General features: G+C 40.2%; 3 protein-coding genes and 1 pseudogene across 8 annotated transcripts; 3 read left to right on the top strand and 1 right to left on the bottom strand.

The window, feature by feature from the left end:
• Nucleotides 1–74,231: 74,231 nt before the first annotated feature.
• STAM2 (signal transducing adaptor molecule 2) lies at nucleotides 74,232–116,461 on the top strand. 2 transcript variants are annotated; one of them, XM_004457107.4, is made up of 14 exons: nucleotides 74,232–75,048; nucleotides 90,976–91,060; nucleotides 91,967–92,042; nucleotides 92,157–92,255; nucleotides 93,205–93,351; nucleotides 95,350–95,419; nucleotides 95,998–96,184; nucleotides 103,417–103,511; nucleotides 105,188–105,267; nucleotides 105,416–105,503; nucleotides 106,764–106,818; nucleotides 108,953–109,106; nucleotides 112,190–112,359; nucleotides 113,987–116,461. In XM_004457107.4, exons 1-14 carry the CDS (start codon nucleotides 75,009–75,011, stop codon nucleotides 114,213–114,215), a joined length of 1,575 nt encoding a protein of 524 aa, XP_004457164.2. In that variant the 5' UTR covers nucleotides 74,232–75,008; the 3' UTR covers nucleotides 114,216–116,461. The 2 variants fall into 2 exon arrangements, with proteins under 2 accessions (XP_004457164.2, XP_004457163.2); XM_004457106.4 differs by having other exon boundaries at nucleotides 74,477–75,048; nucleotides 105,185–105,267.
• Nucleotides 116,462–132,277: 15,816 nt separating this feature from the next.
• On the top strand, nucleotides 132,278–408,218 carry CACNB4 (calcium voltage-gated channel auxiliary subunit beta 4). Of its 5 annotated transcripts, none has more exons than XM_058300916.2 (14): nucleotides 132,278–132,751; nucleotides 133,269–133,352; nucleotides 359,494–359,613; nucleotides 361,403–361,525; nucleotides 367,599–367,729; nucleotides 370,223–370,299; nucleotides 371,697–371,716; nucleotides 371,938–372,018; nucleotides 373,216–373,274; nucleotides 380,322–380,431; nucleotides 385,103–385,254; nucleotides 386,962–387,057; nucleotides 399,317–399,502; nucleotides 401,761–408,218. In XM_058300916.2, the coding sequence occupies exons 1-14, from the start codon at nucleotides 132,695–132,697 to the stop codon at nucleotides 402,019–402,021; spliced, it is 1,557 nt and encodes a 518-aa protein (XP_058156899.1). In that variant the 5' UTR covers nucleotides 132,278–132,694; the 3' UTR covers nucleotides 402,022–408,218. The 5 variants fall into 5 exon arrangements, with proteins under 5 accessions (XP_058156899.1, XP_058156900.1, XP_071072536.1 ...); XM_058300917.2 differs by lacking the exon at nucleotides 132,278–132,751 and adding an exon at nucleotides 132,803–133,046; XM_071216435.1 differs by lacking the exons at nucleotides 132,278–132,751; nucleotides 133,269–133,352 and adding exons at nucleotides 267,884–268,445; nucleotides 270,390–270,549.
• On the bottom strand, nucleotides 185,613–187,195 carry LOC139439366 (RNA-splicing ligase RtcB homolog pseudogene; annotated as a pseudogene).
• Nucleotides 408,219–412,461: 4,243 nt separating the features above from the next.
• Nucleotides 412,462–439,467, top strand: ARL5A (ARF like GTPase 5A). The gene is made up of 6 exons (XM_004457109.5): nucleotides 412,462–412,832; nucleotides 424,228–424,288; nucleotides 424,768–424,915; nucleotides 426,572–426,655; nucleotides 432,835–432,986; nucleotides 435,022–439,467. The coding sequence occupies exons 1-6, from the start codon at nucleotides 412,787–412,789 to the stop codon at nucleotides 435,068–435,070; spliced, it is 540 nt and encodes a 179-aa protein (XP_004457166.1). The 5' UTR covers nucleotides 412,462–412,786; the 3' UTR covers nucleotides 435,071–439,467.
• Nucleotides 439,468–495,462: the final 55,995 nt, after the last annotated feature.

Consider the following 495,462-nt stretch of genomic DNA (forward strand, 5'->3'; position numbering starts at 1 on the left):
GTTCCCTGGAGGAGACACCCTGGCCACGTGACTCCTGCATTTTGGTTTGTTCTCCTTGATATGATCACCTTAGCAGGTAGGCTTCTGCAGGGAGACCTCAGCCTCTGGGGAGGAGGTGCAAGGGACTTGTTAGCAAACTCTTTTGGCCACAAATCTAGAACTACAACTGCACATAGGCTGTATTAGTAATAAAACTGACATTTTAGTCTTCATCTGTTTATCTGTGCCTCAATTCTTATGTGGTTTGAACTCAGAGATCCCAGTTTGGACCCCTACAGCACCCAATCTTACAGAATGTTGAGTAAGGTCATAACTGTTGCACATTTGCGCCTGCCCCCCCCCCCCCCCCCAATAATTCTGTCACAAAGTTACTCTGATCACAGAACTTGAGCTTCAACAGTGAAAGGAATGTAGAACTAATATAGAACTAGTAGAGGAATCCCAGGAAGGAGAAGGCCACTATTTCTGGTGGGGAGTAAAGAAATTATTTTGGATGTATCTTTGAGAGATACCACTCAAATTCTCTTTGACCTAAAGGAATTTAACCAAAATGAAATCATGGAAAAATCTGTAAGATCCCAAGGAAGCTAAAGAATCCCTTTAGGAGCCTAATCAAAGAGCTGTAACACTGATACAGATGGAAAGACACCCCAAGTAAGTCAGAGGTCTATCGGCAGCTTGTGAGAAACAATAAGGTTCACATCACTGCCATAGTGAGGTCAAATCCCCACAATGATGTCCAAGTCATATTCTGAGATCAGGGCAGCAGAGGCAGTTGCTAATTAAAGTTACCAGACAGAAGACAGCAGCATTAATAGTTGAAGCAGGAAAACTTGGAATATCCTTCTGGGAAACTGCAAAGTATGGTAGAAAACTTGGAAACCATATCCTTAGTCTTTTTCTTTAATTGGGGTGGAATGAGGTAAAACGGTTATAGATTTAGCCTGTCTGGTAGCTATTTTCCAAAGACAGCTTCTCAATGAACTACACCACCCAGTACTCCTTCCCCTTGAACCCAACTGTTTACCACAGAACCAAGAGAACTCAGTGAAAGTCAGGCACAGGACTTCCCAGGCCAGGTCAGAAGAAGCCTTGCATCTTCTTCTCAGATTCCTGGATCATTCCCTCTGGGGAAATTCAGCCACCATATAAGAATGCTGACTACTCTGAGACTTCTTTGCTGTCAGGAAAACCAAATTAGTTGTGTAGAAGGGCCATTTGGAGAGATCTGCCTAAGCCATCAGGGAAGTTGTGGGTTTATAGACCAATCATGCATAAAATACAGGATTCCCATAAACCACCCCATCACTAATACCTTGAATGAGTGTGGAACATTTGTTACAACTGGTGATAGCACTTTTTTTGTAATTGTACCAATTGTTTAAATAGTAGTTACCTCTTTTACAACTGATGAAAAATTATTAAAGTAGCACTATTAACTGTTGTCCATAGTTTACATTAGGTGTATTTTCCCCCATACATGACCCTATAATTAATACCTTGTATTAGTGTCATACATTTGTTATAGTTCATATATTCGTACTATTAACCATATATTCCATCACCTACAATAGGGTTCACTGTGTCATGCAACCCTAAATTTTATTTTTAAATTTTTATCCTAGTAACATATATGACTCAAAGCTTCTCCTTTTAACTAACATTCATCTTTATGGTTTGGTCCTGTTAATTACACTCACAATAATGTGCTATCATCAATACCATCCAATCCAAACCTTTATAACCAACATAAATAGAGTTTCTGTGCAAATTAACCATCATCTCCCCTCTTCCTAATCCCAATCTATTCCCTGGTAACCTATAGTCTACATTCTAACTTTGTGAGTTTGCCTATTATAATTAGTTAATATCAGTGAGATCATACAATATCAGTGAGATCATACAGATACTTTTGTATCTGGACTATTTCACTCTGCATAATGTCTGCAAAGTTCATCCATGTTGTCACATGCATGAGGACTTCATTCATTTTTACAGTGAATAATATTCCATTGTATGTATATACCACATCTTATTTATCCATTCATTGGTTGAAGGACATTTAGGTTGCTTCCATCTTCCAGCAATTGTGAAAAATGCCACTATGAACATCAGTGTGCAAATATCTTCATGAATCTCTGCTTTCAGTTCTTCTGGGTATATACTTAGTAGTGAGATTGCCAGATCATTGTAGTAATTCTTTATTTAGCTTTCTGAAGAACTGCCAAACTGTTTTCTATAGTGGCCGCACCATTCTACATTCCCACCAGCAATGACTGAATGTTCCTATTTCTTTGCATCCTCTCTAACACTTGTAGTTTTCTGTTTGTTTTTTAATAGCAGCCATTCTAGTGAGTGTGAAATGATATGTCATTGTGGTTTTGATTTGCATTTCCTTAATAGCTAATGATGTCGAGCAACTTTTTATATTTATATCCTCTTTGGAGAAATGTCTATTGAAGTCTTTTTGCACATTTTTAATTGGGTTGTCTTTTTGTTGTTGAGTTGTAGGATTTCTTTATATATTCTGGATATTAAATCCTTTTTGGATATGTGGTTTCCAAATATTTTCTCCCATTGAGTAGGCTGTCTTTTCACTTTCATGACAAAGTTTTTGATACACAAAAGTTTGTAATTTTGATGAGGTCCCACTTATCTATTTTTTCTTTCAAGAAACCACCCAACACAAGATCCTGAAGATGTTTCCCTACATTTTCTTATAGGAGGTCTATAATTCTGCTTCTTATAATTAGGTCTTTGATACATTTTGAGTTAATTTTTGTACATGGTGCAAGATGAGGGTCTTTTTTCATTCTTTTGCATATAAACATCCAATTCTCCCAGCACGATTTGTTGAAGAGATGGCTTTTTCCCAATTGAGTGGACTTGGCAGCATTGTCAAAAATCAATTGGCCATAGATGTGAGGGTTTATTTCTGAACTCTACATTCAATTTCATTGGTCAATATGTTTATCCTTGTGCCGCTACCATACTATTTTGACATTTGTAGCTTTGTGATATGCTTTAAAGTGAGGAAGTATGAGTCCTCCAACTTTGTTCTTCTTTCTCAAGATGTTTTGGCTATTCAGGGGCCCTTTCTCTTGCAAATAAATTTGATGATTGGCTTTTCTATTTCTGCAAAGTAGGCTGTTGGAATTTTTATTTGGTTTTCATTTGCCCTTTTAGTTACCTTTACAGATAATCTTCATATCTTCACATTACTCCAAACTACTCTCCTGTCTTTTCCTTTCAACCTGCAGAACTCCCTTTAGTAATTCTTATAGGGAAGTAATTCTTGATGAAATTTCCCAGTTTCTGTTTATTTGTGAATATTTTAAAGTTTCCCTCATTTTGAAGGGAAGTTTTTCCAGATAAACAATTTGGGGTTGGCAGTTTTTCTCTTTCAGTACCTAAAATATATCATACCACTGCCTTCTCATTTCCATGGTTTCCGATGAGAAATTAGCAATTAGTCTGACTGAGGGTCCTTTATATGTGATGAATTGTTTTTCTCTTGCTGCTTTCAGAATTGTCCCTTTATCTTTGGCATTTGATATTCTGATTAATATATGCTTAGAGAGGGTCTCCTAGGGTTTATTCTGTTTGGAGTATTTTGTGCTTCTTAGACATGCTTATTTATGCCTTTCGTAAGAGTAGGGAAATCTTCAGTCATTTCCTCAACTCTTCTTTCTGCTTCTCTTCTCTTCTCTTCTCCTTCTGGGATACCCATATCGCACATGTTTGTGCACTTCATACTGTCACTCAAATCCCTGAGACCCTGATTGATTTTTTTCTGTTCTGTTCTCTATCTGTTGTTCTGACTGTATCATTTCTTTGTCCTGTCTTCTAGCTTGCTGATTCTTTCTTCTGCTTGTTCAAATCCGCTGTTGTATGCCCCTAGCATATTTTTAACCTCTTCTATTGTGACTTTCATCCTCTTAATTTCTATTAAGTTCTTTGTGAACTTTGAAATTCTCCTTTATGTTCACATATTGTCTTCTTAGTATCCTTGAACTCTATATCCATATTTTCCAATCTCCTTGAATTGATTAAGGAGATTTGTTTGAATGTCTTTGATTAGTTGTTTCAAATCCTGTGTCTTGTCTGAAGTTTTAATTTACTCCCCTGATTGAGCCATAGCTCCTGTTTCTTAGTATGGCTTGTAATTTTTTAATCTGGGAATCTGATTATCTTAATGAGTTAACTCTGAAGGTCAGTTTCTCTCTTTTGTCTAGAGCTTTATCGTTGATTAGCTTTACGTTAAGGTTCTTCTTCTATTCTTGGTCCAACTTATTCTAGACCTTTAGAACAGCCTGTGTTTAACTGATTAGATTTTCTAAGCTCTTCTACATCTGACTCTTGCTCTGAACATATGATACAATTTTTTTTTTTTAAAGATTTATTTATTTATTTAATTTCCCCCCCCTCCCCTGGTTGTCTGTTCTTGGTGTCTATTTGCTGCGTCTTGTTTCTTTGTCCGCTTCTGTTGTCGTCAGCGGCACGGGAAGTGTGGGCGGCGCCATTCCTGCGCAGGCTGCTCTTTCTTTTCATGCTGGGCGGCTTTCCTCATGGGCGCACTCCTTGCGCGTGGGCTCCCCCACGCGGGGGACACCCTTGCGTGGCAGGGCACTCCTTGCGCGCATCAGCACTGCGCATGGCCAGCTCCACACGGGTCAAGGAGGCCCGGGGTTTGAACCGCGGACCTCCCATATGGTAGACGGACGCCCTAACCACTGGGCCAAAGTCCGTTTCCCTACAATTTTTAAGATTGCCCTTTTGGTGCAATTAATTCACCTCCAGGAGAAAACTTTCCTTATGTTCCTTCTTTGGGAATCTTGATCTACTCTGTTTATGTCTGTGATGAATTCCGCCCCTTCCCCCCCCCCGCCCCCCCAATTCTTCTAACTTCTTTATATTTTCTCCCTCACTTAGTGCTCCCTTTTCCTTACTCTTTTCAGTTCTGACACTCTCTTGTCTTAGAGCAGTTCAGTTTAACCATCCCCTTTTTTAATTCCCTGTCAAGGTATCATGCCCCAGGGAGCCAGATAGGGTCAATCCAGAAAGGTGGGTCACTCCAGAAAAGTCTGTTTCTTGTTTAAGTGATCCAGTCAACAGAAACTGGATTGAGTGAATGCAACACATTCCAGCCACAGTTTTACTTCAGTCTCTCTCTCTCTTTTCTTTTTTTCCTCCTGGGGCTCTTTTCTGTTCAGCACTTGTCAGCAGCTTGTGTTCAGCCCTGGGTCTCTGCGGACTTGGGTCTCTGTACCTGGATATGTGTGGAGTTCTAACTTGCTGCTGTGGGTTCTATAGTCTGTGTCCCTAGTGGGAGATAAAAGAGGTCTGGACCACTGCGTTTAGGCAACTGCCAAGCTGTATAGGACCAAGTGAGGGGAAAGGGAGCAGCCTGGCAGGTCCAAGACTGAAATTTCCTACCTGATATTTTTCTCTTTCTTTGATTCAGCATCTGTGGAGTCCTTCTCCAGTCTCTACTGTCCTCCCAAGTTCTAAGCAAGTGGGATTTTCTACATTGATATATTTTTTAAAAGATTTTAAAAATCTATGTATTCCCCCACCCCCCTGCCCATCGTTTGTGCTCACTATATGCTCTCTATGTCCATTTGCTATGCGCTTTCTGTGTCTGCTCATCTTCTTTTTAGGAGGCACCAGGAACTGAACCTGGGACCTCCCATGTGGGAGAGAGGCACTCAAACACTTGAGCCACCTCGGCTTTTGCTTTGTTGTGTTTCTCATTGTCTTTCCTCTTTGTGTCTCCTTGTTGTGTCATCTTGTTGTGCCAGTTCATTGCACCTGCCCATTGCACCAGTTTGCTTATCTTCTCCAGGAGGCACCAGGAACAGAACCCAGGACCTCCCATGTCGTAGGCAGGAGCTCAATCACTTGAGCCACATCTGCTTCCCTACACTGATTTTTAAGTAATTCGTTTTAAAGATAAAAATAATTGATTTGGAGTAATGTGTTACACCATAGTCAATAATCAGAACAGCATCCACAACAAGAGGTATGAAATTGTTAATAGTAATGCCACTGAGTAATACCACAGTCAGGGAAGATTCCAAATGGGAATGCAATTAAATGGCATCCATGCTTTACCCATCAAGGGATCCACTTTTAATTTGGATCCCAATTAGTAAATTACTCTTCCCTCCAAAAAGAGCAAAAAACAAGAAAACAAATAAAACACTCTTCCCAGCAGAAACACAGGCATAATGCAGAGACTGTTGGTTAGAAAACAAAGCACCTTCATTATTGACAGGCAAACAGAGCCATTCCTGGGAAAGCGAGTGACTTGTGGAAGGTATCTTCAGAACACCTTTAAGAGTTTAAACCTTTTTTTTTTTTTAATTAAATGTTTAAATCAATACATAAAATGAATTCTGTACAATTGTAGATGTAAACTGAAAAAAGAAATGTGCAAAAAAGTGGTAAGGCTCCAACATAAGAAAAAATACCCTATGGTAGACTGCATTGGACTGAAAAGCAAGCAAAAGAGAGATCCAGAGAATAACATTAAGTTTAAGAGCTTAGGTTTTGGAATCACAGGTCTGGGTTTGAATCTTGTCACTGCTACTTACTAACAGTGTGAGCTTGGGCTAGTAATTTAACCTATCTGAGTTTATGATGGGGAATGTTAATTAAATACAGAACCATAGTGAATATTACATGAGATGATAGAGGCAAAAGTACTTATTATCATGCCAGAACATTGCAAGTCCTTGATTATATGTAGCGATTATATTATACTTCACTTATCTGAGTTGTTTGTGTACTTTTTCTTGTATAACACAAGTTTACTCATCAAACTAAGGGTTTTCACCAATTTCTCACTGAGGGAGAAACTGGAAATTTATGTTACAAGCTTACTATACAATAATTATAAAGTATATTATAAAATTTATACTTTAAATTATAAAGTATATTTAAAATATATTTTAAAAGTGTATCAGTTAATGCTGCTGTGAGAAGAAAACCCTGAAATCTCAATGACTTGATATAATAGTCAATTCTTACTCATTCAGTGTCCAAAATAGGAGCTTCTCGGTGGGGAACTTTTCTTCAAGGGGTGATTCAGGCAACCAGGCTCATTTCACCTTGCCATTCTGCCATCTTCGACGTGTGGTTTCCAAGATCAATGTACTCACCTAGGTCAAATTAGACAGGAAAAGAGTACAGAATATTATTATATGTTGGAGGTAGGCACAAGGCCTAGAAGTGGCTTACACCGCCTCCACTCAAATTCCATTGACTAGTAATTAGTCACATGGTCAAACCTAACTGAAAGGGAATTACTAGTTTACCTAAATGTCTTGCTAATTTGATAATCTGTCAGTAGTCATTGCCATGTAGAGTGTAGAAACAAAATATCAAACAAATTATATAAACAAAAAAAACTACAATACCATCTATGGCAAGAGGTATATATTTTTCTTTCCATTGGGGTTGTTCAATCATTTTCTATTATTTCTAAACTTTTTTTCCCCCCAAGATCAAGAACTTTGTAGTTAAAGATGTAGATTCATAGTCCTTAGCCGATTAACATTATCAAGATTCTGGTTCCCAGCTCAGAAAAAAACAGACAAGTAACACTTCCAATATATACTTGTTTTAACAAGATTTATTTCTGCTTTGGTGTCCTACACCTGATACAAATGTCCATATTAAGAGTCACCCAAGTTTTAATGAGAGGGAAGTAGACATGGCTCAACTGATAGAGCATCCGCCTACCATATAGAGGGTCCAGGGTTTGATACCCAGGGCTTCATGACCCGTGTGGCCCACATGCAGTGCTGCCACACACAAGGAGTGCCATGCTGCACAGGGGCACCCCTGCGTAGGGGTACCCCACGCGCAAGGAGTGCAACCTGCAAGGAAAGCTGCTCCGCGTGAAAAAAGCACAGCCTGCCCAGGAGTGGTGCCACACACATGGAAATGTGATGCAGCAAGATGACACAACAAAAAAGAGATACAGTTTCCTAGTGCCACCAAGAATGCAAGCAGACACAGAAGAACACACAGCAAATGGACACAGAGAGCAGACAACAGGGAGAAAAGGGAGAGAAATAAATAAAATAAATCTTAAAAAAAAAGTTTTAATGAGAAAAAAAATCTCCTTTATTTTTCTCTTATTATTTTGTTCATTAGTATGTTTCCTTAGCATCTACTTTATGGGAATTGGGACTCCATACATGTTTTTGTTTGTTTTGAGGTACCAGGGCTGGGGATGGAACCCAGGACCTTGTATGTGGGAAGCTGGTGCTTCCCAATGAGCCATCAGCTCTCCTGAATTGGGTTTTTTCCCTCATTTATTTGCTAGTTTTTTGTTATTGTTTTGTTTTGTTGTTGTTGTTGTTTTTTAAGGAGCCACTCAGAACTGAATCCAAGACTGCCTATGTGGGAACCAGGTGCTCAACTGCTTGAGCCACATCTACTCCCCTCCATGCATGTTTTTTTTTAAGATTTATTTTACTTATTTCTCCCCCCCCACCCATTATTGTTTGAGATTGCTGTGTCTGCTTGGTATGTGCTCATCTTCCTTTTTATTAGGAGGCACTGGAAACCAAACGTGGGGCTTTCCATGTGGGAGGGAGATACCTAATTGCTTGAGCCATCTCTGCTCCCTGCTTTGTTGTATCATTATGTTTTTCTCCCTGTGTTGCTTGTTGCATCACCTTGTTGCATCAGCTCACCACACCAGCCCATCATGTCAGCTTGCTGTCTTTGTTTGTTTAATTTTTTTTATTGGGGTTTACCCTTCTGCCCCACTGGGTTAGTGAAAAATAATAAGAGTAGTGTTATTTCACCAGCAGCCCGCAAGGCCGGTGAACCCTACTCCACCCTCTCACAAGGACGAGGTGGCACCAGGGACCTCCCACTTATTCTACATGTCTCTTCACCATGGCAGACAAGAGTCAAGCTCAACAGGGTCTTCTTTCCCAACTGATTCCACCAAGCCTGTTCCTTTGGCTGTGGTTTCACTGGATAGTAGGTAGGGACAGTGGGAATCTCATTCATCCATTCATGCGCGTCACTAATTAGATGACGAGGCATTTGGCTACCTTAAGAGAGTCATAGTTACGCCTGCCATTTGTGGTGCTTCATTGAACTTATTCACTTTGACATTCAGAACATGGGGCAGAAATCACATCATGTCAACACCCACTGCAGGCCTTCGCAAAGCTTGCTGTCTTGAACTTCTTCTCCAGGAGGCACTAGGAATTGAGCCCAGGACCTCCCGTGTGGTAGGTGGGAGCTCAGTTGCTTGAGCCACATCCACTTCCCTCCATGCATGTTTAAGGAGACCATTCATTCATTCATTCTCTCTGTATGTACAGAGATGTACAGATACAAAAGCAGTATAGAAAGAACATAAAGAGGGAAACGGACTTTGGCCCAGTAGTTAGGGCGTCCGTCTACCACATGGGAGGTCCGCGGTTCAAGCCCCGGGCCTCCTTGACCCGTGTGGAGCTGGCCCATGCGCAGTGCTGATGCGCGCAAGGAGTGCTGTGCTACACAGGGGTGTCCCCCGCGTAGGGGAGCCCCACTCGAAAGGAGTGCACCCATAACCAGAGCCGCCCAGCGCGAAGGAGGGAGCAGCCTGCCCAGGAATGGCGCCACCCACACTTCCCGTGCCGCTGACGACAACAGAAGCGGACAAAGAAACAAGACGCAGCAAAAAGACACAGAAAACAGACAACCGGGGGAGGGGAGGGGAATTAAATAAATAAAAATAAATCTTAAAAAAAAATTAAAATTAAAATTAAAAAAAAAAAAAGAAAGAACATAAAGATATGTTGCCCTGAAACCAGTTGGAGAGAGGAAAGCTGCGTAGCCTAGAATATCTGGAGAACAACTCTAAGAAAATTAATGTTGAATAACCTGGATTAATTATAATGACCATATTTTCCAGGTGCAAAAAATCAGAACACATGGCTGGCAAAGACTTTTTATTGGCTTGTGGATTTGTTCATATAAAGTCAAGTACAAAGTTGTGCTGAGTTTGATGTTTCACTGAATATATGACACAACAACTTCCAGTTTGAAATTCAGTCTGTTTTGTCTGAAAATACCCAATCCCCTTCCATGGCCTTGGGGGTGATCTCAACCTTCCAGAGAGGTATATGTACTACCCCGGCGTGAAGGAGGGGATTTACCGGTGTTCCTTGGCTTCCCTGGAGTTGTTCTGTTTCTCCCTTCTGTTCATTGGCCTCGGTGACTGAAGAGTCCCAGTACCCTTTCCTCTTGGCTTCTGGCTCCAGCAAGGTGACTGCATCTTCCCTCAACGTGGAAGCTCTCCACGGTGCTGGCTGCCCCCAGGCCCATCCTCTTAGATGGTTACTTTGTCAGCCATGTGGCCCAGGGCGCTTTGCCAGGAGGTTTGTGAACTCTCAGGCTATATCCCAGGCCTCATGGAATGGTCCTTCTGCTCTGAGGCCAGCCTCTTGCTCAGTTTATTCAGGGTTTGTCCTTCTTAGCCAACCATCCTGCTCCATAAACCAGGACTTTGCCCGGTGGTGGGGACACTGGACTGTTTCTCCAACACCATCTGTAGCAAAACTTAGTCATAACCACTCAGCTTCTTTCCCCAACTAGCAGGGAAAAAAATCCTTCTTGTTTTATTGTGAAAAGATTATTCTTGGGAAACAGACTTGGCCCAGTGGTTAGGGTGTCAGTCTACCACATGGGAGGTCCACGGTTCAAACCCCGGCCTCCTTGACCCGTGTGCAGCTGGCCCATGCACAGTGCTGATGCGCGCAAGGAGTGCCCTGCCACGCAGGGGTGTCCCTCGCGTAGGGGAGCCCCATGCACAAGGAGTGCGCCCCGTAAGGAGAGCCACCCAACGCGAAAGAACGTGCAGCCTGCCCAGGAACGGTGCCGCACACACGGAGAGCTGACACAACAAGATGATGCAACAAAAAGAGACACAGATTCCCGTGCCGCTGACAACAACAGAAGCGGACAAAGAAACAAGACGCAGCAAACAGACACAGAGAACAGACAAGCGGGGGGAGGGGGAGAGGAGGGGAGAAATAAATAAATAAATCTTTAAAAAAAAAAAAGATTGTTGTTATCAAGAACCTTCTCCCCTGACTCTGTTATTCTTTTGTTTGTTTATATTAACTCTGCTCTGACAAGCCTTGGCCCTTGATACTAAAAATCAAGTTTTTAGAATTAAAACACTCACAAAAACAACACTTCTTTCTCTCTGTTTCTGTTTCATGAAAATGAAGAGTGTTTGGCTTTCAGACTACTGCCTCTGTTATGTATTTTAAAGTCTTATAAAAGCTTAGAGTCAGGAAGCTCACTAGTGGCTCTGGTCACTTCCGTCTGGAGGAGGGGCACGGTGTGTTCTTAGCACTGCTTCAATGCTATTGGAAGACCAGGGGAAACAGATTTTTTATTTGATTTAATAGAAAAATCTTATTCCACTTCAGAAGTATAAGAGATTAATTCATTTAAATAGTAGACTTAACTAAAAAAAGAATGAAATAACATGAAATTGGAACTGTCCTGGAAAATCCCAGTTGTATGGATTCCATAGGTTGGATGGTACATATATAATTAAAAGGGAATTCACTATTTGAGAAAGAACACCCAGAGGCCAGAGAAAGCTATGTAGCCACCAAGTACTGCCCACCGTGTAGTGGTAGCAATGAACAGATGGGTCTTTGTGCTTTCTTTCAATTCCATAAAGTGATTTGTCTGCATGTGTATTATCCTACTAACAGCAAATCAATGGTTCCGAAATTTAGCGTTCAGAAGAATCATCCAGAGAGCTTGTTTTAAAAGTGCATCTTGCTTAAAATTGCAGACGTCGGAACTCTATCTCCAGAGATTGATTACATCTGGGGTGGGATACACTAAGCAATTTTATCAGGCACCCAGGTGGTACCAATACAGGTGACCCTCAGCTCAGACCTTAAGAAATATTATCTCAGCTCAGCAAAGGGAAATGGGCCATACCCGGGGCTTTCCTAACAATCTCATCAATCACCACCCACACAAGGATGGCAATGGTTCTCTGGCTTGCCAGAGCTTACTTAGAGAAATACCTGCTGGAGCAGGTAGGTACCCGCCCACAATCTCCCATGCAGAATCAGCATCTTGACATCTCCGGTTAGTCAAGGATTTGCTTGGCATTTTGGTCATCTGGACACAAACACACAGCAGGTAGAGATAGGACTGCCAACTAAATTGCTTATACAGCAAGACACTTTCGTTGTGCAATTGGCCAGGGTTTATGCCTTGACAATGAGCTATTGTTTTGTATTTTTTTCTCCAAAGGAAGAAACACTCACTTTAAAAATTAGGTATTACATATTGAATATTCTTCTTCTTGCTATTAAAATATCCTGAAAATTACATGACCTTCATTTGACTGGAAGTTATGATAGGAGTATTATATTTGTTTTTCCTTAACAAATGCAGGACAATGAATCCATTAGTGATTCATTATTGCTAAGATTTGTTGTTGTCATTGCTGAAATGCGGCTAGCATTTTTTAGGAGATATTAGGGATTGAACCCAGGATCTCGTACATGGGAAGCAGGCACTCAACCACTGAGCTACATTTCTTCCCCAATAAGGGTTGGTTTTTTTCATTTGTTTGTTTGTTTTGTTTTTAGGAGGTACTGGGGATCAAACCTGAGACCTCATACACGGGAAACAGGTGCTTAACCACTTGAGCTATATCAGCAACCCTGCTAGCATTTCTTAAAGGGTCAAAACTCACTTGTGGGAAGCGGATTTGGCTCAACTGATAGAGCATCTGCTTATCACATGAGAGGCCCAGGGTATAAACCCAGGCCTCCTGACCCATGTGGTGAGCTGGCCCACGTGTAGTGCTGATGTGCACAAGGAGTGCCGTGCCACGCAGGGGTGTCCCCCATGTAGGCAAGCCCCATGTACAAGAAGTGCGCCCTGCAAGGAGAGCTGCCCTGTGCGAAAAAAGTGCAGCCTGCCCAGGAGATGGTGCTACACACATGGAGAGCTGACACAGCAAGATGACACAACAAAAAGAGCCACAGATTCCCGGTGCCACTGACTAGAATGCAATCGGACACAGAAGAACACACAGCGAATGGACACAGAGAGCAGACAACTGGGGGTAGGGAAGGGGAGAGAAATAAATAAAAAATAAATCTTAAAAAAAAAAAACTCACTTGCACTATCTCATTTCTGAGAGTGTATAAAAACATATGAAATACAGATTTTCTTCTTATTTCTAATACAAGAAGTCCAAAGATATTCAAAGGTCTTTTTATTCTATTCTCAAGGCCCTACCTTTAAAAATATCCATCTAGTGCAGGGGTTTGTAACCTTTTTTGTTCCACAGACCCCTTTGCCAGTCAGGGGAAATGAATACTCATGTAATTTATTTATTGCACACATTCATAAGTGAAGGAAATGTTAGGTTTCAACTATAGATCAGAGAAAATAAAATTAAGAAGTTGATTTTTTTCAATTCAAGCTCATGGACCCCTGAGATCTTTCTGGTTAAGAATCCCTGGTCTAATGGAACGGACAATGAACACTCAAGTGCGTTGTGCTGACTCAAGTCAGTGTAGTAACTGAAACTGGGAGATCTTGGAGATAAAATATCAGACTGGAACACAATAGAAAATCTTACAGAACTTTTGCCAAAATATAGTAGTTCTCATTTCAAAGTGCCATACTTGGAAAGGAATTATTTAGTAATACAAATTACAAGTAATGAGGTAAAACCAAATGGGAAAATGTAGGGAGTCTATCTGACTTCCTATTAGTGAAACTTATTCAATAGTGACGTATATTCTGGAAAGAAAAAAATTCCATATCAGACAAGGCATTAACAACCAGCTTGGACAATTCCCTAGAAAATATGTAATGAAATCCTTCCTGGACAAAAGAGAAATGAATGGATTGACCAAACTTAATACACTTTCAGTGCTCCATCCTAGCCACCTCATTTCAGTATTTTAGGACCTAATGTTTCTAAATAAATCTTTTTTCCCCATACATACCTGCATGAGAAAATATTAAATCCAAAAACCTCCACAAATTAAGTATAAACCTGCTACATCGTATGGTAACATGCATACGGGAACATAGATTCATAGTGAGGGTAGAGGTGCTAGATAGCAGCTAAGTAATTTAGGTTGAATAAGCAGCCTATAATGAATCATTGGACTTTGCCACTCTCAAACCTTATTTCCCTCTGGCTTCTTCCCCCAGTTTTCCACAGCTTGGTGCACAGATTGTTTTCACCTTGTCTCAGTGGTTAAGCCAATTCAAATATTCTTGCTTTACACCTCTTTTCCCACCAACAAGATGATGGGACTTAATATTAAGACTATTATCAGGCTGGGTCTCTAGAGCCTACTGACTTCCGTTGCACCCATGGGTTCTTTGCCCAGTATCTGGGACCCCTGCTCATCTTCCTTTTTGTCATAAATGGACAACCATGGTCGTGGATGCCTTTCACCCAAGTCCCAAGTAATGACAACTATCCTAGCTGGCACTTCCTGCTATCATCATCACAGGCCCAGGGTCTTGGACTTGTAGGCTAAGGGGCTGAAAATAGCCCTTCCCCCAATGTTTCCCAGGACCCTTCCTAAAATACATTGTAGTCCTTCTTTGCAAGAATACCACCTTCAAGGGAGAAAAGACTACTCATTTTGGAGAGTGTGGTCTCTTCAACAAATGGTCCTGGGAAAACTGGATGTTCATGTGCCAGGGAATGGGGATGGGCTCCTACCTCACACCATATACAAAATTAAACTCAAAGTGGATCATAGACCTGGATATAAGAACCAGAACTGTAGAACTCCTGGAGGGAAGTGTGGGGAAGCATCTTCAAGACCTTAAGTTGGGCAATGATTTTTTAGACTTTATACCCAAAGCATAAGCAACAGAAGGAAAAATAGGTTAGTGGGACACCATTAAAACTGAGAGTTTTTGTGCTTCTAGAGACTGCCATGAAAATGAAGGGACAGCCGATTCAATGGGAAAAAAAGTGTTTAGATATCCCATATCCGATAAGGGAGGAGTTGGTATCCAGGGTGTATAGAGAAGTCCTACAGCTCAAAAATTGAAAACGACCCATTTAAAAATGGGCAAAAAGGGAACAGATGTAGGTCAAGTGATTGAGCACCTGCTTCCCATGTATGAGGTTCCAGGTTCTATCCCTGGTACCTCCTAAAAACAAACAAACAAAAACATTTTAAAAATGGGCAAAAGATTTGCATAGACACTTCAACAAAGAAGATACACAAGTGGCCAAAAATCACAAGAAAAGATGCTCGACATTACTATTAGGGAATGAAAATCAAAACCACAATGAGATACCATTTTACACCCTCTAGAATGGCTGCTATTAAAATACAGAAAATAACAAGCGATAGAGAGGATGTGAAGAACTGGGAACAGTAATTTATTGTTGGTGGGAATGTGGAAGGTGCCCCTGCTGTGGAAGACAGTTTGGCAATTACTCTGAGAGTTGGGTGTGGAGTTGCCGTGTGACTTGAAGGTTACACTTCTGTGTTGTGGCGAGTTGAGGGCAGGAACTCCAGCAATTGTTTGCACACCAATGTTCACAGCAGCGTTGCTCATGGTTGCCAGAGAATGGAAGCAACCCAAGAAATAGGGTGTTATATGAGAACTCTGCATGACTTTTCTGTAAACCTACAATATCTCTAAATAAAAAGGAACTCATATCAAAAACAAGACCACCTTATACAAGAGTGAGGATCTATTAGGGTACATTTACAAACATCTGGGTCTAGTTTTGTCCAAATGGTAAGATCTTAGTGATCCTTGGTTTTAGATGTATCTGATCAATCTCTCAATCCAAATTTGTTCAGATGTGGGTGCTATGCTCTCTCACTATTCAACAAATCGGCCTCCTCTTCCTAATTTCATTTTTTATCCCTGCTCTAAGCTCACCTGGCCACAGAAGAAAAAGTGGCTCTACCAAGTTCTTAAGATCCTATCACGGCCTTGGGTGCATTTTGGCCAAGATCTTTTACACATTCAGATCTTACCTGGTCTCCAGTCTTACCAAACACTGCTCATTTCTAACTCTGACTCATTCCTTTCTGGCTATGTAGATTATGGCTGCCAAAAATTGCATATGTAAGCACAGAAATTTCCAAACATGAAATATGAGATATTACAGTATGTCACATGTAACCTGGAGACTCAGATATGGGAGGAAGGAATTCCCAAAATAGCCCGATTTAATTTAGTTCTAAAATGACAAGTATGGACCTAAGTTTGGTGTAATTGGATTTTTCTAACATTTACGTGCTCAAGAAGAGGAATACAAAAGTCCAGTTAAAAGAATGGTGAAATTAAACACAGTGCTAGCATATAGGTCCTGTGGGGATGACGGAAAATGAGTGCTTTCATATATGATTAATGGAAATGTAAAGCAGTTATGCATTTTGGGGAAAGGAATTTGGCAATAACTATTAAAATTTAAAAGGTGCATGCCCTTGACCCAACGATCCCACTTCAGCAAATATTTATTGCGTTGCCTCATTTGTGTTAGGCATAGGAAAACTCTGTTGAGCAAAAACAGACAGGTCTTGACCCTCATGGAGTAAGTACTTATGAAGAAGACAAATTAATGAAATCACCCAGAGGATTAATTTTACTAAACTACAACTGTGATGCATGTTATGAAGGAAAGGTGCATGATGCATGTACACTGGGGACCTGGTCAAGTCTGCCGGGTCAGGAAGGTCTCCTTCAGGAAGGGAGACCAAAGAATGAGTAGGGTAAACTGGGTGAAGGGGTGGGGGGAGAGATGAGGGGAAGAGTCCAGGCAGAGAAGATAGCATGCACAAGCATTATCTGAATCTGCCCATCTCCCACCACACTTGACTCTACTGCCCCGGGGCAACAAGCCAGGCTCATTCCCATATCAGGGTCTTTGCATTCTCTTTTCCCTTTGCCTGGAATAATCTTCCCCCAAGATCTCTGCATGCTCATAAGAGAAGAGCACAACTGACTTCCTTGTGACTCAAATCTCAAATATAAGAGATACCATTTCTCTGCTCCCCCCCCCCCCCAATAAAGAGGAACCAGCTAGTCATTCTCATATCAGCTTCAATTGATCAGCATAGCAATGAATAATTATCACTGATATTTGCCTTATATATTTTTGTGAACGCTGTTGTATGTCTTCTCCTACCCCACTCCTCTGGGTATAAGCTACATTAGGAGTAGAAACCTTGCCTGTCTTTTCACTAATGCATCCCTAGAGCTTCAAATAAAGATGTTCTGCACATGGAGAAGCATGGGAGGATATTGGAAGAATTGAAACAAGGCTCCTGTGGCTGAAAGGCAGAAACTTAGGAGGGAAGGTCAATTGAACTATAGATGGAAACTTGATCAGGGTGGGGCAAGAATGGGTGAGAGAGCTGGTACTCTGAACTAGTTGTATAGCAGTGGAGATGGAGAGAAGTGGATGGACTAAATAAATACCCAGGAGGTACAATTGTGCTTGGCGATGAATTGTATATGGGTAGTCATTTCTTCTTGTGCAACTGTTTGGGTAGCAATGTCATTCCCTAAGATAGAAAATACAGGGGAGGACTGGGTTTGATGGGATTATGAGTTTGGTTTTAGATTCAATGAGTCTGTGGATCTGGGGCTGTGAAGAAAGGTACAGGGTAGAAAAAGAAATCAAAAGTAATCTAAAATGGAACAAATATGTTGCAATCCACATGGCTCAAGAATCCAGAGGAAAGGTCTAGGGTGAGGAGAACATAGACACCATTCCTGTGTTCATGGTCAATGAAGACATGGACATTGATGAGGTTGTCTACGGAGAGAAGAAAAAAATGCAGAGAAAAGAGGGCTAATGACAAACTTGAGGAGGAGATGGTGGCAAAGCAGACTGAGAAAGAGCAGCAAAAGAGGTAGGAGGAAAAGCAGAGGGCCTTCAAGAGATTGTTATGGGCAGGAAATGTCAACTGGGTTTAACAGCATGCATGATGACCTTAGTAAGAACTGGTCTACGGAGGCCCCTATCTTACATAAATGTTACCACAAGCACATAAAGCTATGGGATATTTCCCAAAACATTATTTTTAATAGCAAAAAAGAAATAAACTTACCTGAAAACAACTTAAACATGTATAGAGAAACCCTATATGGATTACGACATTCCTATGCGCTGGAATGCAGTGCAGTCACTGAAAGTGAGATAATCTATGTATGCTGATATGGAAAGATGTCCAGATATACAAGTAAGGAAAAAAACAAGTTCTACATCAGTATGGATAGCTTGAATGAAAACTATTTATCTAGATAGATTGGGATAGCTGCAAAAACATGGGGGAAGCTGGAAAGAATGTGCGCCAAATTGTTATAGTGGGTTCTTCTCGGGAGGGCTTCTAAATGGTGGAAGGAGGAGGATAGGGATGGAGTGATACTTAAATGGTGGGTTTACAAATACTATAATTTCTTGTGTATCTCAAATGTAAAAAAAAAAATTGGTCATGTGCTAAATCTCACCTTTATTTGGTAATGTAAAAAGACAGTTTATAAAAACCTAATCCAGGGAAGTGGACTTGGCCCAATGGTTAGGGCGTCCGTCTATCACATGGGAGGTCTGCAGTTCAAACTCCCAGCCTCCTTGACCCGTGTGGAGCTGGCCCATGTGCAGGGCTGATGTGCGCAAGGAGTGCCGTGCCATGCAGGGGTGTCCCCCCGTAGGGGAGCCCCATGCACAAGGAGTGTGCCCCATAAGTAGAGCTGCCCAGCATGAAAGAAAGTGCAGCCTGCCCAGGAATGGTGCCGCACACGGAGAACTGACACAACAAGATGACGCAACAAAAAGAGACAGAGATTCCCACGCCACTGACAACAACAGAAGCGGACAAAGAAGAAGCAGCAGCAAATAGACACAGAGAACAGACAGCTGGGGCGGGCGGGGGGGGGGGGGAGGGGAGAGAAATAAAATAAAATAAAAAATAAAAAAAAACTAATCCAGGGAGTGGATGTGGCTCAAGTGGTTGAAAGCCTCCTTCCCACATGATCCCTGGCACCTTAAAAAAAAAAAGCCTAGGGAAGCAACTGTGGCTCAATCAGCTGGGCTCCCGTCTACCATATGGGAGGCCCGGGTTCACATTCTGGGGCCTCCTTGTGAAAGTAGGCTCCCCACACCCCATGGAGAGCTGCCAGCCCCGCCCGTGGAGAGCTGCCGACCCACAAGCGCCACAGAGAGCTGAACTCAGTAAGGTGATGCAACAAAAAGGGAGACAAGTGAAAAAACACAGAAGAGCGTGCAATGAATGGAGACAGAGAGCAGACAACAAGCAAGCTGCAAGGGGGAGGGGAGTAGAAATAAGTAAAAATAAATACAGACACACAATGCATAGTAAATGGACACAGAGAGCAGACAGCAAGGAAGCCACAAGGAGGGAGAAAATTTTTTTTAAAAAGCCTAATCCAAAATAAAATCTGAATCTATAAAATAATTACCTCCAGAAGTATGTCAGGAAAATGGGTAGGTCAAGAAAGTTTAATTGACACATTCATGAACTGGAAATTCTTTTGTAGTACAAGATAATTATTTCAGATTTTAAATCAAATTCTAGGCATTTGCAAAAAAGATAGCCTTCCTTAATAAATACTTTGCCTAATTTGAATTTCCAAATTTTGTACATATGTATCAGAGATCTATGCTCAGTCAGCACTTTCGTGGACTAAAAAGTCTTTTTTTCTTTAATTAATGAATAGGATCTATTTTAAACTAAGCAATGATGAAGAAGAATCCAGAGATTTATGGACTTTTAACTGTTCTTTTCTTTGGCAGATGTGTGTTTATCTGTGCATTTTGGGGGATGGATATACACACAAATGTACATTATATATCTATTTTCATGTTGTGTGTATATAAAAATAATGTTTACCCTTCCCTTTGGAGTGGGCAGTATGTAAATATAATGTACAAACTGAGACCATTCTAAAAAGTTATATACACATATATTTAATAGTTGTATAAGGAATTTATACAGTGATTAGTCTATACATTTTTATTAAACAGAAGAATTCTCTCTATATTTTTATATAAAGATGGAATCATCTCAGTCATTTTAATATTTTTAGTCACTAAAGTTCATATACTATTTTCCAATTATTATCAAATATAAATTATGACATTTAAACAAATTTTACATGTCAGTTACTTTAAGAAATTTCTTTTTAAAATGTAATTATTTTAATTTTATAAAAAAAGAATGTCACTAAAATCATATTGTTGCTTACCTTTTAATTACTATAAATTAAAAATCAGGATGAGTGAATTACAGAAAGTTTTTAAAATGGTAGAATAGCATTTTAAAGATATAAAAAATGTGCTTTCCATAATGAGCTGCATTTAGTGTCACAAATGGATTAAGTTTATAAAACATATAAAACAGCCTTGATCAAAGTCTGATAAATTTGCATACTTTGTAATTTAAGAGTAACTTATTAACTAAGTTGCTCTCCATTGTTAAATAAAGCATCTACAATGTGTCAGGACTTTAAGAGCAGAGGTGTTTAAAAATATTTCTTCTCATATCTATATAATTCACTAAGATTCTATCCTTTTTTATCATATGACATTTATACTCTGGATATAATTTATAGTCATAATGTAGAAACATAAACACAAAAAATAAGTGAATGTTAAAAAGCACACTAAAATATTGATTCTTGGACGTACTTGACACCTATGAATCAGCTTGAATGTATGAATCAAATTTGTTAGGTATCCTTACACTGTAGCCCTCACAAGCCAAACTACTATTTCAAGCACAAAATCTCCAGTCCCCTTTTAAAACAAACAAACAAACAAACAAACAGATATTCTGTGAAGGAATTTCACCTTCCTAAATCAATGAAATCCAGTTTAGGCGGGAATATCAAAGTCCTATCAGATTATGCCTCTAGGGCAGCGCTTTCCTGTGTGATTGCAAACTCCAGATGGAGCAGCTCCCAAGCCTGGCCCAAAGAGCTGCACTGCACAGAATCCCAAGGAAACTTGCTTGCAGTTTTTGTTCTGTCTCCCCTGGCTAGCTTATGGTACTGCAACCCATCCTCTCAGCTTCTTCCTCTTTGTTCTCTCCTATCCTCACTATGATCCCAGGGATCTCACTACCAATAGAAATAAACAAGGGAAAGCATTCTGAAAGTCTAAAGCATTATAGAAATTTAAAGTCTTTCCTGTTTATTATGGTCCCCACATATCCCAGACCTTGTATCTTTCTTCTCTGCCCAGCCCCCTTCACTCTCCCCACAAACATTTATAAACTCTGGGATATTTCTAGGGTGTCCTATCCTATACCAGTCAGATAAACAAATCCCAGAAAACCCAATTACCATTCATTATCACATTACTATATTACCACCCTTTCATGTTTGCATTTTAAAAGGAAATTTCCTGAGGTGAAATCTTTTTTTAAAATTTTTCATTTCTCCCCATGCCTTCATTGTTTACACTTGCAGTATCTGTTCTTGTCTTTGTTTCTTCAGGAGGCACTGGGAACGGAACCCGGACCTTGGATGTGGGAAGGAGGCACCTAATTGCTTAAGCCACCTCTGTTCCCTGCTTTGTTGTGCCTTTCGTTACGTTTTTCCTCTTGTGTCTCTTGTTGTGTCATCTTGTGTGTCAGCTGGCCATGCCTGCCTATCACATCAGCTCACTGTCTCCTTTAGGAGGTACTAGGAACCGAACCAAAGATTCTCACGTGGTAGGCAGGAGCTCAATCGCTTGAGCCATATCCGCTTCTCTCTGAGGTAAAATCTTATGAATGCACCTTGGTAAATCTGAGGTGAAGATGATTTTTGTTCAGAAAGTTGAGTCTTATTAATATTTTACTCATGGCAATGAGAAACTAAGGAAATAAAGCATTATTTTTGTAAAAAGCACTAAACTGACTGATATGCCAATATAATATGTTGTGCATGCTCAAAAGAGCTGCCTGGGAAATTTAGCATGGATTTTATTCATATTTTACTTCTGGTTTAATGTTCCCATTAGTTACCTGTATTTATTTGTTAACAAAAGTGAAGTTAGGGGGAAGCGGACTTGGCCCAATGGATAGGGTGTCTGCCTACCACAAGGGAGGTCTGCGGTTCAAGCCCTGGGCCTCCTTAACTCGTGTGGAGCTGGCCCATGAGCAGTGCTGATGTGTGCAAGGAGTGCCCTGCCACGCAGGGGTGTCCCCGCGTAGGGGAGCCCCACGTGCAAGGAGTGCGCCCTGTAAGGAGAGCCTCCTAGTGTGAAAGAAAGTGCAGCTTGCCCAGGAATGGTGTCGAACACAGAGAGCCGACACAACAAGATGACGCAACAAAAAGAAACACAGATTCCCAGTGCCGCTGATAAGGATAGAAGCAGTAACAGAAGAACACACAGAAACCAGACAACTGGGGGGGGCGGAGGGAAGGGGAGAGGAAAAAAAAGTGAAGTTAGTTATATGTGCTAATAAAATTGATGCTGAAAATCTGAAGTTAACTGTATGTACTAGTAAAATGATGCTGAAAATCTGACAAAGAAAACAAGTGGTCCTGCAATGACCCAACAAATCCCTCTGTCTGCAGTCAGGCCTTGTTTCCTACATCCAGCATAATTACTTGTTTGATATAATTGACAACCTAAATCGTGGACACAGTAGAAAAGTCAGATTGATTATTTCTGGAAGAAAAATTTAGGGCATACTCTTACACTTATGTTACATGTCCATTATAATTCAGGGTACTCAAATGACAGAATTCTGAGTTGGTAGATAGAACATCTGAGTTCTAGTCCCAGATTTATGGCTAAAAAAACCTGAGGACAAACCACTAGACATTTCTTAATGCAGATTCTGATTCGGTAGAGCTGTGTTACGCCTGAGAGTCTATATTTCTGACAAACTCCCCTGCTGATGATGCTGGTTTTCAGACTATACATAAAGCAGCAAGGTCTCAAAGTGTCTATCTCGTGTGTTGATAATAACAGCAGTTGTGCTTATTACACAGTACAACTGTGTGAGTAAAATAACAGGTAAGAAAATATTTGGGAGATAAAGAACTACATAAATGGAAAATGTTATGACTTAAGATATTAATACCTTGCTTTTTAAACAAATCCAGTATGAAAATCCAATTTTGCAAAGTAAATCAGTTAAGAAGTAATTTGCTTTTCCTGATGATACTTTGCTTTATAAGAGACACCAAGGTTACATTTCTTCAATTATTGAGACCCTCTAATGGGTTTAAGGTGATGCAATATTTTTTAAAAATTATTTTAATTCGTGGCTTCTTGCTGAGGATGGAATCATGTCCTCCACAAAAGGCAGGTTCAGGTCCCAACCCCTGGTCCTGTCAGTGTGACCCCACTTGTAAATAGGACCGTTGGAGATGTTACTAGTTTAGGATGCCCAAGATGAATGAGGGCGAGTCTTAATCCAATAAGGCTGAAGTCCTTGTAAGCATGGGATGTTAGGCACAGAAAGGGAAGCGAGAAGTAAGAAGCTTCTTTACATGGGAGAAAGAAGACACCGCCATGTGCATTGCCATTTGATAGAAAAGCCAAAGAACCCCAAAGATTGCCGGCCAGAAGACACAGGCCCTAGGGGGAAGCAAGTCTTCTAGCCTCTGAAATTGTGAGCCAATAAATTTCTGTTGTTAAGCCAACCCATTGTGTAGTTATTTGCTTGAGTTGCCAAAAAACTAAACCAGTTGTCATGAGCACAAATATTCATAGAACTCTGAATGCCAATCATTTAAGTAAGCTTGTAGGGACATATGCAGTTAGATTCTATTTCATACCTAGGTGATGGTTCAGTTTCTGTCTAATTGATCTAAATTCTTGACTGAACTGAATTCAAAGAATTGATTTGACTGTTTTCTCCCCACTGAATGGGTAACAGCAGCTGCAGTACTTCATGTATGGAAAGCGGAGCACACATTTGGTATGGACCTGAAAGAATTAACACTTTCTAAATCAGTGATTGTACCACTCTAGAAATAATGAAGTCTATTATTTTAGAAAGGATAAAGATTTTATTGACTCATAAAGGCAATATTTCTTTTTCAGTTAGTAAACTTTACATCATTTTTATTTAATCCAAGCCAGAACTTATTTGGAGATAAGTTATTCAAAAGAAATAGTTCTAAATTGGTGGACCATGCAGAGCCCAAATTTTTAGGTTAATGAAGGGAACAAGAAAAAGAGCACTGGATGTGTGTGGTGTGTATGTGATTGTGTGTGTGTTCATGTGATGACTTTTGCCAACCACTTTAGTCCTTTCTCACAAATTTACATTGAGCCAATGAATCCAAGAATGTAAGCAGTATAGAATCAGGGAAGATAGGTAGGCAGAAAAACTGGAATAAAACCACATATGTCTTAGAAATAGAGGACCAGGAATGGGCATGAAGTATTTTTTGGAAGCTTTAAAAAAATTTTTTTTTCTAGTAAATATATCCAACATAAAATTTCCCATATTAGTCACTTTCAAGCATTAATTTAGTGGCATTAATTACACTCACAATGTTATGGTATATCACCACCATCCATTATCAAAACTTTTCCATCACACGAAACAGAATGACATGAAGTATTTATTAAATTGTATCTAAAAGTTATCAGTTCAAGTGATTTTGCAATTTGGCTGCTGAATAGAAAAACAAAACAAAAAATAAGAGTGAAAAAAATCAGTTCTGTTCAAATTATTATATAGTGAAGAAATAGTTACAACAAGTTGCAGTTTAGCTGCCCTAATTGATCTGTGGAACAACCGACTGTACTTTTCATCCAAATCACCTTCTAAGTAAGTAATTGATCAGTTGGAAAACATTGTGTAAAACAAGGTTTTCTCTCTCTCTGATGTAAATAGTTGCTTGTTTATAGACTGCATGTGGCAATGATTATAAAAATATTTGTTAGATTCTAGTTTTATGCTTAAACATTTATAGGAACACAGCAAGGATTAGGAAATACTCTATATACTTTCTCAACCTATTCAGTAGTAAAGCCAGGAACAAAGAAACTAGAGAAGTCAGGGATTAAGTGACAGTGTAGTGGCTTTTACTGAATCCAATTCGAAGAGATGGTTAACTACTCCAAAAGTATTTTTTTTTAATTTTTTTATTTTTTATTGACTTTGTAATAATATTACATTAAAAATATATATGTGAGGTCCCATTCAACCCCACCCCCCCACCCCCCCTCTCCCCCCCCCCAACAACACTCGTTCCCATCATCATGACACATCCATTGGATTCCAAAAGTATTTTTAAGAGTCCTGGCCCTACACTATATATTTGAACTATATTTGACTCTATATTAGAAAGAGTTTGAGAATGAAATAAAAGTAGTGTAATTAATTAACACTAAATGCCTAGTTGGCTTAGTGCCTGGACCAGAGGAGGTATTTGATAAACATTCTTGAGAAATGAATAAATAAAAACACTAACATTCCCTTCCTGTGAATGTCTTTTCAGTTGTTTGGAGTCTACCTTCTGCCACCCTTCCCCCCACGAAAGCAGCATTAAAAACATTACCAGGGGTAGAGGTTTTAGATAAATCATAGTCTAACTTGGTCATTTTACAGCTGAGAAAGCTGAGGTCCCAGACGAGAACCGCCTTGCTTAGACACCTCAGCCAGGTAGTCTCATCAGGAGACTAGACCCTGAGGCTCCTGATTTCTAGCACTCCCTTTGCTACTCCTCGCTGCTTGGTCCACGATCCAAGATCCCTTGGAAGGGTGGAGTTTGGTGGAGATGGAAAGAGTTGGCCAGACAACGGCTGGGCCTGGCTGTCATGAAATTAGTTTACTCTTGTGGATCAGGACTCAAGCCATATTTGGGTGTGGAGGGAACACAGCTGTACTCAGAGGAGGGAAAACAAAGTGGGTGGTAAATAAACTATCAAAAGCTTAAAATGCAAATATCCCAACGGTGGAAGAGATTGTATTCCCAGGTGGCAAATATCAAGAAATGTAACCCTTTTTCATAAGGGAGGTTATTTAATGAATGGAAAAAAATGGAGGTAGCTTCCATTCAAAGTCAAGGAAAATAAATACCTGTATGCCTCATGTAAGTTAATAAAATTATTTGTAATGTGATAGGATCTTTGGAGAAAGATCTGTTTCGGAGGAAATTCGGCTCATAGTCGTGTTGACAGTCTGGCATTTTGTAATAACACAATTGGCTTGAGGGTGAGCTCTTTTTTTGATTTCCTTACAAAGACACTACTTTTAGAATTTTCAGTTTTTGAAAGTCCATCATGAGAAGTCACTTCCTGTAAGACAGTTCTATGGCAAGAGATGGAAGTTATCCTTAAAAGAAATACTAGAGGATTTCTTCTTTTTTCAATGTAAAAAAAAAAGTGAACCAACTTTCAAATTGCCTGTGTTAAACTCTGTGTGTGCGCGTGTGTGTGTGTGTGTGTGTGTGTGTGTGTGTTTTAAAGTTCAGTGCAGATGGAAATGGGCCAAGGATTGTAATATGAAGGACTGGATTACAGCCAAGTGCCTTTGGCTTTGTGGAAGGCAAGCACGAGCCAGAGAACAGCTCTCGGTATTGTTGGGAGGTTATTTGAAGTCAAGCGGGTCAGCCAAATTGATGCCCAGGAGCGAAGAGAAACAATGGTTCTCTGCATAATTAGGATAGTATTCCCAGCAGGGGAGTCCATCAACTTAGTTTCTCCCAGATAGAAGTGTCTCCCGGCTAGGGCTTAATCTTGCGAGGACTTTAACTTTGAGGAATCCTGATCTCTTTGTTAGCTAGCTTCAAGCAGACCCTGCCTGCTTACGTTAGCAAACTCCTTCCATGAACAGACTTTGTAATAGGAGGTGAAATTCGAGGACTTGATCATTATTCAAGGCATCTTGTAAACCAGAGCAGTGTAAAATCACTAAGATGAATGTACAACTCTCATCACTATACTTATGTGTGTTTAATTCTCTTTTCTGTCCTTCCTTTCTCTTTTGATATCTTCAATTCTCTTTTCATATACTATCAGTTGATTCTATTTTCGATTTCCCCAAACCCTCTCTTCCTATCTAGTCTCATTATTAAAGTACTTTTCCAGACCTGGTCATGTAATTGTACCTATAATACTTATTATCCTGGTACTTTCAGACCTTACTCATCAAAATCAAAGCTGAAGTTCTCTTTCTTTCAAGCACTTTCTCTCACAGGCAACAGATCTTTTTCCTAGAACCAATACATATATTGTTGTTTTTGTTATTTCTATCACTCTATCAGTTTTAGTATGGTCTCAACAAACTTTATTATTGATCTGACCCTCTAACAGCCTCTCTTTTCACCAAGAAAAAATTAATAAATTTTACTATTGTGGATTCCTTTTTTTAAAGGAGATACTGGGGATCAAACCCAGGGTTTTGTGCATGGGAAGTAGGAGCTACATACGCTCCCCCATTATTGCAGATTCTTGAATGTAAAACTTGCATTTTTGTGATTTAAGTATGCTCCTAATTTAACAGCGTCAAGGATTTTTTTTTAAACATTTAGCTTATAACCTATTTCTGCAATTTTAGCAGCTTGAACAGAGCATGACCCCTTTACCTGATTGCTTCATCTTCTTCATTGACATCTTCTAGGTGTTACTACTGTCTGGACTTTGCTTATTACTGAATTTTTCTTGTGCTTTAGCTGAAGTCCCTAGTGGGAAAAGCTGTAAGTTTGCTATTACAAATGCTTTTCTGACTCACAATGAACAACAAAATGCTGGGTAGAAATATGTCATGACAGCAGAAACAAATGTTAATGGGGAAAATTGGAACAGCAGCCTCTTACAGACAAGTTAAGGAAAGAATGAATAATGGTTACCAGGGATGGGGGAAGTGAATGGGAGTTATTGCTAAATAAGTAGGGGTTTTGGTTCAGGATGATGAAAACAGTCTGGAAATATATAGAGGTAAAAGTTACACAGTATTGTTAATGTAGAAGAATTGTCCAATTAAAAGGTTAAAATAATTTTATGTTATATATATTTTACTACAATGAACTATTTAAAAAACTAATATAAAAAATGTTAGTGGACCTGGTTATCTGGAGGAGGGGGGAGTACGCCAGAGTTCTCAGGACGAAGTATATTATTTTTAAATTTATTTTTTAATATGCTTTTTAATTTAAAAAAAACCAGATTATATAGATGTTACATTAAAAATATAGGGGATTCCCATATGTCCCACTCCTTACCCCTCCCACACTTTCCCACATTAACAACATCCTTCATTAGTGTGGTACATTTGTTACAATTAATGAACAAATTTTGGAGCACTGCCACTAAGCGTGGATTATAGTTTACATTGTAGTTTACACTCTCTCCCACTCAATTTTGTAAGTTATGATAAGATATATAATGGCCTGTGTTTGTCATTGCAATGTCATTCAGAACAATTCCCAAATCCTGAAAATGCCCCCATATTACACCTGTTTTTCCCTCTCCCTGCTCTTATGGAGGTTTTAAAACAAAAAGAAAACAACAGGATACAATGAAAAAAACTGAAGCCTAGAGAAATAAATTGAGTTGACAAAGCAAGTCAGTGGTCAAGATGGAACTAAAATTGAGTTCTATATTTACCTGAAAGTTGATGAATATTTAGGAATTAGGAAATAAAAACAATAAAATGTCCCATTTCCCAAGACCATCTTAACCGCATGATTGGAGCCTTAAAATATGCACATAAAATTATTTGGGGGAAGCAGAAGTGGCTCAAGCAATTGGGCTCCTGTCTACCATATAGGAGGTCCAGGGTTCAATGCCCAGGACCTCCTGCTGAAGGCAAGCTAGCCCGTGTGGCAAGCTGGCCCACATGGAGCGTGGCCTGTGCAGAGTGCTGCCCCATGCAGGAATGCTGGCCCATGCTGAGACCTGGCACAGCAAGATGATGCAACAAAAAAAAGACACAGAGGAGAGAGAATAAGAGACACAGCAGATGAGGGAGCTGAGGTGGTGCAAGAGAATGATCACTGCTCTCCCACTCCAGAAGATCCCAGGATTGGTTCCTGGAGCCGCCTAATGAGAATACAAGCAGACACAGAAGAACACATAGTGAATGGACAGAGAGAGCAGACAATGGAGAGAAGGGGGAGAAATAAATAAATAAATCTTTTTAAAAATAATTAAGAGATCCAGAACAAATGTATAATATTAAGCCTATGTTTATTTTCTGCAATACAGGATAAAAAGAATAAAACCTATTTCATAAATAGTTATTAAGATTTTTAGTAAAAAGATTTCATAAAAATATTGTATAGGCTTTCCACAAAGATGGCACAGAAAGCAAAGAAGGAAGCCTCTGCCCCTCCCCCCCAAAACTGAAGTCAAAGTAAAAGCTTTGAAAGCTCAGAACATAGTGCTGAAAGGCAACCACAGCCACAAAAATAAAGAAGATCTGCACGTCACCCACCTTCTGGGGGCCTAAGCCTCTGCCTCTCAGAATACAGCCCAAATACCCTTCCAATGGCGCCCCCAGAAAAACAAGCTTGACCATTATGCATCATCAAATTCCCCCCAACCATGAAGTAGATTGAAGATAACACACACTTGTGTTCATTGTGGATGTCAAGGCCAATGAGCACGAGATCAAATAAGCTGTGAAGAAAATCTATGACACTTGCCACAGCTGAGGTCAACACCCTGCTCAGACCTGATGGAGAGAAGAAGGCATATGATCAACTGGCTCCTGACCATGATGCTTTGGATGATGCCAACAAAATTGGAATCATCTACACTATTAGTAGTCCAGCTGGCTAATGCTAAATATAAGTTTTCTGACTTTAAAAAATAGGAAATAAAAAATAAAAATATTACATTAATAAGATATAAAGTATATAAAGCATAAGAGCCACATTTATAATTTTAAGTAAATATATCATAGCAGTTGTCTAATATTTAATATATTTTTGCATGTAGAGTATCACACAACTTCTTGAAGCCAGGGGAATCCTATGTGTTTTTAATACTTGTTTAACCTGATTTTTCCACAGTGCCGGCAAAGGTATAATGAAAATGACTACCTTATATGGAATTACTCTAAGAGGCTAATAGTAGGAAAGAACTGAAACCTAAGATAATAATAACACTTAAAGGGATGAGACTTAGACATTTATGTCATTATATAAATGTATTATATAGGATAATCTTTCCTTAATTAACATAAATTGCAGACTGTTGGAGCAAATTACTAATTCAGTGCAAATGAGCTGGCTAACTGGTTACTTGACATTCAGTTACTTTGCACATGTTTAATTCTATTTTATTTTTGGTTAAGAAGAAAATGCATGACATTTAATATTTTTTAACATTATTTGGTAAATAATTGGCTTCTTATTAATTTTAATGAAAAGTTTAAATACTCATAAAGGAAAGTTAGAACTCTAAATAAGTGCCAATTATTCCATATTTTGATCCTAAAATGGGATCACATTTTCTGAAGTATATATTTTTCATTAAAATTTCTCCTACTTAGTCGGATTTTCAGTTACTAAATTAACTCAAGTTTTCTATCCTTGGTCCACGAACTATTAAGTAGTGTTTTTTCACTTTCTAGTTTCTTCTCAATATCAACAAAGCAATGCTCAAATATTAAGCTTTCCCAACAGCTTAAAGTCAGGTGGGGTTTTAGAGTTTTGCTTCTCACAACACTCCTCCATTAACTGGGAAATTACTATTTTACTAGGCTTGTAGGGATTACTATAGTTATTATAACATGCATCCTAAATTAATAAAAAATCTGGTGTTTGTTTGTACTTTTACTGTCTTTCCAGAAGATAAAAGAATCTTAGAACATGAACAAAATTTAATTTCCTCCTAATACACTACTGTGTATTTTCTCTGTATTTTAAATTCCACAAGTCATTATAATTATTGTTTATGCAGTAAAAATCATTTAGAGTTATCCGTATATTATAATTTCATTGTTTCCACTTCTTTCTATATCTCCAATTGGGCTCATTTTCTATTGGCCTAAAGAATACCATGCATTATATCTGTTGAATCTACTAATAAACGATATGGACTTGTAAAAAAAAAAAAAAAAGAAAACCATGTAATATTATCTTTTTTTTAAAGGGAGGTACCAGGGATCAAACCCAGGAACTAATACATGGGAAGCAGGCACTCAACCTTTTGAGCTACAGCTACTCCTTGTAATATTATCTTTAGTATATCTGTGCAAGTAACAAATTCCATTTTTGTTTGTCTGAAAAAGTATTTATATCCCCTCATTATTGAAGATTACTTCTGTTGGGTATGGGATTCTAAGTTGGTTATTATTTTCTCCCAGGACGTAAAATATATCATCCATTGTCTCCATTGCTTCTGAAGAAAAATTAGCTCTCAGTTTAATTTTTGCTTGTTTTAAAATAATCCTTTTTTCCTGTGGCTGCTTTTTAACCCTGGCTGATTTTTAATATTTTCCTCTTCAGCTTTCTTTTTCATAAATTTTACTGTGATGGTCCTAAGTATAGATTTATTTTGGTTTATATTGTTAGGGTTTGTAAGGCTTCTTGAACTTTTTAATTGATTTTTTCATCAGTTTTTGGACAAATTACAGCCATTATCTCTTTAGCTATTACCTCTGCTTGGTCTCTCTTCTCTTCTGGGACTTCAATTATACCTATGTTACTTTCTCTCGTTTTATCCTCTTACTTTTATCCTTTCTTGCATATTTTTCATCCTTTTTTCTTTCTGTGGTTCATTCTCAATAGTTTATTTTGCTCTATCTTCCAGTTTACTAATTATCTTTTCAGATGTGACTAATCTGAGTTAATTTAAGTTATTCATTTTTCATTTTGGTTTTTACTTGGTTAGTTTTTCAATTTTTCTATAAGAATATAGTCCTCAAAACTCTCAATCTTGCCTTTTATCTCCTTAAAGTTGGAAAACATACTTCTTTTTAAGTTTATTTCTGGTAACTCCAGTTGACCTTGAGGGCCTGTTTTTGTTGTCTATAGTTTCTATTGGTTCTCAACTATGTTGTAATGTCTCCTTGAGTGTGTGGTTATCTTTTAATGTCTGCTGGACATTGTATTTGAAAAATCAAGTTGTTAGCAAGGCCATGCTTTCTCCCCAGATTCAGTGCTGGATTGCCACAATCTCTGGGTTCCTTGGCTTGCATCTCTGCCTCCTGTCACATGGCGAAGGTACTGATTTTCTCCTGTGGCTTTGTCTAACTGCATCCAGATTTCTTCTGCTTTTAGAGGACTCCAGTAATAAGGATTAAGGCTCACTGATTCAGTTGGGCCACACCCAGGTAAAATAGTGGAAGATCCTATGTATGATGAGTCCACACTTAAAGTGATAATACAACTTCAAAGTTCCTGTTTACAAATGGGTTTTCACCCACAGGAACATTGATTAAGATTAAGAACAAGTCTTTTTGGGGGATACATAATTCAATCTGTCACTGACATAGCCATCTAAAAAGAAATGCAGAAGCTTTGGAGATTGCTTACCATCACGTCAGACCCAGTCTAACACATTTCCTTAGAGACTCATAAGTACCCAAGAGCATAGGTAGGTTTAGGACCAATATAGGATGTCAGTTCTGCTCTAAAATGGACACATTTGGAATTAGAATGTCAGTTCTCCTCAGGATCACTGTGGAATTGGCTATTATGCAGTACAAATCCAGTCTTGATTGGCATCCTCAGGGCTAAAAGGGATAAAACTGATCTCTGTAGATGGGTGGATTTGTCTAGGTGTTTGCCTCATATAATTAAAGCCTAGGTTGATTGTTGACTTACACTGGGGTTCTTCTAAAATCAGTGGCATGTCATATGGCCTGAAGAGGAAACATAAAAAGCAACTTCTGTGGAGGATGGCAAACAAACACTAATCTAATGAAAGAACAAAAAAAAAGTTCTCGTTGTAAAGCACAGATTGTTTTTAGAGGTAAAGAAGAAATTTTATACAGTATGGGTTGGGAAACATTGGCATTGATTACTAAGTTTATGGAATCTTCATCTCTAAAATGCCTTAAATAGGAGAGATTCTCTTTTATGTAAATGATTTTAGGAGGCGTTTTGCTTTAGGATTTGGAAAAAATAAAAAGAATTTTTAATATTCTTTCCTGAAGAATTTTTAAAAAAGACTTTTTTTTTTTAAATGGAGAGAAATACAATATTCTTTAAAGTGAAGGCTAAATATTTATTGGGAAAACGTAGACTCTAAATTAATACATAGGTTTAGCACAATTAAAGTAATTAAAAATTTTTTAAATCATAACACCATAAGTATAAGAAAGTTTCTCTTAAGAAATATTTAGGGAGCAGATATGGCTTAAGCGATTGAGCTCCCACCTGCCACATGGGAGATCCAGGGTTCGGTTCCTGGTGCCTCCTGAAGAAGATGAGCAAGACAGTATGTTGGCACAATGGGCAGGCATGGTGAGCTGATGCAACAAGATGACACAACAAGGGGACACAAAGAATAAAGACAATAAGAGACACAACAAAATAGGGAGCTGAGGTGACTCAAGTGATTGAGCACCTCTCTCCCACATGGGAGGTCCCAGGTGTGATTCTTGGTTCCTCCTAAAGAGAAGATGAGCAGACAGCGAATGGACACAGAGAGCAGACAGCAAATGCAAACAACAGGGGTGGGGGTGGGGGTAAGGGTGGGGGGAGAATAAATAAAAGTAAATAAATCTTTCAAAAAAAAAGAAGTACTTAAAGGAATATATAACAAAGAAATGATAGAATTAATATATCACCATTTTAGATCTCTTATGAACTAACACATCTAGGCATTGGGCATCAATAGCTTCTCAACTCACAAAAAGAGAAACAATCAGACATTGGTTTTCTCCTTATGGAAGTAAGCAACAATACCCATGAAGAAGTCCAGCTAAAAAAACATTTGAACCTGATTCTGATAAAGACTGCTCATCAAAATACTACTTTACAGGAAACACAAACTATACTGTTCAAGCTAGCAATCCCCAAGAGAGATTTTTCTCCTAAAAGTACATATATTTAATCCCAGGAAAAGACTGTGGCCCTGCTTGGGTGCTATACCCACCACTTGGAGCAATTTGTTAAAACAAGGGGATGAAGTACTACAATCAGAAGTTGATTATCATGTTCTACCCATAGAGCCATGATAGTGGTAAAATGATTGTCAGCTACATGTGAACTTGGTAGAAAATGGAGGGGAAGTTCCTTAAAGGAAACATAAAATGCTTACTGCAAACAATATGGTAAAGAAACAGGCCTTTTTTTTAAACATATAACACTTTATTATACTACGAAACTAGAGAAAGGAAGAATTTTTTGATAAATTATCTGGAATAGTTGCTTAGCATTTTTTTTAAAAATTATGTTATTGCTTCTGACCATACACAAAATAAATTCTCAGGTTCAGAGTTAACCATGGAAATAATTAAACCATAGTCATCTATAAGTAAATATAACTGAATATTTTTCTCAAATTTTAATCGGAAATTCAAAGAAAATACCCCCAAATTTTAAATGTGTTCTTTTCTGATTGGTAGGATTAGGGAGGATGGATGACTGCTTGGTTCTTATTTCTTCTAAATCTTCTTAAATTTCCTAAATTTTTTCTGGTGAATTTCTATGACAAACATTATTCAGATTGGGGGAAATTTTTTTTTTTTTTTTTTTTACAGAGTCCCAAGTTCTGCTTTGTTACTTAATAAAAGTCCAATCTCTGGAACATTAAAATTAATTGTTCCAAAGTCTAATTAAAAACACAATTAATAAATATTTAATATCCTCTGAAAAGGATTTCTAAGTAAAGAATGGGAAAAATATGTACATTATACATAATCAAAGGCCATTAACATTTACCTTCAAAGTTCATCAGGGCCACATTCAGCAACATCAGTATTTTTAGGTTCTTCAAAACTTTCTGTTAAATAAACAAAGTTGGTTTTCAATGATGGGGGAAAGACTGAAACTCCCCATTGCTTTTCAAACTCCGTACACCCTTACAATATCACCTGGAGTTACTTGCTGGGCAAGTACTTTAAGATTATTGGTCACTTGTTCAGCAAGGTGCATTTCTCTGTACAAGGTGCCTAAGAAACAGGTCAAGTTCGAGCTCCCTGAGCAATTTAGTGGTCTTGTCACATTTCCTCTGGAACACTTCAGCTTCTTCAGACTCAAAAATTTCAACTGGGGGAAGTGGATTTGGCTCAATGGATAGAGCATCTGCCTACAACATGGGAGGTCCAAGGTTCAAACCCAGGGCCTCCTGAGCTGTGTGGTGAAGCCAGCACACGCGCAGTGCTGATGCGTGCAAGGAGTGCCGAGCCCCATGCACAAGGAGTGAACCCGTAAGGAGAGCCACCCTGCGCAAAAAAAGGGCAGCCTGCCCAGGAGTGGCGCCGCACACATAGAGAGCTGACACAGCAAGATGATGCAACAAAAGAGTCACAGATTCTGGTGCCGTGGACAAGAATACAAGCAGACGCAGAAGAACACACAGTGAATGAACAGAAAGCAGACAACTGCGGGGTGGGGGGGGAGGGATAAATAAAAAATAAATCCTTAAAAAAAAATTTCAACTGGAGCGCCAAAGTTTGTTACTGCTTTTAGTGCTGTAAGCCTGTCTTGATTATTATTTTTTTTTTACCAAAATGAGTTTATTAAAAAATATATATACATATCTATATTATTTATTTATTTATTTATCCCACACACACTCCATTGCCTGCTCTCTGTGTCCATTTGCTGTGTGTTCCCCTATGTCTGCTTGTATTCTCATTAGGTGGTTCCAGGAACCGATCCTGGGACCATCCAGAATAGGAGAGAGGCAATCATTGTCTGCACCACCTCAGCTCCTTGTTCTGCTACATCTCTTATTGTCTCTTCTCTGTGTTTCTTTTTTGTTGCATTATCTTGCTGCATCAGCTGTCCGCATTGGCCGGCACTCCTGTGCAGGGTGGCACTCCTGCACAGGGCGGCACTCTGCATAGGCCAGCACTCCGTGTGGGCCAGCTTGTTGTGCAGGCCAGCTTGCCTATATCGTAGACAAGAGCCCAATTGTTTGAGCTACATCTGCTTCCCTAAAATCTATAGTTTTGTTATACATAAAATTTAGAAATACTGCAAGACTACATACTTAAAATACAATCCCATCCTCCTGGTAAGAAGATAAAAGAAAACCATGTATAAATAATAATTTACTTCCATACTTAAAGTACCTTATATTCATGTATATTTCATAAAATTCATCAGAAAATTGTCTAAACTAGCAAGTTATAAAACAGTAATATCAAGCCTAAAATGGTGTTAACAGGCATGTACTTCAATTTTTAGCTATAAATCTTAAATACAGACTGGAAACTTTTAATAAAATTAATCTTAACTTAATGAAGTCCTTTAAAGTCAATATGACAGCATGAACTCTGGAAACTGCACAGGTTTTGTCCTTCCTAATATTAGCAATAAGACCTTTGGGAAGTAAATTCTGTGCCCATTGCCTCATCTATAAAATGAGTGTGTTGGTACCCATTTCAGAACTGAGAATAAGTGCCTAATACATAATGGCTAATATTTCAATGCTCTATTAATGTTTACATTTATTCAGAAGTGCATGTGGTATGGCTAATTTTTAAGTTAATCAATGCCATTGCAGTCAAGCTAGTTAGTTTAAGAAGGCCATATTTCCCCTCTCAATTAGAGGAGGAGTGGGCATCACTATCCCAGAATTCTCAGGATTGGGGGATAAACGATGGACTGGCGTAGACTTACTGTTATTCTACTATAGACTTATTTTGATTCTAGCAATGGAAGAATGTTTATTATTGATATGGAGGCAGTGGCCACTGGAGGTTCTGAGGGGAGGGAGGTGGAAAAATAGGTATAACATGGGGGTCTGTCTTGATTATTGAAGCTCAAATGCCCTGTTGGTGGGTAGGGACTCACAGAAAAAATGACAAGGCAGAAGAGTTAGTGGGAGTTTTAATGCTGGAGCCCCAGGAAGTAAACACGAAGAGAAGCAGATACGTGAGGAAAGAGAGAAGGCTCCATTAGACATGGCCCCAGGAAGAGAGATGAGCTCTTTGCCTGATAGTTTACAGCTGGCCTTGTGGAGAGAGCAGAGCAGCTGAGTCTGGAGAGAAATGAGACAAGACTCTTCCCAGCTGGTGACTGAGATCAGAAGAAGTTGGGGCCATGAAACCTTGGGAGGAGGAGAAAGACTGAACCTTTGCAGACATCACTCGCCATCTTGCATCAATACGTGGCAACAGACTTTGGTGAGGGAAGCAACTTACGCCTTTGGCCTGGTAACTATAAACTTCTACCCCAAATAAATACCCCTTGTAATCCAACAGAGTTCTGGTATTTTGCACGAGCACCCCTTTGGCTGACTAATACAGCCATAAAGAGTAAATTACTTCCCTCACCAAAATCTGTTGCTATGTGTTGGAGCAAGATGACTCCTGGTCTCTGCTAGGGTTCAGCCTTCCTATTCAGGCTCCGTGGTCCCAGCTTCTTCTGGTCTCAGCTGTAGGCTGGTATAAGGCTTGTCTGTCTCCCAGGGACTTGTTTCTCAATACATGGACTAACTCATTTTGATAGTTTTCAATGCATTTCACAGAAAAAGTGAACAAGGGAATCATTAAAATGATTGTACATAAACCAATTCTGTTTTTTATAATTTACAATTTGTGGAAAAATGTTTTGCTGTTTTCATTCTATTAACCCCCTTTAATGGGACACAATTTATCAGAGCACAAATCTTAAACTTCTTATGTTGATACAATAGATATAGCCATCTACAATGACTGAAGAATAATACCTATATATTACACACTAATTGTATGTTACATACAGAAGAAACAGAGTAAGGTACCATTTTTGGAAAATTAAGGTAGCTTACAGTAACAAGTGTTGAGTACCATAAGTAGTTGCTCAATAAATGCTTGAATGAATAATGAAAGCCACAATTAGCAATTCTTTTAATTTCCAGCAATTCTTCAACATCAATAAAATACTTATTTTTAAAAAGCTATGTACCAGAATGCTATTTCCTGGTATCTTTTTTCCTGTTTTATTTCATACTTTTTCTTCAGCATTTATATTTTCTTGAAAAAAAAAAAAAAAACCCACACCTTGCATGCATTCAGTCACATATATAACTTCTGAATTACTGGCAAATATGAATAACTTTAAATTCTGAGTGAACAAAGGCGAGAGAAAGCATGCTTATCCAGAAGGATAGCACATAACACTGGATATTATTAGCCTACAAGTGGAAAAAAGGTAAGGAAAAAAATCAACAGAATTATTTTTATAATAATTGCTATTTTCTTTAATGCCTTAGTTCCTCAGTAGGGTGTGACTCAGGGATGAGCCCTTCCCCCTTGGTGGGCTAATAGAAACAGACATTTACTGAAGAAGACACACAGAAGAAGATACACGGAAAGAGAGAACTTTGTCATGACACGGAAGAGGTGAGAACTTGGTCATTTCGGACCTGCAATGTGACAGAAAGGAGAAGGCTCAAATGGCTAACGCTCCAGGGAGAGGTGAGTCATTTGCCTGACGGTTTGCACCAGAAAAGAACAGAGCAGCTGAGCAGCAAAGGCCTGAGAGACCAGGCAGAGATCTTGCTTCAACATGTAGCAACAGACTTTGGTGACAAACCAACCTTGAGCTGGACTCTTTAGGGCCCTATAACTTTACATTTTTACCCCAAATAAATATGCCAACAGATTTCTGGTACTTTGCATCAGCATCCCTTCAGCTGACTAATACAGAATTTGGACCAGGAGAGTGGCTTTTGCAATTACCAAAAATGCTAGAACAATTTTATAAATGAGTAGGGGGTATTTTTTGGAGGAATTGTGAGGTGCTTGTTGGAAAAGGCCTAGACTTTTTTGAAAAGACTGTTGAGGGAAGCAGATGTGGCTCAATCACTTGGGCTCCCATCTACCATATAAGAGGTCCAGGATTTGATACCCAGAGCCTCCTGGTGAAGGCAATCTAGCCCGTGTGGTGAACTGGCCCATGTGGAGTGCTGGCCTGTGCAGAGAGCTGGCCCATGCAGGACTGCTGGCCCTCATGGAGAGCTGGTGCCACAAGATGACACAACAAAAAGAGACACAGAAGTGAGACAATAAGAGATGCAGAAGACCAGGGAGCTGAGGTGGCACAAGAGAATGGTTGCCTCTCTCCCACTCTAGAAGGTCCCAGGATCAGTTCTGAGAGTCACCTAATGAGAGTACAAGCAGACACACAAGAACACACAGCAAATGGACACAGAGAACAGACAATGGAGGCGGGAAGATAAATAAATAAATCTAAAAAAAATAAAGAGAAAAGACTATTGATAGGAATATGGAGCTTAATGTTATTTCTGATAAGTCCTTAGAAGGAAGTGATGAAACTATTATTGTACACTGGAGAAAAAGCAATCCATGTTTTAAAGTTGCAGAAAACTAGGGAAACGGACTTGGCCCAGTGGTTAGGGCGTCCGTCTACCACATGGGAGGTCCGCGGTTCAAACCCCGGGCCTCCTTGACCCATGTGGAGCTGGCCCATGCGCAGTGCTGGTGCGTGCAATGAGTGCCGTGCCACGCAGGGGTGTCCCCCGCGTAGGGGAGCCCCACGTGTAAGGAGTGCGCCCTGTAAGGAGAAGCTGCCCAGCGCGAAAGAAAGTGCAGCCTGCCCAGGAATGGCGCCGCCCACACTTCCTGTGCCGCTGACGACAACAGAAGCGGACAAAGAAACAAGACGCAGCAAATAGACACAGAGAACAGACAACCAGGGGACGGGGAGGAATTAAATAAATAAATAAATCTTGAAAGAAAAAAAAAAGTTGCAGAAAACTTTGTGAGACTTACTCCTGATGTTATATGGAAAACAGAATTTGAAAATTATGAACTTGGACATTAGCCAAGGAGATTTCCAAGCTAAATGTAGAAAATGAAGCCTGGCTTCTCCTTGCAGCTCATAGCAAAATGTTAGAGGAAAGACATAAGCAGAATTATTGGGCACAAAGAAAGCAGAAACTGATTCTAGAAATTCCAATCCTCCGATAATTCATGTGCTCTCCCCCTCCTAGATGATGGTGCCCTATTTGAGGAATTAACTAAACTTGGAACTTGTAAGCCAGGATTCAAAATGCAAATATACAGGAGAGATGTGGAAAATGTTACAGTCTGATGGCTTGGACCCCTACTTCCTGCATGCTAAACCAACAAGGTTTTTGAGAGAGCTATATGAACAAAACCATTGTCAGCCTGGACTAAAAGAGACATAGAGGGGAGAGATGGAAGGGAAAATGGTTTTAAGAGGAAAACCGTGGAAGCTGAGATCTGGAATTAAGACATCTCCTTGGGCCAAGAGAGGAATCCCACCCATGTGTACAGAGAGGGTGAGTTTGCCCCAGCATTTGAAGAGGGTGGATGTTCCTGCCCACTGTTCAGGGAGAGTTTTCTCACCCCAGGGTACAGAGAGGGAAATGCCAGCTCACTATTCTGAGAGTATTGGGCCTCTATGCCAGAGATTAGTCTGTCCTTTTGTATATAGGAAGCAGAAAAATTGTTTTGTAAGTTTCACAGGTCTACAAACAGAGGGGACTCTGCCCCAAGACAAACTATATTTCTATAAACTGGTTGTGATGTGATTTTGTATGTAACATTGTTACTTAAGTTTTTTAATTAAATTTTGTAAAGTCTTTTTGTTTTTGGAATTCAGAGGGTGGGGTGTGGCAGTTTGATATTATTTATGAGCTCAAAAAAAAAGATATTGAATTGTGTTTGTAAACTGGTCTGCTTCTCTAGGCATGATACCCTTCAATTATATTAAATGCAAAGGTTTTATGTTTACTTTATTAAATCAAGATTAGGGCTTTGATTTGACCATGTCAGTACAGTGTGACTCAGGCTTGAGTTCTCATCCCCTTGGTGGGCTAATAGAAACATACATTTACTGAAAAAGACACACAGAAAAAGTACACAGGAAGAGAGTACTTTGTCATAACACGGAAGAGATGAAAACTTTGATCCTGCAGTCCTGGGAAGAGAGACACACCCTATGCCAACCTGTAGCTGAGAGAGACAAAAGCTGAACCCTCACAGAGATCAGCAACCATCCTGCTTCAACACGTGGCAACTGACTTTGGTGAGAAGCCAGCCCTGATTTGGACTCTTGAGGACCTTGTAACTATAAGCTTTTACCCCAAATAAATACTGTTTATAAAAGCCAACCGATTTCTGGTACTTTGCATCAGCACCCCTTTGGCTGACTAATACAGTCACCTTGAGAGGTGAAAACCTGAGGCTGTTCCAGGTTGGTTGCAGTGGTGGTGCCAACAGGGCTGTCACCTGCTCCCATGAAGTGTTTGCTTGGATTCCTTGACTTCCTTCCACAAAAGCATTGGGAGGCCTATGGCACACAGATGCCAGTAACAAATAATGTGGCAGATTAGCTGATCCAGCAGAGTTGGCTCAGTAAGATCTGTCTCCCCAGACATCAGTGGCTTCTCAAACAAGACTACTTCTTTGGCTGTAACAGCGTCTGTTGAGAGAAAGTGCCAATAAATATGGTTCCAGTTTTGAAGGTCAGTAAAGGCTAAAGGCTTAGAGATTTTAGGAATATTCAGTCACTGCCAAGGGCATATTTACATGGAAATGAACTTCACCAACAAAGCTCTGCATCATATGACACACTTTGCCATCCAGTTCAACAAGAATAGCTTTGGTGTCATCCCCAGTACTGCTCTGGCCATCCACACACCACTGATACCAAATCAGCATTGATGCCTCCCTGCCTCTCAACACCTTGGGCCCAGTTATGAAAATGGAACCTCTGAATAACCTCCAGGTGGCTGTGAAAAACAAAGCCAATGTCTTCTGTTTCAGCTGGATCTTGCCATTCAATGTGGTTTTTGCAGAAGACGGCAAAATGGAGTACTAGATCTTCCTTGCAACATGGAAAGATATTCCCAATGAAAATGAATTTCAGTTTCAGGTTAAGGAATGTCATTTAAATACTGACACTGTTTCCAGCAAATTGCAAAACAACTATGTTTATACTATTGCCAAGAAGAATGTGGAAGGGCAGGGCATGCTATACCTATCACTGAAGCTCACTAATGGCATTTGGATTTTGGCTGAGCTATGTATCCAGCCTGGAAACCCTAATTATAGGCTGTTGCTGAAGAGCAGAGCTCCTGAAGTCTCTCAGCACATCTGTCAGGTCTAGACAGCATTTTGAAAACTAAAAGACTGGTTCAGTGCCCTCCCGCTACTCTATGATAGGTGCAAGCCAAGAACACCTAACTGGAGGAAATTGTATTGAAGTATAGAATATGAACCCAAACACACTGAGGCCACACACCAAGGTAGTGACTAGTCTAACCTATGCTAACATTAAGGCACAACCTGTGGTTATCTTTAGCTTCCTGGAAACATTTGTAACCATTACTGCAATCACTTCCCCTCTTGCCACCTGCTGCTGCTATCTGTCCTTACTTGTGGGCTTCTCCATGCTGTGCCAATGGCTGGCATTTTCTACACCGGCTTTTGAGTGTAGTTTGATATTTTGTAATTGAGAACTCATTTCAAATGCAGGAAAAAAAAGTATTAAAGCAATGAAAAGTATCACCAAAAAAAAGACAATTGTATCTCTATATTTCAGCCAGCACCACACAACCTGAAAGTGAAATTCAGAACAACCATTTGCAATAACACGGAAACGAATAAAATACTTAGGGATAAATTTAACAAGAGAAGTGAAAAATGTAGACTCTGAAAACTACAAAATATCATTGAAAGAAATTTCAAAAGATCTAAATGAATGGAAAGACAACATGTGTTCCTGTACTGGGAGACAAAATGATTAGGGTGGCAACATTTATCAAATTGATCTACGTGTTCAACACAATCTCTATCAGAATTTAAGCTGCACTGTTAGAGAAATTGACAAGCTGATCCTAAAATTCATGTGGAAACTCAAGGGTCCCAGAATAGCCAAAACAATCTTTAAAAAGAACAAAGTTGGAGGAGACTCACTTCCTGTTAAGATTTGAATCATGTCACCCACTAAGACATGTCCAAGGCTTAACCCCTGGTCTTATGGATGTGAACTAACATATAAAGAGCATCTTCAAAGCTCCTATTAAGATGAGGCCAAAGTGAATCAGGGTGGATCTTAATCCAATGTGACTAGAGCCTTTATAAGCAAAAAAAATCTGGACATGTTAGTCGGAGTGAGGAGACAGAAGGAGATAGATCACAATATGACTGTGCAAGGAGTGTTGTGCCACACAGGGGTTTCCCCACATAGGGGTGCCGCTCGCTCAAGGAGTGTACCCCGCAAGGAGAGTCACCCTGTGCAAAAAGCACAGCCCACCCAGGAGTGGTGCCCCACACACGGAGAGCTGACGCAGCAAGATGACAAAAAAAAAAAGAGACGCAGTTTCCCAGTGCCGCCAGATAATGCAAGCGGACGCAGAAGAACACACAGCAAATGGACACAGAGAGCAGACAACTGGGGGGAAGGGGAGAAAAATAAATAAAAATAAATAAATCTTTTTAAAAAAAGTTAATATAGAGTTATCATCTGACCCAGCAATTATACTCTTCAATATATACCCAAGAGAAATGAAAATACATAAAAATGTATTTCATGTCCACAAAACATTTGTATACGAATATTTATAGCAGCATTATTCATAATGGCTAAATGGGGAGTAAAAACAAAGGTTCATCAACTGAAGTATGGATAAATGGATAAATATCCATACAATGGAATATTATTTCACCATAAAATGTATGTAATCCTAGTATATGATGCAACATGAATGAACCTTGAAAACATTATGCTAAGTAAAATAAGCCAGTTACAAAGAAACCACATATATTATATGATTCCACATATATGATGTTTCCAGAATAGGCAAATCCATAGAGATGGAAAGAAGATAAGTGAAGAGGTTGCCTAGGGCATGAGGTGATGGAGATCTTGGGGGGAGAGAGCTAAAGAGTATGGGGTTTCTTTTTGGTGTGGTGAAAATTTTCCAAAATTGTGGTGGGAAGTGGATTTGGCTCAATGGATAGAGCATCTGCCTACCACATGGGAGGTCCAAGGTTCAAACCCAGGGCCTCCTGACCCATGTGGTGAGCTGGCCCACACGCAGGGCTGATACTTGCAAGGAGTGCTGTGCCACACAGGGGTGTCCCCCACATAGGAGAGCCCCTTGCACAAGGAGTGCACCTCATAAGGAGAGCTGCCCAGGATGAAGAAAGCGCAGCCTGCCCAGAAGTGGTGTCGCACACATGGAGAGCTGACACAGCAAATGATGCAACAAGAAGAGACACAGGGGAAGCAGACTTGGCCCAATGGGTAGATTGTCCGCCTACCACATGGGAGGTCCACGGTTCAAACCCTGGGCCTCCTTGACCCATGTGAAGCTGGTCCATGCACAGTGCTGATGCGCGCAAGGAGTGCTGTGCCATGCAGGGGTGTCTCCCACGTAGGGGAGCCCCACGCACAAGAAGTGTGCCCCGTAAGGAGAGCTGCCCAGCGTGAAAGAAAGTGCAGCCTGCCCAAGAATGGTGCCGCACACACAGAGAGCTGACACAGCAAGATGACACAACAAAAAGAAACACAGATTCCCGGTGCTGTTGATAAGGATAGAAGCGGTCACAAAAGAACACACAGCAAATGGACACAGAGAGCAGACAACTGGGGGGGGGGGAGGAGGCAGGGCAGGGAAGGGAGAGAAATAAATAAATAAATAAATCTTTAAAAATAAAATAAAATAAGTTGAACTAAGAATAAAAAAACAGCCTTAACACAAAGCCAATCAAAAATAAAACCCAGAGAAAGAAACTGACCATCAGAGTAAATTCATCAAGATCATCAAATACCTAGATATAAGAAAAATTACAAGCCATACTAAGAAACAAAGAGATATGGTCCAGTCAAAAAAAAAAAAAAAACAATTAAAATTTCAGACAAGACACAGGATTTGAGACAAATAATCAATGATGTTCAAACAAATCTCCTGAACCAATTCAAGGAAATGAAAGAAATTTGGCCAAAGAGATAGAGGATATTAAGAAGACACAGTGTGAGCATAAAGAAGAATTTGAAAGCATGCAAAGAAAAATAACAGAACTTACGGGAATGAAAGCCACAATGGATGAGTTTAAAATACATCAGGGGCATGTAACAGCAGATTTGAACAAGCAGAAGAAAGTATCAGCAAGTTAGAATTGAGCATCTAGAAATGGACAGAAGAACACATAGAAAAAAGAAGGGAAAAAATTGAGCAGACTCTGAGGGAATTGAGTGATAGCATGAAGCACACAAACATACATGTCATGGGTATCCCAGAAGGAGATGAAAAGGAAAGGGGGCAGAAAGAATAGTTGAGGAAATTATGGCCAAAATTTCCCAACTCTTCTGAAAGACATAAATATCCACGTCTAAGAAGAAGTGCAATGTACTCCAAATAGAATAATTCCAGATAGACCCACCCCAAGACACATACTAATCAGAACGTCAAATGCCAAAGACAAAGAGACAATTCTAAAAGCAGCAAGAGAGAATCAACCCATCATAAGGCTAACTATGCATTTCTTATCAGAAACTATGGAAGTGAGAAGGCAGTGGTATTATGTATTTAAGATACTGAAGGAGAAAAACTGTCAGCCATGAATTATTTATTTAGCAAAACTGTCCTTTAAAAATGTAGGTGAGTTTAAATATTCACAGATAAATAGAAATGGAAAGAGTTCATTAACAAGAGAACAGCCCACAAGAAATACTAAAGGGGAGAGCGGATGTGGCTCAAGTGATAGAGCTTCTGCCTATCATATGGGAGGACCCGGGTTCAATCCCTGGGGCCTCCTGGTAAAAAAGAAAAAGAGAAAGTGTGCCTGTGTGGTGAGCCAGTGCCCATGCAGTGAGCTGAGTGCCCACGCAAGTGCCCGCGTGGCAAACCAAGTGCCGCGGGTATCGCTCAAGAGACAGGGGCTTGATGGAAAGTATAGAAATGAGGATTATCAGTAAGGGTAACTAAAAGAGTAAAAAGAGAAAAAATGTGACATGAAAGCCAAAGGATAAGGTGGTTGAAGTAAGTACTACCTTTATACAATAACATTGAATGTTAATAGATTCAACTACCCAATCAAAAGATACAGATGGCAGGCTGCATTAAAAAATATGAACCATCTGCATGCTTTATACAAGAGACTCACCTCAGATGTAAGGATACAAATAAGTTGAAAATGAAAGGTTGGGGAAAGATATTTCATGCAAATAATAATTTAAAAAAAGAGCTGGGGTAGCAGAAATAATATCAGACAAATAGACCTTAAATACAAAACTGTTACAAGAGACAAAGGACATTTTATATTAATAAAAGTGGCAATCAAGAAAAAATAACAGGGAAGTGGATTTGGCTCAACTGATAGAGTGTCTGCCTACCACATGGGAGGTCCAGCGTTCAAACCCTGGGCCTCCTTGACCCACATGGGGCTGGCCCATGCTCAGTGCTGATGCGCTCAAGGAGTGCCATGCCACACAGGGCTGTCCCCCATATAGGAGAGCCCCACACACAAGGAATGCACCCTGTAAGGAGAGCCGCCCCATGAAAAAAAAGTGCAGCCTGCCCAGGAGTGGCACCGCACACACAGCTGACGCAGCAAGATGAAGCAACAAAAAGATACATTGATTCCTGGTGGCACTGACAAGAATACAAACGGACACAGAAGAACATACAGTGAATGGACACAGAGAGCAGACAACTGGGGGGGAAGGGAAGAGAAATAAACAAACAAACAAATAAATTGATCTTTAAAAAAGAAAAAGAAAAAAATAACAATTATAAATAATTTTGCACCTAACCTCGTTGTCCCAAAATCATGAGGCAACAACTGGCCAAATTGAAAGAAGAAATAGATGTCTCTACAATAATAGTTGGAGACTTCAATACACCACTCTCAAGAATAGACAGAATTAAACAAAGGATCAATAAAGAAACAGAATTTGAATAATATGATAACTGAACCACACTTAATAGACATATACAGAACACTGTACCCCAAAACAGAAGGATATATATTCTTCTAAAGTGCTCATGGATCATTCGCCAGGGTTGACCAAATGTTGGATCACAAACCAGGTCTCAATAAATCAAAAAAGATGAAATTGTACAAAGCACTTTCTCTGATCATAATGGTATGAAGCTGAAAATCAACAAAAGGCAGAGAATTGGAAAATTCACAAATATATGGAGATTAAACACAAACTCTTTTTAAGTACTGGCTAGGGCCAGGGATTGAACCCAGGACCTTGTATGTGGGAAGCCAGTGCTCAACCACTGAGTCACATCGGCTCCACTGACTTGGTTTTCTCATTTGTTTGCTTGGAGGCACCAGGAACTGAACCCGGGACCTACCATGTGGGAAGCAGGCACTCCACTGCTTGAGCCATATCTGCTCCTCAACAACATCAAACTCTTAGTGGGTCAAGTAAGAAACTGCACGATAAATCATTAAATATCCTGAGACAAATGGAAATGAGAACACAACATAGCAAAACCTATGGGATGCAGCAAAGGTGGTGTTGAAAGAGAATTTATATCTCTAAATGCCTACACTAAAAAGGAAGAAAGAGCTAAAATCAAAGACCTAGCAGTATACCTGGAGGAACTAGAAAAACAACAACAACAATAAACTAATCCCAAAGCAAGGAGAAGGAAAGAAATAAAGATTAGAACAGAACTACATGAAGAACATATTTCAGGGAAAAATCTTGGTATAAGTTTGGCTTAAGAAGTCATGGCAGTTCGGTATTGTTTATAAATTCCAAAAAAAGATATTGGATTGTGTTTGTAAGCTTGTCTGTTTATCTGGGCATATTAGATTGTATTAGATTCAGAGGTTTCACTTTTACTTTATTAAATCAAGATTAGGGCTTTTATTTGACCACATTAGGGTGACTTGATTTGAGTTCCTGACCACAGCTAGCCTACAGCTGTGGGCTATATAAACAAATGCTCAATCAAAGACAGGGAAGAAAATATGCAGAGAAGGAGAACACAGAGAGTTGAGTTTTGATCCTAGAGCCCTGGGAAAAGAGACAACCCCTCGCCTAATGTTTTGCAACTGAAGAGACCAGAGCCCTGAATAGCCAAGACAACCTTGAAAGAAATGAGCCTCAGGGAGAGAGATGAGCCTTATGCTAGCCTGCAGCTGAGATGGAAAGGAGCTGGGGCCACAGAGCCTTAAGAGGAAAAGGAAGACTGAACTCGTGCAGAGACCAGCAGCCATCTTGCTCCAACACATGGCAACAGACTATGGTGAGGGAAGTAACTTACTCTTTTATTGTCTTGTGACTGTAAGCTTCTACCCCCAGAAAAATACACTTTATAAAAGCCAACAGATTTTTGGTACTTTGCAACAGCACCACTTTGGCTGACTAACACAGAAGTCAATTAGTTAATTTCCCTTCATATTAAAAGAACCACAAGTCATAAATCTAATTTCATCTATTAAGTGTTCATTGTTGATATAGGTGTTAAATGTGAAGATACCATCAGTCTGAAATAAACAGAGTTCAGAGAGATGGTTGAAAGTAGAAGGAAAAAAACCATCATGGTGCATTGGCAATACATTTTCCACTTGGAAATAAAGAGCAGGGAAAAACAGGGAAGGTAGCATGATCATCAGGTGAAATGAGATTCTTGCACTTACTAGTCAAGAAACATGAGCCAATGTGGTTCAACCAACTCATCTACCATATAGGAGGTCTAGGGTTTGATGCCTAGGGCCTCCTGGTGAGGGCAAGCTGGCCTGCGTGGTGAGCTGACCCACACAGAGTGCTGGCCCATGTGGGAATGCGGCCCCATGCAGGAGAGCTGCTCTGAGTGGGAATGCCGCCTTGCACAGGAAAAGCCACCCCACATAAGAGTGCTGGCCAATGCAGAGGGCTGGTGCAGCAAGATGACACAACAAAAGACAAAAAAGAGAGAAAATAAGAAGATGTAACAGAACAGGGGAGCTGAGGTGGTGCAAGAGAGTTATCGCCTCTCTCCCACTCCAGAAGTTCCAAGGATCGGTTCCTGGAGCTGCCTAATGATAATACAAGCAGACACAGAAGAACACACAGTGAATGGATACAGAGAGTAGACAATGGGGGGAACGGGGGGGAATGGGGGAGGGAGAGAGAAATAAAAATAAATCTTAAAAAAAATTAGGCAGAGAATTGAAGACAATGTTGATTTTCTAATGAAAATCAGCGGAGTGGAATCACAAGGAGTAAATTGGAAGAGGAAATAAATGTGGTTAGTGATCTTTTCCTAATTTGGTATGTGTGGAATGGTTTCACACTGTGGTTTTATTTTGCATTTTCATGATTACAAAGACCATTTGAACATCTTTTCATTTGTTTATGGGCCATTTCTGCCTCATATTGGTGAAATTTCCGTTCATTTCTTTTGACTGTTTTTCTATTAGAATGTTTATATTTTTCTTATTGTTGAAGAAATTCTTTAGGATTTTGGACTAATCTTATTTTTTTAAATATGTGTTACAATTATCTTCTCAGTTTATGATTTTTTTCATTTTCTTAATGGTGTCTTTTAATAAACAAAACTTCTAAACTTTAGTGTACTTGATTTCACATTTTTTCCTTATTTTTTATACTTTCCTGTTTTCAGAAATCTTTCCCTACCATAAAGTTATAAAGATATTATCCAGTATTTTTTTTCTAAAAATTTGATTTTATTTTCTATTAGGTCTTTAATCCATCTTAAGTTGATATTTGTATATAGTGTTATAGAGAGTAGTCAATTTCATTTTTTGTCCCTATACTTATTCAATTGCCCCAGTACCATTTATTGTAAGGCCAGTCTGGTTTTGCTGATTTGCAAGATAATCTAAGTCAAGTATCAAATGTCCATATTTACAAGGGACTGTTTCTAGGCTATCTGTTCAGCTCACTAGACTTTTTGTCTGTGACTGTGCAAATAGCATGCCTTTTAAAACAGAGCAGAAATAAATGAAATTGAGAACAACAACAAAAACAATAGAATCAACAAAACCAAAAGTTGGTTCTTCAAGAAAATCAAGAAAATCAACAACCCTAGACTAACAAAGGAATAAAGAGAGAAGATGCAAATAAAGAAAATGAGAAATGAGAGGAGGGACATTATTATTGTCCCTGCAGAAAAAAAGAGAGATCATAGGAGGATATTATGAACAACAGTATACCAACAAATTAGCCAATGTAGATGAAAAAGACAGATTCCTAGAAACACATGAGCAACTTATATTTACCCTAGAGGAAACAGAAGACCTCAACAAACCAATTAAGAGTAAAGAGATTGAAAAAGTCATCAAAAATCTCCCCAAAATGAAAAGCCTAGGACCAGATGGCTTTGAAGGTGAATTCTACAATCACTGCAAGATGATCAAATACCATTCTTGCTCAAGCTCTTCCAAAAAATTGAACAGGAAGGAAAGTTACCAAACTTATTCTATGAAGCTAACATACCCTAATACCAAAACCACATAAAGATAATATGAAAAAAGGAAATTACAGACCAATTTCTCTAACGAATATATAGATACAAAAATCCTCAACAAAATACTTGAAAACTGAATCCAAAAGCACATTAAAAGAATTATACACCACTATCAAGGGTGTTATATCCCAGGTATACAAAGGTAGTTCAATACCAGAAAACCAATTAGTGTAATAAACCACATTAATAAATTGAGGAAAAATCACATGATCCTCTCAATTAATACAGAAAAGGCATTTGACAAAATATAGCATCCTTTCTTGACAAAAACATTTTGAAAGATAGGAATAGAAGCTTTCTCAACATGGTAAAGTGAATATATAAAAATGCACAAGTAACTTTGCACTCAAAGGTCAAAGACTGAAAGCTTTCCCACTGAGATTGTGAACAAGACAAGGATGCTCACTGTCTCCACTGTCATTCAATATTGTGCCAGCAGTTCTAGCTAGAGCAATTAGGCAAGGAAAAAGAAATAAAATAAAAAGCACCCAAATAGTTAAGGAAGAAGTAAAACTTTTCCTATTCGCTGATATGATCCTATACCTAGAAAATCCCCTCAAAATCCAAAACAAAGCTACTAGAACTAATTGAAGACTTCAGCAAAGTCTATAGAGTTTCTATACACTACTAATTAGCAAACTGAGGAAGAAGTCAGAAAAAAGTTTCATTTACAATAGTGACTAAAAGAATCAAAGATGTAGGAATAAACTTAACCAAGGACATAAAGGACCTGTATCCAGAAAACTACAAAACATTGCTAAAGAAAATCAAAGAAGACCCAAATAAGTGGAATGACATTTATGGATTGGAAGACTAAATATAATTAAGATGTTAATTCTGCCCAAACCGATTTACAAATTCAACTAAAAATGCCAACAGCCTGTTTTGCAGAAATGGAAAAAGCCAATTATAAAATTTATCTAGATGGGTAAAAGCCTCCAAATAGCAAAAAATATCTTTAAAAAGACGAATGAAATTGATGGACTCTCACTTCCCTCCTTTAAAGCATATTACTTAGCTATAGTAGTAAAAGCAATATGGTAGTGGCATAAAGATAGACAGATTGACCAAAGGAATTGAACTGAGAATTCAGAAACAGACCCTCTCATCTATGGTCAAGTGATTTTTGACAAGTCAGTCAAACCCACCAGCTGGGTCAGAACAGTCATCTCTTCCACAAATAGTGTTGGAGAACTAGATATCCATATCTAAAAGAAAAAAAGAGGACCCCTATCTCACACCTTATGCGAAAGTTAACTTAAAATGGATCAAGGAGCTAAATATAAGAGCTAGAACCATAAAACATCTAAAGGAAAATTCAGGGAAACATCTTCAAGATTTTGTGGTAGCTGGGGGCTTCCTTTTTTTCTCTCTCTCTCCCACCATTCCGCCCTCCTTCCACACCCACCCACTGTTGTCTGCTCTCTGTGTCCATTTGCTGTGTGTTCTTCTGTGTCCACCTGCATTCTTGTCAGCGGCACCCGGGGGAATCCGTGTCTCTTTTTGTTGTGTCATCTTGCTGCATCAACTCTCCATTGTGCATCACCACTCTTGGGCAGCCCGCACTTTTTTTTGTGCAGGGCTGCTCTCCTTGAGGGGAGCACTCCTTGTGTGGGGGGCTCCCCTACGTGGGGAACACCCCTGTGTGGCATGGCACTCCTTGCATGCATCAGCACTGCACGTGGGCCAGCTTACCACACAGGCCAAAAAACCCTGGGTTTGAACCGTGGACCTCCTGTGTGGTAGGTGGATGCTCTATCAGTTGAGCCAAATCCGCTTCCCAGGTGGTGGTTTCTTAAACTTTATACCCAAAGCATGAGAAATGAAAGAAAAATTAAATAAATGGGACCTCCTCAAAATTAAATACTTTTGTGATTCAAATGACTCTGTTAAGAAGGTGAAAAACAGTCTATTCAATGGGAGAATATCTTCAGAAACCACATACATGAAAAGGGTTTGATTGTATATAAATACGATAAAAAGTCAATCAACCCATATGAATCAATAAAATTGATTTGTTAAAAAAAAATAAGTCGGCGGCAGACTTGGTCCAGTGGTTAGGGCGTCCATCTACCACATGGGAGGTCCGCAGTTCAAACCCCGGGCCTCCTTAACCCGTGTGCAGCTGGCCCATGCGCAGTGCTGATGTGCACAAGGAGTGCCCTGCCACGCAGGAGTGTCCCCCGCATAGGGGAGCCCCATGTACAAGGAGTGCGCCCCGTAAGGAGAGCCGCCCAGCGCGAAAGAAAGTGCAGCCTGCCCAGGAATGGTGCCGCCCACACGGAGAGCTGACACAGCAAGATGATGCAACCAAAAGAAACACAGATTCCCGTGCCACTGACAACAGAAGCAGACAAAGAAGACACAGCAAATAGACACAGAGAACAGACAACGGGGGTGGGGGAGGAAGGGGAGAGAAATAAATAAATAAACAAATCTTAAAAAAAAAAAATAAGTCAAGCAACCCAATTATAAAATGTGCAGAAGACTTGAATAGGCATTTTTCCAAAGAAGAGATGCAAATGGCCAAAAAGTACATGAAAAAAGACTCTACTTCACTAGCTATTAGGGAAATGCTTATCAAAACTACAATGAGATACCATTTCATACCTTATAAAATGGACTTAATTTATTTTTAAATATTTATTTTTTACTTGTTTCTCTCCCCTTCTGCGCCCCCCCGCCCCGCCCCGCCCCAGTTGTCTGTTCTCTGTGTCCATTTGCTGCATGTTCTTCTTTTGTCCACTTCTGTTGTTGTCAGTGGCATGGGAATCTTGCGTCTCTTTTTTGTTGTTGTTGTGTCATCTTGCTGCGTCAGCTCTCTGTGTGTGCGGCACCATTCCTGGGCAGGCTGCACTTTCTTTTGCGCTGGGCGGTTCTCCTTACGGGGCACACTCCTTGCATGTGGGGCTCCCCTACGTGGGGGACACCCCTGCGTGGCGCGGCACTCCTTGTGCGCATCAGCACTGCGCGTGGGCCAGCTCCACACGGGTCAAGGAGGCCCGGGGTTTGAACCATGGACCTCCCATGTGGTAGGAGGACGCCCTATCCACTGGGCCGAGTCCACTTCCCTGGCCTTTATTTAAAAAGCAGAAAACTACAAGTACCAGAGAGCATGTGGAGAAATAGGAACACACCTTCACTGTGGGTGAGAATAGAGAATGCTATAGTCTCTGTAGAAGACAGTTTGGCGGTTCCTCAGGAAGCTAAATATAAAAACAATCCAGCAATCCCACTATTAGGAATATATTCAGAAGAACTGAAAAAGAAAGGACACAGATAGTTGCACACAAATATTCATAGTGGCATTATTCACAATTGCTAAAAGATGGAAACAACCTAAGTGTCCATCAACTAATGAATGAATAAACACAAAAATGTATTCTATCCATATGTTGGAATATTATTCAGCTGTAAGGAGAACTGGACTTGGGATGCATATAACAACATGGATGAGCCCTGAGGATACTATGTTGAGTGAATTAAGTCACATAGAAAGGACAAATATTGTATGGTCTCACTAGTATGAACTTAATATGGGTTAGTAGGAGACAGAATGCAGGTTGAGAAGGGGGAGCTGATGCTGAATGTACGTAGAATGTTTAATAAGGTTGATTGTAAATATGTGGAAATGGATAGAGTTGATGGTGACACATTAAAATGAGTATAACTAACACTGTTGATTTATAAATGTGATGTGGCTGAAAGGGGTAGCCAGAGAGGTTAATGTTAATTGAAAGACAGCTAGAGGGATAATGTAGGGACTGTATAGCATAGTTATTTCAGTGGAAGATTAGGATTGTAGTTAATACAAATACAAGAATATTCCTTTATTACAAGGTGTTACATTGGGAAAGTACAACAAATGTAACATAGACTATAAGTTAACAGCAATATTGCAGTATTTTTGTATCAAAGGCAAAGAAGGTACTATACCAATGCTAAAGGTCAAAAATATATATATGGGATTTAGTTTTATGAGATGTGAATATGATTTTTTTTCATTTCCTTCATTAACAGGGAGACCTTGGCCATGTCATTTAACCAGTCTATGCTCATTTATTCATCTCTCTGAACACTGGAGAAACAATTGAGTTTCTTTTTAGGATTAAATAAGATAAATGTGCCTGGACATAATTTGTTAAGCCGTCTTTTGTCTATATTTTACTTTTTGAAGTTGAAATAAAGTTTTGTGTTTTTAAAAAATGATGATTGGCTTTTCCATTTCTGCAAAGAATGTTGTTAGAATCTTTATTAAGATTGCATTGAACCTTATCTGATTTCGCTGCAATGGACATCTGGGTCCCCTGGGTTGATTGTATTTTCTTTTAAGGGTATGTTATATTTTCCTTTGAAGGATAAGAAATTTTGAATTGTATTCTGGTCATTGTAAATGTTATATTGTGGTGACTCTAGATTCTTTTATATTTCTTCAAAGAATAATCAGATTTTTTTTGTTTTGTTTTAGGAAGCAACTATCAGTTAGATTTAAACTGCCAGCCACATCTTGCCTGTAAAGGGAGACAGCTCAAATCTCCATCCAGTTCTTTTATTTTATTTTAGGTGGACTGTTTGCAGTCTGCCCTATGAATGTGTACCAGGGTCAGTCTTGGACAAGTTTATATATAGGAAGTTGGGATTCCCTCCTTAAGCGCTCCTCTTTCTGGGAATTCCACCTTGCTCTGGGAGCACTTGTTCCCTCAAGGTCGTACCTGGTTGCTCAGACCAGAAAGATGACTGACTTTCTGTCAGAGCCTTAGCTGCCCACACCACGTTCCAACAGCAGCCTGTCCTGGGAGACGAGCTGCAAACAGCAACAACAAAAACACCTGGAAAACGCACCCCATGTTGGTCTCTTCTTCCAAGTTTTAACTCCTTTCCAAAAATTGCCAGCTTTTTTCACTCTCCAGAGCTCTCATTGGTTTTTGTTGTCTGTTGGAGTTTTGCTCTATCCGGAGTTTATTCTTCCATACTGGGGAAGAAACTTTTTCATATTTTAAGTTTTAAAGTCATGTTTTATGAAGAAATGTTAGGTAGATACACTTAAAATTTATTAACGACTCAAATAAAACATGCCCTAGCAAACCCCTATGCATTTATTAATGAGAGGGTGAATGTGTTTTTCCCCATTACTACAGTTATGCCTTAGCTGGGCTAACTTATAGTCTTTTAAGGGTATTTCCTAAAGGCAAGGAAAGCCAGTGAATAACCTTGGGGTGATTGTTTCCTAAGCCTTCAGATGTTCATTCTTATCACTGACTTCCAGCCTGGAGATCACACCCCTCTTAGCTAGCTCAGAAACCCTCGCTTTTTTATGGTTGCCACTAGTCATGATGGATTTATAATGTTGCGGCAACAATTTCCCAGCATAGACTCTGCTTTAATTGTGCTTTCTAGGTAGCAGAAGTCATTTACTTCAGAGACACTTCAAAAGCATTCATCACTGTATTTTTCTGCAGTTAATGTGTGATGGACTAACCAAAGCCAGGACCATTAGTGACCCTTGGAAGGTATTTAATTATAGACCAGATAGGAAGCTGGACAGATATTTAAATACCAAACTGGGCAAAAACATTAGTTTTTCACTGTTCCCATGTTTATTAACAAAGTAATCTCTATGAAACTTGGCAAGTCTGAAAATGTTTTAAGATCTTTAAATTGTCCCGTATTTCTTGTAATGATAGTTATGGGTAAGAGATAATGTGCATGATTACGAGAGAAGACAGTGTCCTCCTTTACATGACAAATCTTTTTTAAAAGTAGCATTTAAATCATGCCATGTTTTATTTTGAAGCTGTGTTTCGCAAAATGTGGCCCAGTGACTCCGGCTTTAAAATCTCCTGTGTTGTTGTTAAAAATGTGAATTTCTAACCCTACCTCAACCCTACAGAATTAAAATCATGATGGGAAGGGTAGGAGGGATAGGAACCTTCAGTTTGTGCTTTTACCAAGCTCCCACAGCTAAGTATCATGTGCACTAAAGAAAATGACTCTAATAGTTTCTCAGAAAGATATTCTTTCTTCAGTGAAAAGGTCATAGTAAATGGTCATAGTAAAATGGTTTAATAAATTCTGAGGATTTTTTCTTTGTTATTGAATACATTTACTGTACATCACCTAAGTGCAAATCACTGTGCAAGGTGCTGGGGATGGCCTTCCAAAGGGTATTTTTATTTATTTATTTTTTTTAAAGATTTATTTTTATTTATTTAATTCCCCTCCCCTCCCCTGGTTGTCTGTTTTCTGTGTCTTTTTGCTGCGTCTTGTTTCTTTGTCCGCTTCTGTTGTCGTCAGTGGCACGGGAAGTGTGGGCGGCGCCATTCCTCGGCAGGCTGCTCACTCTTTTGCGCTGGGCGGCTCTCCTTATGGGTGCACTCCTTGCGCGTGGGGCTCCCCTACGCGGGGGACACCCCTGTGTGGCAGGGCACTCTTTGCGCGCATCAGCACTGCACATGGGCCAGCTCCACACGGGTCAAGGAGGCCCGGGGCTTGAACCGCGGGCCTCCCATATGGTAGACGGACGCCCTAACCACTGGGCCAAAGTCCGTTTCCCGTCCAAAGGGTATTTTTAACCAAAGCCCTCACTGTGTCAGGCTGGGTTTCTATAAGCAGTGCCTGAGGTAAGGATTTGTGGACAAGTGATTTATTGAGACTGCTTTGCCAAGATGCCCACCTCCCTCCCCTGGGATGGGAGGGAAGGAAGCAGGAGAAGGCAAGGGAGGAAGCGAAACAAAGGTGTAGTTTTAGGAGTGGGCCAGCCAACCCGCAGCCTTGCTGACCCCACCAGGAGCAAGTGTGGAGCACTTACCCTAGAGGTTTTGCTGACCAGAGGGAAGGGAGCTCCTTCACTGTCTCACCAGCCACCTCCAGGTCTCCTAATCGTCTCTGGTCTGCGGAGGGCCACCCTCCACCAAAAGGGTGTAGCTGTGGGAAAGTAGCAGCCAGCATTCCCAGTGGCTAGGCATGGGAGCACCGCCCCATAGAGAGATCAGGAAGGGCTAAGAGAGCAGCTGTGCACTCACCCAGCGCCCAAAGTGCATCCTCCTTTATGATATATTGACTCCTTCATGCAGTCTCTGCCATCAGACTACCAGGGTTCAAATCACAGTTTTGTCCCTTATTTGCAGTCTTACATTAACCTCCTTGTGCTTCAGAATCTTTATCTTTAAAGTGTAATTTATAAAAGTTAACTATTAGAAGACTGTTGAGAAGATTAATGAAGCTAATCCACAATGTACTAGTTAGCCAAAGGGATGCTTATGCAAAATACCAGAAATTGGTTGGTTTTTATGAAAGATATTCATTTGGGGTAGAAGCTTACAGTTACAAGACCATAAAGCGTAAGTTACTTCCCTCACCAAAGTCTTTTGCTATGTGTTAGAGCAAGATGGCTGCCAACATCTGCCAAGGTTCAGGCTTCCTGGGTTCCTCTCTTCCTGGGGTTCATTTCTCTCCGTGCTCAGCTCCTCTGTTTCCTCCACAAGGTCAGTTGTAGACTATGAGGCTCTCTAGGCTTTGCATCTCTCCACAAGGCCAGCTGTATACTACTAGGTGAATGGCTTGTTTCTCTTCCCAGGGCCTTCTCTCTTTCCTCACGACCAAGCTCCTTTGTGTGCTTACTTCCCAGGGCTCCAGCTCAAGACTCCAGCATTCAAACACCAACTCTGTCCTTTGCCTTAAGTGTGAGTCCCCACCCACCAAGGGGCAGGGACTCAACACCCTACTGACATGGCCCAATCAAAGCCCTAATCATAATTTAATCACACCCAGATACAGACCAGTTTACAAACATAATCCAATATCTATTTTTGGAATTCATGAACCATATCAAACTGCTACACATACACCAAGTGCTGTGCAGAGTGTTTGGCATAGAGTAAGCACTCAGTAAATTTTAGCAAATACTAGCTATTATTTTCAGTCCCTTCTATATTCATTAAGACCGTCATTACATTATATCTAGGGTTTTTCATTCTTGCCTGATTTCTCTGTTTCAGACCTTTCCCTTCTGACCAAAACATACTAAACAGACACTCACCTTTTTTCAAACTGTCCTATACACATAACGTATAGCAGAATTCTATTCCCAAAAAGTCCCTTTCAATATATTATCTCTCTACTCAAAATGCCATTATCTCCATGATAAAAATTCCAGTTCTTAGTGTGTGATTTAAGTGTTTCACAGCTTGGTTCCTAATTGCCTTTCCAGTTGTATCTACTACTATTCTTTTACACCAGTGGTTTTCAAGATTTTAGTCTCAGGATCTCTTTTCACTCTTAAATATTATTGAGACCACCCCAGCCCAAAGAGCTTTCCTTTATGTGGGTTGCATCTATTGATATTTATCATATTAGAAATTAAAATTGAGAAAAATGGAAATATATAATATATATAATAAAATACACATATTATATATATTATATAATATATAATATAATATAAGTACATTACCTGTTATCAAGAATGACAGTTTAAACGAAAAACAAATTCACTTTCCCAATTAAATAAATGTAGTGAAAAGAGTGGCATTCTTTTACAGTTTTGCAAATCTCTTTGATATCTGGCTTAATAGAGGACAGATGCATTCTCCTATTTGCTTCTGAATACAATATGTTGCAAATAGGTTGTTTTGGTTCATGTATATGAAGAAAACCTGGCCTCATGCAGATATATAATTAGAAAAGGGAGGAATATGCTAAACAGACATTTTTTAGCTTTTCAGAGGAATGTAGATATTCTTCCATGATACAACACCATTACTTGGCAAGTGGTAATTTTTAAAATGTTAGTTTTAATGAGGAATTGGAAACTGTATCAATGGTCTTTTCCTGCTCTGTTTCATTAAAACCCATTGAGCTACATTGTACTCTGCATGACTTTTGACCTCAGAGATACCCTGAAGGGTCTCGGGAACCCCAGGGCTCCCCAGACAGCACTTTGAGAAACATTATTCTATACAAACTCTCTGCACTCCCCAAGTTAGTTTCCTTATTTTCCCATAATATACCAGATATATACCTGACCCCATCCTTTTAATTTTTTTAATTCCCATATTTGTTTTTCATAAACCATTTGCATTCTTCACATTTGTCAAGACTGAGCTCAACACTTCTCTCTACTTTGAAGCCTTTCCTCACCAATAATTTGGTATTTAATCATATATTGCTTTGTGACACCACTAGAATTATTGTCCTATGTTGCTGTTTAACTTTCCATTGGTATAAGCTATGTCTCTCCATCTAGATTGTCAATTCTTCAAGAATTGTGTAACCTGCAGTCATCACCCAGGCCTGAGCTTCTAGCATCCTTGCTTTGTCCTTTCTCACACAGACTTCGCAGCCTCTTCCTTACCTCCTTGGCTCCTGATTTCTTGTCTGTCCTGATTTGAGTCTTTTGTGGATCCCAGAAAATTATTTTCTTAAGCTAACCCATTCTGGTGCATAGAAGCCTATTGTATGTAGGACCTTTGGGTTAGATTCAGTTAAGGGACCTTTTGATTTTATCACTTTTGATTAGGCTACATCAGTGAGGTGTGACCCAGGTTGGGTCTTGCCCTTTTTCTGGAGTCTTACATAAGCATAAATGGAGAACTGAAAGCAGAAACACACAGAGGAAAAGAAAGCTGCCATTTTACTCTGCCATGTAAAGGAGGACTCCAGGATCACCAAGAGCCAACCATGGTGAGACAGCATCTCTGATGATGCCTTGGTTTGGACATTTTCCACAGCCTTGGGACTGTAAGATTTTCCTGTAATAAATTCCCATTATAAAAGCCAACCCATTTCTGGCATACTGCATTGGCAGCCTTAAGCAAACTAAAGCAGAAACTGGTACCGAGAGAGCAGGTGCTGCTGCTTGCGATTGCCAAAACTGTTGGGAAGGTTTTATAAATAGGTATGGAGAAGATTCTAAAGGAACTATGAGATTTTTACTATGAGATAGAAAAGGCCTAGATTGCTTTGAAGAGACTGTTGGTAAAAATATGGACCCTAAAGTTACTTCTGTTGAGGCCTTAGAAATGACTGAAGAAAAGCCATCCTTGCTTTAAAGTGACAGAGAACTTGGCAAAATTGACGCCTGATGTTAGATGGATGGCAAAATTTGAAAGTGTCAAGCTTGGGCATTTAGCTGAGATTTCCAGACTAAATGTAGAAAATGTGGCCTGGCTTCTCCTTGCAGCTAACAGTAAAAGAAGAGAGGAAAGGAATAACACAAAACTGAACTCCTGGGCACAAAGAAACCAGAAGTTGATGGTTGGGAAATTCTGAGCTTCCAGAAAGTGAGTCCCCAGAGGAAAGTGCCCTGTGTGAGGATTTAACTGAACAGGGAAACAGGAAGCCATTTCCTTGCAAGTCAGGATTGGAAATGCAGTTATCCAGGAAGGGCTTGTGGAAAGTACTGTCTGACAGCTTGTATCCCTGTTTCCAGCATGCTAAACCAACAGGCTTTTGGAGAGATCTGTATGAATGGAACCACTGCCAGCCTGGACTGAAAGGGACAGGAAAGGGAGAGACAGAAGGAAAAACGACTTCAAGAACAAAACCCTTCAAGCAGAAGTTTGGGTTTAAGACATCTTCATGGGCCAGGAGGGGGACCCCACCCAGGTGTGCAGAGCGGGTGAGTATGCCCCGGAGCTTGGAGAGGGTGGGCCTTCTGCCCCATTGTTCAGGAAGTTTGGCCACCCCAGGCTACAGAGAGGAGGGGCACATTCCAGAGATTGAGATCTGGTCTGAGAGGGTTGGGCCTGTGTGCCAGAGATTAAGGAGAGTGTGGTCCACACCCCAAAATTCTTGGAGTGTGAGGCCTAGAGCTCAGCCACCATCCAGGTGCTCCATGAGACTCTTAAACGGTGAGGGACTCCTGCTCCAAGCCCTGAGGAAAAGAAACCATCATTCCACAGATGACTCTCAGACTGTGAAATCTAATGCAGGTTTTCAGAACTGTTTGGGGCCCATGACCTCTGTTTCCTTCCATTTTTTCCCTACGGCAATGGGAATATGTATCCTGTGACTGTCCCTCCTTTGTATATTGGAAACAGATAACTTATTTTCTCAGTTTTACAGGTCTACTGCAACCACTGCATGCCTATAACTGATGGTTATGAGATTTTGTACTTAGCATTGCTACTGAAATGATTTAAGGCTTTTTGAAATGTGATGTAATGAATGTATTTTGCATATGGAAAGAATATGTATTTTGGGGATCCAGAGGATGGAATGTCCTGGTTTGAGTCTTTCGTGGACTTGGATCTGAAACACAGCAAAGCAGGAAAAAGTCAGGCCAAGAGGTGAACTGATGTGAACGTTTGGTGAATTTGTTTGTTGTGCACTGAAATGGCAATCAGAAGGGGTGCAACAGAGTAGAGGGTGCTAGGAACGAGGCACGGCTGGGAGTCAGAGACACTGAGCAAGAACAAGCAGGTTCCTAAGGGAAAGCAGGAGGGAGGCACCTAAAAAGATTTCGATGGGGGTTGAGGATACCCATTAGGGCTTCCAATAGGTGCCTGAGGCCTGACATATGGATAAAAACGAACTATTCAGGACACTGAAGCTATTCAGATGCATACGGTCTAAACAGTGTTTTGCACATCCAATGTGCCAGATAAGTTCATATAAAGAATGCTAAGTCTTACTTTCTGGTACTTTAAAGGAGGTTTTATTTGATATTATATGTAACTTTTTTAGTGCAAAAATACTCAAAGCCTTTTAAAGATATTTTACTCCAATGTTTAATATGAATTTTATAAACTCTCTTGTGAAAAATGTGAAGTAGCTTTGGAAAACATGGTGAATATTTCTAACACATGTAGGTTTCTTGTTTTTTATATAATCTTTGAAGTTTGTTGAAATAACAGTTGCCCTTGACTGAAAAGAACAGAGACATTTCAGCTAGAGAAAGAGCAATGTAATAAGTATGGTTAAAAGCAATCTAAGTTGTATGTACAATAAGCTGAGCAAGAAGATATTACTGCAATTATGTTCAAGAAAGGGATCTCAAGATTTTTAAGTTGTTTTCCTAAATTTATTGGTTCATACTCAGTATCCTCGGGAAATTCATTGGATCACAAAAATAAATCCTACCCTGTATAAAACCATATTACATCTCCACTTTTGATGTTTCACTTCAAGTAAGACTACAGTGAATCTGGGAAAGGTTAAAAAAAGGGAAACTTAAACTGGACAGTAAATTTTAAATGAATATACTTTATTTTGAAAAGGAGAAAGATTGAAAAGGATAGGAGCTTAGTCTTATGAAAGGTAAAAGGTCCAGTGAGTATAAATATTGAATAGATTTTAAAAACTAAAATTAGGACACAATTTTTAAAGCAGCAAGAGATATATTTCAGGATAAATAAAAATCACTACCCCATAAAATGTATAAGCATGGTTATACATTCCTTTCATGTGAAGTTTTTAATCCATATGTATGTTTGTGCCTCTCTCTGCACCTCTGAGACATCCATGCCATTCTGACCATATGTAGGCATAATAAATATTAATTGAATGATCAGCACACATGATGTTAACTATACATAAATATTCATATTTATAGTAAAACTAAAAAGAGAACAGTATATTACATTCTAATGATGAATATTAAATAAATATTAATTTATAAAGGACCACATCACTGGTTCATTGACATTCATTGCAAAGCAAATTATCAATTACTTTTCATTTAACTCCTAATGTAGAATATATTTTTTAATTGGCATATAATAATTTACTCATCATGATATTATGCAGTATGACTTTGTAAGGAAAACAGAGAGGACAATATTTTTAATTTTTGCCAAATTACGTCCCAGGAAGTTGTTTTAAAATTTGCCTCTGTTTCTTAGTTGAGGCTAGTCTAGTTGATTCTGGGAGTAAAACAATGTCGCCACCTCCTGTGCCAAGAATGGTAATGATGACAGAGGAAAAAAGGAAGGAAGAGAATATTTCTCCAATTTTAAATAAATTATGAAAGTAAAAATTAAGCTAATCATACCATACACATTGTGTCTCTCTTGAATTCTATTGCTAGCAGAAAAAAATACTGAATAGAATCAATCAAGTCTACTAGAAGTCCTAGAAAGCTAGGACTTTGGAGCTGCGGGCTTTTCTTTTTATTTTATTTTTTTTAAGGGGTTGGGGGGATTCAACCACTGAGCTATACCTGCTTTCCTGGAGCAATGGGCTTTTAAGATAATCTTCCTCTCAATATTTTTCTTTGGCACACATGCACATGTGCAGAAATTCCTGAAATTTGTATGTCTTCTTTTCTTCTCCAACCTTTTAATATGAACAATCAATATTATCATTTCTGTTTATTGTTTACTTTTCCATACTAATTACCTTTTCACAAGCTGATTTTCAAGATAACTTTCTTTTTCCTAGACTATCCATACATAGTTTCCCATTTTATTTTATTCTATATTTTTTTAAGATTTTTAAAACATTTCTCTCCCCTTACCCCCTCCCCCCACCAACAGTTGTTTGCTGTGTCCATTCGCTGTGTGTTCATCCACTTCTATCCTTATCAGCGGCACCAGGAATCTGTATTTCTTTTTGTTGCGTCATCTTGTTGAGTCAGCTCTCCGTGTGTGCAGGGCCATTCTTGGGCTTCTGCACTTTCTTTCGCACTGGGTGGCTCTCTTTATGGAGCACACTCCTTGCGTGTGGGGCTCCCCTACAAGGGGGACACCCTGTGTGGCAGGGCACTCTTTGCACACATCAGCACTGCGCATGGGCCAGCTCCACACGGGTCAAGGAGGCCCAGGGTTTGAACCGCAGACCTCCCATGTAGTAGGCAGACACCCTATCCATTGGGCCAAGTCTGCTTCCCCATAGTTTCCCACTTTACTTTGCTGAGGATTCAATGTATTTATTTTATGAGATATAATTATTAAATTACATTCAGAGGTATTCCCATCTCCAAATTTGTTGGGCTTGTTACCCTCAACTAGACAACTAAATTATCATTTTAAATGGGCATATCAAAATAATTTTGGTCTAAATCCAGCCAAGACAGGATTTCCTGTCTTTTTCCTATATAGTGTTCTATTAATCTATTATTTTAATCTATTAATCTATTAATCTATTATTTTAATAAATTGTTTTCTCCCCACCTAAATATAGCTCTTTCCAGGCCAGCTCTTTTCACACCTCCATCATCAACTCTTGTCCACACCACTAGTGTTTTGTATGTAGTAGGCACCCAATGTTTACTAAATAAATTGTGGAAAAGTGTAATGTTTCTGAAAAAATGTATTTATTCACTGTGCAAGAATGGAGGAGCTAAAGTAACACAAATGTAGAAGAGAACAAGCTAAGTATTTTATTGGATATTTGATTGGGTACTTCTTTGTTCCTTTCAGCCAACTTGTGGAGAATGAAGGAAGGGATTAAAAGGTGAGAGGAATGAATCAGAAAGGAAAAGTACAGGTAATCAGTTGTTTTAGTTTGCCAAAGGACAGCAGAACTAGAAATGCATAGGCTTATATAAAGCGTATTTGGAGTAAAAGCTTACAGTTCCAAGACCATGAAAAGTCCAACTCGAGGCACCGCAAGAGGTTATTTCTCACCCAACTCAGCTGCACATGTTGAAGCAAGATGGTGGTCATCTCTGCCTGGTCTCTGCCTCCCCATGCCCACTTCCTCTCTCAGGTTCAACTACTCCATTTTCTTCCTGATCTCAGCTGTAGGCTAGCATAGAGCTTGTCTCTTTCTGGGCCTCCTATATCAGTCTCAGCTGTTCTGCTCTTTCCCAAATTCAGCTGTAAACTATCAGGCATGTAACAGGGCTGGTTTCCTCTTGAGTGTCTCCACGGGCCCCGCCTCTTTGGGGCTTTGTGGTAAAGTAATCCTCTCTCTTGCATTGCAGAATCAAATATGACAGTTTCCTTTTTCCCTCTATCTGTCTGTTTATATCAGACCCAGGAAAGGGTGGAAACTTAACCTGAGTCATACCCTCTAATGTAGTCAAATCAAAAAGCCTAATCTTAACAGGTAATCTAATCAGAGACATCTTAACTGAGTTCAATGCAATCAAAGGATATCACACCCAGAGGAATAGTTTACAAATGTAGTCTCTTTTTGGGGATTCATAAAATAATCTCAAACTGCAGTGTCAGTCTAACATAGGGTTATTCATGTTTACTCTATTTTGAGCAATAGACTTTGGGAGGGGCACAGAATAAAACATTGCACAGCTCCTGATATTGTGTTGTTAGGGAATCAGAACCCCAAAAGAAAGGCTAGAGAAATATTAAGTGCTAAATAGTGTATTGTTGACCATTTGTTCAAAAGGAAGTTCAGAGAAGAGGAAGGCATGTGGATTGAGACCAATTGAGAAATGTTTCTGGAGGAGACGGATGTTGAATTTTATCTTAAATTTCCAGATATGACAAATGAAAATAAATTTAAAAATTAAGATAGGTGAAAGAAGAAAGCATATATTTTTGGAATGTGGTTATATCATAACATAAAAAAATACAAATAATACAGGCAGAGGACACTTCTATTTCTTCTTCAACTGATTTCTCCTTCAACACAATGTTGTCTAGAGCTGTACTGTCCAATAAGGTAGCCACTAGCCACATGTGACTATTTAAATGTAAATTAATTAAAATAAAATGAAGTCTTAAATTTGGTTCCTCAAGTGCTCAGTAGACACACGGGCTAGTGACTACTGTGTTGCACAGCAGAAATATAGAACATATCCATCATCAAAGGAAGTCCTATTGCGTTATAGTAGCAGTATTATACACTAATTATATGAAAGATACTTTGCTAAGTCCTGTAATATTCATGGTCCCATTTAATCTTCATGGCAACCTTATGAAGCAGATACTTTACAGATAAGGAAACTGAGGTTCCTAGAGGTTATTTACCCAAAGACATGTAATTACTAATGGCAGGGCTGTGATTTGAAATTTCATCCAGTTCTAAAAACTGCTGCTATAAGCCATGGAAAGCAAGGTTGTTAGGTAGAGAAAAACCAGCAATTTACCAGCAACAAGAATATTCCAGTTTGAACTTCTTGGGGCAGGAAAAATCCCGTAGGTTCTCAAGTAAGGAATGTATGTGCAAGTATGGTTGTGTGTGCAGGGTCTAGGCTAGTTTGTACAGTGTCTCTGGACAATTGGCAAAAGGCTCCCTCTCTCAGAGGGGTGATGTAGGTCTACAGACTTGGTTAATAGCATGAAGTTGAGTCCAACCTCTTCTCACTCCCTATATAGGATGCTCTTATTCAAGGGGAAGAAGTAGAAGGAGACAAGAGCCAAAGATTTAATGGAGAGAATGCCAAGGGAAGGGGGAAAAGGAAGCAGTAAGAAAGTTTAAAGAAAGAGGCTTAAAAATGAGATTAAAATAAACTGGAAAAAAAAAATAGGAGCAGAGTCAGAACTTATCTCAAAGAGTCCAACTTAGTCCAAAACACCGTGATGTCTGTGACAGAAAAGAGATAGTTAGAAAAAGAGAGTTAACATTAGAAGCAAAAATGAAAGTCAATGAATTAAATTTAACATGTGATGTTATTATGTTCAGAGCACTTTGTTAATGCTGTGCCTCCTAAGTTCCAAGAGGTTTTATTGTCTTTACTAAGTATTTATGAAATGATTTATTAAAATTATGAAAGACATGTATAATCTAATAAAAGACACAGGCATAAAAACATACTCTAGCAGTTTAGAAAGAAGAAAATAGCTTGGGTCAGGAAGGTTTGCGATAGTAAGAACACGGATATAATTTGTTGTGGGGGAGGGGAATGAGCTTGAAAAGGGCATTTCCAGTAGGAGGAAACACTGTGAAATAGGATATACTGAATATCTCAGTATGCCTTAAAAATATTATCATTTACTTTGTGAGATATTGACATAAAAACAGTTGGAAACTGAAAGAATTGAAAGCAAGGACTTGAACAGATATTTGCATACCAATGTTTTGCTTTCAGAAGAATTGAAAGCAAGGACACGAACAGATACATGCACACCAATGTTCATAGTGGCATCATTCACAGTTGCTAAAAGATAGTAGCAACCCAAGTGTCCACCAACAGATGAATGCATAAGCAAATTGTGGTATACACATACAATGGCGTATTATTCAGTTGTGAAAAGGAATGGAGTTCTGATATAGACAATAAGACAACATGGAGGAATTTGAAGACATCACATTGAGTGAAATAAACTAGAAATAAAAAGATAAATGTTGTTTGATCTCACTGATAGGAAACAATTTAAATAAGTAAAAATAGAGTAAGAAACTAGAATACGGTTAGTAGGACCCGGGTGGGGGTAGGGAATGGAGAGTTAATGCTTAATTTCTGTTTCAGCAGATGGAAATGTTTTGATGATGGATGGCGGTGATGGTAACACAACATTATGAATGTAATTAACATCACTCAATTATATTTCTGATATATCTATATATCTGTGGACAAAGGGGAACTTAGGGACTATATATGTTAGAATAAAAATGAAAAAAAAAACCCCATAAGACTGTACAACATGAAAAATGAGCCTAATGTAAACTATGGACTATAGTTAGTAGTACAATTATAATAATCTTCTCTCATCGGTTATAACAAACTACCCACACCAATGCAAAATGTTAATAAACGGTGTAGGAAGATAGGAATGCTGTATTTTCTGTAAGCCTACAACTTCACTAAATAAATAAAAAGCAACAGTTGAAAAGCTGGCAATTTGCCATGGAATTGGAGGCACAAAGTTTATATGGCAATGCTAAGAGTGTAGAGGCAACAATTGAATCCTCAGAGAGGGATGCCCCTGCCATCTCTCTCTCATTCTGAATAACTATTCGCTCTTCCAAGGCCTATTTCACCTTCCCAGCCTGGGCCCAGTAGGATTTCTTCCCCATTCTAAGTACTTGTGGTCTGTGTCCTTGGTAAGGAGTACCAAGGAGTAGCTATTATTCTGTATTATATCATTATAATGGGAAGAAAGATATCTAGACCCTACTGTTCTCTGCCCCAATGACTTGCCAGCTTTTGTCATTAGTATTCTATAGTTCCATTTTTACTCATAGTGTTCTTTTTTCCAGGACTGAGCTGGTGCACAATGATAGAGCAACAATCAAGCTGTCTGATCAATCTTTCCTTCCCTCTAATCCCCTTGAACAACTGAGGTTTTTTAAAATTGGACAAAACATGTCTGATTTTCTCTTGAACTCCCTCCCATGTTCCTCAGTCCCTCTATGTAAAGCCATGTCTGAATTCACAGTTGAATTTATGGCAGAGACCATACCAGTGAAAGATATATGCAAAAGCAGAGCCCCTGGCATCTTGAGCTTTGTAATATTTCCACATTTTTTTTCCTTCTTCTTATGATGCCCTAATTGAGAGTCAAACCTTTAAAGAGGATGGACATGAGTATTCAAGGGAGTAGGGGGAAGATGAACCAGTAGATGTCCTTCCATGACACAGCCAGGATCAGGGATGAGTGTGAGAGGAAAAGTCCCAAGGGAGGGAAAATGTAGGTGGCAACTACTGAGAAGAGAGGAAAGCAGTGTGGAGTCTCTAGGGCCTATTGCAAGGGAGAAGGGAGAATTGACTGTGTGGGTCCTGGCAAAGACCCTAGGGATGAGCAGTAGAAAGGCTGGTGAGGGGTTACTCTGACCTAGCCACCTAGTTGCTGACATTGGTGCAAAACCGCCTCTGTGCTTAATCCTGACTTAGACGTGTCATATCAAAGCAAGGATGGCTGGATACCCTAATCTCTACTTCTGTAGAAATTGCCCTCCAATAGTTGTTCCTCAAAGTTTTGCTGGATGGATAGCTGTTTCAGTTTGCTAGGCTGCTGAAAGCAATATACCAGAAATGGGTTGGCTTTTACAATGGGGATTTATTAGTTTACAATCTTACAGTTTTGAGGCTCAGAAAAATGTCCAAATCAAGACATCATCAGATGATGCTTTTTCCCAGAAGACCGGCTGCTGGTGATCCTGGATTTCTTTGTCACATGGTAAGTCATATGGTGGCATCTGCTGGTCTCTTCCTTCTTGTCCAGTTTTTGTTGCTTTCAGCTTCTGGTTTCCATGGTTTTCTCTTTTCTCTTTCTGCAATACATTCTCTTATAAAAAGAACTACAATAAGAGAATAAAACCCACCCTGGGCCATGCCTTAACTGAAGTAACCTAACCAAAAGGTCCTCCGTACAATAGATTCATACCCACAGGAATTGATTAGCTTTAAGAACATAATTTTCTGGGAAATGGATGTGGCGCAACAGATAGAGTGTCCGTCTACCATATGGAGGGTCCAGCATTTGATTCCCAGGGCCTCCTGACCCGTGTGGTAAGCTGTCCCACACACAGTGCTGCCGCGCTCAAGGAGTGCCGTGCCATGCAGGGGCGCCCCCACATAGGGGTGCCTCCCACGCAAGGGGTACACCTTGCAAGGAGAGCCACCCCTCATGAAAAAAGTGCAGCCCGCCCAGGAGTGGCGCCATACACATGGAGGGCTGATGCAGCAAGAGGATACAACAAAAAAGAGACGCAGTTTCCCAGTTCTGCCGGATAATGCAAGCGGACACAGAAGAACACACAGTGAATGGACACAGAGAGCAGACAACAGGGGAGTGGGGAGGGGGAGAAGGGGAGACAAATAAATAAAATAAATCTTTAAACAAACAAAACAAAATAAAACAAAAGAACCTAATTTTCTGGGGTCCATAGCAGCTTGAAACCATAAAATGTTCATCTAGAATAAGAACTTCATTTCTCAGCCTTCCTTGGAATTCAGCATAACAGTTGTAGCCAGTGCCTTGTTCATATCTCTTTGATCTTATCATTTTTGGGCATGCCGACACCCACTGCCAATATCTGTGTGCCTTTGCCTAAGCACTTTTTCTGACTTCTAAAGCCACTTTGCTTCATGAAAAGGAATACCCCGAGAGAACAGCTTACTACCAATGACTCCTGTAGTTAGCGTAGAAATACCCCAACTCCTTCACCCCTTTGGGTTAATAACATGTTTATACTGGCTTCCAGTGGCATTACCTTCCATTTGCCCAGACTGGTAGCTGCCTTGATAGTGCACACTTCATTGGCTTCCTTTCCTTCCTTCTCTCACTTCCCCACGCCCCTATTCCCCTACACTGGTGTTTTTTGCACTTTCCAAATAAACTTCTTGCACCCAAATTCTTGTCTTAGGCTCTGTTTCTGGCAGACCCCAAACTAAATAATTGATATCAGAAGTTGTCCTAAGAAACAGATCCTTAGGATGGTATTTGGAGTTGGATCTCTTGCCAACCAGATGGCCATAAGGATCTATTACAGGTGGTAAACAAGGCTTGATAACACTTGGCATGCTCTAGCACACTCATTCAAAGTGTAGTTGCTGGACTAGAAGCTTCATTGTAAACTAGGAAACAGAAATGCATATTCTTGGGGTTCACAAAAGATCTACTAAATCAGGAACTCTGGTCAGAAATATGTTTTAACAAGCCTCCCAGTTGATTCTGATCCATGCTAAAGCTTGAGAGCTGCTTCTGTAGCATCACAGTTACTATGGTTCTCACCCATCATAAATTGGGATTGGGCACCGGTAAAAGGGCATTGCTGGCTTTTATTATACTTCTAGCATTTGAGAGAGATGAAGGTAGTTATAAGGACTGTGGAGTTGGTTGATTGGTGTTAATTACTATCAATGTGCTGAAGGAAGAAAATGGCAAGCACAGGTTAGTCACCTATCCACTTAGGGGATATTATTAAAGTCACAAGTCTTCTATGGCAGCATTTAAAGAGATCTTTAGAACCAGGCTTCCTTTAAGAAGTAGATTCTAAGGCTGAGGTAAGGAAAATACAAGCTGAGTCTGGAGCAATTCACCGTAGGATGTGCTCAAAAACAAAAGAATGGGGACATGTCAAAGGGACATAAAAACTAACTGAAAGAGCTCCCAGTAGGCAAAGCAGGAACAATTAGAGTACAAACAAACAACAAATGTATTGGATTATAACTCAAAGTATAAAGGAAATACACGTGGGGAAGTAGATATGGCTCAACGGACAGAGCTTCTGCCTACCATATAGGAGGTCCAGGATTCAATACCCAGGGCCTCCTGGCCCATGTGGCGAGCTGGCCCACGTGGAGTGCTGCCATGTGCAAGGAGTGTCGCCCTGTACAGGGGTGCCCCCTGTGCAAGGACTGGCCTCTCGCAAGGAGTGCAGCCTCATGCAGGAGGACAGACCACGCAGGAGTGGAGCTATCCACATGGAGAGCTGATGCAGTAAGATGATGCAACAAAAAAGAGACACAGAGAAGAGACAATATGAGACACAGTGAACTAGGGAGCTGGAGTGGAGCAAGAGAATGATCACCCCTCTCCCACTCCGGAAGATCCCAGGATGGGTTCCCAGAGCCGCCTAATGAGAATACAACAGACGCAGAAGAACACACAGCGAATGAACACAGAGAGCAGACAATGGGGGGTGTGCTGGGGGGAATAAGGAAAAAAAAAAAAAAATATATATGTGATCCATAAAATAAGCAAATCAATAGAGCAAGTAGATTAGAGGTTCCCAGGGCATGGAGGGAGCGGGTAGCAGAGAATCATTGCTTAATAAACACTGATTTTGTTTCGAGTCATGAAAAGGTTTTGGTAATAGCAAAAAACTATGATTGTATTTGATTCCACTGACTTAAGAATGATTAAGTTGGGAAATTTTATGTTATATATATTGCCGTAATTATATATATCTATTCTTATATATTTCATGCTGACATAAATAATTTAATAAATAAATAAATGAAGGAAAAGAAAAATCTTTCTTAAAGAAGAATTATAGATAATATATTTTGATACTCCCCTATACAGGAAGTGGAGCTTAATTTCCTCCCTTCCCTTTAAAGGTGGGCTAGACTTAGTGACTTGCTTTATAAGAATAAGTATGGAAAGGGTAAAATAAAAGTGGAGAAACAACAAACACTACATTAACTAAGTGATGAAAGTTAGTATCACCAGATATCAGGTAAATATCATGTACCCCTAATTTGATGTGATGAGAAGGGCATTTTACCTCTGTGCTATTTTTTCTAAAAACCCATAACCCTAGTCTAACCATGAGAAAAACAAAAAATAAGCCAGGAACATTCTACGTATCTGGCTAGTACTCCCCAAGACTGTTGAGGCCATGAAAAACAAGGAAAGCCCAAGAACTCTAAAAGGTCAGCAACCCCTCCTCAGAAGTTTGGGTCACAGCCGCATAGGATCCCCTCTCCAAGATCTGAGACCACCAGCACCAGCCCAGAGCATCAAGTGCAAGCAGTCCCCGATGGCTCTGCTCTAAGATTTCAAGTTTCCCTAGGGTTAGTAGCCACTTTCTGTAAACTGCTACCTCTGAGTTCTCATTTTACTCTTTCAGTAGCTAATTTTTACCTGGTTAACAAATTCTCTGCTCAGTTTAGTGTGGTTTCTAATATAGACCTTGACCATGTTGACATTCCAAAGAATATTTATGTCAATGTCATACTGTTAATTGGGTCGAAAGAACAAAAAGTGGAAGTACTCTGGATGCCTTGGTAAGATATTATTATACACATGACAGAAGGTAGGAGACAAACCCTACAAAGATACATACCACATTGGTAGTGTTTGTAGGCTTTCAGTCGCCTGGAGCATGCTGGAACAACTACTCTAAGGTAAAGGAAAAGTTATTGCACCTTATACCTCCTACCACTAAGATAAAAAGCACAGAGCTTGGAGGCCTTTTCAGATTTTTGAGATGGCACAAATTCACACTAGGAATACTACTCTGATCGTATACTGGGTGACTCTAAAGGCTGCCAGTTTTGAATCAGGTTCAGACAGAGGTATAATTGACCTGCCACTTCAGCCATATAACCCAGGGCTAGAAGCATCTGTTGTAAAAATGTTAAAGTGAGGAGTCTCTGGCAAGCCCTAAGGGTATACAGAGAAGGGCAAAACCTGAAGGATCAGCTGAATTTATTGATGTGAGCCCAAAATGACTTTAGAGCCCACTGCTCCACTTATGAGTGGCTCCAAATGATCAATGAGAGGAAATCCTCACATTTGGCATAGCTTTCAGCAGCACATTTGGTCATCAACTTGGTATGCGTATGGAGGGGAAAGTGGTCCAAGGTAAGGATATACATTTATTCCAGGTTTAAGGGTTCTCTCTTACATAACTCTATACCAGAGGTTGTAAAATGGTTTGACTCATTGTTTAAAATGTTGAAGTTCTCAACATGTAAATCATTGAAATATTAGAAGGGCTAATATATTGGGCCTATACTTCAACAAACGATTAAAGTTTACTAGTGGTTGCCATCTTTAGGCAACCTTCAGTTCCATAGTAGGGAAGTATTTACTAAGCACTTACACTTGCCAGACACTTTTAAATGCTCAGGACTCAACAGTAAACAAAACTGATCATGAAGTTTATATTTTAACCAGGAAAGACAGACAGTAAGTGTATTACATATTAGGAAACGATAAATGCTATGGGGAAAAATGAAGCAGGGTTGAGAGAAAAGGTCCTTGCACTTTCACATTCATTTTATTTTTTAAAAAGATTTTTATTCATTTTAAATGGCAGACTTCTATGGGAATCTGCGTTTGAACCCCTACTATATACCATAATCTTCATATGTTGTTATATATGTATAACTGTTCCTATAAAAACGTCAGCAACTCCAAGGCAGGAATTGTGCCTCATTCGTCCTTACATTCCTAGAGCCGAGCAATGTTGTGATGGCGAGACACGATGGAAAGCGAAGTTGGAAGTTCCCACAGAGCCACAGTTACTTGAGTGGTGGTTAACACCAGGTTCAAACGCTAAGGCGGGTATAACACCGAAAGCACCCGAGAGCAGAGCCAGGTCTTTCCTAGACTCTCATAAGCCACCTCCGCGTCGGCGGCTCCGTTTCGAGGGCAACAGTACTGTGACGCGAACAAAGCTGCGGGCCCACGTACATGAGATACTAGTTCCGCCTTCCAGGAACTAACTAAACCAGCAAAAGGAACGTGGTCGGTAGCCCGACAAGGAAAACCCAGAGTTACCCGGGCCACTTCCCCGGTCCCGGTATCTTCCGGGCCTCTGGCGTCGCCCAGTTCTAGGCGCGACAACTTCCGGCCCGGAAGGTCCCCGCTCCGTGGCTCGTCGGGGTCCTAGCGAGGGAAAGGTGGCCAGGGCGGCCGCCTGGCCCTTGTAGGCGCCTGGGACCCCGGCTGTCGCCTTTTTCAGGCGGACGGCAGCAACCGGGGCCCTGGGAGGATGTCCGCGGCCGGCGGGACCTCCTCGCGGGAGACTATCTCGCGGCGGACCGCGGGGCGGAGCGTGGCCCTTGAATTCGCTCGTCAGGCGGGAGCAGGGCAGGTGCGGTGGCGGACGTGCTGGGAGGGTGGCCGGAGCGGAGCGGTCTAGAAAGCCGCGGCCGCGGATCACCGAGCCGGGAGCTGCTACTGACCCTCAGTCAGACGCCAGCGACTAAGGCTCGGGCGTCGGCGAGATGCCTCTTTTCACCGCCAACCCTTTCGAGCAGGACGTGGGTGAGTGGCGCCCAGCCTCTGTTTGTCCAACTGGAAAGTGGGAGGCGGCGGCTTCAGGGACTGGGAAACCCAGCAAAAGGAGAGAAGGGGCGGCGCCCAGATTTTTCTGGGGGCAGCCCAGGCGCATCACCAGCGGTCTAGAGCGTTTTCCCTACCTGTCTGAGCTTTGAGGCCCCGAAAGACGGTCGTTCCTCTGTCGAAGAGCAGGAATAGAGAAGAGCTCATTGGAGACTGGATTAATTAAGCGACTGCGAATTTGATGATAAAAACTTTGCTCCCCTTATGCCCCAGTTCTTGCTGTTGTGGCCCCCACCCTCCTTGTAGGGAGCTGATGTAGTAGTGGAGACCCTGCTGTCTAGAGCAGCCCAACACTAGAGACCTCGACTCGCCCCCTTTAACAGGAAAAATTCTCTTTACGTTGCTTGTGTACAAATATATCCAATCCCTAATAGAGCAGCTTCAGGATTTATTTACATGTGGATGTGTTACTCTCTGTCCTCGGGATGGAGCAGGTGCTACGACATGTAAATGCCAACCCTAGGATCTCAAAAAAAATTAAAAACAACTAATATGTTATTTGCCGAGCTCTTGAAAGCACTTGCCTCTCAATGACAATGGAATTGAGGAAAAGATGGAAGGGATGTAAGAATTTATTTTAGGCACGAGAATAACGTTAAAACAAACTGGCTAAGAAAACATTTTTGTGGCAAGAGTTAACAACCCTGGGTAGAGTTTTAGTCCGTGGTAGAATGAAAAAAGTATGACCGAAAATTGCCTGAGTCACACAGATACTGCACGTCCTAGCCAGCAAGCCACCTGTTTCATAGTTCTAATTATGAGGAGACTCTAGAACATGAGTTCCGCGGACCTCTTTGCTAGTTAGATGAAACCTCACAAAGTCCACACTGTACTGTGTGTTATTTAATAAATATATCACACCGGCACCAACACATCCCTACAAAAATATTTTTTTGAATTTCACTTCAAGCTTACGGTCCCCTTACTAAGAACCCTTTCTCTAGAAGTTCCCTAATTTTGGTATGTGATTCTAATAGTGTTTTCAAAGCTCAAATATGTGAGACTCAAATAAGATGTTATAAGTCTCCTCCATTCCTAGAGTTAAAATATTTATAATTATACCTTGATTCTTAGATAGTATTCAAATATGTATTTCCCTTGTGTCACTTTTTTCTTGATAATAGAACCCAGATGCCTGGCATAAATCTGGGAAGCAGCATGTTGAGCTCACAATAACTGCTTTTGAAACACCTAATAATTTAGTCCCTGTTTCAATTGTCTTACCTTTGTGAGAGCTGTACTTTTTAATGAGAAAGACTTTCATCTTGTCCCAATGAAATACGGGCCAAAATAGAATAAGAAAAATGATCTTAAAGCTTAAAAACTGTGGCATTCTTTTTCAAGAGTCTTTCCCAGAAGCCCATTGTTTTCTGATTGAAAACTTCTCTGGTTTTAGTACACTGAGGAACTCTGCTTGATTTGCTTTCTAAATCTTTTCTGGGGCTTCCGAGGCCCCTGCATGGTTTAGGGAGGCAGTTGAATAAAAGAAGCACTGTTGTTTAGACCAAAAATGCTGCTGTATATAGATTATTTAATAGGCGGTGCCATCAGCCAAAACTTTAAATGCTTATTTGTTAGCTGAAATATCCAGAATTCAGTGTCCGGAGGGCAATTTAGGGGTGAAAGAGCAAGTTTGATTGTGGCCCACCTGTAACATTTTGACAGTGAATGGAAGTAATAGCAAAAGTGGAATGAAATACTAAGGAGTTCAGATCAGCCTTATTATCATAGAAGAATTGTATTTTACATTTTTCAAACCTTAAAGCCCCTTTTAATTTGACAAGTCATTATTTGACTTGAGATATCTGCGGGAATCTTCCTTTACAGTCTTTGTTGTCATTTTCACATATGTGTTTCGTTCAGTCAAACTTGAATTATCTTTGTTTCTTTTTTGCTGTACATTTGTTCATACTGAAAGATCACTGTGTGTCAAGCATTTTGTTAAGTTCTGGGTTGAATAGACTGATAGTGCCTTCCCTCAAGGAACTTAGTCCAAAGGAGGACACATACACAAAAAAATAGAAGATAAGTGTAATATAGGTAGTAAATAGTAACCATAATACTAGAAGTACATGGAGATGCTTTATTAAAAAGTCCTTCTTGAAGAGAAGACAAGGACATCCAGATAGGAGCTTTCTCTATAAAGGTGTTTGGCACTGTCCCTGCCCCCTCCTTTCCTAACAGCACTTCCACCTGCAGGAAGCAACCACCTTTTACTGTATGTGTGATGTGGTCATTTTATAATTCAGGGCTTTAAAGGTGAAAGTACACTCCTTTGGTAGTTGTGGAGTCTTGCCTGGATGGTGAGCATTCTTTTCTGACATGACTGTGGGGAAGAGACAGTTTCCTCAGACCCTGATCTGGAGCTTATCTTTTGGTATGGGCTGTAATAGCTCAGGATATCTAGGAAGGCATTCGTAAGATGTGATGGTGTATGGCTTGCCAAATGGAAACCAACTAAGGGTTAGGAAGAATGGAATTCTGGCAAGTTTCTATCTTTTCTTGGGGTCAGAACCTACAGGCCCTGAAGGATAAGCTAAGTAAGCTAAGTAGAGTAGCATTAGAGCTCTTTAATATTTGATTTCTTCAAATCTGGATTCATTTTTTGTTCTGTATAATAAAATTCTTTTGGCAGCTATGGCAGGGGAGGCTCACTGGTACAGGGTGTCTGTGTTGGGGGGATGCGTGGGGCAGGGTGCACCTGGGGCATGCCTCTCTAGAATATGAATGTGTTCATGTGGTCATAGGGTGTTACTTCAGTGGGTGGAGACCCACACAGTAAAGAACAAAATATTAAATTCTCATCCTGGGGAGTCCTGCTACATTCTCAGTAGAGTGGCAAGAATCTCTAGAGTACATAGGGAGTGCCTAATAAAAGAAAACAGATCACTTTGTCAAGCCTTTGATATTAATGCTTGTATTTATGAATCTTATTCTTGTAAAATGGAAACTAAGCCTAATAATATCTGTTGCTTAAGTGTTACCTCCTGAAAACCTCCCTTTACTCTAATGTGCCTCTCTCTAAGCCAAACCTAGCAAATAAACTCACTACCTACCCCCTACCCACCCTGCTGGTGTGGGAAATGACTCCTGGGGATGAGCCTTCCTGGCCATCCAAGCGCCAACTAGCAGTGCATTTGGAAAAGGACCTTGGTCAAAAGGGGCAAACATTAAATACAAAAGAGTTTTTATGGCTAAGAGATTTCAAAGCTGAGTTGGGAGGTCATTCCAGAGGTTATGCTTAGGTACATTTCAGGCAGATCTCACTAACTGCCACAATAAACAAAACCTCTAATAGGGGTGCTCTCGAGGGCTCTAGAGACATCTAGACACTACAAGTGGAGCACACAACTCCATGAAATCAGCACCCCATCCGTGGGCATTACCTTGGAATATACGCTGACCTATTTTCCCAGTGTAACAGAGTTAGATTCATTTATAATTTCCCTACATATGATTCTTCTACCCCTTTTATTTGAACCTATAATTAGCACTATACCCATTGAATATATGTCCCAGAGACTTAAACCTTTGGTCTCTTCATGTGCTGGTTGAGCCCTGAATCTCAACAGAGTTGCGACCAACACCTACTCTCCAGTTTATAGGACTTGCTCGGGACAGCTAAAAAATGATGATGATGGACAACCCCCATCCCAAAAAACAAAAGGTATCTACAACTGCAAGCAAAACAGTTCCTTCCATCTGCCCCATAAAGTCTACATCACCCTCACTCTAAGCAGAACAGGCATCACCATCCCAAAACCCTTAAGATTGAGAAGTGAACAAACGTGAAGGGGGGCACGGATACAACCATGGACCAAAGTATACTTATTATTATAGTAATGGAAGAATCTGTAACATTGATATAAAGATAATGGTTACCAGAGGTTCTGAGGGGAGGGGAGGGAAGAATGGATGGAACATAGGTCGTTTTTTGGGCATTGGAATTGTTCTGCATGATATTGCAATACAGATACAGGCCATTATTCATTTTGTCAAAACCTATAAAAGTGTATGGTGCAGAATGTAAACCATAATGTAAACTATAGACCTTGGTTAGTAGCAGTGCTTCAATATTTGTTCATCAATTGTAACAGATGTACCACACTTATGTATGATGTTATAATTAAGGGAATATGTGAGAGGGGGAGTGGTGGGGTATATAGGAATCCCCTATACTTTTTTGTTTTCTTTACAGTGAGATTATCAAAATTTTAGTGATACGTAAGAAAGCAAATGGCCAACACACAATCAATTTCTGGCCTTTTAAGATCTAGCCTATTTTCCTTTTACCTTATCTTTCTCTCCCTCATCATTTTTTGTTTAAACAAATATCCCCTTCACTTTATTTTAATAGATTTGTTTTATTTATTTATTTCTCCCCACCCCCTTGTTGTTTGCACTTGCTGTGTCTTTAGGACATGCTGGGAACTGAACCCAGTACCTCCACAGTGGGAAAGAGATGTCTAATAGCCACCTCTGTTCCCTGCTTTTGTTGTGTCTCTCATTGTGTTTTCTTTTCTTCTTGTACCTCTTGTTGCCATGCATGCCCTTCACATCAGCTCACTGTTTTGTTCTTTATTTTCTTTAGGAGGCACCAGGAACCTCTGCTCCCTGCTTTGTTGTATCTCTCATTATGTTTTCCTTCTTGTGTCTCTTGTTGAGTCATCTTGTTGTGTCAGATTGCCATGCCTGCCTGTCATGTCAGCTTGCTGTCATCTTTAGGAGGCATCAGGAACTGAACCCTGGACCTCGCATGTGGTAGATGGGAACCCAATTGCTTGAGCCACATCTGCTTCCCCCTCCCCTCTACTTTTGATGAAACTTTTCTGTAATCTAAAAGTTGTTTAAAAATAAAGTTTATTATATGAAAAGAAATTCCTTTAAAGCTGTCCTGAAGGGGAAAAAGAGAAAATACTCCACCCTACCCTCACTGAACCCGGAGTATTAAATGGGAAGTACGGTTCCTGAGGTAGAGCCTCTTTGAGGGCAGCAGTTCTTGGAGAATTCTAAGGAAAAAGTAAAACATGGGGGACAGAGCCTCAGTAGGAAGTTTTAGTGGTTCACATTAAAAGGGAAGATGTCATTTCTTTATATTCTGTACCAATTTTTCCAGTTGCGTCACATTGGTTCCTGAGTTGTGACTTGTGTGTTCTACTCCTTGACTCCATTCTTGTTTGCATATCTTTTTACTCAAGCCTAGAGATCTTTCTTGCTAATTTCTGTCTCTGTGCCATTTACCATACATTGCTAACCTTTTGATCCTTTCTTTCTAAAACTTTGGGATCTTCATTATAGATATACTTACTTTTGTCCTAGAAAGCTGAGTTTAGTCCATCTCTGCAAAACTTTTCTGACTTAGTAACTTCAAATGTGAATTTTTATCTAAGAAAAAGCTTTTTTCCCGGTGAAATTTGAATGGTTGTGCTGTGTCTTTGACTTGTGTTGTGTTAGAAGAATTTGACATTGAGGCAATTTGGGGCAGTACAGAGGTTTTCATACTTTTTCAGTCATGAAATCTTTTTCTCAAATGAAATTTTATAAAAATAAAAATAGTGATAGCATTTCAATAATACATATTTACTTATATATTCACATGTATGACATTTATAAAGCCAATTCTTGAACACAATTAGGTTGTAAGAATCTTTGCAAAAAATTAAATCTGAGGTTATGGATGAGAATAGTAGCCATTTTTTTCTTTATGTCATTTTGCTTGCATGCTACCAATAATCCTAATAACTTAGTTACAAATTTTAATGTATTTTGTTGTTTTTTAAAGTATGAAATATTTTTGAGCAGAAAGTATAGGAAATAACATAAATTCCTGCTCCTACCAATCAACTCTGTCAAGTGCTAATATTTTGCCATAATTGCTTTTTTAAAAAAGTGAGCATTCAAGGTATGTTTGAAGTTACCTGGTATTTTTAACAGCTACCTGGTCCTATTCTTTTCCCTCCGAGTTAACCACTCTCCAAATAGATATATTTTATTATATATATGCTACACATACAAATATACATATTGCTTTACGTATTTTAAACTTTAAAGGATCATTTTTGTGTACCATTCTGCAACTTTGTCATTCAGCATTTTTTTGAGTTATGTTGATATTTGTACTTTAGCTCATTAAACGTAACTGCTATGTATTCTACTGTGTGAATATACCATGTTTTATTTATCTATTTTCCTGTTGATGGGCATGGAGTTGTTTACAGTTTTTTGCTACCGCATATTGCGCCGTGGTGGAAGTCCTTATTTATGCTTTCTTGTGAACATAAGCAGTAGTAGTCTTTAGAGGACTAGGTGCTCTTTCCTCTTAATGAGATAGTGCGAACCGTACATGTGTTGGAGATTTCACTCCCACCAGCAATTAGTTCCTGTCAGCATCTTCACTTAACACTGGGCATGGTTGGAATTTTTAATTTATGCCAGTTGGAAGTGTGGGAAATAGTGTATCATTTACATTTTTTTTAAAGGGTTATTTATTTATTTCTCTCCCCTTCTCCCCCCACCCCGGTTGTCTGTTCTCTGTGTCTATTTGCTGCGTTGTCGTCTTTGTCCGCTTCTGTTGTTGTCAGCGGCACGGAAATCTGTTTCTTTTTGTTGCGTCATCTTGCTGTGTCAGCACTCCGTGTGTGCAGTGCCATTCCTGGGCAGGCTGCACTTTCTTTCGGGCTGGGCGGCTCTCCTTACGGGGCGCACTCCTTGTGCGTGGGGCTCCCCTACGTGGGGGACACCCCTGTGTGCCATGGCACTCCTTGTGCGCATCAGCACTGTGCATGGGCCAGCTGCACACAGGTCGGGGAGGCCCGGGGTTTGAACCTCGGACCTCCCATGTGGTAGACGGACGCCCTAACCACTGGACCAGGTCTGCTTCCCGTGGTTTCCTTTTCTATAAATTGCCTTTTTGTTACTTTTGCTTATTATTCTGTTGGATTATTTTTCTTTTTATAGATTTAGAGTTCCATATATATTTTGTGCAGATTTCACTGGTTATGTGAATTGCAGGTATATATCCTAGACTGTTGCTTCTTTTTATTTGCCTTTGGTGTCTTTTGTAAAGAAGTTTCCAGTTTTAATTTAGTGGTATTTTATTGTTCTCCTTTGATTTTATTTATTTTTTCTTTATGAAAGCCTTCTCTTACCCCAAAGTTATAAGAATCCTGTTTTATATTTTCTTAAGTTTTTATTGAAGTTTTGATTTTCACATTAGATCTTTAATCCATGCACATCAGATCTTTGTACAGGTTCTGAGGAGGGATTTAGTTGGACAGTCAATTGACAGTAGACAGTTGTCTAATCACTGTTTATTGAATTGTCCTGTCCCCACTGTTTTGAACACTCTCTTTCATACATATATTTTGGAATATGAGACCTGTTCCTGTACTTTCTGTTCTTCTAACTGGATGTCTTTATCTATCTCTGCAGTAATACCTCACTCTATTTCAGTGGCCTTTATTGGTGGTTGGGCTCCCAGTCTTGTTTTTCGTCTTTATGATTATCGTAGCTATTTTTGGCCTTTGTTTTTTCATGTAAATTTTGTGAATACATTGGTTAAAAATCATATCAAAAGGAATTTATCTTTTTGGCTCTTTTAAGAGTTAGGGGAAGACTACATAACATTTTTGTTTCATATCACCTTTATTCCTTGATAGCATTTAATTCTAAGAGTAATTAGATTTTGGTTTGGAAGTAATGTAAATAATAATTAAGGTAAGAAGGCAAGAATGATTTTCTAAAATTGAATATACAGTGTCATACTGTAACAATGTATTTCGGTGTTTGTGTTTCTGATACTGCTTTGCTTAAATGAAAGAATCTCAGAGATGTCCTGTTAAAATAAACCTTATTTATAGTGTGTAGTGTAAAGTATCAGCCTCTGATTTTTAAACAACTGATAGTTCTAACCATCTATCACCCAGATATCAAAATAAAACTTAGGGATATATCATTTCTTCATTTCCTGTTACTTTTCCCCTCTCCTTGGTTGCCTTGTATCCCCATATATGACTTTTTCCCTTCTACCCTTTCCCCTGCCTTAGTTTAGTTAAAAAAATTTTTTTGCTTAATCTTTTCCTATTAACAAATATTAGCCAATTAACACATTTGTCAAACCTCCTTCATCACAAGAATATTCTAGAATCTGAGACCTTTGATATTGTCCAAACCTCCTTTTCCCTTATCCTTTCTTTTTTTTAGAATCGAGTTTCACCTTAGCTTATTGTCCTCTCCAACTCTTTTTGAAGTAATAAATATGGTGTCCTTTTAGACTACCCTTAACATTATGTTATTAGTGGATTTACAACTGCTGCTTCTTAAAGTACAAACACCTCTCTGTTCCTTCTACACCCTCGGTAGTACTTACGTTTCTTTATCACTGAGACCTGCTTATTACAGCTATTATTGTTCCATTTGAGGATGACTTCCTTTAGAATTCTCTAGTTAAGGAATGTAGAAAACTGAAGATCCTGTGAAGTGCTTATAGTTCTGAATGACTCTTAATGCAAGCGCAGAAGCAGTATTTAAAAATTCTCTTCCAAAAAAGGGAAATGATGAAGGATCTTGAAATGTTATGTGCACTCTCCCCTTTTATTTATTGTAATTTTTAAATGATAATAGCTTATAGAATGAAACTTCAGTGAAAATTTTATTGTATTTGAAAACTCAGACTTTTCTTGGTCAGTGACGATTTCCTTCTAAAGAACATGTATACTGATTTTCATTTGCAGCATAAGAATTGTAATGACTATGAATTTTAGTTCATATTCTTATTTGGAGCAGCTTTTTTTGTTTTCATATGTTGTGAAATGAATTATTTTAACATTCTCTTCTAAAACCTTTGCTTAGATATTTAGGAAAGAAATCTAGCATGTGCAGTGTTTTACTTTTCCTAATGGTTCTAAGTTCTTGAGGTGGAAGGTTGAAGGGTAAGAAATTTTTTTTGACATTTTTAAATTATTAGACTAGGTTACTTGTCTAATAATGAATGTTTATATTGACTGGAGGGATTGAATATAAGGTCAGTTTTGAACAGGTATCAGGGGGTGGTACTTTGTCCCCAGAAAATTACTGATATTCTGAAGTGGTAGATCAATTAGATTTTTTTTTTTTTTTAAGATTTATTTATTGTCTGCTCTCCAGGTCCATTCTCTGTGTGTTCTTCTGTGTGCTTATATTCTTGTCAGCAGCACCAGGAATCTGTGTCTCTTTTTGTTGCGTCATCTTGCTGTGCCAGCTCTCCGTGTGTGTGGCACCACTCCTGGGCAGGCTGCACTTCTTTTCGCGCTGGGTGGCTCTCCTTACAGGGCGCACTCCTTGCATGTGGGGCTCCCCTACGTGGGGGACACCCTTGTGTGGGACGGCACTCCTTGCGCACATCAGCACTGCTTGTGGGCCAGCTCACCAAACAGGTCAGGAGGCCCTGGGTTTGAACCCTGGACCTCCCATGTGGTAGGCAGATGCTCTGTTGAGCCAAATCTGCTTTCCTCAGTTAGATCTTATTACATCAAATTTCACGTCAGAAATCTGTCAGTAGTTAGTGGTGTATGTTTAAAATTTTTAGTCATTCTGGTAGGTTTTTAGTTGATTTTGATATGTATTTATCTAATGACTGTTGATGTTGAGTACCTTTAGATACATTTATTTGCCAAATGGGTATACTCTTTTTTTGAAGTACCGATTTAAGCCTTCGTCTATTTATCGTCTTTTCATTTAATTTTCACAGCTCCTCTTTTAGGCATGGCAGCCATTTTAATCACTGTTTGACAAATGAGACCGTGAATTCAGATTTGATTCAGAGTTGGGGTGAACTTCTTAGAGTCCTTAGCTAGTAAGTTTAAGAGCTGGATGTAAAGTCAGGTGTTAAATGTTTAATCGATGATGTACATACCACCTTTAAGGCCTGAAATTATTCCAGGTGCATATAGATAATGCATAATGAGTTCCTCAATCTGCAGAGGTGATGTGATCGTCTTTCCAGTCTAACTGCTTTTGAGTCTCCATCTGTAACTTTTTGCCACTTTAGTGACTGCTCTGGGACTTATTTTCCCTTTTCCTCTGCCTTGCACATAATGCTTCCTGATATGTCTATTACAATAGAAATTATACCCATTACACTTATGCTTCTACCCTGTTCTCTGTTGTAAGGGTAGATGTGGAAATGAGCATGCTCATTTTGTGGACATGGGAGGGGTCATGGGTTTTTACCCAATAGGCATCTTGGGAGTATCAGCCAAGAAGAAAATGAATTTGCAGAAATAATGAACCTTTAAAAATAGAGTGCTTTCTTTGACTGGTGGCAGAAGGAGAGTTGGAAAGATTCAGAAGGATGTGACACACTGTTGCTGACTTAAAATTAAGGCGACCATGTGATGAAGAACTTAGGCAGCCACCAGAAACTATGGTAAAGTGGCTACTGGCTGTTGACCCACAAGGAAACATTGTAAAGGAACTGAATTCTAACAACTTGAATGAGTTGGAAGTGTAGTCTTTCCCAGAGTCCCCAGATAAGGGCCCAGCCCAGCTGACATTTTAATTTCAGTCCGTCCTACCCTGATCCTAAAGACTAGCCAAGCCTGCTTGATTTTAAACTGCAGAAATATGAGCAAATAATAGGTGTTGTTTTAAACCTCTAATTGAGTAGCAATTTCTTACACAGTAATAGAAAACTAATATACTGAGACTCCATTTAGTTTTTTTTTCAGCCTTCCTTTCTTTGTGTTCCTAAAATTTGAATACTTCTTTTGACCTGTCATCATGCTTGCTAATTATTTCTGTCATCTTTGGTCTGTTTTAAGCCCATTCAGTGAATTTTTTAGTTGAGATATTGTACTTCTTAATTCTAGAAATTCCTTTTTTTTTTTTTTGTAGTTTCTGTTTCTTTACTGAGCATTCCCCAAATATTAATTTATGGCTGTCTTTTCCTTTAAGTTCTTGAAAAAATATATAATAACTGCTTAAAATACTTTTTTGCTAATTCTAACATTTAGGTCATGCTAACACCTGTTTTTATTGACTCTTTTTCTTGGTTATGGGTTACTTTTCTTGGCATACTAGTAATTTTTTACTTTATATGGGGCATTGTGAATTATTCTTTGTGGGGGGGACTTGATTATGTTATCTTCCTTTAAAGGCTATTGAGTTTAGTTTTAGCAGGTAGTTATATTATTGGAGGATCTTTCAGATTTTGTCAGACTTGATTTTATACTTTGTGAGGGCAGGATTTTTCAGTTTTGGACTAAATTCTGTGTGTGCCTTTATTCCTAACGTACTCTGCACTCTTTTTCAGTTGAGAAATCCAAAGATTCCCAGCACTGCATGACCTTTTGCCATAGTAGATGATTTCTGCTACATCTCCTAGGGCCTCACCCTGTGACTCTTTGACCAAGGACCCACAGTAAATTGCTGTGTGCAGAAATCCAGTTTCTGTCTCTCAGCTGTTCTACTTGGGCTAGTCACAGGAAAGGTGCTGTGGCAGGAACAGACAGGCAGAAAGCTGGGGCCATTGCAAGGCTTACTTCATATTTCTCTCCTTTCAAAGATATCAGGCCTGCACTGCCTGTTATTCATTTCCTGAAAACAATTGCCTCATATTTTGGCCTGTCTTTCAGTTGTTTTCCATAAGGATAACAAGTCTGGCACCAAATACTCTGTTATAGTTGGAAGGAGAAGACCAGTCATGAGTTTTTATTTCCAAACACTTGGAGGAGGAGCTTTAAAACACCTCTTGGGGGCATTCTTGTTTTAGATATTGAAATTTTAAAAAAATTACTGATAGAGCATATTTTATTAAAAGTTTGTAGATATGCTTGTATTCTTTTTAAAGCTGTATTTTGAACATAATGGATTGTGTGTGGGGGGGGGCTTTTGTTCCTAGTTTTGATAGAATGATTCTTTATGATATTGTTAGAATCGTTTCGAATGTAGTTAAGGTTCTCTATGTGTAGTAATCAAAACCTGGTGATGAAATGTTATGACTTGCACCCACCAAACCCTGGAAATTTAGCATTTATGTTCCAGGAGAGCTCTTTTAACTCTCCCCCTGTATGCATTTAACACAGGATAATGTGAGATAATGGTCCCAACATTGGGCAACCTGACATGCTATAAAAGAATGTTCTTAATTATAATATTTAAAATTTCCTAGGAGTTTAAAATACTCCTGAGTACATAATTTAACTGTTATTTCGTTCACTTGAAAAATGAGATCCTCTTTGGCAGGCTATTATAAAGACTTCAGATTTTATACTTTTTAAAAAAGGCATAATTGTGAGTCCTATATTTGTAGAGTAGAATATGCTGGGTAGAGGATTCAAATCAGGATTTTTCTGTTTCCCATAAAAATTAAATCAAGTTAAAAACATTCTGTTTAGATATATTTGAAATTGCTGAAAAACTTTTAGGGATATCGAATAGCTTTCACATTTAATTGTATATTATATGGCCAAAATTAGAAAAAAAGAAATTAGAACTTGAGTTCTAGCAGGAATAGGCAAGTCATTAGATGGTCCCAAATCTGACCCAACCCTGTGTATGTGTGAATTTATACTCACAAAATTTGGTAATTGAAAAAGCCAGTTTCTTAGATGAATGAGGTAAGGATAAATCCTTAAACATTGGAACTGTTGATGAACAATTTGTGTTAATATGCTCCTATCCCTGCTTCACACCATGTACCATATGAAATGCCAGATAGACTAAAGTTTTACATGTAAAAGAAAAATAATAAATGTACTGTAGCAGTTTGGTATTATTTATAAATTCAAAAAATAGATACTGGATTATATTTGTAGACTGGTCTGTTCCTGTATATTGGATTCAGAGGTTTCACTTAATTAAATTATGATTAAGGCTTTGATTGGGTCATATCAGTAGAACCGAGGGGGCGGGGACTCAGAGAGAAAAGACATGACAGAGGACAGAGTTTGGAGTTTTGATCCTGGAGCCTGGGAAGTAAACTCACAGAGAAGTGGATACGTGAGGAAAGAGAGAAGGCTCCATTAGACATGGCAGTGGTCTCAGGAAGAGAGATGAGCTGTTCACCTGACAGTTTACAGCTGGCCTTGTGGAGAGAGCAGAGCAGCTGAACATGGAGAGAAACGAGCTCTGGGAGAGAGACAAGACTTGTCCCAGCCTGTGGCTGAGATTGGAAGAAGCTGGGACCATGGCGCCTTGGGTGGAGGAGGAAGACTGAACCCTCACAGACATTACCCGCCAACATGTGGCCACAGACTCTGGGCGAGAAAGTCCCTCTTATGGTACTTTGAGTTGATTCTTTAGGGCCTTGTGACTGTAAGCTTGTATCCTAAATAAATACCTTTTATAAAAGCCAACAGATTTCTGGTATTTTGTATCAGCACCCCTTTGGCTGATTAATACACATACCAAAGAGAATATGGATAAACCACTAATGTTCAGGTAGTTCTAAACACTATGCCAAATGATATGATAGAAAGGAAGAATGATGGTTTCTGTTACAGCACAAACAAAGCCACTTCATAAGCAAAGAAGAAAGATAAGCATGAAGCTTACAAGTCATGTGTAATATGTATGATTTGCTTTTCAAACTTAGTACATAAAGGTAGTGATCTATATATCCCTATATAAGAAGTCCTTTGTCTCCCTCTTGAGGCATTCCCTTTCCCACTTCCCCTGGTCTCCCAGATGAGAGCTCCCAAAGATAGTGCTATTTCTCTTCTGGAAACAAGCAGAGAACTGGCACATCATAAACCCACTACTACTATTGCAGTTTTGTTGGTGTTTTTTTTAACCATGTGATGTTGCTATTGAAGTTTGATCCTGCACAGTCTCTTGGATATTTGTCTGCTCAGCAGTACAGTTTGTCCAGAATTGGCACAGACTTCTCAGGGCACGTTGATTGTCATCATTAAAGTTCATATACTCAAAAAACTATAGTTTCCCACATCACAAACACTGTACCAGGGTAATAGGATCTGGAGAAGCATATAGCTTCATGCCTTGTTCTAGAGCTTATAGTAGGCCAAGCTATGTTTTCTATAATCTCTGACTTGACATTTCATCACATTTGTCAAGATAATTGCTTTCCATTCACAGTGTTAGGCAGTTTGCATGTTTTTTAAAAGTGAGTTCAGCACTTACCTGAGTTTAACTGGATTTTGTGTATTTCCCTTTCCTACTACCAGTGTATCTATTTACTAAGCCTGTTTATTTTTTGGCTTCTTTTGATTGTCCTTGCCTTTAAAATGTAAACCACTCTAGATTCCTACCATTATTCCTGTTTATCACAGTGATATCACTTGTCTTATTTTTATGGTACCTAGGTTTTGATATATTTGAAAATGTAAACTATTTTTATTAAATTAGGGGTGAAAGACATAAAGGTAATGTTTCTAAAGTGGTAATTTATATATTCCACTCCGTTCTAGCAGGAGAAAAAATAATGTAGTAGCCTTTGATTTTGAAGCTAATAAAGTAGAGTGAAAATACTACATAATTCAGTTGTCATATTCTGATTGTGCTTTTTAAATTTAAACTTTCTAGTTTTTATTTTGAATATGAAATATTTAAGATCACAAAAGATAGAATAAAATAAACAACTTAATAAGCAAAACAAATACAGGTAAGCTCCTGTATGCCCCTTTTATGTTTTCCCCATGTCTAGCTTGATGTTTATCATTCTGAAGCATATGTTAGTACTTTTACTACTTATTTGGATAACTGTTGGCCAGTTTCTCAAAAAGTTAATAGAGTTACCAAACAAACAAGTTAGATTTCTTTCAGGTATATATATACCCAAGGGAAATGAAAACATGCTTACACTCAAAACCTTGTACACAGTTTCATAGCAGCCTTGCATTATTCATATTAGCCAAAAAATGGAAACAATAAATTACATGATGAGTGGATATAAATGAAATGTGGTACAGCTATACAATGGAATATTATCAGCAATTTTTTAAAAAATGAAATGTTAATATATGTTACAACATTGTTGAACTTTGAAAACATTGTGCTAAGTAAAGAAACCAGTCACAAAAGACTATATATTATATGACTCCATTTGTATGAAATGCCCAGAATAAGTAAATCTATAGAGACAGAAAGTAGATTAGTGGTTGTCTGTGACTGAGGATATGTAAGGAGAATGGAGCGTGACTACTGATGAGTGCAGAGGTTTTTATTTGGGGGGGGGGGATGATGAAAATGTTGAAATGTTAGATAGTAGTAATAGTTGTACAACTCAGTGAATATATATACTAAAAAGCATTGAATTGTATAATGCAGGTGAGTTGTATGGAATGTGAATTTTATCTCAAAGCTGTTAAAAGTTCATGTGAATATTATTATGTCTTTTTTTGCTTTTAACTTTTTTTGTCTTAGCATTATAAGTCAATTTAATCATCATATTCAGGTTTGTCCATTTTTATGTCTTCTGCATAGCTTATTTTAATATTCCATTTTATGAGTTTACTGTATTTTCTTTATCCATTTTCCTGTTGAGAATGAGAAGAACACTTTTTTTTGCTATTAAAAACAATGCTTCAGTGAACACTTGAATCCATGTTTCCTTTTATGATTTTACATTTTCAAGGCTCTCTTCCAAATTAGAATTTAATAAGATTATTGGTAATTTGTAATTTATGTAGTATTTAATTATTTAGAGAGCATTTTATTGGTATACCTCAGAACATTGAAATAGAAAATTCAATATTAAAATTAGTGGAAGTACTCTATCTTCTGAAGATTTTCCATGGTTTTAACATATTTGATAAGTGAAAAGGTAGGGCTTCCTACTCTTGTGCCTTTATGGGTATTTTAGTGTTACGTGTGATGTGTCCTAATTTTTGCCTATGTTTATATCTATAGAAAAGGCCACAAATGAGTACAACACTACAGAAGATTGGAGTCTTATTATGGACATATGTGACAAAGTTGGAAGCACACCTAATGGGTAAGATGACCAGTGTTGCTTGGGAGTGGCTAGGAACTTGATAATCTGTGTCTTCTTCTGATTTAGCATTGAAAAGAAAATGGGAATTTACTGTTTATTTTTGGAGGGTAAATGAAAAGAGCATGGAGGCCTGAATTATGGAGTAAGTCTTATCCGGAAAGAATAAGTAGAAAGGAATTCAGCTGAAAACCTGAGCTATATTAACAAATAATTAAAGCTTTGCACAATGAATAAACTAGTTATTTTGGGACTTCCCCTGTGACTTAGACATGTATGAGAGCCATTTAATAATGAAGTGGATTAAATATAATATAGGCAATTTGCTGAAAAAGCCATTGCATAAATATAATTATGCACAATACATACCATAATAGTGAAAAAAGTAAATATCAAAAAGAGTTCTCTTTTGGGGAGTGCAACATTTAAGCTGTACTGGTTAAATGTTAAAAGTTTAGAAGTGATGAAAACATTTGTTTTAACATGTTACAGCTTTTCAAAGTGCATTCACATATGTTTATACCTTTCAACACTATATATATCATGCTAGTTTTTTTCAAGATAAGAATTTTCTCTCTGAAACCAAGTCTGTTTTGAAGAAATTCGAAGAGTTTATATGATAAATTCTCTTCTGTTGCCTGAACCTTTGTGAAATAATTTGTCTCTTGATTTTGGAAGATGTAAACTTTGTAACTAGATTTTTCTCCCCTCCCCTCCGCTCCCCTCCGCTCCCCTCCGCTCCCCTCCCCTCCCCCCCACAAGTCTCTGGGCAAAAGATTGTATAAAGTTATTTTATAGATTTATTCCTTTAATAAAGTCAGAATTACAGATTTTATTTTTAAAGTTATCATCTTATATTTTTATTGTTTGAATTAGTATTTTGAATACTTTCTCCATTTTTTTTCTTAGAGCAAAAGATTGCCTAAAAGCCATCATGAAAAGGGTAAATAATAAGGTTCCTCATGTTGCCCTGCAGGCCTTAACTGTAAGTACAAGTCATGTTATTGTTTAACCCAAATTTGAAATGTGTATTTATTTCAGTAAGTTAAGAAAGATAACCTTTCAACATTTGTATATTAATTTTTATTTCAATTAATAGCTTCTTGGGGCTTGTGTGGCAAACTGTGGAAAGATATTTCATTTAGAAGTATGTTCCCGTGATTTTGCAACAGAAGTACGTGCTGTGATAAAAAATAAGGTAAATTTTAAAAACAGAAGAAATTTAAGTCATTAAAAGATGTGAATATATATACATTGTGTATTGTTTTAACTATATATAGCAATAATAAAGTTGTACTAGAAAATCAATTTCAGAGATATTTGAAATGAAATAAAATTCCATTTCTGATATGTGATGATTTTTGTTTATAGCACCAAAAACTGTTTTCCTCCCCAAAACATATGCTTTTAATAGTAGCTAATCTTTATCGAGGGCTAGCAAGCAGATACTACTTTAAGCATTTTACATGAACTGTCTCATTTAATGATCTTAACAATCATGGGAAGTTAGGTTCTCTTATCATTCCTGTTTTACAGATGAAAAAACTGAGGTTTGAAGAGAAGTTAAATAACTTGTCCAAGGAGGTCATACAGCTCAGTATGTGACATAGCTGAGATTCAGATTCAGGTTTCTCTGACTCCAGTGTCTAGACTCTAACCATCATTCTTTACTAACTCTTACTTGAGATGGCAAGCAAAGGGGGCCTTAATTTTAGAGCAGGGTGGAGGGGAGCTTCATTCTAAGATTATTATTATTCATTTCTTAGAGAAGAAATTCTAAACCATCATTCCCATGCCTGTTTGCATGTTAAGATAACAGATTTTTCCTGCATAATTACCCTTTTGAACATTAAGTTTTAAGTCTTACTAGAATGCAACAAATCTTTTTTTTTTTTTTAAATATTCTCTATATTGTAGTAAGCCTTTCTTATCAACTAGACTAAAATTCTGGCATTCTTGCCACTAATGGCATTGGAATGATGCTTTAGAATTCATGTAGGCTAGGAATTGACCCTAGACTTTTTTGTTGATTTTCATATAAATAAAGAGAATTTTGATGGTAATTCCTTTTGTCAGTTAAATAATTTTAGTATTTTTTTAACCACAGTTGTTTTTTTTTTCCCTTTACCTTTTTCTTACTGTAAAAGGCTCATCCTAAGGTGTGTGAAAAACTGAAATCTTTAATGGTGGAGTGGTCAGAAGAATTTCAGAAGGACCCTCAGTTTAGCCTAATATCTGCAACTATTAAATCTATGAAAGAAGAAGGAATTACTTTTCCTCCTGCAGGTTCTCAGGTAAGAAATTCATTCAGACCTATGGCTAATCCTATACTCTTTTGAAGGTGTTTATCTTAAGTCAGGCAAGGTGTGTCTTAATTATTTCCCATCTCTGTTGTCATGTGCTTATCTAGTACAGTTGCTTACAATTTGTACACATCCTAACTGTTGATGAATTTCTTTGAAATATCAGAAGAACTTCAAGAAGTGCATCAGTCATAAATCTTTTTTTTTTTTTAAGACTTCTTTCATCTCTTTATTCCCCTCCACCCCCTCGGTTGCACTCGCTCTCTGCTCTCTGTCCATTTACTGTGTGGTCTCTGTGTCTGCTCGTTTCCTCTTTAGGATGCACTAGGAACCAAACCTGGGACTTCCCATGTGGGAGAGAGGTACTCAATTGCTTAAGCTACCTCAGCTCCCTACTTTGTTGTGTCTCTCACTGTCTTTCCCCTTTGTGTCTCTTTGTTGCATTATCTTGTTGCATCAGCTTGCTGCGCCTGCTTGTCATGCCAGCTTGCTGTCTGCTTGTCCTCTCCAGGAGATACTGGGAATCGAACCTGGGACCTCCCATGTGGTAGGTGGGAGCTCAACTGCTTGAGCCACATCTGCTTCTCAATAATCTTTTTAATGCTACTCTAAGCCTAGAGTCATGCAGAAGGCATGTATATGTAAGATAGTTCCTGTGTTCATGAAATTGATAGTAAATTTGAAGAATAGCCATGTACATGCGAAAAATAATTAAAATTATCAGTAACAAATATGGGATAAGGGATAAAAGACTAGGTGCTATCTATCTTAGATACCAGTGAGAGAGAGGAAACTGCAGACTGGGATGGTAAAGGAAAACCACATAAAAGATTTTAATATTCGAATGTATTTTAATGGGTAGAGAGGAAGGAGAAAGTCATTTTAGGGAAGAAATGACATGAGCAGATACATGGAATAGAGAAAGCTCAAGACATGTTTGTTGAAGAATGAATATGCCTGGAGTGAATAATTCACATATAAGATGAACAGAGTTTTAAGACCAGAAATTTATAGGGGCTTTAGGGAATACGTTTAGTAAGGGATAATGAGTCAGAGTGGGCTGTTAATCTAATGTCTGTGGAAGGCATACTCTATCTTGGGTTTGGCCGTCAATGCCTCTTGCTCTCTAGGTTAAACTTTGAGGGCCAATATTAGGACGTGGGCCAGGGAGAGGAGCCTAAGAGGAATCTTGTATTTTATCTTGGACTCTAAGCTAGAGGGACCAAAAGAAAAAAGGAAAAACTCCAGGCCTTACAGTTCAATGTTGAGTTTGGGGACCAAAATCTTGTGATAAAGAGCAAGCGTTTTCCTGCTCAGTCCCTTCTGCATATCATTCTCAGAAATTCTGTTAAAGAGCCTGGTTGGTTGTTCAGTCTTCAACATCTTTATCTTACATCTCTGTCTTATGGGATTAATAGAATAGATGCTATTAAATTTAAGCCTTAGTCCATGCTGTGCCTTAAGAATCTCTACCATCCAATTACCATGAACAGTAAAAGAGGGCCTAAGCTGTATTCCTAGAACTGCATCTATTCTCTCAGTCCTCCCTCTTCTCTTCCGTGATTATCACTTGCTGGCACTTCTTGTTTAGCTGTACACCTGTAGCAACAAAGCCTTCCCTCACTGAATAAGAGATCTTGCACACTTGAAATCCTGAAGTGCAACAGGAATGACTGATATTTATTCAATCTTTGAAGTATTTAAGTACTCTCTGTATGTCAGATTCTGTGTCAGATGCTTACGTTTATGCAAAATGTAAGCCAGACATGCTCTTTGTGAATTTATAATGGTTTTTGGAAATTCTTATGTTTTATTTTAGTATTTGAAAGTAACTACTCAAAATTATGAAGAACTTCACTTTTAAATTATACTCATTACTCACATCAATAATTTTATAATTAGCATGTACAAGTAATTATAAGTAATTATAGAACTTATGTTTTCTTTGAAAGGGTATTTGGTTGAGTTCATTTAATCATACATTTACAGACTGTCTCAGCTCCTGCCAAGCATGGTACGTCATCGAACAAAAGCAAAGAAGATGAAGATATAGCTAAAGGTAAATGATCAAGCACATGTCATTTAGTGTTGCTTAGAATATCTTTGCCAGAATATTTTATTGAAATAAAAATTATATTAAAGCTGGGGTATACTTTTAGTTGTACAACTAGTAGGGTATGAAAGTAAGGAAAATAAATTATTTTGTATAAGATGAGTTTAATTCATTATCCTTACCAGTTAGATGTATTTAATATCTTACCTTTGGTACAGTTAACTTACCACCTTTTTTTTAATGCCAAAATTATGAGTCAAGCAAAGAAATATGTTCACGGCTTGCCCTATATGGAAAGCTACCCATATTATAATGTCACAATCTGTTTGCTATAAAAATAATAGTTGCTGTATATGACAGACTGTGATAATAAGGAATAAGCAAAAATTTTATTTTAAAAATGTCATGATTCTCTGCCCCTCCCTCTCAAGAAAGTTAACTTATAAAGATGTAATTGAACAAATAGTCACTTGATTTATTCCCATTAACTATTTTGTTATCATCTAGTTGTTTTTTTTTTTAACTTTTTCAAATCAAAATTAATTGTTAACCTTGTTTTTTTGCATTTTAATTTTTCAAATTAGCTATTGAATTATCATTGCAAGAGCAGAAGCAGCAACACACAGAAACAAAATCCTTATATCCTTCTGCAGAAATTCAGTTAAATAATAAAGTTGCAAGGAAAGTTAGAGCTTTATATGATTTTGAAGCCGTTGAGGACAATGAACTTACCTTTAAACATGGTGAAATTATTATTGTTTTGGATGACAGGTAAGTTTAAATCTTTATTTCTGGAATATCTCAGAGTTATTAAATTTAAGTATAAAATTGAGGCTATTCAGGTTGTTTTTTAAGATTTAAAAATTTAAAAATTTAAAAATTTATTTCTCTCCCCTTTGCCCCCCTCCCCCAGTTGTCTGTTCTCTGTGTCCGTTTGCTGTGTGTTCTTCTGTGACAGCTTCCATCCTTATCAGTGGCACTGGGAAGCTGTGTCTCACTTTGTTGCGTCATCTTGCTGTGTCAGCTCTCTGTGTGTGGCACCATTCTTGGGCAGGCTGCACTTTCTTTCGCACTGGGTTGCTCTCCTTACGGGGTGCTCTCCTTGCGCGTGGGGCTTCCCTACGCAGGGGACACCCCTGCATGGCACGGCACTCCTTGCATGCATCAGCGCTGCGCCTGGGCAAGCTGCACGCAGGTCAAGGAGGCCTGGAGTTTGAACTGTGGACCTCCCATGTGGTAGGCAGACGCCCTATGCATTGGGCTGTCTGCTTCCCAATATTTGTTTTTTGACCTTTGGTGTGGTTAAGACTTAATAGAGCCTTTTCATACCTTAATTTTTTTTTCTAAAATAAAAGTTAGACTAAGTAATGTGAGTTTATTATTCATTTGGTAGTAAATATGGTAGTAAACAATCCTTTAATATCTTGAATGAAAGATGTATTTAAAAGTGTTGACCACAATTGGGATATACATAATAGTCACCTGAATGCATTTACCGTAGGAAGTGTGTATTCCAAAATTATTGGCAGAGACACTTTAGGAAGAAATATAGCTATCTAACCTTTATTCAAAGCAATCAAAAGCTGTGCTTGGCTCCTCCCCAATTCTTTTTTTTTTTTTTTAAGATTTACTTATTTTTCTGTCCCCCACACCACCCCCCATTGTTTGCATTTGCTGTCTCCTCATCTTCTTTTTAGGAGGCACCAGGAACCGAACCCAGGACCACTCATGTGGGGTAGAGAGGCCCAATTGCTTGAGCCACCTCCACTCCCTGCTTGTTGTGTCTCTTACTGTGTTTCCTTGTTGTGTCATCTTGTTACATCAGCTTGCTCTCTTGCTTGTCTTCTTTAGGAGTCACTGGAAACCGAACCCAGGACCTATCATGTAGTAAGCAGGCACCCAACTACTTGAGCCATACCAGCTTCCCTCCCCAATTCTTAATCTTCTATACTCTCCCTCACAATTTCCGTATCATTTAAAATTGTAATAGAAAATAGATCTATCCATATTGGGCCTAATTCTGTTTCTTATTTTTGCTTTTAAAAGAAGTTGATGAAATTTAGCAAGAGTGAGACCTAACAGCTTGCATCTGTGAACAGAGGTTGAAAATGTATTCAGTATCCATTATAAATAACTTAGTAAGGATATACTAGTCTGGCACAGTTTTACTTTGCTGCAGTAAATATTTATTGAGAAAAATGTCTTAGGCTCTGTTTATAATAAAAAAGGTGAATGAGGACATGGTTCTGTATTCATAAACCTAAAAAGAGTAAGGGAATTAAAATTATTATGCAGATAATGCAAGGAAGGTGGAATGTGGTGAACGCTGTCAAAGGTACTGTCAGGGTCCAGAGGAGAGCAGATAGACGCCTGCTGCTAGCAAATGGGAAGGAAGGAATTCCATTTGAGGTAAACTTTGACGATTTTGACAGGCTGGGAAAAATTTTGTAAGAGACAGAATGGGAAAGGAAGGTTTCTTAGGTAGAATTGTGCGGTCAAGATAGCATTCATCTAGAAAACAATTTTTTTTTTTTTAAGTTTATTTTGAAATAATCATCTAGAGTGGCGCACATGATCCCTGAAAGGGAGTAAATGGAAATAATGAGGAGGTGGCATGGAGTTTGAGTGCTGAGGGTCTGAAATGTCGGACTTCTACCTGTAGTAATACTTTGAATAGTTACCAAAAAAATCATTTAGGTATAAACTTGTAATATACTCATTCAACTATAAAATTAAAGTCATTTATTAATATAAAAGAAACCAAAAAAAACACAAAACACTACAGAGCCAGTAGTGTTGTGCAGACTCAAATTTAGAAGGTTACTTTTATGTAATTTTTATGAAATAAATTTCTGCTTACAAGGTAGATATAGTACTGATTGATGCACAGGTACTTCAGCAGGTCTGTACTACCCTTTTCTGTGTGATAATTCAGTTCTCTAACTGTTGTCTAGCTGCCATGACTCTTTCATATGCACAATATCCCTTAATATCATTTGGTGTTCACGTGGCTCATATGCATTATATATACCTTTAATGATTTGGCCAGCAGCAAGGAAAGGGCTACATTATGTGTCACACTGTGTCTTTTTCACTGATGTCTAATTAAAGCACAAGTTTTTTACATAAATAAGACCTATAAGGAAACTTTTTTATTTGCAACTGCTAAGCAAGTTGGACATGATTATGTAGGTCTATTGCTTCATTTTGATGATAGGTCACCCAGTCTTTTTTATTTATGTTTTTAATTGTGGTAGCATGTATATAATCATAATATTTGCCGTTTTAATTGTTTTTAAGTATATAATTCATTGGCAGTAATTACATTTACAATGTTGTGCTACCATTACCACCATCCAATACCAAAAATTTTTCATCACTTGAAACAGAAACTCTGTACCCATTAAGCAATAGTTCTCTATTCCCCGCCTTTCTGTAGCCCCAATAACCCCTACACTACTCTGTCTCTATGTCATTGCTTATTCTAGATATTTCACATAGGAGGAGTCATGCAATTTTTGTCTTTTTGTGTCTGACTTATTTCACTTAACATATGTTTTCAAGGTTCCTCCATGTTATTGCATATATCAGAACTTCATTCTTATTAATGGCTGAATAATATTCCACTGTATCTAGATACCTTGTTTGGTTTATTTATTCATCTGTCCATAGACGCCTGGGATGTTTCCACCTTTTGTCTATTATGATTTTAGTTATTTATAGGTTCTTTCTTTTTTTCTTTGTCAGTCTAGCTTGCCACTTTTATTGATCTCTTCAAAGAAACAACTTTTGGTTTCATTGATTCTATTGTTTTTCTATTTTAGACAACCTAATCTTACAGTAGTTTTGAATGTTTACCAACATGGTATGGATTAACTTGTCATTCTGGATGATTGCACTAGTGTTTAAAATCTTGCCAGTGATAAACAAATTTGGGTATTAAATTTACATGGCATTATTAAATTAAAAAGAGGTCATCCAGATGAACCAGAAATGCTTTATATTCATTATTTTTAACTGCCATGAAAATGAAAACATAATTAAAATTTCACATATAGAACTTGAGGTCCCTTAAACTACATTGTCCTGACAGCTTCAGAAATCCTGACGCAATAGAAGAGGCACACATTTCTTATTAACAGAATATATACTGAAAGAGCCTTTCATTTTCTACATTTTTAGCTTTCTGTTACCATTCCTTGTTTGTACTCCATGTACCATTTCATATAATCAAGTGCAATTCTTACAGTTCCAAAATTGCCATGTTCTAATTAGACCTCTGTGGTTTTATACGTGTAGTTCTCTCTGCCTGGACAGCCCTATCAAAGGAAGCAAAAGCACTTAGAAAAGAAAGGGAAATTTACTTGCAAGGCATTCTAGTCTTTAAAAAGCTTGGCTCCCCAAACTGAAAAATACAACAGGTTTTTAAAGGATTAAAACCCCACAAAGTTTACCATGGTTTCCAGGTTTACTATTTGTATATTGATGGTAGAAGTAGCAGTTTTCTCACATGATTATCACTTCCATAAAGGGAATCAGTTATCTGCATCCGTTACCACTGCAAAAGCAAGCAAATAAGTTGTTTTGTTAAATCAGTGGCTTAAAAGTAATAAATTTTTATTTATTTTGAGACCTAAAACTAAGTTTTTTTTGTTTATCTCATTATGTAATTTTTTGTTTCTTGATGTTTTGTTTTTCTTGTTTACTATAGCAGCAGCTGGGCAAAATGTCAGTTTTATTCCTACATCCCTAATTTCCTTTTCCTCCTGATGAATGCCCACTTAACCTCCAGGACCCACATCTGATTTTTCACATCCTCTGAGAAGCCTTCAAACTCTTCCCTGCCTTCAGTTGGTAATAGAGTTAGGTGTTCCCTGCGCTGTGCTGCTATAGCTCCCTGAACGTGTTATAGCATTTCTCACATTGTATTGTAGTTATGAATACATGTTCATATATGCCTGTTCTACAAGATAAGTTGCTAGAAAATAAAGCAAGTTAATGTCCTCTTCATTGGTTGGGGAAATTGATAAACACTCTACTAGGCTATACATTTCTTGAGGCAGTAACTGTTATTTTTATAATTTCAGTGCTCAACCTACTACACTCTTTCCTTGGTAGGTTTTTAGTGAATGTTAGCTTAATAGATTTGTTGAAGGTAAAGTCTATGTCCCTTATACATAACAACATTTTTCATTTAGTTATGATTTATTCTTTCTTAAAATAAGAAACTCTAAAACCAAATGCAGCATTTAACATTTTCCTTAATTGTCAAATAATTTGTGTTAAGTTATAGTGCTGAATGACCTTATTTTAGAAATTTAAAATTGAACAATATTTTTGGCCTTTAACGTTATATAGAATCAACTGGTAGTCAATAGAGAGTGTATATAGCAACAGCTTGGTTAGAGCTGGGAAGGAGTCATTGTGCTTGGACATGATGTTTGATTGTTTTAACTATTTTGTGTTTCATAAAGGAGTTTACAGAAGTGGTTGGAAAGGGAAATGATCCTACATTTATAGGACCACTAAATCTTCATATTACAAGTGTTGATAGGTTCAAATAAAATCCTTTCCATTTCACAGGTTTGGGTTCTCTGGTTTTATGTAAAAATTGCTCTGAGTTCAGCTTTTCTTCTTAAAATGGGAGGTTCCACTTAAAAAGGCATATGTGTATGTGAGAGAGAATTTCTTCTAATCCATAGAGATTCAGTGCTCAAACTGTTAAAACTGATTTAGAATTCATCAGGGTTGTTGGATACAGCTCTGTGTACAAAAATCAGTCCTTTTACTCTAAGGACAACTAATTAGAAAATATAATAGAAGAACAAATGTCATTCCCAATAGTAACAAAGATTAAATAAATAAATAAGCTTAGCAAAGATGTGTAAGGCCTTATGGAAAAAATTATAAATTATTTGAAAGATGGCAAAGAAACTCTAATCTTGTAAAGATTTAATTTTTCCCATATTCATTGGTAATACAGTGCATTACCAATTAAAATCCAACAGGGCATTTTTTCTGGAGGCCTTGAAAAACAGATTTTAATATTAATATGGAGATGTGAATGTGCACAATAGATGAAAAAGAATACCCTAGAAAGATACTTTCCCTGCAGACACCAAGGCATTATTAACAAGTTGTAATAAATAGACATAGACCATTGCAACATAATGTGATCCAAAAGTGAACTCATCAACAAAAATCAGCCTTTTTTTTTGAAAGATGGAGTGTCATATTAATAAATCAATAGTAAAAATGATGGAATATTCAGTACATTTCCTAGGATGATTGGCTCTTTATATGGTAAAAATAAAATAAAATTTGATTCGGTATCAAACCATCCATAAAAATTTAATTCCAGGTGAAATAGGACTCAAATATGGGGGAAGGTTATAAAAGAAAATCTAAGCCTGTTAGAAAAATATATAGGATTATAGACTTCAGAGTTCATGGGTAGAGAAAGATTTCTTAAATAGAAATCTAAACCGTGAAAGAGAAGACTGCTAAATTTGATTGCATGAGTTGAAAAAAAACCACCATAAAGTAAAAGAAACCATAAACATATGTTAAAAAACAAGTGTGACAGCCTGGGAGAACGTATTTGCATAATTTAGACAATGCTAGTCAGAATATATAAAGAACTCATACAGTTCCTTGAAAAAAGACAGATGGCCCAGTGGGAAAAAGAAAAATGGACAAAAGATAGGAAGAAGAGGCAATCTGGCTAGCAAACAGTCAAGTGAATGTTTAGGGAAATGCAAATATATACAACAATGAAAAATCATTTCTCTTCTGTCTGATGTCAAGTGTTGCCTTGGACAGTTGTTACATTTTGAGGGAAAATGACATTTCTTTCAAATGCTGCTAGGGGAGGGAACCATTTTAGGGAATATTTGGTAGTACCAAAAATGCTTTTATCTTCTGGTCCAGGAAGTCCATATCTGTGAGTAAGCCTAGAGAAACCATTGCATGTGATTTCTAGAATCTAGAATGAGCATTTCCCCAGTGTTTACAATATTGAAAGACTGGAAACAACCTAAATGTGTCCATCTGTACAAGGAAGAATAAATAAAATATGGCATATTTATGTGATGGAATTGATGGGATCTAAAAGTATAAATACATAAATTGAACAAGACTTGTTAGAGTTAACATCTATATCTCTATGTAGAGAGTGTGTGTGGGTATATATATATATATGTAAATATGTAAAATAATAAATAATGGGTTGGATGGAAGGCTCCAGACTTGTGGTGGTGGTGTGGTAGGATGGGTGTGGAGTAGGGACTTGGGGTCATTGAGAAAGGGGACTTCAGTGGTACCTGCAGTGCTTTCTTTTTTTAAAACTCCAGACTCAAATATGACCAATTGCTAATTGACTTTAACCTAGATATGAGAATATGGATGTTTGTTTTATTTTTTTTTAAGATTTATTTGATTTATTTCTACCTCCCCCCCCCCAATTGTCTGCTCTCTGTGTCCATTCGCTGTGTGTTCTTCTGTGTCCGCTTGTGTTCTTGTCAGCAGCACTGGCAATCTGTGTCTCCTTTTGTTGCGTCATCTTGCTGCGTCAGCTCTCCATGTGTGTGGCGCCACTCCTGGGCGGGCTGTGCTTTTTTCACACGGGGCAACTCTCCTTGCGGGGCTCACTCCTTGTGTGTGGGGTACCCCAATACGGGAACACCCCTGCATGGCATGGCATTCCTTGAGCGTGGCAGCACTGCATGTGGGCCAGCTCCACACGGGTCAGGAAGGCCCTGGGTATACAACCCTGGACCCTCCATATGGTAGGTGGATGCTCTATTAGTTGAGCCACAGCTGCTTCCCTGTTTTATTAGTTCTTTTCTCTCTCTTATTAAATTTCAGAAGAGTGACTATTAAATAGAGTTGCTTGTGAACTAGTGTTTTCAAAGAAACCTAAATTAAATTTTTTTTTCATTCCACTTAACACTATTGTAATAAAATATAGAGAAACGAATAACATTTCTGTTCTTTATTTTCAGTGATGCCAATTGGTGGAAAGGAGAAAATCACAGAGGAGTAGGACTCTTCCCATCTAATTTTGTAACAACTAATTTAAACATAGAGACTGAGGCGGGTAAGTTAAATCTAAGAGAAGGGTAAATCTATTAGTTAAAATTGTTTGCCCTTGAATTTTATAGTTCAGGGTTTTTTTTTGTTTTTTTTTATGGTTCAGTTTTGAACATAAAGTATATGGGCATTTAACTCTTGTTTTGAATTATTTACCCTAACATTCCTGGTTCAGATCTTCTGAGCTTCAGTCCTGCAGCCACGGAAAGTAACTTAGCTGCTGTCAGCCATGCTGAGAAAGCATTCATTTGTTATGCAGGCAGGGAGGCGGAAGGGTCTGAGTGAGAAGGAAGTACTGAAAATACTGACAATGATGACGACTGTAATAGCTAAGGGTTTTTGGTCTTTGTTTTTTTAGGCCAGTGAAAAGAATTTATTGAGGAATGGGAGAAAAGAACATAGCTCGCTGAGAAATGGGAGAGAAGGATGGAAATATGCACCAAGATTTGGTGCAGGCTTTCCTAGGCAGAGAGAGCCAATAGCTAAGGTTTTTGAGCACTCATTTTGTGTCAGGTATTAAGACTCAGTCCCTTGCTTGTACCAGACAGTCTAACCTTAGAAAGCACTTACACTGACTCACTGAGTGATATATCAATACTAATCCTCACTAGTTCTAGGAAAAGATCTTAGAAAGTATGCCCTACTCCTTGTGTGTAATATCATATTTGTATGTGGTACATTTGGTTAAAATAAGTTGAGAGTGTACTTTGCTACTATTTATAAATTTTATTCCTCCAGTCTGGCTAGGTATATAGAGAGATGAAAATTGGAGACATGTTTTTTTTTTAATAACTTGATAGACCACATTCAGGGGATCCTGTATATGTGATTTCCCCTTGGCATCAGCTGGAGATAATTGAGCTACAGTATTAAAAAATACATATTCTGAGTTTTCAGTATATCCTTATGCTGAGCTCTGCTTTTTAAATCATACTCTATTAGAGTGATTGCCCCAAATATTTGAAATAAGTAGTTGCCATGAAAAAAAATCCTTTGGTTATATAATTTTTAAAATTTATTTTTTATTAGAGAAGTTGTAGGTATACAGAAAAATGCAGAAAATAGAGTAGTTATAAATTTTTATTCTAATTTTATTTAAACCAAAAATTTGCTGTAATAAAATACAGCACTTTGTATCAATACTGCATGTTCATAGTTTTCTGGGAATATATACTTGTAAATTATTTGTCAGCCTTTAAGACAAGTTTTTTTTTGTTTTGTGTTGTTTTTAACTATTATCAAAGTTAAGTTGACATCAGGTCTATTTTTTTGTTCATGTAAGAATACTGTTTTTTAAAGCAACAAAAGAATATAGAGGAATTTATAAATTTATCTCTGAAACTAGCTAAGTAGATAATTCCAGGAAAATCACATAATGACAGCTCCCATTAATATTGCTCTCTTGTTCCACTAGAATATAAATTCCATGCTTGTAGGGATTCTTGTCTCTTATTCACTGATGTATTTCCAGTGCCTGGAACAATGCTTGGCACATAATAAGTGCTAAATATTTGTAACATTAATGAATGAGCATGCGAAATATGAATATTGACTATGAAATATGACTATTTAAAGGGCTTCCTTTTTTTTTCTTATGGGTAATCATGGAATATTTATAAATTAATGACTAAAATACCAAACTAAATGCTGAGGAACTTAAAGTTTACTTTGTTTCCATAGCAGCTGTGGACAAGTTGAATGCAATTGATGATGATGTGGAGGAAATTAAGAAATCAGAGCCTGAGCCTGTTTATATAGATGAGGTAGTCTTTCTTTTCTTTAATAGTTAAAGCTATCTAGACTTATAAAAATGTATTTTGTATCCTTGAGAATGCTTGGAAAAAGTAGTTTTTAATATTCACTGAAGTTAAAATTCTTTTGAGTCTTTAAAGTATCCTATTAACTTTTTAGGGTAAGATGGATAGAGCCCTACAGGTACTCCAGAGTATAGATCCAACAGATTCAAAACCAGACTCCCAAGACCTCTTGGACCTAGAAGGTACTTAGTGAATATTAAAAGTTACTCTAGTATATGAGCTACTGAAGTGAGCACTAGAACTTATTTTAATGTCATTTAATTATTTTTAGCTGTTCATGTCTTGAATTTCTTGTGCCTTGTGTTTCCTTCTAGAGATTAGAAATAAATCTCTTTGGTGGGAAACAGACTAGTATAATTAAATAATAAAAGTATTATATGGGGGAGCAGATGTGGTTTAAGCAGTTGAGCTCCCACCTCCCACATGAGAGGTCCCAGGTTCAGTTCCCAGTGCCTCCTAAAAAAACAAAAACAAACAACAAGCGCAAAAAAAAAAAAAACCCAACTCAGGGAAACCAATGTGGCCCAGTGGTTGAGTGCCTGCTTCCCACATACAAGGTCCTAGGTTCAATCCCTGGCTCCCAGTACCTCAAGAAAATTAAAAAAAAATAATATATGGGAAGTGTCAGGAAGGAAATTCTTGTATTTCCTATAGCCCTTCAGCGAAATTTGACTGAAGAAATTTGTAGTCCGAAAAAGGACAGAAATAGAATTAACAACATATTAAATTAATTGAGTCAGAGTGAAAAATCTCTTCCTATTTAATTCCCTTGTATCATGATTTAAAGGTTAAAATTATACATGATCTGTGTTAACTTTGTGATGTAGTCATTTGAACATGCTCATATGTGTATTACCTCAAGAAAACCTAAAGCAATTAAAACAAATATTTTCATCCTTTTTATTTACTTTTGGGAGAAAAATTTGTGGAAAACAAATTATTTTACATCTTTTAGTAGAAGAAAACTGTTTATAATATAGAATATTGTGCTAGTCTTTGTATCTGTTTAGAAATATACCAGATGTTTAATTTTGAAATAGATTAAATATAAATTAAAATTAAATATAAATGTTCATATCTAATCTACATATGGTTATATAGTTTATATATACAACTGTGGCTCAAGTTCATTTTACTTAGATAATAGTATTTTAGGTATTTTTAAGACTTTAGGATAATTCCAGATTTCACAGTCTATAAATGCAGTTAATAGTCCCAAGGAACATGGTACAATTTCTATTTCAATTTTCACCTTGCCTTTGGTTATATGATATTAATATTGGTACTAAATATTAAAATTAAGTCTTTTGTAGTACTTTCTTTACCATAAACTTAATTCTCTATGTACTCTACAGTGTTACTACATATTGGTGCTGTCATTAAAATTGTTGAAATTGGTTTAAACTAAATTTCTAGATTTTTAAGTATTTTTGTATTTACAGATATCTGTCAACAGATGGGTCCAATGATAGATGAAAAACTTGAAGAGATTGATAGGTAAGATTTTTCATCAAGGAATAACAAGTATAGTTTTTTTTATGTTTACTTGTTTTGACGGAATTTTGGGGAACGTTTTTGTGGAATTGTACAATCTGTTGAAATTGTTTTTGAATTTCCTAAACTTAGAAAATTGATAGCAAGGTGGTACTTTGGAGTGACTATTGCTGACATGAGTTCATTGTTTTGAGTGAGAGCTCAACTGTTACCAGTATTCTCATCAGTTTCAGTATCTGGATAGGCCACCTGGCATTTCCTTGTTCCATGGCCCTTGACTTTAAATGCAGCTTGTATTCTGAGAAATGCTTGCTATTGCTCAGGAAATTTTTATTGACTGTTTATTACCATTGTTGAGCATGAGATAAATAAAATAGTTTCTTCCCTTGAATGGATCATCATCAGTTTATCACTGATAACTGTTATGAAAAAAAAAAAAACTCTAGTCAGAAAATTAAATTTTACATTTCACTTCTACCTCTTATACAGAATTAAATTCTGTATCATTTATCACACCAAGAAATTATTAATATTTAGGATAAAAATAAAAATTGACTCCGGAAAAGTCTAGATATTACTAGAGAGAACGATAGTTTGGACTTTAACTGTGTTCCAGCCTTGTTTCTTCCTACTCTCCAAAAATCATTTTCCATCTCCCTGATTAAATTGATCTTTTCATTCTTCTCCAGTGTACCCTGCTCATTCTTTTTGCCTGACCATTTGTCACACTGGCACACTATCTTCCTTTTCTGCTTTGCTTACCCATCCTTCCTCAGGTGCTAGCTTTAGCTTCTCCATAACGCCTTTTAGTCTGCCACAGCCCTAATTGATTTGTTTACTACCTGTTATTGCTGTCTTTTATCATTTGCTCCTTTCCATGTTCTTAGACTTAGGTATCCCTAATAGACTGCATATTCTTTCAGGTAGAGAACTGCCGCCTTCTTCATTTTCTCTTTTCTTATGTAGTATTGGGCACTATTTGTTCCTGCTTTGGAGTTTATGTCTCAGATCACTGTAGGTGATTTCAAACACAGTGGTTATATCCTTCCATTGTCTTCTAGTGTTGTATCAGCATATACTGGATTATGTGAAACAAATCCGTCTTTTAATTCTTAGTCACACATCTGTAGCATGGCCACTAATTCTGTTGATTTGTAACTAGTATTTCTGAAAATAGAGTTTCAGCTGGTTTGTAGAGTCACACATGCAAGAGAAGGAACAAGCGCTTTTTTGGTTTTGTTTTGTTTAGGTTTAGGTTTAGACATAAATCCTAATAAAGGTGACAAGATCATTTATTTGGTAGCACTGCATGTGTGTGTCTGCCTCTGCCTCTTATCTCTTGTTTCTCTGTGTATACATTGAAAAACCACATCCCGTGACAATTCTGTGGGTGCTTTAAGCCAAATAAAAAGTGGTCCTTTAAATGTATAAACTGTCTTTGCCAAGAGTTCTTTATTACTTTCAGGATAACAGACAGAATTTTACCAAGTCTGAAGGATTTGCTCTGGAGTTCCTTGGGCAAATTTTAAAATGCTTTTTTTTTGAATTTGTTGTTACTACATAATAAGGTATTTCATTTGACTCACTGTCTGAAAACCCAAGAGGAACAGAGGCTAGTTTGCTATTTTTACTTGCATTTTCAAGGCTAATTACTTAAATAATTATTTTTTTTCTTTGAGTTGATCCTTTAAGGATATAAACAAATGAATGCATTTTTTTTTTTTTTAGTACATTTTAATTTAAGTCAGATTGTACTTTACAGCAGGTTCTGGGCCTTGCCCTAGTATTTTCCTCTAGTAAGGCTTGGATTCTTAGCTAAACTAAGAAATTATAATTGAGTTTTTAACAGAAACCTGTAACATGAAACAAAATTCTTCTACATCAAAATTGTTAATTGATAGCATTACATAAGGTGTGGAAAGAACTTTTCCCTAATATTGTAAATCCTATCAGCCTAGCTATTAAGAAGCATTAAATAATCCCTCCGAATTTCCCGTTGTGAATATTCTTTCACTGTATATAAGAAAGAACCTTTTAAAATTTTAATAGAAAATGTGCTAAATTTTAAAATAATTTAAATTGCTGAATACATACTTACAAACTTGAAGATTATTAAAGTGCTTTTCTTCTATATCAGGAAGCACTCAGAATTGTCTGAGTTGAATGTAAAAGTCTTGGAAGCTCTGGAACTATACAACAGATTAGTGAATGAAGCACCAGTGTATTCAGTCTATTCAAAGCTCCATCATCCAGCACATTACCCATCTACGTCAGCTGGGGTTCCAATGCAGGTGAGCTTGTTTTTTGAGGGCATATTTGAAAATTCAAGAAGTCTTAAATTAAAAAAAAAAATTTTTAAAGCATATTATTAAAAGTTACATCATCTGTGAATAAAATTTATCCTGAGTAGTTTCAAGATATATTGACTAAATAATTAATGTTCACCAGAACAAATTAGATACTGGTATTTTATAAATTTTAGTTCTATTTTAGCATGAGTGAAAAGACTATTCAGTATATGAGGGGAGTTCTGGTTCTTCAAATGCTTTTGTAAGTATAAAGTGGTTTAGGACAGTGCCTTGCATATCTAAAATCCTCTAGATAAGGTAGTGATGGATGTCTTTCCTGCTGCTCAACAAGTGAAATTTGACGTTTAAAATTTCTGACAAGATATAACTTATACCATTATTTAAAATCTTAGTTAATGAACTCTTTAATTCCCAGAAGAGTGCTTTCTATTTCCTTTTCTTAGATGAGTGACTTAAATTGTTAAAAATTCATGCATGATGAGGATATGATCAAACCTATGAGGTAATGGCAGATTCATTAAGCCATCCATGAGCAGCAGCATTTTTTGCACCTTTTCGGTGCTTTCCACCTGAAGTGAATACTTATCAGTATCTGCCTTCTGAGAAACCTTTTCAAATTTCAGCAAATTAACAAATGAATTCAGAATGAACTTGGATGAGCAAAATTCATGTAAATTTAAGAAAACTGGTATAGAAAGGAGTATGTGAAGGAAACACCAAAAAGAAAAGGTAGAATGTGGGTGCATAATTTACATGACTTGACACAACATAATTGTTAAGTAAAAAAAGAATAGTTACTATGGTAACTGTTGCATCAGACAAGATGCATTTATCAAATAGGCTGTGCCCTGAACTTTTGAAGATGATGAAAGGGCCATTACATATAAGGATAAAAAGGATTTCTGGGTGCAAAGGACAAGTGGAATTTATTCAGTATTGCTTGTTTTTTTAAAAACTTTTTTGCATGTATATGGTAAAATGTAACCATTTTTAAGTGTGACATTCAGTACATTGACAGTGTTGAATAACTTTCACCATTATCTATTTCCAGAACATTTTCATCATCCCAAACAGAAACTCACACCCATTAAACAATAATTCCCCCTTCTCCTCATCCCCCAGCCCCAATAACCTCTAATTACTTTGTGAATTTGCTTATTCTAAGTATTTCATATAAGAGAATTATATTTGTCCTTTTGTGCCTGGTGTATTTCATTCAACATGATGTCCTCAGGGTTCATCTATGTTGTAGCATATATTAGCACTTCATTTATTTTTATGGTTGATAATATTCTATTGTGTATATATATATACCACACATTGCTTATCCATTCATCTGTTGATACTTGTTTTTAAAATGTTTGCTGCTGCTTTGAAAATAGAACGAAATAGATATGTCTGTACCATTGTATGATAGAAATGGATGTTATATTTGCTTCATAGTGTGTCTTCATTCCTGTATTCTTTAGTTGCAAACTGTTTACAATCTTTGTTTTGCTTAGCACACCTCATTTTTAAAAGTTACCTTTCTTTCGGTATGATTTATTACATAACCTCTATCTTTTTTTTTTTAAGATTTATTTTTATTATTTATTTCTCTCCCCTTCCCCACCCTGCCACCCCAGTTGTATGTTCTGTGTGTCTATTTGCTGCGTCTTCTTTGCCCACTTCTGTTGTCAGCGGCATGGGATTCTGTGTTTCTTTTTGCTGCGCCATTTTCTTGTGTCAGCTCTCCGTGTGTGTGACACCACTCCTGGGCAGGCTGCACTTTCTTTCGTGCTGGGTGGCTCTCCTTACAGGGCGCACTCCTTGCGCTTGGGGCTCGCCTACGCGGGGGACATCCCTGCGTGGCAGGGCACTCCTTGCACGCATCAGCACTACGCGTGGGCCAGCTCCACACGGGCCAAGGAGGCCCCGGGGTTTGAACCGCGGACCTCCAATGTGGTAGACGGACACCCCAACCACTGGGCCAAGTCCGCTGCCCCATAACCTCTATAGTGTTGACTTGCAGAGCATTTGAAATGTTCAAAAGGTCCTAATCTAATTTGAAAAAAGTATGCTTATATCTTTATTAGATACAGTTGGAATAAATACATCATTAGTTGTATCTATGAAGGCAACCGAGGAACCCTAAACTCTGAGGAACCCTAAACCATATTCTCAGCCTCTCGTCACTGGGTTATAATATATCAGCTAAGGAGGTCACAAGATTGCATATAAAGAATTTATGTGGCATTTCTAGCATTCTAAATTTTTGTGTGACTAGCCTTTGCTTTAAAAATAATTTAAAACTGGAATGATGATGGTTAGCTGTATGATATTTGTTAAGCATATGCATTTTTTTTGAATGCAGATGCAGTAGGCAAATAGGAGACCATACTATTAAACCCTTAAAGCTGTTACCCTGAAAATTAATTAAATAGGGCACATTATAAATATTCAGAGCCTGAGGTGCTTTTTTTTTTGCTATTTCCTTTTCCTGAGGATATATCTTCTCCTTTACTCACAACTACTTCTTTGCTTTTGTCCTGTCTTAAAGACAGGAAGTAAAGGAGACATTGTCAGTGAGTGCGCACAGAGTGGCTTGATACCATTTCTTTCTCTACTTTTTCTCGCAATTTGTATTCCCAAAATGGAGTTGGATGAATCATCCTGGGATGGGGGTGAAGAGGGTTGTCGTTCTGTTGTTCTGCTGGTGCCTTGAAGTGATGGTGGGCTTCCCTCATGGGAATGTCTACAGAAAGACATCTTACCTGATAGTAGATGACCTGGAGAAATTCCGGCCCTTTACTTAAAAACACACTGCTTCCTTTTTCTCCTTTGTCTCCCCTCTGTTCTCTGCCTGCACAAATAAAATAACAGTTAAATCATGAATTTTCATAGACTTGGCCCTATGACTTGGAAGCTTTCCATTTTTGGTACTAGAATGGATAGATTGGTAGAAGAAGATTGTTCCCCAAAGAACTATAACATTTTATTTCATTAATGTCTTTTAAAGTTTTAAATGTATTGTTAGGCAGATGTTTTAGAGATCAGTGAGTCAACTTTTTCTCTTTGGTTAATAGACATACCCAGTTCAGTCACATGGTGGAAACTATATGGGGCAAAGCATTCACCAAGTTCCTGTTGCCCAAAGCTACAGCCTAGGACCTGATCAGATTGGTCCACTGAGATCTCTGCCTCCAAATGTGAATTCCTCAGTGCCTACACAGCCTGCTCAAACTCCATATTTAAGGTAAATTTTTGGAAACTGTCTTAATTTTGTAATTATATACATTAATTTTTCAGAGACTTTAAGAATGACAATATATTGGCTCTGTTCTTTGTGATAATGGTGCCATTTTTACCATACAGGTGGAGTTATAGAACTGTCCATTCCTAGTCCAATGATAAGAAGGTGGAATGGTGCCCTCTTAGTTGTGCTACTATACCCACCAGATTGTTGTCCAGACCTATGATTATAGTCCAGGTCCCTGGCACAGCATAAAGCTAGCTAACCTTCATGGGGATCAAGCCCATGATATCCTTAGCACTGTGTTGAAATAAGCCTAGTGAAGTAGTTCCAGACATTTATCTGCATGCACTCCTAAAAAATCAGAAAGCTGTTTTAACTTTGAACCTTAAAAGGAAGTGTGTTTGTGCTGTGGACTATATAGTTTGCATTTTTATACTGAGAGTTTTATTCCAAAAATTGTGTTTAAATCTTGCCCTCTGTTCACTTTGCTTAACCACATAAAATGTTCTGTCAATATAATCCTGTGTGGATGATCACTAAAATCTCTTCCTACTCTTAAATCCCATAAGCATGAATTTTGGTCATGAAAATTAAATAAACTTGTTTATATTGATGCTCAGTTAAATTAAAATGTAAAATTTTGTTATCCTGGGACACTAGGAATTATGGACGAATAAATTAGAATAGTGTTGAGTCATCTTCCTGTGTTGCAGTGAGTATATTTGTGTAATTTAAAATTGTACATAGTTTCATTTTTTAATTTATTTCTTAGGAGGTACCAGGAATTTAACCCAGGACCTCATTTATGTGAGGCAGGCACTCAGCCTCTGAGCTACATTTGCTCCCCACTGAGTTGGTTTTTCCATTTTTTGTTATGTTTTAGGAGGTACCAGGGATCTCATGCATGGGAAGTAGGCGCTCAAGTGCTTGAGCTACATCCACTCCCCTATATACAGTTTAAATGAAATATATGCCATTGTTAAAGTAATAAGCGGATGTCTTACAATTTTGTATGATTTTTTTTTAGCTCAGTTTATTTTTTGTATAGTGTTAATCAGTAAACTACAGGTCATGACTCCTGAGAGTAGCACATTCAGGGTTCTGTTCTCCCAGCCTTTAATATTTTTATGTAGGGATTCAAGTTACAAACTAACTCCCAGGGGCAGCCTTGAATGTGAAAAGTCCCTACCAAAGAAAAACTAAAGGGTGTGTGAGAAGTAGTAGTCTTCTGTGTACTGTGTTGAGAGATGGGAGAAGGGAAAATACAGACTGAGGTGCATCTCTGAGTTTGGGGCTCTGTTCTCATAGTAGCTGGCTAAGGGCGCCACTGCTGCGAACAGTTTGTACCTCTTCAGAAGATGTTTAAAAGCTATGGTGAGAGATTTTGGAGAAAGAAAATTAAATAGGCCTTATAATCTTATATTTACTTCTTCCTGAGTACTACTCTTCTCTAACCAAATATTAACAGTCGTGTTATCAATATTTGATTACTCAGAACAGTGGTGCTGCATAAACTTAAAAAGAAGATGGAAAAGGCATTTTTGTTTTGTTGTAATGCTTTATCTCTGACCGTAACCTAGAATAGTGCAATGTAAATACGGCTTTCTTTTTAAATTTTTGTTTGTAGCACTGGACAAGACACTGTTTGCAATCCCACTTATATGAACCAGAACTCTAATCTTCAGTCGGCTACTGGTACATCTGTTTACACACAGCAGATGGGGATGTCTGTGGATATGTCATCTTACCAGAACACTACTACCAGTTTGCCACAGGTGGCAGGCTTTCGGGTGGCGGTTCCAGCTCATTCTGTTACACAGCCGCAAGCAAATTACCATCAGCAGCCTCTTCTTTAGAAACAAACCAAACATTTTCTTGAAATCATTCATAAATGTATTGTTCCACCCTTGTGATTCTTTTTTTTTCCCTTGTGATTCTAATCTGAAAATATTAAAAAAAATTTTTTTTCTCTCTCAACTCAAAAGGACCATGAATAAAGCACACAAACCTATCTTACTCTACTAGGTCACAGATGAGTTTTTCAGTCCAATTGGTTTGAAGTCAAACTTTTGATCATAGTCAGCCTAAAGATGATTCCAGTTAATTTTTGTCTTATGCTAAAATCTTTTTACATAAATTTGGCCACCCAGTGAGTAGCCTTGTGACACTAAATGGCATGTGTTAGGAGTGTAAATTTTACTTTAAAGAAACCACATTTCCCCCTAAAACATCGTGATAATTGGAGAGCACTGAAATCTTTAAATATTTTTGTCTGCATATTTTTTTCCAGAGTTTCCCCACACACTATTATTTTAAAATGTGAACATCTCTTTGTATAAGCATTTAGCTTGCCAACATATTTCCAGTTGGCTCCTTAAATTGCAGTTGTGTTTGCAGTACTGTCAGGTTTGCTCTCAATGTTATGTTGAGTAATAATTAGCATATCATTGTCTACAGAAGCAAGAGCAATTTGGAAGGAACAAAAATGTTTTCTGTTATTAACAGTGAAGGCCATATGAATGCAGATGTGTGATAAAGCGTTTACCAATCCCCCAAACAGTCATGGGTTAAAGAATGCCTCACAAAAACATTTCCATGCCTGGGAGGAAAGCATCTCCTTTCCTATAAGTGTTCCTGGTATTTAGAATTTCCAAGTGACCTTTTCAAGTAGCCAACCATTCTCTCATGAAGATATGGTCCATTTGTTTTCCATCCTGCAGTGTGGTGGACAGAGATGCTGCATTTCCGTTTTACAGACCATACATGAAATTGAGACATGACAGATTCCTAATAATTGTGAGGTATACTGAACATGATGGCAACTGTTTTTATTGGTATGTTGATTGTTTTGAGAAATGATTCGAGTGTCATTGCTATGCCAGGCTGTTGAAATATTTGGCCATTTCTTTCAGAAGTAATTTTGAGCCTGTGGAGCAATAGCAGGCTATGCTATTGATAGAAGGCAGTATATTGATAGAGAGGTTCTCAGCAGTTTTTCAGAAACCTGCGTTTTAAATTAGTTTATAGTGCTAATAAAGGCCACATACCCTAGGAGATAGATAGTAAACCAGTAGGATTTGTTTTTCTACAAATTTGCATACAAGTTCATCATTTGTCATCTTTTTACATAGCACAAATAAAAAGACAATTTATGCTTACATGACTGGGAACAACAACAGACATTAGTTTAATAATTTAGAAGTTACTTGCATGGATGCAAGATTTCTACATTTGATTTTTTAAAACTTAATCTTTCTACTAAGAATCCATTTGACGACAGTTGTCTGGAAATTTTGTCATTTATATATTTACAGTAATTTAATTTATTAGTATGCTCCTTTTTCAAAGAAATGATATCCTAGAACTTGGTTTGCATTTAATGGGAAAAACACGGTATTTGAAAGCATAATTTCTGTCATTGTCTTATATCAGATACAAATAACTGCAAAGAAAATTTTAACTTTTAATGTCTCAAGGTTTTTTTTGGTCATTATTTTCCTGCCATGTGAATTCAGATATTGACATTAAAAAAATTCTAAAATGGTACCTTACCTTTTTGGAAACAGATCTTCTGTTCTTAAAAAAAAAATTTCAAAGCTGCACTTAACAGTTAAATGTTTGCATATATGGAAAATCTTAATTTTTCTCCCAAACTATATTTAATAGTCATTTTTATGTTTGTGTAAATATTTCATGTATAATTGTGATCTAATTGTAAATGCTTAATTCAGCCTAAGTCTGAAACAGTATAAATACTGCACACCCACTAAATTGAGATCAGCCAGTTAAATTCAACTAATGTAGTTTTGGAATAATATAACATGTGACATGTATATAAATAGTGTATATTGGCACTTATCTGTGAAATTTTATACATGCAGAAGTTTTTTCTCCCTCTTAAAGTAATTTTATTTTTGTGATATTGTAATAGATTTTGTGTTGCAGTTTGTTGATAGTATAAAAATGTTATTAAATCTGTTTCAGATGATTTTTTGGTGTTAATAAGAAATGCAGGGTGTTGTTTTTTTCTTCTCTTTTTTCCATGTTCTTATGAATTGTATTTATTTTAAGATCTGTTTATAATTAAAAGTTTTCTTCCAAAGGAATTGTCTTAATTTCAGATTTCTACATCGAGATCCTATTTAGTGTTCTATATAAAAAATAACTTCTGCTTTTTTATATGAAATCTTGGTATACCAGAAAGAATTCCTGCAATTTTATAATAGAGTTAATTGTATTAATGTTATATTGGTTTCCTAGCTGCTGAAATAAATACCATACAGTGGGTTGACTTAACAGGAACTTAACCTGGCTCAGGGTTTCAGAGGCTTGCGCCCTCCTGGCCTCAGTATCTTCCAGCTTGCCGGCCATCTTTGGGGCTCCTTGGCTTTTCTGCTACATGGCAATGCAAAGATGACTTCTCCTTTCTCTCTCCCTTTCCATTGACTTCCAGCTTTTGGCTGTTAACCCTGGCTGCTTCTAAGGACTTCATCCATATTGGATTAAGGCCCACCCTCATTCAGTTCGGGCTCACCTTAACTGGTAACATCTTCATAGGTCCTCTTTACAAATGGACATGTCTGTTATGGGACATTCTATCCCCAAATAATGTAGAAAAAAATTTCTCCTGGTGTTAAATTATGTGAAGTGGGACATGTTCTTACAGTTTGAAAAACTATAACCATCTACCAGTATTGTAACTTCACAGTTTATTTATAAAATTTTTGAACACTAAGGAATTATATTAATAATTATCATTTAGAATTTGAAATTGTTTGCAGATACATTTTTAGTTTATGCTATTTGAAGTAACTGATACTTGACCACATAACACATTTTAACTGTACATTTTGAAGATACAAATTTTTACCTTCCAATTTTTTTAGTTTACTTGGTTGTAAATTAAAAAAAGAAAAAAACTGTTAAAATTGTGGTTTAGGAATGAAGAGAAAATGTTTTCTTAATAATCATATCAAGGCTCCTGACTTCTGGGACAGGATTTATTGAATTGTCACTTTGATGAGAAAGCTCAAGTTATTTTTCTAAATAATAATTATAAAAAATATAGCACCAATCTGTCAAGCTTTGTTTCTGTCAAAAGGTCTTTCTTATTTATTTAAATCTTTTAGGCCATAAATAAAGGGAGGACTCAATTTTAGGGATTTGATATTCTTCTTTGAATTGGGTTCTTTTGAAGACAAAAAATGTATTCTTAAAAGCTTTCCCTAGAAGAATAATTCCAATTTTACCAAGTTAAATTGAGTTTGGTGTGTTTTTTCTTTGTTACTGTGTCAAAAAGAAAAACTTTTCCTTACTTACATGGTTAAAAGTGCACAGAGAAATCAGAGTACTAAGCATTTGAAACTTTTATAAGATTCCTTAAAATTGGCATGGGAGTTCTGAGAAATATGACTGTAGTCCAACAATAGTCTTTTAGTATCTTTGCTAAACAATGATGAAATGATATGGATAAATGGAACAGACTCCTGTTAATCTTACAGTCTAGGGATTCTTAACCTTTTTTGTTCCACGGACCTCTTCCTAAGTTCACACTATACTGTGTGTTATTTAATAAATGTATCACACCCACACCAACCTGCCCCACAAGAATGTTTTTGAATTTTAATTCAAGCTCTCGGAACCCTTGTTAAGAACCCCTGCATATAATCCCATTTTATTGACTTTTTAATACCACATCCACATTTCAATAGTTGATATCCTTACATCCACATTTCAATAGTTGATATCCTTACACCAGAGATTAACAAGATTATAGCTCTTGCATTTTTACTATCCACTTGGTCCATCTTGAGTAATGGGTTTGTTTTTTTTTTAAAGATTTGTTTATTTTCCCTCCCCTTCCCCCCCCCAGTTGTCTGCTCTCTGTGTCCTTTTGCTGTGTGTTCTTCTGTGACGGCTTCTATCAGCAGCACTGGGAATCTGTGTTTCTTTTTGTTGTGTCATCTTTTTGTGTCAGCTCTCCATGTGTGCAGTGCCATTCTTGGGCAGGCTGCACTTTCTTTCGAGCTGGGTGGCTCTCCTTACAGGGTGCACTCATTGTACGCTACACGGGACACCCCTGCATGGCAGGGAACTCCTTGCGCTCATCAGCACTGTGCATGGGCCAGCTCCACACGGGTGAAGGAGGCCCGGGGTTTGAACCGCGGACCTCCCATGTGGTAGGCGGACGCCCTATCCATTGGGCCAAGTCCGCTTCCTTTGAGTAATAGGTTTTAAATGAAGAAATATTCAAAGGAAGGAAGACATACCCATCTATTTTCTTGTTTCAACAGAGAAGAAACAAGAAAACGGATATTCTCCACAAAGGCTACTGAAGAATGGTGTTTGGTTTTGTTCTTATTTTGCATCATTTAATACTCTAACGAAAATAAAAAATTTCCCAGTATCTTCATTCAGCGAACTGTACTATTGCATGGTCTGGGGAGCCAGCTACTTCTTGACAGCTATAGCATAACCTAGTGGTGATCAGTTCTGGGTCTTAAGTCCTCTGTGATGCATCAGACCTATAGCTGTATAGTTTGCAGTTCTAAGCGACAACAGCCTCATCCTCATCTAAGGTCACATACCTAAAGGTAAGATAGTGATATTTTGTTAAGATATAGCTCCCAGCAGTGTCCATGAACATATAGATATGTTAGGTGTCAATGTAGAGATGGTTCTTAGCTCTCACCTAGATTTTTTTCCTGCATGCATGCAACTTCTTAGCTCTCACCTAGATTTTTTTCCTGCATGCATGTATTGTAAAAAATTGTGTCTGAATAGAAAAATGGTAGGTAGTGCCTCAGACTTTAAACAATTTTTATTTTAATTTTTCATTTTAATTTTTTATTTTTTTAAAGATTTATTTATTTCTCTCCCCTTCCCCCCCGCCCTGGTTGTCTGTTCCCTTTGTCTATCTGCTGTGTGTTCTTTTTTGTTCCCTTCTGTTGTCAGTGGCACAGGAATCTGTTTTCTTTTTGTTGTGTCATCTTGTTGTGTCATCTTGTGTCAGCTCTCCGTGTGTGCGGCACCATTCCTGGGCAGGCTTTACTTTTCTTTCGCGCTGGGCGGCTCTCCTTATGGGGCGCATTCCTTGCGCGTGGAGCTTCCCCACGCGGGAGACACCCCTGGGTGGCACGGCACTCCTTGCGCGCATCCGCACTGCGCATGGCCAGCTCCACACGGGTCAAGGAGGCCCGGGGTTTGAACCGCGGACCTCCCATGTGGTAGACGGACGCCCTAACCACTGGGCCAAGTCTGCTGCCATAAACAATTTTTAAATACTTCTTTACTGGTAAGCCCTTCTGGGGATTTTCACCTACATTTTTTGGGGAAAGAATTGTGTGGAAAGGCTACTCCTATCTGCAAATGACAATGGGAAGGTGAGTATTTTGCTTTCCAGCCTCTTGTAGAGAAGACAAGGGAAAGATCTTTGGGATTGAATTTAGAATGAACTGTCCTATAAAATCTGCCAAAGAAACAGGCCTGTCCAAATGTGTGTACAACCTGGTGTTACGGTTTTTGTGCCTGGAAAATAAACTTGAAGTAAACTTGGTTTGTTGTAATTCTGTGGTCAGATAAGCTCTTTTTAAGATTCTCTAGTACAAGCATACCATAATTTTAGTCAGTAAAGTCTAGAATTAATATGTTTATGTCTGTCCTGATTGGTAAAACTGGTTTTCTGTTTTGTTTTGTTGTTTTTAACCTTCTCAGACACAGGGAAGGACCTGGAGGTAGAAATGAAGTTACAAAGCTTCAAACTGTTGTCTCATCTGACAATTTTGAAACAGATGAAAAAATTAAAGATTCATCACGATTCATTCATTCATTGGCAAATATTATATACTGGGGATGCTAAGACCTTGGATTATTATGGGTCCTAGGTTATATTTGTTGCTTCACTATGTATAAACTAGTATACATCAGACATTACACTTTAGAATTTAAAACACTTTCATATACATTATTGAATTCTTAAAACCCCTGCTAGGAAGAGAGGTAGACTGAGATTGATTATATTCATAAGATTACACAGCAAATAAGTGGAAATGCTGGGATTTCAAACCAGGCTCTTAACGGTGAATCATGTGGTTTTCCTCACTGTAGCAATGTGGCTTTTAAGTAGAAATAATTTACCAGATAATATTCTGTAACAGCTCCCTTTCACACAAATCACTGAGATATATGGGGGTCCCAAAGGGCTCACGTGGGTTTAAAATGCTTTCAGATGTGAACATACTAATGTTGTAAGGAAGATAATCATAGTGGACGGAGCTATTTATTAATGTGTATGCTGTTCAACAATTACAAACAGGTGGGACTGATGAGACCAGAACCTTATGTAAGCAAAATGACTCTTAAGAGTCTCTGAGGAGGGGTCAAATGAGGGAAAACAGGTAGCTCAAGGAGTTTGCAGAGTACTGCGTTTTCTGAACAGAAGAGCAAAATTCAGCGAATCACACTGAGGAAAAAAAGACACAGGTGACTACCACTTGAGGTTCATTTGGCTGTGAGGAGAGCCATTCTGATTTGAAGCCAAGAACCAAGGCTGCTGAGAACAAATTTCAGTGTGAGCCTGGAGTTCTGTTACATTTAGGATAAGGGCCGAACTCTTTAGAATGACACATTAGAGTCCCTGTGATTTCACCCTTGCCAGCCCTCTAACCACTTTTTCTACTCTCACATACACTCTAGACTCTAACCCCCAAACCCAAAATTACTCCAAGGCCAAATATTTTTGCACTTATATTTTTAGAGAACTTAAAAATGAATAGTGCACAGAATTCCCATGCATCACCCCTGCACCAACACCTTGCATTATTGTGGAACATTTGTTATAAAATGATTATGAAAGCACATCATCAAAATATTACTAACTCTGGTCCGTAGCTTACATTTGGTATATTTTTTCCATATACCCCATTAGTACCAGTATTAATACTGTACATTTGTTAGAGTTCATGAAAGAACGCTCTCATATTTGTACTGTTTACCACAGTCCATCATCTGCTGCCTGGTTCACTGTTACACAGTCCCATGCCTTGTACAGTCCATCCAAAGTGTACACTCAAGTGTCTCTCACTTTCATCACAGAGTTGTGCAAGTCATTGCCTCAGTAAAGTTTTTGGGCGTTTTCCTTAGTCCAAAAGATTTGTACTGTTAACCACAATCCTCATCCACCACCAGGTTCATTGTTATTCAGTTCCTAGATTGTTCTCTAGCTCTTTTTCAATTGACATTTATGTCCCTAGCCTACCCGTTCAGCCACAATCCCATTTATAAACCAGCCGTGTTGGCTACATTCATGGTGTTACCACCAACTCTGTCCATTTCAACAGTTATATACAGTCAAGCTAATTAAAAATTCTACATGCATTAAGCTCCTCTGTTTGACCCCCTTTATTTTTATCTGCTAGAATGCTATGTCTCTCAAATTATCCTGTATAGTGTTATCCCAAGTTTCATTGATTCGGGCCCCCATACCATGCTGTGTTTCTCTAACATCTTGTAACTTTTATGGTGGTTGCTACATACATTGGAATGATATATTTATGGGTCTATTTCTATGACAGATACTGTAGGTTGGCTCATTCAATATCCATTTCCACCCATCTTCTATGTGGAAGTTAGTAAATAAGAGGATAGTACTTGGCTTCTCAGATTCCTTTGCAGCCAAGGATGGCAATGAAATCATCTGGCCAGTGAGGTAGATTTAGATTTTAGTCCCTGGGGAGGGCTTTCTAAGAAGAAAGAAAAAACTGGAGGTGGGATGGGGTGGGGGTTTTGGTTCTTTCTCCTACTTTATTAGGCAGATGCAATACCAGGAGGTGTAGCAGCTGTCTTGTGGCCATGAGGAAGAAAGCTATGACTCAGGAAGATAGAAGGTGCTGAGCTCCTTGATGACATCTTTGAGTGGCTGTAACAGATCTAGACTGTCTGCCTCTGGATTTCTTCATTTGTGACAAAAATAAACCCCTGTTATAAACCCATTATTTGTCTGAACTAGCGTTAATACGGTTTTACTATTTGTATCTGAAAGCATCCTGTTAATACCTCTACTAAGTTTGTAAAATCTTTCAGAACTTGGAGCTGTGTTTTACCCATTGTTGTATTCCCAAGGCAATAATGTGGAATGAAGTGTGGAAATGGAGTTAGCAGATATCTGCATAGCACCTAAAAGTACCTGGCATTTTCTTTGACTGTTTCTTGTACTTGTATGTTTGTTTATTATCATCATCCCATTTTAACGTGTCTGAAATCAGGGTGCATTTTACAGTGGATGAGCATGTATTTGTAGGATTTTAAAAAGGAATTCAATCAATGATACATCTTCAAAACCAAATTGTCTTAGAATCAAGGGAATATGGTGTTATTTTAACTATCAAATGAACAAAGGAAGCTAGGTTCTTTAAGTGTCAAGAAGGCCAGTGGCCTTTTTTGTGTGTGTGTGTTTTTTTTACTATCTTAGATGATGTCTCCAATGCTCTTCAAATAGTGTTCATGAATGAGCACTTTGCTTTCCAGAACGGCATGGTCATTTCTCCACTCTGAGCCCAGGGATTGCTGCAAAGGTAGAAGCACAGTGGATCTCTCTTTTTGACCAATGGCAGGAAACTATATCACAGACCTTTGCATATGGGCTACAGGAGGGGCAAGTGGTTATGAAAAATACTCAGCACCTAAAGGATTCACCTAGAAGACTGAAAGGTAGCAGCCAGTTACTCAGGGGCAGGTGACATTAGCAAGACATTGTAAAAGGATATGTGGATTAAAAGAAAAACAAATTTTATGTAATAGTCATGACAGTACTGGATATCTGCACCTCTGTATCCCACATTTTCATGTTTATGCTGGTTGCTAACCTCTGTTTTAGATACATTCCAAGTTCTCTTCTAACTTTGGACCTCTCTAAGCCTCTGTTCTTCATGGGGATAAAAGTAGGGAAACTAGAATTTGAAAATTATTTGGAATTTAATTGACATCATTTAGCTCCTTAATATGAACTTTCAAAGAAGTACTTAAGCTTATAGAAAGAATTAGTATCATTTATGCAGCTTCCCAAAGGGACAAAAAGAAGATGGTGAGGATAGGGGTGATAGGATTTTATAACTGAATGTTTGGTCGATTGTATCCTTTGCACTTTTTACTCTGCCCTTTCCTGTAAGAGGATTATACATCCCTGCCCATGCCTTTGATTCCTGATGTATTTTGTCCCTATTCAGTGACTGTGTGCTTGGTTATGCATTGGCCAATGTGATGTGCCCACATCTAAGCAAAAGCTTTAATGGGCACCATGAACTTCCTGTAGCTCTGTGGCTTTCTTCTGAGAGACTGCAGAGGTAAAGTGCCATTTCGTCACATGGCATCAAGGATACTCTATTAGTCAGCCAAAGGGGTGCTGATGCAAAGTACCAGAAATCTGTTGGCTTTTATAAAGGGTATTTATTTGGGGTAGAAGCCTACAGTTACTAGGTCATAAAGTGTAAGTTAACTTGCCTCACCAAAGTCTGTTGCCACATGTTGGGGCAAGTTCAGGCTTCCTGGGTTCCTCTCTTCCCAGGGCTTCCTTCTCTCCAGGCTCACCTGCTTTGCTCTTTTCACAGAGCCAGCTGTAGATTATCATTGAAAGGCTCATCTCTCTTCCCTGGGCCTCTGCCCTTCCTGCTTCTGTGTTTACTTCACGGGCTCCAGCTCAAAACTCCCAACTCTGTTCTCTGCCACATCTTTTCTCTGTGAGTCCCCACCTACCAAGGAAGCAGGGTTGCAACATCCTACTGACGTGGCCCAATCAAAGCCTTAATCATTATTTAATCAAGTAAAAGTGAAACCTCTGAATCCAATATAATCTAATATGCCTGGAGGGACAGACCAGTTTACAAATATAATCCAGTGTCTATTACTATTAGCAGTAGGACTAAACACTGTTCGTATTGACTTTGATCACCTGGCTACAGCAATGTTTGTCAAGTGCCCCCACTGTAAAGCTACTCTTGTTTTCCCTTTTCCTTTACTCTCTGAAAGGAAGTCACAATATGCAGCCCACACTTAAGGAGTGGGGAGTTATGCTTGACCTCCTGAAGGATGGAGGAATTACTATACATAAATTATTTCAGATTCTTCTGCATGGAATATATCTTTTCTTCACCCTTTATTTTTTTAATTCAATAGTTTTATTAGATGGACTGATAGCTATTTATTGGGTTATAATCCAATACTATGGTGGTGGTGGTGGTGGTGGTGGGGGAGTGTTGATGAAATTGTTCTAGTTTTGGCTATTGGGAGTTCTTTCATTTGGCCCCTTTGACATACACCCATCTCACTGTGTGTGTGGGGTGTGTGTGTTATTGAGCAATTCCTTACTTTCTGGTGCTATAAGATGTTCCAGGCTCATCTTATATATTTTCTGCCTCAGTTCTAGTGTCAGGCATTTCTCCAAGGAGCCCTTTTCTTTTATTGGAGAGTGTTATTAGAAACCAAGATCTGAGTCCTAGGTATGTTGTTTCTAGGCCTTCTACTCACAGAGCAAGAAAATATATGTGTGTATACTAACCTGTATGTATAGGCATATCTATAAATATTTATACATATGACCATCTGTATCAATATTCAGCTACACATGAGTGCAAAGTGATGCCTCTGACTATAATTCATTCTAGCCTTCCCCCTTCCTTGTCTATAATCTCACACACCAAGAGTGATAAACTTGCTCCTATTATGTGCTGTCCATTTACTTAATTGTTCAATTCCAGGATATGTATAGTAGTTTCAGAATTGTTAACCCATAACCCTGCAGGAAACGACTTTCATCAATCACATAGTGCTGCTCCACACTGCCTTTGCCTTAGGTCTGACAGATTCCACTCATTCCCAGAGTTACTTAGGCCAGCACACTCTTCCCCCGCCTTGAGTGAGGTTGTTTCATATATTGTGATACAGTTATATCTTTTGTCACATTTTGCATTCCACTCTGGAATCTCCCAACCTCCTAAATGATTTTTTTTTAAGTACACATTAAGTTTCACTCTGTGCTGTAAAATTATTTAAGTTTTGACCAAAGAGTAGTGTCATGAATCCACCATTACATTATCATGCAGAATAATTTCACCTAAAAAAAACCTTCTGTACTTCACCTATTCAACCCTCCACTTCTACCACTACCCCAAATCACTGATCTCTTTATCATCTTTATCATTTTGCTTTTACTGCAAACTCATATAAATGTAATCATGCAGTGCTTAACCTTTTAGACCGGCTTCTTTAACTTGGCAGTATGCATATAAGATTCAGTTGATGCCTCTGCATGGCTTGCTAGCTCATTTTTTTTTTTTAATCACTGAATGGTATTGAACCACAGCTTGTTTACCCGCTCACTTATTGAGGGGCGTCTTGGTTGCTTCCAGTTCTTGGCTACTATGAATACATTTTCTATAAACACTTCCATGCTGGTCTTCGTGTAGATGTAAGTTTTCAAATCAGAAGCATAAAGACCTAGAAATCTGATTGCTGTATTGTATAGTAAAACTATGTTTAGCTTTGTAAGAAACTGCCAGAGGTCTCCAAGTAGAAGGAAAGTTCTTCTAAAGTGGCTATATCATTTTGCATGTCCACTAGCAATTAATGAAAATTCTTGTTACTCCTCATCCCCACTAGCAATTGGTAGTGTCAGTTTTTTCTTTTCTTTTAATTTTATAATTTATTTTACTCCTGCTAATAGGTAGGTATGTAATTGTATCTCTTTGTTGTTGGTTCTTTTTTTATTGTGATAGCATACATACTAAAAATCCCATTTTAACCACATATAAGTATACCATTCAGTGGCATTAATTACATTCACAATATTGTACTACCATCACTACTATCCATTACCAAAACTTTTTTGTCATGCCAAACAGAAACTGTGTGCCCATTAAAAAGTAACTTCTCATTTCCTCCTTCCTTCTCTGCAGTTCTGATAACCTCTAATCCATTTTCTATCTACACGAATTTGCTTCTTCTAAATATTCATGTATATTCATATAAGTGAAATCATATAATGTTTGTCCTTTGTGTTTGGCTTATTTTACTGTGGATAATGTTTTCAAGGTTCATCCACATTGTAGCACCTATCGGAACACAATTCCTTTTTACTGCTGAATAACAGTCCATTGTATGTATATACCACATTTGTTTATTCATTCATCTGTTAATGGACATTTAAATTCCCAAATCTTGGCTATTCTGAATAATGCTGCAGTGAATACTAGAGTACCTTTATCTGAATCCCTATGTTCAGTTCTTTAGCGCATATACCTAGAAGTGGAATTCCTGGGTGTTATAGTTTTCTCATTGCTAAAGCAGATACCCTGCAATGGCAGTGAACCCTAAGTAAAACCATGGGCTATAGTTAATAGTATAATTATAAAAATGTTCTTTCATCATTGGTAACAAATGTACTACACCAATGCAAGGTGTTAATAATTGGGTGGTATATGGAAATACTGTATTTTATGCATGATAGTTCTGAAAACTCACAAATTCTCTAATTAAAAAAAAACAAACACCATGCAATGGGTTGGCTTAAACACTGGGAATTTATTGGCTCATGGTTTTGAAGCTTGGAAAAGGCCAAATAAAGTCATCATCAGAGCAATGCTTTCTTCCTGAAGACTGGTGTTGAGGGGCTGGCTGCCAGCGGTCCTTAATCTTGGCTCCTCTGTCACATGGCAGTGCACATGGCGGCCTCTCCTGGCGTCTCCCTTCTCTTCCAGGTTCCACTGACTCAGTGTCCAGCTGCTACAGCTGCTACTTCTGTGGCTTTTTTCTTTTACTGTAACTGTCCCTATAAGGCCTGCAATGATAGGATTAAGACCTATCCTGAGCCACACCTTATCTGAAGTAACCTCATCAAAAGGACCTATGAATGGATTAAGATTAAGAAAATGATTTTCTGGGGTATATAATTCAAAACCACCACACTGGGTCATATGGTTTAACTTTTTGAGGAATCATCAAACTTTTCGACAGTGGCTGGCTGCACCATTTTACGTTCTTACCAACAAATGTACAAGGCTTGCTATTTCTCTGCATCCTTGCCAACAATATTTTCCATTTTAAAAATAAGAATCCTATTTGGTGTGATGTGGTCTTGATTTGTGTTCCCCTAAGGACTGAGGTTGAATGTCTTTCCATATGCTTATTTGCCATCTATATATATTCCTAGGTAAAGTGTCTTTTTACCTCTTTTGTCCAATTTTTAGTTGTTTTCATATTATTGAATTTTATAATTTATTTGTGTATTTTGGATGGAAGTCCTTTATTAGATTTGTGTTTTGCCAATAACTTCTCTCAGACTATGGCTTGTATTTTCATTCTCTTAACAGTGCCCTTTATTGAGGAGATGTTTCAACATATCAATTTTTACTTTATTGGATCATGCTTTTGGTGGTGGTGTACCTAAAACCTTCCTCACCAGACCCAAGGTCACATGGATTTTCTCCTATGTTTTCTTCTGGAAGTTTTATAGCTTTGCATTTGACATTTAGGCCTATGATATATTTTGAGTTCATTTTTGTGTAAGCTCTATAACAGCTGTATTGATATACAATGCATATACCATATAATTCATCCCTTTAAAGTATACAATTCAGTGATTTTTAATATATTCACATTGTTGTACAACTTTTACCACAATTAATTTTAGAACACATTCATCCCACCAAAAAGAAACTCTGTTCCCTTTAGCTATCACCTCAACATCCTCCATCCTGCCCACTAAGCAACCACTAATCTAATTTTTGTCTCTATAGATTTGTTCTGGACATTTCATATAAATGGACTCATATGTGCTTTTTTGTGAACAGCTCCTTTTACTTAGCCTAATGTTTTTAAGGTTCATCATTTATCACTACTTCATACCTTTTTATAGTTGAATAACATCCTATTATATGGATAATATACTATATTATCCATATGTCAGCTGAAAGACATTGGGATTGTTTCCACCTTTTGGCTATTATGAATAATGCATTCTGGTACCAAATTCCTAGGAATTGCTGGGTCAAATGGTAACTCCATGTTTAACCTTTTGAGGAACTACCAGATGTTTTCCACAGTGGCCATATCATTTCACATTCCTAGTAGCAGGGCTCCCATTTTTCCACATCCATGTCAACACTTGTTATTACCTCTCTCTCTTTCTTTTTTTAAGATTTATTTATTTTTATTTATTTATTTCCCCTTCCCCCACCTCTGTTGTCTGTTCTCTGTGTCTATTTGCTGCGTCTTCTTTGTCCACTTCTGTTGTTGTCAGCGGCACAGGAATCTGTGTTTCTTTTTGTTTCGTCATCTTGTGTCAGCTCTCCATGTGTGCGGCACCATTCCTGGGCAGGCTGCACTTTCTTTCACGCTGGGCGGCTCTCCTTACAGGGCGCACTCCTCGTGCATGGGGCTCCCCTACGCAGGGACACCCCTGCATGGCACGGCACTCCTTGCGCATGTCAGCACTGCGCATGGGCCAGCTGCACACGGATTACCTCTCTTTTTTGATAACAGCCATCCTAGTGTGTATAAAGTGGTATCTCATTGTGGTTTTGGTATGCATTTCCCAGATGATCAGTGATGTTCAGCATCTTTTCATGTGTTTATTGGCCATTTGTATATCTTCTATGGAAAAATATCTATTCAAGTCCTTTACACATTTTTTAATTGGCTTATTTGTCTTGTTATTATCAATTTGTAAGAGCTCCTTATATATATAGGTATATGTCCCTTATCAAATATATGACTTGCAAATATTTTCTTCCATTCTATAGATTATCTTTCACTTTTATTTTTCTTGTAATGAATGTAATGGATTTATTGAAAGGCACACTGTTTAAACAGGGAGCTCTCAAACAAGAGTACCTCAAAATAGTGTTCTTTGAAGCACAAAAGTTTTAAAATTTTTATGAAGTCCAATCTATTTTTTCTTTTGTTTCTTGTGTTTTTGTTGTCATATCTAAGAAAACATTATTGAATCTGAGGCCGTGAAGATTTTCTCCTGTTTTCTTCTAAGAGTTTTATTGTTTTAGCTCTTATACTTAGGTCTTTGATCCATTTTATGCTAATTTTTGTATATGGTGTGAGGTAAGGGTCTAGCTCCCTCCTTTGAACTACGGTGAGGAGGGTCAGATGATGGTGCATGTTTCTCCGAGTGATACCCCTGCTTTAGGAGCTAAGTGGTAGTTGGGAAAGGGCAGTAGTCCGGGGTCTCCTTAGCTTGTTTCTCCACTAGCCAGTAAATGGTAATGAAAGTCATATTCTCAGTGGGCTGCATCCACAGTGGAACCTCCTTCTCACAGGTGGGGCTTGGCAGAAGAAGGGATCACCCACATCATGGCTGCACTTACTTCAAACCTGCCTGGAACTTAGTCTCATCAATGAGAAATGTTGATGTCCTGCCTCTCCCCAGAAGATAGCCCTCTGCCTGGAAGCTGTGGGGAGGGAGAACCTTGTGCTCTTGGCTGCACTGGTCTGGAGTGGAGTTTATATCTCGCTGAGCTGAGAGTGTAGAGGGAGGGTGTGGGTCTTGGTTCAAATACCACAGACTCACTTTTCTTACAGACCTTCAGTAGATTTTCTTGAATAAATGTGTCTTTATTTGTTGTGTGCCCTTAGGACAACTTCCAGACTTTAAATAGTTCTTAAAAAAAATGTTTACTAGTTTCTCTAGAATGCAGGTACATGCAGCAACTCAGGCTGTCATGTCACTGTTGACTCTTTTTTGATAACTCAATCAAAGTCGTGAGACTGTGGGCAGTGGAAAACCATAAAATTCACATATGATGCCCACATAATTTATTCTATATATATTGATTTTGTATCCACTATGAGAATGGCTCAGAACTAAAAATGAATTGGGTCAATGGTAATTAAATGGGCATGGGTCTGCATTGTCAGACACACTGATACCCACAAACATTATGGAGTACCTATTATAAGTAAGGAATAACAATAGAAGTTAAAAAGCTGGGGAAGTAGATGTGGCTCAGGTGACTGGGCTCCTGCCTACCATATGGGAGATCGCTAGTTCAGATCCCAGTGCCTCCTGGAGAAGACAGTGAGCTGACATGAAGGGTAGATGCAATGAGATGATGCTACAAGAGATGCAGGGAGGAAAAACGAGAGATACAATAAAGCAGGGAGCGGAGGTGGCTCACGCGATTAGGCACCTCCCTCCCACATTAGAGGTTCCTGGGTTTGGCTCCTGATTCCTCCTAAGAAACAAGGAAGATGAACAGACACAGCAAGTGCAAACAACAAAGGGGTGGGGAGAAATAAAATAAATCTTGAGGTTAAGAAGCTAAAAATTCTGGTTCAAAATTAGGATATTTGCACAAAAAGAATAACCCAGGCAGCTTATGCTAAATACCCAGAGAATAAATGCTCTAGTTTTTCAGGGGCATGAGAAGCTATCAAGGACTGGAGTGGTCAGGGAAATCTGAGCTGGGTTTGGAGGAAGGTAATTGAGGTGGTTGTGTGGCCTGGAGGAAGGGCATATTCCAAGAGGGGAATTCCAGGGCAGAGGGGTGAGGTGAGATTGCATTTGGTATGCTTGGGCAATAACGAGTAGACCTGACAGTTGCTGGAAGGTTGGTATAGAGCGATGAAGTTGGAGAAATAAGGCAGTGACCAGAAAAGCTGGGGAAGGGGTGAGGGTAGAGTGTGGTTGTTGGACCCGGGAGTTTGAATCTTTTTTTGTGGGCTACTGAGAGCAATGAGTTTTCAAGAAGAAAAGTGACTTGGGCAAAGAGATTTTAGGAGAATAGCTTTGCCTGCCTGGGTTTGTGTGTGCATGCTTGGGCTCTCCCATGTGTGTAGGGAGGCAAGGAGACAACTAATGAGATGAAGGTCTGGATTAAGTGAAGGGGGTAGGAATGGAAAAGAAGTATCTGGTGGGTGGTCACCTGTGACCAGCCCCAGTAAGGCCAAGGAGTTGTTAAAATCTGCCCTCCAGGGAACCTGGGAAACGATATTTTAAAAACAAAACAAAACAAAACAAAACATTAAGTTTGGAAGTGGTCCTAAGGGCGCTCAGCAAACAAAGACACATTTATTAAAGGAATCTACTAAAGCTCTGTAAGAAAGGTGAACCTCTATGGTATTTGAATCAAGACCCACCCACTCCCTCCAGAGACCCAGATCAACGAGCTCCACTCCAGACCAGTGCAGCCAAGAACACAAGGTTCCCACGCCTCGCAGCTCCCAAGCAGGACGTCAACATTTCTCAGATTTCTTATCAATTGTCAACAAACTTGTAGTTGTTTCCATGAAAAAAATCCTAGAATGCAAGGGAGATGGGCTGATTTAATGATTTGAGAAACTATGCATAGTTTATTGATGATTTCTCCGCAGGACCTGTAAACATGGTCTCTTGATTTTTGAAGCCACAAATTTCTCTGCACAATCCCGTTTTAATTTCGATCTCAAATTAATCTTCTATATGTATTTGCAGTAGAAAACCAAGGAACTGCAAAAGCTGTGTATGGTTTGAGGGATGGGTTTCTTCTCTTGGAAACAGCTATCCGCGTAGAAATGGGAGGCACTTGGCCAACGCTTGCTTTTTAGCAGGTCTAATGTGACCTTCAGAACTCCTTAGGACACGCTCATCTCCTGCGGGGCTGCCTCTCCGGTCAGGCTCGAGCTGGCGGAGTCTCCCACAGCTGCCTGGATGTGTGTGACTCGCGGTTCTGAGACTAGAGTTGCCGAACAATGCAAAAACACGGACAAAAAGCAAATCACGAAATCCCAAGCTTTACCACAGCGCGCTGATGAATGAAGTCGCGGAAGAAAGGTTCGGTTCTTGCCCTTTTAAAATTCCAGTGCAGCAAACACACACACACCGCCCGCTCGGCTCTTCCCACTCCCCGCCACACTGCACCAGCCTCCCTCCCAAAGTCCTGATTCATGAACCATGCCACCTTTGTCTCATTTTAAACTGTGCAGACTATTTTAATCCTCCCACCCCCATCCCAGATTCCCCCCCTCCCTTCATCCGCTGGAAAGCTCTGCTGTAAGGCGCTCACTAGGTGGGAGAGCGCGTCTCCCAATTGGCTCCAGTAGGCGAGATCACGAGAAGCCCCCTCCCCGGGACCTCCGTCTGCTGGCCCCGACCCTGCTGCGGGAGCGGGGGAAACGCCTCTGAGGCTTTACCGTGCTGCGCTCTTGGAAGCGCGGGCAGGAGTCCGGGGGCCGGCGCGGGTCCTGGGGCCCGGCAGGGAAGTCCTGCTGCCTTTCCCCTCCGCCCCGCACCCCAGCCGCCGGGGGCCCTGTCCGCCCTCCGCCCACCGAGCTCCGGCGGGCAATGCCGCTGTGAACCATGTCCTCCTACGCCAAGAACGCGAACGCTGACGGGCCGCACTCTCCCACCTCACAGGTACCGCCCCCTCCTCCCCCTCCGCCCCCGCCTCCCCCCTTCCGCGGCCCAAGAGCGCCCCGCCTTTGTGCCCGGCGCTTGGGGCCCCCAGTCCCGGGAGTCGGCGGCCCGCGCTCCCCCACCTCTCCTCCGCGTGCCTTTCTCCTCCCGTTCCTCCTCTTCCTCCTTCTCCTCCCCTTGCATCTCCTCGCCGTCGTCCAGTCCTCTGCGCTCCCTCTCCTGGAGCCCGCAGCCTCCCCAAGCCGATGCCGGGGACTCGGACCCCGTACCCTGGGAGTCTTTGTTAATGGATGTGGTGGGTGCCCGCGGGCAGCTCTCCTCGGGCATCTTTCAGGCGGTCCAAGCTTAGAGCGGGTGGGTGGGGGTGGGGGCTGTATTGGGGGCTCACGGAGGAGACTTAGTGCGGGCTCCGGGGGCCCCTAGGAAGCGGGCTCGCAGGCGGACTCTAGCCGGGGGTGGGCGTCGTGCTCCGCGCTCTGCTCACGCGCTTCTTTCTGGCACCGTGTGTCGAGTTCAGGTAGCCCGCGGCACCACCACCCGGAGGAGCAGGTTGAAAAGATCTGATGGCAGCACCACTTCGACCAGCTTCATCCTCAGACAGGTAGGAGGACCGCGGCGGGGAGGAGTTGGGGCAGCCGGGGAGCGGGAGGCCCAGCGCGGGGGTCCGGGCGCCGCACGTGGCCCCGCGGGCGCTGTGCCGCGCGCGCCTCTCCCGAGCCCCGGCTGGCGCGCGGGCGGCGTCTGTCTCGCGCCCCCTCTGCCCCCGGAGCCTTCGGGTCCCGGCGGCCCCGCGCCTCCCGGGGAAGTTAGTTTGTGTCTGTGCGTGTGGTCACGAGTCGGCGGGACTTGGGTCAGGGACGTTGAATTTAAGAGCTGGAAATATTTCTGGGTGCGCTTTCGAAGCCTGGGGAAACCTCTGAGTCTCGTAGCTCAACGCAAAGTAACCAGAGCCCCGGGGGCGGGCGACCTGGTTTGATCCGGACTTGATAGCGGGGTTTCTTCTGTTTTGTCCTAGTTTGAGTCCTCTTCTCTCTCAGAGTCTTGGGAGAGATATCCCAGCTCTGGTCGAAAGAAAGACACAGTGAGCGGAAAGTTTGGTCACTTTGGGACTTTGGTTCCCTTAACTTTAGAAGGACTTCCGGATCTGGTTCATCGAAATGAGCGAAGGCTGCTGCTCAGTCCCCCGGGTCTAGGGGCCACTGCTTAGTGTTTGTTTCCTTCCTAGCGGTTGTCGTGGGCCGTTTCTGCTCAGGATCGCGGGGCGCGCCAGGTGCTTTGATGTCTCTAATTAGCTTTGACACAGGAAATTGGTCCTAGTTTTCGTACTGTCCACATGCTGTAAATGAAACCACCCCTAGCTGCCGGGTTCTAGAGACATCCTGCAGAAGAGAGTCACCTTGACCTCTCTTTGAACAGAAGCTGTGGAGGTGTGCAACGTTCAGGGTGAGCTGGCAGAACCTTGATCATAGCAGAGAGAAGCTTTGATCCCAGGTTTCGCTGTGGGCTGCTGGGGTGACCTTGGGAGTTCTTTTCCCTCGAGGTCGTCTGGAGTCTTGTGTACTGTATTTATTACCTACAATGGCATCTGTGGTGTGTTTCTTTAGTGATTATCACCAATTTAAACATTATCTACAACTAACGGCGCAGGACCCAAAATTGCACCCAGATCGGCCCTAAAGGGCCATGAAGCATATATATATTGTAGCAGAATTTTGCTTTCTGCAGAAATGGAAGTTGTTACTACTCTTTAATTCAGTGAGCATTAAGCATGTGCATGATTAAAATAAATGTATGTTGGGTTCATTCTAAAAGTGCATTCTATCCTTTTGGCAGTGCTTAGGTTATTTTCGTATTTGATAAGGCAAAGGCATTGTTCATCTTTAGAAAAGAATTTGAGTTATGCAAATTCTTGGGGTCTTGCTGATGTTTACTTTGTAGGTGTCCATTTTTGGTAATGGTTGTTTTGGTTACAAATCCTTGGAAATACTAATTGTACAGCAGTGGATTCTACTAACCATTTGACTAAAACTTTTGAGTTCATCTGCACCATCACCTCACTAATGCTTTATTTTTTAATGTGCAGACAAAACAATCAGTATTCTTTCTAGTATCCTTATTATTTACTCAATTTATGCCAATAAATGATTAAGTGAGATAATGTTCTTGCAAAGGGTGCTGTCATATATTGGCTTTAAAATTTTTAAAGTGTTGCACTCTAAGGAATTTGGAGAGTAATTGAAAACAATATAGATTTTTAGGACAAATGTATTTCATGATTCCCTCTCAAATAGGATTGACTGTTTTAATAAAATAGTCTAATTTAATCTCAGGAGTTAGCTGTCATTGTATTACACAATCTTCCTGATTTTTTGCACAAAAATAATACATAATTTTTGCAAGCACTTTACAGCTTGGTAAGTATCCTACATGTAATCCCATTTAAGTGGCATACTATAGATTTCTATAATGGTTACAATAAAAATAACTGAAGGATTCATATTTCTTTGACCAGAGATGAAAATGGCTTATAATTGGAATTTAACAGTATCTTATGAAATGAAATCGAAGAGTTCTCATCCAAATGATGACTACTTTTAAGAAGGAAAACAGCTGTTCATGTTAATAGAGCCTCCCATTTGTAGAATGACCATGGATTATTAATATTTGGATTTTTGATACACTGGAGTGATGAAATTCCTTGGCGACATTTCACAGTCTTTGTGATGCTTTCACACATTAAAAAGACAGTGGGAACAACACTAGAAATAACGCTGCTCATTTCTCTGTCATATCATTTATAAATACATGGAGGAAAAGCCTTCTTTAAAAAAAATTTGATGTGTTATAGATGGGAAAAACTGGGCTGTGGTGGAGGACAGAGGGCAGTCAGCAAACTTACCCAATAAAACAGTTTTAGTTCTTTCAGCTGGTAAAAAATGTCAGTGTGTTCACAGATGTGTGTGCACACACTCACATATGTATGTGTGCATACATGTGAGCCGGCCCGCAGGCAAGCAGACTGAGAAAGAGCCTGCTCTTTGAAGGACTGCCCGCGGAGTCCCTCAGGCCAGGCTGACCTTGTTTCCTGGTCTTCTAGTTTGCTGGCCTCCGCAATTTCGGAGGGATATGGAGGTTTTGGAAGGAATCTAGGGAACAACTAAATGGTTTCTTTGACGAAAGGTGAGAAGATTAAGTATTTTGCTGCTGAGAGGAGAGAAAGCTAGGGGTGGCCCAGTACTACTCTTCCAAGTGTACACAGAGACACACTTTGGAAATGGGATGGTGTGTTCTTGGTCTTCACTGGGGTTGAAACTCAAGAAATGGCTAGAATCGGAAGAGGGATGATGTTTTACAGTGAGACTTTCCTAAGATTACTGTAATAGGACATGCTTTCTGAGGGAGGCTGTAGAATTTTCTTCTGCTAGGTTATTTTCGAATGGATTATTTTTTCATGTTTTACATTTTAGAAACATTTATTAAATTTTTACCGTGTGCCATGCACTGTGCTAGATGCTGTGGGGGAGGAATGAAAAGATAAATAAATCACAACCCTTGCACTCATAGAATTTTGAAGCTAGTCATGGAGTCAGAGATGTATGTAAATAATACGGTGTAATGTAACAAGGTATGAGATAGTGGGCAAGAGGCTGACGTGGGTAAGTACGGAAATACCCATGGGGGTCTCTGCACATGCAGTTTGTGCAGTAGAGTACTCCAAGTTAGTCCTTTCCCCACCTGGGTTGGAAGAGAAAACCTGATCACAGTGGGATTCATTTGTTGACCTCTCCAAGTTAAGCCTGCCTTTATGAGTATTTGCAAAGTCTCACTCCACCCGGCACCTCTACCTGCTTTCCAACCCCCTCTTTTTTTTTTTTTTTTAATTGAAAGAAAATTTTATGTCAAAATTTCCAAACACACTGTATCCACCAAACAACAACTCCTCTTCTATCCATCCTCCTCTCCCTTGGCAACCGCTAATCTACTTTTTGTTTCTATGAATTTGCAATTTCTAGATATTTCCTATAAGTGAAATCATTATTTGTCCTTATGTGCCTTAGTTATTTCACCAAACACGATGCCTTCAAGGTTTATCCATGTTGTAGCATATATCAGAACTTCATTCCTTTCTAAAACTTGTTTTAGTTTCCTGGGATGCACAAGCAAATACCATGAAATAGTTTGGGTTAAAAAATGGGAATTTATTTGCTCATGGTTTGGGGCTGTGAAAAAGTCCAAATCAAGGCATCATCAAGGTGATACTTTCTTCCCAAAGATGGTGGCGTTTTGGGGCGGGCTGCTGGCAATGTTCGGTCCTTGGTTTGTCCCATGGCAAGGTACATGGCAGTCTCCTGGTCTCTCCCTTCTCTACAGCTTCTGTTGGTGCTCAGTGTCTCGCTCTTTCCTCTGGCTTTCTCTGTTCGAACTTCACTCCACTTATAAAGGACTCCAGTAATAGCTAAGACCCAGCCTAATTGAGGTGAGCCACACCTTAACTGAAGTAACCTTAGCAAAAGGTCTTGCTCACAGTGGGTTCACCGGAACGGGTTAAATTTTGGAATATGTTTTCCTGGGATACATATAGCTTGAAACCACCACACAGCTGAATAATATTCCATTGTGTGTATGTGCCACATTTTGCTTACATATTCATCTGTTGATTTCTTCCTTTTGACTTTTGTGAATAATGCTGCTATAAGCGTTGGTGTACAAGTATCTATATGAGTCCCTGTTTTCGATTTCTTTGGATATATACCTAGGAGTGGAATTGCTGGGTCATCTGCAATTCTATATTTAACTTCTTGAGGAAATCCCATACTGCTTTCCACAGTCGGTGAACCATTTTACATTTCCACCATGCATGAGGTTTCTGATTTCTCTGCACCCTTTCCAATGCTTGTTATTTTCTGTGTTTTTATTAATAGCCAACCTGGTGGGTGCGAAGTTATGAGGACTGCAAAGTCTTATGCTGCCTGGCCTCGACCTGCTTTCCAGCCTCATCTTGAGCCATGATCTCTTAGCTCTGGATGCATAACTTGAGCAGATCACCCCTTCCTCCTGCCATAGGCCCTTTGCACTCCCCTTTGCCTAATTTTTCTTGAGACTTAAGTTCAGTCTTCACTTCCTCAGGGAAGTCTTTTCTGTCTTCCCTGGTGAAGTCAGTTTCCCAACCAGGGACTCCCAGAGTGCCTTGTGCCAGTTTTCAATAGAACTGCCCCTATTATAATTTAACACGGACTTAGGTTTCTCTGTTAATGTCTGTACTGCCAGCCAGACAATAAGTTCCACGAAGACAGGGACCTGTCTGTGTTTGCCCTCCTTGGTGTCGTCAGCATCTAGCATACTGTCTAGGGCACACAGATGTTCAAGAAATATTTATTTGCATGAATGAAGGTGTGATGGATGGAGGACTTTGCCCCGAGACAGTAGGCAGAACTAGCTTGACACATTTTAGACATGGGTTCTGCTCCAATATTATATCTTTTATTTCACTTGCTGTTTGTTGGTATTTGACAAACTACCCTAACATTTAGTGGCTTACAATAACAACAGCTTATTATTTCTCATGATTTTGTGCATCAACCAGCCAGTTCTGCTTCATGCGATGTTAGCTGGGCACTGGGATGGATGGCTGGAAGGCCGAGAGAGCCTGATTCCTATGGATGGCAATTGGCTCTGGCTGCTGGCTGCAAACTCAACTAGAGCTGTTGGCAGGGGGCTCAGTTTTTTTTTTTTTAACTTTATATTTTGAAATAATTTTAAAAGTACAGGAAAGTTGCAAAAAGAATACAGAAACAATATATAGAACTCCAACACACCCAGATACCTGCATTTACCAACTCTTAGCATTTTGCCAAATTTGCTATATCATTTTATCTGTTTATCTATCTGTCATCCATCTGATCTTTTCTAACATTTGAGAGTAAGTTGCATATAACATGCCCCTTTAACACTTAACACTTCCATATACATTTTCTGAGAATAAGGATACTCACATAAACACCTCAGATACAACTATCAAGTTTAAGAAATGTAACATTTATGATATAAAACATATAGTCAATATTCCAATTTTTGTCAGTTGTCCCAATAATGTTCTTATGGACATTTTCTACTCTTTTGTTAGATCCAGTTCAGGATCATGTATTTCATGTTATTGTCTCTTTAGTCTATCTTTTCAAAAAACTTTTGGTAACATATATACAACATAAAATTTCCTATTTCACCTACTTGCAAGCATACAGTTCAGTGGCATTAATCACATTCAAAATGTGCTATCATCACCACCATCTGTTACCAGACTTTTCCTTCATCCCAAACAGAAACCCTGTGTCCTTTATATGTTAACTCCCCTCTCTCTCCTGCCTACCCCTAATAACCTGTACTCTACATTCCATCTGTGCGAATTTGCATATTCTAGTTATTTCATATAAGGGGAAGTATACAATAGCTCTCACTTTGCATCTGGCTTATTTCACTCAACATAATGTCTTCAAGGTTCATCCATGTTGTACCTTGTACCAGAACTTCATTCTTTTTCATGGCTTAATAATATTACATTGTCTTTTTAAAAAATTGTCTTTTCTTTTTTTTTTAAAGATTTATTTCTCCCCCCTCCATCCATTGTCTGCTCTCTGTGTCCATTTACTGTGTATTCTTCTTTGTCTGCTTGTATTCTCAGTGAGTAGCCTCAGAACCAATCCTGGGACCTTCCAGAGTGGGAGAGAAGCAATCATTCTCTTGTGCTACCTCAGCTCCCTGGTGTGCTGCATCTCTTATTGTCTCTCCTCTGTGTCTCTTTTTGTTGCATCATCTTGCTGCATCAGCTTTCTGTGTGAGCCAGCACTCCTGCATGGGACAGCACTCTTTGTGGGCCAGCACTCCGCATGGGCCAGCTTGCTACATGGGCCAGCTTGCCTTTAGCAGGAGGCCCTGGGTATCGAACCCTCAACCTCCTCTGTGGTAGATGGGAGCCCATTTGCTTGAGCCACATCCGCTACCCTCCCCTTTTAAAGATACACAGATCACACATAATGTTACATTAAAAAATATAAGTTCCCATATACCCCATTCCCTACATCCCCCACTCCTCTCACATCAACACCTTCTTCCATTGTCTTTATATACCCCATTTTGTTTATCCATTCATCTGATGATGGATACTTGGGTTGCTTCCAGTTTTTGGCTATTGTGAATAATGTTACTGTGAACGTTGGTGTACAAGAGTGTCTGCATGGGTACCTGTTTTCAGTTCTTTTTGGGTATATACCTAGAAGTGGGATTGCTGGGTCATGTGGTAGTTCTATGTTTAATGTTTTGAAGAACTGTCAAATTGATTTCCACAGTGGCTGTACCATTTTACATTATCACTAATAATGTATGAAGTTCCTATTTCTTTATACTTGTCTATGCTTATTTTTCTATTATTTAAATAGTATCCATTCTTGTGGGTGTGAAATGGTACCTCAGTCTGGTTTTGATTTGCATGTCCCTAACATCTAATGATGTTGAGTATATTTTCTTGTGCTTACTGGCCATTTGTTTACCTTATTTGGGGAAATAGCTGTTTGAGTCCTTTGCCCATTTTTTCCTTGGGCTGTTTGTCTTTTTGTTATTGAGTTGTAGAGTCCTTTATATAATCTGAATTTTAAACCTTTTTCAGGTATCTCATTTCTAAATATTTATGAGGCTCAGGTTTCTTCCACATGGGCCTACAGAGTGTTGGCTAGGTTCCCATACCAAGAAGTAAAGGCAGAAGCAGCACATATCTTAAGTCCAGTCTTGAAAGTGACATGGTAACTCTTCAACTGCAATCTCTTGGTCAAAACAGGTCACAGGGCCAGCCCAGTTTGAAGGGGAGAGAAAATATACTATCTTTTGATGGGGTGAGGCAAGGCAAGGTCACATTGCAAAAGAGCATGTGGAATGGAAGATATTGTTGCAGCTATGTTTGGAATCATCTACCTGAGAGCATGGAACCTTGTGTTTTTTTAAGGTATGCTAATCAGATGATCATTACAATTAATTCAGTGAGCCTACACTGTATTCATAGATCTAAAACATATTCAGATACTATATTGATACTATAATGAAACAAGTTGGCAAATGATTCTTGTATATAATTTTTGCACTGGTTACAGACATGTTTCTGTGATGAAATGAGAATTCATCAACAGAAGGTATATGCTTAGTGCATAGCTCTAAAAATAATCATATGCCTAGAGTCATATATATATATGCAAAATCTGTCCATAAACTTAGAATCACAGAATTTTAGAACAAGAGGAGATATTGGAGAGAAAGTACTTCAGTCCCTCATTTCTAGATGAATAAAACATAGGTTCAAGGACATAAAGGCCTCTCCAAAGTCACACAGATAGTGGTGGAAATGAGACAGGGATCCCTTACTCAGACGACATAGTTTTCCCACCACAATACCTTTCATCCCTAATAATCAAGATAGGTTAACAAGCATACAAAGATGTGAACACATGAAAGGACATACGGAGTTCATTTCATTTCAGATCCTGGAAATGTACTTAATCTAAATTGTTGTTGATAAGGACAAAGTATCAACTGGAAATCTGGAGACTGTAGTTTCATCCCAATTCCATAGTGCAAAGTGCATGGTTCATATATATGTGTGTATTTAATGATCATCTATATGTATGAATGTAAATTCTTTGCTAGTCATTGTATCAGTCGCGGTCTTGCCAGGAACCAAAGCTACTTGAGTTTTTTAAAGATATATTTTTAATTTTTTGAAAAGATATTACATAAATATTACATAAAAATATAGGGGATTCCAATATGCCCCTCTCCCTACACCTTTTACATTTTCCTACATTAACAAATCATCACTGTGGTATATTCATTAGAATTGAAGAGAACATTCTGGAGCATTGTCACTAAGCATGGCTTATAGTTTACATTGTAGTTTACACTCTCTCCCACACAATTTTGTAGGTTATGGCAAGATAAATAATGGCCTGTATCTGTCATTGTAATGTCATTCAGGACAATTCCAAAGTCCTGAAAATGGCCCCATATTATACCTGTTTTTCTCCTCTCCCTGCCCTCAGAACCTTCGGTGGCCACTGCCTCTATATCAGTGATATAATGTCTTCCAGGGACTTCCATGTAGAGACATGGTTACACAGGTGAAGGGAGAATTGAGAAGTCAAACCTGGAAGTTAGCAATAGCAGGAAACCACTACTGCCTCTAGGCTAGAAGGACAAGGTCGGGAAAACGGTTACTGGATCCCAGGGGCCAGAGTCACCCGGCAGGAGTTGAACCTCTGGGACCTGTTTGTGGAAACAAGAGCCACAGAGGAGATGCTGCCTTTGCCAAAGAAGCTAATGACGGTAGAGTGGATGGGGGCAGTACCCTGGCCTCTCCTTTCCTCTGGTCCTCCAGTCTTCTGCCAGTGCCCTTGTTGGCTGGACCTAGCCAGCAGCCAGCAGTGGGGGAGCCTGGGAAACAGCCTGAGCCAGAGAGCATAGCAGGGGAAGGGCAGAAATGGACTTGAGGAAGCAAGCCCAGGACTGGCACAACCATTATTATTTTTTGGCTGCACAGCAGACTATAATGAGTCATTTTCATCAGCAAAGTTGGAAGTTGTTACTCTATCTGTAAGCAGAACTTCCTTGCAAAATGGTGTAATCCAGTTACTATGAACTTTAAGGAAACGTTCACACCTATTTCCTTTACTGATTTTCTGTAGAGTGTATCTTCCCAAATTGAGGTCTGATAAGAGCAAGAAGGAACTCTGCCTCTCATGGCAAAGTGTGCTTAATTCTTGCTCTTGGGCTTGAAAGAATTGAACTGAATTTAGGTAGCTCTTGATTGAGAAATATAACTACTGGGCACCCAACCAGTTAAACATTCATTTTTACTTATCTCTAAGTCTCTGTTTTTGGCACACAGAGTTCTCTAAATTCCATTACTTTGGGGAATAAAGAGAAAACTATTTATCCTTCAGTTTAGGATGGTAGGATTTTATTGATACCTAGATAACTATTTTTGGAGTTTTAAAAATTGTGATAACGTAAAATGTCCCATTTTAACCATTTTTAAGTGTGCACTTTGGTGGTATTAATTACATTCACAGTGTTGTGCTGCCATTACCATCATCCATTACCAAGGCTTTTGCATGATGCCAAACAGAAACTCTGTACCTATTAAGCAAAATTCCCATGGTTCCTTTGCCTAGCCCTGATAACCTCTGAACTATTTTATATGTCTAGGAATTTGCTTGTTTGAAAGTTGGGTAAATTTTGATTCAAATTTAAATCTTTCTAGAAAATTATAGGATGCTGTGTGTGGAAACCTAGGCTAAGCATGCCCTCGGCTTTGCATTGACCTGCTGCCCTTATTTATACCTCATGCTACCCCAATAATGTCAGAGCAGATACTGCTTCTTCACCGAGGAAGGAAGCAAGGCTGGAGCTGAAGAGAATGGAGTCAGACCCCGAGGTGTAAGCGGTAGAGACGCCCCACCAGCTGGGCCAAACAAATCTGGTTCTGAACCATCTTTCCTGACTGGTCTTGGCTTTGCCCAAGCTCATCTTCTTCCTCAGAGTTTGGCTCTTTCTTGGTCTCATTTCTGAAGTTCAGGCTCAGAACAAAGCATTAGCCCCAGCCAGAGCAGGTGGGCTTGCAGCTCACTCGCTGAAGACGCCAGGAAGTATTCACAGACCGCGCGCGAGCCAGGTGTGCAGGCCCCGTTCTGCTCTGTGGCTGTTTGGTCTCTGTATGCTTTGAGGCAACATTTTGGAGCTTCCTAGAGCAGTGTCACCCAGTGCCTACTTGCCCTGCCTTCTCCAGAATTGCCTTCCCAACGGAGTGTGTGTGCCTACGGTGAGTCACAGGCCTCAGAAACATTGATTGCCTGAATCTGTTCTTCAGGGAAGCGCAGCCTGGTAGAGGCAGAGCCCTGGATGGCTTTACTTCCATGTAACCCCACGTGTTGCACAGATGTTTCCTCTGTGGGCTGTGGCATGAAAAAGCTTGCAGAGCCCTGCCTTAACCACCCCTGATCACTCACCGTCTCTATAATCTCTCTCCGAATTAGAGTACATCAAATGGACAAGTTTCAAGAAGAGCTGGACTGTTATCCTCAGCAAGCCCCCATAAACACTTACCCTGATTTAGGCAGTCGGTATTGTCCTGCCTTTGTGTGCTTACATGCCCTTGTACTTCATGAACCAGGAAAGCTATGAGGTGGAATACATGCTCTTCATTCTAAAACAGTATAAGTTATGAACTTGACTATATAAAACATAATTTGGCATTTTACCATATGATTTAACCATGTGAACTGGGAGATAGGGCAAGAAAGAGGAGCTGAAATTAGTGAAAAGGCTAAATTATAGATTTATCTTAGCATAGTTTTATTGCTTTGAAGTCACAATAATGATAAATTGTGTGCTGTGGCAACCTGCTTGCAGAAATAGATATCAACACTTGGCTTGAATTTAAACATTGCTTTGGAGTTACTTGGGATAGTTCTCATTTTATCTAGAGTAAACATTCCCCTCTATAAAATTTCCTATTTTCTATGTCATATACTTTCTTAACATGCACATAAACTGAGCAAAGGTAATTACTTGAATCTAAAGGGATGGCATTCAGCATTTGTACATTATGTACTGAAAGCATTAATCAGATAGGGGCTGTGAAACTTTCTCAACAGCTACTGAATCTGATGATTTCACTTTAATCATTTGGACGACAAGCCTTGCCCCTTTTATTTCTCATTTATGTTTTTCGTTGGTGGAGGAATCTTTCTCCAGGGTTGCTGTTTAATTGCTGTAGGGGTAGTATTGGTTTTGAGAGCAAATACTTTGTAAATGTAAACATGAAAAGAACCTGCAATTTTCTGGGCTGTCAGAATCACTAGAAATGTTAAACTTGTAGTGTTCACTGTGTCTGTATATTATGATAATATTTTAAAACTCACTGTGGAAAAATTTTGCAATTTCTTTTTTAATACATGGAAAGACCAGCAGTAAATGAAATGCATAGAAAGTTGTGCAGATGGACTTACTCCTTCTACTTTCTTCTCAGATGGCCCAGTGCTATTGCTAACAACTCAAGCGCTGGGTTTGGGGTGCTTTGAGCAGAGAAGGGGAAGGCGTACTTTCTTTCAGGAATTCAGAGGCTGTATTGTTATCAGCACAATCTAAGTTTAGAACGTTTCATTACCTCAGAAAGAAACCCTGTACCCGTTACCAGTCATTCCTCACCTCTTCTCCATTCCCCAGCCTTAGGCAACCATTAATTTCCTGTTTCTGTAGATTTGCCTGTTCTGAACATTTCATATAAACAGAATTATACAGTATGTGGTCTTTGGCGATGGGCTTCAAATTTTTTCATCAACGAATTCTCTATGCCAGCTAGAGGGTTTCCAGTTGTAGCCTCCTGGTCTAAATTTGCAGAAGTTGGTCTGCATATGAAAATATACTTGCCTTTCCTTAAGCCTATGTCTGAGTTAGTGTTTCGAGTAGTATTGAATGGGGTGGATCATATTTACAGTTATTTTGGAGCTGTAGGCTCAGGTAAGAAAGCTGAATGTTTTGGGAGCAAAGCCATTTGACCTGCAAGGAAATCCAAACCCCTGACCTTCGCTTTCTTGTCCACACTGAACTAAGCTAAGGGGCTCCCAGCTATCACAGGCTGGGGGGCGGGGTGGGGATGTTATACGTTAGGATGAGAGCTACTGAGTTAGAGAATAGTGTCTGAGCAATATAATGGTTACTGCCATTCTTTTCAATAAATTTTAATCATAGAAATGTTTTGGGTACTTAGGATTCAAAATGCTTCTTTTATTTCACCCAGATATCAATAATAATAAGTCAGCTTTGGTAATTGTATTTCTTCTTTGAGAGATACAATTAAGGAAAAGGCAGAGTGCTTGAGTCCCCAGCTAAGTACAGTATTTATGGAAATTATTGGGTGTATGAAACTGTATTCTTTAGGTGGCAGGTACTGCTCAATTATATTTGAGCACTTCCCTGGGGGACAAAAGTCAATTATCAACACAGTTGTGTGGGAGAGAAATAGGTCAGCTGCTACATTCTCTGCTAAATTCGAAAGCTTGAAGGGTGACTTAGTTTTGGGGTATTTTTTGTTCTTTTGGTCTCTGTGTAGTACACTCTGGCAGGAAAGGTCATTTTTCACTGTAGTATTGGCTGTCATATTCATTTACTTTAAAACAATGGAAATATTTCTTTCGACCACATAAAATGAAAATGAAACCAATGTCTTTTATTTTAGAAACGATACCAAATCTGCATTGTAAGGTAATGTGCATTGTGTGTATTATTACCAATATTACTATTTCTACATTAGTAAAACTGCTCAGGGTTTACACTAACCCACTAAAACAAAAATTTCATAGTTTCAAGTATTTTATTTAACTACTATTTCTACATAAGAAGTGTAAAGGGTATTAAAAAAAGGATAGTGACCTTGGTGTTTTTTTAAATGGGAGTGGCTGATTATTTAAAAGATGGTACAGACAGGCAAAAGTTAAATACATCCAACTTATAAATACCCTGAAAGATTACCACATCTGTGGCCTGGTTTAAAGCAACAATGACAGCCACAAAAAACAGATGGTGGAGCACTTTACCAAGCTGTGGTTTCTGAACTTGAATAGGGAATGAGCTGGGGAGAATCAGTCAGAGCTTTGGAAACTGACCTGCACCCTCCGGGTGGGGAGAGAGCATAGGTGTGGGAGGGCAGGCGGGCCAGGGTGGTTCCCTGCCTCAAAATACCTGTTTCACACTGCCTGATAGCTTTTCTTTTTTTACTACTATCTGAAATCTGCATAGTTTCAAGATGGTTGGGGTTAATGATCAGCTTATTTTAAAAATATACATGTTCCCAGGATTCTTAAAAGGCTGTATTCATTCATGCGTTGTTATAATTTGACTTTATTGATTACAAATATGCTCATTTTATTATCTTTAAAAAACCCACAGTGGGACAATTATGAAAGGTATTACATTTACACAATGGGACTACCGAGGGAGAAGGAAAACAGAAAGGAAGAGAAGAAATATTTGAAGTAATAATTCCAAAAGTGTTGGCAGACTCCAAACCAGAGATCCAGGAAATATAGAGAACACAAAGCAAGATAAATACTAAAAAAAAATGTACATCAAAGCATGTCATATTCAATCTGCAGAAAATCAAAGCAAAGAGAAATTCTTGTAAGAAGCTGGAGTTGGTGGTGGTGGTGTTCTCACTTATGGAGAACAAGGATAAGAGTTACATTAGATATCTCTTCAGAAACCATGCAAGAGAGAAGAGTGGAGTGAAATATTTAAACATTGAAAGGAAAAAAAATGCCCACCTAGAATACTGTGTCCTGTGAAAGTATCCTTCCAAAGTGATGGAGAAATAAAAACTTTCCCAGACAAGCAAAAAACTGAGGGCATTTTGTCACTGGTAAACCTGCCCTGCAAGAAATATTAAAAGAAGTTCCTCAGAGAGAAGGAAAATGATATAGGTTAGAAACTTGAGTCTCCATAAAGAAAGAGTGTTCAAGAAGGAATAAATGATGGTAAAATAGAATGATTTATTTTTCTTATTTTTATCTAACAGATAATTGTGTGAAATAATAGCTACAATATATTGTGATGCTAGCTTATAAAAAAGTGAAATGTGTGACAGCAATGTTAAAAGGGAGGGAGGGAGGAATTGACAATACTCTATTGTGTTATAGGGTATCAGCACTACCTGTGAAGCAGTATAGCATTATTTTAAAGTGGTTAGATTAGTTGTAAAGATACATTGCAAACTCTAGGGCAAACACTAAAGGTTTAAGAAGGAAAGAATAGTTGAAATGCTAAGAGAAGGGAGAAAAAGAGTAATGTAAAATGCCCAATTAAAACCAGAAAAGCAGAAGACCAAAAAAAAAAAAGAAACAGAGAACAAGGGCAGTGACTAGAAAACAGTTACAAATATGGTAGATTATTAATCCAACTATATCATAATCACCATAAATGTATAAACAATTTAAATACACTAATTAAAAGACAGACTGTCAGAGTGAATGAAAAATCAAGACCCAACCAAATGTTGTCTACAAGAAACCACTTTAAATACAAAGGAATGGAAAACCCATAGACAGTAGAACACAAAGATTGAACCCTAATGTAAATAGTGGGCTAACATTAATAGCATGATTCTAATATTGTTTCATGAGTTGTAATAAAGGTACCACACAAATACAACATGTTAATAATAGGGAAAACTATGTGTGTGAAAACTTTCTGCATGATGATTCTATAAACCTACACCTGCTCTAATAAAAAAAGTAAAAAAAGAAAGTGGTGGAGGGCCCACATGGATACAGATGGCAGAGTAGGATGCTTCTGGACTCCAACCCTTTAGAAATGCTTTGAACAATCAGCAAGAACTGGCAGAAACATCTTCAGAGCTCTGGAGGACTGCAGTAGAGGTGAGCACCTAATCAAGAAAAGATTGCCCAGGCTGTCTGGTGGTGGCTGGAGGGACTCACCATCCCAGAACTTGTCCTGCATGTAGATGCTCATGGAACTCTCCCACAAAACACTGCGGGCTTGCAGTCAAGAGGGTGACTGGAACCAGGAGGAAGTTGTTTCCTAGCGAAGAGGGGACATTCCTATCTGTGTAAGCAGGGGAATTCCCAGCCTACACAAACCAGTCTGTGTAGACAGGATCTGGGCAGCCCCTGTGCTTTGGCCTGGAGCTCTTCCCTCAGCTGATTGCATGGATAAGCCCTGAGGGAGAGCGTCCCACAGGTCAGTCTGCAGAGACTGGGAAAGGTGTTTTCTTTTATTCCTCCCTTTAGCTCTTGGCATTCAAGGAAAGTTTTGTCATAAGACTAGTTGGATACAAGCCTAAAGAATAGATGCCTCAGAGTCCAAATTGTGGTGATAACCTATTAAAATATCTAAATGTCCAGGTTTCAACAAAAGATTGCAAAACATACAAAGAAATAGAAAGTCATGGCCCAGGCAAAGGAGAAAATTAAAACATTAGAGACCATCAATGAGGAGGCCTGACATGGGACATACCAGACAAAGACTTAAGAAAAAAAAAAGATTCTAATAATGCTCAAAGAGCCTAATGAAAAACTTGGGCGAAGAACTAAAAGAAATCAGGAAAATGTTAGAGGAACACAGAATATCACTAGAAAGATGGAAATTATGAAAAGGAACGAAACAAAACTGAAGTCCACAGAAACAAATTAAAAATTCCCTGGAGGGTTCAACAGCTACCTAATAGGGACACTCCACTGACACTGTTTTGATTTGTTCTCACGGTGCTGATTAAATTCTCTGCCCATGTCCCACCAGTCTGTGGGTCTGCATTGACATTATCATTAACATATCATGAGGCAATTATCAACATTCAAAATCCACATTTTGCTTGTTCATCTTTCCTACCAGCAGACATAGGAGCTCCACACCTTTCCCTCTGACATCTTGCTCGCTGTTTCTGCAAGTTCAGAGTCTGCTCACGGTCTTCAGCCACATCCCCTCATTGATGTCTGCTTCCCACAAGCCTTTGGAAGGAGGCTTCTCCTCCTGCAGTTGCTGTCAGCATCAGCTGTGAGAACCCTGCTTCCTTATCTAAGACGCTGTTTCTCAGACAAAACCTAGAAGGTGCAAACTGCACAGTACGCCTCAGGCATCTCTTGGCCAATGAAGACATGCCATACTCCAGACTTCCTCAACTCTGGGTCACAGGTTTGTCCTCTGGGCTCTATTATGCCTGGTACTCACAGATTCCCTTGCGAAGCCACCTTTTTTAGCTTTAGCCTGCAGCTCTCTCCCTGTGGGTCACATCGGAGAATAGACATCTTTCTTCTTTTGCCCCAGGATTGTACACAAAACTTGCTCTAGCAATGCCTCTCCCACCCATGCCTGTCAACTCCTGCAATTTGATGTGGACACAGATAGACTTTGAATCTCCCTTTAGGTTCAAATGTGATGTACTCATAATAATCTATATATTTTTCTTTACTTTTGTTTATGCATTTGAATTTTTTTTGGAAGGGAGGGTGGAGGAAGTTAGAGAATCATGAAGCAGCTTGGGAGTTAGTGCAGGCCTCTGCAGTTCTCCCAGCCCTGCGGACTCTTTTGTGTGCAATTCTGTGTGCTGGCTTAGGCATCAGTCTGGTGGTTCAGGAGCTCCCATTTGTCCAGGAGGAATATGGCAGGTCCCGCAGAAAAAAAGAGGAGGCTTTTTTTTCGTAGATGGCCCTTCTCTTGTCCACTCCCTTTGACATGTTTCTTGAATCTTACTGAGCTCATGATACGTTTTAGCCAGGCATAAGCCAGGGAATGGCCACCCTTCATGATTGATTGAGGCCAGCCCCACCCAGACTGCACCACCCAGACTGCACGGCCTAGAAGGGGAGGACCAGTTCCCTAAGGGGATTTTGGGAGTTTGTGGTGGGTGGAGGGGAAAAGGAATGCTACAGAAGCAGTTAGCCAGATGTTCAAGGATGGAGCTTCCCGTGGACCCAGGCAAGGAAGTGGGAATGTCTTCTTTCTCCTGTTCTTCCTTCAACTTGTACCACATCCTTCATCCACACCATGGTTTAAGTAGGAGTCTCTAGACTAACCTGGGAGCTTCTCTGTTGTGAGTTGCTTTTTTTTTTTTAATGAGAAAACATGTATCAAGTTTTTAAAAAATAACTGATTAAATAATGCATTTCTGGGACACCATATAAGTATTAATATGAGGGACTGCATTAATATTTCTCAGAGCCTGTGTTTTCCCATCTGCAAAAGGAGGTGAGAGTGGGGTGGACTTGGTGACCTCTGAGGTTCCTACAGGGCTTTATGCCTGTGCCTGTAGCTATGTATCAGTGAATGGTAAACACATTCATTTCAGAGAAAACAGTAATCTAGTTTTTGCAGAAGCCTATGTCACTTGGCTGCTGAGATATACTCATAAAACAGAGAATCATTAAATATCAAGTGTTGTTGAAAAATTTAGATGAGGAGATTCTTTTTAGGATGTTGCAAAGAGATGATGTGGGGGAAGTTTATAGGAGGAAAGATAATTTGGGTATAGAATTTATAACTCCATCAGGCATATGTGTGCTGAGTGAAAGGATGTGCAAAGGAGAGAGTGGGTTGTCAAGAATGAAGTATTTGTGAAATGGGGTGAGATGGTTCTCAGATATGCATCCTGGAAGCTATTAAGAGGAAGTCTGCTGCAGAGTAGTGTGGCTCCTGCTATTTTGATTATTTCAGCCACCAGGGAGAGCAAGTAGCTAATGGGGCTATAAATCTATACTAAAGAATAAAGGAAAGTTGCCATATTGAAACTTTGCTGAAGGTGAATGGAACCACAAGATCGATTCTCAATTCTCATCATTCGAAAACACTGCATTAGGAACTTTGAACACTGTTTTTTCTGCTTTTTCTTAGTTTCTCAGGGGCAATGTATTTTGCATACATAGTTCAGCATGTGCCTCAAATTTCCAGTATAATGAGGCAGGAATTTCTATTTTTAAGTGATATTAATTATTTAATAAGTAGATGCTGATGAATATTTTTACAACAAACCTTGTGTTTTTGAGTTGCCTGGGTAAGCTGGTGAACTTGACTGTTTTACTTTCTCTTTGCTCTTCTCTTTGCTCAGTTAATGGAACATACTCCTTACTTCTTATATAAATTTGTTATTTATATCTTGCCTTGTTCAGGAAATGACTTAAGTTAGCTTGTATGATATTACAAATGAGTCAAAGAATTAAAGAGAAATAAGGGTAAGATAGTGCATTGAGTACACAACACTTGTGCCAATGAAATCCTATTCATTGCTAGTATAGAGCCTGAAAGTTGACTCTGAACTTTGTAGGAAATACTCAACAAGGAAGACAGAATCATTTACAAGATCTACAGTATCCAAAGATAAATGTAAACATGTTGTTCAGGAAACCACCAAATATTTCCCACCCAGAGACTAGACAAAAATGTCTCTAATGTTCTTACAGAGTTGACATGTTTGATAGTAAATTACATCCTGAAGTGCCACCTTATAATTCTGGGATTGATTATTATAATGTCCCCCATCACACCGGAGCACAGTTCCATAAAGCAATTATATAGGAGTTATTGCTGTGTGGTCCACAGTTGTCTGTGATCCTCAACCCTGGCTGCACATTAGAATCTCCAGAAGAGTATGTAGCAATCCCCTGCCCCGGCTACACCCAAGCTTAATTAAATCATGATTTCTATAGGTTAGGACTCAAGCATAAGGATTTTTCAAAACTCCACGTGATAGATATGTTCTCTGGGGGAAGATTTTAGAGCAGCTGTTTTTAAGCAGGATTAGTTAGGATAGGTTAGGCGATGCTGCAGGAATAAATACTTGCCCCAAATTACAACAGCAGCAACAACAACAAGAAAAGGTTTACTTTGCACTTATACTATGTGTGTCTTCTGGATCAGTTAGGCACTTGCTTTCTGTTCTTCTCCCGCCAGTAGATCAGCCACCATCTGGAACATTACTGTTGCTATAAAAGAGAGAATGAGTGCCATGGTGAATCCTACACTGGCACTTGAAGCTCCTCCTGGGTATATGCTAAGCTGCTGTAATACTAAACCAAAAGATGCAATGTGTACATTGTCATGTAATAGTCCAGAAGTGTGTGGGCAGTTCAGAGTGAAGAGATGGCTCTATTCCAAGAGACTGGTGTCCAAGGACCCAGTGGACTCTGCCATTCTTGACATGTATATTCTGTCTTTGGGTCTAAGATGGCTGCTACAATCTTCACTATTTTCAGAGCAGCTTAAAGAGAAAGAGGAGGATGAGCAGCTTCATTTTTAAGGAGATGACACAGAAGCTAAATGTGTTCTGTTCACAACCTGTTGGCCTGAAATTGTCACGAGGCTGCCTCTAGCTTCAAAAGAGGCTGAGAGATGTGGTCTCTGGCAGAGTGGCCATGTGAAGGCTAAAAATTGGTCCAACTTTATTTCTGAAAAAAAGCAGAGAATGGATATTGGGTCCAGTTAGGCAGACTCTGCCTCATCACAGCAGTGGTTTTCAAAGTTTGTGTCACAAAGAACCCCTTTCTTCAAATGAAATTGCAACCGGGATTCCCAGAAAGCAGCATATTTGGAGATATTTTGATTGAGCGGGGAGGAATGGGGTGTATACCTAGACCTCTTTCACAGTTTCCTCTTCATATCCTTTGGGCCTGTCCTAGAGGTACATCAGGAAACTGAGGGCCCCGTGGGGCACAGCATGGAAACCAGTGATGTAGTGAAATGATTTGCATATGCTTTAGATCATCCTCCAAAAATACTGTTCCTCACGGAAGAGCATTGGAATGATGCTGAATCATGGAATTAAATAATCCTTTGAGTCAGTTCTTTTTCTGAAAGTCATCTCAAATCCATCCACGTCTCTCCACTCTCCTACCACTGCCCTAGTTCCTAGTTTGAGCCACCATCATCTCTCTTCTGGTCTACTGAAAGAGCCTTCCTGCTTCCACTCACTATCAGACCCCTTCTCTACACAGCTGTTGTTGACAGCTCTCTTAAAAAGGAAATCGGATTATGTCACTCCTCTGCTTAAAAGCTTCCAATGGATTTCTTGTGGATTTTTTTTTTAAAGGTTTTTTTTTTTTTTTTTAAAGATTTATTTATTTATTTAATTTCCCCCCCTCCCCTGGTTGTCTGTTCTTGGTGTCTATTTGCTGCGTCTTGTTTCTTTGTCCGCTTCTGGTGTCGTCAGCAGCACGGGAAGTGTGGGCGGCGCCATTCCTCAGCAGGCTGCTCTTTCTTTTCACGCTGGGCGGCTTTCCTCACGGGCACACTCCTTGCGCGTGGGGCTCCCCCACGCGGGGGACACCCCTGCGTGGCAGGGCACTCCTTGCGCGCATCAGCACTGCGCATGGCCAGCTCTACACGGGTCAAGGAGGCCCGGGGTTTGAACCGCGGACCTCCCATATGGTAGACGGACGCCCTAACCACTGGGCCAAAGTCCGTTTCCCTCTTGTGGATTTTAAATGAAATCCAGATTCTTTAATGTGGCCTTAAGGCTCTGTAGTGATCTAATTCCTGTCTATCTCTCTTATATCTTCTCCTTCAACTCTCCAGCTCACTGCCCTCCCACCTCTGGCTTTCTTTTTTTACCTTGGAATAAGCCAAGATTAATCCCACCTCAGGACCTTTGCACATGTCCTTCCTCCCAGAGGTTCTTCCCCCAGCTCTTTAGTGGCTGGCTCCTCCTCATTCTTCCCAGCTCAGCTGAAACATCATTTTCTTTTTTTTTTTTAATTTTTAATTTTTTTTTTTCTTTTTCTTTTTTTTCCCGAATTCTACAAACATCATTTTCTTAGAGAGGCTTCCTCTGGCTGTGCTTTGTAAGGCTCCCCTTTATCTGACATCACATTCTATTACTTATCAGAAATGATTTATGTAGTTCTTTTTAAATTTTTTCATTCCTCTCTTTCCTCACTGGAATGTAAACTCCAAAAAGGCGCTGTCCTTATATATCCTTATCATGGCTGCATTCCAGGTCTATGGAATAGGCGTCTGGCTCGTAATAAGTGTTTAATAAATATTGGTTGGTAAATGAATAAAATGGCAGTGATTCTGAGATTTGGTAGCTAGAAAAAAATCTGGGAAGGACCTAGTCTTCTCTGTCAATTAAGTGAGGTATTGTGCTGAGGATAGAATTAATATTCTAAGAAGTGAGGAATCTGGAGAACATGCTCCTGAAAGAAAGGTTGATCCAAAGGCTGATCCAAACTGCTAAGAGAGAGGTTTGGAGTTTACCCAAAAACATGTAAATGGATATTCATGGGCCCCTAGTTTCAAGCCCTAATGCATAGCTGCAATGATTTTGTCTGGGAGAAAAATTAAAAGCACTTTTAGTCATTTGCCCATCTTAGCCCTCACCATGGCATGTCTAGTTTTGAGCAATTTACTTCCTGATCTACTTTCCAAAAAGACCTCATGGCGAAATGCCAGTTCCAGGAACTAAATTAGGTGACTGGACGTCAGGGATATGAGCTATAAACTGGTGAAATGCAGGTGAGCCAAATGCACTCTCTTGCTTGGTTTCCTTTGGGCACCCCATCCTGGGTTTGCTTCAGGACAGTTTCTGCTCTGATAGAAGGCATTCAAGAGGTCTCCTGGTCAGCACAGACTTTGGCCTCAGGCTCAGCATCACCTTGTGGCTGGAGCTTCAGTCTGTTTCCTGGAATTGGATCTCTGACTTCCTGCAAACCAAATTGTTTCTGTCCCAGATTTCCTGGGGAGACAGCAGGGCTTACTGGGTGCTGGAATTTGAGTTAGAGTTGGAGAAACGCTAAAATGGGTGGCTGAGGGGCTATGTCAGTGGGCAACAAGGGAAAAGCTGGCAATTTAGCCCTAAAAGGAGGCTCTTGATCAATCTAGCCAGAGGTCAAACGGGGGAAAACCAGCAAGCTAAGAGTAAGTAAACACTACCTCTCTCTTGCATCTATCTGCCAGGGCTCCACCTGGAATGCCCCCCTCCCCATGCTTTTTCTGGTGAACTCCTACTCCTTTTCTTCATGACTGCATAAATGTCACATCCTCTGTGAAGCCTTCTCCAACACCCCCGGGGCAGAATTGGTTTCTTCCTCCCTTAGTACACTGTACATTTAGAGCACGTCTCACAGTTCGAAAATGATATATTTACAGGCCAGTCCCATTGACAGTGAACCTCTTGAAGGCTTGAGCTGTATCTTAGTTTTCTTCTACCAGGCAGCATAGCAGAGCTATTAATAGAATCTGCTGTGGAGTCAGGGGAACTCAGGTGTGGAACCCAGGCTCCATCACTTTCTATTTATGTGATCTTGGGCAAATAATAGTGTCCCTGAGGCTCAATTTCCTCATCTATAAAATGGCGATAACAATACCTGTCTCAGGTGTTGTGACAGCTTTTAAAAAGGAGATAATATATGTATATGTTGGATGAAAATTATTTTATTTAAAACCAGAATCTACTGTAGCAATTCTGCATTTTAAACCAGGAGATAATCATAATTTGTATATAAGTGCCTGCTGGCTTCCATTTTCAGAGACTGGAACACAGGGAGAAACTAAAGGCTAAAATTTAAAATCCTCTGCCAGTTCCTCTGGACTTCTAAACAGAATGTTCCATTGTGATGATGCTGATATTTGGTGGAGGTGGTGGTGATGGAGGTGGTGGTGGTGGTGATGCTGGATGATGGAGGTGGTGGTGGTGGAGGTGGTGGAGGTGGAGGGGAAGGTGCTAGTAGTGGAGGTGATAGAGATAGCGGTGGTGGAGGTGGAGGGGAAGGTGCTGGTGGTGGAGGTGGTGGAGATGGTAGAGCTGGAGGTGATGGAGATGGATGTGGTGGAGGTCATGTATGTACAGGTCATGAAGGTGGAGGAGGTGGAGATGGATGTGGTGGAGGTCATGGACGCACAGGTCATGAAAGTGGAGGTGGTGGAGGCCATGGAGGTGGAGGTGGTGGAAATGGAGCTGGTGGAGGTGGTGGAGGTCATGGAGGTGCAGGTGGTGGTAGCTCTGAAGGTTTGGGGAACATGCTCATTTCTGGCACATCCCTTGGGTTCCTTATCTCTTTTGCTCAGACTGCTGGTTTGATTCATGGCCCCCAGCTCCAGGAGGGATGACCATACAGTTTGTTTTCTTTTGTCTTGCCATTCCTTCCTTGCCTTCCTTACTCGGAATGCAGTTCTCTCCACATGGGCTTAAAAGGGACTCTTCACCTCACTCCCAGCCATCCACTGTCTTTGGACCCTAGCTTTGGGGCAGTGTCTGGGATCTAGCCTAGAATCCTGTCGTGCCTCTTCCAGATCCCTGTTCTTAAACTTGGAACCAGGGGTACTTCCCTGGTTGGTCCTTAGAGTTGCTTCTCCGATGAGACTTATTAATGCTCTAGGACTACAATTCTTATTGAAGGGAACAACCCAAGTTCTGAGAGTCTCCTTGAAGGACATAGCTGATAATAGAGAACGTACTTTCTTTTTTTCCCCTCCTCCCCTTCCCCCTTCCCACTCCCCCCTCCCTGCTGTTTTTTTGTTATTACTGTCTGCGTCCATTCACCATGTGACCTTCTGTATCTATTTCTCTTTTTTTTGTCTTTTCTTCTTTCTCCTCTAGGATTCACTGGGATTTGATACTAGGGACCTCTGATGTGGAGAGAGGTTCCCTGTCCATTGCAGCATCTCAGTTTCTGGTCTCTGCTGCACTTCTCCTTGACTCTCCCCTTCATCTCTTTTTTGTTACCTCATCATCTTGCTGTGTAATTCACTCGCCCGGGCACTCAGCTTGCTGCGCAGGCACAGGCTGACCACGTGAGCACTCATATGGGCACTCAGCTCACCACTCAAATGCTCATGTGAGCTCACCATGCAGGCTCTTGGCTCAGCACGTGGGCACTGGCTCGCTGCGCAGGCACGCTTTCTCTTCTTTTTCACCAGGAAGCCCCAGGGATTGAATCCAGGTCCTCCCATATGGTAGGCAGAGGCCTTATCACTTGACCTACATCTGCTCCCCTGTACTTTCTTTTAAACATGATAGCAGATTGACAAATCTGTCCACAATTATCTCTGGTATTTTGTTTTTAAAAAGTATCTTTAATTTTTTTTTCAGAGAGTTTTTATTGTAACAATATTAGAATTTCTCAGCGTTACTTAACCTGGCTTGTCTGGTAGGTTTTTATTTATTTATTTAGTCATTCATTTGTTTACATGCCTGTCTCTGCTTGTTCAAAATTCAGTCATTCCATTCTTCTGTTAACTTATGCCGGACTTGGTGATGGCCCTAGAATCTGGGGGTGGTGGCTAAATTCTCATGTAAACAGTGACGCCTGATTGCCAGCTTACTACACAGGGACACAGCACAGAATAAAGCATTCGCTTCAAAGTGGAGGATGCTTCTGGGTATGTTGAATTTGGTGCATGGGTGGGATGTGGGGAGACTTCTGATGACAAGGAAGATGCTCTTTCCTTCTTATTGGCACCCTTGTTAGAGAATCATTGGGCTGACCTTGTGATATTTGTGTCTGCTGATAGCTGACTACCCATACCTCTCCTGGATCCTATTCCTTTTCTGCCAGGTGAACAAAGCAGCTATATATAGATTTATTCCTTAGACCCAGTAGAATTTTTGATATATTTCTTTCTGACAGCATTTCTTCTTTATTTTGTGAAGCCCTTAATGTCTGTTTTAAATGCATTTACAAAACAGAATAAAAGAAATAATTGTGGGCAGACTTGTCTGATCTCTAGTAGAAAGAGCACAATATTTGTAGCAAAAGCCCAGGTTCAAAGTCTAGCTTTGCCGTTTATTAGACCTGGAGTTAAGTCACTTAACCTTGAGTTTTAGTTTCACCTTTGTAGAATGGAGGTAATAACTGGCTGTGCCTCATCAAAAGGTTTTATAAGCCTTGACTGAGATATTATCTTAAATTTTAAAGGCTATTTTTACTGTCATTGAATCTGATGTATGATACTTATCTGAAAGCATGAATGTGTTTTAACCAGGAATTCTGTTGTTTAGAAAAGCTAATATAAATATCCCAGATATTTGTGAAAATATTATGCTTTTAAATCACTTGTGTACAAAAATTTCACTAAAATTCAATATTCATTAAGGCACTCATGCTACGCTGGATGTCTCAACTTGTCGTGGAGCTATGAATACAAGCCAGCTCAATGACAGAGGATTTATGCCTATGTCCTGTGCTCCCGCGGCCTGGAATGATAGTTTGTTGTTGCCTGGTGGACTCCTGCTCTCTCTCGAGCCCCAGCTCCAGTCACTCTTCAGGAACTGTGTTCTCACTGCTCCTGGTGAAGGAGTCATTCTGTCATCTTACAGCTCCTTGTCTCGTCTCTGCACTCTGCCTCTCAATTATTGTCATTTAACTGTAAATTATACCTGAATGTAACTTCAAGCAAGGCAGGGGTGTTGTTACTTTTGATCACTGTGCACTTCCCAGTGGCTAGCACTGGGCCTGGCACGTAGTGGGTGCTCAGTAGACGTTTACTGAATGAATGAATGAATGAATGAATGTGCGTGAAGATAAGTCTCCCCTATCAACAGAGAGTTCCTCCAGAGTGAAACTAGTTTGCATTGATGTTTCTCTTGCCTTCATCTTGGCCAGGGTTTGGGTGTGGCGCCCGAGAGGTTTATTGAATGAATAAATTTCTGGATTAAGAACTCATATATCTAAAAAATGGAAGACAAAGGCTAAATATAATAAGGTACTAAAGATGTCGTTGCACTTCCATACCATAATTATTTAAAATGCATAATTTTTATTTTTATTTTAGGTTATTTTAGGTCTTATTGCTATTTTTACAAAAACCCATGATTAATGTCTGGAGCAGTTTTAAAAACCAAATCAACCAACTTGGACTAGTTTTTAATATAAATTCTTAAAATAAATTTTTTTTCTGAAACATAGCCTAAACCTCATTAGCATTAGAACTTGCCAAAGTATGTTTCATATCTTTAGTATCCTAATGTATAGATATTAGTAGTTTTCTTTTCATAAGAATTATTGCAAATTTATGGTTAGCCTCATAATAATGATAGCCCCAGTTTTTGCAAATGGCTGTTCGCCAAATTTTCTGTAGCTCCTACCCCACCCCCCCACTGTGTTTGATGAAGTCCTTCTCATATTAAGGTTTTTAAAATTCTACTTAGAAAATTTTATATCCTCTTCAGCAGATGGGCTGACCGGCTTATAGTCTCCATGGTAACAAGGTTTCTGTATTTATCCCCCTTTTTTAAAATAGCCTAAAGTCACAAAAAGGAATTTAGATATTAATAGCTAAGAATTTCGGTGTAAACAACTATTATTAAGTACGTGGCTTTTGGTTACTTGTTTCTTGATCCAAAATCATTTATGATATGTAGCAACTGTCATTAAGCATATATGAATAAAATTTTAATGCTTGTTAGATTAGGATGTGGCAGTTGGCTTGCTAAAATAATTAACCATCGGACAACCAGTTTAAATTAGTCCCTACTTCCCAAATTCTTTTTTGTTAGTCAAATCAGATTATATACTGTACCCCACGTAGGAGTCAACAGCATAATAATAGCACATGAAATTATTTTAACATCTATGTGGAAGACAAAACCAAAGCTGTCCTGTTTCTGTGCAGTTTCTATGGACACCCAGTTTTGTGTTAAGCATTTAAGTGTGATGTTTGTGCTGAATATAGAAAAGGGATGGATGATTTCATGGAGTTGCAGCCATCGTTTCTCGGATCTTTGACTGACACACATAAAGAATTGCAACCCTAAACCCAACTTATGATTCTCCAAGCTGGCACACTAGCAAAGCATAAAAAGATATTTTTAAAAGAGGGGAATATTTGGTTTACTAAATCCTGACTTTTCTAAGAAGTGCTTCTTGACACAATATGATCAGACCTGGTGCTGACAACTTTATTCTTATTTTTGGAGTCAAGATATATTTTGGCTTCTTTAGCTGTAAATATTGACTTAGATCGTTATTTTCTATAAAAAAATTAGATCTAGAATAATGGAGCATTTTTTTCTCCTCTCAAACAGCAGATATTTATTAATCTGCCTGGCCCTGTGATGGGCTCTTTATAAATATGTTATAGGAGCTGAGATCCTATTAATAGATTACCTAACAATTTCATTTAAATATCTATTACCACTTTTTCCTGTTTTCCACTGTCGTGTCTCTATATTTACTTTCTTTGCTGTCAGCTGATCAGGTTGAGCTGCAAAAGACCCAGAGTAGAGGGTATGTGTGAAAGTAACATTTGATTGTACTAAAAAAAGGGGTATTGCTTATGTGCATGTGATAGAGACTTAGTGGGAGGGTGGCTGGAGTGGATATCTGCTGCTCACGCTCTTGTCATCGCTGCTTCTGCTGCAAGGCCAGTTTCCTAGGAGGCATTGAGGTCGTGATCCATATTAAAGTATCCCCCCCTTAAAAGTATTGGGCTTTGTTTTATCCTGGGTTCCCCTGAAAGTGTGGTTGCAGGTGGTTTATTTGGGAAATGATTCCAGGAAGCAGGAGTGGAGAGAGTGAAAAGCCAATACCAGACTATGTTAACAAGTTGGCGGGTGCTGGGAGTAGCTAGTGATGGTACCAAGCCTCCCTGGGGAGTCCTGTGAAATGCGTGCAGAGCTGTCTGCCCCTGACAATGAAAGTCGGCAGCATTTATCGCTTGGCTTCTATCCCCCAGTGGTCGAGCGCGTTGCCCCACAGAGGTTCCCTCCCTCATACTTTCAGTGTCTTAGTTTGCCAGGGTTGCTACGACAAATGCCACACAATGGGTTGGCTTAAACAACAGGAATTTATTGGCTCATGGTTTTAAAGGCTGGAGGTCCTACAACAAAGTATTAGCAAGGCTCGCTTTCTCCTGGAGTCTGTAGCATTCTTCCATCATGTGGCGATCGCTCTCTCCTTGTGTCTGCTCCTCTGATTTCTGCTGACTTCTGGCTTTTTCTGTATCCAAATTTCCTTTGTTTGTAAGAACCCCAGTCGTATGGATTAAGGTCCGTCCTGACGCAATTTGACCTCAACTAAATAGGCTCTTTAACGATCTTATTCACAAATGGGTTCACATCTACACCCTGACTCACCTTGACATATTCAAAGACATTGTTTATAAATGGGCTCACCCCTCCAGGAATGAGGATTAAGACCTGAATGTGTCTCCCGTGGGGACCTTGTTCAGTCCTCACTGTCCAGGTTGTACATGTGTGAGAGTCCAGCATTCTGCACCTCACCGTCAGAGAAGCCCAAGCGCAGGAGGCATAAGGTGAGGGGAAGGGGCGAGGCCAGGCACTGTCAGTTCACACGTGTGAAACTGGGGGATGCCTGCGTGGATTGCTGCAGCAGTTGCTGGCGTGCGAGGTAGGACCTAGAGGATGCATAGTGACTCTGAAAAAGTAAAGTGTGCTTCTCAAAGATAGCCTTTGTGAAGGGAGTGTTCTTCTCTGGTCCTTCCAGGAGACAGTGGTGGGTTCTTCAATCTCATCTAATAAATCCATGCTAATAATCTCACCCCACTGATTCCTTCCTCAGTTTTAGCATCTCATCTGTAAATAAATTTCTCTTGTTTAATTCACTGATCAAAAGCCATATCCTCTCCAAGCTTCATGGACCCATTCCAGGAGGGTGTTAGGACCAGTTTCAGGTGTCCTTGCCCAGACGTTGAGCCCAGAGTCATGGAGAGTGTGCCCATGTCTATAAATTATTCTCCCCCCCCAACCCTGCTGTGTTTGCTGTCTGTGTCCATTTGCTGTGTGATCTTTTGTGTGTGTGTCTGTTTCTTTCTGTCTTCTCTTCTTGTTTTTCTCCTCTAGGCTTCACTGGGATTTGATCCCAGGGACCTCCAATGTGGGAGAAAAATTCCCTATCGCTTGTGCCACCTCAGTTCCTGGTTTCTGTTGCATCTCACCTTGACTCTCCTCTGCATCTCTTTTTGTTGCGTCATCATCTTGCTGTGTTGTGTGGTCCTGGCCTTTACCGGGAAGGCCTGGGGATCAAACCTGGGTCCTCCCATATGGTAACGGAAGCCCAGTCACTCGCACTATATCCACTTCCCCATAAATTATTCTTATCAGTTTAACATTCAGAAGCCCTCAAGATCCACTTCCAGTAAGCTTCTTCTGGTTCTTGCTGATGTTTATTCCTCTGATGAATAAGCAGTTTGTATCTGCAGCAGGACTTGTAATTCTCTGCACAGGTGGGCTCAGGCCTGACTCTCGTTATCAGCCCAGACACCGTGAGAAGCAGTGGCAGTGGATCTTAAAAAGAGAGGCTGCTCTGGTCCAGCAGAGGGAGAGGGCTGCCTGTAATGGTGTGGAGGATTCAGGAGAGCTGGAGGCTCTATGTTCTTAGGCTCAGCCACCTAAATGTCCCCATTCTGAGGTCAGAGAGTCCCCTCTTTCCTAACAAGGCCCGGACTTTGACATGGGAGACATCCTGGGACCGTGCATTCAATCTGCGGCAGGTTTTCCGCTCTGCAGTTAGTTCCTGAGCGTGATTTTCTGCCAGGCTCCTCTGTGACGGTGACTGACAGGAGATGAAGGTCAGCCTAAATGCTGTAGCAAAGGCCTTTCACAGTGTGCCTCGAGCTAATAGTTGACTAACCTAAGCATGTAATTTGAATTTTACCTCTTCATGGCCTCCCAAGCACGTAAGAAAAGCCAGACCACTTCATGATTCTTCCAATACCATTGACACCTGGTCATTCAAATACCACAACTACCACTTAATTCAGTATTTCACATTCCATCTACCTCATCCCAATCCACCACAGGGAAGAGTCTTAGGGAATGTGATGCGACTGCATGCCAGGGGTTGTCACCATCCTACCAGCCACCAGCAATGAGCTATTATCTCTACCTGCTCAGTAAGTGACGTAGTTCCATAATCCAGAGGGTCTGCTTTCCAAGAATACTTCCTGATCAGATCTCTGGGGCTGGGTCCCCATGAAAGCTGAGCTTAAGATGAATGCTTTCAGGCAGGTAGTTTATTTGGTGAGTCCCGTAGGAGTAGAGGATCTAGGAAGAGAAAAGGGAAGGAGGGAAAGCCAATACAAGCACACTTCAGCAGACTGGCTACTGCAGAAAGGCCAAAGGTGTTTGGTCCTGGGCTCTTTTGAGAAGCCTTATAAACGCGTCTCAGAATTGTCTGCCCAGGGGCAAAAATGAAGAAGCAGTTATCCTTCGGTTTCTGTCCTGTGGTCAGGAGTGGCCCATAGGCATTAACTTCCCTGCATGTCTGGGTTGCATATGCATGAGCGTGGGCTCTTAATTGATTGGGTGGAAGCAGATGTGGCTCAAGAGATTGAGCTCCCACCTACCACATGGGACGTTCAGGTTCGGTTCCTAGTGCCTCCTAAAGCAGATAAGCAAGACAGTGAGCTGATGTGATGGGCTGGTGCAGTAAGCTGACCCAACAAGATGAGGCAACAAGAGACACATAGAGGAAAACATAATGAGAGACTCAACAAAGCAGGGAGTGGAGGTGGCTTAGCGATTAGGCACCTCTCTTCTATATGGGAGGTCCTAAGTTCAGGTCCTGGTACCTCCTAAAAAAAAAAAGAGGACCACCACACAACAAACAAATATGACAGATGCTAACAAGGGGGTGGAAAGAAATGGATAAATAAAATAAATCTTTCAAAAAAAAAGACTTGATTGGCATTAGGAATTTCTGAAGCAGGAAGTGAGAAGCATGTGGAGGGGAAAGGAGAGAAGAGGTGACGAACCACCTGTGTCCTCTTGAACTGGTTGAAGCCTGCATGGACCTGGTTACCTCAGCAGGGGCTGGAGTAGGTTGTGGGGTCCACAGGTTGTGAAGGTATGCCATGGTTGCCTGATGCAGGCTTCATCCCACTTGATCTATTAATTAGATGGATTCGCATATTTATTTTTTCTGTTTATTTTCTATTTTTTTCTAATAGGAATATATTTAACTTTTGTTATCAAGAATAAAGTTATTTTAAAAAGTCATATCTTCTTAAAAATAAATACTGTAGGCGGCGGACTTGGCCCAGTGGTTAGGGCGTCCGTCTGCCATATGGGAGGTCCATGGTTCAAACCCCAGGCCTCCTTGACCCGTGTGGAGCTGGCGCATGCGCAGTACTGATGCTTGCAAGGAGTGCCCTGCCACGCAGGGGTGTCCCCTGCGTAGGGGAGCCCCATGCGCAAGGAGTGCCCCCCGTAAGGAGAGCCGCCCAGTGCAAAACAAAGTGCAGCCTGCCCAGGAATGGTGCCGCCCACACAGAGAGCTGACACACAAGATGACGCAACAAAAAGAAACACAGATTCCCATGCTGCTGACAACAACAGATGCGAACAAAAAAGACGCAGCAAATGGACACAGAGAACAGACAACTGGGGTGGGGGAGGAAGGGGAGAGAAATAAATAAATAAATAAATATTTAAAAATAAATACTGTAGTCTTAAATTGAGGAAATGTAGGATTATCTAGAGGCAGGACACTAGAGTGTAGAGGAGAGAGAATGAATTATGTAATTAAGTAGCTTCTAGCTGTTACTTTCCAAGTTGAATGCAGGGAAGTTAAATACTGTAGCAGAGAGACTGATTTTGTGCTGTGTGAAGTCCTTAAAAGCTTGTTCAGAAAAGCTCATAGCTAAAAATGCTTTCAGGCACTCTTCCTTTCCCTCTAATTTAGGAGGCTGATCCATGTGTCTTTAACAGACCTAACCAAGCCTTCAAAATGGATGTTGTTATCAGCCAAGGATCTTGTCAGAAGTGAAGTTCCAAGGAAAATAATTACATAACCCCTCTTAAATTGGAATTATGCCAATATCAGAGTTGGGGGACAGATATGCAAGTAAATAAAATTTACTACACAAGCAGCAGCATGCATTAAGTGCCTACTCTGTGCTAGGCACCGGACATAGAAAGGTAAATATGAATCAGCCTTCTGTTTGTCCCAGAGTTTCATTGGAACACTGCTGTGTAGCAGCTGAGTGGGGACAGAAGGGTCAAGCTCGATTTAATTTCAGCTGTCTAATTAGCTGGTGAATTCTCTATGGGACTTATGTGGGCAGATTTTCTTGGATTTTACTGTCTAGCATCTTTGTCTGATATGTTTTGATACCAGCGTTGGTGTAACTATCAAACTGATAATTATGAAGTCTGTTTTCTATTTTACATGTACTTATTATTTTGAGAATATATGCATGTACGACTCTAAAATATAATATGAACATTATGATGCAAGTACAAAAATGAAATTTTAAAGGAATGAGAAAACATAGAAATATAAATTTGATTATTTTCTTCCTGTGCCCTAATGGATGCTCTTTTACACGACCTGGGGTGCTTGAAGTCCACTTTGGAGACCTTGAGTAAGATGTCCATGGCTACAGCCATGTCCTACAACAGATGTCAACCTTGAGAGATGTTTGGAGCCACACCCTTGCCATTAAGGCATAACATCCTGGACCAACCCCCACATTGAGCTATACATCGAAGACTGTCTTCAGAACATTTCAGAACTTTTGCTAATTTCTAGTACTCTGCCATTCAGAAGAATATTGCATTGTCTGCTGGGAACGTCAATGAATCTCAAACAGAGGTGGCAGTCTGTGTTTGCAGATACATTTTATTTGGCTTCTTGTTCAGAAGAAGAAAAAAAAAATCAGCGCCAAGATTTGAAACTTGGGAGATTTTAGGCAAAAATTTGAATTTCTAACTTTCCTTGAAAAATTGTGACATCTGGCAAAACAAGTTCTGCATTCTTACAGGAGCTGCTTATCCCACGATGGGTGGCTGCCTCCTTTGTCTGCCCTCTTAGTTCTCTCTACCCCTCTCCGGTTGTGTTGTCTCACACCCAGGGAATGCTGCCGTGAGCCGTGTGTCCTCTATAGAATTGAAGTTGTTTCCTTTGATCCAAATTTTTGAGTGGTTGATGTCAGTAAAGGTTTCTTGAAGTTGTATGACATGCAGTACTCATTCAGCCTCAGAGTGCTATTACACTCCTCAGCTGGAGCCTGCTTGGTGCGTTGTGGTTACAGAACAGCCTCTGCAGTGAGACTGCCTGGGCTCAGGTTCTGGCTCTGCGTTTCCTAATGGGACCTTGGGCATGTTATTTAACCACTCCCTGCCTCAGTTTCTACATCTGTAAAATAAAAACAATAATGAATGAATATGTGTAAAATATCAGGCTAATTACATTGCCTGGCATGTAGTAAGCATTTAACAGGTGTTGCTTATTATATACAATCTTTAACAATTTCTTTATTTAGGTATTCGATAATGATTACAGAAAATATGTAACTGAGAATAACTAAAATGTTTTGAGAACAACTAAACCTATCTTTATTTAGGTATTCGATAATGATTACAGAAAATATGTAACTGAGAATAACTAAAATGTTTTGAGAACAACTAAACCTACAATATGCAGAGTCTATATAAACTTTACTAAACTAGTTAATGATCACAAATGTATGTGTAATAAACTAATAGTAGCATTTGGATGTGTCTGACATCAAATCCATCCTAAGTCATCAGTGAATTCCTTAGAGTGGAGCAGCTGGGGGAAAATTGTCTCTGATTGGTCCTTCTGGATGTTTCTTGGCTCAGCTGCAGATGCTCTTCTGGGTGGCAGACCTGGCCACGCCCTAAGGCTGAGCTGAGTCCCAGGGGGCACTTCCTCAGCTGGCATGCTAATTAGTGGTACGCTAATTAGAGGAAATGCTAATTTCAGAGAAATGCCAGCCTTTCTGTCTAAAATTGCTCACAGTTCACACCACAGGTCCTGTCTTCTGCTGTTTCCTTCCTAATTCGTTATGGCACTGGTCTGAGGCCAGGCTTTAAGGAAGCCTCTTCTCCTGTGTCCGCTGCCAGTGCCTGCAGCCTCTCGGCTGTGAGGGCTCAGCCTGGCTCTGTTAAGAGAGCAAAGGAGCTGCTCTGCTCTGGGCGCAGAGTACTTCCAGGTTCCCTGCTCCTTGGAGAACCTCCTTCACTGCTCAGAGATGAGGAGATGTTGGAGGCCATGTCATTTCCTATTAGTCTTGACTACCGGGGAGTTGGTTGTTTAAATGTCATGCCCACTCTGTGTGTGCACCATGTCTGCTTGCTTTAGGGATGTATTCTTTGTTGTGGAGGTTTCAGACAAACTCCCTATACAATTTACACAGTACATAAAAGGATTGAATCAAATGAAGTAAAATACTTAAAGTGGTCAGTGAAGTGTGTAAAAGTGGTCAGTGTTGTGGCACCTCAGGAGTCAGGTCAGACCCCTGAACAGGATGAGAGCCTTTGTGTGCTGTTTGCGGCAATATTGCATTTTTCTAAACTCTCTGCCTAGTTTTTCTTTCTACGGGTCTGGATGCAGTAGGAGTTCCACATATTGGCCTGTGCTTATTTGTAGGACCATTGAAAAGAATAGTTAACTGAAAATTTTGGAAACTTTTTCAAATAAGGATGAATCTATCCAGTTATCGTTAGTGTTTGCTGGCAAAGAACTACTGAGTATCAGAAAATCCGTGTCATCTCTTAAGCATTATACAAGTCAGCCAAAGGACTGCTGATGCAAAATACCAGAAATTGGTTAGTTTTTATAAAGGGTATTTATTTGGGGTAGGAACTTTCAGATACCAGACCAGAAAACATAAGTTACTTCCCTCACCAAGGTCTATTTTCACATGTTGGAGCAAGATGGCTGCAGACGTCTGTGAGGGTTCAGGCTTCCTGGGTTCCTCCCTTCCTGGGACTTGCTTTTCTTTCCTCTGTGTGCTTCCTTCCTGTGGCTCCAGCTTAAGCCTTCAGCATCAAACTCCAGCATCAAAACTGCAACATCAAGGACCCTTAACTCCGTCCTTTGCCATGCCTTTTATCTGCGAGTCCCCACCCACCAAGGGGTGGGAACTCAACGCCCTACTGACAACTTAACCAAGTAAACCTCTGAATCCAGTATAATTTCATATGCCCTGAGGAAAAGACCAATTTACAAACATAATCCAATATTTCTTTTTGGAGTTCATCAATAATATCAAACTGCTCAAGTGCTCATGCTTTATCCTAATATTTGAGATGACTGCCTCCATCTGGAGCCACTCATAAATTTCTCTTTCCTGCTTTGGGGTCAGAAGCTGTAGCCTCTAGCCATTGCTTTTTAATTAATTAATTAATTTATTTATCCCCCCCCCTACCTTGCCGCTTTCTTGCTATCTGTTCTCTGTGTCCATTTGCTGCATGTTCTTCTGTGTCTGCTTGTCTCCCTTTTGTTGTGTCAAATTGCTGTGCTGGCTCTCTGTGGGCACGGCCTGTCAGCTCTCCGCGGGCATGGGCCAGCCTGCCTTCACAAGGAGGCCCCAGGATGCGAACCCAGGGCCTCCCATATCGTAGATGGGAGCCCAATCATTGAGCCATATCCACTTCCCTAGCCATGGCTTTTAATTTACTAGGTGTGTGGCTTGAGCAAGTCATTTAATATGTCTGTAAAAAGGATTTAATAAGTTCCTTCTATGTCACAAAATTTTGGGAAGCTCAAATAAGCCACCTTATTTAGAGTTGCTTTTAAAAGCAAAATGTAATAGATTAAGTGAGGTGTTTTTACATCCCATAATATTAACCTAGTAAACATTCAGTTGGTAGTTCATGTATGCTAAGTTAGGATTATGCTCATTAACTTTTCTGTAGTTTTGTAGTGTTAAATATTTATTAAAAAGAAATACATGTTCATTAAAAATCATCTGAGAAATATAGAAAAGTATAAAAAAGATACAATCATCATCTATAATCCTACTACACAGAGATAGGGGAGCAAATGTGGCTCAAGCAGGGTTCAGTCCCTGGTGCCTCCTAAAGAAGATGAGCAGACAAGGAGTGAACACAACAAGCAGAGACAATGAGAAGACACAATGAGCAGAGACAATGAGCAGATACAGAAAGTAGACAACGAGCAGACAGATGAGGGAGCCATCTTGGGACAGGGGGAGATTTTGGTCTTTATCCTTTCTATTCATATGGATGCAGAAATATGAGAAAATGCGTTCTTTTACAAAATTAGGATTGCATTATATGGATTGTTTTGTTATTTACTCTTTTCATATAAGGCTACATTGTGGACATCTTTCCCATGGTTTATTTAACCTGTTCCTATTGCTGGATATTTGGTTTTCCAGTTTCTTGCTTTTAAAAACAATGCTGATTTTTAAATTTTCTTATGACAAATCATAAAATTGGAATTGCCTGGTACTTACTTTCTTTTTTTCTTTTTTTTTTTTTTTAAAGATTTATTTATTTATTTAATTTCCCCCCCTCCCCTGGTTGTCTGTTCTTGGTGTCTATTTGCTGCGTCTTGTTTCTTTGTCCGCTTCTGTTGTCGTCAGCGGCACGGGAAGTGTGGGCGGCGCCATTCCTGGGCAGGCTGCTCTTTCTTTTCACGCTGGGCGGCTTTCCTCACGGGCGCACTCCTTGCGCGTGGGGCTCCCCCAAGCGGGGGACACCCTTGCGTGGCAGGGCACTCCTTGCGCGCATCAGCACTGCGCATGGCCAGCTCCACACGGGTCAAGGAGGCCCGGGGTTTGAACCGCGGACCTCCCATATGGTAGACGGACGCCCTAACCACTGGGCCAAAGTCCGTTTCCCGGTACTTACTTTCTAATATCATGTCCCCCTGTGAGTTTTAGAATATCTGGTAATGTGGATCATATTCATTTTTAATGAGTATTTAATTAATACATTTTGAGCTTTCAGCATGCTTTAGCACTACGTTTATCAGAGCATTAGTTTTTCTTGAATCTATCCAAAGGAGCTTACTTATTTGAAATACCTGAGGACCTTATTACAGCATAGTTTTACTTGTAGCCCAGCACAGTGGTTCTCTTGTGCATTATTAATACATTAATACTCAATTTGAAAATGTAAATCTTTTAGTGTAATGGTAAATAATGAATAATCCTTCAGCAAACATTTACTGAGTTCTGAATCTATAAGCAACTCTGTACTATACCTGGGGAATATAATGATGAGTAAAACTCAGTTACTTTTCTTGAAACAGCCTATTGGGGAAAACAGACATGAAAACAAATGATTAGAAAACATCATGTTAAGTTATATTATACTTGTTATATTGTATTAGGTATTTGGAAAAATAAGTGTCCCTCTTCCACTGCCCAGCTGTAGGCAGAAACAAGGGAGAAGAGCATTGTTTGTCAGTGTGCCTTGTTAGGGCTTTTTAAGGCTCAGGTAATTTCAAAATTACTGTTGAAATTTTATATATATATATATATATATATATAGTTATTTATTTTTTCTGAGAGAGAAGATGACATGAAAGAGAAATGAGAAGAGAGGGAGAGAGAGGCTGAGTAAATAACACATTGGAGTTGATAAAGGATACTCATGAATTAAGTTATCTAATATTTAATTTTGTGCTTTTAGATTTCTATGGTGTGAAGCCCCTCCTTAAACCATGATAAAGTACCATCATACAATTGGGATTGCTGGTTTATTTGTTAGGTTTTTGTATCCATTGTCTATTGTTGCATAAAAAATTACCCTGAGCCTTTAAAACAACACATTTTTGTTACTTGCAATTTTGGTGGGTCAATCTGAATATAGGGAAGTGGATGGGGCTCAAGTGATAGGGCTTCCGTCTACCATATGGGAAGACCCAGGTTCGATCCCTGGGTCCTTCTGGTGAAAAAGAAGAAGAGAAAGCATGCCTGTGCGACAAGCCAGTGCCCACGTGGTGAGCCAGTGCCTGTGTGGCGAGTCGATTGCCTGTGCGATGAGCCAGTGCCCGTGCAAGTGAGTCATGCAGCAAGATGATGATGCAACAAAAAAAAAGGGAGATGAAGGGGAGAGTCAAGATGAAGCACAGCAGAGACCAGGAACTGAGGTGACACAGCTGACAGGGAACCTCTGTCCACATCAGAGGTCCCCAGGATCAAATCCCAGTGAATCCTAAAGGAGAAAAAGTGAAAAAAAGAAGACAAAAAGAAATGGATACAGAAGATCACATAGCGAATGGACACAGACAACAAGAAAACAGGGTGCGGGGAGGGAAAGGAGAAGGGGGAAAATAAAAAAAAATTTCTTTTAATCTTTAAAAAGAAAGAAATCTGAATATAGCTTTGCTGGGTTCTCTGCTTCATCTGCAATCACAAGGCTCCAATCAAGGGGTCATCCAGGGCTGGGGTCTAATCTAAAGGCTCAACTGGGAAAGGATCTGCTTTGATACTCACGTGGCAGGAACCAGTTCCTTGTGTGTTGTTGGACTGAGAGCTTCATTGGGTTTTCCATAGGATTTGAAATTGTGTTGTGAGCCAATGGTAACTAGACATAAAGGGCAAGATGACTCCAGTTGCCATCTAGGCAGTAATAAAAATAGAACTGTATAGAAAATGCTTAGAGTGTCAGAAAAATAGAAGCTATTAATTGCCTCATGATGTTGGGAGGACTTCACCAGGGAGATAACATTGTCTGGGTCTTCATGCATGAGTTGGCTATGGGAGAAGGAAAAAAAATTCCAGAGCAAAGGATGTTTCAGGGGTCCAGTGATTTTGGTGAACCGAGAGAAATTTGATGAGGTTTGAGTCTGGGAAACATGGGAAATAATGTACAAAATGAGCTGAAGAAGCAGTTGGAGACCAGATTCTGAAAAGTCTTACATGCACTGATAAGCCAATTAGTATAACCAGATATTTAAATAAGATCACTCTGGCCACGTGTGGTGGATCATCAAAAGGGTAGTCATGAGGAGAGACCATGTTAAGAGGTGGTGATGGTAATTCAGGTGAGTGGTGATGTAAGAATATAACATCATTTACCCCTCACTTGCTGTGTGCCTTGACAACTCTTATGCCTCTTTGTCCAATTTCTGTCTCCTTCCTCTTTTGTCAGAGCTAGAGAACTGCAGAAGTTAGAGTTCCTTTGAAGAAAGTTTTTTGTAACAGCTTCTTAATTGTTTTCCTATCTTGGAATCAGGAGGGAAATAACCTTCTTTCCAAGTCTTCAAAACTATTATAAGGATTAATGAATAATTTTGAAAGCCTCCAGAAGCTTAAAAGCCTACGTAGACTTGTGAGTGTTCAATAATAATCATAGTCATAATCAGAGAGCAGCAGGACTCAGTGGGGTGTGAAAACCCATTCATGTCTCACATGCTATGTGATGTGCTCAGCCCTGCACATGTACACGAGAGCGTTAGGCCAAGGAGATGCCCTGCTGCAAACATGGAAAAGACTCAATGCCTGACACTAAGCAACATAAGCTTAACAAAAGCTCGTTTTAAAAAGAAGTTGATTTTAAGTATGACATCAGAAGCAAAAGTAACCAAAGAAAAAATGGATAAATTGGATTTCATCAAAATTAAAAACTTTGTGTTACTTTAAGAAGAAAACATAGGGCAAAATCTTTAGGACCTTGTGTTAGGCAGTGGATTCTTAGATATGATACCAGAAGCAAGAGCAACAGAAGAAACAACAGATAAATTTGGCTTCATCAACATTAGTCTTTTGTGTATCAATGGACACCATCAGGGAAAAAAAAGACAACCGAGGGAATGGAGAAATTATTTGCAAATTATGTATCTGATAAGAGATTTATATCAAGACTGTATAAAGAGCTCTTACATATCAATAATTTAAAAAGACCCAATTAAAAAATAGGCAAAGGATCTGAATAGACATTTTTCCAAAGAACATATACAAATGGCCAATAAGCACATGGAAAGATGCTCAACATCATTAGCTATCAGGGAAATGCAAATCAAGATGACAGTTAGATACTACTTTATACCCACTAGGATGGCTATAATAAAAAAGAGAGATAACAAGTGTTGACAAGGATGTGGTGAAATGGAAGCCCTCAAACACTGCCGGTAGGAATGTAAAATGGTATGGCTGCTTTGGAAAATAATTCTGTAATTTCTCAAAAGGTTAAACATAGAGTTATCATTTGATCCAGCAATTCTACTCCTATTTATATACCCAAGAGAAAAGAAAGCATATGTCCACACAAAAGAATGTTCCTAGCAGCATTATTGGTATTAGCCAAAAGGTGGAAACATCAGTTGTACATCAACTGATGAATGGATAAATGAAATTTGGTGTATCCATGCAATGGAATATTATCTAGCCATTTAAAAAAAAGAATGCCCCATAAGATCTAAGCCTCCTCTCAGTCTGCAACAGAGTGGGCATCACCATATCAGAATCCTTAAGATTGAGGAATGGGCAAATGTGGGGCATAGGGGGGGAGTGCAACCATGGACCAAAGTAGACTTGATGTTGTGGTGATGGAGGAACTTGTAACATTGATGTAAAGATGGTGATTACCAGAGGTTCTGGGGGAGGGGAAGGGAAGATTAGGTGGAACACGGGGCATTTTTAGGTCATTGGAGTTGTTCTGCTTGATATTGCAGTGACAGATACAGGCCATTGTGCATTTTGTCAAAACCTATAGAATTGTGTGTGCAAAGTGTAGCCCATAGTGTGGACTGTAGACCGTGATTAGTAGCAATGCTTCAGTGTTTGTTCATCAATTTTGGCAGATGTTCTGCACTAATATAAGATGTTATTGGTGTGGGAAAGTGCGAGGGGGAGGGGGTGGGGCATATGGGAATCCTCTGTATTTTTTTTTAATATTTATTTATTATTATTATTTTTAATTACATTAAAAAATATATATGAGGTCCCATTCAACCCCACCACCCCCGCCCCCCACTCCCCCCACAGCAACACTCTCTCCCATCATCGTGATACATCCATTGCACCTGGTAAGTTCATCTCTGAGCATCACTGCACCCCATAGTCAATGGTCCACATCATAGCCCAGACTCTCTCACGTTCCATCCAGTGGGCCCTGGGGGGATCTACAGTGTCCCGTAATTGTCCGTGAAGCACTATCCAGGACAACTCCACGTCCCGAAAACGCCTCCACATCTCATCTCTTCCTCCCGTTCCCCACACCCAGCAGCCCCCATGGCTACCGTTCCCACACCCATTCCACATTTTCTCTGTGGACATTGGATTGGTTGTGTCCATTGCACACCTATGTCAAGTGAGGGTTTAGATTCCACATGGGTACTGGATGCACTCTTCCCACTTCTAGTTGTAGACACGCTAGGCTCCATGTTGTGGTGGTTGACCTTCTTCAACTCCATGTTAGCTGAGTGGAGTAAGTCCAATAAGTCAAAGTGTAGGAGCTGAAGTCTGTTGAGGCTCTGGGCCTGGGTGTCATATTATCAGTCCAGAGATTCAAATCCCCTACATATATCTTAAACCCAGCACCAACTACAATTCCAATAAAGTAGCATGCAAGTCTTGTGAAAAGAGATCCCCTCTGATTCCATTTCCATCACGCAGAAACACCAGCTCCAAAGAAGGGCCATCTGTCATGGCAGTGAACCCCTTCTGCCATGACCATAGAACCCGTGGGTCTCTTTATCCCTCAAAAGAACCAATACCTGGGGTTGTATCTACCTTATCTGTCTCTTAGACTCTGTTCAGTTGTACATAGGGGTATTCCTTCTGACAACCTCCAGACTCTTTTTTAGAGACTCACAGCCTTATAATCTCATTTCTCCTTTCCATTTCCCCCTTACATTAGGTCAAACTGCTTCCCGAAGTCATGTTATTATATGTAGACAGGTATATTCTGCTGTTCCGCATTGAATCTTTAATTCAAGGTCATTTTCTAGTTGCTTCTTCAGCTGGTATGTGGTAGTGATCCCTCGGTGCCAGGGAGGCTCATCCCCGGGTGTCGTGTCCCACGCTGGGGGGAATGCATCACATCTACACGCTGAGTTTGGCTGTGAGAGTGGCCACATTTGAGTAACATGAAGGCTGTCAGGAGGAAACCCCCAGGCACAATGCTACTCTAGGCCTTGTTCTTATTGCAGGTGCATAGGCTCAAAAGTGTAGCCATTAGTATCAAGAGCCCACTGTTGGGCCCTCCTTCCTTCCTGGTTCTTGCCGTTGCACCTGGAGGATTGCCGCTGCTCTCCCAGGGCCCACAACAGTGACCCCCCCGGCCAGGAGCCCAGTATCCCCCCCAGCTGTTGTTTTTAATTGTTTCCACTATGAGTATATATAGACATTACCATATACCCTGGGCATATGCCCTGTATAACTCCCTGTCAACCATATATATCCTGTCAATAACATCCCATATCAGTATTCCTCCGCTGCCATTGTTGAACCACTCTGTGATCCAAAACTTCCCGTAAAGTGAATCCCAACATAATGTCAGCTTCAGAAGAGTCTTAGATCACCAAAATTCATATATACAATATACAGTATTTCCCCAGATCCACCATAAAACCTTTTCCCTTCCACAGCAATAATCTTTTAACTTATTCATATCATATTTCCTGAAACTGATGTACAGATTCCGAAACTGTAGTTTTCAAACAAGGTAACATTTGTGCTTACTATGTGGTCCATACTTTAGGTTGTACAGTTTTCTAAATTTTTTAGTTATCCTATGTTTTGTCTTATGGTTTTCATTATTAGTCTGTTGTCCCCTATATGTTTTTGGTGTAATATTAGCTGTTTTATATTCATCCTCGTGTACTCTCACATAACTCCTCTTTTGCCCCCTTATTTACCTTTGTTCCATCCATTGCACGTCCATTTTCCCCTCCCCTTAGGGCCCACAACGCCTGCCAATCTAATGCCCTGGGAGCCGTCCTTTCTCACGAGAGATACAGTTCTCTCTATTCGACGGCATTAGTCTTCCCCAGGATATGGGTCCACCCCACCCAATGGTAGAACCCACCTTGGCAAAATGAGCCTTCAGCTATTCCCTCCGGAGTCCGTCCCACATCAGACCATACCCCCTGAGCGTCCTAACCAGGTAACCCTTCTACTTATACTTTGATATGTTTTACTCAACATTTAGTTCTCAACGAACTTCTGGCACTCTCCCATGTTTGTATGTTGCCCCTCCCTCCCACCTATTTCTTGGACCATATTACCCCTCTTCCCATCCCCAGCCCCCCTCAAACCCAGAAAACCCCACCCGAAGGTAACCCCTTGCCCCCATTTTGTCCCTTCTTTGTGCTCATACTTACCCCAGCTCATCACAGATTCCACCCCTACAGACATTAACTCACATCCTTCCTCCACCCCCCGTGTATTTTTAATGTAACTTTTCTGTAATCTAAAATACCTTTAAAAATAAAGTGAAAAAAAAAGGATTGCATTACTGATACATGCTACAACATGAATGAACCTTGAAAACACTGTGCTAAATGAAATGAGACAGACACAAAAGGCCATATATTGCATAAAATGTCTAGAAAAGGCAAAACTATAGAACTAAATAGTAGGTTAGTTGTTGCCTAGGGTTGGGGGAAATGAGAGAAATGGGGGATGACAGCTAAGGGGTACAGGTTTCTCTTTGGAATTATGGAAATATTGTAAAATTGTAGTGATATTTGCACATATCTGCAACTATACTAAAAAATCATTGCATTGTATACTTTAAATGGGTGAATTGTATGGTGTGTCAGTCATATCTCAAAAAAGCGATTACAAAACAAACAAACAAAGAACATTGATAATAGAAAGCCAAAGGGAAAGCTAGAGTAGCTAGGTAGGGATGTTATAGCAGTTTGATACAGTTATGAATTCCAAAAATAGATATTAGATTATGTTGTAATCTGGTCTGTACCTGGGCATGATTAAGTTATGATTAGGGCTTTGATTGGGCCATGTCATTAGGGCTTTGAGTCCCTACCCCTTGGTGGGTGGGGACTCACAGATAAAAGGCATGGCAAAGGACAGAGTTGGGGGTTTTTTGATGTTAGAGTTTTTGATGTTGGAATTTGATGCTGAAGCCTTAAGCTGGAGCACTGGGAAGTAAGCTCACAGAGGAAACAGAAGCAAGACCCTGGAAGGGAGGAACCCAGGAAGCCTGAACCCTCACAGACGTCTGCAGCCATCTTGCTCCAACACTTGAAAATAGACTTTGGTGAGGAAAGTCACTTGTGCTTCATGGCCTGGTATCTGTAAGCTCCTAGCCCAAATAAATACTCTTTATAAAAACCAACCAATTTCTGGTATTTTGCATCAGCACACCTTTGGCTGACTAATACAGATGGGGACCAACCAAGGAAAAACACCTGATTAGTTAAAACTTCTTCAGCCTTCACTTGTCTTTACATCATGTCATTCTGTGTGTCTGTGTTTTGAAGAAAAAGCGGGTGTCTGCATTTTTCTCTACTGGACCTGGCCCCATTTGCTTGTTCAAAAAGCTGTGAGTGTTAGTGGAATGTTAATGGTCTGCACTTTATTAACTTCCCATCTGGCTGTTACTCTCCAGGAAATCTCTTTTTCTTTGATTGTGACTGATTAGAGGTTTTGTATGTGTTCCGTTGTGCTGATTTGGCTCATTTAAAGTAAATTTAAAAGCCCTCCTTTAAAGGCTATGTTCTCTTCATAAATAGCAAGGGATAATATTTTGATCACTCAGTGTGGGATAAGGATTGAGGGGAAGATGAGCCTTGGAACTGGGTATGGGAGAGCCATGGAATGTTCGATTTCCTGGTCTCTAAATGATGGGCAGCAGGCTCTGCATGGTGAGTTCCTTTGAAAAGTCATTTTCCTGGCTCTATCCTGATACCGTATTGCACCAAGGAACCCATGGCCTTCACCCAGCCTGCTGCGTCGTGGAACAGTGCCATCTTGGCCAAGGCAGGTTCAGCTTGGCAAAGACAGGTCCACACGGCACAGGCAAGCACATACTGAGAACATACTAAGGTTCTTCAGGCCCAGTTAAGACATTTGGGCACCCCACCTCTATGTGTGGCTTGGCTGTTTCAGACACAACTGCCTTGTAAACAAATTGACATATTTGGCCCTTGCTGGGGCTTCCTCCCCTTTGGTTAGTAATGGTCATTTTGCAAGGCCAACCTGCTCATAACTCGAGTCCTTTACAAGCAATGAAATGGCTCCCTGTTTATCAAGCATTATAAAGCAGGAGCTTAGCATGCTCGCTGCCTGCACATTTGCATGCCCCTTGCTGTTACATGTGATAGTTACGTCTCTCAGGACACAGCTTTACTTTCTTTCTATAGATTTAAATATTCCAAGAGCCAGAATCTAGGGCTGTAGCTGGTGACCTACTTGCTTCTTGTGGTGAAGAAGGTCAGTGAGAGGGAGAAAGAGGAAAGGAGGGAGGGGGGAAGGAAGGAGTGAGAGAGCCACAGAGGAAAAAAAATCATAGAGAATGAAAAGAAATTAAGGGAGATGAGAAAAATATAGGGAGAAAGAAGGAATTATAAGGCTTTACATTGTGAGAGAGGGCATCCAGGTGGAGGGGGAGAGGTATCAAGGTATGAACAGAAGAGCAAGTTATAATGGGTGAAGATGTAGGGAGCACTGAAAAATACCAAAGCCACCTCTTAGTAATCCTTCCTAATATATTAGAAATTGCATTTGATACTGGGCAACTCTTAGCTTCCCTGACTTTCCTTAAAAACAAGCTCATGTTTATTCCCCTTTCTCTCTTGTGTGCACATCAGTCACTTGAGAATATTCCAGCGTCTTCTTGGTTGCTCTGCCTCTGTGTCCACCCTCCTCCTTTCCTTTCCTCACCCCAAGCACTTGGCACCTAAAACAGTAGGACTTTAGATCTAGAAGTAGCCTCAGAGAAGAGCTCAAAGATTTGGCTCTTTTATTTTCAGCTGAGGAAAAAGAAATCCAGAAAAATTAAATAGCTTACCCAGGGTTCTTTAGCCGGAGGGTTGCAGATCTTCTCTTGCGTTGGTGCAGGCCAGCGTCCCTACAGACAACTCTCACCCTGCTCTCTCGGCGTGGCTAAATCTCACTGGCAAAAAAGAGGTGTTGAGGTGTCGGGGGAAGACTGGCCAGTCAAGTACTAGCTTGTTGGCTTCTTCCATAGTTGGGCGACAGGGGTGTTTCCCCTTTCCTTCTTTTGGCTTGGGGATTGAAGTGGAGGCCGATGGGTTTCCTCCTTGGCAAATTCTCACCCTTTTTATCCTGGTTCCTGCTTGACTGCCTGCTCATGGTCCCTCCTGGAACTAATAAATGTCCCTGGAAGGTAGGGAGTCATGGTGGGGAAGAGTGTTCAGACTGAACTTTCTGATGGCAGTGGGTGGGGTTGACTCTCACTTTACTCCAGTGGTTCTCACTTGGTGTCAGTTTTGGCTGCAGGGAACATTTGTCAATGTATGGAGATATTTTATGTTGTCACATTGAGGGAATGCAACTGGCCAGGGATGGGTAGAGGCCAGGGATGCTGCTAAACATCCTACAATGCACAGGACAGCCCCTCACCACAAAGAATTCTCCTGCCCCAAATGTCAGTCGTGCTGAGGTGGTGGAGAAACCTTGCTTTGCCCTAATCTCTTCTTTTTTTTTTTTAATTTATTTTTTCTTTATTTTTAAGGAAGATTTAGATTACATAAATGTTACATCAGAAATATAAGGGAGGGAAATGGACTTGGCCCAGTGGTTAAGGCGTCCGTCTACCACATGGGAGGTCCGCGGTTCAAACCCCGGGCCTCCTTGACCTATGTGGAGTTGGCCCATGCGCAGTGCTGATGCGCGCAAGGAGTGCCGTGCCACGCAGGGGTGTCCCCCGTGTAGGGGAGCCCCACGTGCAAGGAGTGCGCCCCGTAAGGAGAGCCGCCCAGCGCGAAAGAAAGTGCAGCCTGCCCAGGAATGGCGCCGCCCACACTTCCCCTGCCGCTGACCACAACAGAAGCGGACAAAAGAAACAAGACGCAGCAAATAGACACAGAGAACAGACAACCAGGGGAGGGGGAGGGGATTTAAAAAAAAAAAGAAAAAAAAAAGACATATAAGGGATTCCCATATACTGCCCATACACAATTTCCTCCTTAAAGTCCCTCATTAGGGTGGTACATTTGTTACAGTTGCTAAACACATACTGAAGCATTGCTTCTAAGCATGGTCTGTGGTTTGCATTATGATTTACACTTTGCACTGCACAATTTAATAGGTTCTGACAAAATGCACAATGACTTGTATCTGTCATTGCACTATCATGCAGAACAATTCCAATGTCCCCAAATGCCCCGTTACACCTATTCTTCTCTCTTCCCCCCGTCAGAACCTCTGGTGGCTACTGCCTTTATAGCAGTGTTACAAGTTCTTCCATTACTAAAATAATAATAAGTGTTCTTTAGTCCATAGTTGCCTTCCCCCTTTACATTTGTTCATTCCTCAACCTTGAGGATTTTGGGATGGTGGTGTTCCCTCTGCTTCCACCTAATCTCTGTTAACCAGAAGCTCAGTACCCACGGCTGAGGACAGACGGGGAGACCCTTTTTCCTAACTGGGTGGCGTAGCTCCTGAAGACAGTTTAGTCTAGATACCCGGGGCTCAGGCAAGCTGCCTGAGATGATAAACTGACAGAATTTCTGGGTTAATTAATTTTATTTAAGAGGCTGAGGTGTGATGAAAAGCAGGCAGCATTCTCATCTCCTTTTCCAATCTGCAGCCCAGCAGGCATATTTTAACTGCTCTCATCAGAGGACTCTGCCTAGGGTGACATGTTAAAGAGACAGAAAGAAGGAGTCTCTTAGATGTAGGCCTCCAGTGTTTGGAGTGTGGCATGGAATAGATAGCACTGGGAGAGTCATGGTGAATTAAACCAGAAATGGAGCGGGAGTCAGATTAAAGGGTGAGAGGTTTTTAAAGGGTCAAAATGGGTTGTGCTGTTTGCTGCAGTCAAGTTGAAACCAGCCACAGCACTAGAGAAGAAATCATGGAAAGAAAATAATCGTCTAAGTGATCTGTACAATTGCTCCAGGCCAGAGGTGTTTGCTTTAACATTTTTGTAATTTACCCTCATTTTAACTCGCTGAGCCCCAGACTATGTTGTGTTTCTAATTTGCGGCTTTCTCTGGGAGGAAGCTGTTGGTTTTGTTCCTACCTGTGCTCATGTCTGAGAAAATGGATGTTCTGTCTTCTGGAATGTTCTAGCCTCCCCTGAATGGACAAACCGTAGAATATAAACATATACTTTTGGGGAGCAGATGTTGCTCAAGAGGTGAGTACCTGCTTCCCAATGCATCAGGTCCTGGTTGGATCCTTGGGACCCCCTAAAACAAGCAAATAAATGGGAAAACCAACCATCATTGGGGAGTGGATGTAGCTCAGTGGTTGGGTGCCTGCTTCCCATGTATGAGGCCCTGGGTTCAATCCCTAATACCTCTTTAAAAAATATATATATATATATATTTTATGGAGAGTACCCAGAAAAAACAGTTGCTGTTTCCTTCATGAAAACTCATTTCTGTTTTATTTAAAAATCTAACCACTTAGGTTTGATTTTATTTGTACATGACATGCTTTCTTATTTTTCCTGTTATAATAGAAGTTATATAGACGTTTCCCATCGCTTCATTGATTCTCAGTGATTCTTAGATCAAGACTTGTTGATTTCTGGGAAGCGGATTTGGCTCGACGGATAGAGCATCCGCCTACCACATGGGAGATTCACGGTTCAAACCCTGGGCCTCCTGACCCGTGTGATGAGTTGGCCCACGTGCAGTGCTGATGCGTGCAAGGAGTGCCCTGACACGCAGGGGTGCCCCCCACTAAGGGGAGCCCCACACACAAGGAGTGCACCTGTAAGGAGAGCCACCTGGTGTGAAAAAAGTGCAGCCTGCCCCAGCAGTGGTGCCGCACATACGGAGAGCTGACGCAGCAAGATGACTCAACAAAAAAGAGACACAGATTCTGGGTGCTGCTGACAGGAATACATGCAGACACCGAAGAACACACAGTGAATGGACACAGAGAGCAGACAACTGGTGGGGGGTGAGCAAGGGGAGAGAAATAAATAAAAAAATAAGTCTGTATTTAAAAAAAAGGTTTGTTGATATCTAATCTGCCTACATTCTAGTTTTTTTATGAGAACTTTTCTGCTCTCCTCCAACCTCTGTCCCAAATCAGTCAATCAATCAATCATTTCATTTAGTGCTTGTATTTTTCTCCTTTACAACAAATCTGCAAATGTTGAATGAACCCCTGTCAGGTGCAAGCCACTGTGTTTAGAACTCTAGGCTCTGTAGCCAGGGGTAATGTGGAAAAGGTGCCATTTGACTCTTGTGGACCACAGGACTGACATGCCCAGTATGTGCTCACGGACCAGGGAAGATGGAGGAATGTGTGAAGGGGAGGGAGGGTGAGTTACTTGTCAGTCTGCTTGGGCCAGATTCTCTTTCTCAATCTTTACTTTTTTTAAACATAGTTTAAGACCACATCTGCTTTGTGAAGACACTGAACAAATTATTTTTGGCAAATTATACCCCTCCATACCCATGTATATTTATGTGTTCATCTAGGTCTAAGTGCTGGGAATAGCTACATGGTGGAAAAGTGGTTTTTCTGGCCTGAAATCCTGAACCAGAACAATATGGCTTTATACACTTGCTTCATATCTTCCTTTTTCTCCACCCAGTTCCCCCCACCCCATCTCTTCATCTCTTCAACATATTTCAATTCAGTTCAATTTGATAAACTTTTATTATTGAGATCTTTTTGAGTGCAAGGTACTCTGGGATTTCTTTTTTTTTTTTTAGGTATGTGGGACCTTGAATGTGGGAAACCAGCACTCAACAACCACTGAGCCACATTGGCTCCCCTGAACTTGTTTATTCATTTATTTACTTTTTTTTTGTTTTTAGGAGGCACCTGGGAGAGAACCCGGGACCTCCCCTATGGGAAGCAGGCGTTCAACTGCTTAAGCCACATCCGCTCCCTGGGAATTCTGAAGAACGATAAAACTGTCTTGGGGTGTCATGGTCTCTTACTGGAAACAAGGCCAGTGACAACAATGGGGTGTGGGAGGTCTTGTATGTGTTATGGTGGCAAAGGTTTCGTGGGGATGGTGGCCTAGTCTGAGCTGGCAGAGATGGGGCAAAGGTGTTCCAGCCTGAGAAAATGACTTGAGCAAAGCATGTTGGATAATGCAAAGGGAAATGCTAGGAAATTTTTTTTTTTTAAACACAACTTTTATTTTGGTAACAATTATACAACTCAGAATTTCCCGTATTTACCACTTTCAGGTGTCCAATTCAGTGGCATTAATTACATTTGCACAGTGTTGTACTACATTACCAATCCATTACTGAAACTTTTCATCACCCAGAACAGAAACTCTGTTCCAATTGAACAATAACTCCCTATTCCCTTTCCCCCAGGCCCTGGTAACCTCTAAGCTCTTTTCTGTCTCTGTGAATTCTCATATTCTAGGTATTTCATATAAATTGAATCATCATTATTTATCCTTTTGTGCCTGGCTTATTTTATTCACCATGATGCTTTCAAGTTTCTTCTATGTTGTATCATGTATCAGAACTTCATTTCTTTTTTTTTTTTTAAGATTTATTTATTTTTTAAATTTATTTCTCTCCCCCCCCCCCAGTTGTCTGCTGGTCTGTGTCCACTTGCTGTGTGTTCTTCTGTAACTGCTTCTATCCTTATCAGTGGCACGGGAATCTGTGTTTCTTTTTGTTGTGTCAGCTCTCTGTGTGGGCGGCGCCATTCCTGGGCAGGCTGCACTTTCTTTCGTGCTGGGTGGCTCTCCTTACCGGGAGCACTCATTGCGCATGGGGCTCTCCTATGTGGGGACACCCCTGTGTGGCAGGGCACTCCTTGCATGCATCAGCACTTTGCGTGGGCCAGCTCCACATGGATCAAGGAGGCCTGGGGTTATATCAGATTGTATGCCTATAATACATTTTGTTTATCCATCACTTGGGTTGCTTACATCTTTTGGCTATTGTGAATGATGTTCTAATAATTACTACTATGACTATTGATGTGCAAGTACTTGTTTGAGTTCCTGTTTTTAGTTTTTAAAGATATATACATAGATGTGAAACTACCAGATCATATGGTAGTTCTATGTTTAAATTTCTGAGGAAACATTGAACTGTTTTCCATATCAGTTGCACCATTTTATATTTCCACTAACAATGTACAAGGGTAACCTATTCTCTGCATCCTCACAAACATTTATTTTCTATTTTTAAAATAATATCCATCCTTGAGGGTGTGAAGTGGTATCTCATTGTGGTTTTGATTTGCATTTCCCTAGTGGCTAATGTTGTTGAGCATCTTTTCATGTGCTTATTGTCTATTTGTAGACAATTTTCCTTGGAGAAATGTCTATTCAAGGCATTTGCTCATTTTTTAAAAGAAGATTTTTATTTCTTTCTCTCCCCCCTCTTCGTTTGCGTTCACTGTCTGCTCTCTCTTTTCTTTGTGCGCTCTCTGTTCTGCTTGTCTTCTTTTTAGGAGGCATCAGGAGCCGAACCCAGGACCTCCCATGTGGGAGGGAGGCATCCAATCACTTGAGCCACCTCTGTTCCCTGCTTGGTGTGTCTCTTGGTGTGTCTCCTCCTTGTGTCTCCTCTTGTGTCATCTCATTGCATCAGTGTGCTGTCTTGCTTGTCTTCTTTCTTTCTTTATTTTTTATTGTAACTTTACTAGATTTTTCTATTTTATTGGCTGTTCAGACTCAACTAAGGCCCGAGTAGCCTATAACTATAGTCCTTTAACAACTTGTAGATAACACATTATGTAACATGAAATCTGATTAGGTGGCACAAGACTACCTGCCAACACAGAGCAATCGTTAACATCCATTGGTGATCATTTAGTGCTTTTATATATAATAACTCAATCAAAAAATGGAAAGATATTCAGCATAACATAAAGGTTTTCTCCTATTCTATGTAAGGCATTATTTAGAAGTTTGAGAGGTCAGGCTTATGTAATGACATATACCAGCAGATACCATTTTGCAAATTAGATAAAAACTCTCCCTTGTATCTAGAATGAAAAGGGTAGCAAGTTTTATAAAATATTATTTTCCCCTTTGGGCCCCTGTTCCTGCACCTCCACACACACTCTATTCCTCAATGGACCCCCAAGTAAGATAGGTATTTAGGATTTTGCTCAGTGGGGGGAATAAGTTAGGTGGGTACATGGGTGGCTGAATGGACAAAGGGAGGGAAGAAAGGAAACATTCTAAATTTTTCTTATTTAATAGAATGTTTTCCATGACACCTCTCAGGATGTAAAGAGAGTTTGGTGTAAACAAATTAATTCTGATGACTGAAGACTTGTATGACCAAATAAGGCAGTTTCTTGACCCACCCTCACCCCCTAAGAGTTTTTCCAAAAAATCTGTGGAACAAGAAAGAAGGAAGCATCTCTTTCAATATGGGGCAATGAGACTCCTCCAGGAAGGTTATTTTAGCTCCTGAAAGCAGGAGCCTCCTGCCAGGCATTTTGGAATGGACAGTTAGAGCTGCACACTTTGGAAACTGTCAGGTCTCTTGCATGTGATGCCTGAAGAGTATCTCTGTCCATGTCCACGTCAGGGCTGGTGAGGGTAAGTGGGGTCTGATGACCTGCTCAAGGCCCTATAGCCTTTGATAACAGCAGTCGGTTGCAGTTTAATGGCCTTCTTGCTATTCCAGCGTCATGGCAGGTGTTGACCACATCGGTCACGTTCTTGTAGGATTCAGGAGCCTCTTCCATAACCAGTTTGGGTGAGGCAACACGGATTGCAATCCCCATATCTGCCAATTTGTCCAAGACATCCTGGAAATCTAAATTATGTCGTGATTTAGCTCGGGACAATGCACGGCCCGCTCCATGACAGGTTGTTCCAAAGGTTTCTGTCGTGCCCTGTTCCGTGCCAGTAAGAACGTAACTACAGGTTCCCATGGTGCCACCAATGAGTACAGGCTGTCCCGTGGGCTGGTAATCAACAGCAATGAGGGGGTGATGAGGAGGGAATGCACGGGTGGACCCCTTCCTGTGCACCAGCAGCGTCCGTTCCTTTCCATCCACCATGTGCTGCTCTACTTTGGCAATATTGTGAGAAACGTCGTAGATCATGTGTAGAATCAAGTCATCAGGGGTTGTGTTGAAGACTTTGGCAAAAGCCTGACGGGTTAGGAAGGTCATGGAAGAGCGGTTGACCCAGGCATAGTTCCCAGCAGCTGCCATTCCCTTCAGGTAGTCCTGACCCTCAGCAGAAGCGATTCGGGACCCAGTTGGCAGTCATTGACTATGATTTTGTCTCTCTTCATGGCTTTTTTCATAGCTACCAGTGCATCTGTGGCTACTTGGTGGCCCAAGCCTCTGCTGCCACTGTGGATCATCACACACACCTGTCCCTTGTGGTCGATGCCCATTTTCTTAGCAGCACACTCATTGAAAATCTCATCCACAACCTGGATTTCTGCATAATGGTTGCCTGCTCCTAAGGTCCCCAGCTGAGGAAGGCCTCGTTTTTTGGCCCTTGCAGAGACCTTATTGGGGTCAGCTTGCAGCTTATTGGGGTCATCCTTCCATACTCCTCACAGTGCTCCTTGTCTTCAGACCAGGCATTGCCTTCTCTCAAGGACCAGTCCACGCCCATCTCCAAGGCCTCCTCCAAGTCTTTGACATTCATTGGGATGACACCTTTTGATCCTACTCCAACAGAAATGTGGTCAAACATAACTTGGGCAAGTTGCTCCTTCACAGGCTGGACATCACTTTCATCTAAATTGGTTCTTAGCAAGCGGACACCACAGTTTATGTCAAATCTGACACCCCTTGGGGATACCACTGCTTCAGGGTCACTCATATCAAAAGCTGCCATATTCCCAATAGCAAACCCATAACCTGAATGGACATCAGGAAGTCCAATAGATCGATGAACAATCCCAGGCAGGGCGGCCATGTTGCCGATCTGTTTCATGGCTGGCAGGAAGCCGCCACCACCACCACCACCTCGACAGGCCTTCCTTAACCCCTCAAACATGAACTTTTCCAGAGCATCATTCACATAGAAAACTCCTTCAACCTGCATGTTGGGCACGAAGCCCTTCTTGATCCTCCAGCAGTTTTTGTTGATCTTTTCCAAGAACCGCAGTTCATCATTGTAGTTGCAACTCATGGTGGCGACGAAGGCGGCGGAGCCATAACTCCAGTTTGAAGAGCTGATGCCGCGCAGTCCCCACTTGTCTTCTTTAGAAGGCCCTGGGAACTGAACCTGGGACCTCCCATGTGGTAGGCAGGCACCCAACTGCTTGAGCCACCCCCACTTCCTTCCTCATTTTTAATTGGCTTGTTTTTGTTTTTGTTGTTTAGTTGTAGGATTTTTTATATAATTTTTATCAGATATATGGTTATTAAACCTTTATTTGAGATATAATTTGCAACTATTTTCTCCCATTCTTTAGGTTGTCTTTTCACTTTCTTGTTAATGTCCTTCGATGTACAAAAGTTTATTTTGATGAATCCCATGGAATGTTTCATTTTTAAGCAAATTTTATTTGCATGTGGCCTTTAAATGTTTTCTGTTTTTATGAGGTGCTTGGTAAGTTGTTTATCTGGTCATAATAGTGATTTCTTTTCTAAACTCTGTATTATAGGTTGTATATAGAAAGTTCCTCAGCATGTTTGATGTAATATTGACATATTCTCAATACTTCAAAGAGAGGAGTTTTGTTTTTAGTATATTTTACATCATTAATTTTTCCATGTAATTCAATTGTCTTTTTTTTTATTGAATAAATCTGATTGGATCAAATGTTTATGAAACCTAAGAAAGGAGATGATGTCTCAGTTTAACAGTTCAATATTTGAAAAATGGATGTGGCTCTTTAATTGAAAAAGTTCTGTTAATATATTTGACAAAAGAAAGAAGTGAATTCTTGATACTTTCCCACAAATATGTAAAAACCCAAGTAGGTGTATGTGTAGCTGTACATATGTACACACACACACTTTAAATTCTAAGTGTGAAGGTAAAAAAAAAATTAATACTTTCAATTAGATGGGGCAACCTAAGATGTAAAATACCATTTTTCCCCCTCTTGATCATCTTCTAATGATTATCTGCTATCAGCAGATGGCCACACAATATGAGCAGTAAATAGCATAGTAAATTTATCTGGTAATTTGGGTCAGTGGTACTCTCAGTCTAGCTGCTGTGACCTCAGCCTGCCCTCACAAAGAGCAAGTCTCCTGGTCTGTAGGACTCACCCAGGGAACTGCAGAGGCCTGAGATGCTCACGGCTTATCTTAAGTCCGAGCCTGAAGAAGTCGAGAACTGGAGCTCAGGTAAATCAGTCCAATACCCACAAAACCTTGGACATATCAGAATAGGGCCTGGAGAGGAAGCAGATGGATGAAAGGAAATGGAATTGGAAAACATTCCTAGGGTTGGAAGGAAAGAGAAGCTGGGTGCTCCTTGAGACCTTACTGACAACCCCAGATTAGTTAGAAAAGGGCCCTAAAATAGTATTCTACCTTCTTACCATTCCAGTAGTAAGTAGTCTTTGTCGCTTATAAAGTCATTGAGCTGAGCCTGGGTATTGGTGCAAGAGATCATTGCTTCTGAAGCATTTCACCCCCTCCAGCCCTGCATTTGGGGTGAGGTTTGGCTAGAAGAGTGATGAAATGATATAGAGTTTAGTTTACTCATTCATTCAACTAATATTTATTTAGCACTATCCAGTGCCAGACATTTTCTCAAGTGCTGGGGGTCTTGGGGTGAGCAAGACAAAGGCCCTGAACTCATGGAGTTGGAGTTCTAATAGAAGTAATAGGAGAATTGGTACTAACACTTGGTCTTCTGACTTCCAGGCAAATATTCCTTCCAATAATGCTGAACACTTGCAAAATATCTCCATTTTTGATGGTATTGGAGGAACAAAGAAAAGCCAGCTGTTGCTTGAATCTTTTTCAGAAAACCAGAGAAGTACTGAAGGAAGGGGAGGTGTTTTCAATAACAATCTCCCAGACTCTTCTTTCTTCTTGTGAAGCCCCTGTGCCCCAGTCTACTATCAAAACTCAGATCTTCCATGATGGTGGTTTTAGTAAACTCTCTCATAACCAGTGATCATGTTCCCTCCATCCCTAGCCAGTTGCCTACTTTCTATGTTTCTTCCAACTGTCTTATTAATCTAGTTGTTATTTTTAACTGGATTTAGTCACCCGTGGCAAATTTAATGAGAAGTTTATAGCCCCCCTTAGAGATATAGTCCCCCATTGACCTTTTCCTTAGCCTGGAAATGTCTCCAACTAAAAATGAAGGTGGTTTATAAATTCATGGTTTGTTAAACAGATTCTTGAACGTAAGAACACAAACCTATCTGTGCACAAAGGATTCTGCAGGGAGAAATTCCAAAGAGAAAAAAAGAATACTTTGGGACTAGCTAATGGGAAGGGAAATATCATCTGTCTTCCTTATTGTCTGAGAATCCTTATATTGAATGTCAGGAGTGTGTCAAGAGAAACCAGAAGGGCTTTACCTCAGCTTGAAATCCTTGCTGTCTTCCTTCTATGGAACATCAAACTCTGCTCTGGTTGTCAGAGGCCTCTGCCTGAAAGGCAGGCTTGGGGAATGCCATCTCCGCTGTGTTACCTTGGTCTTCCAGGGCTTTGCTGAGATGACCAGCATGGGTATTTGATCATAATGCAGTTTTCTTTATATGGACATTTTCTCACTAGGAAATTATCCTGAAAATACCAATTTGTTTCACAGAAACATCAGCAAGGGGTTAATTACCATCACTTGGCACTGGCAAGATGCACATTTGGGCATCAACAAAAGGATCAGATATTTAGGTAAGGTTTAAATATTCCTCGAATGTTGAAAAATTCTTTTTGAATTTAAATAGATGAAGGAAATATCAGTGAAATAAGAGACCATGGAGAGGCATGGCACTATATGCTTTGGTTCAGTTCTTATCTGAGCCAGATTCAGTTTAGGGATTTATACATTTAAAGGTTCTATATGCTACTGATGTCTTTGTAAAATGTAGGAGTTAAATACTCTGAGATTGGAGAATCATGAACTTCAGATACAGCCGATGTATAAAATTCTACTTTTTAACTAGTAAATGGGTTAGACCTCTTGGTACTTTTGATACTTAAAAAATCTTCCAGTTAATTTATTCATATAACCCATAAATGTCACATTCCTTTTTAGCTGCAATGAAAACAGGGAGCCATATTTATTGGCAAGTATAATTTTTGTAGAAATAGAATGTGGAATTAGAATCTATATTATTTTTGGAAAGAAAATATATTCATTGCCCTAGCACAATTAAGGAACTTTAATCTTTGTCAATGATTTATGCTTTAGGTATGCACAGGTACTTACCTTCCTTTTGCTCCTTATTCTGCATTTTAAATTCTTTAAAAAAAAATAAAAAGCATGCTGTTTTACATATGTTCAGGCTCAGTGCTTATGTCACCATGGGCAGAATTATCAATCAGGTATTTTCATTAAGAGATAGAAAGAAGAATAAAACAAGGCCCTTATCCTCGAAGAGCAAACAATCTAGGTGGAAAGATGAGAGAAAGCTTATGTGCAAACAACTAAGAATATTCTAGGAATTCATTTGCTATTTGGCAAATACGTAGAGTAGGGAAAACGTAGGCTTTCTACAAAAGTCTGGTCAGAGAAAGGTTTGAGTTCAGTTTTGGGTGATAATAAGATTTTTAAATAGGTAGAGAGATTGGAAAACTATGTTTCTTGATGTTTTTTTTCAAACACAAGGAAATATTAGCTTTCAAATCTAAACCATAGGGAAGCAGATTTGGCTCAAATGATAGCTCTTTCACTTATCATATGGGAGGTCCAGGGTTCAAACCCAGGGCCTCCTGACCCGTGTGGTGAGCTGGCCCGTGCGTAGTGCTGATGCGTGCAAGGAGTGCTGTGCCACGCAGGGGTGTCCCCTGCAGAGGAGAGCCCCACATGCAAGGAGTGCGTCCCACAAGGAGAGCCACCCCGCATGAAAAAAGTGCAGCCTGCCCAGGAGTGGTGCCACACACACAGTGAGCTGATGCAGCACGATGATGCAACAAAAAGAGACACAGATTCCTGGTGCCGCTGACAAGAATGCAAGCAGAACACAGAGGAACACACAGGGAATGGACACAGAGAGCAGACAACCAGGGGGTAGGGGAGAGAAATTAAAAAAAAAACTAAACCATGAAAAACTTTTACTCCCTTATAAATTAAACAAGGGACTCCAATTCCATCTTAATTTATTACCCTTTCCTCTCTATCAGTCCAGAGCTCTGGAACAAGGGTTTGGCAGGGAGTCATCACCGGAGACAGTGAGGATGTCTCATCATGTCTTCTTGGTGTGGGGGTGTGAGTTTCTTTTCTGCTTGGAGAGTGATCTTGGTTGGGGGACAGCAGGCTTGGGCTCCTGTCCCTCTTTGCCACTATCGTGCGTGTGACCTCACCCAAGTCACAGCACCTCTCAAGGCCTTTGTGCCTCTCTGTAAGATTCGGTCTTGCGGCAACCTCTCATCTTCTGTGAGTCTTTGGAAAGGACTGAGCTTGCAGCTGGTCCTGCCTTTAATTGCTTGCCTCCTGTGTGGAGAGATTCAAGAAGAAATGGAAGCCTCAGTGCCTGCCCTTAATGCTTTGAAGGAAACAACGCTGGGAAAAGGAAAATAGCAGGGCTGAGGCAAGAACCGCCCTTCCCCTTATATCCCTCTGGCTGCTCCCTCCCTCTTTTCCACCTGCTTCTCTGAGCCAGATTCAGGGCCTGGGTGGCAGCCTTTGTCCTGAGTGCTCATCATCTCTGCCCAGCACACTCACTACCTGCAATCAGACCCCACTTCAGGGCTTGGTCTGCCATCAGCCAAACCTCTGTTGCCTTCAGCAATTTGACTTATCGGACCAAAGGCAGGCAGCAGAGCTTGGAAAGCCAGGGAGTGCTGTTCCCAGCAACTTGTGCTTACTCTGGCATGAGCATTTGCAAACTCCAGAATTACAAGCTCACCAACCCCTTGCCTTAGAAGGCCATTTGTTCTGTGTTGCCTTCACAGGCAAGCATCCTTGATGCTTTGAAAAACTGGGAACTTTGCCATCAGCAGGATCTATGAAAGCCACCGGCCCTCCCACCTCCCGCCCCCAAAGAAAACACGGTAGATCACAGTAGGTTCCTGACACGAGTTTCTTTGGGGGCCCCTCTCATCCTCCCATTTTTCCTGCCAGCATGAACGCTGAATAGATTCCCAGGGCCCTGCATTGTTTGGCCTCTTTGGGGGTCGATGCCTTTCACATCCAGATGTTGAAGCCTGGCTTGATTTTCCCTGCAGGTTGGGGCTCTGCCAGCTCTCTGCTGTAGTGTTTGGCAGGCAGCTCCAAGGATGAGGGGCAAGCAGCGGCACCACAGGCCTGCTGATGCCTTGGCTGCCCTGGCTGACTTTCAACCAGCTGGGAGAAGAAGAATCTCTTCTGGTACAGCACCTCCTTTCTGCAGGCCTTTCTCTCCCTCCCATTCCTAGGAATTATCATCCTAATCGCTGTGCCCTCACCTGGGAGGGGCGAGGTGGTTTTGGTCAAGGCAAGACCTTAAGAGAAACATAGATCATGTCACATCGTTGAGTTGCTCATGGAATACTGCAAAATGTGTTAGCATGTATTTCTCACCTCTCTTTCTGCCTTGAAATCCGCAAAACAAGAATTCATGTAAGCATTTGCGGTCCTAGGCTTTACAGAGACTCAAGAAGAGCATGATTCCTACGTAATGTCAGCAGTGTCTGTTTTGGAGGTTTGGACTGGAGGAAGATTTCTTTTCCTTGGAGTGACTCAGTTTGTCAATCAGTGGGATACAGAATGCTGGACAAACTCTTTCACAGATTCATACTCGAAGGAGAGGGCCTCGTTGTATTGCCAGGTATAATAAGTGTGTTATTGCAGCATCGACCCCAGAGCACTCTTGCAAGGGGGTTGGGAGGACTGTCATGATTTCTGCTTAAACCAAGATTCTCTGATGTGACTCATCAAGAAGGTGTCAGTACAGAAGCCCAGGCAAGAAGACCCTAAGTAAGTACTTGGGAGCCTACAGTTTGCCCCCAAGAATAAACTGGCAGTCAGCAGGCATGCAATATGGTCTACGAGTGCCATCTAGTGGCACAGTCCGTCATAGGCGTTTCGAGGTAGACACACCCGAACGACGACCGACCGCCCTGCCCAGGGCCTTTGCCTTGAGGCTGGAGGTCATGGCCGCTACTTTCTAGCATCTAGTGAGGTTCCTGGCACACTCAGTTAATATTTTCCAGATGAAATTTTCTGAAGGGATCTCATGTGGTAGAGTTTACTTGTTCAGTGTTGTATTAGAAAGCATAGCCCATACCCTGTTTGACATTATTTCTGTTGGCCATAGTCCAAAGGCTATTGTGTCCATAGTAAGATGTAATACTCCACATATGGTCTGAGCAATCTCAAGTGCCCAGGGCATGTCACTTTACACGCTCAGGAAACTGCTTCTAGAGGTTGACATCCTCACTGAAATCTGTCCTTCATAGCACTGAACATGTTTATTCATATTGCTCTAATAGGGTTTAAAAATATCCTGGAGAATTTAGTTTATTATTGATATTTTAAATTCAGAAATACTTGAGGGAACAAGCTTGAGAGAAATTTCTAATGATTAATCTGAGAGAAAGTAACATTGGTGGTTTGTCCAGCAAGGACAGTCTTAATCCATATTTGGTGCATCTTAATAGAGTGAATGCATTTTTGAAAGTTATCTTATATCACTTTTGTAGCAAGGGAGGGAATACAAATAAAATAGTCCATTTTAAGAAAGTTCTTGCCTCTCACAAGGCACTGAGCTATTGCTTGTAATATTGCGAAGACAATGTCAGATTTTTTTTTTTAAGATTTATTTTATTTATTTATTTCCGCCCCTTCATTGTTTGCGCTTGCTACCTGCTCTCTGTATCCATTCACTGTATGCTCTGTGTCTGTCTTCTCTTTAGGAGGCACTGGGAACCAAACCTGGCACCTCCCATATGGGAGAGAGGTGCTTAATCTCTTGTGCCACCTCTACTCCGTACTTTGTTAGGTCTCTCCTTGTGTTTCCTTTTTGTGTCTCCTTGTTGCATCATCTCGTTTGTTGTGTCAGCTCGCCATGCCAGCCCATCATGCAGCTTGCTATCTTGTTCGTCTTCTCCAGGAGGCACTGGGAACTGAACCTGGGACCTCCCATGTGGTAGGCAGAAGCTCACTTGTTTGAGCCACATACGCTTCCCAGTGTCAGACATTGTATCTCTCATTGGAATGTCAGACTTTCCTACTCCTGCCTCAAGATTTGGGATTTTGAAGGGCATTGGATTATAAAGTAGACTCGCCAATTCATGATTGGGCCTGGAAATTTGGAAGTTTATTCAGTTAGCAACATGAACCACAAGACTGCTAACACATTTGTCACTGCATTCCCAGGACTGCCACCTACCCACATGGTTCCTGTGGTTAACATCTCTGCCTCAACTCTGCTGTTGAGCCCACTGAAGTCAGAAAGTCAAAAACCAGTTAGTCCCACTTAAGCAGCAATACACAGAACTTATTAAAGAATAGGGCCAGGGCAACTCCTTTTCCCTAATTTCTTTTCCTTACCTCAAAGGTTGGCTGTGTTTGGGAGGGTGTTGTTGGGAAGGTGCTGTAGCAGAAAGTAGCAACCCTATTTATAGTGGTATCCCCTGTTCTTTTTTTTTTTTTTAAAGATTTATTTCTTTCCCTCTCCCCCCGCCCATCCCGACCCGGTTGTCTGTTCTCTGTGTCTATTCGCTGCATGTTCTTCTTTGTCCGCTTCTGTTGTTGTCAGTGGCACGGGAATTTGTGTTTCTTTTTGTTGTGTCATCTTGTTGTGTCAGCTCTCCGTGTGGGCGGTGCCATTCTTGGGCAGGCTGCTCCCTCCTTCGCGCTGGGCGGCTCTCCTTAGGGGTGCACTCCTTGTGCGTGGGGCTCCCCTACATGGGGGACACCCCTACGTGGCAGGGCACTCCTTGTGCACATCAGCGCTGTGCATGGACCAGCTGCACATGGGTCAAGGAGGCCCGGGATTTGAACCGCGGACCTCCCATGTGGTAGGCAGATGCCCTATCCATTGGGCCAAGTCGACTTCCCTTCCCTGTTCTTTTAAAGCCAGACTGCAAACACCTAGGGAACAAAAAAAAGCTACATCCTCCGAATCCATAATCAGTCTACCTACTCCGTTTTCACTATCGAGTGAAAATTGGCATTTATGTGATGCTTTTCATGACAGGAAGCTTTTCTGTGGGGAAGCTGCCTGCTCTGTCCCCATTTTGTGAGAACAGGGCTTAAAATAAAGAAGAGGGAAGGCCAGACCAGACGGCAAGGTTAGCTGGCTCTTCTCGCGTGATTTGGTTGCCCTCTGTCTCTTAGTTACCCTGCCATGTGGCCTCGCCCCTTGTATTAGTCAGGTTTCTCTAGGGAAACAGAATCTATAGGAGATATCTGTAAGTAGTATGAGATTTTATAAAATTGTCTCACTTGACCATGGAGATCCACAAGTCCAAATTCCACCGGGCAGGCTGCAACCAGGGGCTCTGATGAAGGTCCTTAAAGAGTTCCCCAGGAGATGCTGACTGTCTGATGTAGAGATGGGAACACTCTCTGAATGTTGAAATCAGTTCTCCTTTTAAGGCCTTCAGCCGATTGGGTGAGATGTCACTCATTGTTGACAGCCATCTCCTCAGTTGATTGCAGATGCAGCCAGCCATCTGTGCAATCAACTCATTCATGATTAAAGTTCATGAAATGCCCTTTTACAGTTAGCCCAGAGCCGGCTTGACCAAACAACTGGGCACGACTACCTGGCCAAGTTGGTGAGCCTAACCATCACCCCCTTCATTGTTATCCCCGTCACTGAAGCCCTGTGGGAACGTCCAAATGGAGCCTCGAAAGCATTCGGTGCATTAAGTTTTGCTGTCCAAATCCCAATCTCTCCTTAGCCTGCACATCTCTGCTGCCCAGCTTGGAAGTATTTTTAAGACCTACTTTGCAAGGCATAACTTCTGTTGGGATTTAAATCAGAAATAAATTTAAATGCGTTGACCTTGGGCATTTTGGTCATTTAACAGCCCTGTTGAGAGAAAAGTAATGGGAGGAAAGTCACTCTGAGTCCATCTTGCTCTCAAACCTGACAGGTTTTATTTGGAAGAGCCGCCTGTTAGTGAGGGAACGTTACTTTTTTTTTTTCCTTCCTGCGTAAGAGCTGCTGAACTTTCCCCCCCCCAGGGGTTAGGAACAGATATTAAAAATAGTGTGTGACCCAGACACACTGAGCAATAAAAAGTTCTTGCTTCCATCATGTTTCTCACTATCTGTGTCTTGTTAAGAAAGAAGGAAAATATCTGCTACCTAAAAACTGAAGGAGTGAATAATTCTATTTAGGGAAATGTAAATTATCAGAAGAATTAGAGTTCTTGTAAAGGGGCAAAACATAAAGTTTTCATTTTTTCGCTTTATTTCATGGAGTGTTGGCCTTAAATCCCACTCCCCACCCCCCCACTAGCTAAATGTTGTGCCAGATTATTTAGGACTTTGTAAATAGGGGAGAAAAAAATTCTTCCAAATTTGGCTCCTCCATCCTTTGAGAATTTACCGTCTGTGCGGGATAATTTATTAAAAAATGGGAGGATTGAGTTACTGTTACTTTTGGAAATGGTATTTACCCAGATCACACTGAATCTGCCTCTCGGCCTAAATGGCAGATGACAACAGGGTAGAATCTTCACGTTCTCGAGAGGCAGCTGGAGACCACATGGAGAACTCAGGAACCCTGAACTGCAAGGGTATCTGAGCAACTGGAGCTGCTGGGTGGGGCAGGAGGGCTCTGCTAGGATGCTAGTCTCATCTCTCCAGGATCTTCCCTGTTGTTTTCAGAGTTTAATTTGCATTGGCAAGTAGAAATTTGCCCTTTTGAAAAAACATGGTCAGCATACCTATTCGTCGTTGTTTTCCTTCATCCTCCTTGTGAGTTAACCAGTCACGTGCCGCCTCTCTGTCCCTCCAACATGCCAAGCTCGTTCTCACCTCAGCACCTTTGCCCTGGCTGCCCCTCCTTCGTGGCTTTGCCGTTCTCCCCTTACCCAGCTGCCCCATCCTCTCTTGGCCCGTAATGGCAAGGTAGCCCCTGCAGCCTGCCTTTCTGCACCAACAACATCAGTCATTTTTCTATTTTCTTCATAGCATTTTTTTTTAAGATTTATTTTTATTTATTTCTCCCCCCTGTTCTCCCCATTGTCTCCTTTCTATGTCCATTTGCTGTGTGTTCTTCTGTGTCTGCTTGTATTCTCATTAGGCGGCTTTGGGAACCGATCCTGGGACCTTCCGGAGTGGGAGAGAGGTGATTACTGTCTTATGCCACCCCATCTCCCTGTTCTGCTAGGTCTTATTTTCTCTCCTCTGTGTCTCTTGTTGTGTCATCTTGCTGCGCCAACTCTCAGCGTCGGCTGGTACTCCTGCATGGAGTGGCATTCGCCGGCACTCCGTGTAGGCCAGTTCGCTGTGTGGACCAGCTTGCCCTCACCAGGAGTCCCTGGGCATCAAACCCTGGACCTCCTATATGGTAGACAGGAGCCCAATTGGTTGAGCCATGGCCATTTCCCATCTTTGTAGCGTTTTTGATTCCTGAAATTATCTTAGAAACCCAGTGAAAGGCACTGACTGGAGTTACATTTTTTAGGTGTATCTCAACTCCATAATCTATGTACTGAAAGTCTTCTGGTTGCTCTTTTGGGTTTATTTTCTACTCTGTGCCCCTGAAGCTGATGGACAGAACCAACTCCGGCTTCATGTTGGACCTCCATTTCCGGTTGGGTGCGGCCAATGGGACAAGGCCGAGGGGACTCAGCATGTGTCGCCGGCTTTCTCCCTGTCTGGGTTCTGTGTGTGGCTTGCATTGCTCTACCCAGCAACACACCTGTGGCTAGTTGGTGCATTCCATACAGCCATCTTCTCAGTGTTGGGTTCTACCTCTTGTTGGTTTCCTTAAATCCTTCTTACACCTTTGTAAAAAGTACCTTTATTAAACTCCTCAAATCTCTCAGCTTGAGAATGCCATCTATGTCCCGCAGGTACTCTGAGTAATATAATATACCAGCTCTACGATCTTGAGGTAGTTAGCGTCTTTGTGTCTGTTACCTTGTCTGTGAATGGACAGAATAAAAGAACCTGTTTTATAGAGTTGTTATAGGATGAAATGAGTTAATACACACAAAATGCCTACTATGGTGCCTGGTACATATTAAGCACTGTGTTAGTATTTGCTGTTGTTTTTGTTGTTATTATTATGTGTTTGTTTACCCATGCATTGCCTCCTTCAACCCCACTAGAATGCATGCTTCCTGGGGACAGGGACTCTGTTTTCTTGCTATCTGTCTTCTTGCTGCATCCCTAGGTTTAGACTAGCGCTTGATTGATAGGGGGCAATATGTGTGTGTGTGTGAATGTGTATTTATATTTTAACTAACTGGAAGATAATCAGAAAACTATTCCATTATAAAGTTCAATTCAACAAATATGTATTGCATGTGTCAAATTTTATTATAAAAGTTCAAAATCAGTTATTAATTATAAGTCAGTTTTAATGGAAGCAATAATATTTAGAAAATAAGATTAATTTTAAAACTCTAAATAAACACTGCTTTATCAACGTTATGGGTTTGAATTTGCTAATTTTCAAATTACTAAAAATGTTTCTTAAGTTATCTCTGCTTTCTAAGGTCTTAGTCAAGTTTTTCATTTGGGTAGGCTCTGCCTGCCAGCTTGAAAAAAATAAAACTGAAAGTATGTTTTTAGCTGGATGAGATTCTCTTTGTGGCTTATCATTAACCCATGAGTAAGGAAATACAAGTTACAAGGTTACTTGTAATAATGGGAACATGTTTTCTTGAGGGATATAAGATTTCCTAATGTTATCATACCTAGTTAGTGAGTTTTTTTTTTAACCTGAAATTAATCAGTTTGAAAATACAATTTACAGCCTAATAAATGCATCATGCGGTACACACTGTACATGCCATTTCTTTTATTAAAAAACCAGATTACAAATTTTCAGAGGATCATTGGTTTTTGTGTCTTTTGAATGCCTCTTGATATTTAGTGAGTGGCAATTGGACTATTTAGGTAGATGGCTCTGAACAAAGCCTTAATATGTTTTTTGGATCAAAGCCCGTTTGGTATTTAGAAGAAGGAATAGGGCTTTAGGTAGCTGTGATCCCAATTGATAGTATGTATTGACCAGTGTAGATTGGGGATGAATGAGGAAGGAGGGACAGAAAGGACCAAATATAAAATAGGAGACATCATCCTTCCTTCAAACAGTTTACAGTCTTGTTATACAGGTGGAAGAGCCTTGAGGCTATTTAGAGATTAAATTAATCAATTGAAGTCTGTACAGAGGAAATGGAAAAAAAGTCTGTTATACTTCTTTTTCTAGGGAGTTTATAACTGATAAACTGATTACTCCTACAGTAGCCAGTGCCCTCATTCTACAAGGGAAATGAAACTATGGCCCTAATTCCAGAGAAGAAAAATTTACAAATACTTAAAAGATACCTAAGCTAATTTAGTTTAAATAGTGGTTCATTTAACAAGATTGCAGCATGACAAAATAGGGTGGCCCAGACCCTTAAAGCTTTTGTAATGAGATTGAGGGAATCTGTGCTGTGTGGTAGCTTTGGAATCAGACTATTTGTGTTCCAGTCCTGATATTGCCTCCGGTAGCTATGTTACCTCAGTCAAGTTATGCTGCCTCAAGTTATTCAGCTGTGGAGGGGCATAATAAGGCCCTATCTCACAGCGTTTTTGGAGGATTAAGTGAGTTAATCCATATAAACTAGTGCATTCAATGTTAGCTGGTGTTATTTGATCCAATTACTGATGCTCCACTAGAAATACCAAAATATCTTTTTTTTAAGATGGCAACTACCTTGAGATCTTCTGTGGAAGGAGAAAATGCATTATGTGGAAAAGTACTCAGATTTAAAAATTCCCTATTATGAAAAATTAAGTTGTATTAAAGCATCTCAGAATGATATTTTTAAACCATAGTCTTTATTTGATGTCCTTAAAGAATTTATAATTCATTATGGCATTCTTTTTTTTAAAGATTTATTTTTATTTATTTAATTCCCCTCCCCTCCCCCGGTTTTCTGTGTCTTTTTGCTGCGTCTTGTTTCTTTGTCCGCTTCTATTGTCGTGGGCGGCGCCATTCCTGGGCAGGCTGCACTTTCTTTCGCGCTGGGCAACTCTCCTTATGGGGCACACTCCTTGCGCGTGGGGCTCCCCTACGCGGGGGACACCCCTGCGTGGCAGGGCACTCCTTGCGCACATCAGCACTGCACATGGGCCAGCTCCACAAGGGTCAGGGAGGCCCGGGGTTTGAACCATGGACCTCCCATGTGGTAGACGGACGCACTAACCACTGGGCCAAAGTCCGTTTCCCCATTATGGCATTCTTAAAAGCTTGCCTAACTGTTTGATGTGCTGCCATCTGGAGCAGTGGCAAGTTAGTTGTTGATTTCTATGGGCTGTGAAATATATTTTGGTCCAGTGTGTTTTAGGGGAAAGAATCATAAACTGGACTGGAGACCTGGCTTCGCCTCTTCCTAGCAATGTGGCCTCGGTCTGCCCTTTCCCTAGGCTGTTTCCTTATCTGTGGGACGAGGACATTGGGCTAGGTAGAAGAGAATTCCTTCCAGTTTTGACAGTCTCTGGATCTATGTTTTGAAACCATCTATCTGCAGGGCAGTTTTTAAAAAATGAGGCACTCAGACGTGGTCATGTGCCTCCTATTGCTTTCTTTTTGCTTTATTCCCCATCCCCCCCACCCCCAACAAAGGATTCAGACATGTGAGTAATCAAGTCTGTACTGCACTCTGCTCTTGCCTGGTTTTGCTCTCCCTAAATTGAGCCTTAGTTAAAGCAAACCATGAGGCTGCAAAACTTTAACCCCCTGGCTTTGCAAGACAAGACCACCATCATGCTGCTTACCTTTTAAAGAGGTGGATGCCAAGAGAAAGGGCAGATTTTTAGTAAAGGAGAAAAACAGCCATGTTTGAAAAATAGATGATTATCTTTGCCTGTTACCTTGTTCTCTGCCATTTACTCCATGCCTCCCTTCAGGGTTTCCCAAGCCTCCATTGACTCTCCCCTAACCCCCTGGAGACTCTCAAGACTCCAAAATGTGATGATGATGAGCCCGGGATTAAGAATGAGGAGCCCTGGGCTTGCACCCTGGACCTCTCTAAACTTTCCTTCCTCTCTCTGCTGTGCATCCAGGGAAGCCCACAGCGGAGTCTGCAGTACAGATGACACAGAAGCTGTCAACTGTAGAAGGTTGGGGGGCAAGAAGTCTCCATACGTCCATGCTCTCTGTCATCCTCAGTGACAAAAGTTTCCAGTTTTCTGGTAGGTCCTTTTACCAGCCCGCTCAATACATGTAATAGGCGACTACAATTTTAATCATTCACTTAGATTTTATCTTGTCTTTATGGCATGCTCATAATACCTTACACCTGTTGCTTGCTCAGATTTAGTAGTCACATGTGAAGTGTGCTTGGTAGGTTTTCCTGGGACTGAAGGGATTCCTGAGACATGGAATTTTCAGTGCTAAAATCAAGATGATTCCTGGAAAATCTGGATAGTTTGTCACGTGTCCTTTAGGTCTTCTCTTATTCTTTCCTGCAGAGAATTTCTCACTAAATTGTTATTTCTTCATCTAGAAAATAATTTGTTAGCCCCATGGCAATTCCTTTTGTCTGTCCCCAACACCCTTTCCCCTGGTCTGCTCCACCAGCTTTCTGGTGACAACCTTGTTTACCGCCTAGGCTGGAGGCTGTGCAGTGAACCATCTTCTCCAAATTTCATTCTCAGAAGGTGAGTTAGTGTGATCTGAGAAAAAAATGAGGATTCTTGAATTTGGGATTCAGAGTTCTCCAGTTAGTGCATGTCTTTCCGTAATTTCCTCTTTTCTTTTATTTTTTTAGAAGATTTATTTATTTATTTTATTTCTCTCCCTCACCCCACCCCCGGTTGTCTGTTCTCTGTGTCTATTTGCTGCGTCTTCTTTGTCTGCTTCTGTTGTCAGTGGCATGGGAATCTGTGTTTCTTTTTGTTGTGTCAGCTCTCCGTGTGGGCAGCACCATTCCTGGGCAGGCTGCACTTTCTTTCCCATTGGGCAGCTCTCCTTACGGGATGCACTCCTTGCACGTGGGGCTCCCCTACGCGGGGACACCCCTGCGTGGCAGGGCACTCCTTGCGCGCATGGGCCAGCACTGCGCATGGGCCAGCTCCACATGGGTTAAGGAGGCCCGGGGTTTGAACCGCGGACCTCCCATGTGGTAGATGGATGCCCTAACCACTGGGCCAAGTCCGCTTCCCCCTCTTTTCTTATGAAAATTATGCATGCCTTTGATTTCAAGTGACCCAACACAGTTTATCTTCCTGGCTTTAATCTATTTTTCCTGGCTGGAATGTTTTCTCCCAAGCTACTTGGATTTTTTTCTCCTTCAGCACTCCTTAGACATGCCATTCTCTGTGAAACCTTCTTGAACAAACCCTTTATCTAGTTTTCCATCCCTAGCACTTGTATATAACAGAAATAGTTGGCATTTTTATATACTTATCTCTGTCTTGCTGATTTGTGTGAGTTCCTTGCTGCTTTTATTTTAGATCTTAAGCTTTGAGTGCAGTGACCTATTCTTTTCTTTGTGACTCCCCAGAAGCTCATTCCATGCTCTGCACCTTGTGGTTACACAGGAAGTATTTTTGACCAACAGGTTACTTGTTAGGTCTCAGTCTAGGACAGCTGTCAAAGAAAACAAATGAAAATAATACTCTCAATGCTTCTTTCTCAAAAAGACAAATATAAGTGATATGATTATAAATATTGCATCATTAGGATAAAATTACTGCATTATCTGGAACTCTTATAGATTAAATATCAAAGGTGCAGTTAAAGAGTGATTTGTCTATAGACTCTAGTAGAACTGATTAGGTGAATACGGGGAGTAGTTAGGCTTGGACTGGTCTGTGTTACCAAAAGGAGGTGACTTTGGGTGTTGGGAGAATGTGTGTTGATTCATGTAGGCACACATAAATCTGGGTCACAATGAAGCACTTGCTTATATACCATTTATATGTTTTGGGTAGTTTTAATTTTGCAGCTCAACTTTTCCCAATTGTGCCCTTTACCAGCATGGAGGTTGTGGTGACATTAGTAACACATCAGTTACCCCTTGGTTTAACGTCCCCTCTTCGTATGCCTTGAATTCCCAGTCCTAAATTATTTCTTTCAATTTAAAGAGGATCATTTGGGAAGCGGACTTGGCCCAATGGATAGGGCGTCCGCCTACCACATGGGAGGTCCATAATTCAAACCCCGGGCCTCCTTGACCCATGTGGAGCTGGCCCATGTGCAGTGCTGATGTGCGCAAGGAGTGCCCTGCCACTCAGGAGTGTCCTCCTTGTAGGGGATCCCCACGCGCAAGGAGTGCACCCTGTAAGGAGAGCCGCCCAGCATGAAAGAAAGTGCAGCCTGCCCAGGAATGGCGCTGCACACATGGAGAGCTAACACAACAAGCTGACGCAACAAAAAGAAACACAGATTCCCAGTGCCGCTGATAAGGATAGAAGTGGTTACAGAAGAACACACAACGAATGGACACAGAGAGCAGACAACCGGGGAGGGGGGCGGGGCGGGAAGGGGAGAGAAATAAATCTTTGAAAAAAAAATAAAAAGGATCATTTGCTTTTCTCTTGTTCCATTTAGTTCTCTGCTCAGATGACCCTTGTCTTGTGGTTTTACCCTGTGGAGGGTAGAATCAACCACTCACCCAAACTATGGTTCTCATGTCGAGAATGGTGATGCATACCTGCACTAAAAAAAGGCATAAAGAGAGTTATCGTTCACAGCTGAGATTTTCTGGGGTGAGCAGGGCAGGTAGCCAAGGAGGTCTGAAAATGGCTGGAGAGAGCGGGGAGGGATGAGTGACTTTGGCTTTTATGGTGCTTAGGGGTTTGGGCTGGGACCTGGGTCTGTGGTTTGAACTTCCTGCCAGAGCCCAAGGAGGGAGCTCCTGGGCCCTACGGGTTGAAGGAGAGGTGGGGCTTGGGAGCTGTCAGCAGAGTCAGCCTCTTTGGAACACTTTCTCAGGGGGGCTTTCTCTGACTACACTTGTCACTATCTGATTTTAAGTTCAAGATGTATTTATCGGATTGTTGTTTCCCTCACTAGATTATCAGGACTTTGTCTGGTTTGCTTACTCCACCATTCCCAGGGCTGAGAACTGTGCTGGGCAGTGGGGCACACTCAGTAGATATTTGCTGAAAGAATTCTTTTGACTGCAGCAGCCACATCTCTGACCCTTCTTGATGGCATCTTCTCTGTGTCTTCTTAGCTGGGCTGCCCGCGTCACTATGTGGAATCTTTTCTCACCACAATTTGTCTATATCGGGATCATTGTCAGGGTGGCATTTGTTCCCCAAAAGATGTGGGGAAGTCATTAATTTTGGAGATTAGCAATTAGCCTCAGTATTTCCTAGTGGTTACGAGTCTAGACTTTGGAATTAGATATGCATGAATTTATATCTGGGCTGCTTAATAATTGTATAACTTTGACAAGTTACTCAGCTGTTCTCTGCATACTTTTTAAAATTAAAGCAGTTGTACGTTTACAGAAAACTTGTGCAAAAAATATGGAGTTCCTATATACCACTCTATTATTAATACCTTGTATTAGTGTGGTACATTTGCTACAATTGATGAAAGAACATTTTAATAATTGTACTATTAACTCTAGTCCATGGTTTTACTAGGGTTCACTGTATTGTGCAGTTCTATGGTTTCTAAAATATTTTTATTCTAGTGACATATATTCAACCTAAAATTTCCCTTTTTAACCATATTAAAAATATATTTCAGTGCTGTTAATTATATTCATGGTATTGGGCTACCATCATCTCCATCTATTACCAAAACTTTTCCATCTCCCCAAATAGAAATGCTGTACAGTTTAAGCATTAACTCCCCATTCCCTACCCTACTTTGGCCCCTGGTAACCTAATTATAATTTCTGACTCTATGAATTTGCTTATTCTAATTAATTCATATCTTGTCCTTTTGTGTCTGGCATATTTCACTCAGCATCATGTCTTCAAGATTCATCCATGTGGTCACATGTATTAGAACTTCATTCCTTTTTACAGCAGAAAAATATTCCAATGTAGTATATACCACATTTTAAAAAAATTCGTTCATTGGTTGAGGGTCATTTGGGTTGCTTCCATCTTTTGGGAAATTGTAAATAGTGCTGCTGTAAACATCGATGTGCAAATATCTGTTTGGGTCCCTGCTTTCAATTCTGTTGAGTATATACCTAGAAGTATATTGTTGGGTCATTTCGTAATTCTGTACTTTCTGAGGAACTGCTAAACTTTCTTCCACAGCAGCTGCACCATTTTACATTTCCTCCAACAATGAATGAGTGTTCCTCTTTTTCCATGTTCTTGTCATTATTTTTAATTTTCCATTTTTAAAAATAGTAGCCGTTCTAGTGGGTGTGATTTTGTGATTTTGATTTATATTTCCCTAATGATGAATAATGTTGAGCATCTTTTTGTGAGCTTTCTGGCCATTTGTATATCATCTTTGGAGAAATGTCTATTCAAGTCTTCTTCCTGCTTTTAAAATGGAGTTGTCTTTTTGTTGTTGAGTTGTTGGATTTCTTAAGTATATTCTGGATGTTTGAAACCCTTATGGAATTGTGGTTTCCAAATATTTTCTCCCATGGTATGTAGCAGTTTGATATTGTTTATAAATTCCAAAAAAGATATTGATTATGTTGTAAACTGGTCTGTTCTTCTGGGCATGATACCCTTTGATTGTATTAAATTCAAAGGTTTTACATTTACTTGATTAGATTGAGATTAGGGCTTTGATTCGGCCACATCAGTAGGGCATGGCTCAGGGTTGAGTCCCTACCACCTTGGTGGGCTGATAGAGACAAATACTCAAGAAGACACATGGAAGAAGACATGGAAGAGGAGAGAACTTGGTCATTTTGGTTCTGCCATGTGACAGAAAGGAGAAGGCTCAAACAGCTCAAGCCCTGAGAGGAGAGATGAGTGCAATGCCAGCCTGTAGGTGAGAGAAGAAGGCTGAAACCTCACAGAGATCAGCAACCGTTTGCTTCAGCACATGGCAACTGACCTTTGGTGAGTTGGATTCTTTAGGGTCTTGTACCTGTAAGCTTTTACCCCAAGTAAATACCCTTTATAAAAGCCAACCAATTTCTGGTACTTTGCATCAGTACCTCTTTGGCTGACTAATACATAGTGTATGTTGTCTTTTTACTTTCATGACAAGGTCCTTTAATGCACAGAAGTTTTAAATTTGATGAGGTCCCATTTATCTATTTTTTCTTTGTTGCTTGTGCTTTGAGTATAAAGTCTAAGAAACCATTGCCTAACACAAGGCCCTGAGGATGTCTCCGTATGTTTTCTTCTGTGAGTTTGATAGTTCTAGATTTTGTATTTAGGTTTTTTATCCTTTTTGAGTTGATTTTTGTATTTGGTGTGAGATAGGGGTCCTCCTCTTCTACTTTGCAAATGAACATCCAGTTTTTCCGGCTCCATTTGTTGAAGAATCTGTTCTTTCCCAATTGAATGGTCTTTGTCACCTTGTCAAAAATCAGTTGGCCAGGGAAGTGGATGTGACAAGCGATTAGGCTCCCATCACCATATGGAAGGTCCCAGATTTGGTTCCTGTGGCTTCCTGGTGAAAGCAAGCCCACCTGTGTGGCAAGTTGGCCCGTGTGGAGAGCTGGCACAACAAGATGACGCAACAAAAAAGTGACACAGAGGAGAGATAGAGACACGACATACCAGGGAGCTAAGGTAGCTCAAGTGATTGAGTGCTTCTCTCCCATGTTGGAAGGTCCCGGGATTGGTTCCTGGAGCCTCCTAAAGAGAAGATAACAAGAGAATACGAACAGACACAGAAGAATGCACAGCGAATAGACACAGAGAACAGACAGCAAGGGCAAGCAGTGACTGGGCCCGGGGGTGGTGATAAATAAATCTTTAAAAAAATCAGTTGACCATAGGTAGTGGATGTGGCTCAAGCAATTGGGCACCTGCCTCCCACATGGGAGGTCCCAGGTTTGGTTCCTGGTGCCTCCTAAAGAAGACAAGCAGATGCCACAACCAGCAGATGCCGCAATCAGCAAGATGCCACAATCAGCAGTAGCCACAACCAGGAGACACTGCAACAGAAGATGCTGTAGATGCCACAACAAGCAGATGCCACAACCGCCGTAACCAGCAGATACTGCAACCAGCAGATGATGGAACCAGCCGGAAGTGGGAGAGGCTTGAGCATTTTGGCACTCACCTCCCATGTGGGAAGTCCTGGTTTCGGTTCCTGGTGCTTCTTAAAGAAGATGAGCAAATAACAAGCAGGTAGATGAGGGAGCCATCTTGGGGAGGGGGTTGGGAATTTAAAAAAAAAAAAAAAATCAGTTGGCCATAAATGAGAGAGTTGGTTTCTGAGCTCTCAGTCTGATTCCATTGGTCTGTATGTCTGTCCTTGTTTCAGTACCATCCTGTTTTGCTTAATGTAACTGTGTTTTAAAATCAAAAAGTTTGAGTCTCCAACTTCATTCTTCTTTTTGAAAATGGCTTTAGTTATTTGAGTTCCCTTACCCTTCCATGTAAATGTGATGATCGGCTTTTCCATTTCTGCAAAGAAGCCTTTTGGAATTTTGATTGAGATTGCATTGGAACTGTAAATTGCTTTTGGTAGAATTGACATCCTAAGAATATTTAGTCTTCCAACCCATGTATGTGGAATGTTCTTCCATTTATTTAGATCATCTTTGATTTCTTTTAGCAATATTTTACAATTTTCTGTGTACAAGTCTTTTACGTCCTTGGTTAGACTTATTCCTAGATATTTATTCTTTTGTTGCTATTGTAAATGGAATTTTTTTCTTGATTTCTTCTTCAGGTTGTTCATTGCTAATATATAGAAACACTACTGGTTTTTGCATGTCAATCTTGTACCCAGCCACTTTGCTGAATTTGTTTATTAGCTCTAATGGCTTCGTTGTGGATTTTTCAGGATTTTTTTGGTATTGTATATAAGATCATGTCATTTGCAGCTAGGGAAAGTTTTACTTCTTTCTTTTCAATTTGGATGACTTTTCTTTCTTCCTAATTGCCTTAGCTAGAACTTCCAGTACAAAGCTGAATAACAGTGGTGACAGTGGGCATCCTTTTCTTGCTCCTGATTTTAGAGGGAAAGCTTTCAGTCTTTCACAATTCATATGACATTAGCTGTGGGTTTTCCATATGTGCCCTCTTATCATGTTGAGGAAATTTCCTGTTCCTATTTTTCTCCTTTTTTTTTTTTTTTTTATCAAGAAAGGATACTGGATTTTGTCAAATGCCTTTTCTGCACCAATTGAGATGATCATGTACTTTTTTCCCTTCATTCTGTTAAGGTGGTATATTACATTAATTCATTTTCATATCTTGAACCACACTTGAATACCTGGGGAAAATCCCACTTGATCATGGTATATAATTCTTTGAATATGCTATAGTACTTGGTTTGCTAGTATTTTGTTGAGGACTGATATTTCTCTTCATATATTTTTTCATTTGTAACATGGAGACAATATTAGAATTTAACTCATAAGCTGATTGTAAGGCTTCAATGAATTAATATATGTAAATGCCTAATCACAATACCTGGTGTTTCAGTTTGCTAAAAGCTGCTAAAAGCAGTATACCAGATATGGGTTGGCTTTTACAATGGGAGTTTCTTGACTAGCAAGCTTATGGGTCTAAAACTGAAAAAAGTGACCAAGTCAAGGCATCATCAGATGACCCTCTTTCCCTGCAGACTATGTGGGTAATCCTGTCACTGTCTTTTGATCTCTGCCTTCTCTGGTTTGTGTGCTTTCAGCTTCTGGCTGCTCTGTTTGTGGCATTCTCTCTTAGCTTTTGTGTGGGTTACTATCTAAGCTCCTGTGTCATTACTCTGGATATCTTTCTCTGTATTCATCTCATTTATAAAGGCTGTCAGTAAGAGGATTAAGACCCATTCTGGGCCATGCCTTAATGAAGTAATCTAATCAAAGACCCTTAATGGAAATAATCTAATAAAAAATTCCTGCCGAAAATATGTTAATACTTACAGGAATGTGTCAGTGCTAAGGACATGCTCTTTTCTGGGGTCCATAAAAACCTCAAACTACCACACTTAGCATATGGAAAACACTCATTCACTCAGCTACTGTTTTTTGAATGTCTGCTCTATGCCAGATACTATTCTAGGTGGTAGGGATCAGTAGTGAACAAAATGGACTGAATTCTTTGCTGTCATGAAGTTTAAATAAGATAACTAAGAAAAGCACATAATATGTTAGAATATGATAAATACCAAGAAGAAAATGAAAGAAGGTGAGAAAAGAGTTGTGATGTTAAATAAGGTTGGCGGGAAAAGGCACAATAAGATGACATTTAAGTAAAGACCTGAAGGAGGTGAGGGAGGGAGGCAAGTAGTTAAATGGAGAGAAGAGAGTGTTCCAAGCAGAGGCTACAGCAAGTGCAAAGCTTGAGACGTATTGAAGCCTGGTATGTTTAAAGAGCAAAAAAGAAGCCAGTAGGGCTGGAATGGAAGGAGTGAAAGGGCGCAAGTAGATGTGTTCTTGGAGATCACAGAGTTTAAATCATGCCATGCTCCACTGTGTCCTTGTTTGGGCCTTGGCAGCTTTGAGCAGAGAGTTTGAGAAATGTTCTCTCTTATGTTTTAACAATATTGCTCTAGTTGCCGACTTATGAATAGATTTAGGGGGAGAGAGGAGTGTGGCTGCAGAGACACTAGTCAGGAGGCTATAGCAATAATCCTGGAAAGAGATGATGATGGCTTGGCCCCGGGTGGTGGAGGTGGTAAGAAGTGGTTTCTATATTTTGAAAATAGTCAATAGGGTTTGCTGATGGATTGAATGAGGGGAGTAGGAAAAAGTAAGGAATCATGGAAGACTTGGAAGGATTTTGGCCTGAACAACTGGAAAAGTGGGGTTGCCATTTCTTGAAGTATATGAGCAGGGTAGGTTTGGTGGGGAAGGGATAACTTAGGACCTGTGTTTTGAACAGGGTAAGTTGAGATGCCTATTAAAAACCCAATTCAGGTAGGTGGAGTTGAGGAGTTGAGGGGGAAGATTGGGGCTGGATATATACATTTTGGAAGCATCAGCTGTGGCACACACCTTGGGTTTCCCTCAGTTCCTGTGAGAGCAGTCCCCTGTGCTGACAGGGTCCCATCTCAGGTGCAGACTGTATCTTCACTTTCTGCTCCCTGGCCCTCTCAGAAGCTCGCTGCAGCCTGGAAGCGTAAGGGGATTCATGCCTCCAGGGAAACCTTCCACCAATGGGAAGCTCCAGCCTCCTCTGAGGGCTTCTGTACACTTCTCAGGAGGCCCAGCAGGATGGAACTCTTGCTGCCCCCAGCAGTGACACTGGAAGTGCACATTGACATGGGCTCTTCCCCATCCTCTTGCATTCTCCCCACTCCCCATTCTGGCTTAACAGGTCACTTCCCAAATAAACAACCTGCATCGCAGTTCTTGTGTCAGGCTCCTTGTGGCAGTTTGATATTGTTTATGAAATAGGTATTGGATTATGTTTGTAAACTGGTCTGGGCATATTATATTGTACTGGATTCAGAGGTTGCACTCTTACTTGATTAAGTAATGACTAGGGCTTCAATTGGGCCACATTAGTAGGATGAGAGAAAATGACAAAGCAGAGGAGTTAGCTGGAGTTTAATGCTGGAGCCCCAGGAAGTAGATATATGGAGAAGCAGATATGTGAGGAAAGAGAGAAGGCTACATTAGACACAGCAGAGGCTCCAGCAAGAGATGAGCTGTTCACCTGATAGTTTACAGCTGGCCTTGTGAAGAGAGCAGAGCAGCTAAGCCTGGAGAGAAACAAGACTTACCCCAGCCCACAGCTGATATTGGAAAAAACTGGGACCATGGAGCCTGAAGAGGAAGAGGAAGCCTGAATCTTGGCAGCCGTCGGCAGCCATCTTGCTCCAACATATGGCAACAGACTTTGGGGAGGAAAGTAACTTATGCTGTATGGCCTGGTAACTGTAAGCTTCTACCCCAAATAAATGCCCTTTAGTAAAGCCAATAGATTTCTGGTATTTTGCATTAGCACCCCTTTGGCTGACCAATACACTCTGCTTTTAGGTGAACCCAAGTCATCTGCTTGTAAAAGGTATTTATATCCTCAATGAGATCTTCCAGAGAGTGGAGATGGAAAGAGAAGGGGTCATTCTAATGTAGAGGCAGGGTTGAGAACCAGGGGTTTTGAGATTGGGGAGATGAGGATCTAGCAAAGGAGACTGAGGGGGTGACCATACAGTTAGGAGGAGGGCCTAGAAGCCAATGGAAGAGTGTTTCAAGGAAGAAGAATGATAACTGTCAAATATTGTCAATGGGTCAAGTCAGATGAAGACTGAGATTCATCATTGGATTTAGGCCATTGGTGACACTGGGAGGTCAGTGTGGAGTAGTGGGCAAGAAAAGCCTTGTTGGGATGGGTTCAGGAGAGAAGGGAAAGATTGACGTTGGGATCAGTTAATATCTACACCTGTTTTAGGGAGTGTATAGTAAAAAGGAGAGAAGAAATGGGGCACGCATTTGTAGGGGAAGTGGAGCCAAGAGAGGGTTTTATTTTTTTGATAGCATGTTTCTATTTTTATCCTGATGGGAATGATCCAGTGGAAAGGAAAGAAAAAAACTGATGAAGCAGGAGAGAGGAGGGAGAATTGCTGAAGTGCAGCCCTTGAATAAGATCCAGTGTATGAACAGAGGGCTGGCAGTATGGGGAGCTCGGGCAGAAAAGGCAGAGCGTTGCAGAGTGTGGGAGTTGGCTTCTGGGAGCCCCAGGATTCTCTCCTGGGCAGTCATACAAAGAGGCTGGAGATGGCCTTGGCCTTGAGCCCCGGACACACCCAGCTGCATCAGCACCTGTGGTCTGTGCCCTGGGCAGGTTCTGTCCTCGCATCCTCCTCATTAGACAGGGAAATTGATGGAACCGCACTTCCTGCTGGAAACAGCTCTTCACATGTACTTACATGAGTATGCAATGTTCTAGGTATAACTATCATCAAAACAAATGTAAACAAATGCACACAGGAACAATGCGCTCTTAGATGGTATTTAACAAATGTGGCTTTTGAGACGATGCTGAACATTTTCTGAAATCTTATGAAAAGCCACACGGGGGCACTATTACTTTATTTTTTTTTTTTTTTTTTTTTTTTTTTAATTTTTTTATTTTTTATTGACTTTGTAATAATATTACCTTAAAAATATATATGTGAGGTCCCATTCAACCCCACCCCCCCACCCCCCCTCTCCCCCCCCCCAACAACACTCGTTCCCATCATCATGACACATCCATTGGATTTGGTTAAGTACATCTTTGGGCACCTCTGCACCTCATATACATTGGTTCACATCATGGCCCATACTCTCCTCTATTCCATCATGTAGGCCCTGTGAGGATTTACAATGTCCGGTGATTACCTCTGAAGCACCATCCAGGGTAGCTCCATGTCCCGAAGATGCCTCCACCTCTCATCTCTTCCTGCCTTTCCCCATACCCTTTGTCCATTATGTCCACTTTTCCCAATCCAATGCCACCTCTTCTATGTGGACACTGGATTGGTTGTGTCCATTGCACCTTTATGTCAAGAGGAGGCTCAGATTCCACCTGGATGCTGGATGCAATCCTCCCATTTTCAGTTGTAATCACTCTAGGCTCCATGGTGTGGTGGTTGTCCTTCTTCACCTCCATCTTAGCTGAGTGTGGTAAGTCCAATAAATCAGATTGTAGGTGCTGGAGTCTGTTGAGGCTCAGGATCTGGCTATCACATTGTCAGTCCAGAGATTTGAATCTCTGGACTATTACTTTAAAACTATATCCAAATTCGATGTTTGAATGGATGGCTTCTTTGAAGTTCAGTTTCCTGAAGTTTATTTTCCTGTTGTGTGCTTTACCAAGTCTATTAAATGTGAAGCTCTTGAGTTACTATAACAAAATATTTTATGTACTTCCTAGAACACCTGAAATGTTCCAGGCTTCTGGATTTTAATTTAGTCTGGCCACTTCCTTTGCATTTAAGGTGCAGTGCATATTTCATGTTTCTGCATTTTCAAGTGCTTACGATACATGCCATTGGCTACCAACTAATCCAGTTTGTGTTCACATCTGGAATAAGGTAGACTGAAGTAGACAATAAGGGAGAGAAAATGTCCCTGTCTTTCCTGGTTTCTACTCACAATTCCCAGGCTCCAGAGCTCTGATGTCTGCACTGTTGTACCTTATGTTATACAATGGATAAAATTAAGTCTTTGGACTGTTTTCTCTGTTTTTAGTAAAAGTATTATATCAAGTTTATAAAAATAAAAACAGAGGTTTTGGAAGTAGGGTGAGTTTGGTAGAAGAACAGTACAGTTCAGAATTTGCTTTGTGGTCTAACCATATAGAAGAAGCTGGTGATTGCAAATAATATAGTCAAAATGACCAAGCTGAAAATCAGTTTGTTTTAGGTTTCTGGCTTTGCAGTTTTAAAATGAGAAATGCCTACCATATTGTTACAATGACAGGTCACTAACTTGTGTAGTGATGTGCTTATGGGGAAAGTTAAAATGATGCCGATTGTAGTAGGAATAATAAATTAAGGAACAATGATCAAGACAAGTATTTCTCATCTTTTTATTTCACAATTCAGCTAAAATAACATGTAGTCTTTTTTTTTTTTTTTTTAAAGATTTATTTTTATTTATTTAATTCCGCTCCCCTCCCCCGGTTGTCTTGTTTCTTTGTCCGCTTCTGTTGTCGTCAGCGGCACGGGAAGTGTGGGCGGCACCATTCCTGGGCAGGCTGCTCTTTTTCTTTCGCGCTGGGCGGCTCTCCTTACAGGTGCACTCCTTGCGCGGGGGACACCCCTGTGTGGCACAGCACTCCTTGCGCGCATCAGCACTGCGCATGGGCCAGCTCCACACGGGTCAAGGAGGCCCGGGGTTTGAACCGCGGACCTCCCATGTGGTAGACGGACGCCCTAACCACTGGGCCAAAGTCCGTTTCTCCATGTAGTCTTGTAATGCCATTTTAGGACTATCCCATAAGACAATTGCAATGTCCTGTATGTGAAGGCTTTATGAAATCTGCTTGATTATAAAAAGATAAAAATGGTGAAAATGATGGCTAAATAATTATAAAACCAATGTCCACAAATACTTGTTTTTAAGCACTTTGTGTTTTTCTCAATTCACCCTGATGTCTGGCAAACAATTGTTTCATAAACTAAGCATATTAGGGTGTTCCTGACATTTTTGTACCCCTTCCTGATCTATTCATTGTGCTTCTTCATCTTAAGTGTCAGGTAAACAGTTGTTTGAGTATGTGACTCTGGGGCACTGTTCTAAGTTATCCGTACTTTTTGAGAATCTCTTTTTGATTTTGTGATAACAGAAATGCTTTTAGTTCTTTGGGTTGTACACTTAAATTGTTTTTCCAACCAGCTAACTGCTTTGGTAGGGGAAAGGTATTCAAAAGTGAATCTCAGGAATTAGTATTAAACGCCTATATGACATCTGCTGTAACCCCTTCTGTAGTGGCCTTTATCTAGAGTCTCTTCTCTTCTCATACTTTTTCTCCAAACTATTTCAGTTTTCCTTTTTTTTGGATCTCCCCAATCTTTCTAAGTACAGATGTTTGGTAGCCAGGCCATAGAATCAAAATTCTCCTGCTTGGACCCTCATAGCAAACATTGTCAAGAAATAGAAACTCAACCTCAAAATAGCCCTGGATTCCTTTGCCCTGATCAGCCTGGTCCTAGAGTGAGCACAGCTGAGCCCCTTACCAGCATCTCAGGTGGTAGAGGCACTGTGGATTCTGGTAGAACATTTTTGCTTTCTATGATTCTTTGGCTTCATGTTATTTCATTAATCTTAAGTGTAGGTGATAAAGATATGACTCCACAACAAATGTGGAGATTGAGGATCATTAAAAAATAAAGTTTAGGTGGCAGACTTGGCCCAGTGGTTAGGGTGTCCGCCTACCACATGGGAGGTCCGCGGTTCAAATCCCAGGCCTCCTTGACCTGTGTGGAGCTGGCCCATGCGCAGTGCTGATGTGCACAAGGAGTGCCCTGCCACACAGGGGTGTCCCCCACGTAGGAGAGCCCCACGCACAAGGAGTGCACCCCGTAAGGAGAGCCGCCCAGCGCAAAAGAAAGTGCAGCCTGCCCAGGAACGGTGGCGCACACACGGAGAGCTGACACAACAAGATGATGCAACAAAAAGAAACACAAATTCCTGTGCTGCTGACAACAACAGAAGTGGACAAAGAAGACGATGCAGCAAATAGACACAGAGAACAGACAACTGGGGTGGGGAGGTGGGGAAGGGGAGAGAAATAAATAAATAAATCTTAAAAAAAAAAAAAGTTTATGCTTTCATCTATACTAATAGAGAAATGGAGATCTAGGCCATGCTGGCATATCTTTGCAAAGGAATAGTGCAGTCCTTGCCCAACCTAATAAAAACAGAAGACTTTAGAAAAAATGTAGCCATAGATATTATTCTTGATTTCTCTACATGTTTTTATATTGCACTTAGACTGAAATAATTGCTTTTGGCAAAGCTCTCAGAAGCACTTTGCGTAGGTATGATTTGAGGCATTGGTTATGTTCTTTGTAAAATAGTTACTGGCTTTCACATTTTCTTCACCAATTCTCTTTGACAGCCATGGACTGTTGTGAGTCATCTCTGCCCCTCACACAGAGTACAGTGAGTGTTGAAAAATAAACAAATTGGATGCATTTGTAGAACTTAAAATAAGAGTAGTAGTTTAAATGGTGTAGACTTGGGTGAAGACAATGCAGAGGTGTTTGGAGAGGAGAGATGTAAGTAACAACCAGAATGTCAAATTGAGGAGCAGAAAGCTATTGTTCCCCTTGAGTTTTATGTGGTGGACTCAAGTGTGGTTGTCAGGATTAAGAAGGAATTTGTCTACTTTTTATGGAACTTTTGATACTGGATCAAAATGACGTGTTTGAAGATAAAGGGCTTAGATATTTTGAATGCACATAGCCTTAACTTTAAAGAAATAGTCCAATAGAGAGTCTTTGCAGAAAGAAGGCAAAATGTTAAAAGCCAGTATTCTCCAAGATAAAAGAATAAGCTCTACCTATTCTTAAGAGTAAAAGGAGAGAAATGAAGAAAGAAAAGAAACATTGAGGCTATTTCTATCCCTTGGTGAAGAATGTCTAGTATTCTCATAAGTTTTGACAATATTCTTAAAAGGAAAAGTATTCATATTAAGAGACTTTTTACCTAGTTTTCACCAGAAGCATACTGATACTTCTAGGCAAATCAAATGTCAAGGGAGCATGGGTTGATGAAACTAATACCCCACTTTCATTAAGTCAAATTTTGGCTGTCTGAAGGGCAACATTTCTTTTTGACTTAGAGTTTAAGTACCCCGTAAGTGCCTGATCTGTGAATTTATTTGAATTCTTTCTAAAATGTTACAGGCATTTTGCTGCCTTCTTCTTTAAAAAATATATTTTTAATTTATTTTAAAATTGCTCCGTTTCTTAAATAAAAGATACAGAACAGAACTTGAAAAACAATTGTTTTAGTGTCAGTTATTCTGAACATTAATTTTGAGGGCAAACTGCAGATTCATGTAGAGCATTAAATATAAACATTTGTATAAAGCACATTTAGGTGCCCTAGTTAGACTTTTGCCTTCTTTCAGTATTGTCTCAGAGAAGGAAATGCCCTGGGATTTCTCTCCTGGGCTTTCTCCTTCAGTGTATTCTTGATCCCTTACTCTCATCTCTAGGCTCCTCTTCTAGATTGCCCCTGTTGGAACTTCTCCTCTTTTGTCTCTCCCTGCCCTCTGGGAACTTCTGCTTTGGCTGTAGTGGTTCTTAAGTACGCCCTATAAAGAAATCAAAACAAGAATTAAAAAAACCCCACCAACTTTCTGCTGTTTCCACCTCAAGCTACTGCTTGCTCTCTCTCCTTCCTTCATCATCACACCTCTTGGAAGAGGTGCCTTTATTTTCTCATGTCTAATTCATTTCTTAGACAGAAGCAGTTGGCTTCTTGCCCCTATCACTCTGTACTGAAATGCTCTCTGAAAAGTCATCATGACTTCAAATGCCAAATTCTAAGACTTCATAGACAGTGGTGTAGCCTCTTGGGAGATTTCTTTTTTTTTTTTTAATCCCCCCCCCCCCCCCCCATCCAGTTGTCTGCTCTCTGTGTTCATTCGCTGTGTGTTCTGTGTCTGCTTGCATTCTTGTCAGGGGGCACTGGAAATCTGTGTCTCTTTTTGTTGCATCATCTTCCTGCATCAGCTCTCTGTGTGTGCGGTGCCACTCCTGGGCAGGCTGTGCTTTTTTCACATGGGGCAGCTCTCCTTGCTGGACTCACTCCTTACACATGGGGCTCTCCTACATGGAGGACACCCCTGCGTGGCAGGGCACCCCTTGTGCCCATCAGCACTGTGTGTGGGCCAGGTCACCACACGGATCAGGAGGCCCTGGGTTTGAACCCTGGGCCTCCCATGTGGTAGCCAAATCCACTTCCCAAGGGATATTTCATTTTTCTCAAAATTCTCCTCACCCTTGGCTTCTGAGACATTTCTATGTCTTGGCTCTATTCCAAACTCCCTTGCTGCTTTTTTTCTCAGTTTCCATAGCTGGCTTCTCTTTAACTACTTGGTTTTTAATTGTTAGAGTTCTCTAGAGTTCTGATGTTGATCACATTTTCGTTCTGCATTTTCTGTAGACAAACTTATCCATTTACATGCCAAAGACTCCCAAATCATCATTTTTAGACCATTTTACTTTCCCCAAGGGGTCTTTTGGAGGCTAAAGACAAAATGACCTTGTAAGTAATGATAGCTTACTGGTCTTTTGGAAGTATCCTTCCCAACAAGACTCTTTGAGCAGGCCCCTGTTCAATAGACAGTAGTGATATCAAAATATTGTCACTATATGTCAGATATCATAGTGGCTAAGACTTGTGTCACTGAGTATTACTAAGATATTTAATTAGCTAAAGTTAATCTCTTTATCTTGCTTCTCCTTTTAAGTCATGTCCATATCTTTTTTTCCTTTTTTTGGATTTGACATTCTTACTTTCTCATCCTATTCCTGGATGAAGTTTGGAATCCCATTTGTATACATGACCTCCTTAATTGTTGCTTTCAACATGGCTGCTTGGTTAGACCTACTGTACAGGATTTCGTTTTCTATAGTGCAGTGTATATAGCATGGCTTAACTTTTTTCCTTATATATAAGGGATGGACTCCATTTCACCTTGCCTTTGAACCAAGAGGAAAATCTACTGGAAGCAACCAGAATTCTTCTTTTAAAAAAGATTTTATCTATTTTATTTCTCCTTGCTGTCTTTCATTTGCTGTGTCTGTTCATCTTCCCTGTTTTCCTAGGAGGCACGGGGAGCCAAACATGGGAACTCTGATGTGGGCGGGAGGTGCTTAATTGCTTGAGCCCCCTCTGCTCCCTGCTTTGTTGTACTTCTCATTATGTTCTTCCTCCCCACGTCTCCTGTTGCATCATCCCTCTGAATCAGCTCTCCGTGCCTTCCCGTTGCATCAGCTCACTGTCTTATCTAGGAGGCACTGGGAGCCTCTACTCCCTGCCCTGTTGTGCCTCTCATTATTTTCTTTCTGCTTGTGTCTTTTGTTGTGTCAGCTTGTCGTGCTTGCCTGTCATGCCAGCTTGCTGTCTTCTCCAGGCGGCACTGGGATCTGAACCAGTGACTCCCATGTGGCAGGTGGGAGCCCAGTTGCCTGAGCCATATCCGCTTCCCCAGAATTCTTAGAACATTGTCCCAAGGACAATTTCTTGGCTGTTTGGTAGTCTCCATTCCTAATAACTTATCCAAAGTAATAGGAATATTGCTTCTAGGTCAAAACCAATTCCTACTGGAGAATCCCAAATAAGAGAACCCCTAGGAAGGTAAGAAAAAGAATGCCATCCATGATCTTGATCCCACCAAGACCAAATGGGTGTAGAAATGCATGACAACCTCTGCCCTGGCAGCTCATGAGGACGTTGTGTGTTTCTCACTCCAAAAAAAATCTTATTCCAAAAGGATAGAGCCCATAATAAACAGGACCCAGGAGCATTAAGCTGTAGAGACTTTGACTCAAGGGCTACATATGTGAAAGCCTTATGTTGGAGACAAATAGAAGTACAGTGCTTTCCCCATGACTTTCCAGGCTTCTCTACCTGCTACCCAGGCCCTCTCTACACTCTCCACTCACGTTCTGAGATGTTAGCGATCCCTTAACATCTTGGCCATTTAAGGATCTCTGATTCCTCTGACCAGTCACATCTCCTGCTGACTTGGCTCATATTTCTACTGCAGGGTCCTCCTCCCGGTATCACAGCAGCCGTTTGAGTCGTTTTGACATTTCCAGAAATAGTAATTAAGAGGAAAGTGGGAGTAAACTAACCTCATTGAGGAACATCTCTGTGCCAGGGCCTTTGCATAAGTATACATGCATGCACACATATATGTAGATATTTAGTGGTCATTTAACTATATTCCATCCAACCAGATACGACCTGAAGTAGCTTCTATCTTACTGAAGAAAAAGAGGTGTCTGGTTGGAAATTACTCCCTGAGTAGGCATCCTGAATATCCTGCTCTCTAGTTAAAAATATTCCCAAGTACAAACACCAATGAAATACTGGTCTTTGATCAACATGAAAGTTGGGTCATTATGCCACTGTCAATGCAACATACTCTTTCCAGAGAACAAAATATCAGGGGGCGTGTCTCTCCCTCCCCCAAGTTCCTAAGGTCCACCAGCCCCTCTCCCTATGCCTTTACTCTCCCCTCTCCACCCAACAATGCTTAGCATATCTCTATCCAAGACAAAGAATTGTTATATACCAGTGTTTAAGCGCTGGTTTTTGTGAAAGCACAAAAATGTAAAATTTCTTTGAGTTTATGATATCCTCCCTTGCCTTCTAGAAATAATATATAGAATATAATAATTCATTAACTACCCCCTCCAATTTTTCTTTTTTTTTGGATGGCTCAGCTTCAGGAATATTATTATTTTTTCCATGTTCTGAAAATAGTCCTTCCTCCAAGGTGTGTGGCAGGCTCATGGGCTCGACCCTGATGTTCCTCCGCCTCCGTGCTTCTTTGCATGCCTGTATTTTTTAACTTTCCCCCTCTTGCCTCCTGCCTCACTTTCTACCTGCCACCTCTGTGGCTGTCAGTATTTCTGCCTGGGGGCCCTCTGTTCCCTTTGCATATTTTTGCTTCTAATCTGCTGTGATCTTAGAAAACCCAAATAACTGTTTTTCAGAATTGTGGGTAAAATGAGAGGAAATAGCTTCTGATCAAAGGTCTGAGGAAAATTCTAAGCAATAAAATTTAAGAGATTTTTTGCTTTAGGACTTTGATTTTCTGCTTTTCCTTCTCAGAGGTTTTGTTTGTTTTTGTTTAAGGCTGTCTTCTTTCCTTAGCCTTCCTCTGGATAGCTGAAGTCACCTCATCTATCTGCAACTGTTCCTTAGCTGGGCTTGAAGAGTTCAGCACTTTTTTTTTTTTTTTTTTAATGTGGCCTGCTGAGCGTCTGCGTCAGAATCACTAGGGATGTTAGTAAAATGCAGGTGCGTGGGTCCCACCTCTGACAGGTTGAATCAGAATTCTGGGTATAGAATTCAAATAACCCTAGTTATTTGTATGCCATAGAGCTTGAGAACTGTTGGTGCCACTGGAATGGATTCTGTCTCTAGGAAAAGATTGTATTGCACTTGTAGTTGCAATATCTGTCAAGCTCAGAGAAGCAGTAAAAGCAAGTGCTTTGAAAGTGCCGACTCTGGAGTCAGACTGCCAGGATTCAAATCTTGATTCTCCCACTATTATGTGTATTGGGCAAGTTATGTAAACTCTTTGTACCTTAGTTTCCCCCATCTATAAAATGGAGATGATAGTAGTACTTAACCTCATAGCATTGTTGCATTAATATAGAAAAAGGATTTAAAACAGTAAGTACTTAATAGATGTTGGCTGTTATTACTATTGTATCTTTGTATAGTGGCCATATTATAGCTTATGTGGTTTATCCAAAGTGCAATTGGTGCTGCCAATCATAAAAATATCTTCCCCAACCACCCTCAGGCTGATCAAGCATATGTAAACAAGCATGATGTATCCTGGTCTTGCTTCACTTAGCATATTTTGGGCCACGGTTATATAGGTAATTGCTCCTACCTTTTTGAAAGCAAAATGTCTAAGTTTTAAGAAATATCACTGTCATGAGCCCTAATTTTTATATATGTGTTAGCCTCAAATTGTGAGATTCGTTAATGGATTCAAAGCAGAGCAGTGGTTTTTTTACTTTAAGTTGAGACAGTGAGCTAGGGTTCCTCTATGTACACCAAATTATGCAGTAATTATGATGGAATTCCATCCAGAATTCTACTGGTCTCCTTGGCAACCTGAATTCAAAATAGGATCTTAGAAACCTCTAAAGAGTAGAAAAAGCAAATTCTACTCCTTCTTTAGTTATGGAATATATAGTTAGTGAAAAGCATTTGCTAAATGGAATTTTTATCTTTTATACTTATCTTACCATTAATAATTTAGAATTGTTGTAGTACTACATTCCTAAATTATTTCTGTATCTCTGAATGAGAATCTCAAGCCTCCCTAAGTGCTCATTTTGCTATGAATAGCTAATGTTTCACTTTGTTGCTCATAACAGATGCACTATGTATTTTTGACTTTTCTGACTAATACTATAGTAATTAGTAGAAGAGAGCAACTGTTACAGAATTCCCAGGTTAGCAAGTCAACCTATTTTTAGTGGCAATATAAAGAAAAAGCTGCCGAGCAAATGCCAAGTTTCTGTAAAAGACATCTTTTGGAACGTATCTGGCCTGAATTCAGTACAAAATTGGATATTATGATCACGAAGACAGTCTTTTGCGGAGCTTGACCAACTGAGTTAGCATCTGCAAGTATATTGGTGAGGATACTAGATTTTGCTGTGGTAACAAACATACCCCAAATTCTCAGTGGTTTATGGCAACAAAAGTTAATTTTTCACTTGTGATTGCAGGTTTGCTGTAGTTTCTTTCCCTGCCCTCTTCACTCCAGGATCCAGGCTAACAGAACATGCCCTATCTGGAACATTCCCAGTCATTATGCAGATGGAGAAGAGAGCGTGGTAAATCAACTACTGACTCTTAGAACTTCTGTCCAGAAAGTGACAAATTTCTGCTCACATGCATTGTCCAAAGCAAATTGTGTGTCCATGCCTGAATTAACAAGTTGGGCAAGTACATCCTCCTGCAAAGACGGAGGGTGAATTTTGATAGACAGTAGTAAAGTCTGCCACGGCAGGGAAAGCAGAGCTTTGCAGATAATAGAGATAGAATTTTAGAGTTTTGTGATTTATTAAAATCTCTGAAGCTTTTTAGTGGCAGAACGGAGAAAAGGGCCCAAGTTTCTTAGCCCTAGTTCTAGAGTTCTTTTCTATCTGCAATTAGGAGAGTTGACCTCATGGTTTTCATGAATGAGCTCTTTGTACAAGATAGCAGCATGCTTAGCCTTAAGTTAAACCCCTTCTCTTCCGTTTGTTTATTATCTTTTTGATTAATATTACTTGGGATAATTAAGTTAAACATTTAAATTTCTGATAGTGGAACACAATGACTACATAAATGTTTTTGCAATTGATTCTCTGAGGCACAGGACCACTGAGAAGTGGAAATGGCCAAGAAGACATTTTTCTGATGATAGTTTTTCCTTATCAATTCGAAATTGTGATTTTGTAGATTGACCCAAATCCGTCAGTATGAAGAAAGTTCTAGAAAGAGGCCTGTACTGGGCCAACAAGGAAAGTTTGAGCCAAAGGCTGTTGCTCATTGGCATTCATGAACCATACCTGAGTAACACTGAATCACCAAAGGGTGTGGATGACTAATTCTTTTGAATTTATGCCTGAACTGTTTCTTTTGTGTGATATTGCGTAGGAGAAAGAACCAACTTGTGCCATGATGAGTACTAGGAGGGTGAGGCTCCTTCACTGCAGAGTTACCAGGGTCTTGGGATTATAACCCAACAATTCCTTCATTCTTTCTACTTCCTTGGTAATAACCATTGTGTGAAGAGGTTCACTGAGGGTTTGTCTATATGCTAGGGAGAGGGTCTCATGCATGAAGTGAGGCCTGCTTACATGAAGGGACTGGTGCTTGACTCAGCCCCTTGTCGCCCCCTCTTCAGGGTCTCATTGCCCTCAGAGCCCTATGAGTTCCATCATGGTGACTCATTAGGACATGTGTTACCAGGCCCCACCCCACCAGGCCCAAAGACTTCTCATGGGCACTCGTTCTTGCAACTTAGTATTCTCTCTCACTGGCATTTCTGTAAACCTACTGCTTGATGACAATCGGTGTTCATAATGATGTCCTTGAAATCTTGATGACTTCAGTGTGTTTGGTGTGGTTTAGACACATTTCATAGTCTGATCTCTTGAAAATTTGTAAACCTTACATGGCCTGAGTATGTTCTATTTAAGCTGGTGATATAATAAAACTCAGTATTAGGTTAACTAAGTCTTGAATTCCAGAGTTAAAGGAGTCCTCAAGGTCCCCTGGCATTCTAATCACCATTCATGTGCATCGCCTGTGGCCCCTCCCTTGTAGGGATGAAGACCTCACTACTCATGGGACAAGGACTCCTCTGGAATAATTTTTCTTCTAATTATGGCCTTTGTTAGCTCTAGGTCTACTCTCTTTAATCACCCAGAATGTCTGTTCCTTTTTTCTACACAGGAGCCCTTAAATATATGGAGGAACAACTGTGTCTCCCTGTAATGTCTTCTCTCTCGGTCAAGTTTCTTCCCTCATCAATTCCACCAGGAAATGGGTTTCTGTCCCCCTCCTTCCTGGTCGGGGTCCATTCCCCTTTGTTCTTGGCCCCATGCTTTACATTGCCAGACCTGGAATAAATACGGGCCTCCATCTGGGGCTGGGCCAGTACAGAGCAGAGCTGGGCCATCACCGTCCTCAACTGGGCAGTGTGGTCCCAGTGGAAGGGGGCACAAACTTTGCCATCAGGCGCTTCTAGGCTCAGCATTCCACTTTCTCTCCTGCCAGCTTTGTCACCCATGTGATGTTATTTGATCTTTGAGTCTCATCTCCTTTTGTCTAAAAAGTCCAAGTTTTTGTCATCTGTAAAGTGGGGTCCATAAATACTCCTTCCAAGGGGTATCATGAGCATAAAGAAGGTACCATACTTGAACTATCCAACAATAGTGTGTGGCATATAATCTGTTCTCAGTAAATGTTTGTTTTCCTGGTGTTCAGGGTATTATTCTTTTATATAATTCAGGATAGTAGTACATCAGCTTTGAGGGAGCCATATCACTCCTATATCACACTGAACTTGAAATAACCTCAAGTCCCAGAGTCTTTCCCATGTGCTGCTGTTAAACATGTCTCTCCTAGCCTGTTGAAAATGCATAGCAAGTATCTCATGGAGATAATTGTAGCACTTGCCTCACAGGACTGGTCTGTAGAGTGAATGAAATGAGATAATACATGTAAAGCATGTGACACAGTGTCTAAAATAGAGTAAAAAGAAGAAAGGCTAGGGAAGTGGATGTGACTCAACTGACAGAGCATCTGCCTATCATCTGGGAGGTCCAGTGTTCAAACCCAGGGCCTTTTGACCCGTGTGGTGAGCTGGCCCACATGCAGTGCTGATGTGCGCAAGGAGTGCTGTGCCACGCAGGGATGTCCCCTGTGCAGGGAAGCCCCAAGTGCAAGGAGTGCACCCTGCAAGGAGAGCTGCCCTGCGTGAAAAAAAGCACAGCCTGTGCAGTAGTGGTGCTGCACACATAGAGAGCTGATGCAGTGAGATGTTGCAACAAAAGAGACACAGATTCCTGCTGCCGCTGACAGGAATGCAAGTGGACACAGAAGGACACATCGAATGAAGATAGAGAGCAGATAACGGGTTGGGGGAAGGGGAGAGAAAGAAATAAAAAAATTAATCTTTGGAAAAAAAAGGAAGAAAGGCTAGCTGTCATTTTTGTTATTACTTGTTTTAGTAAGATCAATTCTCATGACACTTATTTCTGTAAGGTCAATATTTTGATATAAGCAAAATATGACACATAGAATAAAGAAACTTTTTTAATAAAGTTGTAAACTCAGGAGGAAAAAAAAGCTTATTTGAGAAGCTTAAGAGAGAATGAAGCCACTCTACTTAAAGAACGTGCTTATGTATAGCCACCAAATTGGTAGCTCTTCAGTAAAACTTAGCTCTTGGCACTTGAGTTTACTTTGTGCCGTGATATCAATGTTTTCCTTTAAAAACTGATAAATTTTATTTTTTTTCTTTCCTTACTGGCTACATTTTAAAAGTAACTTTTTATTTTGAAATACTTTAAAATAGCACAACCCCCAAACAGAGAACACCAACATACCTCTAATCCCCCTGGATATTCAGATCTACCAATTTTAACATTGTTCTGCATTTGTCATATCATTTTATTTGCCTGTCTATCATTTATCAGTCCATTTGCTGAATACTTGAGTGTAAGGCTGAATATATCAGGTCCCTTGAACACTTAACACTGCCATGTACATTTCCAAAGAACTAGGATATTCATTTATGTAACTTCCTTAAGTACAGTTATCAAGTTTAAGAAATTTAAGCATGATATAAAGCTTATAGTCTGTATTTCAATTTTTTCATATGTTCCAATAATGTCCCTTTGAGCTATTTCTCCTTCCTTGTTAGGGCCTATCCAGGATCATGTATTTCTTTTAACTGTGATTGTCTCTTTAGTCACTCGCTCTTTCTTTTTTTTTATTGTGGGAACAAATATACAGCATAAACTTTCCCATCTCAAGCACTCCCAATCATAGTATTCAATAACATTAGTCACATTCACAATTTTGAGGTACCCTCATCACCTTCCATTACTAAAACTTTCTCATTTCTCCATACAGAAACTCCACACCCATTATGCATTCACTTCCCATTCCCCCTGCACTTGGAAACTGTACTCTAATTTTCTGTCTCAATAAGCTTGAATACTCTTTGATATTTTATTTGTAGTTACCATGGGGCTTAAATTTAAATTCTAAATCTGTAACAATCTCATTTGCCTAGGTAGGAATTAACTTCAATAGTTTATACAGACTATGTTCTTCTACCTTCTATTCCCCCACCTTTATGTGGTTGTTGTCACAAATTATGTTTATATGTTGAGTCCCAAATCACTGACTTAGCATTACATTTTATGCGTTTGCCTTTTAGGTCCTGTAGGAAGTAAAAAGTGGAGCTACAAACCAAAAATACAATAGTACCTATGTCATTACCCTCACTGGAGATCTTTATTGCAGCTTTGATCTATTATCTATTATCTTTTCCTTTTAACGTGCAGAACTCCCTTTAGCATTTCTTGTAGGTCCAGTCTAGTGGTGACAAACTCGCTTAGCTTTTGTTTATCTGGTAATGTCTAAATCTCTCTCTTTTTTTTTTTAAGATTTATTTTTTATTTATTTCTCTCCCCTTCCCCACACCCCCCACCAAAGTTGTCTGTTTTCTGTGTCCATTCACATTCGCTGTGTGCTCTTCTGTGTCTGCTTGTATTCTTGTCGGCGGCAGGCACCCGGAATCTGCGTCTCGTTTTGTTGCATCATCTTGCTGTGTCAGTTCTCCATGTGTGTGGCACCATTCCTGGCAGGCTGCACTTTTTTTGTGCTGGGCAACTCTCCTTATGGGGTGCACTCCTTGCGCGTGGGGCTCCCCTGTGCAGGGGACACCCCTTTCTGGCACAGCATTCCTTGTGCACATCAGCACTGTATATGGGCTCATCACACGGGTCAGGAAACCCTTGGTTTGAACCTTGGACCTCTCATGTGGTAGGCGGACGCCCTATCCATTGGGACAAATCTGCTTCCCTCTCCTTCATTTTTGAGAGACAGGCTAGCCAGGTATAGAATTCTTGGTTGGCAGGTTTTTTACTTCCAGCACTTTAAATATGCCATCCCACTGCCTTCTTGCCTCCATGCTTTCTATTAAGAAATGCACAATTAATCTTATTGATGGTCCCTTATATGTGACACTTTGCTTCTTTCTTGTGGTTTTCAGAATTCTCTGTTTATCTTTGGCATTCTATAGTTGGATTATAATATGCTGTGGCATGGGTCTATTGGGTTTGGTTTATTCTGTTATGAGTTTGTTGAGTATCATGGATGTGTATATTCATATAATTTGTTAAACTTGGGAAATGTACAGCCATTATTTCTTCGAATGTTATTTTTTTTCTTTTTGCCCTTTTTTCTCTTGATTTTCCTTCTGGGACTCCAACAATGTATATATTGGTATGCTTGGTGGTGTCCCACAGTTTCCTCAGGCTCTGTTCACTTTTCTTCATTCTTTCTTCCTTCTCTTCCTCAGACTGAATGATTTCAATTGTCTTGCCTTCAAATTCTCTGATTCTTTCTTCTGCCAGCTCCAATTTACTTTTGAACCCCTCTAGGAAATTTAAAAAGTTCTGTTACTATGGTCTTCAACTTTGTTTAGTTCCTTTTTATAATTTCCGTCTCTCTATGAATATTCTTTTTGTGTTCACTTACCATTTTTCTGATTTCTTTTAGTTGTTTGTGCATGTTTTCCTTTAGTTCTTCAAGCATATTTAGGACCATTTTAAAAAGTTTTTGTGTCTAGTATGTCCCAGGTCTGATCTTTCTCATTGATGATTTCAAATGCTGTTATTTTCTCCTTTGTCTGGGCCACCACTTCCTGTTTCTCTGTGTGTTTTGAGACCTTTTATTGAAACCTGGTCATTTTGGTATTTTAATGTTGTTATCACCAGAATTTAGACTCTAAGGTGTCTGTTTCTTAAGTTTGTATCCAGCTAGTATTATGACAGAATTTTCCTTGATTGCCAGTAGCTAACCAAAAAACAAAAAAAAACAAAAAAAACCAAGAAGAAAAAAAGAAAATACCTTCCCCAGTCTTTGCAGATTAATATGTGTGATTGCTCCTCTTCAGGACTCACCTATAGGATTATTTTAGAGACTATCTTCAGGTCAAAGTGTAGGGGCTGCCCTGATCCTTTCTATGCATGTGTCTTGTCTTGGGCATGAAGTAGTGGCCTTAGGAATTTGCTCATTTACACACTTCCAAATGTTCCCACTTCCCTAGGAAACAGCTTTCTCATGGTCCTGGCCACTGCACGGTATTTCCTATACCAATACTCCCTTGCCTCAGGCAGCAGGTTGCTCTCCCACAGTGTTTCTGTAGGAGAGTTACATGAGCTGCCTTCTACATGCAGGGAAAGTTCTGGGATTCTGGGACAGTACATCACCAGACAGACTGGGCCAATCTCCCAGTATGTACATGGTTACACTACTCCCTCTGGAACCAGGACCAGGGATCCACACCGGAAGCATGGTCAGCTCTGTGCTGAGCCAGTGCGTGGTGGAGAAGTGGTTAGCCAAGGTGCCAGAAGATCCTTCTGCTTTTAACTAGCCTTTTTCTTGATTTGGCACTTGCCTTGTTACTGCATTTCTTCATCTGTTTTCTGGAGCTCTGAGAAAGATGTTCCTGACAGTTCTTGCTGGAGGAATGGAAGCCTGAAGTGTCTCACTCTGCCTTCTTGAACAGGGCAATATAGCCTAAATTTTAATCTTGAGACAGTACATTTCAAGAAAGGCAGATTAAACAGTGCTAGAATATTTCTTATAATGAACTGTGTCCTTAATCCCAGTTTTTTTGATGCTCTTCTAGCAGGTGGCTCTCTCTTCAAGTGTGTCTTAGTTTGCCAGGGATGCCGTAACAAAGCACCACAGTTGGCTTAAATAACAGGAATTTATTTTTGGAGGCTAGACATCCAAAATCAAGCTCTCAGCAGGATCATGGTTTCTCTGAAGTCTGTTGTGTTCTGGTGGTGGCTTGCTGACAATCCAAAGGTAAATTTCAGTCTCCATCACATGGCCATCTCTCTCCCACTCTCTTCTTTTTCCTCCTGACTGTCCATATTTCCTCTGTTTTATAAAGAACTCCAGCCATAATGGATTAAGGCCCACCCTGCTTCAGTTTGGCCTCATCTTAACTAATAGGATCTTCAAAGATCCTGTTTACAAATGAATTCACATTCACAGGCCCAGGGGTTAAGCCTTGAGCATCTCTTTGTGGGGAACTGTCATTCAGTGCACAACATGGGGCCAGTAGAGGGAGGCTGGACTGACCTTGGACTCAAAGACAACCAGCTGCTGACCATCTTTCACTTGGCTTCAAATATGTCATTTCGATTTAAAAGGTCCTGGAGGTACCTTCCACAGTACTTGTGAATGGCACAAGTACGCCTTCCTATACACCTGCAGCTGAGTGCCATCTTGATGCCCTGCCTAATCTCTGTCCTCCATTTTAAAAATAAACCTTTAATTTTAGAATAGTTTTATTTTATAAAAAAATTGTAAAGGAAGTACAGAGCACTTGGTACTTCCTTTGGGTAGCTTGCACCCAGTTTTCCTTATTATTAACATCTTACATTATAATGGCAAGTTTATTATAATTAATGACCCAATCTTGATACATTATTATTAACTAAAATTTAAAATGCCTTCATTTTTGCCCTTTGTCCTTTTTCTGTCCCAGAATTCCATCCAGGATACCACATAACATTTAGTTGCTGTGTTTCCTGACCTTAGGCTTCTCTTGGCTGTGCCAATTATCCCTGCCCTATTTTTCAACCTGCTTTGAGTTACTTATTCAAGAATTACTTTTTCTCTTTTTGATAAATGCCTGATGGTAGATGTTAACAGGGTTGTTAATTTCCCTCATTAATCCTTCAATCAGCAAACATTTATTGAAACCCAGCAGATGAGGTACTGAACTCAAGGACCGAATAAGGCAAATTGCCTTTCCCAATCCTAGTGCTGTTCAAACCTTACTGTGCTTGTGGATTCCCTGGGAATCTTTTTAAAATACTAATTCTGGTTCAGTAGGCCCAGAGTGAGGCCTCAGATTCTGCATTTCTGCCATGCTCTTAGGTCCTGCCCATGCCATAGGGCACCAAAATTGTGCAAAGCTCCATATTCGGTGCTAGTGGGAGCCTGGGTGCTGCAGTGGTTGGTGAGAGAAGAGTTAGATAAATTGTCTATGACAATCTTTGCCTTCAAGAAGTTGTAATTCTGTTAGGACAAAACAAGGGAGTAAAAGTAAAGTATGGTGGTCAGAAGCATATGTGGCTCAACTGATAGAGCATCTGCCTACCATATGGGAGGTCCAGGGTTCAAACCCAGGGCCTCCTGGCCCATGTAGTGAGCTGACCCATGCACAGTGCTCCCACGCGCAAGGAATGCCATGCCACGCAGGGGTGTCTCCCGTGTAGGGGAGCCCCACGTGCAAGGAGTGCACCCTGCAAGGAGAGCTGCCCGCATGAAAAAAGTACAGCCTGCCCAGGAGTGGCGCCGCACACACAGATTGCTGACACAGCAAGATGACGCAACAAAAAGAGACACAGATTCCCGGTGCCGCTGAGAATGCAAGCGGACACAGAACAACACACAGTGAATGGACACAAGAGAGCAGACAACGGGGGGTAGAAATAAATAAAATAAATGTTAAAAAAAAAAGAAGTAAAGTGGAAAACGTAGATCAAGGAAACATGGTAGATTGGGTTATACACCCCAGAAAAATCTTAATCCATGACTATGGTGTCCATTGTTAATAGGACCTTCTGAAGATGGGATTTTTAGTTCAGGTATGGCCAATTGAATCTTACTACTGGAGACCTTATAGAGAGAAAGCCAGCAGAAGCTGGAAGTTAACTGGAACCTGGAAGTGAAAGGGGAGGATATCGTCATTTGCCAGAAAAGCCAAGGAACCCCAAGGATTGCTAGCCCTCCAGAATACTGCTCACCCCAGGGGCAGCAAGCCTGCTAGCCTCTGAAATTATGAACTAATAAATTCCTGTTGTTTAAGCCAAAGCCAGTTTCTGGTAATTGTGACCGTAGCCTAGCAAAACTAAGAGAGTGGTAGAGGAGTCATATGACAGGCAAAAAAATGATACTAATAAGACCTCGTATGGAGCACATAGGATGTGCCAGGCACATGATTATTAACTCATTTAACATCCCAACAACCTTGTGATACAGATACATTAACCCTGCTTCATAGACCACAAAACCAAGAAAAGGTTACTTTAAGGCCTTAACAGTGAGGGTATTAGTGTAATTCAAAGTGGGCCTTGGAGAAGAGGCAGGATTTCGGTGGAAAGAGGATGGGAGGCATTGTAGGTAGATGTAGGAACCGGCTAAGGAACAAGGCAGAGACTGGAACTTAGCTATTCAGCTGACATGATTAAGGCTGGGGTGAAGAGTTCATATGACTAAAATAAGACTAGAAAGGAAGACTCTGAAAGGCCTTGCCCTCCAGAATAAGGGGTATGGACTTTATCTTTTAGTATCTAAACAAGAAATATTAAAATATTTTCAGAAGCCGAAAGTCAACGCAAATGAGAGAGAAGCCACTTAGTAAGGCGACAGGGAGTGTTATGAGCAATGGCAAACTGAAGAGAGAATGTTTCATCTAAGACATTCAAACCTCTAACATAACCTTACTCTACTTCTCAAGGTGAGTCCTGTATCCCCGAAGGTATGCAGAATGGTTGCAAGGTTCATGCAAACCTACGCGATACACAGGGTACACGTTTCAGGCCGTATCAAGAGTCTTAGAAGATTGGGAGTGAAAATTAAAATGAGCATTTAAAAATATTATTCTTATATTAAGACAAAGATAGGTGAGCTGTCTGGTGGCTGTAATGACCGCTAACATTATTGAATGTTCACTGAATAGCCAGTACCATCCTGAGCACTGTGCATATATTATCTCCTTCAGTCCTCCTAACAACTTACGTGTGGTGCGTGCACCTAATTTGCAGGTATTTGCAGGGGACATGAAGGCACAGAGAGGGAAGTAACTTGCCCAGTTATACAATGGTGGCTGTAGTTGCGCTTATAATGATCCTGAGTTTCCAAAAAAGCTAAGTTTCATTTTTTTTCATGGGACTCTAGCCCAAGAGTAATTTAACCAGGGACCACTAGATGTCACTAACCAGTGCTCCTTAAAAAAAGCCAAGGAGTCCCATGACTCCGCCATGAAGAAAACAGAAAACCCGCGTAACCACTGGTATTTATGGTCTTCCTTTTGGAAATGCTGACGTGACCCTGCTGCCACAGTACCTCTGCCCCCTTCCCTTCTACCCTCGGTCCAGCCCAGCCATCTGGGTGCTGTCGGAATCCCACTCTGCTGGGAGATTCTTTAATTTCAGGAACAGAAGGAAGTCTGTGTGCTTTATAAAGCTGTTCCTCCGTGTCACCTGCATGCTCCACCATAGGCAGGAGGGTCACAACTGGCCAAGAGGGTTTGATTGTTGGTGTGTGTGTGTGTAAGGGGGAGAGAGAGAGAGAGGGCATGCCAGCATGTCTGTTGTTAGGGTTGGTTGGTTTATTTCCAGTTTGGAATAGCCTGGGACATGTTCCAGAAATAGGACTAGTGCTTTAAACTAAGACTTTCCTTAATGCAGTGTTTGCACAAGGATAGAAGAGAGATGAATGTGTACCACATTTAACTGCACTGAATGGAATGGAGCACAGGGCACCAGAGAATGAAAGGAGGCTCAGAAAAGGGGCTAGGGAGGGTCCTGTGACTCTCAGGGACCAGTGGGTTGAGGGAGAAGAGAATGTGCCAGGGGCTGGTTCAGAGGGAAATAAAGTGAAAGAAGGAAGGGTCATGACATACTCATTACAGGGACCAGACAAGCGTGGATTCAGAGTAAGACTATAGGATGTACAAGTTCTAATTCAAGTGCAATCAAATACAGAAATTTGTCAAGAATGAGTAAATCAAACATGTTTTTTTCTTCTTTCCCAATCCCAGCATCCTCTAACTCATTTAAAATTCTTCCTTCTGTACTGTAAACTTCTCGAGAATTCTGTATTTATATCTAGATATGGTCAATAGAATGGTGAATTACATTGTATCCCAGTTCACTTGATGCAGGACAATGAAGAGAGAGTTCTCTTCAACACTATGAAAGGTAATTCATACAAAAGTAAATAGGGAAGGGGAAAAATGGCTAGAAAAAATGAGATGTGTCCCCTTTCTTTTGGAGAGAAGGTCAAAATATTATAGACACATCAGGAGCTGTTTAGGAAAATGGGTTGTGTAAATTATGAGAATAGTTGCAGAGATCTTTTTAAAAAATCTGGACAATAAAGTGAATGGCAGAGCCAAGTGTGTTTAAATTGTAGGAAGAAAATGTTGATATTAGGCAGAACTTTATGGTTTACACAGATCCTGTGGATTGAAACTCCTTGGCATAGAAGTGGAAAGAAGGTTTTACCTTATTTTCATTGATAAGAATGTATTTAAAATTTTTGGAACATAATAATTGATGGCTTTCAAGAAATTTTCCACTTTATTAATTCAAATGGACACTTTGCTGTCAGCACAAAACAAAATGCAAATGCTAAGTTATTGCAAATACGAACACTGTTAACAGTAGCCGTAGCCCCATGTTATTTATATAACCTCAAACGCTTGGATTTCCATCTGAGTCCTGAGGCATCACCAGCACCACATAGAATGGCATCGAGCTTCTTTTGGTGCTGTTCTATCTGTTTGATAAGAAGAATAATAGTAAAAAAAGAAGAAGAATAGTCATACCGCACATTTGAATCATACTTTATCATGTGCAATTTTATTTTATTCTTAAAGCAATCCTGTGTGGTATAAGGAACCCATTTTTAAATTGTATTTGATACATTATACATAGATGAATAAACCAAGGCTCAGAGAGGTTCATTAACCTGCCCAAGGCCACAGCTAGTTTGTCAGATAAGTTGTATAATATTTGATCATAGAATTCCTATTAAAACTAATAGATTCCATTAATAAACATTTTGCTTTGAGGAGGTCTGCAAAGTTTCCCCTTCAGCTAATATAAACCATATAATATACACATAATATAAACCACTGTGTAATTACAGCAGGCACATCTTTGATTTTTGTTAGCACCATATTGCTTGGTGTTTAAAAATCACATATTTTAAAAAAATGTTTTTCTGATTTGTTGAATTAAGAAGTGCCACCATGGTTTTTCAAGCAGGGGTTGGTGAAGGAGCCAAAATCTTTGCTTTAAAAATATGGCTGCTTTGCAAGTCAGCCACTTATGAGACTCCAAAAACAGTTTTTGTTTAAAAAGATTCTTGGTGTTTGAAGATAGGAAAGGTACAGCGTTTTTATCCACATCTTTGAGGATATCTGAAGCAAACAAGGGTAGGTTTCGAACAGCCCCTCTTCCAGTGATGCAGTGTGAAGACTTGGGCTTGCCATAACCACTTCTCTCTCTCTTTTTTTTTTTTTTTGTAATAATAAACTTATTTTTTAGAGAAGTTTTAGATTTACAGAAATATAACAAAGTACAGGGAATTTCCATGTAACACCCCCTACACCCACACACCCATACACTCATGGTTTCCCCTATTATTAACATCTTACATTAGTGCAGTACATTTGCTATATTTGATGAACCAAATATTGAAGCATTGCTACTAACAAAAGACTGTAGTTTACATTATGGTTTATACTTTGTGCTGTACAGCTTTATGGGCTTTGACAATTGTATAATGTCATGCCATGACTACTTCTTGGAGAGCCAGTATTTTCAGCACCTTTTATGTCTTTGCCTGGCTTGATGATAGAAGCATCTTTTCTAAAATGACTACCTCTCACAAATCTCCCAGGTATCTTTGCATTGCCATTCCATCTGATTTGGAAAGCTCTCGCTTACACTTCCCATTTATTTGCATTCTATTCAACAGCCTATCAGAGCCTATGTGCTCTGTCCTTTGCTCCTTCTTTGAAATTCCAGCCTGAGGTATATTTTGTCCTCCAAAAGTACTTATTACCTACACTACTTATTTTTTAACTTGCCTTGCCTTGTATTTCATAGATTATAGATAGATGAACAAACCAAGGCTCAGAGAGGTTAATTACCCGCCCAATTTTTCTTTGATGGATTTTACCTGCTCATTCAGGTAATATGTCTCAATGAAGTCACACAAGTAGGGATCATTTTTTTTATCCGTGGCCAGTTTGTGCAGTTCCAGTAGTGAGTGATTCTCAGGTTCTTTCCAGTCAAATGCACTCTTCATTGTATTCAGCTCACTTCCTCAGTTGTCATCTTCTGATTTCTTGACATCCTAACAGAAGATTGAACCACCTCTCTGGTTTTGCAGCTTCATAATTGTCTCAGCATGTTTCCTCTACTCAAGAAATTGTTGAAGAAAATATTTGACAAATTTCTTCAAAGCCACATCATCATTGTCAAAGTAGTAGCACATGGACATGTAGACTTGAGCGGCATAGAGCTCCAGGTTGATCTGGCGTTGATGGTGGCCGCTCAGTCCTAATTATCTTTCTGATGCCCCCATAACAGATTGAGGTCCCCAAGGCACGTGACTGAAGAGCAGCGGTGCTGGGGCCTTGCAGGGAGGGGGGGCTCCCAGGACACTGGGAAGAGGGGCACAGCACTGCCTCCAAGCGTCCACCCCCGTGGCGATCGCCAGGTCCTGTTCAGGCCCTGTTGAAGCAGGAAACTTGCAGGATTCCCTAGAAGGATGTCCCCGGGTCCCCTTCTTTCTCCCCTCTCTTTCTGCCTCACCATGGCACCCAGGGCTGGGCCAGGTCCAGTTTGTCCAGAGGCAGTACACTGTAGTGGTTATGACTGTGTGCCTTGGTCCCGACTTCCAAGACTGAACCTGACTGCTCCCTAACTGCCAGTGACCCTTGTGAACTCAACCTCGACCTGTTAAGTGAAAATCGTGATGGTACCCACCTCACTGGGTCATTGAGACGATTAAGTGAGGTACTCTCATGTCAAAAGTGCTTAGAACAGGACCTGGTACACAGTAAACACCGTAGGAACCTTAGCTGTTACTCTTCAGTAACGGGTGAGAGGCTGGAGGCCTCGAGGAGGCTGCTGGTGCAGAGGCGGTGGAAGCAGAGGCCGTGGAAGCAGAGGCGGTGGAAGAAGAGGCCATGGAAGGGGAGGCTGTGGGAGAGCCCCATGCAGCGTTCTTTGCACTCTCTCCACCTGGGCCACAGACGCTGGCCCCACTCCAGTGTTGGCCCAGCTTAGGCACCTTCCTGGCAGCTGGAGGCTCCTGCTTGTTGGGAGGGGAGGCGGTGGCATGCTGTCTCTGAGGTAGAGCTGGCAGGATTTGGTGACTGAGTGGCGATAGGGGAGGTGGATGGGAGAGTCAAGGATGCCTTCCAGGTTTCCAGCTTAGACGACTAGGTTGATGGTGTTGCTGTTAACTGGGGAAAGGGACCCAAGGGTCAAAGAGGTTTAGAGGGACTGGGAATGAGCTTTGTTTCATTTTACTTATTATTTTATTCTATTTTATTTATTATTTTACATGTTCCCCCCTTTAATTTCTGACTGGCAGTAATGTAAACCTACAAAGTTTAAGCTTTTCAGTGATTACTCACATAAGATGCTAAGATAGTGAGAAAATGGGAAGCTTGAAAAGTCAGTCTTGTCCTTTAAGCAACATAATCTCAACAAAATTTTTGGTAAAACCATAATTCTTTCATGAGGTCAGAACCTACTTGATCAAAAGTAATTGACATCAGTGAATTGTGTACTTGCCAAGTTGTTAAACTGTGGACTTTAGAAAATATTTCATCAATTTTAACAAATGTACCACACTAATGCAGAACTTTAATAGGGAGAACAGTGTAAGGATATAGGAGGGTTCTGTGCTTTATGCAGGATTTTTCTGACAACCTACAAGTACTCAAAAAATAAAAATATGCCTCCTCTCTTGAATTGCTCATTCTCCTAAGTGGTCTCCTTGGTCTTCCTCTTATTCCAGTGCTCATTACTGCTGGATTGTCTTCTGATACATCTGAGCTTGATAGTCCCATCTTTGCAAAACCTTCCATTACCTCTAAGATTTAAATCTTTATAAAAAGATATTTTAAAGTCCAATTCATCATGTTCACACAATGTTCCAGTACCAAAGGGAAGAACCACTGGCTTACTTTTAATAAAGTATTCTTTTTTTTTTTACCTTTCAAAGTTGTTAAAGCTTTATAGAAGGAATCAACCCAGAAGGCAAGAGTGTAGGGGAAAGTCTTCCAAAACTCACGTAAACCCAAACTTCAAAAACATTCCTTTTGTGAGATAAAAAAAACTTTTCACTGTTTACAAGTTTATTTCTGAATTGCAAAGATTATTTCCCCTTTCCCATGTTTTTAGAACTTCCCGTATTCTTCTCCCTCTCATTCAGTCCCACTGAAACTGCAAGGACCTTCTTTTTCTTGGCATCTGTAGAGGAAACCTTAGCAGCGGACATTAACTGTCTGTCAGGGATGCGTGAGTCCAGTTTTAGACCTGCTGCGTTTGCAATATCTGAGAAGTACCCAGATGATGCCGTCCTGGAGTAACCATCACAACAAAAGGCAACACTAATGGAATTCCACGGCCGTCACTCTTCCAAGCCCCTCAGGGGTTCTAGTTCCATGCATTCTCAAAGCGCTCTGAAGGAGGTACTGTTGTTATTCCCATTTTACAGGTGAGAAAACCTGGTGCAGAGTGGTTCAGTCACTTATGTCAGGTCACACTGAATGAAGGATGGAGCAGAGATTCAGAGCCAGGCAGTCTTGTTCCTGATCGCCCACTCTTAGCAACTATTCTACTCACAACCTTGATCTGTAGTTGCAGAGGGAGGGTTGGTTGAGGTTTGTAGGTGTAGTGAAGCCTCTGCAGTGATGATATTGCTCGTAAGGAGATTGCAGAGTGAGGCACATGTTAGCTGGAAGAAATTTATTTGCTGGTGTAACTAGGAGATACACGCCGAACACTTGGACAGCTAGTTACTTTGTAAAGGTATGACGGAGTAACGGTCAACTAAAAGGATGGGGCTGTTGTAAAAATTTCCAAGTAAAGGTCAAGGGATTGATGACATGATTTTTAAAAAATTTTCTTTTCTTTGCTCTCCCCTTACACCCCCTGCTCCCCCTGTTGTCTGCTCTCTGTGTCCATTCGCTGTGTGTTCTGTGTCCGCTTGTATTTTTGTCAAAGGCACCGGAAATCTGTGTCTCTTTTTGTTGCATAATCTTTTTCCCCCCAAAGATCTATTTATTTATTTATTTATTTATTTATTTCTCTCTCCTTCCCCCCCACCCCGGTTGTCTATTCTCTGTGTCTATTTTTGCTGCGTCTTCTTTGTCCACTTCTGTTGTTGTCAGCGGCACGGGAATCTTTGTTTCTTTTTGCTGCGTCACCTTGTTGTGTCAGCTCTCCGTGTATGCGGTGCCATACCTGGGCAGGCTGCACTTTCTTTCACGCTGGGCAGCTCTCCTTATGGGAGGCACTCCTTGTGCATGGGGCTCCCCTACGTGGGGGACACCCCTGCGTGGCAGGGCACTCCCTGCGCGCGTCAGCACTGCGCGTGGGCCAGCTCCACACGGGTCAAGGAGGGCTGGGGTTTGAACCGTGGACCTCCCATGTGGTAGACAGACGCCCTATCCATTGGGCCAAGTCTGCCGCCTGTTGCATCATGTTGCTGCGTCAGCTCTCCGTGTGTGTGGCACCACTCTTGGGCAGGCTGTGCTTTCTTTGCTTGGGGCGGTTCTCCTTACAGGGCATACTCCTTGCACATGGGGCTCCCCTACTCAGGGAACACCCCTGTGTGGCACAGCACTCCTTGCACGCAGCAGCACTGGGCATGGGCCAGCTCACCACATGGATCATGAGGTCCAGGGTTCATCCCATGTGGTAGGCAGATGCTCTATCAGTTGAGCCAGATCTGCTTCCCAACATAATGATTTAATCCAGCAGTTACGTTGCCCATTTCAGTCAACAAGGTTTGTATAGTTTTCAAATTCCTAAAATTAACACTATTGTGAGGGAAGTAGGTGGCAAGTATTATTATTGAGAGTACATAAGAAGAAGTGAATATGGGAATAGAATCCTAGCAGACACTCCTTGCCAAGTGTTTTATTTACCAAAGCACACAAAGAGGATGTAGATTGCAAAGTACTAGTTATGTCCTGGAGTTGGGTTGGTAATTTTCAATTAACTTTTAGGGTGGCAAAGCCTGGTACCTAAACAAAATGAAGTGGCTGTTAATGATTTATTTTTGTACTCTACAAGCTACCTTAATTATAACAAGGAGAGGTTTAATGCAGTGGCTCTCATCCCTGGCTGGGCATCACCATCACCTGAGGAGCTTTTAAAAATCTATACACATCTAGGCCCCACACCTGTGAATTTCAGTTCAGTAAGTCAGGGTGGGGGTAGAGGAACAGACCAGTGCATTTTTATAAAGCTCCGTAGTTGAGCATTTGTCAAGGTGGTGGAATGACATAAGTATTTATTTCCTTTTCACTTCACAATCTCAGTAAGATGATTCCCACCCATCCCCTCCTCCCAAGGTGTAAGGGGGAAAAAATCCATAAGAGGGCTGGCAAACATTCAGATGACCAGAAATGTTAAAGATTTTCTAGAAGACACCAGCTGATGAATTGCACTGAGAGAGACAGCAAGAAGAAAACCCCAAATGGGAAGAAGCACCAATGCACCGCCTAGTGGAGGTCACGAGCATGCCCTAGAATGGCTATCAGGGTAATTAATTAAAAGACGCTCTCTTATGGCCTGCTTTTTCACTCTGAGCAACTGGCAGCAGCATTGGTCCTGAGGTGGAATCTCCAAGCACCCATCTCTAAATAAAATTGAGGCTCTGCCTTGCGGGGAGGAGAGTTCCTAATATTGGCATCAAGGTGACAGAGAGCAGACTTTGGACCTTCATGGGTGTGAGGTACCTGCCTCAAGGCTCACCAAACTCCAGGGTAAATCTCCTCCTACTTTAGTGGAGAAGTTGGACACCCATGTGCTTGTTGCCCGCCTCCTGCACCCTGCGGGAAGCCTAATTGTCCTCCAGTCTGCCTGTTTATGTGCTGATTCTCATAGACTCTTGTAGATATCGGTTGCATGCAGGGGAGAGGCCAGCTGTAAAAATGACCTTCTGGGGTGTGTGCTAAATAAAATAACATTCTGATGATCAAGATTTGGCATGAGCAGCCAGTTATCAGCCATATCCATCATTGATTCCTTCCTTGATGGAATTACTCAGTGTCCTCCATTTGCCTGTTTGCAGAGGGGAGATGAAATAGTGAGAGAAGGATAACAAGCCCTGTTTATTTCTTCACAGTCCCTATTTACTTTCACACCTATGATCTTTTCTAAAAATGGACAGTTCTGTGAGGTAAGTGGTACTTTAATTACCATTTTACAAATAAGGCAGTTGAAGCACAGAGAAGGTAGGGGAATGTTCAGATTCATACAGATAATACCTGGCAGAGCTGGGATATAAAACTAGGTTTTTGGGCCTCAGATTATGTACTCTTTCCCTTTTATCACATAGTTTATAGTCTACTTGGTTTTAACTGAGAAATATTCATTTCTAGAAGATAAAATGGACTTAGGGATCTTTAGGTAAAATTCATCATACATGTCAACCAGGTAGATTAATGAGTCTGACAATATTGAGAATATTTTCAAATGATGGTTTCTATGTAAGTGAAATGGCAAGAGTGAAAAGGACAGTTATATTAAAAAGGAGTTCATTGAGGGACTTGATGGTAAGTGGATGGAGTGCATATTAGTTTTCTAGGGCTATTGTTAAAAATTATCACAAACTTGGTAGTGTAAAGCAACAAAAATTTATTCTCTCACAATTCTGGAGGCCAGAAGGCTGAAATCAGGTGCCAACAGGGTTGCACTTCCTCCAAAGGCTCTAGGGGAGTATCCAGTGCCTGGCTCCTCCAGCCTCTGGGGCCTGTTGGCATTTCTCGGCTTCCCGGGCTTATGGCCTCAGCTCTCCAGTCTTTTCATCTGTCTTCACATTGCATTCTCCTCAGTGTGTCTGTGTCTTCCCCTCTTCTGCCTCTTATAAGGACACTTGCCTCAGATTTAGGGCCCACCTGGGTAATCCAGGATGATCTCATCTCATTATCCTTGTGACAGATTGAAGCTGAATGGACCCTAGAAAATTATGCTTTAAAGCTAATCCATTCCTGTGGGTGTAAGCCTACTGTAAGTAGGGTCTTTTGACTAGGTTATTTTAGTTAGGGCATGGCCCGAGGTGGGTCTTAGTCCTCTTACTGGAGTCCTTTATAAAAGGGATGAGCATGGAGAGAGGAGAGAGAGCCACATAAGCCAGAAGCTGAAAGCCGTGAATTCTGGAATGGAAGGGAGAGACCAGTAGATGCCGCCATGTGCCTTGCCATGTGACAGAGGAGTCCAGGATCACCAGCAGCCAGTCTGGCAAAAAGCATCATCTGATGATCAAGGGATTTGGATGTTTTCATGACCTCAGAACTATAAGCTTGTAATTTAATAAATCCCCATTGTAAAAGTGAACCAAGAGAACAGATGTGGCTCAAGTGACTTGAGTGCCTGCTCCCCTGTGTGCCGTCCCAGGTTCAATCCCTAGTACCTCCTAAAAAAAAAAAGAAAAGAAAAAATGTGAACCCATTTCTGGTATATTGCTTTTTGCAGCCCAGCTGACTAAAATAGTCCTTAACTTAATTACATTTGCAAAGACCCTTTTTCCAAATAAGGTCAAATTAACATGTTACAGGGATTGGGACATGGGCATATCTTTGGGAGGGCCATCATCTAGCACAATACAAGTCCAAATATATATTTTTTTCATAGTGAAAAAAAAAATCTCATCGGCCTTTATTCCCTGTAATGTAAAATTGTACAGTCATTGGAATGCTCCACTAGGGATAAGGCCCATGTTATTTTTTTCTTGGATACCAATAGATAATAGCTGCCAGTGAAAACCAGAGTCTTTATTGAGGCCTTTCCTGTGCCTCGTTTGTGATGACTTTTCTACAGCTCCTCCTCTCCCTCCTTTTCATTAGCTTTACAGACAAGATATTTGGATGTTCAGTCTTGGAAATGGCTATTCAAAAGAGAGGAAATCAAGCAAACAAAAGTAAGAAAAAAGTTCTGTGGTTCTGTATTCTACAGTCCTGGAAAAGTAATGCAGTTTTACTCAGCTCTAGATTGGAAACAAAGGTAGGAACCTTGGCAAGAGTGCTGATACTGGGCTATTTATTTTTGAGTCACTCACATTTTTCAGTTTACAGATGGAAAAAACTGAAACCCAGAAGGATTATATAAAGGTCACTTGACAAATTGTTGGCTGACCCAGCATTAATACTCAGAGCTTCTGAGTTCTCAGTTCTGACCCCCTGAATCACAGTGCATCTTGAGGGGTTCTTATTCTATTAATCTTTAGTTATTTGGGCAGTACATGAGGATCTTGACACTCATAGCCAAACCAACACTCAGGGGAAGTTAAGCCATGAATTTGTCGTGTTTGGCCCTTGTTCAGTAAATGAGTAAAAAAATGAATGCTGTGACCCTACTGCCAAGCTCTCCCCAAGCTGTCCAGTGGTGTGATGTCTGTAAGCAAATGGATCTTTTTCTTATATACTAGTATCTATCATTGGCAGTGCCTTCCTGGAATTCACGTATATTGTCTGAAGAATGATGGTGGCTGGAGTCAGTGTTTCTAGGGTTATATGAGAAAAACAAAAACAGCAAAACAGAAGACAGCCTTTCTTCTTAATAAAGACTTGCTCTACTCATTCATCTAAAAGCAAAATGTGTCTTTTACAGACTTTGAACCACATGAACTTGTTTGGAAGGTCATCCCTCTAATAATTTAACAGAGTCAAAACTATTTGGGGAACTGGAGTAAGTGTTTAAGCAAATCTGACCAATTAAAACTTACTTCATTTCAGGAGCGGTTGATAACTCTAACAGGTACTGGTGGGTGTTCCAACAAAAGGCCCAAGTGCCAGGCAATATTTTTGAGCTCCAAAGACTTCTAAATGACAAACAGACTTTAATGAAGCAACTCTGTTAGGGGTATCATGTTTTTAATCGTTTGTCTAAACTTTAGTGCCTTCATTTTTTTGAACTGTTATTGTTTTGGCTAATGCTTATCAAATCCAATGTTTTAAGCTTCCTTTTGTGCTAAGCACTTGACTGAACAACTGCAAACAGCAAATCTCACCCTCAAGTACTTTACATGCTGTGTTTCTTTTTTTTCATTTGCCCTCATCACTCCATTGGACTTTGTGGTGTTGTAGAGCTGTAAGTCCCCCAGAAAAACATATTCTTAAACTTAATCCATTCCTGTGGGTATGAACCCATTTTAAGTAGGACATTTTGATGAGGTTACTTCAGTTAAAGTGTGGCCCACCTCAGTCAGGACGGATCCTCCTTCTTTTACTAGAGTCCTTTGTAAGTGGAATGAAATTCAGACACAGAAAGAAAGCTACAGGAAGCAAAAAGCTGAAGGGCAACAGAACCCAGAAGAGAAGGAGAAACCAGGAGAGGTTTCCATGTTCAGTGCCATGGGACAGAGGGGCCCAGGACCAGGGACCAGGGATAACTGACAGTCAGCCCAGTCTTCAGGTAGAAGATAATGCCAGTCTTCAGGTAGAAAGCATCACCTTGATGATGCCTTGATTTAGACTTTTTCCTAACCCCCAAACCATAAGCTAATAAATTCCCATTGTTTAAACCAACCCATTGCATGGTATTTGTTTGAGCAGCCAAAGAAAACTAAAATGGCCTTTGTAGTTAACTGTCATTGCCTGGGGGAGTTTTCAGGGTACATTTTTACTTTAGTAATATAAAGGATCCACGAACACTCCTGGTGTTTATCTAAGAGGAAAGTCCTATTGGTAGTTTTTTTGGCATTTGAGCCTTTCCAGCCTGTTGGGAATACTCAATAATAAGCCATTAATAAGTTGCAGTATGTGTTGTTGAGTAACAACTTATGAAAACTTAAAAACTGAAGTTTCTACAAATTTATCTAATTCCTGTTTGATCAGCATATGGTGTTCAAGTCTAAGGTTATTTTCTGTTTTCTTCGTGGGAACAAAAATCCTTGCAAGAATTTGCAAGGTTAGTAGAAATCAGTGGGCTAAAGTTATCTAAATAATGCACCTACCAGATGTAGGCTGGGCAGGCAATAACACTGGCTCAAGGAGCCCATGCAGTATCCTGTAGAAAAGGGGCCCTTTTCCAGGTTAAAGATAATAAAATCTAAACCTCAGTATGAGGAAGTTGGGCATATTAGACTGATTTCTTCCAAAAGTGTTCCGCTGGAGTTATCCATCTCAATTTTAAAAGTGGTTCAGGAAAGTAGCCTCTGGAACCACCCTACTTCTCTGATTACTTATCAGGCCCCAAATACCATTTGTTTGCCTCCCTTGGCCTGCAGATTTCTCAATGCTATTATGTTGTTTGCCATTCGTGCCTTATGTGCCTTATCACCTTTTCGTCCTGACCCGACTTTTCTTTTTTTTTTTTTTAAGATTTATTTATTTCTCTCCCCTTCACCCCCCCACCCCAGTTGTCTGTTCTCTGTGTCCATTTCCTGCCTCTTCTTCTTTGTCCACTTCTGTTGTTGTCAGTGGCATGGGAATCTGTGTTTCTTTTTTTTGTTGCATCATCTTGTGTCAGCTCTCTGTGTGGGTGGCGCCATTCCTGGGCAGGCTGCCCTTTCTTTTGCGCTGGGCGCCTCTCCTTAAGGGGCGCACTCCTTGTGCGTGGGGCTCCCCTACGGGGGGGGGGGGGACACCCCTGCGTGGCAGGGCACTCCTTGCGTGCATCAGCACTGCACATGGGCCAGCTCCACATGGGTCAAGGAGGCCCGGGATTTGAACCGCGGACCTCCCATGTGGTAGATGGATGGATGCCCTAACCACTGGGCCAAGTCCGCTGCCCTGATCTGACTTTTCATTGGCTACCATGAATATCATCCCTCCTAAGTCCTGACTCCTATTTTCTATCCCTGAAAATTTTATCTGGGCTTCCTAGATCAAATAAAAATGGTATTTACAAACTGCTTTGTTTCATAGAGTGTTTCTATGTATAGTTGGTGATCAAAAATGTATTCCCTAAATAAGAGGAAAGTTTGTGGGTAAAACCTTTATGGTCAAAGAAGATATAAGAAAACATGGTTCATATCTCTGACCCTGACCTTAAGATGCTTTCTTGTTCTTTCTTCCCACACTTACCCAAAAAAGGTACTAGAGTTGAGAACTTTGTGAGATCCACTGAATTTCAGCCCTTTCTGTGGGTGTGAAGAAAACAATAACTACTGACTCTGGAAGCCAGTGGAGGTGTCATTTGACAGTACCAAGGACTAAAGGTTTCTGTTTGCCTTACTTGCAAAACCATTTGCAATTTCGGAAGTGGAATATTTCCACATCTTCTCCAGTGACGTGTCTTGACCTTGACTTTGGAGGAGTAAAATGTCAGTCAAGGATGTGAAATGTTAAACTTACATTGGCCAAGTGCTTTAAGCACCAACTTTTTCTGGACGTGACAGAATGAGTCCCAGTTGGAATAAGAGAGGATAGGGGCTAAGAATTTCATCCTTGATTACAGCAGTGGATGGGGTCTGGTTGCGTCTTTCCTGGAAACATAAATTTGCTCCCTAAGGGGCCGGTTTGCATCCATACATGTCAGGAACTGCTATAATGACACATGAAACAACCATGCTATTTGCAGATAAAGCTAGGATTTCGTGTTGGTAAATAAGAGCCTCCCAGAGTGGGTATCCACTTAGTGATTCCTATCAATGGTTATTGTATTTCTTTCTTCTCCTCCCACCACCATACTTGCCCTTAGATTTCATTTTTAATTACCGGAAAGGTAAACTAACAATGCAGGGATTGAATGTATACCATTGTTAATTAGGATCCCTAAGAAATGGGATCCACTGAAGAGAAAAGTGCTTTTTAAAAAGTAGTTAGAGTAGCTTGCCTCACTGCACAGAGACTCTTATAGCCACATTTAACTATAGTTGGCACTTTGGGGTTCATGCCATATCTCCTTGGCCCACCTTGCATTTCGGCTGCAGCTGTGGTGGACAGTTCCCAGGGACTCATCCTGCTGCTTTTCAGCTCTTTCTTGCCTGAGGCTTTTCAGTCCCACTTAAATTCTGTACCCCAATACAGGCGAGTTAGTGCCCTCTCAGTCAACGGGGCAGAAGAACTGATGATTAAATGCCCTCGCCTTCAGAGCAGCAATCTTGAGGGACATCTTTACTCTGTTGTTTAGAAGTCCTCAAGGGGATTGAGCCTAGTTGCCTGCAGTGGTAACTCAATAATGCAGTCTTCAATGGCTTTTCTTCTTCCCTGATCCAATCTCTCATCTCCCTCATTCCTACCTCCTGAGATCACCTCCCAAAGTTCTTACCTTAGGCGCTGTTTTGGGGAAACCCAAATTAGGACAACTGTCATCAAAGAATGACAAAGAGGGAAGCGGACAAGGCTCAACTGATAGAGCATTCGTCTACCATATGGAGGGTCCAGGGTTCAATCCCTTGGGCCTCCTGACCCATGTGGTAAGCTAACTTATGCTCAGTGCTGCTGCGTGCAAGGAGTGTGCCCCACAAGGAGAGCCGCCCCATGTGAAAAAAGCGCAGCCTGCCTAGGAATGGAGCCGCACACACGGAGAGCTGATGCAGCAAGATGACACAACAAAAGGACGCAGCTTCCCAGTTCTGCTGGATAATGCAAGCGAACGCAGAAGAACACACAGTGAATGGACACAGAGAGCAGACAACTAGGGGGAAGGGGAGAGAAATAAGTAAAATAAATCTTTTTTTAAAAAAAGAATGACAAAGAAATCCTTTTCTAGCATCTCCCTACAGATAAAAATTCCATTTCCAAATTTTTTTAAAATTTGGAAACCAGTAAAATGGAAAGATGAAGGAAAGAATTTTTGTTTTCTTAGAGTTGTATCAAAAAAGACTTTCAGAAGCCCCGCACTCAGGTGGTTATGGCTTCAGAAAGTTAGAGGCACATCTTCAATTATTGGCATGTCATTTGGCACATTTTCAGAATTTAGCATCTAATGGCCACTCCCATTTCAGAACCACAAATGCAGAGTTTTAAGATGAGAAAATGAAACATCATCCAGGTTCATTCTCTGCCTTCAGCAGAGCAAGAGTTAACCCAGGGAAATGGACTTGGCCCAGTGGTTAGTGCATCTGTCTACCACATGGGAGGCCAGCGGTTCAAACCCCGGGCCTCCTTGACCCGTGTGGAGCTGGCCCATGCGCAGTGTTGATGCGCGCAAGGAGTGCCGCGCCACGCAGGGGTGTCCCCCGCATAGGGGAGCCCCACGCACAAGGAGTGCACCTCGTAAGGAGAGCCGCCCAGTGCGAAAGAAAGTGCAGCCTGCCCAGGAATGGCGCCACCCACACTTCCCCTGCCGCTGAGACAACAGAAGCGGACAAAGAAACAAGACACAGCAAATAGACACAGAGAACAGACAACGGGGAGAGGGGGGGAGTTAAATAAATAAATAAAATCTTAAAAAAAAAAAAAAAAGAGTTAACCCAGGACTTCCAGTTGTTTTGTTAAGGGAGAAATAGGAAAGGATATTCCACAGTGAGCCTAATAGAGTTATGCAAACCAGTTTCTGGGAAGATAGGGCTGCATCTAATCTGGATATTGATCTTAAGTGTTGTTGCTCAAAAAGAACTAAATTGGGGGAAGCAGATTTGGTTCAACGTTAAGAGCATCCTCCTACCACCTGGGAGGTCCGTGGTTCAAACCCGGGGCCTCCTGACCCATGTGATGAGCTGGCCCATGCGCAGTGCTGATGTGTGCAAGGAGTGCCCTGCCATGCAGGGGTGACCCCCGCATAGCGGAGCACCATGTGCAAGGAGTAAGCCCCGTAAGGAGAGCTGCCCAGTGTGAAAAAAGTGCAGCCTGCCCAGGAGTGGCACCGCACACAAAGAGAGCTGATGCAGCAAGATAACACAACAAAAAGAGACAGAGATTCCCCATGCCCCTGACAAGAATAGAAGCATACACAGAAGAACACACTGCAAATGGACACAGAAAGCAGACAACTGGGGGGGGCGGGGGGGGGGGGGAAGGGGAGAGAAATTGAAAAAAAAAAAAGAACTAAATTGGGTCCCCAAATGGAACTGCTATTCTTGAAGATAATCTGGAGCTGAACTCTCTGAGCTAGAAGGTGATGAGCTACTCAATCACAGTGTTCAGGGCAATATCCAAGACCTCTTTCTAAAGAGACTTAGGAATTTCTGGTTAGACTGGGAGCAAGTTAGAGATAAAGTGAGTCTTATTAGGAGCAGGCTCTTGTCAAATATTTTCTGATGTAACCAAAAGTCTTAGGATAAATAAGACTTTGACTTGTAGTTTTCATTGAAAAAAGTTTAGCATGCTTTGTATTCCATATGTGGTCCATTACATTTATTTCCATTGGATTATGTCATCATATATAGCTACACAGTTCACCAACTCCCGATCAGAAGACATTTTAAAAATCCCATTTTAAACAGATAATAGTAATTTCAACTACTATAATTACTAAATTCAAATACAATAATTTTTAATGGACTTGTTATTTTATTAAATTCCAAAAAAATTATCTTTATAGCCCTCATTTTTTTTTAAGATTTATTTTTTTAATTTATTTCTCCCCTCCCCCCCCCCACCCCAGTTGTCTGTTCTCTGTGTCTATTTGATGTGTGTTCTTCTTTTTGTCCACTTCTGTTGTCAGCAGCACGGGAATCTGTGTTTCTTTTTGTTGCGTCATCTTGTTGTGTCAGCTCTCCGTGTGTGCAGCGCCATTCCTGGGCAGGCTGCACTTTCACACTGGGCGGCTCTTCTTATGGGGCGCACTCATTGTGCGTGGGGCTCCCCTACACGGGGACACCCCTGCGTGGCAGGGCACTCCTTGCATGCATAGGCACTGCACATGGGCCAGCTCCACACAGGTCAAGGAGGCCTGGGGTTTGAACCGTGGACCTCCCATGTGGTAGACGGATACCCTAACCACTGGGCCAAGTCCACTTCCCGAGCCCTTGTTATTTTGTCTGCACACAGTAGTCTCTTTCAGACTTAGTTGACTACTTCCTCATCTTCTTTGCTTGCTCTGAAGAAATTGTAATTCTGGTCAGGATCGGTGTCAAGCCAAGCCAGAGGTGTGTTAGGTTTAATCAGATCACAATGTGGCTTATGTAAACTCCTTCACTGATTTGCAGAGCGCTTTCATTTATGAAAAATATTGGGTGCTTTCTATGTCACAGGCACGTGAGTAGGCATTAAGGCATCATGGTGCAATAGGATCCAGTCCCTGTTCCTCAAGGAGCTCACATTCTAGTCTGAGTGTGGAGGGCACAGTGTGGGAAGTACCATGACATGGTGAGCACCTGGCTTCCAAGGGAGGAAATGCCAAGACTGATGTTTGAATGACTAGTAGGAGTGAGTGAAGCAAAGGGAATGAGGTTGGGAAACAATTTTTGAAGAAGAGAGTTCAATGTGTTTAGAAACAGGACAACAAGTGTAAGTATTTCAAGAACTACAATATAGGTGTGAGGAAGTAATGGCAAGAGAAAGTAATGGCAAGGCTGGGGCCATGGGTCTCATCAGGAAGTGGCTTGTACTTTATCCATGAAAGAGTTTGAATTTTCTTCTGAGGGAAAGGGTGTGCCATAGATGTTGTTTAAACCAAGAGCCATCTGATCAGATTTGCAAAATATTTTGGTATTCAAATGGAAAGATATGTGGGACTTGAGAGGAGGGCACAAAGACAGTAAAGAAACTATAAGATTGATGCAACAAACAAATGAGGAGGGCCTAAGCTGTCAGACTTGAGAAAAGGGTAGTGATTCAGAAGGTGTTTGGGGAATAATAAAAGAACATAGGATACACTGGAGAGTGGGAAAGGAGGAGTCAAGGATGATCCCCAGAGTCCCAAACCAGACAAATAAGTAGATAGTTCCATTCTGTATTAGCGTTGGTTTCAGAGGAGAAGGAGATGAGTTGAGTCTAACATGTCTGGGCTGTGGGACATCTGAATAGAAGTATCTGGTAGGCTGTTGAATATTCAGTTCTGGTGCTCAAGACCTACATTTGAACTGAACATATTTATTTATGAATTGTCAGAATATAGGAGGGACTTGAAGCTAAGGGACATGGGACTCTAGGAAACACCAAAATTTGAGAGGTCACCAGAGGGTAAAGATATTAAGAAAAGATGACCTGATAGATAGAAGAAAAACCAGGGAGAGCCCTGCTGCAGAAACAAAGGAACAGGAAAGGTTCCAAGAGGAGGGACATCAACAGTGTCAGAGGTAACGAGATAAGATTTTGTTAGGTTTACAACAGAGAGATCATTGGTGACCTTGAGAAGAACAGTTTGAGTTAGGGATGGGACTAAAGGCCAGATTATGAAGTCAATAGTATAGAATAAATGAAGACTGAGGTATACATATAGATATACCCCCCCACACACATTCTCTCTCTCTGGATGTGGGCTATGAAGGAAAAATAGAAACAGGTTGTTAGCTGGAAGAGGCAAAGCCCGGGGAGGGTACTTTAAAGTGAATGACATATTCAGCATGTTTATGTGTTAAAGTTAAGAGCCAGAAGAAAGATATAGGTTGAAGTTTTATAGCCAAGACAGCACCAGGAAGCATGCTCTTAAAGAGGCCAGAAGTTGAGATCTGAACACAGAGGGAGAGACCCACCTTAGAAGGGAGAAGAATGCCTCTTCCACTGAAATGGAAAGGGAAGAGGTCTAATTTATGGGGTGGAACAGGAAATCGAGTGATTGTAGATATAGTCACCTCCTGTGGAATAGTTTATGAGATGATTTGTTGAGAGTAAAAGAAGTGAGACGAGGTAGGAGTCTTGAGGTGATTTGTATGTCAGGACTGAGGAGAAAACTGGTAGCAGATACAGAAGGAGTGCTGGGCAAGACTGAGAGGCTGAGAGGCCAGAGGTATGCATGTATTAGTCAGCCAAAAAGGTACTGATGCAAAGTACCAGAAACCTGTTGATTTTTATAAAGGATAATAAAAGCTTATAGTTATAAGGCCCTAAAGAGTCCAGCTCAAATTTATTTCCTCACCAAAGTCTGTTGCCATGTGTTGAAGCAAGATGGTGGGCAATGTCTGTGAGGGTTCCTCTTTCTCTTAAGTCTCTGTGGACCCAGCTTCTTCCAATCTTGGCAGTAGTCTAGAGGGCTAGATATTTCCAGGCTCAGCTACTCTGGTCTCTTCACAAGGTCAGCTATAAATTATCAGGCTCATCTCTCGTCTCAGGGCCTCTGCCATGTCATGGAGCTGTCTCTCTTCCTCTATGTTCTTCTCTGTGTATTTCCTTCTGTTTCTTGATTGAGTGTTTATATAGTCCACCAAGGGGGCAGGGACTCAAACCTAGTCTCCCTAATGATGTGGTTGAATCAAAGCCTTAATCTTGATTTAATAAAGTGAAAGTCGGGAAACGGACTTTGGCCCAGTGGTTAGGGCGTCCGTCTACCACATGGGAGGCCCGCGGTTCAAGCCCCGGGCCTCCTTGACCCGTGTGGAGCTGGCCCATGCGCAGTGCTGATGCGCGCAAGGAGTGCCGCGCCACGCAGGGTGTCCCCCACGTAGGGGAGCCCCACGAGCAAGGAGTGCACCCATAAGGAGAGCCGCCCAGCGCGAAGGAGGGAGCAGCCTGCCGAGGAATGGCGCCGCCCACACTTCCCGTGCCGCTGACGACAACAGAAGCGGACAAAGAAACAAGAAACAAGACGCAGCAAAAAGACACAGAAAACAGACAACCGGGGGAGGGGAGGGGAATTAAATAAAAATAAAATAAATCTTTAAAAAAAAAAATAAATAAAGTGAAAGTGAAAATTCTGAATTTAATGCAATCGAAGGGGATCATACCAAGAGGAACAGACCAATTTACAAACATAATCAATATCACTTTTTGGAATTCATAAATAATATCAAACTGCCACACTGCATCTGTACAATTTTGAGACTTTTTGAAATTAGACCGTTTATCCACTCAGGTATAGTATGGAGAAGAAGGTTTTTAGGTTCCACTAGAAGGTAGATGGAGTAAAGATAGGCAAAGTTGATGTATTGGGATAAAAATGAGTGAAGGGTCTGGGGAGTTCAGTGGATCAAGAGAGCAAGTGAATGTGAGTAAATGACAGTAAATTTAGATGAGTAAGTGAGGGAAGCTATATTGTTGGTAGAGAGCCTACTCTACACTATTTTGGGAAAGTGGGATTGCTATAAGAAGTTTGATTGCCAAGGAATGAAAGTTCTGGAGGACTGAGGAGCAGCAGTTTTGACCAATGTCGAGCAGTGAGGAGAATAGAGAGGGCTTGTTTTGGGTGGTGACTAAGGATGACAGGAGTGTTGAAGGCACAGTAGAATATGCTGGCCATAATGAGGAGCTCAGGTGAAAAGCCGCTTTAGTGCTTGCATATGCTGAGGTCCTAGAAACTGTCTGCAGCCAAAAGATGCTTGCAGTTGGCTACCTGGTTTGTGGGGCTGACTTTGCCACAGGCTGAGCAGGTTGGACTAACACCCCAAGAAATAATGGAGGATTGGTAAGACTGACCTGCATCACATGATATTTACTCTGTGCCTCTGAGAAAATGAAGGCTAACATTTCTTTTTTGGTCTTTTTCAGCATATCAGGACTGACACCAGTGGGTAGTACACTGAGCCTGGTTGAAGAATAGTCTGAATATTAATTTTGGATTCTCAGGCCCAACCATCCGTCGCTCTACTAACCTACCAAAGAGGCCTTGAAAGAATGAAACCTTATTGGTCTATTTTAGGATCTAGATTTGTCCGTCCCTTTTCTGCTAATTCTCACGTGAACTTTTCTTTCAAAAACAGAAATGTTAACCTATAGCACATCAATTGCAACAACTTCCTATCCAAATTTAATTTACTTTGATTTCTATCTTTTTTTAAGCAGAGTATTCTCATCTTGAACTTCAAATCTTTTTTTTTTTAAAGTGAATCTCATTGTTAATAAATCATTTGGTAATAAAAAGTGAACATAAAAATGATTTCATAGAATCAAATATTCTAAAGGAGGGTACAATCTATAATGAATAGATATGTAAAGAGACTTTTCAGGCAAATTTATGCAGAGGCATAAATCCTCAAGAATCAGCATCAGAAGATGATACATAATGACTGAAATATTGTCATTGGAAATGGAAATATGCAAAAGTGAAGACAAAATTAAATTGATGGGTTTCATCGAAAACTATGATTCACTCTCTTTGCACATAGCTCGCAGCATTTGTAATGGCACTAAATTTAGGGGAAAAAAATAAGGTGAAGAGGAGGGAAAGTGCTGGCATAGTGATTTACAGTGACACACAGCTGAATGCCTAGGTGTGAACGTGTGACCTTGTGATTACACTTTTGGATATGTGTCCTGGTTTGCTAATTCCAGTCACCAAGTTTATAGTTAGTGTTAATGTTCCTTTCATTTACTTAGTTCAAAACATAAACAAAGTCTCTTTCTTTTGGATGCATAATTATAGCTTATTATGTTCAGGGCCCTTTTTTTTTTTTTTGATATACCGGGAACCAAACCCAGGACCTCCCATGTGGGAGGAGGGCACTCAACTGCTTAAGCCACATCCACTCCTTCTGTGGCCTTTTTTGAGGATGATGTTCATTGCAGTCACAATCCAAAGGCAGGCAAAATGGCCCCAGGAGAGAGATGAACAGAATGAAACAGTGTTCACTTTGCTTCTCTCACCCAACCAAGCCTTGATACTGAAATCCACACCCATAATCCAAGTTGCAGTAATGAACCATAAAGAATATTCATTGCCATCTAAAGATTTAATTTTTGAGTTTAAAGAACCCATCCATCATTGTCAATTAATTTGTACCAAGAGCCTAAGGTGGTTGGCATAATGCTGATGTTTTAGAGAAGTTGTGTGCAGAACAAGTAGAAGAACTCATTTGGACCCATGTTTTACTTAATTCTCAAAAAATGTTCCTTACTTTTCTTGCCAGAAAAGTGAGTTTGGAGTGAGTTTTCCACTAATAGATTTAGTTCTGACCCAGGAGTATAAGTATTGGATGTCAGCATATAACCCGGTGCTCTTCCATCTCTGCCTTCCAGAAGGGAGCCTAAGAACAGCCTGGGCTCAATTAGACTCTCTTCACATTGCCTAAATCTGAAAGACCACTTTCAGCACCAGACAGGAAAGAAAAAATATTCTGAAACAAATCTTGCAGAACTTCTTGTGCTGATGATTTGTAATAGTTCATTTTGTGACTCCAGTAGGGGATTAGGCTGATGGTGACATTCAGATTTAGGCAACATGAAGAGAGTCTGATTGAGCCCAGGCTGTTCTTAGGCTAGTGTATTCCAGCCAAATGGGATTGTACCAGTATTGATATGGAGATATATTTTCCCTCTAACCTCAGGCCTTTTTTTACCCCCATATATTTCTCCCATTACAGGTTTGGTAACCCAGCTCTGAAAGCAAGCTAAGGATCCTTCCTCAGGTTGTGTCAGGCTGATGAGTCTGCTAAGCCGTGACTCCAGCATTGATAGCCATAGACTATTCCAGTATGGTGATTAATAGTGTGCAAGGGTAGTAATTGGCTGTTTAGAGATCGGAGTGGGAATGGGAGTTGGTTGAAGGGTAAGCTGGGTTTCTTATTTTGGTATACTTTACCATAAATCAGTAGATAGTGTGAACACTTATCCTTGGCTCACAGGATACAGGCAGAGGCTCTCCTTGAGTTGGAAATGGTACCATTTTTGAAATTCCTTTCTACTATGTAAATACATCTGCCAACTGCTGGGTATGTAAATAAAAGATTCATCGGTGTCTAGGTTACCTTCTTGTCATGTGAAACAAGATCATTCTTAGAAATGAGACAAACAAATATTGTGTCACCCTGTAAATCTAGATCTCATAAGGTGAATAAGTTGGTCTATGGGTGTAATGCCAGTACTATAGACCTAAATGATAGCTTAGTGAATAATGCCCAAAGGAGTTCATGCAATAGCTTATTCACCCAACAGGTATGATAGTTAGCTGCTACAGAGATGGAACTTCTACGGATTTTGAGTTTCTGGAATGTAATGGATTTTTAAATGCTATACAGGTGACTCTGAGCTTCATCCAGAGTCGAGGGCAATTGTCTTAGATGCCTTAGATTTCCAAAATGAGACTGGACAAGAACATCACAGTCTCTTTTATTTAAATATGAAGATTCCTCATTCAGGAACAGTAAACTAGCCATGCTTATGAAAAAATGAAGTGTTATATATAGTCACATATGTGGGTAAAATTCCTATGTTATTATTAAGAGAGTAGGGTAGAATACAAAAGCTTACATATGGCATGTTCAAATGTAAAACAAAATGCACACAGAGAAAGAAACAGAAAGTATTAACAGTAATCATATTTCAGTGGTAAGATTATAGATTTTTATTATTTTCTTTGTATTTTTTTGAATCTTCCAAGCTTTTTACTGTAATACTAGTTTTTTTTTGAGAACTGTGTATTAATTTCACAATAAGAAAAAATATGCTTATTGGTGAAATGGTTTAAAGTAAAAATTTTAAAGGCCAAATTTTAAAAATATTTATGCATTTTTAGAGAAGTTGTGCACTTACAAAACAATCATGCGTAACATGCAGAATTCCTATATAATGCCCTTCGACCAATACCTTGCATTGTTGTGCAACATTTGTTACAGATTATGAAAGAATATCTGAAAGATCTCATTATAAAGTAAGGAGTTAATTTGTGAAGGGAAGACTTCAGTAGTCCAAAAACTTGATTAAATTGGTTTTAAACCTAAGAGGCAACAGGGAGCTGCACCATAAACGTGTGCTTTGGGGAAAGTGTAATGAGTACATGAAATAAGAGAAACAAAGTGAGAGAGTTGTTACAAAACAGCGATGGCAGTGAGCAAGTAGATGGAGGACTGATATAATGAAAATATATTTTATTCTCTTGTTTTGGTCTTCAGAGTTGTATGATGTTAAACTTTCCCATGACTTCTAATGCTTCAGATCTTTTTGATTATTTTCTCTTCGTTGAGTATATGGTTAAATGATGGTAAACACAACTAACAAAAGCTGAATAAAAGGACATGGACAGCATAGTCTGCTGACAATGAAATTAGCTCAATCATCCCTTCTCCTATTGGACCTTTTATTCTTCTCCCCAAACTTTTAGTAGCTGATCTGCTTGATTGAGGTCAGGACAGTGACTTCCAAAGTTGATGTGTTAGTTAACATCTTAATGTTCCAGTAAAAGGATATCTTTTTCAAAAGCAAACCGGTATTAATTGAGACCCATAGGCCATCTGCCTGACATTGTCTTTTAGTTCCAGACTTTTCTGGAAAGCTTTGAGGTACCCGGTAGTTTTGGAAAAGCTCATAATTTCTGATTGTTAGTTAAGTCAGAACACTTACTAACAATATTCCTTTTCCTAATGCCTACCCTGTCAGTCCTCCCAGAGCCCTAACAATGTGTTTATGAATTCCGCCTTGCTTTTTTTCCCTCCTTTTTTAATTGTCTTTTTTTTTAACAATACATAGATCACAAAAAATGTTACATTAAAAAATTATAAGAGGTTCCCATATATCCCACACCCCATTCCCCCCACTATTCCCACACCAACAACCTCTTTCATCATTGTGGCACATTCATTGCATTTGGTAACTACATTTTGGAGCACTGCTGCACTGCATGGATTATAGTTTACGTTGTAGTTTACACTCTCCCCCCGTACATTCAGTGGATTATGGCAGGATATGTAAAGTCCAGCATCTCTCTCTGCAATATCATTTAGGACTACGAGGAATGGGCAATTAGTGGCTCTTTCATTGCCTGTTAACATTTCCAAATCATGTTAAAACAGGTGCTCCAACTTCATATGACCTGTACATTTAAATAAATGGTTGGAGGAGCTCAAGAGAATCAAGGAGAATAATGATTTGACAGTGATTCCAGCCTGACTTATTATTGTACTGTCTTATAGTGTTTTATATTTATTTAGAGCTAATTTGACATTGAAAGAGTAACTTAGATTATTAGAAATAGTCTGTTTAAACTATGGTTTTTGAAAATTTGATACTATTTCCTTTCTCAGTTTTAAAGAAAATGACTTTCTAGGGTATGTAGCACTAGAGGATCAAGCAGAATTCTTAGCTTGCCTTTCTCCACAAAATTTAGAAATGTCAATGAGTTTGGGGTGCCATAAGGTGCATGACAGCTAAATTTTTATTTGGGTATTATGACTGTTAATTTTCTAATCTCTTTATTAAATATTTATTAAATAGTTTTGTTATTAAGAAAAATGCATTGTCAAATGTCAACTTTGAAAAGCCCATTGTGAGTGTGTGCATATGATCAAAGTCTGTGGTTTCTTTATGTTTTTGGACTTATGAGACATGTCTATAAATATAAGGGATTTTTAAATAATTTTAAATATCTTTCTCTATTTTCTATCAGTACAACTGTACATTATTTTCATTATTTGTCTGTAAATTTATAATATTTTCTCTGGAGATGTTTGTTAGTTTCCTTGCATATCTGATACAAGAATATTTCTGAGAATTGGAATTTGGACCAAGTAATTCACTACCTTTCCATATATACCTCTTGGGGAAGGGCTTTGGACTCAATGCTCCAATTAATTTTCTATCCAATACTGCAAAGGAAATGACCAAACTTACTGAGAACTAAAAGAAATTATGTTGAAAATCCAAATATTCATGATGAAGTCCTTATGATTTTGTTAAAAGATGGTGAATTTTTTTCTCTTTGTAGTGATCTATTTAAATTTAAAAACTTAAACATCAGAGTTGAAGTTTTTCTTTGAATTCATTTGGGCTTTGAAAAAAAGTGTAAAATTGGCACTTTATATGTGTGTTTTTAGCTTCCCAACATTTTGTTTTATTTTTGTCCCTGGTCTTTGGTTTCAGAAAATAAGTAGGCTCGTTATGGCTAAGTATTCACATAACACTGTTCTGTTTTTAATGGCGTTGGGATTGGAATTTGCTAGAACTGACCGCCATCATGGTTTTTTGTGAAAGAACAATTAGAAGAAATTGCACAACCTAGTAAGGTGACCTTTTAAGAATCCACTTCCTATTTTCTGGCCTTATTTTCTGATTGTTTTGTTTCTGTTCTAATGACCCCTATATTTTAGTTTCTTTTGCTGCTGTTTATTGGTAAAGTTAAGCTGCTGCAACAAAGAGATCCCCAAATAAAGCTGCTTAAGCAAGATGAGCATGCATTTCTCTTTCAAGTAATGGTCCAGTAGAGAGCAGTCTGAGATTGCAGAGTTGCCCTGCTCTATAAGGTCATATACTGACTCAGGTTATTTTTTATTAATTCTTCATTCTCACTAGGGTAAGGTCCTTATCTGTGTGGTAGAAGTTGGTTCACAATTATCACATCTGATTGAATGGGGAAAAAAGCATGTGGCGGGTAAGCAGTATTTTTAAGGATGCGATAAGTTAGACACATTACTTTCACTCACAGTGTGTTGGCAAGATCATGTGGCCACATCTAGCTGCAAGGGAGGCTGGGAAATGTTATTTTTTCATTGGAAAGCCATGTGCTTAGGGGATGGAATGGGATTTTTTGCTAGAATGATAGAATTGTAGAAAGGCTATTAGGGACTTTAGTCGTCTCGGTTGCATTGAATAATAGAGAAGTTAAAGCCAGCCATGTGCATCAAAACCACAGTCCCCTCCATACTTCCAGCCGAGTTGCAGAAACTAAAAACTGTCAACCTGAAGACTAAGACCAGTCCACTGCCTGAGATAATCCTATTCCACTTGGACAGTATTTTATAAACTCCACTTGTATGAGGGGTCTGGAATGACTCTTAGTACTTGAAGCTCAGTATTTGGTAGTCAGCCATATATATTTTCCTACTCCCCTGTTGAGGTTCTAGCATGCCTAGTGCCAAAGGCTGCAGGGAATATGGTAGAATTTGAGACATGAATGCCTCAATGCCACCTTGTATTGTGGAGGTTACTTATATCAATATGAGGTTATTCATATTTTTTTCAATGTATTTGTTGAACTTCTATGTATGACCCAGTAGTATAATAGGTACTGGGTCAAGATAAATAAGACATAAATGCCTGCTTTTGAGGGGTATGTAATCTGGCACTCTTTTCCAAAGGGAAATAGATGTTTCTCCAGAAATACATTCTGAGGCCACAAAATTTTGGGAAACATCCCAGGACCCTAATATTACCATCATCCATCCATCAGTATTCTTTCATTCAAGAGATTCTATGCAAGAAAAGCCCCTGCTACTGCCACAAGTCCTGCTTAGACCTGAGCCACTGACACCCCTTTTCATTTTGTGATTTATTTTCTAACTCTACAGCAGCCCTAAAATTGACCTCAAAGATTCCTGGCTCATTCTTTTCTCTGATAAGGGACTCCATCTAAGGTTTCAATACACCTAGTATTAGGCTGTATAGATTGATAGAGACAGAGTCATCAGGGCTGAAATATGTAGATTTTCTTTTCATGCTGCTATTCAGAAACTGCAGCCCATATTTATGGAGGATCTTTGATGGAATGAAGAACTGGATGTATAAAGCAGAGTGAGATATTATCCCTGCCCTTGAATTGTTTATCTTCTAATGGAGGAAATGGACAAATCACACTGTTATGCAGTAAGCCCACTAGTAGAGGTATGTGAGAAAAGAGTTCTGTGGGAGTATGGAATAAGGAGTGTTTAATGCCTGAGGGAGTCGGGGAAGGTCTCAGTGACATTTACATTGGCCCCTCAGAAGGAATGAGTTCACCAAGTAGGCACAGTGGAGGCATGTGCAAGGGTGGGTCTTTCCTCCATCACCAAAAACACCTTTCCATTAACACATTGTAAATTCTGTTCCCTTTGAAATAGAGAAGCTGTTAAAAGAACATCTCTATGTCACATCTAGGTTATTTAATTTGTAAGAATCAGAATCCAAGCAGAGACTACTATCTCCCAATCAGAGCATGAAGGCAATTTGGTGAGAACTCACAGGATGCTCACGTTCTGGTTTTCTCAGCTCTCAAAAATACCCTTTTTACCTTGCCAGCTTTTTTATTAGTCATTATACTGTTTTTATAGCCAAAGTGCAGAAGTAAGGCTATCATGAATTACTTATTGAAAACCGCCTATGTACAAGGCACTGTGCTGGGCAGTGAGGATGCTCTGGTGAGTAAAGAGAGACCTGCTCCCTCGTCCTGGAGAACTCACATTCCAGAGACAGATGGTGCCCGTCCATCTCACTAACGGGGAGGGCGTGATGGAGGTGTGCTGTTCTAGGCAAACGATTCAGAAGATACTAAATCTGTTGCTGGTATGGTGTGTGGTGCCTGAGAAGGCCAGGCTGGCCATAGAAGAGAGAGTGAAGGGGAGAAGGGGCTGATGAGAAACCTTGGGGCCATGCTTGATCAAGGGAAGGATTTGGGTCGTTCCTCTAAGAGCATGGGAAGCCACGGAAAAGGTTTTGAATAGGGGCCTATATGATCCGATTTTTGTTTGGAGGAGGTAACAGGTACTCACTAAACCTTTATGGATGATTATTGGGTGATTGACTGTGTCTATAAGTAAACTGTTATCAAATCAAAGGGAAAAATTCCCCCAGGAGGGAAAAACATTAATTTTACACATCTGAGTGCAAACTAGAAAATAAAACGTCGTGAACTTAACATTAAGAAAAAAAACAACTACAAAACTGTTTATTCTTTTTTAACAAATTTGGAATCATGGAACCCAACGGGCCCCACCTCAGGCACAGGGTTGGGCTGGGGTACGGGGGCTTGTTAGCCTTTAAATGCAGTGATTTGCCCAAGGTGGAGTAGTAAGTTTTTGTCTTGCTCCGGGAGTGAAACTGAGCCCTCCCTCCCCACTCCAGTTTCCCTCCCTGCTTAAGCTTTGTAGATAAAGGGATCAAATTACTAAGCTTCATCTCTGAATAGAGTTTCTCAAACTGTGAGAGCTTTGACTGCAGCCCTGCCCTTGGTTAAATTTCCATTTTAAGGATCTCCAGTGTTGGTACCACACCATCTCTCAACCTGCTTCGAGAAGGATGCATTCATGTCTTGCTGATCTTCTTGTTCCCAGCCACCAAAGTAGCACCAAACCCCAGAGGTGGTCAATAATTGAATGCTGAAACTGTTAAATTAGCACTGATAATAATATTAGCTAAATGGAGAATAGGTGACAGGGAGGCGATGAACTTGGACTAGTCTATTAGGTTTATTTTAAAGAATAGTTGGAAAATGAAGTTGCATAGTGGCCATGAAAATTTTGTTTTTTTGGAATGTTTTTGCTGGGATTTGGGCTTTTTTTTTTTTAATAGAACTGTCAGAGAACGAGAATTTTCTAAGTACTAGATCAATCACAGGAGGGATCTGTCATTTTCTGGCAAGTTGAATAGGCCAAGGGAATTTTTTACCTTTCCTACGCTCACTCTTTTATGAATTATGGAGTATTATTTTTTCCTGGAGCTGTCAAGAAGGGCTAGGAGGGGCACTTGCTCTCAAGAAGCTGGTCCATAGTCATCTTTCCTCTAGTGTCTCTAGACGTTTCTGTCTCCGCCTCTTTCTGTTCTTTCTCACTCCCCTTCTTGCCTTGGCATTAAGTAATACATTCATATGTTAGACAATTGTCATGGGATGGAGTTCTTGGCAGGATGAGGCAGTCTAGGAGTGGTGGATAGAGTAGATAAGGTCGGAAATTGAGTGAGGGAGGAGCCCAGGGCATTGGGGAAGGCCCATGGGTGAATGCTGGGACACTGAGGCACACAGGGAACGCGGAGCTTGGTGGGTGGCCTAATGTGGAGGTGTTGGGCAGAGGAGGGCCAAGTGTGCATGCCAGCTATGGCATAAGGAGTGGTCAGCCAGGCCAGAAAAAGCAGGCAGGCGCCTGAAGGAGGCAGGAAGCCAATTCTGTAGACGACAGGAAGCCAAGCTCTGCGGGCTGTGACCAGGGATCCCAGTGGGGATCAGGAGGATCAAGAGGATCTGGAGGGCCCGGCACATCAGGGTCGAGTATTAGGAGCTGCAGCCCCAGCCAAGGGGACCAGGGCTTCAGACCAGAACCTGGCTGACAGTGACCAGAAGAGCTGCTCTTAGGGCACTGAGTTTGTACCAGGCACTGTTCTTAGTACTTTCCTGTGCCAGGTTTTAAAATTTGCACAATAATGTTGGCATAATCCCCATTTTATAAATGAGGAAACGGAGGCACAGAGAGACAGAGGAGCTTGCCCAATGTTGCTCAGCTGGGACCTGGCACAGCACTAGGGAGTACCATCTATAGAGACTGCAGCATGCCTGGGGCTCATAGAGCTGCGCCATGCAGGCAGCCCTGATTCTGTACTACTTCCTTAAAAATAAAAAAGGCCAGTCTTTCCAGTCTTCCACGTGCCAGGCTCTTTCTATGTGCTTCTCATATATTAAGTCATTAAGTCTGGTACTCTTATTATCTCAATGTTACCGATGAGGCCCACAGAGAGCAAGGACGTTCCTGATTAGGGAGTGAGGTCCAAATTCAAATTTGCAGGTCTTTAGCAGAGGACTGCTAAAAGGGGACTCTGTTGTCCATTGTTTTTAGTTTGTTTTGTTCTCATTCCCTTGTTTGTCCTACTGGTACCACCTGTCTGAGGCTCGTAAGGGAGGAAGTAGTGCCAATACAAATTTCTAGAGGCAAAGAAATGTATTTGTTTTTGTAGAGCAATAGAGGTAGAAAATCTAGCACACAGTGGTCACTTAAAATTTAAACAAAAACAAAGAGAAAAATAATTTCCTAGGCTGAATTGACCAGGAAAAAGCCAATAGAGCGAAGGAGAGTTAGCCCTGGCAGAAGTCCAAACATTGTTCCATTATTTCTTCCATATCCTCGCAGAGCCCTGCTGGAGAATGCTTAACTAGGCTTAGGAAATTAAGTTCCACAGAAATCTGGGTGGAAAATTAGGTAGCAAAACCCTTTTACTTCCAAATCTATACCACTTGTCTTGATCATGGCTATCTAAACCTCACTCTCTGCTTCTCTCTCCCTCTTCTCCCTTTTCAAAACAATGGAAAAGCGAAATGCTTGTCCTTTGTGTTCCATCTACAATGCCATGGGTTTGCCACACCACACAGCCCAACGAGGGGTAAGAAAAAGGAGCTCCGTATCCCTAAGTGTGGAGCCAAGAAAAACTAAGCAAAAAACAGTGTTCCCTGGAGCAACAGAATAGAACTTTACTGATGTGTTGGGGACCATGGCATTTTCTCTAATGAATTGAGCCCAGGCGGGGTATTTGTCACATTGTGAGAATAACCTTCTCAACAAGAGTCAAGTGGAATTCATAAACAGAATCATACAGGCCATGCGTTTTTGACATGTTTTTTTAAATTTTTTTAACTTTCACATTTGATTGTAGCATGAACTATCTTGAAAGGAAGGGGTTTGAAACATGTTCAGCAGAGCAACCCCATAATCGGCTGCAGCCTTCTTGGGACTGTGTAGTTTTGGAGACTACACGTGGATAAGAGTAGGTGGGTTACTTAGAAACACCAACACAAAAGGAGCCCAAAGATTTTTGAACTGGCTCTCACTGTGGCCTCAGGTAGGAGAAGTTGCCAAGGGAAGTGGTCCTTTCCCCTTTATCCTCTTAACCCATCGCTTAGGGAGCGCTAATCCTTTAGCTGCCCTCCCCTGTTGCTGCAGTGAAGTATGACACCCCTGAAGTTTGGCTCTTGTGACTTGGGTCTGCTCGTGAATCCCCAGGCTCTTCACCCCAAACCTGGGGACTTGAGGAGATCTGAAACGGGCCCAGGAAGCTCCCAGGACCCCTCAATACTTCTCAGTGACTCTCTATTCTGAGGAACTTGGGACAGAGAGGGCCAGTCCCAAGAACTCTTAGGAGCTCTGAGCTCACTGTTGTTGGAACTCCTCAGGGTGCCCTTTGGGAAGCGCAGAACTGCATCTCTCACTGAGGTTCCTCTGGCACTCTGGGGTCTGCCCCAGTGTTGGGTTGAAAACTTGAGGTCATTTGTAGGTCAGAGGCTCATTCTGTGCAGCCCCAAACCCTAGGTGCAGACTTTTCAGATTTTCAGTTGTCAGCTTGTGAGTCACTAAATGACCTGCCATTAGACCATTTAGAAGGGAAAGAATGAGAAAGAATGGAATTCTCCCCACCAAAGTGAGCCACTCTCTATTTTGCCAAATTCCTCTTGAGAACTGGACCCTTGCTCCTCCTCTCTTATCTTGAAAACTCTATCAAGAAGAGAGTTGGGGTGGGTTGGGGAAAAATACACCAAATACAAGATAGGTACTATAGTTAGTAGTAATATTTTGAGGATGCTCTTACATAGTTTGTAGTTTCACAACAGTGCAAGGTGTTTGTGGAGGGGTGATGTATGGGAGTCCTGTATGATGATATGTGTGTTTGTTTCGTAAGTTCACAACCTTTACTATACACTTATTGTTTATACATGTTCATGTATGAATGATAAACTTCAATCAAAATATGTATTAAAAAAAAGAAGGGATTTGGAAGGAATATTCAAGATAGAGCATGACGGCCTTCAGGCAAGCAGTTTAACCTTTCTGGGTCTTAAAATGAGAACCAGTGAGGTCTGAGGTTCTCCACCTCTAACAGTTTGTGATTTGGCATTCAGCATTTTTCTTACTTCCTGGGGAGCAGGCAGAGTCAGCTGCCTCTGCTTCCAGTCCATTCTCGGTCCTTGAAGTGTTGTGAGTAGGGTTGCGAGGAGTACCACAGGTTTGATCCAATGCCTCCCTCCTAACACGCCTCCCCAGGGCAGACTCGCTGCTGCATGCATTAGTACTTCACAGAATGAATCCCTGCTCTTCCCCTCCTCCCATGGCTCTCTTGTCTGCTTGTTGTATCTACTTGTTGTATGCTTGTCTTCTTTAGGAAACATCAGGAACCAAACCTGGGACCTCCTGTGTGGGAGGTGGGGCCCCAACTGTTTGAGCCACTTCCACTCCCCCCTGCTCTTTGAAAACTTCCTTTGGACCCTCACGTTAGCCATAGGGGGCACTCTGAGGCATCTAAAGGAGGAGAGAACGTGAGCCCATGTTCAGTTTTCCCTTCAGGGAACAGTTTCTCTCACCTTGGTGATTTATAGAAGTAGACTGCTTTCTTTTCTCCCCTAATTTAGGTCCCTATTTTCAGATACTCAGCGAACATCTATACTCTCTATTGAAGTGGTAAAGTAAAGAAATGACCTGGAAAATGTAGGAAGAAAAAAGACTCTTTTTTCTAAATTTTCTGGAAATTCTGGCTACAATATCTTAAGGCTCTAGTTACAGAGTTAATTAAAATAACAGCATCCAATACATGCATTGGCTTACAGATCATTTGGCCCAGTCCTCTTGATTTATGGAGTGGGAAACTGGGGTTCAGCTTGGGAAGTGACTTGCCCCAGGACCCACCGTGGCCAGCAAGTAGAGTTGGTGCCAGTTTCTTTCTATGGAATCCTGTCAATTGTGTCCATCCTCATCTGCTGATCTCCCTCTTTGTAGACACTGCCTGAGAGCTGGCATCCTGTGTGAACCCTACAATTTTGGGATTCTGAAGATCAGCTAAGTCCCTGGCTGGATTAGTCAGGGTTCTCCAGGGAAACAGAATCACTAGGACATATCTGTCAATAGTATGCAATTTTATCAGTCTCTCATGTGACTGTGGGGATACACAAGTCCAGATTTTGCAGGCAGGCTGCAAACCGGGGGCTCTGGTGGAAGTCCATTGAAGGCTCTCTTTTTTTTTTTTAAAGATTTATTTATTTATTTTTATTTCTCTCCCCTTCCCTCCCCACCCCGGTTGTCTGTTCTTTGTGTCTATTTGCTGCGTCTTGTTTGTCCACTTCTGTTGTTGTCAGTGGCACAGGAATCTGTTTCTTTTTGTTGCATCATCTTGTTGTGTCAGCTCTCTGTGTTTGTGGCACCATTCCTAGGCAGGCTGCACTTTCTTTCGCGCTGGGCAGGCTGCACTTCTTTCACGCTGGGCAGCTCTCCTTACGGGGTGCACTCCTTGTGCATGGGGCTCCCCTACATGGGGGGACACTCCTGCTTGGCAGGGCCCTCCTTGTGCGCATCAGCACTGCGCATGGGCCAGCTCCACACGGGTCAAGGAGGCCCAGGGTTTGAACCGTGGGCCTCCCATATGGTAGACAGATGCCCTAACCACTGGACCAAGTCCGCTTCCCCATTGAAGGTTCTTGATGAGTTTCCAGGAGATGTGGGCTGTCCAAAGACGAACTGGGAAGTTCTCTCTGAATGATGAAATCACTTCCTCTCTTAAGACATTCAACTGATGGGATAAAGCATCACTCATTTCTGATGGCAATCTCCCTGACTGATAAAGACGTAATCTGCCATCTTTGCAATAAACTCATTGATGACTAAAGTCCATAAATGTACTTACATTACAGTTAGCTATGTGCTTGCCTGACCAAACAACTGGGCACAGTTACCTGACCGAGTTGACACATTTGCCTGATCATCACACTGGCCTTCTTATATTTAGAAGTGTCTAAGCCCTGGTGCTGCGCCCAAGGTGTGTGTGTGATGCGAGAGGGTAAGGCGTCAGCAGACCTGAAAGAACTGCTCTGCTCAGCAGTTGGAGCTGTTGTGTTGCTTTCTGTGATTCAGGTTTGTTCCTTTAAGAGTTAGGCTTTTCAGAGATACTGGCTAGAAGCATAGGCCTCATTTCCTAGGTTCAGGGCCAGCCCACTGCTCCTGTGCTGAGTTCCCAAGAACTGCAGCCAATGCTTCTGGCTGACAAAGCATGGGTGTCATTGATGAGTGTTTATGTTGCACTTTAGACGTGCAAAGTTCTTTCTCTGAGTTCTTCCTTACCTCATTTTGCAGGTGATGAATGAAAGCCTTTAGAGGTGGTGACTGATCAGAGTCATCCCACCAGATCGTGGCAAAACTGGTACTGGACTCGGAGCCTCTGGGCTTCTGGGTCATTGCTTATCCCCGTGAGTCATGCAGCTTCTCTAGCCTGCGTTCTTCACCCCTCGCCAACTCCTTTTATCCAAATTTAGCTTCCTTTAGAATAACTCCAGCACTCACTGTCCTGTTTCATCGTTGCAAGTCAGAACCTTCATGACTGACCTGAAAGCATCAAGCTCCACACCAGGCTACCCCAAGGTGGGGCCTGTGGGGGGCAGCCTGAGCTGTGCTGTGGTGGGGGAGTTGGGAGGGCATAGGACTCCTCTGTTTGGGGGTGGAAGAAAAGATGAATCCTGCCTTAGGAATATTAAAGGTTTATGCCTGGAGAAGGGGTTGAAGGCTTTAAGTTACAACTTTGGCTGCTGCTGGGATGAGACCAAAGAAATCAAACAAACAAGCATTACAAATGTTTGCATCTAAATAAAACTGAGTGGCTCTTGGGTTCTTTTTCAAACTTTAGAAGTTGGGTCGCAGGGGTATTTTCTTGCCAGTGAGACTGCGTGACTTCAGTGAGACTATTTAAAACTTTTACTGTAGAAATTCCCACAAGAATGCGTCCCATCTGCTTATCCTATCCATTTCCTTCACCTTTAAAATTTTTTTAAATGACTTACTGCCCGTTTGACTTAAATCACATCTGTTAAGTACAGATATTGGATGGAGATTCGCGTACGTTTTCCTGTCTATGCACGATATTCTCTGAAAAGATCTCTCCTTGGCTTTTCCCCATCCCCCTCCGATTATGAATTTAATTAGAAGATGAGCAGTTGTGTTTAGAGTTCTCAGTAGTCTGCCTTTCCAAACGCTCCAAGCAGCCTTTTGGATATGGATAAGTGTTTATGGCAGAACTAACGATACAGGCGAAACAGGAAGCCGCTCTGAGCTGGGTCGGCTGCTCGCGTCGCCCTCGCTCTCCTCTCCGAGGGAACGCTCTTCAGCTGACTGGAGCAGGGCAGCCGAGCCAATCAGAGGCTGCTCTCCTCGCTCAGTCACCAGTCTGGGGTTGAGGAAGGGTTTTTGCTTTTTATGCTCTGTATTGGGAAAGCAGGGAAAATGCCAGGTCTGGACTGCCTCTGGGGATAACCTCACCCGGCGCGACGTGAATGAATAGCTTCTTGCCTGGTAAAGCCGCAGGAATTGATGAGGCAGGCGCAGTTCTTCCAAGGAGGCCTTTTCTACCTTTTAGCTCGAGCTGTGGTTTCTGTAGCTATTTTGTTTTCGTCTTGAAAGAGGTGCTCTGGATTATCAGCCCTCCATGTATGACAATTTGTACCTGCATGGAATTGAAGACTCAGAGGCTGTAAGTACTGTCATAGATAGCCGATTGCCTCTCCCCTCCTCTTCCCCCTCCAACCCCCCCCCCCTTTTATTTCTTAGGCAACGCAGGGAACATGGAGCTGGAAGCCGGCAGCAGTCGGGTGCTTGCTGACTACCGTGTAAATCTTCTGTGTAGACTTTATAGTTACCTGGAATAATTCTTTATTACATAATTTCTTGCCAAGCAACAAGGAAATTAGGGTGATAGCAAAGACATCTAAGAGTGTAGGCTGTTCTGATTTATATGTTGCTGGGTCCACATTTGGCCTCCCAAGGCGTAACTGCTCCTTGTAGATGGGTTTAAACTATGCAGAAAGTGCCTATGTTTTCCAATAGTACGACTCATAGGAAAGGCTCATTCATTATATAATACACACTGTTTATTGATTGAGCTGCATGAATGGAACTTCCTAAGCTAGAGCTGTATTATGTGCTTTCTGGCCAAACAAGTGGTGCGCACGACGTACTGCTTCTTTGTTAAGGAAATTAGATGCAAAGGTTGGGGTAATACAACACCCCAGTGCCCATGGCAGAGGCGTGAGTAGTGCTCCTGTACTCTGCCCTGGAAGACTGAAGTAGCTCACGTGTGTTTTGGCTTAGAAAATTGAACTCCTTTCCCCCTATAGGTCAGGCTCAAGCAATTTCTTAAAATCAGGATGAAAATGGATTTCTAAAATCCCTGAAATCATGCCCTCAAAGACCAGCTCTGACTATAGGGTAAAGCTGATTCCTGGATCTTTTTACTATTGCTGATGGCAGTTCCTGATTTTTCATCAATTACTTAGAAACACTGCAAGGTAGAATGACTGGGAACAGATAATGGGACGTGCTGTGAGAAGTCTGAATTTTATGAGTGCTGTGCCATACATATAGCTACATTCAAAATAGGAGTGTGTTATATAAGGTTCTCTAGCTAAACCGCCAAATAAACAGATTATAACAAAAAGCTATGGTATACGTCAATGCAGACGTGTGAATCAAATGCCGTACTCTCCGTGAAAGATAGAAATCCTCAATTCTGATAAGGCATTCCATTTTTCCTTCCTGTCTGTGTGTTAGTCAGCTCTAACTCTGTCTGCAAAGTCTCTCTGCATGTTGCCCAATGTGCTCATAAATTGTCAGACTGTCTGTGTATTTCAAGGGAACGTAGTCTGAAGCATTGAGGATTGAAATAGAAGAGGTTCACATTTGCAAATGGGGAGGGGGTGGGGGTGGGAAATGCAAGTAGAGGAGTTCAGCAGACCAGCTTCTCCTGCTGGTTCTTCAGGAGGCCCATTACTTCTTTTACCTCTTCTCTCCACACTCAGTTACGAAACATGTGATGCCTTATGGAATTGTAAGTCTCATTTCGGCCATTGGTTTTAAACTTGGGCCATGTAGTGCACATAAGTGGATGGGAGTTATTTCAGAAATGCCTTTAGAAACCGGCTACTGTTAACAGAGTTGGCTAGGAACTAATGTCTCCAGCTCCTTGTTCTCCAGAACTGTGTATGTTTCCGATGCACTGGTTCAGAAGGGGAACCATTATAAGTATGAAAACATTTTTTTCTCCCCTTTTGGTCCAGCCTCATAGGACAGCTGAGTTTTTCTGTAGGGTGGGAAACAGAGTGCAGTGGCTTGACTCAGTGGCGGTAGTCAGTGGTGGGTAGTGCTAGGTACTGCAGCGCTGTTCTGGTGACTCAGTGGCGGTCACAGCCTGGGATCCTCTGGGTTGTGCACATCTGCCGAGGAGAATGCACATCTGCCGAGGAGAAGGTGACGGACCCGAGCAATGGAGAAAGGCGTCTGGCCAATCCACAGTGGAAAGCACGGGAGGCTTCAGACGGGGGGGGATGGAAACCTTGTCACCTAAATCGGAGGGGAAGGCAGAGATGTTCGGAGGGGGGAACTGACTGAATGCTCATTTGAGTTTATTTGTTTTTATAAGGAAGAATAATGTGATGTGTTACCCAAGATGGTGTGAACAGAGCTTCAAGCCAATGGAGAAGACTAGGCCTAAATAGCTGACCTGGTGAAGTGAAAAATAAAGCCACACCTGGAGTCTCACATCCTCAGCAGTCATTCTCAGTGCCAATGCATTTATGGCTGTAAGTGTGGGGGGTTGCCCAGGTTGAAGCAAAGCTCTCGGAAAGAGGTCTGGTGGATAGGCCTGGAGAGGCTTTTCTCAGATGACCAGCTACAGCCCAAGAATATATAGGCACTAAAAGCTGAGAACGGCACTTCCTTTTGGGGGGGTTGGGAAGCCCTCCGCATATGTCCCACCACTCTGTGCTGTTGAAGAGATCTCTGTGGGGTGTGTGGGGCTTACCGTGTGGTAAGTGATCATGTTCAGTGTGTTCACGCAGTAAGCCTTGAATAAGATCATCTTGCCTAGGGACTGACAGCTCACTCGGAATAAGAATAAAGCGTTATTATCCACGGTTAGCACCTCACATCCCCCCTGTACATTAGACATTTTGGTACTGTGATGTGAGGAATCTTGTCCAAAGGTAGATAGTTTACTCCTGTATCCTAGACGTTAGCTTCTCACCTCTGTATTTCACATGTTGTGTATACAGAGAGGACCAAGAAACATGGGGGAATGTATCTGAGTTTGGGCATTTTAGATTTTTAGTCCTGTGAGGACTTTTGGGACAAGTCTGTTACTTCTGTTCTGGTTTCCAGGAAGGTAGTTAAGAATCAGGATCATTCAGAATTACCCGGAAGCACTAAAGATCATTCAGTGCCCCACCGTGCTGCATGGGAAGAGGGGATTTCACCCAGGATGCTCTCCCGTGTTACCTTGAAACACACGATGGCATTTCCCCTCCCAGATGAGTATAAGGCTAGACCAGGCCAATTACAGTGGGCCATGCACACAGACTCCAGCCATCTTCTGTCTTAAGGTTGACCCATTCTATATTGTACACACTGTGTCTTAATGTAGGTTCTGATGGCCGAGGTGTTTTTCACCAACAGAGCCCTTAAGGTCCATTATGTATTTTCACCTGATTCATAGTAGATCTAAATATATCTTTTCCTTGGTATAGATGTATATTATGAATGGGTTTATTGTGCATTCTGACATTTGTGGAATTGTTCTAGGAATAGCTTTTAAAAAATATTCAGCATGTTTATTTCACAAACAATGCAAGGAATAGTCTTAAAGGGGTAAAGGAAAGGAGTAGATAAACCAAAAAAGTTACCTAAAATCCACCACTCAGACATACTAGCTCTTAACCTGTGCTGTACATCTGTTCCGGCTATCAGTGCACCTATCTGTAAACGTGTCATTCTATACTGCTATTGTGTGTTACAGTCTGTGCTGTTAAATGTTTTCCTCACTTGATAAAATATTGAGAACACTAGGTCTAGAACTGGCCTGTGCAGAAGATGCTTCACAAAATTTAATGATCCTACATGGATCCTCTGGAACTTTGAGCAACTTAATTGAAATAAAGATTCTAAAGTGAAGCCAGAGTTAGCTGGTTAGTTGATTTCTGTGATCTAGTTGGTTCCATTAGAAAATGCTTAAATTCTAAAGTATTTAGAGGGAGAAACCTGATCTTTTATAATGAAAAAGATGGTCAGATCACAATTCAGGACATTCGCTAGAAAGGAAAATACATTCTTTAAGTGTTTTCAGTCATAGGAGTAGAGCCATAATATATTTATTGACACTGTTATTAATAGAAATATCATGGATGTAAAAGCAAAAGGGAGAGTAAATTTTACAAACTATAAAGTGTATGTAACAATTGAATGTATATATAAAAGCACATATTTAAATCTATATGTACTTATACATTTTTATAAGGATAACTATGTTATTTAAAAGCGTTCGTTTCCTATAAGCTGTGTAACTATGTATGTTTATCTAAATGTCTGTGCACCCATTTGTACATACACACCCTACACTTTTGTACATTCAAATGCATTCATACTTAGATGTACTCCATGCCTTGCTAATTGATGGCTAATGCTAAGAGGAAGATTTCTACCGTAAAGCTTTTGGAGAAGGAAAATTAACTGCTTTTGATTTGAATAAAGATACTTAAAAGGATTGAAAAGCAACAGATGCACAAGAGAATAAAGGATAGCTACTTTTTAAAGATATAATAAAGTTATTTAACATGAGGATATGTCCTTGTGTTGCCAGGGAAGAGGATAAGCTTCAAACAGAAGGATTTGTGTGTTTAGGGACATTCAGAAAAACACTCTAGGGATAGTAAGGATTGGATTATTTTTGGAAACAATAAAGCCAGAGGAAATCTGCAAAAAACAAATGGACTTCGTGGTTGGGTGGATCAGAGAATCCCTCTCTGGGGTCAGAAATTCTTCCCGGCCTATTTATGGAGAATGAGGACTGCTCTGTAAAAGAATCCAGGGACTGGGTATTGGATCACTGGCCAGAGGGGAAACCAAATGCTGCCTATGGATTGTGTCAGAAGTTTGAGAAAATCAACTTGTTTTACTCAACTGAGTTAATTTTGTGTTCGTCCAGGGTCTGTTAAGTAAATGATGTACAGAGCCTTTCTTCAATAAGTCAATTCCTAGCGATGGTAGTTTTCTAAAATACGCATTGAGATGTAGTTGTCATGGTGTGAAAGAGAGAAATTCCTTAAACCTGACCAGAACCTGTACAGTTGCAGTTCTAAGTCAAATCAGTCTTGCCACTTCCTTTTCTATTTTCAAATGAGAGAGGGAAGTATTAGGATGGACCCTTGGCTTTTTCCAGGTGCTTCTGTATCTCCTTTCCTGCTAGTGTTCTTTCTTTTCGATTATGATGAGTCAAGCCAGGATTTAAAAATATAGTCCTGAGACTCCACGTGTTCTCAGGAACGTCTCATTATTCTGTGGTGCAAGATGTTCTGTCGGAAGGTCAGGGATGGCTATGAAAAAACTGTGCTTTTAGGGTAAAGGTAAGGAGATTTTGCATCGCCTTAGCTCTGCCCTTTCAACTGGCATTTAACGTGGACCTTTTTTCTGTGTGGCTTGTTCTTGCCATTCTTTTTATCATTACTCCTTTATATTCCATATCTAGCTAAACCAAGCCACCCAGGGAGGACGAAAAGATGTAACTGGACTAGTTTTTATTTTTTCACTCCCTTCTTTCTCCTCTCTCTCTAGTCCTTTACAATAATCATCAAATAATAAACTCATGTAGTCTTGTAGGAAGGTCTTTGGATATAGGCTCTGTGTTCTGATCTAAACCAGGCTGACTTAGGTGACTTTAAGTTGTTTGCATCAGGCCATGGGTATTGTAAAAAGAGCAACAAGTATGAGCTGTCATCCTGGCAGGGACACTTTGAATCCTGAGCAGGATTTTCACTTACTGAGGAGAAGGCACTGGGCTACAGCTTAGCTACAGCTTAGCATGTGAACTGATGGGATTTTATAGTTCATATAAAATAATGGCACAGATTGGGAATTGCAGATTTTTATGCCTTGGACTTTGACCTTTTTAAGAATTTGAAGAGTATGAATCTGAGAAAAAACTGCAGTTGTTTTTCTGGCACCTATAGACAAGCCAAAAGCAATGTACTTCACATGACAATTTTTATTCTGAGCTTTTTAAAAAAAATTAGAAAAGTTGTAGGCTTACAGAAAAATCATGCAGAAAGTACTGAGTTCCTGTATGCTACTCACCCCCAACCCTGCCCCACAGAGTTTTTGCTGTTATTAACACTTTGCTTTAGTGTGGTATGGTAACTTTATTACAATTAATGTGGGCTAGAAACAATATTATAATTATACTTTTAATTGTAGTCCACAGTTTACATTAGGGTTCACTTTTGTGTTGTACAGTTCTGTAGTATTTAAAATTTTTATTCTAGTAACTTGTATATACAACCTAAAATTTCCCTCTTTTATCCACATACAAATACACACTTCAGTGGTATTAATTACATTCACAGTATTGTGCTATCATCACAACTGTCTATTACCTAAACTTTCCATCACCCCATACAGAAGCTCTGTACCAATTAAACATTCATTTCCCATTCCCTACCCTGGCCCTGGCCCCTGGTAACCTGTACTCTAATTTCTTACTCTACGAATTTGCTTATTCTAATTCTGATTCATTTCACTCAATATTATGTTGTCAAGGTCTGTCCATGTTGTCACATGTATCAAAACTTCATTCCTTTTGACAGCAGAATAATATTCCATTGTATGTACCACATTTTAAAAATCCATCCATTGGTTGAGGGACACTTGGGTTGCTTCCATCTTTTGGCAAATTGTGAATGGTGCTGCTGAGAACGTCAATGTGCAAATACCTGTTTGAGCCCCTGCTTTCAGTTCTTTTGTGTATATCTCTAAAAGTGTGATTGGGGGGTCATATGGTAATTTTATACTTAACTTTCTGAGAAACCATCAAGCTGTTTTCCATAGCGACTGCACCATTTCACATTCCCACCAACAATGATTGAGTGTTCCTATTTCTCCACATCTTCTCCAACACTTATTGTTTTCCATTTTTAATAGTAGCCATTTTAGTGGTTGTGAAATACATGACAATTTTTGAGATCTAAATAGACCATATTTGTTTTCACCCTACATTTCTACAATCTTTTGAACACGAACATATGGTTTTTAAAATAAATCTTTACCTCATCTCTTAAATGATCTCACAATAGCAATACTTCCTGAGTCCTATTTTTCCCCCTTTTGCATCCACTTTCAGAAATACAAAAAAAGCTTTATATTTAAAATGGGATGTTTTGAACTTTTTAGCCTTTTCACTCAGGGGAATTGGTCTCAGGGACACATATTTACATGAATATTGACAGCTGTCAATTATTCAGGGACCTTGATTATATAGTTTGTGAGTAATTTGTGTTCTTTTTTTTTTCCAACCTTATTTATTCCTGTTACTCCTTAATGCCTGCTTAAACATCATATAGGAAAACAATTCTGGCCTTCGAAGTTATTACTCTCTTAGCAGATTTGTTGAAAAGTTCAGTGCATGATTTCAAAGTTGTAGTTAGAAGTTCTTCTCAGTCTTAACCTCAATAAAACTTCCTTTTTCATTTTTTAGTAGATTAGTTGTGAACTTACAAAACAATCATGCATAACGTACAGAATTCCTGTACATCACCCCTCCACCAAAACCTTACATTGTTGTGGGACATTTGTTACAGATCATGAAAGCTCATGACCAGACTATAACCACTAACTAACATCCATAGCGTATACTTGGTATATTTTTTCCATACACCCCCTAATATTAACACTATGGATTAGTATTGTACATTTGTTATAGTTAATGATAGAACACTCTTGTATTTGTATATTAACCACAGTCCATTTTCTACTATATGGTTCACTGTGTTCTACTGTCCTTGCCTTATGCATTCTATCCAAAGTGTACATTCAGTGGCTCTCATTTTCTTCGCAGAGTGTACGTCATCACCCCAGTAAACCTTTGAACGTTTTCCTTAGTCCAACAGAAAAAATCCCATACCCCCCTATTACTGATCCGTAACATTGCTATAGTACCTTCTTTGACATTAATGCAAGAATATTACAATATTGCTGCTAACTATAGTCCATAATTTACATTAATTATATTTTTCCTATACATCACTATGTTCTTACCACCTTGTAATAGTGACATTTATCCATTCTAGTTCATAGAAGAATGTTTTTGTCTGTATATTATTAACTGTAATCCTTATCCATCTCTGGGTTCACAGGTTATTCAGGCCCCAGATTATCCTCTCGCTTTCTTTCCATTGACATTTACATCCTTAGACTACCCCTTTCAGCCACAATCCCATTTATAAATCAGCCGTGTTATTATTCTTGCTATAATTTGTTACTATCAACTCTTTCTACTTCCACACTTTTACAATCAAGCTAATTGAAAATTCTACATACATTAAGCATCAGTACCCCTTCTCTGTTCTTATCCTATCTTCTTGTAACCTATAGTCTATATAGGGTTTATTCTTCATATTTAGTTCATATTAGTGAGACCGTACAATATTTGTCCTTTTGTGTCTGGCTTATTTTACTGAACATAATGTCCTCAAAGTTCATCCATGCTATCATATGTGTCCCAATTTCATTTCTTCTTACAGCAGCATAATATTCCATCAGATGTATATAGCACATTTTGTTTATCCATTTATTGGTTGCTGGACACATGGGTTGTTTCCATTCTTTGACAATTGTGAATAGTGCTGCTATAAATATCCATGTGCAAATGTCTGTTCACACCACTGTTTTCAGTTCTTCTGGATATATTCCTAGTAGAGGGATTGCCGGATCATATAGCAATTTTATATTTAGCTTTCTGAAAAACCACAAACTATCTTCCACAGAGACTGCACTATTCTACATTCCCACCAACAGTGAAGGAGTATTCCTATATCTCCACATCCTCTCCAGCACTTGTTGTTTTCATTGATCAGCATTCTGTGAGGTGTGAGATGCTATCTCATTGCAGTTGTGATTTGCATTTCCCAAATAGCTCGTGATATTGGCTATTTTTTCATGTGTTTTTTGCCATTTGTATTTCCTCTTGGGAAAAATGTCTATTTAAGTCTTTTGCCCATTTTTAAATTGGATTGCTTGCTCTTTTATTGTTGAGTTGTACAATCTCTTTATATAGCATGGAAATCAAACCATTATTAGATATGTGTTTTCCACATGTTTTTTCCCATTGAGTAGGTTGCCTTTTCACCTTCTTCCTATAGTCCTTTGAAGCTCAAATTGTTTAAGTTTGAGGAGGTTCCATTATTTATTTATTTATTTTTTCCCTTTCATTGCTCATGCTTTCTGTGTAAGGTTTAGGAATCTACCACCTACCACCTAATCTTGAAGATGTTTCCCAGCATTTTCTTCTAGGAGTTTTATAGTTCTTGCTTTTATATGTAGATCTTTGATGCATTTTGAGTTAATTTTTTGTATAAGGTGTGATGTAAGAGTCCGCTTTCTTTTGGATATGGATATTCAGTTTTTCCAGCACCACTTGTTAAGACACTGTTCTGCCCCAGCTGGGTAGGTTTGACAGTCTTGTCAAAAATCACTTGACCATAGATGTGAGGGCCTGTTTCTGAACCATCAATTCAATTCTATTGGTCTATATGTCTATCTTTATGCCAGTATCATGCTGATTTTACCACCATAGCTAGATAATATGATTTAAAATACGAAAGTGGGAATCCCCCAACTTTGTTCTCCCTTTTTAAGGTATTTCTGGCTATTCTGGGCCCCTTACCCTTCCAAATACACTTGCTAATTGGGAGATGTATCCACAGGGTTAGCCATCTAGTCCGTAGGGGCTGAAAAGTGACATCAATTGCCTGGAGAGGCTGAGGGAGCACTGTCCCTTTCGCCCTGTTAGAGGCATGGATGGATCCACAAAAGTGCCCACCACTCTAGTCTGTGTAGGCCGAAAGAACCTGCAGTTTCCCAGAGAGGATGTGCATGTCCCCAGCTTTCTCCCTGCTGGAGGTGGGGCTGGGGCCTAGGCTAATGCTATAATCTGGTCTGGGTGGAAAGACTCCGGTCCCTACTGTTTCACTGTGATTTTCAATCTGCCCTGTTTCCCCTCATGCCAGGGCAAAGTAAAAAGGAGTCTCCTGGCCTCTTTCTGACTTGTAGAGGTTCAGATTTTAGCTGTTCTTAGGACTGGACTGTAGCCAGTTGAATTTACTAATCAGTAGCTGAAATCAGTGCCCCACTATCTCTTCCTCTTCCGTTTTCGGAAATGGAACTTCCAACTCCAGCCAGGGAATAGCTCTCAAGGTGGCTTGTGCCACTAGCAGAGGGTGGGCACTGGCCTCCGTGGTGTGGAGTGCTCTACTTATGAATCTTCTCTGCAGATGGGCAGTCTTTTCCTTCTGTTTCTCCAGGAATGTTGCAGAATGCTGCTCTGGTCTCCTGGGCCCTCCAGACAGGTGCTTTAGATAGCTCAGGCTAATTACTAACAGCCTGTAGGACGAGCTGACTTTTGGAGCTCCTTACTCTACTACCATCTTGCCCCTTGCCCTCATAAAACTTTTTAAAAAAATCTTCCAAGCACATCTATCAGCCAAGAAAATGTCAAGTTTACTTTTTGTTCTTTGTATTATGAAACATTAATGTGGTGTAGCAGTGTCATAATTTAACAGTGGAGACTCAGCACCAGATTACCAGGGATTGAGTCCTGGCTCCACTTCCTGGCTGTGGTCCTGGGTGTATTTCTTAAACTTCCTGTGCCCCAGTTTCCTTATCCCTAAATTGTCAATAATAATGGAACCTATTTCATAGGGTTGTTTTGAAGATTAATTTAGTTAATACATGCAAATCCCTTTTTAAAACACAGATATGTGTTATCTGTTACTATTATCATGCATATAATGAACATGCTTTTGGAAACTAAACTTGTATCCATTCCTGCAGGTTCTGATATTCCCACTGAGCCCTCTGGCATATTTTCAGAGCACTTGCATAGTTATTGACAGTGATTTCCAAAAGTTATAATTGTGGGTAATATAAAAGAATACACTAATTTCCAAAGACCTTGTGATTAGTTTGTTGAATTTTGTTTTAGAAAAATGGGGGCAACAAAGTATAATCGAAGGGATATTAGGAGTTGGAAGTCTTAATGTTTGCCACATGCAAGCTCTGACTTGGGCAAGTCATTTAATCACTGTAATCCTCAATTTACCTTCTATAAAATGAAGATTTTTCTTTTCACAATTCTCATATATATATATATATTTAATTTTACTCTGGTAATGTATATAACAAAAAAACTTGTCATTTTAACTATTTTTCAGGGTACAATTCAGTGGCATTTATAATGTTGTGCTACCATCACCAGTATCCATTACCAAAACATTTTCATCATCCCAAGCAAACTCTGTACCTATTAAGCAATAACTCCTAATCTCCTCTCCCCCAGACTCCCAGCCTCTAGTCATCTCTGTGAAATAAAGATGTCTGATTAGATAATTTCTTCATATCCAACATTCTGTTCCATTAGCTGATAAGCAAATTTTTCAGTTGGGATGCAAATTCCAGCATTCCACCATTTTCCATTTGCTATGGTGTTGTGTACATACTGAGCAAAGTGTCAGTATTTGGACCCTCAGGATGGATCTGTGGCTTTTTCAAAATCTTTAAAGGAGGAAAATATGAGAGGACTGGATGTTTGAAAAAGAAAATGTTTTAGTTGAGACTTTAAACTCTAGAAGCCAGTAAGGGTGCTTTGTGTATTGCTCATTTGCTTGCCGAAACCCATGATGCACTTCCAACCCACAGCAACTTGAGCTGGAAATATTAAGTCTCATCTCTAAGAAAAAAATGAAAGGCAAAAGCTATTGGAGAAATTAGCTTCTCCTAACTCTTAAAGATGATTGAAAAAAGGTATTGGTGCCTTAAATGATCTCTGTCTTTCCTTCTTCGCTAAGATAGAAATACTCTGTTGTCTTAGCTGTATGCTAGGAGAGTGTTGACATAAAAATATTTTAAGTAATTGTTTTGTGATTGTAGTGATGCTTAATCATCAAAAATGTTTGTTCAATGTTTTCTTGCTTTACATTTTCTTCAGCTCATCATTAATATCCTTTTGAACATGCTAAAACCAATAATCGGTCAATTGGCAAATCCCAGGAAGACAATAAATTCCAAAAGACATTCGTTGTTTTTTGAAAAGCCATTCTTTTTAAAGGAGCAACTGTGCCATATCTGTTTAATTTTCCTCTATGACAGGGTTCTGAATCAGGGGTCCACAGAAAGATTTTAGGGGGTTGGTGAGCTGGAATTGAAAAAAAAATCAACTTATTATCTTTATTTTCTCTGGCCTCTAACTGAAATCTAGCATTTCCTTCACTTATGAATGTTTAAAATAAATAAATGACAGTAGTATTCGTTTCACCTAACTGGCAAAGGGGTCCGTGAAACAAAAAAGGTTAAGAACCCCTGCTCTATGAAAAGTTGATAGGCCACAAAGATGAAAGAGGCAATCGGAACTTTAGACCAAACCCTCAAATATTCCTTTAAAAACTCTTGTTTGAATGACAGAAGAGTTAGATATAAATATTTATTGTCAAGCTAGAAAAATATGAAGATCATGCTAAAATGGTTAGTGGGTAAACAAATTAGTTCCCCTGATTATTTGCAAAGCATCATTATTGATAATTAATATCATCTAATTTCAAATGATGTCCCAGAGATCAGGCTTTGAGGTTCATTAGATTCAATGGCTCTATTGATCCAGGTAAAGGAATTAAGAATTTGTTTTCAAACCCTCCCATAGGTTGTGCTGTTAATGCTTGGAATGAAGGAATGAGGATAAGGTGAACTAGATGTGGAAGAGAGGCAAAGCTGCGCCCTTCACCTGGGGAACGTCACCACCATTGTGGGGCCCTTTGTGAGGTGCTGGGACACCACGTAGTAGAGGAAGGAAGAAAACCACATGAATCATTTGAAGTGAGGTAGATTTAAAAGAGAAAAGACCCATTTAAGTCAAGTTTAATCATCAGTTATCTGAAAAATTAAAAATTTGATTCATCAAACATGATGCATATTCCTAGAGTGCCAATGGTATTTTTTCTGTATTGTACAAATTTCTACAATATCATATACTGTGTTTTATTGGTGCTAAGGCAACTCCCCGCCCCCCATTTTAACATACCTAAAATGGAGATACATTTTAAAATTAATGGTGTTTCATTTTTTAATTGACAGCTTTTTCCCCATAGTGGTATATAATATAATGGTGAGTCTTAAAATCATTGGTATCTTAGATTGAGTAAAATGAGATATTTGGAAAAAATATTAAAAATATAAAATCTTATAGTATTAAAAAATGAGTCTTCCTTGACGATTTCCCAACCTCCTCCTTTCCCCATAAGTAGCCATTCTTAACAATTTAATGGGTATCATTCAAACCTTTTTTTCTATGCATTGACTGCGGCGGCTTGCTCGGTCGGTAGAGGTGGGGTCTGGCTGCGGACGAGGGGTCGGTCCAGCTCTGGACGAGGGGTCGGTCCCGCTCGGGACGAGGGGTCGGTCCGGCAGCAGACGAGGGATCGATCTCACAGGGGTTGCGCGGTTCGGCTGACGGGGTCGCCCGGCGAAGCAGGCGACGAACTGGGGACAAGGGAGGCCAGGCCCTTGTCGGGGGCTCTCAGGACTGGAGGGCGCACGGCAGAAGAACTACCGCGGAGACAAGGTAAACACGCAAGTCCACTTTACTGAGGGAGAGGCAACAGTTTTATAGGGGCTGGGGAAGGCTGATTGGTCGAAGCCATGCCCTGTTCTGATTGGTTGCCGGCGAAAGGTCAGTGGGCGGTACTGGACGGGGGAGGGGTGGTGGTTAGGGATTGGCTGTCGCTGTTGCTGGGGGAAGGGGCAGGGTTTAGGGATTGGTGGCTGCTGTTGCTGGGGTGGAGGGCAGACTTGAGTTTCCCGCCCACGCCTGGCTATTGCTGCTGTTGGGGGAAGGGAAAAGGGCGGGCTGGATTTTTCCGCCCACACCTGGCTGTTGCTGCTGTCGGGGGAGGGGAAAAGGGCAGACTGGAATTTTCTGCCCTGCGCCTGCGCAGGGAGAAGGAAGAAGAAGGGTGCCGCCCCACAAGGCATCGGGTGGCGCCATCTTGGAGGAGGGGCGGCCGCGGAAGCATGGCTGCCGAGAAGGGGAGACCCGAGGGCACTCTGCGCCCATGCCGAGCTTCCTTCAGGGGTGGCGGTGGGCCCGACCAACCACCCTATTATGGGGGCAGCGGAATTAGGCCTACCGCGGCCGCTCCCCTGCCAGGCCAGCAAACCACACTTCAGCCCGAGGGGTGACCGCAATTGACAATCATGGATCTTTTTTAAAATCATGCTAACACACTCATATATCATATGTGTAATTTTTTAAAATATAAAGAAGATCAAAATAAGATCTTGTGTCAGTATAAGTTCACTCTGCCTTCATCTTCTAGTCTTTCCCTTTGGGTGTCTATATATCTTTCCTTTCTTTTTTTAAGGACACCAATCATTGCACTTAGGCTCCACCAAAATCCAGGATGATCTCTATAGAAAGCCTTAATTACATCTGCAAAAACCCAACTTCCAAATAAGGTCACATTTACAGGTACCAGGCATTAGGACTTGGACATGTCTTTTAGGGATGTCACTATTCAACCCACTGCAGTTTCCTAGATCAACTGATGAGTACATTTTAAGATACATAGATCGACCTAGATATATATGTTATATAGGTGCATTGTAAAGCATTTTTATATTAAAATAAATACAATGCCTTGAGAAAATGCTTAAAATTTTGAATCTGAATTATGAGACTTGAAAGAGATTTCTTGATTGTAAGAAGCAGCTTTAGGCTATGGACCTGAGGTTCCAGAGGAAGGATTTGCTTACTCTCTGTTATAATAATTTGATTTAAAAATATACACGAAAACCAACAAAGTTGTGCCCCCACACACACTGTTTCATAAGTGGAAAAACTGAAGCTCAGAGAGGTTAGCCAACTTGGTCAGAATGGCTCAGACAGTTGGAGATAGAACTTAATCTAGAACGTGCCTCAGGTCTCTTTCTAGAGCGATGTTTTTTTTATGACACCAGATTTCAAGCACTGAACTTAAAGAAAAGGCCAAAGTTTAATAATTTAAAAAGCTGGAATAAACCACTGAAGGATGATATGGTTGTATTATTTGTACGGTCCTTAACAGTTTATAAAGCAGTTGGGAGTTAAAAGGATCTCTAAAACAGAAAACAGATTGCCTTTAACCCAAAAGGAGACATGCTACATGGAAACCTTTTTAGTTTCCGAATTTCTTTCAAACTTTTGTTTGATGGTGCTCTGGGATATGGTTTAAATGGATGGATCGATTAAAATGATAATGCATTGAGAATGATAGAGCCAATGTGGTAAAACGTTAAATTTGGTTGATTTGGGTAGCAGGCACTGAGGTATGTTGGAGTTCTCTGTATGGGTTTTGTATTTTTTTTTTTTTTACTTTTATTTATTTATTTATTTAATTCCCCTCCTCTCCCCTCCCCCGGTTGTCTGTTTTTTTTTCTGTGTCTATTTGCTGCGTCTTGTTTCTTTGTCCGCTTCTGTTGTCATCAGCAGCATGGGAAGTGTGGGCGGCGCCATTCCTGGGGCAGGCTGCTCCCTCCTTCGCGCTGGGCGGCTCTCCTTACGGGGTGCACTCCTTGCGCGTGGGGTTCCCCTACGCGGGGGATACCCCTGTGTGGCAGGGCACTCCTTGCGCGCATCAGCACTGCGGCATGGGCCAGCTCCACACAGGTCAAGGAGGCCCGGGGCTTGAACCGCGGACCTCCCATGTGGTAGACGGATGCCCTAACCACTGGGCCAAAGTCTGTTTCCCGGGTTTTGTATTTTTTTGCAGTTGTCCTGTAACTTTGCAATTATTTAAAAATAAAGAGTTTTTTAAAAATTATAATACAGCCACCGAACTTAAATGAACATAAAATCTCAATGCTGAAGAATATCAGAAAAAGATATTGTGTTTTAGGGAAGTGTTAGAGTTCTCATAATTTATATGCAGATCTTGATGATAGTTGCAAGTTAGTTATATACATTTGGCCTTAGCCAAGAGTATCCAAGTTCCATTTTTATTCTCCATCTTTCTCATTTATGAGCTTCAAATTCAAGAAAGCATTTGCATGAGTCAGTTACAATATTTTAAAAGATAAAAGAACCTGTAATTTCTGAAGATAGTCCCTGTATCAATCTGGGTTCCTATAAGAAACAGATAGCATAGACAAATTAGGGTAATTTGAAAAGACTTACTAAAATGAGTCAAAAGGTATAGGTAGGGTGTAAGGAAACCACAAGGGCTAGTACAGTTCCTCTGGACTAGTAATTGCAGAGCTGTTAACCACTCTTAGGCCCAAATGGACTGGGGAAGGGTTGGTTACAGGACCCTGGGAGGACCGAGTCCTGTCCAGAAGGCTACCATGAAAAGGCGCAGGCTTCCCTGTGGATGTATATGGCCAGTTTGATGGTACCCCACAGAGAGGCAGCCAAGGGATAAACACTGCAATCTCACTCTCCTCCCTCCCCTCCAAGCTCTGCTAGGGCTCTTCATTAACCAATGCCGACTAGAAGCCAGAGGACAGAGAAGTTTTAAAAGTCAGCCATACGGTGGACAAGCAGAGTGGGAAAGGGCCGAGGGTGATCTCAAGAAGCAAGTGGATGCTGGTTTGCTGCATCACTGATGGACCCTGCATCACTGATGGACCCTGTCTTAATATGTGTTCTGTGTCAGTAGATGAAAGTGTAAAACTTGAAGGCATCTGTAAAACACACCTCTGAAGATGCTGTGAAGATTTGCTGGTGATGCTGTGAGTCATTTTCCATTGGAAATGTGTGTTGGCTTTCGTATGTGAAAGTAGTTCCACTGCAAAGGTGACCTTGATTTTAATTCCTGTACTTTTTATTTTATTATGACCTGGAGAAGTTCAACGGAGTCTAGCAATGGGAGAAATGAAAGAGTGAAATGTTAGTTTTGTGGAGAAACTAAGCTATGAGGGGTTTGTGACAGCCTTCGAATACACAAAAAGGTCTCTGCACCTAATGTGAAGATAAAGAGAACCATGTGACAGACCAACTTTTGTCTCATATGTGCTCCATGGTCATGGCCAGACCAGAATATCCTTAGGATATCCACCACACTAAACAGGGGAAGTATTAGTGGGAGTAGGGAATAACGTTTCTAAGATTTTATAGGTCTGATGACAGCCTCCTTATTAAAAGATATAGTGACTGGGTGGGGGTGGGGATGCTAAGAAGAGTGTTTTCCATATAGTGTTGGGAGCAGAACTTGTTTTGGGAGGTCTAGGAAGTCCATGGAAAATACTATTAATAGCTCTGAGGCCAGGCCTTGCCATTGTCGGTGATGCTAAAATGACCCCAACTGTCTGTATGAAAAAGTTTTGACTGTTGCTGGTCACCTCATGTGTAAAGTTTGTGAAAGTTCTTTGAACTGTACACTTATGGCATGTACACATTTCTACATGTGCATTATACTTCAATTTGAAATTTTGAAAATCTCTTGAGGAAGCACATGGAACACATGGATATCTGGAAGCTGGGATTGGGGTTGGAGTGAATGTAATGAATGCCCTTGTTTCCCACTGATAGGGCTTGTAAAATGTAGGGGGGAGGGTAGATACACACTGAACAGATATTAGAGTCCTGAGATTAGAAAGAGCACTAACTTTTCGCTGGTGGACCAGGTGGCCAAGGTCAGGACGCATGATTCATCGCTGGGGAGATGAGAAGGCTGTGCTCCTCCAAGGCCAGGAGCAGAAGGCTCTCTTATAGACCATGTTCATCTTGGCCTGTGTTTCACTGTCTTCCCTGGCACAGATCACTAGAGAGGTGGTCTTCTGCCCATGTACGGCAGATGCTTCACCCCTCTAAGTAACCATGACTCCTAAGGAAAGGGGGACTCTGGGGAGCAGATTTCCTCCCTGCCTCTAGCATTGTCTGCAGGGTCAGAGCCAGGCTGTTCTTGGTGGAGAGGACTGGTCTTTGCCAGTGGCATCAGCAGAGCACCAATTCCAGTGGTAAAGAATAAAATAATGATTGCCATGGTCTCAGTTGAGTTTTATTTTAATAAGGCTCAATTGTTTACTCCTGGAAGGATGTGTGTTTGGTACAAGTGTGTACACAGACATTCTATAGGGAAGTCCTGTACATCTCTAAACACACGTAAGTGTCTGTATTAAAGTTAAGCTAGCATAAATATTAGATAAACAATGCTTGAATGTGTTTATTTTCAAGAATCACATAAAGGATATGTACTACTTTCAGTGATTGGTTTCTTTTAATATTTTTATAGTTCTAATTATTAATTTATTACTAGTGCACAAGGATGAGGTATATCTTATAATTAAAGTACACTAATACCATTCATTATTATAGATTTTTTCATCAGCTATGGTATTTTGAATGTTGTGTGCATGTATACTTGCCTACTTGCTTGCCATTAAACTCCTTGGATCTAAACTACTGTGTAAAGAAATATGCAAGATACTATAACCAAGAGGATTTTATTTGGATGGAATTGTATGTTGAGGTAAATATATATAAAATATTGGATATTGTCTTGCACTGGTTTTGAAATATACGTTGTATATATTATATATAAATATAGCCCAAAAATTTGTTCATGCACATCCAAAACTTAGTGTGGGTGAATTTTCCAAAAATTTTAAGGAAAGAAAAAAAAATGGAAGAATACAAATAAGCTAGAAAAGAGGATACAAAAATGCATAACCTAGATTCTAAGAATGTTTTGATTCATTTCCCTTTAACTAAAACATGCTCTGGCTGTTAAGATGTGCAACTAGTTCTTAGATCTTTCATTTGAGTATGCATTTACATAGAGAAGCTGGCTTCAAAATGCCACCTACCAGCCAACAAAAATGACAGAAAATTCAGTGACTAGTTTACTGAAGAAGATATCTTTGAGGGTGGGGGTGGCGTACCCATCATATATTGGTATATACCTTGACTCCACCAGAATTTCATCAGTTGTGATCTCTCTGATTCTTAGGGTACTTGAATTTTCAGTTCCTAAATCAGGGTTTGCACAGATGCTGTGAACACAAAGCCTCACCTCCAAGTATGTAATGGAAGACAGTTTTGATATTCCAGATTGCCTTCCTGAAGAACACTTGAGGATATTCCGCAGGGTCTGGCTGTAAACTATACCAATTCCTTGTAAAAACTACCCATTAAACATTCATGTTAAATGACTTCTGAGATTGCCTAGCCATGGACATTGATAGTGGCTGCTCTGGGGACGGATCACACACTGATAGATGGTCATCTTCTAGATAGAAAGATGCCTGGCCTCCAATCTCAGATGCTTTTTTTGGTGGTTCACCTTGCACTAGTGTTCTGCAGAACATTGCAGAAAGTGTTTGCATTAGGAGATCGGTTGAGGGATTTTTAAACTGCGAATTGGTATGTTCAGCTGTGCACTGGTGATAGATTATTCTGGTCTGGTGGAAGGTGGATTTGAGGAGAGGAAGAATTCAAGCAGCGAACCCAATTAGAAAGCTAGGCAAATAGTGCACACGGGAGATGAAGGCCTTAACTAGGACAGTAGTAGTGGGGAGAGAGAAGAGGAGGTGAACTGAGAAATAGTTACAGAATAAATGGAGCAGGTTTAATGACTAGTTAGCTTAGGAAGGGAGAAGAGTCAGGAATGAACTACATTTTGGGCTTGGGGGACCCACTGGTAGATGATGAAGCAATCGAGATTGGGAAACGAATATTTCTTCACTGCCTGTGGGTTCAGCCAGGGGTGCTCTGCTTAGAAGCAGGATCAGGTTCTGAAGGGCTGAGTCCTCCAGCTGCTGATCTTGATTCCTGGCTTTACCCCAATATTGAAAAGTACTTTTGTTATGGGGAGTCCAAAACCCCTAGTTCCCTAGAACTGACTGAAGAATAATTATGTTCCAGCTTCATCCTTTCTGACCCCTGTACCCATCTTTATTTTTCCTGTTATACCATGTTTGGAAATCATAGAGGAAACTTGCCATACTACTCTAAATCTCCGTCTTGAGAAACTTCTGAGCAAAGAAATCTTTAAATTGATCTTTTAAAAAATCTCATTCCTCAGTAAAATAAGTATGACGACTAGCCTACCAAAGAGGGTATCTAAGATATTGCTCACGTGTGACCAGAAAGAACAATGGTTTCCTTATGTTTTTCCCTTATATATGTTCCTTCTTCCATTGAGAAGTAGAAGGTAATAATATTTTCCAGAATATTTTATGTCTCTTAATTTTGTTCATGAATTTCTAGCCATTAATTTCACATACCCATGGACTTATGTGGGAAAAAAATGGCCTCCTCCTCAAGTAAGTTTGTTAATCATCATACTCAATATCGCTTTCTTGAAGATTCAAGGCAGAGTAGCTTGCTGAAGTCTCTTAGCATTTTACAATGAATAAACAAATTAAATTTTGCTTAACCCAAGATATCCCAAATTTATTTAATCTCAGAACCCATTTTTTCCCTAAGGAATACCTATTAACTACTTTGAGAACTAGTAATCTGCAGAACACAGTTAGGGACATGCTGGTTTAGTTATTTAAACCTCATATTTGCTGCATACTATCTCTGTGTCTCCAGTTGGGTGTATTTTGTGGGCTGGAGTTGGGCTAGTATTTTAAAGATACATATATGTAAAGGCCTCCCTCTCAGAGATTTTGATTCCATTAATTTGGGATGAAGCTTAGGATTTGCATTTTTGGCAAACATTCTCAAGGTGATTTTTATGGAGATACTTAGAGAAAGACTGGGTCAAATTATTGCCCTTACCAGCCAGAGAGTTTGTAACAATGCATAGCACTTACAGTTTTCCCCATTTGACCTCCTTTTTACTTGTCCTATCTCCCTCTGGAGTGGTAAGCATTTGATGTAGGAACATCTTTCCTATTTGCCTCCTTTACCCTTGTGTAGACTGCTTGCCTTGTGTGCTTGCCCTAAGACATACCCTCTATAAATGGTTGCTGGTATTAATTGAAATTAAATAACTTTAATTCCTTCAGAACTCAAGAGGGATTGAAGGAATGGTCAAAAATGACTGAACACGATATATTTGTCAGGAATGCCCAAAGGATACATATGTATATATGAGTAGTCACTCTTTCTTTCCTTTGAAAAATCAAGATAAATTTAAAATTGAGGGTTAGCAGGTTTAGGAAATTAAAAGGCCTATAATTTTTAAAGAGAGTGTGATAAGAGAAATTCAGTTGCCTTCCCTTATATTTCCAGCTGGGCTATACCGATGGTAAACGAATTGGTGACAATGTAAGGAATTTAAAATACATATAGACAGGAAGAAGCTGCAGATAGAGAAGACTCCAGAAGTTGACAAACCCAGGAGAGAGAAAAGTCACAGGTGGAGAAGCCCAAAGGTGAAGGCAGTGAGGCCCAGAGGAAGTGGGGAGAGACTAGCAGATACTGCCATGTACCTGATCACTCACAGGTGTAGTTCAAGCAGAAAGGATCTCCTGATGATGCCTTGATTTGGAACTTTCAAGGCCTCAGAACTATAAGCTTTTAACCTAATAAATTCCCTTTGTAAAAGCCAGAAAAATAAAAATAAAAATAAAATAGGGAAGCAGACTTGGCCCAGTGGTAAGGGCATCCACCTACCACATGGCAGATTCAAGGTTCAAACCCCGGGCCTCCTTGACCTGTGTGGAGCTGGCCCACATGCAGTGCTGATGCGCACAAGGAGTGCCATGCCATGCATGGGTGTCTCCCACATAGGGGAGCCCCACGCACAAGGAGTGCGCCCCATAAGGAGAGCCACCCAGCACAAAAGAAAATGCAGCCTGCCTAAGAATGGCATCGCCCACACGGAGAGCTGATGCAGCAAGATGATGCAACAAAAAGAAATACAGATTCCCATGCCGCTGACAACAACAGAAGCGGACAAAGAAGAAGATGCAGCAAAATAGACACAGAGAACAGACAACCTGGGGCGGGGGGCGGGGAGTGGGGGGAGAAATAAATAAATAAATAAATCTTTAAAAAATAAAATAAATACATATATCTGACAAAAACTGCTAACAGCACAAGAGTATATACAATGAAAAGCATGCCTCCGTTCTACCCTATATTTCTAGGTTCTGTCCTTGGAGTTCATCACTCTTAATGGTTTCTTTCTTTCTTTCTTTTTGTTTTAAATAGCAGCTTCATTGAGATACAATTCACTTGCCATTCAATTCATCTATTCAAAGTATACAGTTCAGTGGTTTTTCATATATTCAGTTGTGTAACCATTACCACAATCAATTTTTAGAACATTTTAATCACCCCCAAAAGAAATCCCAACCCTCTCAACCCTATGCAACCACTTATTCACATTCTGTCTCTATGAATTTGCCTATTCTGGACATTTCCTATAAATGGAATCACACAATACATTATATTTTGTGACTGGCTTCTTTCACTTACCTTAATATTTTCAAGGTTCATCCATGTTATGGCATGTATCAGTATTTCATTTCTTTTTATTGCTCAGTAATATTGTATTGTATGTATATTCCACATTTTATTTGTTCATTTGTTATTTGTTCAAACCCAACATTTGGGTTTTCCCCACTTTCTGGCTATTATGAATAACGCGCTATGAATAAGTTTTTCTGTGGCTCTTAACACTTTCTTGACAAGTCACATTAAAATGTAAGTCATTTTTAATAATTTGAGCTATATATTAAAGATATATTGAAGATTCAAGGTGTTTAGAATCCATCCCACTGACCTACATGGCCACATCTCAGCTCTTTCCATATAATCCTGCTCTAATCAGTGTTATATACTCTTCTCACATTTGTGTAAGGAGGCAGTGCCTTCATCTCAAGTCAAGAATTGTGGACACCATTCCCTCCTTTTGGGAAGCTCTCCCTCACCCCCGCCATAGCCTTCACATTGTGCAAGATCCAACTCTTGCGCCTCTATGAGCTTCTTCTCAGCCTTTCCAAACTCTTCTGAATTCAAATTGCCTCATCTCCTCTACTCGCCTGGGTATTAACCACCTGCAGCCTATTATGCCTTCTTCACAGTTTCATATGCCTATGTCTTATCTCTGCAAATATAAGACACTGGAGGGCAAGGATCAAGTCCACTATTCTTTAGTGCACCTTCCTTTCTCCAACCCCAACTATGCAAGGGTAGAGAGATGAATAAGAAAGATAGTTAGCATAATATCACACAATAAATTAATATTGAATGAGTGAATGAATGCTGTAATTCAAAGCCTCTGCAACATTTATGCCTTCCATGTATAGTAAAATGAAATTGGTTTGTACCTACTAGTGAGGAAATGGTAGAGAGTCATCAATTAGACCAGGTGCAGGAAATTGTAAGGCGCTCATTTAGAGAGTCGATTTTTCACAGAAAACTGAAAGTCATTTTATATAGAAACAATCCTGTCTGAATATCATAGGTTCTCTTCATTTCTTCTTACTTGTTCTCATTTGCAAGGACCGGTTCAGGGACATTGTCTTGAAAATAGGATCCTTGTAACTTTCTTTTATTTCCATGCTCAGTTCATGATTTAGGAAATGTATCAGAGGCATGGTGTCTGTGATGGTCATATCAGAAATCTCTATGATTTTACAAACAAGGTCAGTTGTTTGAATAAGACCCCCCCAAACAAACCTTCTCATGTTAATCTCTAAATAAAGCCAAATGGAACTTCTGTCAGCCCCACCCCAAAACACAGGATATCAGACGGAAAGGTGTAATAACATTAACAGAACAAAGATAGTTTTGGTTTTCTTGCACTTGGAAATTGAAAATTCCAACCTTTTCTCTATAAAACCTACTCTTTAGATATTTCTCTGTGGATTACAATATTAAACATATAATCTCAGTTCTTCCTTTAGGAGCTAGTTACAAAAACTTCCATGGAAGTAATTCTTCCTAAGTAAAATTACTCAATTTAAAGTAGAGTAATTGAAGTTTTTTGACAAAAGTCCATTTCACGCTACTGTATTCTTAATTCATAGCCTTAATTTTTGTTTGACATGGAAAGAACTAAGGACTAGAACAGTAGATGTTTGTCACTGCTACCCTGGTCTAGAATGACCCAAGCGTTGTAGAGGCAGGGCTGTACTTATAGTGACTTGTTACATCAGGGCTCCACTGGTTCACCTGTTCACAGTTGCAAAAGGTGAAACAATGGCAGATCCTACAACAGAAATGTGTCCTAGAATCACAAGGGTCATGTGTGTAAAGAACCGGGGTCATTGGGTGGCTTCCTCCAGTTACACTGCAATTAGGTTGACATATTTGTTCAGAAAACAGATGGAATTTATTGTGAAGTTGTCTGCTCTGCAAATGGATCCTAGATCTTGTAGTGGCTTTTTGTATCAAACCATTAAGTCAGAATGCTACCAAGGAATTGTTTACAAATGCGTTCTTCTTTTCTGAGCATCTAAATAAACTTTGGGCAAGTACCTCTGGCATGTTCAACACTGTGCTAGGTGTGTTTTCTCTTATAAAGAAGTAGAAGATGTTCACTGTATGAAGATGTTTAGCGTTAGGTCAGGCAGGCCAGGTCCATGCATGTGAAATACCTAGAAGGTGGCGTAGAATAACAGGAGGGGCTTTACCTTCGCAAAAAGAACTGGATTCATCATAGTGTTGCCCTTTACTAACTGTTGGATTGGGACAAATTATTTACCTCCCTGAGGCTATTTCCTTAACAGTAAAATGGGAATACTAATATACTTTCTTTACATTATTATTGCAGCCATGAAATCAGTTTAGATAACATATGTAAAGCACTGAAGTTCCTGACACATGGTAGATCAATAAAGTGTAGATGTTTTTCTTAATCATTGGAAGACAGCTTAAACTGACCAAAATCAGGTTCAAGAGATATGGTATAGAGAAACAGATTTGGCTCAACTGATAGAGCATCCGCCTACCACATAGGAGGTCCAGGGTTCAAACCCAGGGCCTCCTGACCCATGTGGTGAGCTGACCCATGCGCAGTGCTATTGTGTGCAAGGAGTGCCCTGCCACACAGGGGTGTCCCCCTCATAGGGGAACCCCACACATAAGGAATGTGCCACTCAAGGAGAGCTGCCCTGAGTGAAAAAAGCGCAGCCTGCCCAGGAGTGGCTTCACACACATGGAGAGCTGATGCAGCAAGATGATGCAACAAAATGAGACACAGATTCCCAGTGCAGTTGACAAGAATGCAAGCAAAGAACACACAATGAATGGACCAAGAGAGCAGACAATGTGTGTTTGGGGGCGGGGGAGGAGAAGGGGAGAGAAATAAATAAAAGATTTAAAAATCTTAAAAAATAAAAAGAGGTATGGTATAGAGTCTAAACATAGGTACAAAAGGAATTGGAATCATGAAAAGACTTTGGAGGCATCCAGCATCAAGTTAGTCTGTAAAATTTCATAAAAGTGATAATACTTAAGCCAGATAAAACGTAATATGATAATAGTTCCCATCTGTTGAGGGCTAGATTATTCTAAGTGCTTTTCAGAAATTCTTTCACTTGATTTTCACAACAACCTTATGATGTAGATATTTTTATTATCCATTTTGTTAGCCTAGAAAATGTTGTGTCACACACAGGTAGGAAATGAAAGCTGGGATCTGAATCCCAGTGTCTGACTCTAGATCCTGCACACTTAATTAATTGAGTCTCTTCTTAAAATAGAAAAACAAGGGGTTAGGATGGCTAGAAAGAAAGGCATGCAAGATTGAATGAAAAAAACAAGAGGAAGAATCTGCAAGGTATTGGCAAACCAAAAGAGATGGAGTCTGCTGGTGACCGGCCTGGCTGTGGGGCCCCCAAGAGTTTGAATGGATCCTGGGGGCCATGTTGAGCTGCTACCTCCCTTGCATCTTAGAGAAATTCGCAGAACGTACTGCTCTCATATGACTGCATCCTTCCCTTTTTGAGTTCCCACTGATGATGATGATGAATGAGCTTCTTAAATTTCCTTTGTCAGGACAGAGTCTTGCAACTCAGCTGAGTCGTCCTTCATTTGTCTAAGCTTAAGGCAGAAATTGCACTCCTAATACACCACCTACTATTCAGTTTCTTCTCTCTTAAATTTTCCCTGTCCCCTCTTCTCCAGAAGCCATTCTCTCACTCATTCATCTTTTCATTCAACCAAGTCTGAACACTTAAAGATTGTGCTAGCAAAATGAAGAGCCAAACCAGAAACTGTTTTTCATTCTTCTCACTGTTGTCTGAAATTTATCCTTGATTCCTAGGAATATAAATGTTTCAAATGCTTCTGAATAGTAAAGTGCCAGAATGTGGATCAACTATATCACTAAATATACTTTTAGTTCAACTGACTTTTTTTCATTCTGTAGCAATTCTTTTCCAATGAAGGAATCAGGGCATTGATTGGCTTCTTGCACAAGCTCCCTTTTCCTTCTGGAGCAACTATTTAAGGCCCGATTAGCTGGCTTCTGAGGTCCTTTTATTCTGAGCCTCTAGAGCTCTAAGGCAAATTTAATTTTAAATATACCTTGGATATAGTTGCATTTCCTTTGGGCTGTCTTCTTAAATGAGGAACAGGAACCGTTTTGGCTCTCCCAGGACATCACCTGTCTGCAGGGGTGGGTGGTGGTATGGGAACAGGAGAAAGAAGTGGGCCTCCGGCACAGGGAACTTTCAAAGATCTTTCCCAGCTTGTGCCTCACTTTGTCTGTCGTAGTACTATCTAAGAGTGGCCTGTGCTTTGCAGAAACAATGACCCCAGGAATCTTCTTTCCAACCTCCACTTACAAATAAAAGTTACTCTGCATTGAATACTCTGAAGAATTTCAGAGCTTGATCCTTGTCATTTATGCGGCACATAGGCAGGACATGACTGGCATCTGTTCTGCTGGATTGCTTCTTTCAGTGTTTGTTTAGTTGGTATTTGTGCCACACTCCTTATCAAATATCTTGAATAACCCCTTGCACTATTCTGAAAACTCACCATGGCATATATCATTTAATCCTCATGAGACAGATGAGGAAACTGAGTCATAGAGTAAATAACTTCCCAGGGCTGCCCATTCGTCTGTGCAGAATTGGCATTCATAGCCAGAGTTTCCAGGTCTCTCTGTTAGGTGTTGTTACTTTGCAAGACCTAGACAGACCTTTTTCAATTCACGGCTGTGCTTAAGTAATGTCTTGTTGTTTGTTTACTAACGAGGTCTTTCAGAAAGCCTTCTTCTTGAAGATGGGAAGAGAGAGGTTTAATCAGCTTCCTTGTGCACAGCCTCCTCCTTCCTCATTAGTCTTTTCTAAGAGGAAGAGACCGAGACCAAGGTGTGTCTGCAGCAGAAGCCAGCACTGCCGTGGTGTGCAGGCATCCCTCATGCTGCTGCCACCTGAGCCTCTGCACTTGCTCTGCGTGTTCTTAGATGCCTCCCTCTTGCCTTGACCTCATTTTGCTGCCCTGATTTACGATAAATCTCATTCTCTTAAACTATCAGATTCCATCACTCAAAGGAGCAAACTGAAATCTATTCCCTCTGACCTCCCTGATTCCACTGGCCCCTCAAAACTCTAAGTCTTCTTAAGGGAAATTGGAAAATATTGGTCATCTGTGGCAGTGTGCCCACTCTGGAAGGATTCCTTCCTTCACCTCCAGCCTGGTAGCATTGGGAGATTGATGAAAAAGAGGGCTGGAGAAAGAGGAGAGTGAAATTGGGTCATTAGTTGTTTAGATTTTTTTTCAATTTTTAATTGAGTGAAATTCAATTAATTACAATTCATTACAATAAAGTAAACCATTTTAAAGTGAACCTTTCAGTGGCACTTAGTACATTCACAGTGTTGTATAACTACCACCTCTATCTAGCTACAAAACATTTTCATGGCTCCAAAATAAAACCCTGTACCCCTGAAGCAGTTGCTCCTTGTACCCCCATCCTGCAATTGCCAGCAACCAACAACCCGTTTTCTGTCTCTGTGGATTGATCTATTCTGGACATTTCCTATAAAGGGAATCATACAGTATGTGACCTTTTGTGTCTGACTTCTTTCACTCGGCATAATGTTTTTGAGGTTCATCCACGTTGTAGTTGAATAATACTCTACTGCCTGTATACACCACAGTTTGTCTATCCATTCATTTGTTGATTTACACTTGTGGCGCTTCCTTCTTTTAGCTACCGTGAAGAGTGCTGCTATGAACATTCGTGTACAAGGATTTGTTTGAGTACTTGTTTTCTAGTCTTTTGGGTACATACCTAGAAGTGGGGTGGCTGGGTCGTAGGGTAATTCTATATCTAACTTTTTGAGGAACTGCCTAATCCTTTTCCTTGGCAGCCGTACAAGTCCTCATCCATTTTGATGAGAGTTAAAGGAGCCCTCGTGAAGACAGAGCGGGACATATCATTCTCTCTACAGAAAGTCTACATATCTTGGAACAAGACTAAAATGTATTTTGGGGTGCATTGTAGAGACCAATATTGAGCAGTAAAAAAAGGTGCCTTCATTTGTAAGAGAGCAGAGCTCTTCTTAGGTCCTTTCGGTACCACTCCCACCAGGATTATCGAAATAATCTCTCCACTGGTCTCCCTTCCTGTGGTCTTGTCCCTTTCTAATCCTTCTCTTGAAGAAATTTGCATTTAGAACAATGGTTTTATTTTTTTGGTTGTTTAAAGATTTATTTTATTTATTTCTTTCCCCTTTTGTCCCACCTAATCTCCCACAGACATCCTCACCCTCAGCCCACATCTCCTCCTTGTAGGTGGTCGAGTGGGCCATGCTCTTTGATTTGTTCTTGCCTCTGCACACGTTCTCCCATTTGCTTTCAGACCTAACTGCCACGCTTTCTTCACACTCGACTCAAGCACCATCTCCTGCCAGAAGCCTCTCATGATGCCTTAGTCTCTCCTCTATATTTGAAATACTTGTTTGCTTCTCTGTACCTTCTACTAGGCCCTGTGAGGGCAGGGATCTTTACTCCATTTAGTTTGTTGTGTTTAGTTTATCCCATTTAGTTTGTCATGTTTGGCTATTGTGTGTCCCAAACGCCAGGAAGGGTGCCTAGCACAAAGAAGGAGTTCTCAAAAATAGGTATTGACTGAGAGAGTGTTAGCCCTTTTAGGTTAGGCTGGCATTTTTAATCTTGTCTTCCTGCCTTCTGGAATGCTAATTGCATGCAATTTCGTGCTAATTGCATGAAAGAAAGAAATGAAAGGGACAGGAAAGGGCAAAGAAAGAGGGAGGAAGGGAGGAAGAGAATGAGAAAGAAGAAAGAAGGAGGGGGAAAGAAAAGACAGATTTGAAGGTGTGTAAAAAAGAGAAGAAAAGAGGTGGAGTTATGAATGAGCAGGAAATAGATATCAATGACTTCTAACTTCAAAAAATGCAATAATTTATTCTACAAAGCCCAAGAAGGAGGAAGAAAGGCTGGAGGGATGAAGAGTGATCAGGTTTTGGAATGAATGCCTCCTGGATCGACCCCATTTCCCCTACAGGCTGCACTGTGGCCAGGGGCAGGAGAACTAGAATTTTCCAAATCCCTGTGGGTACAGAGCATTGTGGCAAGAGTAGCTGCCTCCATTATTCCCGTAATTTCCGGTCTGATTTTAGGACCTCCAGGCTTACTGAAAGAAAGCCAGGCCACATAAAGGGACAGTCGAGGTTGGAGTGGGAGCGGCTGAGCATCTGCCCTTTGCTTACAAGCACATGTTATATAATTTTGACCTTTGCAAGCTGCCAGGTGATGCTGCTACCTTCTGGCTCTTCAACTGAATAGTAGGAAAGGCTCACTTAGGAAATTCTGGCATGGGTTTAGGAAAGCTTTTCAAATTCAGGTCTCTACAGAGAAAATGACACCAGGTTCATTCCTAGTCCCTGGTAAGGAATTTTAAAGCAACCAATCCAGAGGTGATAAATGGCACTATCCTCCCTACACACCTTGCTTTACATATGTCCAAACTGAAGGCCCAGGAAAGCCTCCAGTGCATCATTGTCCTCCTGGAAGCCTGAGCTCCTTGTTGAGCATCAGAATACCCTTTCCAAGGCAGCTTCAGCCCAGTAACTATCCCTCATTTTACACTTTCTGCATTCTTTGGTTTGCCTTTTCTTCCCTTTTTAAAGCTACCGCTGCCTGTTTCTGTAAACCAAGGACTCATCAGCCAACAGATTGACATTCTCATAATAGTGATTAAAATCTGATCTCATAGGTCGCTCTGCTGGGCTCTATTATTGGGGCAGGTGCCTGTGGAAAGGGCTGGGCTGGCTCGGGGGGCGAGTGGAGCTGGCAGTGCCCACGCCCAGTTAGGAGCCTCCCTGGCAGAGCCAGACTCAGAGCTTTTTACAGCTCAGAGAACCTTCTCCTTACGAAGGGCCCCCTTAGTAAATGTTTCAAGAAGCACCTTCAGAAAGTGGGAAGATGTCTTCAGGCCACTAGGGAACTGTTTCTGAAGTTATTCACTCTATGCATGATCCAAAACCCATGCAGCATAGATTCTTCAAGTGTGGGCCAGAGGCCACCCTACAGTAGAATGACCAGGAGCTGGTTAGAAATGCGGTTTTTGGAGCCCCACTCAGGACCCATCTTTAATAAGCACCCAGGTGTTCTTTTGCATGCTAAAGTCCTGTAACCACGGTCTTACAGGTTTACTAGAGCCCAGATCTTGAGAGGCAGGTCCTGAATGTCTCCTGTTTATATACCTGCAGAGCTGCTTCCCTGTTGTCTCACCTGGGTAACCCCCGTGGTCCCAGATGACACGACCAGCTGTGCAGCACCTGCTGCTGCTGTAGAGGGCTCTTCTGGAGAGCTGATTTCATCTCTTCATTTCAACTGGGTTGCCTTTCTGGATGATTACTCTTTTCTTCAAATTGGCCACATACAAAATATTTTTCATCGGGTGTCTCTCCTTGGGAGATTGGACTGAAACCAGAGCTCAGACTGTGAGCACATGTCACTCTGGGATTCATGGCACAGAGCACCAGGATTTACTCAGATTTTGTTTTATGAGAGATTCAGAAGCACCACACTCCTTCAGAATAGTAATCTGACTTCTGTAAGGGTCTACAGACAAGATCCTTCTAACTCTGGGAAAGTATACTCTGCCTAAGCAAGGTTTCTGATAAAAGTGAAGGGCTGCATCCCTGGGACTGTTATTTCATTCCTTGGCTCTCTCGTTTCTCTGTTTGGCATAGCTTCCCCTTCCACCCTCCCCTTTCGGGCCAGTTACCTAAGGCCCTGATGGTGCACTTAATGTCTGGACACATCCTAAGTGCAGATCTTTTTCTGACTGCTGACTGCCTTCAGATCTTACCTGTCATGTGACTCGTGTTCTCAGAATTTTGCTTGCTAAGTTGATGACCTAATTGTAAAAAATTAAGGCATATTAATGGCTTAAGTACTACCCCAACCACTCTCTGATAACATTTGCATCTCAGTAACAACCTAAGTGAAGTGAGTGATGTAGGAATTTCAGAACCCTTAGGGTGACCAACCAGCCCAGCCCTGTTTGCCTGGGACTGCCCAGAGGAACACTTCAGTCCTAGGTAAATTGGCATGGTTGGATACTGAAGCCTTGTTGGAGGCGGGCACCCAACTGTCTGAGACACATCGGCTCCCTCCCAGGAAGTAATTTTTTAACAAATAAATATAATGGAAGACCTGCAGAAAAGCACTTGATGCTCACAATCTGGGTTTCACTGTTAGTAGGACTTCTAATAAATATTGATCTTGGTCCCATATACTGATTGAGACACTGGGAGACAATATTAAGCAATGACCAGGTTACCGATCAACGATGCAGAAGCAAGATCTAAAATAGGCCCATGATTTGGAAGGCAGAACTTCCTACTTCAGGGTTTGATTCTGTCCCTGGTTTGCCTTGTGAGTAAAAAGGTAATCCTATAATTTCTTAAATTGGTAATATCGTCCTACTGGACAACCTGACAAAATGGTTCTATTGAATGGAGAATGTGGTATAGTCTACCTTGGACCCATCTTACTTGTATCTACATCCCCCAAATCCATAACTCAAACTCTAGAGGGGTAGGTTTTTGTTGGGTGTGTATCTGTGTGTCCTTAGAGCTGCATATATAAAAAGTCTGCCTGCTGGGGATGAGCCTCCCTGGTGCTGAGGGATTACTACCAAGTACCAGCTGATGATCTAACTAGAAAATGACCTTGAATAAAAGGGTCAACTCGGACCAGCAGAATATCTCAGTCTACATATAATACCAGGAGTTAAAAATGCTTTTTGACCTGAATAAAAGGGGGAAATGGAAAAGACAAATGAGTTTATATGGCTATGAGTCTCTAAAAAGAGCCAGGAGGTTATCAGAGGGGTTGCCCTTATGCACACCTGAGCAGAGTCCCAGAGACAGATAAAAGTAGATACAACCCCAGGTATTGGTTCTCCTGAGGGCTACAGAGACCCACAGGTTGTATGGTCATGGCAGATGGAGTTCAGTGCCATGTCGGTTGGCCCTACTTTGGAGTTTGTGTTTCTGTGTGATGGAGCTGGACTCAGATAGGATCTTTTTCCACAAGCCTCTTCTGTTACTTTTACTGGAACTGTAGTTGGTGCTGGGGTTTAATGTATACCCAGGGGACCTGAATCTCTGGACTGACCATGTGATAGCCAGGCCCTGGGCCTCAACAGACTTGCTGCTCCTACACTCTCGTTTATTGGACTTACCCCACTCAGCTAACATGGAGATGAAGAAGGTTAACCACTACACCAGCGAGCCAAGACTGCCTACAACTGAAAGCAGGAGAATTGCATCCAGCATCCATGTGGAATCTAAGCCACCTCTTGATATAGATGTGAAGTGGACACAACCATTCTGAGGTCCACAGGATGGAGGAATAGAGTATGAATTAGAGTGGACTTACTGATATTCTATTCATGAACTATTGTGATTAGTAATCAAAGAAAATGTGGCATTGGTGTGGATAAAGTGGCCATGGTGCCTGCTGGGGGTAGGGAGTGGGAGGAAGAGATGTGATGTGGGGGCATTTTCAGGGGTTGGAGTTGTCCTGGGTGGTGCTGCAGGGACAGTTACCAGACATTGTATGTCCTCCCATGGCCCACTGGGTGGACTATGGGAGATATGGGCTATGGTGTGGACCATTCAACATGAGGTGCAGCAGTGCTCAAAGATATATTCACCAAATGCAATGAATGTCTCATGATGATGGAGGAGGTTGTTGTTATGGGGGGAGGAGTGGGGGGAGGGGGGGTATATGGGGATCTCATATTTTTTGAATGTAACATTAAAAAAATAAAGACAAAAAAAAAAGAAAGAGAATTATATAATGAAAAAAAAAAGTCTACATGGAGCAGAAATATCATGGAGTGACAAAACAGGTGCTCCAGCACCATAAACTACTTCTTCCTTTTTTGGTCATTTTGGAACCTCGACCTTCAATCCCAAGGACATCTGAGTTTAGCACAGTCAAATCCTTTCCTCAATACCTTCCCTTTATTGGTTTTCATGATGCACGTTGTCCAGGATCTTCTGCTCCTCTGATTCCTCCTACATCACTTTTGCCATCTTCTCTTCCATCTTGGAACCCCTAGTACCTGTTCTTTCCTAAAATTTAGAATCTTTTTTCTTCTTTTTCTTTTCTATCTTGAGGAAGATTCAACCTTCATTTTGATTGTAATAAATCTAAAATTTTTATCTCTACTCCTGATTTATCATCCTCTCTCTAGTCACACCGCTCCAATTGCCAACCAGATATTTCCTCTTGAATATGTTATCACTTAAGATCCAGTACCCTAAATATGCCTACAAATAGCTAATGATTAAACCTGATCACTTTTCCTGCATTGTGAATTATGTCATTTCCTTTTAATTCCCATTAATATTGACCCAGTCCAGACCTCATTGCCTCATCACTGTATTGCTGCCTGAGCCTCATTTCTGACCTCCTGGGCTCCAGTCCTTCTGCTTCCTTTCCATTCAATATGCTTCTGCTGGAAATATCTTCAAATATAACTTTTCCTATGTCTCTTGACTGTTTAATATTCTATAATAACTCCCTTTTATCCTCCAGATAAGACCTGATGAACTATGACTAACATTTGACCTCTACTACATTCTCCTGTATTTCTTCATCTCTGAATCATAGAAACTTGGCGTTGAGAAGAAACTTGGAAAGTCTAATTCTGTATCTGATAATCAATGTCTTACATGAGCCATCATTTGGGAGCAGCATTAACTCCTCCAGTGACAGGCAACTTTTGGAGGTTCAATTCTGTTATCACACACTGTACTTGTTGGAAAGGTCTTACATAAATGCAGTGAAATTAGAGCCTTTATAATGGTCTCCCATTGATCTTAATTCTGCCCCCTTTAATCTGATAACCTTTAAATATTTGGATATGGCTACCATGTGTTGTCTTCCCCAAATGATATAACTAGTTTCCATCCTCAAAAATCCTTTACCCTCCTAGTCATTCTCTTTCGCAGGCTTTCCTAGTTGACAGTACTCCTGCTAACATGGAGTACCCATACCTGAACCCCATATTAATCTTTTTTGAGGGTAAGGGCTGACATAATTAAAATTAACTTTGCAGGGAAACGGATTTGGCTCAACTGGTAGAGTGTCTGCCTACCACATAGAAGGTCCAGGGTTCAAACCCAGAGCCTCCTGACCTGTGTGGTGAGCTGACCCACACACAGTGCTGATGTACGCAAGGAGTGCCATGCCACGCACGGGTGTCCCCCATGTAGGGGAGTCCCACGCACAAGGAGTACACCCCTCAAGGAGAGCCTCCCTGCGCGAAAAAAGCTCAGCCTGCCCAGGAGTGGCGTCTCACACATGAAGAGCTGATGTAGCAAGATGATGCAACAAAAAGAGACATAGTTTCCTGGTGCTGCTGACAATGAATGCAAGTGGATAAAGAATAACACATAGCAAATGGACAAAGAGAGCAGACAATGGGGGGAGGGGGAGGGAAGGGGAGAGAAATAAAAAATAAATCTTTTTAAAAAAATTAACTTTGCAGGCAACTAAAACCACAGGATCTTTTAATTAATGTATATACAGCTTTTATGTCATACCTCTGATAACAGTGCTTTGATAGGATGGTTTTTTCCGCCAAGAAATAAGTGCATTTATCTATATTGAATTACATCTGTATTTCATCTTGTCCAAGATGGTCATTTCAGTCTGATGATCTCTTAATGGGTTTTTCGTCTTTCATCCAATGTGTGAAGGTCTCCTCCAAATCTCATAGTCAGCCCCAAATTTGATCATCAGTACCATTTATGTCATCAGCCAAGTTACTGATAACAACATTTTGGGCAGAACACATTTGGAAACCAGCTGCACTGTGCTAGAGACCATCCTCCTGACTGGTATTTGAACATTGAAGTTCTTTGCTTTCCAGCGTCCATGCCATGCCGAGTGTCACTTTTGGACCTTTTTTCATTCTTTTTGTCTAAAAAGTGCTTTCTTTACCTTTCACTTAGTTACATAGTATTCTCCTTCACAGCAGCCAGGACAGTTCTCCCTCCTCCAAAAAGTCAACATTCATCTCTCCATTAAGTCTGGAATCTTTTTTTTTTTTTTTTTGGTAGGCAACACAGTTTAACACTTAACCGTCAGAAACTTTGCATTATTTTCACACTTCTTGGTATATTGCACGTATACCCAAAATGAAACAGACATTCAGTAAATATTTGTTGGATGGATGACAGTTAGTCTTGTTTTCTTGATTAGACCACGATGAGACCGTAACTGTAAGCTTCTTGAGGGGAGGTGCCAGTCTTTTTCTTTTTAACTCTCACACAGTGCAGACCATGGAACTGGGCTCACAAAATATGCTCAAATAGGCATTTGCTAATAATGACCTTAAGTGATAGTCTATTGATTTCCTCCATAAGCATGGTGTGACTAATGACTAACTACTCAGATCCTTTGAAATGGATTTATAAATATAGCTGGTGTTTTATTTTTGGAAATTCTTAAGTTGTGGACTGAAGGAAGCCTTATTCTAGAAGTATTAGACTTTCCCATGCTATGATTTAAGAGACAAAGTATTCTCCTGGCTGAGCAATAGCACTTAGAAAGTAGACTTCCACTTAGTACCTCCAAGGAAATGTGCCAAATGAACCAAACCAGACTAGGAGTGATTTGAACAAGGATTCTACTCTGACTGCCTTCCTTTAAAAAAAATTTTTTTTTCTTTATTTTTAAAGGAGCTTTAGATTACATATTTGTTACATCAAAAATATAGGGGGGAAGCAGTTGTGACTCAACTGATAGAGCACCTGCCTACCATATAGGAGGTCTAGGGTTTGGTACCCAGGGCCTCCTGACCCTTGTGGTGAGCTGGCCCATGTGCAGTGCTGCTGTGCTCAAGGAGTGCCTTGCCACACAGAGGTGTCCCCCGCATAGGGGTGTCCCCCGCATAGGGGTGCCCCATGCGCAAAGAGTGCACCCACAAGGAGAGCTGCCCTGCTCAGAAAAAGCACAGCCCACTGAGGAGTGGAGCTGCACACATGGAGAGCAGACGCAGTAAGATGACACAACAGCAGCGAAAAAAGTGACAGTTTCCTGGTGACAAGAATGCAAGTGGACATAGAAGAAGACATAGCAAAAGGACCCAGAGAGAGCAGATAACAGGGGGGAGGGGAGAAAAATAAATAAAATAAATCTTTAAAAAAAAAGAAAATATAGGGGATTCCCATGTACCTCAGCCTCTCCCCCATGTACTTTCCCCCATTAAGATAATCTTTTATCAGTGTGGTACATTAGTAACAGTTGATGAACACATATTGAAGTATTGCTGCCAAACATGGTCTATAGTTTACATTTTGTTCTCACTTTGCTTTCACTTTGCTGTAAATGTATGATATATGATTTAGAGAATACGTATGATGGCTTGTATCCGCCATTGCAATATCATGCAGAATGATTCTAATGTCTCAAAAATGCCCCATGTTAAACCTTTTCTTCCCTCTCCCTCCCCTCAGAACCTCTGTGACCACTGTCTTTATATCAATGTTACAAGTTCTTCCATTACTAGAATAATAATAAGTCTACTTTAGTCCATAGTTGCATTCCCCTTTTATGTTTGTTCATTCCTCTCTCTTGAGGATTTGGGGGTGGTGATGCCCACTCTGCTTCTGATTGAGAGAGGCATAGATTCCATGGGGTAGATGGATGGAACTGTCTTGCTTGCAGTTGTAGATATTCTCCCCGTCTTGGGATGGGTGTTGTCCATCATCACCCTTTGGTTAGTTGTCTGGATGAGTGCATGGAACAGGAGAGTGTTGGCTGCAACTTCGCTGCTATTCAGAGCTTACCTGGCACATGAAGAACCAGAAGATTTAAGTCTCTGGGACATATATTTGATGGGTGTAGTGCAAATTATAGACTCAAATAAATGGGGCAGAAGAACCATGTGTAGGAATATTATAAATGAGTCTAATTCTGATATATTGGGGGAGATAGGTTATCATATATTTCAAGGTAAGACCTTCCAATGGGTGTTGATTTCCTGGGGTTGTCAGCCCTGTCTATAGTGTCTGGAGGTCTCTAGAGCCCCCAGGAGCACCCCTACTTAAGGCACTGTTTACTGTGGCAGTGAGTGAGATCCTCCTGAGACATGCATAAGCATAACCTCTGGAATAACCTCCCGACTCACTTTGAAATCTCTTAGCCATAAAAACCATTTGCATTTAATATTTCCCCCTTTTGGTATAGGTCTTTTTTTCAGATGCGCTGTTAGTTGACAATTGATATGAATTCATCAGTGCCCGGGAGGCTTTCCCCATGTCCCACATCAGGGGGAAGGAGTGAATTTATATGAGTTTGGCTTAGGGAGAGGCCGCATTTAAGCAACATGGAGGCCTTCAGGAGTTAACACTTAGACAATATATATTACCAGGCCAAGTTTCAGTTTCACAAGAACAGGGTTCATAAGTACAAGCATCAATACCAAGGGTCTGGCGCATTGGTCTGCCCTCTTTTGCTAGGCACTGCCCATGTGTACCAGAGAGTCTTGCTACTCTATGAAAGAATGTAGCAGGACTCACCACCATGGGAATTCAATATTCTTTTGCTTATTCTGTGGGTCTCCACCCAGAGCTGCTGCCTTCCTTATCCAATTTATTGGCCAAAAGAAGAGTACAACAGCTATGGTGACAATAATTAAATGCTCACATTTACACATCTCTTATCAGTGTAGTTTAAATCACATGACCATTAAAAAGATGAGCATTCGGCAAAGATATTTATCCCCACTTTAAACAGTCATATATAACCTTCGCTTGTATTGTTTTTTTAAATGGGTACATAAATTTTATTTAACATGGTATGTAAACTATATTCAATCAAGCTGTTAAAAATAACAGTCTGTGGGACCCACTGAAAGGAACCAGAGCTCTCACTTGTATTATTTAATACTTCATAGTTGACAAAAGGTTTTCACCTCAAGGATTCAGTGAGTTAGGTGATAGTAGTACTATCTCCATTTTACAGAGGAAGAAAGCAAAGCTTGGATCAGGTAAATATATTGCCTGAGGCCCACCAGTTAGTAAACGCGGAAGCTCAGATTTCAGTTCAAGCCTGTACCACCAAAGTCATTTTTATGCTCCTTGGATGCCCCAGATAAACTCTATTCTCTCAGATTTTCCCCAAGGAGTCAGTGGACAGAAGTCTGGTCTCCTGCTCTATAATCCTGTTTGGGAAAAGAATTTTAGTGGGAAATTTCCCCTCTCTCAATACTTAACCCTATCCTGCCTTTTCACCTTTGGTCTTACCATTTCTCTCTTCTGATATCACACATATTTGATCTGAATCCTACTCAGATCCTGAGGCCCAACTCTAAAGGCTTCTCTTTGGGGAGATTCTAAACTTGTGTCATGTGTCTTGTTTTTCACCTTGCACATTTGTAGAGTAAGGACTCAGAATATGATTCATTTACAAGTGTTAAATTAACCAAAAAGAGACTTTTCTCTTAGGGAAAAAAGTAGTTTCCATTGCTTATTAATATTCTTTTTCCTCGTGTGTGTGTATACATACATATACACACACATGTGTTAATACTGCCTAACATAGATAAACTAAGAATCATTACTTGGGCAAATTTTTTTAGGTTGGAAATTTTCTTTTATGGATCAGTTTTAAAACTAACAAGAATGTAATTTAGGAGAACAGATTTTTTAATAAAAATTTGATGTAATTCTCAGACACCAATACCTAAGAGAGTAGACTTTTTACTTTAAGAAATGTAACTTTTATCCTTATTTGCTTCTTAATTCCTTACATTTCTATAGTAGTTTTTGCTTTCCAAAAAAACTTTCATATCGTAACAGGGTGAGTTTCACCATCATCTAGGGCCCACTAATTTAGTTTGTGTGTGTATGTGTGTGGTGGGTTGCTTTTCAGTGCCCTGGGTCATTAGAAAGAAAGATATTCACTTGGGACAGTTTGAAAAAGGCTCAGCTAAGTGTTAGATCATGGATAGTGTCTCTTTGCCTGGCTAATTCCCAGGTGAGGTACAGCTATGGATGGAAGCTCCCCACCTGGCAGAGAGAAAAAGCTCAGCCTCAGGCACATTGTCCTTTGGCCAAGGACAATTCTGAGCCATTTTCATTTCTTTCCTGTGGACCTGCAGGCTTCTTGACTGAGGTTCCCTTCCAGCCTTCTCCAAGGTTAGGCCCTGTGCCATCTACCCCTCATCCCAGACCCTCAAAGCCCAGGGGACCGTCATTTGGTTTCCTGGCTATTTGGGGTCTTTCTCTGCCCAACACCTTGAAGATCTTTCCATTATTCTCAAGGGCATTTTCTTCTCCCAGTGCTTTAAAATCAACTGTTCTGATTTTCAAAGCTCTTCTTCCTGATATCAGCTTTAAAAAAAAAATTTTTTTTTTTTTGAAATAGCTAAATGTAGGTCTTTATTTTTCTCACTGCATTCCTTTTCTTTGGATCCTAACCCTTATTGCCCTTGGGACAGTATGGATGTGGCTGACTGAGGAGAACTGTTTCCAATAAGGAAGGGAGAAAAATAAAAGCAAAAAGATTTATCTCTTGCACCAGTATATACCCTTTTAAAATTTTGTTAGTAGTCATATTGGGAAGTAGATAGGGAAAGTATGATGTCTATTTTGCCGATGAAGAAATGAGATGCACAGACCTGACAAAGGTCCCAAAGCTGCTATGGCAGAACTGAGGTAGAATCTAAATTTCCTTGCACCCAATCCAGTTCTCTTTTCACCAAAAAAAACAACAACAGTGGGTTCTAATCCTTGACTGCTTCCATTATATTTCCCACAGCATCAAAACACCTGAGGCTGTGTTTGCAACTGTTACTGCCACTTGCCTCAGGTGCTCCAAATGCAAAACAATTCCAGATTATTTTTATTTGGGGCAAGAGGAGGAAAGCTAAGAGAGGTAGCTCAATCCTGCTCATACTTCAAATGTCTGTTTTGTTTTGTTTGCTTTAATTTTTTTTTTTCTCACTGACATTCTGACATCTAGGTAAAACTCTTAAATGATAGGAGAGATCTTACTTATAGAAATCCAAATTAAGGTGAACGTAAAAACGAATGAAATTGCAAGCACTACTTATACCTTGTGCTCATACCAAAGTGGAGCAGGTTCTGTCCTATGCTAGCCCCATCCCTGTACTAGACACAATACCGCTCTGGAAAGTCACAAAGAAGCAAGAGAAGCTTTGAGTGGGGAGGGTTTAATATAACCAGTTAGAGGCTAATTAAGGTGAGTCCAAGGTATCAAAATGCTCTATTTCATATTCTTTCCAAAAAGATTGCCAGCCAGCCAGAAGATACCCACCACAGAGGAATCAAGCCTTTTAAACTCTGAAACCATAAGCCCATGTATTCTTATTGTTAAGCCAACCCCTTGTATGGTATTTGTATGATACTTGTTTTAGCAGCTGAGAAACTGAAACACTGAGCATGTACCAAGATTTCTTTAAATTAAAGAAACAGGAACAGAAAAGATGAAGGGAACGTGACAACTGTTCACATGAATGAATATCATGTGAAAATGGTGTTTAAATTGTTCTGCGGGAGCTCAAGATACTGGATTAGGATCAGTGGATAGTTATAGGAGGCAGAATTTTATAAAACATGAGAATAAAATTTCAGAACTTTCAGAAAACTTTATGGGTTACCTCAGAAGGTAGTGCGTTTTCTAGCACTGTTGGTGTTCATACAGATGTTGTAAAATCACTTATTAGCAAATGAACCAGATGCTCTGTGATTCCCTCCAGCCTTGAAATTGGGTGATACCGTGTGTCAATCAGAAAGCTTCAAACTTTGACCACAATATCAGTGGCCATTAAGCAGTCATCAAGTGTGGCACTCTGACATAATAGTCCATGGTTCTACTGCAAATCCTGAAAGCCACCACCTATCCATACTCTACACAAATGGAACCATGAACCACTCCTGGCAAAGCATCCCTCAGACTATAGACACAGAGATAATGCATTACTTCTTTAGCAAGTCCATATGAGCCTGTACTGTTCCAGAACCAATACCCTGCTTATCTTCTCTTTAGTATGTAAAGGTACATCACATACAGTCTGAAATCAACTGAGAAAGGTTTCTTTCCTTTTGAGGGGCCCTGGCCTCTCAGATCCCTCTCTCTGCCCTCCTCTTTCATCTCAAGGCTCCTAATTAATTCTTGGGTATTTGGGAAGTAATCTCTCAGTGATTAGCTGATAAAGGCTTAATGTAGTACCTCTCAGAGGTCTTTGTGTTTTCATAAGGAGTTCTACATGATCAAAGAAAACAAAACAAAACTCTAACACTTAAAAGAATAACTCACTAATGGTAGAACTTGACTGTGAAATTAACATAAAGGGATAAGGGGGTGACTGAATGGAGAAGAGCCTTCATAGCATAGTGCAAATTGTATCATATAGGTTGTTATCTAATTGAGTCATTTACAAGGCTTGCTATTATAGGAATTCACTGAATTGTGTTAGTTCTTTAAGCAGGAAAACTTGGTTTCCAAATAGGAAACACTATGGGTGTGGGATGGAATTTATTTGTTGCTAAATTGGGTTGAAAGGTAATTTGTGCCTTTTCCATGATTACTGTGTATCTCTTTCTAGAAAGCTTCCTCCCACCCTTACAAAGAAAGCTATTCAATGAAATGTATAAAGATACCAAATGCACTCATGAAATGACCTCTATAAATCAACTGTAGTATCTTGAGTGATTTATGCTTTGAGAGCCCAGAAAACATTTATTATCTGGCAACATAGAATGGCTTTTCAAGATTTTTTGTGACAGTTCTTCTGGTTCATATTAGACTAAATCATATTAGTCTGCAGGGAGAGAATCTGATTTATATCTGATGATGTAATAGGCATTTCCCTAGTGAAAGGTGCTCCAGGCTCCCGGACCTTCCCAATCACCTTTTATCACTGGGAGAGAAAGAAGAAAGGAGGAGAGGACATTCCCCAGTGTCAGACCTTTTTCCAGGATGACTTGCTTTCATCTCTGAAGGACACAGTCAATACACAAATGGCCAAGGAATCCCATACCATGGCACATCAAAGGCAAAGAATATGATTCACAGACCTGAAATTACACAACATGATAAATTTTCACCAGTCACTTTCACAACAGGATCCAAATCTTTTCACTATTATTTTAAAAAGTGGCACCATTTAAACAAAGTTATTGGCACAAGACTTCTTTGGATGTCTGACTGTCGTTTTCATGCTTCTTTGGCCGAGGTCTTTAGCTAAGATTCTTCACAGACATGGGCAAGAGCAGAATACACTATGATCCCTGGTTGCTTATAAGAGGCTAACCATAACTTTTCATTGCAAGAAAGCCACAATCCTCTGTGGAATAAACAAATCTGGTTGCTCCCCAGAATTCTTCAGCGAAGAATTTCTTACTGCATGCTGTTTAAACTTCTACTCCTTGGTAAAATTAACATGGCCTTTCTGGCAGTCTTCAAAATCTGTTTACATTTTTGTTTCAAATAGCACAGAAAATTCATGAATTGCACTTTACTATATTATTTCAATTTATTACAGCCCACACTGTGTAATTGACCAAATCTGAGAAATCTTGAAGTAAAGTTGACGTAGTTTTTTTGTTTGTTTTGTTTTGATTTATTTTGTTTTTTTTTTAAAGCAGGCCTAAGAGTTCCTTCATGCACTAGCACCTGAAAACCTGATCCATGCTAGTTTGGGAATTTGGAAAAAAGAGTAGATTCCCTTTCATGAAAAATTTTAGTGAAAAGATGACAATTAAAATAGTAGTCTTTCAGAGAACAAGCAATACATATCTCCCTTTTCAGGACGTTTCATTTCCTTTGAAGGGAAAACTTTTGGAAAAGTTGACATTTCAGTTGAATAAACAAACATGTCCCACCATGAAGACCATCTAACAGCCTAATACCCATTTCTCTAAATCTTGTAACAGTGTGTCCATATTGACATTTTACGATTCTAATGATTTCTTAAAAAAATGTTATGAATACAAAATACTTTGAATTTTCTTGAGCAGGTTCAGCATCTTAATTCATTCAAGTGAATTTAAATTTACGTTTATATATGGATTTATCAATAGTGATTACTACAACTGCTATTGATTGTTTCCAAAAGCTTTTTACTGCTAACACAACATGCTTCACTGCATCCAGATAACCAGGTCTTATTTAAACTGTTCTTATATTAAAATATGAAATTCTGCCACAAATCGAGACTCACAGCATAAATTTCACATGTTCAGAGATGTTGCATTATACCATGTAAGAATGTCCATAAATTAAGCCCATGCTAGCGCATTGACTCACTTTTATCTCAGAAACCCTTTGTGGCCCATGTCGTAGTAGTTATCTTGTTACAAATGAAGAAACTGAGGCTTAGAGAATTAGTTACCTACCCAAAGATGCAATTGTAAGTGGCAGAGCAAAGGCTCTAAACCAAGGTCTCTGATTCTAAAACCTTTCCCTTAACCTTTTCAGTTATAAGAATCTTGCCTCCATCTGTACAAGAAATCCCTGTTTCAAATTGTACAGAGCAAATAAAAAATATTTTGAAGTTCTAATGGTTCTAAGAATTCTACTTTAATCAGCCAATCAAGAAATATTTATCTTTTACACACCCATGTTGTTCAAGGTAAGCAACACGGGTACCTTTACTTTGAAAGCAGAAAACAAATATTTGTGTGTGTTTGGCATATTCATAGGAGATTTGTATATATAAACAGCATATATCAAGCGATGCTCAACCAACAAATATTATTGAATTCCTAGCATAATGTGGTATCTTGGAAAGAGTAAAGGTGGGTTTTGCTTGAGTCTCAGATCTACCACTCTTTAGTTCTGGACCTTGACCTTTTTTAAGGTGGGAATAATAATACCACCTTATTTATTTATTTATTTTCAATTTTTTTTTCTCTCCCCTTCCTCCTCTCCCCCCCCCCACTCAGTTGTCTGCTCTCTGTGTCCATTTGCTGTATGTTCTTCTGTGTCAGCTTATATTCTTGTCAGTGGCACCCGGAATCTGTGTCTCTTTTTGTTGCATTGTCTTCCTGTGTCAGCTCTCTGTGTGTGTGGCAATGTTCCGGGGCAGGCTGTACTTTTTTGTGCTGGGTGGCTCTCCTTATGAGCACCCCTGTGTGGCATGGTGCACGCATCAGCACTGCTCATGGGCCAGCTCATCGCATGGGTCAGGAGGCCCTGGGTTTGAACCTTGGACCTCCCATGTCGTAGGCGGATGCCCTATCTGTTGGGCTAAATCCGCTTCCCGATACCACCTTACTTTAAATGACACAATGCTTATTAAGTGCCTAGCACCATATCTGGTGCATGGCCGGCTGAAAAGTAGAGTACTCTGCCATGCTTTGTTCACTTACCCTTCCAAAACCTGTGTGTCCAACTGAATGTATATCTATGCATATACATCGTCTCCTCTGAGCTTGCTTCCATTTCTGACCAAGTAGCTGCATTAGCTTCTTTGGCCATTTTTACATTTTTCGAACTTTCAAAGTTTATCTGACATAGGAAGAGAGCAGAGTGGTTTTGGTTCCACTTAGGAAATGTTCTTTTTCCATGTGGCACCTTGATCACACTTTGGGGACAATGACCCCAAGTTCTGATTTTTCAACCTACCAAACAGCTGCTCCTGCCCTGAAGGGCAGAAACTGTTTTCCTCTGTGTCTCTAACAGAATTCATATCATTCAGCTCTTTCCTTTTCCCTCCGTCTCCTTAAGACCCTCTTCAGAGTAGGGATGGAGAATCCACACCCCTCAGGTGCTGCCCTCCTCAGGACCAAAGGCCCAGCCTCCAATTCTGTAGCCATAAGACTGCAGATTTTATATCCAAATCAATTCCTGCTTTATCAAGTCTGACCATGGAAATTTCATATATTGAGTTGCTACCTATTAGGAATAACTTTTGTGGAAAATCTTCTTCATAAATTAAAAAAAAAAAAAAAAAGGTCCACAATAGAGTTGCTTTAATGGTGGACCCCATAATTTTAAAATAATCTCAAAATATATAGAATGTAATTTCAAGTGTCAGTACAACTTAAAGACAGAATGTTGCAAGCCCGTCCTGTGCTCACTTGCCAGGTTCTGTGGGAAGCCTGAGTAGAAGTAGGATGAGTGGTTGACTGTGGAGGCCTGCTGTTTCACAGACTTCGCTTTGAGTCCAAGCTTCTGACCTTGTGCTCCTGACTATGTTGCTTAGTCCTTTTGAGCTTCCATTTCCTATCTGTCAAAAGGGGAATGATAATGACATTAAAATTCAGGATGGTGGTATGCTTATATAAAACAATGCAGGTAAAGCATAGTAGTTAATATTTAGGTAGTGATAAAAATATTGACTATTATAATAGTTTCTTACTGTCATGTTGAAGAGGCAAGATGCATCTCAAAACGGTCAGAGAATATAATACTTTTATTCACAAACTAAATTGTGTGAAATATTTAATAAGACTAGCATGGATACGGTGAAATTTTAGCATGGACTCAGTGAAATTTCTAGTTGACCTTGTTGTAAATATATCTATCCTCTTACTTTGTCTACAAACTCCAGCTCCAGTGAAGAAGTTCCCTCACCCGGGTGCTTATCAACTGCCATTAATTGAATACTTCAGATTTGGAGATCATATTTCATCTGTAACCTTTAGGTCTGGCAGAAATTTGTCATTGTGACATAGATTCTTTCTTTGAGATGTTTTTTGTTTTTATCTTTTACTATCTTTTTCAAGTGTATAGGTTTCTTTCCCCTTTAGTTTATAATTTTAACATTGCAAAAGTAATCCATGCTTATTTTAACAACTCAGTGATATATATATGAAAGCAAAAATTAATCATCTCTCCATAGTTTTCTTCCATTTTCATCTTCTCCAATAGTTAAAGTCAATTTTAACAGTCCAGTGTTTATCCTTCATATATTTCTTCATGCTCAATCATGTGAAATAGTTCCTTGTCATTGTTTTGGTTGTTTATTTTATTAAAAAATGAAGTAGTGCTGTACTCCTTGCTCTTTTTGCTTCCAGGTCAGTAGATAGCTGTTTCTCTTTTTAATAGTTGCATAGCATATGGATGTACTACAGTTTTTTCATTTGGTCACTTACTGATGTAAATTTGGATTGTTATTTTTCTGGTTTGAGCTTTAGAAATTGTTGAGAAAAGGTGGAAATCAACCCTTTGTCTTCCTACTGTGTAATTTGCAAAATTGTTATTTAAAAAAAAACCACACACACACAAAATGTCACTTAACAGGTAGAGAAATGTTTGAAAGCAGGTCACAGAGTGCTGAAAGAGGAGGCCCATCCATTACCACTTTGTTGTCCTCTGCCCTCATTCTGGAAAATGAGGAAGAGAGTGCCTGGCGCCTCAGGGGAACAAAGAAATATGGTTTGAAAGCATCTGTGAGCCTCTGAGTTTAGTGATACTAGAGTTTCACTAATTTGGTGTTGCAGCCTGGAGTTGCATAATTCATTTGTCCCCATCATTTCAGCAGGAGTTCTTAACTTTTTTGCGCCATGAATGCATGTAATGGTCTGGTAAAATCTGTAGAATCCTTCTAATTTAAACATTTAAAATAATGCTTTTAAATGTTCAAAATAAACATAGGATTACAAAATAAATTATATTGAATATAGTTATCAAAGTAGTTTTTAAAGTTTTCAATATGGTAATATATGTTATTCTTTATTAGCACCTTAAGGAATACATTTAAAATACAGGTAAGCTGAAGTTAATTTTATTTTTTAAAGACACATCACTGAAAAGATTCTCTCCAGTCATAGCCCTTGCATTTACCCATATTACAAAAGGTTGCACCACCTTACAAGAACTAAGAATTCTCATTTGATCTGCCAGGCCTTGTGAACTTAAACAATGAAAACCACTCACCTTTCCCATGTATTGATCAACAAGCAGTTATAGATAGAGAGGGAATGTTGGAAAGCAACAAAGATGTCTGGGTTACCAGCGTACGTACCTTCGCCGTCTGGCGGCTGAGGAACGTCTGGGCACAGTCGCCCCAGAGGAGGCCCGCCGTGTCATATGAGCACCTGTAGGACAGAAGAGCACAGTCACGTGAAGTTTCATGGTGGGTCTAATAACTCCCCAAAATTTAAAATAGTGACAAGCATGATGCTTGGAGAAATCTGTAACAACTATAATATGCTATGAAAATATCCATGATTTCTATTGGTGAAAAAGTTAAGAGACACTGCTGAATAGTATAGCAATAATGGAAGAAAAGCCTAGATTAGAGAGTAATGAAAATAAAGATGAGATTTTTCCCCCCTATATAACTTCAGGTACTCTCTGAATTATGTCCACAAATTCTTGTCAACCCTCATTTAAGATGCTCTGTTGTTTTTTCATAGAAAAATTCCCTTTAAGAGGTATTATATTCCTTACCTTCTATTTCTCTTCTCCCTTTCTTTATTGAGCCCACGCCAAGCAGGCTTTTGCCCCCATAATCTACCGAAACTTAATTCTTATCAAGGTCATCAGTGTCCTCCATATTGCTATACCCCGTGATCTTGCTTGACTCAACAACAAGATTGATCATTCTTCTTGATATACTTCTGTTTATGTGGCTTCAAGGATACACACTCTATTTGTTTTCCCCTGCCTTTCTGGCCTCTTTCTCAATTCCCTTTGCTGGTTTCTCATATCCTGATTTGTAAATGTTGGGATGACCCAGGGCTCAATCTTTATACTTCTTCCTTTCTGTTTCTTTACATTCTTTTGTTCATTTCATCTGGTCTTGAATACCCCTGGTATTTTAATATCCCCTCAAAATTATAACTCCAGCCCCATAAATTCACATAAATGCCAGCCTCTCATATCCAGCTGCCTAGTCAATATCTCTACTTGGTTACCTAACAGACCAACAAACTTATCATGTCCAAATCTGAATTCCTGATCTTCTCCCCAACCTGCTTTTCTTGTAGTCTTTTCCATCCCAGTAAGTGGCAGCTGCATTCTGCCAGTTGTTTAGGACAAAAACACCTTGGAGTCATGCTTGGCTCTTCTTTCCCTCATAGCTCACATCCAGTCCATCAGCAAATCTTGTCAGTTCTAGCTTCAAAGTATATCCAGACTGTTATAATTTTCCACCACCTCCTTAGCTGCCACCCTGATATAAGCCTCCAAAGCCTCTTGCCTGGAATACTGCCAGAGCCTCCTCACCACTCTCCCAGTTCCTTGTTTCTATCCTTAAAGTTGAAAGTTTACAAATATTTCATGTAACCCACCCACTCTGCTCCTTTGAATTGCCTAGCTCTATTTAATTTTTCCAGGTGCCAGGTATTGCCCAAGTACATATTCCAAAATAATGGATGCTTTCCCATGAGTAATTTGTAGAATTTATTCAGTAGCAACATCATTAACCTGATAAGATTTTTAATGTAACTATACAGATTTGATACCCATATAAAGATCATTTAAAAAGTATAGTATCTCACCTTTAGGAGTTTGTTTTAAAAGGATGCTCAAAAATTGTTTAAAATGCTTGAATGAAATTGTGACCTAAGGCTCCAAAATATTAAGGAATTATGTTATTTCTGTTATGTGGATGTCATGTACACAAAATGTGTTAGCTAATAGACATGTTTTTTTTTTTTAAAGATTTATTTATTTATTTCTCTCCCCTCCTCCCCCACCCGGTTGTCTGTTCTCTGTGTCTATTTGCTGTGTCATCTTTGCTTCTGTTGTCAGCGGCACGGGAATCTGTGTTTCTTTTTGTTGAATCATCTCGTTGTGTCAGTTCTCCATGTGTGCGGCACCATTCCTGGGCAGGCTGGACTTTCTTTCGTGCTGGGTGGCTCTCCTTACAGGGCGCACTCCTTGAGCGTGGGGCTCCCCTACGCGGGGGACACCCCTGCTGGCACGGCACTCCTTGTGTGCATCAGTACTGCGTGTGGGCCAGCTGCACACAGGTCAAGGAGGCCCGGGGTTTGAACCATGGACCTCCCATGTGGTAGACAGATGCCCTAACCACTGGGCCAAGTCCACGCCAATAGCCATGTTCTTTTACTGTTTTCATTCTTTACTATGGAATCCGAAAATAATAGAAATGTATTGAGTAACTTAGAGTGCAGGTAACCTTTCTTAGCAATTAATTAAACACTTTTGAATGGCTTGTGTATACAAGGTACTGGAAGGGATGCTGGGGAAACAAAATAAATAAAATCCAGTGAATGTGGTGGCAGACTTGGCCCAGTGGTTAGGGCATCCGTCTACCACATGGGAGGTCCGCGGTTCAAACCCCAGGCCTCCTTGACCCGTGTGGAGCTGGCCCACACGCAGCGCTGATGCATGCAAGGAGTGCCCTGCCACGCAGGGGTGTCCCCCGTGTAGGGGAGCCCCACGTGCAAGGAGTGCGCCCGTAAGGAGAGCCACCCAGCGCAAAAGAAAGTGCAGCCTGCCCAGGAATGGTGCCGCACACACGGAAAACTGACACAAGATGACGCAACAAAAAGAAACACAGATTCCTGTGCCGCTGACAACAACAGAAGAGGACAAAGAAGACACAGCAAATAGACACAGAGAACAGACAACCGGGGTGGGGGGAGGGGAGAGAAATAAATAAATAAATAAATAAATCTTAAAAAAAAAAATCCAGTGAATGCCCTCAGAGAGTTCACAGAAAAATGAGGGAAGCACATAAGAGAGGAATAGGACAAAATAAAGTGATATGCACCCTAGGAGAGGCAACAGGTACTAGGTACAACAGAAGCACAAAGAATGTCATGATCAGCTCTTTTGAAATGCATCAGGAAGTTTCATTCTGACACATTGCCTAGGCTTCCTTGAATATTATATGGTCATGGTCACCATGTGTAAAGCTTACATCTCAGCTCTGTTCTAGGCATTGGGATTCCAAGTATGAAAAGCAGATAGGCATAGAGTGAATACCCTAGGTTGTAAAAATGCTAGTCTGAATTATTCCAGAAAGTGAAATCAGTTCTGAAACCTTTTAAAGTAGATATATTCTAGAAACTCTCACTTTCATTCTGGGATGGAGAAGCTCCTAAGAGATCCCTGCCTTATAAATAATTCACCTCTATCATGTTAACAGCTTTTCTTCACAATAATGTATGTGTGCATGTGGCATGTGTGGTGTATAAAAAGAAACATATATGTCAGTGAGTCATATTTAAAACCAGCCCCTTTGAATGGTGATGAGTTGGAAATTCATAGAGAAATTTTAGAAAATTTCAGAATTATAATGGTCTACCTGACTATGCTAAAATATCACATTGCTCACATATTACTTTACTAAGAATGGGGGAGGGGGCATGAAACCAGGAAATGAACTCTCCATCTTCCTCATTTTACTTATGAGAAAATTGAGACCAATTTGCGTTTAAAGAACTTCACTAGAGTTACCCAGCTGATCTGCAAGAGGGTTGAGAATAGAACCCAAGTTCTCTGCCTCACTCCAGTTAACCTTCTTCCATTAATTAACATGATTTCATTGGCTGAGACCCAAAAACAACTTTCCCCATCAGGATTCTATAGGCCAATCTGTGATTGTCTAGCCAAGAATCGGTATTTTGTAGATGAAATATGGAACGTCAGCTAGTTGCCAACCTATGGTCTCCAACCAGGCCCCCTTGCCCACCTACAGTGGAGAGGCCACGTGACTAGGTCTAGCAGTCCACAAGCAAAGAGCCACGCAGGGTGACGGGCCTTGTCCCAAGACTGGAGAGCAAAGCACTGCAGAGTTTCAGGTTCTGGATGGCAACACTTCAACAGGCAAGCTAGCATGAGAGATCTAGTACATAAATACCAGAGCAAGATAGGTTGTCGGAGTATTTAAGACAGACTGTCCTGAGGAACTAAGAAGGCAAAGTGAAATGATGGTCTACTGGCAAATTAGTAGCAATGGGGTCCTCTGGAATTATAGGAGTTGGAGTCATCTTCAAAATGGAAGCAATCACTTGCCAGGGGTAGCAGACTCATAGCCTGGGGGCAAAATCTGACCATCAGTAGTATTTTGTCTGATTGAGCAAAGTAGTTATTCTTTTAAAATAATTACTTTAAATACCTTCAGATGGGTCACATGCTCTCCATTTCTCCTCAGTGTCACCTGTTGTCTCACACTCACTTACACAGGTCCTTACTGAGCCCAGCTGGAGGTGTGCTCTCTTCTTTCAGGTATTGCACAACTGGGTAGGAAGCAAGCGCAGTGCCTTAGCACTGCTTGGCAGTCCTCATAGGCTCAAAAATATGAATGTGAATAAATTTCAACTTGACATTATTTAACAGAAGGCAAAATCAACAAACCTTGGATATTGACTAGACTTGGTGCTTTAGGAATCAACTAAATACTTTATGAAAGTGATTTCAAAAGGTTTCAAAATACTGGAATGAAAATAGGATTCATAATTCTAACCAACTGCTTGAGTATAAAAGCTGCAACTCCCTGGTAAAATATCTTTTTGAAATTTCTGACTGCTAGGAAAATCCAGAATTTACATGCCAAAGAGCCATCATGACCTAGTCACTTAGCATTGTTTTACTTATGAATTGTGATCATGATCACAAGACACGGTTGCACATTTAGATGGGAATTCTTCTTAAGTAAATAAAGAACCAAATTACAAATTATATTAGATTGGTAGATATATAAGTTTATAACCAAGACTCTAGAGTGGTAAAGTAAAAGAGGAATAACAAGAAATCTTTTTGCAAGTGTTCTATTAATTAGTATTCACAAAGGAAAAACACATTTGACACCTAGTAATTTCTAAACTGGTATGACATTTAATGGGTTGCCATAATAGGATTACCCAACTTATAGAAGGAGCTAATTACAAGGTATTTAATTTGGAAATCAGCATCAATGCAAAATGGCTTTGTAACTGGATTCTTTTGGTGCTCATCATGGACAGAAAGCAAATGAGTTCTTCAGGAATTGAGCCCCGTCTTATCTCAACTCCCCAAGGGGTATTCTAGTTTTTAGGAGCATGAGGAAAGAATTTAGGTCTGGATAGTTTTCTTCCAAACTTCTATTTAAGATGTACCTCTTTTATGGTGGATCACTTCTTAATGTTTTATTTAGGCAAAGCTGGATCTTAGTTCTCAAAAAGTGTCCATGGAGGGCTGATGTACAAGTTAAGGGGGCACCAGGATGAGAGGGAAGAAAAAGGGGAAAGATGAGCAGGGCCAGGGCTAGTGTGAAGTGAGTGAGGCGCTTAGAGCACAGAAAGTAAGGGGCATTCGCCCCCAGGACCACGGCTGTGCTGTCCCTTGAGCTTGCACCATCCTGAGAGTGAGTGCTGCCTTCTATTTTGCTCTCACGGCGCCTCACTCACCCAACCCAGTCCCACTGTGGAGGTCAGGCTTGTGGGATGATGATGGCTGTCGTGACAGATTATAAGCCTGTGCCTAGCTTAGAGGTCAGGTGTGGTCCTGGAACTCCTCATGCATTCCAGACCACCCCTCTTTGGCAGACCCTGGACCATTAAAGAGAATATACAGAAAGTCTGACCTGATGTGACCCCACGTAAATCCAGAATTGAACACCTTCTCTCCTGTGAACCATACCTCCTGAGGCGACTTTGACCAAGGTTTTAGGTTTCATGCCTCAAGAAAGCTTGGCCCTATGGTTGGCTCTGGGCTACAACACACCTTTCAGTGATTCATTCAGTCCTCCTATATGCCTTTTGATCGCAGGAAACTCTTTTCAATTAACAATTATTTGAATCTATTTTATAAAAATGGAAACATTTAAAATTTCTTAAAATCTGTGTGAAGTCAGAATGGCAAACTATAGGTGTAGTTAACATGACATTTGCATCTCTGACTACTGCCATTGCCAATTCTGCCTTTTGTGCAAGGATATCACTTACACGAAATGTTAATGTGACAATACAGATATAATATAGGTTTTATTGAAGAAAAAGGTATAAGCAGAGACATGGCAGGGTGTGCACAACCCTGTGAACTTATCCCGTAGGCTAGGTAGATAATGTTCCATATATTTTTAGGGGCAGGGTCCGAGGACCATCTCTGTGATAATGGAAACTCCCTGTTCAGGGAAGTGGCCTTAGAAATGGAAAACCTCTGAACCCAGTGGTTGGCATCAGCCTATTTTTCCACTGAGTTGAGCTAGTTTTCTGCTAAGCTAGCAAAAGAGGGAAGGAAATGAATCTCTGGGGCCATCCAGATTTGCCTCTTGCTAACCACAGGTTTGCTTTTCTCTTTGCCTGATTGTGAGCAGTTTGAGAGGAAAAACGATGTCTCATAGATCTTTGCAACTCCCAGGGTTCCCTGCCTGTTGAGTGCTTAATATATACTTGTTGGTTGAATGAATGAAAGAATAGGCTTCAATCAACACTGAAGGCATGCTGTATTATATATATATAATATGTATTATATATATATAATAATATGCTTTTGTAGCAGTTTGAAAACATAGGCTGTGTCTCCACAATGGCAAATCACAATGATAGGGGAAAAAACAGTACATATGGTTGAGGGTGGCTGCAGTGTCTCATTGTGTTGTGGAAATTGGTAGCACCCTTCCCCCCAGCCCTTTTCACTCTTGCTTCAACACATTTGTTTCTGCCATATTGAAAGGATCAGTTAAGACAAAAGGCCTCCTTTAATTGTCAGTGCATCGGGTTTCCAGCCAGTGTTCTCTCTCTCTTTTTAAGAGTTATTTATTTATTTATTTATTTATTTATTTATTTATTTATTTATCTCCCCCATCCCCTGCCCCATTGTCTTCTCTCTGTGTCCATTCACTGTGTGTTCTTCTGTGTCTGCTTGCATTCTTGTCAGTGGCACCGGGAATCTGTGTCTCTTTCTGTTGCATCACCTTGCTGTGTCACCTCTCCATGTGCATGGCTCCACGCCTGGACAGGCTGCGCTTTTCTCATGCAGGGTGTACTCCTTGTGCGTGGGGCTCCCCTACGTGGGGGACACCTCTGCGTGGCAGGGCACTCCTTGCGCACGTCAGCACTGCACGTGAGTCAGCTCACCACATGGGTCAGGAGGCCTGGGGTTTGAACCCTGGACCTCCTATGTGGTAGATGGAGCTCTATCAGTTGAGCCAAATCTGCTTCCCCAGCCAGTGTTCTCTTGAGCGCCTTTCTAATTGTGCACTAATGAATCATATAGAGGGGAGAAGTTTGGGGTCAGAAGTAATGTATATTTCAGAAATCTTCTTCTTGTGTAGATTTGGTATTCATAATAATAATGACAATCATTGTCATTATAGCTGATATATTTTTGGGCATTTACTATGTGTTCTGTGCTATGCTTAATTCCCTTTGTGAATTATCTCTGTCCTCAATTCTATGTGGCAGTCACTCTGTTAAATCCATTACCAGCCCTTTCCCAAAGCTGAGTTTGCCTCAGAGTCAGTCCAGGTATTTGTTTTTATAGTTACATTCCTTCTACTCTGGAAGCTATCATATAAAAGGATCCCACTGAGAGCTAGTCAAAACAGGTTTTACTTGAGTTTCCCTAAGTCTTCCAAGCTGGCAACTGTCTTTTTGCCCGTTGTATTTTTATTCTTGTATAACAGAGAGCTGCATCCTCCTCTGGATAATCAAGGGGTGTGTGATCAAAACTCCAGCTTTATAAATATTGGCTAACATTGTATTCATGTCCCTATGTGCTGAGCTATCATTTTATTGAAGCATTTTTTAACAAGGAAAGCTGTAGTTTGTTGGTTGGTAGATAGTTTTTCTATTAATCAGAGAAGCACAACCATGTTTCTAACCAAATCGATTTACTTTAGAAAAGTAAACAGCTCTTAAGGATCCCTGATTATTCTTAGCCAGATTTTCTAAACCTCAGCACTATGGACATTTTGGACCAGATAATTCTTTGTTGTGGGGCCTGCCTTGTGCATTGTAGGAATTCTAGCAGTATCCCTGGCCTCTAACCCACTAAATAGCAGTAGCACCCTCCCCTCAGTTGTGAAGACCAAAATGTCTCCATATATTGCCAAATGTCCCATTAGGGGCAAAACTGCCCCCGGTTGGGAACCACAGTTCTAAGCCCATGGTTTAAAAAAAGCTTTCATTGCACCAGAACAGATATCTTCTTGTGGATCTGCAGTTAGGTTGTATGCCCTTTCAATATTTGGCTCTCTTTGTTAGATATAAGCAAATCATTAAGTAATTAATGGTTATTATAATAAATATAGATATGCCTGATTCCTTCCCTTTCACAATTTTCAATCAAAATAAAAGATTTTTTAGTTGGCCATTTTAATACCAGTGGTAGATTCTCATGTTGAATATTTTATTCTGCAATAGGTCTTTTTCAATGGAAAACTTTTAAAATAGGCATGAATAATTTGTTCTTTAAGCACTTTTATTCCTTCAAGTGTTCATATAAATATGAATAAACTGATCCAGTTGACTTTTTGTGTATTTCTGTTTTTCACTATAACAAATAGAGAAGGGTTCTATCAGGAAATTATGGAGAAGGGGCCCTAAATCTCTCATTTTATGTTTAAAAAAAGGACATCAGAAAATATAATCATAGAAAGAGGACTGATAACCTCAAGAAAGTAACTGGGAATAAATAAATTAGTCAAAGGTAAAAACTTATCTAGGGTTTTTTTTCCCCCTAAAATTTATCCAGGTGTCATTTTAAAGCATCACACCCTTTTCCATCCTTTTTAAAATATATATATATTTACCAAAATCCATAAATCCTTTATGTTGGCATTTTTGTTTCTTCCTTAATTAAAGAAAATGGGAAAGTATTAAATCACCCATTTAAGTTAAACACTTAGAATCCTATGGGAACTCAAGAAACACTTAGGATATGAGATTTTATCATTTGCTTCAGAAACCTAAATCTGTGCCCAATAAACTTTGCTGTGTTGGTCAGAAAGTGTATTTTTATATCTGACTTACATATCTCATGCTGCAACATGACACGTTTTCTTTCATTCTGTCCTCACAAGAAAATGTTAGAGCCATTCAGATTTTTTTAAGATGTTACTTAAAATCTTTCCTTGGCTTTGACTTTTTATGTCTAGATTTAGTTGATCCAAATTTCTTTACCATAATTTTCATAACTCTTTCATCATCTGCAACCCTAGCCCTGCCTCCTTCAGCTTCATCACTGTCCTTTGCAGGCTCTTTGCAGGACAGATCCCTGGAACCAAGCAGGGCTAAGTGTACCAGGAGGGTATGACAGCCATGCTCTGTGCCCATTAAGGTATCCTAACTGGCCTTAAGCTACTGTTCATGCTAGAACAAATCCTCTTCTCTTTATCATCAAGCAAAAAGTTCAACTTCCCTGTGCCTTAAAAATTAGTCCCTGCATGGTGTCTGCTTTCAAACTTTCCAAAGTGCTCAAGTTTATCACCTCTTCTTAAATATACAGCGTTCTATCTTATAAGAAACCTAGAAATAAGCAGCAAATGAGCTCCTTATTTTGTTTTTAGTGCCCTCTAGAACTTAAAAGAACGCTTTGCTGAAACCCAGCTCTTGGTGCCTTGTTCCTTTCCCCACTGTGCCCTTCCCCCACAGCCTCCCTTCCTGTTTTAGCAGCCGAGATGCCTGTTTCATTCCTGCCTTCTCTTCTGGCTGCTCTTTTTTCTAATCCACCACAGCAAGCCTAGATTTCAGGACAAATCCTCTGAAGAATATATGAGAACATTTGATCCACCTGTGACCTCTTTGAGACACCAGCTTGGGTTATTCTTTATTGTTGGTTGTCTTTGATAATCACCTCTACTCTACCTCAGTTTCCTTTGTTTAGAAGCTATGCTGACCTGATTGAAATGTTCTTAGCCCTCATGGTAGCAGCTGTGTCCAACAATTGACGCAGGACAGCACCTGCTGTGCTCTCCCTGGCTGAGACCAAGAGAGGAGGCTGCTGGCCCATCTATCACATCACAGGGCATGAGGTGGAGCCAGTGGGGTGGACGGCTGAGATGTTTAGTCAATCTTGGAAGTGCTTTTTCTTATTCTAATCAAGTCAATGTTTGGTTTTTAAAAGCATATACTAAATGTAGCATGGTATCCTGAATTGAATCTTGGAACAGAAGAAGGACATTAGTGGGAAACATGAAATCTGAAAGTCTGGACTTTTTGTTCATAATAATGTTTCAGCATTAGTTTCTTAGTTTTGACAAATGTCCATGGTTATATAATATTTTGACATTCGAAAAAACTGGGTTAAGGTTATTTGGGAACTTGCTGTACTGTCTTTGCAACTTTTCTGCAAATCTAAAATTATTCTAAAATAAAACGTTTCTTTTAAAAAAAAAAAAGCATATTTTTTTCCTAGAATAATTTGGATTGTCAACTACTATTTCTTAGGTGGTCAGTATATTACAGACCTGGTCCCAGAAGAAAATTAAACTAAAGTACAGGTGTAGTATGCAGAAAAGGAATGTTAAAGCCATTCCCTAAAGGAAATAGCTGATCATATATTGCTGCCCTTGCTTGTCCTATTTTTCCTACCTTCTACATGTTTATCTAACAGTTATTTACTCATTTATGTGCTTCGCTTCCTCATTCAATAAATATTTATAAAGCTAAGTACTGGGCTTAAGCCTGAGGGAAAAAGAGATGAATAGAACCCAGTTCCTGCCTTTAAGGAGCATACAGTCTAGTGGGGGAATAAACATAGAGTTAATTACCAATTATTGTAAGGGCTGTTATACACATGGTCACAGCAATTTTAATGGGAACAGAGCAGACATAGTAGGAATTCTCCAAGAAGGCATTCAGAGGTGAGACGGGTTCTTCTCTCTGCATGGGTTGGAGTTAGAGTATTAAAAAGACACATCAGGATAGGAATCTACATGATGTGTTGAGCAAACCAGAGAATGACCAGCTTTCAGCATAGCATTGATGGAGGCTGGTAAGTGGGCAGGGTGTGATGAGCGATGAAGCTGGAGAAATGGGCAGGAGCCTTCTTTAGGCCACCAAAATGAGGGGGGCCTTCTGTTGCTGGATAGGACTGTGGTTGCCATCCTCCATGAAAGGTAATCAGATGGAAATAGTAGGACAGCAAAGGAAAAATCACAGTGAATTTGATCCTCTCTTTATTCTCCATTAGTTACAATGGCTCAGGCATTTCCTGAAAGTATGACAAACCCTGAAGAAGCTGTTCTTGCCATGACAGGAATTGCTGACTTTATGATGATGTGATTACTCTTAGCTCTTTCTCTCTGCCCTGAAGATGGGACCAGTGGTTTTAGTGTTGGATAGGCACTAATGCTTAGTAATCATCATTAAACAATAATACGTAAGACTATTTTTGCCCTTGTAAAAGATTTGAAACACAAAACTTTTGCCTTTATTTATAGGGCAACCAGAATCTTCAATTACTTCTCATTTTTAAAAACTCATGTGTTGAGACATGAGAAGTCCCTATTTATGGAGGCCAATGCATTGCCTCTTTTAAAATGATCTTATAGTGTTGATCACATTTGAATTGAAGCTAAGAATAAAAATACATCCAAGGGGAGTGGATATACCTCAAGTGGTTGAGTGCCTGCTTCCCATGTATGAAGTACTGTGTACCTCCTAAAAACAAAAAAGCTTCTGAGTAGTTCTGTATTGATATAGGGTAAAACTTTTGGGAAAAAAACACAATTTTTATATTCTGAATCTGTTGCAATTCCTTGCAGTGACTGAGTAGGTAGATGATAGGATGATGGCATGTATGGGTATATGTGTGTGTGTGTAGAATGACAGAATGAGGTAGATGCAGAGCTAGAAGGAATCCAAATAAGAGTTTTGATAAATACTCTTTGTACTTAAAGGGGTTCTGGCTATATGAGGATTTACTCCTGTTGAGTTGAATATGAACTTGTAAGAAGTTGTGTATTCCTTTAGTTCTGTGAACAGTTTTATTAGGAAATTAGTTCACACAGTAAATCACACATTCCCATCTCTGGTAAGTGGGTGCTTCTTTTTTTTTTTTAATATATTTTTTATTTATTTTTAAAGGATACTTAAATTACATAAAATGTTACATAACAAAATATAAGGGATTCCCATATGCCTAACTCCCCACACCTCCCACTTTTCTCCACATTAAAAACTTCTTTCATTAGTGAGGTACATTCATTGCAATTGATGAACACATTTTAGAGCATTGCCACTAAGCATGGATTATAGTTTACATTGTAGTTTATACTCTCCCACTCAATTCTCTAGGTTATGACAGGATATATAGTGATCTGTATCTGTCACTGCAGTATCATTCAGGTCAATTCCAAGCCCTGAAAATGTCCCCATATTACACCTCTTTTTCCCTCTCCTTGATTTAAGCACCTTCAGTGGCCACTGTTTCCACATCAATGATAAAATTTCTTCCATTGCTGAATCACAATAAGTTTATAGTAGAGTACCAGTGAGTCCACTCTAGTCCATACTGTATTCCCCAATCCTGGGTGATGTACACTCCACCTCTAATTGAGAGGGGGCTTCAATCCCATATGGCTGATGGATGGGACTCTCTTGCTTGCAGTTGTAGACTCTCTCAGTTACTAATTGTGGTGATTGTCCATCCTCACCTCCTTGTTGGTTGTGCTGGGTAAGTCCAATGAACTGAAGAGTAGGTGTTGTTACTTTGCTGAGGCTTAGGGCCCAGCTGGCACATGGACAGCCCAGAAATTCAAGTCTCTTTGATGTACACCTACCAACTCCAGCACCAACTATAGGTTCAAATAAACAGGACAGAAGAGGCATGTGTAGAAAAGTCATATCTGAATCCAACTCTGTCACACTAGGGAGCACAAATTCCAAAGTTGGACCCACTGGCAAGGCTCCAAACTCTGGAGCTATCTGCCATGACCGTAGGACTTGGGTATCTCCAGAGCCCTCAGGAGCCCTTCTATTTGGGATAGAATCTACTTTGGCTGTCTATGAGATTCTGCTGAGATGTGCATAAGCGTTACCTCTCTGATGACCTCCCAACTCACTTTGAAGTCTCTTAGCCATATAAACTCATTTGTCTTTACTTTTTCTCCCTTTTATTCAAGGTTTTTTTCCAGTTGCATCACCAGCCAGTGCTTGGTAGTAATTCCTCAGTGCCAGGGAGGCTCATCCCCAGGAGTCATGTCCCACACTGGGGGGAGAAGGTAATGCATTTATATGCTGAGTTTGGCTTAGAGAGAGGCCACATTTGAGCAACATAGAGGCTCTCAAGAGGTAACTTTTAGGCTCCCTTCAAAACTAAGTTGCAAATTCTAGAGCAAAAGGCTCACAAGCATAGTCATCAATATCAAGGGCCTATCAGTGGACCATTGTTCTTCACTAGTCATTGTCCCTGTACTTGGGGGGTTGTTGCTATTCCATTAGAGAATGTGGCAGAGCTCCCCAGGATGGAAATTCAATATTCTTTTGGTTGTCGTGTGAATTTCTACCCACTGTGGTAATGCCCCATGAACATTCGAACATATTTATATACCTTATATGCATGCCCAGGTAAACTTACTCCCATGTATCCCCCATCACTGACACTCCACACCAGTGATCCTCCCCTGCCATAGTTGTAACCCTTTTGTGAACCAAAACCTCTTCAAAAATGAAGAATATTGCCAAATTCAATTAATAGGAAAATGAAATAATGATAGGTTTAAACGTATGAAATAAAATAACATAGTAATTTAGAAAAACTAAAATAGAGTAAAAAAATTGGGTTATAAAAAATGAAAAGTATTTAAAAATTTTTTTTTACATTTTGCCTTTCATCACTGTGTGTACAGTGGCATTTTCTTCCATTTCTTCCCTAGTATCTTACTTTTTTCCATTTTGTCTTCGAAGAAGTTTTAGGTCACAGTAAAGTCACATACAGAATATAGGGGACTCCCATATACCCAACACCCTCCCCCTTTTTTCTCTTCCATATTAATAACCTTTTTACATGTGGACGGTACATTTGTTACAACTGCTGTACAAATATTGAAACATAACTACTAACCATGGTCAATGGTTTACATTATGCTTTACATTTTAGACCATGCATTTTTATAAATTTTTGATGAAATTTAACATGGCCTGTATCCACCATTGCAAGATCATGCAGTACACTTCCATTGCCCCTTAACTATCCCCTCTTCCATCTATTCTGTTTCTCCCTCCCCCTTCCCTTGGGGCCCATGGTGACTACCAGGCTTCACTCCTTGAATGACAAGATTCATAGATAATTGCAACAACACTAAGGGCTTGACATACTAGTCTATCCTCCCCTATTAGGAACTGCCCATGATCTCAAGAGACACCCTCCCCTCTGTTTGAGACCATATTGGGCCTCCCCAGTATGGGAGTTCAACTCTTTCCCACTCATTATATGGGTCTCCACCCACTGATACAACCCACTATGACAAAATGATCACTTGTACATTCTCTTGAAGACTACCCCATGTGCACCCTGTCCCAAATGCCCCGCCATCCAACACCCTAAACCAGTAACCCTTCCTTGTATTTCTCAACATTGTAGTTTCAACCATATACCCACCACTCCCCAGTGTTTACCTACTCCCTCCCCCCAGTTCCATGGACCATTCAACCCATCCTCCCCACCTTATCCTCCTGTCAAGCTTGCACCGCCCAACCCAATAGTACCCCTACACCCCTCTCATATCCCTTCGCTTGACAACGGCTCACTTCTACCTTATCATAGATTTCGTCCATATGGGCATTGGTTCACAACCTTCTTCTTCCTTTTTATTTCCTGTAAACCTATTTTCCAGACTCTAGCTCTCTGAGTCAGCTTGATTTGCCTAATTCATATCAGAGAAGTCGTATAATATTTGTCCTTTAATGGATTATTACTCAGCTGTATGAAGGAATACAGTACTAACACATGGGGTATTAAGATCCATTGTATGTATAATACCACATTTTGCTTATCCATTCATCTGTTGATGGGCATTTGTGCTGATTCCAAATTTTGGCAATAGATAATAATGTTGCATTGAACATTGGTGTGCATATATCTGATCATGTCCTTGCTTTCAGTTCTTCTGGGTATATACCTAGCAGTGGAATTGCTGAGTCATATGGCAGATCTATAAGAGAGTCAAACTGTCCTCCATGATCACTGGATCATTCTACATTCCCACCAGCAGTGGATGAGGGTTCCCATTCCTCAGCATCCTCTCAAACATTTATAGTCCTGTGGGTTTTTTTAAAGGCCACCAATCTAATGGGTGTAAGATGGTATCTCATTGTAGTTTTGATTTGCATTTTCATAATAGCTAGTGATGTTGAGCATTTTTTCATGTGCTTTTTAGCCTTTTGAATTTCTTCTTTGGAGAAGGGTCTGTTGAAATCACTTGCCCATTTTTTAAATGGGTTGTTTGTCTTTTTATTGTTGAGATATAGGATTTCTTTATATATGCTGGATATTAGGCTCCTATCAGATATATTGTTACCAAATATTTTCTCCCATTGGCTAGGCTGTCTTTGCACTTTCTTGACAAACTCTTTGAGGTGCAAAAGTTCTTAATTTTGAGGAGGTCCCATTTATCTGTTTTTTCTTTCATTGCTTCTGCTTTGGATGTGAAGTTCATGAAGCCATTTCCTATTACAGTGTCCTGAAGATGCTTCCCTACATTATCTACCAAGGTCTTTATGGTCTTGGCTCTTTCATTTAGATTTTTGATCCATTTTGAGTTGATTTTTGCATAAGGTATGAGATGGTGGTCCTCTTTCATTCTTTTGGATATGGATATCCAGTTCCCCAAGCACCATTTGTTGAAGAGGCCATTCTCTCCCAGTTGTGTGGGCTTAGTGGCCTTGTCAAATATCAGATGACTGTATATGCAAGAATCTATATCAGAACTCTCAATTTAGTTCCATTGGTCAGTATGTCTATCCGTGTAACAATACCATGCAGTTTTGATCACTGTAGGTTTGTAGTATGTTTTAAAGTCAGGTAGTGTGATTCCTCCCATTTCTTTTTTTTTTTTTTTTTTTTTCCAATATGTTTTTGGCTATTCAGGACCTCTTTCCCTTCCAAATAAATTCATAGTTTTTACAATTCAGTAAAAATGCTGTATTGATTTTTATTGGGATTGCATTAAATCTGTAGATTAGTTTGGGTAAGGTAGATATCTTAATGATATTTAGTCTTCCAATCCATGAACAGGAAATGTTCTTCCATTTATTTACATCTTCTTTGATTTCCCTTAGCAGTGTTGTGTAGTTTTCTGTGTATAAGTCATTTAGATCTTTAATTTTTTTCCTAGATATTTGATTTTTTTAGTTACTATTATAAATGGTATTGTTTCCTTAATTTCCTCCTCAGATTGCTCTTTATTGGTGTACAGAAATGCTACTGATTTTTGTGCATTGATCTTATAACCTGTGACTTTACAGAACTCATAAGTTCTAGAAGCTTTTTTGTAGATTTCTCAGGGCTTTTTTATGTACAGGATCATGTTGAAAGCAAATTGTGAAATTTTTACTTCTTCCTTTCCAATTTGTATGCCTTTTACATCTTTTTCTTGCCTCAGTGCTTGAGCAAGTACTTCTAACACAATGTTAAATAGAAGCAGTGATAGTGGGCATCCTTGTCTTGTTCCCGATCTCAGAGGGAAAGATTTTAGAACTTCACTCTTGTATATGTTTGTTGTGGATTCTTCATATATACCCTTTATCATGTTCAGAAAGTTTCCTTCTATTCCTATCTTTTGCAGTGTTTTTATCAAGAAAGGATGCTGTATTTTGTCAAATGCTTTGTCTGCATCTATAGAGAAGATCATGTGATTTTTTTTTTCTTTCTGTTTATGTGGTATATTAAATTGATTTCCTTAGTTGAACCATCCTTGCATATCTGGGATGAAACCCACTTGGTCATGGTGTATAGTTCATTTGATGTGTTGTTGAATACAATTAATAAGTATTTTATTGAGGGTTTGAGCATCTAGGTTCATTGGAGAGATTGGTCTGTAATTTTCCTTTCTTGTGGCATCTTTGTTTGGCTTTGGTACTAGGGTAAAGCTCGCATCATAGAATGAGTTAGGCTAAATGTTCCTCCTACTTCTGCTTTTTTTTGGAAGTGTTTAAGCAGGATTTGTGTTAGTTCTTTCTGGAATGTTTGGTAGAATTCACATGTGAAGCCATCTGGTCCTGGACTCTTCTTATTTGGGAGATTTTTGATGACTGATTCTGTCTCTTTACTTGTGATTGGTCTGTTGAGTTCATCAGTTTCTTCTTTTGTCAATGTAGGCTGCTTGTGTGTTTCTAGGAATTTGTCCATTCTTTTTTTTCCTTTTTTAGTCTAGCTAAGGGTTTGTCAATTTTATTTGTCTTCTTGAAGAACTGGCTTTTGGTTTTGTTTATTTTTTCTAGTGCTTTCTTATTTTCTGTGTCATTTAGTTCTGCTCTAATCTTTGTTATTTCTTTCTTTCTACTTCCTTTGGGGTTAGTTTATTGTTCTTTTTCTAATTCCATCTGGTGTGCAGTTAGGTCTTCGATTTTAGCTCTTTCCTCTTTTTTGAAATGTGCATTAATGGCTATGAATTTCCCTCTCAGTACAACTTTTACTGCATCCTGTAGGTTTTGATATGTTGTGTTGTCATTTTCATTCTTTTCAAGGTAGTTACTGATTTCTTTTGAAATTTCTTCCTTGACCCACTGCCTGTCCAAGTGTGTTTTGTTTACCTTCCATATCTTTGTACCTAATCTGGTTCTCCGGACCTTACTGATTTCCAGTTTTATTCCTTTGTGGTCAGAGAAATTATTTTGTATGATTTCAGTCTTTCTGAATTCATTGAGAATTTTTCTGTGGCCTAACATGTGGTCTGTCTTGGAGAATGGTATGTGTGCACTTGAGAAGAAGGTTTATCCACTGTATTTGGATGTAGTGTTTTGTATATATCTATTAGGTCCAGATCATTTAATGTATTATTCAAAGTCTTTCTTTCTTTACTGATTCTCTGTCAAGATGCTCTGTCTAATGATGATAATGGGGTATTAAATTCCCCCATTATAATTGTAGGGGCATCTATTTCTTCACTTCATTTTTCCAGTGTTTGCCTCATGTATTTTGAGGCACCTTGGTTAGGTGCATAAATGTTTATGATTGTTCTTTCTTCTTGAAAGATTGCCCCTTTTACTAATATATCATTTTTGTCTTTGTCTCTTACAATAGATTTGCATTTTAAGTCTATTTTGTCCAATATTAGTACAACTACTCCTGCCCTTTTTTGGTATTGTTTGCTTTTAAGATTGTTTTCCAGCCATTCACTTTCAGTCTTACTGAATCCCTGGTCTAAGGTGGGTTTTTGTAGAAAGCATATAGATGGGTCATATTTCCTTTTCCATTCTGCCAATCTGTGTCTCTTGACTGGTGAGTTTAATCCATTAACATTCAGTATTATTACTTTCAAGGAATTACTTTGGCTTTGTGTATGTCCTATGTTGTTTTTATTTCTCTTTTTGTCTTTTTAGTTGTCCTTACACTCTCCTCCAACTCTCTCACTCCTGTTTTTTCCTTTCAACCTGCAGAACTCCCTTTAGTATTTCTTGAAGGGCAGGCTTCTCTTTGGCATACTCTCTTAATTTCTCTTTATGTGTAAATATTTTGAACTCTCCATCATTTTTGAATGCCATCCTTGCTTGATAGAGAATTCTTGGCTGGAATTTTTTTTTCTTTTAATACCTTAACTATGTCATACCACTGCCTTCTTGCCGCCATGGTTTCAGATGAAATATCAGCACTTAATATTATTGCATTCCCTTTTACGCAGTGGTTCTCTTTTCTCTTGTTGCTTTCAGCATTCTCTCTTTGTCTTGAGCATTGGACAGTTTGACAAGTGTATGTCTTGGAGTAGGCCTGTTGGGAATTATACTGTTTGGCATGCACTCGTGCTTCCTGGACATGTACATCTATCGCCCTCAATAGGGTTGGGAAGCTTTCAACCATTATTTCCTCCAACACCCCTTCTGTCCCCTTTCCCTTCTCTTCTCCTTCTGGGATGCCTATACTGTGTATGTTTGTGCGTTTTGCATTGTCATTCAGGTCCCTAAGTCCCTGCTGGATTTTTTCTATCTTTTTATCTATCTGTTCTACTCTGTTTGATTTCAGATGTACTGTCTTCCACATCACTAATTCTTTCCTCTGCCTTTTCAAATCTGCTGTTTTGTTCTTCCAGTGTGTTTTAATTTCTTGGATTGTGCCATTCATCACATCATATTCATTATCTCTTTATGTATATTTACAATTTCTTCAGTATGTTCTCCCAGTGTCTTCTCCACCCACCCCCACCCACCCCCGTCCTTGCTGTTTTTTGCTGTCTGTGTCCATTCACTGTGTGATCTTCTGTGTCTATTTCTCTTTTTGTCTTTTCTTCTCATTTTTCTCCTTTAGGATTTACCAGGATTTGATCCTGGGGGCCTCCGATGTGGAGAGAGGTTCCCTGTCACTTGTGCCACCTCAATTCCTGGTTTCTGTTTTCACCTTGACTTTCCCCTTCATCTCTCTTTTTGTTGCATCATCATTTTGCTGTGTGGCTTGCCGTGCAGGTCACTGCATGGGCACTCGCTCACCACATGGACATGCCTTTACCAGGAGGCCCCAGGGATTGAACTTGGGTTTTCCCATAGTAGACAGAAGCCCAATCACTTGAGCCACATCTGCTTTCCACAGTGTCTTCTTAATATCCTTAATCTCTTCTTTCATTTCATTAAGTTGATGATATTTGTTTGGACAGCTTTGATTAGTTGTTCGATGTTCTGCATCTCTTTCTGGTTTGTAGTTTTTTCATTGGACTGGGCCATGACTTCCTGCTTCTTGGTATGGTTTGTAATTTTTTTTGCTGTCTGGTCATCTTTTATCTTGATGGATTTATTCAGTTGATTAGTTTCTCTCTCTACTCTAAGATTTTCTTCAGTTGCTGTTTGTGTGTGTGTTAAGTTTTCTCTTTGACACTTTGTTTTTCCTGCTTTATTTCCTTGCTGTTTTCTATGTTCCCTTGAAAGAAAAAGATTATGGCCAGACAAAGGAAAAGGGGTAAGAAAAGAAAAAGGATAATAGTAATAATAATAGTAAAAGAAGAGGAACCATATAAGACCTAGGAAAATGAATATTTGACTCATATAAGCAGAGTAGAGTAATAGGAAAAAAAAAGTGGTGTACCTACAGTGAAATGGGAAACTGAATAGAGAAAAATATATAACATGAATTAAAAGGCCAGAAAGATGAGAAGAGAGGGAAAAAGAAAAGAAAGGGCAAAAATAAAAAAGTTAATGAAAGAAAACAGAATAAATAAGATGGAAATAAAAGCCAGAAAAACTGAGAACCAAACAAAGAGAGGTAGAATGTAATAACAACAGAAAGTGGAAGATAGAAAGATGAAGGAAGGAAAAGAGATAGCATTGGTAGACAAAATCAGTATACACAGAAAAAGAAATCAAGGGAACACAGCAAACAAGAAATAAGCCAACAGCACTTAATTTTTTTAAAAAAGGGAGTGGGGAAGAAAGAGGAAAGAAAAACAAGAAAACGACCAAGAAAAAAAAAAACACAAAACCCACGCACACAAGCATGCAGTCAAGCAAAAATTAAGGAAGAACAGCCTTCCCTCTTAGACCCCAGTGGAGCTTCTCAGACTGCCAGTGTTCATCAATATATTACCCTGCAGCCTTCCCTCTGCAGGTTTTGAAGCAGGTTTTAGCAAGTAAACTAAGTTAAACTTTAGAAAAAAACATTAACCCTTTTTTTTTCAGGAAAAATAAGAGACCCAAGAGAAGCTAATAGAAAAATAGTGTCTGTGTTTCCCCTGTCCTACAGTATCAGCTGGATGTTTGATATCCCAGTGGATCACTATTGTAAGAGAAACAGGCAATCAAACTAGGGACCTCATATATTCAAGGCAGAAACTCCTCCACTGAGCTAAACTTTCTGGTTGGGTCAGTTAGCTCTTCTGAAAGCTATCCAGTCACTTTCCTTCTACCAGGTTTGACTTTCCATTTGGATAGATTCCTGCTGAGTAGGAGTCCGTCCCCTGCCCCCTTTCTGTTCTTATTTCTTTCTCTCCCAGGGCAGCAGGACTCAATAGCCTGATGAGGGGATCCCCCCTCACCTCTCCAGGTCAAGGTGATTCCCCTTTTATAATACAAATGGGATCCTGATGACTGAATTCACTGCAGCAAAATGATTCTCAACCCTCTTCCAAACCACCCCCTTCTCCCAGGAGATCCTAAATAGGCTCTCAGAAGCTTATTAAGCACTTCCTACTGCCTGCCTCCCATAGAGGAGTTGAAATATTGATAGTTTTCAGTACAGGACTAGTCAGTTGCCTGACTCTGCCCTCTTCCAGGCCGAGTTTCTTTATCCCAGGGTGATTAGGTAAATTGGGTTGCCTCAGCAGATTCGCCTCTCCCCTCTTCCTGGTGCCACCTCGAGCCAATTGGTATGCTCCCCAAAGCTCAAAGAGGGTCCAGGCAACCAAACCCACAGAAAGGAAACCACTCTCCACCTTTCACCAGAACCCTCCCACCCTTGGAGAATGCTCCCTCACTCTGAGTGGCCAGTGGGAGTCCGGGCTGGGGCTGGCAGAGGCTTTGCCTTGAAGGTGGTGCTTCGCCATCCTGCAGTTTCCAGCCTCAGGGGCAAAAAACTTGGGGTTTTACCTTGAGCAATTTATCTCTTAGTCCACGTCTCTCCAGATCGATGCTCTGAAGCCTCCTGCTCTGTGGGTTCCCAAAACAGCTTACTTGGGTGGGGCAAATTCAGCCGTTTTTTGCAAGAGAGATGGTGAGTGCACACTTAAACCAGTGCCATCTTGCTGATTCTCCAGTGGGGGACAACGGTCCCTCCTTGCCCTGACCTTTGTGCTTATGTAACTCATGACCCATATTCTGAATCTAAACTTCTTTAGATATCAACCCAACTTTGTCATTTCTCCCTTTCTGAAGTTTATGTCAGTGATGTTTTATTGGGTTTTGAAGAATAATCATTAGTTAAATACTCTGCCCTGCATATGAAAGGCAACTGACATTTCAAAGAATAAATAAACCGAATTAGATCCCTAATCTATTTGCAATGCATAAACATATTTGTGGCTATTCTGTCATATTATTGTTTTGTTTGGGGTTCTGAATTCAGGAGATCAAGTCATCTATCTAAGGTCCGAAAACAGTTAGCTTTGACATTCAAATCATCCACATTTCAACTTATGAATTGTTCTCCTCTGCTGCAGACAGAATTGGATTTTATCTTGAAAACCAAGTGTATATATGGAAGATGTGGTTTAGGTGGAAATAGTACCTAGTTCACATTACATATAGCTTATGAGAAAATGTAAATTGATAATATGCTATATTCACAAATGGAGCAACAATGGGTAGCAAGTAATTGACTGATGAGAACTCCAGTTTGGGGAACGGAAATAACTATTACAGACATCTTAGGCATGATGGCTTAATCTTTTGCTTTTCCCTTCTTTGGAGATGGACTATTTTAGGTTCATCTGCAGGTCTGTATTACATTTAATAGCACAGTATTCTGGCATGCACTCAAAGCATGCTGAGAGGCTGACAGCCAAAATGAGCTGGACTGTGTTCTTATTCATTATTTGATTGCAGTATGAGGGTAAATCATAGCATTCTAGTCCTTTCTGGAAAAGTCTGTGTTACATTTCAGAATGTTTCCTTGCCAAACTGTATGGATATCAAGTACAGTTCCTCTCTTCCCACCTAACTAAATCTACCGGGAAACCAATGAAATATATTTACTTCAATTTCAGTAGTTAAGATGACTCTAATTATTACTGTCTTTATGTTTACATATCTCAGTGTTCACTGATTTATGGAATATCTCTGGATTTTCTTCCACTGGTTTAGGGGAGGAAACAGGAGGTTGAATAGCATCACATTTGTTATCACAGTAAGCAAACAGGCAACTGGAGTGAAGCACGCTTGTAGCTTTTGTAATCTACTCAGTTGTTAGTCAATAATGGAACAGTTCATTACTTGATTTTGATTGGTTGAGGAGTAAGAGTGGCTCCATATCAGCAAATACTGAGGATTTGAATCTAGTAAAATTAATGACAGCTGGAGAAACTCCCAGCTGCACATGTAACTGGACGTGAACTACCCATTAATCATGAGTGGACAGATTCAGTGAAACACAAAATTCAATCTGCTTTTGCAGTGGTAGTTTTGAAAAATTTAAGGGCAAGCATTTTTCTCTATTGAATGCAACTCTGAGTGACTAGTAAAATGTTACATTCTTATTTTAAGAGTAACACAAGTGAATGACCCTTCTTTCTTCCCTCCCTCCCTTTCTTCCTACAAATATTTATTATACACATAACACGTACCATGTGCCCAACCCATGTTATTGTTATTTTCAGAAAGGTAAAACAGTTACACATACAAACAATTATAACACAATGGAATGAGCTATGAAATGGAGTTTGTCAGATGAAAAATGGGAAAATGGACCTTTCAGATAGCCTCTACAAAGGCATGAAGGCATCAGAGAATTGTTCCCCTTATTCAACAAGTATTTTCTGACTGCCTACTGTGGACCACACACTGTGAGCAAAGCATGTTTGGAAAAGGTGAAAATTATATTATGGCTAGAGTATGTCAGCCGAGAAAGGTAAAAGATGAGTCTGGAGGTTGGCAGAGACCAACTTACTTTAAAATGTAATTTTAATGTCATTCCTCTTTTCAAAGTAAATGAGCATCATTTTCTTATTTTTCCTCTAGCTTAATGTTAATGAAATAAAGAGTAATGAGACAAAGATTTTGAGTTGATTTATTACATGTTTAACCTCAATTTTAATAAACACACAAAGAAACATACTGAATGAATCACAGTTGTGGAGTTTAAGGACAGAATTAGGCACAGTGAACTCCTTAATTTCTGGAAACTGACAAATGGGTAGCAGGAACCTTGGCAGAGAGCAAAAGAAGAAATTAAAACAACCCTATCTGAAAAGTGAAACTATTAATTATTTTAACCAGATAGCAGCTAACAAAGGGTCAAATGAAATTCTCTGTGTAGATCTCTGTATAGAAAAGGGAGAAAAACTTCACTCAAGGCATGTGATAGGGTAAACTAAGGTGAAAATTATAGCAGATTTCTTAATTTTTTACTCTCATTTCATTGTGCAAAGTTTTTTTTTTAAAGATTTATTTTTTATTTATTTCTCTCCCCTCCCGCCCGGCAACCCCCCCCCCCCATTGTCTGCTCTCTGTGTCCATTCGTTGTGTGTTCTTCTGTGTTCACTTGTACTCTTGTCTGCAACACTGGGAAACAGTCACTTTTTTTGTTGCGTCCTCTTGCAGCATCAGCTGTCTGTGTGCGGCGCCACTACGGGGCAGGCTGTGCTTTTTTCACGCAGGGTGGCTCTCCTTGAGGGGCGCACTCCGTGCGCATGGGGCACCCCTATGCAGGGCACACCTCTGCGTGGCATGGCACTCCTTCTGCGTGGCAGCACTACACGTGGGCGAGCTCACCACATGGGTCAGGAGGCCCTGGCTATCGAACCCTGGACCCTCCATGTGGTAGGCGGACGCTCTGTCAGTTGAACTGCAACTGCTTCCCTGTGCAAAGTTTTTGAGGTGGCTAGAAGAATTTATAAGGTTGGGGGAAGTAGTAACAAATAAAATATCAAGATAAGAGAAAATATAAATTAGTATAGAAGATCTATACCAAGTTGAAAGTTAGAACTTAGCTCAGCTTCCTGGCTGAAGATAAACAAAATAATCAATTATAGGCCTCTCATTGAAAATAAAAAGAAAATATTCCAGGACAGATGATTTAATCTTTTTTCTTTTTTGGCTGGGTACAGTATACTTTATTGATGGTACATGACAAGGTAGCGCCCTCTGAGCCCCTCCCCTTCTTCAGGGCGTCTGGGATGGAAGCTGTGGAGGACAGGTGATGCTCAGTGTTGGGGGCTAGAGTTGGGGCCAGGACTCCCCAGCAGCTGCCACTCTCTTCCTCTTATGCTCTTGCTGGGGCTGGTGGTCCGGGGGGGTCTCTTATTCCTTGGAGGCCACATAGACGATACGTTTCACCACCCTGTTGCTATAGCAAGATTCATGCTCATACCAGGAAATGAGCTTGGCAAAGTGGTCATTCAGGGTAATGCCAGCCCCAGCATCAAAATGGAAGAGCGGGTGTCTCTGTTAAAGTCGCAGGAGACAAGGAGACAGCCTAGACCTCAGTGTAGCCCAGGATGCCCTCCAGGGGGCCATCTGATGCCTGCTTCACTATCTTCTTAATGTCATCATATATGGTCACTTTCTCCAGACAGCAGGTCAGATCCGGAACAGACACACTGGGGGTGGGGATGCAGCAGGCCATGCCAGTGAGCTCCCCATTCAGCTCTGGGATGACCTTGCTGACTGCCTTAGCAGTGCCACTAGATGCAGGGATGATGTTCTGGGCTGCCCCATGGCCGTTACATCACGTTTCCCAGAGAGGCCATCCACTCTTTTCTGGGTGGCAGTGATGGCACACACTGTGGTCATGAGTCCCTCATGATGCCAAAGTTGTCATGGAGGTCCTTGGCCAGGGCGGCAATACCGATGATTTTCTGGGAATTGTCATACTTCTCATGGTTCACACCTTTTACAAGCATGGGGGCACTGGCTAGAGGGGCAGAGATGATGACTCTCTTGGACTAACCCTTTAAGTGAGCCCCAGCCTTCTCCATGGTTGTGAAGACACTGGTGGACTTCACAACATATTCAGCACCAGCATCAGTCCATTCGATGTTGGCTTGATCTCACTCCTAAAAGACAGTGATGGGATTCCCATTGATGACAAGCGTCCCATTCTCAGCCTTGACGATGCCTTTGAACTCGCCATGGTTGGAATCATCCTGGAGCACGTAGGCATATCACTGAGGTCAAGGAAGGGGGTCATCAGTGGCAACCACCTGCAATTTGCCAGTTGCAGCCTTGGTGACCAGGTGCCTAATATGGCCAAATCCGTTTATTGTGACTTTCCCCATTGTGTCTCAGGGATACAGCTGGCACTGCAGAAAAAGATGTGGCTGTGTGTTGAATGGGGGAAACAGAGAGGCTGGTTCAATTTTTATTACACAGACAACAAGATTCTCAAATTTATTAAGGGTTCTTCTTTGTTTAGTTATCTGAGAATAGGGGTTGATATGAAGACAGAATCAGTCTTCCATATTTTGAGGAGAGTTTCCACTGAGGGACTTTGCCAGTATGTTAATGTGAGTGCATCTAGCGTCCTTTATTCACAAGGCATTTTTACTGCAGTTCTTACATGAGCTTAAATTGTCATTCCATTAAAAGATAATTGATGATGTTATCCACCAAGAAGAATTTGCCAACTTCAGCTACAGTCACATTATTTTCACAAGGACTACTCTTCTTTGACAAAAAATGCATAGCTATTTGCTTTCTGGTAAAGTTTGTATGTTCTGCCAGTGTGTACTGAATTTTATATTCAGCATCTTTACAGGACTTCATGCTAAATGATGATATATTCTATTGTGCTTCCAATTTTGTAATGGAGTAATAGAATTTGCAGTAAAACCAAGTTCCTGGAATTTGTTCTGTAAACCAATGATTGCTTAAAATGAGGAAGGACTGATTATCAAATTCTTATTCTCAAAATTAATATAAGCCCAAGCCTCTACCTGGTGGGGCATTTTGCTTGTCCATCATTGTCAATTTTTATGCTCTCTTTGGTTATAAATAACATTCTGGAATAAATACTAGACCACATTTCAATAGCATTTTTCAAAACTCAATCCACATTCCTTTTTTTTTTTTTGAGGTAAACCCAGAACCTCATTAGTGGGAAGCTGGTGCTCAACCACTGAGTCACATTGGCTCCCTTGAGTTGTTTTTTTTTGTTTGTTTCCCTTGTTGTTTTTTTGTTTTTGTTTTCAGGAGGCACTGGGAAACCCCTTTGTGGGAAGCAGGTGCTCAAACACTTAAGCCGCATCCACTCCCCACATTCTTTTTTTTTTTTTTTAGATTTCTTTTGTTTAATTATTTCTTTATTTCTCTCCCCCTACCCCCTCTCCCCCCCTCCACCCCCCCTCCCCAGTTGTCTGCTCTCTTCATTGTGGGTTCTTCTGTGTCCGCTTGTATTCCTGTCAGCCACACCGGGAATCTCCATCTCTTTTTGTTGCATCAACTTGCTGCAACAGTTCTCCGTGTGTGTGGTGCCACTCCTGGGCAGGCTGCAGTTTTTTCATCCTGGGCAGCTCTCCTTACCGGGCACACTCTTTGTGTGTGGGGCTGTCCTATGCGGGGGACACCCCTGCGTGGCATGGCACTCCTTGTGTGCATCAGCATTGCACATGGGCCAGCTCATCATATGGGTCAGGAGACCCTGGGTTTTGAACCCTGGACCACCCATGTGGTAGGCGGATGCTCTATCTGTTGAACCAAATCTGCTTCCCCCACATTCCTTTTTAAATCTCTTGTGATCTTTTTGTAATAAAAAGAATTTGTTTTTACTAATTTTTATTTCATGGGAGATAGTATGGCCTTGGACCTGCACTGCCTAAGTTGGTGAAGAACCTTTTCACAAACTATTGAAGTAAATGGATTTACATCTTTTAAAATCTTCAGCCTATAACTAGGTTTTCACTTTTATCAGCTCCTATTTTTGTTTCTACTTGTCTCTGGTGATCAAAAGATAGGCAAACTATTTGTAGTTTGTGGATGGATATTAACAGTTTAAATACTGAAAAGTCTTCAAGTTGAAATTATTGAATTAAGATCCTTTTTGCCCTTCTTCTTCACCATTAGTCAGCATCTAATACCATGCCCAGCACAGGCTAAGCATTCAGTAACTTGCCTATATCCCCTATATCCTATCTGTTAACCATTTTTATAATATATTCTTTGAAATATATTTCTGATCTACCTTTCCCTCTTTTCCCATGTCATTATCCTATCAATCTCCCAGTCTCTCTGACTGCAGTTTTCACACTTCCAGACAAATCTTCTGAATGCATCCCTTTCTATATGCTCTTGTTTAACTTAAGCATGACATGAGCCATCTACTCACAATCACGTGACTGCAAACACCTCCTTCTGCCTTTCACAGAAGGCTGCATAAAACAGATACCATGAAATGGTTTCACTTGGTCAATGAGAATTATTAGCTTACAGTTTTGAGCCTGAGAAAATGTCCAAATCAAAGCATGTGATGATGCTTTGCTTTCTTCCCAAAGAAACGGCCATGTTTTCTTCCCAAAGATTGACTGCCAAAGATCCTTGGCCCTTCTGACACATGGCAAGGCACATGGTGGTGTCAGATGGTCTCTCCCTTCTCTTCCAGGTTATGTTGCTTTCAGCTTCTTGCTTCTGTAGCTTTCCCTATCCCACCAAATTTCTTCCCTTTTTAAAGAGGATTAAGTCCTATCCTTAATGAGGTGGGACATACCTAAATTGAAGTAGCCTCATCAAAAGATCCTCCTTACAATGGGTTTATACCCACAGAATGAATTAGATTTAAGAACATGTTTTTCTTGGGGTAAGCACGGCTTCAAATCTCCACCCACAGTTTCCTGTGATCTGCATGTATTCACTCTACGATTTTATTTTCAACTACTCACCATGAACTTTTGAACTTCTCATTACCTAACATGTAAGGAAAGGAACTACCTTCATGCTTTGGTTCACGCTGTCTCCACCTTTTCTTGAAATTGAGAGAGTGTACGGGAGAGAATACAGCATGCTCAGTAATTGTTAGTTCACTTTAAATACAGAGAGCGTTGCGAGAGAGGAAGAGAGAAAGGGGGAGGGGGCGTTCTTTTTGTGTGTGTGTGTATGTGCCTCTCACCTCATTAATTTGCTCATCCCTTTGTGCCTCCCAGCACCTCTGCACCTTAAAGCAAGAGCTTTCGTCAGCCAGACCGGGGTTTGAATCCTGCTCTACACTTCACTAGCTGCATGACCTTATGTATAGTTCTTGGTGTCTCTAAGACTTGTTTACTCAAAGGTGGATAATGAACTCTACCTCTTAAAAGTTTTTATGGCGACTAAATTAGATTACATCTGTAAAGTGCTGTTTCATTCTGATTAAAGCCTCATTTCCGAGTTCCAAGGATAAGTTCTTACCCTCTAACCTAATGGGCTCTAACACAGAGAACGAATTAGCAGATAGGGGTCACAAAAGCAAGGAGCGCTTTGATCTCCGTGTACTTCCGGATGCACGGGGGAGGCAGGTTACCACTGCAGAGAAGAGCATGTGGGATCGCACGACTCCGAACTCAAAATGCAGGGAGTGGGCGTTTGTAGTCAGCAAAACCCCAAAAAGCAAGGGACGGACAGTACTTCTGCAAACAATGGAGGGGCCGGGAGTGCGCATCCCGCCAGAGTAAGCTGCCAGAGGGGTCCTTTTGCCTGGAGCCCACTAGGGGCAGGCGGACGCTCGCTGGGAGCAGTGGAGCCCGGCAGCGCGGGGCAGGCCGCATGCGCACAGGGGCCCCGCCAGCCTCTCAAGCCCTCCCGGCGGGGACCGCGGTGCGCTTCACAGACAGCGTTTGTACCTAGGTTCAAGCTGCTGCGCCACGTTGCATCATCTTGTTTTTAATTTAAGCCCTACAGGCTTCACAAATTTAGGAGACAGTCTGGTGACCAAAGAGAAAATCGTACTAACATAGCCTTTGTTGGGGGCCCCGGGAATTCACACAAGGGATTTCCCCCCCAAAGGCCACTATTAATAATAAGTGCTGAACTCTTGGGACACAGCAAGTACTCAACAAATTATCGCTTTGGGTATCATCATTATTATTAATATTTCCTGTCAAAATAATCTTTTGGGGTTAATGCAAGTAATTTAAACTACACAATTCTGTAGAAAAAAGTATATGTTTTTAGTATATACACAAACGTGTGTATGTATATAGATACGTATAATGTTATATTTTAAAATTCTCGAGGTAAAATTCCAAACTGTGCAGAAAGGTATAAAGTGAAATGTAAACCTGTTTTTCTCTGAAGTATTTCGCCACATTATAGGCTCTCGATATATTTATTCTAACAATTTTAAAACATAATACTGGGAAGCGGACTTGGCCCAGTGGGCCTCCGTGACCCTGTGGAGCTGGCCCATATGCAGTGCTGATGCACAAGGAGTGCCCTGCCAGGCAGGGGTGTCCCCCGCGTGGGGGAGCCCCACGCACAAGGAGTGCGCCCCGTAAGGAGAGCCGCCCAGCGGGAAAGAAAGTGCAGCCTGCCCAGGAATGGCGCCGCTCAACGGAGAGCTGACACAAGATGACGTAACAAAAAGAATCACAGATTCCAGTGCCGCTGACAAGTGGACAAAGAAACACACGCAGCAAATGGACACAGAAAACAGTCAACTGGGGTGGGGTGGGGAAATAAATAAATAAAATCTTAAAAAAAAAAGTAAACAAAAACCCAATACTGATAACATTTTGTGTGATCATGTATCTTAAAAAAAAAAGATAATAAATTAATGTAATAATAAAGAAAAACAGGAAATTCTTCACCTCTCAATTAAAATGCTCTAATAATGATTGAAGTGATAAATGCATAACTGTGATTTTACCAAATAATATTGATTGTATACTTTGGATGAATTTTATGCTTTATTAATATATATCAATAAAATTGATTACTTTTTAAAAAACATAATACTGAATATATTACAGTTTGATATTGTGACAACTTTACATATCATTGCTTAGAGGTTAGTGTCATGATTTTTAATGTTAACATAGTATTCTATTTTATGGAAGAGCCATACTGTTTTTAAACATGTCTCCTATGGAAAAACACTTAGGTTCTTTCTGATTGTTTTGCTCTATAAGCAATACTTAGTCAATATTTTTGTATATGTATTTACACATATACATATATAGGTATTATCTGTAGGATAAATTTCTTAAAGTAGAATTAGTGGATTAAAGTAATGTACATTTTAATTTGGGTTGATTTTTGCAAAATTTCCTCCAAAAATATTGTCCCGATATACATTCTTTCCACCAGTATATGAGTTCCAGTTTTCCTGCATCTTCACAGATAGTGGGTATTATGAAACATTCTGATCTTTACTAATCTGAGGTGAAAAGTAATATTTTAATTTACACTTCTTTACTTAAGAAAGAGGCTGAACATCTTTTCATGTGATTAGTGTGCATTTTTGCTTTTTTATCTTATTTTCTGTTTTTATTCCTTTTCCATTTTGGAGGATAAAGAGGTAGTTCGTTTATCTTTTTCTTATTGATTTGTTAGAACTCTTTGAATACAAAGAACATTAAATCTAGGTTATTTATGTGACCTTTTTTATCATTTACATTTTCACTGGTTGTTGTATTTTTTTCCAGACAAATCTTAAAATTTTTATGTAGTCGAATTATCAGTCTTTTCTTTTTATGACTTCTAAGCATTTTGGCACATTATTTTAAAACTTTATCGATGGTTTCTGTTATTTGATATATATTATCATGTGCAGTTTATTTTGTATAAGAAATGAAGTAAAGAGCTACCTTTTTTTCTCTAATAACTAGCTCAGTGCCCCAATACTGTGTACTGAATAATCGTTCTTTCTCCATTGATTTGAAACTTTTCCCTATGTCATATATTAATTTCCCATATATGTGAGTCAATTTGTGGACTCTTTGTTATTTCATTCATCTGTCCCAGTACCAAATATTTTTACCTTCTGTAATGTTTTCCCTTAATTTTTAATTTTGAAGTAATTTCAAACTTACAGGATAGTTGCAAAAATAATACAAAACGCATACAGAGACCTCAAATGTACCCCACCTCCCAGATACCCAGATCTACAACCTTTTCTTTTTGCTTAGAGAACTTGTAGGTTTATAGAAAAATCATGCAGACAGTGTAGAGTTCCCATCCCCCATCCATTATTAACACCTTGCTTTAAGTTTGGTACATTTGTTACAATTAGAAAAAAAATTGTTTGAATTGTACTATTAACTATAGTCCATGGTTTACATTAGGGTTCCCTGTTTGTGTATACAGTACTGTGAGTTTTTTTGTTTTTTATTTTTTAATGACTTTTTAATATCTAAAAAGTCACACGTGCTTCTTGTCTTCTGTAATTTTATAAGAAGGTTTACTATCTGTTGGAAGGCTAGTTCTCCTTTTTCCTTTTTTTAAAAATATCTGTGCATTTTTAAATTGGAGATGGAATTCACATAACATAAAACTAGCCATTTTAAAGTGAACAATTCAGTGGCATTTAGTCTTTTTGCAGTGCTGTGCAACTGCTACCTCAGTCTGCTTTCAAAACATTCCATTGCCCCAAATCTGGGCAATTTTTGAATATTAATTTTTCCAAATCAACTTTAATTTTGTCATTTAAAATCAGGTTCATTTTTCACTGTTCTTTCCAACATGATTTCCAGCAAGACCTTGAGGCATAAAGTGTGGAGTGCCTTTGGGTAGAGGTCAGGTGGTACTGGGCATGCCATGATTTTCTGCCTCCCCTTCAGGCCACCTCATTCACTTTCTCATTCAGGAAATAGGGTTGAGCTCTTCTGAAAGGCAAGGCCTGGCATGGGCAGTTCTGAAGACAACTGGTAAGACCCCAGCCTGGGATGAAGTAGCTTTACTCTGGCTTCCATCGTACTTGCAGCCACCTCTGGGGAAGTGCTTCTGGGGAAGTGCTTCTGTTCTTTTTTTTCTTTTTTAAGATTTATTTATTTATTTATTTATTTCTCTCCCCTTCCCCCTCACGCCTCACCCCCTGGTTGTCAGCTCTCTGTGTCTATTTGCTGCATCTTCTTCTTTGTCCGCTTCTGTTGTCAGTGGCACAGGAATCTGTGTTTCTTTTTGTTGCATCATCTTGTTGTGTCAGCTCTCCGTGTGTGCAGTGCCATTCCTGGGCAGGCTGCACTTTCTCTCGCGCAGGACGGCACTCCTTATGGGGCGCACTCCTTGTGCATAGGGCTCCCCTACGCGAGGACACCCCTGCGTGGCAGGGCACTCCTTGCACGCATCAGCACTGCGCATGGGCCAGCTCCACATGGGTCAAGGAGGCCCGGGGCTTGAACCGCGGACCTCCCATGCGGTAGACGGACGCCCTAACCACTGGGCCAAGTCTGCCCCGCTTCTGTTCTTGATGACAGATCTGGACTCAATTAGACATAAACAGTCACTCCTTGAGTGAGAAACTTTAGCCAGTAAAATATAATTCCAAAGAGTTATTTAGAGATAATTTAATCAAATAGTTCCTGAGGCTACAGAAATAGCCCAGAAGAGGGTCCAGCACTTTTACTTTTTTCCTTCTAAACTGTTTGTTTCTTGGCTGCTAAAACAAATACCATGCTATAGGTTGACTTAAACAACGGTTATTTATTGGCTCACAGTTTTGAGGCTAGGAGAAGTCCAAAATCAAGGTGTCATCAAGGCAATGCTTTCTCCCAGAAGATGGTGGCATTCTGGGGCTGGCTGCCAAGCAATCCTTGGTCCTCGGCTTTTCTGTCACATGGCAGTGCACATGGCAGCCCCTCCTGGCTTCTGAGTTCTACTGACTTCCAGCTTCCGGCTGTTCCCTCCCCATAAGCCTTTAGTAATACAGGTAAGACCCATCCTGATTCCGTTAGTTCACACTTTATCTGAAGTAACCTCATCAGAAGGTCCTATTTACAGTGGGTTCACGCCCACAGGAAGGGATTGCCATTGGGAACATGTTTTTCTGGGGTACATAACTTCAAGCCACCACATAAGCCAAGCTACATATTCCTCCTTTTATATCCCTTTATATCACAAAATGAAAAGTCTTTTTTGTTTCTTTGAGGTATAAGTAATTGCCTGAAGCTATTTTAGGGGAAACATAGTCATCATCTATTACAAGAAAATAGCCCGCCATTTGAAGTAGTGTTTTGTGGTGCTTTGTAAACCACTCTTGCAGGAAAGTGAGGAGGAAACATTTCTCAGTCAAACCACTCTTCCAGAAGGGTCATAGAAGTCCACATGTAAAAGAAATTTTTCGTTGCCTCATCAAGAACAATGTGTGCTACCAGCAGCACACTCAGGTCTTCCTGAGCAAATACTGTCATTTCCTTCTTAACATCTGTGCTAAAACTGGATTAGTACAGCTTGAGCTGCCACCTTGAATGAAGACCTTGAGTTGTGGCTAATGCCTACAGGTGCCAGCACTGGGATTGGCCAGGTGCAGCTGGCCTGTCACTCACCTGTGCCACATGAACTCGTCAAACACTGGCTCCTCCTGTGGGTGCTCAGTTGTACCATGGTGTTATTCTGGTTTCTGTGGCCTGTAAATAATAATGCTTGATTGCTTGAGGCCACATTTTCTCAGAAAAGTAAGCTCTACCATCCACCATCACTATCATTAAGATAAAGTTCTTACTGGATACAAAAATGATAGTGGCTTTTTAAAAATTTCTGTTACCCTTTAGTCTCACAGAAAGTTTTTGTTTGTTTGTTTGCTTTTTGTTTTGAGGTACCAAGGCTAGGGATTGAACCTGGGACCTTGTATGTGGGAAGCTAGCATGCAACTGCTTGAGCTATATCCGCTCCTCCGAAGGTTTTTGATATACTGTTAATTGTACTTTTTGATGTAGTACTTCTTAGATTTATGCAACATTAGGCACTAAAGCAATTTTTTCTAGATAACATGCATATAAAGTAATCTTTATCTTTTTTACCACCTCCCATATACTAGCTTGAATCAAATGAAATTGCAAAAATGGCAATTTCTTATGTTTCATCCTAGAATAAAAGGAATCTGCCCTCTCTTCCACCACTGTCACTGATTTTACTTTGCAAGTCTGCTGGTAACCCACACCTCAACTTCTCCTTTCACTGAAGTGCCTAAATGGCCATAGCTGATCAACAGATTTCCCTTCATTTCCATCCAGACCTTTTTGTTACTTCCTGCTTGTACTTTTGAGGTCACTACAAATTCTTCTGCAGTTATTGCATCTCTATTAATGGATCCCCTTCTCAGACTTGCAGTCTGAGGAAATACCTGTCTGAAGTCAGAGCAGTCGTATGGATCACCAAACTAGTCAACACAACAAGAGTAAAGCAAGGTTTTCTAACTGAATATCACTTCCTTTTAAATAAACTATAATATAACTTCATTAATTTGGACTTTGCTAAGAAGGTAATGCAGACAAAGCTGTCTTAAAGTTTGCTTTTTTCTTTAATTATAAAAAATAAGCTGTAAGTAAGAAGTGTGAACATAATTGGAGTTATCATTTAAAAGAAGAAAACTCTGAAGGGTACATTAGAATCTCCTAAAATTGTATCATTAAAGTAGCAGCTCAAAGAAATTCACCAGCCAAAATGTTAATAGTCAAGAGAGATGGTGTGAACTTACATTTCGCAAATCATGCCTTTTGAGAAGCAACCTGCAGTTTCCTTTCTATGACCTCGGGTTGGCGTTTCCCTAGGTGCGGTCACCCCTCGGGCTGAAGTGTGGTTTGCTGGCCTGGCAGGGGAGCGGCCACGGTAGGCCTAATTCCGCTGCCCCCATAATAGGGTGGTTGGTCGGGCCCACCGCCACCCCTGAAGGAAGCTCGGCATGGGCGCAGAGTGCCCTCGGGTCTCCCCTTCTCGGCAGCCATGCTTCCGCGGCCGCCCCTCCTCCCAGATGGCGCCACCCGATGCCTTGTGGGGCGGCACCCTTCTTCTTTCTCCCTGCGCAGGCGCAGGGCAGAAAGTTCCAGTCTGCCCTTTTCCCCTCCCCCAACAGCAGCAACAGCCAGGTGTGGGCGGAAAAATCCAGCCCGCCCTTTTCCCTTCCCCCAACAGCAGCAACAGCCAGGTGTGGGCGGAAAAATCCAGCCCGCCCTTTTCCCTTCCCCCAACGGCAGCAACAGCCAGGCGTGGGCGGAAAAATCCAGTCTGCCCTCCACCCCAGCAGCAGCAGCCACCAATCCCTAAACCCTGCCCCTTCCCCCAGCAACAGCGACAGCCAATCCCTAACCACCACCCCTCCCCCGTCCAGTACCGCCCACTGACCTTTCGCCGGCAACCAATCAGAACAGGGCATGGCTTCGACCAATCAGCCTTCCCCAGCCCCTATAAAACTGTTGCCTCTCCCTCAGTAAAGTGGACTTGCGTGTTTACCTTGTCTCCGCGGTAGTTCTTCTGCCGTGCGCCCTCCAGTCCTGAGAGCCCCCGACAAGGGCCTGGCCTCCCTTGTCCCCAGTTCGTCGCCTGCTTCTCCGGGCAACCCCTTCGTCGCTGGCTTCGCCGGGCGACCCCGTCAGCCGAACCGCGCAACCCCTTGTGAGACCGATCCCTCGTCTGCTGCCGGACCGACCCCTCGTCCCAGGTGGGACCGACCCCTCGTCCCAAGCGGGACCGACCCCTCGTCCAGAGCTGGACCGACCCCTCGTCCGCAGCCAGACCCCACCTCTACCGACCGAGCTAGCCGCCGCACCTAGGGGCACCCATTATTCCTAATTAGTGAGATTTTGATCAGCAATAACAAAGTACTGCAGAATGCCATTTTGTTTTGTTGGAATGTTCAGCATTTTAATGTATATTTTTGCATGAAATTTTGTGAGAAAAGCAAACTATGACTGTAGCATGCGGATGCTCTTACTGTCTGTCTGAGCCTCAGAAGCCTCATCTGTAAAGTACAGACCCACCCCTTAAGGCTGTGATAATATAAAGACCTCAAGTTAGAGAACTTTAGAGTGAGGGATGAGTAATCATTCATTTCTTCCCCTTTGTTTCATGACCTTTTGTGAACATGCTCCTTGCTCTTGGAAACCTAAAAGTGAAGCTTAGTCAGATGATTGGCTGGGTTGAACTTTTTAGGTCTCTGTCCAGTAAGAGTGGGCTGCAGTGGTTGTGAAGCAGAGCGTGCCTTATTCTTCCAACCAACAAGTTTTGAGGACCTCCTATTTACAAAAAGAGAGAAGAGAGAAGAAAAACGATCCAAGGTATCTTAAAGAAAAGTTGAGTAAGTTGTAATATATCTGAGGTATAATTTTGAGTTCCTTGCTCTGCCAAGATGGTAGAAATTTATACATTAGTCTTCTGTATTAAGGCATTTGAAACCCCTATTTAAAAAACAAAAAACAAAAAAAGTAACGTTATGGGAATGGGATTGCTAACAATTAACACTGCACCAAGTAAGCAAAGACCTTGGTCAATTGACCTACCACTCAGAAAGAAATTAAAATCATGGAATGAAAAAAGATTGAGTTTGATGAGGGAGAGAGTGTCTGTCTTTCTTGCAACACACCTGAGGTCCTGCTGTGTGCCAGGCACCACACGGCTCTGTACACTTGGAGACACAGTCTGGACCCTGCTTGGCTGGGGACCCTAGGAAAGGGCTCTGGATATGTTTGATAAAGAAGAAGAAGAGCCTTCTGCAAGAAAGGGTGGGGGTGGCCTGTAAGAATAAAGGTTGCCTGAAGGCAGTCTTATGAGTGAGCCAGTCACTCATCTACCCTGGGAAAGCTGGGAAAAGTAATCAAGAAAGGACTATGTTCCCTCTGCAATGGGGAAAAGTGCCTCATTGTATCCTTGTAAAGGCTCAAGTCCATTGGGAGGCATGTTACTCTGGACATTCTGCTATTACTTGGTTCACTTAATGCAACTGTTAAAATACCAAATTTATACCAAACTTAACATTCACTTGTCTGATCTGGTAGTCAAACTAATATTTTGAGAGTTTACTATTGCACAGTCCACACGGTAGCCATGTGCCACATATGGCTATTTTAATCAATGAAAATGAAATGAAATTAAAATTGTTCTAAATTAAATTAAAATTGCATTTCTTCAGTCCTGCTAGCCACATTCAAGTGATCAACAGCCACAGGTAGCTTGTGGCTACAATATTGGTCATCGTCAATACAGGACAGATCTGTCATTGCAGAAAGTTCTCTTGTTACAGCTCTGATTTAGAATGTGCCAGCGTTATACTTGTACACTATGTTGTGCATATGGTATCTTATTAATTTCCTAAAATAACCCTGAATAAAGATTTCCTTCCCATTTTGAAGATGAAGAAAGTATCTCAGAAACATTCAGCAGTTCGCTTCCCCTCACATCATGGCCTAGTGTGGGACCTGGCCAAGAGACAGTAGGTGTTCAGTGAATGGCAGCCAAGCTAGTGGGACACCCAGGAATGTTCAGCTATGAAAACAACAATTCCAACAATATCGCAATTCTGTTTCAGTTCTAGTGTTAACGAATATTAAATTCAAGCATGGAAACTCTGCCTTCTCCTTTTTTTCTAATTTAATGATATATCTAAATACCAAAATGATTCTTTGTTTCTTTAAAAACAAGAATATGTATTTTAGTTTTAACGGACAAGATAAATTTAAGTAGATATCTAGGTGTGAAAGGGAATTGACAGCAAATGAGCACAAGGTTTCTTTTTGAGTTGACAGAAAGGTTCAAATATTAGATTATGATGATGGTTGCACAGTTCTGTGAATTTACTAAGAATCATTGTACACTTAACAAAGGTGAGGTTTATAGTATGCATATCATACTTCAATAAATCTGTTTTTTTTTTTAAAGAACAGTGTACAAATCCTAAAACCCTAGGACACAACAATAAATGGATTTTCCAGTGTTTCCAATATTTCTACTAGCATTTTGTGTTTCGTACTCAAGAAGATTCAGGCAAGGCGTGAAATGGGATCTGTTTTTAGTATTGACTACAACAGAAAAATGAGTCGGGACCTTATTTTAATGGAAAGTTATGCGTTTCTTTGGGTGTTCACTAGGATGTGTGTATGTATGTATATGTGTGTAATACATAAGAAGAAACTTGCAGCCATTTATTTTTTCTTGTTTCCATTTTTTTATGATTTCATTGGAGACTCCAAGATGAGACCGTCAATGGTGTCTGCTTAGCAACTTTTGAAGGACTAGCCACTGTCTTGCACAAGGGTTAACACTCAGGTTTGGATCACCGAAGTAGTCAAGAAGCTTGCTCTTCACCCAATTTAGGAAATGGAATGCTGGAAAATTTAAAAGTAATAGAGCTGAGAAGCGGTTGTGGCTCAATTGATTGGGCTGCAATCTACCATATGGGATGCCCTGGGTTCCCATCTCAGGGCCTCCTTGGGAAGGCAAGCTGGCCCATGCCCACTGAGCACGGAGAGCTGATGGCCTGTGCCTGCGGAGAGCTGGCACAGCAAGATGATGCAACAAAGGGAGAGAAGCAGGCACTGAAGAACAAAGAACGTGCAGTGAATGGACACAGAGAACAGACAGCAAGCAAGCCACGGGGTCGGGGGGGGCGGGGCTGATAAATAAATCTTAAAAAAAAAAAAAAGTAATAAGGCTGCTATTTCCAGCTTTGACCAGGGCTCTTATTCTTTACATCATCAGGTCTGTCCTTTTGGCATCTATTTCCTTCTTTCCCTTTCCCTACTCCTGATTATTAACTATTTAACCAGCCTTCTGGGAAAAGCCCCTCCACTGCACTTCTGTCTTGCCCAGCCTGCTGTGGCCCCCCTTCCTTCCTTGAACCTTGCTCCAGGAGGGCCCAGGTCACCTGCTCCATGTTTACTGCAGCTCACTTGCCCTTCCCTCTGTGCCTTGTAAATAGCCCAGATCCTTTTATTTTTCTTTCCCTTCTTTTTTTTCCTGGGATATGTCTATATTCTCTTTCAGCCAGTTGAGTTAAAACAAAACAAAAATACATAAAAACACTGAGCCTCAGCAGAGTTGAAGCTCCTACTTTCTGGTTTGTTACACTTGCACAGGTTGGCTAACAGGGAGGTGAAGATGGTCAGCCACCACACCTGGGAACAGAGTCCCTACAACTCCAAGCAGGACAATTGCATCCATCAACCATGTAGGGTCTAAGCCTCCTCTCGATATAGAGATGGAGTAGACAACACCAACCCAGGGTCCACAGGATGGAGGAATAAAATATGGATTAGAGTGGACTTACTGATATCCTACTAAAACTATTGTGACTAGTAATAGAAGAAAGTGTATCACTGACATGGAGTAAGTGGCCACAGGAGTTGCTGGGGGCAGGGAGAGGGAAGAAGAGATGTGATGAGGGGGCATTTTTGGGACTTGGAATTGTCCTAAATGATATTGCAGGGTCAGATGCTGGACATCATATATCCTGCTATAACCCACTGAATGTCCTGGGGGAGGGTGTAAATTACAATGTAAACTATAATCCATGCAGTGCAGCAGTGCTCCAAAATGTATTCACCAAATGCAATGAATGTGCCACAATGATGAAAGAGGGTGTTGATGTGGGAGGAGTGGAGGTGGGTGGGAGGTGGGGTATGTGGGAACCTCTTATATTTTTTAATGTAACATTTTTTGTGATCTATGTATCTTTAAAAAAAAAGACAATTTAATAAAAAAAAAATTTAAAAAACACAAACTGATGCTGTATCAAAAAGAACATATCTGTGGACCAAACTAGGGGGCTCACGGTTAGGTTCCTCATTTCCCTAGGACCTCAAGAGACACCAACAAGGCTTTTCATATTTCAAGAAGTATAGGTGACATGATGATATAACACTGTTAAAGAAATGAAGATGACATTGAAAAAAATGTAGAATTAAGGATGTGATAATATAATACTGTAGTTATGAAAATGGGTATCAGAGTGCTTTGTCTCTCCCTTTTCTGTTATTCATCGAAACAGGGAAGTAAACAGAAGCTTCTGTTTCTAACATAGTTGGCAGTAGCAGAGCGTATTAAGTTATTTTTAAATTCTTACAGTCTTGTTCACATTTCAAAATAAAGTTCATTTGCAGGAGTCCTTGAGTGCTGCTCTGTATGCTACGAGATGATTGAATGCCAGGGTTTGAAAAGTTGTTAAGGTAGTTTCAGGAAATTAGCTATCTGCTAGTGTCAGCAGTGGATTGTATATTTTAGTTGTTCGACTCACTACTCCAGTAGGCTGCCTGCTTTCTTTTGAACTATGGTCAGTAGATTTCATCAGCACACATTCTCAAAATAAGGCAACTGCCCCCTTTCTCACCACTCCATCATAATCACTTTATGGTCCAGAGTGTTCTTGGCAGCCAGTTGTAACATCTCAGAGGCACCCACCACATAGTCACACTACAAGCAAAGTGTTTCCTTTCTCTCTTACTCTTGTTTTTATACAGGTGTACCAGGGGAGCTGATGTGGCTCACTGGTTGAGCACCACCTTCCCACATACAAGGTCCCATGTTCAATCCCTGGCCCTCATACCTGAAAGAATACAACGATAACAAACAAACAGAACCAGTTGTCTATTATGCAGTTGAACCTAAAATTTGGACAATAGATGTGCTCCATGATAACTCACTATTTTCAAGGCTTTCCATGTAGCTTTCTTTTTAAACAAAGAATGCATTTATAAAACAGTTCCTCTGCACTTACTCATTTTGTAGATCCAGTTTTTCCCCAGTAGATTTGCACAAAGGAATTTGATTATAATTTGGTGAACAAATGCATTTCCTAACTTAAGGGCACTCAAAAGTGCTACATAGGGAAGCGGATTTGGCCCAATGGATAGGGTGTCCACCTACCACATGGGAGGTCTGCGCTTCAAACCCAGGGCCTCCTGACCCATGTGCAGCTGGCCCATGCACAGTGCTGATGCACACAAGGAGTGCCATGCCACACAGGGGTGTCTCCCGCGTAGGGGAGCCACATGGGCAAGGGGTGCGCCCTGTAAGGAGAGCCGCCCAGCATGGAAAAAAAGTGCAGCCTGCTGCCCAGGTATGGCTCCACACACAGGGAGAGCTGATGTAGCAAGATGATGCAACAAAACAAGACACAGATTCCTGGTGCTGCTAACAAGAATACAAGTGGACACAGAAGAACACACAGCGAATGGATACAGAGAGCAGACAACTGGGGGCGGCAAGGGGACAAGGGGAGAGAAATAAATTTTTAAAAATCTTTTTTAAAGAAAATGCTACATAAAGCTCATGGATTTGTACATACCACACTTACGATGTCTGTAGAATGTTTTCTATATAGTAAATCCAGTAAAAAAAATGGATACATTTCAAGATGACCTATTGTCCACATACAATAAAGGGTGGGTTAAAAATGATTGGAATCTCTTAATTCCTTTTATCAACATAGAAATTTCAGCACTAAGAAATGGGGGTGAGGGTGACTGTTTATTGGGTGCCTACTATGATCCAGGTCCTGGGCTAAGTTTTTCAACTTCAAGAGCAGGTCAGTGGAGAGTCTGAAACTCCTGGCCGTAAGGGCTCCCACCCCAGCAGTACCCCTGCAAAGCATTTAACTTTGTGCTGGGGAGATAGTGAGGACTCAATAAATATTTGTTGTTGTTTTAGAGAGAGAGGGAGAGAGAGAGGGAGAGAATTATTTCATTAGGTCTAGGAAGTAAGCAATATCTCCATTTTATCTGTGAGGAGAAGTCTCACAGGGGTCCAGGAACTTGCATAAAGCTTTTCAGTGAGTGTGTTGCAGAGGCAGAATTCGGAAGAAGGCTGCCAGGAACAATCCACAGTGGGAAAGACCTCCAAGGTCCAGACAAAGCTGCTGCTTACAGGCAGCAAATTCACAAATAATGGGTACCCAAGCAAACCCTAACATTTTTTAAAATATAATTTTCTATTTATTCAAAAAAATTTTTTTCTCTATTTTTTAAAATGTTCCATTCAAAAAATATGAGGTCGCCATATACCCCCCACCCCCCTCACCCCACTCCTCCCACATCAACAACCTCTTTCATCATCATGGCACTTTCATTGCATTTGGTGAATACATTTTGGAGTACTGCTGCACCACATGGATAGTGGTTTGCATTGTAGTTCACACTCTCCCCCAGTCCACCCAGTGGGCTATGGCAGGACATACAATGTCCAGTATCTGTCCCTGCAGTACCTCCCAGGACAACTCCAAAGTCCCGAAAATGCCCCCACATCATATCTCTTCCCCTCTCCCTACCCTCAGCAGCTACCATGGCCACTTTCTCCACATCAATGCTACAACTTCTTCCATTACTAATCACAGTAGTTCATTAGTAGAATATTAGTAAGTCTACTCTAACCCATACTCTATTCCTCCCTACATAGAAACATTTTCAAAGATCCAGTTTCAGCAGTCAGCTATTTCTCAGAGTTCTTTTTTTACAGTGGGTAGCAAACTTTCAGCTATGTGGGTAGATGGATGCTTTTCAAAGCCTGGGCATGATTTATGAACCGTGCCAACTACAGCAGTCCTATCAATACCTCTGATGTGTAAATGTCATCACCTATGCAGATATCAACTTCTGAGGCCACCTTAAGGAAATAGGAAGGAAAGTTCCTTCAGCAGCCAGATGGCAAACTTCCTGATTTTGTTTATTTTTTATGTGAGCAGGGGGTATTTTTTAACTGTTGCTCTGGTTTTCTAATGGCCTGAGTACCAAGTGAAGCTGGGTACCAATATTCCTTGGCCACATCAAGGAGGCTGGATTTCAAAATCATTCAGATAGCTTTCTGGATGGAGGCTTCCCCGAAAAGCATGGGGAGCAGATGTGGCTCAAGCAGTTGAGCGCCTGCTTCCTCCATGAGAGGTCCCAAATTTGGTCCCCAGTGCCTCCTAAAAACTGAAAAACAAACAAGTAAAAAATATCCTTGTTTTCAACCTCAAAGCTGTTTTTATTTTTCTGCTCTGTGGCCACATTGATCAAGTATAGGCTGCTGTAGGATAAGGACTAAAGTTTTAATAATGAGTCCAAACATGTTGGCATTGAAACTGGAAAAATCATTTTACTAATGCTGGATGCTGCTTTACTATATTGAAAGCTTAGACCAGATTATCCATGATACTGGTGGGATTTACCTCTTGTAATTGGCTGAGTCATTTTTTTTCTTTACACACGTATGTATACACACATACACATGCTAGAGGATGGCATGAAATTTAGGTTCGACCAATAACTATGGCTTAATTTAAAGATAGAACAAAACAAGAAGAATTGGGGCTGAAAATCACATAATTTTCATTGCAGTTTACTTCCTAGCATTTACCCTAGTCAAAATATTTTCCTTTACAACATTGCTACCTTCCAAATTACTCAGACGCCTAGCTATATTCTGCCATCTAAATTTATAGCCGCAGTAAGGCACAGAGTGTATGCATCAAAGTCCATGCGAATGGAAAGAGCACGTCCCAGGAAACTTTTATGAATGTGACCATTTAAGAAGGTACACATCACCTCGCTTAAACGCCTCTGTGTTTTCCCTCCCAGGGTTCAGCAGATTCCTACACAAGCAGGCCGTCTGACTCTGATGTCTCTTTGGAAGAGGATCGGGAAGCGATTCGGCAGGAGAGGGAACAGCAAGCCGCTATCCAACTTGAGAGAGCAAAGGTGAGTTTCTTTCCCCTTTGATTCAAAAGGGGTATATTGCCTGCAGCTGTCAGCTGCTCTTTTCCTGCCTCAGTTTTCCCTGGAATAATCATTTTATGCTCCTTGAGATAAGGCCGGCAGATCCATTCAACCGCAGGAGAGGTTAGAAACATTTCTGAGTGTTATTTCCTGAGGCACTGGCCCTTCACCCTTTTGTGTTTATTTTGGTGGTAAATTATTGATCATCTTCCAGCTTCGCCTTCGGGACCAGTGTCCCCCTCACCATGCCTATGCTGGCAGAGGAGCCGCCCGTGGTGCCACATTGCTTCGCCTGTTCTTGACGCCGCCCTCTCCACTTCCTCAGACTTTATTACAGGTCTCAGGTGCTGCTCTGAGGATCTCTTTTTCTGTCTCTCCACTTCTTTCTCTTGGTTTCAAACTTTCGCCTTAAGTTTCGTGTGAAGTTCAGAGCTTTGAACAACTCTGAGAAATGCGGGGAGGACAAGCAATAAAAGCCATTGCCAAAAGGGACCTTCAGAAATTCCAGAGAGGCACTCTCAGTGATCTCCGCCCATGAGGCCATAAGGGAAAAATCAGCATATTTTGAGTGTTGAACCAGAAGGGACGTTAGAGATCTCCTGTTTTATGTTTTTCAAACTATTGTCAGGTGAAATTTTATAAAATTTTATACATAATAGGGAAGTATAAAACAAGGGTCATGTTCACACTTTCTTCCTTGCCCTTGACAACAGGCTCCTAAGGCATATCGATCCAGTCTAATTTTTAGAAGAAAAACTGAAGCTCAAATAAATGGACTTGAACTCCTTCCCTTACCTATTTTTGCAGTAAAATGCCTCAAAGATTTTACAGAAGAGAATGTCAGAAGAGAATGATGCAGGTAAATGAGGTGATAGATCTATGCTTGGTTGGTAGAAGGGGCTTCTTGCAATATCTGCGGAAGATCAGAGAGATTCTCACTCCGGTCCTGCCACTGCTGTCACTCCTACCCTTATTCCCAGGAGTGATGAATGAGCCAGAAACAAAGCAGAGCCGACCTGTAGGAACCAGTGTGTCTCACTTGTGGCTAATTTTTGTTTTAAAGTTTTCTTTCAGAGTCCGATTTGTGGTCACTGTGGTCACCCAAATGTCAGCGGCAGCACCGTTAGCTTAGGCTGGTGGTTTACTTACCCTGCAAGGCTGGAGCAGCCCAAAATGACTTTGCTGGGGAGGAATTTGTGAACGAGATGTGGGTGGCTAAGAAGACGATGTGTGTGAAGAGGCGCTGCCCTTTCAGTTTAACCCTGACTGGCATTTCTTTGCTCTGGCAGGACAAGGTATTCTATTGCATGGCATCCCATGGATTTTAGGTGTGAGGCTATTTCAAAATTACTTTTCCTCCCTCCTCCCTGCCCCCCCCCCACCGCTTTTTTTTTTTTAACCCAGCTCTTATTTATTGTCTCCCAAGAGAGGTCTGTTAGCATATAAAATAACAACCGCAGCTTTCCTGACTGAAGGACACAGCAGACTGCTAACCCTGTCTCCAATCCCTCTTCCCCCAAACTTCCTTATTTGGGGTTTTGAGAAGCAGCACAGGAGAGTGAAAATGGTTGAGCTGATTTAGGACTAAATCATTTTCAGAGTCATCTCTCTGCAGATTTCTCGACGTTGTCTGGGAATAAAACTCGTTTGAGATCCCTCTTGGAAGGTGATTTCCTTCACTGCCTGGCACTGTCACCTTATTACACATTTCCATATGAACAAGCTTCCCCTCTCTCCCTCCCTCCCTCTTATTCCATGATTCTGTGCGCAGTCCAAACCTGTAGCATTTGCTGTGAAGACGAACGTGAGCTACTGCGGGGCCCTGGACGAGGATGTGCCTGTTCCAAGCACGGCCATCTCCTTTGATGCCAAGGACTTTCTACACATTAAAGAGGTAAATGTAGGACACGCTGCATCCCTGAGCCAAACCAAACTAAGGGGAGACATGAGGAGTGGCCAATGTGGTACCTCATTTAATTTGCTGGGCCTTCCAAATCCATTCATTCTCACCAAGATTTAGAAGGCTAAGATCATTGCTGGCATTATCACACACTTAACAACGTTGAATCCTGGTCGACCTGGAGATGAGAGGATGTGTTTAGAACAGACCTGTGGTCCTCTGGTCACCTTTCAATGACCTCACATGATGGCAGAGCCATGATCTAGGTCTCCTACTTAGGGACGCATGAGTTGGTCCCACTCAGAAGGGAACATTTATAAGCAATATTGTAATTGTAATCCCGTGAACCTTGACCTTGGAACCAACATTGGGGAGTATAATATCTAAAGGAAGGTGTTAAAGCTGAAAATGACAGAGGATTTATTGGGGGAGGGAGTGGGGAGAGATTTAAAGTCTTGAACAAAACAAGGAAGACTTGAGGCCTCTGCACTCAAAAGGTGGAATAGTGACACCAAAAACTTTCATTTGTTCACCCTAAGTTTATGGAAGTCCTGCTTCATGTCAGACATTGCGCTGGCCACTGGGGAATCAGAGACGATAATAACTGTCCCCAGTGCTAGTGATCAGTATCTAGTAGGAGAGATAAGCACACAGTTTCAGCACAGGGTAAGTTTCTATTAGAGAAAATTTGGGTATTATAATGGCCCAAAGGAGACTGAGAGAGTCTACCTGGCTGGGGAAAAAGGAAGATCAGGGGGCCAGGAAAGCTGTCTAGCAGTAGGGAAGTGTGCAGCGAGGCTGGGGGTGGATGGCAGGGAGGATCAGGGGAAAGGACAGCCACAGGCAATTCTGTGCAGCTGGAGGCAGGGACATGAGGAGTAGTGGAGGGATGGGAGTGTGTGTAGATAGGTCAGAACCAAAAGGAGCTCTTGGGCCATGGTAAGAAGTGTGGGCTTTATCTCAAGGCAGTGGGCTGGAGAAGAGTTTTTAAATATTTGGCCTGGATGAGGTTCTTCATTTCGTCACTTGTTTAGTCATTCACTCAAGATATATTTATTGAGCCCTTACTATATGCTAGGCACTGGCAGATGTTGACTGACAGCTGTAAACAAAGCAGACACGGGCTTTTCCTCATGGACTTACCTCCTAGTGGGGGGGATAGATAATGAACAAAAAAGCAAACAAATGTTTAATTCCAAATTGTATATGATTTGGGGGGGAAATCAACCAGGTAATATGATCTTTTAAATGTGAGGTTGGGGGTTGCATATTTTAAGTAGGGGTGATTAGAGAAGACTTTCCTGAGAATGTGGCCTTTAAACATAGCCCTGAAGAATAAGGAGGAGCCAGACTGAGGAACGGGAATTCCAGAAGAGATGTCAAGTGGGAAGTTGGATGTGAATCTGCGCCACAGAGGAAAGGGTTGGGCCAAAGGTATAAATTAGGGTCGTTTGTTTATATGTGGCATTTAAAGCTATGATAATGAATGAAGTCACCAACAGAGAGAACAGAGGGAGAAGAGAAGCCAGGATCAAACCCAGAGGAATTCAGTCCTGCAGAGGTGGAGTGTACAAGGAAGATCCAAGAAATGAGGAAACCAAGAAGGGGAGGCTACACTGGATGGAACGTGGGAGAGTGTGGGCTATGGTGTGGACCACAGGACATGGGGTGCAGCGATGCCCAGAGATGTACTCACCAGATGCAATGGATGTGTCACGATGATGGGGGAGAGTGTTACTGTGGGGGGAGTGGTGGGGTGGGGGCAGTGGGGGTGAATGGGGACCTCATACTTTTTGAATGTAATATTTTTAAAAAAATGAATAAATTGAGTAGAATTTGGAAAAAAAAAAAAAAAAGAAGGGGAGGCTAGAGATGTAGGAGGAAACCCAGGAGACAGCAGTGCATGGACAGAGATGAGTGTGTCCAAAAAGCGGAAGTAGCTGGCTGTGACAAACACATGTCACCTAAGGTGTGAGGAGTGAGAAATGGGCACAGGGAGGTCATTGGGAACAATGTCTGTGGAATTGTGAAGGTGGAAGCCAAACGAAGGGGGATGAGGGGAGAAAGGGAGATAGGAAATGTATTTAGCATGTGGAGATCATACTTTCAAGTAGACCAAGGTGATGGCTAAAGAAGTTTCTTTTCTTTCAAGATGGGAGATTTCAATGCTGATATTAACAAAATGTGAGAGAGGAAGATATTGATAGGAAAGGAGAGGTAGGCAAAGAAGCAGAGTTTTTGAGTAGCCAAAAGGGCGAGATCCAGACCCTATGTGGAGGCACAGACTTTTGGTAGGAAGAGGAATACCTTTTCATTGTAAAACAGAAAAATGACAGATAGCTCAGGCTGAAGTGTCGAGAAGCAGCGGAATCATCAACTGGTTGGCTTCTACTTTCTTGATGATACATGAGGTAAGGTTATGAGGTGAGTGGATTTGAGCAGAGGAAAATTTAAGGAACAATAAAAGGGTGCAAAGAAGATTTGAGGGAGAGTAGAAGAACCCATTATTCCTATCTGTCCAGTTGTGAGATTTTTTTGTTCCTTACTGCAATGCTCATCTGCAAGAGGTTCACAAAAAGTAAAGCTCTGGGCATGTCACAGGCAACTTCTGCAGCTTTTCCACATAGTACAGGTTTGTGAGAGAGATGCCTCTTGTTGATTCACAATGGAAGATCATGTTCATTGGTGGACTAGTTCTTTGCACGCAAGAACTGTGGAGTGAATTACAATTGAGAGCTATAAACTTCTTTGTCAAAACATATTGTGTGATTTTATTGGTCTAAATAGCATTTCATTAACCGTCAGTCCCATGCTGGTTTTAAGAACGACTCATCAGTTGACAAGATGGAGTCCTAGAAATATCACTCCATCTCCTTAAAACATAAGCTTTAAGGCCATTTTATTGAGAAGTTGTTATATTTTATTACATATAATGTAATTATATTTTAAAGTATCTCAGGCTTAAGAGGATAGCAGAAATAGTCACCATTAATTGTTTCTGCATATTATTATTTTAAATATTCAGATATTCTTTCCTGAAAAGCAAGGAAGGCTCTTTTGGGGAGAAACAGGCATTGGAAGAGATAATTAGGGGTGTCCAAGAAGAGAAACTATAAAGAAAAATAATTCAAATGCTGAAAAGGAATAATAACTTGTCACATATTCTCAGCTATACCATATATGTGATAGGTAACCTTTGCAATGTGATACAGAGCAGGCTCAGGAGATAGCACAGTAAGCTTACAAGATACAGGTTCTTCTAATTCTCTAATCCAAGTACGGTAGTTGCTAGGATTCTGTATTTTAAAAGATGTCTGTTTAAAGGTACAACTTTCTCCTGTCACCTCCCCTTTCTTCCATAATTGATATACATTACTATGACTTCTTGAAAAGATTAGTGCATAATTTTTCTTTATAACTGATCTTTCAGTAATTTTATTGTTCTTTCCTCATCAACTAGAACTCGTTCCTTAAAAGAATTAGTCTTTATTTAGCTCAGTATTCTTCCATACAGAGTAATTTTCTGTAGTGTCCAAGAGCCATGTTTGCCCAGATGTGACATGAAGTATGTACACCAGCATCTGAATGGATAAGTTGGTTCTGTCATACCATCTCATATTCAAAATGACTGAGCCATGTTCATTAGTTGCTAACACCTACCTAGTTTCCAAGGAGAAGCAGCATTTATTTTAAGAGGTAAAAGAAATGCTTGCATATTACATGCACACTACTCACACAAACATCTGGGATGTTTGTGTTTCATTGCCTTCCTCCATTCCATCAATATTCTTAATTTGTCCTCTTGGTTGCTTTCTGCTCCATGTGCTCCTTGATCGGTGACTTTTCTCTTTAGTCTAGCAGTTTGATGTATGATATGGAGCCAGTAAGCCTATGTGGATTAGAGCCACTTGTTTTCAGATCTTGAAATGTCAGAAAAGAAAATATCTTAGAAAGTGAAAGCACTAATCATTTTAGGGAAATCAAAATGAAAAGGATTGGAAATAACACTGAAGTGACCTTGCCAGAAAGCTGTCCTGTGCTCCTGGAGCAGCAGCACAGATGAGCACATTTCTCTAATCAAGTCATGGCCCCTCCTCATCCACCCGGAAGGCCACTGATTATGCAACATTTTAAGTGCTTTTTCAGTAATGAGAAGCTTAGGCGCAAAGAAAAACTCCAGTTATACTTCTACTTAAGCCAGGTGAGCGGCGAATTGAGTTCTTCAATTTGCATAGTAACTTTCTCCCAAGTAATTCAAAGAACTTCCTTTCATTTTGAGTCAAACTCTCCCTGTGCTTTAGCTATTTCCTTGAACTAAGTTAAAACATTTCAGGAAGTTGCATTAACCCTTTCAGGTCTCTTCGGTACCATTTAATAAATTAGTATTTCAGTTGGCTAACTTAATTTCAGGAAATAACTTAAGCCCTAGGAAACTCTGACTCATGGTCTGTTTTGTCCCCACAACAGCAAAAATTAAATTCCAAACCTATGCACCAAAGAGTCTAAAAAGGTCCGCCTGCCTTTGGTTAATTCCAAAATAAGCAGGCCTATTATTTCAGACCTGTTTTCCTGAAATACGAGATGGGAAGCTAGGAAAGACTACGAGTTAGATTGTTCAAGAATTTATATTAGGTCTACCCAACACGTCTTCAACATGGTCTCATAGTACATGTCTTGCATGCCTTGTGCAAGAAGGCCAAATCCCTGAACCACATTTTTTTCTTGGGAGCATGAGGCTGGTTCAGTTACTTGAAATTTCATATAGGGATGATGCAGTGAAACCATTTATTCCTCCTTCACAAAATGTCAGTGTCATATACATAAAAATTCTACCGCTTACTAGTTTTCTCCAAGCTAAGCAAAGCACACTATGTATAGTTGTTACATTGCGATCCTATAGTATCAGAGACCGAGGGAGAGTGTTATCTTGCCCAACACTGATAAAGATTATAAAGGAAGTTTTTGGATCATCTCGGGAGGCTTTAAACTGAAGGACTAGCTGTTATCTAGAAATGGCCTAGCTGAAAGCTTCTCCTGACAGGCAGGTGACTTGGCCTCAATTGCATTCTGCTGTAGAATTTAGCCAATCTCTAACTACAAATTCATGAAGGTTACAATGGCCAAGTTCCACTCACTCCACACTGGCGGAAGCCTTTGTGTGGACTTCTTTCCTGAGTTCACATGGTATGGAACTTCATCTAGAATGGAAATACTGGAGTTCCTATTAAGCTTCAGACTATTTGGAGATTATCTCAAAAAATTCCACAGACAAATATATAATGTCCTTAGACTTTGTAAGAATAGGCATCTTTTTCTTCAAGTAGTAAGATGAACCTTGATTTGCAAACCTGTATTTGAAAGATTATGACTCTTCCCCAGTGTAAATATCCTATAGTGAGAATATTCATGAAAATTTTACCTGAAAGCTTTTGGTAAATAGCTGACTATTAAATGAATATATTGTCTTCCAGAGTTCCAATTACATTGATGTGTATTTATCCTTATAAAATCTATTCCTTGAGAAGTGGCTAGGGCTTCTGGGCAAAAACCAAAGAATCCAAAGCTTAGGACCTGACTTTAGTGCAGGGGTTGGCAAACTATGGCCTTCGAGTCAAATCCAACCTGCCAACTTTTTTGTAAAAAAAAGTTTTATTGAAACACAGCCATGCTCACTTGTTTATGTATTATCTTTGGCTGCTTTTTCACTACAGTGGCAGATTTGAGTAGTTGCAACAGAGACTGTATAATTCACAAAGCCTAAAATATTTGCAATGTAGGCCTTTACAGCAAAAGTTTGCAGACCTCAGCTATAGTCCATGAACCCCCCCCAAGAGGTCCTAAAAATATAATATATGATATAGTATAATATGCAATATAGTACAATGTAGTATAATAATATAATGTAGTAGAGTATAGCAATTTAATATAGTATAATAATATAATACAGTAATACAATATAGTAGCACAATATAATGTGTATAGTATTCTTCTGATCTCCTATAATTAATTAATGGAATGTGAAGATAAGTAAATTGCTATTGATAGCAATTTCATTTCTGCATTCTAGAAATATAACAATGATTGGTGGATCGGAAGGCTGGTGAAAGAGGGCTGTGAGATTGGCTTCATCCCAAGTCCACTTAGATTGGAGAACATACGGATTCAGCAAGAACAAAAACGAGGACGTTTTCATGGAGGGTAAGGTTCCTTCCTTTCTATAAGCTCTTTCTTTTTTCTAGGTGATATTTTCTAGTTTGCTTATCAGGTTAAAAATGTATCCTTCAGAACTACATGGTTTCCAAAATTGCTTCAAACACGTTTCTCATTTGTATGCTGAAGCCTAACAACACTGGAATCAACATGAATTCCACCACGGGGACAGTTTTCTGTGTCCTCAGCAAACTTTTTAGGACCCAAAGCTTCCCTCCAGGAGAGTCATAGGAAACATCCTTTCTCAGCCTAGGAAGCAGGTCCTGAGCTGCCCAGGCCTACTGTTCCTCTTGGTTAGCTTTTAGAGATTCGCAGATAGGTACAGACTGATGGGGAGTGCCAGTCCCTGTACTGGTAGCACCCTCTCTACCACGAGTTTTTTTGCAGCATCTACTATCTCCTGGTAATGGGGTGAAGACTTTAGTTTTAGATTTAAATCAACTCCTAGTGAACTAAAGATGTAGCCATATACATCTCAGAGCACAGGTATTTAAAGGCCTCGGGTAAAAGCAACAAAGTTTGAGAGAAAAGAAATCGGAATTATGCATATTTTCTGTTGCAATCTGCACTGAAGCTTTGACTTTATCTGTGTTATACTTTTTAAAGCCCTAAAATAGAGGCAGTTCTTTTTTCCTACTCTCAGCCTGCTTTTTTTCTGTTGCACCCGCCTTAATTTTCCAAAAACCCTCTATTCTTTTTTTTTTTTTTTTTTTTTTAAGATTTATTTATTTATTTAATTTCCCCCCCTCCCCTGGTTGTCTGTTCTTGGTGTCTATTTGCTGCGTCTTGTTTCTTTGTCCGCTTCTGTTGTCGTCAGCGGCACGGGAAGTGTGGGCGGCGCCATTCCTGGGCAGGCTGCTCTTTCTTTTCACGCTGGGCGGCTTTCCTCACGGGCGCACTCCCTGCGCGTGGGGCTCCCCTACGCGGGGGACACCCTTGCATGGCACGGCACTCCTTGCGCGCATCAGCACTGCGCATGGCCAGCTCCACACAGGTCAAGGAGGCCCGGGGTTTGAACCGCGGACCTCCCATATGGTAGACGGATGCCCCAACCACTGGGCCAAAGTCCGTTTCCCAAAACCCTCTATTCTTTAGGCGCCCTTTTGTCTTTGTGTAATGAGAATCTCTTTCACAGTAATAGGAAGTCACAGAAGAACAGTTAACCCCATTTCTAATCATCAGTATTTTTTAGCCTATAACATGCCTATAATATTAGTAATTATTAATCCCTCTTGCCCTTTTTCTCTGAACTCCCTGCTCCATTGCCACTCTTGAACACATCAGGAACACCTGCTCCTGCCTCAGGGCCTTTGCTCTTGCTGTTTCTGCTTCCTGGAACCTGTTCCCTCAGATTTCCTCCAAGTCACTCCATCTGCTTCAGATCTTTGTTAAATATTAACTTTTCCATGACCCCTTTACTGGCTGTCCTATTTAAAATGTATCTGCTCCCTTTAGATTATACTTCCTATTCCTCTCCTGAATTCATTTCCTCCATTGCACTTATTACCATCAGAATGTACTATATATTTACCTGTTTATTTCGTATGCTATTGGTATCTCCCACTAGAATGTAACTCTGTGAGGGGGTGGATTTTGTTTTTGTTCCCACTGCTATATCCCTAGCTCCTAGATCAGTGTGTGCTCAATAAATATGTACTGAGAGAATTAATAAGTGAATTATTATTATTGCTGAAGTTGTTTTATTATTATTCCTTATTAATCTTGAATTAAGAGCTTGCTTTGTGGCAGGAACATAGAAGAGCCAAGAGTTCATAGATATGATATTCTTTCATCTTTATACCAAGCCTGTGAGGTGTCAGTTCTATTTCGATCGATAGGGAAACTGAGGCTCAAAGGTGTGATACATCATGCTGAGGTCCCACCACTAGAAAGTGGCAAGGCCAGGATGAGGAATCAGATTTTTCTGACTTGTCCCATTCTCTTAAGCACTAAGGGAGAGATGTTGGAGAGGCAGGAAGGGGGCTCCTGAGGGCCTCTGCAGCCTCCAGGAAACACAAGCACAGATGGTCTTCCATTCCAGGATTAATTACTTGTGACCAGTTCCTGACTGTCAGCTCATTTTCTGACCCCCATATAATCACTTTTAAGATGATGTGGTTCCTCCAGGCCTTTCTGCTTATTTGGAGCTGTGTTTGACGTCTGACTGGCATGCTAATGTTAGCAAAGCAAACAGCACACAGTACGTTACTGCCAGTGAGTCTCTTTTCCCTCATTTCTATATTGAATACTAGGAGAGATACTTTCACAAAATATTTCCAGGTCCCAGTTACTTCCTCACTTTCTTTGAGGTATGTGGTCAAAGAAAGCATTTGGACAGGTTCTCACAGTTCTCTATAGCAGGACTTGGTGTGTTTTCAATTATTTAGTAGGATTACAGCCAAAGAAACCTTTGCATGTGCGAGTTCTATTTCCACAGAATCTGGGGAGTAAGTCATAAGTTCCTTTTCTATTATATCCTAGGAAATCGAGTGGAAATTCTTCTTCAAGTCTTGGAGAAATGGTATCAGGGACATTTCGAGCAACACCCACATCAACAGGTGAGGGCTTTAGTTAAGCTCTTTCTAATGGATGCATTCCTTTACTAACTTAAAGATTCTTATAGTCAATATTTCATTGCTTATTGGCTTTGTATATTGATTTAATGGTACTAATAGCACTAAAATTTCAGATCATCATAATATAATTTTGAAAATCTTATCCCCCAACCCAGAGTCAACTATCTGATATGTAAATCAATCTGAAACAAGTTCAGTGTTCCACCCAAGAACCTAACAGACTTTAAAGATTGTGAGGGCCAATTAAAAATCAAGAAGAAAGAAAAAAAAAGTCGTAGACCCTCAAGAAAATGCTCTATTCCAATTTCCAAGTGCAAATTTGGCATGCGTTGGTACAATTAAGGCTGTGGCAATTTGGAGGTCTGAACTGGAGAATCAAGTAGGACCCAAGTGATGTAATTTCTATTTGGACGGTGGATAACTGAGCCCTGGAATTGAAGTGACAGTGGGACAGTAGAGAAGTCATATGTTTATGAATTATGGAAGGATTGAAGCCATAATTTTTCTTCCACCTCATTCTCTGATACCTATAGGCTGATTTTGTCCTAGCCCAGAACTGATGCTGAAGTTGGGTATTCAGTATTACTAATTCAGAATGACAAGTCTAGCCTTCTGTATCTCCAGAAAATGAGTTTGTTTCCAAATACTTAGTTCCTTATTCATGTGGATCCTTCCTGATCTTTGGGACTCTGAACCAAATAAGGTCTCAGAGATGCCCCAAATAGACTGGACCTGCTTTAATCAGATATGGAGTATATTTTACCAGATCCCCATTAGTTGCATATTTAGGTCTTTCCACCTTTTCACTGTTACAAGAACAGAAAGCACCTATAAATTTATATGAAATTAAAAAGCCACAAAGTAGGCAAAATGTGTTAATATTCTGGGAAATGGACAAAAATACTTAAAGACATATAAAGGATTGCAAAATTATTTCATGGTTCACAAAAATTAAAAATCCACTAATAACCACCTATTGGGAAGATAACTTTTGCTCACATTATTATTCTCAGTTTCATTTTACCAAATTGCAGGATGTTCTCACCATATTGTATATAGTGTCTTGCTCGGGGATAACTCATAGTTAACGGCTGGCTCAGAACTTCCAGGGCTGTTATAAACCCTTGATCACCATCACCCAGCATGAAATGAGGCTCTAAGTTCATGCATACAGGAAGGAAGTTGTCTGTTTTTCCCCCGTCTTCAAAACGGACATGTCCAGAATTAAATAACAGCATAGTGCTCAACGGAATGGGCGATAGTGGCATAATTAGGAGAACTTCAGAGGCAAATCGGTACATGCTTCCATCTTTTAACATTATGTACTATCATTTACGGAGATTACATATTTTGATATGGCTCTCATTGTTGTCTTTTAGCAAAACAGAAGCAAAAAGTGGTAAGTTGTGCTTCCTTTTTAAATCCGTCATTAAGGTTCCTGTACATATCTGCCTGCAATGCTCCATTTCAGTGGCCCAAATGCCTATAGAGTAAGGGATGAGCCTCTTCGGTGGGGATGTGTAATCATTGCTTGTTTGACCTGAGAATGCGGAATGCTGGGGCTGTGGAGGAGGGATGCCGAGCCTCACCTGGTCACGCATGTTGAATCATCTTTTTCAGACGGAGCACATTCCTCCTTACGATGTTGTACCTTCAATGCGTCCGGTGGTGTTAGTGGGGCCGTCACTGAAGGGTTATGAGGTACAAATATCAGTCTGTTACTCTTCAGTTCTTGAGCAGAAACCCAGGAGACAGTCCTGCAGAGCTGCTCCTCTAGGGTCGCTTTCCCTGTAGGTATTGCTGGAAGCTAGCTCTCGCTCTGTGAAGGCAGCTGGTGCGGTGTGGGGCTTCAGTGGCCCTTCGCGCCATCTTCCAGCTCTTGCACACTTCTCCTCTTTTAGGTAATACATGATTTAGAGGCAGTTCCCTCAAAACATTTACAATGAGAAGTTCTGGTCAAAGATTTTCTCAAAGAACATAAATTCAAAGAAAAGGACTTTCCCAGTTGTTCCTGTTATTAGAAATCATGGAGAATAAATAGCACAAGGAAATGTCAGCAATGTGCCAGCAAACCTCCACCCTCTCAAAGCACCACCACATTGCACCAAATATTTCTCTACTTATTCATTTTCAAGGAAGCACAGAAAAAACAAACAAACACTAAAAGCATTAGTGAACTTCTTTGGAGATTAATACCATAATAAAAAAAAACATGGTAGGAACTTAGACATACTGTGCAGTTTTGACTTTGTACTGGCATAGGTGAAAATAGGTGGAGGGTAACATTAAAAGCTGAAGGTGGGTAACCTCCAGTGCACTGTGCGCACTGAGCTAGAGCAATGCCTAGCACACAGTAGGTACTCAGTACCCGGTTGTTGAATGAATTAGCAGATCCCTGTGAGGCAGATCTAAGAAGCCCATCTCCGTCCTTCTCTCTGAGTAGGGAATGTCAGAGAAATGAGCAGAAGAGGGGGCTACCAAAGAAACCCAGCCCCGGGCATGGAGAATTTCCAGCCTCATACACAGCCTAGCTGGAAAGCTGAGCCCAGGGCTGGCTTAGGGCCTCCACCTGCTTCTCCCAAGAGGCCAGCACAGCTCAGGTGTGCCCAGGACAGCCAGCACTGGGTACAAAGCCAGCCTGTTGTCTCCTGGAGGGAAGAGTGTTTACCTCAGGTCTAGGAAACACAGCTGGTTCATTCCTCAGCACCCTGGAGGAAAGCTGAGGGGGAAAATTTCTAACTGCAAGTAGTTGAGCATGAAAAATGCCTCCCGGAGAGGAGTGGCTGTGCAAACGTCTCTGTTCAGTCATAGTGCTCTTATCTTTCACTTCTCTCACTTTTGACTTCTTTCGCTCTCTGCCTGAGTTTGCCTCATTCTTTTTTTCTCACCTCTGCAAAGGTAACAGACATGATGCAGAAAGCCCTCTTTGATTTCCTGAAGCACAGGTTTGATGGGAGGTGAGACCTATAGATGTTTTTGTATTTTTATTTTCCTGTAACTGAACATGTATGATAAATTTGTATATATTTCTAGCATTGCAGTTCTCTGATGAAAGGTTAACGTAGTGTTCAGGGAAGAAGAAAATGAAATAGCTCTGCAAATATGAAATATTGAATCCCTAAGGGAAAACGGACATTGAGAAGGAAAGGAGTCCATTTGTCTTATTTTAATGTATATATTTGTCCTTACTGTATTTTCTCACTTACTAATGAATTCATACCAAACTGGGTTTTATTAAAATATTAATTAAAATATAGACTATTTCTGATGAATATGGTGGTTGGTCAAGCTGGGAATATCATTTGGGAATTGTGGGTATCTGTGTATGTATATCATGTGAAGGTATAAATATGAAGTTATAAATTTTCTCCAAAAGAACAGTCCAAGAAATGTGTTTATCAGAGGCTTTTAAAGTGACTATTTTGTAGGGAATAGTACTTATTTTGAATGTTTATTTCTGAATTGGTTTTATTAGAAATAATGTTTTGTTTTTAGGGTCTTATTTTATACATATCTCACTATGCTCCATCCTCAATTTTTAGCCATCAAATATTTATATTATTTAAATTTCATGAAAAAAGTCTAGAGATTTTTTGTTTTGCAAAGTCGGTAAAAAGTCGGACTTCACCCAGAATACGAAGTACAAAGCCATGTAAAAATAGCTATATCAAATACCTGAAGACTTACCAAAAATGAAGAAAACAGTGTGTGCTGAGAAGTATAGATAAATACATCCAATTGACCACCTTTAAATGGGCTAATTTTTAAATTTTAAATCTCTTCAAATAGATTTTAATAAATCTTATTTTGAGAGAAAAGACATGATAATACTTTAAGTACAAATTGTATATATTTGCAAGAGAAAAACTTTCTGGATAACTGTTAAAAGTAAGCATTTGTTTGGGGGACTATATACAAAGAAAATAACCTGAGATTTTAGTTCCAACAATTAAGATTTTAGTTCAAGAAATCAGAATGCTTCAGTGCCATTATGTGAACTGCGAACTACGTTAGTATAGACTGGGCTGCCTGAGTAAATAATCGCCAAAGTATATAATGGCTCAAACACAGTGGACATTCACTGTTGCTCAGTTAACAGCCCCACACAGGTGTTCCTGGGCCGAGTGGGGGTGGAGTGAGCGGAGGGCAGGAGGTTGGTTCCACCAGTCGTTTGGACCCCTTGGCCCTGAGGTGAGCTCTCCAGTCAGCTGATAGGTCCTGGGATTGGGCACATCATCTCTCACATTTCATTGGCCACTACATGGTCATGTGGCCACGTCTAATTACAAAGGAGGCCAGGAAACTCAGTCTTACTGTGTGCCCAGGAGGAGGAAGAAATGGATTTTGTTGAACAAATAATAGTCTCTGCCACATTCACTGAGTGGAAACAAGAAAGGCATGTATTTATCCCATTCTTCTTTTTTTTAAAGAATGTAGTTTCAAAGAAAAGTGAAGAGCACCTAATATTAGATATTAAAGTTGGAAGGAAAATTATTAATTCTAATCTCCCTTCTTCAATACCACAGCCTATTACTATTTCTGAACTAATCGCTCCTGGGAATTCACTTCCTAAAAAGCGTTGTAAGGGAACCACTGAAATGTGACTCCTTTACTTACCAGTTTTGGTCTTGGTCTTGCCCTCTGATGTGGTGGGGATGACCCTCACCCATAAGCAGCCCTCCTGGGACTGAAGACAGAGCACATGGGCTGCTAGGTCTGAGGTGTTCTTGTGTGCACACACACAGTTCCTTCTGCTGTGTTTGGAGCCACGTGGTTTCCAGCGCTTCAGGACCTACTTAAGTTTGGCATTAGCCCTTTAACCCTTTCCTAAGGCACTTCTGAGCAGTGTCTCATTCTGTAATCCCATAATGACCCTTGAACAGAACACAATCCATCCCATAGCACAGCCTTTGTTTGTGCTAGACTTTTTGGACCCCACATAACATGCTTACAAACAATATTATTAAAGGTTTAAAAGGTGGGACTAAGAAAAGAAGAAAGGAATTATGATAATTTAGCAATGAGAAAGTGAATTACTCAATTACTGCCTTCAAGAATGAAGAATCTGATGTTCTCCCTTAATGCTGAGGCCCAGAAAGAGGACATATATTTAATTTTTTAGCAGTGATTTATCTCCAGTCAGGTAGCATTGTCTGCCTTGAGCTCTAGCCTAGACCACTGAATGTGGTTTTAATACAAATAGAATTAGAGTTCCTATGCTGAGTGTTTCACAGGGTCTGATGAGCCACAGAGCATCTGGAGAGGATCAGCAGCAAAACTTATAGCTGGTGAAAGAGACTCAGCCATGGAGAGATCTAATGTCCAGCAGTTCGGGGTGGAAGAATGGGCTTGTTTTCTAATAATGAGGCCAGTGTAGCAGGAAAAACAATAATGAACTCACTGGTTGAGTGTGTGTGGAGCCCTTGATAAGAAAGAGGAAATTTGCTTGTAGCTTCACATCCACTCTGACATGTCTTCTCCTTGGGGAATATCCTTACATTTTGAGCTACTTTGACAATCTGCTTCATTATGTTTTACCAATTAATAAAAGGAGAGAAAACAACAAATAGTCTTCAATTGCAATCAGCCAAGAGAACAGTTGCACGAGAGGCTTTAGCACAGTGCTACAGCGTAAACAATATGTTCTAATGGAAACCTACTCAGTGTTTTATTGGCTATGAATGCAGTGGATTGCAAAAACTAGGCAGGAGAAAATTCTATTGTTTTTCAAAAACAGTGAAGAAGAGACCCATTGGCTAAAAGGTTTCTTCTTCAATACTGCTTCTCAGATCTTGGTTAGGAAATAATTTAACAAATTGGATTAAGTCCAACAGCTTGACTATTATCAGACCTATACTTGCTTTTTTGATATCTTAGAAATGATTTGAGTCAGTTTAGTGTTACTTATTACACGGTTTTATTATGGTGGCTGCTGGTGTAGAGCCTAATTGTGATAAATGTAAGGAAAATGAAAAGCACAATACTACACAGTTCCTGGGACCCCGTGCACCTGGATAGCCATAGCTAATGACGGTTCCTGTGTACAGAGCCGTAAACTAAGGGACCCAGTATGCTACTTCAAAGGCTCCAGCCTCATGAGGACCCAGCAGCTGCACAGTGAACACAGAATTTCCCTCTTCATTTCACACCATAAACATTCTTTGGGAATTAACCTTTCTGGTGGACTTTGTTCAGCTTGGTGCACCTACCATTCATAGACTGAACAACAGGTAGTCAAACCAATTGCAATTTATTCACCAATGCTAATCATGTCAAATCCCAATATTATTGTTATTTTAGGTTTTTTGACAACTAGGTTATATCACCTCTATAGCAATTATCAGACTCTTTGTAACTGATATGATCATCGCCAAAATTCCTAAATGAAAACCATATAAGCTACATAGATAGGATCTTAATCTAAAAGAAGCTGTGAGCCAAGGAATATTTTTTAAAAAGCTGGGGACGGGGGGACTGAGAATTCAACTTATAGAGACTCAAGGAGATAATATTTATTAATAAAAGGAAATGGGAACAATTGATGTTACCACAAAGTAGTCAAGCCACAAAAGAATGAAAACAATCTGTAATTGCAGTCAACAAGTGGAAAAAGCTGTGTCTTTTGTTTCATAATCAATATCATTCTCCTATTATCTCCTCCTACTATTCTCCTTTCAAATGCAGACTCATCGGTGGACACCCAAACACTAGAGAGAATTATTTGAGCACTTTAATGCCAAACTTGAATATTTAAATTAGTGGGTTTTGATTACAACATGTCTAACCTCATTCACCCATACTTGCAGTATACGTAAATTTCACGGACTATAGGAATGGGAGAGTTCATAGGATAGCTAACTGTTAAGAATAGGGTATATGGAAACTGTCTTCTCCAAGTCCTTAAATCATTTGTCTTATATGTATTACGTATGTGCCTATCAACGTTGGGCACTATGAATAATTACTTAAGAAAGTACTTTGATATATCACCTCATTTGCTCCTAATGACAATCATGTGAGATAGTCATGGCAAAGCTATTATCACCATTTTATTGATTAGGAAACAGAAGCTCAAAGAGATGGTGAGACTTGTCCAAGGTCATGTCACCAAAGAGACAGAGTCCAGGAAGAAGGCTCCAGGCTTCCTGTGTCTTCCATCTCTGTTCTCTTGACAGTGTTCTGTTCTTAGGAACACTTTTCTCTATGAATACTAGGAATTTTTAAGACTATTCTAATAGCAGTGTTACAGATTAGATGTAGCAAGCATAAAGAATAGAAGAGTCTGATAGCCATTACGTTACCACCATAGAAATACTAATTATTTCTTAATGAATGTGTCGTAACTGAAAATTTTCTCTCTCTGTAGAAAATCACAGTAACTAATACTCAAAGCTAATATTGGTCTGCAGCAATTATGACAAGCTCGGCAGTACAAATAAGCAACAGTTGGGGTTCAGATTTACTGGATTTAGAGAGTGATTTTTGCTAGTTTTCAGTGACTAGTAGAGCCAGTCCACTGGGAAAATGAATTCCTATTAGTCTTTTACTAGCACTGTGTCACGGAAGTTGTCCAGTGGAACTTTTTAGAGATGTGTTTCCATCAGGGATGTATGGAAGTATAAGGGGGTATGAATGTTGTAAGGAAGGAAGTAGAAAGGCTATCATTTTAAGTAAAAATAAAACATATCTAAGCTAGACAGGATTCAATGGTGAATGTAATTACATTGCTGGGAAGGCTTTCACCAACAAAAGAATTTTGGATTTGGTGTCTGATTTTGATAATAGTTACATCTTTGCATAGGAAAGAGAAACTCCTATTTTGTCTTGTTGAAGGGTACCTAGAGCTGTGTCTTTTGAGCTTTATTTCATGCATGTGTATTTTTATTAATCAGTAGCTTGTATTGCAAATTAACTTGTATTTTTATTAAGAAATAAAACAAGAAAAAGAATCCTTTATTGTCCACATCTTTTTCCATGTGGGGAATATATGAAGCAGTTTTTTTCCTGTATTTTTGCTTTGTTTTGTAAAACTTTGGGCATGCTTTAAAACAACTTGGTAAAAGATCTTTTATAACCCAGAGAAAAATGAATATGCATTTTTTTGGCAATCCTAATTTTAAGAACCAAGTGTTCTTATATAGAACTAGAAAAATTGGTTTTCACTTAAGCAGAATAGACTCTTCAGGCTCTCCAAAAATCATTAAGGTAGGAAGCTAAATTCTGTTCCTAAATTAACCCTCTTATCTCCAGTCATATATTTGCATTGTTCTGGGTCTTGACTGTTTCTATCCAGCAGCTCCATTCTTAAAACAGCAAACAAACTAAAAAATCCAAACACAAAAATAAGCAAACAAACAAACCCCTTTCTGTAAAGAAGAGCTGTGACCACAGGCATTGCCTGTGAAATCCCATGAAGCTGTAGCAACTAACTGGGAGATGCGGGTGGGGCGGGGGGTGGAGGGTTGATGTTTGCAGGAGAAGAAATCTAAAGCCATAAAGAGGAGAATTGTGGAGACAGGCCCTGGCCTGGTAGGAAAGCTGGAGCCCTACCACCTAGGCCTCCCTTTAGTGCTCTCAGTGGCGCCTGAGGTCTTTCCACAAAGCTCTTGATTTCTACAGAAGACGATTTGTGTATGTGTCAAGTAATTGGTTAAAGCTTCAAAATTCTAAAATGTTTAAAAATTTTAAACTTCCTGACAGCCTATAGCTTACAATAACACAAGCATTTGCTTTGCTTTAAAACAACACAAGAATGTTTGCACATCCTGTTGCTGGAAAGAAGCGATTCTCAGCCATTTGTGAAAGTCCTATTTAAAATTCTCCCCAAAGCTTAATGGTGCTAAAATAAGGTAAAGAGTCTCCCTGTGCTGATAGTGTTGTCCCAAAACAGGTGTGAGATGACACGTCCATCCGGTAATTGTTCTAAGTCTACTCTCTTCCCTGCTCCAACACCCAAAGGAGTTTGAAAATGGAGGAGAATGGGTACACTGAGTATAAAAGGGAAGGGGCATTGTTCTCCTTTCTGGGAATTCTGCCAAGCTATGAAGATAATGGAGAAAAATCCAGTGTGGCAGTAACTGGCTTAGAGAGGCAAATTTTGAAATCTGCAGGTAGACAGTATGAAGTTAAGCAACCCCAGTCTAAAATAAAGAGTTAAGGTTTTAATGTTGTAAATTCCAGAGTTCTCATTTGATAAGTTGTATGCAAATGAACCCTGTTTCCATTCATTTGCAATGTCTTTAGTCTTCTCTTGTATGACTGCAGGATACTTTCTAACTTATCAAAATCTTGACACAATACTCATCATTGCCCCCAACGATATATCTTATGACAGCCCAACATAGTCATGAGAGTTAAGCATTCAAAGTTATAGGCAAATATGCTGAAAACCTTGTGCCTGCAGAAAAGGAGCCATGTTTTTAAGATTCTTGCAAATGAAACATTCCTTTGGGCCTGTAGCGAAACGTCATGTTTCATGAATTAATTAGCTCTTGAGCACAAAGCCTGCAACTTGGCCACCAATTGGTTGATTATCTTTGATGATCAAAATGAAGAGGGTTTCCCTCTTTGACGATCGGTGTTGATATACCAGGACAGGGCATTTGCAGTTTCTGAAGGTCTTGTTCAAGAGCAAATCAGTTGTGAATCGTGAGGAAATTGTGTTGCTGCTCCATAGAAACAGCGTGGTTGCCACGTGTTTTCATTCCCTCCTGGTATTGTGTGTATTAGGGAGGGAATTTGACAAGACAGGCAGTAGGAGGAAGGGTTGCATATTTACTGGAGACGGTTTTGTTAAATAGCCAAAACCTTCCTCCGTTCCGTTCTGCTCTGCTTATGTGTTCTTATTAGCCAAAGCCTGTTTAAAATTCTTTTGGCCAATGTTTATTATATTGTAGTTCCACTGTAGTATGTTTAGTGATTATTAAATACTGTGGTTATAAATCACTTGGAGAGCCCCATACAATTTTTTACCGGCTTCTTCTCTTCTGTGTTCCTATTCATAGGATATCAATAACAAGAGTGACAGCTGACATTTCTCTTGCTAAGAGGTCTGTCCTAAATAATCCCAGCAAGAGAGCAATAATTGAACGTTCGAACACCAGGTCCAGCTTAGGTAAGATGTTCAAATGTGGTACTTCTCTAAAGTCTGCTTTCAGATTGGGATGACGTGTTGCTTTTAGGAATGCCTTTTCCAATTTGTTCCCCATTCTGAATGGGGAAGCATTGAATAGCTGAAGAGATGCTAACCATAGAAAAGATGGGAGCAGAGACCTGCGGGAGTCTGCTGTCTCTCGGCGCTAGTCAATTAGCTAATTAATAGTCTGGAGGGAAGAATCCTCAGTGGGCTCTCCTAGCCTGTTACTGCCTATCCATGGGAAACCACCCATCCCTGCTTTGCCCATGCTTCTCTGTGAGGCGACTGATATCTGTCAGATCTGAGTCACAGCTGATGGGAAAGAAAAGCTGTTCAACCCTCTCGAATCTTTAGAAGAAGAGCTAGATAGTGGTGTTCTCAACGTTGCTTCTGCTGCCAGCTGGTAATCCCCAGAATAGTCACACTTCAAAGAGAAATAGCAATCACCACTAATAACATGCAAAGAATTTAAGCATATCTTCTTGGGACACCAGTCAGAAAGTATTATAAAATTCACCGTGATGGAAAAGAAGAAAAAGCTATATGTGATTAGCTCCATCGAAGACCTGTAGGAACATTGCTATAGAGGATGGAATCACCATCCATAGAAGCAAGTCCATGCTGCTGATGAATCGTGAAGTTCATCTTCAAAGTCTGTGGTCTCCATGTTTGCTAAGAAAACTTTCTAGAATTCTCATTTGCATTCATATTCTGAGAGTGGCTTGTTTTCACTGTCCTTTTCCTCATGGGTAGCATAGGAAAGATAGGACTTATCTACTGCCACTATATTTTTAGATGACTGAAATGAACTCTCTAGATGATGGAAAACTAAAAGAAAATAGAGTTCCCAAAATAGATTGCATGCTCAAACTTATGTCAAGAATCCATTGAGTACTATGCCTTGACCCTCAGCCAAGGATTGTGCAGGTTGGAAAGAGGATACAAAGTATCATCTCTATATTCCTAACACAGGAGTCCCATAGTAATTGCTCAATAAATGTTCAGTAGTTGCTTTATGAAAGAATACCAAACATACCAAATGGAATATTTGTCATCACTTGTAAGAGGAAGATCTTAGAGATGGGTGATCTCTTTCTGAGTCCAACATCTAGCCACTTCTACCTGCAGAGTGACACCATCTTAAAGGCACAGTATTTTGACCTTGAAGAAGTGACAATGGCAGTATTGATGATAGTGAATCAGTTTAAGTAACTAACTAAATTCAAATAGCATGCATGACAAGGACATCAAGGTAGGTTGAAGATGTCTCAAACAAGCACCCGTTCTCTGCTCTCCTGTCTTCTCTCTTCCTCTCTTCAACTCACTCCTCACAGTGCCTTTGACACCATACCACTCCTTCCTCTGATGAGTAATGGAGGCTTAATAGCATAAGGCAGGTGCCTGACTGCTTCTGTCATCTGTACAAGCTGAGGGGTTCCTGGGTATTCTCTGAAGTCATTCCTTATAATCTAGTTACCTGTCATCAAAGACCGTGGGGGTGGGGGTGGGGGTGGGGGAGTGAGATAGGGGTGGGGCTTAGTGTAAATGTGGAGAAATCTCAATTCACTGTTTTTACTTTTACTCTGTAAAGTCATAAACTCACAGTCATTGGACTTAATTTAATGGTAATTTATTATAACTACTATGAGAGCTTCTTATGTGCATTTGTCTGTTTCTTAATGCATATTTGTAGATTACTGCATCCAAGAGTTATTGAACACTTGCTGTGTGCCATGCATTTTACTAGACTTGGAAAGTACGGATATAACTAAGACATAGTATGTTACCCATAAGCAAGCGTAGCAGAGGGACAGATAGTTAAAATATTGTGTGATAGTAGGATTATGAAAGAAGAGTTATGCATAGGTGTGTGGTAGCTGAGAAGACTTCACAGAAGTTATATTTGAACTGATTCTTCAAGGCAGACAAGAATGTATAAAGACATCAACATAAAAAATATTATGTGGTTAACAAATAGTTCTGTGCTTAGAAAAGGGAGTGGGGGTAAAGTTTGAGAGTGGTAGAAGAGGAGACTGAAAAAATTTGATTCAGGCCAGTTTGTTAGGGCTCTCCTATGCCTTACTAAGGAGACTTCCAAAGTAGATTCCATGAAATGTTAATTCTACAAGATATTAATAGTTGTTACATTCAGAACATTTTCCATGGTCCAATAAATTTGGAAATGATGGGTTAAATAGTTGGCAGGGTTCTTCACTTCAAGAATTCTTAGAGCCTTTAAAAGACTAAGAATAAATGCACTTTTGAAATTCTGAGAGGAGCTATTATAGTAGGTGATACTTCTCTTGCGTAAACCCCCCCTTTTCCCATAGGATATCTTATGGGATTAGTGGACTCATTTGGGGAAACATTGCTTTGGGCCCTAGGGCGTCAATTGAAGTATTTTAAGCATGGGAGAAATATGAACAGGTTTGGATATAAAAAGATTGCTGGTGGCAGAGAGATGCTGGGGAGGGGTGGCCTCACATCCCTCATGGTCAGTTTATAGGAGTGTTCATTGAGGGCCCTGTAGCATCACAGTCCGTGACCGCTCAGAGCTTCATTTGTCTGCAATAGTGTTATGATGAAAGCTTCTTTGGAATCCTTCCAAGAATCAGCCTGGATGGCTGCGATTATTTGGTTTGGTTGAAATTTTTCTTTTAGAAGATGAGCAATGTAGATAAATATGCCTTTAACATCCTAGCAAATAGAATTTATTTGTTGTATTTCATATGCATAATATCCAAAATTGGGCCCTGTCCAGTATTCAGCTGCCTGACTTGCTCTGCCCAAGTCCCTTCCTGCTTGGGTTTTGCTTGGGTCAAGCAGTAGGTGTGCCTGCCCTCTCCTCCCGTCAGAAACCACCCCAACCTTGTTGCTGATGCAGAGGAAATGAGGCTTTGGTGTTTCTGAGTTATTTATATATAGACTCACAGTGCCTCCAGAGTTCTAATCCATGTAGGAAATGCTTTCTTTGTAGCAGGACAATCCATTTTGTATCACTGCATTTTTTGCTGCCTCAGAAAATATTGCACTCAAGTTTGAAGCTTAAAACAATAAAGACTTGTTCTAGTATGGTCGCTGATCAGGAGCTCCTTTAAACCGTAACTGTTTCATGAAAATTGCAAATGGAGAACATACTCCCACATACTGAGGCTGCAGCTTACCACAATAAAAAATTTATTTTCTGAACTTTTTTTTTAAAAAAAACTCTTTTTTTTAAAGTGTTTCTCACATGTGAACGGAAAAGGGACAAATAGTTAATTATTACTAGCAAATGTGGAATTTTATTTCAGATAAAGCCTGATTGTCCAAATGCTTGAAAGTGATTTTGAAAGCCAGTTTACCTTCAGAGCATGTGAACTCTCAGGCCATTGATACCAATTTTATGAAAAATGATATGTTGACTCTTTAAATTCATACTTCTTGCATAGATCACGCATTAAACATCAAATTAGAATTTGATTCTATAATGCAAAGCCCAAGAAAATAAAATTACATGATTGCCCTTGAACACCCTGTCAATCTCTTTTGGTTAAAGAAGGGAGTAGTTTTTGGTGGGTGATGTGAACTTGAATTTGCTACCAGAGAAGCAAAGCAAATCCTTGCACTCTGAAACAAACCCTTTTCAATTAGTATAGTCTCTTTTTCCTTGGTCATTTTTGAAATAATTTAAATTAGGTAGCTTTGTCTATTCTGCATACTTTGGACCAGATTACAACATTGTCAGGTCACATCTCTGGCCAAAAAATAAAAATAAATGAAAAATGAAACAGGACCATCTCTCTGAAAATTAAATAGTCAAGCACAGACTATAGATATAGCCCAATAAATGTGATGATTTAGAAAATATTTTTTTTTATAAATGCTTTTTTTTTATATTTCAGAAAGCTGTTTTATTTAAAAGTAGCTTGTCCGCTTTAGGCACTTACAAATTACTGGATTTTTCATTTTACTAGATTTATGAATAGATTTAAATCACTTGGCTATTACAGCCAGCCAAATTTTAATATAGCAGATTTTAGTTGCTTTTTTGCAGTTATTTTATTTTTTAATGCTGATGACAAGTATGCTTTAGAACAAGGCCATTGGTTCTAATATTTAAATACAATCAGACTTAGTAATATGCTAATTAACAATTAACCAGTAGTACAAAAATGTTCATATTAGGTGAAACAGGTGAGATTTGTTCTTTATAAAACATACCCAAAAAATATTAATATATACCTCGCTGATTGATAAAAATATTTCAGTGCAATTTACTTTCATGTGATGTTGCTCTTGCATATGTATTTCATTTTTTCTCCAAATGTGCTTTGAACTTCTATAGCTAAAATAAAAGTTCTTTAGAACAAAGCAACAAATAGCAACAACACAAAAGAATCATCATAGCTATATAAATAGCTAAATATTTAGGTAAACATGAGAAGCAAATCAAGACAGACATCTCAATTTCTTCCACCAGCTGTTTGGTTTTATATAGAATGCAACCCCTCTCTCTCTAGCTTGAGAAAACATCTTCAATTAGACAGGACTATGAAAATTCTACATGTTTTGCTTTTGTAGTGTAGACGTGTATCTCAAAGAAATGCAATTTTTAAATACAAGAACTAATTAATAAGAATAACTGTGACCTGTTATTTCTCGTTTTAGCGGAAGTACAGAGTGAAATTGAAAGAATCTTTGAGTTGGCAAGATCTTTGCAACTGGTCGTTCTTGATGCAGACACCATCAATCACCCAGCACAACTTATAAAGACTTCCTTAGCACCAATTATTGTCCACGTAAAAGTCTCATCTCCAAAGGTAATTAGCTCATTTCTTTCTTAAGGAGGATTAGAAGCTAGTTTCTTTTGAAATGTTCTTTGCCTTGTGCATTTTCATTCATGAGTAAGGACAGTGTCTTGTTGAGAGACTCGATTAATGAGCAAATTTTTTATTTCCCACAGTCTGGACAGGTTCTAGGAATTTTGAGTTGGCAATTGAAGAGTAGTTCACTCCTTCAGGAAGCTCACTGACTATTGTGAGGAACAAGCCAGGCAGTTATGCAAGTGTATGATAGAAACAAAATTCCAAAAAAGTGAAGGAAAGTACACCTAAGTTTTTCATAGGCTGACATTCTAGCTGGTAAATTTCTTGGGTAGAATTGAGTCTTGTATCATCTAAATTCCCTCCCCACTTGATAGAGTATATAGTTAAAGCAAGTTATCTCTATCACATATAGAAAAAGTAAAATATCACTATGTAAATTTCTCTTATGGAAATCTTCCAGATGCTAAGATTTCTAATTAGATTGGGTTCTTTGAGGAACTGACATAATTAAACACAATGGGAAATTTGCCATATAACTTCGTGCCACTGGAAGAGATAAAATAAAAATGAGACAACCCCAAATTTGTCTCTTTTGATTTTGGTGTTCTTCCTTTAAAAAAAAAGTGATGAATGTAAAAGTTAATATGAAAGATAACTTTGATGGGTGCTATCCTAATAAGCAGTTTCTTTCCAGTGCCTTCTAGAATGCATTTGAGTGACTCAATGCCAATTCAACTCCCAGCCAGAACACTGGTATTCTCTGATGGACAGAGGCTGTCTAATGAAGCTATGCCCTTCCCCAACCCTTCTGAAGTCCTCAGCCTTCCATCTCTAGGCACTTGTTTTCCATGGGATGATCTTGGGAATCCTGACCAAACCAGGGCCTTTTAGAATTATTAGAATGTACTGAAATTGCCCTGACCACCCGGAGGTCTCTTCCACCTGGAGCTCATGGGGGATCCAAGTAGCCCTCGCTCAGTGGAGTGGATTTCAACCTCTCCCTGAACCCGACCCAGTCATCACTGAGTCTCCAAGTGCAGGAACGAGGTCTCTCATGGACCTGTGTGCTAATGTATCATAGAACCTCCTAGACTAGCACTGTATTTTGAAGAGGGCCCCTTTACAGCTAAAACAAAACAAGACAGAGGGGAATATTTGAGAGTCACAGCAGTGTCCCAAAGATATAGATATATCACTGGCTTTTACGTAGCAATGTACCAAAGCAAATGTTTGCTTAGATTTCCAATCCTGAAATACTCTGATTAATGTAAAATTAAACTAGAGTACCTCAGTACTTATCAGAGACAAAAAGGACCGCATGTGTAAATGACTCTGCTATTTATCTGACATTGAGATCTTGAACCAAAATGTCATTCCACATAAATGACCTCATGCAAACCAGGGCTTCGTCTTCTGCAGAGCTCTCTCTGAAATCTCTGGGTAAAATCTAGTGTTGGGAACTCAGGATCCAACGCTAGAGCTCACATAGAGCTAGGTAGGACGAATGTATCAAATCCACCGTAACTGAAGACCAGTGTAAGTAGATGCTGTCATTACACAGTTTACTTACAATTTCTCACACTGTATTTCCTCTATGAACACTCAGAGCTGAACAGACTGTGAAAAAAAGAAAAAAAAAGGTCTGTTGGGTTTACTTTCAACTCTTTGACAGAACCTCAGATTCATGTCTTCTTCTATCAGGTTTTACAACGGTTGATTAAATCTAGAGGAAAGTCCCAAAGTAAACACTTAAACGTTCAACTGGTGGCAGCTGATAAACTTGCACAATGTCCCCCAGTAAGTATAATCATTTTTTGTTGTCTTCATCATTCTTGACTAGTTAAGAGAGGGTGGGTTTTGGTTTTGTTTTTGTTTTCATATTAGCACTATCATCATTTTTCTAGAATGATGGTGATGATGCTTTGTTGTCATAAATCTGAAGGCTTGCTTGGAATAAACTGCTGTGGTCCTGTCTGGTTACATGCAGACATCTGGAACTGGGTGGTGTCTGCCGAGAAATGACCTTAGTGTCCTTTGCCCCACTCTCCTGACTGTGACCTTAATTACCTTCTCACTCAGTGAACCTCTTAATCCAGTCATGTGAACACACTCTCAAGAAAAGAGCCAAATAAAACATGTCGATTTGACTTTCCTTTAACTTTTCTGCCAGAAATGTCCAGTAGGCATAAAAGATCAGGCTGTTGAAAGTCGAGAATTCGATGGAGCTAGAGGAGCCCTGTGGGTAAAGTGGTTGATGGTGTCAGGGCTTAGTAAGATAGAAAAGCCATATTAGAGTAACTCTTCTAATGTCATTGCCAGAGAAGTGCCGTGGGGTTGGCAGGAGGGCCTTGGTCACCACTGGCCACTCAGTGTCTCCAGAAGGCTTACCATCTCTGGGCCTGTGCTTCTCTACAGGAAATAACTGTCTTTCTTACTGACTCAGTTCACTAGATTTTTGATACGCTTGTGTACTGATCATTTACGCATAAAATCCTATTGAATGTTAAGAGGCAGCACAGCAGAGCCAAGGAAAGCAGGGCCTCTGGAGCCCGACTCCCTGGGCTCCACACTCACCAGCTGTATAATCTCGGGCCAGTTAGTGTAAAGATTCAATGAGCAGAGATGAAGTCAAGCTCTTAGAGCAGTACCAGGCACATTCTATACCCCATGTTTCTATTGTAATTCCTGGATGTATGTTAATCTATGCTGTGTCTGGGCTGTTGGGCTCTGTACGGAACTGTTCCTGTCTGGTTCATTGTTGCTTCCTGGTCCCTATCACAGTTGGCCCATGATAAATATTTTTTAAATGAGTAAATGAATGGAAGAATGCACAGGCAGTAAGAGTAATAAGGCATCCATTTTTGGGGTGCTTTCTATGTGCCAGGCGCTGTGCTAGATGCTTTTCATAGATTACCTCTGATCCTCACAGCTAGCTAGTAAGGTGGGCAATATTACCCCCATTTGGTATTTGAGACAATTGAAGACAGAGAAGTGAAGTGACTTCCCCAAGGTCCTACGGCCAATTAGGATTCAGATCTAGATCTGTCTGGCTCCAAGGCCAATGCTTCCTCCCTCTCGGCCCCACCCACACCCACACCCACGGACACACTCAGGCTCCTAGTCACCTACCTGCCTATCATATGGATAGTTTGGCACCTGGAATGCTAAGCTTAGAATGCTTAACTTCACATTTCCCACTAATAAAGTCCACTTACCAAGATTGCCCATTAGAGAAGTCTCCTCTTGGGCAGAAATGTCCAGCCTCTCGTTTTGCCATGCACAGGCATTGGGTGGGAGCAGCCAGGGAGAGCATGGCCTCGTCTTGAATGCCGTGGTAGACGCTGCCGTGCGCCCTGCAGCTGCAGCCGGAGGCTGTGCACCGACCACTCCTCACAGCAGGTTCTTGCCTGAGAAGAAATCTGAGCATACACCTCTGTGACCACCACAGTTAAATTATCCCTGTTTTCTAGATGAAGAAGCTGAGTCTTTGGTTAAGTAAAACTTGTTAAGAAATTTAATAAGCTCTATGATTCAAGCTTAGCTCTGTCTGACTCCAGCAAACTCTTTCCACTATGCCACACCACCTCTACACAGAGCTGTGTAGTATTAATGAACCTTTGCCCTTCAACTTTGCTCTGCAAGAAAGATCTCATTTTCCCAACACCAGGAAATCCAGCCGTGCTTGCAGCTGTCTTTACCCTAATCCAGAGAATTGCAGCACCCTGAGTGGTAAGGGTGGGGTGGTGAGCAAGCTCAGGGATTAAAGGAAGAGAGCTCCGGTTGAGGCTCCAATCTCCCCAGGCCACGTGGTCCTAATGGTTGGGTTCGCGCTAATCCAGACCTCATCTGGAATAAGGGATCTTTGGCAAGGCTGGGAAACACGTGATCACTCTCTCTCTCAGATATTACCAAGAGAGCTCCCTCCCCTTCTCAGTCTGCTCATGGATAGTTGTAGATGGGGAGAATGGAGCTGTTTTCCCCTCTCTTCCCTTCTGGTTTATGTTAAAAGAACTTCCTCTCTGCTTTTTTTTTTTAAAGATTTATTTTTATTTATTTAATTCCCCTCCCCTCCCCCGGTGGTCTCTTCTCTGTGTCTATTTGCTGCGTCTTGTTTCTTTGTCCGCTTCTGTTGTCAGCAGCACGGGAAGTGTGGGCGGCGCCATTCCTGGGCAGGCTGCACTTTCTTTCGCGCTGGGCGGCTCTCCTTACAGGTGCACTCCTTGCGCGTGGGGCTCCCCTACGCGGGGGGACACCCCTGTGTGGCAGAGCACTCCTTGCGTGCATCAGCACTGCACATGGGCCAGCTGCACACGGGTCAAGGAGGCCCGGGGTTTGAACCGCGGACCTCCCATGTGGTAGACGGACGCCCTAACCACTGGGCCAAAGTCCGTTTCCCCCTCTCTGCTTTTGTTGTACCTAAAAACACCCTCATTTTCTTTTGTTGTTTCCAGAGACACTTAGCAAAATTTTTTTAGCCAGTTTAGACTTTTGGAAAATAAAACCCAGAAAGGGAAATGGGTAGCTGGAAAATTCTTGCCACAAACTTCCCCTGAGACAAGAAAACATAGAAACTGCCAGCTGCTTAAATGGCAGAAAATAAAAGGAAAAATACAAATTAATAACTCAAAAATAATTTTCCCTGTCTTCACAAGTGTGGCAAGGCCTACACTGTGAAAGTGAGAGGTTCTGCAGGCTTAGGGGTGGTGCCAAGGTCAATGAGAGTTTAGGGAAGCAGGTGTGGGTAGGTTTTAAAGCAGTTAGATCTAATTTCATTTGACAAAGTGGTTAGTTCACCTGCCAGGTGGAAGACATTTCACAAGTCCAATGAAGTGCAAATGCCCCAAAGACTGGGATGGGTTCCTGGAAGTGAGCGCCTTGTCTCTCAATGCATTCACGTAGGGGATGGGTGGGAGGATGAAGGAGCCCTATGAACAGGTGCCAGATCTTGTAGAAGGACTCTCCACTGGTGAAGGCTAAAGGATAAGGTATCTAAGGTCCCTTCTGAACTCTAAGACCCTGATTCTATATAGATTTTGGAAGTGATCAGCATAGTTATTATTGAAATCATGAGAGTCGTTGAGCCCAGGGAAGCAGATAGTATAAAAATAAGCAGAAGAAACATTATGCTAAGTAAAATAAGCCAGACAGAAAAGGCCAAATATCATATGATTCCACTTATATGAAATATCTAGAATAGGCAAATTCATAGGGGTGGGGAGTAGGTTAGACATTTCTAGAGGGTAGGGGAGGAGAAAATGGGGAGTTTCGCTTAATGCATAGAGAATTTCTCTATGTAGTAATAAAGTTTTGGAAATAGTGATAATGGCTGCACAAGATTGTGAATGTAATTAATGTTCACTGAATTCTACACTTAAAATGGTTAAAATGACAAAATTTGTATTATTTATATATTACTAGAATGAAATAAAAATAAACAAGAAAAATATAAGCAGAAGATACATCAAGTCAGGTGATAGCCTCATTGTTTCAAAACGTCATTAAGGGAAAAAAAGTGGACATCAAGATCAGATACTTCCACAGAGCAACACACGGATGTGTCTGAGGACATGGTATCCATGTCTCCTTGTGGTTAAATATACAAAACCAAAATATTTATTCATTCCTATTCAGTGTGACCTGCCTCTAAACAACCCTCTTGGCAAATTCTAAAGTACATTCAATAAACATTATTTAGGCATCCTTTGGGCCCAGTATTTCACCAGGTGCTAGGGATAAAAAGGAATGGTCCTGCCTGCAAGGAGTTTATAGTTTAATAAGACTACCATTGGCTAAGTCAATTAATAATTTGGTAGATTGTAAATATGTTTGCGGATACTATTTTGGAAACCCCTTACAGATTAAAAGTGTGGTTCAGCTGAAGTTTCTCCACTTTAGCACCACTGACATTTGGGGCAGGGCAACAACAATGGTTGTTGGGGGCTCCCTGGGCATTGCAGGATGTCTAGCAGCATCCCTATCCCATAACAAACCCCCAAGTTATGCTAATTGAAAATACCTCCAGATGCTTCCAAATGCCCCCTAGGACAAAATCACTCTGGGTTGAAAATACTAGTTTAGATGAATGCATATATAAGTTTTGGATAGTAGTGCTACAGGAGGTCTCAATAGGTATTAATAATTCCCTGGGAATTAAGATATAATAGGCAGAGATGCAAATATGAGATATGAATTTGCATAATATGCAAATTACTTTTAATTTGCTCTCATATGAAAATGGGTTTAACAGTTACTTATTCCTAATAATTACTAGAAAAATACTTCTGTGCTATTAAAATTGAGATATTTTATCTGGTAAGAAGGCTGATAATTGAATGTTTGTGTATATAGTACAATCTGTTAGATCTGAAATAGGTGGAACCAAGAAAAGATATGTGCATACTTAAACGCAGATGATTCTCTGAGCTATCTGAGGTCTTGTATTCAGGGCAAGAAACTCAAACAAGCCCCCAGGTATTGGAAAGACAGCCTTGCCCTATCCTTATCTCAACAGGATAAACATTTCATTGTTTTTACAAAATTGGTCAGATAACCTGAAGTTTTAAACAAGCAGCCTGGAAAAGCCAAGTTACCTTGTATTTAATATTTTTTTAACTCTAGTTACATCATTAAACCCATTCGTTTGATATTGTGTGAATAGCATTTGCAGTGCTGAGAAGGAATTATTCACACTATTTTGGCTCATATGGAGAAATCTTTGGATTATAAAAACTAGGAGTAATCAAAAAATATTTCTCTGCCTTTGTCCCTGTTTTACTTCAAGATCATAATTATAATTGTCATCCAAAGATTTGTGATCTGTATATCATTTTAGTTCCCTTAGGAGAATTTGCAGCTTGCTTAATTGGCCCCAGCATCACCAATCTGAAAAGTCAGCAAATTATACTGGCAGAGTCTCACTGCTAAGAAATTAAAGGCAGCAGTCTTTGCAAAGGGAAGTCAAAAACAGCACTGAAAAAAAGTTAACTCTCTGTCGCCAGACACAATGTATCCTACATTCAGGGACTATTGGAGCAAAAAGGAACCTTAAAGAGTACATGGTGTAGCATTCCCTTGAGTGTGTTCTTTTCAATACAGGTTCTAGGCGATATCATCAGTTGTCATGGGAAAAGAGGTCTGAAACCAAAAATGTTTGAGAAAATTCTTTTGTAAATGAAGGCAGATGGGTTCTATGCTGCAGAACCGTTAATATGCTAACGTGCATTTTGTATCTCCAATGAGACAGAGTATGCAGTGCTTCCCCGAAAATTTGACTATGGAATTATTTTTCCACAGAGCATCTCTTGAGACCAGTATTTAATGGAACACTCCTAGGGAAAAAGTGATCCAGTCCAGTCTTCTCATTTTACAAATGAGGAAATTGAGACCAAGAGCAATGAACTGGTTCTCCAAAGGTCATTTGCCTTAGCCAAAGTCAGCATGAGATCTTTGTCTCCTAGTCTAGTGAGACTTTAGATGGAGAATGGCAACAGGTTGGCTGCTATATATTCTCCTAAAGAGGGAATCATGGGTTTCAGGTAAGGCTTTTTCTAGGACAGGGGTTGGCAAACCCTTTTAGTAAAGGGCTAGATATTAACTATTTTAGGGCCTTGTGGCTCACAGAGTCTCCTCCACAATTACTCCTTTGTAGCAGGAGAGCAGCTAGACAACTTGTAGACAACGGGAGTGGCTGTGATCCAATTAGACTTTCTTTACAGAAGCAGAAGGGAAGCCCCGAGTTAATCAGTTGGCTCAAGTTGCCACCCCTGTTATAGTTCTGTATTACTGTGCAATAAACTACGCCAAAACTCAGTTCAAACAACTGCCACATGGGGTCTTCAGCTGGGGCCTGGGCTGGTTTGGAGGCTCCATGCCCTGCAGCACCTGAACAGGATAGCTGGAAGGTGGGGCTCAGCTCGATCCTCTCCATGTAGGGCCAGGACCTTTCCATGGGGTCTCTTCCCAGGGGGTGCAGGCTACTTACGGCAGCATCTGCAGCATCAAGAGCCAAGTGTTCTATTCTCTTAAGGATCACTGCCACTGCGTGCTCTTAGTCGAAGGAGTCACCGAGGCTCCCCAGATTCAAGGAGATGGCACGTAAACCCTCCATCTCCATATAAGGAGTGTCAAAGAATTCGTGGCCATTTATCATCTGTCACACATAAAAGGATGAGCTACTGGGAAGATGGGTCACTGGATATTTCTACTCCACGAGAGGGGGGACTTTGCTCTCACTGCCCAGTCTTGATTCACAGAGGAAAAGTGGGATGTAAACAGAGAAGAGGCCTGTGGGAATAGGACCCATAGGCCCAATCTCACACATTTTTTTAATATGATCATTCTGAATTTGTACTTGGAGTTTACATCAGTACACTGTATTTTCAGATCTGATTTTGCTTCTACCAGAGGTTGGTACTCTTTTCCTCTTCGGAGAAGTTGAAAATAGTACATTTGAAGAAGGTCATGTTCAAATCGTCCTGGTACTCTAAGATAAGAGCTACATAATGCATGTGAGAAAAGCAGGTAGACAGACAACTGGATATGTAACTGTAACATAATCCTTGAATCCTACTTAGTTACAAGCTGGCTTATGTTACCAAAACTAACCCCATGGCTCTTTGAGATGTGCAGTGTTTTTTGTTTTGTTTTTACGTGTAAAAAGACATTGATCGCTCTCTCTGCAAGAGGGGAACTCATCTTCTCCTTAGAGACTTGCAAACCTCTAACATTACAGTAACCATAGTTGTTCTCTTCTATCACGCCTTATTTTTCCATTGCTGAATGGACTCAGACTTATTCTATTAAACATAAGAACTCTGAAGTTAATGATAGTGCCCAGTAGCCTTGATCATATGGCTCTCACAGTGGTTATTTTCCACTGTTCTGTTCCAGCTATTTTGCTTCAATTATTTAGAATCCTGTGGACTCATCCATCTATTTGAGGAGTTCTCCCCATTGGCACATTCCTTGTTAGAGAACCTCTGGATATCCATGGCTTCCATCTATAACTCTGCTTTTGAAGAAGGGAGTAACTGATTTCAGACGTTTGCTTCATGTAACAAGGCCACATGGGTTTGTTTCTCTCAGTCCAAGGGGAACTACTCCTGTGTCAGGGATTTTTCAGCCACCCAGATTAGCTATAGGGAGTTGTAATAGTTCACCCCCACCAATGTTTTATGAATTTACAACACCAGCGTAATAAGAAAGGAACAAGAACCCTGGGTGCCTTTTCTGAAGATAGTAACATTGGTGAATGTTGTTGTAATCTTTGAAAAGTCAAAATAGACAGGATGGAGGTATGTGGGAAGAAAACATATTTGGGTTCATAATGGGTTTCTCAGATTATTAAGCAAGAGAAACTAGAAGGGGTGGAAGTCATATTCTTAGACTCCCCCACCAAATATGGCAAAAATTCTAATTGTCTTTCCTGTTTAGTTCATTAAAGTGGAAACTATGCCTGGGATTAACTGGTAGAGTCCCACAATGTCGGCAGGCTTTCCTTTATCCCATAAGAGCTCTTAGACTTTTCAAGAACCCTTTAACTTAGAATCTAGTTTGCTCTCAGTAGTTGACCAGTGTGTTAAGTACTAGGTCTTCAAAAGCTTCAATAATAAAAAAAGTGCAGTTTGGGTATGAAAGAAAATGCTGGTTATTTTATAACTAACATCGCATACTGTGCATTCAGCAGTTTTAATAATAAGTATTTGTCATTTAAAAAAATGGTGACAGTTTCTATATATTCAGGGTCTATATATTATAATACAAAGAAATAAATGTATACTCACCTGTGTCATTTCTGTCAGTTCCCACTTAGAAACAGGAACTAGAAAGATGCCCCACATGCAAGTTTATCTGTGCACAACAAGTAAAGCAATGCATACATTCACATACACATAATGGGAGAATATGTATTAATTGTTCCCTGGGTAGCTAATATTCAGTAATGCACCAACTTTACAAAGTTTAAAATTAAACTGCAAAATCAATCCCTACATTTTATAAACTTTTTATTAAAAATAGCAAATAACTTTCTAGATAAAAATGTTAGAAAATATGCATTAGATTTAATGAGATATTCTCCCCTCTGTGCTAGAAAGTATGTATTTCATAGTCATGAAGGGAAACTTGCCAAACCCATTCTCTATATTCCCTCCGAGAAGAATTTATAGGAAGTAAATGGAACTTGCTCCAATCTTGCATTAGATACTGAAAAGCACTCTGGCCCCTCCATAAACTAGGGTGTCCAACCATCCCAATTTGCCGGGGACTTTCCTACCTTTAGCATGGATAGTCCTGCATCCCCAGAACAGTGAGTACTGGGCAAACCAGGACAGCTCATCACCCTGTTTCAAGTGTCTTACCTCAGAAGAGTTTGTGACATCCTACTCTGTGAATAGAGAACTGCAGAGATATATAAATAGCTCTAATTGTTAAAAAGACATTATTGCAACTCTTCACTTACATTTTATACAGCTTCAATCTTTCCCTTTCTTTCTTCCATGTCATTTTGATTCTTTGGACCACTAGATGAGCTAGAGACATGTTTTTCAGTCTTGTTATTTACGATGCTTTAGTTTTTAATTTCCTAAAAGACCTGATCCTGATTTTCCGATTATTTCATTTCACTCCTCTCTTCACTACTTATTTGGGCAGACACACTAGCTCTGGCCACCTCAGCTGAAGAAAATGTCCCATGATAGAATGTTAGAGGGCTTCCTTATGGCTGTCCTCAGAATGACCCATATTCCCTTACCTTAGGCTGTAACCAAGGGCATCACTGCGTTGGTAACTTTTCCCACAGCCTGTGACTGTCCCATTATCCATACCTTCTGCTGACAAGGCGCTTTTCTGTAACCATTTCCCATCCTGGGCCCTCACACATGCACAGTGCAGAACTGAGTCGAACCTTTACATTTATGAAAATTTGGCAACACTGGTTTGCATAATTCATTGGGTTGCTTCTCTTTGAATTTCTTGTATAATTAATTTTTTCCACTGACTTTCTAGCACTGTGGTGTACTCAGCTGTGTTATTTTCTGAACAGTTGAAAGGGAAAATTGTCACACAGAGAGGCTGTGAAATTCTTCCTAGATGAATATGAGCCGCATATGTCAGTATTCATTCAGAAGTTGAAATTTGCTTTCATATGTAGTTCTGAAAGCTTAAAAGTCGTTTCAAATCATCTTCCATCAAATAGCTGTCTTTTCGCAGTGTAAAAGCATAGTTTCTTAGAAATGAGGTTTAAGCAAACAGCCATGTGCTGTCTTACACAAATTCTATACATTGACAAAGAGAAGTACTTTGTTCAAATGGCTTGTAATTAAATGTACGTTTGTGTCTAGCAGTGATAATAATAAGATGTGGAACAGCCACAAAGATACAAACTTCATTCTAATCACATTCTGCAATGGGTGCTGCTTACTTGGTTTTGTCCTCTCTGGGCATTACAGTGCTGGACCCACCTAGTCCAAATATCCTGGAGAGTTCTTTAACTTGGACTTTATGTAAACAAGGAAATGACTTGTCGAGACCAACCGAATCGGTATTATAGAATGAGAATTATATAATTGTATTATAAAATTAACAAAAGCAAAATTGTATGAACAGCAGACTCCAGCTCACTTAAGGTCTGGAATTGTGAGCAGCATTAGCCTGAGGTAGCTGAGCAAGTGGTCCTTAGGTCCTGTATGCTTAGGTTCTCTTTCTTCATCTATGTCTGGATGCTTTTCGGGGGTGGGGCTGTTCTTGTCCCTCTCAAGTCACTACAATGTTACTTTTATATCAGAGCATTGTGGACATTGCTCAGATTCCTTATTTGTACCTGTTGAAAGTTTACGTTATTTGGGTGAGGTAGGGCAGGGAGGTTTTTTTTTTTTAGGAGGTATCAGGGCTTGAACCTGGAACCTCATACATGGGAAGCAGGCACTCAGCCACTGAGCTGTACCCGCTCTCCAGGGCAGGGAGCTTTTGGGGTTTTTTGGAAATATTAGGGCCAGGGATTGAACCCAGGACCTTGTATGTGGGAAGTTGGCACTCAGCCACTTAGCCACATGGGCTCCCTTGAGTTGGTGTTTTTGTCTGCTTGTCTATTTTTTGTTTTTTGTTTTTGTTTTTAGGAGGCACTGAGATTGAACCCAGGACCTCCCATGTGGAAAGCAGGTGCTCAATCCTTGAGCCACCTCTGCTCTCTGGCAGGGAGCTTTTGATTGTAAGAGACAGAAACTCCCTTGAGTTCCTTTAGTGGAAAAGAGGGATTTATTGTGAAACATATGTAGACAGAAACTCTAGGGACTAGCTGTTTTCCTTGTTTCTTGTGGGCCACTTGGTCTCTTCCTTCCATTGTATCTGCTTCTCTTTATTTATTTATTTATTTATTTTTTCTTTTTCCTCTACCCATAGAATTCTTTAACCTACCTATAATTTCTTCTCCCTCATAAGTTCAGCCTTCAGGTATCTCTCCCAGCCTCCACTGAAATCCTGAACTTTAAGCTGCAGCTCCAAACGTTGACTGGTGGAATCTCTTTATTGTTCTGAATCAGAGGCCCAGCATGGCATTGGTTATTATCATGTTTCATTACTTGTTCCTCCCACCAGACTGTATGCTTCTCGAGACTGGGGATGAGGTTGTTTCCTTTGCCACTTTCTACATACAATGGCTGGGGCAAAGTAGGCGCCAATAAATGCTTTAGGAATGAATAAGTATGCACAAAAGCACCTCAAGTTTGCTAATAAATATTCTTTTGTGTGTGTTGGGTGGAGTCCTTTTCTACATGAGTTGAACTGGCTGAATCTTCTCAAACACGAGACAGGTTTGGCCTGAAGTTACCTTATTCTTTCCCGAGTTTGTAAACATTTCTCACTGCTCCAAGGACCTTCAAACCACTTTCCAAATTAGGGTCAAAATTTTCAGTGAAGATTGATGCCATGAAAACATTTAAATAGTAAGTGTTGGGGGCGGGATGGTTTCCATGGTGACTTCTTCAAGGAGGCCTTGTTCTAAGTCCTGAGCAGAATGAGTCAGCTGTGCCATCACAACTCAATGTCAGCCCGTCGCCATTAACCTAAAATCCAGCCGGCGGTATCAGTGCTGACTGCACAGCCCTGAATTTGATTCACTGCCTTGGTAAAATAAGCTTGTAAAAGCAGGCGGGGGCCAGGTAGGTAGTGAGAGGGGGAAGGTGCGAATCCAGCTGTTGAAGTTTAGGGGTGCTGACACTCGCCTGTGGCGGGGCTCTTCTCTTTGGGCGGTGCCCTGGCTTCCTGACTGGCCCTCCAAGGTGTGCCCTCTGTGTGCCTGGATACACTGCAGTGCAGAAGGGGCCACCCTGCTCCTTTGGGGTGAGAGGGAATTCCTGATTGCAGGCTAAAGGCTGAATAAAATCATCTCTGACAGAAACATGGCCACCACATACTCCTTGAGGCCCCATTAAATACACGTCCCCCTTATTCTTCTCTGTTTCACCACAATCTTGTAGAAGCAGAACTCACTGTAATGTGTTTCCCTAGTAGTCATCCTAAACCTGCATGCCATAAAACTTTATCAGGAGACACATAACATCATTTTCACAAGTATTCTGAAAATTGTCTAATTAAACGTTACTACCAGCAACGTAGTTTGGGAGATGAAACGTCTATTCCAATGATACGGTTGTTGCCCAAGACATTTTTAGAACTCCTTATACAGTGCCATTAACTTGCTTTACTCAAATTCTGAGGTATAAATTAGCTCTATGAAAATATATGGATAAAAATGTGTGTGTACAAATATTTTCCCTATGTTTTACTTATAATACCTTCACAGTTACCTCATCTTTTTCTTTCTAAATAATGAAAGATCCAAATATTTATTGAACACTTCCATTTTTATGTAAATGTTCAAATTGGCCATGGACAATTGTGCAACTCTTCACTTGACTTTGGCTTTGGGACCTGGCAATAGATCCCCTAGAACTTGAACTATGAGATGTTATAAACGTTATTATCTGCATTAAGTGGAATTTTAGGTTTCACTGCCTGAGACTTAAAGTGAGAATAAAACAGACTCTCCTACCGTCTACAGGAAATGTTTGACGTTATATTGGATGAAAATCAGCTTGAGGATGCGTGTGAACATCTGGGGGAGTACCTTGAGGCGTACTGGCGTGCTACTCACACAACCAGTAGCACACCTATGACGCCTCTGCTTGGAAGGAATTTGGGCTCAACAGCACTTTCGCCATATCCTACAGCAATTTCTGGGTTACAGGTACTGTCATTTTGTTACTTGCCTTTTTACAAGTTTACATTTAAGATCCTGTAGAGAACTTTGTTAGGATGGAGACTAGAATGACCTTAATCTGGAGAGGGACCCATTAAGTGGTCATTATATTTTAAAATTCTAAAATGTCTTCTAATCATGATCTGCCCTAAACAGAGTTACCTAGACGGTGACCCTTTCCTTAGAACCGTGGTCTCTGTTAAATTATAATGAATTTAACTTAGATACATTATGTCTAAACCCTGCCTTACTACCTTAACTCAGGGAGCCTGGCCCTTATTTCTACATGTCACTTGTTAAGGGTTTTATGCTGGTGAAAATGGCAGGCACCATGGCTAGCCAAGGAAGGCATTTGGCAGCAGCTAGACCTTTTGACTTCCCTTAGTTAAATCCTGTCCTACATGCTCTGGGCCTGCCCTCCCCGTCGCACAATACAGAATGCAAACACGAATAGAGTCTCTCTGTTTGGAGATGGTGACAGAGCCTCCCCTGTGCCCAAATTCTCTTGGTGGAGGCAGGGGCAGCTCCCACACTCACAGGGGCCCCCCAAGGTCAGCGGCTATGGCAGCTAGGGACCAGGATGGCAGGGGGGCAGGCTCTCTCCTCTGTTGCTCCCGTGCTGTGCTCAGAGTTAGATGGGGGAGCCAGAGGCACCATGATATAAAAGGAATCTTGCCTTTCTACATTAATTATTATTTACCATTTATCAAGCAGCCACTGGAATGAGGCCAAACCCCCAGCTGACTGAGGAACATGTAGTCAATTGAGCCCTCATGCATCATGACTAGTTTAATTTTAATGGGTTATAATGATAGTCATAATTGTAGATCATGTAGAGTTAACTCTGAGATAAATGGCACCCTCTGAAATGCTATTATAACTGTGTCACTCCGCTACCAAATTGCTTCTTTGTAAAGCAGAAAAACTGCCATAGGAATGAATAGCTTTTGAGACTGGAAATGAACTTGGGAAATGTACTATTATAATGTACAGACTATATGTATGTACCAGGACTATTTCTTGCCTGGTTTCACGTCCTCTAGGCTGACAGGAATTTGACTAGTGTGGGTTGGCTCTGAAATGTATGTGGTAGCATGAAGCAATGTTCCTTCCTGTAACATAGGTGAAAATGAAATGTTGCACTTTGTTTATGATTATACCAGTCCTGATTCACCGCTAAGACATTCACCTAGAGTGGTTCTTCCAATTTTATTAACGATATAATGTGAAGTCCTTTATCCTGTGGCCTGTTTCTCCTAGTAACTATCAGCACTTACTTGTTAGACCACCTGGCTGGGGCTAAGGACACAGTCTGTGGCCATCAAATGACATTAAATGTGTGAAATGTGTGTCCTGGGAGAAAGTGTACCTGGGCCCTTGTTTTCATCAGGATGCTCTTCATTACTGAGGTGACCTGCCTAAGCAGGTCGATGCAGCTCTGGTACATGTTTTCCTGTCATGTGAAGAAAACTTTTGAATAACAATTCCCAAACATAAAATAAGCATCTGAAGATATTAATTTCAATTAAGTGTATTAGAGGAATTTATTTTATATCTGAAGATTATTTTTGCAGAATATTTAGGCTGAGGAAGCAAAATGTATAAACGTATTAATTAGCTGGCTGCATACTCACTATATATACTCCTTTGGAAAGAATATTGCCAGAAGTCTTACATTTATGTAGGTTATAGAAACAAAGGCATTTCTTTAAGAACAATACAAATAATTTCATCAACGTATACCTTTAAATAAAGGTATAAGGAACATATCTTTAAATAAAGGTATATGGAACATTTGGTTATGTCAAGGTGAAGTATGTGACTGTTTGGAAGCAGAAAGATTTTCAAAGCTTAAGAGAGGCATAAAATAATAGGTGATATACTGAACTTTATTTCCCTGTAATAAAATAGGTTCATTTTTTCAATTAGGAATTATTAGACCTTCCTAAATATATTAAGTTCCATTTAACAGCTTTCAGTTCTGTATTTTTAATAGGAAACATAGTCATGCAGCATTATGCTATGTAATTAAATTCATAAACTATTGGTGCTCTGGTGCCTTTGCATATTGTGTCCCAAATAAATAAGACCAGATCTTTTGAGCAGACTATTTGTGCCTCAGAATGCTTTATGAAGTCAGATATTTAGTTTCTTCTTGTACAGATCTTATTATCAGACATACATTTACATGTTCAAGATGAATAAAGCTGGTGTGATTTAATCAATGCACTATCTGCTATTTTTAGAGTCAGCGCGTGAGGCACAGCAACCACTCCACAGAGAACTCTCCAATTGAAAGGCGAAGTCTAATGACCTCTGATGAAAATTATCACAATGAAAGGGCTCGGAAGAGTAGGAACCGCTTGTCTTCCAGTTCCCAGCACAGTCGAGATCATTACCCTCTTGTGGAAGAAGATTTCCCTGACTCATACCAGGACACTTACAAACCCCACAGGAACCGAGGCTCACCGGGGGGATATAGCCACGACTCCCGACACAGGCTTTGAGTCAGCAGGAACAGCAACAAACAATATTCATCTGTTGACAATTTGTCATAGCACTAGGATAAAGCAATCATCTTAACTTGGCAGGTACAGCGCAGTCTTTACTGTGCTTATGGGCTGCTGTCATTTGATGCTAAGGGGGCAAAAAAAAAAAATGTACATTATGCCCTTATGTCTAGATGAATATTAGATGCCCAGTCATACAGATATTTTTCAGTGCAACATTTACATGAAAACAGTACCTTTTATTTTCTTCATTAGATTTAGACACATCAGTTTGTAATTTAGGGTTCTTATCAAGGCACATATAAAATAATTTCCCATGCTGGAAATTCCAAATGACCAGTTCCAGTTGGAACCAATTTATAAACCAATTCCTGTTGGAATTTGGGTGAATTGACTAGAAAGTCTACTTGAGCATGTTGCAATCAATTGAAAAATCTGAAAAAAAAATACTAATTAAAAAGAAAATCAAAATACCAATAGAAGCCAAAACCAGCTATGGTATTTATTTGCTGGAATCTAAATCTACACTTAAAGTTGGAATGTATAAACAGTTTAATATATGTTAATGTTGCCAAAATGGCTTTTTCAAACTTACCCAATGTATTGATAGTGCCAAAAAATCCTTTTTTCTTTCTTTCCTGGCACAGCTGTTGTATTCAAAGTGTTTTTGCTTTTTGTTTAGTCACTACCGTTGGTATGTTTGAAGTTGGCAGTGAATTTCTTCGGCAGTGAGGGAGAATGGTGACGAGAAGCCCAAGCATAGCTGGTTTTATGAAATGGAAAATGGGGTGTTGTTTCCCCTTTAATCCATCTGAGCACAACTATATACATCCAGGAATCTGAAGTCAGATGGTAAGGATGTGGCACAGATCCTCCTGTGTGCAAAGCGAAACATCTCCAGATGGGAATTCACCTGTCCTACTTACCATGAACACGGGTTCAGTATTTCCCACCAGCACAATTGAGTACCTTCCCCTTGCTTCACTCTGTCTATGAAGATCTGAAAGCCCTAGCCTTTCACTGAATTCTTTATAATCATATTAAGATTTTTGTTTTACAAAGACATAATCAATTTTTATATTGAAAGATATGTTTATGCAAAATAACTAATTGAACGTTATAACAAATTTGCAATATTTAAAAGCTTGCAATAAAAAATAAACCCATAGATTCAGATTATACTTCTTCACTAAAATTATGGCAATTATGGCAAATAAAGGATTTGAAGATTGCGCTGCCTTATTTCTAATGAGCACTCTTATTCACCTACTGAGTCTTCACAGTTTTTCTGGTGGCTATGATTATGAAATTTGAGACTTTCTGTCTTACATTATCAAGGAAACCTTAGTTCACTATGATCCAAGAAATTATTGAAATTGACCCTTTTATACAATATACAAATGTCTTTAAGAAAAGACTCTTGTTTCTAAAAGTCAACAATGCATGCATTTTCAAAAACCCCACTTAGGATGGGGTGGAAAAAATCCTTTTCTACTGGCCCATGTCATGAAGCCTATTTTTCAGAAGCAATACTGATGAATTTTATATTATTTCATTTTTCCCTTAGGCTTTCAAAGCATGCACTGTTAAATAATTTGCCTGACCACAAACATAAATTCCATAATCTTGATCAGTTATGCATATCTTAAAACACATTAATGATCCTAACACCTTTCATCTCTTCATGTTTGCCATGTGTACCCATCATGAACCTGTTTAAGCTGATAACAAGATGCCTGTAATTATTAAGTCATCTCAAACAATTCATGCGATTAAAAATATGAGCTCAGTAAATATTTCAAGTTAACATGTGATACTGGCTTGTGAGGTTCTTTTGTCATGTAGAGATGCTTACAGAACTTTCAGTTAAGACATAAAGAGCTGTATCCATTAGGCACTTAATAAACATATAACCTGCCATTACTGAATACTTTCTTAGAGCACAGGAGAGCATTTTCCAGCAAACAAAACTATATTTATTACATGTACAGCACATATTTGCATGAGAAAGAAAACATTAGCCAAAAACATTTTTCTATATGCTTTACCGGTTTCTTGTTTGTGCGCATTCAAGTATTTAATTGCAAAGAGTGCACCAAGGTGTATAAATTTAGACTAGATAGCTGTTCAGTTTTTCTGTAGTAGCATTAGCAATCTGGTCATTTAACTACTTTAAGATATTTACCTTTAATGGCAGGTAGCTGCAATGGCATTTACATATATTTTCTAGTCAACAAGATTACCATTTTCTTTCAATGTTTAAAAGTCACTTGTTTTGAAAGGCCTTGTTTCTAAGTCTTCCATGTAATGGTGTTAAAGAGAGAGGCCCATTCAATATCTGTGCACAAAACCAATCTATCCTTTGCCATCAAGTGTCCATACCTGTTTTGCTTTGCATTCTTATTTAAATGCTAACACTCCTGGAAAGGATCAAATGTATATTTTTGTGATAGATGTATTTTAAATTTTACTTAAACTTGGCATATTCTTTTCCCTTCCTTTCCATCTTTTCTAAATGAACAAGACTTGTGCATCTTCCTTTTTTTTTTTTAAGCCTTAGAGTTTACTGTGTAAATGATACCAAAATCCAAGTATATACTAAATGAGAGTTTTACTTTTGCCAAGCACACCTAAGCACCTTTGGAAAATACGTATTCCACAAATACTTCATTTTTAATCAATTTCATTTTTAAAAGGCAAATGATAATAAGCAGGGGAAACAAGTGTAACATGTTTTGAGGCTGTTCTAAAACTTATCATAAATCACATACTGGAATTCTGTAATTTCAGTCCACTGACTTGTAGCAATGTGGATTTATATGACTATGTGGAAATGTGGCTCTGGAAGAAAAGGAATGCAACTTGTCCAACCTGATGTTAATTTTTATGGTTATAATGTAGCTTCAATATTATAATCAAAAAGGTCACTTAGTTCACTCCAATATGTAAAGCACCACTTAGGAATTTTTATAAATGACCAATAATTCTATAGTTCTAGTGGAAAGAAATTGAAATTGTTAACAATTTAGACTATGGTGTTTCCTAAAAAGAGAGTATAAATTATATGGCAGTATGAGTCATTGTATTTAGTCCTTAATGATATGAATTTTTAAAATATAAGACAAATTCTGAGAAAATTTATTGTTCCATTTAAACAATTTGTTATGTACTTTATTATTGTTGTTTGCACAATGTATTTTGGGAATGTTAATCTCTTTTCATACCTGCATACTTGAACTTGTCTTTTGTGTGTGTGGGGGGGTGGGATTAGAATTCATAATAGGGGGTGGGGGCAGTGAAAGGGAGGGAGAGAAGAGATATTATGCCAAAAGATGATTTGCAAGTTTAAACTCTTTAAATGAACATACCATAAAATATTGCTGAGACCCAGGATGTCAGTTAAGAATGTTCCTAGGCAACCTTAGATTGCATGCTAGTATATTTTCTTAGTTATACAATTTTATTTTGGTACTTGCTATAAAATAAAACAATATATTGTCATTATAGAAATTGCCCTATATATTGATATTTGGTCTACCTCTTCTCTACAGAAGACAATCTGTCTTTAAAAGGAAAAATACTTGTCAATAAGTAGTGACAAATTTATTATTATTATTGTTAACCTTGATGCAAAGCTAAATGCACAGTGTTAAAATGTACCTTCCCTTTAGATTTCAAACCAGTTCCCAAATGCTCTTGTCATCCTTTCCTCTCTTCCTTGTTAGTGAAGCTTTTTTTAATTGGTTCACAGTTTATCATGAGCAAAGGTTAATTTAATAAATAGGTCATCACAGGGAACAAAACAAACTGCAAAAGAATTGTCCTTTTGTGCCACTTGTTATATCTAGCTCTAAGTCTAAAAGAGAGTAGATCCAGAGACTTGATGTTTAAGTGCACCTGATTTGCAAATTGCAAATGTGTTCCTTGACTTCCTCTATGGACACCCAGAGTATGACTTAGCCACTTACTGGGTAAGAATTTGCATTTATCTTGGACTCCCAGGTAATTGGAAGAGTTCATATAAATGTTACAAATAAATGCATATGTACCCCTTATTCCTTTTCTATTTTGCCTCTGTCTTTCATGACAATGTTGCATGATTTTTTATTTATATAAAACTCACCCTTGAATATTATGTGAATGAAAACTTTATAGAAAATTATGTAATAAAATTTGTTTCATTAGTTCCCACACCTTTAAAGGCTGCTAATACTAAAACTTTTACTACTCAGTCAAGCTGTGTCTATAGGACAGAGAACAGTCCTCCTCACTGAAAGATAATCATGATCAAAACAGGCAATATAATGGTTGTCAGACAGACAATAAGGATAATTTAAGCAGTCATCAAGTTAGTTAAAGTATTAAAATTGATTTATATGGGCAGACAGAGCTATAGCATTCAGAATATTTTTTAAAAGTTTCTTTGATTAAAACAGTCTTTCTCAAATGATAGCAACTGTCACTATCTATTTGTGGAGGATTTAATCCCAAATACTTCATGTAACTGAGGGGCATTATGAGAAGACTAGAAAATATAACTCCTCAAGTAAACTTGACTAAGGGCTATAACTCTCACTTGTCACAAAAAATGTATAAATAAGAGTGAATCAGCACTGAGTTTTGGGGAGTCATAGAAACATATGAAACTTCCCTTCGTTTCTTTTCTTGTATGTAAAACGTTTGCAGAAAGATGGTAGAAAAGGTTACAATGAATTTAAAGTGGTTTGAGGTATCCTATGTACTTCCTCTTGTGAACCATCCAAGAAGCAAAAGTGGCTAGCCTCTAGCTTTTCAATACTTTGTCAGTGTTCTTGATTATGTTTTGAACACTTAAATTTCTCAGCAAATGGCTACATCCGTTTTTATGCAGGGGCCATCTTGCCCTACTTGCATGCCACTTTCACACACTTTTAACTGAAATCAGTGTGAGTTCTGTATGCATAAGGGATGTACTAAAGATGCGGGATCATTAACGCTATATTGTTGCATACTATTTTTCATATGCCTTACAAATATTTTCTGAGATGTTATTAAAAAGAAAGCATTTTATTGCCAAAACATATCTATGTTGTTACTTCTAATCTGCATTAGCAGTAGAAAAATAATGTAGCAAAAAACATATATTGTACAGTACAAAATTATAAAATATATATATTTTGCCAATAATATGAAAATAGATTGAGGAGAAAGAAGCACATTTGTTATAGCACAAACTTTCAACAAAATCCACTGTTAAATTTGGCAGTTGTATTTTTTAAAAGTATATAGATTTAGTTCTACATTTTATCAGATTTATTTCCTCTACCATCTTTTTAACTTGCTGCTTGATATTTTTCCAGCAATTTATTTCATAGCCTAGCGGTTTGTGGATATGTTATTTTATTTTGTTCCCTTCCATAAAAACTTATTAAATTTTATTTTGTGATACAACCCATATTATATTTGCTGTTCTTATTTCTTCTCTTTCAGTAACAATTACAAAAAGTAACAGCAGGTGAGCTCATAAATAGGGCTCCTCTCAATTTTGGATGTTTGTGAAATTTTCTATATTTTCACAGCCTAAACTCAGAATGATCAATAAAAATGTCCCAACAATAAAATAGTATTTAGGGATTCTTCAATTTGTTATGCCCTGAATACTATTTGAAGTATAATTTAAAATCATTAGCTGTTTTTTTGAAGGGGTCATGGGAGGGAATAAAAAGGTAAATTTATTAATACAAAGCATACTAAAAATAAATGTGGAAAAGTGATGTAAAAGGATTTTCCCTCTGTCTTGAGGGTTGTTTATATCCCAGGCTATTGCTATGTCTCTAGCTACAAAGTGGGAAAAAATAATTGCCTTCGTCAAATAATTTTTTTCCTTTCCTTAAATTTTATTTTATTTTTTGATAATTTATCCCCTTCTATTTTTCTTATATAGGTATGTGTAGCATTCTACAAGGCATGCTGGGTAAAATATACTATGCAAATGTGTACAGTGCTGCATGTTTTGTTCTCCCTCTGCTTTAGTGGCTTTAAAGAAAAAAGATGTGTTGTTATTTTTGTGACAAAACATTTAACAAAGAAAATGCAGAGTGCATGCATATAGTATCCTAATTTCTATGGATTTGTTTATGGAATTTAAATGTGTACAAACTAACTGCATTAATTTTTTTCTTTTATATAATAAATGGGAAAAAAAACCCACTAAAGCCAGTGTTTTACCTCTCCTTTATATTATTCTAGAGGTGTTCTAAAGAAATAGTAGAAATCAATTGCTATGTTGTTTATCATTGCATTTGAATCATTCAGTGATTTACTACAGCCAAGTTATTTCACAAACATTATCACATTTAATCCACCTAACCCACCTTGTAAAGTAGACAAGTGTAGATTTTTAGACCTGACTGCAAATAAGGAAACCAAGACTCATTATAACTTTTTTCTCTAAAGTACTTTTATTTTAAAATAGACTGAATGCTTTTAAGCTAGGTAGTCATCTGAAGCATAAAAAACAATGCCTGGAATACAATAAATATTGACTGGATGAATAGTTATTCAGTAGTTATTGGAGAGGCACTATATAAGGTTGCTCCAACTATCAAGGCATTTCAACCAATAATCTGAAACTCCCAAATAGAAGAATGACAGTAACTCACTGATTTCATCACATCAACCTACCATTGCCTGAAACCACATCTCACCACCAATACATTTCTACTAATAAAATAGATTATGGAGGGAAATATCTAATTTGTCCTCTCATACAACGTACAGATTAGCATAGGGGTTAGACTGTGGACTATGGAGTCTAACTGCCTGGGTTAAAGCCTAGATCCATTATTAACTGGGTATGAGCTCTGGGCAATCACCTAACCTCTGTGTGCCAGATCTGTTTCCATAGTGATTTTTCTTTTGTTATGGGTCACATTTTACTGTTTCCTCATACGTCCTCTACTGTTGGATGCAGGACATTATAATTTTACATCACTGATGCTTTGATCTTGTTCCTTTAAAGAATGTTTTGGCAGGCACCTGTGGATTGTTTGATTCTTTCCAGGTTTGTTTTTATGCTCTTAAGACTGATCTAGAGCTCAGAGTTTTTTCTTAGGCTAATTTAGGTCCTCTTCTAAATCCTGGCATCTCTGGAGTCCCTACTGATTGCCCCGTTTATTTAGTAAGTTCTCTCCACTCTCATGGAGGGAACTCAATTGATTCCTGGTCCTTTGTAAGCTCTGGGAATTTCTTGCCTAACAGCTCCATGGTAATTGTTTTTTCTTCAGAAATTGGTATTGGCCAGACTCATGGGGTTTCAAGACTGATGTGCAGCCAAAGACTCAAATGACTACCATGCAGATTCCTGGATCTTTTCTCTGGGTAGCTTCTTCCTTTCGTTTACTCTGTGTGTCAGTCAAGAGTTCTCCAGAGAAACTGAACCAGTACTACAAGTATGCACATATATACAGTTGATTCTCATTACTCATGGATTCCATATTTGCAAATTTGCCCATTCTCTAACATTTATTTGTAACACCAAAAGCAATATGCTGTGCTTTCCCAGTCATTCACAGACGTGCAGAACAACGAAAAATATGAGTTGCCTAACCCTTATGTTCCCAGGTTAAGCATGGCAAGTTCAGGCCAAGTTGAGTTATGGTGTTGCTGGCTGTGAGCTCAAAGCTAATGAATCAACCATATGTAGTAAATAAGATTTCTTTAAAGAGAAACACCACATCAAACAACGTATATTTAAAACATACTAGGTGACTAAAATTGTATAAACAGAAACTAGCAGGAACCTAACCCTGTATTTCCAGTGGGAGCAGTGGTTCAGTATTTGCTAATTCAGTATTTGCAGTAACTTTATAGAACATAAATACTCCAAATAATGAAAATTGACTGTGTATATATGTAATAAAGAGATTTATTTCAAAGAATTGGCTTATGTGACTATGGCAGCTGGCATGTCTAGAATCTGTAGGACAGGCTGGAAACTCTCAAGCAAGAGTTGATGTTGTGATCTTGAGGCATAATTTCTTCTTTCTCTGAGTAACCTCAGTGTTGCTCTTAAAGCCTGTCAACTGACTGGATGAGACTCACCCACATTATCAAGAGTTATCTCCCTTAAGAGCCAACTGATTGTAGATATTAACTATCTCAAAATACCTTCACAGGAACACCTAGATTAGTGTTTGGTTAAAACGCCAAGTACCATAGCCTAGCCAATTTGACACATAAAACTAACCACACTTTCACAAATTCTAGCTGCCTTGGCCTCTCGGAACTCAGTGAGATTGCCAGACTCTGTTTGGGTCCCCTTCTCTCTATAGCAGTCTGGGAATTGCTTCCAGGCAGAAATTTAGGCAAGAGTCAAACACATCTCATCTGTTTCCCTTTTGTCCAGGATCACAGCACTCTGCATTGTCCAATACCTGAAAAGAATCGTTACATATACTTTGTCTGGTTTTCTGGTTTGTTTATGGTAGCAAGGTAATTCTAGACCACTTTTCTCCCTCATGACTTAAAGCAGTAATCTCTCATACAACATTTTGCACATCACTCTGATCATGGATAAGTTAGTCTTTAACAGATCTCATAAGGAGTCTGTTTTCACAACTAGCTTCACACCATTGAACAAAGATTCCTAGTTTTACACCTGTGGATCATATAGTTTTGCAAGATTACATTAGGTAAATTCACTTTTCTCTTTTCTTAAAAAGATACTTAAAAAATAATCTGGGAGATGTTCTACTTAACATAGATTATAGAATATGAAACCCTAACTTCACAAGTCAATATGTGATCCATTTAATAAATTGGCAGAGGTGTGTGGAGTTTAAAAAATGTCTTAGACTTGCTGAAAGCATTATCTACAGTGTGCAAGAATAGAAATATAAAAGATAGTTCATATAAATTGGCCATGCACACCATATTTTTTTCCTAAACAGCCAAGATAGTACTTTATGATGTAAACATAGACTTGGATTAATATGATTTTTTTTCCTTTCCTATGTAAGTCTTCTCTGAACTTTGCTTTTTAATATATATAGCTAGGAAAAGTGAGGTGGAAAAGTGTAGTTTGTTTTTAATTTTAATTTAATACTGCTCTGAAGAAGGGTGGGCAAAACTGTTCAAAATGCCTTTTACAGCTCCCCCACTACTTTTTTTCTTTTTCTTTTACCGAAGTTAAGGAGAATAGAAGGGGATGGAGTTACCTATGTTTCTTACAAGGGTCCAGATGACCTAGAATCATAGATTAACACTCTGCTCATACATTAACACTCTGCTTTTACATACTGCAAAATCGAGGCCTAGACAGTGCAAACAAGAAGGAGCCATGCTAAAACAATAGCACGTGGTACAAGAATTCTGATATCGTTTCCTATGGATTCATATATATTCTAATTTTTAACCAAATATCCCACAAGTGGGTCTTTTTTTAAAGTTTTTTTTTTGTCTTTATTTTTTAATGTTACATTAAAAAAATATGAGGTCTCATCTTCCCCCCCACCCCCCTCACCCCTCTCCTTCCACAATAACAACCTCCTCCAACATCATGGGACACTCACTGCACTCCTGAACACATCTCTGAGCACTGCTGCACCACATGGTCAGTGGTCCACATTATAGTTTACACTCTCCCCCAGGCCACCCAGTGGGCCATGGGAGGACACACAATGTCCAGTAACTGTCCCCGCGGTACCACCCAGGACAACTCCAAGTTCCCAAGTGGGCAATGATTAAAAAGCGTGACGCTTGCATAGCAAGGATCTCAGCCTTTCAGGGTATTGGCAAGAGGACTGCAAGAGCAGAGAACATTTGACCAGCTGACAGGCTGTAACGGGAGTTATAGCTGGAAAGGACAGTTGGGGCCACATTGTGGAGGACAATGAGTGTCGGACTAAGTTATTTGGATTCTCCAGTTCAAATAGCTTTAGTGGCCATCAAAGGTTTTTTGGCAGGGGAGTGACAAAATCGAACTGTGGCTTCTGGCTAGACTGACCTGAAAGAATGGAGAGAGATTAAAGAGGGAAGAGCGGGGGTTACAGAGCGGGCGTAAAGGACTGACTGCTTAGCAAGGCAGCTGGCCTCAGCTGGGTGTGAGGGACAGGAGGTTCAAGAGAAAGAGCTTTTGCTTCTGGAACGTCATGTCCGAGGGCCAGCCCGTGCGACCTCTGTGTGTGAAGGGACGGAGATGGGCGCTGGGCTCTCCATAACATATTTACTTTGTTGCTCTGTAGAGGATATTCAGGGGAAAACACAAAAAGTGAGGGCGGACGGCACGGCAAGCAGGGCAGGGTCAGTTGGCCCACTTGATTCACAGCCGGCGTCGTCTCACAGGATCCCCGCTTCCTCGCCGCCGCCTTAGGCAAACGACAGCGGGCCCGGCCGGGGACCTCCCCCCAGGCTCCGCCCACCTGGCCACGCGCCTGCGCCCTCCCGTCCCTCCCTCTCGTCTCCCCCGCCCTCGTGGTAGCTGCCACCGCAGCCGCCCGAAAGGAACTGGGGGAGGACGGTGGCCCGCGAGGCTCGTCGCAGACAACGCGGCGGCGATGTCCGCGAGCCAGGCGAGTGCCGCGGCGGCAGCGGCGGGGCCTCGCGCGTGGCAGGGCGGCCTGGGCTTCGGCCTCCCTCCGGTTCCCGGGAATCGGGCCGGCGGCAAGCGCGGGAGCAGCAGCGGCAGAGACGGAGGCTCTGGCGCGTCACCGTCCTGCCCCTTAGCCTGAACCGGGGAAGGCCAGGCGACCCGGGTGGCTTGAGGGGGGTCCGCTGCCCGAGAATGGGAATTCTCTTCACCAGGATATGGAGACTGTTCAATCACCAGGGTGAGGGGCTCGATGGAGGGCGTAGGGTGGGGGAGAGGGTCAGCCCTGCCGGGTGGAACGCGGGGCTGAGTACTTCCGGAGTGTGGGCGGCGCGGTTGGGGGCCGGCTCTGCAGCGGGTGCGGGCGCGGAGGCGAGCCCTGAGCTGTTCGCGCCCCGCTCCAGAGCTCGAGATGGTTTCCGGCCCGCGGTCTTACGGTGACCTTTTTGAGCAATCGGTTGTGCAAATACACCCATTGCTCCGATTTCGATTGGGAGTCGAAAAGCTTTCTTGCCCCACGTCGGACGGCCCTGGGTGGCATGACCTGGCCTTTCAGCCCATTCTTCCTCCGGTAGTTGTGTCCGGATCGGACACCACGGAGAATTGCTGGGGTCCTTTGGGCTGCAGGTTGGTGGGTAATGGCCCAGGCCGTCCTACTGAGCCTGGAGGGCTGCAGAATGCTGAAAAACATGAGGAATAGTTGTTGATTTGCCCATCACACCTAAGGTTGAGGAGCCTTTCCTCCACTGCCACCCCCTATTTCGGGGAGCCCTTCTGCATTCAGAATAGTGATGGACCTCTCTCTCCGTATTAAATATGTGTGCGTGTTTCAGGTTAAGCCAAAGGGCTTTTTCTCATGTTGCTTATCTAATTAGATCTCTTTCTGCGTTAAAAATGTTAAAGTGTTTCACTGAAAGCACTTAAAAAATCTTATTGTGAGACATTTAACCATAGGTATAGCAAGTCACCAAGTATAGATTGTGTGCTTAAATTCAGCTAAACTCTTAAGCTGTGTCTTGAAAAACTTTTTAAGATTTGTTACAAAATGAGTATAAAACCGGGGAAAGAGGATACAATTTAAGCAGAAGATTTCTTAGTCATTAAAACACAATGTAGCGATGTACTTTTGTTTCTTTTTATCTCAAATTGGGCGATTTATCATCATTCTTGCTGTCAGTAACTTAGTGTGTATTTTCTCTTGTGTAAGCTGGTGGTGGTGTCACATCCAAAGTTTTTCAGTAAAGACTTGAATGGTGGCTTCTACTGCATACACCCACAACTACTAACTCCTTCATGCCTCAGTTGCTCCAGATAGGAAGGTGAAAGAGCTGAGACTTGTGATGTCTAGCGTATCTTTAAGAAAAAAAAAAAAAAGGAAGGAAAGAAAAAAAAGGTAGTGTAGATCACATAATACTAAATGGAAGGGCAGTGTTTCAAGTAGTTTTTACTGTATTTAGATTTTTTTTTATAAAGTGAAATTTGCACGGTCTTTGGCTGGCTGTTTGTGGGAAACTGTCATTTGACCTCTCTGAGCCTAGGTGTTCTCATTTATAACACCAGTGATCCTGACTTAAGCAACTGCAGAGCCTACAAATCTTGAAAACTTAATCTTTATGCCTCAAGTGTCTTGTCTGTAAAACAAATTAAAAACCTATCCTTCTAAGACTGGTGGTGCTTATAGTAGGTAAGAGCTGTTCCAGTTTTAACATCCATAATTTTGTATTATTTTTAGAGAAGCTAGTGTTTCAACTCTACCATGAATTTTAGAGAGACTTTGCTTGTTAACTGAGATCTAGTACTGCCAGAAGAATAATATCTCTACTTTGTATTTTGTCAGTGATAAAAATTGTTTCTGTAACTTAATGAATTAAAGCCTTGCCAACAGCAAATAATAAGGATGTGTGCATTGTTACCACTATAAATTGCTAATAGTTTCTAATTACCTGTAGTTTGTGGTAAGTTTGAACCTTTGCCTCAGTGTTGGGAAATTATTGTAAAGGGAATTAATGAAGTCAACTACTGTTAAGTTAGATATCAGCGTTGTGTAAATATGAGTAAACTGTTTCTGTTCTGGTAAATGATGTAATTGTCTTATCAGTAGGGCTCCTTTACAAAATACTCACCATTAAAGCTAATGCTAAATACTTGTTGGTCTAAATTGGTTCTGTGTTATAATTTGAATATTTATATGTTTGATATATCTAGGTTACTTTATTTTACTTTCAGAGGAAACAGAACACAATCCTCTATTCTTATAATAGAAACTCTTGGGAAGAAGATTTTCAGGGATTACAGAATTTGCCATACTAATGAAACTTAGACTGTGCCATATCTTTTTTTTCCCTGAAACCCCTTTAAAGCAGCTTTTCCAGTTAAAGCTTACATGGTTTGAGTACACAGTGAAAGCTAACTGGGTACTGCTCAAACTGGAAAACTACAAGAGGTTGCGTTTAGATGATACTTACATTCAGTAGAGTACAAACTTTATCCAAGCTGTCATTATGTACATCATTGTAAAAATGTTTTTGAAGTAGTTCTCCCCCCCCCCCCAAAAAAAAAAAAAGAAACTGAGGCTCTAGTGGAATGATTTTTCCCAGGTCACAGAACTGGTATATATTAGAGCCAGGCAAGTTAAAACATCTAAGGAATGTGTTGCTGATTATTAGTCTTTTAAAGAAGAGGTTGACATTATTTTCCCCGGTTTCCTCTCTTTGTTTGGTGGGGTTGGGGTGGGTTGGGGTGGGGGTCTCTTAACTGTTTCTCAATTACTGAACTAAAAGGTCTTTATAACTTTAGGACTTTCCAGAGTGGTCATTACTGTCTTTTGTATGGTAGGGCTTGTAATTAGCAGTTTGTTTATTAAACAAATAGTTTTAGAGCACTTGCTTTGGGCCAGTAACTTCTAGGTAGTAAGATAAGGCAGCCAACAAAACTGCCAAAGCCTCCTGTCATATAAAGTAATAGTAGTTAATGTTTATGGAGGTATGCAAGGTAGTTTCAAAGTGTTTCACATGGTTTAGTTGGTTTGATCTTCACTTAGTCTACTTATTCTAGTGTTTTGAATTAGATATTATTCTCCCCATTTTACATGGCTAAAGAAACATTAGATAACTTGCTTAAGGCACTGCATTAAAAATGGTAGACTTGGGATTCTAATCAAGATTGATACCTGAGTCAGGGCTTGTAAAAACTTTCTTTGAAAGGAACGATTGATGTTAGGTAAAAGAAAGAACTTTCTGACACAAAGTGAACTGAGAAAGAAGTTGTAGTATTCCCCCATTGATAGTCTTCTTATTGGCACCAATTATTGGTTCTTAGAAAAGTAATTAAAAGTTAGTGCTGGAGAAGCTGCCCATGCTACAGGAGCCTAGTGCTGGGGAAGCCACCTCCACTTCTGTTTTGTTTTGTTTATACAGGAGTTCAAAAATGTGTAGAACAATACATTTGGAAGCAGAGTAGTCAAAACAGGTGGACTGTGCCACATACCAATATATTGCCTCTTAGCTCCAGATTCTCTTTTTTCCTGTTCTGTGGAAAGAGAACTGGGTCCTTAAAATACTTTTCTTTGGCCAACTGACTCAATGCTGTGCATTGTCAGTAGATTAGTCACTAGAGAAAGACATTGCAGGAGAAAAGGGTTTTACTTCCTCCTTAGGGTGTTCTGTCTGGGCAAGCTCTGCCCTGCTTCTGCTTCTAGAGCAGCTTCTTCTGTGCTGCATGGCAGTCAGCAGCAGCCAGGAGCTTTCCCCAGCCCTCACCTCAGGTGGTTTCATAAAAGAGGGCCTCCAGTGAAATACTTCCCAATAAACAGCTTTCTCTAGCTTAGAGGGGAGATTTCTGGTGCAGCACAGCAATGCCCTCCAGCGAGGTCTGGATCTCAGTCTTGGGGGTGAGGGTGCTCTGCCTTGGATGCACTTCTCAGTCCTAGGGGCAGTGCATATTCCTTACACTTGTTATTCCTAGAATCTTGAGAATTCTTTTTACTTTTTACTAGCCTGTTTGCCAGTACTTCAATCCTTTTGAAATACTTTATATTTTGCCTGTTCAAATTATTGTGTGGTTTCAGCTAATTGGAGCACTACTTTTGCCATGTATAACCATTGCTCATTTTCAGCAACCTCTTAGTGCAAAAGAGAGAGGTGCCTTTTTTCCTGAAACTTCATTACCACTGCTATAAACAGAAAATTTATTTTCAAACTTTTTTTTGATTGATGATACTTTTAAATTTTAAAAATTGAAATTTTAATACAAAGTGACTTCATTATTCACATTTCTCCCTTATAATTTTCATATCTTTCATATCTGATTTATTTATCCATTCACTGAAAAATGCTTTATTAAGTACATGCTTTATTTCAGGCTCTGTGCAATGGCCTGAGAGAACAGTAGTGAACATGACTGAAATGGATCTTCTGCTCTGTGTCAGATAAAATTGATAGGGCTTAGTGATAGTTTGGCTATGGTGAGAATGAAGTCGGGATGCCTCCCAGTTTTTCTGACTTTGTGTTTTTGGCAGTATAGATTTTTTGTTTAATATAGTGACTGGTTGGAGGCTTGTATTGACTTTTAGATACAGGTAATGAATGGAACTGGTAGGCTGCCTGGGTGTGTCAAGGAATTGAAAGAGAAGGGAAACAAAAACAAGAAGTATTTTTATGACAAAGCAGTAAAATACTGATTGGGAAACAAAAGCCTTAGTTCTAACTCAAAATTCCATCTAAGCATTGTAAAGTGTGTGGTCATTTTTATTTATCTGAGTAAGTGTAGAAATGTTGTGGCATAGATATGCTTTTTTAAAAAATCCTACTAGGCAGTGAACCATTGTAAGCATCACACTTATGATTCACATGCATCAAAGAACTGGAATGACTGAAAGTTTTTATTGCATGTGCCCACAATAAAATTATCTATCAGTTTGCATATAATATTTTAGTCTCTGTAGGGTATTTGCTTTGAAGTGCAGTATAACACTTTTTGGCTAAAGATTTATGTTTTTCATGGAATAATGATGGTCCATATTGGTAATGAGAAGAACAGGCTGGGGTGGTGACAGAACCAGAGGAAGTTGATTTAGCATTAGAAAGAGTTTGTGAATAATTTAGCTAGTTCATTGGGAATAAACAGATTTGTCACCATTGAGTTGGTATTCAATGGTAAATTTTATCTTTGAGCCCTTTACAGTTATGTCTTAATTTTACAAATATTGTGATACAGGTGCTATACCTTAGATTAAGGAAGCTGTTAAAAACAGCACCAAATAGAGACAAGTTTAGACAATTAGAGACAAGTCTTGGGAGGGGGTGGATAGAAATTGGCAGTGAATATGTGTGGCTTTTAGGTGAGGAGGTGAAAGGCCTCTGGATCATAGATTCCTGACTAGAATAGCCTCAGAAGACATCTGAGACTGCCCCAGCAGTACTTACAGCTCCTTGAGGATTTTCCAGGTTCTGATTTGAGTTTCTTTCTCCCTTCTTAAAAATATTTTAACCATTAAAAAAACCTCATGTTCAAATACCTTAACCTGTGTCCCCATAATTGGCTTTAGAAATCTGCTTTACATATGCCTTAAGAGTTTGGAAGTGTGGTTGTATATTGATGATTTGTAGGTAACATAGGACTTGGTCATTCATTTTATGAATTTGAATTCATAAAATTAGATAGGCAAAAGAGAGAGGTTGTTTCCAGTTTGTTGAATAGTATAAGGAAAGATAAATATTTAGAAGCATCGTGGGAAATTCAGGAGACTGAGTAGACAAGCTTACTGAGTTTCAGCACACAGATCAAGAAAGGAGTTAGGGTTATGGCTTTATTCTTTGCTCTCTTCATCCTTTTTCATCATCTTTATCTAATGACTTTACCTTGATTCTCTTGTCCACTTATTTTTTTAAAAAAGATTTATTTACTTCATTATTTTTAAAATTTATTTACCCACCCACCCCCAGATAGTTCTCCCATCTGTCTGCTCATTGTTTCCTCACCTTCTTCCGGAGTCAGAGAGAGGCAATTACTCTCTTGTGCCACCTCAGCTCCCTGAACTCCACTTTAGATACCTGCTAGTAGTGGTGAAAGATAAAGCTGAAACCTCATCAGTTGGCCTTTTTTTTTTTAATCAATGCTGAGAACTTGTTCCAGTTGTCAAAACAGAGAGCAAGAGTTTAAGAGTTAAAGAGGGTGGCATTAACAGATATATAGTTTAGGAAAATTACTCTGGAAACAATGGGAAGATGGATTGAAGATAGTCCTTCAGGGAAGGTTTTATAATAGGAGATGAGGAGGGCTCCAGCTAGGACAGTGGGGAGGAGGCAGATTCAGTATTTACTTTTTTTTTTTTTAAGATTTATTTATTTCTCCCTGCTCTCTCCATTGTCAGCTTTCTGTGTCCATTCACTCTGTGTTGTCTACTTGTATTCTCATTAGACGGCTCTGGGAACCGATCCTGTGATCTTCCAGAGTGGGAGACAGGCTATCATTCTCTTACACCACCTCAACTCTCTGGTCTGCTGCATTTCTTACTGTCTCTTCTCTGTGTCTCTTTCTGTGGCATCATCTTGTTGTGCCAGCTCTCCATGTGGGCTGGCAGTCATAACACAGGGCATCACTCCTCGTGGGCCAGCTTGCCTTCACCAGGAGGCCTTGAGTATCAAATCCTGGACCTCCCATATGGTAGACAGGAGCCCAATTGCTTGAGCCACATCTGCTTCCCCAGCATTTACTTTTGAGATGGATTCAACAGAACTTGCTAATAAATTGGATGTTGGGGTTGAGTGAAAGACTGAAGAAACTCCAGGGGCATCTGAACTAAGGTATAACCATTGTTTTAGTTTCTCAGCTGCTAAAAAAATACCATACAGTGGGTTGGCTTAACAACAGGAATTTTATTGGTTCATGGTTTCAGAGGCTAGAAGGCTTGCTTCCTTCCTGGAGTGGGTATGTTCTGACAATCTGGCAATCTTTGGGGTCCCTTGGCTTTTCTGTCACATGTAATGCACATGGTGGCATTTTCTCCTTCATCTTCCAGCTTCTGGCTGCTCCCCTCTGGCTTCTCTTCCCATCTGACTTTAATTCTATTTTTAAAGGACTCCAGTAATTAGATTGAAGCCCAATCTGATTTAGTTGGGCAGCATTTTAACTGAGGTCCACAGCCACCAGAATGCAGACCAAGACCAAGGACATATCCAAACTGGGGTTCACAATTCAATTCATATCAACCATTAAGCAAATTAGGGAAGGTGGAAGTAGAGATAGGTTTGAATGTCAGGTTTTGGATTTGTTGAGTGGCACTAGGTAGATTAGTTTAAGAGGGAATTGGGGCTAAGCAGATGTGGCTCAAGCAATTGGGCACCTGCCTACCACACGGGAGGTCCCAGGTTCGGTTCCCAGTGCCTCTTAAAGAAGATAAGCAAGACAGCAAGCTAATGCGATGGGCTGGTGCAAATTGACGCAACGAGATGATGCAACAAAGAGACACAATGAAGAAACACAATGAGAGACACAAGCAGGGAGCAGAGGTGGCTCAAGTAATTGGGTACCTCCCTCCCACATGGGAGATTCTGGGTTTGGTTTCCGGTGCCTTCTAAAAAGAAGATGAGAGAAGCAGACGTGGCTCAACTGATAGAGCATCCGCCTACCATATGGAGGGTCCAGGTTTTGATCCCTAGGACCTCCCCCATGTGATGAGCTGGCCCATGCGCAGTGCTGCCGCATGCAAGGAGTGCTGTGTCACTCAAGGGTGCCCCCGCGTAGGGAGCCCCACGCACATGGAGTGCACCCTGCAAGGAGAGCTGCCCCATGTGAAAAAAGCTCAGCCTACCCAGGAGTGGCGCCACACACATGGAGCGCTGATGCCACAAGATGACGCAACAAAAAAGAGATGCACTTTCCCTGTGCCACCTGACAATGCAAGCGGATGCAGAAGAACTCGTAGTGCATGGACAGAGAGCAGACAACAGGGGGGAAGGGGAGAGAAATAAATAAATTAAATCTTTAAAATAAATAAATAAATAAAGAAGATGAGCACACAGTGAACAGACACAGGGAACAGACAGAATGTGCAAACAATGGGGGAGGAGGGTAAATTTTTTAAGAATTATAATATTAAAAAAAATTGGGAGCACAGGTTGCAAGCTGATTTCTTGGTGTGAGGCACAACCCGTGTGCTGTCTCAAACATTTCACAACCCTGAATGATAGACAGTATGGACCCTGTTTTACCGTGAGGAAATTTAGGCTCAAGGGAGTAAGTCATTTGCCCAAGATCACATAATTCCATGTATTTTTCCATAGTGTTTCCATTATCTGTCACTATGTAAAAACCTAAATTTTGTGATTTAAAGCAACCATTTATTATTATCTCCTGTGGTTCTTTGAGTTGACTGAGCTCGGTAAGGAAGTTCTGGCTTGGGGGCTATCGTTTGGTTGAAGCCAAATAGTAGCTGGGGCTGGAGTCATCTGAAGACAACCCTGCAGCATGTCCAAGATGGCTCACCCCCCTTTTTTTTTAAACCAACTTTTTTGATACATATTCTTCCAAAGTGGTATTTGCTATAATCACATAGTTGCGCATTCATCACTTCAATCATTATTAGAGCATTTTTGTTCAATAATAATAATAAAAAACAAAAGAATAAGAAAATTCCTTATCTCTCAATCTCTCTATGCTTTCTCCACGGTACATAGCTGCTGTCTTTGGCTAGTCTCCTAAGTTTATAAACAGCGGCAATTATTTATTTATTTAAATTTATTTTTTTATTTTTTTTTAAAGATAACTTAGATTACACAAAATGTTACACAAAAAAATATAAGGGATTCCCATATGACCCATTTCCCACAACTCCCACCCTCCCCCTCATTAACAACTTCTTGCATTAGTGTGGTACCTCCATACAATTGATGAACACATTTGTAGCATTGCCACTAAGCATGGATTATAGTTTACATTGTAGTTTACACTCTCTCCCATTCAGTTCTGTATGTTATGGGAGGATATATAATGGCCTGTATCTGTCACTGCAATGTCATTCAAGATAATTCCAAGTCCCCAAAATGCCCCCATATTATCCTCCTTTTTCCCACTCCCTGCCTTCAGCACCTCCAGTGGCCACTGTCTCCACATCAGTGATATAATTTCTTCCGTTGCTAGAATCACATTGTCTATAGTAGAATACCAGTAAGTCCACTCTAGTCCATATTTTATTCCCAAATCCTGAGGATTCTGGGATGGTGATGCCCATTCCACCTCTAATTGAGAGGGGGCTTTGATCCCATATGGCTGATTGATGGAACTCTCTTGCAGTTGTAGACTCCTCGGTTCCTTGGTATGGTGGTTGCCTATTATCACCTCTTGTTAGTTGTTCTGGGTAAGTCCAATGAACTGGAGAGTAGGTGTTGCAACTCCATTGAGGTTCAGTGCCCAGCTGCACATGGACAGCCCGAAGATTCAAGTCTCTTGAACATATGCCTACCAACTCTAGCACCAACTATAGGTTCAAATAGAAGGGACAGAAGAGGTAGCTGAGTCCAACTCTGTCACACTAGGGAGCACAAACTCCAAAGTAGGGCCCACTGGCAAGGCACCAAACTCATGAGCTGTCTGCCTTGACCATAGTGTCTCAGTGTCTCCAGAGCTGCCAGGAGCCCACTATTTGGGGGAAGTATCTTCTTTAGCAGTCTATGATATCCTGCTTAGATGGACATAATCATTACCTCTTGGATAAAACTTTTGGTCAAGGTCTTTTTCCAGTTGCATTGCTAGTTGGTGCTTGGTAGTGATCCCTCGGTGCCAGAAAGGCTCATCCCTGGGAGTCGTCTCAGGCTGAGGAGAAGGCAATGCATTTATATGCCACGTTTTGCTTAGAGAGAGGCCACATTTGAGCAACATGGAGGCTCTCAGGAGGTAACTCTTAGGCATCCTACAGCACTAGACTAAGTTGCAATTTCAAGAGCAAAAGCTCAGAAGCATACTCGTCAATATCAAGAACCCATCAATGGACCATCCTTCTTCACTAGTTATTGCAAGATGGCTTCTTTGTTCTTGTGTCTGGTATCCTAGCTGGAATGGCTGGATCACCTGGGAGCTGGCTGGCCATCTTTCTCCACCAGGCTTTCCAACATGATTAGCCTGGGGTTCCTTACCCAACAGCAGAACAATCCTGAGATAGCCAGACCTCTTACATGGTGACTGGCATGTCCCAGGTGAGTATTCCAAGAGAGCCAGGAGCAGCCACAAAGTTTCTGATGATCTAGCCTCAGAAACCATGCGGCATAACTTCTGCTGCATTCTGTTAAAGGGATCACAGGAACCGGAGTAGGGGGCCATATATTGGAGTTTGTATTCTCTTTTGCACTATACTGTAAGTTTGAAATTATTTCAAAATTAAAAGTTAAAAAAAAATGTGTTAAGGTGAAAAAGGAAGTCACAGGTCCACCCCAAATTCAAGGGGAGGAAACTACACAAGGACATAAATATCCAGAGGCCTTCTTTGGAGACCAGATTCCTTCACACTTGGTGCTGTCCTTGGGAGTGAGTCATAAACAGCATGGAAATAGATGGGTCCTAAGGGAGTCTTATTAAAGTGTGAAGAGGGTGAGTGTCTGAAGGGAGACTCAATGAAGTGGGGAAAGGGGAATGACTCTTTAGAGACAGAGGAAGACAAGTAGGAGATAGAGTTGCAGTGGAAGCCAAGTGAGGGGGTCACTGTCACCATAGCTGTAGGTCCTTTGGTTTGTTTGTCATGTTGTCATGTCTTGCCTAAATGTACTGATATAACCTACCTGTGATGGGGCCTGGCCCTCTGCTATCTGATAGAAAAAGGCTGTCCATTGTTTTTCTTTCCCATTCACCCCACTCTTCATATACATCCCCAATTCATGCATAAAATTCCTCAGAACTTGAGAGGTTTGTCGAATGTGAAGCATTTACAACTTTAAATCATTGTAATTACCTTTGGTGTACTTTCCTGAGAGTAGGTCTCCATAGGAGGAGAAAGATTATGGCACCTCTGGCTTCCTAAAAAGGAAAGTGGAAAGGATGCAAGTTCTTTATGCAGAATGGAGTGGGGATGGGGAAACAAATGAGACTATTGGCACACTTTTGCTCACCATGTCAAGATGTTTAATTGAGTTTCAAGAATGTATAGGGAAGTGGACTTGGCCCAATGGATAGGGCGTCCACCTACCACATGGGAGGTCCGCGGTTCAAACCCCGGGCCTCCTTGACCCATGTGGAGCTTGCCCATGCACAGTGCTGATGCGCGCAAGGAGTGCCGTGCCATGTAGGGGTGTCCCCCGCATAGGGGAGCCCCATGCGCAAGGAGTATGCCCCATAAGGAGAGCCGCCTGGTGTGAAAGGAAATGCAGCCTGCCCAGGAATGATGCCTCACACACAGAGAGCTGACACAGCAGGATAACACAACAAAAAGAAACACAGATTCCTGTGCCGCTGATAAGGATAGAAGAGGTCGCAGAAGAACACACAGCGAATGGACACAGAGAGCAGACAACTGGGGGGGGGCAGGGAGAGAAGTAAATAAAATCTTAAAAAAAGAATGTATAAAGTGTCATACAGTGAATTATGCTATAGATAGAAGAAATGTTTTTGTTTTTATTTATAATTAATTATTAGTATTTTCTTTATTTCAGAGCACAAAGTTATCATTGTTGGGCTGGATAATGCAGGGAAAACTACCATCCTTTATCAATTGTAAGTATTAACTACTTCTTAAAAATTATTTTGTTTCTAGTTACTTTTTCTATCTGGCTTATCTTTGATTAACAAAAGCAATAAAAATTAAATAGACCTTTAAGTTATTCTGTAAGAAAGCAGACCAGCCATAAACTAATTGCCAAATTTAAACAACTGTTTTTAGAGAGCTAGAAATTTATGTGACATTGAGCATGTCTTCAATTACTTCACACTAAAGCTCTTTCACTTATAGACGGTAGAAAAATATTTGTTTGTATAGTTTCCAGAAAGAATCCAGAGTATTCCAGAAAGTCCACTACCTAGTTCCACCTCTATTTAAACTCCTAGCTCTCTTGTTATGAGCTAGTGGAAGAGGGATGATTTGGGTATAAAATATAGAAGTAGGTCATGTTGATTTGTCTCTTGATTGAAAAAATTGTTCAAATAAGGTAGCTTCCTTGCTAATTATAATATATATGAACTTTCTGTCTTTTCAGTTCTATGAATGAAGTTGTACACACATCCCCTACAATAGGAAGTAATGTAGAAGAAATAGTGGTTAATAATACACGTTTCCTTATGTGGGATATTGGTGGCCAAGAATCTCTCCGTTCTTCCTGGAATACTTACTATACTAACACTGAGGTAATGTTTCATAATATACTAAAACTCTGTGAACAGAATGCTTGGAAAACACCTTCTAGATTTTAAGCCTTATATTTGTTAATCCCTTGAAAATATCACAGCAGGTTAATGTAAGTAGAGTTTTAAGCATAGTAAAATCTTTGATTTCCTGTTTCAGGGTCATCGTTTTGTATACCCACTCTCATTGCACAGCGGTAGGGAAAAGGCGATTAATTAGTCTGATTGTGTATTTGATCCCAGTATTCATCTTAAGGAATTGTTTTTATAATGAATTCTGTCACACAGTTTGTAATTTCATTTCTCTTTTACTACTTATGTTTGACTGAGTGGGAAAACTCCACTTAAATGAGAGCTTTGGTGGCTTGAATCCTGGCCAACATTTTACTGTGCATTTTCTTTTGGTTATAATGCAATTTATGCATAATCATGTGTTTTTATTTATATGTTATTTCTTAAGAGAGAATTTCAGACTTGTGACATTTGAGGGCTTCATTGTATAGATTTTATGAATTGAAAAAGTCTGTGACAATTGTTTTTGTGGTGCTGATTGTAAGTTAATAAAACATACATTAAAAATGCCTATGAAGTATCTCTCCTATGAACTGATCCCCCAACACTCCATTGAACATTTGATCATGCTTTTTGGAGAAGGAAAAGTATATATTATATAGTTAATACTCCTATATATTAATAATGCAGATATCAAATTCATGGGAACACCTTGAAAATATAACAGCTTTATTAAAATACCTGAGGCTATAGCGGGTCTTAGAATAATAAAGTTATTTATCAGTAAGCTACCAAGTAAGAAAAGAAGTAAAGTAGCACTTCTCTTATCTGTCTACCTTATGGTTGATGAAATCAGAAGAATTAAAAGGATCCTAAAAATCACTGTTGCTTATTTGGAAATTTAAAATTGTCCTAAAAAATAAATCGATCATATTAATCATAGGCCATGAAAATAAACTTGGGCATTGCAAATGCCATAATAAGTGAATAAGTTAACTCTGAGGCTGCAACTGTTTCCGTCATGCTTTCTGGGGTTCAGGAAGAGGACAGTGCAACCCTGCATAGCGCCTCTGCATGTCTTTCATCACATCTGATACCAGCCTCATTGTCATTTTGGGAAAGGGTTGTACTTGCAGGTAGCAGGTGCTATTTATGTAAGGAAGAGAAAGAACATGATTTTAAAATTTGTTCTTTTGATTTGTTGATTTTTAAAAAATTGGTTTCTCACATTCATTTCCTCCCATACACACATACCCTTTTAGGTCTTTAAGTGGATATTAATAAGTAATATCTGCCTAGAAGTAACTTGAATTTAGGATCATAATATATTTTTTCTCATGGATTTATAGTGCAAATAGATGGATATAGGACTGTTAGTAGTCAATATACTAATCTAGAAAACAAATGGCTGTTACAGTTTGGTTAGAATACTAGCATGTTTTCTCTTAAAATTAGTAAATATATTTGAATTAGAAATGGATCATGTCTTTAGGTTTAACACTATGCATTAGGTATCTGATTTTCTAATAATACCATAGGATTCTAATTTCTTGATATTTGTAGCCTATAAATCACATAAGTACTTTATAAATTTCACCAGTACCAAAGTATGTAATCACTTAATGATTTGTTTTGTAATTATTTTAGTTTGTAATAGTTGTTGTGGACAGTACAGACAGAGAAAGGATTTCTGTAACTAGAGAAGAACTGTATAAAATGTTGGCGCATGAGGTAAGTAGTGTTTTTGCATTAGAGTTGTGGGGTGTTGGTATCATATTCTTTTTTTTTTTTTAATTTAAAAATGTATTTTTATATCAGTGTTACAAGTTGCCCAGTTTCATATTATTCTTGCTACTTTCATTTGAAGGTAGTATCTATTTTGAATTTTTTAAGAAATGTTTTATCTGTTAGCCATACCTGCTTTATTATTTTGATACTTTCTACATTAGAAATGTGTTGAAAGCAGCAAAAAGACTGTGGAATCAAATTTAGAAATTTATTTCACTTATCCTAGATAAATTTGGTCTAGAAGTTTGCCTGGAGGGGAAAAAAAATCTTCAATGTGGCTTTCATTTTGATTTGCATAGATTAAGTGTACAGAAGTAACATTAGAAATGAGATTTAAACATACCTATGTGCATAGGGAATGTTGAAGTTCATCTGTTATCAGACTAACATTTAAATGTTGTTCTTAGATTTTTTAAATTTTGTCCCTTGGACTAAACAAAATTATATGACTAGCCACATTTTCTTAGTCTTTATAAAATAATTGCTGATGGCATGACTTAAAAGTTGAGTAAACGGAATAATATAATAATTACTATAGTGGTTATTATTTTTTAATGTCTTTTATTGCCTTTTATTCTCAACTCTATTTTGATTGGGACTAAAAAATGTTTAGATATGTAGAATGTAATTTTTTCATTCAGTGGAATTTTAGTAAAGCTTAAGAAAATTGGAATGTCTTGGTAATGAAATTTTATATTAAATTTAATATTGGGTGATTATTTGCTCTTGAGACTTGTATTGAGAATTTTGGCACATTTCAAGTAACCCTGTAATACTTTAGGAAATCCAGTAAAGTGGTTATGTAAATTGTCATATGGTGATCATGCCCACTAGAATGTACCTGTCCCTGATATGTACTGTGATCCTGTCACCTGTGTTAAACTTCCCCGAGTTTTAAAAAAAAGTATATCTTGCCATTGTGCATTCATTTATGTAGTTCCATTTCTAGTTTGGGAAACAAGCAATAAGCCATGAAGGAGGCAGAAAACTAAGGATTTTTTTTCCCCCTTTGTATTTTGTTAAAGTGTGGCATCCTTCAGCTTATACCAAAGGGTTGTTTTATTGTTGTTTTATGAAGGCTTTGGAAAAAGAAAAATAAGATTCAAATGTGTTTGTCCTTTGGCTTTATTTTTCAATCTCTTAATAGGTAGCTTTACTGTTTGATTTTTACTGTAATTAATCAATATGTAGCAGCATGAGTATATAAAGGACACAGTAGTAGGGCTAAATCAATGTCATTGAATTTTCTTAGCTAGAAGCATTAATTTGGGCAGATCACTTAATCTCACCTTTTAGAGGTGAGGAAACAGGCCCAAAAAGATTGTGATTTGACCAGGCTTTTAAGGGCCAGGATTTGAATTTAGGCATTCTCATTCAAGATCTCATGTTCTTTGCTGGGGAAAAAAAGACATAAATAGGGATTAGCTGGGAAGTGAATAAGAAGACTTCCAGGGAAGAAAATAAGTTGGGAGTGAGAGTAAGATACTCGGGAGGGTTAGGAAAAACCAAATAAGCAGTCTAGAGAGAGACAAATGGATCAAAGGAACCATGTATTTGAATGAAAAGCAAGTTTAGACATGGGATCAGTTTGATGTTCCATACATACTAAAATAAGCAAAATCTTTTCATTATCATCATTGATAATGATTCATTACATGTATTACAAAGTATAAAACTATAAGAAGTTTTAAACTATTGAAGTTTCATCAACATGAAGTTCAAACCTTTGAACCTCATAATTTTTAAAATGGTCCAAACACAAAAGTATACATGAAATTTTATTCAGAACAACTCAGGTTCTAGGAGTTGTAGTCCCAAATGAAGATTTGAGAAATAAATTGACATCTGGCATATAGAGGATACTACATGATTGTGCCTTACACAGTTATTTGTTTCCATGGCTAATAACTAAAATATATTTTAGGCCCTAATGAACAGAAGTCTGTATTTTGTAGTAAAAAGTTCTTGGGTTTAAAATGGCTTACATACAGAAAATGGTCATTGTTCACCTTATACTTTGATGTCTTAAATCGAGCTGGTAAACAACCTTTATCTTTTTTTTAAAAAGATACTTAGATTACATAAATGTTACATAATAAATGTTGGGGATTCCCATATGCCCCACACTTTCCCACATTAACAACATCCTTTATTAGTATGGTACATTTATTGCAATTGATGAACACATATTGGAGCATTGCCATTAAGTGTGGATTAAAGTTTACACTGTAGTTTAAACTCTCTCCCACACTTTTTTGTAGGTTATGGCAAGACATATAATGGCCTGTATCTGTCGTTGCAATGTCATTCAGGACAATTCCCAAGTCCCCAAAATTCTCCTCCCGCATTACACCTCTTTTTCCCTCTCCCTGACCTCAGAACCTCCATGGCCACTGCCTCCACATTAATGTTAAAATCTCTTCCATTGCTAGAATCACAATAAGTCTATAGTAGAATACCAGAAGTCTACTTTAGTCCATAGTTCATTCCCCAAGCCTGTGGATTCTGGAATGGTGATGTCTACCCACCTCTAATTGAGAGGGGGCTGCGATCCATTAGGGCTGATGGATGGGCTCTCTTGCCTGCAGTTGTAGACTCTCTCGGTTCCTTGGTATGGTAGTTGTCCATCATTACCTCTTATTAGTTGTCCTGGGTGAGACCAATGAATTGGAGAGTAGGTGTTGCAACTCCGTTGAGATTTGAGGCCCATCTGGCACATGGACAGCCCAAAGATTTAAGTCTCTTGGATGTATACCTACCAACTCTAATACCAATTAAAGCTTCAAATAGAAGAGGCAAAAGAGCCATGTGTAGGGAAAACACAGCTGAGTCCAGCTCTGTCACCCTGTACAGCATAAATTCCAAAGTAGGACCCACTGGCAGGGCACCAAACTCTTGAGCTATGTGCCCTGACTATAGTGTCTGGATGTCTCCAGAGCCCTCAGGAGCCCTGCTATTTGGGGTAGTATCTACTTTGGCAGTCAATTAGATCCTGCTCAGACATGCATAGGTGTGACCTCTGGAATGACCTCCAACTCACTTTGAAGTCTCTTAACCATATAAACTCATTTGTCTTTACCTTTTCCCCATTTTGGTCAAGGTCTTTTTCCAGTTGCATTGTTAGTTGGTGCTTGGTCATATCCCACGCTGGGAAGAAGGTAATGTATTTATGGCTTAGAGAACTCACATATGAGCAAAAAGGAGGCTCCCATGAGGTAACTCTTAGACACCCTATAATACTAGGCTGAGTTTCCATTTCAAAAGTAAAAGTTCATAAGCACAATCATCAATATCAAGGGCCTGTCAATGGGCAATCCTTCTTCACTAGTCATTGACCCTGTACTTGGGGGATTCTTGATGTTCCATTAGAGACTGTGGCAGAGCTCTCCAGGATAGGAATTTGATATTCCTTCGATTATTGTGTGAATCTCCACCCACTGTGACAATACCCCATGAACATTTGAACACATTTATATGCCTTACATATATGCCCAGGTGAGCTTTCTCCCATGTAGCCCCCATCCCTGACAGCCCGCACCAGTGATCCTCCCCTGCCATAGTTGTACCCCTTCTGTGATCGAAAAATTCTTCTGAAATGAAGCCAATTAATAACCAAATATCATTAATTAGAAAATGAAATAATAATGAAGTTTTAAAAATAAATAAAATTTAAAATTTTTTTAAAATTTGGGATAATAGAAACTAATAAAAAAATATTTAAAAAATTGTTTTGACATTTTGCCTTTCATTATTGATGATGAAAGTAAGATCTTTTGTCCTATATGTACAGTGACATTTTCTTCTGTTTATCCCCCAGTTTCTTACGTTTTTTTCATTTTGTCTTCAAAGAAGTTTTAGGTTACAGAAACATCACATACCAAATATACAGGACTCCCATATACCCACCATCCCTCCCCTTTTCCCCCAACCTTAATCTAATATTTCTGTTTTCAATCATTATCATAATGGATATTTACTTCTGAGTTTATGTAATAAAAAACAGGCAGATTTTCTTTCCTCTCTTCCTAAATATTTTAAAATAGCTGAAATCGCTGTTGTTTTTTAAACTAGGAACCCCAAATAAAAATGTTTGATCCTGTGAAATGTAGAAAAAAAAATTAGATTCAATATGAGATTTTTTGTTGTTGTTGAGACCTTTCATTAGATAGCTTTAAATTCTTATTTCTCATTTTTAGTTCAGGGGCTCATTCAAATAATTTAATCACTAAAAGGTACAATACAAACTATTTACAAGTAAAATAGCATAAACAATATGTCCTGACTAGATATCAAATATTTCTAATGTCAGAAGGCAGCATTATCAAACCTGATTCACAAAAAAGACTTCCATACACACTAGCAAATGATACTGAAACCTGGAAGGTAGTAACTAAATCCCATGGAAAGTTCATCGCCTCAGTGACTTAGCCACATATCAACTATTGATAATCATGCCATTTTCCATTTAGGATAAGAAAAAATACTTGTATTCTTAATAATGAATATTTATGTGTTAATTTATAGACTGTCTCTTCAAATTTTTGCTTTTTATAGAGAGAGATGAAGGGAACTATAGGTGAAACTTGTTGAATATGAAATCCTAAAACTTGACAGTCTAGCAGTATCCCTTTCTGGCCATGCTATTCAGTTAACTATATTATCAATGGAGGTATTAATACCTGCCATCCTGCAGAGGTCACTGTAAGTAAAAGTCACTCTTGACTGCTAAATAAAGCGGTTTGCTCCTTTTAACCAAATAAGAAACTTCCTACTTATATATTTTTTATGTACATGAAAATGAATTTTAAAAATCATCAAGACGATTCTAGCAAGAGTAAAACCATGTGGAATAATGTCAATTTATACCTACTGAATAATTTCTTGTTTCAGATTCACACATGCATGTATTATTGAAACCCCAAATATCTCACTAAAATCCCTAAGAAGAAAGATGGCATTCAATGCATTCGGGAAAAGTTGCAGATACAATGCCAAAACCCGAGCATTCTCAGTATCTCTTAATATTTTTAAGCCAAATTTTATTAATTTAATCCACTGGTTGAGTGCATTCTTAATGGATTCTTAACCCAGGATCTATTAATGGGCGTTAAGATATATATTAATCTCCTAAAATTGTACATAAACTTCTTTTTTTATATGTACAAACATATATTTTTACAGGGAAATGGTCCAGATGTCTTGATAGATTATCAAGAAATTCCCTGACTTTAAAGGTATAGGAGAATGGCAGGGGAAAGAAAATTAGACTAACTTTTGACCTGTTTTGTGGGTAAAACAGTATACCAGTCATTAGGAGATGTGCTTAAGGATGACCTGATCTGCACCTTTAGGGCTATAAGTGAACTGACATTTGTTGAACTGTTCCCATAAACCAGGCACTAAACTGAATGTTTTACATGTAGTACCTCATTCATTCAAACCGAATGCCCAGGAAGTGGATGGGTAGTGATATCATTTACTTTTTACAGATGGGGACAGCTGGGAAGTTTTCAGCTTAAACCTGGCTCTATTATTGAGTTGCTGTATGGCCTTATATTTTATTACTTAGTCTCTGAGTCTTTGTTTCCTTACCTGTAAAGTGGAAATAGTAAAGCCTACCTTGTAGAAATCTAGTGAGGATTAGAAAAGTGGTTTGTGTGGTGAGTATCTTGCTCAGACTAGACCCTCAATAAACACTAGTTATGAAGAATACATTCAGAGAAGTTACTTAAAAAGCTATTGCAATAATCTCAGCGTAAAGTGGGTTAGTAGTATTGAGAGTGGAAATGAGCATTCTTTAGCAGCTGTAACTTTTTATAAGATTATTGCACTTTCTCCAAGAGTTTTCTCATGTCCCTTACAGCAGCTCTTTGACGGGAGATACTTAGGCTGTAATTTGGGACTATAAAAATATATATATAAATTCATTCAAGTATACATTTATTCATCTAAAATATATGGGCAGTTCTATATTAAATTTATTCTATATTGGCATATGAGCTGTGACATGCTCTTATGTTGAGTATTTGAAAAATTCTAGATTTCTAGGATTATGAAAAATGTTAAGTTGGAAAATTTATGGAAAAATGCACTGGCCTTTACAGTTTTGTTTGCTTTTATAGGACCTGAGAAAAGCTGGTTTGCTGATTTTTGCTAATAAGCAAGATGTTAAAGAATGTATGACTGTAGCAGAAATCTCCCAGTTTTTGAAACTAACTTCTATTAAGGATCATCAATGGCATATCCAAGCATGCTGTGCTCTTACTGGCGAGGGGTAAGAATTCTTCCTCTTGGATAATGTGTATTTAGCTTGGGAAACATGTATTTCTTCTTCAAATCAGTACATACTTAGGCCTACCATGTATACAAGCCTTGTAGAGATAGGTGAGGCATAGGCCGTGTATACAATAAATAAAATAAGTAAACCTTTAAAAAATAAAAAAGGGGCAGAAACTTTGGGGCATAGATGAAGTAGCTTAGGGAATATGGGAGAAATTCTCTTCCTCTCAAGTCTGGGGCAAAGGATAAACCAATATAAGGAACCATTGAAGTCAAATCTTACTCAGCAAAATAGAACGTACTTTGACCCAATAACAGCAATTTGGAAGAGCATAATTGGAACATTAAAAAAGCAAATTTGTTTATTTAAAAAATCATAGGTAATACCAGTTGACCATATAGTCATTTAAGTAAAAATATCTTGTCTGTTACATATTCTTTTGTCAAATCAAAGATCTCTAAGCAAAAGCACTGATTATGACACTAATTTGGCAATAAAGACAAGTCGTCTAGGATTCACCTAAGATTTCATTTATAAACTTTGATAATTAATTAATTATATAGAAAATGTGTCATTAGAATAGATACTGACTTTGACAATTTAATTTTAAAAAGAGGAAATTCATAGATGATAATATCTTTTCAACTCTTTCTTTGGACTAACAGGTGGAAATATTTGGGTTTGGGGGGAGATGTTCTGCTTTCTTTCTGCAGTCTGGCCTCCTTTGTCTAAATCCTTTGTTTTAATATTGGTCAGCATTTTGGTTCATTGAATTGGAGATCACTGTCTTTGAGAGCTTGTTGGGAGGTTCTAGCAGGGGAGCACAGCTGCCCATATACCCTTGACTAAAGAACAGTCCTCCAGTGATGGGGAAGAGTGTCCTCTTTGACCAGGTGTGCAGGATGCATATGGAGTGGTGAGGGAAGAAGGGGACACCCACCTAGCTAGCCAGATCAGCCGAATCCAACCTGGCAATGAATGGGGTGACAGATGTGGCAGCCATATCTGCCCTCACATCCATGGAGGTCATTAACTTTGAAATTAGGTCTGATTTTAACTCCTACCTCTGCCTTTTTCTAACCTCCTAAGCCTGGGTTTCCTTTGTAATACAGGATGATTCTATTCTCAGTGTTGTACAGATTAATTGCAGTAATCTAGTTTTTCTCATTTAACAGTTAGTAGTTAATCAATTCATCTATTATTTTAATTATTTTGTGTAATTTCCTATCAGTAGCTTAGAAGTAAAGAATCTAGTAACAGGAGAAAAGTATAGGTCAACTCAAAGACAACCATTTACTTACCTCATCACCATCTCTTGTGTGTGTGTCTTTTACATTATTAGGGTCATACTTGCAAAAAACTATGAGTCCTATTTTTTAAAATTTTAATATTGTAACATAGTTTCTCATCTATGAAAGATCCTTATAGATTACAGTTACTGCTTAGTAATAATCCTTCATTTTATTATAAAATAGTATGTGCAACCCTTGCCCTCTTACTAAATATTTCATTTTTCATGTAAAATAGTTGTTGAAAGGAAACTTTAATATTTATCATATGGACCTTCCATAATTTATTATACTTTTTCTCTATTTCTAGACATTTAAATTAGACTTTTTTTAATTTTAGTGCTTGAACGAACAGTCATATACATAAATCTATGTGCATCTCTGATTATTTTCTTAGGATACATTTCTAAAAGTAGAAAAAAGCATGAAAAGTATTGATATCTTAAATATTTTTCTTATTACATATTTCCAAATTGCTTTCTGTAGTAATTCATTGTATAATTATTGAGCACCTTTTGTGTGTCAGGCAGAGTTCTGGGCACTAGAGATAAAGCAGAGAATCAAAAAGACACAGATGTACTATAGGCATATGGGAGATTATGGTTTCACTGCAACAGCATCAGTATTGAATATTATCTGCTTTAAATCATTGCAGTTTAAGTAAATGAAAAATAATCTTTTAATTTGCTATTCATAGGTTTTCAGTTTATAATTTAATGAAATGATTTGGTTCTTTACAGATTGTGCCAAGGACTTGAATGGATGATGTCACGACTTAAGATTAGATGATCTCTATTGACCTCTTCTCATAGACTTTGTCTAAACAAAACGCTGAACTTTACCTGAAAGCTGCAAAAATTAATGGTTTAGATATATTTATAATAAACTGATTTAAACTTTTTCTATAAGAAGAAAAATTAAGACCACTTATTTGAAAACAAAGATGAAGTCTAACCTTCAAATTTGCTTTCATGTTAGTTCCTTTCAAAGTAAGGTCTTAAAGCTGTGACTGACATTTTTCTCTTAATGAACCCTCTCAGGACATTGTATAGCTTGTGGTATGTACAACGGGAGAGGAAGACATTGTTAACTTGAAGAGCTTTACTATCAGTATAAACCTCCCTAATCAAATGTTCTCTTCTTGTTCTAAGTCAAAATACAAATCAGCACAGATACTCAGTTTCCAATATTTTAAAGTGTAACATTACTTATGAAAAGTATTTTGCATAAGGTTGTTTATGTATTGTGTATATACCTCAAGTCCAAGTCAATGGCTTTGATTTACATTCTAAAGTAAAGTGATGAGTAACAGAAAAATTAGTAATGTCCTTAGTTGTAACCATATAAAATGAGTACTGGCATTGGTGTTAAGTGCCATTTTGTGCTTTTCCCCTTAGGCTTCTCTGTATTGTACTAACCGATCCCCAAATCATTGAGCTGCTCTTAAAAAAAAAAAAGGGGGAAGAAAGAAAAATGAAAACTTCACATTGTGTGTGTTAATATTTTTTTGTTGGTCAAATCACACAGAAATGTCTGGCAACTGAATGGAGCGTATATCAGATTTTTGCTTAAGTATTACTAATGGGGAGAATTACACAGCAAATAATTATCAGATCATTCCTTGCGTAGGTCCATATGCCATCTATATTACTGAATAAATTGTTGATCTGTTAATCAGTCATTAATTGTGATTAAAATTACCAAGTAATTTTTTTCAACATTAATTGAAAAGTGTTGTGTGAAACATGTCTAGTCAAGAAGTAACAGAAATATATGTGAGCATTTAAAGTAAATTTGAGATGAAGAGTGAAGTATATTTTCCAAGCAGCAACAAAAATTTCTTATTTTAGGAAATGGAATAGTTTGAGATTTTTAAATTTCTATTAGGTATCTCTATCTTCTACCACATGAATACACTGGCAATTAGAAGATGCAAATGTTTTTTGAACGCTTTTAAGAATTTGGTGTAAAAATTGATTGACATAATACATCTTTTACTAAGAAGTAACTTGGCCCATCATGCCTTTTATTTACTTAGGGTATTTATTTTTCAGTATCTGAAAGTTTAATGTATTTCTGTCATAACTGTAAACAAACATCATAAACGTGTTAAAACATATTCTGCATAGTCTCATTTGCATATCTTTTTGGCCTGAAAATCTGAAGGCTAACTCAAACTGGCATATTTTAGAAGATTCAAGAAGAAAAAATTAACTACTTTTAATACTAGCCTTTTGGATTTCCTGAAGACTTTATTGAGAAATAATAGAATATACATCAGCATTGACAAAATTTTGGAAGTTCATTTCCATAAAATAGAACATCTAAATCCAAGTCAGTCATGGAAGATCAGTGTTACACATTGGATGTTTTGTGTTTTAGATTTATATTATAAAATTTAAAGTACATGTATAACATTTTACTATTTGTCAGTATGCTTTTACAAAAGTAAATCCTAAATTACTAAGCTTTATTTATTCATATGTTCTCATAACTGTTTCTAATCACCAGAAGAAATTTCTTGTATATTAAAAATTCCCTTAAAAGCCCAAATCTGTTTTGTAGATGCTGCAGTTTCATCATAGACAACTGTTCTGTAAAGTAGCCCAACAAATCCATACATTTTGTCCTTTTTATCTTTTAATTTGAATCATCATGTGTTTATTCCCTTGGATGGCAGTCATAGCATTTCAGCAAGAGGGTGCATTCTCTTGTCATCAAGGTGTTGGCTAAAATGTATTCTTAATTGGATGTTAAAACATCCAGTGTTTAACATTGGATGTTAAAACATGGCATCCTGAGAACACATGGATTCTTTTACCACACTTATAAAACTTAATTTTTTAAATTGTAATTTTCTACCCTTCCAGACTAAGCATTAGAAATAGGTGGTGCCTATGTACTTGCGCATAAAACAAAGTTACAGCTGGGAGGAAAAAAAAGATTTAAATTCAAATATGAAAATATCAATCATTTTAACAGTATTACTCCCAAAGAAGATGGAAAGCCTCATGAATAGCTATACTGGTACTTTATAAGTGGAATTAAGCAAAGGCTAATGCTTTTGGTTTTTTAATATGCTACTTCTATGTTTAAACAAACATTTTATTTAGGGTCAATATTCCCAGCTTTGGGAAAAAACAAAGCTTCATACCTCTGTACCTGTGGCTGAATTTAAATAACCTGTTTTTTTATACCAATTTTGAAAGTACTCTAACTTCTCTTTATATCTTGCTAAAAGTATCCATATGCTGTAAGCATTTAAATATGTTTAATTTTTTCATAATAGCATTTATAAGGTTCATCTTACACATTATATCAAGGCTATGTTTGAAATTTTCAGTTCTGGTTCAGTTTCCCAGCGTATCTTGGCCCTCACAGTGGTCAGAGAATACAATGAAGGCAGGCGAGTTGGGGGTGGGGAGTGGGTGGGGAAGGCTTATTCTTATATGACATTTTGCCTTAAGAATGAAGTGCTATAGCACTGAGGGCTGACATTTTTTATGCAGATAGTTGTGATTTTAGAAGTATGACATGAAATAGAAGAGTTTCTGTTTTCTGGCCTTTAAGGAGTGATTGGTAGGTAGTTAACAGCAGGGATTGCAGAGAGTGCAGGGAGCTGCTGTAAAGGCTCGGAGTCCCTGAGATTTTCTTTTCCTTTTCATCTGAGTGTGTAGTGTTAAGATACCTAGAAATGGGACTCTTGCCCCTCTCTTACAGGCTCTTTACATTTCTTGCTGTGACTGCAGCAACCACATACAGTACAGACAACCTCAAAATCTGTTTATATTGGTGTAAATAGAAAAACTATAGACTACTTTCTAGTTTTCTCTGCAGGCATTTTTAGGAATATATTTGTAGTTTGCTCTACTTTGTATATAAAGGAGTATGTAGCACATTATAAATTTGGAGTCATCTCTCAGTTGCCCAGTTGTATCCTGGCATCAATCCTTTTTCCAAGGCTACGTAGAGAATGGATTTCTTTGCATGACTTAACTTTGACCCCTCATATTGTCTAAATATATCTAGAATTTCTCCTTGCTTCAGGATTGGCTTTCCCATAGCTCAGCTATCCCTTGCTCTCCTGTATCTTCATTCAATGAAGACATGTTATCTCAGTCCTGAGGTTATTCTTCACTTTCACTATACCCATTGTTTCTCAAACCACTAGTTTCTAATTAGATTCTGTAGTTTTTGCTATCTTCCTCCCACTGGCTTGGCTCATTGATTTGGATTTTGGTCATTTGAGAGCATTGCCAGAGTTGTGGAGTCCATCGAAAGATTGGTTTGCTGTGTGCTCAGTATATACATGACAGTAGTAGAAGAATCCTTTAAATTGTACTGTATTTGATATTTTTAGTTTTCTTAATTTTAGCCTCCTATGTTAAGAAGTAGATTCAGGAAAAATAAGAGAATTACCAGCTTCTTGACCTACTAGTTAGGCACAGAGGGAATTAAGTGATATGTGTATTATCTTTCCATTACCAAGAATGGGTTACATTTTGAAGAGTATCAGTACAAACAGTTCAGACTAGTAAAAAAGATGCCAAACCAAATTTATATATTGTGTTTAACCTAAAAACATCTTTCAAAAATATTGCCCACATTCCATCCTTTCCTCATGTTTACTTTAAGAACAAAGATAAATATAAGTTAGTTCTCTAGAGAAATTTGTAATAAGAAGCCTATCTTTACTAAATAAACCTGTTGTAATGGACTTTAAAAGACAAAAAAAATCAGCTATCATTTGTTGACTCTGTAGAGACAGACATAATGTAGAAAATATTCCTTTAAAGCTCTACTTGTACAAAAATAAAACTTCTATATTATGCTGCTTCAAAGAAGGTATGATAAATTATTTTAAGATCATGATGGTGGACTAAGGGAAAGAGACCCAGAATTTAAAATTTTGGATGCGAAAAAGATGACTTTCTATTAAAGCCTACAATTGTGTGTGGAATTATAAAGAATGTAACAGGATAGAGTTGGGTTAGTTACACACTATTTTTAGTTGTCTGGCACTTGTGCATTGTTCTAAAAAAACTAAATTTTAAATCTTATGATGTTGCCTGCTAGTTATACAGTTTTTTGGTAGAAAATTCCTGTAGTCTGTACTCAAAAAGTGCCTAAAATTGATCTGTGATGATTTTTAAGTCCGCCTAATAAATTATGTGTTTTCTATAGTATTGTATGTGCTTTGCTTACTGACACAGCCCTGCGTGTTTCTGAATCACAATTTGTGCTTTATCTAAATAAAAAACTTGAAGGTAAAGATGCTACCCATCATAACCATCAACATCATTTTAAGGAAGCAGAGTGAAACCAGTTTGTTCTTTCCTAATACAAATATTCTGTGATCCTGGCACAGACTAGAAAACTGAACTATTCTTTTTTTTTTTTTTTAAGTAATTTTAAATACACAGAAAATTAAACTGTGTTTGAAAAACTTAAAATAAAAATTTGTTGCTTGCTTAAGAGTAGCCTCTTAATTCTAATACTTAGTTTTTAGTAAATTTGAGTGTCATTTCATTTCAAAGTGGAGCCGCATCATTTGTGTTTGCCAAAATCCCACCTCTTTGTTTAGATCAGGGGTTCTTAACAAGGGGTCTGTGAGCTTGAATTGAAATTCAAGAAAACTTAATTCTTGGGACATGTTGGTGCGGGTGTGATATATTTATAATACACAGTATAGTGTGGACTTGGTAAGGGGTCCGTGGTTTCACCTACTGGCAGTGGGGTCCGTGGAATAAAAAAGGTTAAGAACCGGTGGTTTAGATTCTACTTAAAAACCAAAATATTTGATAGAGTCCTTTTGTATAGAAATCACTTATTCCAGATTTTTTCACTCTTGGGTGTGGCTGTAAACTCTGGGGTCAAAGTCAGCTGCATTTTCAGTGATTTATGATTACATTTCATTCATATTATAAATCATTTTGCTTGGAAAGTGAAAGGTTTAAATGATTTTAAATTATTGTACTGTATACAACCTCTTTACCCCAATCTTCTTACATTGGTAATATACAGAATTCCCTTAATTATTTTGCTTGAAACTAGTCCTGTAGATTAGGCCTTTTCCTATTATGTCCCTCCCTGGTTCCATGATACTAGGTGATACCTATAGAGAACTATTAAGAATACTTTCTGGGTTATTATCCAAGATATGACTTTGAGGAGAAAGCTGTAATCACATCTAAAGAGGGCTCTCTTGTTTGCTAGAGGTGAGAAAAATGTATACTAATCATTTTAATTTGTACTTAAAATGTTTTACCAATCTTAATGATTTTAAATACAACAAATTCTTCTTGTAGACTTTAATCTTCTTTATCATATTATCTTAGAGAAACCTAGATCAAAACATATTGCAGGGAAACGGACTTTGGCCCAGTGGTTAGGGCGTCCGTCTACCATATGGGAGGTCCGTGGTTCAAGCCCCGGGCCTCCTTGACCTGTGTGGAGCTGGCCATGCACAGCGCTGATGCGCGCAAGGAGTGCCGTGCCACGCAAGGGTGTCCCCCGCGTGGGGGAGCCCCACGCGCAAGGAGTGCGCCCGTGAGGAAAAGCCGCCCAGCGTGAAAAGAAAGAACAGCCTGCCCAGGAATGGCGCCACCCACACTTCCCGTGCCGCTGACGACAACAGAAGCGGACAAAGAAACAAGACGCAGCAAATAGACACCAAGAACAGACAACCAGGGGAGGGGGGGAAATTAAATAAATAAATAAATCTTTAAAAAAAAAAAAATATTGCATTTAGTCTCTTAGTATAAACACCCCTCCCCCAAACTGAACTCTTAAGTATATTAACATACTTCAAGCCACATTTTGTACAGTAAACAAATTAGAAAACCTTTTGAATTTTTGGGTTGGTTTTCCTGGAATTTCTAATAGATCAAAGATTTTGCCTTAAGCTTTGTATCCGAGAAGAGTTAGGAGTATTTGACTTATCCCTATATTCATTCTGTGAACTTGTGTTCTCTCTTTCCCTGGAAAATTTCACACATAGGTAACTTTCCAAGATGAGGATCTTAGAGCTCTTAGGTGCTTTCTTATTTCTTCAGTGCTGATGTGTTAGGTAATGCTTCAGGACCTTCTTGATAAGACAGTTTCATAGAAGTCTGGGGGATATTTACGTGTGTGCTGAGGGAGATAGTGCCAGATTGGAGTGGGTGCCACTCCTCTGGTAAAGCAGTGCGATCAGCTGCTTGGCAAATGTGCTACTGCACCTACTGTTGTCCCAGTGCCCTTGTGCTTATAACTGACTGAAATGTCCAACTCCAGAAATGCTAGGTATTGGTCAGGTGAACAGTAATAGGACCTTCACCCGTAACCTTGTTGTTAGTGAAATAGAGGGATAACATTGAGGTATGTTTAAGGGAAAATACAAAAGATTTTACTGGTGAATTTATGTTTAATATGTAAATTACCTTTTTATGAAGTTGCAAAATTGCATGTTAATATGGGATAAAGTTATTATCTCTGCCTTATGCCTTGAGCAAAAGAAAAAAAACAGGTAAGCTAAATTGTTACATACTGTTATGTACTGTTACATATATTACATATACCTTCTCTTTTAGGGGAAATGTTAATTGTAATTACTATTTTTTTTATTTTTTTTAATTTTTTTATTGATTTTGTAATAATATTACATTAAAAATATATATGTGAGGTCCCATTCAACCCCACCCCCCCACCCCACCTCTCCCCCCCCCCCCCAGCAACACTCGTTCCCATCATCATGACACATCCATTGGATTTGGTAAGTACATCTTTGGGCACCTCTGCACCTCATAGTCAATGGTCCACATCATGGCCCATACTCTCCTCCATTCCATCCAGTGGGCCCTGTGAGGATATACAATGTCCGGTGATTGCCTCTGAAGCACCATCCAGGGCAGCTCCATGTCCCAAAGACTCCTCCACCTCCCATCTCTTCCTGCCTTTCCCCATACCCATCATCCACCATGTCCACTTTTCACAATCCAATGCCACCTCTTCTATGTGGACATTGGATTGGTTGTGTCCATTGCACCTCTATGTAATTACTATTCACAACTCTATGTTGTCAGCATTTTTATTCTGGATTATTCTCTGAATGTGTGTAGACTTAGTTGTGGTAGGTAGCTCTAACTAGCCAGGGCTGGGATCTGCCTTGGTAATTGAAAAGTTATGGCAGCTGCATTATACAAATGACAAAAAAAGATTGTCCTGGTATTCTCCAGGAACCTCTTCCTGAAAATTAGTCAATTAACAGAGAGCTTTCCATCGTTTACCTTTGGATGTTAGAATGAAGCATGAGCCTGTTAAATAATGAACACATTGAGTGATTGATTTGCCTTAAACTGTTGAGGCAAGCCTGAATATTATTAAAGTGAGTATTCATGAGAAACGGCAATGGTAAATAAAAAAAAAGAGGACAAAAGCTGGGGAGAGGTGGAGGAGATGGAGAATCACTCCCAGGTATATGCTTACTTGAATATTGTCTTTCTTCCCTTCACTAGAATGTAAGCTCCAGGAAGACAGCACCATGGGTGTTTACCACTTCCCATCTCCCCATGGTGAGCAGCATGTAATAGGTATTCTATCTATATTGGGAAAAGTGAAAGGGTGGACTATTATTAATATTTTTATTTTTTTCTCATTTATTTGTCCTCCATGAATAGGTTTTACTTACATAATTGTGGTGGTAACATACACCATTTAATTCTGCCTTGTTTCACATAGAGCTTTGTATGTTTTACTTATTAGATCTTTCACTGGAAATCAGACATTTCAATATGTATTTATTTTCCTTTAAAATGGCCTAAAAGGATCATATACTGGCAAGTAAATATATACATGTCTTATATATTTGAAATTTGTATGGATCTTCATCTAGGACTGTCAGTAACATATCTATTTGTTGTAAGCACCTGCAGAAATTAAAATAGTAAATGACACATAGGTCTCTTGGAAAAAAATCTTTGTTCTTGATTTTTCAGTTTTCACCCCTGGAATATCCTCTTAGTAGTAAATAACCTTTGTTCCATGAAATGAATGAGATTTTCATAACATAAACTTGCCTCTGGCAGTCACTTTTAATGTATTTGTTATGATCACTTTCACTGTTTGGGATTCCATGAGTTGGGCTGCCCAGATGACCAGTTATTCACGCCACAACATTCCTTGCATTCTAGCAAATCGTTCTGTATAAAAATGGATGTTCATTTTGGGTAAATAGTGTTCAAACAGTTCAGTGTTTGCTAGCTTCTCGTATTTGGATCCCCAAACAATATTATACTAGATTTTCCTGTATTTTACTGTTACAAGGAACATTGCAATGGATATCTTCCATTTTAAACTGTTTTCATATTTAGGATAATTTCTTTCGGCAAGAATCCCAGCAATAAAATTTCTGTGTTAAATGTATGATGGGATTTGAGGGTGCCTGTTATTCCATACGTTAACTAATATTGTTTAATTTTTATCATTTAAAAAAAATCCTTCCAATTTAAAATAATATGTTTTTGCATTTCATTGATTATTGAGAATATTTTTCTGTATGTTTCAATTTCCTCTTAATTGTTCTTGTGTTTTGTTCATTAATTATTAGGCTCTTGGTGTTTTTCTCATGAATGAATTAAGCACTTTAGTTTGTAAATATATTAGCCATTTTTCATATTTTTGCCAATTATTCCTGATTTGACCTTTAGTTTTTATAATTAATCTTTTTAGCATATAATGTAAAAATATTACATAAGAAATACAGGTACTTGGAGTGAAAATCAGAAAAGAGACCCAATAAACAAATAGAAAATTTAAATTGCCAGGGAGCAGATGTGACTCAAGCACTTGGGTGCCTGCTTCCCACATGGGAGATCCCAGGTTTAGTTCCTGCTGCCTCCTAAAGAAAACAAGACTACGAGAAGACAAAGGGTGCAAAGAGCAAGCAGAAACAACAAGCAGACAGACAAGGGAGTTATCTCCTGGGAGAGGGGAAATAAAAATTTTTTTTAAATTGCCCATTGTCCCACCATTCTAAGAAAATTAGTATCAGCACTTTAGGAGGATGCTGTAAACATCTATTACATATAAAATATTAGTTTAATGAATGTTTGTATTTGCTGTTTGGATATGTCATCGTGTTTAATTTACATATATTGTTTCTCATTTCTCACCATTAAAAGCAATATTGCAATTAATACTCGACATACATTTTCTGTAAATTTATTTATATTTGCATTTTATATAAGTGGAGTCAAACTATATGTGGTATTTTGTGTTTGGTTTCTCTCACTTAGCATAATGGGTTTTTAAAAAATTTGTAGAAGAATATCGATATATTACTCTTCACTACAGTCCATAGTTTGCTTTAGGTGTATGACATTTTATCTTAGTACATTCTTGCAAGTCAAATCATGTCAAATTGTTGTGTCAATTCCCGGTGCCGCTGATCAGGATAGAAGGGGTCACAGAAGAACACACAGCGAATGGACAGAGAGCAGACAACTGGGGGGGGGAGGGCGGGGGAAGGGGAGAGAAATAATAAATAAATCTTTAAAAAAATTTGTTGTGTCAAAGTGTATGGATATTTAAAAGGCTTTAGTGACATTTCCTATTGTCTTTCCTAAAGGTTCCCCACATCTTGGTCGACTATATTGACACCTTATATTATATATTATATTGTTATATATATATAATATATATATTGTTAATCTCTTCACCACTGTTCACAGGCCACGACTGCTCTACACAGGCATTTTCAGGTCATGCTCTGTGTTCATTATGCTCATTAATCTTCCCCTAACCCGCACCTCCCCCCCCAACTCCCTCAAGTTGAGCTTCCCTCAACTCACAAGGTTTCTGTGATCTTGAGCTTTCAATCTGTATGTAAAGTTTACTTGTTACCCCATTTATGATATATCCAACCTATGCTAAGCATTGGCTCTATTTTTGGAAGAGTAAAAGAAAAACTAAAAAAGATCTTACAGCTGATTTTCTTTTACTGTTGAGGAAGAATAATCTCTAACAACTTTTATCATCTAACATAAACGACCTGCCTCCTGCTTCTTTAATGCCTTCCTCTTCTGCATTTCCCTGCAACTTGCCAGTCTAGAATTGTCAGCCTTAAATGTCAGGTTTTTTTAAACTTTTCTATTAAGGGTTCTTTGTTTTATAGGAAGTTTACATGCATCCTAATAATATAAATTGTACTGTTCCCAAGTCTGACTGATATTTCTATTTCACCATTCTTTTAAGAAAATTGCTGTCCACAAGCAAATTTTAAGTTGCAGGAATACATCTCTGTGTATTTCTAAGAAATACCTCTCAGTCTTTTAAATCCTGGCTGGTGTAAACAGTGATACAGTGTGTAAAGAGTGATACTTCACTTTTCTGTTTACATTTCTTTGAGTGCTACTTAGTTTAAATTTGTACATATTTTCACCTTTTTATATTTTGCTACCACCTTTGTAAAAGTCCTTTAAAGAATATTAATCTTTTGGGAAGCAGATTTGGCTCAACTGACAGAGCATCCACCTACCACATGGGAGGTCCAGGGTTCAAACCCAGGGCTTCCTGGCCTGTGTTGTGAGCTGGCCCATGCACAGTGCTGATGCATGCAAGGAGTACTGCCGTGCCATGCTGGGGTGTCCCTCACATAGGGGAGCCCCACGCACAAGAAGAGCACCCCTCAAGGAGAGCCACCCTGCGCAAAAAAAGCACAAGCTGCCCAGGAGTAGATGACACAGCAAAAAAAAAAAAAAAGAGACATAGATTCCCAGTGCCGTGGACACAGAACTCACAGCAAATGGACACAGACAGTACACACCAGGGGGGAAGGGGAGAGAAATAAATAAAAATAAATCTTTAAAAAATATATTAATCTTTTGACCTTGTTTATGGTATCTTAAATTGGTCTCAGAAGAATTAAAAATTTTAGTCACATGTATATCATCCTTTCTTTATGGTTTGTACCTTCTTGGTCAAAGTATCATTATAGAGAAGATAGAAAATAACATAGGTATAGTTGTAGGCTATTTTTGTTTATACCTTGATTAAATGACAGTGATTTTCTATTTCCCTCCTCCTCCCCCCACTGCCAGTAAACTATTTACAGTTACAAAATAAGGTCAATAGTTTATGTGTGATGAATCTGGACTCAGATGGGATCTCTCTTCACGGGACTTACATGCTAATGTGCTGGAGGTGCAGTTGGTGTTGGGGTTTGGGATATATTTGGGGGATTTGAATCTCTGGACTGACAATGTGATAGCCAGGTCCTGAGCCTCAACAGACTCCAGCACCTACAATCTGACTTATTGGGCTCACCACACTCAGCTAAGATGGAGTTGAAGAAGGACAACCACCACACCATGGAGCCTAGAGTGATTACAACTGAAAGTGGGAGGATTGCATCCAGCATCCATGTGGAATCTGAGCCTCCTCTTGACATAGAGGTGCAATGGACACAACCAATCCAGTGTCCACATAGAAAAGGTGGCATTGGATTGGGAAAAGTGGACATGGTGGCTGATGGGTATGGGGAAAGGCGGGAGGAGATGAGAAGTGGAGGCATCTTTGGGACATGGAGCTGCCCTGGATGGTGCTTCAGGGGCAGTCACCGGACAGTGTAAATCCTCACAGGGCCCACTGGATGGAATGGGGGAGAGTATGGGCCATGATGTGGACCATTGACCATGAGGTGCAGAGGTGCCCAGGGATGTGCTTACCAAGTGCAATGGATGTGTCATGATGATGGGAGTGAGTGTTGCTGGAGGGGGGGGGGGAGAAGTGGGGTGGGGGTGGTGGGGTTGAATGGGACCTCATATATATATATATTTTTAATGTAATATTATTACAAAGTCAATAAAAAAAAACAAAATAAGGTCAATAATGTGGACACGATGGGCTTATCACAGAATACATGTCATGCATTTTCTTTAAATGCTTAAGGTTTGGCATTTTGTATTGCTCAGGACCCTATCTAAGCCATACACTGAATGCAAAAGCATACAAAAAATATAGGAAGGACTATAGACCATATAATAATATACTATTTCATTGTAATATATATACATATAATAGTATATAGTATATATAATAAAACATAGTATGTTGTAATATAATTGTGTATATGTTTGTGATGACAGTGTTATCGTTTGATAATTTTCTGAGTTTTTGTACTTTTGTGCATCCCAAATACTCTACGTTGAGCACTGTAGCAGTTTGATATAGTTTTGAATTCCAAAAATAGATATTGGATTATGTTTGTAAACTGGTCTGTACCTGGGCATGATTAAATTATGATTAGGACTTTGACTGGGCCACATCAGTAGGGTGTGGGGACTCACAGATAAAAGGACAGGGTTGGAGGGTTTTTGATGTTGGAGTTTGATGCTGGAGTCTTAAGCTGGAGCCCCGGGAAGTAAAACACAGAGGAAAGAAGCAAGCCCTGGGAAGAGAGGAGCCCGGAGAGAGCAAGCCCTGGGAAGAGAGAAACTCAGGAAACCTGAACCCTTGCTGACTCAGCAGCCATCCTGCAAATACACTTTGGTGAGGGGAGTAACTTATGTTTTATGGCCTGGTATCTGTAAGCTCCTACCCCAAATAAATATCCTTTATAAAAACCAACCAATTTCTGGTATTTTGCATCAGTACCCCTTGGTTGATTAATACAAGCATGTATCTTTTATAATTAGAAAACAGTATAGAGTCATTTTTGTTTCTTTAAAAAATCATCTTGGGGGAGAGAAAGAAATAAATCTTTTAAAATCATCTTCATAGAGATAGGAAAAAATACAGAGAATTTCTAATATATAAGTAAATAAGATGGACCTCTCAATTTTTCCTTCATTTCAAACTACATTTGGGGGTCATTGTGAAGAAGATGATTTATGAAAATTAATTCACTGATGTATTACCAATAGCACTCCATGTAAAGCTGAATGAACTTAACAGAATTCTCAACAGTTATTGAGGATTTAAAAATATTAACCATCCTCTTTTAACTTATTACTTGATATTTTACTTCTTTAGAAGGATTCTTAACCATAAATAATCCCATCCGGGCAGCTATTTTTAAAAGGTACAAGCAATAAAAAACCTGTGTGTATCAAAGAACATGATTAAAAAAGTGAAAAGATATCCTTTAGAATGGGAGAAAATAGTTTCAAATTATATATCAGATAAGGGTTTAATATCTAGAATATTTACATAATTACAACTCAATAACAAAAAGATAATCCAATTTAAAAATGGTCAAAGAACAAAAACTATCTTATGACCTAGCATTTCCACTCCTAGGTATTATTACATAAAATAAAATGGCTGCCTGCATTGGACATTGCTGGGAGAAGACTCCTTTCCCAGAGGGCTTTTCCAGAAGAAAAAGACAATTGATCTGCAGGGGTTTTCCAAGAAAATGGAACACACTCCACAGAGTCACTGATAAGCAACACCTGATGGTAAAACTAGTTTTGGTTCAGTAGAGATCATTGTCTATTATCAGAATAGACAAGCATGGGAAGCAGATTTGGCTCAGCAGATAGAGCATCTGCCTACCACATGAGAAGTCCAGGATTCAAACCCAGGGCCTCCTGACCGGTGTGGTGAACTGTCCCAAGCACAGTGCTGATGAGCACAAGGAGTGCCGAGCCACAAAAGGGTGTCCCCTGCGTAGGGGAGCCCCATGCTCAAGGAGTGCACCCTGTAAGGAGAGCCACCCCACTCAAAAAAAGTGCAGCCTGCCCAGGAGTGGCACTGTACACAGAGAGAGCTGATGCAGAAAGATGATGCAACAAAAAGAGACACAGATTCCCAGTGCCGCTAACAAGAATACAAGCAGACACAGAAGAACACACAGTGAATGGACACAGAGCAGACAGCTGGGGGGGGGGAGGGGAGAGGAAGAAAAGAAAGAATAGACAAGCAAACCATACTGTGGCAGTTTGAGATTATTTATGAACCCCCCAAAAAGATTATGCTTGTAAACTAATCTATTCCTCTGGGTGTGATATCCTTTAATTGTATTAGATTCAGCTGAGATGTCTTTGATTAAATTATGTTAATATTAGGGCTTTGATTTAACCATATCATTGGGCAACCCAGCTTGAGTCCCTGCCCCCTTTGTGGGCTATATAAATGGACAATCAGTCAAGGAGACACACAGAAGTAGATACACAGGAGAACACAGAAAAAGACATGGCAGAGAAGAGAACTTGGTTTTGATGCTGGAGCCCCAGGGAGAGATGAGGCATTCACCTGATAGTCTACAACTGACGCTCTGAAGAGAACAAAGCAGCTGAGCCTTATGCCAGCCTACAGCTGAGATCAGAAGAATCTAGGACCATGGAGTCTTAAGAGGAAGAAGGAAGGAGAGACCAAGTCGAGATTGACCACCATCTTGCTTCAGCACATGATACCTGACTTTGGTGAAAAGCAGCCTTGAGTTGGACTCTTTAGGGCCTTGTAACTGTAAGCTTTTGCCCAAATAAATACCCTTTATAAAAGCCAACAGATTTCTGGTACTTTGCATCAGCACCCCTTTGGCTGGCTAATACTAATCAATGCATATGTGTTCCTCATGTTGTAAGATCTCCTTATGAAAATGGGAATTTAATGTCAGCCAATCAGAACATTTCCTTACTTATGTCTTGTTAACCCTATATAAGCTCCCCCTTTCCACACCCTCAGTGGAGCTCCCTTCTACTTTCTGAATGGATGTTGCCTAATTCATGAATCACTCAGTAAAACTGTGAGGTCCTGAGTTTATCAGTTTATACCCAAAAGAATTGTAAGCTGGATCACAAACAGATACGTCAAAGCCAATGTTTATAGCACAATAGCACAAAGTTTATTCACAATGGCCAAAAAATGGAAATGACCCAGTGTCCATCAATAGATGAATGGAGGCTAAACAAAATGTTGTACATATCATTATGGAATATTATTCAGCCATAAAAAGGAATGAAGTTCTGACATGGCTTTAACATGGATAAACCTTGAATGGTGAGTGAAATAAGCCAGGCACGTAAGAACAAATATCTTATGGTTACAATTACATCAGATTCATAGAGACAAAGAGTAAATTACAGGTTATTAGGGGTGGAGGTGGGAAATAGGAAGTTAATGCTTAATGGGTACAGAGTTTTTGGGGTCATGGAAGCATTTTGGTAATCGAGGTGACAATGGTACAAAACAGTGTGGATGTAATTAATGCTACTGAATTGTATATTTGAAAGCAGTTAAAATGGGAAATTTTATGTTGTATATATATTATCACGGTAATTTTTTTTTTAATGGGATGAATCTCTGAGATGCTACAATGTGGGTGAACCTTGAAAATGTAATGTGGAGAACCAGATACAAAAGGACAACTATTAAATGATTCCATTTATATGAAAAATCTAGAATAGGCAAACTCATAAAGACAGAAAGTCTATGACATTCTGACTTTATGTTAGAGATTACCAGGGGTTGGAGGTAGAAGGAATGAGGTATTATTGTTTAACAGCTACCGAGTTTCAGTTTGAAACAATGAAAAAGTTTTGGAAATATTGGTGATGATTGCACAACTTTGTGAATGTAATTAACACCCCTGAATTATACACTTAAAAATGGTTAAAAATGGCAACAACAACAACAAAAAAGGCACAAGCAAAATGCCATGGGAATTGAGCCAAACAGGGTTATTACCTTACCTGGGGGATTCAAAAAGCCGTCATGTAAGCAGTGTAATGTAGTAATCCAAACACCCCGCTGGAAGACAGCCAAGGCTAGAGTCTCAGGTCTACCACTACATGTCTGATTTTGTACAAATTTTTAAATAATTTCTTAATTTTTCAAAAACTTTTTAAGCAATGAAACCCTTTTTTCATGAATGCTGTTCTGTGGAACCCTCACATAAATCAAAACAGATAAAGTTGCAATTTATTTATATCCATTTTCTGTAAGTTCATATTTATAATATTTACTTGGCATTTTGATTAACCGAAACTTTTGTAAGTGGGAATTGTTAATCCATATGTGCAATCATATCAACCTCTGAATCCGATTTATGTATCTTGTTTAGATAGTTTAGTAGAGTTTTTTGGGGGAGATGGTTTCTTTTCTTGGATATGTAATATTAAAATTAAATTCACACAAATAAGTCATTGCAAATAGTAGTGGATGTTTTCAGATTCTCAGGAAAACTTGCAACTGATCTGGTGTCTTCAAAGTGCAGTAAATCACTAACTATATCTAACAGTTGGTTACGTTTGTTATAAGTGCCAAAGTTAGATGAAAACACTCCAAATTTAAAGTGAATAGTTCAGATTAGGTGCACTGGAGATTTATGAAAGGATACAGGTCATATAGCAAGACCCAGAGGGCCTTAAAAAATAATAGTAGTATTGGGCCTTGGGGAGCCATTAGAGGTTTGGGGACTGAGGAGTAACAGATTTAGGTCCATGTTCTTAAAAGGAAAGTTAATGTAGCAACATTCATAAGATCGGTTGGAAAGAGAAGAAACTAGTGGTGAATATCAGATATACTTAGACTATTCTAACAGTCCTGGAGAAATGAAGACCTCAACAAGGCAGTGGCATGAAACACAGAGGAGGAAATGCTCTTTATAGGGGCAAAATGAGAGTATTTGGCATCCATGGGACCCTTTTTAAAAAGTGCACTATTAATAATTACTCTAGGACTGGTCTGAGCAAATTGGGAGTTATGGTAAGTAGATATGGGAAGTAAGAGAGAAGGTGACACAAAGTAGTGATGGCATGTTTTGAGCTTGGTGTCTGAAAGAATGATGGCATCATTAAAATAAGTAGGAACAGGAAAAAGTAGGGTTAAGAGGGAGGATGATGAGAAATAAATTACATTGTTAATTACGAAGTGTGTTTTGAATTAGCTCAAGATATTCAGGAATGACATTCAATGAGATATATTCAGATAGGTGACAAATGTTTTTGCAGTGATGGCAGTAGAGGGCGAAGGTTGTCAGCTCAAAGGACAGTTGTTTTGTTTTTGTCATTATCAAATGAGCTTATTACCAAAACCTGACCAACATTTGTGAATAATGAAGCTTTTCTAGCTGTCCAACAGCCTGTTTAAAAGAACCATTATTTTAATAGGCAGTTAATTGTCACTAATGACATTTAAATAAAAATTAACTGATAGTCATGTGACAGACTTTAGTGAAAACTTAGTAGGGCCATTAGAAAAGGAAGGGAAAGATTCTCTGAGTCGTCAGATTGGCAGAATGATGCACTTTCTGCCTACTCTGCCTCAGTTAGGCAGATCTGCAAATGCAGCTGTTCTGTAAATCCAGTTTAGCAGTTACACTGGCTCCATAATCCAAGCACATAATCGTGACTCCCTTAAATTTATTGTTTTTATCCTTAAAAAATATTGTAAAATAAGGGTTTTGACTTAGATTTTTTATTTGCTACATTTGTACAAGTACAAGGAAAGTGTCAGGGAAACTGATTAGCAATTAAGTTTTTTAAGTTCTTTGGAAGTAGTAGGCAATCATCTGAGTCAAACTGACCTATAATAGAGTAACCGTTCTCAGGAATTTCCTAAAATTCTTTCTTGTGGAAGGAATTTTAACTATGCCATGTAAAGGATGTTATTTTAAATTTATTACAAAGATATGCTTACAAATAATCAAATTGGAGAACTATAAAATATTTTCACTTAACCTATTTTTTTAAAAAGCTACACTGTAAATGGAATGCCAAGAAAAACCATAAGCCTCAAATTCTTTCAATGGTAATGCAAGTAATTTGATTAGCATTATAATAGGAAAAAGACACTGTATGACTATTATGTTCATGACATCCTTAGCAAGTTAATGCCTGTATCTACAAATATAGCTGAATATATATTGGAACTTTTAACACAAATCCTGAGGTGGATTAAATTATCTACCCCAATTTAGACATGTTCTTGGTCTTGATTGGCATTTCTATGGCTGTGAACCCATTGTAAATAGTTATCACAGGATCTCTTGAAGATGTTATTTTAGTTAAGGTGTGGCCCAATTGAACGAGGGTTGGTCTTAATCCAGGTTACTGGAGTCCTTTATAAACAGAAGGAAATTTTGACATTGAAAGAAAAAGTCACCGACAGGAGCTGAAATCCAGTGAGGGAACCCAGAAGAGAAAGGAGAGATAGCTGGAGGCATAACATGTGACAGTGGGATAAGGTATACAAAGCTAGAGAACCCTCAGGATTGCCAGCCAGACAGGATATTGTTGACCATGGGAGGAAGCACACCTTCCAGTCTCTGAAACGGGGAGCCAGGAAATTATTTCTGTTTAAGTAAAAAACAATTTGTGCTATTTATGATCGCAGCATTGGAAAACTAAGGCAATGCCTGACATATATGGGGCACTCAGTAAATGGTAACTGCTGATTGTCTTCTTTTGTGTGTGTGCAATAGCATTTTCTTTCTTTTTTAAAGATAATTAGATTACATAAGTGTTACATTAAAAGTGTAGGGGATTCTCATATGCCCCACTGTCTTCCCCTCCCACACTTTCCCACATTAACAATATTCCTTCATTAGTGTGGTACATTTGTTACAATTGATAAACACATTTTGGAGCATTGCCATTAAGCATGGATTATAGTTTACATTGTAGTTTACACTCTTTCCTGCATAATTTTGTAAGTTATGACAAGATACATAATGGCCTGTATCTGTCATTGCAACATCATTCAGGACAATTTCAATGTCCTAAAAATACCCTGATATTACACCTATATTTCCCTGTCCTTCCCCTCAGAACCTACAGTGGTCACTGCTTCCACAGCAATGATAAAAGTTCTTCCATTGCTAGAATAACTATAAGTTTGTAGTAAGTCTACTCTAGTCCATCATTCATTCCCCAGTCCTGAGGATTCTGGAATAGTGATGCCCACTCCACCTCTAATTGAGAGGGGACTTAGATCCCATGGAGCAGGTGGATGGAACTATCTTGCCCATAGTTATAGACTTTCTCTGTTCCTTGGGATGTGGTTGTCCATCATCTCCTTGTTATTAATAGTTGTCCTGGGTGAGTCTAATGAACTGGAGAGTAGGTGTTGCAATTCTGTTGAGACTCAGGGCCCAACTGGCACATGGAAAGCCCAAAGATTTAAGTCTCTTGGACAAACATCTATCAACTCTAGTACTAACTATGGGTTCACATAGAAGGGGCAGAAGAGTCATGAGCAGGGAAACCACAACTGAGTACAACTCTGTCACACTGGGGAGTATAAATACTCAAGTAGGGCCCACTGGCAGGGTGCCAAACTCCTGAGCTGTCAGCCCTGCCTATGGTGTCTGCATGTCTCCAGAACCCTCAGGAGCCCTGCTTTTTGAGGCATTGTTTACTGTGGCAGTCAGTGAGATCCTGCTGAGACATGCATAAGTGTAACCTCTGGAATGACCTCCTAACTAATTTTGAAGTCTCTTAGCCATATAAATTTATTTGTCACATAAACAGATCAAAAGAAAAAAATCACACGATAATCTCTATAGATGCAGAAAAAACATTTAACAAAATACAGCAGCACCCTTTTCTGATTAAAAACACATCAAAAGATAGGAATAGAAGGAAACTTCCTCAAAATGATAATGAGTATATATGAAAAACCCACAGCTAACATCATATTCAGTGGTGAAATCCTAAAAACTTTCCAAGATCCTGAACAAGACAAGGATGTCCACTTTCACTGCTCTTATATAACATTGTGTTAGAAGTACTTGCTTAAGCACTTAGGCAAGATAAAGATATAAAAGGCATCCAAACTGGAAAGGAAGAAGTAAAAATTTCACTATTTGCAGATGACATGATCCTACACCTCAAAAGCCCCAAGAAATCTACAACAAAGCTTCTAGAGCTTATAAATAAGTTCAGTAAAGTGGCAGGTTGGAAGATTAATGTGCAAAACTCAGTAGCATTTCTGTACACCATAGTAAGCAATCTGAGGTGGAAACCAAGAAAAAATCCTGTTTACAATAGCAACTAAAAGAATAAAATACCTAGGAAGACATTTATCTAAAGATGTAAATGACTCATAGAAAACTATAGAACACTGTAAAAGGAAATCAAAGAAGACCTAAATAAATGAAAGAATAATCCCTGTTCATGGATAAGAAGACCAAACATCATTAAGATGTCTATCCTACCCACACTGATTTATAGATTTAGCTCAATCCCAATAAAAATTACCACAGCATTTTTTGCTGAATTGGAAAAGCTAACTATGAAATTCATTTGGAAGGGCAAGGGGTCCCAAATAGCCAAAGACTTATTGAAAGAGAAAAACAAAATTGAAGGAATCACACTACCTGACTTTAAAGCATTCTACAAAGCTACAGTGGTCAAAATTGCATGGTATTGGCACAGGGATAGACATACTGACCAATGGAGCCAAATTGAGGGTTCTGATATAGATTCTTGCATATACAGTCAACTGCTATTTGACAAGGCCACCAGGCTGTTCAACGAGGAGAGAATGGCCTCTTCAACATATCCATATCAAAAAGATTGAAAAAGGATCACCATCTCACACATACAAAAATTAACTCATGGACCAAAGATCTAAATATAAGAGCCAAAACCATAAATTCCTTGGAAGTAAATGTAGGGAAGCATCTACAGGATCTTGTATTAGGATATGGCTTCATGAACTTTACACCCAAAGCACAAGCAATGAAAGAAAAACTAGATAAATGGGAACTCGAGACTGTCTTTTTAAGAATTCCTGAAAAATGGAATACCAATCATTAACTTATAACATTATCATTAAATATTTCCTAAGCCTATACTAGTTCTCATTTCAAAGCCTCAGTCCAATCTCTTTCCTCCACTTAGATTGCTTTTTCTCTTCTATCACCTGATAATCTTTCATGTATCCTTTAAGTCCCACAGTCACTCTGGCAAGCCTGGCTTAACACGGAAGGTAGTTAAGCACGTCCTTCTCTGTTCCATATTGCAGGGTTTCTGTTGGTTTTTAAGCAAGTTGATCTAGATTGCAAGCCTCTGGAGGAGAGCAATCCTATTCTACTCAGGTCCATATCCTCAGTACCAACGTGGCATACATTAGGGTTTCAACAAACAACTTAGGGAACTTTAGTGATCAGGGTTTTTCCATTTTTACTTAAGCTTATGCAGTTGTTAAGAAGTGATATAAGCACTATTTCTAGAATTGCCCTATTACTGTGCATATGGTAAAAGAGTTTATATGGTGCCTTAGTGATTTCTATGTTCTTAAACATTTTTAAATTACTTTGTTCTTGATTGGTAAATGGGTCTGCATGTCTGCTAAAGTGTTTACCAATCAGTTGCCATCTCTACTCCTGCGCCCTGATTTTCAAATGGATTTCACATGTATCATCTTTATTCTCACATTACTGGGAGGTATGTAGAGTAAGAAGTTAAGTTCTACATTTAACTAAAGAGAAAAGTAAGACAGAGGTTAATTGACTTTTTCTTGGTTGCTGAGCTGACAGGAGAGAAACCTGCCCCCTAGTGCAGTCCTCTGTATGTGTATAATAACACTCTTTAAAAAACCCCAAATACGTTTTATCCTATAATTGTAAGTGCTTGACATTTAAAAGCTCTTAACACATTTAATTGCTTTAACTAAGACACTGTAGTACTTCATAGCCATTTGTCAGTAATGTGAATTTAGAGATTGAATAGAACAGGTAAAATGTGTTTGTTTTGTAAGTGACTTTTCACTTGCTTTCAATGCCAGAGATCAATTTAATTGAATCATTGAGTTTAAAGCTGGCAGCTGGTTTAATCTTAGATACAGCACCTTCATAATCCAATTACTTCTACATGCTTTCAGATTTGCCACTAGTCAAATTGCTTACCCTAAAGTAGAATCTGTACACAAGAAAAACTGACATATGCAGTGCTGATAGGTTTAAAGCACAGCAATGATGTTTTTTTCAACACTAGTGTTTTAAAATCCAGTTTTTAAAAAAATTATTAATGGTGTCTTTACATTGACCAATTTTTAGAAGTAGGAAAAACTACTGACCGAAATTTTTAAAAAAAAAAGAATTACAAAAGATGGAAAGAAATGATAAATTTAAAATGGCTAGAGCTGTTGTCATACATGAAAATGGTGTTAACACTGTGGCTTCATTTTATTAATAAAACTTAATTAAATTATGTCTTTCTGGGAGAGGGCAGTAGTCTTTTTTTTTTTTAAAGAAAATGTAAATATTGTTTTTTTCCAGATTATATGAGACATTCTTTTATTTTTATACTTGGTAGATGGTGGTTGAATTAAAATTATTTATAATTTAATGCTCCACTTTACTAATATTTGCCACATGAGGACCTCATTTTAATAAAAATGTGAAAAAAATTTAACCAACATTTTTTATACTGAATGTGGCTCTCAAATATTATTTTAATATTATTATTTGATTAAATAACAATGTTTTTTCCTGAGACAGAGCTATCTCTTACTCCTTAAAATGAATATAAGAGCCCCATCCATGTAAAAGGAAAGTTGATGTATGACTAAATATCAGAAAGGAAATACTCAAATTTGTTAATAGTGGTTTTCTCTGGGGAATGGGATTATGGGTACAAGACTAGCTTTTTAACCAGGCATAAAAATGATTTAATTATAATCATGAATTATTTTATTATTTTATTAATTAATAATTTAATTTGTGTTTTAAATTATGATTCTATTTATTTTATTATTAAATCATATAGTAATATTGACATTGTTAGGACAGAAAATTATAAGATAGTATAAGCTAAATAATAGATATTGAAATAAATATAAATATATTTCACACTTTTCTGCCCTGACAATAACCAAATTAATAATAATTAATATACTATTTGAATACTAGAAAGCAAGCTAAAAGTTAAAACATTTGTGATAAATTTATTAAAATGAGTTTTACTTTAAAGGGGCTTCAGGAATTGCAGGCTAAACTTCCTTATGATTTTAAGTCACCAAGTGATGGAGTGCAAAAGTGATAACTTGCTGAATACTGTTACTGTGAAAAAGCATATATTCGGTTCCTGCTGTGTGAAAAAGAGTCAAATGTAGTGATTGTGATCTTATTCAAGGACAGAGTGCTGATGATATCATTTCCATAGACAGTACAATTCTGCAGCTGCCTCTGTCAGTCTAGGAAAATAGAGCTCACTTAAAAAAAGACCATGAAGTAATTTGCAATTCAGGGGCAGTATTTTAAAGGAAATGAGCTGGAAGTCTACTTATTAAAGTCAAAGAAAACTTTGCAGCTTACAAAAAAAATTTTTTTTCTTCAACGTGTAACTCTACCAGCTTGTATAGCCCATGTTGGGAATTCAGTAAAAGGTGAGGATATTAAGAATTTTGCTTTTTGGAAAATTTCTTTGGAGGTAGAGCTTTTGGGGGAAAATTGGTCATGTACCTGAAATTTAAACCTACATTGTTAATTTGACTGAAGACATTTAAAAAATATGTTACAAAGGCATTTATTAGTTATCTGATTCCGCACAGTATAAGCATATAAAAGCCCCAATGACAAGAAAGCAGAGTCAGAATTTCCACCCTCCTCTTTGGCTTATAAGGAAAGTAAAACGAATTTTGCAGTATTCAATGCATCAGTATCTTGGGCAAAATCCATAAGTACACATCTAGGTTGCTTAGGATAATGTTTATGCTACAGATGATGCTTTTTTTTAAAGATTCATTTTTTACTAATCCCCCCCCCCCCCCCGCCTTAGTTGTCTGCTCTCTCTGTGCATTTGGTGTGTGTTCTTCTTTGTCCACTTGCAATCTTGTCAGTGACACCAGGAATCTGTGTCTCTTTTTGTTATCTCATCTTGCTGCATCAGCTTTCCGTGTGTGCGGCTCCACTCCTGGGCAGGCTGCGTTTTTTTCATGCAGGGTGGTTCTCCTTATGGGGCGCACTCCTTGCATGTAGGACAACCCTGCATGGTACAGTACTCCTTGCACGCATCAGCACTGCACGTGGGCCAGCTCACTACACCGGTCAGGAGGCCCTGGGTTTGAACCCTAGCCCTCCCATGTGGTAGGCAGATGCTTTATCAGTTGAGCCAAATCCACTTCTTGGCTACAGATGATACTTTTATACTGTCTGTAACTCCTCAGTCCTCTTTACTAGCATCAAAAAACACATTTTTTAATTTGCTAAAGGCTGCTGGGAGCAATGTGCCAGAAACGTGTTGACTTTATAATGGGGGTTTATTAGGTTAAAAGCTTACAGTTATTGGTGGTGGACTTGGCCCAGTGGTTAGGGCATCCATCTACCAAATGGGAGGTCCGTGGTTCAAACCCCAGCCTACTTAACCCATGTGAAACTGGCCTATGTGCAGTGATGATGCGCGCAAGGAATGCCGTGCTACACAGGGGTGTCCCCGCGTAGGGCAGCCCCACGTGCAAGGAGTGTGCTCCATAAGGAGAGCCGCCCAGTGCGAAAGACAGTGCAGCCTGCCCAGGAATGGTGCCGCACACATGGAGGGCTGATACAACAAGATGACACAACAAAAAGAAACAGATTCCCGTGCCGCTGACAACAGAAGTGGATAAAGAAGATGACGCAGCAAATAGACACAGAGAACAGACGACTGGGGTGGGGTGGGGGGGGGGGGGGAGGGAAGAGAAATAAATAAATAAATAAATAAATCTTAAAAAAAAAGCTTACAGTTCAGGGGAATGGGTCTAGCTCAGTGGTTGAATTCCTGCTTCCCATATATGATGTCCTGGGTTTAAATCCCCATACCTCCTAAGCAGGGGAAGGGGTGGAGAAAGCACACAGTTCTGAGGCCACCAAAGTGTCCAAATCAAGGCATCATCAAGAGATGATGTCTCACCAAGTTGCAGCAGTGGGCAATCAGGTACCTGGTAGTGTCATCTAAAGATGCTTTCTCTCTGACCTCAGCGGTGGGCGATCAAGCATGTGGGCAGGCCCCATGTCGGTCTGCTCATCTCTCTCCTTTCCTCCAGGCATTTGGTTTTTCTCTCTCTTGGGCTGGTCAACTTCTCGAGGACTCTCTCCATCTCTGCTGCTTTTTATCCCTGTGTCTGCTGCTTTTATTCTTCTGTTTATAAAAGACTCCAATAAGAGGATTAAGATCCACCCTGGGTCATGCAATCTAATCAAAGGCCCTTAACAGAAGTGATTTAATCAAGAGTTCCTACTGACAATACATTTACATGCACAGGACTGCAGGAATGGATTAGTCCTAAGGACACGATCTATTTCTGGGGGTGGGTGGGGGGTGGGGGGCAGGAGGGAGGTGCCAGAGAATGAACCCAGGGCATTGTACTTGGGAAGCAAGCATTCAACCACTGAGCTATATCTGCTCCCCAATGAAAGTTGGTTTTTTCATTTGTTTTGTTTTTAGGAGGTAACAGGGATTGAACCAGAGACCTTGTGCAGGGGAAGCAGGTGCTCAGCCACTTGAGCTACATCTGCTCCTGGACATGATCTTTTCTGGGATCCACAAAAAGCTTCCAACTGTCACAATATATGAACAAATAGCTTTTATGGTGCGAGAAACAATGTAAGAACATTTTTTGACCTGTGTACTTTTGGAATGGCCTAAAGACCTATCAGAAACAAGTTGGTGCCAGAACTTCTCTCCCTTTTATTAGGTGTTAGCTATCCAGTAGCTAGACTTGGTTCTTCTTTTGGGTTTTCTTTCTTCTCTGTGCCTTTCTGACTTTGCTTCCAGCCCTCTACTACTCTGATTATTCCTCAAGATGTACTACCATTCTTTGCTTCTCCAGGGTGTCACCCAACCTCCCTCTTCAGCCTTGATTGCTTGCTCTTTATTCAGATTCGGGTCACCTACAGGCTCGTGTTGCCTGGGTAACTGTTCAGATGATGTCTGAAATGGGAAGTGTATGACAGAAAGTGAATTCATCTTCCTTCCCACCCTCCTCTGGCATCACCCTTCCCAGTTTCACAATTTCAGTAGCACTGATCTTCTCTTGGTCCTGCAAAATAACAACCCCTTAAATAGAACGCCCTCTCCTTTTTTTCCTTTTCCTTTCCCCCTCCTTCTCCCTTTCCCCTCCTACCACCTTTGCTAGTAGTATCTCTGTTTTTTTTTCCTTCTTTCAAATTAGTAAAATTTTGGAAGGTTCTCCTTGTTTGAACTCATGAAATTCTAATAATTTCTTGGATCTCTTGTTTCAAAATTGCTGTTTAAAATGTAAGGATGTTAATAATGGGGGAAATGTGAGAAGGGGAGAGGGTGGGGTACATATTTTCAATGTAACTTTTCTGTCATTTAAAACTTCTTTTCAAATAAAGTTTGAAAAAACTTATTAAAAAATAAATACTCAAGGGAAAAATGTTGTTTAAGTTATTTAATTCTAATCTATTACCTTATTACAAAAGTATTAGTATATGAAGTAATATTTTTAAAAGGTAGTTTTAGCAGAATGATGACATAATACCATTTCAAGCAGATGCTAGTAACCAAACATTAACTTAATAATGTTCTGTATGCACATACTTTCTTGAATCCTCTGTCCACTGAACAATGATACTAAAATTAATTTTAAGATATTGTCTGAAAAGTAGATAGAGATACCAGCTCTGAGTTGAAATTTAACATGTGTTTACAGATTTTCTAGTTGTCCAAACCTTTGTTTTTCCTTCCTTTAAATATCCAAACCACCTTAATAAGCCTATAAAATCTTTCCATTTATAAGAACAAAAAATCCCATAAAAGGTTTCAGATGCTACTGAATTCAGCTGGCTAGTCCTCTACAGATTTATTTGCAGACCAATAATTTTTTTTTTTTTTTGTATTTTTAACAAAGTTAAGGTGGAGGTCCTTGAAGGTTTTTTGTTTGTTTGTTTTTTAAAGATTTATTTTAAAAATTTATTTCTCTCCCCTTCTCCGCCCCCCGCCATGGTCTGCTCTCTGTGTTCATTCGCTGTGTGTTCTTCTTTTGTCCGCTTGCATTCTATGTCAGCATCACCAGAATCTGTGTCTCTTTTTGTTGCATCATCTTGTGGCGTCAGCTCTGCAATGTGGGCAGCGCCACTCCTGGGCAGGCTGCACTTTCTTTCGCGCTGGGCGGCTCTCCTTATGGGGCGCACTCCTTGCGTATGGGGCTCCCCTACGCGGGGGACACCCCTGCGTGGCAGGGCACTCCCTGCACGCATCAGCACTGCGCATGGGCCAGCTCCACACGGGTCAAGGAGGCCCGGGGTTTGAACCATGGACCTCCCATGTAGTAGGCAGACGCGCTATCAGTCGAGCCAGATCCTCTTCCTGTTCAAGTTTAATATTAAGTAATTTTACCTTGATATTGCTTTGTCAATACTTATTTCATATTTTCTTATTCAAGTTGCAAGCTACTCAGGGGTAAAGTTCAGGCTATTTTCTTTCTTATTCTTAATAATGTTAGAATAGAAGAGGTAGGACCTCAGTAATGTTTATATGTGATACATACATTTGTTTTTCTGGCAGGACATATTTCAGAAGAATTCAGAGGGGTAAATTGCTAAATTCAGAGAGATGTTGGGCACACAGGCATTCAATAAACTTTTTTTTTTCCCGAGGTACCAGGGTGGGAATTGAGCCTGGGACCTTGTTTGTGGGAAGCCAGCGCTTGACCACTGAGATGTATCAGCTTCCCTAAGTTGGTTTCTTTGTTTGTTTTGCTTGTTGTTCCTTTTTTTTTTTTAGGAGACACCTGGAACCAAACCCAGGACCTCCCATGTGGGAGGTGGGAGCTCAACCACTTGAGCCATATCTGCTCCCTCAATAAACTTTTGGTTGTGGCGAACTTGAAAAGTTTTTTTCCCGAAAGAGTAACTTTAGTCTTTAAATTTTACCTTAATGTCTTTAAACCATCAACAAAATACCAAAACTATGACAGTATTCTTAAACTGTTCCATTGGTTAGTGGAGACCAATTTCTGGAAAATTTTGAGCTGCAGACCCTTTTCCCGCCATGCAAAACCATTATAAGGAAGTGAGTAAAAAACTATTGTGAACTATTTAGTAGGTTACAGAAGGAGAGTTGGGATTAAGCAGTTAAATAACAATGGGATATTAGGTATCATTTTAAATTATGCTAATAAAACATATGTAATAACAAGGAAAGCAAATAGTGTTAAATGAAAAAGCATAATATAAACTTGTATAAAACAAAAACACTACATGGAGAAAAAAGACAAATATATCAAACTTTATCAGTAGTAGTCTCTAGATGGTAGAATTATGGATAATTCATTTTTCTTTAAATTTTTTTTCCAAATTATTACTAATGAACATGTGTTACTTTTTTTCTTTATTTTAATGATAGCTTAAAAAAAGAGAAATCTGCTTCCAAACATTGTTTTATCTCTCCTATCTAATTATGTCCAACCAGTTCTGTTCTTACTCATTCTCATAACCAAGCCCCGTAAATGCAGTGATCCGTGATGGCATAGATAGAGCTGGGAAGCCTAAGTTTGCAGTTTTTCTTTGAGCCTTGTTGCATCTCACCAAGAGTACAATGCATATTGTTAAAATGAATAAAAGGAATGATTGAGTTCACTGTTGAAGATAGGATTGCTGGTTGAAACTAGTGATAGAAAATAAAAAGCTGAGGTCTAAAAATGGCGTCCTCGGGTGCTGTGATCTGGCCTCGCATTCATCTCTGATGGCCTTTCTTCTGCTTTTCTTTTTGCTCACTTCCTTCCTGCCTTACTGAACCTCCTCCCTCCCTCAGCTCTTCCTGAACCCCAGAGGCACACCTCCAACTACAGGGCCTTTGCACTGGCTTGGAGCACTCTTTCCTCAATTAGCTGCATGGAAAGCTCCTTTACCTCCCTCAAATCCTGGCCCAAATTTCACCTCCTCAATGAGACATTCCCTGACCATCCTATTTAAACCTACAACCTAACCCTCTTCTCTGGAACATCTGCTGTATTTTTTTCCCATAGCGCTTATCACTTCCTAATATGTCACGTAATTTACTGATTATGTTAACTATGTATTGTCTGCCTCCTCTTTCTAGAATATAAGCTTTATGACGGCAGGAAGTTTTTTACATCTGTTTTGTTAACTGATATATCCTAAAGTGCCTACTATAATGTCTAGCAAATAGTAGGTGCCGACATAAAAATTTGTTGAATTGATAAATTAATATGGTCCTTAAAGGGACAAGGAACTTATAACAATTCCTAGCCCAAATACAAATCTGCAACCCAGGTATCCTTATATATAACAAGTAGGTTGAAAATAACATAGTAACTGCTACTCCTCCTACAGATGGTATTAAATCTGTTAAAAAGGCACTTATACCTGCTGAATGACTGCACTTGAAACAGTATTACTGTTCTCTATTCTGGTAGGTGCAAAAATGACAATTTTCCCCTTCCCTAGTGGGGAATACCATGGAAAATGGGAAGTGGGTTGAGATAAACACTTCAATAGGCATGACCCTACTACTAAAAATAAAGTATAGCCAAAGTGTGGGACATACCAAGGAATGAGAAACTAGTGCTTATTGGAAGTATCAGGGTAATTTTCACTCGTGTCCATCCCAACTCCTGCTAGGTTAAACTAAAATGAACTATCTTGGTACAGAATAAGAATTCAACCCTTTGTACGTAGGTGCTTAGAATTTAATAGAAGGGGGTGATGATGGAGAAGATGAGTAAATGTTATAAGTCAGAACCTAGATCTATGAATACATTGAAAACCTCAGTGAAATGACTCAGAAAGCCATTTCCATCTCTGGACTGCTCCTCCGAAACCAGGTCACCTCTCAGCCTTGACATAACTCTGACACGATCTTGGCTACTACGTTAGCAATCTTTACCAGCATCTGCTATGCATCCTGACTTCCAATTGTTAGAATTAGAGTTTTTTCTTACTTCCTTTTTCCCTTATTACTCTCCACGTTCTCCCTATGTGATCTCCCAACGCCAGAGACTTGATTGTTATCTAATGTGCCAGCAACTCTGATACTTCATCTCCAATCTTGGCTTCTCCCCTAAATTCCGGGTCCATACATTCATCTGCCTATTTGCATCTCCATTTCCATATTGTGTAGGCACCTCAAGTGCTATACCCATGTCCAAAACTTAATTAATGGGCTTCTCTCTAATCTGGACTTCCTCTAGTATTTCCTAGCACACTGAAGGATACCATCATTCAAGTCAGAAATGCTTTCTCTTCCTTTCCACTTTCCAACTAATTCCAAACCTCGTGAGTTCTTCGTCCTATAAAAGCACTTGAATTGAGCTGATACTTCTCCATCTACACTGTCACTCTCATAGTCCAGGCCACTCTTGTCTTCCTACTTGTTTGACCACAGTAACCTCCAAACTGGCTCCCTGCCTGTGGTTGTTCTTTCTTCCAAGCCATTGGTTGGAATGATCTTTCCAAAATGTGAAATCTGGTATTGCCACTTTTTTATTTCTTCAAGTCAATCAAAGTCAATTAAAGGCCTCCAACTTCCTTCAGAATAAACTTTAAATTTCTTTAAGATCTCTGGCCTAAGCAGCTAATAATAACTTAGTAGCATATACTCATTAAAATCTAAACAGCTGTAGCAAATGAAACCCTAAGTATAATGGTTTACATACAACAGAAGTTTATTTTTCCTGTAACTGTCCAGGGTGGGTGTTCCAGTTTGATGGAAAGGTCCTTTTAGCTTGTGGTTCCACCACCCCCAAGGCTTTACCATCATCTACATCAAGTCTGGAGAAAGGGAGAGAGGTCTGGAGGAGGCTCTTCTGCTTCTTAAAGGTCTCAACCCCAGAAGTGGCATGCCCCACTTCTATTTACACTCCACTGGTAGTCACATGCCCACACCTAGCTGCAAGGGAGGCTGCCGAAGGTGGTCCCTGGCTGGGCAGCCACGTCCATATTACAATGGAAGGGAAAAACGAGTTTGATGGACAGCTGGCTCGGTCACGTGGGGCACATGGACAAGTTAGCAAAAATTACAATAATTGCCCCAGAGAATACATTTAATTCAGATAGGGTGTGGTGGGCAGAGAGGGAATCAAGAAAGGCTTTGGGAAGGAGTGGCATCATATCTGTACCTTGAAAGAAGAGTATAAATTTGCCAAGTGAAGAATAGATAAAAATATTTTAGGCAGAGAAAATGTATGCAAAAGATAGAATATGAAAGAATATGAACTATTAGGGGGACAAAAGTAGTGCAATATAAATAAACTGTATTGTGGAGCTTCGTTAAGGCGAAATATGTGCCTAAAGAGGCCTTAGGTTCAAAGCAAAAATCATGTATTGAGAATCCTCAAGGTTTGGAATGTGATCCAATCCAAATGACGGGAGAAAGCCCCCTCTGTGAGGATCTGAGGGTTCAACCTGCCAGGCAGAGGGAAGAACAAATGCTGAGGCCTTAAGGGGGAATGAGGTTGGGGAGTTTGAAGAAAATAAAGGCTAACTGGCTGTAGCATATGTGGGAGGAGATGAGGTCAGAGGGTAGTGAGAGGCCAAATCACGTAGGCCTTGTGATTACCCAGCCTTGTAAACCAGGCAAGACAAGGTCGATTTTGGATTTTATTCTAAATCCAGTGGAAAGTTATTGGAACATTTTAGGTAGAGGAATGTCATCCTGCAATAAGATTGAGCTAAGGGCACACATGTGTTTATTCAATCACAGCAAATATGTTCTCCAAAATACAATGTATTTTAAATAGTGCATGTCAACATAGTCTATTAGTATGGAACTTGGTTTTTTAGAGTGACATTGACATGTGTATTCAAAGTAATGTTTTCAGCATGACTGTGTCATGGTGGGAACAAATATACATGCAACAGGAATAAAGGAAATCGGTGTGAGGAAGGAAGGACCAAGAAAATAATGCTGGATGTTGCTACTTCTTAAAAGCTTTTTTTTTGAGACATTTTGTTATAGTTTTGCAAAAACCAAACAAAGATTTAGTGTTGGAGGAGGTCCCCAAAAGGGAAGTTTCCCTTTTATGTAGGATAATGGCATCATTTCCTCCAAAGGCTACGGTCCGATTTCCTTGGAGTCTGTGAAAGGTACTGACACAAAAACTCTAAACAGAGAATTCTGGTAAAAGCTCAAGAGATGCTTGAGAGAATTGTAAATTAGACATCTCCTGCCTTGAAATATGAGTCTGGGACCTGATGGGCAGAAAATGCCTTTTCAAGGTGCCATCATTAGACCCAAGGAATAGTTTCAGAAAACGGAAAAATGTCTTGAGTTAAAGAGTGAAATTTGATATAGTTGGAGAAGAGGGGCATTCCTGAGAAACCTCCCTATTCAAAATGTCTCCACCCCACCCCTTGTCAACCTTGGGAACTTACAAAGTGCTTGATAGTAAAATGTTATTCCGTTGGTTGGGTGGGATTTTTTACCTCTTAGAGTATACTAGAAATGCCCTTGCACTGATATGGTTGATGCATTAATATCTCTGAATGACAGACAGGAATTCTGTTGTATACATGGCATCTCCTGAAGCACCCAAATGAGCACATAGTAGGTCCTTTCTCCTTGTCCACGTGAAGGTATTGCAACACTTCCCTGGATTCCTTAGGTCTCCTCCTTTTTCCTTCTTAATAGTCCTAGTAGACAACTTTGATGCACAATTTTGGAAACCATCTAGGCTTTTGGGTAGGAATTCCTTGATTTTCCTGCTCTCTTATTGATATATTTATGTCACTCTGACTCACTCTTTGGGAGTTTTTTCTCTCCAGTCTCATAAAGGATGACTCAAGACTTCTTCCACAACCTGTATGCTTGGTTCCATTTTCTCTTGAATGTGTTCCTTAATTGTTTGCTTCGTTCCTTTCTTCCAAAAATTTTTTATTGAATACCCACTATATGCAAGTCACTATTCTTGATGCTGAGAGTATAGTCATGATCATTAAAAAGATCAAGATTGAGCTTCCATTCTAACCAGATGAATCTTCTTTATTGGATTTTCAATCTCTTTCTCTCAGGTGGCTCCACCTTGAGAGCTGAAAACCACATCCAATACTCTCCTATTTTTAAAAAACCAATGTATTTTTTTAGAAGTCTCTTGACTTTATGACCCCTTCTCAACACTACATTACCACTTCCCTTCCATTGCTAGCCATTATAATGTAGTATTTCTAAAACTTGAGCTCAAATGAACTATTTTTAAAGAACCTTGACCCATACCTTGCACCCTATCTTAGTTTTCCAGGCTTGCTATAACAAAATACAGCAGACTGGATGGCTTAAACAACAGGAATTTATTGGGTTATAATTTGGGGGCTAGAAATACAAAACCAAGGTGCTGACAGGTTCAGGCTTTCTCTGAAGGCTGTAGCGGTCTGGTGGTGGTTTACCAACTGCCCATAACTCAATGTCCACCTCCTTCACATGGTAATCTGCCCCCTCTCTCTTCCTCTGGCTTCTGCTGACTAGAACTGAATTTCCTTTGCTTATGAAGTACTTCAGTCATTGTGGATTAAGGCCCACGCTGACTCTCTTTGGCCTCATCCAAATAAGATCTTCGAAGATCCTATTTACAGATGAGTTCACACCCACAGGACCAAGGAGATAGGACACAAGCATTTCTTTATGGGGTACATGATTCAGCCTACTGTTCACCCTAAACAAAAATCAACTGAAAGTAAATTTTAGATATAAGACCTTTGACTATACAACTTCCATAAGAAAACATAGGAGGAAGTCCTTCTGACCTTGGGTGTTATGGATGGAGCCATGCATCAACCCCCGCCATCAAAAACATATTCAAGCCTAATCCCCAGCCTTGTGCGTGTGAGCCCGTTGGTACACAGGGTCTTTGTGGATGCTGTTAGTTAAGGTGGTGCCAAACTGAGTGAGGTGGTCCTTAGTCCAAAATGACTGAAGACCTGGTAAGCAGAGGAAATTTGGACAGAAGGTGTGCGGAGGAGCCAGAGGGCATAAATAACACAGCATCCCTGAACACATGAGGAAGGCCACTGGACTGTGAGCAAGGTGGACAAGTGTACCAAAGCACGTGCCTTCCAGACCCCCACAGAGAGGGAGAGTGGTGAGCCGGGGCGATAAAGAGCGCCATGTTTGCTGCGTGAGGGCAGGGGCGGGGGAGACCGTGGGCAGCAGGCTTTGCTGCAAATGCCTCCCCCAGCAGAATATCCCCGAATCTTTCCGTTTCATTAGACACCATTAAAGATCTTGCAGAAATTTACTGTTCCTGGGATTTGTTGGTAACAGGGTATATAATGCAGATTTTTTTTTCCTTTTCATCCTATGACCTTCCTTTGGATAATTTGTGGCTAGCAAGCTCCCAGTTGGGAAGTTGGGACCAGCCACCTAGGCTGTCTAGTAAAAACGGTTTTCCCTAGGTTCCTGCGTAGGAAATTGTCTCTTAAAAAGTATAAACAAAATGTGTTATTGTCATAAAATGGGATATTATTCAGCCGCAAAAAATATTGAAGTACTGCTGCATGCAGTAACATGGATGGACCTTGAAAACATTAGGCTAAGTGCAAGAAGCCAGTCACAAAGGTCTCATACTATATGATTCCATACATATGAAATATTCTGAACAGGCAATTCTATGGCAACAGAAAATGGATTAGTGGTAGCCAGGGGATGGACGGAGGGGGGAATGATAAGTGACTGCTAATGGGTATAGGGTTTTATTTTGATTGATGAAAATATTTTGGAACTAGATCACGGTGACAGTTGCATAACAAATACTAACTGCCACTGAATCGCACCTTTAAAACAGTTAAAATGATGGTTTTGTTATGTGAATTTTACCTGGATTTTAAAAAGAGATGTTTAGATGTGAGCCACTCCACTAGATAATAGTTATTCACCATTGTATCCATGGCACCGTGCTTGGGAGAAAAATCCATTATGCATATATGAAAAACTCAGTTTTAATATTAGAATGTTCCGTGTGCAGTGTGAAGAGATAAGCCACTCCAGATTCATTGTGAAGACTCTGAGGTTCCACACAACTGCCTCCCACCCACATTTGACTAATGATTCCATTTCAGTTGCTCAGTGCCATTATCTATTGTCACTACGAGTGGCTGAATCAGAGGCACATTGGGGCAATTAGTGCTAAGTCACAGAGCACCCTCTTTGCTCCAGAGAAGCAATCTGGATGGATTCTGAATCATTCTGCACAGAAGGTTCCCAAAGGCGTCAGCAGGGATTTGTAAGCAGGAATGAGTTTAAAATATTTAAGGGAGAATTCTGCAGCGCAGATCCGAGATCCCAGCCCACAGCTCCGACTGAATAATTTTAACATTTTGACTTTTTCAGAAAATGCAGCCTTTCCCCCAACTCCCACCAAGTTTATGAGTATCGGCCAGTAATATTTTGTTGGAAACGCACAAATTAGAACAGATCCATTAATTTTGGCAAGAGATATGGAAGGTGCAGTAAAGAAGGTTAGGGACTATTTCTCCCATCACTAAGAACCCTGTTAAACTTGATAAAATATCAGCTGCTGTTTGGTAACAAAAGGAAACACACCATGAAAGCACAACTGTTCCTTTCAGACTGTATTAATAGAAAAATCTGGTAAACAAGAAAGATTAGTACAGGAATGTTCTACCAAGTAGATCCAGTTTCTCTAAGGAAATGTTAATCCCTACTCACTATAGGCTTTCATATTAAAAACACAAAACAAAACAGTGAGTCATCATTTTATCACTGATTATTTTAAGATAGTTTATAAAGGTTAATGGGTGTTAGAGCCAAATAAGTCTTCCCTTTTTATTTCTTTTCCTCCTTTAAATATTTGTAAAGACTATTACAGATATCTTCTTAATGAGATAAAACATTAAAATATATTTAAAGGTTCTTTTATTTCCCTTGCCAATCTCATTCCCCACTTTTCCACCCCAACTTAAGCCACCTTGCTTTGTCTCACTTCCATGCATGTTTTATACTTGCAATATATGTATCATGGATGCCATATAGGATTGTCTTTGCGTGGTTTAGATTTTAAATAAAAGGTAACTACTATTAATAGTTTGTGTCTGCTTGCAGAAATTCCCAATGAATAACCAAGCATACACAAATATTTTACACACATAAACTCATACATTTTTCTGCTTCTGTTTTTCACTTAACATATATTAGAAGTCTTTTTATATTCACTCATATAAATCTATCTCATTCTTTTCAACAGTTATAAGCATTCTATATTAGAATATACCTTAATTTATTAACCCATCTCCTTATTGATGAATATTTAAGTTGTTTACTTTCTACTATTACTAACGTACCCCTTTTACAAATACTGCTGAAATGAAGATCATTTCTGTGAACTTTTAAGAGTATCTCTATGAACTAAATTGTTAGAAATGGAGTTGCTAAGTCAAAAGGTAGTTCATTTTAAGTTTTGATGGGCATAACTAAATCTATCTTCAAAAAGTACAAGAGAGTTCTTTTCCCCCTCAGACTCTGGGTATTATCAAATGCAAAGAAAGCAGAAAATGGCATTTTATTGTTCAAATTTTCATTTCTTTGATTGCGTATGATGTTGCCTCTTTTCATTTGTTTTTGGCCCTTTATTTTTTCCCTTTGCTTATTCATATCCTTTCCTCATTTTAAAAAAATGCTTGAGGGAAACAGATATGGCTCAATCAGTTTGGCTCCCATCTACCATGTAGGAGGTTCAGGGTTCAATGCCCAGGACCTCTTGGTGAGGGCAGGCTCGTGTGGCAAGCTGGCCCACGCGGCGCGCCAGCCTGTGCGGGAATGCCACCCTGCGTGGGAGTGCCACCTGGCACAGGAATGCCATCCTGCGCAGGAGTGCCATTCGACGTGGAGAGCTGGTGCAGCAAAATGACAGAACAAGAGACACAGAGGAGAGAAAACAAGAGGACCTAGTAGAACCGGGAGCAGAGGTGGCACAAGACAGTAATTGCCTCTCTCTCACTCCAGAAGGTCCCAGGATCGGTTCCCAGAGCTGCCTAATGAGAATACAAGCAGACACAGAGGAACACACAGTGAATGGACACAGCAGACAACGGGGGGAGGGGGAGGGGGAAGGGGAGGGGGAGAGGGAGGGGAGGGGGAGAGGGAGGGGGAGGGGAGGGGATGTGTGTGTAAATAAATAAATAAATCTTTAAAAAAAAGAGGTGTATGTGACTGACAGGCCAGTCAAAGCACAGAAATGCATGTCTCCAATGATTAAAAATAAATGAAATGAAAAATAATAAAAACTTGGTATGTAAGTGCCCTTTGTATATTAGGACAGTTAATACACTCCCATCTACATTACTTTTTTTTTTGTTTTTGAGGTGTCGGGTCCAGGGATAGAAGCTGGGACTTTGTATGTGAGAAACTAGAGCTCAACCACTGAGCCACACCAGCTCCCCAAGTTTATTGTCTTTTGATTTTGTTTATGGAATATTTTATGCAAAATAGTAATTTTTTATTGTAAACTTACCAGTCTTCTTTATGGTTCCTGGGTTGTATTTTACTTAAAAATGTGTTTCCTCATTCCAAGAATATTTCTTCTAACACTTTTATAGTTTCATAATGTTGGGCTTACATCTTCGATTCATTTGGAATTGATTTTTAGTTAAGAAAGAAGATAGGACTCTAACTTTATTTTTCCCCAGCCTGACTAAATGTCAAAACCATTTTTTGAATTATCCATCTTTCTTGCCCTGATTAGAAATGCTGCTTTTCTAAATTATTTCTCCTTTATCCTCTATTTAATCTAATTATCTTGAGTCATTCTGTAATGTCACATGCCATTTTTGGTTTCTTTAGTTTAATAATACAGTTTAATATCTAGTAGGGTTGTTTTCTTCAAATGTGCAATTTTTAGAGAGTAGCTGAAATTTTCAAATAGTGGCAGAGTTTAAAGGACCATTGGCCCTCACTGGAGTCAAACAAGGCAGGTCTAGTATACTCCTGAATAGGGCTGTTTTGCTGTGGGGAAAAAAAGTGTATGGGCTATGTTGAAAGAATAAAGGAAAGAGTGGTCAATTTTATCTGGGAGAGGAAGATGGCAGGAAGTGTTTCATATGGACAATTTCTTGCCTTTGAGGGTTTTCTTTAAAGACCTGGGATTTAGCCCTCCTTTTAAGCAAACGGGACCTTCATCTTTTTGCCCCATTCTTGGATAAGATCTTTTGTTACCTTCTGTCTATCACTGGGATTCTGTTGCTTCATTTCCTCAATAGCATATGGTCAACAAAGTCCCTGAAGTGATCCTGCGGGCAGCCTGGGATGGAATCGTGGAAATGCCTCTCCTAAAAACCCTTTGATGGCCACTTAGTATTTAAAAATGCCACATTGCGGTTCCCTCTTTGCCTCGGATCCCAGTTCTCTGCCCACCTCTTCAACCGGGCGCACCCTCTTACAGTCTCGGTGGCTGCATGTTGACCAAACCTAGTGGCCGCAGTCAGTGCCGGAGGCCAGCCCAGCCCACCGCCAGGGCCATTCCCGCCCTTCAGGATTGCCTCGACCCCCTGCCCTCCCGCCGCCTCTGCCAGCAGACCAAGGAAATTATGTTAGACTAAAAGCAAATTCGAGCAATCTTATTTCAGTTCGAAATGGGTCATCAAGCAGCAGAGACAACTCGCAAGATCAGCAATGCTTTTGGCCCAGGAACTGCTAACAAATGTACAGTGCAATGGTGGTTCAAGAAGTTTTGCAAGGAGATGAGAGCTGTGAGGAGCATAGTGGCCAGCCATCAGAAGTTGACAACAACCAACTGAGAAGTTGCCGAACAGCTCAACATTGACCATTCTATGGTTGTTCAGCATTGAAGCAAATTGAAAAGGTGAAAAAGCTCAGTAAGTGGGTGCCTCATGAGCTGACTGTAAATTTAAAAAATCGTTGTTTTGAAGTGTTGTCTAATCTTATTCTATGCAACAACAATGATCCATTTCTCGATTGGATCGTGATGTGCAATGAAAAGTGGATTTTAACGACAACTGGTGATCACAGCTCAGTGGTTGGACTGAGAGAAGAAGCTCCAAAGCACTTCCCAAAGCCAACCTTGCATCAAAAAAAAGGTCATGATGACTGTCTGGTGGTCTGCTGCCAGTCTGATCCACTACAGCTTTCTGAATCCCAGTGAAACCATTACATCTGAGAAGTATGCTCAGCAAATCCATGAAGTGCACCAAAAACTGCAATGCCTATAGCCGGCATCGTTAACAGAAAGAACCCAGTTCTTCTCCATGACAACGCCCGACTGCACATCACATACAACCAATGCTTCAAAAGTCGAATGAACTGGGCAATGAAGTTTTGCCTCATCCACCCTATTCACCTGACCTCTCGCCTATTGACTACCACTTCTTCAAGCATCTTAACAACTTTTTGCAGGGAAAACGCTTCCATAACCAGCAGGATGCAGAGAATGCTTTCCAAGAGTTCGTTGAATCCCAAAGCACAGACTCTTATGCTGGAGGAATAAAGAAACTTATTTTTCACTGGCAAAAATGTGTTGATTGTAATGGTTCCTATTTTGATGAATAAAGTTGTGTTTTAGCCTAGTTATAATGATTTAAAAGCAAAAATGCCTTTCTATTATGTACAAGACCCTGCAGAATATGATTCTTACCTCTTTTTCTCCCTCTAGACTGAGTTCTCACCACTCAAGTATTTCTTATTGAACAATTATGGAAGCCAAACCACAGTGTTGCCAATAAATCCGCCTTACAATATTGAGGAATCCTATACATGGAAATTTTCAAGGGGACACTAAAGCTCATCCGACAGGGATGTTGTGTTGAGGACAGGGAGACAGGATTAGAGAACATCAGGACTCTTTCTGTGTTTCAATTAGCTCCATGATGCCAAGGAGAGTTTGGTTGGAGTTACTTTAAGAGTCTTCTAGAATGAGTATTTTTGAGTCCCCTTCATGGTCTTTATTTAATTGAATTTATTGTAAGGGAGTTCTCTGTTTTGGCTGCAATTTAAGCAGCTCTCCGGAAAGAAAAAAGCTGAGAGCCCTGTGGCTCAGGAGCGGTGGTCTACTTCACACATCCTCTTCTTCTGAAGAGGCCAGGGCCATCCCTAGTCCAGATGTGGGGAACAAGAAGTCGATCTGTGTGGTGGGGAGGCCTCCCCTGGCTGTTGTAGGGCCAGCTGGTGAGCAGCTGTAGCATGGTGCCTAGTTCTTCTTGAAGGTGAACCTATTTTCTTTTGTTTACCTCATAGCCATTCAATAAATAGCAAATGTTGGTAGTCATAATAATCCAAGGTTGCCTCAAGAAACTCTTGAGTAAAACCAGTGTTCATGGTCTCCAAACAGTTGTCACCTCGGAGCAAGCTTGGCATTTGGTAGCCAATGACCTTTCAGTGTGAGCCTGCTCCTCGGTGCTACTGGAGGAGAACCAACTGCTTTCCCAGAATGCGCAGGGGCGACTCTCAACAACGGTGTTTGCCAAACAGTTTGATGTCACTACTCTATTTAGTCTGTGGGCTAGATCTGGGAAATGAAAACAAAACAAACAAGGTTTAAAATGTAAACATGCCATGGAAATGGAAAAGGCATGTTTGCTTACATATTGGAATGCTCCAGTAGAGCCCAGGCACTAGGCATGGAAGGGAGGCTAAACCAAGATTTGGGGGGGCGGGGTTGGGGGATCCCTGTTTCTAAATCACCCTTCAGAAATCTGGATTTATTTAGCATGTAAATTCCTTGGGTTTAGCCTGCCTCCCCTGGGGCGTGTGGCTCTGGGCTGCCGGCAAGAGGAGGAGGCTAGCGAAGAGACAGTGGCTCAGCAGAGTGATTAGTCTCCTCAGATTTCTTCAAGAGAGGAAACAAAATCCTCCAGTATGATGGCGTGGTGTGGTGGTGAGAGACTTGAAGAGCACTTGGAGGAAACCTCCAGTTTATCTCAGTTCACCCGTCTGTGTAAAGGGAGGCTGCATTAGACGGTCCCTAAGGCCTCCTCTGGCGTGTGATCTAAGCGCGGCAGCAACCTTTGCGAAATAAAACCAGAGGCCAGAAAGCACACCGAGGACCACGACTCCATCCCTAACTAGGGCTTACCATTTTTTTATATCTGTGAAATTTATGTACATTTTGCCTTTCCCTAAATCTTCTCTATATTCCCTTGAGATCACCTTAACAGCACCCTGACTGTTTGTACTTGGAGAGGGAACGGGAGATGGTGCAGTTTCACGATTGTACTCAAAGGAACAGAGACAGTTTGCCAAGCCGGGATCATTATTCCAACTTTTAAACTCCACGTCCAGCTCTTGTCTGTTCCTCTCATCAGTAACAAACACAAACCATATACTGAAAGGTCACAATAAGTGAGGAACTTATGGTTCCAGGAACTTAGTTAAAAACAAAATCCTTGGTAGTCTGAGAGGCTAACCCTGTCATTGTAGAGGTAAAATGGAAACAAGAAAGAACACACAATGAGCAGGTGCTTCCTGGCAGTGTGCCAGGATTTCTGGAGAAAGTGAAATCCCAGCATTCTGAGGAGGGGAGGAGCCCTGGGTGGAGCCTTAAAGGAGGAGGCCTTGGAGCATGAAGAGAGGCTGGGAGAGGCTGCTTGCCATGCCAGTGTGATGAGCAAGGGCACAGAAGGACCATGCTCAGGAGACAACGAGCAGATGGGCCTCTCTGAAAGACAGGGCAGGTGAGAGGGAACTTACGGGAGCTTCAGCTGGAAAGTGGTGTTAGAAGTTTCAGCAGTCACCCCTAGTTGCCTACCCTGATGTCTTTTCTTCCTCTTTAATAACCAAATTCTGATTTTTAGAAAAGCTCCTTGCTGCTCAGAACCAACTATTCTATTTTTCACCCTTCTTTGCAATTAGGTGTGGCTATGTGGCTGAGTTCTGGCCAATGAGATATGGGTAGAAATATCTAGGGGACTATGGGATGGTACTTCTTACTCCCCTTCTTCCTTCTACTTGGAATGCTGATGGGATGGCTGGAGCTCTAGCAGCCATTCTGAACAGGACACTTTAGAATAGATTCCACGTGACATTTATAGAGAAGAAAGGGAGGAGTCTGGATCATTAATACTGGGAAATTGGTTCCATCCTAGCCTGAGACTGTTTATCTGCAGACTCATTTTACACGAGAGAGAATTTTAAGTCACACCTGCATAGTACTTTTCATTATGTGTCGTTGAACCTAATCCTACGTGAAAAAGAACCATACTCTGGTGGGCCTGGGACTTCAGACTAAATTGTTTGGGTTTATTGCTTTAGAGACTAGGAAACCATGAAGATTTTTAATCAATCTATTAATGAACCATCAAGTATATTTTGAGCATCTACTGTGCATCAGACACTGTGATAGATGCCAGAAGGACATTTAGCTAATGTTCTAAAGACCACAAGACAGAGATGGTTTGTTTGTTTTTCCCCTTCAGAGATTGTTTTTGCAGTTCACCCAAATTAAAGTACAAGCTTATTCTAGAGTAAGACATTTGTTTTTACTTTGGCTTGTCACATACCATCAGAAAAATACCCTTGGTTTTTATTTGGCAATGCACACTGCCTGAGAGCACCTAGAATATGCTAAACACAGGAGAGTGCTTGACTGAGGTAGGGAGCTGGAGTGTGTTAAAGGGGACTTAATATCTTTAACGTTCTCTTAAAAAATACACTGGGAGGGAAGCGGCTGTGGCTCAATCAGTTGGGCTCCCGTCTACCGTACGGGAGGCCCTCGGTTCGCGTCCCAGGGCCTCCTTGTGAAGGCAAACTGACGGCTGGTGCCATGGAGAGCTGGCACAGCGAGATGATGCGACAAAAAAGGGAGACAAGCAGACACAGAAAAATGTGCAGCGAATGGACACAGAGAGCAGACAGCAAAACGAGCCGCGAGGGAGGGGGGATTCAACAAATACATAAATACATAAATCTTAAAAAAAAACCAAAACACTGGGAACAAATAAAGCAAACGACCTTGCCTATCCGTCTCACATGTGCCCTGAGACCAAAGCTGATTTTCTAGGGAACCCCTGGTGAGGAGCCTTGGCTGGGCCGGGCCGGGCCGCAGAGCACACGAGCCGCAAAGCACACGAGCCGAGCCGCAAGGGCCGGGGCAGTGCCTTCCCGCCCCCCGCGGCGTTCTTGGCAGCCTCAGCGCTCACTTCTGCTGAGCCCTGCGCTGCAGGGATGACACGCCAGGCACAAAAGGGAAACATCGATGCCCACGGAACGTGTGTGCTGACCTAACGCGAAGGCTGTGGAACCCGCAGGCTGGAGATCCATAGTGTCCCTGAGCGCTCTTTTGCGGTCATTCCTAATTCATAGTAACTTTTAATAATGATAATGATGAAGATGATGCTAATGTATTGCTAACAATAATGAGGGCCAGACTTTTTTTTGAGTGTTTACCACATGTCAGATATTGTGATAAGTACATTACTTAATTTGATTATTTAAGTTAATTACATGTATGATTTAATGCTAACAGTAACTGTTCAGCAGGTACTGTTATTATAATCTCCATATCACTTATGAGGAAACTGAGGCTCAGAGAAGCTAAGCAAATTTCCTAGGGTCACACAGCAGGTTCACAATGACAATGGCAAATACTTCTCTGCTCCTGTAAGAGGAACAAGAGCGGGTTTTCTCTATCGTCCCCAGAGAGCTACAATCTGAGTCAAGGGTGCTGAGCAGAGATTTTTTAGGACAATAGAAGAATTTGTCTGGATGATTCAGAACGCAGGGCAACGACTGTGACTCTCTGGGTTTAAAAGACATTCTGGCAGTGCCCTCCAAGCATACCACCTGCAGTGATGTGCTTCTAAAATATATCATAGGAAGAGAGAGAAAATGTGAGAACTATATGTAAGCTATCTTTGAGAGGCAAAGGCAAACTGCCTGTTCATCTTCTTTCTTAAAAACTCAAATTGAGTACATTTGGGATGTGGAGATAAAAGGTATCCTTATGGCAGGGAGCAGATGTGGCTCAAGCGGTTGAGCACCTGCTTCCCACAGGGGAGGTCCCAGATTCTGTTCCCAGTGCCTCCTAAAACAAACAACAAGCAAGCAAACGAAAAAACCAACTCAGGGGAGCTGATGTGGCTCAGTGGTTGAGCACCAGTTCCCCATATACAAGGTCCTGGGTTTAATCCCCAGTCCCGGTACTCAAAGAAAAGAAAGTTATCCTTATGGACCATGAGTCAGTGAGTGTAAGAAATGATGATTCAGCAAAATGATTCAACAAAAGATGATAGTAAGTGAACTATTTCAAGATTTTGGGTTTAAAGGAGCTTAGCGTTAAAAGAACCTTCCCGGTATTCCTAATCAGAGGCTGTCCAGTCATCTTGTATACCCTTTGAGTGACCAATTACTGCCTCACCGAGCCGCCTGGTCGTTTTCTAGACAGCTCTATTTGTCAGAAAGTTCTTTATGTTAACCTCCAAGCTACTTCTCCAAAATTCCCGCTGCTCTCCCTTGAGCCTCACTCTACCCTCTGGAGTTACACAGTCTGTCTAATCCCTCTTGCACAGGACACTAAGATATGAACCTGTTTCCAAGTTCCTACTTTGAGGTTGCCTACCTCTGATGGAGAAATAAAACTCCTCTCTCTCTCTTTGGGGGGGTGGGTGGTGAGGAAGGAGAAAAGACAAAGTCAGGTAATCACCCGAGGTTCAGCTGGTTAATTCTGGTGTTGGGTTCATTAATTTTAAAGGTGGCTTTGCCCGTGATCTCTAGCTTAGAGAGAGGGTGAGAATGACTCCTGTGAAGGACAAGTCCCTTGGAGTTGATGAGCCTCAGAGGCTGGGTGTGCAGATGAGCTCCCAGTCCAGAAGGCAGCCCCTGTGCCCACATGCTCTCCTCAGCCCCTCGACACACAAAACTTGAGCGTGGAATCAAAGGGAGGGCTGCTGCCCCAAAGCTCAGCTCAGAAGCTCCTCAAGCACGAGAGGCTTCAGATCTCAGAGGCTTCCCCCAGTGCCTGAGACACCACAGGGAGACCTGGAACCTGTGGCACAGGCAGTTCAATGGGGTGCCCAGCAGTGCACTTAAGAGGAGGGTCTGTGGTGTCAACAGTGCCACTTACCGAGTGAGCTACTTTAACAGAGTTCCTTACCTTCTCGGATGCCCGTGTCTTCATCCTTCAAATCTGGGTACTGGCCCTGACTTGCAGGCCTGGCACATAACGATTACTCAGTAACTCTTAGCGTCTTCCCTTTCTTGGTTCAACCTTTGGATCTTGAGGCAGGAAACCACTTACAGGATCTAGTTTACCTGAGGACAGATTTCCCATGTGGTTCATGTGAAGGTAAAGGAAGAAGGAGAGAGAGTCAGAACCGACCATGGCTGGGGAGCAGGGAAGGGCTCGGTCGAGCCTCACGGAAGCCCCTCTGCCTCTTTGGGCCTCATGGTCTTCATCTCTAAAATGAAGAGCATAAACTAGGAGGGCATTTCTAGTGCATTAGGTACTCAAAACTTCTGATCCTGGTTGAAGTGTCCTGTGCTCCCTCCAAATGGCAGCAAGAGCACCGAGGTCCCTGCTCTCAAGCTTCCTGGGTCCTGGCAGGGAGGCAGATACACCAGGAGACAAAGACGGGCTTGGGGAAGGGCCACGTGGCAACGTGGGCCCCGTAGGAAAGCAAAGCAGAGTGCTGGGACGGAGAGTGCGCGGTGGCCGTGGGGCACTGTCTTACACTCAGGGCTGCGGGGCTATTTGGGGAAGAATGTTCCAGGCAGAGGGCCTGGAGCCAGCTCGTGGGGGGTGTGTAGAGCTGTGCCAGGAACAGGCGATGGACGGTCGGGGCCTGGGCTTGACTCTCTGGTCAGTTCTCGGAGCTTGATTTCATTCTCTGTGTCACAGGTGAAAAAAATGCTCCGCCTCTTTGCAGTCTTCTCCTGCTCCCTCCCTCTCTGGTGTGGCAGGTGTTCTACCACAGGTTGGAGAAGGTTAGTGGGGCGGAGGGAAGGCGTGAGGGGACACCGTGGGGCTCCTGTACCTTCTGAGCTGATGACAGAGGGAGGGACCTGGAGAGAGAACACATCCCGGCTCATCTTGTCCTGCCCAGCGCGGACCTTCCTACTAGGGTGAGGAGAGGAGCACTGTTTCCTCCCACCTTTCCTCTCCCCCTTGTGTTTTCTCCTGGAGTTAGAACACAGAGATGATTGACGTCAAGACCTAGGAGTTGAATCTGAGCCTACCTTAAAAATATTTGCAATGCAGAATAGTTCCGTGCTGGGCAGAAATCATGCCTGTGTTATCTTCCAAAGTCATTATGTCATGAAAAGCTTCAGAAAGCCAAAAAGTCACTACCTTTTGGTTTCGGGTGAGAAAGGTAGTGATTTGGCAGCATGGGCTGGTACAGGGGGATGTCCAGGAGAGGCACAGTTCAATTCAAGTCCTCAACAACAAATGAAAGAAATAATAAATAAAATAATAAAATAAATTCAAAGGTACATAAGAGAGGAGCTCGAGGCTGAATAAATGAATCTAGAGGGAAGGACAAATACAAATGACCAGAGTTGCTCAGATGCTCCCCAGACCAGATCAGCCTTAGCCCTACCTTTACCTAAACTTGAACCAAGTTAAAGGAGCCAGCTCGGCTGGCTTGAGTTTTCTCTCCTCTTTCCAGGCCACCTTCCCTGAAAGCCTCACCAGGAGAGAGACTGAGAGGGCGCACAGCAGGAGGGAGGAGTCGGTTCCCAATAGGGCCCCCCCTACCCAGGAGACTTGGTTCTGAATTTCCTCTCTGCAAGTAATGGTGGCCTTGGCCATGCCCGTACATACTGCCAAGAACCCTGCCCAATCCTCAGAAGTAATACACTTTCCCATATTAGTGATGTGGACCCCACTGCACATATCTGCCACTCCCCCACTCAAAACCTTCCAAAAGTAGAAGGGCCAGCGGGAGCTGCCCCTGCCTGTACCTCCTGCTGCTCCTCTCTCTTTCCTTTCTGGCCTCCTTGGCTCTGCTCTTGCTTGAATAGCCAAACACATCCCTCCTTCAGGGCCTTGCATTTGCTCTTTCCTTCCTGGGAAGGCTCTCCCTCAGGCACTCACCCTCACTCCCTCATTTCATGAGGCCTGTGCCTTATCACAGGGCTTCTCTAGTTGTCCCCAACTGCCTGGCCCTCTGCCAGGCCTCCTCCTGCTACAGTTGTTATCTGTGTATATGGACATTGTTTGTCTCCTTCACTAAAATGTAAGGGACTTTGTCTTCTCTGATCATCACCATATCCCCAGCGCTGCAAACAGTCCCTGGCACATAGTCAGCACTCAATAAATATTTGCTGGATAAATGTTTTGATTTGCTGGTCTACCCAACGTCTACGGCATAAGCTTGGTTAGCATGCCTACAGATATCATTGCATTGATTTTATTCCCTCATTATGTGCATGTGTGCACGTGTATACATTCGTTAAAAATAGCTTATTCAAATGCTGTTTTTTTAAAGGAGGTACTAGAGATTGAACCCAGGACCTCTATATAGGAAGCAGGTGCTCAACCACTGAGCTACACATGCTCCCCTATTTTGTTTTGATGTTATTGTTTCAAAATAGCCATGGTTGCAAGGCCAGGGAGCCATTTGGCCAGCCGAATAGAGGATAACTGCAGAGCCCCACAGCCCCTGCCAGTACTCAGGGCGGGCCAGCTGCCATCCTCCCTGCTGACTCGCCAGGCCTAGCCCAGAGGGGAGGTGCTGGCTAGGTCATGCCGGGCCTCTGGGCAGTCCTGAGGAGAGAGTTCAAAGAGGGACTCCAAGTGACTGGTGGGCTTGGGACAATGACCGCTTGACCCGGACCTCATGGGCTCCTCCTGTCTCCCATACGGCTCCAGGCTTTGGCCACGTTGGGTTGGGGACTTGGCCTCTTTTTTTGTTGTTTTCCTGCTTATGTGAAGTGGTTAACTGCCGTGACAGGACCAGAAGTCTTCTGAGTTGTTCTTCACTTGGTCTCCTCTCTCTTCCCCAGGAGACAAGGCGCTGCTGCAGGACACCCCCGGAAGGCAGAATCAAGGGGAGGTTTCAGTGGGGTCTTTTTGGTCTGGCTCACATTCATAAGCAGTGACATCATTTAGCATCTGCTGCTAGTCCAAAACCCACCAAGCACATGTGTTTTGAATCTTTTAGGTTTTTCAGTATCTATTTACTGAGTGTCTGTGAAAATGCATTAAAATAGAAAATCAAATCTTGCCTTGCGTTTCAAGCACAAAATCCAGTATGTATAAAGAGGGGGAAACGGAGCAATTCTGCATGAAGGTACTTCTGGATCACCTCAAGGAAACTCCTTACTATACCAGAGCTCCAAAAACCATGGGCTGAAACCTCTGGGCAAGACTATTTTTTTTTTTTTTTTTTTTTTTTTTTTATTGACTTTGTAATAATATTACATTAAAAATATATATGTGAGGTCCCATTCAACCCCACCCCCCCACCCCCCCTCTCCCCCCCCCCCCAACAACACTCGTTCCCATCATCATGACACATCCATTGGATTTGGTAAGTACATCTTTGGGCACCTCTGCACCTCATATACATTGGTTCACATCATGGCCCATACTCTCCTCTATTCCATCATGTAGGCCCTGTGAGGATTTACAATGTCCGGTGATTACCTCTGAAGCACCATCCAGGGCAGCTCCATGTCCCGAAGACGCCTCCACCTCTCATCTCTTCCTGCCTTTCCCCATACCCTTTGTCCATTATGTCCACTTTTCCCAATCCAATGCCACCTCTTCTATGTGGACACTGGATTGGTTGTGTCCATTGCACCTTTATGTCAAGAGGAGGCTCAGATTCCACCTGGATGCTGGATGCAATCCTCCCATTTTCAGTTGTAATCACTCTAGGCTCCATGGTGTGGTGGTTGTCCTTCTTCACCTCCATCTTAGCTGAGTGTGGTAAGTCCAATAAATCAGATTGTAGGTGCTGGAGTCTGTTGAGGCTCAGGATCTGGCTATCACATTGTCAGTCCAGAGATTCAAATCCCCTAAATATATCTTAAACCCCAACATTAACTGCACCTCCAGCACATTAGCATGAAAGTCTTATGAAGGGAGATCCCATCTGAGTCCAGATTCATCACACATAAACACCATTTCCAAAGAGGGGCCATCTGCCCTGGTAGTTAACCCCATCGGCCATGACCATAACTCCCATGGGTCTCTTTAGCCCTCAAAGGAACCAATATCTGGGGGTTGTATCTGCTTTATCTAAGACTATTTTTAAATGTTAAAAAAGTGTTCTTCTCAGGTCTTTATTAACACACGTTGATTTTAAGTAATATACCCCAAATTTAAACCACAATCTGGTTAACCCCCCTGGCAAGCTATTGAAATTCATACTGCTTGGCCAGTAGACAAGCCTGAATGTCCTTTTAGAGGAAGGAAGACCCCACTGTACTTAAGTTTTAGTGAAAACACTTGTGTCTACTGGGCCACCTTAGCTGGTTAGGGTTCTCTAGATATTTTGGCATCATATTGTTCCAACGGTACCAGGCAGTAGAGAGTCTGACCATTGAACATGTGGTATGTTTATTGTAGTACGGTCAGTTTCAACAGAGCAGGAAGCATTTGAAGGTTAACTGCCCTGAGAACTTGGCTTTTCTGGATCTTGTCTCAGGCAATATGGGAAGCAGATGGTGAACACACAGCTGTTTTCTTTTCCATCTGATCCTCTGGGCAACTATCCGTGGTTGACTGGATGATTCCAATGTTTAAGTCACGATGATTCTTTGATAGAAATAACTTAATTTGCATCTAGGGATAAAGAACAAAATATAGCTTTGTCTACTCAAGTATAAATTGGCTATCTTTGAAGTTATACATTTTAAAGAATTTTAAACGTACAATTATTATAGGTTCAATTGTGTCCCCCTCCCCCAATGCTCAGTCCCATGAACGTGACCCTACTTGGAAACAGGATCTCGACTGTGTGATCAGTTGAGATGAGGCTAGACTGGATAGGGGTGAGCCCTGCTCCGACGTGACTGATGTCCTATGAGAAGGGAAGCATTGGACCCAGACACACACAGGGGTGGCTGAGGCAGAGGGCGCCTCAGGACTGCCAGCCAACGGCCAGGAGCTAGGAAGTAGCGAGGAAGGACTCAGTCCTACAGATTTCGGATTCTAACCTGCAGAGTTGTGAGACAAGAAATGTCTGCTGTTTTAAGCCGTCCAACCTGCGGTACTTTGTTAAGGGAAACAGGACACCAATACTTCTAAAAACATATAAACTTTAATAAATTGATTTTTGTTTTCCTATTCCTTTTGCTATATATTTCAACTTTCTATAACTGGCATTTCTAATGAAAACATGATAATTTTCAACCAAACGGTTGCCTATGCAGTAACTGTTGCACTAGCTAAATTGTAAAGGCCAAGTATACGATTTATATATCAAACCAAATGGTGTCCACACCCACTTAAAAAGTTACGCAGGGAAATGGACTTGGCCCAATGGATAGGGTGTCCACCCACCACATGGGAGGTGCACGGTTCAAACCCCGGGCCTCCTTGACCCGTGTGGAGCTGGCCCATGCGCAGTGCTGATGCGCACAAAGAGTGTCCTGCCACGCAGGGGTGTCCCCACGTAGGGGAGCCCCACGCACAAGGAGTGCGCCCCGTAAGGAGAGCCGCCCAGCGCGAAAGAAAGTGCAGCCTGCCCAGGAATGGCGCTGCACACACGGAGAGCTGACACGACAAGATGGCGCAACAAAAAGAAACACAGATTCCCGTGCCGCTGATAAGGATAGAAGCAGTCACAGAAGAACACACAGCGAATGGACACAGAGAGCAGACAACTGGGGGAGGGGAGGAGGAAGGGGAGAGAAAAAACAACAACAACAAAGTTATGTGCATCCATGTGAGTATATGTGTGTGTGGGCCTGTGCTTGTACTATTTGGAGAGGGAGAAGCACTGCATCGCAGCTCAGACCACCCAAACGTGCACTTACCGTTGACGTGATGCTCTTTTGTAATTACGAGGAGCTGTTTCCCAGACAAATCAATAAGACAGATCAGTTTTCCATACTTTAGTTTTGAAAAGATGCAAACAGGCAAATGTGCAGCTCAAGGCTGCTCACAGAAAGGTGTGGAGCTGAGGCCAAGGCCGGTGGCCCCCTGTCTCGGGCCCCACAGCATGACCTCCAGGATCCTTTGCCCCTGCCCTGGCTTCTCACTCGGGCATCTTTTCCTACCTCTTGAGCTGGGTAGTAGTTTAATATTCAGCGGCTGGGGACTGGAGGTGGACAAGCTGCCAAGGTGAATCTGGAGGCTCTGTGAGATTCCTTTATTCATTCAAATATGCATTCACTGGGCACCTACTGTGCACTGAATAAACCCAGCTCCTGCTCAGGGCTTAGTGAGGGGAGATAAATGTGATACAATGCCAGGGAGCCTATTCTAACGGACAAGACACCTGGACCATCTAATGGAGGAAAATGAGCCCAGAGACCAATTTGTAAAATTAATATAGAGTTCCCTCCCTGCCTAGAATGTTCTTATTCTGAAGCCTAAATCTCTTCAAGTCAGCCACACATTTACAAACTCGTGGCTCTCCACTGTCACTTCCCTGGCTCCAACTTCTCCTCACCTCACAGGGACATGAAAGGGCCATACCACTTGCTCTTTGGAACACCAGATTTATTTTTTTAAAAAAGCTGAAGCAGGATTCGCAGGGGTCTAAACATTACAGGGCATTTTAAATATTTTCAATTCACAAATGTTTTTAACACAAAATATAGGACAATATAATTATGTTACTCAAAAAGTAATTATAGAATTTACTTCAAAGATATTAATTTAAAGTGTGCTTTGGAAAGGGGACTCAAGTTTTAAATTTGATTTATTTTCGTCTTGTGGTTTACCTCAGTCACCATGTGTAACCTCATTAGACATATCATCAGAAACCCACCTTGAGGCCCTTGGTAAAGCAGGGCTGGGCTGAGGGGCCCGGACCCCCCAAAAGACACCCGCCCCCACTTGGGGAGCAGCCATTTCTCACTGAAATCTGCCTAATTCCTTCCTTTATCCACTGAGCCAACACACGCTGCCTCTGCTTTGGCTTCTTTTGCTCACACCCTCAGGCTCTTGACTCTTCCGTGACGGGCTGTTCCTGCTCTCTCCTCTCCAGCCCTCCTGCTCTTTGCCAGAGGGTGGAAATGCCACTGTCCAGCCCCCAGGCGGCTGCTATTTGCAGCAGTGAGCTGTGCGGACAGCACTGCACTTATGCCCCCGCCTTAAGCCTGTTTGCTCTTGTCCGTCCTGTGACCCAGAGATGGCTCCAGGGCTCAATACAGTTTAAAAAAATTATTATCAATTTTATTGACACATACTCATAAATCACACATTCCATCTATAGTGTACAATGACATTTGGTATAATCATGGAGTTGTGCATTGATCACGTCAATCAATATTAGACCATTTTCATTACTCGAAAAAAAAATCACAACAAACTAATCAAGCAAACAAAAACCCTACCTCTTGGTAGTCGCCTCTCAATCTATCCTTCCCATTCCAATCGTAACTCCATCGCTATAATTTATTTGTCCACACATTTTTAAAGTGTAGCAAGAGTCACATGATTTTTCACCTCGCCCATCCCAAAGATCAATGCCGCTGTCATCTTCCAGTGTGTTTTCTCCAGCCCATTCTAGTCCTTTAAAAAAAGTGTGTTGTCCTTTGTGTCAACGGATTTGAGTTCTACTCTCGCTCCCCTTCCATGGAAGCTATGGGTAAAGTTGTCTTTGCAGTTTCACATTGTCCAGGGCAATTGTTTTCTTTGGCCGCACCCAAAGCAAGTACGTGACCAGCCCAAGGGCACGTGGTTAGCATTGTCACAGAGCAGCGCCTCACCCCAGAGATTAGCAACGGCCCTTCTACACTCCAGCCTCCTTGGGAGGACGATGCACGATGATGGGAATGGACAGATGGATGAAGGACAACAGACCAAGAGAGAGACTGGTGCTGTGTAGTGAGTTCATCTGGCCTGCTTTAGGACACGTCAGGTCCTTCAGATAGTGTCACAGACACGGTCACACGCATGCTTGTCAGATGGCAGCACACAGGAGATAAGAGTTTCAGCTCTGGAATGAGACTCCCTGGGTTTGAATCTCCCTCCGTACCTTCCAAGTTGAGTAACCTTGGGCAAGATTTTTCACCTCTGTGTGCCTCAGTTTCCTCACACGTAAAATGGAGGGAGGTGGATTATCATAGCATCTTACCCAAGGGGTCCTAAAAGACTTACATAAGATGATGCATGTTAAATTCTTAGATTAGAGCCTGGCAAATCATGACTGCTCTCTAAATGTTGGCCAGCACAATTATTTAACAACAATACCTTGAAGGCTTGTTACAAATGTTTTCTCATTTGAGCCTCAACCTGCCCTATGTGATAGATGAGTATTTTATCTCTAATTTACAGAAGAGGAATTTGAATCAAAGAGTCTGGAGACTTAAGAAATACCAGAGCCAGGAATGGTAAACGCAGAAGGGGGTGGTAGATGTGGAAGAAGCTGGAAGCCGCATGGCCTGACTACACTAACCATTTCTAGGCTGTCCTCAGGACTGGGCCTTCGGGGGCAAGACCGGACTCGAAGAAAACAATGACTGTAGAGAAAAATCTCTCTTTGGCACCTCCCACATTTTTCTCTCATCAATGCTGTAGCCTGAATTGCTTTTGGCTACTGATCCACATCAAAATTTGATAATGCTTTAATTCATGGTTTCTTAACCTTTTTTTTCCATGGACCCCTTTGCCAGTCAGGTGAAAACCATGGACCCCTTACTAAGACCACATTATACTGTGTATTATTATTATTTTAAGATTTTAAAAATTTATTTCTCTCCCCTTCCCCCTGCCTTGTCTGCTCTCTGTGTCCATTCACTGTGTGTTCTTCCGTGTCCTCTTGCAGTCTCAGTGGCACTGGGAATCTGTTTCTCTTTTCATTACGTCACCTTGCTGTGTCAGCTCACTGTGTGCGCAGTGCCACTCCTAGGTGGGCTGTGCTTTTTTTGCATGGGGCGGCTCTCCTTGCGGGGCTCACTCCTTGCACATGGGGCTCCCCTATGCGGTGGACACCCGTGCATGGCAGGGCACTCCTTGTGCACATCAGCACATCAGTACATGGGCCAGCTCACCACATGGGTCAGGAGGCCCTGGGTTTGAACCCTAGACCTCCTATATGGTAGGCGGATACCCTATCAGTTGAGCCACATTCTCTTCCCTATACTGTGTATTATTTAATAAATAAATTACACCCGCACCAACATGTCCCCATAAGAATAATGTTTTATTTGAATTTCAATTCAAGCTCATGGACCCCTGGTTAAGAACCCTTGCTTTAAAGGGTGGTTCTTCCCATGCGTGCTGCTTACTTAAAGAGAGGCACTGGAGGAACCTCTAGGGGCCTAAGGCATGAACCTGTGACTGATATTTCAGGAACTCCTTGAGCGACTGCATGGGGAAGGTGGACTATGGATAATTTGGTGGGTCTACAGTCCAGGAAAAGTTAGGCAGGTAGGAGCAAAGTCTTGAATGGCCTCACATGTAGATCCTAAGGACTTTAGATTTACCTTTAGATGACGGACTGCAATAGAAGCATTTTATTTATTTTATTTTATTTTTTAATAGAAGCATTTTAAACACTCCAGGGAGGGAACAGATGTAGCTTAATTGGTTGAACCCCTGCTTTCCACGTGGGAGGTCCCAGATCAATCCCTGTTACCTCCTAAAAACAAAATACAAATAACAAATGAACAAATGAAAAAAACAACTCAGGGGAGCCAATGTGGCTCAGTGGTTGAGCACCAGCTTCCCACGTACAAGGTCCCAGTTTTAATACATGGCCTCAGTACTTCAAAAACAAACAAACAAACAAACAAACAAACAAACAAAAAAACCCAACCAACCAACAACAGCAAAAAACACTTCAGAGATATATATTTGCATTTTATACAGGTAACTCTAGAGCTGATGAATAGTTTGGGAGCCTGGATTCAGGGATGCCCACTGGAAGGTCATACTGTTAATTCAGACGAGAAATGTTGAGGTCTGTGTTAAAACAGTAGCAAGGGAGGAGGAGGAAAGGGTTGATGTGAGAGAGGTTTAGGAGGCAGTGCTGGGTTTATGCTGACTGAATGAATGTGGAAGGGAAGGAGAACTGGACTTGAGGGTTGTTACAGTCTGACTGGGCTTCTGGAGCAATAGTTCCCAGACGTCACCTGGAGGGCTTATTAAAACAGAGATTGCTCGGGCTCTACTCAAGAGTACCTGATTCAGTAGGCTGGGCTGGGCCCCGAGATTTCTGTTTTAGATTTTCATCAATATTAGCACATTACTCGTTTATTATCTCACAGTTTCTCACTACTATATATCATCACTGAAAATTCCATGTCTCAGGTATTTTTTTAAAACACTCTTCCCCAAAAGTCATTTTTTCCTGGGCATCTAAATTAGAATTAGCATTTTACTTACGGTCTCTCCCAGATACTGCAGCCTTAGACTCATTTTGGATCAGCTGAAATGAGATCCTTCTTGCCAAGAGCAAAGTGGTAGAGAAGCAACCATTTCTGCTCCTTGTTAAGCTCCTGGGGTGAGTGAATGAGGCACACCTGTTACTAATCCAGAACTGCACTAATGACATTGAAAAGTCTTTTGCTGCTTTTCATAAAAAGTAAAAGCAAAAGGAAGCAGAGGTAAGAATTTCCTAGATTAAAAAAAAAAAGTCATCATTAACCTCAATGGCATTGAGAATAGTTCTAAGGACAAATGAAACTACTTTTGAGTGTTTCCTGTCCAGAGATGACACCCAGTGACAACTGGTTAACTTTAAATGTATTTGAAAAACAAAATAAAACAAAACAGGACTATCACTTGAATTCCTTAAATAAAAAATATACCATTACTGTGTAATACAATATAATGGTTTAATACTGGTATAAAGTAGTTTTTCTTAGATGTCAAACTGGTTTTGTTTAAAAGTTGTGTCAATCTTAGCCCCAAGATATGGAACATCTATTTATGGCGGATTAGCTGTGGTATCTGCCATTCAGTGGTCCAAGAGGTCAAGTTCTAAAGCGAACCTCATACATGAGCTGATATTTCATGCAATGACAGAGCTGAAAGGGTCACATACAGCTCACTCATTTTACAGATGAGGAAAATGAATACCAAAGCAGGGAACGATGCCCAAGGGTCACACATTTAGTTGTGAAATAAGTGGCATGCAGGTCGTAGATAGGGAGAATAGTAAGCTGACAGTCCCTTCCTAGCACTAGGTGCCAGTTCCCTCCTGCACCAACCCTTAGGATTTGAATTTAGACCGAGGCAAGTCTGAAGTTGCCACTCTGGACAGGTGTTACAGTAGGGATTCACAAAGTGCATTCTGTGGGATGAAATTACCTGATACTTAAAGATACTGTCCTGTGGTCATGCACTATTCCGACATGCAAGGTGAAACAAAGTCAGTAGGTCTCTTTTTCTTCAAGATTCTGCTTCTCTTAGTCATTAAAGTCAAATGCGCCTGCAAAGCTCACAGAGGGGTTATAATATGTAACATTTTCCACACTAGGTGACAGTCAAACCCTCTTCCCATGGACCAAGTTGCGAAAATACTAATGAGTCTCGAGAATTCATATTGGCGAAGCAGACTTGGCCCAGTGGTTAGGGCATCCATCTACCACATGGGAGGTCCACGGTTCAAACCCCGGGCCTCCTTGACCCGTGTGGAGCTGGTCCATGCACAGTGCTGATGTGCGCAAGGAGTGCCCTGCCACGCAGAGGTGTCCCCGCATAGGGGAGCCCCAGGCGCAAGGAGTGCACCTGTAAGGAGAGCCGCGCAGTATGAAAGAAAAGTGCAGCCTGCTCAGGAAGGTGCCAAACAGAGAGCTGACACAACAAGATGATGCAACAAAAAGAAACACAGATTCCCGGTGCCACTGACAACAACAAAAGCGGACAAAGAAGAACACACAGCGTATAGACACAAAAAACAGACAACTGGGGTGGGGGGGAGAGAAATAATAAAATAAATCTTAAAGAAAAAAAGAATTCATTATTGGGAAAGACCAGTCCCAATTCCCTTGCTGACTTACGAGGAAAGGACCCACAGAGAGGTCTTATGGAATCAGGCTTCCATTTTGGAAATAACACTTGCAAGTTTCAACAAGCCCCAGATCATGGCTACTCTAGACATCTGTCTACTGAAATGGTAATTCCAGGGGTTCAGCACATTAGGCTTCAGGTTGGGTCTGAGATAATCTGTTTGATTTAGGGACCATAGAGTCATCTTGGCCCCCCCTAACAGATATCTTTGGCCACTGGAGATAATTGAATGACCCAGTTTTCTGGTGACCTGCAGACCACTTATGCAGTGAGGTCAGTTAGACTATACAGCCTGTGATGAACTGGATTTTAGAAAGAGGCCTGCACTCCCTAGATTTTTAAATTCTAGTTCTGACTGTTGTTGTTTTGTTTTTGTTTTTGAGGTACTGGGGCTGGGGATTGAACCCCAGACCTCATGTGTGGGAAGCCGGTGCTCAACCACTGAGCCACATCAGCTCCCCTGAGTGGTTTTTCTGTTTCTTTGTTTGTTGTTTGTTTGTAAGAAATTTATTTTATTTATTTCTCTCCCCTTCCCTCCCCCTGTTGTCTGCTCTCTGTGTCCATTTGCTGTGTGTTCTTCTGTGTCTGCTTGCATTCATCAGGCAGCACCAGGAATCTGTGTCTCTTTTTGTTGCGTCATCTTGCTGCGTGAACTCTGTGTGTGTGGCACCATTCCTGAGTGGGCTGTGCTTTTCTCGTGTGGGGTGGCTCTCCTTGCAGGGCACCCCTATGTGGGGGAAAACCCTGCATGGCACGACACTCTTTACACGCAACAGCACTGCGTGTGGGTCAGCTCACCACACAGGCCAGGAGGCCCTGGGTATCAAACCCTGGACCTCCTATATGGTAGGCGGGCGCTCTATCAGTTGAGGCACATCCGCTTCCCTTGTTGTTTGTTTTTCTATTTTTAGGAGGCACCAGACACTGAACCTGGAACATTGAATGTGGGAAGCAGGCGCTCACCTGCTTGAATCACATCTGCTTCCCTCCCTGGATTTTTCCTGAGACTAAACGCGGTCTGGGCATCATCAGGACAATTGTTGCTCACTGTTTACCTTCATGTATTTGCTATATTGTCAAGCTTCCAACTTCAGATGCTACATGACTAATCATGAAAAGTCATTGCTGAGATAGCTCTCTCCTCTTCACTCTCCTCCTTGGAAAACAATCTGTCATGGCCCCAGATACTTTCAGTGAAGATGACAGAAAGATGAGTTAGATATTAGTTCAAGCTCTGTCAAAGGAGTTAGGTATTTCTGGGCTGCCCATTGCCTCACTCAGAACATTAAGAACTACTTAATATTAAAAAAAAAAAAAAAAGAAAGAAAAGGGGACTTTTTATATAGTGTTATTGAAGAATTGCTCAGGTGGGATGAATTGGCATATAGGGAACCTCATAAAATGCCACCTCCTCTGCACAGCCTTCTCTTGCTAACTAGAAGCGATATGACAGCTTCCTCCCCCAAGACCAGCTCATATGAAGACTAATGAACATAGAAGTGTATAGTCTACTTAAAAAATGATCTTCTAAGCTAGAGGCACCTTTTATGTTGTGCATTCTATGGGTTCCTCTATGTTCTTGTCTACATTTACATAAATAAATACATGCAATGTGTGATTTTCAAATACTAGTGCTTATATTTCGTAAAATGTGAGAATTTATATATTCAAACTAGTGTTGGGGAAGTTATGTTCCTGGGGGAAAATCCACACAGAAATGTGCACAAATACATATAGATGTGGGAGGGTTGGAATTGGAAGTACTGCCTATGATGTTGTTTCACAAGCCACACAAAAAATCACCTTTGGTATTTTATCATTATGTTTCATATTGGAAATTCCTTAGAAGTCAGAAACTTAAGACTGGCATCTTTTTTGAGATCCATTTATTTGCAAAGTCTAGTTGGAGATGGGCAGTAAATGGCAGTAAATTCTATGAATTTACTCCATAACATTTGAGTAACTATGGATAGTAGGTTGAAAGAACAATTTGGATACTACCTGTTAGGAGGGGAGAGTAGAAACAGAACACAGAAAACCCTGGACTATTCTCACTTTAGTTTAGAAATCAAGAGATACACTGCTTCAAAGTCAAGATTCTAAACCTAAAAACTTAATGGAAGAATTGTGGCTGATGGTACAGATGCAAGAGTGCCTCTCTGTGAACTGGAGCAGATGTACATTACTATTACAGGGTGGTGGAAATGCAGAGAAACATGGGAAAATACAATTGTTGTATTTTTAATCACTGCGGACTGTGGTTAACAGCAGTTCTGTAATATTACTGCATTTAAGCTGAAGAAGGACCATGCTGATAACGGGGGAGTACAGAAAAAGTGTGCCAAATGTATGCTATGGGCCAGGGTTGGTGGTAATAGTCTGATGATATTATCTCATAATCTGTAACAAATGTTCCACCATGATGTGTTGTGTTGGTGAAGGGGTGTTGTATGGGAATTCTACACATGTGCATGACTGTTTTATAAGTTCACAACTTCTGTAATAAAATATATTTTGAAAAAATAGGGTAGATTGGGGGAAAATACACCAAATGGAAGATATGGACTATAGTTGGTAGTAATATTTTGATGATATTCTTTCATAATTTGTAACAAATACTTCACAAGAATGCAAGGTGTTGGTGGGGTGGGGTGACGTGTGGGAGCCCTGTATGATGTTGTGTATTTTCGTTTTGTAAGTTCACAACTTTAACTATACACTTATTGTTTATGTATGTTCATGTATGAATGACATACTTCAATAAAAAACGTAACGAAAGGACTCAGAAGATAAACTCATTTCCACATCTTATAAGAAATCAGAGATGGGGGAAAAAGGGATCCTAGCTACCAGTCCTTTTTAAACATTTTGAACATCTCCTTTTGCTTTGATGTTTATGTGTTTTTCATGGGCTCTGGTCTTAAGGAACATCAGGAGAGAGTAGAAATATTTAGATGGATGACTGGGCAATATTGGTGAAACTTATTACGTTAAACATGGATTTTGTGAATCAGATAAAACTTGGGAGTTTTGAGAATTTGAGAAAACTCTTTGCAATATCAATGTTTCTTTTCATATATATATACATATATATCCCTGATGTTATTGAATCTGCACATTTCATAATTGAGTGTGGTTCTTTGTATACTGGATAATATCTGTTTTTTAAAATGTATTTCTACTTTTTTAGTGTCTGAATGACATTTAAATACTATGTAGATGAGAACAGAAATATGATAATATAGAACATGCCATTT

The sequence above is a fragment of the Dasypus novemcinctus genome, chromosome 7, assembly GCF_030445035.2.
Source record: "Dasypus novemcinctus isolate mDasNov1 chromosome 7, mDasNov1.1.hap2, whole genome shotgun sequence".
In the NCBI taxonomy this organism is placed as follows: domain Eukaryota; kingdom Metazoa; phylum Chordata; class Mammalia; order Cingulata; family Dasypodidae; genus Dasypus; species Dasypus novemcinctus.

Coding starts and splice junctions, on each gene's coding strand:
- STAM2 (XM_004457106.4), top strand. CDS start 75,009: ATGCCTCTTTTCACCGCCAACCCTTTCGAGCAGGACGTGG. Junction 92,256..93,204: donor GTGCTGTGATAAAAAATAAG/GTAAATTTTAAA, acceptor TTACTGTAAAAG/GCTCATCCTAAGGTGTGTGA. Junction 105,504..106,763: donor AGACCTCTTGGACCTAGAAG/GTACTTAGTGAA, acceptor TTGTATTTACAG/ATATCTGTCAACAGATGGGT.
- CACNB4 (XM_058300916.2), top strand. CDS start 132,695: ATGTCCTCCTACGCCAAGAACGCGAACGCTGACGGGCCGCACTCTCCC. Junction 373,275..380,321: donor AAGCACAGGTTTGATGGGAG/GTGAGACCTATA, acceptor TCCTATTCATAG/GATATCAATAACAAGAGTGA. Junction 385,255..386,961: donor TAAAAGTCTCATCTCCAAAG/GTAATTAGCTCA, acceptor TTCTTCTATCAG/GTTTTACAACGGTTGATTAA.
- ARL5A (XM_004457109.5), top strand. CDS start 412,787: ATGGGAATTCTCTTCACCAGGATATGGAGACTGTTCAATCACCAGG. Junction 412,833..424,227: donor GAGACTGTTCAATCACCAGG/GTGAGGGGCTCG, acceptor TCTTTATTTCAG/AGCACAAAGTTATCATTGTT. Junction 424,289..424,767: donor ACTACCATCCTTTATCAATT/GTAAGTATTAAC, acceptor CTGTCTTTTCAG/TTCTATGAATGAAGTTGTAC.